Here is a 576,716-nt window from a genome sequence, read left to right on the forward strand (position 1 = left end):
CCTGTTAAATACAATGGTTGATGGTCCCCAAAGCCACTGAGAGATCAAGGAGACCTAACAGAGTCACCCACCCATATCTCCAAGACCTCCTTTCTCAGCTCTGGCAGGGAGGTTATTGCATGGTGGGGAGGGTGGGACTTCAAGAGGATCTCAATGACCCAACATTATGTGCAGATCCTTAACATTGGCACCCAAGCCTACTGGCTTCCTGATGAAAGATGAAATGGTGGAAACAGCAGAGGTTCTGTCAGTGTCTTGGTTCATTCACCAAAGGAGAGATCTCTGATAGGCCCTAGTCTGCTTTTCTCACTACAGAAGAGAAACAGACTAAACAGCCACCCACATGCACAGGTGGAAGAAGCTGTGGTGCCTATTAAGGGGAGAGATTTAGGAATCCGAATGTACTAGGTCAAACAGGAAGCTTCTATGAGCCAGACTGAGGCTCGTTCAGACCCTGGAAGACCAAACAGGAGGCCTGTATGGTACAGGAAGTACTTAAGTACAGGAAACTCCACACTTCAAATGTTTGCCTTCCAAATGATGGAAGGTGACGGGAACAGGGACAACAGAGCTAGCATGCTCATCCCCACTGTCTCTTGCATGTTAAATCAACACAGAAGTATAAAGTCTGCTCCTTCTACCCTCTTCACCATCCTCTTCATATTTATGAGAGAATGGTGTTCATCAGTGCAAAATAGTTGTTCAGTAGAAATCAATAAATATCAACATGGATGGAAAAGAACAGAAGGCGGAAATGATGGTGAATCACATGGGTAAATACACAGTTGCTGTAATCTGTACTCTCTGCCCCCATGGTAAACCTAGTATTACCATGAGACTGGCTTCTCTTAGGTTGCCAAAGTATTTGTGGAAGGGGTGTAACAAAGGTCCCAATGTGTTGCAGGAAGCTCCAGGTGGCAGTCCGCTTGTCCATGCAATTACAGCCACCACATGGGACATTTTTAAACAAATGACTGTGTTGCAACCAATATCCTGTGTTGCCAGCAATAACTCGTCTCCACCTTGATTTTATAGCACCAGAGTATTATCAGTGTAAATATCTCCACTTTTGTTGCTTGGAAAAAAAAGATGGGCATACCCTCTAGTTATAAGCATCCACTTTTCCTTTTGAGATATGAGCATGGTCATTTGCTTCCTGCGTCAATGGAATGATTTGCTTCCTGAGTCAACAGAGATATGTTCTGGGCTTTTATTACCACAGTAGGGAAGGATTATGTACCCAGAGCAGCTGTTGGGCAGCAACATGATCACTACGGATTGTTTGTGACTGCTTACTAAACAAAGACACAGTAGCAGAGGCCACTCATCATCTCTCTCTCACCCACAAGTTTCTAGGGATAATTATGCTCTTAGAAGAGTGTAAAATGTAGAATACAAGTGCATAAAACAGTTGGATCATGTGTGCTTGAAATTTGTTCTGATCTGAATTAAAACTTAATCAACTACATTTGTCTTTTAAAAAAGAACTTCAAGAATGTGTGTGAGAGACAGGCAGACAGAGGCTACAGAGTTAAATTCTCCATATTAAAAAGTTACAATTTCTGGCCATGTTCCTGACAGTACATAAATCTGTTCGTTGGAAATAACCATTCCCCCAGTGTCTCAACAACTATAAATCTGACTGGTGTGTTTTAAAGGATGTGTCACTTTATTAGTTAGATGGTTTGCTAATTTCTCCAAACTGCTCCAAAGACTTTATGCCATCAGCACCAGGTCTCTTCCAGTTCCTGGAGCAATTTTGAGGAATGGGGTGAAGAAGCCATCAAAGGCCTTCTGCATAAAACCAGATGCAAAAGAAAAACTCTGCACATCCTAGAGCACATTCCTCTCTTTTATTATAATTCACAGACATTAAGCACAGGCTGAAATCACCCCCTAGCAAAGTCGCCCTAAATTTGTAAATGTTTTGCTCTGGACACCTCACCCTTACAAGAAACTTAACTTTATCCACCCAGCCCAGAAGGTGTTGTGTTTGGGAAACTGCCTCTCCTGGGCTGGGAAACGGTTCAGAGGTCATCCAAGCTGGAAGCGCCCCTGCAAACTTTCTCGCTGTTTTGCTGGTTCCAAAGTTGCTGCCGGTAGTTCTCTCCACACTGACCCCTTCCTGAGCTTCTTTGATCTTCTGCTAGTTCTCGCTCAAAGCAGCAGCGCACCGAAAGGGGGAGCAAAGGAAAGAGAAACGAGTGAAGTCCCGTTAGGAACTGTTCCAGATTTATTATTTTCGGGGGTGGGGCAGACAGCAGAGTCTTGTGACAAGTTAAAGGCGGCTGCAGCTTCATCACGGCATAAACACAGGATCTTGGATTATATAATTAGGATGGATATTAAGAGTTCCTACTGGCGTTCGTTTATTATCGCTCGCCCCGCGGCTCTCACCATCGCCACGCAAATGAGCGCGGCATCAAAGCGGGTCTCCCCACCACTCCGCCCTTCGAGGCACGCCTCGGAGCGGGCGGGTGAGGAGTCTGTGCCTCCCTGCGGGTGTTGCTGGGACTCCACCTCCCATCAACCGCAGCCAGCAATGATGGAAGTTGGAGTCCCAGCAACAGCTGAAGGACCGCAGCGATTGATCGCAGAGCCAGCAGCTGCCCCGGATTAATTCGCGGGAAGAGGTTCTTCCTTCCAAAAAAAAATCCCCGCTGAGCTTTTTTTGCGCGTCGCTGCTAGTGGGGAAGACGCGCGTGGATATTGGCAGCGCCCCACGACGCGGCTGCCTGGGCTCATTTGGGACAAAGAGGGGGATATAAATTTAAGAAATAATTAGCACGTGCGCGCGTGTGTTTGAGAGAGAGAAGATCCTATTTATATGTCCCAAATATAGAGGCTGGTTGGAGTGGGCGCTCTTCTCCTTTCAGCCCCAAGCGCGGGAACGGGTGGAATTGAAAGGCACAGCGGGAGACGTTTCACGCCTTTCTTCAGCGTCACCCCTGGAAACAAGGCAACGATGGTTTGTGCCCTCGGCAACTCGCCTTACGACTCCGGCTCGGGAGAGTTCATATCTAGGAGGAGGGGTGTGTATGAAGAGGGAACCAGGTCACGCGACCTCTTGAATCAACGGAGAGCTGAAAACTTTTCGAGCTTGCCTGTCTCCTCCTCTCTTTCCTAAGAGAGAGAGAGAGACACGCCTCCCATTGGCCGCCGCCGAGGAGGGGCCCTCTGTCCCCGCCCCCCAGAACAGAAACTCCCACCAAGGGCACCTCTGCTTTTCCCACGGATGAGCCGGGGGCTGAAACATCTGGCTGGCTACGCAGCGCTGGAGGTGAGAGGGAACGGCTAGCGCCAGTCCGCGCGCCACGGCGGGACTTTGGCTGAAGCCAGAAATAAATGCCCCCTCTCCTCTGCCCACCCCCCTCCCCGACCCCTTCTGCGCGGTTTCTTCCCCCGCCTCCCACACCCGCGCCCCCTTCATGGCTTTGTCTGCCTGAGCCCCTGTGAGGAGGAGGAGGAGGCGGTGGCGGCGCGCGGGGAGCATGGAGAGACGCGCTCGCGGTCTGGCTTGCGCGGCGGAGCCTCCCCTGGTGTGAAGGTACCCGAGAGGCGGAGGAGCCCGTCGGGAAGAGCACGGCAGCCGCCGGACCCTCGGAGACCCCGCGCACTTGCTGCAGGTAATTCGCGGCAGCGGCGGAGGGGGAGGGACCCGAAACCCTTTCGGCGTATTTCTTTCCTTAAAGGAGATGCACGACCGTCTTCGTAGGAGGGCGAACGGGATTCGCAGCGATCCTTAGGATTCCCAGTTGACAGAAGGAGCAACTCTTTGTTCTTCGCGGTGTTCCTCGCCCGCCTCGCATATGTATATTTTAACATGCACTGTCGGGGCTGGGGGGGGGGGGTGTCTGTTGCAATAAATTTCAGTTGGATAGGGGGACAGAGTGATAAAATGGGGGGGGAGGCAGCATTCCCTAAATTGGGGGCACCCTTGCCCAAAAAAGGGCCACGGCACGTTAAGAGTCTTCCCGCTGCTCTGTGCAGCTGCTACACCCTCTTTTGTTTGGCTCTGAAATTCTTTAGCAACAATTCCTTACCAGCTTCAAGGCGCAAGAAATGGACGGGGAAAACGCTGGCATTCGTCCAAGGGTAGTTTCTTGTCTACTTCAAAAGGAACTTGGTATTATATATTTAAATTTTTGTTCTGGTTTACACACACAGCACACAATCACACTTGCTTTGCCGAATATTTACAGGGATGAGAGGGACAGATGGAAACTGTCAAGGGGAGTGTACTTTCCCCATGACAGAAATGAGAAGAAACACATGCCGTTCTTCCCTTAAATCAGGTTAGGGTTTCAGCCTGGATTGTTAATTGACCAGACAGATGGTTGTAAGAAGTGTGTCATGCTCAGATGACCTGTTAATGAAGAATTTAAATAGCCCATGTTTAAAATTAACAAGGTCTTGGTCACATTACATAGAATTGAGACCATCTGCTCCTTTACAGTAGTACATAAAAAGTGTAGAGATTTCCCTAGTTTAAAATTTTCAGGAATGGAAGAACTGTTAGTTTGTGTCCATTTAAACTGCAGTAGGTAAACTACACTTGAAAAGTGGGATCACAGGTAAAACCGAAAATGAAAGCTCAGACAACAAATTCTGGCTAAATTGAAGTTCTCAGAAGTTGTGTATGAGAGAGTTGTGCATTTGGTGCATATTCTTCAATGGACCTTTTTCTGTAGTATCAGCTTTGCTTTCAACTCCCACTACCAAATATAGCATTCAACAAGTGTGCTTTAATCATATAAGTTGCAATCCTGCACACAGTGTGTCTGCTTAAAGCTCATTGACGTCACAGTTAATGGCTGCAGGTTGTGTTCAGGATTGCAACCAGGTATTTAGATATGCAATTATCCTGCTCAGTAAAACTACATTTCAAAGGAAATTCCATATTTTGGGACTTGGTTCTGTAACTTGGTGTTGTCTGATATCATACAAGTGAAGCACACACCGAATTTCTATTTGCGTATAATGGACCACATGAGAGAAACATTTCTGCCTTTTGAGTTTTGAAAAGGGTCTACTAAGAAGCTATATTCTTATTAGATTGTAGTATGAATGGTTGAATGATTTGGCAATAGTGTTTCATCTTGTTTCTAAACGGGAACACTTTAGTGTCTACATCATGTTGCCAGTAACATTTCTTTTCTAGCAAAATACTTGTTAGAGTATAATTAAGAGGCAATTTGAGTAATTTAGTGCATGGATAACAATTAGTCTTTTGTCCTGAGCAGAAAGCAGTGTTCATGCAGAGAAAAGCTCAAGTGTAGATATATAGCAATTTGGAGAAGAAATCATATGTAATTTGTATTGTGTTGGCATAGGAACATATTTTACTTGTTGCTCTTTTGTTGACATCAGTGTGATTCAGACGGAAGTGCACTGCAAGGAGAGCGAAAAAACAAAACCGACCTGAAGTCACTGTCCACATTCACCATTAACAATAAATAGAGGTGCTGGCTTATCATGGTTTATTGCAGGGGTCAGCAAACTTTTTCTGCAGGGGGCCGGTTCACTGTCCCTCAGACCTTGTGGGGGGCTGGACTATTTTTTTGGGGGGGGTGGGTGGGTGGGAAATCCCCTCCCCACTGACACTCCCCTCCCTTCTCCACAGCACCGGACGAGCCCCAGTGGCTGCTTACCTGGACCTTGCGAGCGGCAGGGGCTGGTGGCGGCAGCGGGACGATGAGCAGCGCGAAAGGGCTGGCTCCGGAGAGGAGCTGCTTAAAATGGCATTCAGCCAACCACGGCTCAACAAAGCCCAGCCCCCTTCTTCCTCTAGGGAGGGCGGGGAGAAGCCAGGAGGAGGGAGGGAGAAGGCGCCGCCACGGTGTGTGTGTGTGGGGGGGGGGAGTGGCACAGCCCCAACAATCAGAATCCCCACGCTGATCCACACGCCGATTCCCGGACCACCCGTGGGCCAGATTCAGAAGGCAATTGGGTCAGATCTGGCCCCTGGGCCTTAGTTTGCCGACCCATGGTTTATTGGGTATGTGCAGCCTGATGACGCACACTGCCCAATCGCTTCTGCCTCTCCCTGGCATCAGTGAGAGAAACAAAGTAAACTTGACATCCAAACCCTGGTCCCTAGTTTGTTTCCCCCTAACAAGCCAGGATCACTAGCCAGCCTTAAAACGTGGTTTGTAGTTGGCTTACAAACAGTGGGTTGTTAGGGAGCAGCAAACCAAGACATTTAATTGCCCTTGCTTGGTTTGTTTGTTCCCACTTGTGCCAGGAAAGAAGTGAAGTAGGGGCCATCAGGTACTCAGCATCAGTATGCTGCTCATTCACAACAGACCATGGCAAGCCAGCAACCCTGGCATATGGTGGACATGCAAATGTGGCCACTCCTTCCTTCACAAGTGGAAAGTTTGGGTCAAATTAAGACTCTGCCTGTCCCCGTATGCAGATCTTGGACTTATTGAGTGGCCCTGAAATGAGCATGCAGCTTCAGGTCTTGAGGGAACATGAATATGCATAATGCTTCACACAAATAAATCTTTTCATACCAGCAGTTCTTCTGTGAGGCTTTCCTCTTTCATATACACGAGCGATGGGAAGCCTGTGACTCTTCAGATGCTGTTGGACTCCAGATCTTGTCAGCCCAGCTAATGGTCAGGGATGGTGGGAAGTCCACAGTTTCCCCATCCCTGATGTACACACTGACACCTTCCTCCTCAATACTTGCACATTTCCTCACACACTGCTGCTTAAATGCACTTTGCTTTGCCTCTTGCCTCTTTCTCTCTTATCCAAGCTCTCCTCATCACTGCTAATGGAGAAGAAAGCCTTCATCAAGGACATACAAGGCTTCACAAATGTTTTCAGATGCAAATGTAAATCTGGAAAACCTTGCACCCTGTATTGTGTGAATAGTGTCTCACATTGGGATGCATGGCAATACATTCAGAAGATTGTGTGCATTAATGGGGAGTAAGTGTGCCATTATGAATAAACTCCCCTCCCTTTTGGGGGGGGGGCAGGATGGAGATTGAATTTCATGTCAGTGAAACATAGGAAGGAAGATTCCTTATACTGAATCATACCACTGATTAATCTAGCATAGTATTGCCTGCACTGACTGGCAGGAGGTCTAGGATTCCATACACAAGTCTTTTGCAGTTCCACCTGCAGTTGCTGGGAACTGAACATGAAAAACCTCTCTTTGCAGAACATACATTCTACCAGCTAGCTATGCTCCTCATGATGACCGTGTGGGGAAGCAGTACTATATCCTGGCTGGTTTTTCCTAGTGGCTGAAAAATATGCCTAATTTGGCGGTGGCGCCTCATTCTACTTACTTACCGAATATTCTTAGCACAGACATACACAAGCCTGGTGCAGGAACCTTTGTTGTGATAACCAGAAAAGTCTGGCTGCATTCAGGTAGCAACCTCCTCACAGCACTGATTATGACTGCATTCACACAGCCCTTTATTCTGTTTTTCTGACATTTCCCTAACTGTTAATTTCTGCATTATATTTGAGCCTTCATATGACATAAAAGCCACTTCCACAAATATAGGAGATTATAGTGCAAGCTATTTACATGTTACTTGCTTCTAGAAAAAAAAATCTGCAAATAACACAGAAATGAGCACCAAACTTGTGCAATATAGTATTAAAGTTGTGGAAGTGGCCTTTATATAATGCAGAAATTGTTAGGAAAATGTTGGGAAACTGGAATAAACTGCCATGTGAATGCTGACTACCGGTATGTGGACTTAGTGAATGGCATCCTATTTGGGTGGAAAAATTCAGGGAACTGATCAGTACACCCTTTGTTTAGACCAGTTGGAACAAACTGGCCTCCAGGTGTTGGACTGCATCTCCCATCATGATCCCTTGAAGGAGGGGAGAATTTAGCACTCTGATAAAGAAAGATGTTTTGACTAAGTTTATAGAACTAATATTAAGTAGGCATTCCTCAGATGTTGGCACCATTGTCATGGTTTGTAGCATTGGCACAACATTATGATTTATAATGTGTCTGGTGACGGGATGGATGTCCTTTGTCCTTAATGCAAGAGAGAAAGTCATATAATCCAGATGTGATGATGCCATCAGTTGTGGAAGAGTCATTAACAACTCCTCACTATGCGCATGAACTTGAAACATACGTTAGATGTATGCAAAGGAATAGGGCAGGTGAAACATTAATAGTGCTCTTTAATTATGCTCGGTTTTATAACAGAATTAATTTAGCAAAGATAACATTACATGATAAGAAGTGTGATAATTTTTCAATATGGTCCAGAACATTCCCAATTAAAGTTTGTGGCGTCTTTAAAGAAATTAATTAAAAATGATATGAGTAGGAAAATAGCAACCACCCCATAGATAAATTAAATCTGGCATAAATTGATGGATTTGCAGAGAGGACTGCTGACCCTTGATGCTTGGTGAAGAATCTCAATGTAAACAAGTTGTACTTGAATATAGCGGTATTCAACTTAAAGCCACTGTCTTGGCTGATGACAGCGGGGTTGAATGTGAGATGAAACCCTTTGCACAGTGGCATGGGATTAATTTCTCACTGTTACCAATGCCAAACGTATGTGTCACTGGACACCATCACAAGCAACTGCCCTTTCCTAACACATTCATACTGGCACTAAACCCCTTCATTGTTAGCATAATCTGTACTTACCAACTTTTTTACTGGCTGTGCTCCTGTGTCTTTGTCAACTTGTTGACCGGCGAAAATGAAAAGCTAAGCCTGCTTCATTTCTGCTTCTCAAATGGCTACTAAAAGCACAAAGCAGGTTAAGCAGAAAAGGTAGCAATTCTACTCTTAATTTATGTCCTTGAGGATATCAGGTTGGTTGGATGGCTATGCAAAAATATGTGTTTTGTGGCATTAACTCCAATCCTAAGCATTTATATGATAGGACAAGAAGTCTAGGAGCAAGTCAATATGAATAATTTGAATTGGGATTAAGGGTGACACATTTGATGTTGCCAGGCCCAGCCCTATAGGCAGAGTGAGTGGGCATCTTAAATGGCAGGTGAATGCAGGGCGGCAATGAGCAGGTGGAAAACAGTTGTTTGTCTACACTACCTAAGATAGCCTGCTGCTTTCAGGTGTCGTAGATGATGCTGTCCTGTTACCTGTACATAGAATAATAGAATCATAGAATTGTAATGTTGGAAGGGATCCCAAGGGCCATCTAGTCCAACCTCCTGCAATGCATTGAAGTAAGAATCAACAGTCAATCCGGTTGATCTCTGTACATGGAAAGGGTGAATTTTGTCCTTTGGCTCAGCCAGCAAAATGTATTGGGTCAGCTCTGAATGTAGCTGCCACACAGCATCCACTTCCAGCCTGATTCAAACCAATTATACCCATTCGTGTGTCCACATCAGCGTGCTTTATGTAATTTAAATTGCTTCCTGTTGTGGCTGTCTCTACAAGGGCTGTCCTGTGTGTGTACTGATTTGCCAAAGATCAGATGGTTTCTTTGTGCAGGATCTTCAAGTGGGGTAAAGCAAATATTCATTATTTTCTCATTTACTGGCATGCAGCAGTCATTTTATGTTTCAGCCATGCTTATGGTGAGCTAAGCTAAAGAAGGATTTCCCTTTCTCACTCACTCAGCACTTCACTTTATAAAAGCAGCAATTATTGGCAACTACAGTATGTGAATGCAATGAATGTCACTCTTTAGGGAGCGGTTGAACTTTTCTTGTGTTTGATTGGAAAGAAATGTAGGAAGCGCACAGAACTTTATACATTTTAATGAGTAAGAAGCTGGGGAATGGAGTTTATGTTCGTTTTTTGAAGCCAGGGATCCTGCAAGAAAAACACACTTATGGATTTCTTCGGAGAAGTAAATCTTTCAGGCCCCAGAGCAAATGGTATAGCCAGAATGTTCCTTGGCCACATGAGCAACTGAAAAGCAATGTCAGCCACTCATGCACAAATGAAACAAAACTATATAACATAGTATCCCTTTTCTTTTTCTTTTTCCTTAACATCTCCAAAATCCTACACACTGATCTTCTTCAGGGCTTCACTATAAGAACTGTTCAAGATTTCAGTGAGACTCATGATCGTACAAAGGCTTTGGGAACCAGATGACTCATCCAATACTCACTAAATCAGTTATGTTTTGTTGGTGGATATTTAAAACGGGATTTCCCAGCTCTCAGTCAAGCTATCCTCAGTACCTACCATGCTGGTCCTTGCATTAACACTGTCTGCCCCTATACTGTTTATTCAATTTCTATCAGAAGTAAAAACAACAACAAATATATGTATCTGTCAATCCCAGGAGGGCACCTTGTTTTAGCTATATGGGTTTCCATTGCTACCACTTTCTTGGCCCTATTGCTATCTTGATGGCAGGGCATCAAGCTGACATGAGCTCCTCAATCAATTGGTTTAGTTTTCCAGTTACACTCATGTTTTTGAGGTACAGTGCTTTAGCTGCTTCCTCCTTGGTTCAGGCAGATTCCCCTTCCTTCCTCCCTCCCTCCCTCCCTTCCTTCCTTCCTTCCCTAATTTGAACAGGGGTGTATGTCAAGCATGTGGCAGACCACAATACATGGTTAGTAGGATGTGCTTGACTTCATGGGTCACCAGTTCCAGCCTACACTCCAGTACTTGGAAAATATCAATAAATAACAAAAAACCAACAAGTATACAAGTAGAAAGTCAGCATGGTTGTGGGGGCTATCCAGTGTATTTTTGAGTATATCACATATATGGCTATCTGCCTGCAGAACAGAAGTCTTGGGTGTGTGCTTGGTGCAATTAATTCCTGAACCTCAGGAAGCAAGTTTGTTCCAACCAACGTATCCAACCTGGACAAGCTGGTGGTCAGAGAGGTGGGTGGGTGGGTGACACCTTCAGGAACATGTTAGAGGCAACAAACATCAGGGTGCTTCTGCTGTCACAGAGAATGAGTCCTGGGAGAGGAGGGCACCACTCTAAGGAAGAGAGAAATTACATTTTAGAAAGGGACTCACCCCTCAAAGGATAAACAGATACCCTCTTGTGCCAAAGATTCTCTTCTAGGGGACAGAGGTCCTAATAGTGATCAATTATCATTAGGGGAAAATATATCTGCATTTGTAGGTGTGCAGTATGCAGTGTTTTATTTGCATGGTGTGAAAGTTGTAGATATTACCTGTTATCATGTGACAGATAGTGCTGAGGAGAAGTCAGTGGTCATGATGTATTGGCAGCAGTGATGTGGGCAAATGCAATTGTGTGACCTGGAAGCAAATTTAGGTTTCTAGGCAGGAGATTGAAAGCCAGGAGCTTCATGGTAGCTTTCTCTGAGATGCTACCCATTCGACCACCAGAGTTAGCTTTGCAGGTAGGTCTGAAGGATCTCAATGCATGGGTAAGAAGGTGGTGCCAGGATTTGGATTTGTTAGGCACCTTCTGTGACAAGCTAGACCTGTACAAAAGAGATAGGTTCCACTTGAACCATAATAGAACCAGACTGTTTGCACTTAAAATGAACAAGGTAGCAGAACAGCTTTTTAAGTGAGCTCTGGGGGATAGCCAACAGATGATGAAGAACATCTGGTTTAGGGTGAATCAACCCTAAGGGATGAGAATGTGTTGAACTAGGCAATGAAAGTGCAGGGGTACATCATTTATTTTGCTTTTGCTTTATTATGTATTTTGAGTTTTAAGGGAGAGCACAGATGCAATGGGCATATCTGAAACATGATGGAGAGAACCAGTGGGTCATAGTTATTTCTGAACATAAACTCTTTGGAGAGGACAGGGAAGGGCATTCCAAGAGTGTTGTTCTGTACATCAAATAGGACACAGAATCCAACAAGCTAGAAAGCCCAGGCAATTCAGACTCCTCAACAATATCAACATTTGTGGTAGTGCTGTACCCTAAGAACAATTTAGTACTGGGGATATACTGTTAACTCCCTGACTAGGCCTGGGCGATGTATAGATACATTACCCAGGACTGGTTTGAGTGCCAGAGCATGATGGCGCCTTCACCTAGCAGTATATCGTGGGTGAAACTGCCGCCGCTCCTGCTGAGTGTGGTAGAACACAAGATGTACAGACCTGAGATAATAGTCTAATATCTGTAGCACTGTCAAGCAAAAACTCTTTGTGAGTATTTTTAATATACAGTACTTTCCTAAACAATGTTCCATTATATTGGCCTTGATTAGAACTATTAAGTATTATTGAAATGGCTGACTTTGCATTTTAGTCTGGAAAACCACCCCGACCCATTAGGTTATAACTTGGAATTAATTGTGTGGTGCAAACTTTTATTGACATCATTTCAAGCACAAGTTGCTCTGACCTTAATTCCATATCGATAGGAAATCAGATGACGTTACTGTTGTTTTGATCCATCAGACTTATCATAACATACGACATGGAGGCTCAGAACAAGTTGTTGCTTGAGACTGTTACATTCTTTCTCCGGACAGTTTGTACTATTCTCCTAATTGGTGCATGCTGTTGTCTCTGTAATGGGCTACATAGAGAGAGCATATTACAGTGTTGATGTATTCTAAATTTAAATAAATTTTAAGCCCAATGTGAGGCTTAAGATCCCAAGGGGTACTCTTAAGATTCATTATGGGTTTAAAGCAGGGATGCGAAACCTATAGCCCTTCAGATGTTGTTGGACTCCAGTTCCCAGCAGCCCCAGCAGGCAGTGTCAAGAGTCAGAAATGATGGAAGTTGTGCACCAGTAACTTTCTTTTGGTGTCAGGTGAGGAGTAATGGTTAGCTTGGTGTATGGTAGTCCATAAAATAATTTACATTTGAACATTTGCCATCACAGAGTGGTCTTTAGCAGATTATTCAAACCCCACTGAATGTGTAACCCTAGGAACTTATCCAGACAATAACTGTATTGTTTTAGGTAAGCTACATTTATTATATTGCATGCACACCAGTCTTGAAGTGACAAGAGACTCCAGGGATTCCAATGCTTACCCAGGGTTCAGTTTCCTTGGAAAGAAGTTCACTGGAGACTGTCATGTCTTTAGGATATGTTTTTATTCACACATATAAACAACCTGAGCATTGGGTGCAAGGGCTCACAGCATTAACACTCCCAACATACCTTGCTTCCCCCCTAGGTTTCCAGGATCCATAACTTTGGATCCAGCACAGAACAAGACAAAACTCTGTCTTCAGCTTCCTGCCCAGACAAAAAACTCACCCCCAGACTAGCCCCTAGATCAGGGGTCAGCAAACTTTTCCAGCAGGGAGCCGGTCCACTGTCCCTCAGACCTTGTGAGGGGCCGGACTATATTTTGAAAAAATAATAATGAACAAATTCCTATGCCCCACAAATAACCCAGAGATGCATTTAAAATAAAAGGACACATTCTATTCACGCTGATTCATGGACCATCTATGGGCCAGATTTAAAAGGCAATTGGGCCGGATCCAGCCTCCGGGCCTTAGTTTGCCTATCCATGCCCTATATCTCCTGTCACCCAGGCAGCTGAGGTGGGAAGAGGCCCATTCCTCCTCCTCCTGTAGAAAACCAACACTTAGTTGTCCTTATGGCAACATAGCCCCACTCTTTAAAATGCTGATGAGGGTACTTAAATGGCCGGCAACTTGACAAAGATACTGGTTTGACCAGTTCGGCACTTCCTTCTATTACCAGCCCCCTCCCCACGATCCCATAACAATGTATTGCATTATTTTGTTGGTGGTGAAATGCAGAGTGGGTAGATCATGTGCCTTACATTAGCTGACATCCGGTTCAGTTGTTTCCCCCTCTTCTGTAGCTGCAGAATAGGTGTTTGTCTATTCTACTTGCACAATGAATGCAGCTTTCCTTTCTCCTCTCAGATGATTGTGCAGATTGTATATATATAAATTTTCTGCAAAGTTGATTACCCCCTTTCACATTACATTGACAATGCGCTTCAAAACCATTAACGTGTGTAGGATGATTTTCAAACAAACACCAGGGGGAAATAACAGTGAGTAATTCCTACAGAAGAAGCCACTAACTGATCAGATCACCAAAGTGGGTATTTAATTAAATTTTAATCAGAGCTCTGAAAAAGGAGCGTCAGTGCTGATGAAGCTGTTTTAAATAACATTGTGTATTTCCCAGTGAAGCATTCCAGTTTCCCAACCAATAAATATTCTGCATGTATCAAGATAAACTGTTGTCTTCGTTGAATAATCCTGTACTAATATTTATGTAGATTTATTTATTTATTTATTGCAGACTGATTTTGCACATTCCAACTAAGCAACTTTGTACAGTGTGATTAATTCCAAGTAACAGTGTATAGGATTTGACCCAACCTTTTCTGAACTGTACTACTTATTCTCTAAGACAATGTGCATGGTGTGTGCCTGTCATATCATAGAATCCTATGATTGTAGAGTTGGAAGGGATCACAAGAATCAGCTAGTCCAACTCCTTACAATGCAGGACTCTTTTGCCCAATGTGGGGCTCGAGCCCCGTTGCCACCATGAAGTCTCACAGTTGCCGCCACTGCTGTCACTTCCTGCCGCCACCGCAAGGCTTTGCACGCCACTGCTACTGCTGCCACATCCTATCACTGCTGTGAGTCCTCGCAGGCCACTGCTGCTACTGTCGTCACTAGAACCACCGCAAGGCCTTTCAGGTTGTCACTGCTACGGCCGACATGTACCGCGGTCATGGCAAGCTGTTTCTGCCACTGCTGCTTCTGCCTCCTAGCAGGCCTGCTGGTAGTCTGGCAGTCCCAGGTTATTTGTATTCACTATGACTCATCACTGTTCTTTGGATGTCCTGAATAACACCATTTGGTAACCAAGCCCAAAACCAAAAGTCCTGTTGGGATGCGTTTTGGCTTGCCTGCTGCTGAAAGTGACCATGAGGTGGTTGATAACACCATCATTTATCAGTTTTAGACCCTTAAGTAGTAGCGGTTGCTAGGACATTGTCCTACTTGCCTCTGTGTAGTTCCTTCCTTATTTCAGGCATCACGATATATTCATATATCGTGATGTTTAACTGGTGATATATCGTGATATTGAGTTATTGCCCAGCTCTACTTGCCAGATGTGAGAGACAGAAAGTAAAACGTAAGCAAGACCATGAATTAAGAATGGGAAATATCTCAGTAAAAAATATTTTTAAAGTCTCAGTAGGAAGCATTTAAACTTGGGAAGAGAATGACATATTATGATAACCATTGCCTTCATTATACCATACATGAAAGTGCAGGGTGAATGCTGCCTGACTTTCTTTTAGGAACTGCTGGGGATTTCATTTCTTTTCACTTTGTCATGTTCAAACTGTGCAGAAGGTCCCTAAGTGGAGCACATCTCTCTTTCTGGCAGAATGTTAACAATAGTAATATTATCTTTAAATGCTTAAGGTAGAATAGCTGCAGTTTTTATGAGGCAGGATACTAGGTAGTTTTGTTCTTACCTTTTCCAGAAGTTTCAACAAGTTTTTTTAAAAATACATATTTTAGAGCTCTGTTTTAAAGTTGCTTTTTTAATGGTGCTATTTGGCTTTTCTACACTTTAGAGTTGTGTACAGAGATAATAATAATAATAATAATAATAATAATAATAATAATAAATAAAATTTTATTTATACCCCACCCTTCCCGATTTAAAAACCGGGCTCAGGGTGGCTAACAACAAATATAAAACATTAATTAAAAATGACTTAAAAAACAACTTAAAAACAGCATAAAATACAACATAAATGTAGCATCCATGTCAATAAAATTCAGAAAATCCAGGGTCATTTTTTGGGGGGCGGGGCGGGGGGAAAGACCCAGTTCAGTAAACATCAAGTGATCTCCAGGGCTAACTGGCCAAGTTGGTCCTGCTAGGGCCAGCAAGGAGACCAGGGAAGAGTTTAAATGTGGGGTCCCAGAAGGGTTCCTTCATAGAAAAAGGGAAGGGAAAGGGGAATGGAAGATCAGGCTAATTCAAATTGAAGGCCAGGCGGAATAGCTCTGTCTTACAGGCCTTGCGGAAAGAGGTCAATTCCTGCCTGGGAATCCAGCATTTCAGCCTGGAAACTTATAGCCTAAGGCTGGAGGCCCAAATGTTCCCCACTGAGATACCCAGGGAATCGAAGGGAATGGGCAATTCTAGACACGGATCATCCTAGATAAGTCTATGGGTAGCCAACACAATGCTGTCCGGAGGTGTTGAACTACAACTCCCATCATCCCTGGCTATTGGCCCCATGCTGCCTGGGGATGAGGGGAGGCGTTATCTACATCATCTGATATGCACCATGCTGGCCACCCCCCAGAGAGTCATAGAATCAACCAAAGACAGGTAGTGACCTTGGACTTAAGCCTAACATGGAGGTGTTTAACTGCTTGGGAACAGTGACCACAGTGCCACGAGATTTAATAGTAGGGATGTTGTGCAGAAAGTCCAATGTGGCCAAATGGACTTACTTACTTTAATAATAATAATAATTAATAATAATTTATTATTTATACCCCGCCCATCTGGCCGGGTCTCCCCAGCCACTCTGGGCGGCCTCCAACAAATATCAAAATACAATACAGAGTCACAAATTAAAAACTTCCCTAAACAGGGCTGCCTTTAGGTGTTTTCTGAATGTCAGGTAGTTGTTTATTCCCTTGACTTCTGACGGGAGGGTGTTCCACAGGGCGGGCGCCACTACCGAGAAGGCCCTCTGCCTGGTTCCCTGTAGTTTTGCTTCTCGCAGTGAGGGAACCGCCAGAAGGCCCTCGGCGCTGGATCTCAGTGTCCGGGCTGAATGATGGGGGTGGAGATGCTCCTTCAGGTATACAGGACCGAGGCCGTTTAGGGCTTTAAAGGTCAACACCAACACTTTGAATTGTGCTCGGAAACGTACTGGGAGCCAATGCAGATCTCTCAGGACCGGTGTTATGTGGTCCCGGCGGCCACTCCCAGTCACCAGTCTAGCTGCCGCATTCTGGATTAATTGCAGTTTCCGGGTCACCTTCAAAGGTAGCCCCACGTAGAGCGCATTGCAGTAGTCCAAGCGGGAGATAACCAGAGCATGCACCACTCTGACAAGACAGTCTGCGGGCAGGTAGGGTCTCATCCTGCGTACCAGATGGAGCTGGTAGACAGCCGCCCTGGACACAGAATTAACCTGCGCTTCCATGGACAGCTGTGAGTCCAAAATGACTCCCAGGCTGCGCACCTGGTCCTTCAGGGGCACAGTTACCCCATTCAGGACCAGGGAGTCCCCCACACCCGCCCGCCTCCTGTCCCCCCAAAACAGTACTTCTGTCTTGTCAGGATTCAACCTCAATCTGTTAGCCGCCATCCATCCTCCAACAGCCTCCAGGCACTCACACAGGACCTTCACCGCCTTCACTGGTTCTGATTTAAAAGAGAGGTAGAGCTGGGTGTCATCTGCATATTGATGAACACCCAACCCAAACCCCCTGATGATCTCTCCCAGCGGCTTCATATAGATATTAAAAAGCATGGGGGAGAGGACAGAACCCTGAGGCACCCCACAAGTGAGAGCCCAGGGGTCTGAACACTCATCCCCCACCACCACTTTCTGAACACGGCCCAGGAGGAAAGAGCGGAACCACTGTATAACAGTGCCCCCAGCTCCCAACCCCTCTAGCCGGTCCAGAAGGATGTTATGGTCGATGGTGTCAAAGGCCGCTGAGAGATCCAGCAGAACCAGGAAACAGCTCTCACCTTTGTCCCTAGCCCGCCGGAGATCATCAACCAGCGCGACCAAGGCAGTTTCAGTCCCATGATGAGGCCTGAATCCCGATTGGAAGGGATCCAAATGGTCCGCATCTTTCTTTCTTTCTTTTCTTTTCTTTTCTTTTCTTTTCTTTTCTTTTCTTTTCTTTTTTTTAAAAAGTCTAAATGATGAGAAGTGATATTGGTTAAAATACCTAGGCTTTTCAGGACAAGCTGAATATGCTCACTAGTTCCTTTGTAAAATAAAGACACACCTTTTAGAGGAGAGCAAACACCAACGAAACATTCCACCCGTTTCGTCTAGGGAATCTTTTCTAGCCAAGTTTACAGGGTGATTGTCCTAGGAGCCCTGGTTGTCTACTCTTTAAGTTTTGTTAAATTGATGGCTGTGTACAAGCTGAAGCTATAATAATTAAAATTAATGCGCCCTCCATGTATAGATGTGGTGTGGGTGTGTATGGAATGTTCTGTGGGTACATATATTGTAGGCTCTATATCTATTTAGGTAAAGGTGATACATAGCATGTGACTATTGTTGTTTCTCAAATACATTTCTCTCCTGCTCACAGCCACTTATTTTGCCTTCCCGTTGGAGCTATGCTGTTAGTGAGAGCAAGTACTGCTTGCACCTGTACATGTGTATATCCATGTGCTCCCATATCTCATTCCAGTAAGAGTTCATGATCTATTCTTGCAATATAAAAGGTCAATATAGCAGAAGCAAAGGAAATGAATGTGTTTTTTTATTTTAAAAAAGCATGTATTTAAGAATAAAGCTACCTGAGCCTTCCCACCATACCATCTTGCAGCAAACAAACTGATAGTTTTCACAGTGGAGGAAAGTAAGCAGCAGTAGAGGTTGAAACACTTACACCGGACTTCCCACACCTGGTGCCCTCCAGATGTTCTGGACTACAACTCCCATCAGCCCTAGCCAGCACCAGTCTGAGGAAGGCTGATCTAGTGTATGGCAAAAGGCTAACATGCCTGAGGCTTATTGTGTTGGAGACTTGTGGAATTCACTGTCACAAAATAGGGTAATAATTCCTGGTGGAGATAACATTGAAAGAGGATTTGACAACCCCTTTGAGCCATGATTGCTAAGTGGAATCTCCAGGTTCATCAGAAGCAACCATACTTCATGCTCTACTTGGGGGTGTTTATGAAGCATCACACTGGCTATTTTTGGCCTGGGAGCTAAATGTGGCCTCCCCTCAGGAGTCTTCCCCAGGCTACAAACCCTCCGACAGAAAAGTCCTCTTTTCATAGGCCAAACTGCTCACTAGCCCTGCTTTGCTTTGCAGCTTCCTTGGGTGTGTTTTGCCTGGATCAACTACAGCATCGAATTCTGGTTATGCTTCATAATCCACATTTTCTTCTCTTTCCACTTTTGCCTTTGGCCCCATCCACCACTGGTTTCCAGTTTGTTGAATTAAATGGATAATCCATCTGATTCAGTAGGACTTTTATTACGCTCTAAACACTGTACTTTGGAAGCGGAATGTAGCTTCCGAACTGGCCATTCATACACTAAACATCATGTGTAGTTTAGCCAGTTTTGCGGAGGGGAGGTGTGGTCACATGCAGGTTGAATTAGAGAGAAATTTTGCATGTTACACCTTCGGCGTATGCAAGATTGCTACAGGCTGATTATCTGTTCTTTGGAAGCACTTGCCCATTAAATCCAGGCTATTTGTTTGTTCAGTTCTGGCAGAGGCTCTGGAAAAACACTGCAGTTAATTTTGGCTATTTTTCCAGGGTGACTAAAAGTTCTCTTTGTGTTTCTATTCAATACAAACCAGAGTGTGCCACAAGCAGAGAGCAGGTTCGTTTCTGAAAGTGTCTGCAAAGCATCGAAGCAGAGATGTCAATTTCTCAGGCTTGCTGGTGTGTTTTCTACTTTTGCAAAGAATAAATCCATTACATTGTAGCATTTTAACAAGCACGTTTGGGGTAAATAAATTTTGAATTCCAGAATATATCAAATACACACAGCCGAAGTAAAACAATGAGAAACAACCATAAGTAGAGAAATGGTTTGGAAGCTTTTTAAAAAAACGAATCAAGACATTCTCAGTGGTGGCATCCTGTCTGTTGAACTCTTCAAAGGGGACATATTTAAATGAAGGCTAAATACCTTGGGGAGGGGGGTTGGTTCTGCAGATGTCAAAGACTTCTCTTCTATTGCATTTTTATTGCAACACTGTGTTTGTAATGTTGCTTTATTTGTTTGTATGAGTTTGACCAAACTGCGGGGGGCAGTGGAAGACAGGAGTGCCTGGCGTGCTCTGGTCCATGGGGTCACGAAGAGTCGGACACGACTAAACGACTGAACAACAACAAACATGGTGGTTTTAGAGTTTTATTACATTAAGTGAACCTTAAGTAAGGTTAATGAGAGAAAAGAGTTGTGGCATCTGGTGCCTCCCCAAAATGGAAGTAGTACAGTTCCCAGGCACCTTGTCAAACCATTCCCATCGTCTCCGCCAGGTAAAGGTGTTCCTAGTTGCTCCACCCCAGCCCTACCTATGGAAGCCACACCTGCCAGTCATGACGACTCATTAGAAATAGAACTTTAGGTTGCATAGCAGATGCTGGGGAATCCTGGCCTGTGTTAGGCCATGTTTTCAATAGCATGCTTTTCTTCTCCCCACCCCTAACTGGTTTTTGGTATTATTTATTTATTAAATTTATATACTGCCCTTCATCTGAAGATCACAGGGCAATTTAATTAGTCATGAATGATATACCATGCAGATATATATATATATATATATATGTATACCATGTAGAACAATATTTCAAATTGCTTCACAAAAGTCTATAGGCTATAGATTTGTTTATTTAGTATGCTACCTTTGGTAGAAGGTGGATGTTTAATCTTTCAGACTGTCAAGGGTGCTTCCCAGCCCAGCGTCTAGGCAGCTATTCCCAGGTCTGTGCTCTATGGGGCAGTTGCAGAAACTGGGGACCACCCCCTCCTTCACCAGTTTCTGTACCTTCCCCTGATGCGCTGCACACATGTAGCCTGAGACTGCGCCTGCATGGAAGCTGCCTCTGCTCTTCCCACTTCAGTTCTCTCCTCTCTGGGAGACAGTGGTGCAGGAGAAGGTGGGGAAGCACCTTGCCCTTCACTTGCCTGACCTGCCTCCAGCTCTGAAGCTTCCCCACCTCTGATTCTTGCCTCCTTTCTGGTACAGGTCCCCACCAACCACTGCCCCTTTCTTCCAAGTCAGGTTCCAGCCACCCCTTCCCCTGGTGCACCTTGTCATTGTCCTGCCAGTCCCTTACATAGACCTTAGAAACACGTTAAGAAGTACAGCTGTTTTTGTGTTACAGAATTTAAAAGAAGAAAAGCAGAATGAAACACATTCAGAATAATAAAATACTTTGATGGAGTTTCAAGGGAGTACAAAAAAATATAAGAAAGGAAAATATGGCCACAGTTGCATAAAAGCCTTTAATTGCTGGTTCAGTTTCACAGACTCAGCTGACTAATGACACAACAAAAAATCTGGTTGCCGAAACTGGCCCGTTATTTATAACAAAACTACTGGGCTTCAGCAGCTGTATCTCCTTTCTCATCCCCTCCCCCTTTAATTTGACCCAGAGTTTGTTAGAACTCGGTCTGAGGCCACAAACATGTTGAGTCATAATGGTCAGTGAGTATTAGTTAAGTGCCTTTTTAGTCAAGAAATAACCACATGTTGCCTTTCATAGCCCTCAGTTAAACTCAATACACAAGCAGTTTCCAGGCTATTTTCTCTTAAGGCAGGTGCAGTAAAGCAAACAGCTAATTAGTGTTCACTTCACTCTAATTACTTTCTCTGGATAGCCTCAAGGCAAGGATAAGGTAACCTGAAAGATAAAGCCAGCCCTCTCAAATAAATGCCACTTAAAAAACACAGACCATCCCTTTGCCGTGTCCCTCTGTCGATAGGATGAGGTTTTCGAAGGTTGTCAGGGGTCTAGTTGCTGCTGATTTTACTGCCATCCCACTCACCTCTTTCCTCCTTTTCTTCCTAATGTCTCAACAAACGAAATTGATTTGTAAAAATGTTACATGGAAAAAATACGAGAGAGACATTACACTACCTTTGTAAATCAAGAAAATCTTTAATAATAATAAAAAAAACACAGACAAGCTGCTTACTTTATCCATTACCTTAATTTCTTGGGTCTTGATCCACGAAGAAGAAAATGACAACTAGGAGAGCTCTTTGCAGAACAGACAATTGACAAGAGTTCAAAAGGCACTGAACTTATCATCATCATCATGTTTTAAAAGGATGGAGAACCTGGTAGCTTGAGGGCAAGTTCTACTCACCAGTGGTAGTCAGGTAATCTAGTTAGCTAGAGCATGATGCTGATAATGTCAAGGTTGCAGGTTCAATCCCCATATGGGACAGCTACATATTCCTGCACTGCAGAGGGTTAGACTAGATGATCCTCAGGGTCCCTTCCAACTTTGCAATTCTATGATTCTAAAGATAACTCTGTGCTAAGGACAAACAAGAACAAGAACACACCTTCAAGCCCTACCTGTGGCATTCCAAAAACATCTGCCTGTTAAGATGCAAAATGTTGGACTGACCAAATGAAGTTTTGGTTTGAATTGAAGGAATCTTCTTGTGTTCCTTGCACAAGACAGTCATCTGTTGGGATGTCCTAGCTCTGGATTTCCTGTTACCATGCAGGAATTGGACTAAATAAAATTACAGTGTGCAGGCTGGTGTTGGATGTTTCACAGTTCTGCTGCCTCCCAGCAGAATGGGATGTCTATTGTCCAGTCAGCAGCTATCCATCAATATGAGCTAGCCTACCTCCATTAATCCATTCCCCTCTCTACAATCTATGCCACACTTGTTGGTGGTGCAGTGCTGAGGCATCACAGGTAGATCCAGGCAGAGAATGAACTTGTTATTGTACCCCAGTAACCTCAATACCTTTGAGGCTAGGCACCTAAAAATCTGATTTAATTCAATGTTGATTTTTAAATTTGTATTTGTTGCTGTTCAACAAACTGCTGTCTGAGAGAAGGTGCCAGTGCCCGTCAGGAAGAAAGTCTGGTTTGCTGCATTCTAAAAGACCAGTGTTAATGGTTGTTCACCAGTTTATTTATGAGGAAGCAATTAATGGGCATGGACAACAGCAGTGCTCTGATGGACAGTATATGTTCTGGGTGGGATGGAAAGCCCACTGAACAAATTAATGACTAGATTTGGTGGCTTGTTGTCCTGCACATCTTCCCAAGCAAAAATTGCCTGTCCATGTCCATATGACTGCCTACAGCAAAATAGATGCTGTCCAATTTAATAAAGGGTTGTGCAAGACTGACATTCCAGAGAAGCAAAAGACAGAGGCCCTGATCCCGAAAAACAGTGGGTGACATAGAAAGTATATTTTCTTTTCCTGTTTGCTTTCGCATTGATGTAAAGCACACCATTTCCTTAAAAGGTTAAGGAGCTGATTTGATGTTTCTTGCTCATTCCTGATATTTCTATAGGGCACTGGAGTTAATGGAATAATTCACATTCAAAGGAGCTTTTGAAATGCCAAAATATATTTGGAGAGACGGCTGTCATGTGCCACAGGATAGTATTTGTTTTATAGAGTATAGCATGCAGTGCAGGGCAATAGTAACAGAACTTTAATCACTGCATAACTATGGTGCCCTTTATATGGGACTACCCACAATGACACCTGGGTCATTTCTGTTGATACAGAGTAGGCCTACTGTGCCGTGCCTTCTGATGGAGTGGATTGCCAGAGTGTATTTCAACAGCAATAATCTATACTGGTGCCCTCTTGGTTTCAAAGCATGCTAGCGAGGACCTATAAAGTCCCATAGCAGGGTGGCCCAACTTTTCATGCCAAGTGGGTAGCAAGAGTACTTTGACGTGGAACCCTCATTCTGCCTCCCCAAAGCCAGGTAAGTGAGGCACTGGATTTTAGGAAGGGGGTGTAAGGCTCTGGCAGGGTCCTAGAATCCTTACACCTTCTTCACAATGCTAGGCCTTGGAAAGGAGGTTTGAGGACTTTAGGACCTTGTCAGAGCCCTCACACCTTCTTCCCAAAGCCCAGCGCCTTGCTTACCCAGCTTTGGTAAGGCAGCACAAGGGCTGGTGGGATGGGGGGGAGGGGCTGCCAAATGTTGCTGAGGGCCACCAAAGAAAGGCCTCATGTTGGACCACTGTGTCCTGTACAGTATTTTCCAGAATACTTACACTCTTTTCTGTACAAATTCCAAGGTCATTCTGAAACACTTTTGTAAGTACAGTGGTACCTCGGTTGTCAAACTTAATCCGTTCCGGGAGTCCGTTCGACTCCCAGAACGGTTCAAAAACCAAGGCGTGGCTTCCGATTGGCTGCAGGAGCTTCCCGCACTCAATCAGAAGCTGCGTCGGACGTTCGGGTTCTAAAAAGCGTTCGCAAACCGGAACACTCACTTCTGGCTTTGCATCAGGAGCCAAAATGTCCAATTACCAAGGCGTTCGACAACCAAGGTATGATTGTACACAAATTACAGGTGGCGACTATATTAGGTGTGTCCAATTGACCCGTGATCACCTTGTGGTGGTGGAGCAAGGGCAGGGCATACTTACACGTGCTCTACTGACGTGTGTGGGGTCTGGGAATGGAACCCCTGCACAAAATGGTCGCTGACTGTATGCACCAAGTTAGGACCACAAAGGCACCAAAGACACATTCTTATTATGCTTTCTCCCTCAGCTTATCTTTTGGATACCAATGAAAATCCATGGCTTTGCATCTTCCAGAAGTGGTTTACTATGGTGCCTTTACTCAAACCAGTCTCAGTGGGCAGGGCTAGGGAATAGTACAATGAACTTAGCATATTTTGCTCACCCTTTGGATGGCAGGAGGCCACAGCCCCAACCACATGAAAGAATGAACAAGAATAGTTTTGGGCTGATCACTGCTTTGAGGAGCTAGGCCATAAACAGCTTAGGGCCTCTGATTCTAAACAGCCATTGAAATGTGTCTCCCCTGCCTTCATGAAGGGAAAGGGCAGATTTAATTTTTGGTACAAGCGGATGTTAAAACATTTCCTGCAAGCACGATGGCAATTGTTCTTTGACAATTGTTGCAAAAAAAAAAAACCCCTTTGCAGCTGCACATATTAATGTCTTATCTCCTATTAAAAATCTTGATTATGCCAAATGCTTTACAAGAGAGTGTTTGGTTCCTTATTTGGTTTCTATTCTTTCCTCCATTAGAACAGATGTTCAAACAGAATGGTTATGGCCTGTAACGAAGCAGCATATATCTTGTCAAATGGTTTGCAGATGTATTCAATTTTAATTCATTTTTGAATGCTACCACTTTGATGATGATAAATAACATTCAGAGGTTTAGGAAGTGGGGGTTAAGCTTCTACGTTAATGCTGTCCCCACCTCCCCCCAGCAGTCGATGTTTTGTTGAAAACCTGGCTTGACTTTTTAGAACTTATTGAAACTAATAAATGAGTTATGATGTCGTAATCACCAACACAAATAGAGCTGATCTATACATGGCAAGCATTAACCTTTGCCCAATGGAAAAACTGTATCAATCAGTTGACAGTTAGAAAGCATAAAATGTTCCATAACGGCTGAATAAGGGCTGTAATTGCAATGACTATTAAAAGATTTATGTCATGTTAGTCTAGTTGTTTATCTGTTAAGAGTGTAGGACAAAGCTAGACTCTGTCTTGCTAATATATACCAGTATAATTTGAGCTTTTAAGGAGTTGCTTTAAAGTTTTTTCTTGCACTCTAGATCTGTTCACTCTTTTCAGAGCTCTGTGCTGTTCTGCTGTTGAAATGAATGTTTACATGTACCATATTCCCTGTGCCATATTAACTTCACTATGGACCACAAACACAATATGTCATTAGTAAAAAGCAATGCACTGCAGCAGGTGCCCAAAGAAGCATTAGGGCTGGGTGACCCAAGCAAAGAAACAAGCCCAACCCCAAAGGCTTCAGAGAAATGATCACCAACTAAAATTGGCCAGAGTCAGGTAACCCTTCAGTGATAATACACAACACCACTGGGTGCTTCAAGATTCATTAACAATACTCTTAATACATTTTCAAAAATACCGGTAACCATCAAAGTGCAAAACACAGAAAATATCCTGATATGCTTTGTTTTCATCCAGACTGCCTTGTATTGACTAAGAATGTTTTAGGTAAGACTTTCAGTTCTAAATTACTGTGAGCCTCAAGTGACTGGAGTTCTGGGGTTCATGAATTTAACTGTAGATGAGTTTCGTGGTGCCCGTTTCAGACATTACCACAGAAACGGAGAAAGAAGATGCACAAGTTGTTCATGCTACTACTTTTCCAGCTTTTGAATTGTGAACTGGCTTGACTCAGATCAATCCAATGGCTTTAAGAGTAGAGAAGTAAAGCAGAGATCGGTGCTGTATCTTTAAATTCCTTGATGCCAGTACAAGACGAAACAGCCACAGCTGCTGATTCTCCTCAGGTTTCCCCCTCCTTTTGGTCCTTCCATCTACTCGCCATCATCCCACCTGCCATAATGGATAGATGACAGAGAAATGATGCAGAAGAGAGAAATCACCTACAGAGACTGCAGCTGAATCTTATTCTCAACAATGACCACTTACCTCTCTTCTGCCCCGATCCACCTTTCCCAGTGTGCTGGTTGGCATGCTTATGCTGAAGCTGCGAGGAGAGTAAAATCCCAAAGACCACTGGGAGAAAAATAATGAATGAATGCAGGCTCTGCATACAACCAAGCCCTCACAGTATCCCTCCCAATGTGCCTATGTTTGGGTTTGGGGATCACAAGAGATGAGTTTGGGTTGGTTCAGACATAAGCTGACTCTTCCCAAATTTTGATGAAGTTTATTTCTGAGTCAGCTTTACATGAGAGCAGAGATTGCCTGCTACTAAAGGTGGTTTATAGGCATGTGTAACAGCCCTATTTAAATAGAAAAGCTACATCTGGGCAGCAGGGGCACTAGGGGTCAAAAAGGCAAGAGTGTTTGCATGTGTGCTTGACTCTTTCCCCACTTTCCATTTCCAAACATAGCATTTCAAAACAGAAGGTTCTTTGGGGAAGGCACAATTTGGAAAAGGAAGACAGTGGCAGGGGAAAGGGTTAAGCAAAGCACCCCATGCTGCTACTTGCCCAGTCTCCAATCCTCCCTCCAGAAGCAGACATTGCTGTTTGAAAAGGGCCGTCAGGGTACTACTAGCATGCATCTGCTGTGCATAATGTCTAATTTGGCCCATAGCATTTATTCTGAGCAGATCTTGGCAATATCTCTTCACAACTGTGAAATCAGCCAAACTAACAATTGTAAACATGACATTTATGTTAATGAAAATATTGCCTCGGAAAAGTGCCTTGAAAAGGGGGAAGTAACAGATTTGTGTTTTATAGTGTCTACTCGGAATTAAGCCCTGCTGAGTTCAGTGTGGCTTACTCTCAAGTAAGGAAGCCTAGGGCTGTATGCTTAGCCAGACACAAGACTCCTCTGGGCAGAAATCCTTTTCTTGTTGCATATTTTACTTTTTTTAAGCTTAGCCTCTGATCTGATGGTTTGCAGGGCAAGAGATGTTTACTGTTAAAAAATGTTGTCTTAATCTCCCTTCCCAGAACAGGAACAAATTTAACTTGATTCATTATCTGTTTCATGACAGGATGCTAGAGCCAGCGGAAACTGTTACATGATGTGAGCAACTTAAAACAAAATGTGTTTTTCAGCCCTGCACTCTATGTGTTTTCTCCCACTGAGCTGAATGGGCCTTACTCCCAAGTCAGTGTGCAGAGCACTGCATCCCTAGTCCTTAATACAGTACAGTCGTACCTCGGAAGTCGAACAGAATCCGTTCCAGAAGTCCATTCGACTTCCAACAGGAAGCTCCTGCAGCCAATCAGAAGATGCGGAAGCCCCGTTGGATGTTCAGCTTCCAAAAGAACGTTCGAAAACCAGAACACTCACTTCCGGTTTTTGATCATTTGGGAGCCAGAACGTTCGACTCCCAAGTACGGGACCTGAGCTATGACTGTACTGTGTCTCCATTTTCAAGGCTGATGTACAATTCAGTGTTCCAACTCTTGCTGCCTGTGCTGAATTGTATCAAAAAGAGAAACCGCAGGCCAACGGTGGAGGAAGGAGCAGGAAGCAAAGGGGGGGAAGTCCAAGTCATCAGGGAGTTTGAAATACAGAAGTTCAATCTTTTGCTAGATTATCTCTCTCTTTCCTTCTACAGCAGAGGAAAGAGGAGATAGAGAAGTTCAATCTTTTGTTATACTATTTCAGACTCCCTGATGAAGGGTATTAGAGGTCTCCAACATATTGAATACCATCCCCCCTCCTTTTGCTTCCTATTCTCCCCCCCTGCTCGTGTTGAGAAGCCATTGGCTAAATCCCATTTTAGTCATGGCCTTGCTGAGTGCCCTTGAGTAGGTTGCTATCTGTCAGCCTTGGGCCTCCAGCTGCAAAATATGAATAACGGAGACCTTTCTCAAAAGGATTCTTCAAAGGAACATCCAGACTATACGAAGAGAAGATATATAACTCAACTTGAACCCTGGGAACAAGCAGGTCTATATAGCTTTTAAAAATGAATGATTTGCAGTAATATTAGATAGGATATTATCACCAAACATAATACAACAGATTTAATCATTTTATTTATGATAGAATCCTGTCCTCGGGTTACTGTGGCCAGACAGCATGTCCTCCCATCATTCATGACTATTGGCCATGTTAGATGAGGTTGATGGTAGCTGGAGCCCAACAGCTTAATGTAACTTATGGATCTGTGGAACCACTGATAAAGTTATGGGAACTAGATATTGGTGCACAGATTCTTCCCAAGGACTGGAATATAATTTGGGAATCCCTCACAATCTGTTTCCCGTTTTCTTAGGGAAAACTGCTTAACATTATTACACAGATGGTATTGCGCTCCTTCGCAAAGGTAAAAAATGTTTTCTTCTTTATCACCTAATTGTTGGAGGGGTTGCAATAAAGTCGATACATATTATCATTTATGGTGGGAATGTCAGTTTGGGCAAGATTTTTGTAATTTAATTTTGACATAAATGATCAATATTACTGAATAAATATAGTTTGTTGTCCTAAATTAAACTTACTGAATATTTTTCATGATACCAATGTAAATACATTGCCAAAAAATTTGGTCTTATATCTTATGATCTTGGCAGCACAAATAGTAATTGCAACTCAATGGAAAACAGCCCCAAATCTTGCAATGGTACCGCTCACTCTAGAATATAGCTATAATGGAGAAAATCATGCGTAATTTGAGGTTTCGACAAGGACTGGAACCTCCAGACAACTTTTATATGATTTGGCATTCCTTTGTGGCATTTACATCTGAACTGTCATTTTCAAGATGAGCCTGTCAAATCTGGAACTATTCTTGATGATCTGTCTGATAAAGTTGATAGCCTTTACTTGGACTTTGTTATTTTAACTCAGGTGCACCTACTCATTCTGCATGACTATTTTATAGTTTGTGTTTTTCACCTTTTAATTTTTTTGTCTGTTGTTACAATTGTTCTCTTTATTTTATATGCATTATAAAATGAAATAACAAAAAGGACTTTACAAAAATAAAATAATTGGAGGGCATCATGTGGGTTATACTCTTGGCCTCCATGGCACACTTATACGTGTTGTAAGTAATAAGTAAAAGTTAAAGGTAAAGGTAAAGGGACCCCTGACCATTAGGTCTAGTCGCAGATGACTCTGGGGTTGCGCCTCTCATCTCGCTTTATTGGCCGAGGGAGCCGGCATGCAGCTTCCAGGTCATGTGGCCAGCATGACTAAACTGCTTCTGGCAAATCAGAGCAGTGCACGGAAATGCTGTTTACCTTCCTGCTGGAACGGTACCTATTTATCTACTTGCACTTTGACATGCTTTCGAACTGCTAGGTGGGCAGGAGCAGGGACGGAGCAATGGGAGCTCACCCCGCTACGGGGATTTGAACCACCGACCTTCTGATTGGCAAGCCCTAGGCTCTGTGGTTTAACCCATAGCACCACCCATGTCCCAAGTAATAAGTAATCATGCAGAAATGGAACTCATACTGTATAAGGAGCCTAACTGCTGGGACCGAGGCCAGCTCTAACCCTAAGCCAGCCACTCTAGCACCAGCAGGTTTCAAGGCATTGAACCTGAGACTAGCAGTCAGTGGATTCTGAGTGGAACTGAGCCTTCTCACAAGGCCGATTTACCTGAGAAGTCAAGTACCTCTGATTCCAACAGCATAGGGGGCACATCAGGCAAGAGACCAGAGAAAGGAGGAAAATCCAGTTTGCATAATTTGGCCTTAAATGGTAAAACAGATGTCAGATGGCATGTAATCTAGTTAATGTACAACTGTGTTCCATTTTCCCAGAGCTTTTCTTCTGCTCAGCTGTAGAGACAGGATATCAGTGTAGCTGGTCAGATAGCTCATTGCAATTTTCATGTATGCAACTCAAGTAAAGAATTAAAGAAGCTCAGACTCAAGACTCGAGATTACTTAACCAGATTTCAGGTCTCTTTTCTGGTTGCAATATAGATGTGTGTGTGTGTGTGTGTGTGTGTGTGTAAGTAACGGAAGCAATTTGTTGTAAGAGAATATTCATTATTTATATTCATTGCTGTATATTGGGAACCTACGTCATTATTATGGTATATTACTCCTCCTAGGGCCCTCCAAAAGTAGCTGAACTACATCTATCATCATCCCTTATCACTGGGCTTATCAGCTGGGCCTGATGGGAATTGTTTGTCTTCTAGTGGTGGCAACTCCTTTGCTTTCTTTGTATTTTCTCTGAACTGGACCAGACTTAGTTGAACTTGGGTCCTGTTGAAGCCAGTAGGGCAAATTAATTACGCTGCCACATTGAAAACAATGGGACATAAATGTAGCTGATTAACTTACAACAAAATCCTATCAATGTATTCTCATAAAAGGCTCATTAAATTCAGCGAGGCTTACTCCCAAGTAAGTGTGTATAAGGTTGCAGCCTTGCTGTGGATCTAACCCTCCGTTTTACTTTATCTGGAGTTTGCGTGCAGCTGTCTCTATTAAGGTAGAACATTTAGCAAGTATCATAGTATCATAGAATTGTAGAGTTGGAAGGGACCACAAGGGTCATCTAGTCCAACCACCTGCAATGAAGGAATCTTTTGCCCAATGTGGACCTTGAACCCATGACCCTGAGATTAGGAGTCTCATGCTCTACCATTTTTCCTTTAGGCTTTTCCCCCTTGTCAGACATCTTGGACTTGCAGAGCTTTAAAAATCAATTCAGAAACGGGTGAGAAAATATTTAAGGAAAACAAACACAATACAGGAAATGGAAAAGGGGGGCGTTGGAGGAGTGTGAGCATTGTAACTCTTCATTGTTCTATGTGCAGTGAAACTGTGGTGCATTATGCAGAAAAGAGTCATTTGTTTTTTTCAAACATATCTGCAAGGGAAATTATCCAAGATGTAACTAAGCTGCAACTTAGGTTTTTGTTTTTTTAAAAAAGACTTGTTTAGGTTTCTTTTTTTTAAAAAAAAACAAAAACTTCCTGACATTTAAACTCTTGTGCATTAAAATCCTGCTTAAAAAAAGAGAATGGATTAGAATGTGATTTCTCAAGAGGGCACCTGTCATTCAGTGAATCTTTTACAGAATGTTGTTTTTCGTAAAAATTTACCTGCTGATCTTACAGCTCTCAGATAATGCTCTCAGCATTTAAAAACACTTGAGGAATGCAATGCTATATCGTAGGCAGGCAAGTTGAAAGAAGGTAGTAAGAGAGATTCGTTGCTGTCTGTGAAAGACCCTCCAGGGCTTGAGGTTTTACAGTATTGTGATTTGAGTGCATATAATGCATTATTGATTATAATGCATTATTTATTGATATGATATATAGCAGAAACATCTGAGGCTCAACATAGAAGTGTGTTAAAAGGTAAAGGGGCCCCTGACCGTTAAGTCCAATCGTGGACGATTCTGGGTTTGCGGCGCTCATCTTGCTTTACAGGCCGAGGGAAACGGCGTTTGTCCGCAGACAGTTTTTCCAGGTCATGTGGCCAGCATGACTATGCCACTTTTGGCGAACCAGAGCAGGGCATGGAAACGGCATTTACTTTCCCGCTGGAGTGGTACCTATTTATCTACTTGCACTTAGATGTGCTTTCGAACTGCTAGGTGAGCAGGAGCTGGGAGCTCACCCCCTCGCAGGTTTTCGAACCACCGACCTTATGATCGGCAAGCCCTAGGCTCTGTGGTTTAGACCACAGTGCCACCCGCTGTGTTAGGGGTATATAATCAAAGGTTAGAGGGATTTTGCTTGATTCTTCCTCTAATACTGCACAGTTCTCAATTTGGGGACTGAATCCTGGAATATTGCTAATATTTGCCATTGGTTATATTTTTATCCCACCCTTCCTCCAAGGAAATCAGGGCAGTATATCATTAGACCCCCTTCTCCATGCACAGAATGTGCCTTCTTTTTGCCCCACCAAATACTCAATAGCAAGCACCCACATATTTTAAATTAAGAGGCAAGTTTCCAGAGCAGATGGCACAGCTTCCTACCAGAACTTCTGGCACTTCTCTTTTTAGAAATTAATCCCTGGGCAGAAAAATTCTCTATGTGGAAGAGTGCTGGGAGGATGGGGGAAATCTCAGGTATCCTGGACACCATCTTGGAAAAGGATGACACATTTCTTCAAAAGCTATTGGAATATGTAACCCTTCTTGGGAGGTGTGGTCTCAGGCACAGGTATATATCCTATCTATGGAATGCTTTCAGGTGACAAGGAGAAAAGGAATTGGTAATAATGGCTTGTGTCAAGGACACTGAAAGAATCTTCTGTTTCATCTTTCCTTGTAAACTAATAATAGCTTTTCTGCCAGGGAAGTGTGAACTGACAGGTTTTCATGCAACTTGCTTACATGTCCAAAATGAAGGTTACCCTGGGCAACAGATAAGAGAATTCAAGTTAGGCAGATGCAGAAAGCTGCTGGAGGGAGTGCATTCTTCAGTTCTATTTCCCTTATCTTTGGCAGCAGGCTTCTGCAGAGAAATCTAGCTGGCAATCTGAATTTCAGTAGGTCCAGATGTGCATCAAGTCATCAAATGCTCTCAAATCCTCCCTTTAGGAAGCTGTGCATTTCATTTGTAGCCACAACACCACCTGCCAGTTTTGAATTTTGAGGCTGTGCAAGAGGTCCCCTCACATATGTGGCATTCTGATAACAACAACAAAAATGTGTGGCATTAAAAGGTGACATTATTGGGGCAATGAAGATCATTTGAGAAATAAAGTTTTTAAAAGCAACAAAACTGCAAGTTGTTTTGGACATACATAATGCCCTTTATGTAAGCATGACCAGTAAATGGATCTGTCAAAAGTATTATGGGTTTTTGGAAGGCCAACAATAATTTTCAGATCAGAATTTCAGGTTACATTTTCAGAGCTGAATTGCAAAATGGTGCATAGCAATCTTTGCATAAGGTGCACTGATGTGTAGTTTTACTTTCTCTCAGTACTTGCAGTTGATTCCCTTGCTGTATCTTAAAAGTCTGCTTATTCATAATTGTGTGAAGTGGTGATTCCTTTCTAGATTCATGACTACTTTGCCTTTGCAGTTCAGGCATGTGGAATATATGTGCCATTTTTTAAAAGCCAGTCTGGTGTAGTGTTTAAGGTTGCCACCCTAAGCACACTTACCTGTAATTCACATTGCGTTCAACAAGACTTATAGTTGAGTAAACATAGTTAGGATTGCATTGTAAGAGCATCAGTCTAGGACTGTGAAACCCACTAGGTAACCTTGAGCCAATCACCATCTCTCAATCTTTCCTATTTCATCTTCGTCATGGTGAGGATGAAATTGGAGGTGAGGAACTATGTACGATGAATTGAGTTTATAGACAAGGTGGGATATAAATCCAATAGATAATGTCAACTCTCTTCTCTCTACCTTCATGTTTCCCCTATGTATTTGCCTTTTGGTGTCCTTGCAAACTTGAATATCACGCAAAGAGCTAAGATTGGCTATGGTTTCCCCTGTCAGATATAAACTCAATGGCAATTAATTTCCTATTGTATAATTAAATGGTGGATGCATTTGCTACAACAGTGGTGGAAAAGTTAATAGAAAGAGGTTCTGAAAATAAAAGAGGAATGAAGGAATGGTTAGTGAACATGACAATGTACAGCTTTTAAATCCAGATCTTTGATTCAGGTATACATTTTTTTTTATGAGGAAACCACCACCACAGTAATGAGTTAGTGAGCATCGTGGAATATGATGCAGGCTGCTGCACCTTTTTGCACAACCCTCAGTAGCAGACCATGTGAAAGTACTCTAACAGATAATATACACCTGGGGTTTGCTTTTTGCTCCACCCTTAGTTTTGTTCCTCTTCTTCCTGTGGAAGGGCTGTGATTCAGTGGCAGAGCATCTGCTTTGCATGCAGAAGTTTCCTGGCTTAGTCCCTGACATATCTAGGCAGGACTGGGAGAAACCCCTTCCTGAAACTCTGGAGGCCATGTCCTAACTGCAGCCATTAGTTTAAAAAGGTAAAGGACCCGTGGACAGTTAAGTCCAGTCAAAGGCGACTATGGGGTTGCGGTGACTATGGGGACAGCTTTCTGGGTCATGTGGCCAGCATGACTAAACCACTTCTGCTGCAATGGAACACCGTGACAGAAGCCAGAGCGCATGGAAACCCAATTTACCTTCCCGCCGCAGCGGTACCTATTTATCTACTTGCACTGGCATGCTTTCGAACTGCTAGGTTGGCAGGAGCTGGGACAGAGCAACGGGAGCTCACTCTGTTGTGGGGATTTGAACTGCTAACCTTCCAATCGGCAAGCCCAAGAGGCTCAGTGGTTTAGACCACAGTGCTACCCTCATCCCCCCTAGCACTGAGTCTTATTCAATCCCTAGCCCCAAAGTCCCACATTTATAACAACCAGCTATCTTAGCATCCTAGATCAGAAACCATCTCCTCTTTCTAGCTTAATCCACCCCCTTGTCATCATAACAGAACTCCAGACAACATTGGTATTCAGTTGAATGTGACCAGCATGACTAAACAGCTTCTGGCGCAACAGGACACTGTGACGGAAACCAGAGCGCACAGAAACGCCATTTACCTTCCCGCCACAGTGGTACCTATTCATCCACTTGCACTAGTGTGCTTTCAAACTGCTAGGTTGGCAACCATTAAAACCTCCTTCTCTAGCCACCAAAACACTGCATATGTCTCTTAGGCCTTGTTGAATGTGGATTAGAATTCAGGCAACCACACAAACATCTCCAACTGTTTGTGTATTTCTGTAACTCTGTAATTCCTGGTGGAATTGCTGCTTTCCTTACCTTTGCAAATGTGCTGTTGAAACGAAATGGCAAGAGGCAAATCCAGGGGGTGGCATCAAATAGCAGACACAAGTAGAGAGGCTGGACAGTTCCCAAAGAATGTTCTTTGGTCGACCACCCAGTTCTGTTTGTTCTGTCACAGTAATATTGCTATCTGCATTACTACTGTGTTAGTAAGAAAGATAATGATGCACAAAAAATTGTCTTCTGGAACTGCCACTCCTGCTTAGAAAGAGCTATTATTATTGCCCTTTATGTCATTGTATTGTGCTGTCATTTTCTTTGCCTCTCTGCTCCTCCTCTGCTCATTTGCTGTGAATATAGTTTTGAGATTTGAAGCGCATTCTCATTTTTAGAGAAAGATTAAAGGATTTCTCTAATAGTAATTGCACTCTTAGCAAAAAAAGGCGAATGCATCTTCAGTTAACAGTTTTTCCTAACCTTTCTTTTTCAAACACTCCTTACATAAGTAGGAGAAATACCTCCCCCCCCCCAATTAATCTAATTATCCTATAAATATATTGTGGATAAAAGAAGATTTTTAGATTAATTTCTAAACAATTTTTGTTGGGGGCTTTGGAAGGCAAAAACATACCCAAAGCAGATTGGGATGTGAAAATCAGGGTTGGAAACCCAAAGATTATTTCCCAAAATAGAAAGAAGTGTCGCAGTTTAAAGAGCTTAGGACAGTCCACAACAGAGCTTCTGGCCTCTTACGAAATGGATTTCCTATTTGTTTTTGTCTCTGTTCCATTTACAGATAACGGCTAGATAGTAAAAAGTGGCATTCTACAGACTACAAGACATAATTGCAGCTACAGATGGGGCAGAAGACAAATGTTACTTGAAAGGACAGCCTTTTAATAGTTGCTTTGTGGGGGCAGGTGCATCAGTAGCGGGGGAAGAAAGTGTTACAAGGTAGAAGGGGAATGACAACATTTTTTAAAAGGCTTTTAAAGAGTGAACATGCTACGTAACTTATTTTGCTCGAGTCCTAGGGACCTGAAGAATTGTCCCTTGCATGCAAATCTTCCTGTGTTTTAACCCCTCTCTGTGTTGCCATCAAGTGGAAGGTAATCAGGGAAATTGTCTTTTCAGTGGTGGCACCCTGGTTATAGAATGCCCTCTTGATGATTGCTCAGTTAGTCTGATTAGGTTTTATACAAGGCCAATATTTATTTGCTTGACTTTCAGTTGCAAAGAGACCAAGAACGATTCCCTCCCCAGCAAGTACAGTGGACCCTCTAATTACACACCGCTCTGGATACTTAACTTTTGGGTTACGAACACGGCAAACCCGGAAGTGTATACTTCTGGGTTTCACCGCGCACGCAGAAGCACTCAATTGCACCATGTGCATGCACAGAAGCGGCGCCTCTGCCTACAGAGTTTCCGGGTTGCGGATGGACTCCCGGAACAAATGTAATTCATATCTAGAGGGTCCACTGTACTTGCAAAAGTCCTTCAGTTTTCAAAAGCACTCGGTGAGGGTTGGGGGGGATAGGAAGGTGTCATTTCTGAGATGAAGATGGGAATGTTCATGCATCACTATGTTCCTCGATCCTCTTGCAGAAATCATAGTCCCAAGAGCGCAGTCAGAATACTTACATCATATTACAAAAGCTTTGGCTATCTAGACACCTTTCAAAAAGTTTTATGGGCAACTCCAGATGCACTTAACAGGTGTCAGCTTCTCCAAATTTGTCTAAATGTAACTATATCATAATGTACAACAGGAGTGGAGAACTTCTTGCAAAATTGGCCCAGCATGGGTACCAGTTTGGCTCAGGAGGCCATTCCCCATGAACTACTTCCTCAAAAGATGACACTTTGACATCAGGTGAGGGGCAGGTGGAGACATGGCTTCCATTGCACAGGCCTTAAAGTGCTATCCTGGTTGTGCTTCATGGAGGCTTGATGTCACTGCCAGTCCCATGATTCAACATTAAAAACCACCCACTCACAACAAAGGGGGTCGGGAATTGTTTCCATGAATGCTTAACATCACTTTCTCTCCCTACCCCACCAACTATCCCTTTCCCATCTCCTTTGCAATTGGGAAGGTTGAAAAGATCAGGAAGGGAAAAGGAACAATAACTGTAAAAAAAAGTTTAAAATATCACTATTGATTTTTAAAGTGGTCATTCCTCCCCACCCACCATGAATGCTGTGTTGTGCAACACTTTGCAGTCCTCTGGTGGAAAAGCACCCTAAAAATATTAATACAAATAAATACAAAGACAGGGAGGAATACTTAATTCGTAAGTATATGAAGTCAGAAACATTAGACAGCCCAGCTTGTGATCAAAGAGGTTGCTTAGCATCCATTTCTCTTTGTGACAGAAGAAAGAAGTAAAATAATATTGAAAGGGAAACCGGTACTAAAGAAGCCTTTCCAGGTCATGGTTCTTTTTACCCTACATGAAAATAAAAAATACAGGTTTGGATCCTGAGCTCTCTGAACAAACAGAAATGCTTAGGAGGGGCAGAAGGGAGGAGGAGACAGGAAAGTCCCTTTCTGTCACTTCCTTTCATTCCTAGAATTCAGGATCCAGGCCATTGTTTTCTTTCCACCTGCACTTGTCCTTGTCTGCTCTTCTCCTGGTTGATTGTGAAGAGCCACTTGAGGGAAAGTGGTGTATTAAGGACCTTTAAAGTGTTTACAATTGCTATCTAAAGGGCCTGATCCAGTTCCTTAGCATTTCTGTGATAAATTATCTAGCAATGTAGGCTGGTTCACTTCACAGAAGTGCCTTGGGGTGGCTGAGTGCCCTACTTTACAAAGGACATTTGAAGGGCTGCCCGGTTCAAGACTAGTTTTAAGACAAAGAACCATCAGAAAGAGGGAAAGTGGCCCAAAGTGGCCTATCAGCAATACCTGAACAGCAGTAGTGAGATAATTATGCTTTGTTTAAATTATAGTAATTCTTTCTAAATGTTTACCTACACGTATGCAGATCTTATGCAAACCCCTTTCTTTCTCTTTCTGTTTGGTGATACATGTAACTGGCCACTCTATCTCCACTCATTCTAGGACACGGTTTGTGAAAGCCAGCAACTCCGTGTGGGAACTTCACACTTAATGAGATTTTATACAATTGCAGAGGGCTGAAAAGAGGCTGATGGAATCTTGAAAATCGTTGGGGCTGCAAGTACATCCTCCTCATGGAGGTTACCCACTGGTGGTCCCAGTATGTTCCCCAAATGCTTGCATGGCCATTGCTCCTTCCACAAGTGTCAGCAGGGCCCATGGCTTCCTACAAGAGCTGGTGGTCCAGAGTCTTAAAAGTAGTATGGTCACTTTAGGAGCTGTAATTCTGGGAAAAGCTTACCTCCATAGTTTTATGCTATATATCATATCGTAGGCCTTAGCAAAACTGAATATGTTATGTATAGTTTTCTCTGCTGCATCTAAAGCAGCTTGATCAAATAACATGGCAGATTGGATGCATGATGTGTTTAATTTGCAGGATGCTTCAAGGACCAGTCTATGCATGAAGATCCCCACAAACCAAGTAGACTAAGAACTGACTTGCCATTTATGTGACACCGAGTATTTGCCACAGTACATGCGTAAACTACGAAGGGGAGATTTCCAAACACACTGCGTGTTATTTGCACAGCACCAGCAGTACACATGACATTTTAGAGTAATAAAAACAAAGGCTGGTTCCTACCTCAAGGAACTTACAAACAAATATTAGATGGGAAAGGGGTTGCAGAAGAAGACAACAGTGGGAGTGGAGGAGAGAATAAGGGATGAATTTCAGCAAATGCAGTTGCATGTATTGGGGCTTTGTTTCAGATTAGGCACGAGGACTAATGCTGGACTTAGACTGTACAAGAGATGGGGAACTCCAACAGAACAGTATCTCCTTATCTTCTTCTCTTTGATAGCATAGTTAAGTGCCACCCCCAAAAGTGTGGCATGACAGCATTGTGTTCTTAGTGCTCTTGCCCCTGCTCTACTTCATTGGCGGCTGCTTATGTGAGGCATGGAATACTCAGTTTGGTGATAGTTCATTATAAGCTTTGTGTTACTAGACCTTACTGTGGGAGAGAAGAGGCAACAGGCTTCTGTTTTCAGTGGGCAGCTCAGCTGTATATCGCCTGCAGCATCTCATTCTGACCTAAGGATTTAAGTCAAAGTACCAGGAAGTTGTCCACTACATACTCCTGAAAGTTGATAGACACTTGGCATTGTACTTTGTTATTGTAGCCAACACTAGTTAAAGCACTGGTGTGCCATGGTGTCACAGTAAGTGTGAATGGGTCCTAACAAATGTAGTGCTAGGTGCATTTTTGCTCTATTTTAAGCCCCTCAGTAAATATGCAACAGATATACCAAGTTTTAATTCTGTGCCCCTGCTGTGAGGCTGGCCAGCAGCAGTGTGCTTGTTCTTGTGCTACTGCTGTCATGGCAACATGCTCTACCACCACTCCTGTAGGCTCAGCATTGGCGCTTTCTTGTTGCTAAGCATCTGCAATGCTTGCTCCAGGCAGGATTCATTGTTCCTTCAGAGTAAGTACAGAGTAGCAACGTGTTATTTACCTAACGGAAACCAGTCCATGTTACAAACACAAATACACTGCTGCTCTGTACATACATACATACATACATACGTGTGTGAGAGAGATAGAGCACAATATGTTCAGTACTGTTGTTTGGCTGTAGGTACCTATAAGTTAGACAAAAGTTGTTTCCACAAAGAATATTCCTTTGCTTGAGAATCTGAAACAAGCAGAGTAGAGACCCTTTTCTTCCCCTCTTCCTACTTTACAAACTGGGTTGCTTCCATTTAAATTTTTCAGTGATTTCAGTATAAATAATGGGAGCATAATTTCCTTCAATCTATTACGTCAACCTCACATCACCTGTCGTAAGGTTTTATATCTAAATCTCTGCTGTTCTGGGTGCTGAATTTGGTTACAGGCCGGACAAAATGCTAAACACGCTAAACAGGTATTCCAACATAGAGATAGGAACCCCGAGTGACCAAGTTCCCAGCTCTGGGTTGGAGCACCTATGCATGAGTAAGGCAGCACTCTTCAGACTAACTAATATAAATTATCTGTTTATGTCACCCTTCCTAGAGACCAGACTGTGGGAGAATCCCTCTCTGCATTTACTTGCATGAAGGAGATATAAATGCAGAAAGTGGCAGCAAGGCTGATCCTATCTCCAGTGTTGCATGACTTCCCCCAGCCTTTCCCACCATGTTAGACATGGGGATATGAATTGGGGGAGCCTATCCATATCGAGGTCTAATGCATGAACATCGTCAACTCTTCCTACACATGGGACCTCCTTCATGTGAACTGTTCCCCACCTCTACCACCACCAATGCTGGCTGCATATGTGAAGGAAGCATAAGATCATTGTAAAAGGAGAAATCTGTTATGAATTTAATTTGATGTAACTTAACCCAGGCCTAGGATATTTGTCTGATACAGCTTCAGTACTCTGATCCGGCAGGATTGCACATGCATAACAGGCGTTCAGAATAGGATGTCATGGGCAAAGCTGGATTCTTGGTGCATAACCAATGTAGATCCAAGCAGGTATCTTGAACTGTATTGTCCTCTGAATCATGGTGTTTTGTTGTTGTTGTTCAGTCGTTCAGTCGTGTCCGACTCTTCGTGACCCCATGGACCAGAGCACGCCAGGCACGCCTATCCTTCACTGCCTCCCGCAGTTTGGCCAAACTCATGCTAGTCGCTTCGAGAACACTGTCCAACCATCTCATCCTCTGTCGTCCCCTTCTCCTTGTGCCCTCCATCTTTCCCAACATCAGGGTCTTTTCTAGGGAGTCTTCTCTTCTCATGAGGTGGCCAAATCATGGTGTTTATCTGTGCCCAATGGAGCTGAAGTGTTTTTTTTTTTTTTTAAACTTGATCTCAATTTCTTTAACGTGATTTAGATTTTAGACCATGGTAGCTGGAATTATTGTTGTGGTTGTTATGATTATTATTAAATACAGCCCTTCACCTGAAGATCCCAGGGCACAGTTCGCGACAGAATAATACAAAGTGAGAAAACAAAATCCAATAAAAAAATCAAAAACAAACCAATAACACCCCTTCCCGCAAACACATTTAAAAAGCCACAGAATGTTAATCAGCTGAATGGCTGTTTGAAGAGAATTTTTTTTTTTTGCCTGGCACCTGAAGATATGTAATGAAGGCTCTCCCTGGGGAGAGCATTCAACTAATGGGGAGCCACTGCAGAAAAGGCCTGTTCTCATGTTGCCACCCTCCAGACCTCTTGTGGAGGAGGCATGCCTTCACTACCACTAGGTAGTCTCAATGATGAGCCTCACCAGTGTTCGACTGCATTCAACCAGAGGCGCCCCCCCCCGCCACTCGCATTCAAGCCGTCTACTATCTTGTTTCCTTGCCCTAAGCTCTGTAGTACAGCAGGGAGCCATGTGGGCTACATGAAGTGTAGTGTAATACAGTATACGTTTTTAAACATAATAACTAATAAGCTGCTCTGGTTTTTCCAGAAGCGGCTTAGCCATGCTGGCCACATGACCCAGAAAAACTGTCTGCGGACAAATGTCAGCTCCCTCGGCCTGTAAAGCGAGATGAGCGCCGCAACCCCAGAGTCGTTCGCAACTGGACTTAATTGTCACGGGTCCCTTTACCTTTACCCATCACCCTGCACAGACATCTTTTCCAGCTAATGTAAGTTTATTGTGATCCAGCAAAGTCAATCTTCACGCTAAATATACATCATGGGATGGAACCACGTTGGGAGAAGCAGTGACCCTCATCAAACATTTGGTGTGAGTTCTTGGTGAAGGGACGGTGCTGTTGGCTCTGACTGCACCAGTAATATGTTTGGGGATGCGACTACTGAATCTAGGTGTCCTTCCAACCCAACCCACCCCCCTGTATGGTAAGCTGACAGTTCCGACCATCTGTTACGCACAAGAGATCCTTATAGAGAGCAATGGATGAGGAATGTGTTTCTGACTATGAGGATCTCTAGTTCAGGGTTTGTGGTTTCTGCAGCCTGCTAAACAATTGGTAGTGTGTTACCTTCAGAGTTCTGTAGAAATTGGTGTCAAGTTATAAATTCGTTTCAGTTACTGATTTCTCTTAACCAGATAGCTTACTTCTCACCAAGTCTTTCTATAGTCTGTATAACTCCTGTTGCCTGTTTTACTATATTGAAACACCATTTCTTGTTTTACAACTGGAATTTCCAGTTCGGAGGAAATTTCATGATGGCATTATGTGATTAAGAAATGACAATGTTATGAAGAACATTGAATGGTAATTTTAGGACTTTAATTCTTGTGAAGGGGTTTGTAGATCTTGGTGGGCTAAGAGACAGGTTGCAAATATACAGATTTTTTTAAATGCTTCCTGCTTTATTAATTTACCTTATTAAAACTTACTTTTTTGTATTCACATCTAGATCAAAATAAAAAATTATGATAGCAACAGGAGGAGTCATAACAGGACTGGCTGCCTTAAAGCGGCAAGACTCTGCCAGATCCCAGCACCATCTAAATCTTGCGACATCAGCAGCTACTGAAGAACAAAAGCCAGTAAAACGCCGACCCAGAGCAGACGTAGTCGTGGTCCGAGGCAAGATTCGACTTTACTCTCCATCAGGATTCTTCCTTGTTCTGGGAGTGCTTATCTCATTTCTGGGGATTGCTATGGCAATCCTTGGGTATTGGCCTCAAAAGGAGCCTTTTCCAGAGTCTGAATACAGCTTGCCACTAAATGATACCCAAGTCATAGAAAAAGAAGATGGAATTATAATTCGTTTCTTTGAACAGCACTTGCATTCTGATAAGATGAAAATGTTGGGGCCTTTCACTATGGGGATTGGAATCTTTATATTTATTTGTGCAAATGCTATGCTCCATGAAAACCGTGACAAGGAGACAAAAATCATACACATGAGAGACATCTATTCCACTGTCATTGACATACATACTCTGAGGATCAGCGAACAGAAGCAGCTAACTGCGGCCTACACAGGCTTAGCGGGGGAGAATGAAGTCAAGCACAATGGAAGTTCTTACGCATCACGGCTGGCTGCAAATACAATTGCACCCTTCTCAGGCTACGCAAGCAACTTTCGAATAGACAGCAGTGCTGAGGAGGATGAAATTGCTGCTAGTGATGGGAAAAACACTACTCATCTTCTGCCACCTTTGCTTACCGAGCGCTCTGGTTCAGTCTTCGGCCTTTACCCTCACTCCGGAAAGCCAAAGGATGATAGGAGTAGCAGCTCTTTAAAGTGTGAAACGAAGTCAATTGTGTCATCCTCCATCAACGCTTTCACGTTACCTGTAATTAAACTAAATAACTGCGTTATTGATGAGCCCAGTATAGACAACATCACTGAGGATTCTGTTAGCACTAGAGGCAGGCCTAGAAATTTATCTATGGACTCTCTACCCATACCATCAACTCATACCAATGACATGTACACACATTCCAGCACATTGATACCTAGAAACAGTTTATATGGAGACTCCTCATCCAAATCTTCTATGAATCTTGGGCCCAGTACAGGAAAGCTTCTGTCACCTGGTGCAGCCAGAAAGCAGTTTGGGTCCAACACCTCTTTGCATCTTTTGTCTGTGCACTCAAAATCCCTAGACTTAGATAGGGGCCCTTCTACTCTGACTGTCCAAGTTGAACAAAGAAAACACCCAAGTTGGCCAAGACTGGACCGGAGCAACAGTAAAGGTTATATGAAACTAGAAAACAAAGAAGATCCAATGGACAGGCTGCTTGTGCCACCAGCAACAGTCAAGAAGGACTTTACTAACAAAGAAAAACTTCAAATGATTTCCAGATCACATAATAATTTGAGTTTTGAACATGATGAGTTTTTGAGTAACAACCTAAAACGTGGAACTTCTGAGACAACGTTTTGACGAGGGATTAAAATTAATGTGTCAGTATTTTTTTTAGCAAAACGAAACATTTTGACGTGATTCTTTTTTGGTTTGGTTTTCCAGTGAAACTGCCACAAGCCTGTTTTTACCAAATGTTTCTATCTGATTAAAATGGCCTTGTGTTAGCAAAGGTGTTATTTTTCACCTCTGCAGTGCCAAGTGTTTAATGTCAAGCAGCTTGTTCATCAAAACACTGCACTGGCATAGTGACGGTTGGATGGTGTTCGTGCTTGGATGGTAATTGGATGGTGGTTTGAGAATTGATATCTTCTTAATTTACAATTGCAATACTGTATATTATCACTGCTCAACATATCTCAGATCCTTTTCCTCCCAGTCATTACTCTTTTTGTTTCTATGTAAGCATGCTATCTTTCATTACTGTGAGTCAACAATACGAGCTGACTGAATAAGCTTCGATGTTCAGAGCCATCAAGTGATGGCAACATGTTAACAATGGTGCTTTTAACTGGAGATGGAGATGGATGGAAGGTTTGCTGTGGTGGAGCCAAATTTAGACCATCAGTATATCCAGTGGGAAAATTGACTGTTTTCCTTTTAAAAGAAAGAATTCTACATCAGCAGGATTCTGTTAAAGGAATAATAGGATTCTAGTTTATATAGATTCTATTCTGTATTGAAACCTGCTTTCAAAGCTTTTGAATGAGGTGTGCCATGTGGGTATTAGTGTTTTGAGTAGCATGAATGAGTCCAAGTTTCCCTTGGGCACATGAAACTAGTTCATGGTTTTTCTTGGAATCCAAAGCGTAAAGTAGATAATGAGTATCATCCGCAAGGATATTTCTGCCGTGCAATAAACACATAGCATATTATCTGTTTAGTAACAGCTCATCCCCACTCCAAGCAGGGAATGCACAAAGAAATCTCCTTACATATGATAGTAATAATGCATTGTCTAATATTAGTAAAAACTGCTACCATGTTGATTAGGATTTGGGAGAATATGCAGATTGAAAACCATTTTTGTGACTTTGCTATAATCAACTGAATACCAGTGTTGTCTGGTTCTGTTTTGATGACAAGGGGATGGATTACGCTAGAAAGATGAGATGGTTTCTGATCTAGGATGCTAAGATAGCTGGTTGTTCTAAATGTGGGACTTTGGGGCTGGGGGTTGAATAAGGTTCAGTGCTAGGGGGATGCAGGTAGCACTGTGGTCTAAACCACTGAGCCTCTTGGGCTTGCTGAGCGGAAGGTTAGCAGTTCAAATCCCCACAATAGAGTGAGCTCCCGTTGCTCTGTCCCAGCTCCTGCCAACCTAGCAGTTCGAAAGCATGCCAGTGCAAGTAGATAAATAGGTACTGCTGTGGTGGGAAGGTAAACGGTGTTTCCATGTGCTCTGGCCTCTGTCACGGTGTTCCGTTGCACATGATCTGGAAAGCTGGACAAACGCCGGCTCCCTTGGCCTGAAGCGATATGAGCACCGCAACCCCATAGTCGTGTTTGACTGGACTTAACCACCCAGGGGTCCTTTATCTTTACCTAAGGCTCAGTGCTGGCCAAGAAAAACCCACCTAGTTTGGCGTTATCACTGTTACAGCATTTTTAGGTGTTTCTTTAGAAGTATGAGGTATGGTATAGCTATACCTGGCACTTCAGAGATACACATTTCAATATGTATGTACCCTACCTGTCAAAGAGTGGGATGGCAGTGAATTCAAGTAGTTATGGCATTTAAATAAATGATGTGCGGAGAATGGTTGTTCTGTTGTACAAGAAAGCTTTTTTCTGGTTATAGTGTGAACTCAAATAACAAATACTGCAATTCATTAATGATGCTGACATTAAATATGAACCTGCTGTTGACCACAGTTTTCAAGAACTAAAACATTACTTGTTGCAGGGATACACTGCATTGTGAACTGCCACAAAGATGACGATACTGATAGCAGACATTTTTTCTCCTCCAATTGGGTCACCGTTGAAGTTGAAAGTTATTGCTAAAGAAATTAGCAGTGTGAATAGGTCTACCAGAAAACTTCCTTACATTGCCTTAAGGCAGTTAGACCCTAATCTTGCTAACTAGTCTATTGTAATCCATTCCACCCCTTGTGGTTTGGCCAATAGGATCACAGTGTTAATTGGTCATTTTAGCAGCTGTTTCATATTTTCACTTAACCTAAATAACTCAGGAATTATTTGAATAGCTTCTCCCTAAACAAGCAGAAATGTAAAAATGATGTACTCCAGTTGACTGTGAAAGACAAATGACAGGGTTTTCCCCCTATTAATGTCCAGCTCCATATTCCAGCAATGTGGTGTTTCTTTGTCAAAAGCATTACTTGCCCAGTGAATTGAGGCATAGTGTTAACCTGTTAGAATCTCAAGCCTATATATTGTAACAGAGTTGGCTACATATTTTGCTATGAAGCTTTTAATAACTTTCTGGTCAGTGTTCTTAATATATTTGCTATTTTTTTAAAATAAAAACCAAATGTTTAACTACTTGAGTATCATAAATATGTCTTTGGCATTCATTAGTTCTGCTGTTAAAATGAAAAGGGAAGGACAAACTAATCGTTCCTTGATGTGGAGTCCTATCCCCCTACATAACAATTAACAGTGTCGGTGCTTCTTACTGTTTTACAAAGGAGCGAAATCTTTTCCTAAAGATATTTCTCATTAACAAGAACAACAGAACCATACATTCAAAACAACACAGGGCCCAAAATTAATTACTGAGTGCAAGCCAATTTCAGTCAAACAGAATTAATTGCTTGTGTGGGCCTTGAGCACTTAAGCAAGATTTTTGACAATACTGCATTTAGATTGCATCCCTGGATAGCAACAACCTACATTGACTATGGCACTAGACAGGGTTTCTGCATCATTCATGCGTGTCTTGGGGAGCTGTTCATTCAGTTGTTTAATGTGCACCCAACACTAGCAAAATCTGTCTAGCTCTGGAAGTCTCCTTTGTGTTTCAGACAGAGTTTATGTGTAAAGTATTTCTATACTGCCATATAATAAAGAAGTGAAACAAAAACAAGGCAACACGTGACCAAATTGCAAACATACAATATGTAATCACAACTTATATAATATCAAAAACAGGACATGAAACTAAGCATATATAATGTAATTCTCATCGACATAAAACAGAAATCTATCAGGTCTCTGAAAGTCACGGCTGATTATACAGAGTAAATAGAAACAAATAGCAGAAAGTCATCCAATAAGAAAAAAACTGAAAAGCTTTGTTATGAAGTTCCAATGTAGCTGAAGTAGTCAACGGACTGTCGAGGATGTACAATGTTTCTGGATATAATCCACTGTTTCGTAAGAACTTATTCAGCACAGCAGTGGAAAGTAGAAGTATTTCATAAACACATCCGTCAAACGAATAAATGTATACTTGCGGAACAGCACTCATAAACTTATGTAGTCACTGTTAGCATCTAGAAGAGGAACCCTGAGACATCGGATTTTGAGTTGCTAGTGACACGCCATGAAAACTTAGTACTACATAACACTGATGAATATGACCAAAGTGGGTTTATTTTTACCCAGATTACTTGGAGCTCCAGCCCTGCTGAGTTTTTGAAATACCACTAATAAGACTATCACAGACAAACAAAAAAGTGGTAATCCACAGGGAAAATGTCAGCATACTAAAATCAGAATAAGAAGCAGCATTTCCTTAAAAGAAACCCTTTAAAAAGATCCACAGCATTCCCCAACATTCCCATTAAAAAGCCTTCCCCATTTCCAGATGCACAACTAAATGAATGCAAGCCAAGGTTTACATTTAGTATCAGTCAAGGAAGCATAAAGAAGTATTTACATCTAGAAAAGGACTTCCTTTAATGATCCATATCTTTGCCAAGAACACTCCAGGAACTGGAGCTGAATACCATGAAAGATAATGTAGCTCCAGCTCTGCTAATGCAAGAATTTTTCTGTTGTGCATTATTTACCTTCTACTGATAGTACTGGATATGGAATGAAGCCAGCCAAACTTTGCGTTTCCTGCATTTTGCTAACAAAATTTTGCTACCCTACGGGCAGTTGGGGCTGGTTCCCGTGGCATCAACACTGGTAGGGCAGAATACTAGGAGCCCAAGCCAATGATAGGCGGATCTAATTCTAGTTTTCCTCCCATCTTCCTCTCTGCCAAGTTCTACAAGGTCAACACTGAGGCTAAGCAAGAGGAAGCTAACTGGTAGTGCCACCATACTCTGGACTGGTTGTAGAGAAAGAGGTAGGTGGGTGGGGACTGGGGGAGGGCAGACTGAGGTTGGTAGAGCAGTGCCCTGTTTGTCCTAAAGGACCAGACTCCACTGCCTAAGGGGGAGCAAAGCCATATGCCTCCGGCAGAGGGATCAATCACAATCAAATTACTATGGCTGCTGTCTTTCCTTTCTGGTTTTTTGTTTAAAGAACATGAAACCTTTTCAGAATAACACTGTGTGGTGTGTAGCATCACTTTTAACAACAGCAGGACAGGGAGCAGGAAAGGTAAACTACTCCAACATCCCACAAGGCTCCCCCCCCCACATACACCAGTGTATTAGTTCATAGAATTAATTTGACAATCTTATGAAAAGAATCCAGTTGTATCTGTAAGGGTAATGAAGAAGATTTTAAAGACCATGAGATTTTCTGGGGAATTACTTACCTATGTTATTGATGGCAAGAACAGAACTGGAGCATGCAAGTCAAAGTTGTTGTTGTTGTTGTTTTGCATGCTGCCCTTTATCTGAACATCTCAGGGTGGTTCACAACACAGTTATCTCTGCTAACTATACTATGAACTCACCTACACAAGCCCATTCTTAAAGGTGTAGTTTGATTCCATTAATCAGGAAAATAATAATGACACTGCTATCCTTCTGTTACTTTGATCAGTATTTTGCCCATTCTTTCATTTGTCTTTGCCTGAAGAAGGGTACAAATTCACACTTCCAGCATTTTGAAAATTAGCTGGTGTCTTACTCACTAAGCATATTTTATGTCCTGTGGAACCTATATACTTACAAAGATTTTGGCCTTGGGCAAGCTTATTTCCACTATTTATAACAGAATGCAGTTTCAGGTATTAAATTGACATATTTCTAACCATTCAACATGACAATGGTACATATCTATGTCTTGGAATTTCAGTTGCCCTTCTGCAAAAGGAAGAGCTCCTTGCATTTGTAGAAAGGTATCTGATCCAGCAGTGGTTCCCACTGGCAGAAATTGTGGGAGGGGGGAGATTTTTTGCCAAATTCCCCGTCTCCCAAGTCTCCAGAACAAGGACTTCATTGTGGAGAAGGAATCAGCCAATTTGTCTTACAGATGCAACTGGATTCTGAATAAGAATTTTAATTTAATGAGCTGAACAAATAATATGAACCAGTACTTTGGGGTCTTGCTTCTGCCAACGGGTGCATCCTGTGAGTGGAGTTTCATTCCAGGTATCTCAGGATCCATTTTGCAGACATTTATTTTTGGAGCCATCGTCCTTTTCTGAAACTAAAGCTGATCCATTTAGCTCTGCACTTTGCTACTGATCCAAACCATAATTATGTCCACCAACCACAAAGGCTGCTGCCTATTTTTCTTTTAGTTCAATCAATTTAGGATAATAATTCTTGCATCCCGAACAGTCTAACACTTTATAATAATACTGTGCTTTAATCAATTGTGCCTTTGCCTAAAATTCTACAGGTAACCTGTTAAATGTGTGCCCTTTAATCAGTTTTAAATGAGTTGCTTTTTAAATTTCATTGCACAGTCTATTAATTCTTCTAATACAAGAAATGATGATAGAGGCAACTGATTTACATAACATTAATTATGCTGCGTCTTTGACAGAACCTTCCTAATCAATTCCCTCCTTAAAAGTTATAATCTTTAGACTCTCTCTCCAATGGATAGCCTTTCTAAATTTCTATTCATTTTCTTACATGCAGCAAAGTAAAGCATGGAAATATAGGCTGTAAAATCTTAAAATGTGCCTCTTGGAATGAATTCACTGATGTCCACCTCAAAGTCACTGAATACATGGAGGAAAAGTGGGATGCTCCCACTGGGTCTGCTGGATGGTTCCACCCACTAACCTGTATGAATTCAGTAGAAGGTCAAAATGGGGAACCTACATGTCAACTGATTGGTTCAAAATTGGGAAAGGTGTACGACAAGGCTGTATATTGTCTCCCTGCTTATTTAACTTATATGCAGAATTCATCATGCAAAAGGCTGGACTGGATGAATCCCAAACTGGAATTAAGATTGCTGGAAGAAATATCAACAACCTCAGATATGCAGATGACACAACTTTGATGGCAGAAAGTGAGGAGGAATTAAAGAACCTCTTAAGGAGGGTGAAAGAGGAGAGCACAAAGTATGGTCTGAAGCTCAACATAAAAAAAAAACTACGATCAAGACCACTGGTTCCATCACCTCCTGGCAAATAGAAGGGGAAGAAATGGAGGCAGTGAGTGATTTTACTTTCTTGGCCTCCATGATCACTGCAGGTGGTGACAGCAGTCACGAAATTAAAAGACACCTGCTTCTTGGGAGAAAAGTGATGACAAACCTAGACAGCATCTTAAAAAGCAGAGACATCACCTTGCCAACAAAGGGACGTAAGCTATGGTTTTCCTAGTAGTGATGTATAGAAGTGAGAGCTGGACCATTAAAAAGGCTGATCGCTGAAGAATTGATGCTTTTGAATTATGGTGCTGGAGGAGACTCTTGAGAGTCCCATGGACTGCAAGAAGATCTAACCTATCTATTCTTAAGGAAATCAGCCCTGAGTGCTCACTGGAAGGGCAGATCCTGAAGCTGAGGCTCGAATACTTTGGCCACCTCATGAGAAGAGAAGACTCCCTGGAAAAGACCCTGATGTTGGGAAAGATTGAAGGCACCAAGAGAAGGGGACAACAGAGGACGAGATGATTGGACAGTGTTCTTGAAGCTACTAACATGAGTTTGGCCAAACTGTGGGAGTCAGTGGAAGATGGGAGTGCTTGGTGTGCTCTGGTCCATGGGGTCATGAGGAGTCAGACATGACTAAATGACTAACAACAACAATAACAACAACAAGACATGTGCACCTGTAAATGCCTAGGCTCCTCCTCCTCCACATGACTGACAACATGGAGGAACATGCGTGCATTCAGTTATAGATGTGTAGGCTCAGACTTTGTACTGGGCATGTGGTGAGTACAACGTTGTGGTCGGTAAGGGCAATGGGCACAACCCTACTTTCCCTACCCATGCATCCAGTGAATGTCTGGAGGCTGGAGGGCTCTGCCAATACAATAACATTTTGCATTGTTTTAGCCATCTTCTGCATGGTGAGCAGATGGTACGTTTGCACAGCATCTGAAAACATAGGTATCACTTTTCAGAATTATAGTTAGGTCAATAATCTGTTACTCAAAGGCAAGGAATTTCAAGCACGCTTCAGAAATAATAGATGTTCATAATGTATTTGGGGGCTTCTTCTGGTAGATTATATTGCCCATGTCACAAACTTTTTAAAGGATTTCAATCACCAGTGTGGAGTGCTTTTGGGATATAGGTTGACCCTGCAAGTGGGATATAATGAAACAATACCTGTTCCTGCTGAGTCTTCATTATCATTTTAATAGAGAGATCACACTGATATGCTGTGAGAGAATTATATCCTTACCAGTCATGTAGCTTCTCCATCAGAATACGAAAGGGCCTTAGATACAGAGCTCCAGTGATGAATGTGTAGATGCTGCTATGAAATGGGGCAGGGGGGGTACAGAAGCATATTGTTCCAAGGGAGATTATCATGGATCAAAGGTTACAAATGAAACTGCTCACATTCAGCCTCTGTTAAAAAGAAGGGACTTTGTCTGGAAGCAGAGCCTGGTGAATTGCTGAAGAAGGGCACATTTCCTAGTTTCAGAAAATAAAGACCTGCAAATTGAGTCCTAATTTGCAGGAGTCAATGGACAGTAAAGTAGATTCAAATTAGTATAACTAAAGGATAGACTATAGATTGGGATGCAGAATGTGTCCCCCTCCTTGTGATGTTGGACTATAACTTTCACCACCCCTTTCATCATCAAACAACACATTCCCCATTCCAGCTATATGCAGACGTTACTACATTGTAAATGCACATTGGTTGGAGAAAAGAAAATGCATTTAAGTTATAGGAAAATGAAACCCAGTATAATGAAATAGACTGATCACAACCCAAAGCAGAGTTAGAGCATCTAAGCCCATTGATTTATTTACTTTTGATTGAAACCATCCTACTTTATAAATGAGCCCCCTCATTTGACCTCTCTAGCCCTTTGTAGGAATTTGCTAGCATGTTTACTTGACACACAAAGGGGTGAGCACGCTAGCTCTGAAAAATTAGGGTCCTAAAATGCACAGGGAGGGAGTTCTTCCTGAGTATAGAAGGCTCCTCACTTTAAGAGGTTGTCTTCCACAGGTTAGAAGGTAACCCAGCCAACAACAGGGTGTGGTCTGGTCCCTGCAGCCCCACCCTGGCTTGTTAAGTAAATGTATTTTCATATTCCTGTGTAAGTCTTCTACACCTTTAGCCTCTCAGATGTTGCTGAACTACAAGTCCCATCACCTTTGACCATTGGTCATGCTTGCTTGGACTGATAGGGATTGGCAACATCTGGAGGCCTACACATTGTCCATGCCTGTTCTACACCATATTTCCACCTTCTTGTATTAATTATTGTCCATGTTGCTAAATGCCAGCATAACAGCTACTCTCTTTTGTCTTGGAAATTGCACATGAGTTCCCCAAGGGAACTGCAAAAATTGCTAAAAATAACAGGCTGCTGAGCCACAACGAATCTGTTTCTTGTTACACATTTTCAATGAACAGTTTGTGTTTATATGTAAAAAGAGGTGGGCAATCTATAGCAGGAGTGGGGAACTTGTGGTTCTCAAGATGTTGTTCAGCTCCAAATCATTCCATCCCTGACTGTTGACCATGCTGCTGGGAGTTGAGGTCCAACAACATCGGAGGGAAGGGCACAGGTTCTCCACCCTTGGTCTACAAGATCCAGTAAAAGCTGAGGAAACATTGTAAGCAGAGGAAGAAAAGATGCCCACTCACTGGGACTCCTTCATACCACTCACTTCTATTTTCTCCATTGTCTTGGACCACAACTGAGCTCTTGTACAATGTACAGCGTCCAAGGCTGTTTTATCCTTCCCTCCATCCTGTGCTAAGATCATGTTAATGAGATACAGAATTATTCACCCTCAGCATTTCCAATCCTAACAACTCAGGACACACACCAGAAAATCAGCTGGGTAGTTCAAATAAATGAATAATTATTCCCTCACTGAATGCATAAAAAGCAGAAAACCTTTACTCCAGATCCAGGTTTATTGGTATCCTTTTGCTTTATTTTTCCCTGTGTGCAAAACCCATCTGTTGCTGAATAACCTTTTCTCCCTTCACCAAGATAAAGATCAAGTTCCCTCCTTGAGAACAAAATTTTCACAAGGCTTATTCATTTTCTTGCAAGTCCCTTATTAATCAGCAAACCAGAAGATACTTTGTGTGATCTTCATCACACTGTTGATACTTGAAATTGTGTCGATATGCTAAGTACTAAGCTAAATTCTAAGGCAATACATGGGATCGTCATCCTGTTTGTCCAATATGGGGGTTTGGGTCTCTAGAACTGAATTTGTGATATTTCAAAGCAGAAAATATAAAGCAAAACATTGATCAGATAGTGAGTGGAAGACCGCTTGACTTGCCCCCACCCCACCCACAAACATACTGCACACCACAGAAATAGGTCTGTACACTTCTGAACTGGTCTAGAAGTCACATTGTGCAAGAGAAATCAAATTTTGTGGAGGCTTGCCCATGTCCTTGTTGTATCGTCACTGCATGAGTTTTTAGTACAGTACTTCCATCTATCAGAGAAGCCTTGTCTGCTGCAATAAATCAGGTACTGCTCCAGGATATTCAGCTGCCTCCACCGCCAGCCTGTGAGGAAGAACACAACACTTTGACCTCAAGACACAGTTAAGTTGCCCTAGATTTTATGAAAGGCAAAGGGAATTGAGAGGTTGGTTTATTCAGCTGTGCCATCATGTTTAATGCAATATGTAGTTCCAGCCAATAAAACTACCGTACTCTTACCCTTAAATAAGCCATAACAATCTCCCAGTGGATGCCAGTTTATAAAATATAATGAAGCACTTTGAACAGATCAGTTTAGTTTAGTTTAGTTTAGTTCACTTTAAAACCATGCATTCTGTTGGTGACTGGGAACAATGAAGCTGGTATAGGTTGCTGAAGTTTTTCATTAATTCACTTTTGGCTTTTCATGCATTGCAGTGTTTACAAACGCTACTGTTGTTTTAAATTCTCCATTTAATATTTTGCATTCTTTTAACTTTGAACAATGGGGGGGGGGGAAATAAGAAACTTCTGCTGCATTCTACCACCACTGCTTTTGTGACACCACTGGGACTATAGGCTGTGCGACCTCAAGTACAGTGGTACCTCGACTTACGAATTTAATCCGTTCTGAATGCACATTCGTAGGTCGAAAAATTCGTAAGTCAAAAAAAGTGATTTCTCCATAGGAATGCATTGGAAACGAAAAATTTGAAAAAATTCCTAAGTCGAGTAAACAGCATCTAAAATTCATAAGTCGAGTAAACCCCATCTAAAACTGCCAATGGATGTCCTTTGGATGTCAAAAAATTTGTAGGCGTGCGGGCACTTTTTTCATTCGTAAGTCGAAAAATTCGTATGTCGAGTAATTCGTAAGTCGAGGTACCACTGTACACTCAAAAGGCGATCATTTTGCATTTTTTGCCTGTACATGTCTGAAATCATTTCACGTAAAATGGCCAAACCTAGTGCTGTGCTTATGCCAGGAGCAAAATGAACAGCAGATTTTGTGCCAGAGAATTATGCAGAATAAGCTGTGCACAAGAGTTTGCAATATGGATGTACAAAACTGGAGCTGTGAAAATGCCTTGGTAAAATAATGCTGAAGGACCTCTCTGAATTGTAGCCAGAACTGATCATACTTGCACATATTATTCAGAGGAAGTGATCTTTTTGATCATTTACTGTACACACAACCTATTCCCAATGAAGCTCCAGGGGTGCACAGCTGTATTCCCTTTGGGGGTGGGACGTGCACTGCAAATGAAGGTCACAGAGCTGCTGAGAAGGGAATATTGCAATTGCCATGGGAATATATGAATTGATGTTTCCTTTCTTTCTTTTAGAAAAGGAAAATAGGAAGAAACCAGATATTTGGGAAGAGATTCTGCTTTCGTTGTCTTATGTATAATGCATAGTGGAAAGTAGAGGAGAGACTTTTCTTCCCTCAAGGCTATGTCCAGGTTCATAAATTGTTTGTCTGGATTCAGCATTCACACATTAGTGTCCAGGGTGAGCAAAACTCATAGAGAAGAGTTTGGCCACAATCAGGGTTGCCACCACTTTCATGAATGAAGTCTGCATGCCTTTAACAATGGCCAGCTCCAGGTTCAAGGTGGGCCTTCATAGTGCCATCTTACCTGGGTAGTGGCAACAATGATCTGGCCATTTCGTTTTCATTTTTCATTTATTTCTATGCCGTTTTTTATTTACCCAAATCAGAAAGCGGCTCGCAAAACAATAAATAACAATAATGGAACAGAACGTCGCAAACAATAACAACAACACACCAGGACATCACAAATACAACATAAATCATATAGAACACAAATCATGAGCAAAACAACCACATTCTATAAAACACTATTAAATAAAGAAATAATCTAAACAGCACAGCCACAACAAAATTCACAAAGCACTACGGCACTCATAACCCACAAAACAATATTAACAACATTAACTAACTAGCAACCAAAAACAAAATAAGTCCTGTTGAATTCACACCCCCTCCCCCTACCCCCATGACTCATAATCTTCCATTCAGTTCATCAAAGGACATATACCCATAATGGTGGCAGCAACATTCTGAAGGTTTTGAGGGCTTCTAGGGCTGATTTCCAGAGGGGGTGCTTGGAGAGCAAGAGTTGGCCTACAGTGCCCCAAAGGCTGCATCCAGTCCGGCCCACCCAGCTCACAGGTTGCCCATCACTAGTGTGAATGATTGAGGGAATAAAAAACTAAAATCTTGAAGATCAGTATGGGCGACTCAAACAGAGAATATAATGGACATACGATACAGTATATACCAGATCGTCCTATCCACATGGTTGACGGTGAGGTGAGATGCTGCTCTAATGACCTTTACATAAATGAGTGGATGTTTCACTGAATTGCTGACTGGTAGAAAGAATAGCTTCCATTAAGCAGCAGGGATTATTTCTTGCTGCTTTAGGCTGAAAAGTGTTCTTGTAATTAGAACTGTAATTAAATATGCCAACCCTAATTACCTGCAACCCTTCTTCTGTTTTGAGGGCACCGGGAGAGGGTGATCACTTGTGACACTTTTATCCACCCCTTTAATTACAATTAAAAAGGCTCAGACAGAATATCAGGCCTAGATTTTTAAAAAACAGCCCCAAACTACAAACCATTGTCTAAGTATTTTGGTGCTGGGAGGATACATCTATATCAGCTGACTTGGTAAAGTGTTATCTTTGTCCTATAGCTGGAATCACCAATGTGGCACAAGCACATACCACACTGCCTTCAGATTCCCTGCTTGATGCCTATCACGGCACCCTGTCCCTACCATGGACTGTGATGAGGTTACTAGTTCTTTTTATCCTCGCATGAAAGGCAGTACAGAAAACAAACAAAGGCTCAATATATTTAATTTACTCTGTGGGCCAGGAGTCAGAGTACCGTAAGATTAGCTGGCGCCAAAAAACCTAGCAATTTGAACTATTATTCCAACCCCTTTTTCCCATCTGAAATTTGGTGTCGTCATAATGATTTCCACAATTCAATACTTTTAGGAAAGTAAGCTTACAATCAAACTTCTTTGTATTCATTAAAAATAGATACCCGAAAAGAAAAAGAAAAATCTTAGCAATTTTCTTATGTTCTCTTTTTCTCTCCTCCTCCTTTGAAAGAGTGTGGTGAAAAGAAATAAATGTAATTTCATGGTATTCCTCAGGCTAGATAACCTCCTAATACATTCTAGCTTAAAATATTATTGATTCTTCTATAACTGTGCTGTATGAATTGAACTAGCGACTTCCTTAGCTCTCTACTATGACACAGTAACTGCCTATCCAGGGTACACCATTAAAGTTTAAGTCTTCATTAGAACATCCTAGTGCAGACATTTCACAAAGCTGTTAACACCAATGCACACTAAAGATGAGCGCACTAAAGTCTGACTTCTTCCATCCACAGACATAGAGGAAACACCCACAGCCATTGCCTTCAGTTGCCCAGAGGCCTCTGATCTTCCTGTTGCGATTTTGTGTACCAAATGCTGTTTAAATCACATGAGTGTCTGAGAAAGTGTGGGAATGGAAGACTGCCTTATCTCTTCCATCTGGGAGTGTTATTGTACTGTACTTTCACTTTTGCATGCACACTTGTTTTGTTCTGCCAGAGCTTGGAGAACACAGACGTGAAACGTGGTGTCTCTGTATATATTGTAAATAAAACGTAGTTTAGATCTACGGATGTTTCTTTATTCTTGCTGCGTGATGCTAGAAGACTTGTGTGCTCTTCTCATACGAGGAGGGTCACAGAGAGGCACTCTGGAGTGAAGGGACATGCCATTCCAGAGATGTGCCTACCAGGAGACGCTCAGAGGTACTGGGGGTTATGCCGTCCCTCCCAGGAGCGTTCTGCTGACACTTTCCTGCTGTTTAAATAACTCCTTCCATTCTCTCTTGCTTGGACGTCCCACCTCAAAACATCTACATGGGATCACCTTCCTCTTCAAGTATCCAAACTTCGCACAACGAAGGGGAAGATCACCCTCTTGGCTGCATGTTGTTGTCTGTGCTTTCAGTACCTACCACATGCAGGGACGAGAACCTCTGAAGTGAGCAGCTTTTCTTACTTGTGTGTGCTCCCAACATGATTCAGAAGCTTAGAAGATTGGGTTTCTAAATTGCACACAGAGCCTACATGAGCTTTTGTTTTTAAATGTAAGTCACTTGCAGACCTTCTTAGCAAGAGACTAATCAAATAAATAAACAACGACAAGAAGAAGATACTGTAAGAGTACAACAAGGGTCCCCGTTACATTAGGTGCATTCCCAACATATGGAAGACAATGAAATTTGTGTGATGGAGGAGACAGGGACAATGAGTTCATCAGTTCAACAGTAGAACGATTCCTTTGGTGAATTCTTCTTCATTGAGGGCTTTTAAGCAGAGTTTCGATGGTTATCTGCCATGATGCTTTAGCTGAGATTCCTGCATTGCAGGGGATAACTTGCCTGAGAGTAAGTTCCATTCAATTCAACAAATCTTTCTAACTCTTTCTGAGTATACATAATTAGGAGTTCACTACAAGTACCTTTCATTCAACTGCAGAAGTCTGTGTGCCTTTGCAGGATGGGCTGGGAGGGAGGGGGCGAGGTGTGGCCAATAAGGAGAGGAGAAAACAGATACAAAACCCTTAAACCATGCCAATTGGTGTGATTCTTTTGAAACATGATTTCTAAGGAATACTGCAATGGAAAATCACAAAGCTGTGAATACAGCATTGAAACCTGCTAACAGTAAAACCTGGAAACCTCACGTGAAAAAGCTCTTGTCTGATTATAACCCTTGTCTCATTCTTCAAACTCCCCCAGAGGCAGACCACACTCAGGTTCTGAAAAGGTTCAAAATGGGAACTATGGAAATTTCCTCCTAAATTGTACAGATTTGTGTGCATCTCCAGGGAACAGAAGGTGATTCAACTTCCATCATTATGTGCAGCTCCTCTTCATTATTGATGAGAAAGGGCATACCTCTTAAATGAGTCCTGAAAAATCTCTGCCAATCTTCTTGAATACTGGCTATATATAATTCGTGGTTATGTGATTAGGGAGTAACCCAAATTTCTCCTCCTTAGCGTGTGACATTTTTGTACAACACTCTAATAATGAGTCCCCCCCCTTTTGAATTTTTTGCTTTGATTTATGGCATGCTCAGTGTGGCAAAGAATGGTAATTAAGGCTGACGTGATCACATCTATGCAAGTTGCACACAGAGCACTTACATTTAACACTGCTCCAATCCCATTGTGAGAGTGATGTTGGAGCTACATTGATGCAAACACTTGCCATTTCTTTGATTCGTGCAATCACAGCTTAGCTGAACCAAGACCGAAAAGTTCATTTGATATTTCTGAACATGCCATATGGAACTAAATTAAACATTTTGAAAAGCTTAATTCAAAATACACGTCTTGACTCACGTATTGCACTCAGGAAATTAAAACTGTTTTTAAAAGGAACACAAAAAACCAAGGCTTTGTCCTGCTGTGCCTGCATTGTAATGTTGTTTGAAAATCTTGTTAATTTGCATGATTGCAAATTGCATATTAAGGTAACAAAAGCCCAGACCTCCACTTTGAGTAGCAACGGCACAGAGAACCTTTATATTAAGTTCCAAACTACTGCGCTGTTATTTGATTTTTAAAGCATTCTTAAACTGGTACTTTTATTTCAAATAAAAGTAAGCTGTGTGACCAGTCTGCTGATCCAAAATGTGTCCCTGATTGTGACATTGGTTTCCTGCCGAAAAACTCCCCTCTGTCTATTTGCCCCCAGGGTGGTGTTTACTGAGAACAGCAAATTCAAAAGAAAATAACAGATATGGGCCAGCACTACACAATCATGTGAGGGGAGTCCATTTATGTACAACAGCAAATCAGCAAGAGCAAAATATAAGATACAGTATTTGGGGTTTTTTTGGGGGGGGGAGGACAGACAGCGGCTGTCATCACGAGTGATCTGTCAATGGGAAGATCTGTGTTTGCATTAAGCGAAGGTGAGTATATATAGGGGAGTTACTAGAGAAGCATTCCTGCCTAGAACTCTGTTGCCGTTTACTGACATGCAGAGAGGATGACAAGCAATTAGCTTAACTATGAGCACTGGCCCCAGGCAAACTTAGATGAGCAAATGGACAGGACTGGGTTGGCTATAGTGAACATCACATCACAGAATGAAATGAAGCTAGAAGCTTTTGGCCAAGCTGTGTGGTTCAAGTAAACCCTGTCTCTTCTCCCCACCTCCATTCCTGGATGCTACTTTCTGGCCCTGAGGGCTGCCATATCACTATGCACTAGATGCAGCACAGATCTGCCTCAGACTTTAGATGCTGGAAAGTTTCTCCAGAGGCTCCTCTCTCATAGCCTTACCTCAGTTCTTTGCCTTGTCTGTTTTTTCCCCTTCTCTTTTCCTTCCTTCTCTTTCACTTATCCTTCCATCAGGTTCTTTCTCAATCCCTTACACCCCTTCCTATCACCTTGTCTCTGAGGTTTGTTTTTCATTACCTCTTAGGATCTCTACTCAGTCCTCAGCCTGTTTTGCAAAGCTATTCCTGCCTGGGGTTTTAAGCACAGCCAAACTGATAATTTTGCTTTCCTTTGCAAAAGAACTTTTAGACCACCCAATCAGTGCCAGAGGCTTCACTGCCTGAAGTGGAACAATATATGGAAGAAACACTGAGAACCTAGGCTGATGGATACCTAGCACCTGTATTTGATGGTTTGTAGCAAAGAATAGGACATATTGTTTGCTATTCTTCTCAATGATACACTCAGCCTGACAGCTGCAAAGATAGGCTCATGCTAGAGAATTAACATTTTTAATCAGCTGGATTACTTTCTGAAAGGTTCCAAACTTTGAAGACCAGATAAAATACAGAATACAAACATACTATTACCATGGTAACATAGATCACTTTGGAGATGATTAATACCAGTATGACTTACGTTGTATGTGTGGTTGTGAAGGGGTGTGTGTGTGTGTGAATAATTTTGATTTTATCATGAGTCAGTGCAATATAACTTAACATATTGATGCAACTAATATTAGAATAGATTCCAGAAGAAGGATACGCTCTCTGGTTTTATATTAGTTTTCATGAGTGGAAAAATGCAGTTGGCTACAAATGTGCCATAATCCAAATCATGTAAACAAATGCAGAGGAGAGTCTTTTTAACAAAACACAAGAGAGTATAAAATTTGGGTACATACCGGTAATCATTTCTGAAGTGTACCAAAAAGTTCATTCTTAAAAGTTGCATCAGCTTCCTAATCCAGATATTCATGGCAAAACAAACACTAGCTTCACATTTCATAAATTACAATGCACAAACTTTTTAAAAATCACAGAGGTCACGTCCATAGGCACAATAGGTAGGAATACTCACTTAAATGAATGGAAGATTCGCTCTCATTTATCTCAGAAATGTTTTTCAAGAGAATACTCCAGTTAGTTCTGCTCCATATCATCAAAACATCGTGTGCAAACCAACCCACAGAGGTTGTCATCAATTTATTTCTCTTAGGAAAAGCAAGAATATATGCAGACAATTTTATATTGGAAGACCAGTTAAAACAAACACACTCTTGTGACACAGATTGCTGTATACCTGTTTGATTCTTTTCTGTGTGCTATTCATTTTTTTTAAGGGGGAAAATAGCAAGAGCAAGAATCAAATTGAGTACATCAAAGTTTTTCATGCTTTAAAAAATATTATTATCTTCCTCAAACAAGTATGGTTTTTAATATCCAAACAAAAACATTTTTATCATGCCAAATATCAGTTCTGGCATTTGTCCAAAATCTACCCACTGTGTATTTTCCTCTCACTGTACACTGAAATTACATGAGGGACAGCTTGTGCTTTCTTCAACAGACAATATTGCCTCTAAATGGAGCTGCCGACACTTTGACTAATGTTGAGTGGCAAGCATCAAGTGTGAGCACGGAATTCCTTCTGAGCATTCTAGTACACAGACACCACCACCCCAATCTGCCCTGTGGCTCCTAGATCAGGATGATTCCCCCTGTGCTGCCCCAGGAGCCACCTATACAGCCCTGGACCCATCCATAAAACAATACAGGGGGCAGAGCTAAGTGGAAGAATGCAATCCTACTCAGTGCTGACTGCTGCCTCTTGCAAGGATGGGCTCCTCTTGCAGCACTTGTACCCCACAGGACAGGATCGATGCTACCACCAAAAGCTGTTGAGCAGAGGCATTGATCATGCAGGATGGTGCATCAGGAAGGACGGAGGGTTGTGGCGTTGGGTTTTCCCACCCTGCTATCTCTCCTTGTTTTCTGATGTCATGCCTCCTGACAGTCATGGATCACTCTGCGGCAATCCACCCTGATTAACAGTGATCCATGACTGTGTGTACCTGATCTGGCTCAGGGCTTGGTCGAATCCAGGGCACAGCCCTAGTGAGCATATATATTCCCTTTCCCTAAATAATAGAAGCAGGTCACATTACAGCGTAGAAAAAAGTCCATGCCCACACAGGAGCACATCTCACTTGTTCTCATAATGGCACTCTTAGACTTGGGCTTAATAGGGTTTCTCCATGGTGTGTGTGTGTGTGTGTGTGTGTGTGTGTGTTGTGTGCTGAAACTAGAATAAAAAAAAAAACTTGATTGTAGGAAGAATCCTATCCAAGGTAATGATTGACTGAATTAAGATGTATGCATCATTCCCCACAATGTCATAGAATCATAAAATCAAAGACTTATAGGGTTCGAAAGGAACCACAGGAGTCATCTAGTGGAATTCTCGGCAATGCAGGAATCTCAACTAAAGCACCCATGACAGATGGCCATCCAAGCTGAAGACTAAAACAATACATAAATATTGATGGAGAGTGGGGGAATGCAACTACCGGTAATCTTAGTTGAAAACAACCTAGTATGACTCAGATAACTAGTGTGGCGGTATGGCAAGAGTTCCAGACTCAGATCAGGGAGAAACCTGGATTCAAATAACAACTCAGCCATAAAGGGCACTGGATAGGGTCGCCATATTTTGAAGAGCAAAAAAAAAAAGGACATATTTGCAGACTTCTGCATTTAACTAGGGATCGCTATGACGACTACCCATGAAAAAGAGGGCGCATCCTGGAAAAAGAGGACATATGGCAACCCTAGGATGTCTGGATGAAGGGTCTGGTTAATATCACTAACCCAACCTGCCTCACAGGTTTGTTGTGAGAATATGGATTCCTGTCAGTATATTGCTACCTCATTAGCCTGCAAGAACTAATGTTCAGAAGGTTCAGAAACCTACAATTGAATTTCTGTTCTTTTCTATTTCAGATACCTTAACATAATTAATCTCTAAGAAGATGACAGAACATCCTGCTGAAGGAAATATGTCAGCCTTTATCTCAATGGTAGAAACTCCAATACTTCAATTTTCCATGACAGGTATATGAAAAATAAAAGTTTGAACAGAATATATACTGTTAGTATATGTGGGTTTGATTAGGAACAATGTTTTTAAAACCCACAGTCATTTGTTCATTTCTGTACTTCCCTCCAAAGAGCTCAAGATGCTGCAAATGCTTCTCTCTTGTTTTATTATCGTATAAATGGGAAACACACATTTTAGGGAAAAACTCAGAGTTTCTTACCTCAACAAACGATTATGTTGAGTTTTAAGCTTAATCTGCTTTAGAACTCAGACCTTTGGCAAATTGCATGTAGGAACAATTATCTTGAGTTTTATTAAACTGCTTTAGAACTGAAATCATTGGTAAATTTTGATCAAAAAACTTGTGATACTGAAAAAAACTAAGGAAGAAGGCAAGGCCATGGAAGGTTGAACATATAGGCCAGTCAGAAAATTAAACAAAACAACTTTTTGTGTATTTTACTCAAGAACAGAAGAGCAACAAGAAACTCCTGACTCTATGAGTATGTCCATTGCTACCTATTGACTTAAGCATGGTTGAAGGACCTTCTTCAGTATTAGGGCAAGTAAATTATTATTATTATTATTATTATTGGTATTGGTATTCTTAGCACAAAACAGATTATAACTGGTCCAGCAGAATGCACTTTAGATTGACATATAGTGTGGGACAGAGATGACATGGGAATGGTGTCATGTGTACAGCACCCCTGAAAGGCACACTGAATATGCATTAACATGCAGTGTGTACACACTCTAAGTCTTAAAAATATTATTGCACAAGACCTCAGTATTAAACTGAAAAACAAAACAAAACAAATGGAAATATATATTCTGCACCCACCCACCAAAAAAGCACAAGACTCCATTTTGCCCATTTTGAGACAGAGGAAGGAGGTGCGGTGGGGGCAGGCACCCCTAGTGTCACCACTGAGGGGGGTGACAAAATGCCGGGCGGCACGCACTCCTGGGAGTGACACGGTGGCTTAGGTGCCTGCAGCCTCTGAGCTGCCCCAAAAGGCCCGACAGCCACCTCCCCCTCAGCTGTAGGGCGGCTGAGTGGGAGGAGGCAGGCAGACTCCTTGGAGGCCCTGCAGAGCGTCCTGCCCCAGCTGGCCCCGCCTCCATGGGCAGCTGGCCCCACCACTGGTCGCAGGGCACGCAAGCCACCCCAGGCGCCCAATTGGCTTACTCCGCCGCTGAACTCAGGCAGGTAGTGCTCATACACTAATGTAATATCTGGGAAGCCTCTGTGCATGTGTACAGGTACAAAAACACCTGCACGCATCTTCAGAACAAGAGAAGGCAGTGGAGGGAGAGGGAGTGTTCAAAGTGGTTCGCAACACAGCAGTTGTAAAATTCTATGTGCAGTTTATTTTATCTTTAAAAGTCAATAAAAAAACTAATCTGGGAAATACAGCCTGCATTTTCAAAGCATAGATATGTTGCTGACTGCTATTGACTAGCCTCTCCACAACTCACAATTCCTATGTGGAGCTGCTTGGCACTGCTGTTCATATGTAAGTCTGAACCGAAATGTGTTTATTGTATTTCTTTTGCTTCACAGTACAAACTAAATTATTTTTCAGTTGTTTCTGCTATTTCTTTGAAGTCCTTAAATTACACCAAGCCTAATTTATAAGTATGAAATGTTTTAGGTTTCCTGCTCATTAATATTGATAGATGCAGCTGTCTTTGATATTTTGACAGAGAGAATAAAAACACAGCACAACACCATGGCAGTGAGAGTCTAATGAGATCTCTGAAATGTAATATAGTCGGTGGTGTTGCACATTCAACAAAACAAATGATACCCACTGAGTGTTTTATACAGAAATGTAGGAAATCTTATACAGCATGTACCGTACATTATTTCTATGAGGAAAGCTGATCACCAGCCTTTTGCTGTTTTATGAAAATGTAAGCTAATAATCATTATGTTGGCATCTCCTTCTGCACCCAGTTGAGTTATGTTGTTACCTTTTCCGATCTAGGATTTATTCCCTAAGCAAGTAACATTTAATTTAGCGAAAGAAAAGAAGGACGACTGTTGTAACAACAATGAAACAAAGAGTGTTGTTAGGCTGCTTAGCGTGCAATACTTCATTATCAAATCAATGGACATGGCATATTAGTTTTTTCTATGCAGTCCACACACTCACTAGATCTATTGCACACTTTTTGCCCCTGGAAAGAGCTTCTTGAGAAACTGATTTCATTCCAAAAATAAAAGCTCATTAAAGATTGATTCTCCATTACCCTGCAGTATGTCCGTTTGAAAACGAATGTAGGTGGTCTTGGCAATGGGGGGTGTTTTTACACCTGCCCAATGATGTTGTGGCTGGGCATATACCAAGATTGGAACCACCACTTCCTTCTTCATTGACCTGGGACATGTGCAGGGAAGAAAAAGTGTGGATAACCTGATGAAGGGGAGGGTTTTCAAATGTGCATCAAATAACCACACCCACCCTTGTAGATGGCAGGATCTAGAATTAATCTGGATTGAAAGTAGCATGTTGAGGATGAATAATACTGGATTAAGAAACAGTATATTTTTATGCCGCTATCTTCAGTGAATAACCTTGTTGGGGAAGGGGCTTTGGTCAGTTCCAGATGACCTGCTTATTTGTGGGAGGTTAGAAGCTGTTTGCTATTTGTTGAGCATTCTTTTCTCTTTGTTTGCAAAGAAGTTAGATGATGCATTTAGCAAGTGTTAACCCACACTTTCCCAACTCTTTCCGTATTACAGAAAGTCTGATCTTTTGAAGAAGTAAAGGTAAAGGGACCCCTGACCATTAAGTCCAGTCACGGACGATTCTGGGGTTGCGGCGCTCATCTCGCTTTACTGGCTGAGGGAGCCGCAGACAGCTTCCGGGTCATGTGGTCAGCATGACTAAGAGCAGCGCACGGAAACGCCATTTACCTTCCCGCTGGAGCGGTACCTATTTACTGGTACTTGCACTTTGACGTGCTTTCGAACTGCTAGGTTGGCAGGAGCAGGGACCGTGCAATGGGAGCTCACCCTGTCACGGGGATTCAAATCGCCGACCTTCTGATTGGCAAGCCCTAGGCTCTGTGGTTTAAACCACAGTGCCACATACCTCCAAATCAACTTTAATTTGACAAGGTGGATTTGCTGCTTTGTGATGGAATCATGCCCCAAAATAGGGATAGCTCAGTTGTGCCTTTAGCCAGCACATTACATCAGCTCATGAAAAAGCTATGGCCCTGCCCTCTGCTTGTATATTATAGTTTCAGCTACTATCAGCAATAGCAAACTTTGTGATCTACCGAACACATTTTTTAAATAAAACAATAGTGATCAGAAGTTATTAAAATTCAGTTGATCTGACTGGTTCCTGGACTGGCTGCTTCAGCGAATGAGTGGCAGGAGTTTATTCCCAGCTGAGCCAAGGTGTGGAAGTTACACCAGCGTAGCCCCTGCTGAGCCCAAGACCTGCCTATTCCAAACTCACTCATACCAACAGATCTTGGCTTTAGATCACAAGGTGCTTAGCAAGGGTCATCTTTAGGTCAACTTTGCATTCCTTGCCTTTGTTTCCTACACATAATGTCTCCTACAATTCTTGGTTACTCTTAACAAGCACATGCAGCAGCTGTGGAAGACGCTCCAGTCTCTGTTTTTTATTAACATCATACCCAAGAGAAGCAGTCATCTTCTTCACAAAGGACCCAAGAACCATCATGGGTTTGATGATGGCTAACAAAGCCTGACAGTTGTTAGTAGATCTGAAATGTGGGGTTGGTCCCTGTGGGAAACAAGCTGTAGCTTGACAAGATAGACTTTTGGTCTAATCTAGTGAGGTGTTACCCCTCTCCATATGTTTTCACTAGTACTAATTCACAAAGCACCAGGAGTGTGTTAGTTTCTGATTCACACTCCTAACTCTCCCATGCAGCATGGAGTCTCAGGAGAAAGTACTGAGAAATGGTGTTGTTTCTGTGATGCCTCTTGTTTCCACATGTACAGCAAAGGTAAGCAAGTGTGAGTCTGTGTGTAGGTGCGTGCACACACAAATGCAAATTCTGACGGTCAGTTCCAAAAATCCCATGTGCTTCTCTTCTTCTAACCAATTGTAACAGTTTGTTTCAGCTCCCATACAGAGAGGTCATATGTGACACAGATTCCAGTTGATTGTTGCCTTTACTGAATTTTCATACCCTATACTTGGTTACTGATTTTTGCTCCACGGCTTGTTGTGCAAGAGAATGTTCCTGCACTCACTGAAGGCTCTGGTTTGGCTATCAAATTTGAAAGCTGTTATAGATGGAAAGTATAATATCATGCATAGTACTGCTGGGCTGTGGAATAGAAGGGAAATTAATTCCCCAGGGTGATGTGAGCATTACAGAATGACAAACTATAAATAAGACCACAACAAATAGCAACGAGTGGCCGATTCATTCTGATACCCTAATGCAAAATCACCAGGGCCAGTGTAAAGACTGCAATGAATTATAAATATGGTTTTAAATGCCAAAAAGGAGCCTGAATGAATCCCTGCCTGGTAAGAGTTCTGCATAATTCCAAAACCTCCACTCTTCTTCTTCTTCTTCTTCTTCTTCTTTGTTTTTGCTAGCAGAAACTTGAAATTGGAACATAGGAAGCTGCCTTATACTGACTCAGACCTTTTGTCCATCTAGCTCAGCATTGTCTACACTGACTGGTAGCTGCTCTCCAGGATTTCACACAGGAGTCTCCCTCAGTCCTACCTGCAGATGCCAGGGACTGAACCTGGGACTTCAGTGTTCTCCCCCTGAGCTATGGTCCTTCCCTATAGAGATGAAAGAGAAAGAACCAGTGGAATCTGCGACAAGCATGGAGCACTCCTGTTCAGGTTGCCAGCTCTCTTGCCTTTCAGCTTCCATTATAGGGATATTGTGTTCTAAATTGCAATTGGAAGCTATCTGCGGTTTCTTTACTAAAGAAAGGCAGGACACATACGCTCGCGCGCGCACACATACACACACAGAGTAATTATCACTGGAAAAGCTTTTTGTGCAGACCAAAGAAAAGGCAGGGGGGAGACATTGGGCTGTATCCAATGCTGCTGCTTTGCTGGACCAACTGACTTCCATGAGTGCAATGCAGCTTCCTCTTTTTCTCCTGTCCTCTCCACACACACCCAAAATCAGCTCTGGAGGCCAGAGCATTTTTGGGGGGCATACAGGAGGATGAGAGGAAATGGAAGTCTGTTGCACCACCAGAACCCTTGTTGACACAGCCCTGGATATCAGCCTTTTGGTACAGACACACTTCAACATAAACTTAAAGGACAAACAAGGATATTGTACACTGGTGATTTTACCAGTGGTTTTACTATTGCATAGTCTTTCAATTTAATATACTTAAGGAGCTATATTGAGTCATTAATATTCTACCAAATGTAAGTTTTGTTTGCTATATATAAATATTTAGAGCCCAAATATAAAAGTGATATTAAAGGCAAACCTACCAAAGTCACACTTTCCAAAACAATAAGCAAATCCAAACACAGCCATCCTTCAGAATTCTTCCTCCTCCGAACTTTGCAATCCAATTCTGCCACCACCACGTAATGTGTACAAAATTGCATAAAGTGCATAAAATGCCTATATTAGTGAAAATACCATACAAAATGCATTATATTAGGGGATGTTGTTTTGCAAAAATGTATATATTGGGCAAAATTGCATGCAAATATGTTTATTAGGCGAAATTTGCACTAACATGCTGGTGAATTTTCAGGAGGATTTCTTTTTCAAAATTGCAACTTGCTGTAAAAATGTGGAGAACTGAATTTGAGATTGGAAAACAAAACAAAGCGACAACCAAAACTGACAGATCCATCTCTATCTAGGACAGAAGTGTATCACAGCTAAAAATATTCAAAGTGTATAACAAAAATAATGAGTAGGCTACGTTGTCCTATTTGTTGAATCATACTAGAGAATTTTGGAACTGAAACATATAATTATTACAGAATCATGAAAAATAAAACAGTACACAACAAATGGCATCGCAGAGACAAAAACAAATAAACAAATGATAACTAGCAAAGCAGCAGCTAAAATAAAATTCCAGAAACAACAAGCCTTTCAGGAATGCCATGTTCTTGCCTGACACCTGAAAGTATATGGCACCGAGGCTAGGCAGACCTCCCTTGTGAAGGCATTCCACAGCATTCGTGGCACCATTCAAAGTGGGCCTGCTCCTGATAAACTCCTTGGTGCATTTAGACCAAGGGTAGAGAATTAGATCTGGGTGGTGGGCCAGATGGAGACATCCCCCAAACCCTTTGACAGATGGGTATGGGTGATGTGGGTGTTGGGTAACAGCACCCTGACATCAGGTGAGGCATTCTCCTTTGTGCTTGCAGTTTGATTTCAAACCATGCAGGCTAAGGAAGTGTTTCCCTTGAGATTTTCTTTGCCCATGAAGTTTTATATCATACCATGTATGCAAATGAAGCAGGGATTGCAACTGCCCCGCTTTCAGTAGGAATCAACTCCATTAAGGAGCATCCAGGTAGAACCAATCCCAGCAGGGTTTGCATTTGGCCCCAAATTTCCAAGGTGCCACATAGAAGCCCTGGATGCCAAAGAACAACCAGGAGTCTATCTTAAGGCTTCTTGTTGTTTCTTTGCATCCACACCTTTACCTGCTCCACACCTGATGTCATATGTGACACCATACATGGCATAAGGTCTGGTGCAGGTGAGCATGGCTTGGGGAAAATGTATGGAGAGCAAATTAAGACCCCTGCTGGAGGTTCCCCAACACTGCCACATGGCTTAGCATTATATGTGAACGCAGCCACTTTCTCTGCCCTGCAGAGTGCAACCCACTTATCTCATTTACTCAGCAGAAGTGATAGTGCTGTCATTAAAGGTTGCATGTTATGCTTTGCTGCATTAATATGATTTTAAATTCATCTGGCACAGCAGTGGTGGAAAGCCTAGGTGGGATAAGCCTAGAAGCTGTTCTACCACCCCGCCAAAAGTATAAAATTCACTTCATGACAGAAATACAATTTCTTAGTCAAAGGAAGAAAACTGCTCTTCTGGAGGCTGGTCCACAAAACACAAAGCCCTTATCACAACTGGAACTAATTGGCAGCCTGGCTGGAAGATGCAGTGGGAGGCCAAGAATGAAGTTGACAATTGAAGCACCCACTTGTCCCCAGAGGGGGGCCTTCTGCAGGGCAGAACCGACACAATTTGTTACAGCAAGCGGGGGGTGTTTGCAGTGCAGCACAGTGGCTAATTCAAAAATGTCAAGTCTCCAGAATGATTATTCTGAAAACATCTATAGATTCTTAAGTCAATTCTGAGAAGAAAAGAAAATGGGAAGAACTATATAATGGTTTTTGAAGTTTAATTAGGGCAGACTAGCATGATCCCAAGGGATTGAAGCTAATTTTTCTAGGCAAGCATCAGTTCTTTTACAATTATTTTTGTGTGTGTTTTTGTACCCCGAAAAAAGGCCATTAGACATTCCAAAATGAATTCAGGGCCTTGGACATTTTTTAATGAATCAGTGCCGAGAATATGATGATGATGATGATGATAATAATAATAATAATAATAATAATAATAATAAGGCTGACTCCAAGCTGACTCAGCTAAGATGAGGCAGCTGACTCATGCAGCAGATGCTGGACAGCTGGGTGGGCAGGGAGCTATGTCATTGTGTTAAGAGGACAGAATTGTATATGTCACATGGCCTACCTCAGGTCCCCTAATCTAGTTGGGTGTTCTCAGTTGTGGTGGAAGGCACTGTCAACGTTTCTGTGTCCAGCCTAACTGACTTTTGTATGTGGGAAGGTGCCATCTTCTCCTTTACCTCAGGCAGCAAAAAGACTTCTACTGGCCCTGGTTTTTTCTTGAAATGTTCCGTTCTGTTCTGTTAACAAATTCACACACACACACACACGCACACACACACACAAACATAAGGACACAATTTGTCTGCTCTGCTGGATCAGACAAATGGCTAATCTAGTACAGCATCCTGTTCTCATAATGGCCACCCTGATGTTTGTGAGAATCCTGTTCTCATAATGGCCACCCTGATGTTTGTGAGAATCCTGAATATTGCATAATTTAATTGAAAAGGCAAGCAGACCAATGGACAAAATAGACCAGTGAACAAGAAGTATCCTGAAAGTACCACCTAAATAACGGCTAAGGGAAAAAGCAACACAAATCTTCACCTTCTACTTTTGCAACACCCCATGCTCAAACAACTGTGATATTCTATGATTATATAGTTCTTAGAGTAGATCCTACTGTTCTACATGTGTTAATCACCACACAGTGGGATCTGTTAACGAGCTGTTTATTGATTTAGGATTGTAACAAAGAGCTTTAGTGGTGAGGTGTTTGGGTTTGCTCACCCCAATGGCTGGACCAACTGACGTGAGGCCTAGCACATCCTCTAGCTAAGATGAAATAGATCTCACCTTATATGCTCCAAGACATATATAAGAAAAGGTTTGGTTGGCCTTAACAGATGTTTATCAAAGACTGAGCCTTTAGTCCTGTCCTGTGGAACTCCCTGCCAATAGAAGTTTTCCCTGCCTCCACCCCCCATTCAAGTACTAACCTGACCTTACTTAGCTTATGAAATCAGATGAGAATGGGCATGTTCAGAGTAGTATGGCTGTAGACCTTCCCTGCTTTTGTTGTTTTTGCTTTTTTATTACATCTTTTAAATACTACACTAGAATTTTTAAAAACAACAACAAGCACAACCAGTCTTTGCTGATGTTTTGATTTATATTATTGCAATTTAATATTTCTATATCGTACACCACCTTGCTATATTTTTATGGGAGTGTGATAAATAGTTATAAATAGTTAAATTAAATTAATAATAAAGGGAGTGGAAAAATATCTGTTTGGCTGTTTCAGGCATCCTTTTCCATCTGTAAATGCTAATAACTTATTTATAAACTCAACTATTTCTCCAGAAGATGCAGTCAACTGCCTCCTCAAATGGACACCAGTGCCAAGTGCTAAGTTTTAGAGCAACTACTACACAGATTCCAGAATGTGGACTGTGAATCAGACGTGTTAAGAGATCAGAGAAATGGGCAAATCTGGCAACAAATTTCCTCCCTCTCCAGCCTCAATTCCTTTCATGCCTTTGCTTATTTCCTTTGATCAACACAGGAACTGTCTGGGCAGCAAACAGCAAGCTGTGACTAATGACCATGTGTAGAAAGAGAAAACAAGTAATTTGACTGACCACTAAAAGTGTGTTGAAAAATATACCTCATGATGATGGTTTAGAAAAGGACAAGCAAAATGAGCAAGGGGGTGGAGCAACTCCTATATGAGGAAAGGTCACAGCATTTGGGACTTCTTAGTCTAGAGAATACAGGTGAATAAGAGGCAGGGCCATTGAGGCTACTGGAGCAAGGCGCCAGGGCGCCAGGGCCTGGAGGGTGCCTCCAGCCCCACCCTCGCGGGGAGAGAAAGGGGGCTTAGAAAACCCATCCTCTCTTCCCTCGGACTACCAGTACTTCAGGCGCGCTCCAGTATGAGAAAGAGGGAGCCCTTCTCTCTCCTTCCAAGTCCAAAAGAGCCCCTCTTTCTTTCAGAGGTGTGCGCAAGGGCAGAGGCTGGCTCCCTTCCCCGCCTCCACCTCAGCTCCTCCGAGCTCCGCCCCGCTGCTGCCTTTGCCCTGTCTGAACACGCCCCTGCCGGGCCTCCATCTCCAGCTTCGCACTTTGCGCCCACTGCTGCTGCCTCCACCGCTCTGACACTCCTTCCCCGCCCAGTCACCCCAGAGCAGCAATTCCTGTTTCTCAGCCCTGGACCCACCATTCTCCAGGCAGCTTGACCAATCCGGACCCAGCCGATAGCGGTGGCGGCGCTGCTCCAGGGTGCTGCACTGTGCGCGGGCTTCACTCACGCACTCTTGTGCGCGTGCCCTGGCTGCCGCGCCAATGGGAGGCTCGCCGATGGCCTCCCTGCGTCCGCAGCCTAGCCCTGCCTGGCGTCCCTGCCCGCTGCGCCGTGCCCTCCAGCTGCCTGCCGTGCCTAGCCCTGCCCAGCAGAGTGCGAGGGGCACCGGAGGGATCTTCGCGCCAGGGCGCCAGCTGGGCTTAAGACTGCCCTGATAAGAGTGACATGTGGCAAGTGTGTAAAACTATGCATGGCTTAGAGGAAGCCAACCGAGTAAAGTTTTTCATCCAACAAAGTTGAATGCTGGAATGACAGAGAAAAGAAAGGACTTCTTCATATAGTGCATAATTAAACTATGGAACATGCTCCCACAGGAGGCTGCAATCACCACCAAGTTGGATGGCTTTAAAAGAGGGTTAGATAAATTCATGGAGGACAAGGCTATCAATGGCTGCTAGCCATGATGGCTATGTTCTGCCTCCACTATTAGAGGCGGTTTTTCTCTGAATACCAGTTGCTGAGACTTGGGAACGGGCAGAGTGCTGTCGTGCTCATGCCCAGTTTTCAGACTTCCCAGAGGCATCTGGTTGGCGTGAGAACAGGATGCTAGACTAGATGGGCCATTGGCCTGATCCAGGATGCTCATCTTATGTTCTTATGTGATTTCAAAGGGATTCTGGGAAACGCGGCAGAGACCCAAGCATAGCTTCATGGGAAGATTTAGAAATGGAAGGGGAAATGACAGGAACATTATGTATTAATGCAGCTTTAGCAACAATGTTCATGGCAGACCTGAGCCTCCTACTAGACTGCCACCCATCTGCCCCTGTATGATGCACAATTTGCTTTTTGGAGATACGTACAGTGGAAACAACTATATACGTACACCTAAAAATGCAAATAGTAAGGTGGCATTGGGTCAATCACCCATTAATACGAGTAACTAGATCTATACAATTCAATAACAGGGCATTTTGTTGCCCTGTTCTGTTTTGTTTTATTCAAAATACTTACATTGTGTTCTTTCTTTTTCCAGAAAGTGAATTCAAGGCAGCTTACATAAAAGCATAACAAAAAGAATGTAAGAAATAAGAAATACAATATTGTCGTAACAATAGAAAACAGCATTAAATAAAGCATCTATCATGGAGCTAAATATCACTAAAATAACAAAGCCTAGTGAACATACACTTAAAAGCCTCCTTGAACGTCTTTGCAAGGCACCAAAAATAATAACGTGTTATGACTTGGCAAGGTTCCCTTACGTTCCACAAGATAAGTTGCCATGATCGAAAAGGTCTTGCTCCTAGTAGCTGCCTGCCCTATCTCATTCCACAGTGGTAGCTGAATAAGATTTCAAGCACAGCATGTGAGGGGGAATGTGTGGAAGAAGTTGCTCCTGAAGGTATACAGGTGCTTTAAAATACTTCCATCTAGCCTGGATTATGTTTCAGCTTGTTCTGCCCCATCAAGTCCATTTAGAGCTTTAAAGGTCAGAACCAACCTTGTGAATTAAGCTGAGAAAAGGACCAGCAAGCAGTGCAAGTCAAACAAAACAGGTGTAATACATTCTGAACTCCCCAAAGTCTGGTGGCAACATTTTGCACCAATTGAAGTTATCAAGGGAAGAAGAAAAAGAAGAGGAGGAGGAGGAGTTTGGATTTGATATCCCGCTTTTCACTACCCGAAGGAGTCTCAAAGCGGCTAACATTCTCCTTTCCCTTCCTCCCCCACAACAAACACTCTGTGAGATGAGTGGGGCTGAGAGACTTCAAAGAAGTGTGACTAGCCCAAGGTCACCCAGCAGCTGCATGTGGAGGAGTGGAGACGCGAACTTGGTTCCCCAGATTACGAGTGTACCGCTCTTAACCACACCACCACTAAGGACTGTACAGGGATTATTGTTCACAACCTCACAATCTAATAGACATGATAGAGAAGAAAACAGGAAGGGAAAAGGGAAGAGCATGTTACAGTAGCCTCTCCATAAGATAACTAAGGTATGGGTGGCTGTGGTAAGGTTTGCTTTTGTCAGAAAGGGTTGGAGTGGGCATACCAGTTTAACCTGGAGAAATGTGACCAACACCATCTGTACATTAAAAAAAACAGACTAAGTGAAGCATCCCCTAAGCTATGGAGCTGGTATTTTAGGGGAAGTGCAACCCCCTATTGAGGAGTTCTTCCATCTTTTCTGGATTAAGTTTCCACTTGTCCTGGCCAATACAGTGCTTTCCAGCTGATAAACAGCAGTTTAGGGTTCCCCCGTCTTTCTTAGATCAGTTGTTAGTGAGAAATAGAGCTGGGTATCATCTGCGTACAGATGACTCTGCAGTCCAAATCGCTGGATGGCTTTTCATTTTTATAATGACTCTTATCAAATTGGTCTGCTGCTCTCTTTGCCTCAATCAACATATACATGAGATAATATGTCTAATAAGATTTGTTTGAGTTTCTCTGATTCCTCCCACTAGCTTTCCCCCCTGAAAGCTTTCTGCAATTCAAGACAGATGGAAGTAACCCATTTCTTAATGGTTGCATCCTGAATCATGCACTTGAGTCACACATTTATGTGCCTAGTAGAAAGGCTTTTGCCACTGTTGCATTTTTAATGACTCTTTTTGAAAGTCCGCTAATTGTATTCCCATGCTTGCTTATCTCTTGGGGCTGAGAAATTCACTTACTGAAGAGCACTTTTGTACAAATAATGAACAACAATCCCCGGGGGCCTTCTTAGATTTCAGTAAGATCCCATTTGCTTTAGCCTCTGTGTACATTCATTTCTGAAGCACTGGACTTCAAATGGCTCTGTTTTAACTGGGATCACTAGTTAAGTGATATCTGCATTCTCTTTTGATGTACGGTAGTTAAAAAACTTGAATGGATTGACAAACTAACTATTCGGCCTATCACATTGGGCAATGAAATTGGTTGCAATGCCAATTGGTGAGATCAAGCCAGTGTCAGTACTGAGATAATCCAGGAGCCAGAAGCTGTATCAGGGGAATCATCGTTAAGGCACAAAGCCATTGCAAGGGCTGAAGAGCAATGAGACATCGCTGAAGAACAAGCAAAGAACACAGGAACACCAAAAGTCTCAGGAAGAAATTTTTTCATAGCCATGGGTTAATTGGGCCAGAAAGTCCTGTTTATACTATCCAGGAAGGCGTGCATAATACCATCGCCAACTACTTTCAGATGCTCACCAAAAACGTTTCTTTTTAACCATGTTTTTGGCCTTTAATTGGGAGAGTATAGATCTTGTTGTTAGGATTTCATGCTCCCCGGTGGTGATTTTATGATTGGTATATTTCACACGCCTGTCTGAATGGAGCCTGAGAAAGGAATACTGTCTTATCTCGTAGCTGGAGAGAACAGATGCCATAATGCTGTTGTCTGTAAATATTCTGTAACTAAATAGTAGTTTAGAACTACGATGCCTCTTTCTTTTGCTGTGTCAAGAGAGAAGGCTAGTGTGCATAAATCAAGTTGGTTTATGTCGCTGGAGCGACCTGGAGAAGAAGGGGGTGCCTTTTCCAGAACTATGCTCATTGGAGGACACTTGGAGATGGGGTGGGGGGCTGCTGATAGCCTGGAGCGCTCTCCCAACAACTGTGGCCTCCTTTAGTGGATGGGATGTGTTACGCCACCTTTTGTGTATATGAATGTTTTAGCTTTTGTTTTTCTTCAGTTTTGGTTTTAATTTTTGTATTATATTATAAGTAACTTTCAGTTTCCTTTCTGTGAAATAGAAGAGAAAAAGAAAAAAAAAAGACTAAGATGTAATAATAATAATAATAATAATAATAATAATAATAATAATAATAATAATGTTTTCTTTTGTTTCCTCTTAGCAGAATTGCCAGATCACTAACACTGCAAGATTCCAGTATGAAGAGATTAGGCCCATCAAAGAGGCCTGAATTCCTAGGAAGATGATCACTTACACAGTGAACACTTGTTAGTGCAAGGCTCTTGTGTACGCGTGGATACATTTTGTACACACTAGTCACATTCTGTAGCTCCGAGGATGCTCTGATGCACATATAGAACTCTCTCCAAAGCAGCCTTTCCCATTCACTTCACCAAGACAATTCTGCACTAGCCTATGGAACTACTTTCTCTCACTTCAGTTTTCAAATTACAGTCCTCAGACCCAAAAGAAATTATAGGACATGAATGCCCATGTTCAGCCTATATCAAGATAACCTGTAAATTATCTTAACAAGCTTTCCATGCGGAACACCTGCTGCTAGTTTTGAATCCATATTTTGGTACCTGCATAAAAGATCAGTTAAATAATTTGCATATGAAAGATGCGGCAGCCACGTCTGAACATTTTGCTTTTGCATCCAACTGTGGGCATTGAATGACCTTTTAAGGACACCGTGTAACGTGTTCTTTATACCATTGACGTTCTGACAGGATTAGAAGAATGAGAAGGAAAAAAGAAACCATCACATGAATCAAACATTTACAATTCTAAAGAAAGTGTAAGAAAAACATTCTTTGTGAGGCAGATATTTTAAACTGGATTCCATGCGGTGCCTGTTCCTTTATAGAAGGTTTTTAACCTTTTTGTTTATGAGTGAAGTCAAATGTTAGCAAGCTCCTGTTGAATTTCATATTATTTTGCTTTGAAAGGGGCCATTTATGCTCCTGTGATGGTGAACAATCATTTCATTCCTCTAACCCCTAAGGGTACTAAATAAAACAAAGGCTTACAGCGTATATTAGCAGGAAAAATAAGCTTCTTAAAAATCATTTCGAGAACAATTCCTTTGTACCCTACATTAACCAATAACCCACAGAGTACAGCTCCATAAAATCACAGGGAAACATTGTGCATTTAAATAAATATCATCAGATGAAATCTACAATTCTAGAGAGAATCAGAATTAATGGCTGAAAGGCACTTTATGTCCTGACACATTCTTCGAATGCCTGATCAAAAATCAAAGTTAAAAAATTGTGCATAATAAGGCAGTCTGCTTTCTCCCCGGCATCTTTTCCGCAGTCTTAATGTTTTTCAGCCTTAATGTATATCACATATTCATTTTTTTAAAAATTTTTTTTTACTTAATTGTAGATACCCAAGGAAGGTTCTTAGTGGTTTGCTAGTAACAATGATACATATAAAACTATCACCACTGAGCAATCAGACATCTAGTTCCCTAGGAGTCACCAATGTGGTACCAGCCAAATGTTGTTGGACTACAATTCACACCATCCCTGACTATTAGCCATGCTGGCTGGGGTTGACAGGAGTTGTAGACCAACACCATCTGGAAGGAAGGTGGTAGATGACTTTTTGTCACGTCACGATATGGGGCAGGAATACTTTTTGTCACGTCACGATATGGGGCAGAAGTCCATGTTTCCCCACCAACTGCTTACCACCAACAGCCAATTATATCAAATGAGACTGGGAAACACAGAAAGTTGTGGCTTCATGACACAAGGCACATTTTACCTAGTTTAGTTCTGAGTTCTGTTAGTTTTGTGGCACCGTTTAAATAATTTGTTGGCAAATGTTAGATTCCTGCTCCAAGTGAAATTCAATGCTATCTGTCCAATAATAGAACAGACACACAGCTAACAGAGCCAATTCCACCTCCCCTGTAGCTTCCTGCATGCCCCCCAGATTAACTGAGGGTGGGTTTTTTGGGGCTGTGGAAGGCAGCAGAGCAGGGTAGAATGCTGTTGCATGAGCATAAATATGCTTGCATGACTTTCATACCACTCTAGATGTCCATGTTTTAAAGTTCTTGAGGGTTTGGGTTGTTATCACACACAGAGACCCCAAACTGATTTTTTCTGAGATTTTAAACAGAATTCCACTGATCACTTATGCATGTCTAGTCAGAATCAATCCCTGTTGAGTTCAGTGAAATTCCTCCCAGATACGTAAGTATCGGATCACAGCCTTGTTAACACAGGGTATTAAATGATCCATAGGCATATATGTAATTGTAGCTGTTGAAACCCTGGCTCTTAGCATCTTACAATCGTTAAGTTGCAATTTATGCCATTCCAAAACATGATGCTGTAAATTATTCAGGATCCGCCCCCCCCCAAATGGTATGGAAGATCAGATCACACTCAAATATGCATAACTTAATATAGACATACCAATTATGATTTTCAACCACTAAGCTCCTGTATTGGAAGCATCATGAATCTCCCAGCCACAACCACAGGACAGTAATATAGTGACTCTTTGTGGGATCATTAACCTACAACAACTTCTTAATCTCTCATAACCAGTAATTTTCAAGCACAGCTGACAGGCAGGTTTTGTTTCTTTTGTAGGGGGAGATTCATAATTGCCTGTGTCCAAAAGTGGGCAGCTGCTCTCAGTTTTTGAGGCAATGTTAACAGCTCGCGATCTATTTTAATAAGGGCCGAATCCATGTCTTGCAAGCAACAAACAAGATGTGCTGTTTCCATAGAAACAGAAGGTGGTACTATTAAAAAGGAATACGCCATTCAGTAGTTGCTTCTCTTTAGGGAGCCTCATTTGCAGCCAGTTTCAGACAAACTGTACATGTGGATTCTACCACCTACTGATAAAGATCATTAGATATGCCTGTTTAAGACTTTGCTAACTGAGGCTCATAAAGTTCCACTGAGAGAGTGGAATGGTGTGGTGTAGGGAGCAGTGTGGGAATAAGCAACTCCCCTCTTAAGACACATTTGGGCACCTAAGTAAACTGAAAATTAAAAGCAAATCCTGTTCCCAACTCATTTGCTTTCTAGAACAACACCCTCCCACCCAGAGGACTCTTTCTTAGGGCCAATTCACACATGCCTCTTCATCACAGCTGAGTATGTGAACTGACTCATTTGAAACAGATAGGGCTGGAGGCAAAGTGAGGCAACATGACAGTTGTGTTTGGATTGTTTGATTTGCAGTGTGCCATTCACACTGGCAAGGTGCCACCTGATACATCAATGGGTGACCACTTATAGGAGAGAACTATGAGAAGCCGAGAGATGTTCAGCAGCCATCTAATCCTATAGCCAGCTTTTCTATTGAAAACCTTCCCTGATGGAGATTCCACGATTTCTCATTAAATGTATTTCATTGCTTATCATATTCCCAGACATGAAGTGTTTTCTTACACCCACACAATGTTTAATCAGTTCTCCTGAATCTTCCTGCTAGCTATTCATTTCCTTGAATCAGCCCCATCCCCTGCCATTACCAGAATTTAATTTGCATCATTCTTACTATCAGGCTGGGTTATTGAGTTTTCTGTCCAGAGTTTAAATTTAAGGGAGGACATCCCAAAAGTTAGGCTGCATTTGAGGGCCCAGTCACAGTGCCGCCCTACCCCAAGTCAGTGTCCACATGCAAAATGTGATTAATAATGCAGGTGAACAACAATCTGGATTAAAAATGGCCACAACTATGTTTGATTACAGGTGTAGGTGGAATTTTGGCTCAGGCATTCCTGCTAGAGGGCTGGAACCGCTGCAGGGTTGTCCCAGAATAATGGATTCCCCAAGACACCAATCTACTGAGTTGGCTGTCCTCAGGCTACCATAGGAAGCCCTATGGCCCACCTGCCCCACACTTGGCTTCTGGACAGGGACATCCACTGAGACCCCTTTAATGGGCGCTGAGGTATGAAGGTGCTGCCAGTTTTCATGCCCCACTGGTTGCCAGGGCATGCATGCAACCATTGCCTTTTCAGCCAGTGAGACACACCCCACAAAGGAGGCCACTCAATGGCCCATTTGAACTACAGCTGCCCAGACAGCCAAGGGGAATTCCCTCAATGGCCACCTGACCACATGCATTCTGTTTTCATTTTACTGTATTGGAGTGGTGACCGAGCTCGGGGATCTGCAACAGCTGCCCACCTGGTGGAAGGGATTAAGCACCCATTCTATAAACACTTACCTGGAGTTAAGTACCATTGAACTCAGTGGGGCTTACTTCTGAGAAGACATGCATAAGATTGTACTGTAACAGAATTTATGGATGACAATAATTTGTTATTAGAGTACAATCCTAAGCCTATTTACTCAGAGGTAAGCTCCATGGAGCTCAATAGGTCCTACTGTTAAACTTTCACCCTAAATACATCTATTAGCAAGTAAGCCCCATTGGATATAGTGGAACTTACCCCTGAGTAAGCAGGGGTTCATTGTGTGTTATTTATGGCTTATCTATCAGTTTGTCCAAACGTTAGGACTAGTAGTTTATATTTTAAAATGTGTGTCAGTTCTTCATATTTGTTACCCAACAAAATATATGCCTAAGAAAAACTGGGTCATAGCTATGAATTTTCTACAAGCTTGAGCTGAATTGTGCATCATTCCTAGTGTTATTTTTATATTTCTATGAAGCCATATGGCAAACCCACTTTAATTTCTATTTTGGTTTCTCTGGAGACTCATATTGCTGGCAGAGACTCCATTACACAGCCACTATTAATAGTGGTTAACACCTTCAAATTGAGCCCTAATCAAATTACTTAGTGATCAATAATGCTCCTGCCAACTCCAGCTCCTGTATAACACACACACACACACACACACACACACACACACACACACACACACCAGTTCCTACAGTTGCAAACCCGGAACTGAGTGTTCCATTTGCGAACATTTTTTGGAAGCCGGACATCCATTGCGGCTTCCAACTGAGTGCAGGAAGCTCCTGCAGCCAATCGGAAGCTGCACCTTGGTTTTCGAACACTTTCAGGAGCCGAACAGACTCCTGGAATGGATTAAATTTGAGAACCAAGGTACCACTGTACTAAATAACTTATTCGGTCTGTTGTTTAGAGAGTTGCCAGGATAACTAGGCACATGTATCCCTCTCAATAAACTGACAACACAGAAAGGAAATGACTGGCTAAGGTCAAATCCACACCACACATTTAAAGCACTCCTGTAACATGTGTTACAGAAGGACTGATCCTGAAGTTGAGGCTCCAGTACTTTGGCCACCTCATGAGAAGAGAAGACTCCCTAGAAAAGACCCTGATGTTGGGAAAGATGGAGGGCACAAGGAGAAGGGGACGACAGAGGATGAGATGGTTGGACAGTGTTCTCGAAGCTACTAACATGAGTTTGGCCAAACTGCGAGAGGCAGTGAAGGATAGGCGTGCCTGGCATGCTCTGGTCCATGGGGTCACGAAGAGTCGGACACGACTGAACGACTGAACAACAACAACAACAACAAACATGTTAACTGTCATAATGTCATCCAAAGAACCCCGGAAACTGTATTTTGCATGCAAGCTGAGGAGAGTGTTAGGAGAGCTTGCAGCTTGAGGGAATTAGACTGAAACAACCATTTACAGTTTCTGCAGTTTCAAAGACTTTATTTATGCAGGAAGAGGTTTATTTTGGCAGGAACTATTTACAGGATTGGTAGAGATGATAAGAGCGAAATAGCAGACTCTTGTCTCACCAAGTTGGGAGGGAAAAACAAAATGGCTCAGCTTTTAGGGGCAGAATTAACTTAGACAGAGGCTACAAACAAGGGATGGCTAGATTGCTAAACAAATTTATAATGCTCTTGTGTGGTCTAATTTAACACATGAAATGACCACAAGCTCAAGAGAAAGAAATGTATTTGATTTTCTTCAACAGAGAGGGGAAGGTCATTCTGTCTGGCAAGCTGAAGTGCCTGCCCTGTTGGAATTATCACCTTAGCATGGTGTCAGATTCCTCCCAAACCACAAACATTACAGTGCCAATAATACAATATCAAATATAATTTACAAAGAACACCAACATGCCAAGAAGACAGAAAGCTGTAACTGGAGTTAGTCAAACTTAATAGGTGACCCTTTGGGAGGAAGGTTGGGTTACAAATCTAAGCCAAGGGTTCCCAAAATGTGAGCTTAATTCAGATGGTCAGTGGCATGTCTTTGGATTTGTGGTTGAAGATGGTAGATGGCACATTTATTGCATTAAATAGTCACATGCATGTTAATTGTACTTTTATTACTTCTTTTATTTCTTATATTGTATATTAGGAAGCAATAAAAAGTACAATAAAAAGCCTTACTGGGTGGTATTCACTGTAACTCCAATTCAGAGTAGACCCATTGAAAGTGATAAATATTCATTTCAGTGGGTCTGCTTTGAATCAAACTTAGTCAAAATTATATAATCAGCAATCCAAATAATATTCTAAAAACCAACAGCTACCTTAATAAAATCCTATTAATGAAAAGCCAACCAGAATAGGTGGGTCTTCAGAGCCATAAAAGAAACAAAAAAGATGTATTATTATCTCAGCCATTTTGAAAGCTGTCTGTGCTCATTAATGAGCAAGTTTTGTGTCTACCATTTTAGGGCCAGGACATGACATAATCAGAGTTCTTTTGACTGTGTTCTTGCAGGCTGCACATATTGGCAGAGTCCTACTGGCACACTGGTTTTGTTGGACTGGTTTCTATTTTCCTATGAAGCTTCAGAAATGTTTTCCGGGTGTGATGAAATATTTTGAATGCAAAGCATCTGCTGTCTATGAACTTTTTTAAAAAGAAGGACTTCTAAGTCAATAGACTTTTTAAATACAACTTTTAAATTTCTGTTGTAAACCTTCTGTGACTTTAATAATTTCCTACTAACCTTGGATAAAACACAAACTGCCAGCAGCTTTCTTGTGGCATAGGGCTCTTCCTGGTAGATTTATGAATGTTGCAGTAGTCAGGTTTGTATAGAACTTGTGGGGCAACTAGGTTTAAGCCACTGGTTGGATTTATACTTGGAGTTTGCAAAATTAAATTTGGTCCATGCTCTGTAATAGCCACACTTACACGCAGTGCTGCAACTGAGCTAATGATGTGACCAATCATGGTAGTTTTTCATTCCTCTTTAAAAGTCCTTTATGAAACCCAGGCTTTTCTTCTATAGCAGCCAAAAAACATTCTTCTCCAAACTGTGTTGTGCCATTTAACACCTTGCCAGAATGGATGAGTCACAAGCATCAGATTGCAGCCAAATCCTAACCCTCACATTTTCCTGTTCACATCAAACATGAATATATACCGTACTTTAAATATGTACCTTGTTAGATGGTTACTAATACTGTTATAGGATCTTTATAGTGTTGACTACAAATATGTATGAATGCCCGCCTTGGACAGAGCACTCTGGATATTATTTGAGCCTGCACCAGTGACTGAATATGGATCAACCAAATTTAATGCTGTGTAGTGATGTTCTCTAAGAAGCAAGAAAATAACCAAATCTGCTGCTCCATAGTTCACCAGCCTAGGAGATGAGTGATCAGGCAGTCAGCAAGTGACTCAGCTTCATTTATCCACACCTGAAGAGCTGGCTCACCTTTCTCCTGCACAACAAAACAGCTGCTGACTAAAGAGTTGGCAAGGGTGCGCAAGCACCTGTTGATATAATACGTGGCACAGGTTACATTCAACCTATTTCTTGCTGTTGTTTTAGCTATTCTTTGGCATATAATTGCAGGCACATCTGTCACAGTATGCTTTGCTTGCACGTGATTTTTAATATGCAAGTCCTATTTAACTCTTATGTCTGAATAGGGAATGTAAACACAAATAAATGGCCTTGGCCCAGTATACCTAAAGGAGTGTCTTCACCCCCATCATTGAGCCCGGACACTGAGGTCCAGCTCCGAGGGCCTTCTGGCGGTTCCCTCACTGTGAGAAGTGGGGTTGCAGGGAACCAGGCAGAGGGCCTTCTCGGTAGTGGCACCCACCCTGTGGAACACCCTCCCATCAGATGTCAAGGAAATAAACAACTATCTGACTTTTAGAAGACATCTGAAGGCAACCCTGTATCGGGAAATGTTTAATGTCTAATGTTTTACAATTTTTTTATGTGTTGTAAGCTGCCCAGAGTAGCTGGGGAAACCCAGCCAGATGGGTGGCGTATAAATAAAATAATAATAATAATAATAATAATAATAATAATAATAATAATAATACGACGACACTGGAGGAGGGGTGAATTTCAGATCTATCCCATCATCCCCCCCCCCACATCTGCTTGCAAAATCTGGAACAGAGCCTTGTTGCTCAGAGAATTCTAAGTGTGCTCAGTCAAACAGAGGTAGCTTCTGGTAAGAGATGACCATGGGCCATACTTTCTTATACCACCTATCCAATGCAAATTTTGATTTTTTAAATAACCAAATAACCATGAAAATTATATTCGAATATGTGGAATCCATGCTGTTATAATTATTTTAAGCTAGACTCCACTGGCAGCAATCAATCTTTGTGGGGGGCCCACCCCAGAACTTGTGCCTGTGTTGGGACACCACCTGTACCTACCTAATTACCACTTATAATATAATTGTTGCAAGTGTCTCTTACCCAACAGATTACCCTGAGGGGATGTAGCCCTTAAGAGAGAGAGAGAAATCCCCAACCTTGGCTTGCTGGGAAGTTCTCGGTGTACACCAATTATAATCTGAGCCAAATCTCCCCTCTAAAGGGTCAGTCCTTCACAGCAAATTGTGCCTTTCCATCAGAAAATCACCAGTCTTTTTCTGTTTCAGTCTCTGAAGTCTCTGAAGACAAATAGTGTAGGTAGAATGTGTAATTCCATTCAAATGTCATAGCTGCTATTCTCATCCTCAATATTAAGCTATGCACCTCAGTTTCCCAGTAATGCCAATGGATTTCAGCACAGTGATACATTGTATGTAATTGTAATTTACAGTGGTACCTGTACACACAGCCACCTGTGTACACACACGGGTGGCACTGTGGTCTAAACCACAGAGCCTAGGGCTTGCCGATCATAAGGTTGGCGGTTTGAATCCCCGCAACAGGGTGAGCTTCCGTTGCTCTTTCCCAGCTCCTGCCTACCTAGCAGTTCGAAAGCACATCAAAGTGCAAGTAGATAAATAGGTACCACTCCAGCGGGAAGGTAAAACGCTGCTCTGGTTCGCCAGAAGCAGCTTAGTCATTCTGGCCACATGACCCGGAAGCTGTCTGCGGACGAACGCCAGCTCCCTCGGCCTATATGAGTGCCGCAACCCCAGAGTTATCCGCGACTGGACCTATTGGCCAGGGGTACCTTTACCTTTACCTTTACCTCGGTTTAAGAACAGCCCTGTTTATGAACTCTTCGGTATATGAACTCTGCAAAACCAGAACAAGTGTTCTGGTTAGTGAACTTTACCTTGGTTTAAGAATAGAATCCGAACGGTGGAAAGGCACCGGCGGCTGGACACCTCATTAGGGAAAGTGTGCCTTGGTTTAAGAACAGCTTTGGTTTAAGAATGGACTTCTGGAATGGATTAAGTTCATAAACCGAGGCACCACTGTATTGGTGGGTGCAAGTGATACTGTATAAGAAAGCACAATTTTCTTATATGTCAATTTCTTCTCAAGGCAATCAATTTTATCAGTTTTCTTCTTACTTGTTTTGTTGTTTGTTTTTAAAAGCATTTTCAGCGCCCGTTTCTTGAATTTCTGCACTGCATCACTGGATTAATCTCTCACACAAAGTCACCCCATATTAACAGTGACATGACGTGCTAGAAAGAGAATCGTGTTGACCTTTTCAAAGCATTAATCAGCTCTGCTTTGGAACAATGGATGTTGAAAGATGCTGTTTCAAAAATGTGACTTCTGGAAGAGCTTTTGAACAGAAAGGAAATTGTACAAGATAATTTAACTGGTCAATAAACCTAGCGACGCGCTTGCTTTGCTCTTGAGGGATATCCATCTAAATGCTTCTGGAGTGAAAATGGTGTCAGGGGACACTTTTGTAGCTGTCTATGTGAAAATGTGCCCTGCAATGCTTCATGCTTTATTCATCAGCCGAGACTAAACACCTCAGGATTCTATAAATTAAATATTAATTGTTTTTATAGTATCCCTAAAAACATGGTGTATTCATTAAGTCAGCTTGCACGTATCCAGTCTCTAAGGGGAAAACAATCTATCCCAATTCAGGATACTTTTGGGCCAGTTTAATCAGGCCATTCGCTTTAGAATGGTAAGGCTAAAACCAATTAATGACAGAGATGGAATCATGGGAAAAACACAGATACTCTAGTTAGTATAACAGGAGAAAACTTTTACAATTGGGGCTTAAGGTGGCTGTATGTACTTTGTTTCGGAGGGCAGTGCTATAGTTAAAGGGCCCATGTCCTGTTTAAAGACATTGGGTGGCATCCAGTCTTAGTCATACTTAATTTCAATGGGCCTACTCTAACATTTCATTGGGTTTACTCTTGGCTTGACTAAGACTGGATCAAACCCAAGAACCATAAGGGAGAGCATGGGCCTTAAACTTGCCCTATTTTGGTGGTGTGTACCATCCTGTTGGTACTGCATGTGTTGAAAATAAAAATCCAGGAACACTTAAGTACAGCTTTGGATTTTATGGAGAACTAATCCATAGTTCTGACTGGACAAGCTACATTAACTTCTGTTCTGTTTTCAAGCCCAGTTGAAAATATTAATAGCATCAATCCATCAGTAAAAGCCCAAAGAGATGTGGAAAAATAACTTCTATCTAGATGAACTTCCAGGCATAAATCTGATGCTAAAGAGAGACAGAGAAGTGTCTTGTGAGGTGTTTATGCGTCTGTCTCTTTGTTTCTGTGTGTGGTCAGAGAATTGTGAAGAGATATTCATCTCTATCCCTTACAAACCAAAACAAAATAAAATAAAAAATTCCTTCCAGTAGCACTTAGAGACCAGCTAAGTTTACAACCAGTTTGTAAGAGTGAGAATCTCCCACCTATGTGCTCTAAAAAGCTATTTCTCTCTCTCTTGACTAGTGTCAGGGAACACAAACCATTCTCTTCTAAGTTTATCCCAAGGCTGGCTGAGAAACCTCTGTGGTAGTTTTACTGTGGGTCCACTATGAAAGTGCACACTGAGCTCTAGTTCCAGAAAACTCTTCCAAGATGGAAAGGTCACTATGCATTTCTTTGAAATCTTGGGGACAGGGAGTGAGACCATACACCAATACAAAACTGCTCAGGGCCAATCTGGAAATATTGCATTGGCTCTGAAAGAATCTCTGTGAATGAGGGCAGAATCATGCTCATTGTAACATGCAACTGCTTTTCATTCTTCTGTCTGGAGTTTGGATTATAGCTCATCCAATTTCATTTTGAAAGGGCACTATGTTCTTTCCCTCGCACAAAAAAATTAATACTAGATAAGCCTGCTCATATTGAAAAACTGGTAATGCTTAAAAATAATAAAACAGAAGAAAATGTTAAGTTCATGTCTCAGGACAGGAGTAGGTATTTGAAACTTGTGGCTGTGGTTGACAAATGTACTCAGCATTTGCCAGCGGGGATGCTGAAAAAGAAGGGCTTCTAGCTCAGTGGTAGAGATTCTTCTTCTTCTTCTTCTTCTTCTTCTTCTTCTTCTTCTTCCCCCACCCATCTTCTGGGTGTCTTCCAACAGATATAAAAATATAAAGCGTGTCGTCCATAAAAGAGGGCACGTGTTGCGGTGCAACCTGGCCACCTGACCTGGTGTTGTGGGGGGTAATCTGGAATCAGCCACAATCCCTGATAGTTCGGTGTTCTTGGGGTGCAATCTGATCAACGGGGTGTTGCAAAAGCAGCAACGCAGGACCTATTTAAGCCCATGCGAGGCTACTGAGCTTCCACTTTGGGGTTTTCGCATCGGAACACCCGCCCACCTCTCCCTATATTTAGAGCTTGTGCTTGACCTTGCTGTGCCGTCGTGTGTCATCTGCCGTTAGGGCAGGGGCATGGCAGGAATTTCCCCCACTTGGCTGATTGGCTGGTGCCATTTGGGTTTCGCCTGCCACGAAGCAAATAGTCACAACTTGTAAGTTGTGGATAGGCTGTGGTTCAGGTGATAGGCATGGCACGTGACATGGCCACGCCTATGCAAGTGAAGAATATTCCAGTAGAGGAATCCAAGGACTCACTGGTTTGGCATTCCCCGAAAGGGGTCCAAGTCCAGGGGACATCAGGGCGGCTGATTGGCACTCCTTCCAGCAGCTGTCCCTGGCGTTCATCCTTGGCTGTCCTATGAACGTGGCTCTGGGACAGCACTGCCTGCAAGGGTGCAGGGAGTTAGTCAAACCAGAACCTATGCAACTACTCACTTGGTTGTAATCAATAAAGTTGTGGCCTAAATTTCTGCCAAAAACCAAACCAAATATCTGACTCTGGTGTGAATTTATTTGGGTAAAGGTAAAAGGTCTAAACACGCAATAAAACATCAATCATTAAATACTTCCCTATACAGGGCTGCCTTCTGATGTCTTCTAAAAGTTGTCATTATTTATCTTGTTGACACTTGATGGCAGGGTGTTCCACAGGGCAGGCGCCACTACCGAGAAGGCCCTCTGCCTGGTTCCCTGTAATCTCACTTCTTGCAGTTAGGGAACAGCCAGAAGGTCATCAGAGGTGGACCTCAACTGAATAATGGGGGTGGAGACACTCCTTCAAGTATACAGGGCCGAGGCATGCAGAAGATTCCCAGTTCAGGTATGGCTGGGAAAGACTGCACTGAATCCACTGAGAAAGATGGATAAATAAGATTTTGTAATATCGTTTTGTAAGTTCAAGCTCTTTGTGTTCCTTGTCTCTGTGGCAAGACAGCAAGTGACTGGACAAAGTAATGTGTGTGAAAGAAGAGAGAATCAAGACAAGAGTGGAAATGGTGGTTCAAAATGTCATGATCAATCACACTGACCAAAACATTACTCAAGAAATAGAGCTGGCCATTGTCAGTCCCAGGACACCTTTCAAATACTCTGAAGAAAGAGTGTGTTCCAAATAAATGAGAGTGCCAATCAATAGGAAAGCAAACAGAGACACTTCTTGAAAGGCAGGGGTTGAATGTGCAAAGAGAGAACATACATTTCAAACAGGGTAGAATCAGATGGAGGGCAAGATCTGACCTTTGGGAAAGGTTTTTTCTGCTGCATGTTGGGAAGTAAATTAAACTTCCTTTGCTCTCCTGTACAACAGAACAAGATGGTCCAGCAGCAAAGATGCACAAATATTTATTGCCATTGGTGGACCTTTCCAGCTGCAATTTGCTTTGTTTACCAAAAATTAGAAGAGCACGAGAAAACAGCTTATCAGACTAGCCTTCGTACTTACAAAGGTTACTGGTTCTGGTGGGAGATGAAAATAAAACCAGAATTCATGTAGAAAGAAAGACAATTGTTTATATCAAAAATGTTTGTGGAGAAAATATATTTATGCTTGTTGAACCTGGAATGCATTCGTAAAATGAAAGGTGTGGATTGATATTTGAGGGAAAGTTGATAGAAGGCCAGAGTATTCTGTGCCATGTCACTGTTGCAATAATAGTGTGTTACTGGTGGATACATACTGGATCATGCCCACATCATTCCACCTTATTAGTTGTTCCGTGATGCTTCCTCAGTGTTTCCACATTATTGCCATCTGGAGAGCTACTCTTGCACTATAGCACAACAAAAGCAGGACGAAAATAATCTGGAACAAATAAAAGTTACTGGGGTGTTGGAATTTAACTGGAGATCCCAGTGCCAGCCATAGACTGAAAGAGTGGGAGGATGTGTTCCTGTTCTGGAAGAGCTTCCCAGCAACTGAAAGGACCATGAGACCTCTGCTTTTTATGCTGTCCTTGTATTCTAGTCTAGCAAAGAAACCCTGTTGAAATATCAACTTGGAATTTCTTTTATTGCCTACATGAATAATAAATAAATAAACCCTTGTCAAGAAAGATGCTGCTGTGGTTTACCATTCCATACTATACCGAATGTATTTGGGAGGGTGTTTTTAAGTTGTAGGAATACAGTTGTGTATCCCATGTTTCACTTTTCTTGCAGCCACCACCTTCCTTTGAGCAAGCTTAGAAGAACACGGTCCTGTATTGCATCTTCCCTACTGTCTTTACATAATACTGGTTATGGGGAATGTTTGGCCCTCGGGTTGTTGTTGAACTATAACTCCCATCATCCCTAGCCATTGGCCATGCTTGCTGGGGCTTATGGGAGTTGTAGCTCAGCAAAATTGGGCAGGCCCACTGTTTCCCCACACCTGCATTAAAATATGCTACCTGTCTGTTTCTTGTTCTTGTTATGCACAAATACATTAGGGACAGTGTTTGTTTATAACCACAGGCAACTTGTTTACTAGCCCAGATGCAGCCTTAACTGACATAAAAAGAAATTAAGAAGATCTGGAGAAAGATACAGCAGAGGAGGAGCGGTGGGGAATCAACAGACTGAATCAGATCCTTCATTACAGGCTTCTCTAAAATAGTTTTGGAACATAATGCTGCACTAATCTTCTCCCGACCATCATATTTAAATTGCTTTTGATGTGACCAGAAAACATAATCAAAAGATTCCCTTTTCCTGTTCTTTTGACAAGCGCAGTAAAAAAAAAAAAATACAGCCTAGAAGCACATGATGTACCATTAGCAAATAAGAAGTAATAAAAGCAACCAGCAATGTAGTCCTACAAAAGTCTACTCAGAAGTAATTCCCACTGAGCTCAATTGTTCTTACATGCCATTGCAGGCTAAATGAATCCTATTTATAAATGAAAAGCCTGATTCTGCATTGTCCAATAGACAGTATCCTATGTTAGTCATATTACAGGAGAGACACCAAAATCAATGGACCTAAGTAACAAGCTACAACAGGGGTAGGCAACCTAAGGCCCATGGGCTGGATGCAGCCCAGTCGCCTTCTCAATCCGGCCTGCAGACAGTCCAGAAATCAGCGTGTTTTTACATGATTAGAATGTTTCCTTTTACAGTTCCAGTTACAGGTGGGTAGCTGTGTTGGTTTGCCATAGTCGAAACAAAATAGAAAATTCTTTCCAGTAGCACCTTAGAGACCAACTGAGTTTGTTCTTGGTACAGTGGTACAGTGGTACCTCAGGTTACATATGCTTCAGGTTACATACGCTTCAGGTTACATACTCCGCTAACCCAGAAATAATGCTTCAGGTTAAGAAATTTGTTGCAGGATAAGAACAGAAATCGTGCTCTGGCGGTGCAGCGGCAGCGGGAGGTCCCATTAGCTAAAGTGGGCTTCAGGTTAAGAACAGTTTCATGTTAAGAACGGACCTCCGGAACGAATTAAGTTCTTAACCCTAGGTACCACTGTATTTAAAATGCATCTCTGGGTTATTTGTGGGGCCTGCCTGGTGTTTTCACATGAGTAGAATGTGTGCTTTTATTTAAAATACACCTCTGGGTTATTTGTAGGGCATAGGAATTAGTTCATTCCCCCCCCCCAAAAAAAAAATATAGTCCGGCCCACCACATGGTCTGAGGGATGGTGGACTGGCCCATGGCTGAAAAAGGTTGCTGACCCCTGAGCTACAAAATAGTGAGCAAGCTTTTCAGTCCACCAGAACGCTTCATCAGGAAGGATGTTAACCAAAACAAGGGTTTTAAGACAGAAAAAAACAAAGAATTCTAGGCCCTATCGCTTACCTTTCACAGATTTACAATTCCCAGTAATCCTTAACGAACTGCAGTGTACATAATTAATTTTTTTTGGGGGGGGGAATGCACTTTAAAGGTATTGTGTGTTCAGTCAGCTCACACAATGTTAGATACAGCCTATGTCTTTTACATATTGTATTTCCTGCATTTAAAGCACACACACCCAAAGACAATCCTTGGAATTGTGGTTTTCTCCTCACAGATCTACAGTTCCCAGCAGCCTTAACAAACTAGAGTTCCCAGGATTCTTTGGTGTGGGTGTGGGTGTGCGCTTTAAATATATGGTGTGTACAGAGCCACTGTGAAAGTGTTGCATGGAATAGATATGTCACACTTACCATTCAGTTTTCTTGAACTGGGCAAGCCCCGTGTCCCAGGACCACTGTTTGCTATTTGGAATCACCTTCCGGTTTGTGTCGGTGTGCATTCACAGCAGTCTGAAACAAGTCCAGCTGGTCTGGATTTCAGCCTAATATTGCGACTGCGATGGAGCTGCTCAGACGGCACTACCCAGTCTGCCACTTTATTAATTTCTATCAGTTGAACTGGTTCATTTGGATTGTTTCCAGGTCAGCTGGAGAACTGAAAACAGCCAACAAGATTATCTGTGGCTTGCAGGGATGAAAAGATGGATGAGCTGCCGTTTAAAGGATCCCTACACAGTAGAGTCATCATCTGCTGCAGGGAGCATATGGAAGTGTTTCTAAAAAGACTGTTGTGCATTCCACATGTATTAAAAGCAACTTCAGGGGGCCATTTCCATGGGACTCCAGCAGTATAAAGCCCCTATCCTGTGTTTCTGAGTCCTGATCCTGATCTTATTGGTGGTGGTGCTATTTATGAAGCAGAATCCTTGACTCATTAAATTGGTTTGTGCATTTCAAGTCACCTCTAGTTTGATCCCCACAACTACTTCTTGTGACTGCAACATTATAATTTGTAACTATTTAAAGGCAGAGAGATACTGTTCTGCCAAACTTCACTCTATGAGCTACGTGGCTGAGAAGGAATTGGGTCTCACGGCCCAGCACCATCACTTGTCTCTGTTGCTCAAAGCTGGATCCCAATTGGAAATAATATCTTAGATTATCCAATAACTCAGTAAATAGACAGGGGTTGGCACCTGATAAGAGAGTTCACTCCATCACACCAACTAAAAGGAAGACAGAGAAAGTGGAAGGCCAAGGTAGGGCACATGAGGCGGTCTGTGTACACAATACTATTTACTCTGACTCCAGTACACTCCCACTGCTGCTGTTTGCAGCTGACTAAACATGGCATTGGTCACAATCCATATGTATTCTTGTAGTTTATTGAGAAATACTGTGATTTGATGCCTTTCCCCTCATACCAGGTTCCAATCAATTTGAAAAGCAACCCATGAGTAAGCTGAAGAGCGTACATTTCAAATACATATTGTGTTTGTGCAACGCCCTGATAGGTTGTGAACCGTCTTGAGATCTACAGATGAAGGATGGTATACTACTACTACTACTACTCTACTAGACAGCTTTACTGAATAGGAGTTTGGAGGGTTGTAGGTGCAGGGAAACAACTCAGGTAATTGGGTAGTGGCATGTACAGCAATGCAAAACACTACAGTACTTGAAATGCAGCAGTGCCGGGAGGAGCAACCTTGCTGATATCAGTTTTCAGTGAGGATCTGGTTTATTTGGCAGCGTAAAACACTGTGTGTGTGAAAGAGAGAGAGAGAGAGAGAGAGAGAGAGAGAGAGAGAGAGAGAGTATATCTGTGGTACTAAAGGAACAAAAACATTAATAATGCCCTTTTGGTTGAGCTTTAAAAACCAGTTATTTCAAACCTCTGAGGTTTTCTAGATCTCAGCGGGCTAATCATGCTTAGTTTCTAGCAGGATGCAGGCTCCCCTAGGATCAGGAAATGTGTTTCAGTTTGTTGGAGTTTGTAAAATAGAAATTGTGTAAATTTCTGTTTTGAGTCCCCCGTGGGTTTCAGGGAATAGCAGGCTCTGATATCCCTAGTCTGCACTTACACATCAAATACCTGCGAGTTAGAAGTCAGGTGCAGGGATGGTGCAGCTAATTTTAAGCCCTGGATTCAGTGGTCAGGGGCATGGCTTTAGACAGCCATCCCTATTAATTCTGTTGCAAAGAGCAAGAAAACGGTTTGCCAGTTCTATTGCATCTCAGTACCTTTGCACTTACTGGCCAGGACACTGAAAGGTAGGAACACAGGAAGCTGCTTTATACTGAGTCAGATCACTGTTCCATGTAGGTTAGTATTGTGGGGAATCTTTGGTCCTGTGGATGTTGTCATACTACAACTTCCATGAGCTCCAGCAAACAAGGCCAATTACCAGGGGTGATGTAGTCCAGTAACATCCAGAGGGCCAAATATTTCCCACATCTAGCCTACAGTGACTGGCAGCAGATCTTCAGAGTTTCAGAAAGGGGACATTCCCAGTCCTAGCTGGAGATGCCAAGGACTACATTTGGGCACCTTTGCATGGCAAAAATATGCTCTGTGGCTTACCTCTGCCACTGTCACCCTGAGCTGGTCAGGCCACCCTAGCCTCCCTTGTAGCTACAGCCCTGGGTGGAACTTTTGATCACAGCTGCTGTCCTGCATACACAAAAACAAGGGAGTTTTAAAGCATACAACATGCCAACCGTTTCTACAGTATTATATGCTTAGCAGCTGCAGGTCATTCAAGAATAAAAACAAGTAAGTTGCTATGTATATTAGAGGAGAATATTATTATTTTTTTATGGTTCTGATTTCCCATCTCATCTGACAGCGGAAATGTGTTCACCGATGCAAGATATTTCTCCTAAGTCTTTCAAAAACACCCTCTCCCTTCTATAAGGACTTAGGTGTCACCCAACCTAATTATTCCCTCCAAACTCAGTTTCCATTGTAAGGCAAAGGGATAAAATGCATTTACTGATCACATCCCCAGTTATAGCGATTTAACACTTTCAACTTATCAAGGTAGGATTATAATGAAAGATACAAATTAACTGCAAACAGTTCTATTGCAATATGTGTTTGTACTTTCAATATTTCTCCCCCTCCTCCTCGAAGATCTCAGAAAAGCATTTTGTTTTCCATGAATCTAGAGGTGGGGAGGCTTAAAAAGCACTGCCACCATTCCAAATCACTGTGGTTCACCATAAAAGCTCAGCTCCCTGCAGCCCAATCTACTTTTCCACATGGGCAAAGATGACAAAGGAAACCCAAATCCTGTGCAAAAAGAAGTTGGCCTGGGAAGTTAGGCACAGTTGCATATCCTTTTGTATTTTGCTATTTTTATGCCTTTGGACCAACCTTGGGCACATAGCCTGTGAGGCCAAGCCTGGCTGGCTCTACCTTTAGTTCAAGGATGGCTAACCTTTTTTTGGGCCAAAGGGCTTACATGTCACTGGTGGATGTGGCCAAAAGTGGGTATGGATGTGTACACACAGATACACAGCTCTCTCCTTAGTTGATCAATGCAGAGCAGCTGAGGAAGGAGATTATTGTCCCCTCTCCACTCATCAATGCTTAATGTGATTATCAGGGGTCCCTCCCCCATTTCACTTGCATCCCACCTTCTACCTCCTTCCCTCCCTCCCTCCTGCTATATACATATAGCCATTCCACCCAAATCAGCGGAGTCTTGGGAGGCAGATCAGGCCCCATAACTGATGGTTAGCCCCACCCTTTTAGTCAATTGGTAAAATAAATCTATCACCCAATGCTTTTAAAATATTTCTGGCTATTTATTCTTTGAATCGAAGAGCTGATCTTGGACCTTGTTTAATGTCTCTCTCCCCCACCCCACCCCTTCCCAAAATAATTTATGCCCCTGTTTGTTTGGAGAGAGGAAGAAAAATCCATATATGGCAGATTAACCAGCACTGCTGTGTTTACTCTGGAAAGACATTTAGGAGTTGCAGATCTCATTAGCATTTTCATTTGTTGTGGATCTGATCTGATCTTATTATCTCTGTCTCGTATAATACTTGCAGCTTTTCCTTTAGAGAAAACTGTGGGGGTGTTAATCAAGTTCTGCCTTTTTAATACTTCCAAGGCATAATTGCCACAAGCTTTTCAGAGATCTGTGTGTCTGACTATTTAAAAAACAACAACACTGATATTCTGTTCATATTGGCCCTCATCTGTGAGAATCACATTGATCAGAAAGGAAAGTCTTTTGGTCTAAGCCTTCGTACACAGCTTGCTACAGCTTCCTTAGCAACAGAGTTCTGGTGCAGAATGGGGGCCAGGATAAAATTTATAATGCTCAAATCCTCCCTGACATTTTGAAATGTTGTCCGCCTCATTGTGCACCAAACGACCTATGTGCTGGCACCAAGGGATGCTGTTTTGTGCTTTCACAGAACTCAATGTGAATTTTGCCATTGAAGTTTAATGGCACCACTAAAGCTTTGATTGGAAACAAGGTGAAAATATATGTTCCCACTGGTTTTCTATAGGGATAGGAAGGCTTGTTCTCCTTTTAAAGGTTCCCCCATTGTATCCTTTGTGAACTAACCATCCCTTTTATACCAGCTGGACCTTTTCCCGTGAAGTTTAGCACAATGCACTCACTGGCCTGACAATTAATGTTACACATTTAGAAGCACTCAAGTGGTTTTTCTCCTGCCATTTTGATAATGAACTATGGATGTTTCTGTATGTCGCCTTCCTTGGTTAGCTGTAAATAGCTAGCATGCTGAGCCACATCTCCTGGAGTCTCAGGTGGAAGTGGCTATAGTGACCTTCTAGTGTGTCGGTTGTTCCCAGTTGTCAAAGCAAATGGAGCAGGGGCTTGCCAATCAGAAGGTCGGTGGTTCGAATCCCCATGATGGGGTGAGCTCCCATTGCTCTGTCCCAGCTCCTGACAACCTAGCAGTTTAAAAGCATGCCAGTGCAAGTAGATAAATGGGTACTGCTGTGGCGGGAAGGTAAACAGCATTTCCATGCACTCTGGTTTTCATCACGGTGCACCATGCTGGCCACATGACCCAGAAAGCTATCTGTGGACAAACGCCAGCTCCCTTGGGCTGAAAATATGAGCGCCGCAACCCCATAGTTGCCTTTGACTGGACTTAACCGTCCAGGGATCCTTTACCTTTTTATTTTTTTACCCCGCCTTTGTTGTTGTTTAGTTGTATCCAACTCTTTGTGTATTATACCCTGCCTTAGGTACACTCAAATACAGTGAAGTTCTCCACTGCACGTATACTAAATAATTCTGGGTATGGATGAGTACCAATTTGCCTTCTTGGGTCTTTTCGCACTTGCCATTTATAGTGGAATAGTTGCTATTTTTTTCTGGATGTTTTTGCATGCTGCCATTCCAAAAACTGCTTTTTATTCTACTACTACAAAAAAACAAAGCAACCACTCACCAGCATTTTCATTTGTGTGGCATGTGTACAAGCATTGTCTTGGTTTCTGTGTGGAGGAGATAGGAGTTGGTGGGCACACCTTGGGAGATATGCTTTTTTTGCACCACTTCCCTCTGACCAGCGTGAGCTGCCAGTGTGCAAGTTTAGTTCAGAGGGAAGGCTATGGCAGATAGAGATCATGACATTGAGTCAAGGTACTGCCTATGACAGCAATCATTTGCTGCAGACAATATTTCATCACAATAACCAGACATGCAGTTCCTCTTGTAATCTCATATACTCCCATGAGTTCAGATATCTGGAATTATTGGCATTAAATTGGGGGGGGGGGGCAGACACGAAAGGGCTATTCCCATGCACATGCTCATAACTCTGACATTTACTTGTTTAAGGAACACAAGGGTGGTGAACTTTTCTCAGTTAAGACACAACTTGCCACCAGTGTGGAAAGGAAAACCCCACATTCACTCTCAGATAACAATGCCACGTGGCCAAACAACAACAAATTCATGCTTAAGAATGTCAGCTCAAATGGAAACTATACCGATATAAATTGTAAGTGCAAAATAATTTGTAGCATTTATTCATAGTTTAGGGAAGCTGAGAAAACCTGAGGGTCACAAATATCTCTCGGGGAGAAGGGACACTAAATTATTTTTGGTTAAAATAGTTTTTGCACATTTAGTATTCTTGGAGTTGCAGATTTAAAAGGAAAGAAAATTGACAATGAATGTGATGTTCCCAGACAGGGACTGAAGTATCGAGTGTTGCTGATTCACCGACTGGACAGTATGCTAATGCAATTAAAAATAATTTGAATAGCTTCTAAATCACAACCTCAATAAGTCCTTAGCTAATCTTAATTCAAGGGTACTTCTAGGCAAGTCTTCCGTTATCTGGCTATATTAAGTTGGAAAGAAATCCTGGTCTAAAGAATGTTCCACAATGTGATATATAGATTCCTAATTAAAGGATCTTATTGAAGATCATCTGTATCTATGATTTAAGGTCTTGTACATGTTGGCAGTCCAGAGATAGTGAGCCATAGAAGGTTTTCGCTCTCTGTTACTTCACCAGCTAGCTTTATTCTCCTGCATTTTTCAGAGAGAAGGAGACGGAAAACCTGTTACAAAATATTGCAATACATCCCCAGTCCCTTCCAGGATTCATCTCTGTGTACAGTATTCCAGGGAATGGGGTTTCCCTGATCCCACTGATACTTATTACAAGCTGTTAGAGGGTTAAATAAGTATGTCAGCTGTCATACTTCAACATTCCAAGCAACCTCAGAGTTGACAGACTGGTTTTTTTAAAATGTATGTATGTGTTTACAAAAGCCCTTTCCGTTTAATTTACATACTTCTATCTTTCTTTATATCTAAGGTTTATTCTCAGTATGCAGGGGAAAAACACTACCTTATCTACTACTGTATAATATATTTGCCTAAGGCTGTCGACATGCAGCAGTTTGTTCGGCTGTCAACAGTTGGTGCTGTGAACAGAACACTGCAGCAGCATCAGACAGCGTTGGTGGGTGGTTCACGTGAGTCATGGAGGAACAAACCAGAGCAGCTCCTCAGCAACCAAGAAGGGAAGCAGCAGGCAGCAGGAGAGCAGGAAATAGCTCCCTCAGCTTATCATGCTTATTCCTCCACAGCTCGCCTTGGCTGACTGCCACCAAGTGCCCTAATGTCTTCCTTCTTGTGGGAGAAGTTACAAAAGGAAAGTGAAAATCCAGGCAAGGTGACTCACTCAGATGATTATCTGTTTTTCTTAAACATACAGACACAGGCAAGCAGGCAGGCAGGCACGCACACGCACACGCACACACACTCATAGCAGCTCTTTAGGTCAGTCCATTTTTCTGTGGCATCATCTATTCTGCCTGGTCAGGTGTATTTCCTTATAATTACATTTGGCACAGTCGCCTCAAATTGTGGAAGGCCTGAATATTAGGCAGGTCACGATTTCTCCTGGTTCCAAACATTAAATGGCTGAATACAGGTAATTTAGATGAATGGTTCTCAATTGATTTCAGTTTTGAATTCAATTCCTGCAAAAACTAAAGCGAACAAGCAGAGAAAGCTTCCATTCCAAGGAATATAACATCCTCTCTTAAATGTCCATTGCTTCTGTACCACTGATTTGAAAGATCAAACTTGGCAGTGTGGCACCTTTAAACAAACAGAAAATGAAGCATTGAGATAAATTTAATATTTTTTGTTATTTACAGCTTCAACAACAGCATAGCATCAGTAGCTCGCAGACTATGCTATGGGCTATTTATATCTATTTATTCCTATCTATTTTCGATCCTATTGAGAACCATTCAAAAATCAAGCATGTGCAGAATTCAATAGTCTACATTACAAATATGTGTACACACACACACACACACACACACACACACACACATTGTCGGCAGTGCTGCTAGATGCTGGCAGCATTGGCAACAATTCATACCTGTATATCATTGAATAAATAAAGGCTTAAAATAGATCTAGAAGCTTACATGTCAAGAAAATAAGATTTCTCTTAAATTGGAACCTGTGTAATCAGCAGTCCACTTACCTGGAACATGTCTTTTGAAGCTGAATGTACCCTAATGGAGTGAATGGCAATGACTGCTGCTTAATTAAGGCAGTTATTAGCATTAGCACTACTTAAAGGGAATATATTCAAATGGCCAGGCTATTAAGTGATGCTTCGCCAGGTGTGCAGTTCTGAACTCTGATCTTTTCCATTAGTCAATTGCTAAAGTTTAAAGCTTAAAGAACGTCAGAGCCGTGGGTAGTGAGTACCATGTAACTATCTGTGTTTGGTTCATTGTGCAGGAGTTACTGATTCTGAGAAACCTGCTCAGTCTGTACTGTTGAGTACAGTGTTCACAGCCAGCCTGTATCAAGTCTTCAAAATGCCCATTCTGAATCACGGAATCTCAGGCACAAATTCTCACAGATGCTAATTTATTTCTTGTGCTGTAAGATGTGTATTCTAAAATAATAATAAAAACCCACATATTTTCTGAAGTGAAAGGTTAAAAAATCTTGTCTAAATTAAACATATTAATTATTTCAGCGGCATGAAATTTTAACATAACTCCATTTCTACAACCTTTCTTTGAGAAGTAGTATGGCATGGCCCTGCTAATATTAACTTAGAAGTAAGTGTTGCTGCACTCAATGGGATTTGAGCCTTAGAAAGTGTGCTTCGGATTGCTGTCTTTGCTTTGAATCTATCCACCCTGCTCCTCATTCATTCTCCCCCCCTTCTCTGGGGGGGGGGCTCATAAAAAACATATTTACACACTGGAACATTTATTATGGAGACATGCCTTTCCCCCCTCTAGCTATTACACAAACTGACTCCAGTGTATCTTTATAGCCGCACCGTGTTTTGACATTTTCAGAGCTTTCTGTGCCATTCTGCATATTATCTGATTCTCCAGGTTACTGCCTGTCAAGTGTGATGGACGGCATAATTAAAAATCCAAAGGCAGATATAAACTGACAAGACTTTCCTGCCGATATCTATTCTATCATTTATATTAAATCTGTATCTTGCAGCGTCATATGCAACAAGGAACCTTTTGCTTCAAACGTAGTACAAGGCAAAACTCTACAAAAAGGCTGATGCAAAGGAATTGCTTAGTGACAGAAGCCTGTCACTTGCTCCTGCTTTTACACCATCTTAATCAGCTTGTCTGTCGTGACAGGCTACCGACGTTGCAATAAAGCAAGGGTTGTGACTTTCTGCTGTTCAGACGTTGCCTGGAAAAGTTATACCGTGGCTCTGATCTAGAAATGTTTGCAGCATTAAACCATGTGCACATATTTCACACACTGACCTGGCAGTCAAATAGTTATTGTGGTCAGTGTTTTGTTTTTTTAATGAAACCAGTTCACCAGGGGTGGAAGGAAATATAGATTGTGTCTCCTTACTCCCCAAAGCCATTGATCAGTGCATTAGGTATTTTGGAGGGAGGCACAAGGGGTATTTGCCCACCCTAGAGAGGGCTGTTGCTATCATTAGGCCAACAAGGCAGCTGCCTAGGGCACAGGCAAATAAAAATGTGTATATATGTATGTATGAATCCCAACTCACATAGCAGTATACACAGTGTTACCTTAGCATTGCTGCTAAATGAAAACCGATGCTGCACTGTGGCTGGAAAAAGGAAGGAGCATGTGGTTAGCTAGAAATGTGTATCTTATTAAAAATTGGCTCATGCCTTTTGCCTGCCACGTTGCAATACTTGTGGAATTGATAAAACGAGCATCCATCTCATCAGAATGCATGCTATTCCAGACACGCAGGCAGTGCTCCTTTGGTCCAGTAAGTCTGAGCTAGAATAAAATAATAACAATATAATAATAATAATAATAATAATAATAATAATAATAATAATAATAATTTATTATTTATACCCCGCCCATCTGGCTGGGTTTCCCCAGCCACTCTGGGCTGCTTCCAACAAAATATTAAAAATACAATAAAACATCAGACATTCCCTGTTTAGGGAAGCTTTTAATGTTTGGTGGACTATGTATTTAAATATTTTGTTGGAAGCCACCCAGAGTGGCTGGGGAAACCCAGCCAGATGGGCAGGATATAGATAATAAATTGCTATTATTGCTATTATTATTATTATTATTATTATTATTATTATTATTATTATTAACTTCCCTAAGCAGGGATGTCTTCAGATGTCTTCTAAAAGTCAGATAGTTGTTTATTTCCTTGACATCTGATGGGAGGACGTTCCACAGGATAGTAGCAGCATTGCTACAACCCACCTGGTGTGATCTTGTGACTCACCTGTGGGTCCATATCCACTGGGTGAAGACCTATGAACTAGCCCACTGAAATCAATAAGCTCAAATATGCCTAGCTCAGGGCTGCATTGTTCAGTTATTGCACAGTATAGAATATCTCTTATTAAAGGGAAAGGTCAAGACCCATTCGTTAATTCATGGAAATATTAATGAAATTATTTTTCAGTTAAAACTAATCAATATCTCAAACATCCAGTGTGACGGGAGAGAGCTGTTTTCTCCCCCTTATGAAATTGTAACTCGTGTATCTAATGAATGCATTTCAAACTAGGAAAGGAAAGAGGTACTTCATAATTACATGAATGCTAAATTACATATTTAGGAAAAAAATAATTAACTATTCAGAGCTGGAACCATAAGCAAGGCATTATCATGGATGGCATAATTATTGTACCAGTCCTATGATCCTTCAACATTATTAAATTCATAAAGTGAAAGAAAGCCTAGACATTAGCAAATGCCACAAATATGCATGATTAACTAGATACAAAGAATGAGATGTCTCTGTTTTAATTAACAAGAGGTGATTAAGTGCAAGATGCGTCATAAAAGACATTTGTTATTTACAGGACGGGAGAAACTGGTGTGAAGAAGGTATATCTACAGGTTTATCTAACTCTCAGTTGATGGGATGGCTCAGCAACGTGTTTTTAGGATCAAGTTACATCTTGGCAGAAATGCACTGGTAACTATTTGGGGTTTATTATTAAATAACCAGACCACGTTTTTTCCATCAGACCACATAGATCAGGAGTAGGGAATTTTACCTAGTTAGAGGGTTATCTTACTCTCCCTGACCCTGGCAGGCCAAATTTGACAAGTGGGCATGTCAATCACCTGATGCCATAGTGATATCAGATGATGCTGTGTTTTAAAGCCTCCAGATTTGGAGGTTTAAAGAGCCTCATGGGGATGCTTGGGAAAGGACAAGCCTGTGCTCCTTTTTGAAACTCTAGTTTATGGAAGTTCAAAGAGCTGCACTAAGAAGGCAAAGTGGTTTCCTTCAATTTTAACTCTGCTCTCCCCACCTTGACCAAAGAATGCTCCCACTGCCCACCAGCTGACAGGTGGGTCAGTGTGCACCTTGCTCCAGGAAAGGAACAATCTGGACCTCTTGATGGTTCCTCAAATGGCCTTGAGGTCCAAATGGGGACATCTGGCCCGTCACGTTTGGTCATCAGGCCAGAGGCTCTGCATCCCTGATCTAGTCCAGCACTTTGGTCCACCTGATCCTATACTCCGAGTTGACTCCAACTAAGAGTAGATTCATTGAAACTAATGGACCTATGTTAGTCATGTCCATTAATTTCAATGGATCTACTCAGAGTACAAGTAACTGGATACAGGCCTGAGTTTCCAACTCCATTTCCCAACAGGGTGATCACTTACACATTGATTATGTATATCCTTTTTTGGCAAACAGAAGACACTGGTTTGCATAAAGTTTGCATAGGCTGATTTCTATTTATAGATGCACATATGGAAAAATTACTATAACTTAATCAGAGATACAGTACAATAGAGGGGAACAGTGTGATCAGTTGACTTGTGTACTTGCTGAGCCTAGTGTCAAGGTACCATCACTGGGCAACTTCAGGGCTCCTGATTTCTCTTCCTAGGGGTGTGCATCTTCCAGACTCTGCCTTTCAAACAGAAGACACCTTCAAGTAAAGGAGTCTCCTCTATAATGCAGGACACATGGCAATGCTAGCTCCCAGAAGTCACAAAGTATGAAGATGACAGCCAACTCCAGTTTTCCTACTACACAGATTCTGTTACTTGAAAGTATAAGGTTTTCCCGCATGCATTTTTCCACGTGTTCACCCCATGGTGCTAGCATAACTTCTAATACTTGCATCCATGTGATTGCATCTGATCTTATGGTTCTTTCTTGGTCGAATTAGCACCCTACCAGGAAGGACAGTGCAGATTTTGTGTGAAAGGTCCCAGGCAGCTGTGCTTGTCTGTATGGTTTGGGGCCTCTAAAAGTTATATTGCCACCTTGCCTTGAGCCCTTGGAAAATGGTCTCTTCCTATAGGGCTACGGTAATAGTTGAAGGATCTCCTATCATATTTAACACAACTAATGCAATATGCCCATTTTCTTTTATTCCAGAAGATAAAACACGGGAAATGGATGAGGAAATTCATTTACAGTGTTTATAATGTTGTTATTCTGTCAATGGGGGTGAGGAAACAAATAACTAGGATAAGCATGGAAAGAAAGGCATTAGGTAATATCAGACCTACAGAACTTGGGACTTGCCAAGCTGAACACAGACCACCATGTACAACTGAACTTTTCTGCAGTCCCATGCAGGCATAACAAAGCTAGAGGTTCAGTGCTTGGTGGGTGTCAAATCTGTCCCCCTTACAAAAATAATAATAATGCATGTTCCAGTTTAAATCAGTGCCCCTTGGCAGTACTTTGTAGTTTAAAGAAAGACAGTTGGGAGATCCCTTTTGGCTCTCCTGCCAGAATTAATAGGTCAGCTCCAAGCATTAGAGTAACAAGGGAGAGGAAACTTAAAACCTTTTAGCGCTATTCCTTACATTGTGAATAAATCACACTTACCATCCCACTGCCCGACAAAGTGACCCACATTTTCGCAAGTAATGATATACCACACCTCCATCAAACTAGGCTGTTCTGATTTATTCCAGCTGACTCTCAGTTTCTACATTAAAACTGTGGGTTGTTGTTGTTGTTGTTGTTGTTTTGGATTTAGCTCCAGTCTCAAAGGATTTGCCACAAAGGATTTCTAGTCTTACACCAGTTTTGATTTGCACAGTCTGTGAATTATTTCGCATTTCTCCTCTCTGATACATCACTAGATAATTATGAAAGTAAAAAGGAAATTATGCCAAGCATGACAGGAGTTTTTAAATGCAAAATGAAACATTTATTATAAAGCTTTTTCAGGCTATGCTATTCGATTACCTATGTTTCTGATTTTAGAGAGGTTTAAGTGTGATGAACTTCTGGTGTTTACATGGGTAACACCAGTGGGGACCAACTACCAAATAAAACGTGAAGCCAGCAAATCTATGTACCTTTCAGGGATTTATTAGAATGTATGTGGCTTAAGAACAGTAACATTATTTCAGGTTTTCCTTCTATGCTCACTGCAAAAAAAGGGAGGGGGGCTGAAATCCATGTAGTAGTGAGTTCTGATCCTATGCAGACATGGAAAAAAGTCTGTGTCTCAACATAGTTCAGTCTCAGATTATTGACCTTCATTCTCTCCTCCACTGCGTTCAGGCACTTGTTCAGGGCAGTAATGACCTTTCCTGATTCAGATGTAACAACAGAGAAATATAGCTTGATGTCATCAACATACTGCTGACAGTGCATGACAGATCTTCAAATGGCATCTCCCAAAATCTTCATGTAGATTTTGAATAGCAGTGGAGAATTTTTTTTAGGTGGCACAGGTGAGAGCCGAGAGCAGGCTGGGGACCAAAGGTGGACAAATTACCCCAGAAGGAGCATGGTGGCCCCCACCAGAGGTACTGCTTCTCCTCTAACACCAGATGGGCTCATCAACCTGAGAAGGTAGCCTATCTAGGAGACGTGCTAATGCACTCCATTTCTCAGGACAGATGTCTCACCACTCATAATAGCTCTATTGAACAGCTACTTGAAGATGCAAGAGAGGCCACAAAATAAACCTTCTTCATCACCATGCAGTAGATGTGACTATGCACTCTAAGCACATGTCTGGTTGGCTTAGCATTAAGTCTTATGGCAGTTGTATTTTAGCCACCATCTAACCTGCTTCATAGCTCCATTCCTGGACAACCAGGAAGCACTATGTGCTTCACAGTGTCAGAGAGGATACTTAGGAGCTATCATGCCAATGCGATTGCAGTTCCATAGTGAGATTGTATTTATTTGGCATATTCCTTTCTCATACCATCTCCAAAATGAAATCTAGGTAAGTTGGTCTGTGACTTGAATTTTGGATCAAGTAATTTATACAACAAATCTCAGACCAGAAACAAATCATTCTAAGGCAACTGAGGCTGCAGTCCTATACATATTTTCCTGGGAGTAAGCCCCACTGAACCCAATGCGCCTCACTTTCCATGTGTATGATTCACTCTTAATCACTAATATTTCTCCAGCTCAGAAAAGTATTGTTGCATTTTTCCAGTACCAAATGTCAAGGTGCTTAATCTAGGTAAAAATAAAAGAGTTTTTCAAAAGGCAGCAGATTTATATTAATGTTGATTTAGTGACATTTCTAGTTCAGAATTTCATTACTCCTCTTTCATCTCAAGTTTTAAAATTGCCTTTCCAACTTTTTGGTGAGACACAATGTACATTCCAATCTCTGAAAAAATAACATCTTTCAGATAAAACACTCTAAATGTACATTTTACTTCCGAGCATTATCCATTCTAGACATTCCATTTGAAAGAGATCAGTATGATTGCTTTCTGCGTAATATAAACTCAGCCTATCCTTCTTAAAACAGGAAAATACTAAATCTAGGAACCAATGATAAATCAACCAACACTCTATGCCAGGGATGGGGAAGAAACATGATTCATTTCAGTATTTAAAGCCGAATCTGATCAAATTCGCATTTACTGAAACACAGCCATCCTTTGAAATTCACACTTATTTGAATTTGTGATTCCCAACCCAACAATACTTACAAGACTGCATAAAAATGCATAAAAATGAATGTATTACGGATCATACAGAAATGCATTCTATTAGGAGGAGAAATTGCCTGCAAAAATGTGAACATTGCATTCAAAAATGTATTTGTTAGGAGAAATTTGCACTAAAAGGCTAAATAATTTTCATGAAGACTTAAAAAAAAGTATAAATCCACAGATTGCTGCAGGAATGTGGAGAACTGAATTTAAGACTGGAAAAATGAGAAAGTGACAGAATCGAGATTGGCAGTTCCTTCCATCCTTCTACGGTACAGACCTTAGTTGCAAACTAAGACACACTGCAGGGGCACTGCCTCTGGCTCTACTAATGGCAAAGGCAGCAGAAATATAAAGTATTCTAGAACAAAAATAAGGAGATTGGCTAAGACAGAACCAGGCCATTCCTCTAGACCTGCCTCTATCACACCGTGCTTCTGCCTGCTTCCATAGGGTGAAAACGCCCCATCAGAGTAGGAATAAGCACACACTATGCTTAGCTCCTGAAATGCTTACAAAACATGGCTGGCCACATAGGAGTGCCCCTCTGGTGACGGTGAATAGCACAGAAAGGTCCCCAGCATTCTACAGCTAATCATTCTGTAGCTTATAAAAATAGCACCTGTTGAGCTAATAATTTGAAATTTGGCATATGAGAGCTACCTTCTGAGGTCTACAAATGTGCACATGTGAAAATGTTTTTCACATGTTTCACGTTTTTTTTATCATTTTTATCATTTTTTATTATATTTTCATCATGAGTTGAATAGGTGCCTTTTGGGGGGGAACTGAAGACCATAACACTTGCCACGACAATAAAATTTGCATTAAGTGAATGCGTTCAAGAGGACTTTGAGAAGAGGAGGGCACACCTAAGACTTTTGTCAACAGACCTTCAAATAAGACTTGACCAACACAGTTAAAATAAAATTCCCCAGTTTTTGAAATAGCTGTATGAAATACAAACAGATGATATTTATAGTATTTTCAGAGGAAAGAGGCTTGGATTCTTGAAAGATTAACAAATTAGGGTTTTTTCAAGGAAAATCTTCCCTCTGGCCCTGGGGGTGGGGGTGGGGAAAGTACCAATGGACAGCTGTCTGGAGCATTAGGGGACAGTTTGTTTCATCATTACCTTTACTAGGCAAGTCTGGTGGCTGATGCTGTTTCTCCTTAGTTCCCTCCATTTTCTGTGAACAGAAACCAATTCATTTTCTGTGGCTCAAGTGTTTGCAACATGTGCCTTGTTAAAATTACCAAATTAAAATGCTCAGCAATTGGGAGATGCCTATCTCTTTCTATCAAAGTAACGTCTTTTCAGTGGAAGAGCAATTTGTGCAGAGCATAAGGTCTCAAACTTCATATTAGTGAACCTCTCAGACCGTTTTGACCTTAGGCATTTCCAGAACAGAAAAGAAAATTCCAAGAAATGCTCCTGTTATTGACTGGACCTTATTGTCTCCTCTCTTTTTGTTTAATGAATCACAGAAATGGAGGTGAACATCTGGGAAATCAAATCTTTTCTAGAACCTTCACGTCATGGTAGAAGTAGCCAAAGCTCAATTGGCCCCAAAGTTACCCATTTCTAATGTCTGAAAGCAAGGGAATCTAAGGATATCTAGCAACAGAAGGGAATCAGTTCTTTTTCCCCCAAAAAAGATTTGATGAAATCATGTCTGGAGTGTTGATAAAGATATATAAAGAGAATCAAAATTATATAAAGAGAATTCAAAGTTAATTTTGGTACAGGAACACTCTTCTTTATTTTTATTCCAGTGTTTATTTTGAAATTTTATTTTTTTATTTAAGAATTTATATCTTGCCCACCACTATTATACGGTGCCAGGACAGTACACAATGTATGCATTACATTGAAATACATTTAACACTCTGATTTAAAAGCTAATGCACATGCTCCTGTACCTGTCACAATCCTAATAAATTAAAGCTTATCTTCAAAAGCCTTGCAGAAAATAACTGTTGTCAATGGGAAGTAAAATTTACCAGCATTTATGCCAGTGTAATCTCGGTTGGTCGGCAGTTTGAATCCCCGCAACGGGGTGAGCTCCCTTTGTTCGATCCCAGCTCCTGCCTACCTAGCAGTTCGAAAGCACGTCAAAGTGCAAGTAGATAAATAGGTACCGCTCCGGTGGGAAGGTAAACGGCGTTTTCGTGCGCTGCTCTGGTTCGCCAGAAGCTGTTTAGTCATGCTGGCCACATGACCCAGAAGCTGTCTGCGGACAAACGCCGGCTCCCTTGGCCTATAGAGCGAGATGAGCACCGCAACCCCAGAGTCATCCGGTACTGGACCTTACGGTTAGGGGTACCTTTACCTTTATTATAACACAAGAGTCTCCCTAGCAAATCACAAATGCAAGGCAAGACAGCACAGGTCTGGGCACTGAGGAGAAATGGTGTTCAGTACAGAAATAAAACAAAGAAAAAATTACAAAACTAACAGAAGTATTTCATGTGCTGTGTCAAGAGCTGCAGTGCTTTTGACCCGAGTCCTCCAATATTACAAAATCTTGTGTCTTTAGCCATTTTCTTTCCAATCCCCAGTCCTGAATAAATTAAAATGAGAAAGTAATAGCAGATAGGTCCTTGGGCAAGGAGAAAAGAAAACTGTTTGAGTACACATGAGAGTAGCTGACATTTTAAAGACTTCGTTGGTTGGGACGTGATTGCAACAGGTTCGGTTCCCAAGATTAAAGTGAAAGGTAAGCTGCGAGGGCTCCAACTATCACTTGGAAGCTCCTTAATTTATTATTTAGCACCCACCAGAATGCAAACGGCATTCCTTCAGGTAGCTGCAGGAAGCCACTTATTCTCTTCCAAGTCTTGGGAAACACATTTTCCTGAACAGTACCTAGTGGAATGGGGAGATGTGATGCAGTTTCATGTCTGAAGGTCAGGAGTTTCAGACAGGGGCTCTGCCAGCAGCCCCCACCCACTGCCTCCTTCACTTGCCTGAAAAATAAAACTATGTTTGACAACACTGAAACTGTAATGGATACAAAGCACCATCTCCCACACCTGTTCCTTAGCAACCCCAACTGCCAGCTTCAAAGATCTGCAAGCCTAGTACTTGATAGCAGTAGTTGTTTTCTATCTAATGGGAGACACTAGTATGATCTAATGCAGTCCCTCAGACGCTGTACAGATTTATCCCTAGCAACTTTGTGGAGGTGCAAATTTGCAATCTCATCCGCCTACCTGGGCACGAGCATATTCAAGTACAGTACAGTGAATTAACTGTTCACTGTCCCTTCAGTATGCTGGCAGACTTCTTCCCCTTGGACTAGAATAAATCATATAGCAGCAAGCCTGTGTTAAGAGAGCCCTACCAGTAAGTTGTATATAACCCCTCTTCAATAAACCTCTGCAGAGCCTGAATGAGTAATCCAAGTTCAACTGACAATACTGTGAAGGCTCCAGCTACATTGCCCTGAAAATTTAGGAAAGCTGACTTTTTAGTTACAAGTCTCTTGAGAAAGCATCCTTTTAGAAATAAGGCTATTCTTGTTCTAAATTTTTTTAGAGTGCATGAGAGACAGGGGGATTCTCTCTGCAAAGCTATCTCCAGTGTTGTGAGGAAGCAGCATTACTTTTCTTGCGGGTAAGCAAGTTGTGAAAGTGCGTTTCTGTGCTTGAAGGGTTTTCAGAAAGGGAAATGATCCTGCTTTTTAATTAACATCTCCCTCCCTAGATAGTTGTGCTTTCTCCGTCAATGTCTTTTTAATGTGCCTTGGAGTTAGCATTTGTAACATGCACGAAGCAAATCGCACATCTCTTTTGCTAAGCTAAAGGCTCAGTATTGCTATAGGGCTTATTTGAGCTGTGAAATAATTGAAATTAATTATAGGGGAAGCTGTATCATTCTTGTTAACTTAAACCAATCAAATCTCAAGACAAATCCGGCAGATTTAATAAATGCATATAATGATGATGACCAGAAAAGACTAGGGAAAGGGGAAGCAGGGAATAGCTAGTAGGTTATTCACCCAATGGTGTCTGCCTGACCCAAGCTGGACTTCACAACCCTTGCAAAGACACACTGCATTAACTGCCAGTCTTGCCTCCTCCCTAAGATTCAAGTGGGCTGGCAACCTTTTTATTTATAGTACACATGCATCTTTATCCATATATGTCCATACTATATTTTTTTCTTTGGTAAATGTGTGGGCCTGGGTGAAAAGAAGCAAACCACAGTGGTCCATTCTGGAGTGCCTGTATTTAGAAATCCTCTACCTTCACACTCAAAAACACAAAAGGCTTCAGAGGAACTTGCACACTTAGGGATGCTGATACACTGTGCATGCATGTCCCTGCTTCCATCTTCCAGCCTGTACATCCAAGTGAATTCCTGAACAGGGCTCTTGCTGAACCAGAATCTATTAGCTTCACAAGACATGGTAAAATGAAGGCGGTTTCTCTGTGCAAATCTCCAGTGATTTTGGTTTAACGATTACTCAATTAAACGTTTCATAGCTATAAACCACCTTGTGTTGAAATCAATTCTCTGGTTTCTACAATCAAGCAGCAAGTCTCATTTCATGTGGCAAATGCTTAAGAAAAAAACAGCATGCTGTGGAAGCCATTCGTATCTCAAAGTGAGATTTTTATTTTTTATTTTTTAGTGAATGTCAAGTGTTACAAAGGTTTCCAGTGGAAACTATTTTGACATGCAGGATGCCATGAAACATCTGTTTAAATAACTATCTGCCTCTGTTTAAAGTGTGCCTGCTGTTTAACTGGTTCTGATTATTGTGCACAGTTTGGGTGAGGAGCATAATATTTGGAGATGTGCCGTCCATTTTTATTTGTACTAAGGAGGGTTGCAGCTGTCTATTAATTGTTCTCACATTTCCTGGTGCATAAATTTCAGACTTATTTTTCTAAACAAAATTAACGGTGGAAGAGGAACTGTGGCCTAGTTTGGGCTATAATTCAGTTCCAGTGACGTACACTAGACACGCCAAGATTTGAAACACGGTTGCCTTTAAACGTCTGGCTCCCCCCCCCCCCCCCCAGTATAATTTTTATTTCAGGTAACATTGTCCGATATAACGGAGTCAAGACAGAGAAGGGATTCAAAGCAGCTACATACATATCCCTGCCATTGTAAAGGCCAAATCCTAGAAGCTGTGAGGGGGAAATAAATCAGCCCAACATCCCTTCTGCATAGTAAGAACCAGGTGAGGGTGGTTGGTTTTGTGCATCTCTTGCTGTCAGGGTTTAGGATATGGGTTAACAGCCACAATGTCCCAGGTCTCAGAGCTGAGATAGGATGTTGCTGGCCAAACTGCAGGTGATGCCTGTGCCATCCTCTTCTATGTTTAGGGCCTTCACCACACCATCTTGGACTACTAAAGAGAACTGTTTGGATCGTTGGGTCCCAAAAAGTTCCCAGAGTGGCTCTTTGTCCAGCAACAGGTTTGTAGCCTTCCCAAATGCTCCTGTGGGATCAGCCAACATCCGGACCTTTCCTTTGGCTTTGTGAGCCTTTCCCCACTCGCTCATGACGAAGACGTCATTGACAGACAAGCAGGCGATGACCTCCACTCCTTTGCCCTTCAGCTGTCCTGCCTTCTCCATGTAGCCTGGGAGTGAATGCACCGGGCACCCCAAACAAGATCCCCTTCTTGCCTGTGAAGAGGCTCGCCACATTCACCTTGTTGCCAGGGTCACCCTCGCAGACCTCCACGCTGGGCAACTTGTCTCCAACCTTGAGGGCCGCCATGGCTGGTGCTCCGGTTGCAAAGGCCCACTGAACGATCCCTTACGTTTGGCTTTTTCAGCCTGATGCTTATTGCTGATTGTAATTTAAAGTGACAGCGGTTCAAAATCTGGTCCTCTTAACATTTTATGAAGCCAGACATACTGAGACAGCATCAGAAGCTCAAGTCCCCCCCCCAAAAAAAAAATCTATGGAGCTCACATATCAAAATAATTCTTTACTTTGCTGAACCTTTATTTTCTAATGACTAATGTTCAATATTCACCAATTAATACTTTCATAACACAATACTTTATCCATGTTAGGTTCAAGGAGAGTCTGCTACCCAGCTGATGCTGCACATAAAGTTAATATAAATTGATTTGTCTTTTCAGGAAACTCGTAAATCATGTGGTTGCATGCAAACTGCGTTATTTGGATGGCCATGTGATTGAGCACCCTGACATCCGGTTCAGCGAGATGGCTCTGTTTCACAATGATGGTGTTTCCTGAAAAGACAAATCAATTTATATTCTTTGGATTAAAGGAAAGCCACAATTGTATGTGGGCATTCAACAGATGGCATGGCAGATGCATAAGAGTTTGTTTTACAGCCTTTGGCTGAATTGGGAACAATTAACAACAAAACATTCTTGGAGTTCCTTCATCCATTGAAGGACAGGATGATCAGAAAAAAATACAATCCATTCGTCCTGGAAATTGTTTCTTTCACTGAAGGGATGAGGGAGAAATATGGCTCACTCTGCATTTTAATGTGAACCTACTTCGTTCACTATTCCCAAAACAATATTTGAAACAAAATACGGCTATCCTTCGAAATTCAAATGTCTCCAAATTTTGCAGTGCGATTCTCCAAGCCCCCCAAAAGCATTCAGAATGTATATTTTAGGGGGAAGTGTTTGTAAGAATGCCAGTATTGCCAATATTAGTGAAAATAACTTGCCAAAATGCATGTCCAGGAAATTGCTTGAACAAATGTCTATATTAGTAGAAATGCAAACAAAAATGCTGATAAAATTTCAGGAAAACTTATTTTTTTATTTTAAAACATGCAGACTGGTGCAAAAATGCGGCAAGAGTGAAAGTATGAGAAATGAGAAAAATGGAAATTGACAGATTCATCCTCTTTGTTGATCACTGTCAGTGTACCCAGTGAGTGAGTGAGTGTGAGTGTGTATCTAATTTTCTTAATAAGATGCAGCATCCTAACAGACACTCCCTGCATTTTTAAATTGTGCAGGCAGTTAGCTGAAGCAGCTGAAAGTGTACAGGCGGAGGCAAGAATACAGCCATAAACAGGAAAATGTGCTATCAATCTCCATTCTCAGCGTTAGGAGGAAAGTAAGCTAGGCTGAACTGACCAACACTGATTGTCTACACTACTTGTCTCAATGTAGTTTGTGTAACTCTTAGTGCCACCAAGTGGCAAACACAAACAACAGTACATTTAAATAATATTTTGAGTGCCAACGTAGAATATATTGAAGTGGGAAAAGTAGGGTCCCTGTTGGAGTGTAATGCTGGAAATCCCTCCATTATATGCTCAGATTGTATAATTGTGTAAATAAACCATATATCATAAAGACACTGCAGTTTCCACTATCCCTCATTCCAAGGAAACCAAACCCTTAGCAAGTGCCTGGAACCCCTGGAATCTCGCAGACTGGGATGGGGTGCAACAATATTATCAGAACACTTTCCCACATTACTTTGCCAATTTATGATTTAAGAAAATTGCCAACTTAAACTCATTTAATAACCATTCCCTTCACCCAAGGATCCTGGGAACTGTAGTTTTAAGGACTATGGATCTGTAACAAAAACAGCCTTGGCCCAATATACCTGAAGGAGCGTCTCCACCCCCATCGTTCAGCCAGGGCACTGAGGTCCAGTGCTGAGGGCTTTCTGGCGGTTCCCTCACTGTGAGAAATGAAGTTACAGGGAACCAGGCAGAGGGCCTTCTCAGTAGTGGCGCTTGCCATGTGGAACAGTCTCCCATCAGATGTCAAGGAAATAAACAACTATCCGACTTTTAGAAGACACCTGAAGGCAGCCTTGTTTGGGGAAGTTTTTAATGTTTGAAGTTTTATTCTGTTTTTAATGTTCTGTTGAAACCCAGCCAGATGGGCGGGGTATAAATAATAATTTATTACTATTATTATTATTATTATTATTATTATTATTATTATTATTATTATTATTTTATCAGAAGCTCTCCTAAACTAGAATTCCCATGATTCCTCCAGGACACTGTGACAATTAGACTACAACCACATAGACACCAACATTTGGGGGAAGAACTGTAGTACAGTGGACTTGCATGCAGATGTTCTCAGGTTCAATCTGGTATCAGCAGGTAGGGCTAGGAATGGCCCCCATCTGAAACCCTGAGAGCTGCTGCCAGTCAGTATAGACAATACTGAGCTAGATGGACCCAATGGTCTGACTCAGGATAAGGCAGCTTCCTGCCGTATGTACCTGTAAATCCCATGGAACATGGTTGGACTTCTTGTTAGACTAAGATTAATATACGCTTGCAGTGTTAAAAACATGCACAAGACAATGTGGCTGTGTAGTGAATATCAGAATCAGAGATGTGAATAAAAATCACCTCCCACTCCCCCCCCCAAAAAAATTCCTGGGACTAGTAAAATGGGTCTAAATCAGCCTTCTCCAACCCAGCACTCTCCAGTTGTTTTGGGCTAAAATGAATTTAATATAGCAAGGAAGGGAAAACAGCTATGGCTGAGAAAAGTTTGACTGTTTCCATGGAAACATATATAAGGTAACTAACACACACACACACACCACATCACAGTCTCTTCCGCAGTGTAACCACAAGACTGAAGAGAACGGTGTTTTATAATTATCAGAACTGGGAGCCTCTACTAGAAACTTGGTTGTTTATAAGGATTGATCATGCCGCTTTTGATTAAGTGTGGTGAAGTGGGAAGTGTTGCTTTGAAACAGAGCCTTTCTTCTTCTTGGATTCAAACAATAAAAGCCAAATCCTTGGGGAAATTGTGTTTTCCCTCTGCCTGGGAGCCTGATTATCTTGCAGTTTCTCCAAGGACTTTCATATGCTGGTTGTTCAGGTTTGTCGCGATGCCCACACATTATTTAGACAGTAAGCATATACTAAATTTGCTGGTTGGAAGAGAGAACCTCAGCAGCAGGAAAACACTTAAAATCAGGATGAGGCTTCTTTTTGCCCTTTTTAGGGTTGCCACACGTCCGGAATTTCCCAGACATATATGGAGCACAGCAGTCGGCAGCTGTGTCCTGGCAGAAATCAGGAAAAAATGTCCGGAAAAATCTGGACACATGTCAGCTCATGTTGCAGTCCCGTTGTTTTTCTTTAAAAAAAATAAAATAAAATAAAAAAGCTCAAAAATGGCAATTATGTTTGTGATTTCGCCAAAAAACTCAACAACTTTTCTGTACGGATTTTCACTGTTTGAAATACGACAACCTAAACTAAATACAGATGTAGGACACACTGGTGCTTAACATAATTTTGGTATATTTTTATAAAACGCACTGAATATACACCTTCTCCCCCTCTGTTCTCCTGCTGTGTGCCCCCTAAATGTGTTCTAGTTCCCCCAACCCTATGGAGCAGATTTGGAGGTCTTCAGACAAGACTCAAATTTTGGTTTGATTTTTGGCAGCATTTAGGCCACAACTTTATTGATTACAGAAAGTGATTGGTTGCATAGGCTCTGGTTCGACTAGGGTTCCAGCATAGGTCAGCCAAGGGTGAAAACCTGGATAAGCGGAAAGCCGGGGACCTGCTCTATCCGCCACTCAAATGTCCCCCCGGACTCCGGCACAGGCACAACCCCCTCTCAGGGGTTGACTAAACCATCGAGTCCCTGGATTCCTTTAACGGAATACCCTTCACATAGGGATGGTGAGAGCGTTCTCCCATCCCTATCACCTGAACCAGAGCCTATCGGCAACCTTACAAGTTGTGACGCAGCAGGCGAAACCCAAATGGCAACAGCCAATCAGCCAAGTGGGGAAATTCCTACCATGCGCCTGTCCCAATGACAGACAACACATGACGGCATAGCAAGGTCAAGAGCACAAGCCCTAAAAGTAGGGAGAGGTGGGCGGGTGTTCCGATACATGCGCCGAAAGGAGGAAGCTCAGGGTCACGTGCATGGGTATTTGTAGGTCCCTCAATCCGTTTAGCTTGCGTCCCATTTGTGAGATTGAACCCTGCACCGAGGGATCTACCGATTGGGTGTTGTGGCTGTCAATCAAACCCACACAGGGTTTGGTTGCCAGGTCTCACCGCAATACGTGCCCTCTTTAAGGAAGGACCTGATTTGCGCAAGTGGAAATCCTTGCACCAATAGGATTTGTTACTGGAATACTGCACTACATCTGCTGAAGTGGGCCAAGGAGAGGTTTGGTTCTTTAGAGAGCCCAGCCACACCTTGGCGACTTATCCATAGTCTAGGAAGTTGTGCTTTACTGTGCTGCTTCTGATATAGGCTCCTGTTTATGATCAGCTTATTAGTTGCACATTTTAAAGAAAAGAAATAAAACATCCACAGTCTTTTAGTAGTTTTGGGAAAAGACTAATGTTTATCTAGATGTTTCTGTTTAAACATTCTTTGCTGGAATGCTTTGGCTCCCAGAAATCTAATTTTGAACCTGTGACTCTCCAGGTCTTGTTGAACTCCACTGCCCATCATCCTTGACTCTTGGCCATCCTGGCTGGTACTGATGGGCACTGGAGTGCTACAGCATCAGGTTGGCCACAGGTTCCTCATGCCTGTTGCAAATGCACGGCCACGGAGGGTGGCAATTTCAGTACAACTATTTAATAAATTGCATATTAAGTTAAAGAACTAATTATAATGGTGCTCTCTGGCAGTATGTGTTTATTTTGTAAGTTGGAGCTTTCCTTTCCTAATTGTATTCATTTGAAAAACTCAACACTAACAATAAGAGGGCAAATGATCCTTGCAAATGCACTCTGGGAAAACAGCACTGAGCAAATATTTAATTTTATTACCCTATATATTATTGCGATGGTACATTGTGCTCCCCTGTGCAAGCCATGTCCATGCCAATCTCAACTTTTCTTTATTACCGAAAGAAAAGGATATGAGCATAGGGCTAATTCTCCAAAAACCCAAAGCTAGCCACAGCATCTGTCTGCAGAAGGCAATGACTTCTGTTGCATTATCTCCCAGTAAATGACTATGTCTGCTGAAGCTCATGGAAAATGTGTTCTTAACAAGAAAATGTGTTCTTAACAAGGAAGAGATAATTTGCAGAATCTGTGAGAATTATAAAAAAGTGCTTTGCATAAATGCTGCTTTGCTTGTGTGTGCAGGGGGCAGGTATCTTTGAGGGAGAGGAATTGAGGTAAAACTTGTTCAGATCATTTCTGGATGACCAGAAGGTATTACTAATCTCTCTTATTCTCGTGTTTTTGTTATTTGGTCTGCTTGTGATGCAAGGGAGAACTGTGTTGTATCATTAGGAAAAATGAAGCCATTATTACAATAATGCAGTAGTCATCTCAACTCAAATTGCCTAGCTCCTATCAGGGTATTAACAAGTAGAGTGTTCGCAGTTCGTGAGTGGTGTGTGACTCATCTGCTCTGATGTCTTAGTGGGGCTTGGAAGTTGGAGGCTCATCCTTCCTCTGACTGCTATTGATTTAGTAGTATGATTCAACAGTGGGTCAATGGACTCCAGTGCTCTAAATGCCTGGAGAGTCCTTGTTCCAGGGATAGCCCTCCAGACGTTGTTGGACTATGCATGAACATAAAAGAGCCTGCTGGATCTGACCAATAGCCCATCCAATGCAGCATCCTGTTCACATCGTGGCCACACAGATGCTCATGGGAAATCCTCAGAGCATAAGGGTACTCTCTCCTCCTGTGATTTCCAGCAACTGGTGTTCAGAAACATCACTGCCTCCAATCATGCAGGCAGGAATAGCCATCATGGCTAGAGGCCATTAATAGCAGGCATGCCATCTGGGGGGCAGGGGACGAGGTCCCCCAAATTTTCAATGAGGGGGCCAGGCCTTCTAAATATTCCACAGCTGGGTGGGCCCTGCCAAGCCCTCCCGTGGCAGTGACTAGGCCCTCATCATAAAAGTTTCTGCAGAAATATGTACAATAGTCAAATCTGCACACTAATGAGTTTTATTAGGAGAAATTGGCCATGCTAGCTGACACTGGTGGGAATTGTCCAACAACATCTGACTGGCACTACTTTGGCTATCCTTGTATTAAATACTTTTAAAGACTGACCCTGGAGTTTTGGATTTTGTCCAAATAGGTCCAAAGTCTGCAAGAAAGGTTTGCTTCTCCTTGGCTATTACTTGAGAGAGACAGGGAGTGTTTTTGTGCACATCAGATCAAGTTGCTATTTTCAGAACATGAGGCAACAACAAAACAAGATTCACCTTTCTTCACCTCCAGAGCACAACACAAGATTCATCTCTTCACTGGAGCACTACTGCTAATGGATTGGGGAGGTCATTCTGACACCTCTTAATCGTTTGACTCTGGAAGAGCAAGGTTCTGGAAAGGGAGAGGAAGCTTTTTGCCTGGACACAGTAGCCATACACAAGGTCCTAGAGATTTTGCCAAATGGGCTTCCTAAAACACCAAGGAAATACGATTCATAGCTGCTGTCTTACATTATCCAGCATGTTGGAAACTAACATCTCAGGTCTAATGAACACAGGGATCAAAACTACCTGTGATGCTCAGCCTCATGAATGTTTCCCAAAGTGTTTTTTTCTTTGCCAGCTGTTTTGTTTGTTTGTTTGTTTACCCTGTGCAAGCTATATGAAGTGCAATCTGGACTAGAGGTTTGAGGCAGGATAGGGAAAGAAGTTTCATTATCTCTTTCCTTAGAACACATTTTTCTGATCAAAACTTTCCTTCTGAGCTGCTTTCTTGCCCCATGAGGGAAGAAGATGTAAATACATTTTCTTTTTTCCCCCAGTTGGTAATCTCTCTGAGACCATGTCAGTTGGCAATCTCTCTGAGACCATGGCCATATTCACAAACCAGAGCTGTCATAGGCTTTTCTCTCTCTCTCTCTCTCTCTCTCTCTCTCTCTCTCTCTCTCTCTCACACACACACACACACACACACACACACACACACACACACCCAAGCACACATTTCAACCTAATATATTGGCTACAATAGAATGCTTATTTGAAATCTAATTTCTGGGCAGGTTTAGATTTTAGTTTCTTTGTGGGGATACAATCATGGGGGAAATATTTTTTTGTGACTGGATTCATATAATGATGGACCCTCCATATAGGAAAACATTGTTAAGTTCCAATCATCAGTTTCTGTGCTGACCCTCACCTAACCGCTCATTTTAAAATAAGACCTCAGATCAAAGAACAGAGGGATTTGCCTTTTGGGTGTTCAGGTAGAACTCCCTGAAGGACCGACATACTAATTTCTGTCCTTTTAGTAGAACAGATCTCTGCAGACTTCAGTTGATCGGCTTAAGCATTAAATAGCCTTCAGGAAATCAAAAGGAATATTTAGCATAAAGCTGCTGCCTTATCAAAACTTATTAACCACCTGAAATCCCTTTGTAAAGCTAACTTTAGCCCTTGTCTACTTAATTGTGTGTGAACAACCTTGCTTGATCCAAAGTATGTGCTAGGAAGTAAGATATGCTATAAGAACAAATCCCAACAGTCTCATTTAAAGAAGTTTTATTAAGTGATTTTAGAAAAGAAACTTGAAGAAACACAATTCTGTGGGTACTAGTCTAAACCTTGTTAAATCAAGAAGTGCACGTAGGGGGTTGTTTATTGATGATCCAGTTAGGTCTGTTAAGCCCACAAAGAAAGCAGCTTTTCCCAATGAAATCAAAAGAGAGAGCCTCATAGCATATTTCTGAATCTTAACCTAAGTTGGGTTTTCAAAAGCAGGGATACAAACTGCATCACATGAATAAAAACGCCTTTGCTACACCACTACAGACTTAAACATCAAGCACAAAGCATTTTCTACCTTCAGATCTACTACCCATCTCTTCACCTGGGTGCAAACAATAAAATATATTTTATTATATTTCCCCCATCTGTGTTCAGACATGCACTGGTTTTGTCTCCTGCCCACAGCTACTTATGGCTCTTCAAATGATGCCTGCCTCTGCCTCCGCAGTATCTGTTTAGTTCATCCATTTTGCCTCTTCCCTCGTGCAAGTGGGCTGCCAGCCTTGAGTTTATTCATTTAAGTCCCGTTTGTACAATTATGTAAAAATATAAATAAACAATAGTTTAAAACAAGCAGCAGGAGAAGGTGCTATGTGAATAAAACATCGACATGATCTTATGAATATGATTTCTATTTAAGAATGAAGTTAAGGAGGGAGGTTCAGAGGGAGACGGAATCAACAAGTGAATGTAAGAGTGTGTGTTTTACGCCAGTTTCACAGAGTGCCTCGGACAATCTAACTTACATTCTTATATGAGTAAGAATTAGTTTGGTGTCACCATAACAAATGGAGTGCCAAACATCTAGGACTATTTATATATACACCAGATTGAAAAGCTGTTTACTCACAAGGCCTATTGCTGTCTTCATCTTTAACTTCCATCAGCATGCATGGTATGAAAGTGAGGAAGAGAAAGTCCATAGAATACTGTATGACATTTGGAGGATGTGTTCTCCCTCCCCCCACATGACAGGATTCTGTAAATGTGGTGCTCTTGGGTGAAACAGAGTGGTTGGAGGATGAGATGCCATCTATCTAAATGCACGAAGCCTTGACCTGAGAGGTATAGGTCTCAACACAATTCTTACCAGAAAGCCAGGCAGAATCCCAGTTTCATTTTACATTACAGCAGCTAGCTGAGCCTTACAGCTCTTGATTAGATGAAAAATGGGGAACTGTGAAGATGCACCTAAGTTTTCTGGAAACAGAAACTGAATGAATATCAGAGGTGCTCACTCACGGCTACATACATATTTCGTTGTCATCTCCTGATGTTCATGGCTTTTTCTCTGAGCTTCCCCATGTCTAATTCAGCAGGGGAGAGCACATTATAACACAAAACAAATTGCCTGCAAAGCCCCCCGACAATCACATCCTGGAGGGTTTTCATTCTCTCCAATATTTCCATTTCTCTAAAGAGTGATAGCCCTGAAGTTTATCTAACGGATAATAAGTTGCAGCAGTCACAAGGCACGGAATCTACCAAGCCAATGCGAAGCTGGTATAAAAAACCCCAAGGCCACAGCTGCTTAGCTTCCAGCACAAAACCCAGAGCTGCAGCTGAATGCTGGCGCATAAAAAGGGCCCTTTGGATCAAGCCAATCTAGTCCAGCAACCCTGTTCTCACAGTGGCCAACCAAATCCTATGAGAAGCCCCAAAGCAAGACCTGAGCACATAAACACTCTACCCACCTGCAATTCCACGCAACTGGTCTTCCGAGGCATTCTGCCTCAGGCTGTGGAGGGAGAACCTAGCTATCACAGCTAGTGGCTGTTGACAGCCTTATCTTCCATGGATTTGTCTAATCCTCTTCAAAAGCCATCAGGTCTGGCTTTTCATGTAAATAGGATATACAAATAAAACACTGCAGGAGTCTGCAGCAAAGGCCACCATCATCACAGGGATAGAGGTTCTCTCATCAGGGAACAACACCTCTCTACTGAGCACACTATTCCTCAGGGATGACACTGGACAAAGAGTGGATAAAAACGGCATCAATTTATTGTGATGGGCAATGTTATGAATTGTATCACTGAAACTCTAAGCTTCTGGCATGTGTGCTTTAAAAAGTTGGGGCTACAAACTGATAGTTTTGGGTGGTACTGGCATCAACCATTTGAGCTAGCTCAACAAGGAGGGAAGCTAATTCTATCAGTTCTGTCTATATCGGTCTATACTGGTAGAGTAGACAATAGACAACTCATACTTTGGAACACCATTTTTAGACACTGGAAGAAGTGGGTAGGATGACTGGCTCCAACATCTTCACCATTAATTCCCATGATGACCACCGTCAGTTTTGTCGCCCAGATAAATATGATGTAGATTAGAATATACTGTGCTAGATGGATCTACAAACTGAGAATTTTCTTCAGTACTATTTCAAGCAACATCCTGGTTCATTGTTATGAACATTCTGTGCAGCTAATGAGCTTCAAAGAAAAAAAATGGAGCATAAAATTATCTTGAAGCATGGTTTTTAAATGGGGAAGAGGGGCAGGGAAGTAAGCCCTGAGTTCATCTGGTCAGTCATAGCAAACTCAATGAAGGTTGCTCAGAAATACACAATTTGAAAATGGCACATTAAGCAGTGAAATCTAATAGGGGAGCTACCAGTGTATACCAGAAAGGTTAAAAGCTATCAAAAAATAATACATGCAGCATGTCTCAATGGGCTTGCTAACAGAAACTTATGTTTCTAATATCTCTGTTTTTTTAATAGCATACTTCTCCATAACATCTGAGAAGCACCACAGGTTTGTTTTCCACAGGGATAATGTAGAAAATGTGTGCCAATGGTATAAACTCAAAGTGGAACAGAACTACAATTATAATGGACAACAGAGGGTTGCAACCCCGAGGCCTGATACATATTTAATGTATGAATTTTAACTTCGTAACTTAGCGCTGTATTCTGATGCTGTCACAGATTACACTTACATAAAATGGTTATATAAAATAAACCATATTGAATAAAACAATAAAATCATAACAAAGCAAACAGAAACTTTACCACTACCTTAAAATGCCTTCTGGAGTAAGAAAGTCTTTGTCTTGTGCCTGAAGTTCAGTTAGGAGGGTGCCTGTCTAATCCCAGTTGGGAAGGAGTTCTGGAGGCCCACAAAACCAGATGTTCATAGCCACCCATTGGTTCCTACCAAATGCAGACTTGACACATACAAGAGCCAATTCAGAGTTGCTTCTGGGAAAACGTTAGAAGGGACAAGAAAGGCACTTTCTGAGCTGCCCTTTCCAGAGAACAGCATACTACAGTTATGCTTACACACACTTACCTAACTATTTCGTTTGATAGAGGCTTCTTAAACACTGTACCTTGGGTTAAGAACTTAATTCGTTCTGGAGGTCTGTTCTTAACCTGAAACTGTTCTTAACCTGAGGTACCACTTTAGCTAATGGGGCCTACCGCCACCGCTGTGCAATTTCTGTTCTCATCCTGAAGCAAAGGTACTATTTCTGGGTTAGCGGAGCCTGTAACCTGAAGCGTCTGTAACCCGAGGTACCACTTTACTTGCAAATGCTGTGGGCTGCTGGAGATGGACCATTCCTGATCTCCTATCTATGGAAGGTTGTGTGCTGCTCTCTCAACCTTCCCCTTCCCCTTTTATGTGTAGAATCCTCTCCAATGCCTTTCTGGAATTAAGCATGACAAAGCATCACATCCGTACCAAGATTAACACTAACCTTAGTCTACTTCAATCCAAAATTTGCATTCAGAATTTGAGGTGCATTGGCAAACCCTGGTATCTCACCCTTCCTCTTTTTGAGCTAACCATGGTACATTATTGCTACAAGTCTGATGGAGCAGGGAATAGGCTGTATGCAGAGAACTTTCCAACCCCTGGATCCGGCAAGTACCGGTATAAAAATATATGGTAAGCTATGCTAGCTTCCTGATGAGGTGGCCACCTGGGTGATGGGCCATTAAGGGGAACAAAAGAAAGGTGCTCTGTGCAAGATGGAGAATGGGAGAGGCCCCTCCCTCAACCTGCAGATAGTTAGAAGGACAACACCAGAGTTGATAGTAGAAAGTTGCAGCGTTGTGGGCCAGAAAAAAGCAGCAAGCTGGAGAGAGTCAGAGCAATGTTTGATTTCTGTCTGAAATCCTAAATATACCACAGTCTCCACTGTTCCTCATTCCTAAAGGAAACACAAATCCTGGGTAAGAGCCTGGAACCGCTAGAATTTTACACTGTGCAACAATACTATCTCTGCAACTTTCATGGTTAACTCTAGAAAGAGAAGGGGTGGGCTTATTTGTTTGCATGAGAGGTGAGGAACCCATGAGTTTACATTACACTCCCAGTCTTTTAATGATGGATAGGAGTTTGTTTTTTTAATGCTTCCAGAAATACATTTTATTTATTCATTTAATTGCTAACATTTATGTGCCACTGGCAGGGCTCTCGCAAGCAGCTTACAGTAATGATAAAGTTTTTTTTTAAAAAAAATGTGCTATGTAGAAACTATAAAACCATGACACATGCTGCGTTTTTGCAGAATGCTATTTTTGTATGAATAAAAAAAATAAGGGGGTGGGGATAAGGCCTGAATTAAATGTTGGAGCACTCTATGCTTTGGTGATTATTTGCATTTCATTAAGGACAGCCATATGCCCTGCCAGAAGCCCCATATGTGAGGCAATAACTTTCTCAGCAGATGGCATTACGGAGACAAAATAAATATTATGAGGAGAAGCGTAATGACTACACAGCCAGTGAAAAATGGAGGGAAAAATAAATAGTGAGTAGCTCGTTTCTGCTTTGTTTTCAGCTGTGACATACTTCCGTAAAGCCCACAAGCACCAGTTCAGTAGGATTAAGAAACTGATGTTGCCCTTTGTGGCCATCCAAGATTCATCAGATGCCTGGGGAAATGTTTGCCTGTTATATTTAAACACCATGTATGTTGCCCAATTGTTATTCATATTCTTTCTCTTTACGGTCATGATTTCTAAGGGTGAGGTCCACCAAGGTGTTTTGGGTTCTAGGATCCCTTTATATTTCATCCATATTTTATACAGTGATTTGCTTATAATATGGTCCATAAAACCCTTGTGGACCCTCACCTTTTCATCTATTAAGTATGCATGCCATCCAAATCGAGTGCCTACTCCCTCCAGATCTAACACATCAGTATCCTTTAACTTAATCCACTCCCTTAACCCCAAGTCAGACCTGCTGCAGCATGATGTAAGTCCAGGTCAGGTAGGTCAAATCTGCCTCTCTTTCTCCGATCAATAAGTAATTTATATTTTATTCTAGGTTTTTTCCATTCCATACAAACCTGGCTAGATCTCTTTTCCACTTCTTAAAGCAATCCATGCCTCCCAGAATCATCATGGTTTGGAACAGAAATATCATTCTAGGCAATATATTCATCTTTACTGTTGAGATATGGCCGCAAAATGATAAATGTAGCCTATTCCAAGTTTCTAAATTTCTCTCTTTAGTTTTCTTGAAATAGGTCTATATTTTTTGTTGTCATTCATATGTTATTATTGGAAGAGGAAAATAACAACTTAAATTGAAAGAATATAAGGAAGTTAAAAACTATTTGAACAATTGGCTGCAATATTTTCAAATTAATCAGAGATTGGCAAAAGATAAACAAAAGATTTGAGAAGGAAATTTCAAGACTGGATGAGTACTTAATCCAATCTAAAAGTAAACATATTTCCAAATTATATGATTTGCTCCTAGAATCGGAGGTAAAGGAGGAGCAAGTGAAGACAGTGATGGTAAAGTGGGTCCAGGATTTAGGGGGAAATATTATGACGAGCCAGTGGGAATGGCTGTGGAAAAGAGATATCAAATTTACGGCATGCTATAATTTAAGAGAGAATGTAATGAAAATGCAATACAGATAGTACCTGACCCCAGTCAGACTAGCAAAAATGTATAAAAACTGTAGTGATATCTGTTGGAGATGCAACAACAGGGCAGGAACCTTTCTACACATGTGGTGGGAGTGCAAAGAGATAGTGGCATTCTGGGAAAATATCTATAATGAATTGAAAAAGATGTTTAGATTTTCATTTGAAAAAAAACCAGAATCCTTTCTTCTTGGTATCATGTCAGAGGAAATAAAAAGAACGGTCAGACCAATATTTATGTATGCAACTATGGCGGCAAGGTTATTGACTGCCATAAATTGGAAAAGCAGCAGCGTCCCAACTAAAACAGACTGGCTATCTAAAATGATGGAATACTTCCATATTGCCGAACTAACAGGGAGGATAAGAGGAGATATGGTACAAAAAGTGAATAAGAAGTGGACTATCTTTAAGGAATACATCAAAATTTACCGTATTTTTCGGTCCATAAGGCGCTCCGGACCACAAGACGCACTTGTTTTTTAAAGGGGGAAAACCAGGAAAAAATATTTTCCTGGTTTTCCTCCTCTAAAAAACCGGGAGGGGGGCGCTGGAGGGGAAGCCCCTTCTCCCTTCACAGCGGCTCATCCCCGCTTCCTTAAAGGGACATGGGGACGAGGGGAGAAGGTTTCTCCCCTCCTCCCCATGTCCCTTTAAAGCAACAGGGGATAAGCCTGCTTTTGGCATCGGGGCGCAGGGTGGTGGAGAAAGCAGCAGCATCCCCGCTGTTTCCTCCACCACCCCTCTGCTGGGGAGGCAGCGGAGAAGTTGGTGGATCGTGCCTGCAGCTCCGTGAACGGAGCTGCTGGCACGATCCACCAACATCCCCTTCGCTTCCCGTCGCCTCCCCCCATCCCCCGTCGTGTTCGGCGGGAGGTGGGGGGAGGCGGCAGAGATGTTGGTGGATCGTGCCTGCAGCTCCGTGAACGGAGCTGCTGGCACGATCCAGCAACATCCCCTTCGCTTCCCGCCGCCTCCCCCCATCCCCCGTCGCGTTCGGCGGGAGGTGGGGGGAGGCGGCAGAGATGTTGGTGGATCGTGCCTGCAGCTCCGTGAACGGAGGTGCTGGCATGATCCAGCAACATCGCCGCTGCCTCCCCCCACCTCCCGCCGAACGCGGCAGGGGATGAGGGGAGGCAGTGGGAGCGAAGCCTTCGCTCCATAAGGCGCACAGGGATTTTCCCTTCCTTTTTAGGAGGGAAAAGGTGCGTCTTATGGAGCGTAAAATACGGTATGTGGAAAAAGTAGAATTTCTGACAGATATTGAGTGAATCCAGAAAACAATTAGAGTGAAAGGAGAGTAAAGTCAAGATAGAAGAAGAGATTAAAGAAATAATGAAATGTGTTTAAGCTAGCAGGAAAAATAAAGTAGCGTAACAAGAACGGCTGGAAGTCAAGCCACTTGGTGGGTGTCTGTGTGGGGTAGCTGTGTAGGTATGTTGATATGTATAGTATAGGTAGGTATTATATAGAGTAATGTAGGTATGCTTTATGTTATGAAAATAAGGTAGTGTGTTGTGTATGTGCATTGTGTAAATGTAAATGTAAGTGTTTTATATGTTAATAAAAAAATAAACACCATGTATTTTTGTGCAATATGACAAATATGCAAATCCTGTAGAGTGTTTTCAGGGGAAGGTGGTCAGATCCTAACAATTATTTTTATCCTTGTTAGCAAGCAACACCTTTGTTTCCTGCATCCAACACAAAGGTGACAAAAACCAGGTATAATTTGCCCCCCCCCCAATAAATTGACTCCAGTCACAGACTCAGCAGAGGTAAACCAGGTCATTTCCTCATATTGCTTGAGGACTCAGGAAGCTCGGGCTCCAGGTTGGTGGATTCTGGGAACTGGGAAACTGGCAGAAATGGAGCCACTGATAAACAGGAAGGAGACTCAGAGGAACTTCCTTGCTATTCAGAGGAGCTGAGGGCGATGACATGATTGTGATTGCAGCTAGAGTGCCAATGGGCCCCATAGCTGTCAGCCCTCCCTGCTGTTTCCCAATGCTATAATAAGGGAATTTCCTGCAAAAAAGGGAAAAGGTTGACAGCTATGCCAATGGCACGAGACTTACAGGTGACAGCTCATTTTCAGTCCGACTCTTTGGGCAGTGATGGCAGCAAAAATAACTTGCTTCTGTGTCAACAGTGCATCTGTGCAATGTCAAAGGCCTTTTTCCAAATGATGAAAGCTGTGGGGGGGCAGTAGGTCAAACTCTTGGGGAACCTGCTGTGAGCAGTTTGCCTTACAATTTGCTGGCTAAATTCACTTGCATCTGTGCCAGCTTGGATGGAATAGTTATTATAGAGTCCAGCAATGTCATTTTTCATACTTTTCAACTTGTGCAGCTTGAGGATGTGGATGAGCTACTTGGAACGTTGAAGAATTCACTGTGGGGTGTGCGGAGGGGTGGAATCTATGCCAAATACGCTGAAGTGGAAATATTTAATCTCCAAAATCCAAAAAAATCATAAACCTTTGGAGCCCATCCTATGACCGAGTAATTTCAGGACTGCATTTCTTTTTTAAAAAAAAAAAACAGAAGTGAGAACACAGAGATGCGATACAGGAGGGCAATTGCCAGGAGATCTATTTTAGTTTCAGAATTAAAGATTTTATCGAAGTGGTCTCATAGATTAAGGTGTGTGTGTGTGTGTGTGTGAGAGAGAGAGAGAGAGAGAGAGAGAGAGAGAGAGAGCGCTGGGAATGGGATGAGATTATGGCAAAACAAAGTCAGTATTTCCAGATGCATCTCTAGACCCCATTTACTTGTGCCATTATTTGATCCTTTCCTGTGGGTCGGTGAGGAATCTCACTGCTCCACTGTACTTTGTTAACACTTGATTTGTGTAACCCTCTCAAGTTTAGTATGGCACCTCAAGTCCTTGGTGTAGCTGTAAAGTGTGGAAATGAGATACCTCTCTGAAGGCACAGCGGACACATGCCAGGGAGTAGGCATCCAATCAGAACTTCCTAGCAAATGTCCACAAGTTCTGGGGGGGCATGCCTCTTCTACACAATTATTCCCTTGGCTTCTGTGAAGTAGCTGCAATACAGCCTGCTGTTCTGGAATTCTTCCCAAATTGCTCCCTCATCCCCTAGTTGGAGGACCTGCGTTAAAGGAACTGAGCCATTTTGTTCAGGAAAAAAAGATCAGTGAAACAGCAAAAGCACAACAGTAAGGAGGAAGAAATTCCTCCTTAAGCTCTCATTAAGCCTCACCATATGCACAGTACAGCAAAGAGCTCTTTGGTGCTACTCGGGAATAAAGAAAGAACAGCAGCAGCAGCGAAAAGGAAGTTTCAAAGCCCTTCCTCTGCACCGACTGCTTTCAGAATACATTAAGGCTAACACAGTTGCACATTCAGTTACAATTACTAATTCTCTGAGTAAATAAGGAGAATAAAAATAGGATTAAACAATAATAGAAACGGTAGTGATGAAAGGAATTGTACGGAAGAATTAGCTGTTTCCTGGCATGACAAGATTCTTGCAAACGGATTTCAATTGTCTGGGTGCCTCTTGGCCTCTCCCCACCCAGCCTCCTACTTCAGCTTCTGCCTCTGATTTTGGATTTCTCTTTGCCACAGACTGTCCCTGCTCACTAAGCCCTGTTTCCCCTTCAGCTTCCGAAACCACCTCATCCTAGTCTTCTCCCTCTTCTCCCTCTGACCACTCATTGTTGTCCCACCATATTCCCAGGCTCTGAGTCTTCTTCCCTTGGTGGTTCTCCAGCTGCTTCCTCCCACCATTCCTCTGCGTCCAACCAATCCATGACACCTGGTTGATCTCAGTGGACTGTATTGTTCAGTTTCCCTGAGTTGTCAGGCTGTTGCTCAAGTCTGCTCAACCTCCATAGGGCCTTCATGAGAGCAGGCTGTGCTGAACCCATCTACCTCCTCTCCTTGCTTCTCTTACCTTGTCCCCTTTGCCTCTTCTCAATATTTCTAGTTTTCTTCAGGCTACTCTGGAAGCTTAAGGGAACAGAAGCCTTGAAGAAATCTCTATCTTTGGGGGGACCACTGAAGTTCTTGATTGTACATTAGAATATTTGTATAATGCGGGTGTACTGGATGAAGCCAAGTCGCTGCACACACAGAAGACCAAACTGTGGCAAGCATCCATAGATTTGTGCTTCATCTTCTCCAATAAATATGATGCACAGCTATAACTCCACACCCTTGGGTCACATTAAGGTTCAAGAAATCCCTTTCCTCGAACAGGTATTTATTAGCATTCCACCCCATCTTCCTGTCCACTCCATCACCTCCATTTTAAACATCTGTATCTTTCTGCCTTCATGTGGCCCAGGCCCAAGTCATTTGCATTCATTTGTGTCTAGACCTTAATTGCAGCCCAGTCGATAGCTGGCATCTGTCTGCACTCCGTATTTGACAGCAGGAAGTTCCCCCCCCCCACCTCTGCCTATGTCTGTGGTAGAACAGTTAAGCTGTTAGTTCAGGCAATGCAGGTCTGGGTAACCTGTGTACAATTTTGCTGTAACCAACCATTTCACTCTTCCCCAAACATTGCATCATAGCAGTTGAAACACCAAAACGCTTTTATTCCGTTTATGCCATTTTGGCACTTGTAATAGACGTATTTCTCTTGAAAACCAAATTGGGACTCTGTGGTTTTTACTAATTAGGGTGTGGTTCAACCTTGCCTTTGGAACATCGTGATTAAGGACACATGTAGACTTGGTAACAGCTCTTTAAAAGGTAAAGGTAAAGGACCCCTGACAGTTAAGTCCAGTCGCAGACAACTCTGGGGTTGCGGCGCTCATCTTGCTTTACAGGCCAAGGGAGCCGGCGTTTGTCCACAGACAGTTTTTCCGCGTCATTTGGCCAGCGTGACTAAGCCACTTCTGGCGCAACGGAACACCGAAACCAGAGCAGCACATGGAAACGCCGTTTACCTTCCCGCTGGAGTAGTACCTATTTATCTACTTGCGCTTTGGGGTGTGTGCTTTTGAACTGTAAGGTTGTCAGGAGCTGGGACAGAGCAACAGGAGCTCACCCCGTCATGGGGATAGGAATCCCCAACCTTCTGATCAGTAAGCCCAAGAGGTTCAGTGGTTTAGACCACAGTGCCACCCATGTCACTCTTTAGCAACAGCCAAAACCACCTAATCCTAACTAAATGTGCTGGACACTCTGCATCACTTGGCCAGCTTGTGGTATTCATGCTAGACCTAGGAATAACATAGTTCCAGGTTACACGTCATTGTAGCCAGGTCAGATTTATCCAAAAAGCATGCCCCAAAAGTTCCAGTATTTACTTATTAAGTACTTTGCTCTCTGGAGTGTTTCATGCATTAGGGAAATGTTGATCCTCTGGCATGCTTGCAGGCCATCCATCCACATTACCATGCAGGGAAATTATAAAGATATGTTGCCTCTGAAAGCCGTTTGAACTTGTTCTTAATGTGAGAAGGTAAGTGGATGGAAAGGGAAGAAAGCTATCTCACCTTTTGACAAAACCGTTGCACAGCATCTTGAACTCCTCGTTAGGGAGAACAGAAAGTGAAAAATGCCTCTCAGGAGTGTTGCAACTGAATCGGCTCAGAAAGGAGTATGCTGAAAGGCTTAATTTAGAAATGTGCTTTGTAAAGTGAACAGAGGCTGCAAAAATCCATGATATGGCCATTATACATTACTTTGCTTTTGAAAGCACAAGCAAGGCCAGCAACATGTTGCCAAATGCAGCTTTCTTGTGAGATTGCAGCCTATTAGCGTCGAACCCCCCAAGCAGAGCTTCCCTCTGATGTTCCGTTGCTAGCATCTCCAATGCCACACGAATGTGTGCGTAGTGTCAGGGAGCAGGGGATCAGCAGGCTGCTCTCATACACAAGGCTCTCAAAAAGGAAATCCAGAAAGAACTCTAACAAACAAAGAAGGTGAAAGACAAAAGACTGGTACATGCCCCCTAACAGTCCAAGCCTATGAATCATCACATCGCTACCAGTGATCAGTTCCTCAGACTATTTTCCCGAGTAAGAAATTCCAAATTTGCTTGAAAATTTCACTTTTCGTACAGTGAGGTGGCCACTCTCATCAAAATCACATTCTGGGTCTAGCTAGAGTAGTCTTCAACCTTTTCAGACATTCATTTGGGGGGACACACACACACACACACACACACACACACACACACACACACACAGTGCTGCCATTATGACAGTAGATGTCACAATGCTGCTACTTTGGAGGCAAGTATGCTTCTGAATACCAGTTGCTGGAAAAAGCAGGAAAACAGGGTGCTCTTGTGCTCAGTCCTACTTGTGGGTTTCCCATGGGCATCTGGTTGGCAACCATGAGAACAGGATATTGAACTGAATGGGCCATTGGCCTGACCCAGCAGGTTCTTCTTAACTTCTTCTTTGATCTACCCTAGGTGAGGTTGCAACCTCTCAATATATCCTTAATAAGTACTAGACTGCTGAAATGTCAAAACCCAGCACAGGCTGCATATGCGCATAACTAGGGATAGACGAATATGTTAATTTTGATTTCTCACAGTTCCTCATTTTTCTCACCTTAGATCATTTTCACATCAATTTGCGAATTCTTTTTTCTAAAGTCCTCGTAAACAATTGTCCTAATACAGTATACACATTTTTGCAATATAATGTCTTTTTGCATGCTATTTTCAATACTGTGTGCATTCTTATGCAAACTTTACCTAGTATGTGGATTTTGTATACATTGCTTGGTTGCAGAACTATGCTGCATAATTCAGAGAAGCGCACTCCCCCCCCCCCCAAAAAATGAATGCATTTTGGTTCATACATGGTTTCAGGAAGTTTGAATTAAACAGGTTCGCTTTTTCATGTGAAGTGAACTGAATTTGTCTCCCATCCTTACCCACAACACAAGAGCAAACCGGGAAAGTAGAAAGACACAACCTATCAGAGGAGAGTGTTGGGCACCTGGGAAAGAGAAAACAGAAGCCAAACTTCTGAAAGAAGCTTTCATATGAGAGACAGAAAGAAGCACTAGCTGCCTCAAGTCCCGAAGAAAATGAGCAACAATAAAATCGGGATTCTCCATCGCCTGCCCACTGAAATGTTACAAGGTGGCTTGTTACCAGATTGATGAGCAAAGCAGGAAAATGGAAGCGATGGCTAATCCTTTGGAAGACACCTGCTCTCACCCATGTGTGTGTCAACAGAAGTCTGTTGATATCAAAAACAAGTCAAAGGGGTGGGTATTAAAAATAAATAAATTAGAAGGGCATGAGTCATCCATAGTCAAACAACTTGGAAGTGCCTGAAGCTCCAGAGACTGTGAGGAAGAAGCAAAATGAGATGCCACAGTCAACCCACAGAGCACCATCAGGCAAGATTCCCTAAGCAGGGAGCTTTTGCCTCTAAGCAGTTTTCATTTTGATCCCTTCTTGCCTGATCTGCGGACATTTGCTGTTCCATTCAGAAGCACCACATTGCACATACCTATTCTGCTCCACCAGCACACCAGCCTTATTATAATGCATCTTGTTTCCAGGCTGCTTGCTAGCGTGTCCAGTTTTAATTAAATTTTGATTACATTTGCCTGACTATTTAAAGGCTTGCACACTGCATGCATCAGTCCATGCTTCATTTACAGTCTCCGCTCTCTCCAAACGCTCTTGGTTAATTTCTTTTTTTCCTTTTGCCCTGCTGACTTATAACATGTTGTTGGTGGGTCAGACCAGGGGGGAGCTGTGGCCCTCCTGATGTTTCTGGAGTCCCAACTTGCATCAGCCCAAGTCAGCATTGCTGGCCAATGATCAGGAATGATGGGAACTATAAATCAACAATATCTAGGGTGCCACTGTTTCCCTATCTGTGGCTTGGAAGGTTGTGTGAATTCGACAAATCTGTTGCTTAACATTTATATCTTACTTTTGTTGAATTTTAACTGAATCTCCCCAAAAACCAACATTTTAGAAGCAACACGCAGGTAAAACTTTCTTTTTTTCTAATATGTTTGGGAATTGCCTAAGGAATATGTCGAAGACGTATTTGGGATGCAGTATTCCTCTGGCAGAATTACAGTTTCCACCCAGTGTAAGCTCAAAATCTGGACTGCAAATCACAAGAAGAAAGGCAGGCTGTAGCTGGGCATTCATTAATGCCAAGGTTACTGCGGAGGAGGAAGGTCCCCTTAACAAGGATGGCATGGAACTCAAAGTGCATCTTTCCTGCCAGGTGAAGAACTGCGCTGAGCAGGCAGATGGCTGAACCTCATTATGATGCAGAATTGTAGCACAAAAGGGTGAAATAGTGGTAAATTAAATTAGCATTCACGAGGAATGAATGGCAGGCTATGATGAATGCCAAATGCCATTTTTATTTCATGCCACATTATACCTGGAAAGGATAAGTGCCAAAAAGCATTTTCCTCACTGAGGCTAACAAGATGAGCCAAGTCTTGGACATATGCAAACAGTCGCCTCTCATTGTTTTGCAGACGCAGAAAGAAGGATTTGAAAGTTACAGTTACATGAGCAAAGAGAAAATGTAGAGAGGCCCCCCCACCCCACTTTGCACAATCCACATTTGGACACCCTATCCAGAAACTGCCCAAGACAGTTTTGGCACCTGAGGCAGAAAATCCAAATGCTAGCCTTTTTTTATGAGGGTAAAACAAAACAAAAAAAGGTAACAGAATAATAGTCCCTCCAATGGGACTCAGAAAGCTGCCACCCGAGATGGACCATGTCATCCTGCCTAACCATAAAGACAGTTTTGAGCACAATCCTGTTTGCGTGATGCACATAACCTCAAAGGCTATTTGAGTTTGCCACAGAGACACATTCTTGATGTATTCCACTTCCTTTCCCTGATGAAACAAAACTGCTTGCTTGCTAGCTGTCCAAGAAGTTCTATAAGGACAAACAACTATAAGGATGAAAGACTGCCCCGAAAGTCGAAGGGTCCAATTAGCAAGCTATAGCAGACTAATAAAATAAAATAAAATAATAATAATAATAATAATACTTTCATTACTTATACTCTGCCCATCTGGCTGGGTTGCCCCAACCACTCCGGGCAGCTTCCAACACATATAAAAACATAACATAATATAACATAAAACATTAAAAACTTCCCAATACAATAATAATAATTTTTGGAGTCCTATGTGGAAACAGCACCCCATTGCACTCAGGCAAGGTTCTTCAGTGCCTCAGATACAAATAAGCTATCTAGCACACACTTTACTTCTGCATAGACCTCCTGGAAATCCACAGGTGAGTTGCAGAGTCTGAAAAGTTAAGGAAACCCACAGAATGACATGAACTGGTAGGACAACAGAGGAAAGGGAAGAGGATTCTGGTGAGGGATATAGCCATGACTGAGACACATTGGGAGAAGCTGGAGACAGAGAAGGGGAGGCTGGGGATTTAGGAGGTACTCACGGGACATCGGAGGATGTTGCAGGAGCAGCTAACTGTTCAGGGCAGCTGGGGAAGGGTGACAAATCACCAGAAGCAGAGGTGTCTTCATGGACATGGCGGGCTCTGAGGTGTCGGAAGCAGCAGAAAATGCACTCCAGGAGAATAAGGCAGACAAGGGAAAACAGCCCGGCTCACTAGTGGACCAGGTGGAGATCATGAGGCTCGTTAGGTCAGAGAGGAAGTTTGTGGTCATTCAGCTGGATGAGGCTCAGGGCAGGGGAAGATTACACACTTCGTCAAGTGGACAGACACAGCTGCTCAGCTGGAGCAAACTCAGGTGCAGCAATCAAGACTGGGAAGGGTAAAAGGGAAGCAAGTCAGAAGCTGTGTGTCTGCTTAGCTTTCTCTGGTGATGGACCACCGTTTGGTTGCCTTGGGATGACCACTGGACTGGGACTTTGAGACTGACTTCCAGGTGTTCCAGCTCTGGATCTTCTGCCAAGGCAGGAACCTGACCTTCAGGATTGACTTCAGACCTTGCTTGTTTTGGACCTGGACTGGTATTTGACAATTTGGATAGTCTGACTGCTCTCTAGTGTTGTCCTTGGGACTGTGGACTATCAGGGCTTACTTCCAGGTACACCAGAAGGATGGTGTACTATACTTCATATTTCCTACAAAGGCTGCTGAAAGTGATAAAAAGCAAACTCAGGTTCAACATTAACTATTTCTTTGGAGCATATATATATTTTTTTACTCTGGTGTTCTGTCAGAAAAAAGACTCCCGGTAATGAGACACTGCTTACTATCTGAAAGGCATGACACCAAAGGAAAAGGAACAGGGAGGGAAGAGGGGTGAAGCAAACCCAAGCACTACTTCTTGGTTTCAGGGATCTTAAAACAATCAGCTGGAATGAAAAGTGTTCAAAGAAGAGAGGAACCAACAGTTGCTGGTCTCTGAGCTGGGCCATTAGAGAGTCTCCTGTAGTCCCCTTTCACCCGCTAGCATGGGGTGGATAACCTTGGGTCCAGAGGCCAAATGTGGCCCTCCTAAGGCTACACCCCATCCCCAGGCACCTCTGGCCCTATTTCACATGCTTGAGCATCTTTGCCTGCTTGGAATGTGTCCTTGGATTATGATGATTACGCTTGCTTGCCTGGAGGATAATGAGGTTATGCGTTTAAGAATTTGCTGTGCAAAGGTGAACTGTATATTCACTGTTCACCCATTTTTGCTCCTGGCCCCACCCACCAGGGGCATATGCCCCAGAAGATTGCTCAGAGGGGAATGCAAACCTCAGGCTGAACCAGTTGTTGTTTTGTATGGCACCCACAGGTCAGAACACATAGCTCAGATCCTTTGGCAGTTCTGTTTCCTTCCATTCCCAGTTCAAAGTGCTGATTTTGGCCTTTAAAGCCTGAAATTACCAAAGGCCAGTTTACTTGATTACCTACTGTACTTCCATACAAGTATGCCTGCTTTATTTACTATGCAATTGTAGAACTTGCCACTGACCCGTCTTACTGTGCTAATGTATTATTTGTTTGTAGTGTTAAATTGCTTGTTGGTACTGAATTATTTTTCTGGTGCTGCTGTGTGCATTTACTACTGTATGCTAAGATAACAAACTGGCAGCGGGGAAGATCCCATATGGACACAACCCTAGATAACGACAACAGACAACACTTGTCTGAAAAGTTAACAAAGCCTTAAGCACAGCATGCTTTCTTAATGATTCTTTGAAAGTGAAAGGCAGTGATTTTTAGTTTTGACCAATACGAAGTTCTTTATCGGATTTGGGGTGGATAAAATACTGCACTATCCAAAAATAAAATCAATGTTATTGCCATAGCAGAACGCCAAAGTAAACAGGAGAAATCTGTTTCATAGCACGGACTATCTGCACTAAGCAATGGAGGAATGTCAGATCATCTGTTATATGGCTGACTCAAACACACCAGCTTTTCACACTAATGGGGTGCCATATTTTGTTGATGACCCACATTCCTTCCCTGCCAACTGGTATCACTCGCTTGTTTACTCTAGCTCAGTCTCAGGAAGCCAATCATGGATCACCCCACACACTTGTGGATTGAAATGTGGGGAGGTTTCATGCCTTAGTCAAACTCCATTGCAAAATCTCAAATTATTCTGAGTCCTGCAAACACCTGCTTTTCTTATATCACACACACCTTAGAGAAGCCACTGAGGGAATGGTTGGATGCCCAGTTTTTCTTCATTTCTTTTTTTAAAAACCCTGCAATTTCTCAGTTGGTGGAACAATGCACTCTGAACATGTGCAGAGGTATTCTCAGTGTATGATTGTTCCACTGGTACAGAGTTGAACCCTGGCTTTTGAGAATGCTGAATTCTGACTGAATGTTACGCAGTGCCAGATCTGGGGTGTGTGTGTGTTGTGTGTGTGTGTTTCCCATATACAGGGCGCCGAGCTAAATGGGGCTCATAATAATAATATATTTATATGAGTACCTGCTGAGAAGATTCATAAAAGTAACTGTACTAAAAGGAATTGTGAAAATAAGAATTTTTGAGGGGAGGGGATTTTGTCCTTGCTCAGGGAGCCATATTACCTAAATCCCTCCGTGCTTTATGTTCATGTAACTGAAATTCAGAGGGTTGCATCCAATGCTCGGTGTGTGTTCAGCTCCCCTGGTGCAATAGCACTTCTGTTTCCTCTTCTTCCCCTGCCCTTCCATTCAAACTGCTCCAAAGTGCCCCTAATCCCCCAGAGCTGATTTTGAGAGCATTCACGGGGCTGGAAGGGGAGAAGTAGTTCTGTTGCAGATGCAGAAGTCCATTGTGACGGCCAAGCTGCAGTGTTGGATACCACCCACAATATCCCAACTTTCTTATTAAAATCTCATAAAAAGGACAGACAAATGCTTCCCTGCAGTTTCTTAATCTGCCCTGTTCACTGTTGGTATTGTTCCTTGTGCCCATGTTGTCATTTGATGACACTCATTCATTTTCTGGCCTTGTCTCCTCTGCTACCACCATTTTCATGATCCAACACCTTTGCTACATACTTCTGAACATTGTACATTCTGTTGAGGATGCAACAACAATAGAAGAAGCCAAATAGACTATTATCCACATAGTACTTTACAGAGTAATTTAAGAAAGCAGGGTGCTGCTCACCCAGAGAGCATAAGTTATACAGTACGTAGATCAGTGTATATATGTGCATTTGTTTGTTCAATCCTAGCCCTCTTTATTAATCTTCCCTCTGCAACTTCCAGTGCCACCTTCTGTGTTGTTCCAGGGCTTCCCCAACCCGCCAGTGATTTTTCTATTTTGGGTGGGTGTGGGTTATTGCCTCTGTCTGCAGGTTTCCACAGCTGGATCAGAGCCATCTGCAGATGGAATGAGCCCTTTTGTTAGCCAGAGGCAAAGTCTAGACAGAGTTGAGTGCAGCAGCAGCAGCAGAGAGGAGAAGAAGAGAATAACAAGGTGAACTATAGTAAGTACAGTGGTGTATCCTCGGGGTTCATTTAGGTTGCAGGTGATGCTTGAGTACCACAGAAAGCAGGTTTTGAGAAGTGATTTGAATAAAGGAGGACTCAGGAAAGTGTTCAGGAAAGGGGATTTTGTGTATAAAGGAGTAGCTTGCCACCAACATTCATACACGTGAGAATTCAGGTCAAATGTATCAAATCTATCACTTCTAGGTCTTCTATACATTCATTTGTGTGACCAGGAAGGGCATTATTCCTGACTTGGCCAGATTGTTTTGTATTCTACAGTCTGAGCATTGGCAAAGAATTGATCTCAGCTTAGTAAGCAGTAGCAGGATGTGATGTGATGATTTTTAATAGTTGCTCAATGGAGCAAATGCACTTGACAAGGTGTTGTTGTTTTTTTACAAAATATAGACACCAGCTTGCATCATTTGTCATTGGCAGAGCCTTTAAGTAGGAGACTAGAGAAATTTAGAGGATGGGACACAAGAGATTTTATCCTGGGGTGAGGAACCTGCTGCCCTCCAGTTGTTGCTGGACTCCAACTCCCTAACCGTTGGCTGGAGACTAGCACCAAACCGAAACTCCTAGCCTTGATAATCTTCTAGGGCTGCAAGATCCCCACCCTTTCTGGAACCATGGGAGAGACAGACATCAGTACTCCCCCCCCCCACTTCCCTGTGGGGAAGCAAATTTAACATAACACAAGTGTGGAAGAATAAAACAGAAATGTCTGAAATGCTTTATATCATCTCTTAGCCTCCTTGTGATGAATGAAAGGTGGCATGCAGGTATTTCAAATGAAGAGTTGACTAGAGAAATTATAAAAGCCCCTCTTATTCTCAGTTTAGCTGCCATTATGTGCCATTTCAATCTGCCCTTCTAAACTTTGCAGCCGAGTTAGCTCTGTTAACATGGTGGCCCTCACATTAGAAATCACAGGCTTGTGCAAACAAAGCAAAGTCCAGAAGGAAAATAAGTTAATACGGGCCGAGCAAAGGCCATGCAGCAGGAGCAACAAGATACAGAGAACAAGGTACAAAGCTACACAAAGACTCATTGCGATGGGTCAGGCTGTGGTGTACACCCTGACAGCTTTTGTCAGGGAGCTGCCTGGATGGCTTCTCTTCATTGGAATTTTCCTGCCAGTGACTCTGCTCCTGCTCCTGCTCCTTTCCTACCTGAGGGTTAAGCTACGAGAGGGTGAGTCAGCCACTACAGGGCTCTGAAAGGTGGGCAGGTAGGCAGAACTAATAATAAAGCAGAACGCTCTGAATTTAACCTATACAGTAATTAGGACTAGCAGAATAATTCCAGCTCCTTCGAAACAACACCTAATCTCCTGCTGTACTGTAAGAAACTGATATTATCCTCAGCGCTCTTCCCCAGGCAAAGGCCAGTAAATATATTTGATTTCCTACTGATAATGTATGGCGTAGATTGCCAGTTTTGAAAGGGTACTGGTGGGTGGGATACAGCACTGCTTCAGAAACAGTCCCCCGCAAAAAAAGCAGAATAGAGCAGAACAGATATGAGCATCAAGCAGTAAGACAATGGCAAATAATAGCGCTCTTGCTGTGTGTGTGTGTGTGTGTGTGTGTGTGTGTTTAATAAGCATGGTACAGGATTTCTATGTCCCGTTAGCTTATTGCAACACGTTATACATAGGGTTGCCTCTGAAGACATTCAGAAACTTCAGTTGGTGTAGAATTTGGCAGCCAGGTTGCTCACCAGCCAAGACAGTTTGAGCATATAACCATGCGCGTAGGCAGGATTTTTGTGTGTGTGTGTGTGGGGGGAGAACCAATGTGATTGGTCAGTTAAGTATTTCTATTGTTTTACTTGATGTAGCGGAGCTAGCTGCCCCCCTGGCTATGTCCATGCATGTAACGCCAATCCTGGCCAAAGTGCACTGGTTGCCAATTACCGGTAGTTTCTGGGCCCAATTCAAGGTGCTGGTGGCTCAGGACCACAGTACCTCAAGAAGTAGCATATGAACTGACCCAGACCCCTGCGATCATTATCTCAGGCCCTTCTTCGTGTGCCTCCTCCAGGAGAACGCCAGAGGGCGGGGTATAAATAAATTTATAATAATACGAAATTTATTTTTCATTTGTGTATTAAAAAAAATGAACATAAGCATGAAGCTCCTACTGCTGAGAGGAAAATTTTATCTTGCTGGTCGCCTTTCAACAGCTGCTGCAAACTAACACAGTGTGTTTATCCTTTTCAGTGGACCAGGAGCTCTACCTAATTCATAATCCCACTGATGCTGCTACCATTGAAACCTATGTCAAATACTACAAACAGGGAAGCGGTAAAAGGAAACCAAGATCATCCTAAGAAATTGGTAACTTCCAGATACATAGTTTAACACTGGCTATTTACTCCATAAGTTTAATAGCTGTTTGATGTTATGCAAAAACTGGGGGTAGATATGTGAGGGAAGTTGCAACAATTTGTTCTTTTAAAAAGGTATAAATGAATGGGCTTGTTATCTAAAAATTGGATTTTAATTATTTTGCTTCCTAATATAAAGTTAACAGCAGAAAATGTTTTCAGAAAATGTTTTCATTCAAAAATAATTGTGCACAAAATGGAAAAGTAGACTTTTCTTCCATTTTTCTACCACTTAAAAAATCTCTCTGCAGTCACAAGTGTTGGAAATACAGTGAAATGTTGTTTTTATACAAGAGAGTATAATACTGCTTGTACCTGATGAGATTCTTTAGACCTAATGCATTTCTTAGGGCTTGTATAGGGTTGTGTGTTTGTTTTGGAAATTACAGATTTGTAACACTTTCAACTAAAGCAAAGAGGTTTGGTAGGAACCTTGTACTCAAAATGAATTGAAATTTGCTGGTGAAAGACAGTTCTTCTTGCTACTGAGATTTCGTCTATGATGTGATTGTGATATTGCTGTATTGAAAACTACTTGCTAATGGCATTACAGTAGCAAGATTGTTCTATGATTCTCAGTTGGGGACGCTGTAGTAGTGGAGTTTCAGGGAGCAGTTGGGGTTGGGCGACTTGACCTCTAGGATAAGGTTACCAGACGTCCCCGGATTTACAAATCAGTCCCCTGACAAAATCCTATCATTCTGACTCATTTCAATGAAGTGTCCCCGGATTCATTGAAAAAAATCTGGTAACCTTTACTCTAGGACGACATTCAGTTAACAGCATGACTCTTCCCCACTGGGTTGGATAGGCAGGGGGGACAAAACTAGGGTGCCTCTTGCTACAGGAATGTTATTAGGTTACATAAAATCAACAAGTTTTGTTTTAACAGACATCCCACCCTCTTGAAATGCTTTCAATCATGTTGAAAAAGAGGCTCAAAACTGATTTTTTTTGAGGTGTCAAAATACAAATGTGCTGAAACATCTAGAGAATAAACAAACTTTATTTTATAACAGTATTACAGAAAGCAAAATATCACTTAATACAACTTCAAGCTGCTATAAATTTAATATGGCATCTTAACTATACACAAGGTGAACAGTGAAGTATGTGGGAAAGAGACAGTTAGCAGGTTTTCATATAGACCTCCTCAGTGACTAGCAGCCTCACTAAGCAGAGTTGGTTCCCATACTACTTACAATGGGTCCTTGGCTGCCCCCCCTAGTCCCTCAATGTCCTGAAAACCTGTACAAGACATCAGGCGAACTACTTAAAGACAACTGCTCAACAGACGTGTCAGTTATAACAGGTAGACAATGAGTTATGTAATGCAAGCATCCTGCACATGTATTCATATAATCAAAGTGTTTGACATTTAACATGTTAAAGAGAAAAGCACTAAGGTTTTAAGCTGCCTGGATTATCTTTGTCAGAAGGGGAGAGAGCAAAGTCCTCCTTATCCTGTCTGGAATGTTGCAGACCAAAGTGTCCACGAAGAAATTGAACAATGGCACTGAAGTGCATAGAGGTTACTAAAACAGTGCTCAGTCAGTAGAAACATCTTTATAACTATCTCTTCTATAGTATACCAGCACCAGTTCCCTTCAGAAAGTGGGAGATCCTCAGAACAGACTATAAGGAGTTTGTACAACATCCATACAAATCTTAATTTATTTTCCCCACCAGGTCATAGGAAAGCTTTGTATTTTCTTTTAATACAAGATAATATATATTTTTATATTATTTGATGTTTTATTTACCTGAATAATCTGAAAAAAGTTGTTATCCCATTAAGAGGCTTTATTTGGAAACATCTTGAAAAGATTTAGTGAAAGATTCTCTCCTTCCTGCACTTGCTAAAGTGAAAAGTGCTTACTAAATATTTCTGTTCACTTTCATGCAATCAAGAAATCAGTTATATAAAATGTCAGGGAAACGTGGAAAAAATAATAAATCTCTAAACCTCATAAAAAGCCAAGAATGTTAAGAAGTGGTTATAAAAATAAAAGACATATATGGTAAAGGACCAGAGAAGATAAGTTTTGGTGTCGGCAATTTGTTCTGGAGATGTCTGGTCATTGTCACCAGGCTTGGTGAAGTCAGTGTAGTAGCGGTGGGGACACCAACTTGAATGATCAAAGTTCTTCGGTCACAAATCAGTCTTCAGAATTCTAAAGAAAGGCAAGCAGTTTAATGTCATTCTTTACATTTGGTCACAGATTTTGAATGCTATTAAAAACACTCTCAACCATATTACAGCTTTCTTTGAGTAATGTTCCTTTTTCAAGTCAGTCACATGCTACATTTTTCTTATTTCAAGTGGCATCAGGCCTCCCTCTTCAGAAGAGAAGCTTTCCTTCATTTTTCAAGGAGCTAGCTAAGGAACTGCTCTCTCTCTCTCTGTCTCTCATTGCAAACAGCTCCTAATGCATCACCATTAGCATTCCAAAGGCCTACGGTCTCAGCTATGCTGTACCTTTCCTTTCTGCTTTCCCTTTGTGCTCTTCTTCCGAACCAAACTCCAAACTGGAAGGTCCAAAACATTATACCCTAGATCTGATTCCATACAGAATCACAAAAGATGCATTTATTTGTGGTCAAAAACATTCAAATAGGGGTTCCAGGTGCTTAGCAGCAGCAGCCAGGCACAGTCTTACAATGGCTGCGCTCTTTCCTTTCAGGTCCGGGACAGAGGGTGGTGCTAGGGGAGGAGTTGTCGTTGCGGCACCCCTTGGCCTGTGGAGTGCCACAGGATGCAATCCTTTCCCCAATGCTTTTTAATACCTTTATGCGCCTGCTTGCCCAACTTGTTCCGAGCTTCAGGCTGGGTTGTCATCAGTACGCTGACGACACCCAACTTTATCTGCTAATTGATGGCCATCCTGACTCAGCCCCAGACACACTGACCAGATGTTTGGATGCAGTGGCTGCATGGGAACTGGCTGAAGTTAAATCCTTCAAAGACAGAGGTCCTCTGATTGGGTTGGGGGTGGGAATTCCCATCCATTGCGGGGGCGCAATTAGTACCAGCACCTTCAGTCAAGAGTCTGGGCATAACCTTAGATGCCTCTCTCTCCATGGAGGTGCAGGTCGCAGCTACAGCAAACGCGGCATTTTTCCATCTCCGCCATGCCAAGCAGTTGGTCCGTTACCTTTCCCACCCTGATCTTGCCACTGTGATCTATGTGATGGTCACCTCCAGGCTCAATTATTGTAATTCGCTTTATGCGGGCTGGCCCGTGAAGCTGGCTCAGAAACTCCAGCGGGTGCAGAATGCTGCGGCAAGGCTCCTTACGGGATCCTTGCCATGGGATCACATTCATCCAGTGCTACACCAGCTGCACTGGCTCCCGGTGGAGTATAGGGTCAGGTTTAAGGTGCTGGTTTTAACCTTTAAAGCCCTATGCAGCCCAGGACCCTCGTACCTACGGGATCGCCTCTCCTAGTATGTCCTGTGGAGGACCTTATGGTCCACAAATAACATCTTGGCGGTCCCAGGCCTCAAGGAGGTTAGGCTGGCCTCGACCAGGGCAAGGACCTTTTCGGCCCTGGCCCCAGCCTGGTGGAACGCTCTGCCGCAAGAGACCAGGGCCCTGTGGGATTTGATATCTTTCCAAGGGCCTGCAAGACGCAGGCCACCAGGCCTTTGGCCCGGGTTCAGACTGACCCCCCCCCTTTACAAGACGTTGCATGTAAGGGGCCCCTCTAACCCTTCTCACCAGCTCATGAGGTCAGCACAAATAGTTGGGCCTGGGAAGCATTTAATGTTCCCAACCACATAGTTATAGTTATAATTCGTGGGTTGCCATCTGATTTTATTCTGATTTTAAGCTGTATTTCAACCGATTGTTTGATCTTACGTTTTAATGTATTATATATTTGATGTTAGCTGCCCTGAGCCCAGTCTTGGTGGACAGGGCGGGATATTAACAACAACAACAACAACAATTTATTAACCTGGGAGAATAATAGCTTTCTATCAGCTCTTGTCTCGAGCTCTTACCTTATTCTCCTCCTTCTGGAAGGTCTGTTTCCTTATGCACCACAACTCTTGTTACAGACATGTCAGGATGCTGTTCTTTGGCTTCTTTAATGGCTTGTGCCAATGCCTACGTAAGTATTAAAAAGGACTAATTAAATAAAAATTATGAGGGGGTTTGGCCAGTAATGACTACACTTCCTGGACTGATTTTGTTCAGAAGTGACAACTGAACAGAGGAAGAATGCTGCTCCACCTTTACTGAGACAGCCAAATAAAATACCCAGTAGCCCCTCTGGGCTTTTTAAGTTATGAGCTGTAAACTATGTTTTGGGTATCTTACATATTTATCTAAAGCATTATTTAGATCCTCCTTTTCTGGCAAACCTCACAAAGCAATTTTTCACCAAAACATTAAGAAAGCATTAATAATAATAAAAACTCCAGAAAAAGGAAGAAACAGAAAAACTTTTTAAAGCACACCACAGACACATCTTTATATTGATCCACATGGTGAGCCATTTGGATCAATATAGTATCTAGACAGGAATGCTTTATTGCTGCAAGGACATGCAAGCATTAGGACACAAGAGGAGTCGGTTCAGATAAGACCATCTAGTTCAGTATCCTGTTCTCTCAGTAGCTAATCAGGTGTCTATGGGAAGCCCACAAGCAGGACATTAGCGCAACAACGTTCTGAAATTTGCTGAGGGAAATCAGTGGGCAAGGAGGAGGGTGCTTAATGTTTCCCTCAGTCATCAATTCTGCTTTCAAATGCCCTAACTGGCTTTTAAACCACCCCCCCTTCCCATAGAAAACTAGCTGGCCTTAGACAAGAAACCCAAACCAAGCAAAAATGACCAAGGATGGAGAAAACAATCAGTGGGCACCAGATTCCCTATCAAGTCTCCTTGACAACTGATTCTCACCACCACTACCACAGTTGCTACAGCAATTGTAGGATTGGGAATATATGTTTCCCAATGTAATGGGTAGTTCTGCCAGGGAGCACCTGTCAGCTTTCTTCCACACCTGATGTGGGATGTGGAAAGTGTAAGCACTGGGCAATTAGCAACTTTTCCCTAAAGATCTTTTCAAAACACAGTTCAGAGGTAAACAAAATGAGTGGTGATTTTGCCTTCACAGATGCACACTGGAAACTCAAGACATAAACCAAAATAAATAGCAATCAGTTTTTAAATATGTAACCTTCAAGGCTTAACAATAAATGGCTAAGTAAATACACTATTTTGCTTTGCCTATACTTTATTTAGTATTTGAGCATGGAAGAGTTATTCTTCAGAATACAGAGAAATAAATTTGAAAACAAGACCAGATAGGCAAGAAAAATGTTTTTAAGAAATAATGCTTTCAAGCTTCCTAGATACGGTTTCAGGTTTGACAAATACTTTATTTCTAAGCTGTATTGAACATCATTTAGATTATATAATGAAGAATGACATATCAGGGTTGTTCAAACTGAAGACTTCAGGGGTTCAAATGTGAAAAATAAAAGTATTTTATTCCTATCAAGTGTATTTCCCATTTTAAAGGGTTACTACAGATCCTAATTTTACTGAAATAATGCTGGAATTTACATCTGAATATGAGCACATGTTTTACATAAATTAAAAACTGAGATGTTTATAAAGCTGAACAAGATCTTGTGTTAGAAACAGATGCATACAATCTATCTCTAAAAAGTTTACTTTAAGACTTTATAATATTTATCCTAAGTGGAGTATACAGTACTGAGATATGAATTTTATTAAAGCAAATCTGTTGTCTGACCTTTCCAGATTCCCCAGCTGTATGTTTTTGTTTTAGCATGTGCTGGGACAGACATCCCTCATGCCTAATGCTAAACAGCCCTGTAATTTAATTTCAGACTTCAAGGAGAGATTGAACTTGTCACAAGCCACTTGCTACAGGCACATCAAAATCTGAAATTAAATTTACTCAGAGCCCTTGGTACATTACAATTAAGAAATGAAAATTAAATCCCTGTTCTGTTAAATTGTGAACCTACAATCCATTAAGAATCAGTGCAGCACCACATAGTAAAAATGGCAGATTATAATTACAGTAATTCAGTGATTGTTGGTGATTTACATCATGAGGTGGTTGAGTTTTAAAAGTATTGTTCATGTTCTTATAATAGAACATATTTGACAGGGGGAAAACCTCAAATGCCTCATGACAGGCAAAATATTGGAAAGTAGAATATGATGTGTTCTGTCTCTCACCTGGTCATGGTCAAGGTCTGCATCGCCAGTGATAACAATCCGCTTTTCAATTCTGGTTTCTGACACACCACCTTTTACTGTCTAAAGATTTCAAGAACAAGAAATGTTTTACTTAATCCTCCAATGTAAGTAGCAGCTTGTAACTAAACACAGGAAAAGCAAAAAAAAACCTTTCTCTAGTTCTTCTAACGTTTATAGTTTAGTAACAATTCTTAAGATAAAAACTCCCCAGCACATTAAGGCCTTAAGCCTTAATTCTATACTTTCATTATTCAGATGTGTAGCAGAAAAACCACACCTGCAGCACAAAACTCTAACATTTTCCTTCATTATCTGGAAATTTCAGTACCACTCAAGCAAATGTGGGTCACAATTTAAACTCAGTAAAATACAAATACGATCAACAATACTAAAAGAATATATAAAAGCCCCACCAGCACAAAATAATCGGCAGCATAAATCCATTATGCACTGCAACCTAGAGTAGCATCGATAGAGAAGGGGGGAGAGGGTTGAACAGATGGTACTAAATGGTAACAGTGTCCATGCCTTCATTTAGGATAGTCATAACTGCTCTAAACATACTTAAAATAAACCATCCTAGGTTAAATATAATGAAAGTTCAAGGTTCCAGAAAATAAGCGAGTCACAAAATCTTGAATTCTGAATGTTTCATTAGTAAATATAAAATATGCCCAGAAACTTGAAATAATATAACATTTCACAGCCCATTTTGATGAAGAGCAGTCTACATCTGTCCTGTTTTGTTAAAACAGGTGAGAACAGCAAACCTCACTGTTTTTCTTTTTTACCTTTGTGATGTGTGTGGTTGTGGTTGTAGAAAGAGATTCTGAAGTGATTGTCTGTGCACTCAACAGCACACCAGCATCACCACTGCCATCAAACTGCATCATCAAGAAGAAAGAGCAATAGTCAATTTTGAAAAACAGGGAAGCCAAACCAGCAGCCTTCCTTTAAACAGAAGTTGCCTGTTTTAGAAATGAAGACATCTAGATTACGTTTCTCATGCCACTCAAGTGCAGTAGACAATTCTGGAACACACGATGTACTAAATGTCATTTAATGTGATTCAATCATTAACCCCTTCTAAGGCAGGTGAAGTCAATATGGCATGGCATCTCAATGATGTTCTCAGATTTAAAAAGTCCATTAGTTCATTGTCCCAGTATAAGCAGTGTATGTATACGGAGATAATTTCCACAAGGAGATATGGCAACCTGTCCTCTCACAACAAGCTTACAATATTGTATCCCAAAAAGGCATTCTAAATTATACAACACCTGTACCTGGGGAGATTCATATGTGATCGTTTTAGTTTCTGTCTGAACAATTGGAACTTCCTTGGTGGATATTTCAGTTCTCTGTGAAGCATCTGAAATGGTCACCATCTCAGTTTTAACCACTGGAGGCTAGTGTTTAGAAAGACACAGAAGAGTATGAATTCAAAATTCATAAAACTGTAAAGTAAATGGTATACAGCAGTCTATTAACTGGCTTCAGGCAACAAGATCCTAGATTCATTTTTTTTAACATTCCTTAGAAGAACTCCTACACCCAAGTCTGAAAATCATGAACACACAAGAAATGTTAAGTGTTCTGTCTACTAAATATAAGAAAGCACTTGAAAATCACCATAGTATATTTCCTATGCTAGATATGAATATAAATTTAAATCAGTAGCATATATAAAAATGGTTAATAAATTAACATACAATCAGATTGGTAAGATTTAAACCTTTTAAAATATCGGGGTACATGAGAGATCTTTACAGTGGTGAGCCCATGGCCCATCACAGCTTTCCATTGTTTGAACCCATAGCTTACATCTGATTTAAAAGCTGGTTGTTTTTTTTTTTAACTTCATGCACATAATATATACTCAGTGTAGGTGAGCCACAAATGGCCACAACATTTATGTGTTTCTGTCTTGTACACATTAACAAGATATGTAACTACTTCAAACTTTATGGTTTGAGCAAGTACATCATAAAATTCTTGTGAAACGGCCCTTTGAACAGTTTGAATCATTATTTATAAAGATTGTCAATATATCTTCAATGAGCTCATTGGTATGACCTACCCTTATGTAGCCAATAGATGTCACCCCCAAATCAATTCTGTCACAAACTTGCTACAACTCCTTATATGGCAATGTTTAATAAAATACATAAATGCAATTTGAGAAAGTTTAAAACTTGACAAATCCTGCCAATGGGCACAAGATTGACCTAGATGGCGCTGACCATCATTACAAATCTTCTGTTTCCATATTTAATAACCTTGGTTGTGGAAATGCCCTCCGCCACTCCAGTATAACTATGGCGCTCCACACACATTTCTCTAGCTGGATGAGGAATTGCACATGCAAGTGGCTCTGGGAATCATCTTCCAGTCCAGCTGCTATGTGCCCCATTATGTTTTTTGAAACACACACACACACACACACACACACACACACACAGCAAGAGCGCAGATCAGCTTTGGGGGGATGGATGAATGGTGGCGGAATGGGTTTAGTCTTTCTCTCCACAAATATCAGCTGATTAACACAGTTGCTGTGCTCCCAAGTTGCTGTTTGGCAGGACCACACACACACACTGAGTTGGATTGGAACCTTTAACCTGTGCTTCATTTACCGTCTCTCAGGCTCTTCATTATGCTGCATGTTCTTAGAGAAAATAAATTTGATTTAGCATCTACTGAGTAAGTTCATGCCTCTCAAGGACTACAAGTGGCTAGCATAAAAATAATAACTGTATTTGCAAAGGACTTTGGTTAAGAGTTGTAGATATGGTATGTGTGGTGATTTATAGAATGTACCTATTGTGCATTCCTACAAATCTTGGCTCTTTGTGTTTTAGTATTTAGACAGGAGGTTTCATAAAATAGGTAGGGTTTTTCAATTAAAAAAATACTTGGGTTTTAAGAATATTACATCAAATGCATAAAATGCGTTTTCATCTCATGCACAAGATAGGTAACATCACAATTCCAATTAAAAGTTATTGAAGGATAATAAAAATCAAACTAGACAGGACAAGACTCAAACAAATTAACACATGCAAAACAAACAGAACATGAGAAAGTAAAAAGATGGCATAATCCCAGGAAGTTCGCTCTTCTGGGTAACCAAACTAGTAAAAAAATTCAGAAGCCTTAACCAAAGGCAGAATTTGACTGCACATCCATTTTCCACTTTCTAGATCTGAATCTTTATGAAAACCTGAAGAGGACAGAGAAGAAGAAAGGCAGAGATATTGAACCCTAGGACGATGTGCCTGATAAAGGATCCCTTACTCTTCTACCATTTACCTCGGAGCAACAAATTATTTGCTGTGAAACATCAATGTCACTATGCGATGCCTCTCCATTTACTTTGAGCTGCTCTTCCACCCTCTCTTCCTTCAGGCCTTGCTTATCCAGTTTTGCCGGGTGTCCCTCTCCGGGTGTCTTGGTGGATACTTCATTCGCCTGGACCAACATTTCTGTCACCGGTATGTGCGTAACTGTTGCTTGAAATGGACTGGCTTCTTGTGAAATTTCTGCACACACTGTTGCCTGTGCATTGTGTTCCCCCTCCTCTATGATAACTTCATTTTCTTCTATTTCTTCTTTTATGGCACCCTGAGTCATCCGTTGGTGTGGCTGATATTCTCCTACTTCATCTTCACTCTCACTACTGCTGCTACTTGATGACAACGATGAAGAATCCTTCTTTGATAGGTGCTCCATCTTCTGAGTTTGCCCACCACCAGAGACAAGTTGTGTTTTGCCTCTGTTGGTATCGGCAGTGACTACTGTCTCTTCTATGCCAACCTCTGCCTGCTTCTTCTCCACTACGTTCAGAGTCTCATGCGAACTCTGCACAAAACAAATGGATGAGGAAAAACAAAAAGTAGAAAACATGAATAAATAAAATAATGAACATAAAACTATGTGATGGGTGGTTCAGGTCACATGAAGAACAAAGATGACTGTAATGGTTAAATGAAAAAAGGAAGGAAGGAAGAATGAAGATTCTGAAATGTCAAAGCTCAATGGACTATGGCAAAATAGTAGAACCTTAATTTTCCTGCTGGCTCCAATGGAAGGCTCTTCTGTTTGGGGAGTAAATTTCTGTGAAACAAGAAGCAACCAGAAGACAAACATAAATACAAGTTTCAACACCTCTTGACACATCATTTCACAAACAGCATAGAGGGACTGGTTGCACGCTCACACATGTACAGCACAATTTGTTAAATTAGCACAGATCAAGTGCACAGAAATAAGCACACTGAAAATATGCAATTTTTTTTAGTCTAGAGTGCTGTAAAGCTTTCTACTTATGAAAGCTCCAAAGTTGTTATGATGGCATTTGGTAAATCTGGATTCTTTAGGGATTTTTATTTCACTTGATTTATCTGACAGGATACACTTCTATTTGAAACTTTCACTCTCTCGGCTTGGGACAGGTTAAACTCTGAAATAAATATTCTACTTTAATAACTACCATCATCATCATTATTATATTTGTAAAACAATGTTATGAAGCGCCAAACAAGGCTAACATTAACTGGCCAACTATGTTCATGTACATGTAGATTTTTCTAACAAATGTAATGTATATCAGCAAATACTGATACCCTTGAAAGGGCTGCTACAAGTTCTGCCAGATGTTCCTATTTCACAGATATTAATTATCTGAACTCACATACATTTCCTTGTTTTAGACCCTTGATTAGCTGGGCACCTCTGAGGATATATGAAATTTGCCTGTACGTATGTAAAATCTCAAATGGAGAAATCTGACTGGCATATAATATAAGCATGTAAGGAACAAGCCCATACTGTCATATGATCCTCAAGGAACTAGTATACTGTGCCACTTGTTATGACCTAGAGTCAGGACAAACTGATGTATGTAGATCTTAAAAGCTAAGAGATGACACACACACAGACACACAAGGGACAGTACAAAAAAGTGAAAGGGAAAACTTAACAGTACCAATACTATAATAATTAATCCTATTACAGCAGCTGTGATTTAATTTTGGTTTCAAATTAAAGTTTAAGGCTAGATTCATCTATGGCTGCTAGATAATTTCAAATATAAATGGAACAGAAAAATATATAGTATAATTGCTTTTGAAGATCTATGTCTACAAAACATTTAGAATGGGCAAGATAGCTTTTAGCTCGTCCTTGCCTTTCATTTTTTCATTAAAAATAATTTTACTTCTAACTTTTTAAAAAGTGCAATGATGCAATATGTATTTACATTCTAACTGTCCACTCCCACTTCCTGCAGAGCTGGCAGTTCTACACTCAAGTCACTGGGTAAAACCAATTCATGCATGTGTTTTGCATACACACCAGCCATTTCAAAGAGTTTTTTTTTTTTTAAGACTCTGCACTTTTCGCTATCCTAATTTCATCTTACAATCTTTTAATCACTGGACACAATTTCATCTGACACGAAACCCCACTGTCTTCATATATAGTTTTATGGTGGAAAAAGTAAATGTGGAAAAGCACCTCAGGCAGCTGAGAGAAGGGCGAGGCAGAAAGCTTTTCAGAAGGTACATTATCTTTCACAACAGTGCCCTCTGCTGTCCACAAGGTAGCTGAAGTGAAGGCAGATTTCATGCTAGTGGAAAAACCCTCTTTACTAAATAAAATTGATGCTATCTCCTCTTCTAGGCTCTAGACAAGTTAGAAAATGGAAAGTAACGAATTAAACAGCAGAAGACAAAACAGCAGTGACCTACAAAAGAAAGGAAAGCATCAGGCAAGAAAAGAAAAAGGACAGGAAAGGGAAAAAAGCACACAAACACAAGAAAGAGTACATTCAACAAATGTGTTTCCCTAAAAGATACAGCTCCATCTATTTTCATGATATTCTTTTTTTAACCCATTATGGATAGGATTTGAAGATGATCAATGGGCTTCCCTGGTTCCCCGCGTGTGTTGTCCCCCACCCCCATACTCCAGATCATGGCATCTTCCTAAATCCATTCCTGTAGGGCAACAGACCCTCTCAAAATGTGTGTGATGAAGCAGGTGGGGTGGCTAGAGCAGGATAAGAAATTCGAGGATTTCAGAAGAGCTGTCTTGGATAATTGGAAGGGCTTTCTGGCTCACGCAAGACATCTCTGGATCTAAGCCATTCATTGAGAAAATTGTGCAACTCTGTTCTCACAATCTTGCTTCTTTCTGAAACGTCCATTATTAAGTTGAAACCTACATGAACCCTCCAGTGCAAACCTATTATGTATCATGGCCATTAAAACTAGCTTATATTTCAAACTTTTATTTTCAGGCTTTTGTGCAATCCATTTTTTTTCTTAATTAATATTCCATTTTCCCTAGGACATTAATTATGAAAGGAAGGGTAGGCAAGATAGCACATTTAAAGCTGAACTATAAAATGTGTGCAATAAGCCCAAATTATAACCCAAATGTGGGTTAAATGATTTTGTGAGCTTACTTGGAGAAATTATTGATTGTCAAAGCACATGGCTGTGAAGGCAAACACTCACTTTATAATATAAATTTATGCTGGAGTACAATTTGGAGCACAGGAATGTTGAAAAGAGGAGAAGTGCCCTCTACTTTTCAGTATCAATTGCTGCCTATAAAGCTACCGGTACTTTTGTAGAAAACTCCCACCCACCCCATGAAGAGTTTCATACAGTCCAAAAGTCAGTAACAGTTGATCCCACGAGGCACCATGATTTTCTTTTCTGGCTGTTAAAATCCAGCACCTTCCAATGAGTAATATACACAATAGTTACTGATAATGGTTTGTATTTAAAGCAGTGCTAGTGAAGTTCTGCTGGTGCCATGGCAACTCTGTTTCCTTCCTTCACATGCTCACAAAATCTTATCTATAGGGTCCCTCAGCCCTCCAGAGCTTATTCAGAGGACACATGGGGGGCTGCAGGGGTGAGAATGGGAAAGTTCCATTCCACTAGTGGAAGTCTCTTGGATAGCAGCCAATATTTCCCCAGCCTAAATATTTCATTTGTCTAAATAGGTACAGCTCCGGCGGGAAGGTAAACGGCGTTTCCGTGCGCTGCTCTGGTTCGCCAGAAGTGGCTTAGTCATGCTGGCCACATGAACCAGAAGCTGTCTGCGGACAAACGCCGGCTTCCTCGGCCAGTAAAGCGAGATGAGCGCCGCAACCCCAGAGTCGTCCGCGACTGGACCTTACGGCCAGGGGTCCCTTTACCTTTACCTTTGCCCCTGAACTTAGGGAAACAATTTATTAGTACTACTATTAGGTCAAAACATAGCACTATTCATTCCCTAAATAGGCTGCTAGCTTTAACATGTTCAGAATGAGTACAAAAAAATGATGGGGAAAAGAAGGAAAAAAGCAAGACAGTGATGCATACTTAAACCTGTAGCATAGTCCTGAATCGGAAGGGAACTAAGACAACCTTTCAAGAAATGATTAATTTCACTGCTAAAATTTAAACTCTCTAGAACACAGGTATTATATAAATTGGCAAGGGCACTGCAACTATGATGACACTATTGTTATTCTCACTAATTTGAAGTGGATTATCAATTTCTTGCTCAGTTTGGCAAGTATTTTGCTTATACAGTACTAACTATTGGAAACTTAAAAATGTGGCATATTTCTTATTCTATTAACTGGTTGTTATTATTGACAAGATGTCCTTGGACAAAGACATGCAACACATTAACAAATATGAAATCTTGGCTCCCTATGCTGTGGTATGAAAACTTAACTGAAGGTAATGCCAAAGGAAGCACATCCCTCTTTGAGGCTGCATTTGGAGAAAAGTCAAGCTCTATTCAAACAGCACAAATCTGCAACTGCATAGGGTATACGATGGATACACCTTGAACCGGCATCTGAGCTTATAATACTCATCAGGCAGCATCATTTAAAGCCTCGTTTCTCAATAGAAAAAAGAATACAGCCTTATCAACTGCTAAATACCCTTCAGAACCAGAGAAGGCTCTATTTAGGAGGATCCCATTCTTTGACATTACTGATCTGCAGAACAGTTTTAATTGATGTCAATATACATTCAGAGAAATATAGTTGAGTCTTCATTTTCAAATAGCTTGAGTGTGGCACATTCACTAGCTAATCCATTTTGTATTTTACTTTATATTTTACTGATGTTGGCTATGCCGAGCACGTTTGATGAAAAGGCAGGATACAAATTTAATAAATAAACTGCAGAAGAGATAACAGCCACAGTGAACAGCGAACATGACAGGCAGAGTGGTAAAAGAAACAAATACATCCACACAGTGATTTTTATGCTAGGACACCTGGCATAAAAACAGGCAGAGAATTCCTGTGTCACTGGCATAATCAACCATTTTTTTCTGCACAGACATCTGGTATACACTATAATGCATGGAGTACCCTCTGAATTATCTCTCTCCAAGTACACAGGATGGGAAATGCTACAGGTTCAGCTCTTCAGTGTACCCATGTCTATGTACTGGGTATTATTTGTGCTAAACAGAGATTAAAAACCACACATATGGTTGGGTCACTAAATACTGAAAAGCCCAAAAGTTGTTCTGTTTTTAAGGCAAAAGCATTTTATGATGGAGTCTAGTCATGTCAATGGGTTACTCTGGAGACAGTGATTTCAGAATCTGCCTTAATACAGATAAAAACTGCAAATAAATGTTCTGAAGTAAATACCTGGCCTACTGACTCATTCTGGATTTCCATAATTAATTTGTGTTGTTTGTATGGAAATAGTTCACAAAGAAACCTAAGAGGTTAACTTCAAAAGCGCTGAACAAAAAGTGCATTTCATTCCTGAAAGCATGCCATACATTGGCACATCTATGGCATTTGTTTTTCATTTTTAAAGAACACACACATTGAAAACTGTAAATAGAAATAGAAGACTGGAGCTTACTGATACTGGAATTTAAATCCTATTAGCATTCTCAATACCATATAAATACATTTGAATGTCATTTTAGCATTATACATTTTATGATAATGGCCAAGTTGAATTTTCTGAATCTGCTTTTTAGTTGTCTGACAGTGGTTCACTCAAAATGCATTAGGCATAACACCACTAAATTGGAGTGCATTCAAGAATAACTTATTCTGTAGCACCTTTTTTGGAGGGAGGGTTGTGAATTGTGTTTCCCTTATCCCCTTTCCTCCTGTTGAAGTACTTCCACCTCCAAATTACTGTAAATGGTGAGGCAATGAAACGACTTAGGGACTTGGAGTGAATATACTTGGAGCTGCACTGTAAACTGACATTCCACACTCTTTATCTAAAACTCTCAAATTATATTATTAATAACTACTTCATTCTTGCTTTCTCAACCTAAAAAGTAATGTAGTTACTTTGAAATTTTTGCAAACAGAAAGCAACAGATGCATACAATGTTAATGTGTTAGCAGCAAACAAATATCACATTAGCAACAAAGAAACACCCATATTTTCCTTGTTAAGGCTGAAACACAATGTATAGTTTAGCTATTTTCTTAATTTTGTGGCTATGCATGCTGACAAGGGTCTTCAGAGACATACCCCTTGTGTCTGTAGAGACAGAGGTGTGATACGCCGCTTTTCCCATTCATTAGGGCGTGGCTCAGGAGTGGATTCCATAAAATTGCGCTTGAGTTCACTAATGCTAGCCTGATGCTTCAGTAATTCATCCTGGGTCTTATCCAGGTCCTAAGCAACGTGTAATGTAAAAAAGGTAGGACAACATGTGACAAACATAAACCATTAAAAAAAAACACCATGAAAAGTGCCTGGGATGTCAAGATTCAGTAATTTACTTATTTAAATTGTTCTCTTTTTTTACTATGATATTATGTGCTTTTTCTTTTCTTAATCTTTACAGTATTATCAAATTGAGCTACAAGGCAGTTTCTGAGATGTAGAACACTTAGTCACAAAGCAAGTGTTTATTTTTGTCACTATAATACCCATAATTATGACGCACTACGGGAGGATGCAGTGGGCAACAGGGTCCCTAAAAGTGAAGATCAGGCCACCTAGTCTCCAGATGAAAAGCAGTGTTTGCCTTCACCCCAATATCCAGGATAAACACACCATCTTTTGCCCGCAAGAGTACATGGCACTATTTACTGGGAGAGGGTGGGGATCAAGCATTCTATTAATGTACGTTTAGCTTTGAGAGCATAGTTTGCCCCCTCGCAACAACCATGGACACCAATGACTCTCACGTGAGAAGATGGTAGGTAACAAATTGTGGCTTCAACTGTTTCTGTGTTGCAAAGTACAGTGGTACCTCGGGGTTACATACACTTCAGGTTACATACTCCACTAACCCAGAAATAATGCTTCAGGTTAAGAACTTTGCTTCAGGATGAGAACAGAAATCTGGCAGTGGCGGTGCAGCGGCCCCATTAGCAAAAGTGGTGCTTCAGGTTAAGAACAGTTTCAGGTTAAGAACGGACCTCCGGAATGAATTAAGTATGTAACCAGAGGTACCACTGTACAGCAACCATGAGCCTACCCACTCTGTAGGGGAAAGCATTACAACACACAGGAAATGCTGCGTGACCAGAAATAATTTAGGCAGCTTGCTTTATAATTTATTTAAACAAACATAGTGAAAGCTTGCACTTCCCAATTCTCCAGCTACAATTTTATGCAGTTCCTTTAGTATGTCATTCTTTAGACATGGGTGTGGGTCTCTCTCTCTCTCTCTCTCTCTCTCTCTCTCTCTCTCTCTCTCTCTCTCGTGTGGTGGGGCTAGAATCCACTCTGCAACTAATTTTCAAACCACATCTGAAGGCACCATAAAATAATATGCCATTATGCCCAATGACATAATTCAATCATGCTGAAAGCTGGGTTTCAGATTTAACCTTGTACAGTGGTGCCCCGCTAGACGAAAATAATTCGTCCTGCGAAAATTTTCGTCTAGCGGGTTTTTCGTCTAGCGAAGCGGCAATGACAGCTGTGCTTTCGCTAAACGAAAAAAAAGACGAAAATTTTTCATCTTGCGAAGCAGCCCCATTGACTTTTTCGTCTTGCGGGGCAGCTTCCGCTAGACTAATGCCGTTCGTCTAGCGCATTTTTCGTCTAGCGGGGCATTCGTCTAGCGGGGCACCACTGTACTAGAGGGGCAGTAAGATAGCATGCATATCAAGAAGAGGGAAGAAAGGAAAAGAATGCTGGGAATATTGGGTTGGGAAGCAGGCTCTGGGATAGAAGAAACATGGGGGGGGGGGATAAGTGACAAGGACAGCATGGAGGAAGGACATTTTTCCATAGTCTATTGGGGAAGGAGGAGAACTGGAGGTTTTTTTTGTTGGCATTTAATTAGCCAAAATATTGCCCCCCAGACTTCCATGTGTATGGCACTATGAGCTTTGAAAGTGTAAAAGCAGTAAAAACTTCAAGGGGTACAACTAGTACCTTTAGTAACAATCTAAGTAACAAAAAAATAACCAATTGGTAGAGATTTATCACAGTCAATAGAGTATTTTCAAAAAGAATGTTGGGTTGAGACCAGGCACATTTCTTGGATTTGTTCAATGCAACGTTATGCAGTACACTTTACAGTGTTTTAGTAAAATTATACAAAGTATGTATTTAGTTATCGGAAGCTGCCAAAAAGCAACATAACATATTAGTAAGGTTACTGTAAATCTGAAGATTTTAATGTAATGTTTTTGCATGTATACAAATAATGGACATTATCTAAATCTAACAGTGCAAATAGCCCAATTTGGATGACAAAGCTTGCTCTTCTGGATCCAAAGTTTTGTTACTTTGAATACACTATTTTGATGCAATAGGTAAACAATATTTACTCGATATGGCTGCCAAAAGAAAATCTACCATTCATAATTTCATTCAAAAGGCAATATAGTGCCTCCTGGTATCACAACAAATAAAGCATGAATTACTTCACAGTGTAAGTATTATTTTACTATAGAATTAGATTCAGCTCTCTAGGATTCCAGGAAGAGAACAAAGAACTTCCTGGTTCTAATTTTACTGCATCATTTTTAATAGCATTCATTGCCTCACATTTCCAGTTATGCATAGGAAATGTAAAATGAAACATGCAATTGAATTCTACATGGTGCATCCTCAATGTTTTTGGCAAGTCTTTAAAAAATTGATTTCCTCCAAATATTAACATCTAAACAGGGCTATAAGTTCTACTTGCCATTCCAATATGCATTAACAGCTGCATACTTAAATTCATTCATTTGCAGAGTGACTAAGATTGGTTTTCAACATGCATGTCCAAGTCGAACACCCCCATGCATTTCATGCACCGTGCCTAGAACAGCCTGCAAGTGACCTCCAATCTCATGCAGCCTGGCAGCCCATGAGAACAGAAAAGTACTCCTTAGATTATACAAACCTCCAACATTAAATTGCTATGTCTGACATAAATATTTTCCCCATCTATTCTCAAGGAAAAGGTCTGTAAAATTAAAGCACACACAAAAGAAGACACGGAAAAACAACAACCCATGATCATCAACACAACAAAAAAGTGTTCAAAAGTTCAATAAACGGGGCTTTTAAAATAAAACAGGGGTAGCCACTATGCAAACATAATCAACAGCAGCCTCAAGCACTGATAATAGCAGGCAACAACCAGGTGTAATTGAAAATATCCACCTCCTTGCGAATTTCCTCCTCTTCTATCTCTGCCTATGTAGAGGAAGCACCCAGAGGTCAGCAAAAGAAAACACTCATTAGTGTAGACACTGAAGTAGCACGGGGTCTTTTGTTTAGAAATACTACAAACAATGTGCTCTATTTACAAACCTTTATTGTTTTTGCCTCGGATGCTGCTCAAGTTATTAAACCACTGCAGTCTTCCACCTACAACACTGTAGAAATGGCTGAAGTAATTTTTGGTATAGGTGAAATGGAAAATGGAAGATTTGTCTGTCTCTCTACAACCACCGTGTTCGCTTATTTTTCTCCACAGTTTGAAATAATTTTTTTTTAAATCTGAAGGTGAAGAGATCAGCTTGAATTCTGAACACTGAAGAAGAGTGATTGCAATACCAGCACAGAATAACATATGTAGTACATGCTTACTGTTAAAAACTATGCAGGAGAAATTACATTTGAATTGTTAAATGCTTAGAGATACCATGAGCTTTATTTGAATGGTTTGTTTTATGTTTTTCGGGATATCACATAAAAATATATATTGCAGACTTCAGGTATAACATTAAACCATTGTTTTGGGCTCTGTAAATGAGCCATATGCTTGTGCTCTCCCTTCTCCTCCCCACACACTCCAGTTTAATAACTTGCTCTTTAGTTCAAACTAAGGTTTGCTGTTACTTACAAACCACTAGGATTATAAATCACAGTTTGAAGCTGAATGCCAGTTCTTGTTTGGAGGGAAAGCACAAACCACGGTTCAGTGCTCTGGGTGCAACAGAAAATTATGGTTTGCACTAAAGAGGAAGTAACAAACCAAAGTGAAACATGAGATGAGAAGAGGAAATGCAGTACATGAGCAGAAGCTTGGTTCATGTAGTATCGAATTATGGCTTGCTGTTATAGGTTAACTAACCAAGAGTGACTTACAAGAGGCATCTGGACTACCATTTTAATCAAAGTAATTAAATAAATAAATGAATGAATCTATGAATTGCCAGATATTAAACCAACCTCTATTAGTTTAAGGTCATTATTTTAATAACTATTTTACTTTTATCACACTCATCTCTTACTAGTAACTATGTGAAAGGGAAAGTATAGTGTGTACCAAACACATTATCAGGATATATTTATCCCAGTCCCACCTTTATCTGAGGTTTTTGGAATTCTTGCTGCAATATAGTATCAAAAGTGTTTAATCAATTAAATGAGAAAATAGTCACCATAATATACAAATTGGCATATTAGATTACACTGAAATTAGGGATACAAGTATTGCATTGAACACAGCTATATATAGTTGTCCTATGTAGAGTTGGACCACTAGTTTAACTGGCCCAGTCCTGCCTGTGTCTGGTTGGCAGCAGGTATCCGGGTTCCCAGTGCAGTTATGCATACTATTTTGGGGTTTCTATAAATGTTTCCCATCTTGCTGTCTGACTTTCTTCAGAAACTGTACAATCATTTCTGTCTGATATATATTTATAATTCTGGTATTATCAACCACAGGCAGCTAGCTCACCTCAAGGATTTCACTGCTTGAGAGACTACAATTTTCTGCTTTAAATCTTCATAGTATGCTTTTTTTAAATACTGCAATTGCATTTGCCATATGGAATGCAGACAGTGTTACCCAGTCAAAGCATATGGACATAGTTAGGAGGTTTAACTTATCAACATTAACATTAAAGTATAGCTTTTTTAAAAATTCATGCATATATAAATTGCATTCAATCTAATCCTGACAATTTTAGCCAAGTAGGACTATGCTAGACTAAGGTAGATTAAGATAATTTTGTACCTGACAATGTTAAAATTGTTCTGGTCAGAATTCCACATCCTCTTTAAAAACTACAACTGAAACAAAAAAACTTCTCTCTCTCTCTACCTACTACCCAAAAAGCTAAATTGAATTTCAAAACTGACACATAGTCAAGTTCAGATGTAATGAGAAACAGTGATTTTATTGAATGTATATAAGCCTTTGGCCTCCTATCCTCTCAATTAACCACAGTTTAGCATTATGCCCAAACCCTAAACTATTATTAACCCTAACTCAGACCTTGGAGCCGAAATTGCATGCCTGATACTACTGCAGATTTTATGCCGAACTGAACATACTAGTAAGCAACGGCCCCAAATTTCAATCACTTAATTTTTTCCCAACTATATCATTTACAGGTTCTTTTGGTACACACATGCACTGAAAAGATACCACAAAGAGTTATTGATTGAGCCATGGAGTACTTTTTTGACCCACCAATCTTAAAATATTGGGGAACTTTCCCCCCATTAAAATCTGATCCAGTGATGCAGATCCCATGCGAGCGTACCTATCCAGGAGTGTACCTAGGGGTTAAGGTTGGCCCATGCCAAGCATGTAGGTTGACAGGGCTCAAAAATCACCCCTCTTGATTATGTCTTAGAATCTGCCTGCCCATTTGCATGCTCCCTGGGCCATTCCTCCACTGCTCTGGGCAGCCAAGCAAACACACAGGCTCCTCTGACAGGGGTACAAGGGACTTCTCCTTGCCATGGGTGGAAAGGAGCCTGAGTATGCCTCTGATCATATCCAGAAATGTGTGGACTCAGTGGGTTCTGACAAACATTTTGTAAGGAACAACACCTCCATATGAGGGCTGTACACAGAGCTGTTGTGAGATCGCTGTATCCCTTTTTCAGAATGGCTGCAGTGAAACTGTACACAGGTCTTCGCAAAGATAGTACAGTGGAACCTTGGTTCCCGAATGGCTTAGTTGCTGAACAAATCAGCTTCCAAACACCACAAACCCAGAAGTAAGTGTTCTGGTTTGGGAACGTTTTTCAGAAGCCGAACGTCCGATGCAGCTTCCACTTGAGTGCAGGAAGCTCCTGCAGCCAATCGGAAGCTGCACTTTGGTCTTCAAACGGTTTCAGGAGTTGAGTGGACTCCTGGAAGAAATTAAGTTCGAGAACCAAGGTACCGCTGTATACAGCACCTATGGTCTCTAAATACCACTGGGATATAAGCAGTAGATGTATGAGAAGGTCCTTAAAAGGACCGTATGAAGTGAAAAAACTGAATGTTTTTTAAAAACACTAGATTTTATGAAGATAGAAGCGTAAACATCTGCAGAAGTATCTGAAGAAGTGTGCATGCACACGAAAGCTCATACCAGGAACAAACTCAGTTGGTCTCTAAGGTGCTACTAGAAAGAATTTTCGATTTTGTTTTGACTATGGCAGACCAACACGGCTACCCACCTGTAACTGCAACTATGGAAGGCACCACATTGAGCCGCATGAAATGGAAGTCCATAAATCTGGTATCTGAAGAAGTGTGCATGCACACGAAAGCTCATACCAGGAACAAACTCAGTTGGTCTCTAAGGTGCTACTAGAAAGAATTTTCGATTTTGTTTCATCTGCAGAAGGAATTCTTAAAAAAGGGGGGGGGGTCTGCAGCCTCATGCTGAAATGATGGAAGGTTAAACTTCTCTCTTAGTACACCCAAAGAAATCTACATGCAAGTGGCAATTTAGGCAACAAAGTTACACACCTCCTCTTCCTCAGCTTTGTCTTTTAGAGCAGTGTCATTAGAGGTGGTCAGAGAAATTGCCTTAGGCTCCAGGTAGCAGAGGGACAGAGCAACAGGAAGGGACAATGTGAGTGAGAAAGGAATAGACTGGATGGTACAGAGAAGCAGCACAAAGATGAGGAAGAAGGAGGGAATGAATGAGGGAGAAGTAATGGGAACATAATGCTGAAGATAAGGTGGGAGGAATGAGATGCAAACTTCTGGAAGGCTAGGAAAGCTAATGTAACCATTCTCATCAAGCAGAGAAGAGAAATTGAAAGGAAAATGTTTGCTCGCACTAACTGGAAAATGAGACACAGAATCTTCGTGATCGGTATTTTTATGAGCAGCTCTCTCTATTGCAAGAGGGAGACAATGGTCAGCCACCAAAAGATCCGTAAGTTCCAAGTGGTAAGTTGGGAACTTCTGTTCATTTATGCCATGAACTGGTGTTTCTTTCACAGGGCTGAAGACTATGGTATCTGAGGGTGTATACATGGGTTTACCAAGATGATCATCCTCTGAAATGTCTGAAAATATGTCCATTTCATGGATAGCAGGTAGGTTTTGGGAACATAATGAATAAGAGTGATTGGGAGGTGAAAGCTGATGCGTGTATGTTGACTGGAGGAGAGGGAGAGTCCAGTCCCAGATGCAGATGAGAGACCATGATATAAATGCACATTTGAGGGGCAGAAGGAATGCACAAAAGAGGAAGGGGGGAAGAAACTTGTTAGTGAGAACGTTTATTCAGAAGTAGGGACAGCACTACCATTACAATATGGATGCCACAAACATTCATTAGCCCCAATTGTATTCAAATCCAACAACATATAATCCAAATACATGGATTATACCAGCTCAAAAAGATTATTTTTTATTTTTGCCACCTTGTAAGGCTGTGAAGAATTCTGTAGTTTGGAACTGTAGTAGTGCAGTCACAATAGATGAAAGCAGACAGACATTCAAAGCTTCTACAGAAGATGGGCAGGGGAGAGACATCAGCATGAGGACAATGTTTCCAACTACAGGTTTTCCTTTGAAAGTGCTAAATTAAATGTGTAACCGTCAAAATACAAATATTCCACAGATAATTCAGTGGATTACAACCTTAAAAAAAAAGAGTGAATCAAATTTCAAAGTATTCTTAGTAAAAGTGATTCCACACTGTGTGTGCCAGAAAAAGCTCAAATTAATATATGTTTATAATGGAAATGTCACTATGGAAATGAAAATAAAGTTTAAATGTACATATCTCACATTGATTCAGCTCACATTATAAAATAAATGTCCTAGTATTGTGTTTCAGGCACACAAATGCTAAAAGCTAGTATAAAACATGTGTGTTACACTTAATTATGTTTTCTTCTGCACAGAGTTATTCATAGAAGATGGCAGCTGTGGTTGCTTAATGTGACTATAGGTAGCACATGTATGAATAAATCATAAAATGAATTATATATGCAAATTGATTTCACTTTCACACAACTGAATGGAGCTAGTTGCAGGGAGTTCTAAAGCAAATATATTAGCTCTGCTCCAGAGCAGCTTATTACCAAATAAGATGCCCGTGGGCAAGATTGCAGGACTTTATCTGCTCTTTCCACAACTAGGAGGTGATGAACACAGTCCCCCTCTTTTTGGTGCCAGGTACACTAATTTATGGAAGATTAACTGCCATCTAGAAAATTTGCTCTTTAGCAGCTTTCACCAGTTTACCCATACAAACTGGTGCCTTAAGACCTGCCCCTATATAGGTGGGTCATCCTGTGCAAAAAAAAACACATCCACAAAATTATTAGCTGAAGTGCAGCTCCACTAATGCAGCAGTTAGTTTAATACATTTCCAAAATCAATTATTTCCACAAAGCTGACAAACATCAGCAATCTTACCTTTCCATCTTCTAATTGTGGCATTTTAGTTATGCCTCCATCCTCATCTCTACCTTCCCCATCCTTTGATTTGAACTGTCCGGAAGCTTCAAAGATCCTATCACCAGCTGGACCCACAGCTGTAGCAGAAAAGTCCTTAAGCAGGCTCGGGTCTGCAATACCCACTGGAGCTACAAAAAAATAGGTTTAGTTAATTCAACTATGTTTGAGAGAAATATTCCACAGCACCTTGCTCTTTATGAGACAAAGTATCGTCTATTTTTTAAGGTTCCGTTGTATTCTGGTTTTAGTCAGAAAATCAACGGAAAAAGAAACTGGGTACATGATATGCCAGTAAATATTTTGCGTGAAAAAACCTTTGGAACATTTTTAAATATAGTGACTAATGGTTGAAGAAAGTGGTTTGTTTGTTTGTTTGTTTGTTTGTTTGTTTGAAATAGAAAGTTGTGAGGTGCTAAAGGTCAGCTATAAAGGTATATTGGCAAATGATAACATCAAACAAATATCACTGGACAATTTTCATACGTTCAGAAATGAGGAGATAAATCAAAAGATCACACATAACATCAATGCTATATTGACAATATTTAGTGTCCACCAGGAGGAGGGGCTCTAAGACAAAGCAACTGTGGTGTTGTAAAAATGAGATACATTCTAATAACTAATAAATTCTAATAAATAATATTTCTCTGAAGAACCTATGTGTGGCACATGTTAGGAGTTTACTAGTTTTGGTTAGACTCTTACCACCATCAAGACTCCTGGAAACACGTTTGCTTGAGGTCCGTTCAAAGTACGGAGCGGGTCTGTCTATGAGAGTGCTAGCCTGCCGTGTCTGTGCTTGAGTACGCCCACTGTAGCGGAACTTGGAACCTAGTGTCAGGAACTTGGCTTTGGCAGGCTGCTCTGGAGATACAAGTCTATAACCCCCAAAAGAAAAAGGAAACAAGTCACCATATTCAAAGGTATTTCAAAACTATAAAAAGATGCATATTCCAAAAGCATGTCAGATACCTGCTCAGGCAGTGTTGCTCTTAGAGCAACGTGGGAGCAGGGCCAAATAAACAGCCTTGCACCTTATATTGCATATGCAAAGTAATCCTTTACTCAGTGTCCACATGCTCAGGCCAAGAATGGCTAGTGGGCCAGAGTCCCTCCACCCCTGTCTAATAAACATGGGGTTAAAACATGGAGGTGGCCTTCAAGAAGTGGTAGCCACAGCCATGCACTCGTCTGAAGTTAACCTTCTTGCAGGCCCACATAGGGCTAGTGGGAACAGCCAATCCCAGTATTTAAAAAAATGTACCAAAGTTGTCCATGATTTTTGACTTTTGTTCCTGTTGAAGAGATTAATTAAGAACACTTTTCTTTTTAAAAAAATGGATTGAAGAGCATGGTTACATGCCACATGCACAGTGGAAAAATGTGAATCATTTTTCATTTACTGACATAGCTCTCCTCTTGCTATAGCAAGAATTTCTGTTTTTAATTCTCTACCCTGCTGAGATAAACTTTTAATCTCTTAATAAGAGAAAAACCTAATTACTTCCTTATTTGGGATATTTTCAAGGATGCTTTAATTTACCAATCTTGGTTATACAAAGAACTTAGAAGTATGGGTACAAACTTCTAAAATAGTCTCCAAATGGCACAGAATATTAAGTATCTCAGACATTTTTAAAAAAATCATCAAGAAGCACTATATAAAAGTAAATTAAAACTTTAATAAAAATCTTCTAGTACAACCCTTACAGACCAGTACTGTTTTAGAATACAAATGAGAGACTGCATGTTTCCCAAGTCACACTACTTCCTGCAAAGGGAGATAACATATAAGAAAGAACATTTGAACCTAGTCTTCTCTTCCTAACAAGCTATCTGAAAAACTGAAATACAAGTTTTGCATAAGATCTACATTATTATTGACACCCTGTTTTCAGATGGCAAGCAAAAGGAAATGGATATGTAATATATAATCATCTCTTTTTACCCTAAAAATACTGTATGCATACAAGCATCCAGCACATTCCCCAAAACAAGAACAAAAAAGTTGGGTGCATACATACTAACCTCATCTAAAGGGTGTGTGTGTGTGTGTGTGTGTGTGTGTGTGTAATAAATACAACCTTTCTAAAAAGACAGCTTTAACTATTAGAACAGGGGTCCCCAAACTAAGGCCTGGGGGCCAGATACGGCCCAATTGCGTTCTAAATCCGGCCTGCAGATGGTCCGGGAATCAGCGTGTTTTACATGAGTAGAATGTGTCCTTTTATTTAAAATGCATCTCTGGGTTATTTGTGGGGCCTGCCTGGTATTTTTACATGAGTAGAATGTGTGCTTTTATTTAAAATGCATCTCTGGGTTATTTGTGGGGCATAGGAATTTGTTCATATTTTTTTTCAAAATATAGTCCGGCCCCCCACAAGGTCTGAGGGACAGTGGACCGGCCTCCTGCTGAAAAAGTTTGCTGACCCCTGTATTAGAATTACACTTGCTGCAACAGTTATATTGCTTGTGTTTATGTGAATAGTCTTTCAAAGTCTTGCTGGCATAGCTTTTTTTCTTGGAACACACAGAAGCCAGATTATTTTTAAATCAGGATGATTTAAATCTGCGGATTTTCTGCATGGTGACCATCAGTAGGAACAGGATTTGATACATGCATTACATTCTCCCTCCTTACCCAAACAGCTATTTCTGATTGGAATAGAATCCAACTAAATTGTATTCTATGAAAATGTCACAGAATAAATCTGTAACTTGAAATGGTCTAAACAGAGGCTGACCGGACAGCAAATAATATTTTTTTCCTGTTTAGAGAGTGTTTTAAAAGTCAGATCATACTGTATTCATTTATTTAGAAGTAAAATGGAAATATATTCCTGAATAAATCTGTTTAGGATTACAGCAAAATCCAGCGAAAGAGTACAAAATCATGCTTCCCACTGCCAGCTATGAAAGGAGAACCACCACCTTGAATGACTGCAGAGCCTCTTCTGCTACAGTCAGTAGTTGGAGGCTTTTGATTCATGACCAAAACATTAATCTAGCCTTTGGAAACCTAAAGAGCATTTCACCAACTTTGGTTGATGCACTAGGTGGACCCCTTCCTGAATAACGAGTAAATCCTATTCTGAGCACATTCACTGAGATTACTAAAATGTGCTGCATCTGGGGCTGCCTTTTAAAATCATCAGATACGTCAGTCCAAAATACTGCAGTGGGATTACTGACTTGTTGCAAAAACAGAATCATATACATGTTTAAAGAACTACACTGGCTTCCAGTCTGTTTCTGGACAGCATTCATGCTGCTGGCATTAACCTAGAAAATCCTAAATGACTTCCAATCAGGGCATCTGAAGAATGGTTTTCACCTGTATTTTCAGCTGTATTTCACCTGGCAGTCTATAGAGAACATAGAATTATAGCCTAATAGTCTTATTATTGGCGGTTGAGTGGATGGCTGCTGCAGAGAGCTTCTTGTTATGACATTCTTAATAGAGAATACTTTTCAAAGATGTGGATTGGCAACTGTGTTGCTTTCCTTCATGGACCATGTAAAAACCTTGTCTATGTGTTTTCTATTCAAGTTGAGTTCTAATACTGCTACTTTTATTGCATCTACTGTATGAGCTTTAAATTATGTTAAAGCTTGCTGTTTTAATTACTCTTTTTAAATCAAGATAAGCAAATCAAACAAATGAAAAGCCAAATTGCCATTATCAGTACAAAATGGCCTTTGTCATAATAGGTATTGCTCCTGGTCCACTTAACTTCCTGAACCTGCATTAAATGCATTATTTATGTTTATTAATGAAGGTGCTTTCATCTTATTATGATATACATGCATAATCTGAGTGATGACACTGTTGCAGCATCATTTTTATTTAAAATTTATATCCTGCCTTTAAATTTTTTCTTTACCAAGTGAACTCAATGAAGTTTACAAAACACTTCCTTATGACTTATTTCCCAACATCCCATCCCACCCCCTTAAGCATCACACTAAGAGGAAATCCATCATTTTTGTTTGCGGGTGAAGAGTTATGCATAACACTGATGGCGTCGTGTACAAACTGTACATATAAAGATGTCATGCAATCAATCTGAATTGCTGTAGTTTCATATTTGCCAGTTTGAACTCTCTGAAAATACTACAGCAGTAACATGCTTCATGATTAAAGAGAACATCATATAATCAGTCAACACCGTTGCAAGAAAACAAATATTCTAAGACAGATGTGAGAAAAAAAATACTCTAAAAGTTGTTGTGTTTTTTAGTAACAGTGGAAAATTTGCAGAGGGGATTCTACTCTGCAAAGATAGTTAGAAATTTGATGGTTCATGTACAGTGGTGCCCCGCTAAACGAATGCCTCGCTAGACGAAAAACTCGCTAGACGAAGGCATTCGTCTAGCGGAAGGCTGCCCCGCTAGACGAAAAAGTCTATGGGGCTGCCTCGCAAGACGAAAAATTTTCGTCTTTTTTTTTCGTTTTGCGGAGCGCGGCTGTCATTGCCGCTCCGCAAGACGAAAAACCCGCTAGACGAAAATTTTCGCAGAACGAATTATTTTCGTCTAGCGGGGCACCACTGTATTAGGATGCAGGATATTACCAGGGCAAAATATAACAGAATGTGGGACTTCCTAAAGTTTGTTTGCTTTTAACAGATTGCAAATTTCATTGAAACAGCGGCAGGAGAAAGGTGTCCTCAACCCACTCTCCACAGGCTGTTTTCAGTCAAAACTGCCCTCTCAAAGCTGCTATTCTCCCCAAGGGATAAAGACATGGTGACCCCATAACTAAGGAACATTTTAAAAATTACCTATAAAATGTATGATGCTCCACACAAACCTTCCATAATTTCTTCGCAGCCCGATGGTTTGGCAGCTTAAACCCAATAGTACTCTCGAACTGTTCCAACTATAAAGATTACACACACCAAAATTAGCACAAATTCTAGAAATCGATGTTGTCTAGTCTTACAATTTAAGAGTACCATTGTTTCAACTACAGCATATCTCCCTTCTCAAGATTAGAAACACTCCGGAGTTTTCATATTTCTAACATAACAGCACTGCTTGAATTGCATACAGTAATAACGACACTTTTTCCCCAAAGAGAGAATGAATACATTCACAAGCAATTCTTTAGGTAGTAGCCATGTTTATTGTAAATGGCATAGTACTTTCCACAACTATTCCAAGAGCCGAAAAAGGCAAGCTCTTTCTAAACTAACACTTGCTTGCTGTGACAGCAGAAATTGTTGCATGTGTGCTCTGGCTATGTCTCCATACATATATAACATACTAGTATCATGATCTATTATAGTAAATTTCCATCAAAAACATGCAATTGTTTTACTTGCAATATTAAATGCTGCTTACATAGGAATTAATACAAAGCATGACACTAGCACAAAGATTTAATTAAAAACCAGAGCAAATGAATGAACAGCAAGACTATTACTAATTAAATATCAGACTAGATAGTTAGTAGGATTGTAATTTCAAGCATTGTCCAGAGTTTCTCAGTTTTGTACATAGTTCAAGCAGGCTCAAAACTACCATGCTATTTTTAAAACTAAATGTTTACACATTTCTCAATGTTAGTTCCAAACGGAACTAACATTTGTTTTTTAAATCAGTAGCAGTTAACTCTCAGAAGCTGAACTGCATGTTGTGGGAAAAACCTACTCAAATGGTAGAGTGTTCTTAAACCACATCATGAGCTTCCCTAAATATAATTCAAACCACTCCAGTGCAACCAAATCACATAAACTAAGAGCGACATAATTGCAGATGTGAGAACATGGCAATCTTCCATTACAATAAGGAAATTTACATGGCAGGAGTGTGTCCAATCATCAGAAAGCACACTGTGTACATACTGAAACCTTAATTATCTATGCTATCAGAGATGAAATTGTATTTGCTAAAAAAAACTATACCAAATGGACATATTCACAATGCAAATCGCTGCAAGATTGGACCTATTTTCAAAGAACTTCTGAGCTGAATGTTATAACAACAGAGTGGCAAATTATGCCAGTCAAATGCTTACCTCAGTTGGTCGTACTTTAATATAGAAATTACTGCGTTTGTAAGAAATCTTCAGTATTTTGGGCCAGGCAAAACGATTGATTCGGAGTCTGTCCTTGTAAATGAGAAGCCCATTGGCACATACCCCTAGCATGATGTCAACACCCTCAGAATCCTATCAAGACAATTGTAAAAGCAATTTCTATTGGAATATGGAAAGAAGACAAAAGAGCAGGAAGGTATGCTAAGCTTATCCAAATAACACTTGGAAAATCAAGGAGCACTGTACCATAGGCAGAAAAAAGGTTTAAGTAAAGGCTTAAGAAATAGAAGTTTAGAAACCAGAAAAAGTATAATATTGAACATAAAGTATAATACATATTGTGGTTATGGGCTGAAAAATATCTTATTCTGGAAAGACAGAGATAAATAACAAGATTTTATGAGAGGCTGGATACAAGAGCGTAATAAAATCAGGTTTATCAAAGACTATTATTATTATTATTATTATTATTATTATTATTATTATATTTAAATACTGCCTTTAATCCAAAAGTCACAGGGCAGTTCACAACGAAAACAAGAAGAAAAATAAGGAGAAGGTTACAGTGGTACTTCGGATTACAAACGCTTCAAGTTACAAACTCCGCTAACCCGGAAGTAGTACTTCAAGTAAGAACTTTGCCTCAGGATGAGAATGGAAATCGTGTGGTGGCGGTGTGGCAGCAGCGGGAGGCCCCATTAGCGAAAGCACACCTCATGTTAAGAACCGTTTCGGGTTAAGAATGGACCTCCGGAACGAATAAAGTTCGTAACCTGAGGTACCACTGTATAAAGAAAAAGAATGACCCTTGACAGAGCCCTTAAGACCAATGGAGTAGCAAGAGACAAAATGTAACCTTTTAAAGCAGGCTTCCTCAACCTCGGCCCTCCAGATGTTTTGAGACTACAGTTCCCATCATCCCCTGACCACTGGTCCTGCTAGCTAGGGATCATGGATTTGTAGGCCAAAAAACATCTGGAGGGCCAAGGTTGAGGAAGCCTGTTAAAGAGTCAGCAGGAAGTGATGAGAGATTGAAGCTAAGAAAAAAACAGCGATAGAAAAATCTAAACTTTCTAAAGAATAAATCAGTGGTTTTCAACCAGTGTGCCATGGCACCATGGGGTGCCTTGAATGATGGACTGGGGTGCTGTGAGCAATACTGGCCTCTGTCCCTCCCTCCTCTGATGCCTTATCCCGCCTCTGCCTCCCAAAGGCTTGCATAGCTGTTTGTTGCAGCAGCCCTGGCTACAAGCTTCTTAGGCGAATGGTGCCTCTGGGGCTTGCCAGGGGGTGCTTCCCAGGCCCCTGTGCAGCAGTGTGAGGTGGCATCTTTCTTTGGGGCGGGGGAGGGGGGCAGCTCAAAGACCAGGGGTAGCAACAGTAGCTGCCTAGAGGCTTCATCTCAAGTGCATTATTATGGGCACTGTATGATTCACAGAAGGGAAGAGAGGAGGTGTAGAGATTAGGTTATGCAGACAACACAGAAATGACCAGGAGAAAGGAGCAGGCAAAAGTAAAACTGCAGTCTGAAAACTACAGCATGTTGCAGAGGTATGTGCATATGTATGGCAGAAAAAGAAGAGAGGATGCACAGAGACCAGGGGAGGGAAGAGAGTGATTGAGATGGGGAGTGAAAAAGGAAAGAGAGATATAAACTGTCAGGAGTTTAAGCCCTATTTTCTAAAATACAAGCTGGGAAAAAGTCTGTATGGAGCATCTGTTTACTTAAGAGGATTTTTAAAAAGAAAAAAAGAAAAGGGAAAGGCTTATTTTTAAAATGCAATGCAATTGGTTCAAGGCAAATGATGATTTTGTACAACAGAAAGAAAATGAATGGTTGAATATGGTACATGCTTGCATGTAGATGTATGAAAGGGTGTGAATAGGTGGAGTATGTGTGGATAGCTGGGTATAAATGGGATGTGTATGCTGCTTTGGCCCTGCACAATTTTGGCTATGGTCCCACCAACTGATGGCATGTGGCCTCAGAAAGTTATTCAACCTGAATGCCGCATTCCCTTGTGGATAAGTTTCCACACCCCTCTGTTCTAAATGAAATAATGTCATCTATAGAAATGCTGGCCGATACCTTAGCATGATGTAAATCCACTCCATACATGGAAAGCCTCTTGGCATTTTCTAAGAATTGGGAATCTGCCTGTGCTGGAGTCAAGCCTCTGGAATGATTGATAGAAGAAAATTAATAGCAAAAATGAGTATCAAGACAACATAAGCCTTCCTGCATCAAATCCATGTCCCTCTAGCACAAAAGCCTGTTTCTAGCAGTAGCCACAGAGATGCCTTTTGAGGGTTTAACTGTGATTGGTGATTCCATTTATCCCAAGCATCTGGCCCTCAACAACATAGTGTTTCAACTACACATTCAATCCTAGCAGTCACTGACCCTCACATCTATAGAAAAGCACTGAAACTAAATGACAGGATACTAATTAAATGGCATGGCAGATATTATTTAAACACCACACCGCACCAAGTCTCTCATAAACATTTTGGTTAAAAACCAATGGCAGAAGCTCAACTATGCAAGCCAAGGTCTTAGCGCAGGGGTCCTCAACTAAGGCCCGGGGGCCGGATGCGGCCCAATCGCCTTCTCAATCCGGCCTGCAGACAGTCCGGGAATCAGTGTGTTTTTACATGAGTAGAATGTGTCCTTTCTTTAAAATGCATCTCTGGGTTATTTGTGGGGCATAGGATTTCCCCAAAAAATATAGTCCGGCCCCCCACAGGGTCTGAGGGACAGTGGACCGGTCCCCTGCTGACCCCGTCTTAGCAAGTCTGCCAAGTCTCCAAGTAAGTTAAGGAGGCAACAGACCCTGAATCTTCAAACTGTACTCTCTCATGTTTGGGTAAGTAATCAGGGAGTTATCCTCACCTGGCATCTATCTCCTACAGAAAAGGCTGCAAAGGTGTAACAATACATGGTATAGAAAAAGAAATTTGCTTTGTTGGAGATTGATTTTAGAACCATTTTTAGGGGGGGAACCAGGGATTTTCTTAACACAGGTGTCCTGTTCTGGGGAGAATGGGGGGCATTTGGGAATCTTTGGGTTTCCCCCTCCCACCAGTATGTGATAGCAGCTCCATACTCTTTGGCCAAAACCATCTGTAGCTGCTGTTGGAACTACCTGCAAGGTACTGGTGGAGTGGTTGGGGCCAACAAAATTTAGATCAGCATTTCTCAACCTTGAATCCCTAGACAACAACTCCCATCATTCTTATCTAGCACAGCTAGTAGTCAGAGATGATGGGAATTGTTGTTCATTAATATCTGGGACCCAAGGTCGGGAAAAGCTGGTCTGGGCCAATGCAGTTCCTTCAACATACACTTCAAGCCTGAGCACTAGTCGCCCCACAACGCTCCTACCCACACTTCAGCAGAGCCCTTCACAGACCCCATCTTCTACTAATGGAAGGTGTAAACCTGAACACTCATCCTCTTTACCAGGAACCCCCTAAAAGCAGGAAGAGATTTTTTTATTTGGCTTAGAATGAACCTTATTGAGAGATTTGTCAAGCCTCCTTTCCAACATGAACTTTACAGAACAAAGGGGCAACTTCTGCACACATGCATATGTCACTGCTTGCAGGAGCGTTACACAATAAAGAAGAAAACAAATAAGAAATTCTTTGAAGAACAGAGTATCAGGAAATTCGATCTAACTTGTTGCTATTGCAGTGATATTGTTGCCTCTGTCAACAAAGAAATCTAGGTCATAAGCATTTGCTTGTGACATTCTTAAATGTTAAGCATACAGTAGGAAACTCTTGCCCCGACTGTCACAAATTTGCTGTTACTCTCCTTTAGAACAAGGTATATTACCCATAAACGCTAAGGCTGGAACACAATATCTGATATTTTTTATATTGCAATTTTAATGTTGTGAAGCACCCCGAGATCTACGGACATAGGACAGTTTAATAATTCTGGCTACAACTGTTACACAGTAGTTCACTGTTACCTAAAACAGTAACATTTTGCCCAATCATGGCTTTCTCTATCTAGCAGTGCAAATGGTCAACTGAACAGATTTAAGTTTCCTTGCTGAGATTATGGATCATATTGAAACGTATCTGTTTATGTTCTAATCACCATGGGTTTGTGGGTGGGGAGAGGAAAAAACAACTTGAATGCAAGTAAATCAGAGTGGGGAAGTCCTTTTAAAACACATACATACAAGGTTCCTATTACTTGCAAAATGTATGAGTCTGACTATTTATATTTTGTAGATTCCGTCTGTGAAACCTTCCACTTCCCTCATGTGATACAAAATGTTCAGTTCCTCACAAAGCTAACTACATGAAGTACCCAATGATTTCAGCAAAACACACACTTTGCTGGGGGCACAGTCAAGTCAAATTACGTGTTTTAGTCCTACTAATTTCAATGACAATCATTGGTCAGAACATAAATTGCTTGATTTTGGCTGGATGGTGCCCAGTGTTCAACAACGCAACTTTAAAAAAATGGATGACAAGAGTAAGCCTGTGCTGTTGCCACTGAGTACAGTGGGGTGGGGGGAGAGGATAAAGAAGTTATCCCCTGTCACAATAGTATTATACCACATACTAGCAGTAATAAAATGGAGAGTTAATGATAGAAGTTGCTTGCTCATGAATGGGGCTGCACACTTAATTGGCGCAGCTCTAGCTAGTACTGTAATCTCACAAAACATTTTTGCTGGATTGGAAAAATAATAAAAGTAATTTATGAGTGAAAAAATCTTATGGTGTTTTTCTCTAGATGATTAAGCCTACACTGAAAACAATCTAGTTCTCCCCCATTACATCATTCTTGTACACAATCTGTGGGACAAATTGAGGATTTATTGGTTCGAAAAATGTTACCATACTATTCAAATATACTTGGATATTACTCCAGAACAAAGGAAAAAGAAAAAGAAAGTAGCTCAGATATGAAGCGCAGAAGTCATAACTGCAAAAGTTCATGGTGAGGACAGATGATCATCAACTGTGGTTTCAACTTACAAATGTAATTTCAATCTGATTTTGTCCATCAGAAGAGTTTGTTACTGTTTTTACTGGCTAAGTCAATGGACACACCTTTGGCTGATTTTCCAAATCTTTAAGAACAAAAAACTCTTAAGCTTGAGCTTGCTTATGATATTCCAAATTAAACTCATAAATAAATACAGGCATTCTAAGTATTAGGATTCTGCATGAAATCCAATACTACCCACTACTAGGAAAGGGAACAGAACTCAAAGGTTCAGAAATGACCCACCTGTGTGTTTTGTGCAACTCTACTTACTTTTTCCTCCATCTCTTTTGTCTGGTTAGGTGCAAACTGAAATTCCCCTATGTAATCACTGTTGTGTTCCTCTGGATCATAGTCACCTAGTTCTGCTTGTAGAGTATATGAACCAAGGAGAGCATGAGTCACAAACGAACATGGTAGGCGGCCAGAAGCAATATCCTGACGAAGCTGCAAACATAGGAAGTACCTGAACAAAGAAAATGGCATCAGACAAATATTTCTTAATTTTATTGACATGTTAAGAAAACTAAAAAGATACATATCTTATTAAAGCAAGTGTTGTTGTTTTTTTAAAATGCCATAAATATACCTTTTAAAAGACATGGAAAATTTCAAGTGCAACCGGTTCTTCATATATATCCACCAATAAATGTATGTATGTAAATTGATATCCATTTCACACACTTGTGAAATCCTAGCACCAATATTGTGATTTCTAGTAAAAATGGATTATAGCTAAAATTCACTGTAAAGATATTTTGGTTCACAATCAAAACATCCTTACTGAAACTTTATTTCATATAGGAATTGGCTTACATCCAATTACTAGGGTGTCTGAATATTTCTTATTGATTCACTGCTAATTTGTTTCCCGTCTCATTGTCCCATATACCCTATAGCCCTCTCTCTACAACAGAAAGCTTCAGGTTATGCCAGTCCCTGCTCCCCAAAATTCATCTAAGAGAATCTATAAGCAATATACATTTTCACTTGTTATTTTAACTTTTGCACTATCAGAGATCCAAGAGAAATATTTTCAGAATCTGGATTCAGATAAGTTGCTAGCAGCAAGCAGATGCAAGATGTCTCCAGACATTACCGAGCTATGAGCCAGAAACTATTTGTTGGGTTTTCTGTCTTGGCCACATTCTCCTAGAGACTTACAGACTTAAAGCTCTACATAGTGTTCCAAGGAAATATTAAAAACACAGGATTCAAAGTCAGGTAGTAATGCTTCATGGCATACCTGGTGATGTCTTCTGTTAACTGTGAGGGATCCGGTGGATAAAACTTCACATTAAACGTAAATAGCCAGGGCAAATCTAAATTGGGAAATTCCAAAAAGCCGGGAAATGTATTGGTGGGAGGATAAGAAGACAAGAGCACATTCACTGACGTCTACTACATATACATTTGGGAATAGTGTACACTAAAACTAGACCATTATATTTTCAAAGCACTTTTACAAGTTGAACATATTTTACATATTCTTCAGTTCTCTTGCAAAGCTACTACTGTAACTCCTTGGGATCTTAACCGTTTCTATTTTGTCCCTTGTGCTATTTAACATCTACATGAAACCACTGAGCAGAGTCAAGTCATCCAAAGATTTGAGGTAAGAAACCAGTTGGCCCTCCAGAAGATGTTGGACTACACTTTTGATATATGCATTCATGTAAACAGATAAGAGTGAATTTCAAAGGGTAACTGCATTTTGGAAGTGAGAATTAGGTAGGCTCACATCAAAATGTGAACCAAATTGAATTACTCTCCCATCCCTAAGCACAACTAAACCACTGCATTCAGCACAAAGGGCAAGGGAGCAGGCAGTTGATATTAGGAACAGAACTCAGTGTCCTGGGAAATGTCAGCTCATTCTCTTCATTGCCCATTGGCTAGTGGCCTGACACTTTCTGCCCCTTTCATGATAAACAAGAATATATACACAACAAGTATATGCAAATTTGTACAACTACAGAATTTGGCTATTATGCTGACATAGAAGCTTGATTTAAAAAGAAAAAAAGAAATGCATATCATGTTTATAAGTACATGCATCTATTTTAAGAAATATGAGATTGAATCAATGTACATAGAAACTTACCATTATAATTAGTAGTATTGAATTAAGTTCACTGTCTATATTTTAAAACTGAAACTGCTAGTCCTACTTTGGTTTTTTAAATTATCAATTGAAACTATAAATAAGGTTGACTGTTTCTTCATTTAATACTAAGTTGCAGTGCAATCCTAGGCATGTTAACTCAAAGTAAATTTCAGATTTCTTGTAAAGAGAGATAATGTGTATGTAACCCTGAACATTTAAATAGTTGAAACATTTGATGAGCTATTGCAAGTGTACTATTGTCAAGTAGGGAGAAAATAATCAACTAGATTTCTTGTACGACTGCAAAAATAAGTTTAGTTTTAGTTATGATCTGGAATCCAGCATTGTAGGCTGCACAGTAACCTTTATAGGCATTCTTCATTCTATTCATGAATCTGTGTATGTATAGGCTGCAAATCTGACCTTTCACGACTGTAGGTTGCATGCCAAATGAATAATTGTTTAGTGTAAAGTGCAAATCTCTGCAATGTTGTAAATCTCTGATTCAAACATTACCTTGTTTTTTGAAGGAAACATTCTGGCTATCATGAACACAAGTCACCAATAAATTAAGGGTGCCTTATTTTCAGATGCTAACTTAATGCTACTGAATAGAAATCATAGAATTATAAAATTGTATGGTACTGATATTTGTGGTACCATACTGAAGCGGGTGGCGCTGTGGTCTAAACCACAGAGCCTAGGGCTTGCTGATCAGAAGGTTGGCGGTTCGAATCCCCGTGATGGGGTGAGCTCCCGTTGTTCGGTCCCAGCTCCTGCCCACCTAGCAGTTCAAAAGCACATCAAGTGCAAGTAGATAAATAGGTACGGCTCTGGCGGGAAGGTAAATGGCATTTCCATACACTGCTCTGGTTTGCCAGAAGCGGCTTAGTCATGCTGGCCACATGACCCGGAAGCTGTCTGCGGACAAACGGCGGCCCCCTCAGCCTATAGAGCGAGATGAGCGCCGCAACCTCAGAGTCATCCGCGACTGGACCTAACAGTCAGGGGTCCCTTTACCTTTACTGAAGCAAAGGACTTCACAAAACTTCACAAATAAAGGCTTGACACATCTCGCGTTGCATGTCATGAGTCTATCTCATATATTAGTTTCAACTTTTAAGTTGAATTACTGAAATAAATGAACTTTTCCACAATATTCTATATTCTGTATATACAAAGTCTTAGACACTAAAGAGATAGTGCTGCCTGCAGGTGACAGGTCTCCATCCCTCTTGGACTTCAGTCTGATGCAGACAAATGCGCTGCAATCAGTTTCTGAAAGACTAACTAAACAAAACTCAAGAACTAACAGAAATGTACTGCTCAGTTGTGAAATAATTTTAAAACCTGCTTAATACTTACTGCGAATTTGCCTCTTTATTTCCTTTGAAGGATCAAGCCAATTCTTTAAAAAAAGGGGGGAAAGGAATAATAAGGAATTGCACAAGATTGATGCAGTTGGAAGAAAACCACGGGATACTTAGGACACATTTTATATACAGCTCTGTGAAGTTATTGCTATTCTTTCAAAATCAGTCTGCAGTTTCTTGGAGAGCAAGTCTACTTCAGATATCAAGCTACAGTGGTTTTCTTCCTTCTTTTTGCATATATTTGCATCTGACAGGAAGACAACAACTTTAGTAAAAATAGATAATAATAACAATAATATAATAAATGCTTTTGAAAAACTATCCTGGGCCATCTATCTCATTCAGCTGCATTTAAAGAAAGCAAAGATCAGTATGGTTTGAAATATCCCTCACTATATATTTGCCTACCACTCAAGAAGAGGCTACTGGATACGCAAAATACCTTTGTCTTATTCCACACACAAGACAGACTGTCTCTTCAATGTACAGCAGTTGTAAATGATACAAAAATGCAATAAAAAGTAATCTAATCAGAAAGCTGAACATATTCTACATCTTATCCTTAGTGTGATTTTGTTCACAAAATCTATGGTCTGATGTTTCAAAATAGAGAGCACTAAACTGTCTACAAGGATATGTAAGGTCCTTCCCCACAAATATTTAGATGCTTTAATGTTGGAATCAGAGAAGCACTACTTGCCATAATTCATAATGAAATCAGAGTAGAATGGTGCAAATAAATCACTTGTGCATTTATGATAACATGTAAACTTTTCAACAAAATATTTTTGTGCTGTCTGTAAATATTATGAAGTTCTCAAAATCGTGTAGACTTATGCTACAGTTAACTACCTAGATCTCCTTTCCAAAGTACCTTGGAGCTTCATTAGGGAGCACATCTAATTCTCTGCTGAGAAGAAAGAGCCTGGCATTCAGTTTCTACATTCTGCAACTGCAATCTAGTGCAACAGCTGGCTCATAAATGGGTGGCTATGATGAGTGTACAAGAATAAGAAAACACACATCATTCAGCATTTAGCATTTACAGAGCTGTAGGTCAGAGATTTTTGTGGCATTTTAATCTGACGAGGCAATGGCCACAGTAGGAAAAAATGAATTAGGTTACGTGGGTGCCAAGATGAGAACTATTCCATCTTAAGCTTTTTAAATTTGAGGGACAGCAGAGGTAGTACTAGCAAAACTCAGTTGATAAAATCTGTGAGATCCAAGGCTTCAGTAATGTGTATTCCTTATTATAAAATTCAAAAAACAAGATGGCAAGGTAAGGAGAAACAATATAAACAAATATGATTTCTATGTCCACTAATGTCACCATTATAAGCTCTCATTTTATATATTTATCATTTTCTTTGGTGCAGATCACTAATTTCTCAATTTTGACAACATTTTCTCATCTGGTCCAGACGAGAAAGGTAAAATAGCTTTTAAAAAATTGTTGTTGAAAGTCTTGAGCGTAATGTCAAAATTAAGTTCAATTCTTGAAATTTTGCCTCAGAGCCTAGCTGCTGATAAACAGCTACGTAAAATATCCCGGAGTTCTCATGCCAACACCCTGGTTAGCAAAATTCTTCTTCATTTGATGTCATATTGTTCTTTCCTATCTTTTGTTTTTGTCTTTCATGTAAATGCAGGCAAGACCTTCCTCAGAAAAAGAGAAAGACTGTCTGTGTCTTGTCAACAGATGATCCTTATCAGTCCCCAATGCAAAAATATTGCTCTGTTTCTCTCCTGAGTAAATAGGAAAACAATAAAGTGGGGGTGATGAATGTTTGAGCTGGAATGCCAAATGCAGAAGTCCTCACAGCTTTAAATCAAGCCTTGCTGCAGTGTTGTAGGCTACCATGGGCAAAACACCAATGGGTGCTGTATTTTGGGTTATCATGATGGCACCATCCCCTTGCTGTTGATGTTTTACGTGGCATTGTATTTTTCCTAGGTTTTGTAACTTTTAGGCATTGTTGAGAAAATAGTTTATAAGCATATTTGTCCACTAGGAACAGAAGAATAAGAAGAAAGAGTGAGCATTGCTTGTGTGCTGAATCTCATGACAGTGTGATTGGCCACAGAGAATCACCTTAACCATGACAGCAAGCCTCAGGCCTGAGTGTTCCCTCATCCCTTTCTCACCTCCTTCACATTCAAGGGGAGATATGATTTGTTGCTAAGTATCTTCTAATCTTCTGCCCTCACATGGAAGGACAAGGAAGAAGAGGAGGACTAAACATGAATCTGAGGTTCCCCACTGCTCATTTCAAAACCTTCAGGAGAATTATCTGAATGAACCTAGGGAATTGAGCCAATGCTACTGGCACTGATATTCTTCCTCAATGTGAAATATGTTACTTGTTAAAAGTTTACCATCACTAGGACCAAACATGCTAGTCATAAGAGCTCCCTGAAGTTTGAGGCTCTGAAGTAGGATGGAAAAGATTGAAAACATTAACAAACGTTATTAATGTGGAATTTAGTACTTGCCTTCTGATCAGAATGGTCTTGAAACAGTAAACCAAAGTAGTCCTTTTCCAATAAGTTAAGCTGTCCACACACCTTATCAATAGCACATGGCCTTTAGCCTTTTTCTAAAGAGAAAGAACACTACTGTCAAGTAACAGGATAGACTATTAAAACATTTATTTCAAACTATAAAATGTTAAAACTTTTTAAGGTGTCCTCACTTCAACATACTAACAAAGAAAAAATGTTCAATATTTGCTCCTTATTATTTTCCTTTATTTATTAGAAGACCACAACAGCTGTATTTGAAACCTGAAATTGGTAAACAGAAACCCCCTGTTAAAAGAGGTGGGGGTTTTTTGTTTGCAGGTATTTAAGTAATTGAAATATACTCTTAAACAGAACAAAAAGCTACATACATTTCCAATAGTAAACTTGAAGTCTTCCAATAATAGCATTGTGTCACACAAAGATATCAAAGAGTAAGCAATGTAATTTAAGATTTGCATCCTTAATTCAAGAACATATAGGTTTTCCAAATAGTATGGGAAACAGCCTTACTAGAAAAATTAACCAATAAACTGAAACTGAACACAGGGACAAATAGAAGAAGACACATTCACCCCTGTATAGCTCCCTTTTATCACATACACAGCCCAACAAGACAATGACAAAAATCCATCAACAGCATACAAATCAATATGGCTGTCCTGATCCAAAACACCCACCCACCCCACTCACACATGAAAACAAATACCACCACAGCCAACCACAAATGAACAGCCATACCCTAGGCCAACCCCAACCTCACTCACCACCAAAGGAACACAAGCAAACAGCAGAGAACAAGCAACGTTGACACAAAACCCCACATATATTAAGTAAAATAGAAACATTGTCGCCCGACCCCACCCCCACTCATCTTTCTCCCCTCCACCTCTTTTCCCCTTTTCTTCCTAATGTCTCAACAAATGAAACCGATCTGTAAAAAAATGTTACATGGGGGGGGGGAATACGAGAGATACTGAACATATTTTTGTAAATCAGGAAAATCTTTAATAAAAATACATTAAAAAATAAATAAACTGAGCACAATGAAAAAGAACATAAAGGTTTTAAAAGAGGAATCTGTTTGAATTTAATAAGATGGTTCCACAACAGAAATGTCAATCTGAAATATAAATTCATTGGGTTGTGTACATTACTAGTTCTACTCAGAAGAGACCAATTGAAATAAAGTAACATGACAAATTTAATTCCATTAATTTCAGTGGGTCTACCCTGAGTAGGACTAGCATTGAATGCAACCGGTCTTTGCTAGACAGCCACGCAATACTTGGAGTCACTGTTAGTCTTTTACCAAAATGCCAGGCCCAGGGGATGGGGACAAGTGACTCCAGCACCAACACATAGTAATGTTAAGGTCCAAAGAGTGTTTTATGCGCTCCACTTCACCAGAACCTAGGGCAGTTCCACTCCAGGTTTACAAAAGAAGTTGCAAGGCACACAGCAACCATTACTGGCTCAAAAGAAATACATGGTCAAGCATCTCAAGAAAGAAAACGAAAGAAATAATGCCTCTTCTCTTCTCTTCCCTCTTTCTCCTCCCCTTCCCTCACCCCTTAGCATAATTATGTTATTTTCTTAATTCCATCAGCTTTTGATGAGGTGAACTGTTACAGGAAATGTGCTCCCCATTTTTTTGTCATCCCTATCTTCCCCATCAATTTAAAAACTAGTATAGCCTAAGTAAAACAAACAAATAACTCCCCCCCCTTTTTTTTACAAACAAGAGACTCACTTTGTGTCCAGTGTAGCTCACTCGCATAAATAGTGGGCAGGGGAGGGGGGTTTGAAATAAACAACAAAGCTGATCAGGGAAATTGGGCCCTGAGCTTTGCTTCTGCATAGGTGTGGCCTTCAAGGAAACAGCTCTGAGCATGCTCAGAACAGGTGTACTGGCTTCTGGGTCATTCAGAACAGCAGACCTGCAAATGTGGCTGGGTTGCCAACATGCCAACAGGAAAGAGGGGGAAACTGCACAACCAGGGCTAAAAGTGCTGGAAGTTCCATTAACATACAAATTTACTACCACAATGCTTTTCGGTACGGAGACAGATGGGTAGGACCTCCTGGCCATAGCAATACTTTTGGACTGAGATTGGCTGTGTGGTGCAGAGAGCTGGCCAGAGAATGGAAGACTGACAGATTGTGGACGGATGTATGGCTTTGAGATTTTAGGGAAATTTTTGTATTTTACTTGGTAGGGATAAGCACTGGTTGGCCTAAAGGACCAGCCTCCGCTGACTTTAATCAGGAAGTAGGAGGAATGAAGAGCAGAAACAGCAACAGCTAATCATCAACATCATCATCAACAACGGCAATCCATTGTTTGTAGTCACGTTTCAAAAGGATCCTCTCAGCTAACAATATATGCTAATAATTTGGAGGGGGGGCTCTGTCACACGGGGCCCTAATTCTGTGCATACTGTGCAGTCCTTTCAATCTGCCACTGCCTACAATTGGTAAAGCTGAGGCCATTCTGCTGTACTCCTCTCCCATCATGCAGATGAATTAGAGTGCTCCATCCTGTTTCTTCTAGCACAGGTGGAGCCTGAAGGTAAATGCCCACACATGGACTCCTCAGGAGTCATTGCCTGGTGGTAGAGACTGGAGCTCACTTAAATTGCAAAGGACCCCAAAGCTCCTGCGGCTCATCACACTGATATTTGGAAATTCTTTGAGAAACTACAATTATCTATAGGCATAATTGGAGAGGATCAGCATGCTGCCTTATACTTCAAGCAAGTCCCACGTCCTTACGCTGCTATTTATGGCATTTGGTAAAGCAGCCATAATATGACATTTTTGAGACCTGGCAGTTGAAAGGCATTTTTGCAATTGCTTATCCTGCAGATTTCACTAGACGCCACTGCAATTCCAAAGGAACTCCATCAACTGCCTATGTGTAGGCTCTTGCGACACTGAAGTTATTGTGCCTAGCAGCCAGAGATAGAAAGCTCACAACTGAACAAGCCTGCTATGCTCTGTGAGCTATGCACTACACAGTAGTTGTGAGCTATACTGTACAAATACAAAGGACAAGGGGGGAAAGGTATGCAGTGCAACTACCAAGCACAATAAATACATTGTTTGTTTGTTTCAAAAGGAATCAAAGCACATTCATACAGGACTGAACTGCTCAATTTAGATCCCAGTATTTACAGTTTTAGCTAGATCCTTCAATGCAGCATCTCATCCGCTGAAACACAAGGAACAATATGTAGTTAACGTATATCAACAAATACATCAGAGAATAAGCAAGATTATGGGAAAATATATATTCAGGTACAACACACACACACACACACACACCCTAACTTGTGGCTGATATTATGGGAAGCCTCCTGCCCAAGGGTAGCTTAAAAACAACTTTAAAAAGCTTTTAACCAAAAAATAAAATAAAATGCAATTATAACAAGCTCCTTTTAAAACAGCCTGATTTAAAATGAAATTGAAATAACACAATTTTCCATTTTAAATACTTAACATCTCTTTAGAATGAGTCATGGCCATCTATCAAACAAACTGAGCTGAAGGAAAGCTTGTGTAAAGAAAAGGATACATGAGGATAGGAATAGCTCGTTTCAGTAGTTAAGTATTATAAAATGACACAAATTGTGTATTGTACTTATTGTTGTGCTTTACTACTGGGCTTAAGGAGTAGTAAATTCTCAAAAGGAGTAAAAACCCAGATGTTATTGAGCATTCTATCAAGTTCATCCATGACGTCCATGAATGAACCTCTATTTTATGCCCGCAAACTAGATCTTCAGTGCTCAGATTATGAATAAGCAAGACTTCACTGATCAGATCTGATTGTTTACTAGTTTGCGCAGTGATCTCTACCCCTTGCTAATAAAACATTCCTGTCCAATCCTATTAATATTTACTCAGAAGTGCTAGTACACTGATGGTACAGTGGAGGGGTTTGGGGAAGTTTTTAGGCTGTGATTTTATTTTATTATAAAACTAATGAAATAAAGATATTTACTCAAAAGTAAATCCCACTCTGTTCAGTCTAACTCACTGTAACTTTATTTCATTTATAAATTGCTTCCTATGGAGCACCTCCAAGCAATTCCATAATACAATAAAAACATATATAAAAGAACTGCATATATAAATATAATTTCAAATCCAATTCAGATAACGACTGCAGCCTTAGTTTCAAGTAAGTAATCTCATTTAGCATGTTGGTCACAAATCTGCCTCTTGTCTCTAAGCATTCATTCTGCAGTATACATGGGCTACATGACCATTACTCCCATTACAGTGGTGCCCCGCTAGACGAATGCCTCGCAAGACGAAAAACTCGCTAGACGAAGGCGGTTTACAATATAAAAAGACAAAAGTACATACATACAAATACAATGCATCCCCCAACACAGTAGTATTCATTGGCATCCACACCTGTTTGGGAAATATAAATCCTTGTTTTTAATAATTTATATTATCTACTATGTATCTTAGAAAGTTGTTTGTCTATTCACTATGCATTTGGACTTAAAGATACTGTAACCAAATTTTGTGTGGCAATTCCTGAGATCAAGAAGCAGGTTTTGTATATGTTTGGATTCAATCTGATGCCATTTTGAATCAAGATGATGAACTAAAACTTTCAAAAATGCATTAACTATTTAAAAAACGAACTTATTTTTGTAAAAAAAGGAAAGTGGGGGAAACTACAAGAAACTGGATGTCACATGTAGCTTGTGTCTTTATTTTATTTTCTGCACTTCTTTGGGAAAGGGTCCAGGGGGCCTCAGTCTAAACTAGACTAGTATAAGTTTTGCTTCTAAATCTAAGTGTCTGATCAGAAATCAATAGAACAAACATTCAGCTTAGGGAACAATTCTAAGCTCCCTGCGAGGATGGCTCATTAGCCATTGATGTTGCAGACTTCCCTTCCTGCCAGCTGAGAGGGAGGCCTGAAATCTTGGCCAGCTGCTGCCAGTTAGTGTAAACTATACTGAGCTAGATGGGCCAATAATGGTCTGGCTCAGTGTAAATCAGCTTCCTATGAGGTCCACCATAAGAGGCCTCCTCAGTGTGGTTGAGGAAAGTGCCATTGTTGGTGCTCTGACAGAGGTGGGAAAATAAATGGGGAGTCTTAGGGTTATTGTCAGGGGTGGACTAGGGACAGCATAACATTTGCAGGATCCAGTGTCTTTTGATTTCCCCAACATGGGGGAAACCTATGCTATTCTGGGAGCTGGTATAGTTCTCTTCCCTCCCTTTAAACAAATGGGAGGGGGCAAAGTGAACAATGAAGAGGGGGAATGCATCCCACCACTTTCCAGCCTAGCAAGCAAAAGTCCAGCAGGATGTAGCAAAGTGGTGGTTTATTTATTTATTTACATTTATATCTCATCTTTCTTCCATTATGAAACCCAAGGCAGCATATACATGGAACACAGACTGCCATCCATCTAGGCACTGACCAGACCTGCTTAGGAAGCCTTCACATGCCTTCTGACCACACCCTGGGACTGCCACAGGCTGTCCCCCACCCCCATAGCATTAATCTTTGTTATTAATATAATTTTGAGTGTTTCTTTGAAACAGATACAGACAAGATGGACAATATGCACAGCTTTTGTTACAACAACTGATTTAAGTAAATGTTGTTCATGGTTCAAAACACACTTTCCTACATTTTAGAAATATCACGAGTTCACTAGTAAATCATAGGTCATGCAGTATTTGAAAGTTTAATTCTTCCTATGGTAGCAAGTGCACACATCTATTTCATCTAAGCAAACTGTACAAGACCATTAAAAACTTATGTCAGCTTCAATATGCTTCAGTTGTTCAGACGTGCATAAAATATGGTCATGCAGTCATCTTTTAAATGCCTTTTGTCATAAAAGTTTAATTAGAACAGCACCCTGCGTAGAAAGCCTCCAATGTAATTCTCATTTGTGTTGTATGAAGAGGAAGTACTAAGCCAGCTTTTTATATCATTTGCATTATTTAGACAAGATAAGTATTCAAACAACAATTAAAGCTGTTAAAATTATTCACAATACAGCTTCTCTCTTTTTCTACACCAGAACTACATCAACTGAAACATATACTTAGACGTTTTAATTAAAGTAGCAGAATGTGTACTTTATATGGGTGTAGTTCAACAAAATATTGTTACTCATTTAGAGAGACTATGCCTAGTATTCCACTGAAATCCAAATGTGAGCAGTGAAACTCTTTTTCATTCTCTTAACCTGGTATTTATTCCCGCTTCCATGAGACTGGTGGGAATACCTGTACAGCTTTTTTGGGGGGGGGCTGTGGATAGAGGGCTCATTAGGCACAGGATAATAAGTTAAGACAAGGCTGAGATTTGTCCCCTTTTGTCTGAGAAAGCACACCTGTGCAATCCCTTAACAGTAATGAGATCCTTGCCCATTTCTAGCTCTCAGGAGACCAGCAGGAGAGTAGAGTACTTGAAGGTTCCCTTGGCATGAGAAAGAAGAGAAAGATAGTACAGTACTCACCTCAAACCCAATAAAACTTGATAGGTGGCAACGCTACACAAGATGGAAAGCATAAAAAATGCTACCAAGATGAATTTTTTTTCTTTCAGTTACAAAATTTGGTTGAGAAAAGACCTGTTTTGTTCAGTGACCATAAATTCCCCCTCTTACACTTTTCAGCATTCACAGAAGATATCCTGAGTATCAAATTCTAAAGGCATTTTAAGACATTATATAACAGCAGTAGGTCAGACTTAAAACTCTACATAACTACTTGATGCACTTCACTATGTGAAGTTCAAATACCTGCATGCAAGCAAGCAAATAAATAAATAAATATCAAACTTTGGCACCACTGAAACTATGTCCAATAGAAACTGGTTTTTAAATGAAGCAATTTTAGCTGTTGCTATTGTCAAACAGCAAAATCTACGAGCCTACTGAAAATCAGGGAGAGATCTACCAGTAGGTCCCAATCTGCCTTTGTTCCACCTGATCTACATAATTTAGAAAAATGTTTCTGTTCATAAATGGATAAACTTTTGACCGTTCTATGCAAACAGAACAATGCTTAAACAGGATTTAGGAAGCCACCTTCAAAACATCAATATTTGAAGTAGAACATTTACGGTCTTAAAACAAATTCTAAAATAAGATTGTGTGCATACTGCAATCAGGCTACATTAACATGGTTACAACTGTTTAATAATTTGTATGATTGCATCAAACTACTTTCTACTACTGCTATTTCTCCTATTAATTTTCATGGGAAACAGTTATTTTTTGCAAGCAAAGTCCTGTCATAATATACAGCACATCAAATTCTGTTCTCATAGGACAGTGGAACGTCGAGTTGTGGACGTAATCCGTCCTGGAGGCATGGAAAAGACATAACCTTAAGCGGACACAACATGAGGTATGACTGTAGCTATTTTATATAAACACAGCCTCTGGCAAATTTGAGGTAAGATTACTTTTGACTCCATTGCTTTGTTTAATGAGTAGAGTGTGTAACATTGTTACTCTCAATGTAACAGCCACTGTAGAAGACAAACAAGATAGGTCACTTAACATATTTGGCAGCACATCCTAGCATATCTAGCACAAGCCTAGTAATATGTATCCATCCAGCAAGTCCAGTCTCCATTAGATAATACAGTCCATATTTCTTAGTCTGTTCAGCTTTTAAACTACCCTTCATGCAGGATCCCATGGCTACTTACAAAATACTAATTAAGACACCAACTATAAAAGCAATATATTAATCAAAAAAATTAATCAGTACGTGGTGTAAATACAGCTGCACTAGGACCCTGAACAATTAATTTCCTCCAATTGTCACAGTGACATCAGAAGCCCAATAAATCAGCACCCATCTCGCTTTTCAGGCTGAGGGGGCCGGCGTTTGTCCAGACAGCTATCTGGGTCATGTGACCAGCATGACTAAACAGCTTCTGGCGCAATGGGACACCGTGATGGAAACCAGAGCGCACAGAAATGCTGTTTACCTTCCCGTCACAGCAGTACCTATTTATCTACCTGCACTGATATGCTTTCAGACTGCTGCTAAATTGGCAGAAGCAGGGGGCAGAGCAATGGGAGCCCACCCCACTGCATGGATTCAAACTGCTCTGATCAGCAAGCCCAAGAAGCTCAGTGGCTTAGACCACAACGCAATGCAGCTAGTAGTTGTGTCTGAATCTAAAGACATCTTACCTCTAGATGGAAAGGTAATTGGGATGTGCTACTAATTCTCTGACACCATAAAATTTCCTTAGCCAACATGAGGTTGGCATTTGTCTGACGCAGAAGACATTGGAGGAGTGTGCCTTTGGGGTTGAGGTCAAACTGCTGGAAGGTTGCAGCGCTTACTGTGGCTGTAGAGACCGATGAAGGAGTGACATGTTTTGTTGCAGTTGGGGCATATGAAGGCATCCAATATGAATTATATTCTTTGTAAGCAGCTAAACTCAACTGCTAATACACAGCTTTACTTCAGACCTTCGGTTTCAAACTTCTCCTCAGTGCTTATTATAAAGCATACATTTTGACACCCAGTGTTATCACAAACAGCACAATCCTATGCATGTATATTCAGAACCCCAAGGAACCACAACTTGAAGAACTATACTATGTTTGAAAACAGTGTATATTATAGTAATCAGAATAATTTATCTATCTACAAAGCTGCACAGAATTTTTTTTGTGTAGTACACAGTATTGTTTTCTTCCATTCATTCATAAACCCACTTCCTCAGGCCTTTCCCCCACACTCACCAACCGTTCATTGATGGGCACTGGCTCAACCTAGAAACATTAAAAGCTTTTCTGACTTTGTTGTTGTTGTTCAGTCGTTCAGTCGTGTCCGACTCTTCGTGACCCCATGGACCAGAGCACGCCAGGCACGCCTATCCTTCACTGCCTCTCGCAGTTTGGCCAAGCTCATGTTAGTAGCTTCGAGAACACTGTCCAACCATCTCATCCTCTGTCGTCCCCTTCTCTTTGTGCCCTCCATCTTTCCCAACATCAGGGTCTTTTCTAGGGAGTCTTCTCTTCTCATGAGGTGGCCAAAGTACTGGAGCCTCAACTCCAAAGGATAATAGATTGACAATAATGTCCCTGAGCTCTGGCAGAGAACAGTGCTAGTCCACCTAGTATTCAACCAGCATGCACTCCAAATTCAGCCACTCTATTTTTGCAAAATTTTAAGCAGTATAGTTACAGTATGCCCTGTTCTAAAAAACATCATAACTAAACCATTTAAAATCTATGTAATAAAAAAGGAGAGGGAGGAATTACAGCTCTTTCAATCCAGAGTAATCTCTTCTAATCTCTTAGCCATAGATAAGGGCTTGGGAGCCATCTTAGAGCTACACAATCCCTTCATCTCCCAATTTCCCCATTCCTTCTATGATCTTCCCACCAGCCTTACGTGTAATGTAAGTGTTGCATCAGCACCATGGTTAACAATGGTTAGCATCAATTAGTCAGTGCAAATCAATATTGGGTGTGAATGAATTTCCCACTATTACAGATAACACTACTTTTTCTTCAAGTACAATGCTATTGGAGGATAATTTTGAAGAGGAACAGCTACAAGGGGACAACGTAGCAGTCTATTTACTTTTTAACATTAAGACTTCTCTGTTATATTTGCAGAAAGCTGGTCCCATCTATCTCTACAATACTGGCAAAAATGGGAGGTGTCAAGGATTAAAGCAGAGAAAATATAGAAAAAATGAAAAGATATGATCCACTCAAGTCAGTGAAAAAACTGGCCTAAAACTGCCATTCCCTAACAGATGAGAGCTACCTTGGCATATGTCCTGAATTAGGAAAAATGTAAAAATCAGGCTGCCCCTGGCTCTGTTATTTGATCACCAGATGGCATCTATGATCAAGAGTACTTCTTGCAACTTTAGTTGGTTCACCAGCTGCCCAGTCTTTCCTAAAGATGATCTGGTGACAGATATACAAGTTGCTTCTAAACTGGACTAGTAAGGTCAATGTGTGGAACTGACCTTGAGAACATTTTGAAACTAGTATTAACATTTTCTGGGCACAGCAGTGGTAGCTAACTGGCACTCTATAAGCAATATCTGCCCCCATAGATCCCTCCAAAATGTGTGGGACCCATTTTGAAAGTCAATGTTTTTAGTGTTTTAAAAAGATTGACTCTCAAAATGGGTCCCACACTGTGATGCCATGATGTCAAAATTTGAGGGGCCCCCATTTACTTTAATATTTTATTTTCCTTACTGCTCTCATAGACACCCTACTATGATTCAGTAATAACAAAGGATTTTTATCAGCCCCCTAAAATTCTCCAGAATTTGTACTTAAACAACAAAAGTTAAAAATTGGCCACACACACACACACATTTACTTTGGCCATGCCCACTTTGACATGGATCCCCAGGAAGTTTAATAATTGCTCAATGTGGCCCGTGATTAGCCACCCTTGCTAAAGTCCTGGGTCACTGAAGAACTGTCTTATCCCATACAAACAGCCCTGATGCCTAATGGCCATCAGGGAACTCTGCTCCAGATAGCCAAATTCTGCATCTGTTTCTCAATTCCAAATAGTGATAACTAACCGGAAAATGGTGTTCTCATGTGCCCAACTTCCTAGAGACATTTCATTACATTCCTCCAGAAGCTCCGGACAGTGCTTTTCATGCATCAGCTTTGTCCTGCTCACAACCCTTTGATGTGTGTTTGTTTGCAAGGGAAGACTAGCCCATAGTCACCCAATAAGCTTCACCACCATCTCCTCCCTCCTATCATTGTGCTGCCCCTCCTGACTCCCATCACTCACTGCCCCCAACTTACCAAGCACAGGCAAGAAGAGATTCCATTTTTATATTTATGCTTACAGGGCAGCTGAGAGCACCACAAAATAGGGCACCAGAGGCACTGTAGCCATCAACCATCTTAAATTTGCCATAATTTTCTCTGGGCAAATTCAGGTGACTGGGGTCTCAACAGCATTGCAAGTGGTAGTATCCCCAGATTCCCTTAAAGCAGAGTTTTTAAAATGTTAAAAGATTCAGGAACCAAAACAAAAGACCCGGGACTTGGACCTTGGATCAGTTCCACACAATGCGGTTCTACTGCTACTGAGAGGGCCTATATCAGACTAAGTGGAGAGGGCACAATGTGAGACTCATGAACCCATGCATAAAATAGGTTCAATAGTGAACTTCATTTATGATCTGTAAACCAAGGGTTAAAACGGAAGATAATACATTTGCACTTGCAGTTTTTATAGCTATAGTAAAGTTCACAGTATACTTTAGGGTTGCATTGTAATAAGCTAAAGGCATGGCTCATTACTATCCATTAACCATAGTGATGTGAATACCATAATGAACACATTAGATTGATAAAAAATGTGTTCATTAGCTCCCATTTCCATAAAAGCATACTGCACTCACTGCTTTCTTTCAACAGAAAATGTCTTAAGGCTCACTGGTTTACCTCAAGGTCACAGCTGTATTCTGTCCCATCCAACATAACCACTTTACATTGGACAGTTCTGGTCCTCTTAGGAGTTTTTGGAAGAACGTTCTCAATTCTTATTTCACTGGTCTGCACCTCTTTGGACTCCCTTTGGCCTTCCTCTGAATCTTGTTTGTCTTCTTTTACTTCAAAAACAATTTCTTTACTGTCTTCTTTAGCAGGCTGCACAAGGAAGTTGAAAATGGATATTAATGAACATCAAGGCAATTTTAATGCAATGCAAAGTAATAAATTGTGATGTATTACAATAAAGGATTATCATCACCTAGCCCATAAATTTAGAAGAGAAAACCAATATATTCTTATGAATCAATACCCATTTAAGGAATCTAGTAGAAAGACACTTAGCCCTTCCATCAGATGTCAAGGAAATAAACAACTATCCGACTTTTAGAAGACATCTGAAGGCATCTGAAGGGAATTTTTTGACTGAGTTTTAATGTATTTTTAATATTTTGTTAGAAGCCACCCAGAGTGGCTGGGGAAACCCAGCCAGATTGGCAGGGTATAAACAAACAAACAAACAAACAAACAAACAAGTATTACTACTACTACTACTACTACTACAGGTCGGTAATTGGTATCTTAAGATCCAGCTTATATTTTTGAGACTCTTTGGGTTGATGACCAGGCCCTCTATGCACACATGCTCATTACATGGATCATTATCAGCAGGCAAGAAGACCTGTACATCAGCTACTGAAATTAATTTAATTAGGTGCTTTATATTAGTCTTAAAGTGACTTACATCAATAAAACTCATACAAATACAACTTTTAAAATCAGTAACACAGCAAAAGTGACAATCCACAAATAATAATTAATAAACCAAGACATCTTTGGACAAACTATATAGCTCCTGTTGTCTCAAAAAAGCAAACAACATTTTACAGGATTCATCTCATCCTGGATATACCGGTAGTCTGTTTGCACGATTGCCTTCGGGCAAGAGATATAGAACAATTAAATCAAGAATGAATAGACTAAAAAACAGTTTTTATCCAAGAGCTATAACTATTTTAAATGCTGTAACCAAATGATATGATCTTGGGGAGTCGTGATGAATGGTATGTATGTGTATGTGTGGCTGTAAATGTATAAATGCATATATGTGGCTGTAAATGTGGGATGACATTCAATTTCGTTGTACTATGTACAATGACAATAAAGTATCTATCTATCTATCTATCTACTGTATCTATTTTTCCCATGTAACACAGGGAATTTTTTTTAAGTATTCATTTGGGTCTTTGAAGATGTCAGTGTTAGTGACAGCTACACTTCTTTGGGGAGAGCAGTCAACTAATTGCATGGAACTTGCACTAAAAAAGCTAATTTGCTCATTGCCACCTTCCCAGCTTCTCCTGTAGTGGCACACAGAGAGGGACCTTTGATGACAAACTTAGGGTCTTTGTAGGCTTACATGGGGAAAGGTAGGCTGTGTGGGTTTACACTGGGGTCCTTAGAAATTAGAATCAGCACTCTGGATTAGGCTTAACAATGGATGAATATAGAATGGAGGGAGGGGTAGCTTCTATGAATTCACAGTAAGTGGGCTTTTTCTATCCAAGAAAATGAATGGATATTTGAATGTCACACAAGCAAACATCTGTCACCTTCTTGTCTGTCCTCTCTTCTCTAAATTGCCCCCAGACAACTAGCAAAACTAACCTACAGCCTCCAATTTATTTATCTAGCAGGAGTACAGTCTTTAAAACAAATGATCTGCACATAACTTACTACAGGGCAAAACCTTTTACAGCATTTCCCAATAGCATCCTGTTTTATTTTACAAATGAGATTTTTCCATTTGTTTCTCTCACACTGTACTGGAAGCAAGAGTAGATCTGCTCTTAGCTGCTTTAATGTTGCTTACTTGCCAGAAGATTGAATCACTCACTGTGAAAGCCCTACATTTATCGCCCTTCTAAATGAAGAAGCTGCTGCTGGGAGGAAACTGGAATTTTGTGTACAGCTAATCCTAGAGTTTGAGCAGCCAGAGGGGGGAATACCTTGCTATGCTTTAGGTGCTAGTCTAGTAGTTTTTTTGTGTGAACTTGTTTACAAATAAAGGTTTTCTATGTAAATTGTAACATTTTGAAGATTATTGGGTTTTTTGTAGTTATAGTGGCCCTCCAGGTTTCACTGGGCTACAGTGATCCCCATCCCTAACCAATGGTTGTGTTGGCCTGGGCTGACAGTAGCAGTAGCCCAACAGCATCTGGAGGTCCACACATTTCCCACACACTGAAGAATTCTGCTGTAACAAAGCGCAAACATATAAAAACAGCATTTTGTGAAAGCAGCAGATGATGTCTGAATGTGGAAAAAATATGAGGCTGGTCTCTGGAGGCATATTTCTTATAAACATGTAACAGCCCATTTAACACTTTGTTCTGTACTGGGTATGGTGTTAAGCAGCTAGGTAATTAACATGCACGGACTTTAAAGAGTTTCATTTTTCTTCCTTTCAAGAGTATACCTGTGTCTCAGCACTACTAACAGAATGTTTTTCCTCTCTGTCATCTGCTTTAGCTTCTTGCCGAATCTCAGCAATGTCTTCCAGTTTTCCCTTAGTCTGGGCTGCCTCCTCTGGAAGATGGCATTCACCCTCCTCTGCTCCCATTTCTTCTTCTGCTGCTGATGGCTGTTTTTTCTTTGTTTCATCTTGGGCTCTTCCAAGCTGTATGATTTTTGTTTCTTAAGCCAGGGGGGGATGAAGCGAGAAATTCCCTTTCCTCCGGAGCGACTGGGGCTACTTTGACTAGCTGGCACCTGTGAAGTGGGGAAACTTTCTTTCATTTCAGATGTCTGCTCTTTTTGACTATCTGATGCATCCCCAGCATCTTCCCTTGCTGTATTTGATCCCAGGTTCTCCGATTCCTTTACTTCCGTGTCTGAACCAACTTCAGTCGTCATGGTCACAGGATGAACTAGAAATAAGATACATATATTTGCTTTTAGAATGTACTTTTTAGACTGCTTGTAGACCTACCTAACTCCTAGCACAACCACTAGCACAACCACTGAAGTTGAAACTATTTGGCTTACTAAACTTATACTGTAGACGAAACAAAATAGGAAATTCTTTCCAGTAGCACCTTAGAAACCAACTGAGTTTGTTCTTGGTATGAGCTTTCGTGTGCATGCACACTTCTTCAGATACACTGAAACAGAAGTATCAGTGTATCTGAAGAAGTGTGCATGCACACGAAAGTTCATACCAAGAACAAACTCAGTTGGTCTCTAAGGTGCTACTGGAAAGAATTTCCTATTTTGTTTCAACTATGGCAGACCAACACGGCTACCCACCTGTAACTTATACTGTAGACATATTATTCAAAGTGACCAACAAAATTTTCAAATCCAAGCAGCCAGCACAGAGCTAGAAAATACATCAAATTATAATTTATTAGGATACGCTTCAATAATGTATCAAGTTCTATAAAACATGAACAAAAATATTTGCTTAATCTTAAAATAATTGGATGGTTTAAAGCAAAGTTTTAATTATTAAATTATGTTAGGTCAGCATTTAAGCTGCTACAAGTCAAGTCAAATTTTAGTAATGATTCCTATTTTTGAAACAGGAAAGAATAATTTTAGGAGACTAAATCTGCCATTGTGGGATTCTTTCAAAACTGGTGTTAGTGGAAAAGGTTTGTTCTCAAATTATAGCAATCCTGGAGTAAAGTCATTGCTTAAGCACATAACTTTCTTTGATGTTTACTGTTCAGTAAAATTCCCTTCCCAAAGAGGCAATCAGTTCAAAAGTATAGGTTTGTCTCTTCAGGAATGGGGGCTGCTGCAAAGACAGCTTTAACAGAAAGTCTAGCTATGCATACAATAACCTTACTTGTAACGGAAATTACTTCTTTGTATAACAGTCCATATGAACTAAAGAATTAGAATTGAGTGCTAGGAATCAACAGTCTAGCACAGGGGTCCCCAAACTAAGGCCCGCGGGCCGGATGCGGCCCAATTGCCTTCTCAGTCTGGCCCGCGGATAATCCGAGAATCAGCGTGTTTTTACATGAGTAGAATGTGTCCTTTTATTTAAAATGCATCTCTGGTTATTTGTGGGGCCTGCCTGCTGTTTTTACATGAGTAGGATGTGTGCTTTTATTTAAAATGCATCTCTGGGTTATTGTCGGGCATAGGAATTCATACATTTTTTTCCAAAATATAGTCCCAGCACCCCACAAGGTCTGAGGGACAGTGGACTGGCCCCCTGCTGAAAAAGTTTGCTGGCCCCTGGTATAGGGTCAATAGGACAAGCATTAATACTTGTTTTGCTTGCCATAAAAGAGGCGTTTTTCTCCTCCCCCTCCCCTTCCATACAGTGTTCTGGAAGTTTGCCAAATTGCAGGTGAGGAGGGCTCAGAGTGCAAATGGGGCGGGAGGGGGGGAAGGTGAGGAGAGAAATGCCTGTTGCACTGGCTCCCACTAGCACAACTATTTAGCTGTGTGAGTGGTAACTGTAGTACCCCTACTCCCAAAAAATCATTGCTTAAATGTATGGTTGTAAAGTTTTTGAGAAGGGGTCTTTCCATACATATTCTCATAAAAAATACTCTTAAATCATGCATTCTGCTATTGCTCTTGGAAACCTATACACCTGAATAGTTATGTCATCTCGAAATTTTCAATTCCTGATAAATTATGTCAAAGGACACTACGCTTGATTCAGCAGTTAAATCTGTAACCATAGCAATGGTACTCTTTTATTTCCAACAACAGAAAATATACAGAACAAGTACGTAGGCTACTTAGTAACTTAGCTATCTGACTTTGATCAGTAAATAACATTTCTGAAACTCTATCATTCTTCAAAAGCAGAAATGCTACATTAATCAATACTCTTTAAGCTGTAGTACTTTTACAGCTCAGTCTTATGCAGAATTAGATGTACGCAATCCTACTGAAATCAAAGGCTGAACTGCAGCCTTAGTTCTGGGAAGTAATAAATAACACATACTATCCAGATGGGAACAGTATTTTACAGAGCACTGGTATTCAACTAGTGAGTAATGCTCTAAGGAGAGTCACAACAGCAGCAACACAAACACCAACACCATACAAATGTATAGTAAAAAAAAGTAGGTATCAAACTACTGTTACAAAACGTACAAAACTAATATACTATTAGATAAAATGGCTGTATGAACAATCTAGATGTTTTCAGATACAATGTTCTGTCAAATGCACTGACCATTAGCACCTGTAATTGGAGATTTTCCATTTTTATGAACACAAACCAAATATTTTCCACTACTAATATCAGTAGTATAAATTTTGTAACCCTACAGAAGAGGTACAAAAGAACATGCGCTGCTTTACAACCACTGAAAGTTTAAATACAGTTACAAAATGAAAGCACCACAAAAATAGTCTAACAGGTACAAAATAATACCCACTTGTTTAAAGGGAAATAAGATACTGTTATTGGGATAAAAAATGTAGCCACAAAAGTGTTGCAGTGAAAAGATCCAGACAATCCCCTAAAAGCATTTCAACCAACACAACAAAACAGCAATGCCATCTACTTGAGTGTTCAAAGCTACATACACCCACAAAATTGTCTAGTGTTATTCTTGCAGCATTAAAGTACAGAGCATAGCATTTCAGAGTTAAAAGTCCTTTTTGTTAAGTCACACTTTCTGAACTATTTGCTTCAATATTCACTCACAGACCAACTAACGTGACTGTCATTTAGTATTTGGTGCCACTCATATACTGACACCAGACTGCGATCAAACTATCCACATATTTTTCTACACACACATGTACCGTACTTGTTTTTATTTTCTAATAAGCCGAAATCAACTCACCCTTTTCACTTGCTTGTCTAAGGCAACTTGAATCTCATTTGCTTTTGCATATCATACTTTGCATATTGATGAGCAATTAAGGTCTACAACAGCAATTAGAGAGAAGTTACATGCATATAATTTTTGTTATGCATTTCAAACCAAAGCTATGCAGCCAGCTTATAAAAATCTAACAGGCTCTTTGTGCAGCTTAATGAATAAGTCTCGCCCCACCCGAGTCCCAACTCTGCTGGAGAAAGGCATGCCCAGTGGAAAAGTAGAACTTGGTTTCAACTCACTTCATTTTTGCAGCCAGAAAATGCACATGAGTCAAAGAGACAACTCTGTTTTCCTGTTATCGCTCCTACAAAGTAAGAGATGCATTTTAAAAGCTCTGCTAGGTTAGCAGGAGACAGCTGCCACTGTTAGGATAGGGCTTTTATTTGAACTTATTGATAAAGGTACTATAATTTGTTCCGAGCAACTCAGAATATTAATACCACTTACATAGCTGGTTAGTTTTGGCTGTGGGTTCAGGGAGACCGTATTTCACCATTAAAAGATAATGTTCATCTTATGGGAGATTGCTAACAGAACAGTTTCACCAAAACAAACAAACAGATCAGTACAGCTACAAAAAAATACAAAGGAGGAGGTGGTAAAAAACATATAAAAAAGGAATCTTAACATGGTTTGAGTAAAAAGTTTTTAAGGGAAATTGCCTTTATATACAACAAGGCAAAACATCTGGTACCTACATAATAATAATAATAGCATGCCTGGAGAGTATTTTCAACAGGTGGGCATCACAGCAGAGGTATCTGGAGCAAAGCCATAGTTTACTCCCTCCACAAATGGCCAGATTCATGTAGGAAGAGGTGTTCCTTCACATACCCTGGCCATTTAAAGCTTTGGGGTTAACACAGGGCCACCAAAAAGAGGTACAGGGGATACAAATGTGCCAGGCCTCATGCCAACAAGGGTCCCACATTATTAGTTTTCATTTAAAAAAAAAAGTGTTTTGGACATTTCTTAAGAAAGTCGTAAGAGAAAACTTGAAGACTAAGGCTTCAGCACTCAACGTGCAATGCTATTGCTAAGAAAGCTTAATCACTGTTGCTAATAGTGTGCTGTCTTTACAGAATAATACACCATTAACTGGCTTTGGTATGGTGCACCCAGAAGTAACTCCCTTGAAATCAAAGTAGTTTCCTTCGTACTGAGAAAAAATGTTGATAGACCCATGTACCATTTAATGAACACAATGCATCCCCTGGAAATCATTCGTTAGGCAAGCATTCACATAATGAGTCCATGATTTCCATTATTTCCTAGTGAAATATTTCTAATGCGTGATTTCTCCAATAACTTTCCCCTCTTTCTCCATGGTTTCTTCCTGAAATGGCTGCAGCCAACCAGCAAAAGAGAGATGGGGGGGGGGGGTTGCCTGGTCTCTCCTGTTTCCTGATTTGTCTGATCTCTCATGCTCTTTGGTTTGTCTGATTCCACTCCCTTTCTGTGGTTTCTGCTCATAAATAGCTGCTGCTGACCAGCACAGCCAAACAAGGAAGTAATGAAGTTGGCTGTTTTGATATCTGAATCTGTGGAGTGCATAGTTTGGTTTGGGCATAATTCTTCACACACAATAAAGTGAAGTTTCAGACAGTGAGCATGTACATAGCAGGACCTGTGGTTTTTTTCAGCACCCTCCCCCAATTTTCCATGTCCCCTACTCAGCCACTGTGAGTCTGCTTGTCATCACTGGGCTGTTATTTATTAGTAAACAGTAACCATAAAACAAACAATATAAAATAAAATCGATCAGCAAGTGCAACAATAAAATAATTAAACAGCTTATAGTTGCAGCAAGTTAAAAGTGTTGTCTACCGGAATCCCCTTCTCCTTTAACTCCTACTGGAGCTAGGTGATGTGGGAGTTGTCTGTGCATCTTGAGATGTGGCCAGTAAAAATCCCCCTTCTGGGCAGACAGAACTACTCCTAGTATCTGATAGCACTTTTCTTGCTTTTCCATCCAGGAGCTTAAGGTTATTTACCTCCACCTCCCTACTTTTGTATTTTCAACAGCCCTGAGATAGGCTAATCCAGCGGTAGACAACCTAAGGCCCGCGGACGGTCCGGGAATCAGCGTGTTTTTACATGAATAGAATGTGTCCTTTTATTTAAAATGCATCTCTGGGTTATTTGTGGGGCCTGCCTGGTGTTTTTACATGAGTAGGATGTGCGCTTTTATTTAAAATGCATCTCTGGGTTATTTGTGGGACATAGGGATTTGTTCATATATTTTTTCAAAATATAGTCCGGCCTACCAAATGGTCTGAGGGACAGTGGACTGGCCCATGGCCGAAAAAGGTTGCTGACCCCTGGGCTAGGCTAAGTGAATATATGTACATAAACAGCAACTTTTGTCAAGTGATGCAGGTGTGGTTAATGGGATGAAAACAGCCCAATCTACATACCATGTACCAGGCCCAGGAAATTCTGTTGGCATCCCTGGGTTAACACTAGCAATTTGAATTGACCCAGAAACTGGAAGAATGTGAAGTTTTCCAAGAACTGGTGAAATATGCTCACTATAAGCAAGTACAGTCTCCTAAGATTGCCTTTGGTTTTTTTTTAAACTAGGAAGATTCACACAACTAACAGTCACATCCAATTTATTGTCAGAGTAAGAACAGCCCATGATGTAGGAGTCACCTCTGTAGTAGGGAGCACATGAAAAAGAGGGTATGAACCATACACCTTTAATAGTTGTGTAAAAAAAAGAGAATTTCAACAGGTATAGCCTATCTGTCATGGCCACAAAGAAAGATACAATTAATAAAATTACCGGTATTAACAGTCACTGCAATAATCAATGGTTGCGTTTTCCCCATTGCTGCTGTCCCTCTTTCATATACCAGTACTAGCAGGGTGGGGGGACAGTATTAAAGAGTAGTTATTCTAATAGCTAGCCATTGTTTTATTCCCCCACTGCTGTCTTTCTTGCACATCTGAGCAAAGAAGGGCATTGAATTAGATAAATTTGCAGAGAGGATCACTCAGTACCAGTAAGTCTTATGGCCTCCTACAGGCAGCTTCAATTTTCCATGAATTCTCTGTGTCCAGTATCCTAGGAAGTTCACCTAACTGCTCTGATCTTTACAAAAAGTCCTGCCTCTTTCCAATTGCTATCCTAAAAGGATGTCTGGGGAAAGCCTTGGAGCCCCTAGCAAATTGCATGGTGTGCACCTGGCATTTGCCTTCCAGCATAAGAGTGGTGTGGTTTTTTTTTTTAAGAAAAAGCTAAAATAAGTTGAGGTTTGTTGCAGAGGACCATTTCAGCAAAAGGAATGACCACAGAGAAGTTAGTCCATCAGAAAGGAATCCAGGCAGCATTACTTTGCAAGTCCCAGATGATACTTTCAACTAGTATTTTGGTAGAAATTACCACCCATTTGGTAATTTATTGCCTGGAAAATCCCAGATTATACAAATTCAACTAGTGATTTTGCTACAAATGATTCCTGAAATGGGTGGAATTATTCACTGGCTGAAGAAGGCAGGTCATGTCAAAAGCATACACAACTGCAAGAAAGCGGAACAAGTATGCTGAAGCAGCATATTTCCTATGAATGCCAATAGAAGGGCACATGTGTAGTGCATCCCTACTCTAAAATTCATCTGCATCCACTGCTTAGCCCTGGAAATGCAGCAGTAAATCTAAACCAAACTACATCAAGTAGTGACTGACAGAAAAACTGAACACACAGAGCAAATGAAGTGAGTTCAAGGTCAGAAAGTGGGAAATGACTAATAGACTCCATTTGGATTTGGTATTTCCCTCCTACTCAGTTCCACAAGGTTTTTTTCATGAGGCAAAGCTAACCTTCCAAGTATGTTATTTCCAATTCAGTTTTGTCATGAAAGACAAATGAGACTTAATTTTTAGATGTTCCTCAGTAAATGTTGTTACGCTGTCCAGAGTTTACTACATTTGTTAACTGCCCTTCCAGGTAATTTGCATCTCATGCTTATTTAACATACACACTCGCAACTTTAAATGCCTCTCCAAAAAATAATTTAAAATGACGCAAAAATGGTGAACACAGGGGAAACAGGGAGCAGGAAACCAGGAAAAAAAACAGCCAGTAATCCCAGCAGTCTTCATGAGAGTGGGTGGAGAAGAGGCAGTTGGAGAGGGTGATCAGAGGCCAGAGAGACTTGCAGAGGGGTTTGAAGAGACAGCGGAGGAGGTTGGAGTCTGTCTGTCTGTCTGTCTGTCTGTCTCTCTCTCTCTCTCTCTCTCTCTCTCTCTCACACACACACACACACACACACACACTTTCTCATACAAGTCAGGTTAAAAAGCACACACATCTTAAAATTAAAAATCTTTTTCTATAAGCCCTAATGCAATTCATTTTTTAAAAAAAATTAAACACTCTGAAAGGTGGGTTTAATATCCAGGATCACAGAAAGATTCTATACTCTCAACAAAAGGGGGAAACAGAACTGTTGCATTCTGTTGCAAAAATGCTGGAAACAGATACCCATCTCTGCTGCTCCTCCCCACTATGGCCTGTCTTTTTCTGTGTACCTTCAGCAAGAAGCTATGGGGATGAAATTGGAAATATGTATCCCTTTGCTCAACTTCAATAACACAATGAAACTGGGAGCAGTGAGTGTACCTTTTTCCAATTGCAGATTGGCCTATGTGTGTAAAAGGCAGAAAGAATAAGTTTTCTGCATTTCGGAAAGGAACGCACAGTGCTCTTTACAATAATGAATTAGTAGTTCCTTAGGATTTTTTTAAGGGTTATGAGTACACAATGCACAGTTTTATCCCTTTAAGCAAGGTGAAATTTTCCTAGTTGCCTGGAAGCATTTCTTTCTTGCCACAGTTGGCAAGACAAGTAGTAGATTCTAATCCTTGTGGAGTGCTTTATGTAAAGTGGGGAACAGGGTATGGAAAAAACAATAAATAATCCACTATGATTATTTCATCTGCAAGAATGAAGTAAGCGAGATTTAATGGTGTTTTTCTCTTCTTTTAAGGATTTGCATGTTTAAAATGCAAATGACTTCCATAATATTGCTAAATTCTGAATGTTACATTTTCAGCTAAATTTACTATAGCAACAAGTATGCTATGTGTATTTAGCTGCTGCATCATGAATTGAAAATCGAGTCATTTATGATACAAAACAAGAGGGTATACAGTGGTACCTCGGGTTACAAACACCTTGGGTTACAAACACTTCAGGTTACAGACTCCGCTAACCCGGAAGTAGTACCTCGGGCTAAGAACTGTACCTCAGGATGAGAACAGAAATCGTGCACCGGCGGCACAATGAGGCCCCATGAGCTAAAGTGGTACCTCAGGTTAAGAACAGTTTCAGGCTAAGAACAGACCTCTGGAAAGAATTAAGTTCGTAACCAGAGATACCACTGTACTGACTAAAATGGTGTTGTTGAAAGACAGCTTCTGTGTATATTGTAACGGGTTCGAGATGTTTTTATGCAACTTGTTCAGTACTGGACTCTTCATTTAGTATGCTCTCCACTTATCTTAAAGCATAAAAATGTTAATAGCCATATATGAACAGCAATGGGGGTAGACCTAGTATGTCCATCGTTTCTGCCTCCTTTACATGTTTACTGAATTCCTGAAAAGGACAACATTCAATCATATATCTAGGTTTCTTAAATGATGTAACATATACCCAGGTATAAGGCGGTATATAAATTCAATAAATAATAATAACCCACATCACAAATTTGTTCTGTTCAGATGCACCACTATATCATATGGCTTCATGCTTCATGAACAAATCTCAGATTCATGAATTTCCTCCTTGTCTTATGAAATACAATCTTCTTTCTCCATCCCTGCTTTGTTATGTGAACTGGCAAATGATGAATTACATTTGCCCTGTAGATCAGTGCAGCAAATAATCCAAAATTTGCAGGGCAAGCCCAAATGATAGTTTGCCAGTTAGGGTATAATGACAAAATTAGAAAGAAGGGACCAAGTGTAGAAACTTAAAGCTCATTCCAGGTTCATTCACGTAGCATGAAACAAGTTTGATATTATAGCCGTCACTGTCACAATAGTAGTGTCTCAATCATAGTCAGAACTATCAGAACTGTTTCAATCAAACATATGTAAACTATAAATTCTTGCCTCCAGAGAGCATATGATAGTAAAACAAGTTCTGTTATAACACAAGTGGGGGGCAACAGGTTTTATTTGGTCTTGGTAGCAAAAAAAAAAAAAAAATTGTGGTCACCTGGATTCTACTATTCCCTTAAGGTAGAGTCCTGTCCCAGAATATAGTCAAGGATAATCCCTGCTCCTTTCCCCAGACTGGGACTGGGAGGGGAGATATTGCCCACATACAGATTGCAAAGAATTTATTTGTAGTTCTTCTGCCAAACAAGTCTTAGAAAGTCTGCCCTTAAACAAAAGATCAAGTCTGACCCACTAATTAAATTTATATGGACTTTAATCACAACGGGCAAGATTCTATATCAGTTCCCCATAAAGCCACAGGACTGCCTTTTGCAGCTCCCGACATCAAAATAAACTCAGTTTTTTAATCCTTCCAGATCCAATGTGCCACAAAGCCCCATATTTCCTTCTCAGGGAATATATGTGGATATAAAGCAGACTTCTACATTTTCATTGATCACAGCAAGTGTGATCAGCACCTAGACTTCCTCACACCTTTGACTCGGCAGAGGTGTTGAAAATCATACCAACAGCTGCCCTGTGATCTCCAACTCTAAGGATGAGACATGAGAGGAAGTCTAAGGGTTGCTTATGTGCATGGGATCTGCCTCAGCCCAGTATGCCTGAAGGAGCGTCTCCACCGCCATCGTTCTGCTGAGGTCCAGCTCTGAGGGTCTTCTGGTGGTTCCCTCACTGTGAGAAGTAAGGTTACAGGGAACCAGGCAGAGGGCCTTCTCGGTAGCGGTGCCCACCCTGGGGAGCACCCTCCCATCAGATGTCAAGGAAATAAAAAGCTATCTGACTTTTAGAAGACATCTGAAGGCAGCCCTGTTTAGGGAAGTTTTTAATGTTTGGAGCTGCATTCTGTTTTTAATGTTCTGTTGAAAGCTGCCCAGAGTGGCTGGGGAAACCCAGCCAGATGGGTGGGGGTATAAATATAACAATACATATATATATATATATATATATATATATATATATATATATATATATATATATATATATATATATATATATATATATATATATATATATATATATATATTTATTTATTTATTTATTTATTTATTTATTTATTTATTTATTTATTTATTTATTTATTTATTTATTTATTTATTTATTTATTTATTTATTTATTTATTTATTTATTTATTATTTCCTCCAAGCTGTCAAACTATTAAGCAATCTGGCTTCCTTCCTTTGAGTGGTGACCATGCAACTTCCTTGGTTGCTTGGAAGTGAGACACATTTAGGAAGACTACATCTTCTTGCTTTTGAGGTTGAAAGGTGTCAAGCTAATCTTGGGGATGACACTACTACCCAGATCCTCAGTTTTCTTGCATTATACACAATATAAAGGCAGCATGAATTAAGTCATATTATTAAACAGAAGATTAATTCTAGGACAGCTGTTACCTATGGTCACATTCTAAAATCCTAGGGTTACAGACCTCAAAAGAATAATCAGCATTGTAGCTTGATGGAATCTGAATAGATAATCCATTATGAAAACACAGTGACAGAAAGAACAGACCTAATAAAAACCCATGCTACAAAAATACTGGAGCAGCGGTTTATTCTTCTCTCACTGATCAGGAGCAAAGCAATAACAATTTAATTACAACATTCAGGAAAAAAAGAGATAAATAGATTTATAGATCTAGGTAAAAATAAACAAGTTACTACTACCCAGCAAAAATTTGCTACTGTTTTGTTAATAATTACACAGGATGAAACAGTTTGGCTATTACTACTTAAATATATTTGCAGAAAATGAGGATGAGGAATGCAGTGACATCTGATGGTACAACTAGAGGTGCATACAAGTCTGTTTCAGGTATCTTTCAAAAGGTTGCATTCAGACACAACATTAAACCAGTTTAGTGCTATGTAAACAAGCCTCAAGCTCTCACAAAACTCCTTTTCCATTTGTCCCTCATCAATAGTTTTATTTAATTAATAATTTGTTACATTAGAGTAATACACTGAAGTTCACATTTACGTATAAACATTTACAATAAATACAAAGCATCATATGATTGTACATGGACTGTTATTCCAAAATATTAGGAAAATAGTCAAATAGTTTTACAGAAAAGTTTTCTGATTTTTTAGTAAATATTTAGGACAATATTTGTACCCCGAAAAACAGCAAACAGACATATTTCCTCCCCTCTCCATACCCCCATCAGTACACAAGGATGAGGAGGTGAAACTTCCCTTCCTAATGCACTTTCTTTTCCCCTCTTGCTGGCACTAGGAACAGCTAAGAACGTGACCATTTGATTGTAAAAAGGTCAGGGAGTTGCTTTTCTACAGCACATATAAGCATGACAACTTAGAATCCAATGACAAAGCAGCTCTCTTCCTACAGAGAATTTCAGAGTAAGACCTTGTGACTAATGAGGAATCCAAGCAATTTACAGTTTTGCTCTTTAATTTTAAATTTATTAACTGCTGATATCTTGGTACATTATGTCAAGTCAAAACCATCACGTGAGGAATGGTTAGAAACTACACTTAAGATTCTGAATATTAATTATCTTTATTGTAAAGCTTTCCTTTCAAGATATTGAGGAAGGAGAGCAAGTAATAATAATAATAATAATAATAATAATATTTTATTTGTACCGCCACCCATCTGGCAGGGTCTCCCCAGCCACTCTGGGCGGCTTCCATCAAATATTAAAATACATTTAAAATATCACGGATTAAAAACTTCTCTAAACAGGGCTGCCTTCAGGTATTTTCTGAATGTCAGGTAGTTGTTTATTCCCTTGACCCCTGATGGGAGGGCGTTCCACAGGGCAGGCGCCACTACCGAGAAGGCCCTCTGTCTGCTTCCCTGTAGCTTTGCTTCTCGCTGTGAGGGAACCGACAGAAGGCCCTCGGCGCTGGATCTCAGTGTCCGGGGTGAATGATGGGGGTGGAGACGCTCCTTCAGGTATACAGGACCTAGGCCGTTTAGGGCTTTAAAGGTCAGCACCAACACTTTGAATTGTGCTCGGAAACTTACTGGGAGCCAATATAGATCTCTCAGGACTGGTGTTATGTGGTCCCGGCGGCCACTCCCAGTCACCAGTCTAGCTGCCGCGTTCTGGATTAATTGCAGTTTCTGGGTCACCTTCAAAGGTAGCCCCACATAGAGTGCATTGCAGTAGTCCAAGCGGGAGATAACTAGAGCATGCACCACTCTGGTGAGACAGTCCACGGGCAGGTAGGGTCTCAGCCTGCGTACCAGATGGAGATGGTAGACAGCCGCCCTGGACACAGAATTAACCTGTGCCTCCATGGACAGCTGTGAGTCCAAAATGACTCCCAGGCTGCACACCTGGTCCTTCAGGGGCACAATTACCCCATTCAGGACCAGGGAGTCCCCCACACCCACCCGCCCCCTGTCCCCCAAAAACAGTACTTCTGTCTTGTCAGGATTCAACCTCAATCTGTTAGCCGCCATCCATCCTCCAACCGCCTCCAGGCACTCACACAGGACCTTCACCGCCTTCACTGGTTCTGATTTGAAAGAGAGGTAGAGCTGGGTATCATCTGCATACTGATGAACACCCAGCCCAAACCCCCTGATGATCTCTCCCAGCGGTTTCATATAGATATTAAAAAGCATGGGGGAGAGGACGGAACCCTGAGGCACCCCACATGTGAGAGCCATGGGGTCTGAACACTCATCCCCCCACCACCACTTTCTGAACACGGCCCAGGAGGAAGGAGTGGAACCACTGTATAACAGTGCCCCCAGCTCCCAAGCACTCTAGTCGGTCCAGAAGGATGTTATGGTCAATGGTGTCAAAGGCCGCTGAGAGATCCAGCAGAACCAGCAAACAGCTCTCACCTTTGTCCCTAGCCCACCGGAGATCATCGACCAGCGTAACCAAGGCAGTTTCAGTCCCATGATGAGGCCTGAATCCCGATTGGAAAGGATCCAAATGGTCCACATCCTCCAGGCGTGCCTGGAGTTGTTCAGCAACCACCCGCTCAATTACCTTGCCCAAGAATGGTAGATTTGAGACTGGGCGATAGTTCGCCATATTTAGAAAATATCCCTCTCCTTCCACAATACCATGAAATCTAGAATCTAGATAGTCATTGATCAACAGTAATGCCTTGCTTGCGTGTGACAGGACAGGAATTCAAGCAAAAGCAGTAACTTTTTAAAAAAATCAGACAACCCAGAGTTGCAATGGGAACAGTTAATTTTAGCTATGAAGTACTGAAAATTGAGCTAATATTTTTTTAAAAAAAATTAAATGTATATCCCACCATTTCTCCCAAAAAAACACAGCATGGGACTCCTCAAAACTACCTGCTTATCCATACTTGCTTGCACAAAGCTTAGATAAAGGTAAAGGGACTCCTGACCGTTAGGTCCAGTTGCAGACGACTCTGGGGTTGCGGCGCTCATCTCGCTTTACTGGCCGAAGGAGCTGGTGTACATCTTCTGGGTCATGTGGCCAGCATGACTAAGCCGCTTCTGGTGAACCAGAGCAGCACATGGAAACACCGTTTACATTCCCGCCAGAGCGGTAGCTATTATCTACTTGCACTTTGTGCTTTCGAATTGCTAGGTGGGCAGGAGTTTACATGGAGATTAAACTATGGACAGCCTTTACTGAAAATTCATTGTGTTTTGTTTGGGGGCAGTTATATGACAATGAGCATTCATCCTAATTTGTATACAAGGTGCTTGTATATCACAGAATCATAGAGTTGGAAAGGACCCAAGGGTCATCTAGTCCAACCCCCTATAATGCAGGAATCTCAGCTAAAGCAACCATGACAGATAGATGGATCTTTCCACTAATCATTTGTTCACCCTACACTTTTCAGTGCATTACCCTAATTGCAGAAAGTCAAAATTTACTGACTTGCAGTTTGGCTGCATCTTCCCAACGTTACTACAGTACTATCAACAGAAATGCCTCAAATGAAGGCTAAGAGTTAGACTTTAGAGCCAAACAAATGTACTTCTCAAAAACAGTGCTAAAGTAATGTGAAATCCAAACAAAAGGCTAGGAGACAAAATCCAACATAGGGAAACAGGCAGAAGTTGTCCTGTAAATGAGAATTCTTCAAGTAGACAAAGCATATTACCTGCTTGGCTAGTTTGGTGCAATAGATTTCATTTAAAGTTCTTAAGCTTCTTTAGGAGTTCTATGAAGACAGCATGAGTTTTTCAAAGTATAAAACAAGGCTAGCTTTCTATCGCTTACAAATTTTAAATCAAGAACATAAGAACATACCAAAAACATAAGAGTTTAAGACGAGCCTGCTGAATCAGTTCAATGGTCTGTCTAGCATCCTGTTCTCACAGTGGCCAACAAGATGCTTGTGGAAAGACCACAAGCTGCCCCACCTGCGATTCCCAGCAACTGATATTTGAGACATGATGCCTCAAACATTGGATGCAGAATATAGCACTAATCAATGACTACTAGCCACAATGGCTAGGTCCAGGGGTCAGCAAACTTTTTCATCAGGGGTCCAGTCCACTGTCCCTCAGACCTTGTGGGGGACCAGACTATATTTTGAAAAATATAAATACCCTGCAAGCCGGTCCCGCAGCTGCCTCCGGACCTGAAGGAGGAACACACTCTGCATGCACTTAGGAGAGCGTCTCGGCACCGCCCACTCACTGGCATTGTTGATGAGAAGCAGCTGCTCCATTGGCCCGTCCTTGCAGAGCTCCCAGGCGGCGTGCACCACACGCTGCGGCCCATCATCCAAGGTCAGGTCGGCAGGCAGCCTGTGCACGTGGAGCACCGGGTAGACGGTGCACAGCTCGCTCTCCAACTGCTCCAGTGTGGCCGCTGAGCATGACACCAGCAGCAGCACCAAGCCGGGCACCAGGCCAGCAGGCACACCAAACTCCAGCTGAAGCCCGCAATGCGCCCATCACAATGCCAATGGTGCGGCCCACACCCGCCACCCTGCCTCTCCATCCATGGCCACACCGGGTTTACCTCAGCGCGCGGGCAGTGAGGCTTCGGGTTGGCTGCAAGAACTTCCCACAGCCAATCCGAAGTTGTGCCAATGCCGTGGAAGTCAGTCTCACGCAGTGAGGCGTCCATGGATTCTTCTCAAGGAAACACCATGCCGGTTTAGCTCAGTGTGGGGACTGACCAAGCAGGCAGCAGGGTCTGCGGGCCAGATTTACAAGCCTGGTGGGCCACATCCGGCCCCCAGACCATAGTTTGCCGACCCTGGCTAGGTCAAAAGTTTAAATTATATAGCTTAAAATGCACTTAAGTATGCTCCAGTATTTTCAGAAGTAGTATTAAGGGGTGATACGAGGTCGTTTGACCACATGTCCATGTTTTCATTCCTGTTCCCCGAGTAAAGTTCCAGCCCTTGGATTTTTGCTGTCTTGAGTTGCTGTTTTTAAATAGCTCTTTGCCTGATATCTATCCAAAGCAGCGGTGAACGGCCTTTGGCCTTTCAGATCATATTGTTGGATTCCAACTCTCATTAGCCCCTATTAGCATGGCCATTGATCAATGACATAGCACAGCTACATGTGGAGAGCCACAGATTTCCTACCCTTGATCCAAGGGAAGCAAAAGTGACCATAATGTTAGCAATTCCATCAGCAAAATACGAACATGTCCCCATCAGTTCTGAAATGAGTGAAGGTGTTTTAAGTAAAAATTGTTAACTCCAGCATTTTGCCTTTATGGCAGAAGACGCTCAGCACAGCATACAGATTAACATCCATAGTATTTTCAACACTGGGCTCCCGCAAAATGAAACCATACATTGATAGTTACTCTAAAGCTCTCATACATAATACAATATCTAGCCATTTTCAAGACTTTTCAATTTTATAATATGTTACACCTTTGAAATGAGATGAACCAAAACTGCTTCCATCTAAGAATCAAGCATTTTTCTCCTCAAATATTTAGAACACAATCTCTTGCAAACCTATGAAAAAATGTATCACTCCTGCAATTCAAAATCTTGCAATGTATCCTGTTTTTGCATATCAAATGCAAACTGATCAGTAAGTTGTTTATTTAGATGCACTCAGACTTGCACATATACTGTCCAACCTGCATTGTTACTTCCAACACTTACTGAACAGTAAAAATAATAAATAAATAAATAACGATGCATTAACAAATTCTCAAGTGTCTGAGAAAAAACTACTTACGCAAGTAAAAGGAAACAAAAAAACTATTGACAGGAAACAAGAGAACAGCATACTGATCATACAGCACTATGCTGACAACTGTCTGATGCTGCAGTTTAGATAACACATGAAGAGTCAAAAGGTTGGATTGCAAACCCAGTGCTTTGTTTCCTGAAGCAACATGCTTTATCCCTGCATTCAGAGTCTATCTGCTTCACAGCCATTGGGGGGGCAATAAAATTACACTCTCAGTTTATCACACTATACAGAATGGAAAGGATCATGCAAAAACTTGTAGTATAGAATATATATATACCTACTAGATTTGGAGTTGAGAGACTAAAGTTCAAGTTCCCTACACAAACATGAAACAACTGGGTGACATTAGTCTACTCACTCTCAACCCCAGGTTGTGGTTGTTTTTTTAAGCTACCTAAAACCAGTGTTCAGTGGAACTTGCTCCGGAATAAGTCTGAACAGGACTGCAGGCCTAAGTTACAAGTTCACCCTTAGCAGATTCCCCCTCCCCCCTTTCTACAGAGAACACATGTTGAATAAAATTACTAAGGTGATTTAATGTTATCATATCTACTGAAACTATGTAGGAAAATCCTATTTTATTACATTTACATCACATCACATTTACCGGTACTGTATTCTGCTACAAACAACTTCAACAAAGCACGAACCTGAATACCAATATTCGTTACTACTTGCTTTCCATTTTAGAAATCTTTTTTTAAAAAACTTCTAAACTGCCACTTGAATTAACTGGCAAAGACAAGGAGTGCTGAGAAAGTAAGGGTTGGGTGAGAATTCATTTAATAATGATTTTTTCTTTCAAGCTGCTTCTCATACATATCAGGAGGTACACACAGATCTCTTATAGCATTCATTCACCACTAATTATAAAGTAAATATTAAGGCAATTCCAAACAGCTATATATAAACTGCTACATACATAATTTTACATAGTATGTGAGCTGCAGGACAATTTTATATATACCCCAATTTCCAGCAAAACCACCTAATACCTGCACTACTAGGACGTCTGATCCAGCTAAGCAACTTGAAGTCTTAAAGTGAGGACCATTTAGGACCAATTAACTAACATTGATTGCAATCGGTGGGCATCTACCCCCAAAGTAGATCCTGAAAAACTGAAATCAGTCTGCTAGTGTGAGGCACTCTCAAAGTATTGACTTACTAATGCTGCATTAACCAAAACACAAAGAAAAAAGGCTACCCCTGCATAAACAGCAAAGTGATTTTAATACTGCTCCCTAAGAATAAAGCTTTCACTAGGAAGACAGCAGCATTGAAGTCTACAAAACATAGACCACTTTAAACATTACCTGAAGTACATGAAAAACATAAAGCTGATGAGATTATCCAGAGAGATGATATAACACCAAGTCATACAAAAATATGAAGTGGCTTTATTAAAAGGATTTATTTAAGGGTAAAACAACATATTGTGACCTAAATTTCCAAGTTAAACTAACAGAAAACAATGGGTTGTGCCACATTTTTTAACTACAAGAGAACCATTTTTTAATATTCCATATGCACACTTTCTTTGGAGAAAGCTCTAGTGCAGTCAGTGAGACTTCCTAACAAACATACATGGACTCAGATGTATATTCATCTGCCATTGTAACCAATTTAAATTACTAAAAAAAAAAATTCTCAAAGCAGCAAAACAGAAAAAAATGCCCAAAGTATCCCTTCATTCTACTCAATATCTAATGCAAAAGATCTGCAGAGAAAAAAACACTCATTTCTATTAATGTATTTTCAACACTGAAACATGAGTTTTTCCCAATTACCAATAAATAGCAAAGCATTTTCATTTGGGAAACAGTAATCCAAAAGGTTGATGCTTTTGAATTATGGTGCTAGAGAAGACTCCTTGAGAGTCCCATGGACTGCAAAAAGATCAAATTTATCCATCCTTAAAGAAATCAGCCCTGAGTGCTCACTGGAAGGACAGATCCTGAAGTTGAGGCTCCAGTACTTTGGCCACCTCATGAGAAGAGAAGACTCCCTAGAAAAGGCCCTGATGTTGGGAAAGATGGAGGGCACAAGGAGAAGGGGACGACAGAGGTGAGATGGTTGGATAGGCGTGCCCTGGCGTGCTCTGGTTCATGGGTCACGAAGAGTCAGACATGACTGAACGACTGAACAACAACAATCCAAAAGGTAGAGATTCATAGAATCAGAGTTGGAATGAACCCCAATGGTCATCTATTCCAACCCCCTGCAATGCAGGAATAACAGCTAAAGAATCCCCAGAGATGACCATCCAGCTGTTTAAAAACTTCCCGCTTCCAAGGCAGTCAGTCCACTGTCAAACAGCTCTTACTGTCAGAAATTTCCTAATGTTTAGTAAGAACCCTTTTCTTGTAATTTGAATCCATTGGTTGGGTGCTACCCTCTGGGAGCTGCAGAAAACACGCCTGTTCCATTTCCATGTGACAGCACTTCAAATATTTGAAGACTGATAACATATCACCTTTATCTTCTCTCCCCAAGCTAAGCCCACTCAGCTCCCTCAACCGTTCCTCATAAAGCTTGTTTCCAGACCCTTAATCATCTTGGTGCCCTCTTCTGCACACATTCTAGCTGTCGGTATCCTTTTTAAGCTGTAGTGCTCAGAGCTGAACACAGTACTCCAGGTAGGGTCCGACCAAGGCAGATGGATTGGTACTACTATTTTCTGGACCTAGGCACCATGCTTTTGCTGCTGCATCCTAGAATTGAATTAGCCTTTTTTTTTCTTTTTTGATGCTGCATAACACTGTAGCCTCATGTTAGGTTGTGGTCTACTAAGAGCCTTAGATCCTTTTCACATGTACTGTGTTAAGCCTGTTGTCTCCTATGTATTTGTGCATTCTCATTATTCCTGCCTAAGTGCAGAACCTTACGTTTGTCCCAGGAGATATGATTAAGTATTCACCTTAAACAAACTGCAGTACAACCAAAGCTACTTAACTGGAAAAAAAAATTATACACTGTGGGCCTCAAGTAGGAAGATATTTCAAGTCAGAACTCTCTTTGTTTTTTAAGGGGGTGGGGGGAACTACATCACACTGTAGTCTAAATCTTTTGTCGTCCTGTGTTCACATACCATCTGAGAATTTAATGCACAAGAGGTTAATGTTTTAGGCTACAAAGAAACCACACGCCTAAATTACAGCTAGAAATTTTAGTGCCTCAGAAACTGAGCCACTAGGTCCACATTCAATTGGTCCACATTCCAGAAGCCCTACACTGCCACGTATGCAGCTGTCTTATGTTTAATAACTCTTATTGTAAACAGAGTCAGCAGCTGGATAATTTTTATAGTAAATTAGATGCTTCATGGCACTTGTTGCCTAGGGACGTGCTTAAATATAAGACCTGTAAATAGATTTATTTTATTATGCATGGAAACCATGGGTATGTCAGAATTAGTCATACTAATAAATGGCTTTAAAAAACCATTGAAACTTTTTCACTTTTATGAAATGTAGTGGGGGGGGTTGTTTGAATTTGCAAAAGGGCACAGGACACACTGCAAAAAAGAGAAACAAAATTGTGCTATGAAGTTATAAGTAAAAACAAAACAAAAACCTGACAACACTTCCTACTTTTAAGCTAGATGGTTTGTCCTGGGATGTGCTGGCTTTAAAGTATGTTTTTGCTCATAGTTTTGCTAAACAAGAGAAGAATCTAAGAATTCAAGTGACTGACAGTGACGTAACTGAAGGGTGGTATTGCTGACACTAGGAAGCTAGGGAACAGGCTATCTCCTAGCAAACCTTCTCTATATTGATTGTATAACAGAACTTTATTTTTCAAGATCAGAAAATGTAGCTTAATTTCTGGCAGGGAAGCCAATGTGGTATCCTCAGGTCTGTGCCTTACAACACCCTTCATCCATGAGCATGGGAATGCTGGCGGGAATGGTGGAAGTTTGTAGTACAAAATTATTTGGAGAACCTGATTTATGGTACCCATCTTTAAACACATAATGCCTATACAGTATACAGAGATATTCGCCCAAAAACCATTCTACTAGGCACCCCAATAGAAACTTCAGGCTCTTATAAGCAAGAGTGGCTAGTCCACAGAGCATGAACCAGCAGATAAATGTGGGATAGAAAATTGTGATGGAAAGGGGTGGGACACTAGTTCTGTCCATGGTTTCTCAGAAGCCCACTAGTTTAGAACGTTTCTTTCTCAGAAGCCCACCTTCTGAAATGAAATACCATTTGCTCCTCCTGGGCAAAAGCCTCACCTCTTAACTGCAGTGCACTTTGCCCACAGGAATTCTTTTAAGATCATCTTTCTACAGTCCCCTCTCACAGCCCACCCAACTCCTTCCATGGAGTTGACTGGAATAGCAGACTTCATAGCCTGTCAAATATCTAAAGCACCAGCACTCTGATGTCTGGCAGTCATCTCTGTCCCACTTCTCACCCTTCTAGCAGAAATGAGTGTTAATCACCTCCAGCATCCTTGTCTAAATCCCCTCCTTGCTTAGTCTAGCTGTTAATCATTATCACCACAATCAAACTGCATAAAAAGTGATATTATGCCCACATCCTTTCTTCCTCACCTTCCCACCAACTTCAGAGGCTACCAAGGGCAAAGATGACCATAAGAATACGTTTAGCTATGTTATGTTTGTCCTAATATAGGTATGATACAGAAAATATATGTAGTGTTTTCCTTTTGATTTCACCTACTTACGGTTTCTCCTCCAGCTTTAATAAACACACTGCTCAATTTGATTTCTGTACTGCTTCCCAACACAACACAAAGGCTGTTAGTTACACACACACAAACCACACACTCCATTGCTTAACCACTTGAGCTACCTACTGGGCTAAACTGCATGAGAAACTAGGAGAGGGATCAAATAGAAATGTCAAGCAGGAGACTTTAACTAGCTGTCTCTTACTCCCAGTAGACTTTCATAAGTCAGTGGGAATCACTCATCTTCTGATCTAGTAATAAGCAGATGATGGCAAGAAAGAGTAGTAACAGTGCACTCCTTGCCAGTAGGTTACATTCATGTTTCCCACCATCCTCTCTAGAAGGTGGCACTAGCCTCTTTAGAACTGCCTCACTTTCATTTTCATTGTCAAGCTCCAAACAAAGCTATCCAGATCACCAGCAAAGCTAAAAGTTTAACAAATCCACATGCAGCCCTTATCTCAAACTCTCTAGTATTTTCTAAACAGCCTTTTAGCATTTCCAATTGGTGGGAGATGAAGTGCAGTTCTTCCTCAAATTGTACAACAGAGAAGACTTTACCACTCCACCCTCTACAATAAGATGGAAACTTAATATTGCTGCATGGAATGGTATTGTATACATGCACAAGTATTGTCAAGCCCTATTGTAAAAGCACCTATTACAGCATTTGGATTTGTCATAATGGGCCAACACAGCTATCTACAGTGTGTGTGTGTTGAGGAATATCAAATTTAGCCATCCAGCAATCTTAAAACTTAAGGAAGGTATGAAGAGTGTTCTACCACATAAGATAATACTTGAGGGGGGCATACACCCTAATACCACCCCCTTTTGCTTCAGGTGATCAACAAGCTATACTCAGCACACCTTAAATTAGGGGGTAAAAAATCCTTCCAGTAGCACCTTAGAGACCAACTAAGTTTGTTCTTGGCACACGAAAGCTCTACCAAGAACAAACTTAGTTGGTCTCTAAGGTGCTACTGGAAGGATTTTTTTTTTTTTTTACTATGCAGAACATACAGCTACCTACCTGTAAATTAAAATAGAGCATGCAGAGTGTATAACTTTGGCAATATAAGGGGTGCAATGTCTGTTGTGTTGTTTTTAGAACAGCTCTGAGTAACCACTACACTTGTGTTTTCAAAAGGGAATGGGGGTAAACAGGCCCTGCATGTGTTGGTCACAGACACAGATGCTTTAAATGTAGGCATGTCCAAAGTCTTTTTCAAGGGCTTATTCCGGCCCGCCAGTCGGTTTAATTCGGCCCCTGTGGCAGTTTATTTGCTGGGGTAAAACCCTAAAAAATCTCAACAACTTCAACCCTAAAAAAGCTCAACAACTTTGGTTGGCCCTCACTTCATCTTCATCAAATCTGGCCCTCTTTGAAAAAAGTTTGGACACCACTGCTTTAATGCAACCCATTTGCAGCCTACCACATTCTAATTAAATCTGCATAATACCTCCTGCAGTCCTGCGTCCATTTTAAGCTTTCTCATCATGCCCACTTTCCCCACCCCACCTCGCTACTTCGCTTCACATCCAGTTTGCTCTGAATAACATTTCTCGGTATACCAAAATCAGTACGCTGTGACTTTTTAGTTGGTGCCGATAATGCTATCACCCATCGGCAAGAGCTTTATTTCTTCCCACTAAATGGGCCAGGGCTCCCCGCCCACCAATCACTGCAAAACACGGGAGACGACGCTATACAAAACACATCGCGTAACGACGCAGGTCACAACAGTCCTGGCGGCCTGCAGGGGGCTTCCAGGAGAAGCGAATACCGGTACGTCGGGACACTCGGCGAGGAATCGGCATCCCAGAGCCTAGCGCTCATTCCCGCCCCCACGCGGATCACATTCCCGCGTCGTGGCGCGCGCGTGGGAGGGGATGTAAACGAGGGAAATTTGAACAAAAGGTGGGGACTGACGGCTTCCCGGTGGGGGACTCTGCAGAACCCTCGGCAGGAAGGAGAAAGCCGCTGCTGGGATTAAAAACCTGTGGAGGGAAAGAGGGCTTTCCTCTCCCGCCGCGCGCACACCCAAGCCCCGCTAGGCAGGATGCCATACGCCGCACAACCACCCACCATGCTTTGGAGAGGGGCAGAAACACGCGGTGCAGCGCCGTCTCCCTGCTTTGCCTTTGCATCCTCCCTCCTCAGCGCCACAGTCCCTTCCCCTCGCGCTGAGGGAGGGCAGCGGATTTCCCGAGGAGGAAGGCGGCGGCAGCCCCAGCGGACGTGCATCTTCGCCTCAGAGCTGCTCTTCCCCCCCCCCTCATACCCGCGCTATCGTCGTCGTTTTCGCCGCCGCAGCCTCTCCTCCCTACCGGGGCTGCAGGCACAGGAGGCTTGAACCCTTCCCCCCCCCCCAAAAAAAATCCACCTCCCACCTACTCAAACCGCGAGGCGACTCCAGCTGGAGCCCCACATCACGAGGTGCTGAGAGGAGGCGGAGGCGGAGCGGGAAGAGCAGGAACCCGCGCCGTCGTCGCCACCGCCCCCCCCCCCGGGGAGCAACTCCGCCGGAACTGAGAAGCCAAACGGCGGCCGGGAGAAGGGTGGCTCGGGAGGGGGGTGGTACAGACAGACAGAGCAAAAGCCAGGCACCGCCCGTATCTATGAGGAGAAAACGGGGGAAGGGGGAAGAAACCCGGCACCGTCGAGAGAGGGGCTGCTGCGCTTCGTCTACTTCCCCCTCAGGCTCACTCCGCGTCCCTTCGCCCGCTCGCTCGCCCACCCTCCCGGTCCCGGACGCAGCCGAGGAGTAGGGAGGGAAGCGGCGGCGGCGGCGGCTCCCCAGCGCCGCCTCACTCGCTATCGGAGACGACAGCGAAGCCCGCCAAAAAAAATACCCCAGCGCTGCTACGTCCCGCATCAACTTTGCCGGCGGCGCCTGTAGAGCTTTCCTACCTCCTCGGCGGACTTCCTCCTCCTCCTGCGTCTCGCTTCCCCGTCTGGCCGGCTGCCACCGCCTCCCTCAGCCCTCATTCGAAATTGAAATTCCCTGGCCAAGGCCGTCAGCGCGGCTCTAGCCCCCCCCCTTCCCCCGTCCCGGCCTCCGCCTGCCGCCCCGCCCACGGTTTGAGCCTCGGCCAATCGCAGGCTCCAGAACGACTGTCAGCCCACCTATTCCCTCTTGGGGTGTTTTTTTTTCTTCCCTCTCGCGCTCTGCCCATCAATCGGCGGCCTCTGTTTCTCTTGCTCAGCCACCTCCCTTCGTCCCGCTCTTCTAGCCACGCCCACATGGTCTTCAGGCTGCTTGTAGTTCCGAGCTGCCCCGCCTTCGCGCTCCTTCGCTCGCCGTCCCCCCCCCCCCTTTTTTGCAGTTGCATAGACGAGGCTGGCCCAGGAAAAGAAAGAAAAAAGAAAAAACAACTGTGCGCGCTGATATGGCAGGGATTGGTTTGGTGCATGTGAAATCAGTGCATTTTTAGCGGCGCTAGAAATACTTTTCGCATTAAAGAAAAGCCGCAGATGGAGATTTGGGTGGAAGTAAAGGGCTTCTTGTGTCTGTTTATGTGATCCATCATGTTTACAGGTTAAGGATTGCTTGCCTGGCATTTTGAAGGAGCTGCCTTTTGTTGACCTGCAGTTTTTATTCTTTCATGACGCTACTGTTCAATTTTTTGGTTTCGTGATGGTTTGTGTTGTGCTTTTATTGTGGTTATTGTACATCTCTCTGAATCTGTTTGCTGGGACTGAGTGAACAGCAGTGCCTAGGATTTCAGGCTGGCTGGAACCAGTCCTAGATGAGGACAAACAATCAGCAGTGCTGTGGTTGAGCAGGGGGTGTTTAAGATTCTATTTTAACAGCGTGTTGCAGCCCAAACATTCAGTGGTGCCACAGGTTAAAACAAATTCATCATGCAGCCATCATGTATATTCATGTCAATCCAAAGATGGAGGGATAGCTTCTTTGGTGACCTCCAGAATCCCAACCAGGAGGTCAGGGGAATAAGAAATGCAGTTTAATATTAACTGTTTTTAAGCACTACATTCTATACAAAGGTGATAATATTTCAGACCGCCCCTGCCTTCCAATTCACAGTTTAAATCAGATGAGTGGTATGGGAAAGGGAAGGGAGATTAAAACAGGATGTGATAGGCTGAGTCCAAAAGAGCAGCTATCAGCTAGGAAAGCTTGAGAAAAGTTCTATCTGTGGAAGCAGGAGTGCAACTTTTAAACAATTCTTGGTCCTCTCTGGACTCGCTATCACAGGTTGCTTTCCCTTCACTTTTGCAGTCACAGAGGACTTTATACTTGTATAATTCTCACTGCAGACAGTGGAAGCTCCAAGAACAGTTTATCCTCTGGCTGATAATCAGGAATGGGTTGTCTTTCCCCATGTTTCTGTGTAGTTTCAGATAATTGACCCTCATAGAACCTTGCTCATATTCACTTTGTCTTTACCTACTCCATGAAATATAACCATACCTTACCTTAAGGTAGGGACCCCTGACCGTTAAGTCCAGTCACGAACGACTCTGGGGTTGTGGTGCTCATCTCGGTTTACTGGCCAAGGGAGCCGGCGTTTGTCCGCAGACAGCTTCTGGGTCATTTGGCCAGCATGACTGCCGCTTCTGGCGAATCAGAGCAGCACACGGAAACACCGTTACCTTACCGCCGGAGCGGTACCTATTTATCTATTTGCACTTTGATGTCTTTCAAAACTTCCTTACCTTTGTTGTTGTTCAGGTCGTTCAGTCATGTCCAACTCTTCATGACCCCATGGACTAGAGCACGCCAGGCACAGCAAACACCTTTGCTGCATCAAGTTAATGTTTTAGCTGTAACTATGATTAGAGCACACTGCTTATGCCAATTTGCTTCTCTGAGATTATAATCTCAGTAAAACATGAAAACTGAATTTATCTTTTTTCACCTGGAGCAAAATTTTGTTCTGTCATCATTTCACCTAATGGGCAGGCTGATCCTAGAAAAAAAGAAGGCCGGGCTAATAGGATGCTCCTGCTGTTGGTTCCTGAAGGGGGCCATCCAGTAGCCTAAAGGAAACTGTTTCGGGCAACACCACCCTTTTAAGGAAATGCAGAAGATTCAGAAGATAAAGTATTTATTCACGTAGCGCATAGTTAAACTATGAAACCTGCTCCCAGAGGAGGCAGTGATGGGCCACCAACTTGGATGGCTTTAAAAAAGAGGATTGGAAAATGAATGGAGGATAAGGCTATCAATGGTTGCTAGCCATGATGGATATGCTATGCCTCATGGTTGGAGGAGGTGCATTCCAAGGAACAGCCCATAGTATGCCCAATGAGTGCAAGGTATCCAGTGGCCAAGGAGATCAACAAATGATCCCTATAGGTATAAGCTCTGGAGCATCACCCAGACAGGGGCTCCAGGTCTTCTGGTAGATAAAGCAGAAGAAACCTATAAGCAGCCCCTGTTTGCCAGGGAAATGTCAGATCCGGAATGGGAAGAAAGGACTGCAGTCCTGCTCGCAAGAAGTGCCAAAAGAAGATAAGAAGAGCCCTTCTGGATCTGACTACATGCATATGTGGTGACCAAGGCCCATGGGAAGCCCGCAAGCAGAGGCCTGAGTGCAACAACCTTCCGTTTCACTTTACCCGTGGCTGATGGGATATCATGGTGTGCCTCCATAGCTACATGTCATTTCTCACAGTTGGCCTTGAAACTGAATTAAGTCCTGTGCTCTGCACATTAATCCTACTTTGAGCACTACTGTGTTTTGAAGAGTAAAGTGACTACTTCTGAATGGGCCGCCTACAGTAATACTTGGCACAGTTTGCACTTGTGGTTGTGTCAACACAGCCTATGTGTTTTGTCTCCACATTTCTGTTTCCCCCAGAGCTTGAAGAAGTTCAGGAAAAATGGCAGGAATGTTCTACAGCTCTGGCCCTGATTGTCTCCAGAAGCAGCTATTTCTCCTTCAGCGATCATGAACTTTGAAGGTAGGAAAAGAGAAAAGTCCCACCCTGATCTTTTCCTCTTATAGCTGCTTCGCTGTGCTGCGCTGCTGCAGCTGCTGATGTTTTTAACAGCATCAGCCTGAGCCAGTTTAATTGGCGTAGGGTTATAAACAACTGGAGCTGGGGGACCCTTCTTTCAATTAAATCTCCCAAGCATACTGACAAAAGCAAGATGTTTTTCCTGGATTAGGCAAGGCCAGAAAGAAAAGGAAGCATCTTTACAATTCTCTTCCCTCTCCCTCCTCAACCAACTGTCCTCCTTAACAGTGTGCAAAGAGTCTTGGGCTTCAACTGTGCCTTCTACATCCAACAACAGATTTTTACTCCCTTTCCTTGTGTTTTTTAGGCTGTTTGGCTAGGCTGTGACTGTGACCCCTGGCTTATGTAAAGGGGGGGAAAGAACCACAGCAGAAAAGTAAACAGTCTAGCTGTCAGTGTTGTTGGTTTAAATGACAGTGCTGTCTCCATTCTCTTCCACGGGTCTCATTTATGCTTCAAAAATGAGGAATTTATGAGCTGAGTTTCTGGTGAATGCTCTTTCCTCACAACGCACACCACAAGAAAACATTTAAACTGTAGCTCTTTGAAATCGTTATCTGGACACATTTTGTTTGAATCCAGTGTGACTTTGTTTTTGAGTTTTCAGGGTGGACAAAATGGAAATAATAATTCCAAATGTCCTTGAGCTATGAAATTCTTTTTTTTTTTTTTAACGATTGGGTTTTTAATGGATTAAAAAAAATATCTAACGGTGGTATTCAACTAAATGGAGAGTAGACCCACTGAAATTAATGAATGTCACTAACTTAGATTCATTAATTTCAATAGGTATACTATGAGTAGAACTTTGTTGAATACAGCCCTATATTTATACCTCTGGGTTTTGTTTTAAATGTTCTTAAGCAGCTGGATTGTATGCTGTGCTTTATCCTTCGCCAACCTAGTACCCTTCCAGCGTTTTGGACTTCCAATTCCCGTCAGCTTTCATCCAGCAACAACCTTTAATGGTTCCGAACATGCAGGGGAAGCTGTCCGCTTACACAGTGAAAGGCGTGCTTCCCTTTCACAAGATCAGATTCCTTATTTTGTTTCTTATACTAGGTCAAGCAACCTCTGCCTGGGCTTAGATAGGCATTGGCATCAGAGAACTGATGCACCCACATTAACCAACAATATAGGATGGAGATACGAAGGGTGAGCTGCAGACAAGTACTATTTTATCAGACGAATACAAGATCCTCAGTGTGTCTTTTCCCAGCTCCGCCAGTTGTTCTGTGGCTTTCCCCTGTGGGGTTCACCAGGAATTGGGGTGAAGTTCCCTCCAGTTCCAGTGGGAGTTTTATTTCCTTTTCAGCCCAATAGCTGGGTCATAGCTGTCAACCTTCCTTTTTCTTGCATTGGGAAACGGCCATAGGTGTCAACTGTGGCGGAATAATGCCTGCTGATGGTTCAGGTTCATTATGGGTTAACCTATCACTCCCATGTTAGGTAGGTGTTCCCTGGGAGGCGGAGCTAGTTGGCATTCTAAAAGGAGGGGGAACAACCTTGAAAGGCAGTTGGGGGTTTGGCAGTTGGGTGTGGAGGATTAGAGAGAGAGAAAGGGAGGTTAGGCTTTGGGGAATGGAATGAAAGGTCATTACCATTGCTAAAGGGATGCAGGAAATATTATAACTAAGCTGAATTATATGAGAAGAAGATTTGTACCAGTAATAACCCGAGACATCCATGTTTTCAAGTTACCTAATAAAGTTAAAAGTGCTTAAACGTTCGCTGACTGTGGCAGTGTATCAGTACCTTAAGAGGTGTGACTAAGAGGAGAGAACAAAGCTTTCCTGTGGAAGAGGAAACTGTTTGCTTATTCTCCTGTCATACAGAGGGCTGGACAGTGAAGCCAAGTGTGCCACTTATTTGCCTAAAGGGAAGGCAAACTGCAGTAGTTGGGAACCCTGGTAGGGAGATCCCATAGGTGGCAAGAGGTTTTCAACCATAGAGCCCTGAGGTACCCCAGAGACAACTCCCATATGAACACTGAAGGATTCATCCTAGTTGTCAGTGAAACTTAGGGAGAGTCGCTGTTGGGGAAGTATTGAAGGGGAGGGAATAGGGTCCCTCACATCAACCTTCCCTTTTTTGCAGTGGGAAATGGCGCTGGAATAAGGCAATTTTCCGCAAAAAAAAGGGGCAAGTTGACAGCTATGAGCTGGGTGAGGGGGTGGGATTTTCATCTGGATCGTGATCCCTCTCTGTGTGCTGGCAATCCACACCCACTCTTGAATAAATAAAATGCAGCTGCATTTGCATGCTACACGTTTAGCATTACACACATTTTGACTCTCCTCTCCTTTGGAGTATCTGCCTTCTCTTGCTATGCCATGGTGACATGTACTCTTGCTCCCTGGGCTTCACCAGCCAGGGACTGACAGCCCATCAACTATAGCTGAGCAAGGTGAATTTGTGGAAGTTGCAACAGAATTACTTGTTGATACGGAGTCTAGCCCAGCCGTTCCCATGTCTCCCAGCTACAATTTTGCCTCAATTGTCATATATAATTCTATCTCGCTCATGCAACTTACTCTTTCATTTTTCTCTCAGGCCTCAGAAAACTTTTGGGCAACCCTGGGTCAAATGTAACTGTCTTTATGGGACTCCTTCCTGTCTCCACACAGCTAATTATTATTAATAGCTGTATTCATATTATGACAGCAACAACGAGGATTTGCATCTATTAAGCATTGCTGTGGCAGTGTTGGATGCTAGTAAATTGTGCACGAGAACTTCAAGGTGCTGTTTTGACTTGTAAAGCCTGTGTAAGTGGTTTTTAAAACGGGTCATATGATACAGTGCTGTCTCCCAGCAAAGCTTAAAAGACGCCGATTTGTGGAGAGAGGGTTTTTTTCTTAAAAGAGAAACAGATGGCAGGGTGTCTTGATGTTGGAAATTCCACCCTATTACCCATGTATTGAAGTCCAAGTTGTTAACTGTCATAATATTCCACAGGATTGGAGGGAGCGTATGGAAATCAAAGGCATTTAAAAGGAAAAAATGTTTCCATTTTTGTCCTGTTTTAAGATTTTTCTTTTTTTTTCTTTTACAAACTCCCAGAATAGTCACCAAATCAAATTGCCATAAAATGGTGGGTCATCACTTAAAGCAGCTCTGTCAACAAGGCTCATAAAACAATACCACAAAATAAAAATTAACAATTAAATACTTCACACCATTTGCAGCACACATTGCCAACCCTGTAGCTCCCTGCAACCAACATTTTGAAGAGCTTACACCTACCATATTAGCTTACCTACTCTTTAAAATCTCATTAGATTCCGATTTCTCTGCCCCTCTCCACTGCTGCAAGGTTTGATGAACAAAGATGGTCTCCCCAACCTGCACATTTTGGAATCGTTTCCAAAGTCAATTGTTTGATGCCTGCTTGTAACGTTTAGGCATCACATAAACCAGTCCTATTTCCTGAGTTATTGTTATTGCTATTTAATGTTGTATGGATATTACTGCTATTACTCCTTTATTCTTGTTGGTTCTTTATTGCTGCTTTGCGGCAGCAAGGTTTTGTTATCTAATCTGATAGCTGTTAATGTTAAAAGCTTTTATTGAAAGGGTCTATTCTGAAAGTTGGGGTTTAAGTCCAAAGTTTCAATATTTTCGTACCCGGACTCAAATTGATCCCAAACATGCATCTGGGGACCCATTCTTAATTTCTTACCATAATTTATATATGGTTGTCCCACTTGAAGACCCAATGCTTTCGGGTTGCTGTTTTACCAAAACAAATACCTTTTACCATGCTTCCTACCTTGTTTACAACACAATGATTTGAAATTGTTGTGTGAAATACACCACAGTCCTGCAAGTATTTTTTTTCTAACATAACAGCTGCATCTACTTATTATATGTACTTATAACACTCAACAAGATAGCTCAGTCAGTAGAGCATGAGACTCTTAAACTTAAGTTCATGAGTTCGAGCCCCACGTTGGGCAAAAGGATTCCTGCTTTGCAAGGGGTTGGACTCGATGACCTTCTAACTCTATTATTTCTATGACTATGATCCCTCTAACTCTTATTATCTAAGACTATATCATTGTATACAGCGGTACCCGGTTTTCGAACATCTCTGTTGGCAAAACATTTCGGAACTTCAGTGCTGAAAATCCTGAAGTAAATGCTTCCAGTTTTGCACCTCAGAACAGCTTCTACTGAGTGTTTTTCAATTTTCTCAATTAAATTTGCAGACCACCCTTGTGCCCGATTTTCAAACATTTCGGAACTCAAACAGTCTTCAGGGACGGATTATGTTCAAAACCGAGGTACCACTGTATAATCATACTAATACAGAATCAAAGGTAGTGACGCTTCAAGTGCTATGAGTAAAAATCGTTTTAAGTATGGTGAATGGTTGTGCGTGACTTCTTTTTAAAGTCACTGGTCCACTTATCAAATAAACCAGTGTACTTGGATTAACAGGGACATCATATGTACTTCATAATAAGTCATAAGGAGATCAGTATGATTTACTCTCAGGTAAGTGTGTAAAGGACTGCAGTCAGTGCAGTTAAGGCTGCCATTGCTGACAGCCATTTTCCAACTAATAGTTCAGAATCCAGATCAGCCATTTTTCCACCGTCCTACACACACAACAAACACTGGTTGTTTTGAAAAGGGTTTGGAAAACCTTTCATTTTTCTTTTCTTTTTTAAAAAATCTTCCCCTTCCATTTAGAGCCCATATCCACTGCCCATTATTACTGTATGGAAAGCAAAGTATAGGCTATTGTTGAAAATAGTCTCTGTCCCTAACTGTGGAGGGAAAATGAAGGACTCTTGGGTTTACACATAAACATGGGGGAAAAATCCAACGTTGAGGCATCATCACATCACATCATAATGCAGATTTTTATTTTAGGGAAATGCTTTGCATCATTTCCCCCCTGCATGTACACAGATCAGGAAGGCTAAGAGTAGTAACATTAAGCTTCATGATTCTATATATGTCTACTCAGATGTGAACCATTTGAGTTCAAGGGACTTTACTCTCAGGTAAGCAAAGAAGGATTGTGCCGTGTGTGTGTGTATGTACACCACCTAACACTTAAGAGTTTCCTGATTCAGTAACTGCACATATTATTCTGAGCAGCTGTTATGACGGAAAGCACAGCACAGGCTTAGAAGCTGCTTGTCCTTCGGTGCCTGCATTAACACCATATCTGCTTCCCAATCGATGTTGCAACACATTAGCTTGGCTTAGGGGTCTGTTTACACTGCTACATATTTAAATAACTTCACTAAATCAGCCTGGAATGACTGGGTCAGTTGCTGCGGAGAACGATGATTGATATTTTATATGTAAGGCAGTTCGCCCTCGCTTTAAGAAGAGAATTGCAAACCAGGAGCATATGTCAAACCAGGGGGCTCACAGCCTGCTTTTTCTTCAGAATTAAAGAGGCCAATTTAAGCATGCATTTTTGAAAGCAGGAATTACGTAACATGTAGCTTGGCCCTAAGAACGGGTGAGTGAGCCAAGCGATGATGGGCTTCATCTTAACATAACATCAGCAAGAGAGGGAGGTTTAGCTTGCAGTTCACAAAACGCTGCCTTGCGGTTCCAGCTGTGGCAAGCCAGAGAGACACAGAGGATGCATGCCACCCCAAAGGCCATGTAACCACTACGGAACCGACATGCTGGCTACTTAGGCCAAGGCATTCACAATCATCCTATCCGGTGCTTTGGATTGGCAGATGTTCTAGGAGCTGTTTCTTGTGCAGCTGCTCTGGGCAGTCACAGCAGCATTACTGGACTCTAGATATGTTCTCAGGTTTCAGGGAAAGGGCAGAGAAGAATATTGTATCAAGCCTAACATCCTCTTAGAAAGGGGCAAACATCATTTGGACAAATCCATTATTCTTGCTCTATTTTGGATTGTAGTGTTGTTTTGCACAACACTTTTGCACACTCTTACGTCTAGTTTGGTGGCCTGAGGAAAATACTGGTACTAGCATTAACCATAATATGGTTACCTGAATACCGTTCCATTGACTCCAGTGTGATTTTTATTCCAGTTTTCAGGTTTGGCGCTTTGCTATGCAAGTTAGTAAGATGTCATAATAAATAGTGTTATGGAGTCTCAGAGCAATACCGGTAGATGTGACTAGGGTGTAAAAGGCAGTCAAAAAGCCTCATTGGTTGGTTGTATTTTTAATTGCTGTTTGTCTGACATCCTTACACATTGCAAGCGATGTTGCAGCCCTGATGAAGCAGTGTCATGCCTGACCTCACCTGCACTAGCCGGGATCTTGCATCCTAATCCCTGAATCGTCACTTAATCTGCACAAGGGATTCCCTGCATTACTATGGATTAGCCTGCAAAGTTTTACTATACATGTGTTACGAATTTGGCAGGCTTGATGATTGGGGACTGTTGACAAAAGGATGTTTAATGTTTCTGGCTGTAAACTTTATGGCAATAGCTGCCCTTAGCACAATAAACGGAAAACATTCGGGGGGGGGGGGGGTTGTGGACCCCAGTAAACATTTCCTTGGGCGTAAATTTGGTTTGAGCCATGCTCAGGATCCAACTGATCTTTGTATGATGTCATTAATTTGGTTTGGTTATAAGTTGTTTTGGATTGCCTTGAGCAAGATAAGTGACTACGAATTTAATAAATAATAAAAATTAATTTTCCTGATCAAACCTGCAAACATGAAAACTAGTTATCTGCATAAAATAATAGGAGAGACCAATATTAAGTAAAATGAGCACATCAGTTTGGCTCTCTGTTTTTCCGCCCTTTCTTTCTAATGAAGTAGTGGAATCGTGTCCTAATTGCCTGCATTCATTGATTCTTTTATTGCTCTGTTCAAGAAAGCACAGCTGTCTTTGTCCAGTATCTTGTATTATGTATGCTCATGCCACTGGCAAAGCTTGGCCCGTTTACCTTTGATGTCTCTAATGCAACCCCTTAAAATATTTAATATGCAACTATCACCAGTCTTGTTAATTTAACTTTGCCACTGACCTAATACTTTGAAGTGAGCAGCACGGAAGAGCACAAAGGATGTTCCATTGATCTGTACCAGATCACTTGATCCTATGTCGGCTCATATTTAACCTGTGTGTCCCATTCTTTCACTCTCTTGATTTCCATATTCAGAAGAAGCAGTTGCTCTTCATCATCAGTATGAAAAGAAAATAGTATGGGAATTGTATGAGTAGTAAGTGGTTTAATGGAGCTGAGGGTTTTGTTCTTAGGCACAGAGACTAGGGCTTGCCTGATCAGAAGGTCGGCAGTTCAAATCCCCGCAATGGGGTGAGCTCCCGTTGCTCAGTCTCAGCTGCTGCCCACCTAGCAGTTCAAAAGCACGTCAGATGCAAGTAGATAAATAGGTACCAGGTACCACTCCAGCGGGAAGGTAAACAGTGTTTCCGTGCGCTGCTCTGGTTCGCCAGAAGCGGCTTAGTCATGCTGGCCACATGACCGGAAGCTGTACACTGGCTCCCTCGGCCAGTAATGCGAGATGAACGCCGCAACCCCAGAGTCGGACACGACTTGACCTAATATAATTTCCTATATAATTTCACCTGCTTGCTTTTTGTTGTTAAAATAGATGAAGTCCTATATATCTCAAAGCTTGACCACAATGCTACATATATTGTTTGGGTCTATTTACAGTATTGTTTTACTATTTCTGTGATTTTTATTAAATGCTGTTTATTTTCTGTGGTATAAGGATTAAAGAAATATCTTGCGCAATGGATTCCACTTCTCATTACTTTAATTACTTCAAATTGTGCTCCTGATTTTGTGCAGTCCCTGGAAATGTAAAGAAGGAAACCAGCCAGATGGGCGAGGTATAAATAAATAAATTATTATTATTATATTCTTATTCTTATTCTTATTCTTATTTTCTGGCTCATGAGCAGTACATACTGCCTGAAAGCCCTTCTCCATCTTTCTGAGAACCTGCCCCAAAGCTGTGCCACAACTTGAAGTTAAATACTTCATGATATCATGAGGATTCTTCTTGGACTTTAGTGTCAGTCTAGAGAGCAGACACAGTTGAGCAGCGTTCAGTTACCAAGTGTAAAAGTCCCTAATTGGCTGGGCTAGAATCTCACAATTAGTGACACTGGTTACTATAGTGACAGAATTGCAGAAAATAAACTGCGTCCCCATTTGCAATTTGTATAATTGGATAAAAGAATTTGAAACAGGTCAGTTTTGATGTATGGATGCTGAGCCTTTTATATTTTTACATAATATATAAATAATTTAACCGAGCCCTCTGCCACTAAGAAGCATGTGCAAAGGCATTGTTTGCCCATCTGTTTCTAATGTAAAGCAGTCTACAATAATTTAATTACAGATTATTGCTGAATCAAAGGCCACACTCACAGGACTCATTAGCATGTTTAGCCTGCTTAACATATCTAAGCACCTATTAGTGCTGTATTTGTCACTTCAATTACATGGCAGGGCTGGTGTGCAATAAAAGAACTATTTACAGACCTCCAGCATTTTGGGGTGTGGGTGGATCTATAGTTAAATATATTCTCCATGAATATTGTTGTAAACAAGTATTGAATATTGTTTTGGTTGGACATAAAAATATCCCTGGCTGCATGAGGTAAAGTACCAGTAGTTAAAATGAGAGAGTGGGGATCAAATCTGCCTAGAAGCTGCCCCCTGGAAATATTGCTCCTACTCCCACATGTACACCAGGTATCTCTGATCAGTAAACAATGAAGGAATGACACTCCACACATACATGCATTTTTAGAATTGGTTACCACGGCTTAGGCCCAGTATACCTGAAGGAGCGTCCACAGCCCCATCGTTCAGCCCGGACACTGAGGTCCAGCTCCGAGGGCTTTCTGGCAGTTTCCTCAGTGTGAGAAGTGACGTTACAGGGCCTTCTCGGTAGTGGCGCCTGCGCTGTGGAATGCCCTCCCATCAGATGTCAAGGAAATAAACAACTATATGACATTTAGAAGACATCTGAAGTCAGCCCTGTACAGGGAAGCTTTTAATGTCTGATGTTTTGGTGTGTTCCTTTTTATACTTTGTTGGAAGCCGCCCAGAGTGGCTGGGGCAACCCAGTCAGATGGGCAGGGTACAATGAAATTATTATTATTATTATTATTATTATTATTATTATTATTAACCCTTACACGGGGGGAGGGGTGGCCCCAATAGTTCAGAGGTCATTTTGGAGAGAGAGCCAGTTATTCATTCTTGCATTTGCAGGGTCTCTTTATGCTCCCTGCTAAATATGTATGGTGAGGTATGCAGGAAACAGTAGCATTTAGAAACTCAGGTATCATGGTTTCGTTTTAAGTGTGTTCCCTTGTTGTTTCTATTCCATTGAGTTACTACATTTACCTTTGTATCTCAGAAAAGTGAAAAAATAATCTTTTTAAAAGAAAAGAAAGATTAAATATTGAACCCTGGCATGGTTTACAGGTTCATGAACTAAGCCCTAGTCAGCCCTGGCTGTTTTGTTGTGACATTAGCCTTCTTATGAAATCCGTTGAGGAGAGTGTACGACCGCTGTGGAGAAATTCAAAATGCCAAACTTAAATGCCAACCCAATGATGTCTTCTGCACATGGGGTCAGGACTTAAGCGTACAGCAGGCTCTTGATTTCAGATCCTTGGGACATCTGGCAGTATAAAACTATCGAGCTCCAACCAGGAAACTATAAGAAAAGAGCTCAACCAATAAGTAAAGTTTATTCATAGCAATGTGCCAGAGAAGGTCTTGGTAATGTCTGGCCCCTATAAAACATTCCAGGCTAGGTTGATTTAGCAAGAAGAGGATCGAGTTCCCTGTGGGAGACTGCCTTTACCTTCCTTTCACCATTCAACACGACAAGAGGTGGGTGTGAACAAATAAAGGTGGTGCTTTCTTGTCCTGATCTGCTTTCCAGTTAACTTCACTGGGGAGAGGCAAATCACCCATACATATGTGGACCAGCTTTTCTAGTGAAATGCATGAAGATGACAACACACACACACACACACACACACACACACACACACAGAAGACAAGAGAACAGATGGCATTCAGGAGTGGGGTGGATGCATGCAGTCCACTGGGCTGTATTTACAGCGCAGTAGCCTTCATGTCAACAAGCATGTATATATGCTTTCCTAAGTCACAAACACCCATTAGCATATCTGACTAATCTGATTAAGTGGGGAAAGGGCTGAAAAGACACCGAGAATTAAAAACCAACCACTCAACAAAACATCAAGACGGCAATTTTGCTCCAGAGGTCCTCTTCTTTGTACTGCTGTTTAATTATGCACATCTCTCTCCCTAGGCACTTTCTTTGTAAATCTGTCAACTTTGCTGTCACACCTAAAAATCATCACAATTCTCTCTGTACTAATAGCGATCTCAGTTCTCTCCGAGTGCCAGTCCTGCTGTAGCCAAAATAAAGTTAGAGAAGGGAAACCTTCTCAAGGGCCTGGTGGAAACCCCCAAGTGATCTAATGAAGGCTGAGTGCGTCCAATGGAAATGGCACGCTGGCTTGCGAGAGGGTGGGGGACCCCTTGCATTTGGAAATGGAGAAACTCCTGGCCCTCACCACAAAATGACACTATCGGCCTGCCTTCTTCTTCGTGGTTTAAATCAACCAGTCCTGTAAGCCACGTTGACAAGGTAACAGAAAGGGGGGGGGATCCAAAGTGTCATTAAAAACAAATCAGTAAGAGCAAGGGGGCTCAGGAATGGAGTATCCTGAACAGGAGCATACCACATGATAGCATGTTGGTGCCAGTTTCACTCATTCCTATTATCTCTGCTGTTCAGGTAGGGAGTGCTGTTGCTTTTGTAGCCAAGCATGAGCCACATGGCGCTGTGGGTTAAACCACAGAGTCTAGGGCTAGCTGATCAGAAGGTCGGCGGTTCGAATCCCTGCCACGGGGTGAGCTCCCGTTGCTCGGTCCCAGCTCCTGCCCACCTAGCAGTTCGAAAGCACGTCAAAGTGCAAGTAGATAAATAGGGACCGCTCCGGTGGGAAGGTAAACGGCGTTTCCGTGCGCTGCTCTGGTTCACCAGAAGCGGCTTTGTCATGCTGGCCACATGACCCGGAAGCTGTCTGCGGACAAACGCCGGCTCCTTCGGCCTATAGAGCGAGATGAGCGCCGCAACCCCAGAGTCGGACACGACTGGACCTGATGGTCAGGGGTCCCTTTACCTTTACCTTTATGAGCCACACACAAGAGGGTTAGGGGAATGCTGGGGTTTGCTGGGTTGTTGTTGTATCAGAAGCATAACCTTTATAGGGGAAGGCAACCCCCTGAACAACACATTCAGCATGTGCAGTGGTTACAGAATCAGACTGATGGAGGACCCGGAGGGTGGATGGGAGGAAGCTGGAACAGAGTAGCTGCTGAATCCTGAATTGGGAGCAGTGTGCCACGCTTCGGGTTCAACTTGTTTGATTGAATCCAGGGCAACAATTGCATCATATAATGAACTCCTGCACATTTAGACTTTCTTCCTGGTCAGAACAGAAGGGGAAATACCCTCTTCATTTCAAAAGGTGTCTAGTTTGGGAAGGAAGGGGAGAGAATTTTAGCTAATGTGTACATATGGAAATATATTCCAGTGGCATTTGCAGTGTGTGGCTGTGTGTGTGTGTGCTGTGTGTGTCTTCATATCTCAAAGCACAACTGCAGAGAGTTTCTAAGTGATTAGTGCAGAGCATTACTGCTGCCCACCATCTGGCTTACTGATATAGAAACAACATTAAAGAAATCAAATGAGCTATAGACATCTCTGTGTGGTAGACAGAGCACCCTGTCGTGCAGTCACAAAATGAAAGCGAAGCCCAGGTCACCTCACAATGTGAAATATTTTCGAAATGTAGCTTGCAAGCAAATGTTCTTTCTCCCCATTTCCAGTTTAATGACTTGAACGCTTATTATTGCCATATACATCACTCTCGATACATCTCAGTATTCAAAGGCAGCCTGCATATTCAGCATGCTAGGAGGCTAAAGTGTTAACTCTGCTTTTAACAAGGGCTGCTCCGTGTCTGACCTCACTGCAGCTAGTTCATGTCTCTAGTGGATTTCTGAACACGGAGCTATCCTTGTTTTGAAGCCTTTTTTTTTCAATTTTCAGATGAAAGCGAAATGAATGAAGCGTCACAAATGCAAAATATGACAGCTTTGCATTCTGCTCCATCCATTCTCTTGCAAATGGTATGCTGTATATATCCTTGTGAGTAAAATATCCCTTTATAAGCAAGAACAAAAGATACGCTTCTCCACTCTAGTAATGTGACCCAGAATAAAGAGCCTCAGAAAGCCTCCAGACCACAGAATACAAGCTTGTGTTGGCAGAGAAGAGTCAAAGTCTATCCACTTTCCTCCATATGTCTCGTGCAGATGCCGTGCCAGGGAAGGCAATCAGGAGTTACACTCAAATATCTGCACAAGGGAAAGCAAAAGTGTGCTGAAGGCAGCAGTCTCCTTTAGCCCAGAGTGAGCTTGACCAACTTGAAAGAAAGGAGAAGAGCTCTGTGATGTGATGTGTTTCTCCTGCCAAGATTCCTCATCACTGCGAGTAGGAAGCTGTAACAACGAAGCCTTGGGTATCATTATCATTATTATCATCATGATGTTTTATTTTCAAAATGCAATCTTGCGTCTAGACCATTGGTTTTCCCCTCAGAAGCCTCTGAGATGACTCACAGCAATGCAAAATGGTGAATTGTGCCACTGCAGCTTAAAGTCACATCGTATCACTGGGAAGGGCACAGAACTGTGGAGTTCTGCTCTGTCACAATTTCCGTCCTGACTAAATGACTTAGTAAGGACTCTCAAAACAATGCCTAAAACTCCTTACTATGAAAATCCACAGGGCGGAGGTGTCATATTGGATTAATCATGTTCTGTATCATGCTGTTAAATGTTAATGCTCTGTTCAGTTTGTGCCTGTATGGGCCTCAGTTTGTAAGGGGCCCGATGGCATGTCGCTACTTTTTGCTGTTAATTGCCATCCAAAGATAACAGGCATTTGTCCAATGCTCCCAGTTATGCCAACTGCCACCACTGAATTTCCCCCTCCCACTTAAGTCCCTTGTTCCTCAGCACAAGATTTTCCAGTTTCCCAACCCCTTTACTAAGAGTTTATTAGGGGTGGAGTAGGAAGGAGGGGGGTTGACGCTAGGATGGGGAACCTGTGTCTCTCCAGATGCTCTTTGGCTTCCACTCCTGTCAGTCTCAGCCAGTGTGGCCAATGGGCAGGGGTGACAGAAACTGTAGTCCAACAACATCTTGAGGGTCACTTGTTCTTCACCTCTGCTTTCCAGCAATATCTACTTCATAGTCTGAGAACTCTGGTCCTAATCAAAACTCAGGTCTGTGGGGAATTCTGGGGGCCGTTTGGCAGGTTAATACTGAAAATATACATAGCCTCCGAGTGATTCAAATGCACTTGTGGCTAGGACTGATTCAAATATCATTTGCTTAATACGCATTGGTTTCACCCAACACGTAGGATTCTTCCCTGGCTAATTTAGCCTCAAATATCACACGGCTCAGCAATGCAAAGGATGAAAGATGTATACTGTAAGATGTCAGAGGACATCACAATGGCTCCCACATACAATTTGATTGCTGTTTATGTGCTCCAAGGCATTTGCTTTAGCTTTCTGTGCCTACTTTTTGTCGTTGCCATCCATTTGTCTTGAGAGATAATGGAGTGCGCCTTCAGGTGTGAAACCAAACCAATTAGCAGTACCAAAGTGACCTCCTCGAGGCACAAGCCTTGGCAGCGTGCATGGAGTTCCTGGGCTGCCCAGATGACAAGACCCTCTTCTTCACCCTCACTGATATGGTCCAAAGGAAAGCAGAGCAATACATTTGGCACCTCCTTGGCTGTAGGAGTTGCCGGAAGGAGGTGTACAAGGTGCCGTCCACTCCAAATTTGGGTAGGGTTTACTCCCTAGCCTTTTATTCTCCTGAAGATGTCCCACAAGGCAGCAGAGGTTTAGTATCAGAGTGTTTCTTCTCCTGCTAGATGGGCTACCTTCCCAGGTTGATGAGCCCCATCTTTCCCTCACTTTGGCACGTGCAGAAATTGCAATCTTGCCTGTTGGACCCACAACTGGTCTCATCCACTCAATCTGCCACAGCCTGTCTTTGCATGCAGGGGAAGTCCCTAACTCTGAGGGTTTGAGAACCATAGGCTACCCTCACCTGGTTTAACCATCCAGTTGAAATCATTCCCAGGGAATCTTTGCAATAGCTTCGTAATAATAAGATTGCGAGAGCTTACATAGCCCCTTGTCAATATGTTTTACAAGCTATGGAGCTTGTTTTCGAACTTGAGTTGAGGTTTTTAACCTTTGGGATGAAGCAAAATTGGAATTTTGAGTTGGGATAATTACCACTCACTATTTGGGGGTGTTCTTTTTGTTTGAAGTTTCTTATCCTCCCTCTAGATTTAATAGCAACTAAACTATCTTGAGTTATACAAACACAATTCCATTTTTCTCCTTCTGAGGAAACTGATAGATCATAACAGTGAAACAAATTTTTTAGCCGGCAACTCGTTAAGGTTATTTGGAAGTTATTTTTGGCATTTGGAGTTATTTGAAAAGTTTGTTGAGTAATTAATTTTCTTGGAAAGTTTGTTGAGTTATCAATTTTCCTTTGGATTAGTTTACAACGTTTTGGAGTATTTTTTCTTGAGGATTTTTGCTCTTAAATTATTAAATACATTGTTTGTTTGAGTATTATTATATAAATATACGCTCATCTCGTTACAGGGATCTTTCACGTTGTGGGTTCTTTCTTGTTATTTGAGTGCAGAGTGGGGAGCAAAGTTGGACAAACTACCCCAGAAGGAGCATGGCATCTCCCCCACCAGAGGCATTACCCCTCCATTAGCACCCCATATAGCCCTGTGATTACTATTTATACAATTACATCATGTCTTTATAGCCCACTTCCCATTGCCTATCCAGTATTCCTGTACTATACGGGGCCTTTTTCCTGAACACTGAAGCAACAGTGCTGATGGCCAGTCTACACTGCTCAGATCATTATCATCAACCAGACAGGACTTTACTGGTCCAAGTAATAAAAAGGATGTCAGAGTCCGATTCTGTCCTGCTTTGCCCAATTTATTCATGGCTCTGGCTCTTGAGATACTTGCCAAAGTCAAGGAACATTCATATACCTTTCAGTCCCCTGATGTAGCAGGTGGTTAAGGCAGCCACAACATCTGGCCATTATGACAATCTGCACATACACAACTCAGCCCATGAATGGGTAATTCTTCTGTCATATGGCAGCGTCTGGATGCTAGCCTTCATTGTACCAGGTGTGCAAAGATTATTTGGAGCAAGACTGCAAAAAGATTTTGCAGACCTTGTTTACCTTCTGTCAAGAAAGAGGCCTTTCTTTGGCCGTTCCTCTGGGAAAGTAGCTTTATAGAAATAATAAAATGTTGAAAAACAAGTGGGCACTAAAACATTGGGAATTCATGCACAGTTAGACACAGTCAGCGCCAGTTTCAGAATTATTGGGCAGCAGAGAACAACAGCATGTTCCTTGTTCTTTCTGACTAGGTTTCCCTTGGCCATTAAGCCCAAAGGTTACAACAGGTACAGATATCTAAATCGGAACCTGTTCTAAGCTTCTAGGGCAGGAGTCAGCTGGGTTCAAGGATTTCCTAGAGTAGTCCTAAATCTCTTGAATCATGACATTCCCAGGCAGCAAGGCACTAGTACTTTCAAGCACTCAGCTGGCCCTGTCCATACTAGTAGTGAACTAGTTTTCAGAGCACAATCTGAAATTCTGTGCCACTGCAAACCTTCTCAATGTGCAGGCCACACAAAGACTCAACCATGCATCCACCACTGAAGGATCAAGATGCTAAGGCCAGGTACATAATAAACAAACAGGGCCTCAGGAGGAAGGTTAGCCGATGGTTTAATCATAATAGATGATCCATGATTTCACGTATCATTGCCCATCATGAGCCCTTGGGAAGGGCCAGGTAATAAATAAATACATTTTGTTTTGGCTTCAGGGGAGACTATAACTTCCGCCAATGTGGTTAGGGCGGATTAGATGTTCACCTACCATGCCATCAATATATGCGCTAGGTTACTGTAACTTCTGTAGTGTGAAACTCACATTATCCAGGGGCAACTAAAGGATAGCATCTGCTCCATGTGCCTTTCCACTGTTGCTCAGTCCTCTTCCATTTTTGCTCTGTCAAAAGCCGTTTTCTGTCTAGAACATCTCTTGAATTGCCACCAGGTGTATAGCGCCTGCCATGTGCACAGTGGTTTATATGCTTTACCTTATTTGTCGTCACAATGCATTCATGTTGTCTCATTTTATAGGTGCAGTTGGCAGGGAGATAATGGCCTTCCTAAAGCCAACTAATGGGGTCTTGACTAAGCAAGATATTTCATGTCTCACAGTTTCCAGCATGCTAACCTCTGCAAGACCAAATCCAGAATATCAAACACAATTTGTGTCTCTCTTGATTTAATGCGTGCAACCTGGATATCGAGCTGTAGCAGCAATAGTACTGGACAAGCTACTTAAAATAGTAGTAGAAGAAGAAGAGTTTGGATTTGATATCCTGCTTTATCACTACCTGAAGGGGGTCTCAAAGCAGCTAACATTCTCCTTTTCCTTCCTCCCCCACCACAAACACTCTGTGAGGTGAGTGGGGCTGAGAGACTTCAAAGAAGTGTAACTGGCCCAAGGTCACCCAGCAGCTGCATGTGGAGGAGCGGAGACATGAACCCGGTTCACCAGATTACGAGTCTACCACTCTTAACCACTACACCACACTGGCTCTCCAGTACTTACACAAAGAGTTGCTCTCAATCATTGAGGCAGTTGTGTGATCTATGCACAAGGCAGATGTCCGCATTACATATAGGGGACTGAGAGGCAAAAATTGTTTTTACACTGTTTAGTGTGTACAGACTGTACAGAGCAAAAAAAAAAAAAAGTTTCCATAAACTAACAAATGTCATATATGAAGAGGCTCTCATTCAAGCATTTATTATGCACCTGGAAGAACAAATTCATACAGCATGTACTGCACAACCTTAAAAAAAAAATCACTGATGAATGATATGAGAACTAGGGGAAACAGCTGGGACCTGAAACAAAATGTACAGTTGTAAAATGCTATTGTTCCTGGTTCCAGCAAGTCATCCATGCCATCTTGCAGGACACTCCATTCCATTACCTGCTCCCTGATTTTCCTTAAAACAAACAAAACAAAACCTCAACAACCAATTGGCACTCTTCCCTTGGGGTTGTTTTATTTTTAAGAACATGAAACAAGTCCAGTTGGATCGTCTCATCCATCACTGTTCTTCTTGCAGTGACAAACCAGATGCCTGTTAGAAACTAATAAGCAGTGCATGAATGCAACATCACTCTCCAACACTTGCTTTCCTCAGCAACTGGTATTCAGCTATACTCTATTATCTCTGACACTCGAGATAGTACATAGCCATTCTGTTTTTGTTTTTTTAAAAACAGAATTTATTAGCATTTTCGTAATATAACACAAACCCAACCCCACACCTACAAATACAAAAACAAATACAAATACACATAATGTCAGGATTCTTCTTCTTATTTGTATATCTTACAAAAAAAAAATTTCTACTTCTGAATCTTGACGTTTGACTTTCCCCGCCTTTTCACCTTCGGTTTTAAATCATTATACTATTTCCTTAACAACTTTTCTCTATAAAAAATTTAACTTTACTTAAAAATAACACAATTATCCTGATCTTTTTATTATAACCTAAATCTTAACCATATACTCTTATAACTAAACTTATTTCTTCTATCCTTTATCATGCTGCTTTTGACTTAAGATTCAATATCTCCTTACTTATTTAAAATAAACTTATAATTAACAGACTTCACACTCTGATCTCGGATACCATGACAGACCATTTGGATTATACATTTAATACTTCAACCCACTCCCCCTCTGTCCATTGTCTTTTTCTGTCTTTCACCAGAACCGGATCTCCAATTATCTTCTTCTGAGTGTCCACAGATCCCGGCATTCACAACAAACCTAGCATCGAGCTTCAGGGTGTTCATCACTTACTTTTTGGGCTCCTCCGTACCTTTGTACCATACTTCTTCTTGTAGAAATCTTAATTCTATGTCCCTTGCCCCCGAGCTGCCACCTCGGAGTCTGGATATTATAAATTTTCCCGTTCCAGGGCTGCCACCCCCAGAAATCGGTTCCTTTTCCCGGAGTTGCCCAGCCATTTCGAACCATCTTTCAAGCACCCCTCCCAGCTCTTTGCCAAGGTTTGATTCCATTGTATAAAACTTTTGGAAAGCCTCCTCTGTGGAAAGTGAGTCCTTTTTATTTATAATTCCACTCAAAACTTGCAGTTTCCGATTAAGCAGTTCCAGCTTCAAGACAGTGAGCATTTCCTCATCCTTTAAACCAGAGTTCAATACCAGTGAAAACACAAAGTCCAGCATTTTAGAAGGGAGGGTGAGTGTCAGATTTCAGTTCCTGTCTCTTCCTTCCTTTGTTTCAATTTTTTCCCACGACAGTCCAAGTCGTCGCCATTTCTCCGAAGCCGGAGTATAAAGACCAAAACTTCAAATGGAGATATTTTTTCCCCAGTTAACCCCCGAAGGGAAATCTCAGCAGTCTCAGTTTTCAAATTCCAGATACTTTCTATCGATTGTTGTAGCAGCAGTCACTTAAACGGTTAATTTCTTTCAACTCCCGAAGGGAGGGTGGCGGGCTGCCTTTCTTCTTTCCCCCAGATCGTTCCAAGAATACAAAGAGTCAATCAAATACTCACAGCCACTGGGTTCTTATCAGCTCGTTAAAGACAGGTAGAACTTAGACGCTCATCACAGGCTTTGTCGCCGCATTTACATCCCGGTTGGGGCATGTCCCCTATAGCCCGGCTCCGTCGTCCCTTCACCCCCACTCCCCCTTTACAGGGGGAGCGGGGGAAGGGTTCGGAGCCACAACGGGCACAGCCGGGGAGCCCAGGGTGCGGGACGCTCTTCCCGCACCCCAACCGGAGCCCCGCTTTGCGGTAGCAGGGCTCCTAACCCCCGGGATGGACTGGGTGCTTCGCAGCCGAAGCAGCCCACGACCACCCGCAATGGCGTCGCCGCCGGAGTACATAGCCATTCTGAGTAATAGCCGTATCCTCCATGAATATGCACACCTGCAAACCTTGGGGATCCCTCAACCAGCTCATATCTCCCTCTTGTGTAAAAATGGTGCCCTCTTAGCTATATAGAAATCCATCCTTGGATAATAAGTTTGTAGTGAGTGTGCTGGCTGTGCATGATGCAAGTACAATATCTGCTCCACAGTTAAGTCTTTTGGACAGGAGGATGGAAAGAGAAGAGGGGATAAGAAGGAAGAAAGCAAAGTCAGACAAAGGGTGATTGAAATGAAAAGGCAAAAGGAACAGAGGAAAGGCCAAAAGCAGAGTTTTGTGCGAAGAAGAAGAAGAAGAAGAAGAAGAAGAAGAAGAAGAAGAAGAAGAAGAAGAAGAAGAAGAAGTAGTTATGGCAGCTGGTTTTGAAATTAGGGTTTGAATCTAGCACTTCAGTCTTGAAACAATGGTTTTACTAGTCTGTAAATATGCATTTCTTCCATCTGGAACAGCATAAAATTTGGATCCAATTCTGCATTCCTCACTTGCATAAAAATCCTAGTGAAGTCAATTAAACTTGGGTTGCTGGCTTTGCTTCATGAAGGGGGTGGATGTATGCAAGCCTGCACAAAAATTCAAAAACTGGTCTTTTCTTTGGAAAGGAAATGGACACAGCATTGTTTGTTTATTGCTAATGTTGCTTTTAACTACTTGCTTGACATGTTCCCCCAGCACATCATTGCAGCCTGAAGATCAGTTTCAACATACTCAAGACTTTGGATCACTTCCCTCAAAATGACTTTTCACCACTCTGGCTTTAAAAACCCACTGATTTTTATATGCTGCTGGAAGAGGAAGGCTTCCCCCCCGCCCCTTCCATGCCACTGCCTCTCAAAATGCATGAGATTTTTGAGCCCCAGCAAGGGGTTCCATGACATCCTGCTTTGGTGAACAGCTTCCGATAAAGTCCCTCTCAAACTTGCATCCTTTTACTTAGAGATCCGTTTTCTTTGGCAAGGCGAAGAGACAAAAATGCAACATCAGACATCCCATTTCAGCGGTTTCCTGCTCTGTGCTGGCTTCATATAGCAAGGCAATGTGGCACCCTGGAAGAGTGTCAGAACGTTGAATTTAGAAAGTATAATAAGTTATGTGCATTGAGCCTGGAGGTGTAATAAAATTTAACATGCTCTGCTGACATTCTTCTTGAAAGTTAGGAAGGCCTAGCCTGGCAGTGCACTTTGTGTCTTGGATCTTGTGAGCACGGAGACCTGTGTAAATGATCAATTGCACTGAACAAACAGAAATTTTCCAGTTCCGGCGTGATTACATATCTGAAAAGTCACATGTTGCGGCGGTAGAGTTAAATGCATCGCCACTCCTCATATCCAAACAAAGATAAGATTCCTCACCCTGAAAAATAAGACAATAGAACCATTGTCTCCATGTCTTATAGGATGTGAAATTTGCCCGCAACAGTAGGGTGTTTTGGGTAAACATGCAGATAGACTGTAGAAAGGGAAAGAAAGTGTGCATGTGTGGTGTATAGATTTTTATAAAAGACCCAGATGAGTACATTCTTACAAGCTTCACCTTTATTAAAACTTACGCAACATTTCTATTATGTTTTACTTTCCTGGGAAGCCAAATTTCAATTTGTCCCAGAACAAATCTCTGTATGGTGCCACAAGAAGGGCACCATCTGCTTTCCTGGATCAATTTTTACTTGAAAACCCCCATGGGACATTTCTTCTACTACAACACTTTGGCTAGGGCCTAAAAGCACCTCTGTGGCAAAAATCAATAGTTTGCTTTTGGATATTTTATGCCCCAGATGCTTGTTCGTTTCACCCGCTTACCATTTAAATAGTAATTGATTGAAATTTGGTAGCACCTTGATTACTCTGCAGATGATAATTTACCACAAGAATTAGCTTGAAGGTCTGTTTGTGTGTAAATTCTGCAGAGAAATCCTACTTGGGGTAGGATTTTGTCCTGTTATGAAGAATAATGTAGTATCTTACATTTTGCTCTGAAAAAATTGTGGGGTTTACTCCTGTCAGGAATTTCCAAAAGGGCAAATTATTTTGTAAGAGCAGCAGCAGGTCATGAAAACTGAAGTCCCTGGCATTTTGAGTCATAGATTAAACGAATAATAGAATTGTAGTGTTGGAAGGGACCCCAAGGGCCATCTAGTCCATCTACTCCCTGCCAATGCAGGAATCTCAACTAAATTATACAAGACAGATGACCATTCAAACCCTGCTTAAAAACCTCCAAGGGAGTCCCCCAAGGAGAGTCCCTCCTCCAAGGAAGGAGACTCTTGTGGGAGTCTGTTCCACTGTCGAACAGCTTCTCTGCAAGAATACCATGAGGACTTTGTCAAAAGCCTTACACAGATCAAGATACACTTATGTCCATAGCATTCCCCTGATCCATCGAGCTTATAACTCTTATGAAAAATGGAAATATGATTAATCTGACACTTGTTTTTGAAAAACCTATACTGGGTCTTAGTAACCACAGCATCCTTTTCTAAGTGCTCACAGACCAACTGTTTAATTATATGTTCTAGGACCTTTCCTGGTATCAACGTCAAGCTGACCGATTGGTAGTTACCTGGGTTTTCAACTCAACTCAGTTTATTACAGCAAAAGCCAGCAATATAATAAAGTATAATTCCAAACCAGTGATCAGTAATATCGCTACAAGGCATCAAAATCCTAAGGATTAGAATAAAACAAAAAGCAATATCGCAAAAGAAATTTATAGTATATTTTCCAATAGAAGCGATTTACGTTTTGTGATGGCTAAGGTACAAAACTTGGCCACAACATAGGATACTGAGCTCAAGGAGTCTTCCAAAAGGAATTTGCGTAGGATTTCGGGGCTAAATTCCAGATAATATTGCAAGGGTTTAAATTTTGATAAAAGGGGTAATATAAGTCGAGACCGTTCTTGATTGTAAAGTTCACAGAATAGAAGAATGTGAGTAACAGATTCCACCTTATTGGTCATACATGGACATAGGCGTTCGTGGATTGGTATCCACAGGAATTTGCCATGTAGTACAGCTGTAGGCAGTGCCTCAAATCGGGCTCTGGAAAAAGCCCATCTATAAGATTCGTAAGTAATATTAGATAAATAAGGGGCAGCCGAAGAATTGGGCCAAGATTTTAGACACCTATAGTTCTCAGGGAGCAAGGCATCTTCTTTTTGCAGTTCGATATCGAGAAGCCTCTGAGTAATAGTTGATTTTGCCTTATACAGGGGTCCACTAAAGAGGACTTCGGGATTTAGGCCAATTTGTTTGATCTTGTTAACAATTTGTGTAAGCCAAGGTGGATAAGGGACTGCAGCCAGAAAGTGAGATAACATTCCCTTTGGGTTATAATGAATTTTCAACCATAGGAATATTGCCTGTTCCCAGACATTTAATTCAACTCTGGGAAATCCTGCCTCTTGTCTTAATATTACGTTGGGAGTACTCTTAGGGGTACCAAATAGGGATCTGAGAAATTTTGATTGGACTGTTTCGAGAATCTTAAGGTTGGCAGAGAGACGAATTTGTGAGCCATACAAAAGTTGGACCAAAGATTTTTCTTGAAAAACTTTCACGGCCATAGGAAGGTACCTGGGTTTTCTGTTTCCCCCTTTCTGAAGATGGGGACAACATTTGCCCACCTCCAGTTCACAGACACCTCACCTGTTCTCCAAGAATGCTCAAAGATTATAGACAGAGACTCTGGGATTACATCCACAAGCTCCTTTAGTACTCTTGGGTTCAGCTCATCAGGCCCAGGAGATTTGAATTCATTTAAAGTAGCTAGGTGTTTCCTTACCACCTCTTTTCCTATTTTGGGCTGCAGCTCTGCCAGACTCTATGCCAGGGGTCCGCAAACTAAGACCCATGGGCCGGATGTGGCCCAATCGCCTTCTAAATCTGGCCCGCGTAAGTCCGGGAATCAGCGTGTTTTTACATGAGTAGAATGTGTCTTTTTATTTAAAATGCATCTCTGGATTATTTGTGGGACCTGCCTAGTGTTTTTACATGAGTAGAATGTGTACTCTTATTTAAAATGCATCTCTGGGTTATTTGTGGGGCATAGGAATTCGTTCTCCCCCCCCCCCAAAATATAGTCCAGCCCCCCACAAGGTCTAAGGGACAGTGGACCAGCCCCCTGCTGAAAAAGTTTGCTGACCCCTGCTCTATGCAACTAAATCCAAGCAGTGCAACTCCCCTCACAACTACGTTTCCCAACATCATTAGTGCCAAAGTGCACCATGACTACTGACTCCTCTTTAGTAAAACCTAGAAGTGATTTCTGTTACCTCTGCACCAAGCAGGCAGGTCACTATGCTGTCCATCACAAACCCATTCCTGTATTTTGAATGACAGAAGTTTTATCCATACTAAAACCCCATTCATTGCATATCCTCGCCTTATGGGTACAAATAGCACCAATGTAGTTATAATTTCAGCACAAAGTTAAGACTTATTTGTTCAGGCATTTCCCCCAGTAAGGATGTAGGGAAGTGAGAGCTGGACCATATAGAAGGCTGATCGCTGAAGAATTGATGCTTTTGAATTATGGTGCTGGAGGAGGCTCATGAGAGTCCCATGGACTGCAAGAAGATCAAACCTATCCATTCTTAAGGAAATCAGCCCTGAGTGCTCACTGGAAGGACAGATCCTGAAGCTGAGGCTCCAATACTTTGGCCACCTCATGAGAAGAGAAGACTCCCTGGGAAAGACCCTGATGTTGGGAAAGATGGAGGGCGCAAGGAGAAGGGGACGACAGAGGACGAGATGGTTGGACAGTGTTCTCAAAGCTACCAACATGAGTCTAACCAAACTGCGGGAGGAAGTGGAAGACAGGAATGCCTGGTGTGCTCTGGTCCATGGGGTCATGAAGAGTCGGACACAACAAAACAAAACAAAACAAAAGCAAGCTGATTATTGTTTGAACTGCTCTATTGTTTTTAGCTGCTTTGTTTCCTGGATGGTTTGTTTTTAGTATTGTTATTTATTATTTATTATTGGAATGGTTTTTATTATTTTATTTTGTGTTTTGTACCCTGCCTTGGTATCTATAGTGATGAAAAGCAGTATTATAAATATTTTAAATAAATAAGGCAGATCCCTCCCTTCTTCCCACAAGTCAACTTTAGCAGGGGGATGAGAGTGCTTACCTATCACCTGACATTGGGTGATTGACAGGAGGGCTCTCACCCACCTGTCAAAGTTGTCCTGTGTTGTGTGTGGGAGAGGAAGCCAAAAAGATTCCCAACCCCATATCTAACCAGTTCATTTCCCCCTTAGTTCAAAAACTGAAAACAGTGGTAGAAACAGGTATTTAACATAGCTCTGTCCAAAACTTATCTTTCTTTAAGAACCTGCTAACCCTGTCTAACTGGCAATTTCTTCCTCTTGGCATGTAAAAAAAATTAAAAAGGTTTAAAAGCTATTCCAGTTCATGACTAGTTGCTTGAGATCTGAGTTGCTGCATTTTCAGAAAGATATCTCTTCCATTAGCTAACTTTCTTCCTCTAGAGGGAACATCTTTTATAGAAACTGTAATTGGTTCCATATGAGGTTTTATTTGGCTTCTTTCCAATGTCTTATTAACTCCTTCTCTTCTGATTTAGCTACAAGCTACAGTTTTAGTTTTGTTTGTAGTATAATGGCAAAATTATTTTCCCCACAACTGCTGTTTCAAGTTGGATATCCTAAGATTATGTAATAAATGTTCTTTAACAAGAAATCACGTATCAAAAGTAATAAGTGTTCCTTTACTATTTTGTCAGGAGACCAATGCTATTATAATTCTTTGTAACTGTGATGTCCTATGAATCAAGTGGGGTAGATGTGGCCAGTCTATTTTCCTACACATTCAGGAGTGCTCAGGTCTGCTCTAATCACCAAGACTTACTCACCCTAAAAATATGGCAACTAGCCCTACAAGGGGCTTCCCTTGGGCTGCAGCTGGTGCAGAATGCTAGATTGTTGGCTTGAGTGCCCCATTGACACCATAAAACACCTTTCCTGAAGTAGCTGCAGTGGCTTCCAATGTGCTGCTGGGTGCAGTTCCAACACCCTGCATTTAGCACTTACAGCCCTAAGGAACTTGGGACCACCATGCCCATTAGACACCTGCTCAGCAACCGCAGTCCTCAGATGTGTTGTTGTTCAGTCGTTCAGTCGTGTCCGATTCTTCGTGACCCCATGGACCAGAGCACGCCAGGCACGCCTATCCTTCACTGCCTCTCGCAGTTTGGCCAAACTCATGTTAGTAGCTTCGAGAACACTGTCCAACCATCTCATCCTCTGTCGTCCCCTTCTCCTTGTGCCCTCCATCTTTCCCAACATCAGGGTCTTTTCCAGGGAGTCTTCTCTTCTCATGAGGTGGCCAAAGTACTGGAGCCTCAACTTCAGGATCTGTCCTTCTAGTGAGCACTCAGGGCTGATATCTTTGAGAATGGATAGGTTTGATCTTCTTGCAGTCCATGGGACTCTCAAGAGTCTCCTCCAGCACCATAATTCAAAAGCATCAATTCTTCGGCGATCAGTCTTCTTTATGGTCCAGCTCTCACTTCCATACATTACTACTGGGAAAACCATAGCTTTAACTATACGGACCTTTGTCGGCAAGGTAATGAATCTGCTTTTTAAGATGCTGTCTAGGTTTGTCATTGCTTTTCTCCCAAGAAGCAGGTGTCTTCTAATTTCGTGTCTGCTGTCACCATCTGCAGTGATCATGGAACCCAAGAAAGTGAAATCTCTCACTGCCTCCATTTCTTCCCCTTCTATTTGCCAGGAGGTGATGGGACCAGTGGCCATGATCTTAGTTTTTTTGATGTTGAGCTTCAGACCATATTTTGCGCTCTCTTCTTTCACCCTCATTAAAAGGTTCTTTAATTCCTCCTCACTTTCTGCCATCAAGGTAGTATCATCAGCATATCTGAGGTTGTTGATATTTTTCCGGCAATCTTAATTCCGGTTTGGGATTCATCCAGTCCAGCCTTTCGCATGATGAATTCTGCATATAAGTTAAATAAGCAGGGAGACAATATACAGCCTTGTCGTACTCCTTTTCCAATTTTGAACCAATCAGTTGTTGCATATCCAGTTCTAACTGTAGCTTCTTGTCCCACATAGAGATTTCTCAGGAGACAAATGAGGTGATCCGGCACTCCCATTTCTTTAAGAACTTGCCATAGTTTGCTGTGGTCGACACAGTCAAATGCTTTTGCGTAGTCAATGAAGCAGAAGTAGATGTTTTTCTGGAACTCTCTAGCTTTCTCCATAATCCAGCGCATGTTTGCAATTTGGTCTCTGGTTCCTCTGCCCCTTCGAAATCCAGCTTGCACTTCTGGGAGTTCTCGGTCCACATACTGCTTAAGCCTGCCTTGTAGAATTTTAAGCATAACCTTGCTAGCGTGTGAAATGAGTGCAATTGTGTGGTAGTTGGAGCATTCTTTGGCACTGCCCTTCTTTGGGATTGGGATGTAGACTGATCTTCTCCAATTCTCTGGCCACTGTTGAGTTTTCCAAACTTGCTGGCATATTGAGTGTAGCACCTTAACAGCATCATCTTTTTAAAATTTTAAATAGTTCAGCTGGAATATCATCACTTCCACTGGCCTTGTTGTTAGCGAGGCTTTCTAAGGCCCATTTGACTTCACTCTCCAGGATGTCTGGCTCAAGGTCAGCAACCACATTACCTGGGGTGTATGAGACCTCCATATCTTTCTGGTATAATTCCTCTGTGTATTCTTGCCTCCTCTTCTTGATGTCTTCTGCTTCTGCTTAGAATAGCATAGGCCCAGCGGGAGCACTATTAGAAAATCGACTTTTAGTGTTGCAGCTCCAGTTCTCTGGAGTCAGTTACTAGCCTAAACCAGACATTTGTCTAGCATGATGAAGCAGACCCTCCAAGTGTCCCTATTTTCCAGGGACATCCTTGATTTAGAGAAGCCGTCCTGGTTTCTGATTTGATCCCAGAATGTCCCCCTTTTCCTTAGGATGTCCCTATTTTCATTGGAGGGTATGGAGTTATCCGACTCCTTAGCCATCTGAAGGCAATCTAGTATAGGGAACGTTTTAAAATGTTTAATCTTTTATTTTTTATTTTTAATACATGTTGGAAGCCTCCCAGAGTGGCTGGGGCAACCCAGTAAGATGTGTGGGTATAAATACTGTAGTAAAACTATCATTAAGGAATGGGACGTACCTATATTTATCAGAGAAATGCTGGAGGGTGTGGATGAAATTTACAAACCTACTGAAGGCACTTTTTCTTAGGGAAGCTTTTCCTGACCCAGTCATTTATGAGTTTCATTATATATTTGATGAAACATTTTGTGGCTTTTTTTTTTTAGTTTGTAGGGATGTTTTATTTTAGTTTGTTGAATTATTATACTTAGAGGGTTGTGTCCCCCCCCAATGTTTCATTCTGTTATTACCATGCACACTGCTTCAATAGCTCTATGCCATGAAGCGGTCTATAATTCTGAATGATGGTGATAGAAATTACAAAGCTGAGTGTGCCTTTGCGGTGCCAAATTCTTCCACTGGGAAATCCCTTCTAGTGACGTCCTGCTCTGATGGCATGGCTTACAACCCCCTTTCAGTGAGGGCAAAACTCAGTGCATTTCTCTAATAAATGCCAGAGTATAGCTTTGTCCTGCCACCCCCAAAACTTGTAACATTACTCATATGTATGTATTGCCTGAAATGTTTTGTTCCCAGACATCAGAAAACTCTGGCAAAGATTGGGATGGTGAAGAAAAGGGGGGTGGCGACAACAGAGGCAACTCTGACTGAACGCAACGAAAGCATTCGGATACAACTCCGCGCCCGGCCTAATCATACTCTCTGCGGCCGCATTGCATGCTGGGAGTCGTAGTTTCCGGCTAAGGCAGAGGGGCTTCTCTCCCTCCCTCCTGCGTTTCGAGCGTTCCGCGGAACTTTGCTCTTGACCCCTCCGCCTTCCCGTAGTTTCCCGCTCCCCGCTAATGCAGAGGCGCCAGCAGGGCTATGGTACCGCGGACCCTCTGGCTCCGGACTCTCCGTTCCGCCCGCCTTGTCGCAGGCGCAGTCGCGCCCCTTAGTCCTCGGAGCCCCCTTGGCCCGCGGGCGCCTCCTGCGGAGATTCGGAGGTCGCGTGGTGCCTGGGTCGCCATGGCAGTTCGAGAGCGTTCGCCTCCTTGCAGGGCGGGATCCCATGGGCTGGAGGCGGAGGACGGGCAGCCTCTCCCGACAAGCAGCCAGCTCTTGCAGCAGACCGGTGAGCAGCAGAAGCAGGAGAAAGAGCCACGGGCACCTGCCTTATACCGAGCCAGACCATTGTTCAGTATTGCCTACCCTGGCTGGCAGCAGCACTCCAGGGTTTCAGGCAAGAGACTCTCCCAACCCCACCTGGGGATGCCAGGAGTTGAATTTGGGACTGCCACTGAGTCATTATTATCATTATTATTGTTATTATTAATTGAATTTATATACCAACCTGTACTCGGAGGTCTCAGGGCCGTTCACAGAACAAAATCAAAACCTAAAACCGCAATATATATATAATCAAAATAAAAACAACAACCCAATAATATCTCCCCTCCCCCTCAAAAAAGAACCACATTTAAAAAGGGCATAGGATGTCAATCAAATCAACCAAAAGCCTGGCTAAAATGGAACCTTTTTGCCTGTCGCCTAAAGGTGTACAGGTATAATGAAGGCTCCCTTCCGTTTTGTTGGTGTTGCTATTCCCCCATCCGACACAAAGCTGCTTTGAAACATTTCCTGCGCTCGGGGAAGCTTTCGACACGCATTCTAGCCCTCAGCACAGACACGTGTACAAAGGCATGCCTGAAGTTTTTCCCTTAAGCACAAACCATTTGGCGCACACATCTTGTTTTCTCAAGTCACAATAGTCTCAGATCTTTAGAGTCACCGTCAGAACTGTAGATTAGAATTATTGCTGGGGATAAACAAGGCATTCTCATTCAGGAGGAGAAGGGCCCATTGTGCAACCTTGCTATAGCTAGCCAGCTAGCCAGTTTTACTGAATATGTTTAAACCTTGCAGTGATTAAGCAGTGTTTATTCTGGTAATGAAAATGAGTGCTACTAGTAGCAAATGCTTGTTTGGTATCCTTGATCTGCTAGGTGCAGTACAGAATTTGGATGTGACACAGCCACATTAGATGGGCTAATAGGGATTTACCGTATTACTTATTATTCTGCCCCATCTCACCCTCCAGAACTCAAGGTGGCTTGTATAGGACTCCCAGACCTAGACTTGTTTAGCTTCAAGCAATGTGGCTGACTATGCTCTGAAAACTATAAGTTACTACCAGGAGTGGGAATTGAGATAGGAGCATCAAATGGCAGTGAAGGGACAGATAGGGTAAGTGGAAATGCCACAAGGAGCATTAACACCCTGCCCTTGTAGTATACTGTGTATGGTTCAGTGTTCTTTGACATAACAGCAGGGAGAAAGAGGAGTATAAAAACCAATTTGTTATGCACAATTAGCATAGAAGAAAGAACAAATGACACTGCAGGCTACTGGGTTTTGTTTACCGTTCCAAGCGCTCTTTTAAATGTTCACCTAATTAACGATGATTTATGTTTACACATACTTTTGCTACACTTGTGTATCTCATTCTCCTTTTGGTTGGCATGAAATTATTTTTGCTCTCTCCTCGTATCCTTACAACAACCCTGTGAGAAATTTGGCTGCAAATGACTTGCCCAGCGCTAACCAGGGAGTGTCGTAGTTTTAACTGCAACACTTTATCTGCTATACCACAAACTTAAGAAATCACTGCCTTTTCTTCCTAGTTTTTTTCTGCTTGTGGAATCTACTTTCTCAGAGAAACTCTAGGCCACGAATTATTTGGATGATGGAGGGATTTTTCTGTCCTTTGTGTTGCAGTAGTTAGAGCCATGAAGGCAATGTGATTAGCATTTGGCCTGCTTTTATAGCTGCCAGCAATTCACAACTTGCAGGATGCCTTGGTACCTTTTAATATGCTGTATTTTCTGGCGTATAAGACGACTGGGCGTATAAGACGACCCCCAACTTTTCCAGTTAAAATATAGAGTTTTAGATATACTCGACCGCAGATTCTCCACCCGGCGTATAAGACGACCCCCGACTTTTGAGAAGACTTTCCTGGATTAAAAAGTAGTCTTATATGCCAGACTATACAGTAATATGATTGAGAAAAGCAGGCTCCCAAAATGGAGTGCATTTGCACCTATCATCTCAAACGGCAGTTGTTTATTTAAGCAGGAAAGCACTTCATGTTGGTAGGTGTAGAGGAAGTGCTTTACTGGAGTAGCTTTAAATGAGCAGGAGTAGTTTACACCTCACTGCACTGGCAGTGAAAACAGCACCAAAAAGAAATATTGCTGAAGAAACGGCTGGAGCAAACTACTATTGCTTGAAAGGGAACCCCCAGATACAGCCTTTCTAGTTTTGCAGAGCACATTTGATAGCCTAAATTACGCAACATAGCCAAGCCTCCTGGGAAAGAGAAACACATTACTCTGTTCTGTATTGGCAATAAATATAATTAAGGATGAATCTTGCTTCAGTGTGGAATCTGTAAGGAGAATATTTTATGACTGGGATCCTATAAAACCACACACCTACTGTCCATCTCACATGTCATAATTCAGCACTTTAATTCTATCCTGCTTGTTATAATTCAGTGGTACCGGTTATATCAATACAGCCTATGGTCTCAACATAGCCCCAATTCAAAACATATATTTAATTTAAGAAAGATGAACAAAATGTATATGTTTGGGAAGCAGCCCAATTCAAGGCATATTTACCCAGAAAGAGGTCCACTGTGTTCAGTGTAACTTCTAATTAGACATGCTTTGTATTGCAGCGTTGATCTTAATGTCCCAGAGCCATCATGGATCTTTTAGTATCTGTTCTACAAGTTCAGTTCAAATTACACATCAGTAAATGATAATAACAGACAACCATAAAATTATGTACTGAAGTTACTGTTTCTGAACTGTAGAGAATTACACATCCAATTTGTCAACCTGCAGCAAGCCCAACACTGTGACTCACTTGTTTATCTCATCCTCTGGATAATTTCCCTTGAGGTAATCCTTGCTTCACTTGTTAGTACTACAAACAGTGGTGTTCGACACTTGCCTGGTTCTTTGGATGCTGACAGTTTAAAGTGTTCATGTTAAATTCATTTCATTATTTATTTATTTTTGCAAAAATGGCACTTTAGCTTTTCCTTCCCATCAGGTTAAAGAGTGTATTTTATTCTTGAATACAGTTGACAATGAAATCAGCCATACAACAGTCAATTGCCAGAATCGCCAAACTTGGGTTTGTCATAGAAAGTGCACACAACAGGAAGCTATGGCCAGGCACAACAACTTCTCCATTAATATGCCCTTATGATGCATTTGCAAACCTGTTCGTCACTCTTACAATTTAAAATTTTGGCATACACTTAAAACCTCCAAGGCATGTACCTAAAAGATGTAATGTGTGAAGCTTATATGCAAACAGTGACAACACATTTATTTTTCCTGAATGTCTGAGGGTGATAAGCTGTGCCTGAGACTTTTCTATAGTTGGAAATTCAGATACAGATACCCTTCATGCCTAACACTGGAGGTAGATAGCAATTCTGAGATGACAGAATGACCATTCACACTAAACTACTGTGTGTGCAGAGATTTGCATGATATTCCCCTTTCCCTATATGAGTAGGATCCTGTGCAGATTTTGCATGCAGGAGACAGAACAGCAGATCAGTTCTCCCCCCCTCCCTTAAATCCCATGAGGCTTTTATATAGAGAATGATTGGGAGGGTTTACGTCCCCTAAGGCACAGAGGAGAGGATCTCTGAATCAGGAAGGAAGGTTTTAATCTTTCACATTTACATGATGGCAAACCTGTGTTTGCCACTGTGTGTCACACAACAGGAAGCTGTAGATGCAATTCACCTAAATGCCACATTTCTTTTTTAATCAGCCAGCAGCTACTTCCTGTACAAGCTTCAGGATCAGCTAACAACTGCCTTGTTAGCCTTCCTAGCTGCTTTAAGCTGAAGCCAATTAGTATCTAATCAGGTGACTTATCTCCCCTAGCAGTACGGATGAGGTACCTAAGAGACGCTATACAGGGCACTAATAATCTGGATCATGTGCTTGTGTTTTTTTACACTTCACTTAATCTATCAAGTGATTTCTTTGCCACAGAATAGGTGTGTCTGTTGCCAAATTCCCCCATTGAGTTAGATTTGGACTACCTGGCAGTGAAGATCTGAAAAAGGAGGGCTCTGTAGTAATGAGCTATTTCCTGATATGTTGAATTTCTGACGTAACACTTCTTCCAGTACACAGCTATAACGGTGTTATGTCATACTACAAGTATACCTGCTTGCTGATCAGAAGGTCGGTGGTTCGAATCCCTGTGATGGGGTGAGCTCCCGTTGCTCAGTCCCTGCTCCTGCCAACCTAGCAGTTTGAAAGCACGTCAAAGTTCAAGTAATTAGGTACCACTCCAGTGGGAAGGTAAACGGCGTTTCCGTGCGCTGCTCTGGTTTGCCAGAAGCGGCTTAGTCATGCTGGCCACATGACCCAGAAGCTGTACGCCAGCTCCCCCGGCCAATAAAGCAAGATGAGCGCCGCAACCCCAGAGTCGGACACGACTGGACCTAATGGTCAGGGGTCCCTTTACCTTTAATGGAAGAAGCATCACGCCACTAATTCAGTGCAACAGTTATGATGGTCTCCCCTACTATCAGTTCAGAGTCACAGTTACTTGTTTTTGTTTTAAAAAGACACAGTAAGTTGTACCTTTTCATTAACAAAAGGTGTATAATTCTTTTTATGTGATGACAGTTGTCACCTAAGTTGGCAGGGCTCATTTGACATAAACACAAAATAGAACCAGCCCTGTAGAATATGTAAAAATGTGCCTTCTGCTAAAATCTTTTCTGTTCTGCCAGGCTTGTGCAGGCAATTAAGAATACATATTTTCATGCTAGTTAGTTGGTGGTCTCTTGATTTTGTTCTTTTATGTGTTTTGATAATATATAGGTACTGGTATATTATTTTAAACAGCTTTGATATTTTTAATGAGGTATATGAATTTTTTTATAAATAAAAATAAGTAAGGAATTTGATGACGTATATAGCTGAAGAATCCAAACCCTGTTTATAAGAACTCACAAGCTGTTTAGAAGAGAGGCATACACAGATGCAGTAGTAGGGAAAACTTACTCTGGTGTGGCGGATTGGAAGTTTAATCATTCTCAATTGCATAGATCCTTGTAAAGCAACTTGTAAAGCATTACTTGTGGCTTTCAAAAAGGGACTCGAGACACACAGATGTATTTTGGGATTGTTCATAAAACATCGAAAGCTAAGAATGAAACCTAAACTTGCACTTTGGAGGAACAAGCAATTGCTTTGTGAGAGCCTCTGGTATTCTACTTGAAAAGCTGCCTTGCAGTGAGCTGTGAGCCTGGAACTGAGTTTTATTGGCGATGATTTCATCAGCCTTGAAATCTAAAACCCAACTCATTGTTTCAAATGTATTCCAGATGGAAGGCAAATTGTGGAGCGGAAGAAAAAGCAAAGAAAAAAACGAAAAGAGGAATCCCGCTGTCTGGATGATTCTGTACGTTGCTTGATGATGGAAATGCCATTTGCCAGAGCAGATATTGAAGATGAATTTAGCAGTAAGTATAAATACTAATCCAGAGCTGTGAGGTTGCTTTAGCTCAAATTTCTATCTTGGAAGTAAACAAGCATATTCCACTTGGGCCAAATTTCTTCGTATTTTGTACTCTGACCTTAGCAATTACAAATGCAACTATTGTAGTCCTTGAATGTTGGCGCCACCTCTCACCAAAGTCCCAAATGTTTGCATCCTCTAACCACAAAAATGCACTCAGATCCCAAGGGAATCACAAAATTTTCTATGAACTACAAATTCTCTGCTTCCTAGTGCTTGTCCTTTAAGAAAATGCAGGAAAATGTGCAGTTGTGATAATGAAAAATACAATTAAAAAGGTAATGAGCAAATGCTGAGATTGCTTGAATTGCAGATTTGAAACAGCTAATTAAAGGGCTGATTGTGGCAGGAGGTACCAGAACAGTGCTAATTAAATCTTCCAGTAGCAGGAAGATAACCTCAGTTGTGTTTTGCAAATTGGCCTGGACAGGGTGGCGCCGTTATTTCATCGTCAGTTAAGAAACAATAACCATCACCACAAATATATGCGTGGGGAGTAATGTTTTTGTTTATTCCTGTGTTGTGTATTTTTATATTGTAAATCACCCTGTGATCCTTGGATGAAAGGCAGTTTAGAAATTTCATAAAAATAAATCAGAGTTGTAAAAAGGCAACGAGTGCAGCATAGAAAACACTGGAATGTACTGGTTCAGAAGCAACATTAAATTATGTCGGTTTTGGAGAAAACAGCTAATAGCATAGAAACCTTTGAGAGCGTATCTGTTTATTTGCAACATTTATTGTTGTGTTATGGGGGTGACTCCCATAACCTGTAGTGCAGCGCGTCCGTTGATTATGGGAGTTGTAGTCCCAAAACAGCTGGAAGGCCAAGTTTGACCATCACTGCCATAGTGGAAATGGAAGCAGCACAGTTTTTGTTACAGGTTAGGTAATCCAGGACACATTTGTCTATGATGCCATGTATGCCAGCATGTGGCTTCTGACAGATTACCCACAAGGGTAGATGTGTAGCCATTGACAGAAAAGCAGATGCCCAGCCTTTTCCTTTACTTTACAAAGTAAAGGGGGTAAGCGATAAATTAACTAATTTTAGGGGGGGAAATGTATATGACCTAAAATCCCCTTAAAATGTCAGGCCCTTATTTCTGCCATCCTATGTTGGAATTCCAGTTTAGTTCTTGAGGTCTTAGACTGGGGTTCCAATCCTCAACTCAGCCGTGAAGCTGTGACCTTGGGCCAACGGTTGTCTATCAGCCTAACCTACCTCATAGGGGTATTGGAAGATAAAAGGGGGAGCGGAAGAACCCTCAAGCTTCTTGAAGGAAAAGTGGGGTATAAGTGCAGTATTTTTTTTAAAGCCACCCAAAGGGCAACAACTATGCATAAGAGGGAGGTGTCATTAGAATGAGAGCAAACCTGAGGTTTGCTGAAGTTCAAGAAATATTTAGAAAGAAAGAAATGTTTTTAGAAATATTTCTAAAAAGAAAGAACCCCGCAGCCCAGTGAGGACCGAGCAGGTGCAGTAGGCTTAGACTGACTGTTGAAGAATAAATGGAAAACTGGTGTGGGGTGTGTGGAACGGAACGGTACAGCTGGAATCCTAGGCAGGGAACCCTTTATACAACAACATTTTGTGGGCGGTCTCTGTCGTACATGTTATATTTCAAAAGGTATGATACCTGAATTTTATTTATTACTATTTATTTTATTTATATACTGCCCTTTATAAGATCTCAGGGTGGTTCACATGATAAAATACAAGCTAAAAGCCACCAACAAACAGTTAAAACAAAAACAACCAAACAATAACAGCCCCCCAACATATTCAGAACGTTAGAATATTAATCAGTCAAAGGCCTGGTAGTAGAGGAACGTTTTCACCTGGCGCCTAAAGATATATAATGAAGGCACCAGGCGAACCTCCCTGGGGAAAGACTCCACAAACAGGGAGCCACTGCAGAAAAAGCCCGTTCTCGTGTTTCCACCCTCCGGACCTCATGTGGGGGAGGTACACAAAGAATGCCTCAGATCATGAACACAGAGTCTGGGTCGGTTTGTACGGGGAGAGGTGGTTCTTGAGGTATTGACTCTTTGCGTACTAATTTCGAGAATTTATGTATTGCTCTACTCACGTGTGCACGGTATCATAACAGCGCTCCACCCTCCTTTCCTACCCAGATAAAAGCGCAGCTAAACCATATGTTAAAAAGACGAGAAAGAGAACTACTGGGAGGGAGAGTGAGGAAGACAATCTAATAAAGAAGAAAAAGAAAAATCAAGACAAACCAAATTACTTCATCTCAGTTCCAATCACAAATCCAAAGGTAGCCTGACTTTTTATTATTATTCTGATCTCATAGGGGACAAAATCACTTGTGAATAATGAAACCAGAGCTTAGACTTAAACCCAGGCATTGCTTCTGTGCCTTGAAGTAGAAGGGTTCTGTGCTTTGAACTGGTGGTTCCAGAAATTTCCCCTTGCTTTCCCAACAAGAAAGGTGGGGAACGAAGGAAACTGTCTCTCTTGGGAGTTGCTCCTCAAGGTGCTTGATTCCCAAAGGAGCTGCCTCCTTTTCACTACTGAACAGTTGTTTAGTGGGAGAAATTGTGGGGAATGGAAGTTTGAACCTGCAGATGTAGCACCAGGAGCGTTGGATTGGTTCTGCCACTGTGCTTGTACTGCGCTAAGCTCCTGGCCCCCTTCCCTCTCAGTTACCATCAGTGACTTCCACATTGGGAAGCCAAGTAAGCAATGTTGCCCTACTCTGCCCAGCAGCTGCCACTGCCCAGTTGAATGTGAAGTTGCTGAACAGCAGGAAAAGCCACCTCTTCCTTGCTGTTTAGCTAATCAGCTCAGAAGCAGGGGTGGATAACATGGGGAGGAAGGTTATATGTATGTTGCATGGGTGCTAATAAATGCATGCATGTATATTCCATGTATGGTTGCCTTCTCTGCAGTCTCTGGTGTGTGGTGTGTGCTCTGCCCCACTGCCAGCTCTGCCCCTATACATAATTTGGTTTTGGCCCAACCCGCCATTGGCATGCGGTCCCTATAGAGATGGTCCAGTATGTACCCTCCTAAGAAGCATGTACACATAGAGCTCTGGGTATGGATTTGCTGCTGGTATGGACATTCCTTTGCATGCTAGAAGCTCATGTACAGTATACACGAGAATATGAATTTGGAGACAGAATGACGTTCCCTTCCATTTTCAAAAGAAGAGCTCTCCCATGCCATGTTGGAAGCTGTTTCTGCCAGCTGACAGTGTCAGGAATGTGCTTCCTCAAGTTCAGTTCAGACATGATAAACTGCAGCAATGGCTACCTAGCCGTTTGACTGTGCTCTGCTCCCACGGTTGGAGGCAGTATGCCTTTGAATAACAGTTGCTGGGAACCACAAGTGAGTAGTGTACTGCTACACTGAGGTCCTTTTTCCTGGCTCCCATATACACACATCTGTCTGCTGGAGAACAAGATGTTGGACTACATGGGTCTTTGGCCTGATCCAGCAGGGTTTTTCTTATGTAAGTTCTGGGCTCATATGCTCCTCCCTTCACCTTCCACAATGAAGAGGAGGATGCTTTTGGTTCCATTTTGATTAGTTTATTCTAATAATAGCTATCTGTTGTTTTTAATAACTGCCATGCACTGGTTTCAGATATAAATTTATTTTCAGGTCCATTTGATTACTTCTCTTAATTGGACTGTAATGTCTGCTGGATGAAAACAAATCTTTGATTTGCTTACTTTAGTTCAGGAAATTTCTCATTTAAACAACATTTAATATTTACTTGATTTAATTTCCAGTAATACAGTACTGCGGTTGAATGTATGCTGTAGCAAATTTTTTTTTGCTTTGCTTCTGTGCATAGCAAAAATGATGGTGTAATTTGAAGGCAAGCATTTTCTCATATGGCTGTTACTGGATGGAAAAATAAAGCTAAATAACTTTACAAGGCAAGCCTCATTATCCAACTTCATCTTACAAAGCAACTAGATTCATTTTCTTCAGCAAGATTGTGTCAGCCAAGTACATTGCTGCAAACAAGAATATGTAACTAACTAAACAAAACAAAACAAAAATTCCTTCCAGTAGCACCTTAGAGACCAACTAAGTTTGTTCTTGGCATGAGCTTTCGTGTGCATGCATACTTCTTCAGGTACAGTACACACGAAAGCTCATACCAAGAACAAACTTAGTTGGTCTCTAAGGTGCTACTGGAAGGAATTTTTTTAAAATTTTGTTTTGACTATGGCAGACCAACACGGCTACCTACCTGTAAATAAAACAAAACGTTAAAATGTGCAAGGTTATAGTCCTTGTCAGTTGCCAATATTAGGAATTGTAATCTGTAATGTCAAAATATCTTTCCCATTTCCTGAGGTGTTGTAGAATATAGTTTTGCATAGGCAGGGTCCTTTCCAACTGTACAATTCTATGATTCTTGATTGGTGTACAAAATTTTAATTTGAGTGATTTTTAATTGTTTTTATCTTCTATGAATCCCCCTGAATTATGTTTTTATAGTAAAGTGATGGATTATATATGAATTAATATATATATTAGGTGGACATGTTGGTGCTGACCTTTAAAGCCCTAAATGGCCTTGGTCCTGTGTACCTGAAGGAGCATCTCCACCCCCATAGTCCAGCTTGTACACTGAGATCCAGCTCTGAAGGCCTTCTGGCGGTTCCCTCACTGCAAGAAGTGAAGTTACAGGGAACCAAGCAGAAAGCCTTCTTGGTAGTTCTGCCCAGATGTCAAAGACCTAAACAATCATATGACTTTTCACAGGCATCTGAAGGCAGCCCTGTTTCAGGAAGCTTTTGGTGTTTGATGTTTTGGTGTGTTCCTTTATACTTTGCTGGATGCCACCCAGAGTGTCTGGGGCAACCCAGTCAGATGGGCAGGGTACAAGAAATTAACAACAACAACAGCCTAATAAATCACATCAGACTGGTTCCCTAATTGAAATCCATCTGTTGTCTTAAGCAAACACGAACAGAACAATTGGTAGTTCTTTGGGACTTATTTTAACCCCACTTACATGCTATTAAACTCAGTGAGTAGACATGTATTGGGCTGCTCTGTTAATCTGCAACATGTATTTACAGAGTTCCCAAATGGCTTGTAAAATATGTGATTCTGTGTCATTCTGAAAAGCCATTTATGGTCTCTCCTGTACATGTGGTCATGTCCCCTGAGCCTTCCAAGTTGCTCCACTCTTTTTGGAGTGCTCCACGGATGACAGCTAAAATTCCAGGAACAGCCTGGCACGAAGGGGGATGCTTGAGGATTAATTGAGCATAGAAGCTTTTGCCCCCTGTTTCTAATGATGGGTCTCAGCCAGGGGCATCGGTCACTTCTGAGGTTGGATCTCTAGCCTAGTAACAGGAAGGAAGGCAAGAGAAGCAGCCTGGGACTTGCCGGAGAGGTTCGCCAGGTTCCCCCTTGCTCAGTGCACTGTTGTGGCATTATTCTGTGCTTTTCACATGTACTTTAATTCTCACTCCGCATAGTAAGAAAACCTGGGGGAATCAGTCATAAAGCTATTATTGAGAGAAGTAAGATCTGTATTTAGTTCTGTAGCCAGAGAACCAATCTGACACTGGGGCGGGGGGGGGGGGGAGGCGAGGGCGGGACATAACAATGTGTAGACAAATCCTTTGAGGGCAATCATAACCCTACGGTAATGAACACAGTAAAAATCCCCTGTATGCATAGCATATCAACCAGAAGTCAGCCATCAACATTTCAAGGCAGCTTTCCCAGGGAACTCTGTCCGTTTGACATTTTAAGCGATCAACTGATTAAAGAAGTGAAATGCTGAAGATGCTGGTAATTTGGTTTGACAGAACTGATGCCCTGAAGTGTGAAAACTAACAACTCTCTGTAGAACAGTGTTTTTCAACCTTTTTTGGGCAAAGGCACACTTGTTTCATGAAAAAAATCACGAGGCACACCACCATTAGAAAATGTTAAAAAAATTAACTCTGTGCCTATATTGACTATATATAAAGTAATTCTCTTGAATAGGAATCAAATAAACACAAATCTACCTCACATAGGAGGCAGCATGTTGGGAGCACATGCCCTGCTTTCAAGCTTATTCCCATTGGGCTACTGTGAGAAAAGGATGCAGGAGGGGGGCAGACACACAGCACTGATGCTGAGAGATCTTTATCAGCCCTAAGTGCTGTGTGTCATACCTTGCATAGCTTCAAGAAGGTCTCCAGTTATAGCAGCAATTCATCAAAATCAGAGCTAGGAGGACAGCCATAAATAGATAAGTAGAAAAGAAAGCTGAGTTTGGCAGGCTCTTCAAATACATATTGCTCTGCCCCAAGCCATCATTTTAATAGACAACAAATAGGAAGGCAACAACGGGTTAATAGTGCTTGGAGGGGCATGTTTTGCCCTTTATCTGCCGCCTTTCTTCTACTCTGGGACCCCGGCAGCCCCCACGAAGCTCTCCTTGGGGTCCCTCAGCAACCCCCCCCCCCCGCATTTGACGGTCTACTTCGGGCAGGAGCAGCGCAGCGAGCGAGATGTTGGGGGCCGGGGGGTCCGCAGCCCTGGGAGAGACAGGCCTTCTCCCTGCGCTCAGGTTGCAACAGGCCGCTGGCTCTTGGGGGATCTTGTTCCCTTATTGCACGGGCTGCGAGGCGCTTCGTCATGGCCGGCGGGAAGCCCCTCCGCCCAGCTGCTCCTGGCACTGGAAGCTCTTCTATGCAGCCCTGTCGGGCCGGGCAGCGCTGCACAGAATCCTCGGGGCGAGAAGCCCGTTCAGGAGGGCGCGCATCAAGGAGCGCTGCCTGTTCCCACCGGGCCCCCGTCCTCCCCACAGCCGCGCCGGTGTAGAGGCAGCGAGGGGATCCCCCGGGAGAACCCGCCGGCAGCCTCCTCACCCCGCGCCGGCTCCTCCTCTCAGGCGGGCGCTTGGCGAGGCTGACCTCAGGTGCCTGCGCGGGGGAGGGGACTGAGGGCTGGCTCCCCCCGCCGCCCGGGTCCAGCCAAAGGCCAATGAAGAGGCACCGAAAGTAGGACCGGGGAGCCCCTCGCGCCCCCGCCTCCTCCCCCTCGCCTGTCCTGCCGGACCCTGGCCGCAGCTGCAGCCCCCTCCTCCCTTTTGTGTGTCTTTTCACACTGTGTCCCTGCGCAGTCCGAAGCGGGGAGGGGGGTGAAGAAGAAAGAGTCCCCCGGCGGGCGGGCGCGCTGGCCGGCAAGGCAGAGAGAAGCCATTCGGCCCTCTGGACGGACGGACGTGCTGCTGGCCGGAGGAGGGCGATGCCCCAGAGAGGCTAAATGGCGCCCCGACGGAACCCGCTCGCCGCGGAAATTTGACATTAAAAAAAAAAATCTTTCGAATTTTTCCCATGGAACACCAGGCAACATCTCGCGGCACACTAGTGTGCCGCGGAACAGTGGTTGAAAAACACTGCTGTAGAAAATAATGTGAAACTTTGCTGGCTTGCAGCATTGTGCACGATCAAGCCCCAACCAACATCTGTATTAGATCAGTTGAGTCATTCTGTATGAAAAGTGCTAATGTGTTAAGAGGCACCCCTGAAGGCTGCATTGTAACATGTATCCCGTCTGCTTTGAGAGAAGCGGAGCTCATCTCTTCACTCTGAAAGGGAGTATGGGCTATAACTTGCTCTTTCGTCCTGCATCCAGATCAGGCCAAGGTTTCTGTAACCTTGATGTTTTTCCTATGTATTTGTGCTTTCCTCAGAATACAGAGAACGGAGGGTGGATTTGGATTTGTCTTAATAAATGCATATTGTTTTGTGTTTCCTGTCTGATTTCTTTCCTATCAGGGTGGGTTGCCTTAAGGCAAGAAGCACCACAAACTGGGAAAGTCTCTTGCAGGTGTCCAGTTCAAGTAAAACAGACATTGTGCTCGAGCTTTGTTTGTGATCTCGCACTATCCCTTATGCAGAGCAAAGCGTTTTCTTTGTGTTTGCTGCTGATTGCACTAAAAAAATTAATAATAATATTGTTTTTGTATGTGTTTCTGTTCTCCCTCAGATCACAGACACTATTCAGCTGCTCCAGGATAAAATAATACAAAAGGATAACAGGCTTTCTAAAGCAATGGTTCATTGTGGTTCTTTGCATATCACCCTCTCTGTGCTACATTTGGCCAGTGAAGAAGCAGTTGACAAGTAAGCATTTTACTCTGAAATAACATGCTGTCTTAAAATCTACTTAAAAGAGTGGTAACCCAAAAACGGGTAACAGAAACATTCTGGTTTCATTTTAACAGTAATCATGACATTAATGACATATGGTTGGTGTTAATAATTTCTATTAGTAGTGTTATGTCTTCTGTGGTATAGAGGAAACTTTATACATATAAAAGTGCTCACATCACATAACTAATAAGGGGACAAAAATATAAGCAAACCATGGATAATTAGCTTAGCAAACTGGAGACTACTAATCTCCCCCCCAAAGATTCCTGCTAGCTCATACCTTTGTTAGTATTTGGAGCCCTGTGTGCAGTTCTTGTAGCCTCATCTCAAAAAAGTTATTATATAGCTGGAAAACGTAAAATGATTGGGAGATTGGAGCACCTTCTTTAAAAGGAAAGACTAAAGCATTTAGAGAATTTTATGTTTGATTAAAGATAATTGAACACCAAACTATAGATTACTTTAATCACATAACCTAAAGGTCATAGCCCTGATGAAGTGAAGAAGGATGGTATTTTTGTCCAGTTTACATATTCTTCTCAACATGCTGCAGTCTCTGTGATGCTTGGACCCCTCTGACCACGCCTCTTAATAAATAGTTAAAAACATGGATGTAGCTTAGCTGCTACACACTACACCAGCTCTCCAATAAATATATCATAGCAAAAGGTTTTGTAGACCAGAGCCCACATATCAGATGCATACAGGATTATCCTCTGCTGTCAGGAACACACGTATATGAAGGAAGAGAAAATATAAAGCTATTGGGTCAAAACACCATGAAATGATAAATTCCAACACCTGTCAGTGGCTAATCTCTCTTTCACTCTCTCTCTCTCTCTCTCTCTCTCTCACACACACACACACAGTTATTATATTAGTACATTAATATCCTCACTTTCTTCTACCATGGGCCTCAGTTTAGTATCCAGGAGGTCTCCTATCCAAGTACTCATCAGACTCAAACCTGCTTAATGTTAGGAGGTGGTTGCATTATGTGCTGTGAGGCCGTATTCTAGTCTATAATGGTCTCTTTAATAGTGATCCTTGTAATAATGAGGTTTATAGCAACTAGTGTAGTTGAGTCAGCTAATATGGTCTCCAGTAATGGAGTAAGATTGCAATCTTATGCACACTTACTTGGGAGTAATCCCCATTGCACTCAGTGGAACATGCATATGTCATGAGTGAACTAAAAAATTTGCTTTGTGAACCTTCTGTACACCTCTGCCCTTGGCTCTTTGTTTTTGACAAATTTGCTTTCAGCAAAGTATGGCATGGGCTTAAGTTGCTCAGACTTCTCAGTGCTGTGGCTAATAGCTGGGCAATTTAATGAAAGTGAATCACAAAAGAGAAATGGACAAAGAGATATAATGAGTCCACAACCAATCCTTTCAACAGCACTATGCTAAAAGCTAAAACTCTTTCAATTTTTTTGCTTCCAATAAATTTGGGTGTGATCAAGTGGCTATAGAGCTCTGTCAGTGTGTGCCCAAGTAAGGGCTATGAGGAATGCAGCAGAATTAGCTCTCTGCACAGCTTTAAATTAAAAATTGAAGAAGGGAATGAGTTTCCTCCTTTCTGACAAGCGCAGTCTCTAGTCATTAAATGTCATGTTTTGTTTCATAACGTCTCTCGAAATGTGCACTGCTTCTGAAGAACTGCTTTGCTACATTCTCAGGCTTCTCTCTCTCTCTCTCTCTCTCTCTCTCTCTCTCTCTCTCTGTAGTGCAACATCTTTGTCCGGTTCCAAAACCTATACAGTAATGCAGTTTACATTTCTGCACTCATTATTTCTGATTGGCAGAAGTTGTGTCAACTTGAAGGCCTGTATATTTGACAACACAAGTGATATATGCAAATACCACTTGAGAAACCTTCAGATGACAGGAAAAAAGTTTCAGCTTTCATTAATTAAAAATAGTAAACCCTTAGGCTTGTGGAGAAACCCTTTAAAACACAGCAGGCTTGAGCAGCATAGAAGGTAGAAAACAGCTTATTTGTTTCTTGATTTGTCCAGTTACTGTATTTAGGCTTTTATTCTGCTTTTCTGTTAATCCGCTGGGCCAATTACACACATATGTCAGTTCCCCCTCAGTTTACAAGGATGAGTCCTGATTCTTGTTACTTCTGCTTCACATTAGCCACCAGGAAAGCAATCAAAGGCCACACAGTCAAGACTTTGCATTGCAGTGTTAAAGTGTGCAAGCACCAATCACATTGCTCACTCATTGCCTGGATACTTACTATGACCCCACCAGTGGCCTTATTAGACTGGGAGGTACCCACACAAAGCGGGCAATCTGTGTGATTGATACTTGCATATGTCGCTGCTGCTGTGTGCAGCTTGTGGAAATGTGCCCCATCTCCAGTCCATGTGTTAGCTTAGCATTTGCAACTGCTTCCAGTGTAAATAAAACCCAAGGTTGTGTGGCTGTCACTGGAATGCCTCCTTTGGGTGTCTTTGTCGCCACTGTCAGCACACAAATTCCTTTGCATCTACTCTTACTATTCCTGAAGCATGTTCTGGTCTGAACTGTGTGTTTCTCTTCACTGTTCAGTTTATTTTTATTTGAATTTAAGGGCTTTCTCTGCGGTTGTGCTTTGGTTTACGTAGGCTACATTCTTCTGGTATTGCTTTTTACGCTCAAGCAAAAAGAGCCCTCCGTTCTTCATCTGTCAAAGCCTCTTCTCTGCAGTTCCCATAGTCACATATCCAGAATTTCAGAGAAGGCTGGCAGGAAGGTCCTGGACTCCTTAGCAGCTTACCTTAACGTTCACAATCTCTCCCCTATGTTTCTATACATAGCTGTTACTCTCATGACTCTCATATCTTCCCAGCACTCTCTGATAGGTTATTTAAATATCTTGAGCAATCTACTATCTTTGCACCCAGCAGACAAATTACCACGCATTCCTCCAGTCCCCCACCTCACTAGTTATATTCTTCATAATTGATTCACCCAGAACAAACACTTTACATACCCAGCCTATTGATGTTCCATCTTCTGCAGGGATATCCTTATCTGAGAGGATACTCATTGTAGCAAACAGGGTGTCCTTGTGGCCTGGGGTTGTTGAGTAATCCTCAGCAGTGACTGCTGTAATAATTGTATTTATGCATTGCTGCCTTAATCATAATAGGAATTTTAGGTCACAGCCTTTTTTATTTGCGAAGCTTAGCATTGAACTCACTGGTAATACTTGCTTGAGTACATTGACCTGGTTTTGACTCTGCCTTTAACAAAGCCATTCGTAGGGAAGAAAGGCCAGAATGAAAGGAGACTGAAAATGTTGAGAGCGCATATTACATTTAAAATTATTAAGCTCCCAGCTAGCTTCATGCAGAATAGAAAGCTTGACAAATAAGCAGGTTTTTTAAGTGGCACAATGCCAGAATGAAAGTGAATGCAACAGCAACACATCATTACCCATCCTCATCTTCCAGCAGTTTTGTGCCTTTCTTCTTCCTGGTGGCTTTTGAAGTGAATTGGCCCTCATACCTTCCCTTTAAGTGATTTCTGTTATTTTGCACAGAACATTGCTTCGCGGAAACACCCTAGGCCATGACCCCAAATGGAGAAGTGATAGCTATTACAAAATAAATTCGAATCCAGCACAGTCTGTGTCACCAGTTTGAGAGGATTCTGCTGTAATGTGAGATCCAGCTGATCCCTGAGGCACAGAGCTCTCATCAAGGGCGAGGTTGTATGTTTTAGCAGAAGTGAGAGTCTCTCATGCTTCTGCTTGCTTTGCTGCACTGTAATTTATGAACTGGCTATTGACCAGATACGGAACCCATCACACAGAGAGTCTACTGAGGATAGTAGCTTAGTAAACCTTCATTTTCAGAACAGCTATCAAAGGCTTTTTCTGATGCAAAAGGCAAGCTGAGCGACAGTAGCAGGAGTGAAAAGGAGAGGGGGAGGGAAGGGGGTGTCCACCTTGGAAGGTGAAAAGAAAGGGATGTCTTAATTGACAGCATATTCTAGTCAGTCACCTGCAAGTAACTTGATCATAGTGTGCTTTTGACACATCAAAACCAGTGTAAGTCATTGTCACAAATGCATTATGTGGCTTTCATTTTCATTTTTTTGGGGAGGGGGGAGTTGTAAATCTGGTGTGCAATTCAGGAATGAGTTCTGGAATTTCCTATGCTCTGACCTGCACAGAGCTGTGCTCAAGTTTCCTCTTGCTCTTTTTCTCTCCGTGTATCCTATTGAGTTTACCTGTGCAAAGTGGCCAGCTGTTCCTCACAACTGTTTGTTACATGATTGTGTGAGAGACACCAGTGCAGTTTCCGCCATGCAGAGATATAGCCAGCTCCTGTTTGTGTGGTGACAGGAAAAATATGCTGCCATAACAGCAGAAACTGTTGCCAAACACTGCTAGTTGTCAGAAGCATGCAGACCAGTTGCCTTTGATGTTTCTCCATATGATGCCGCAGCCAAGAAAGGATTATGTGGACCCATAATGAACCGAAGCCATCCTTTAAAGCAGTAAATAAACCCATATGCCAACTTTGCTGCCACATACACCCGTACAACACCATTACTGGCCCCAACAACATCAAACATACCATCTCAGGACTATTTAATTGCTCAACTTCTAACATTGTGTATGCCATCAGATGCCAACAGTGCCCTTCAGCTCTCTGTATTGGACAAACAGGCCAAACCCTACTCCAAAGGATAAATGGACATAAACCTGACATCAGGAATCACAAGACATAGAAACCAGTAGGAGAACACTTCAATCTCCCAGGACATTCTATACAAGATCTCAAAGTAGCTGTCTTATTACAAATGAATTTCAGAAATAGACTGGAAAGAGAAGTTGCTGAATTGCAACTTATTACCAAACTTAAAACCATGGAGAGACCTACTGAATAGAGACATTGGATTCTTATCTCATTATACATGATAAAGCTATTTTTAGCCATCTCACCCCTTGCTTTTTCCTGTAAGACCAATTGCAGCCGTTAACACAGATCCAGCACCGAGGGCCTTCTGGCGGTTCCCTCACTGCGAGAAGCAAAGCTACAGGGAACCAGGCAGAGGCCCTTCTCGGTAGTGGCACCTGCCCTGTGGAACGCCTCCCATCAGGGGTCAGAGAGATAAACAACTACCTGTCATTTAGAAAATACCTGAAGGCAGCCCTGTTTAGGGAAGTTTTTAATCTGTGACTTTGTATTGTATTTTGATATTTGTTGGAAGCCGCCCGGAGTGGCCGGGGAGACCCAGCCAGATGAGCGGGGTATAAATAAATAATAATAATTATTATTATTATTAACAGCCGTAAACAGGTTTACCACACCTATCAATCAATCTCCCATTCCTGCCACCCTTCTGAATAATACCCCTCCCCACTTTCTCACTATATATAAGGGTCTGGTGACTTCTGTTTCAGTGTATCTGAAGTAGTGTGCATGCACACGAAAGCTCATACCAAGAACAAACTTAGTTGGTTTCTAAGGTGCTACTGGAAGGAATTTTTTTCTTTTTATTTTCTTTTGACTACGGCAGACCAGCAGCTGTAATTTAAAGCAGTGGTTATCAAGGAACCCTGGAGTTCCTCAGAAGCATATCTGGGGTTCCTCAGAAGGAATAGCAGTGACAAATGAGCTTCCTTGAAATCTCCATTGCAACAGGAATCTTCCCTTATAGCTTGCTCCCACAGGAAATTACTAAATATGTTTATGAGGTGCAGCTGCATGCTTATTTCATATGGGATGATGTTGAGGCACAGAAGGGCCTGCTCAGTGCCCCATGCGGTCCAAGTGTGTGCTGAGAATGTGTCCCAGAAGTCTCTTTGATGCACTGTGGTTTCATGGCTAAGAGCTCTTTGGCATACAAGATAATGTGAAAAACTACCCATTGAAAGCTGGAACATTTCAAGGAGGTAGCTGTTAGGATGCCTGCCTGCTTTAATTTTGCTGGAGCTGTGATTGCAGCCTTGGTTCTAGCCATAAAAGAAAGAATTGCTCAGCCTGCCATATCTTTCACTTCAGGCAAAAGGGTCAGAACAGGTAAGTATTTCCTTTCAGGACTGTAGAATAGAGCAGGTAAGTTGTGGGCTGATGGAAGTCAAAATGAAGGTGGTATAATACACCTTCCAACTCACAATATTTATTGAGTAGGCTTTCTCTGAACTTTGAGGATGTCTGCTCACCAGGTAGTTACTGCCACCTAGTGACTATTAAGTCATTGTCCCAATAATAACAACAGAGAAATAATTGTCCAGTCAAATTAATAAGGAGAGCCCTGCTGACCATAGCCTTTTAAATATTTTATTGATTTTGTTAAGAAATGCAAACATAGCAAAAAGAAGAAAACAAAGAATAAAAAATCTAAACCACGAAGCATCATGCCCTGGAAGGACAAAAGTACAGTGCAGCTCTAAAGGAATAAATTTTTTTTTTTTGACTCATACAAAGATTCCCTTTACAGATAACGAAAGATACATTGAAATGAAAGTATTCTCCACCTGTGAGTTCTATCTTTATTGGGACTAAAGGTTCAATGAAGTCTTAGATGAGCCATACATTTGCATATGCTCGTGACACTAAGCAACCATGTGTCTCAATATTCGTGTAAGAAATAAAGACATATGTAAATTCAAGCTCTTCCCTTTAGATGCTTTTTGATACCATTTAGACACATTTTCTAAGTCCACATCAGATTGAGAGCTGGTATTTTATATAGCTGTATATGCAAAATATGTTAATTCACTTTTGTCATGCTTTAAAAATGGAGGGTGTAAAATGCAACCATTAAGAATACTAAGCAGAAGAGTTGGTATTACTGAAGGAGATGAATAACATCAGTTCTGATAAATATTTTTCCTCTTGATAGTGCAGTTGGTGCTTTCATGGCGAGTAAAGATTTAATTCAAGAACTACTGCAAGGAAAGCCATTGGATCTGTCTTTTCAAGGAACCGATCACTTTAGACATCAGGTTGCATTTGTGAAGTTGACTGACAGTGATCATGCAACCACTCTTTTCAAGATAGCAGGTAACTCTTTTTAGCAGTGTTACATAGTGCTCAAAAAGCATCTCTTGACACTCTTCTAATGTAGGTTGGTCTTCATACTCACTTCTGTTTAGGGGGCAGCTAACTTTGAAAACTTTGCATAGCTGCGACAGCCTGATCCTAACATGTTTATTGCAAAGTAAATTTCACAGCATTCCATGAAATGCTTAAGACTGCATTTGGGCAGGCCAATCCTCTCATCACACCACACCAACATCTACTGCACCGGTGCTTGCGCAAACTGATTCTGTTTGTGATTCTATACACTGCTTTTCAGCTCAAAAGAAAGCAAAACAATAGTACCAGAAATAAGAGTGATAACATAGGTGTGCCGCCAGCCCCACAGCACTCCTAACAACTTTGTCTCCATCCACCTATCACAAGACTGATGACACTCTCAGACCCAGTTCAGATGCAATAGGAAATCGTGGGTTCCTCCTATGAGTTGCAGTGAGCCTGCACTTTGCACAAGCCTGCAAGCTTGTTCTTACAAATCATAGTTTAAGCAACCCTAACTTAAGTTTGAAAACCTTGGGAGCAGTAAATAGTTTAAATTTGAAATTGGACACTTTCAGTCTCTTCCTTAAAGGTGTGAAGGAGGAGAGGGAATGTGTGAGCCTGAAAGTTCTTGTAGCAGGAAACCATAATTTTGCTTAAAGCATGAATTGAAGGTACCAGTGCATGAGTAATGATCGAAGCAAAATAGAAAATTCTTTCCAGTAGCACCTTAGAGACCAACTGAGTTTGTTCTTGGTATGAGCTTTCGTGTGCATGCAAGAAGAACAAACACCAAGCACCAAGAACAAGCACCAAGAACAAACTCAGTTGGTCTCTAAGGTGCTACTGGAAAGAATTTTCTATTTTGCTTCGACTATGGCAGACCAACACGGCTACCCACCTGTATGAGTAATGATGGCAGGGGTGCTATGATGTCACAAACCCATCTCCCATTCCCTCCCACACAATGCATAAGAATACTTCCAGGAAGAACCGACAATGTATCCTTTGTCAGAGACGATCTCCCAGAAACTGACCAATCACACAACTCCTTCCTTCTCTCTCTGCCCTCCATGAAGGTCCTAGCTGTAGTACTCAAGTGATCTTATGGTGAGCTGTAGCTCAGTGGAGTAATACAGGTTTACCATAGAAGGGAGGCTCAGGTTTGATTTCTTGTTACATGCTCCCAGGAGAAAAGATTGGAAGGAGCCAGACATGCACCTGAGAATGGTGTGACTGGCGCATGAAACAATGACCACACTTGGGTCATTGTCTGACTCCCACAAGGAAAAATGGGGCCAGGGTGTAGATTGGTATATTTGGTGTTCACCAATAAACGTGTTTGTATTTCCCATAAGCACAGGGTAAATATTTACTTACGCTGTGTTTTGTTTGAAGGAGACCATGCTCCTACTTGTATCTGATGGAATTGAATTTAGTCCATAAAAAGCTTATGCCATAATGAAATCTGTGTGGGCGGAGTTCCGCATAGCACTAAGGAGATTGTTTCATCAGTGCAAGCATTGTTGCTCATCCAGCAGAACCACCTCCCCTTTGTTCTCCCACCTCTCCACACTGTTCTAGGGATTCTCCAAACCTTCCAGAGCAGATTTGGAGGAGGAGTCCTTGCAGTGGTTTCCACTAATGCAGTGATGGCCAAACTTGGCCCTCCAGCTGTTTTGGGACTACAACTCCCATCATCCCTAGCTAACAGGACCAGTGGTCAGGGATGATGGGAATTGTAGTCCTAAAACAGCTGGAGGGCCAAGTTTGGCCATCACTGCACTAATGGAACCAGGTAGTTGACTCCTGCTAGGCCTTTGCCTTGAGGGTGCCTCAAGGACCTCCTTTGATTTTGCTACTACTTGATAGTTGAGAGTTGTTTACCTGCTGCATTTTTCACACTCAGGGCAATGGCAGGCATTCTGTGGTCACTGGAGTGCTTAGGCAGGAAAGGATTAAGAACGTAGGAAGCTATCATTGGTCTATATATTTCAGTATTGTCTATACTGGCTGCCAGCAATTCTCCAGGGTTTCACAACAGGAATGTTTCCCGATCCTAAATGGAGCCAGGAATTTTATGAATCCCTAGGGATTGAGGGTGTTTGGGAGTCACACTTTGAGTTGTAGTTTTCCCCACCAGTTATATCCTCCCATTGCCAACATGAGGTGTCTTTTCCCTACAGCCCCCGTTTCAGCAGTGGAGTTGAGATGATGGGCAGGAGTTTATATGTGGAAATCTGATTAAGTTCAAAACTTCAGATAATTCATACTTGGAAACATTTTGACAGATTTTACTTAGCAGTCTTCTATTACAGAACACATAAATGCCAGATTTCCATTAAACATTAACATCTAGTAGCATGAGATTAATTGGACATTTATTCATTATAATGATATATAATTGCTTGCTGTTCTACTAGCTACTAAGTGCAAATTCTAGCGAGCTTTAACATCAAACTTTACATTGTAATTCCACTTAGAATGAAAGTGCTAGACTAATTAATAGATGTGCTAGTAATTGGTATGGATTGCCTTAGAATCCAGAAAAAACAAATGTTCCTTATAACCTGCTGATAGATAACACCCAAGTGGCTTTAAAGGGGCATATCATACATATATAATATGCTGATAATAAAAAAGGTTCTTAAGATCTATTTCCCCCTCTTGAACATTTATATTGAGCGTGACCATTGGACAGACTAATTCTTTCTACATAGCAGCACAGGATTGATAAGATACAGTATACTGCCATAATTTAATTAATATTAGAAACTCTGATGCAAATAAAGCTATCGACATTTGAACCTTTTCTTTCGCTCATATATAATATTGGTTGAAAATTCATTTTCTGTAATCAAAGCAACTTTGACCAGAACATATTGTATTTTTTGAACAAAGCAGAAAGGTCAGATGATTGACTTAAATTTATCCTGAATTAAGAGAACCCTTCCCAGCTTCATTATGAGGAGTGATCTTGGTACATGACATTCAAGTAAGAATTATTTTAAACATGTGCAGTTACTCCAGAGATCAGTCAGTGAAAGTATGAATGCATTTTCAAAGTAAGTGTAAATCCATGTGAAATATTGGTTTAAGGCAAGTTTTATGTGAAGGAAATATACTATGTTCATCTAAACTTTGACTTCATTTGGTTATTTGTATTTAATGATTGGTCAGGAGTTACATTATCCAGGTTTGACTTCCATTTTAGATGAACCACAGTTTAACATCTACCTCCAAAAACTGAATTATGATTAATTTTAACTATGAAATGTAAACAAATCAGCTTTATAAGCTCTAGTTTGTGGTTTGTTTGTTTCCACTAACCAAGAATTAGCACTACTATAGGTTTGTCATAATATTTAAGATACCACCCGACTGCTGTGGGTTTGGACATCACAACAAGCTGTGATTAGTTTAAAATGGAAGGAAATGTTTTTGAACTTCTTGTCAGACTGAAGGAGATGGGTAATGTTGAGCCTGAAGCTTTCCGCAACTCATTGTTTAGTCTTACGTGAGAATGCAGCTTTTGGGGGGTTCTCCCATGCTTGTCCTGAGCTTTGTACTTAACTGCAGGAACCAGAGTGCTGAGTCTGATCCTATTTTCTTCCACTGGAGTGGAAGAAATGGAGTCACTTTATTTATTCATAAATGTAGCTAAGATTTCAGATTCCAAAGCTACTCTAAAGGGAAGGAAAAGGGAACAAAAGTGAATGTTGCATAAGAAAACAGAGACCAGACAATCTGTTAATGCATTTTTATTGAAAGAAATTTAACAAAAAGATCTCAGTGCTGAAGAAATGCCTGGAGTTTGTCATTGTCCTTTTAGACTGTATCCCAAATTCCAACCATTTCTTGGAAAAGGTTTCTTTTAAGACATTATTAGAGGCAATGAATGATCTTTTGTGTTCTGAGGAATGTGAAGTCATACCATGCCTGAACATTGCGTGACTCATATTAAGGCATTCATCAAAGTTGCAAAGGCCACTGCCATCTTGGTTATCTTCTACATAGCCTTATATAGCATGCACAAGCTTTCTCTTTAACTCTGCCCTTTACGAATAATTAGTCTAAAACCTGTATCTTTTCGCAGCACAGTTGGAACTTACAGCAAATATTTCTAAGTTGTCTCAGCTCCATTCTTTTTGTTTGGGGAGCCTATGCCTTTGATAAGATAGATAAGATTTCTTTATTGTCAGTGTACATGTACAAGTACAATGTTGTACGAGTGCAACAAAATTGAATGCCATCCCATAAAAACAAGACAAAAAACAAAAAACACATTTTCAGCCACACATGCACATACCTTACATACACACCCATCACAACTCTCCAAGGTCATAATTCTATTTAAATTACAGTAATTATTTGTAAATTTGCAAATATGCATATGCCAATTTTTTGGTGATGCATGTCAACTATTTTGGCCATGAGTAAGTGACCACTCTATCAAGGCTTATGCATTTTGCCTTTGCCACTGTATCCCCAATCAGCATTCATATCCACTCACGATGGGATATTCTAGAAAACACAAGACTGCTGCACATGTATTGCAACACATGATTTGTGAATCAAGATCTAGCTTCAATTTGTGTTTCTTGCATGTGGAGCCAATTTCTGTCCTAGTTCTCTTGGTTAATATTAATAGTAGTTAATGGTTACATGTGTACTGACAGTTACCATGGTTAACATTAACTATGATTGCTTCTTGAAGCAGATTTTTCCCCATTATTTGAAGCAGATTTGAAATCCATGGTGACAAGGGAACCAAGGGGGAATTTGCTTCAGGAAAAAGAAAGTAGGTAGGTGGAGTAAGGACTTCCTGTTTTCCAGGCTGTAGCTATTCTCATTTGCAGTCAATGGATTAAAAAGTAGAAACATCACCTTGCCAACAAAGGCCCATATAGTTAAAGCTATGGTTTACCCAGTAGTGATGTGTGGAAATGAGGGCTGGACCATAAAGAAGATTGATCGCCAGAGAATTGATGCTTTTGAATTAAGGTGCTGGAGGAGACTCTTGAGAGTCCCATGGACTGCAAGATGATCAAACCTATCAATTCTTAAGGAAATCAGCCCTGAGTGCTCACTGGAAGGACAGACCCTGAAGCTGAGGCTCCAATATTTGGCCACCTCATGAGAAGAGAAGACTCCCTGGAAAAGACCCTGATGTTGGGAAAGGAGAAGGGAACGACAGAGATAGTTGGACAGTGTTCTCGAAGCTACTAACATCAGTTTGTCTAAACTGCGGGAGATAGTGGAAGACAGAAGTGCCTGGCATGCTCTGGTCCATGGGGTCACGAAGAGTCGGACACAACTAAACGACGAAACAACAATAAGCATTACTTTGGCATGCTACCACTTCTGAATCCGACCGAACACAGGTTAGAGCTCAACGTCGAGCCTACCAAGTGGCGATAGCGACGGCGAAGAAGACTTTCTTCACCGCCTCTATTGCATCTGCGGAAAATAGCAGCAGGAGACTCTTTCAGGTGGTTCGGAATCTATCGGAGCCACCTTCGTCATCGGGGCCTGGTAGGGACCCCAAGATCTCCTGCAATGCGTTTGCAAAGTTTTTTGCAGATAAAATCGCTCAGATTCGGAAAGAGATAGACTCCACCGTGGGAGCAGGGCCAGGGCGGGAGAGTGCCAGAGTCCTGTCTAGTCCAGTTGCGTGGGATCAATTTCAGTCTGTTACCTCCGAGGATGTGGACAGGCTGCTTGGACGAGTGAAACCAACCACCTGTCTCCTTGATCCTTGCCCATCCTGGCTTATAAAAGCTAGCCGGGAGGGGCTGGGCGATGGGCTGCGCGGGGTGGTGAATGCTTCCCTCTGTGAGGGAGCCTTCCCAGCCCCGCTGAAAGAGGCGGTCATTAAACCGCTTCTTAAAAAAACATCTTTAGACCCGGCCAATATGGCCAACTATCGCCCAGTCTCAAATCTACCATTCTTGGGCAAGGTGATTGAGAGGGTGGTTGCTGAACAACTCCAGGCACGCCTGGAAGAAGCGGACCATTTGGATCCCTTCCAATCGGGATTCAGGCCTCACCATGGGACTGAAACCGCCTTGGTCGCGCTGGTCGATGATCTCCGGCGGGCTAGGGACAAAGGTGAGAGCTGTTTCCTAGTTCTGCTGGATCTCTCAGCGGCCTTTGACACCATCGACCATAACATCCTTCTAGACCGGCTAGAGGGGTTGGGAGCTGGAGGCACTGTTATACAGTGGTTCCGCTCCTTCCTCCTGGGCCGTGTTCAGAAAGTGGTGGTGGGGGATGAGTGTTCAGACCCCTGGGCTCTCACTTGTGGGGTGCCTCAGGGTTCTGTCCTCTCCCCCATGCTTTTTAATATCTATATGAAGCCGCTGGTAGAGATCATCAGGGGGTTTGGGCTGGGTGTTCATCAGTATGCGGATGATACCCAGCTCTACCTCTCTTTCAAATCAGAACCAGTGAAGGCCGTGAAGGTCCTGTGTGAGTGCCTGGAGGCGGTTGGAGGATGGATGGCGGCTAACAGATTGAGGTTGAATCCTGACAAGACAGAAGTACTGTTCTTGGGGGACAGGAGGAGGGCAGGTGTGGAGGATTCCCTGGTCCTGAATGGGGTAACTGTGCCCCTGAAGGACCAGGTGCGCAGCCTGGGAGTCATTTTGGACTCACAGCTGTCCATGGAAGCGCAGGTTAATTCTGTATCCAGGGCAGCTGTCTACCAGCTCCACCTGGTACGCAGGCTGAGACCCTACCTGCCCGCGGACTGTCTCACCAAAGTGGTGCATGCTCTGGTTATCTCCCGCTTGGACTACTGCAATGCGCTCTATGTGGGGCTGCCTTTGAAGGTGACCCGGAAACTGCAATTAATCCAAAATGCGGCAGCTAGACTGGTGACTGGGAGTGGCCGCCGAGACCACATAACACCGGTCCTGAGAGATCTGCATTGGCTCCCAGTACGTTTCCGAGCACAATTCAAAGTGTTGGTGCTGACCTTTAAAGCCCTAAACGGCCTCGGTCCTGTATACCTGAAGGAGCGTCTCCACCCCCATCATTCAGCCCGGACACTGAGATCCAGCGCCGAGGGCCTTCTGTCTGTTCCCTCACTGCGAGAAGCAAAACTACAGGGAACCAGGCAGAGGGCCTTCTCGGTAGTGGCGCCCGCCCTGTGGAACGCCCTCCCATCACAGGTCAGGGAAATAAACAACTACCTGACATTCAGAAAAAACCTGAAGGCAGCCCTTTTTAGGGAAGTTTTTAATGTTTGATATTGTTGTATTTGATTTCTGTTGGAAGCCGCCCAGAGTGGCGGGGGAAATCCAGCCAGATGGGCGGGGTACAAATAATAAATATTATTATTATTATTATTATTGGGGGGTGGGGTGGGGTACTTTTCTGAAATGGAAACAATGTGATTGCAGTGCTGATTTTTTCTCCTGCAGGCAGTTCATTTTACAAGGCCCATTTAATCATTTAAAAAAGTAAATAACCAGAAAAAGAGTTGACCAATGCAGCAGAATAAAAACAAAGGTAAAAACAAAATACCTCTGTAGGTTTAGGATAGGTTCAGATTTCACATTGTATGCTGAACAGAAATATTATTTACTTAAGGAAGAGCATTTATGTTCAAAACTTCTGCTGCATCCATTGATCTTCCTTTGCAATTTAATAATGTGCACCATGGGTCTTCGTTTTTGACAGATATTTATTTATTGTAAAAATTCATTGAACCTCTGTCTTCTTCCCACCTCCTTTTGTATACACTGTACTAAATCAGTATAAAGGTGCATAAGTAGACACTTGTCGGATTAGACTTATGGTCAGCGTAGTTCAACATCCTCCCTCTACAGTGGCCAGTCTTCTCCCATTCTTGCTTCCCAGCAACAAATACTCAGAGATATAGTGAACCTAGATGTTGCATAGCTAGTAGATATTGTTGGATTTATGTCCCTGAATTTGTCTAATTCCCTTTTAAAGCTTTGGTATACCATCTTGTGACCACATCCACATCTTGTAGTAATGGTAAATGCATAACATACCCAAACTCTCACATGGGACAAGTTGGTTCATTATGCAGACAGAGGCGTGCAGGCCGCATTGGAATTTGTGACTAAGTAAAGCAAATGTTTGACCTTAAAACTAGACAATATGACTTAGCTTTACAACAAAGACTAAATTATTTTAGGACGGTCAATATAATCCCTCACATTTCTTTCTATATTTGTTTTGATTATTTATTAAGCACTGTTAAAGATAGACATTTTTTGGGATGCACTTATTTTTCATTTTTTTTTAGATGAAAACTAGCATTACATAAAACTAGCATTACACATGTCCTAAAAACTACTGTTTGGCAGCTTTTTTGTGTGTTTTAGCCATTGTATAATGTGTAAGGTCACCTCTTGTTTACCACATAACTCTTCTTTTCAAATAAAGGTTTGTGGGTGAGCATGATACTATGAAAAGGACCTGCATTCTCCAAGGTTCTTAGGAGATCACAACTTCAGCAGTGCACTGAATATGGATAGATGCTTCCATTAAACCACCATTCCTCAACCTAGCACCCTCCAGATGTTTGGAATTGCACTGTGACTTGGGCTGACCAGAGATATAGTTGAAAACATAAGAAGGGTGCTAACTTGGAGTAGGCTATTTCAGTCAGTGCAGGTATTAGATTGTTTTGCTAATTTGCAGGATTATATAATTTTTTATTTATTAAGTGGCACAATGAAATCAATGTATTCACTTCCTTGGGCAGTTAAGCCAATTTTCTCCTCCTTTTATTTTCTCTTCTGTCTCTAAATCTCACCCCACTGGCTACATCCATCTTCTTTGTTCTTGGTTCATCTCTCTCCATCACTATCTTTTTCTGCTTCATTTGTTGAGGAATGGTTTTGCTGTTGATGGTGTGATCTACCTCAAGACAGGTTGAAAACCACCAGATGAAGATGAATTACATGTTGCTTGCAGTAGGTTTTGGAATGCCAGAATCGTTATTCATGATTCACTGTTGAGCCATGGCTGGAAGTATATCTTATAGAGAACGTGTGTCTGCCAACAAAAGTATCATCTCAGCATTCCCCCTTGCTGTAAATCTAGTAAATGAAAATTTGTGGCATGGTTTCCACTTGAGTTCATTGGCTGCTGCGAGGGATGTCCGAGAATTCTACTCTAAGTGGACGCAGATATGAAAATTCCCTCTGTCTGTGTGTTCGTGTAGTGTTCAGGACTGGAATTCCTTGGAAGTGAATGTGGTCTGCATTTGTTCACAGCAGGGTTTTTAAAAAAAGTTCATAGATTATATATACAGGTAATTAATGTCATATTTTTTGACATGCTGCTTTGTTTGGCATTTCCTAACACTTATAATGTATCTCAGTAGATGTTTGGAACCCTGTGATGAGACAGCCAATTGATGGGCCATTACCTGCTTCATTTACTTTGAAAGAGAACATATGTGGAATAAATAACAGAGTATTTGCTTTGGCTGAGAAAGGTGCTGCCAAGGTGTGAAAAAGTCATTTATGTATTCAGGTTGTTGCCAAAGGAGACTAAGACTGCAGGCCTAGCCATGTTGTCTCAGAAGTAAATACAATTGAATTTCATGAGACTTACGGTACTCCCAGGTAAGTAGGGTTAGGATTTTAGCTTTCATTTGCTTCCTATTGTAAATTATAAAAAACAGTGGGGTGCATCAATCACTCTCCTTCTAACCTGAAAAAGTGATCTCATTGCCTGTGGATTTTCCTTGCACTCCTCCATTAAGGTGCTAACCTGTTTGTCAAGCTGGAAGAACCATCTTGATTTGACTTCCGAGTTTGACCACTGAAAATCTATGTTTTAAAGTAAAATTAAAATTAATTTCCTCTCCCCTTCCCCCAGGGTTTTCTAAACTGACCCTCACCAATGCTGCAGTGAGCGAAATGAGATAGAATGACAAGTTTATTCTGAACTATGAAGTAAACCCCAATGAATTCAGTTGACTTCTGAGTAGACATGATTAGGCTTGCAACTATTGATAGCCATTTAATTAACTTAGTCTTCAAGGTAGCACTAGGCTCTTTGTTGTTTTTGCTGCAAAAGACTGCCGGGGGCTACCCCTCTGGAAATGCATTAATTTTGAAAACAAACAAACAATCACAGAAGGAAGGTAACAGATTTGTAAATATCTGATGACCAAGATATACAAGTTGAATCAGAATGTAGTATTGGAGTGGATTGAGAGGTATGCTTGTACATCCCTAGCTGTTACTTGTAAGGGGTGTGGAAGTTCTCAACACAATGACACCATATTACATGTTTTCTGTTACTAGATATTATCGGGGAATGGGAGGAATAGATGTACAGCTGCTTCTTTTAGAGGCAGCCGCACAGGATCCATGTTGTCTAGTTCCATTGTAGGGATATAGGAATGAAACTGTTTTAAGTTTAAGATTATTTTTCTACCATGTAAGATGAGAATTGGGTTTGCATTTTTTTTACTAGTGCCACACCGTTCTCTGGTAGAATAACAATATAGCTTATGACAGAAGCAAGAACAGGAAACTAGAGATTTTAAGACCAGCCAGCAACCAGACCTTCTGAATCTAATTAGATATGAATCTGATACAGGGATTGTACATGGCATCAACAACATCTGGGTTTTCCAGGGAGCCTGTACATAATTCTTGGCAGCAAGTCTCTAAACCATTTCACAGAGAGTTAAAAGCTCAGTCGCAGACCAGGCAGGGCCTCGGTGTTTATGCAAACTGATTAATTATTGCACAGTGCAGATCAGTTGAGCAGTTTTAGTAACTTGTTATCTGCTAGAAGCAACAAGTTGCAATGGTATCAAAATTGTAATTTGGAAGTGGTCAGATGAAGTAAGCCTCTTTTTTTTGCTGTTGTTAGTCATCTGTCCTGATGGTTTTCCGCAGATCAGTTGTATGCTGGCAAGACCGAGAGTGTCAGATTAGATCATCTGGCATTCTTTTTATTTTGTTTGTATTGTTTCCTAAATGAGCTCATCTGAAAGATATAACATTCTTTGTACCATTATGACCACTTTATTTCTCAGCGCTAGGAGAAGTGCTGATTTCCTGAAAGCAGATAGCTCCATAGGTCATTAACTAGAACAGAATAGTGAATTGTACTATATATATATATAGTCAGCTTCAATGCTGAGAAACAACAGCAGAACACAGAATGGTTATCATTTAAAATTCAGACTTTGCTTGAGAATCCAACTGTTCAAATACAGAGAACTGGTGTTCTGGCCACAGGAGGGAGCCTCTATTTCATGAACAGAGCAGCAGACTTTAAAAAGCAGCTCCAGAGGGCAAAGAAAGATAATAGAAAATAGATCAGTTTTACTGTTTTCTCTCCTTTGTCATAGGAAAAATAATTTCCTTTTCATGAAAACAATATGCAACTAGCTGCTGAACATGGGAATTACCTTTATGAATGCTTCATATGGAGAGTAGATTAATTTATATTGCTTTACCTTGTCACATAAGTTTGATCTTGGAACAATCCACTATGGAAAGAGCTGCCTACACTGGACCAGATCAAGGACCCATCTAGTTGAGCACTTTGGCCCACCTGAGATGTAACAACAAACCATGGCTTGTTCCAAGCATGAGTATACATTCCCTCTTCCTTCTGCTTCATGTGTGAGGGATGACTGAAAGCTTCCACTTCCTCTTAAGAAGAAACTATAGCTAGCACACCAGGATCAGGATATCACACTGTGGTTTGATCCTGGTTTGTTTCAATTTACAAAGGGAGAAGTGGGGAGACTTATGTCAGGTCAGGAACCCACACAATTTTCCTGATCTGAATTATTTCCCCTCCTCTGCATGGGTCAAAAGTGCCATTGAAGCAAGAATTTGGCATCTTCTTTCCAGCACTATGAATATTGGTTTCACTATTTTGATGTGCATGTTTCACTAATGGCACTGTATTTACTGTAGACATATAAGAAATGGGTATAATATTAGTGCTCAGAAATATGTCTGTTTTCTTAATCAGTTGCAATTCCTCAAATTGAAGCTGCCGGTATTTTTTTTTTAAGCAAGTGGAACTTAATTTCTTCAGGTTGGTATCTCATATTAATAAAACAGGACAGAAACAGAGCAGCCAGAGAGTCTTCTACATTAAATATGCATTATTGTATGCCATTTTGGTCATTTATACTTCAGTGAGTCTTGACACAACAGATGGAATATTTAAATATATTCATGACTGTAGTGGAACATATAAAAAAGTAAAATGCTTATGCAGGTTTGGTAGAACAGAAACCAAAAGAAGTGTACAGTATATCTAGTACTTTAATAATTAAACCTAAATTAAAAGAAGCTTAGTTGTAAAATTATACTGCTAATATATTTTTGGCAAGAAAATAAGGTTATATATATCTTCCCAATCAGAAGATATATATAATTTGATTCTGTTACATGACTTCATCGTTTTGGTTTATATTATAACTTTGGATGCTGGATAGTAAAATTTTAATAATTTGATTTTTTTAAAGTATAATTTCATAAAACTGTGTAAATGCATCCTATTGAATTCATTGTGTCTTCTCTACTGTAAATTGTTATTGAACAATTTATTTACAGTGTAATCCACCAACAGCTGCAGGGCCCCTACACTTCCCCCTTTCCAAAGCTTGCTCAGGCTGATTCCTGGCAGGTCCCAGACATTCCTGCAATAGCACAGTGGGGTGACTGTGCAACATCTGCTGTTGCTGTTTGCAGCTGTTCAGAGCGGTTACAACCATTTCCACTCAGGTATTGGAAGCTCATAATTCCTGATTCTCCATTAGATGCAGTGGCTTTGTGGATAGTATATGGAGACTTCTGTTGTATGCTGTCTCAGAGCCCAGAGATGTCTGGGACTTGCCGGGTTTTGAGTGCCTGGTAAACAAATATAGTATCCGATACCCATATAGTAAACCACTCTGGACCCTATTTCATACCAGGAAAATGAATACACAGAATAAAATGTTAGTAAATATATCTGTGTTGAGGGCTGGGTTTTAGAAGAATGGTGGCAAGAGAAAAGAGCAGAGTTTTAGGAGAGTAGAGAAGCTCAGTTTTGCCACTGAATCAACCATAGAGGGTGATTTATTGTTCTTGGAAGAACAAGTGTGGGAAAGAGCCATGCTGAAATGGAGTAGCTGAGAGTTGATTTGCTTTGCTGTTCAGCTCATGGACATTGGTTTTCAATCTAGTTGCTGGAGACTGAGCTGGTTGTATGGTATGCACATGACCAGCCTGTGTGGCAGTGCATCTGGGAATCAGCATGGGCCAACTCAAAACTAGAGCCACCCTGGGGTGAAATGGTTGTGAAATAGGCCCAAGATAGCTTATCAAGGCAGAGCACATTGATTTTGAAAGTTTATAAGCAGAGAGGCACTGGAAGGAAAAAAACAGAGGGTTGCCTAGAAAAGCTATTTAACTGGCAAATCCACAGGTCAAGGCACATCTGGAGTGGTGAGGGTGAGAAAGTATCTCATGAATTATCTGTAAGTGCAGGACTAGGGATGCTATTGTCGGACTACATTGTGGTAAGACAATTCTTTCTTAGACCTTATTCCTTATCTTAGACTCCATTACAGACTTGAATTTGTTTCATTCTGTTTCACCCATTAGAAATGCAATAGGGCACGTACAGTGGCGGAGCTTCAAGCTCTGGTGGGGGGGGCGGAGAGCACGCGGGGGCGTGGCTGGCACGCGTCCCGGGGGCATGACGTGCGTCCCGGGGGTGTTGCAAGCCGCCCGCAGGGGCGTACCAAGCATCCTGGGGGCGTGGCGCCCTACGCGGGGGCGGCAACCACAATGGCACCCCACCAGGATCGTGCCGCCAGGGGCGGTGCACTCCCCCTGCACCCATGTTCCTCCGCCAGTGGGCACATATTCAGTTTCTCATATGTAATAATAATAATAATTTATTTTTTGTACCCCGCCCATCTGGCTGGGTCTCCCCAGCCACTCTGGGCGGCTTCCACCAAACATTAAAATACATGTACACTTGTTAATGCTCTGACCTTCAACGATGCATCACAGTTCTAATTTCTGAAATTCTGACTGTGTTCTGTTTTAAGAAACATGCCTAATTTCTTTGTTTTGAAATTATTGGAGAGTAATTACTGACACATTTCCTGAGTAAACTTTCCACAAGGAAATGGACATCCCCAGTAATTTCTAACATTGATTATATGTTTTTCAAGCCAATTGAAATGGCTGTTTGCCTCTCAGCATGTGGCCTCAGTACAAAATCAATACCAAATGAAGCTCTGACTCATTCTTTATTGATCTATCTATTCCATTATTCAACTCTTGGAACTGCATTTTTGCTTGAAATGCAAACAAAAGTATTTTCTAATGTACATACAAATCTCTGGTTCTTAAGAGCTACTGGGGAGGTTATACGTTGGGTACCACCTACCAATGAAATAAATAAAAAAGGATCTGTCAAAGCAAGGAATAGGGCCTTCTCAGCAGTAGTGTCCCAGTTCAATATTTCCTTTCAGAGGAAGGCCCACAAAGATTTCAGTTAAATTTCTGTTTAGAGACCACTTAAAACATTTACTAAGATGTTTATAATTTAAACTTCTGAGTTGTTGTTTCTGTTGATGGGTTATTGAAGCAGACAGGTGTTTGCTAGATCTTTTGCATATTTTGTACAAATTATTTGTTGATTTCTTTAAGTGTTTTTTTTAAATCACTTTGAGTTTTTAGTTGGAAAGGGAAGTGAACAAGAAATTTAGTAAGTAAGAGATTCAAGTGACTGTAATTTAAAACAAGGATGGCAGTAGGTGGATTGGATGTGGGTTCCTGAAATATCTTTATCTCTCACCGCCACTGTCCCTGTTTATTTAGTTTCACATGTATGAAAAATAAGCAATGACTCTTCATGGATGTTCCATATAAACAACATTTTATTTCTAAGTGCTTATTCTGGAGTTGCAGTTTCCAGCTTGCCTACTGAGTATATCTTTCCTAAAGCACATATTGTACATTCCCCAGCCTGCTTCCCTCCACTGTCGACCCCCTCCTGCTTGAGCACCTATATTCCATACCTGAGATGCCCTTAGTGCTGCTAGGTATCTCCAGCTTCAGAACAGACCATCTGAGGGGACTAGATTATTTCAACCTCTTGGGTGAGAGTTTAGAAAACATAGAGGCTTCCTAACATACAGAATTTGGCCATCCCTGATTTTGCTAGGATTGCAGTATTCCAAAGACCAAAACCTGGACACCACCACCACCATTGGGCCCCCCCCCAACTGCTCATCTCCGCAGCTTGCCCCCTCCTTTAGGGTTGCTGGCACCTGGGGAGGGGTTACGGGAGCTGATGTCCTGAGAAGGAGAGAGGAGATGGAAGGAAGAGAGCAACATTTGAGGGCACTAAGGAGGGACACGGCTGGTGTGAGCTGACCCCCGCTGCTGGCAGGAAAGGAAAGCGACCCCCCAGACATTTTGCATATTCTGAAAAAACAAAACCCTGTCAGAGATTTGTTACCCCTGAAAACCAGACATGTCCAGGAAAATCCAGACAAAAGGCAACCCTAAAGTTATACAAGGAGTGTCTATACAGCTTTCTAAAACTTTAAATCTGTTTCTTTCCCTGAAAACAGTTCCCGCTGTCAGTAATTCATTGCAACTGGAAAAGTTACTTGTTAATTTTAGAGGCTCTTTGAAAAAAAATATTAAAGCATCATTCTGATAAGGGAGAAATGGAACATAGGAAGCTGCCTCTAAGGTTGGAGGTCCCTATGTTATGAGTGGGAGGACTGGGATTGAAAGTGGTTTGCCTAAGGTCACCTAGTGAGCTCATAGTAGTGGCAGGATCTGAACCAGATTTATGGCTCTGTCTTACTGCCCCTAGGCTACATGGGTTGTCTAGAGAGCTACCATCCTGGTCAACATCTTATTTAGTGTTCACTGCTCTCATACCCATACCAGTCACATATACCCTCTATCTCTTTGAGTTGAATCCAACAAAGTCATACTCAAAGTATGGACTTATGGCAGGGGAGGAAAGGGATAAAAAAACCTCCACATGCAGTAGCCCTTGCAAAACTCTATAGAAAAGATTTGAATATTGAAGTTACGGACATGTAATTTCAACATTTGCTGTGGCAGTTGGAAACAAATACATATTTTAATCTTTTTTCTTCTTCTTGAGTGTACCGTGGGGTGGCGGCAGCTAACCTGTGGTCCTGCAGTTATTGTTGGCCTCCAGTTTCCATCACCCCCTGCCAGCATGCCCAGTAGTCAGGAATTATTGGAGTTTTAGTCCATCTGCAGAGTCACAGGTTAGCTAACCTGATTTTGCTCAGGATGCAATACTCACAGTGTACACTTGGAAAGTAAGTCCTGTTAAATTCAATGGCACTTACTAACAGGTAAGTGGGGACTAGGAAGGCAGCACTGGTTGTATAGATTTCTTAATGCCAGTTGGGTTTGCCCACCTCTGCACTCTTTCTCTAGAGCAGTTTAGTCACTTGGTGAACCTGCCTTCTGTATATTTCTCGTCTTCAGCACAGAAACTCACATCTCCCATGGTCTTTTTCTTCTTTTAATGCTATAAGCAATCTACACCCAGAAGCAAGGCCAAACATAGTAATAGAGATGTAATATTGTACCATTGGTACAAAACAATATTCTTTTTAATCATCCTGGAGAGTCCCAAATGACTTACAGTATTTTTGCTGTAAATACAGCTGGTAATAAACACAACTAAACGGCACGTTCCATTGACATTTTTTAAGTAGCAACATAAATATAAATACTGATTTCTTTTTAACATAAGTTTGATATGCTGCAATCTTGAGATACTACAAACATTATTCTGAAATGAGTTTTTAATATCACAAACTAAATTTATCCGAGTATTGCCTCTGCAGAGGTTAATGAAGCATGCATGTAGCCCATTATCTTTAATATGAAAGCACTTTAATAGAAAACAATTATGTGAGCTTTGTCGTTATTATTATTCCCCTAGGATGAAAAGACTTAAAATGAAGGGAATCAAATGCATCTTTATGTATATCTTTGAAATAATCATTGCCTGAGTTATTTTCAGGTTCTTATGCATGGGTTTAATCTTTTGAAGAACCTTTGTGTATCTGCCACTGAATCCTGTATGCTGTAGATTGCCGGTATTTAGGAGTGGAGGTGGGGAGGGCGTGTAAGGAAATATTGTCACTTTGCACAAGATGCCAGTCAGGCCTCTTGGGCCTAGAAAAGACTCAACTCTCCACCCCTTCCTCAGGATAAACTCAAATGGTTGGAAATATATTTCTGGAAACCTTTAAGTTTTCTGTTCTTTTTGCAAACAACATGTGAACACAATTTGAAAACGGTTACCCTAAGAAAACAACTCCACTCTTCCCATATTGCCTTTTTTAAAAATTATGGGATTGGCAGAATTCAGTCTGTGCAATGATTTTTTTCAATTTTTCCACAGTTCTTCACTAAAGTAGAATAAGCATTTACCCTGCTGATTTGGGAAAACAGAGCTTTAGTTCTTTTAACTCTTACATGAATTTCTGCTAATTCAAAGTAGGTTTATTTCCAGTGACAACCAAACTGCTTTTATAGGTTTTTTTAGGGTTGCTAATTAGTCATTTTAAAGACTTTTACAGACTGGTGCAGCAATCCACCTTCTGATAAGCCATTTTTAGCTTTCTCCTCCTCTTTGAGCAAGCTTTTGTTTAGTACCCCAGCTCCACCCTTTCCTATGTTTGTGGGACAATAATCAGCAGCTGTTCCTCTAAGGACTTTTGGTTTGCCAACACACACATCTTAATTCTTTTAGGGATCTACATGGTACCTACCAGAAGGCCATAACAGTCAGATTTATTTTTCTGATTTCTTTGCTTTAAAAAAAAATTAAAATCAGGAAGGGCAAGACAAAGCACAGTAGCACAAATATTTTAGAATCATAAGATATCTCACAACCCTTTTTCATTTGGTAATAATTAGCTTCACATGGTAGAAAGTGGCGTATTAACATCAGACTAGATGTTAATAAGGTGGAAAGCTCCCATATATGGCGATAGACTCCAGAAGCTTTACCCAGATGTTGGCCCCAGTCTTCAGTAGGTGCACTTATCAACAATTCCTGTGCAGATTCCGAACTATATACATGGTACAGAATCAGTATTTTACTGTTAAGTGAAACGTGGTGATTGGTATTAACATTTGTATAGGAGCTCTCGTGCAAAGAGATCAATAAGAAAGAAATCAGTATGAGTTAGCACATGTTCTACATGTGTTGATTTTATATGTGTATACAAATTGTAGAGTTGGAAGGGACCTGTAGGGTCATATTTCAACACCCTGCAATGCAGTAAAAAGTATCCATAAGAATACACATACATGAATTTGTTGAAATAAAAAATAAAAAATTGTCCAGTAGCACCCTTAGAGACCAACTAAGTTTGTTCTAGGTATAAGCTTTCATGTGCATGCACACTTCTTCAGATACCTTGAAGTGGGATTGTTGCACTAACAAGCAATTCTGAGGTTTGCTTGTAAGTTTAAATTACTGGTAGATGTTAAGAAAGCTGGATTCAGTTCTAAGCACTGCCAGTAACATGCATTTTGGCTTTCAACAAATTCATTAAAAATTGTCCAGTAGCACCTTGCAATTACGTTGCAAAAATTAAGGTGCACATTAGATTCATTGCCACAATTACATTCACCAGCTACGGTAATACTTCTTTGGTTTCAAGGTTCTGAAAATTGAGGTATGCATTAGATTTGATGGCACATTAGACTTGAGTAAATATGGTAAAAAAATACTCAACACAATAAAACAAACACCCCATGGCAACTGATCCTGCTAGTCTAAATTCCACAGTGTATGCTGTTTTACTGGCTATCAGTTATATAGTTCTATTATGTTCCACTGGTCCATCAGTGTGAGTCAACATTGCTGTGCCTAGAACAGTGTTGACCTGGCAAACTTTAGTCTTAGGTGGTACAAATTTGGGCAGAAATGAATTGTGACATGTAAAACAACACATGTAAGCATCACATTGAGGGCTTTTCACCTGCTACAAAGCTACATGTTAGGAAGGTGGGATTGTTGCACTAACTAGCATAGCAGATTGGCTCTTTCATTTTTTTAAAAAAATATGCAATTTTTAAAATGTGTATCTAGTTTCAAGTGCGTAATTCTGAGGTTTGCTTATAAGTTTAAATTACTGGTAGATTCTATCTGAACATTTGTTCTCTTTTCCATCTTGTTTTATCATTCATAATTTTATCAAACTTTATAGTCTGCACAATGTTTGGAATTTTAAAAGTTTCTCCATTTGTGCCTATCTAGATATTGTGAGGAAGATGTTTAAAGAAAAGGGCATCGTCACAGGAGAAGATAAAGCTTTTAAGCCTCACTTGACTTTCATGAAGCTGTCAAAATCGCCAAAACTACGAAAACAGGTGCAGTCACTTTGTACATCACAATATCTATACAAATGGTGGGGGAATGCTATGACCTTTAAGAAATTGTACTATAAAGGAGGTTTAAATTTCCAAACACAATAACCCAGAAGTCAAGTAGTGATGCTTAAAAATGCAGTGGTACTTCGGTTTAAGAACAGTCCGGTTTAAGAACAATTTGGTTTACAAACTCCGCAAAACCAGAAGTAGTGTCCCAGTTTGAGAACTTTACTTAGATCTAAGAACGGAATCTGAATGGTGGAAGGGCACCAGCGGCAGGAAGCCTCATTAGGGAATCACGCCTCGGTTTAAGAATGGTTTTGGTTTAAGAACGGACTTCTGGAACGGATTAAGTTTGTAAACTGAGGTACCACTGTATATATTATTTTGGGCAGTATCCAAGGCATTTGTTCCATTAGCGCAATAATTCTCCCCCTATGCCCTCCCCAAATCTGTTCCAGAGGGTTGGCTGTGTGGCAAACTCCCTGAATATTGATGGGGGTGGGATAATGTGACAGTGTTTTGGGTGATTTAAAAGTTAGATACTCCCTGTCAGTAACGCTGGAGAGATTCTCTGCATGTGGTAGCATTTACTAATATCCAGCAACAATAACTCCTAATGTGAAATGAAAATCTGGGACCACTTATTCATCAACCAGAGGGTCAAAGTAAGGATGAGGCATGTTGGAAACCAAACTGGAATTTTTAAACACACTCAATGAGGTTTACAGCTTAATGGTTACTCTGATAAGGCACAGCCCTTAGTTTTGGTCAAAGCCACTTTAGAGAAGTTTTATTTTAAATCTGTTTCTAATTAAACTGATTCCTCCTGAAATGGTTATTTCTTCTACTATGCTAGTAAAACTCTAATGCAAATGTCCACACTGAATTGCAACAGTTAAATTATATCTCTTCAGTTTAGTGTATAAACATTTAAAGTATTATCATGATTTATATTAACCAATTTCTCCCAAATGTGTTCTGAGACTATAGATATTAACCTGCCAAATTCTTTTCCTTTATAATAATTCAACATTGTTTGGTTGTGTAGCTTGTTTTAGTTTTTTTAAGAGTATAATAAACATACTTAAGGCATACTTAAGTTCATATTTATTCTTTTTCATATTATTCAACAATAATTTGTTTTAAACAGTAAAGAGAAAGTTTATGTAAAACTGAACAATAATGAATAGAACTTAGAACACAAATATAATATTTTAATAGTCTTATTTAATTTTACTTAATAAACAATTCAATTATTTAAAGTAATTTATTTTTTCTTATATTTATTAGTATTATGCACCTGAAGATGTATTCTTCTCTTTCAAATAATCTTTCCAAATATCAGTTATTGTTAATTTCTTCATTACCTATATTTCTCTGGTAAGCAGTGAAGGCTAGAGAGTTGTCTAAAGATCCCTAGCAGTTTTCTCTCCTACCTAAGGCATTTCTGCCACTACATTGTGGTAGTGTGTGTCAAGCACCTGGTATGAATCGCTGCATTCATTTTGGTGGATCACAAGTTGTGCAGGCTTCTTTGACATCTATAGATGAATTACCGGTAACTTGAGCAAGGACTTCTGTTTCATTTGTTTGTCATAACCAACTAAGCACAAGCAATTCAGTACATGTTATGCCTTTTTAATAGGGTATGATATGGTTGCTGAAGAGGGCAGCACCTCTTCACTCATAAACTCCTTTAAATCCAGTTGAGGATTATTGAGGTCCAGGGAGAGGAATTTATCTACCAGAGATTTGCAACTTTGCAACTGTTTCTCCTTTGAAGAATGGTCAGTGTGTTGGATGGGTTTCCCATTGCGGAGCAACTCTGACACTTCTACTCCTCGGGCAATCAATTTAGGTGGCATGCCAGCCAAATCTGCAATATTAGCTGCATGGCTGACAGTGGACATGCCTTCTTTGATCTGGTAGAAAAACACAAGTTCATTTCCATCTTGGTGGGTGTCCATAGTCAGATATTGCAGAAGAGGACTGTCAGGCAGGAGATTCAGCTGCATCAGGCTGTGGAAATTAGTGGCAACAAAAATGTGTGGGCATTGGGTTGATTGTCTAATCCAGTACCTTAGCACAGCAGCCAGAAGAGAGAGGCCATCTACTGTGTTTGTGCCTTTGCCAAATTCATCAATGAGCACCAAAGACCTTTCAGTGGCATTGTTTACTGCCTTGGCTACTTGGTTAAGATCAATCATGAAAGTGGACAGTCCTAGAGATACTGACTCTCTGCTATGGATCCTGGTGTAGATTCCATCCACTGCCCCTATCTCAGCTTCAGCAGCAGGAACATAGCTGCCAATTAGGGCCATAAATGTAATAATGCCTATCTGCTTTAAATATACACTCTTTCCAGAAGAATTGGGTCCGGTGATGATCTTAATCCGGCCATGCTTTTCAGTGCTCTCCACTGAGTTGGGGTAAAAGGTCTTGGCACATAACTCCATCAGTGGATGCCTTCCATCCTTAATACGGATCATGTGGGATTGAGAGAAGCATGGACGGATATATCCATTCTCACGAGCCATCACTGCTAAAGAGAGCAGCACATCTAAGTGTGCTGTGTATTCAATCACATCACTAAGTACTGCAGACTTTTCCAAAATCTTAGTCTGTAGCTGGTCCATGATCAGTATTTCTTGATCCCTTATTTCACAATGAAGATCACCAAGCAAACTATCCAGTTCCTTTGTCCTGGCACTGCGGTAGTGAAGCTTTTCTTCTGACAAGAACATGAAATCTAGTCCCTCAATCTCAAAGTCACTCATTTCCACCATTGTGGGCAGCCGTGGAATGGAGAGTAAGAATCCTATTAAGGGAATATAAATAACGCTACAGGATGGAATTCTATTATCCAGGTCCTCCAGTTCTTTTCGGGCCACCTCTGTAAGGAAGTCTGAAAGCCCCATCAGCTTTCGTTTCTTTTCATCAATGGTGGGATCTACATTTGGTCTGACAGTGAAGTGGTTTTCTGAGATACTGCCTTCAAAATCTACCACTTTGCTGATTAGGCTGGCAATATAGTGTAGATCTTCAGTGAAGACTTGTGAAATAGTGTGGAAGAGCTCAATGGTATTGGGCAGGGAGCGACATGTATCTCTGAGGCACACAGCACTGTAAACGGTTTTGTACAGTGCTTGCCAGTCACTTACCTTAGTGTTAGAAACAGCCATGCGCCTAAGAATCAGGGGTACATTTTTAATATTTTTGAGGCACTCCTGTAGGGTCAGAACTATTTCATGATTCCGAGCTAGCAGGAAAAATTGGATAACATCAAGACGTTTGTTCAGTTCTGTCAAATTGCGTGTGGGTCTCATGAGCCACAGTCTCATCAGCTTCTCTCCCCACTTGCATCTACAGTGGTTCAGAATCCCATATAAGCTGAGTCCTTCTTTTTTCCCACTGGCTTGCTTATACACAGAAGGATGCACTTCACTTTTAAATATCTGCAGCACAGAGTAAGCATCTTGATCTACATGTACAATATCTGTCAGTACAAACTTTTTAAAAGCAAGGATAGGAACATTGACACTACTATCTTCCAGTTCAACTCCAACCCTCCTCCTGTCAAGAAACTTCAGCAATCCTCCTAGCACTCTTACCACGAGTGGGCTCTCAAAAGGAATAATAGACGACAAATAGAGGATTTTTTCAGTTGCTGTCATGTGAGAGGGGACAAAAGGGAATTGCCTAGATAGGATCCTTTGCTTGCTTACTTCTAAACCAAAATCCATATTTGGATACAGGACAACCTCTGGCGTTCCTCCTTCCTGATGTTCTCCCATAGTATTACCTATATTGGACAGGAATTTGGCTATGCTATAATCTTGCTTAGCACTACTTAATATGTATTTGGGAAGTACTTCTTCAACCACTTTCTGGAGCAGCTTAAGGTCTTCATTGTCCGGTGTGTCAGCCATAAAGTAGATAGAGCAGTCTCCAGTGTCATAGTAAGCAATACCCAGCTCTCCTCCATACCACAACACACACATGCAGATCTCATGCTGTTCTTGTTCATCTTCTTGATCAATGGTAGGCAATGGTTGGGGCTGGCAGTTGGTGGCAGAAGAAGCAGTAGCACTCATTTTTAACAGAATTCTAGAAGATATGTGGCTGGGTAAACAAAACAAAACATTCTTTTTAGTGTTTCATTCTTTAACTTCCATGCTTTTCCTCACAAAGCTACCCCTCCCATTTGGCTATTTCTCCAAACCTATGATATCACTGTTCTTATTTCTTACATGACCTTCTTATATTTGATCTTACTCTGTGCATTCCCCTCTCACTTTGAAAGAAAGACTTTCAAAAATTCCACAAGATTATTAGACACAAAAGGTACCAGAAGGATTCTATGATTGATTGATTGATTGATTGATTGATTAAGTATTTTGTGAAGACAATACAGGTAACTCACAACTTGCACTCATTTAACTTATGTCCATTCAGCTTTACATGCCTGGGAAAATAAAAATAAAAAGGGGGTGGTGGGGGGGGGACTTTTGCAATCCCAGTCACCACAGTACCCAGTGTGTTTTGTCCATACACAATTTTGGCTTTAGGCACTATCCTCAGAACGTAAGCCTTTTGTAAGTTGAGAGTCAGCTATACTGAAATAGTCTTACCTGAATTCTTCTTAAGTTGCTAATTGTAAACGGTCACTATTTGAAGAGTCTAGAGAAAACAGATAGCTTATACACAATAAATAGGTAGAATCAGATGCTTTTGGACTTCTATAGAAATATGAAAGGCAGCTAATAAACTGTTCAAGAAGTGGTTTTGAATGTACAGAAGAGTGAGCTGGACTTTGATATGAGACTAACCATTGAAAGTATAATTAAGAGGAGGTTCATCATTCCTTAGCATGAAAGTAATATTTTGCAACATGGATTTTGCAAGCAAAATAACATGAAAAATGTGAAGAAGGTAGTTTGCCTTTTACACAGAACAAGTAGAGAGTTTGAAGAACATTTAAATACAAAAACATAGTTAAGCACATGCATATGAGGCCTATTGAGTCCAGTGTTTCAGCGTATAATGATATAGTTGTTAGATGAGAGATCAGTATCCAACCCTTGAGTGAACCAACATGATGCATTGGGGGTCTTATTCTCAAATTGGGTGTACTAGTTTCTATAAAACTTGTTATGAATTTGTGCGTGTGTTTGGAAATAGTTGTCTGACTGCTTTACCACATTACCACAAGACCAGATTACGGTTGTACGTAATGTTTGAAAAGCCACAAAACCCATCAAAAGTTTGGCAGGCCTTATAACAATCATGGGAACCAGGCAGAGGGCCTTCTTGGTAGTGGCGCCCGCCCTGTGGAACGCCCTCCCATCAGATGTCAAGGAAATAAACAACTATCTGACTTTTAGAAAACATCTGGAGGCAGCCCTGTTTAGGGAAGTTTTAAACGTTTGATGCTTTATTGTGTTTTTAATATTCTGGTGGGAGCTGCCCAGAGTGGCTGGGGAAATCCAGTCAGATGGGCGGGGTGGTAATAATAATAATAATAATAATAATAATAATAATAATAATAATAATAATAATAATAATAATAATAATTTGGTTGAAAACATCAACCCTGGTTTGAAAACTAATTAAAAATGCTTTGTGAATTATGTTTCTGTTGCTCTCTTAATTTAACATGGGCTAGAGATTATAATAAGACAAGGCTACAGGGGATACTATGAAGCTGGTTCATATCCCTTTACTGCAGACAAACCTTATGCCCCCTCAAGCAGACAAAGATGCCTGAATAAGAGCTTAAAAAAAGAAGTGGAGGGAAACCAGAGCTCCCTCATAATATAACCACTGCTGGACTATACCATTCCAGCCTGCTGTGGGGGGGGGGAGATGGTTAGATATTTTAACGCTTCCCCTCATAAAATAGTACTGCATATAAAACGAAATGTCCCTTGCCAGTTATAGAGTTATTCTGGTATGTTTTTCCTCAGTATCCCATAGACGGTGTAACAGGATAATTGTCCTGTCAGGATATTGTATTAAGGGAGTGTCCCTTCAGATTCCACCAAAAGCCTCAAAATTAACTGCTTAAAGGTGATTGTAGTTAAGTGCCATATACATTGTTTAAATAGATAAAAATTCTATAGTTTCTAAAAATGATACCTGTTGAGCTTATAGTTTGGAACATGACATATGTGAGGCTTAGGAATGTGTCACCTTGCAAACCCAATAAAAATTGTCTCAAAAATGCTGATGATTAACACCTCAAAGTGACAGTTTTCACTCCAGTATTTATGCAGGCATACAAAATATTTCTTTACAATTGTGTGGAAAACTACTCATGCATTCAAGCTTGTTAAGGAAGACATGTCTTCATGGCTTTGGTGAAGTTATGAATGTCAAAAGTTCAAATGTCAAAAGATTTTTCTGCCCCATTAAAACCCATGGTAGCAACTACTGGTAAAATAATATGTGGCGTGTTTGTAATTTAAATACTGATGCTCGAAATCCCCACTCAGCCATGAAGCTCGCTGGGTGACCTTGGGCCATTCACTCAAACTCAGCCTCGCCTACCTCACAGGGTTGTTGTGAAGATAAATAGGGAGCAGCAGAACTGTGCAGGCCACCTTGAGCTCCTTGGAGAGAAAGTGGAATATAAATGTAATAAATGAAATAAAACAAACGTTGAGATTATCACAGCTTTTGCGGAGGGAGTCTGCTAGTAATTTAATTTAATTTATTTTAATTTTATTTTATTACAGTTTATGACAATGTGGTGCAGAAGTTGCTAGGTTTTGGGGGGCCTGTGGGCACATTTGGAAAACTAAGGAACTGTTGTAGCCATCACCTCACAACTGCACACCCTTCAACTGCATGCACACATCTCATAATCACACATGAACACACATAGTGAGGAAGCATACCATAATTTGTGACATTACACAACATCAGTACTGATCATAGGTCATGTCTGATAAGGCATTAGCATTATTTTTCAGTTTTCTGGCTTTGAAGAGCTTGAACCAGCATGACATAGCTTTAAATCAGCAAGGTTTTCTAAATCATTGTATTGTGTTCATCATGCAGATACTTAACTAACCTCTGCAAATTATACTTGAGTTACAAGAGTCAGTGTTGCATTGAGGGTTACCAAGAGATGACTCATGTGAAGTTAACATTTACCACTAGATGTCAGTGACATTTCAAGAATTAGGAAAAGTAAAGTACCGTAATTTTTTGGACAGTGAGCAAATATTCTGTCCAAATATATTCTGACATACTTGCTTTGTTTTTACCTCAGAAAGCTTCTTCAAAAACACTTGAATAAAAAGAAATGCAGCATTATTATTATTATTATTATTATTATTATTATTATTATTATTATTACTACTACTACTATTACAACTACCCACTACTACTACTATTTCTGTATTTCTTTTCTTTCCAGTCTGGAGCCCAGGACAGTGTACAGCATTAATAAAACCAGTTAATTAAAAAAAATTACATTAAAGGCCATTAAAAAAATTAATTGCATCCAACAGAACCCTAATTAAAACTGCAGCAACTGCTATAAATATCATTTTTTAAAAAAAAACTGCAGCAACTGCTGCAACATTTATCTCCCCAAAACACAGATGAACAAGTATGTATTTAACTGATACCTAAAGACTACCAATGAGGAGGACAACTGTACTTTTCCAAGAAGGCAATTCTATAGTGCACTAAATTTGAAACAGCTGACCATAGCATCTTTCTATTACTTGCCTTTAAAATTGTTTATTTTAAATGACCAAGCCAAATTTATATACATATGGTATGCCAGTGGAATAATGCTCATTAAATAATCAGGAGCCAGCTGTTTACCTCGACAGGTACCCAATAATGCTAATCTCTGATTTAATTAATGGTGTGCTGATACCATTTACAGGTTATACCAGACAAAATGTATTGTACCAATCAATTGAGTATAGGATTTCTCCGTACTTGATGTGCATCCCGACCCAACAGAAGTGATCTATAGACGGTAACAGGTTTTCATTCACAGATCTCTGCTACTGACAGACAAAATGGCACTAGGAAAGTGGGCAACTGCTTTAGGTATGGCATTTAAATATAGTACTTAAGTTTCTACAGCTGCAATGGACTCACCAGCTGGATTATTAGTCAGCAAGACTATCAAGGTGTGTTTTTTTTTTCAAAATTTCAGCATGTTGAAACTTTGGTCAGTAGAACCAATAGGAAAATATTATGAAAATCTAGTTTGTCTATAAAGTGCTGTGCACATTGATGGTGCTGTATTAATCTTCTGCCTCCTCGTTAAATAGTGTATTTTTTCTTTACTGTTTTAAGGGAGTGAAAAGAATTGATCCAACCTTATTTGAGAATTTCAAGAGCCATCATTTTGGAGATGAATCCATGAAGCGTCTAGATCTTTGTGCAATGTTGAAAAAGAAGCAACCTAATGGCTACTATCACTGTGAGTCCTCTATCACAGTAGGTAAGTGCAATATATTTCTTATGCTTTTCTGAGTTAGCTGTAAGTGAAATGGCTTTTTGTTATGTTCATTCATCTTCCTACTTTTTTCATGACCTAAAGGAATGTAGTATATGTGAGGACCTTTACTTAGTTGTTCAAGATTTCTTAACACAAACACAGTGCCAAGAATGCAGCTTAAATAATGTTTCTGGTCAAGACTTTGAAACTTGTTAACATAATATTGCCTCTTCCTCAATTTAACTTCTTGGAAAAGTCAGATTAAACGGGAAACAATAGGCACTGTTTGAATTTATAATTGCCAGGGCTGTAAACTTCAAGCCACTTGATTGAGGGATTAAAAAATTAAAGCTTTACATTAACATTAAAATTGCTTTCCCCCTCCTGGATTAATAGGAAATGCTGTGACTGAGGGAAAGTTGCATGCCGGAGATTCCTATATCACTCCCCATTGTGTGTACATGGAAAAACAGCACACTTAAAAATGACATATGAATGGGAAGCCAGCTTATATTTTTCTTATCCATGTGAAACTACTCTAGCTTTCTAACAATGAGAACCAGGGCCAGCTGAAGCAAACAATGTTCAGTGTCAATAATTAATTTAAATCTGGATCTTCCACAATACTTATAAGTTTCATTTTTAAAAGCCCTTTGGATTTTAGCAGAGATGGTCTTTCTTTAGGGTGGCCTAGTGTCTTCTTCCATACCAGACAGACAGCTGCTTGGGATTGTGTCCCTTTCCCCTGTTTATCCAGTAAAATTCATGAAACTGGCACTTAGGGAAGGGGTTTTGGAGGTGGACGGGGGGTCGTGGTCTGACCTTCCTTTCTTTTTACATGCCAGATTTGGTTCCAGGTGCCTCCTACCGCTTACAAAGCAGCACTGTTTTTATTTTTATTTTTAAGGTAATGAAAATTATTTATTTATTTCATTTATTTTTAACGTATTGACAGCAGGTCAAGCTTGTGGCTGTGTGTGAAAGACGTGAGGATATTTCCTTAAGGACAACTGTCAAAGGAAATGCAAAAAGAATGAGCTGCCAGTGGATAATACTGCATCTAACTGTGCCACCTTAAGAGGGAACAGGAGAAGCTCTGCACCCAGTGCATTAGTCTCAAGAGCAAAAACAACAGCTTTGACAGAAGTAGTAGTAGTAGGAATACGAAACAGCTGCTAGGGAGCAACAGTGGAGGACAGAGAAGACCACCAGAGAGGTAGACAGAGGAGCAACTGATTTGGAGTGATATTGGAGTCGGATACAAATTAAATAAAATTCTTTTCAACAGTAGAATGCCATTTGTTTATTATTAATTTCTTGCACTCAGGTGAAACTATGCTCTTCCTGCAAGATCCTAAAAAGGCTTTAATCAATATATTTCTTTATTTGTAGAAAGGCATGTGATTAAAGCATCATTAATCAACTTACAACCCTAATAATTACCGCAGCATACAGAGGACTAAAGCAGAGTAAAGTTTTCATTTGCTATAGAAATTATAAAAGTATTTTATACATTTTATTATTAAGTAAATACATACCACATTTCTATATTACTCAGTAACCAAAGACTTGTATTGTGATGGCAAAAATACCTAACCTACAGGATCTTTCTCCACCAGCTTATTTCAATGGGGTGCTTTTCCACAACAGTTAAAAGACCTATACTCTCTGTTTACCCTGGGTGCCCCTGACTCACCCCAGATGATTTGGTCCTTTCATGACATTTTTACTGATGATGTTAGTTTTATTAACTTGGTAACTTTGCATTGTGAAGTGCTTTACTGTTACATAACATCCTTCTGGACCGGCTAGAGGGGTTGGGAGCTGGGGGCACTGTTATACAGTGGTTCCGCTCCTTCCTCCTGGGCCGTGTTCAGAAAGTGGTGGTGGGGGATGAGTGTTCAGTCCCCTGGGCTCTCACTTGTGGGGTGCCTCAGGGTTCCGTCCTCTCCCCCATGCTTTTTAATATCTATATGAAGCCGCTGGGAGAGATCATCAGGGGGTTTGGGCTGGGCGTTAATCAGTATGCGGATGATACCCAGCTCTACCTCTCTTTCAAATCAGAACCAGTGAAGGCGGTGAAGGTCCTGTGTAAGTGCCTGGAGGCGGTTGGAGGATGGATGGCGGTTAACGGATTGAGGTTGAATCCTGACAAGACAGAAGTACTGTTCTTGGGGGATAGGGGGCGGGTGGGTGTGGGGGACTCCCTGGTCCTGAATGGGGTAACTGTGCCCCTAAAGGACCAGGTGCGCAGCCTGGGAGTCATTTTGGACTCACAGCTGTCCATGGAGGCACAGGTTAATTCTGTGTCCAGGGCAGCTGTCTACCAGCTCCATCTGGTACACAGGCTGAGACCCTACCTGCCCGCAGACTGTCTCGCCAGAGTGGTACATGCTCTGGTTATCTCCCGCTTGGACTACTGCAATGCGCTCTATGTGGGGCTACCTTTGAAGGTGACCCGGAAACTGCAATTAATCCAGAATGCGGCAGCTAGACTGATGACTGGGAGTGGCCCCCGGGACCACATAACACCGGTTCTGAGAGATCTACATTGGCTCCCAGTACGTTTCCGAGCACAATTCAAAGTGTTGGTGCTGACCTTTAAAGCCCTAAACGGCCTCGGTCCTGTATACCTGAAGGAGCGTCTCCACCCCCATCATTCAGCCCGGACACTGAGATCCAGCGCCGAGGGCCTTCTGTCGGTTCCCTCACTGCGAGAAGCAAAACTACAGGGAGCCAGGCAGAGGGCCTTCTCGGTAGTGGCGCCCGCCCTGTGGAACGCCCTCCCATCAGAAGTCAAGGGAATAAACAACTACCTGACATTCAGAAAATACCTGAATACCTGTTTAGGGAAGTTTTTAAACTGTGATATTTTAAATGTATTTTAATGTTTGGTGGACGCCGCCCAGAGTGACTGGGGGGACCCGGCCAGATGGGCGGGGTACAAATAATAAATTATTATTATTATTATTACTCCAAACGAAAAGTAGTGTAGATATTTTTTAATTAAAATAAATACATATAGGTGTGCTAGAAGTAGCATGTTGAATCCAGTTAGAAGCCACCACTAATGGAAGGCAAGGAGAAATGATTCCTGCTGATTTCTTCTTCTACCTGCAGCCCTCTGTAACTCCATAAACCTAGATCATCCACAGCAGTTGGACGGTGGCGTAAGGAACTACAGGGGAAAGGATGAAGAGCAAAGCTCTCTTATCCCCATCTTCTGTTAGCAGGGCCTCAGTGAGATCTTCTGATTTGTTCTGCTTGCAGAAGGGCATAATTGGATGCAATCCAATACATTACATTTTTAGCCTGAGTAAAATCAATATCCTTTATTGAATTTTATGTTGATAGTCTATAACATTTTCTTAAGGTATTATGGCATAAAGAGGCGTTTTATTAGCAAGGGAAAGGTGCTCTTGGAAGTGAGTTTATATATAATGTACTAGAAAGATAATTTTTTTTTGCTAATGACACAGTTCAAAGCAAGTTCAGTATGTTGTTCAGGTTCACTTCTCACCACTGTGACATTTGATTTTGACTTTTATTCTGCTTTGGAGCATGCAGCAGAGATTATTACTAATGTTTATTCTTGCAATTTATATTTTGGGATTTGAGTAAAAATAACTGTCAAATATAACATTATGGCTAAACCATTGCAATCAGTTTTTTCCACATGGCCTTCTATTTATTTATTTTATCGTACTTAATGCCAATTTTGAAATGCATTTGCAGCCTCAGTTTTCATGTTTGTTTGAACAAGCAAAAGGTAATGGGGCTTCTATGGGCCTTTAATTAGTTTATTCCTGTTCATTCCCAGCCTCAGCAGTACTGAATCAATCATTATTTAATAAGTTCCTGTTTCCTGCAGCACGTATGTGTGTCTATTCCTGTGTCGTCTATGCTGTATTTGCTCATTGTGCAATTGCTCATGTTTTATTATATTCTTATTCTATTCAAGTTCCCACACTGTAGGAATGAAAGCTGCCTTATTATTTCTAAGAATACAGTTCTGGGGCAACAGGGCTTGTGAAATCAAGAGGGAAGAGCCTTGGCCATGTTGCTCCATAGACAGTGATGGCCTATTTTACCTTGCAGTAGAATGAGACAGGAATTAAGTTGTCAAGACCTGATGTAGAAAAATTCACTGTGCTACTTCAGATTGCAGGAGGCGATTCGAATTTTAAGTGCTCTCCCTGTTAAAAAGAAAGCGAGGAAAACTCAATGCAAGTAGAAACTAGCAGAGCAGGAAAAGAGCTGACCCAGAATCTTTCACCCTAGCATTAGCAGGGTGTCCCCAATAAGTTTTTTTGTGGAGGAGTATTAAAAATGTGATGTGACTCTCTGCAGTCTCAGGTAGCTACTGTCCACTCTTAGCACCTCAAATTCTACCACCTCATTCTGCATGTTTAAACTAAGCAATGCCACTGTCTTTCAGTGGTTTATGTGAAATACAGTAGAAATACAGTAGAAGGAGATGGTGCTTTAAACCTTTCATGATTTCATTTATACCTTTTGTTCTTCACTGCCAGCGATATCAGTCCTGATGAGACTGATGCAGAAAAGGCTATCCTGGAAATGAAGTCAGCCAAGTGGCATGGGATCAGTGTGGGCAGATAGGGGAAGTGTTATGACTTCCACATGTTTCAAGGAAAACATTTTAAGGTCAGATCATGTTATTCACATTCACCAGCTGATAAATAAATGTGTGAGAAACTGAAGGATCCAGAGCGGCAAAGAAAAGGCCTAAGGTTTCAACGTGAGCCAGGTCATTGTAACTTCTCACTAAATTCTCATTAAGCTGTCCTGTATTTTTCACAGGACTGCACACAATGGCTTTTCAAATTGGTCCTCCGTTTCTTTGTTAAAAAAACCATAGGTATTGCTCATGAGTGCTTTTATTTTTAAACCAAAAAGTGCTGCTCCAGTATATTTATAGTGAATTGAATATGAAAGAAAAAGATCTGAAAAGACGTGACAGCAATATTTGTTTCGCACTCTCTAATTAGAAGCTTCATTATCTTGATGCCTCAGGAAGATATGGTGCAAAAACAAAACATCTGTAAAGGGCTCAGTTACTATTTTCAGCTCTAAACAGGTTTGTTTTAACTCCCCTTCTTAATGATGGCTATTAGTACATACATAGAAAGATAGATAGTGAGAGTGTTTTGGAACAGGTGCTTGACGCAACTATCAGCTTTCTCCTGTCTTCCTCAGTATGCGATAAGTTACTTATGTTTTACATATGTATGCTGCTATAGGGAAGCAGGAACTCTCTCCCCTTTTCATCCTCTTACTCCTGTTTCACGGCTATCTGTCTGTCAGTGTTTGCAGAGGGGCGGCTATTACCACTGAGGTCAAGCTTCCAGCCCCGTGCTGATCTTCTATCTTTCCCATTGTAAACTGTACTGTGGGTAACTTCATACAACCAGTGCTGTTTTTCTAGAAAAAGAGGTGTTGTACTTCACCACGAACACCTCCTTCATTCTTGTAGAATGGCAATGGTGCCTAGCTGAGAGGCACCGGAACTGAGTTCTGGTGAGTTACGGCTGGGAAAAAAGACTTGCATACAACTAAATTCATTTATTCACTTTTTGCAATAACAAGTGGAAGCAAATAACACGTCAAATGTCATGAATTAAATATTTCATTTATTTTATTTTTAATAGTTCTAACCACTTTTCCAGCAAATACTTTCCCGAGTTATGTTGTCCAAAATATCAGAGCTTCTAAGGCACCTTGTATCACTTCAAACACAATGCTTTCTGAACAGGCAACTTACATGCTAAGATGCAAGTCAGCATGCATGTTGATGTGAGGCATCAAGTAAATCAGCTGTTAAAGAATGTGAGGAGGCAAACATGATCAGCACCTTCATTTTCTCTTCTCTCAAACTATCAGGCTCTATGTATACACTTGTATTTACATCTAGTGTGCTGGTTTGGGTAATGATGAGCACACAGCATTAACCACAATCCTTATCTATCCCATCATTTCTTATAAAGTACTGTGTTTTGAGGAGTTTTCTCCCAAACCAGCTTCAATCCAGATTGAGAAAAAGAACTACTTTAAAGCTGGTAATTTATAAACAGCATCTATGTAATGCCACATAGTTCTCAGTGGATGATGCAGGGATCCTTACTGTTAAGACAGATATTTGGCCATCAAAAGCAAAACATTCAACTCTCGTCTTTCACAATTTGCACACATCATTTAATCCTTTTTGAATTATCATAGGTGCTAGTGTAGGGGGGGCGAACTTCACTGGGGAACCGCAGGCCCTGAGGTTCGATGCAGCCCTCTAGGGTTCACTGGCCCTTAGAATTCGCCGTAGGCCACATACCTCTCGATTGCCTTGTTGCACCTGTTCTGTGAGTGCTTTTGCCTTGCTCAGATTGGTCCTTGAACGGTACTAATGCCCGCTGCTTGCCTAGCTGGAGAGATGTTTGGGTAAAAACCTCTGACTTTTATGTGGTTGGAAGGAAAACTGTACAAAAATAATGGTCATATCACTTGGCCTGCACACTTGTGCCTCTGACTCTGCCCATTACTGCCATATTCCCCACCACCACCACCACCACAGGTTGTCTACAAGGGAATGTTCTCCTTGGGCTGAAGAAGGTCCCCCTGTCCTAGGAACCTAGTGGTGTGGGCACATGATTTCTTATTGCAGCTACCATGGAAATGTTTTATGAGACGTAGACTGCATGCACCTTTTCAGCAATGCCATGCTATGAACTGGACTCAATGAAGAAATTGTTAGCATAATGAAAATAGGCAGGCTTAAGGATACCAAAGGCCAAATTCAAGTCACCCAGTGTGTTTCTGGAAGCCAGCACACAGCACACAGACTCCTGCTATCACAGTGGTGCTCTTCCCACTTCCCCCTGTGCTTCCCCCACATCTGCTCTGGAGGGTCAGAACCCATCAGAACAGAACATGGGGAGACTGTTCGTATGACCTGAACCACCTATTCTGGAGTTTAGCTTTCACTTACTTTTATTTCATTTATTTCATAGAATGTATATACGGCTTGATTGGGGGAAAAAATCATCATGTGTTTTATAGTCCACCATATACAAACATTTCCAGTGTCTTCCATATTTATTAATTAAATTATTTCAGCCTTGCCTTTTGTAGCCAAATGGCTTCCAAGGCAGCTGGCAGAGATTTTAGAAAATCAAAGTGCAAAATTAAATGTGCAGTAGTTACAATTGCATAGTAGAGCAAGAATTATTTCAGACATCAGTGATACCAAACCCACACCAGAACAATACAGTTTTTACCTGACACCTGAATGCCAACTGTGAGGAGGCTGAATAAGTATTCAAAGGCTGAGTTCAGCTGCTGGGCATCATGACAAAGAAGACCTTATCCCGGACACTTTGCAGCTATGCTTCTGCTGGTGTTGGGACTCAAATCAGGGCCTACATTAATTTTTCCATCTATAAGATGTCCCCATGTATAAGATGACCCCTGTTTTGGCGGACTCCGATTTAAGAAAATGGGGGGAGATGGCGCCCATGTATGACACCCCCAAATTTTGGACATTATTTGTTAGGGGGAAACCTAGTGTTATACATGGGAATATACCAGAAAGGATCATATGAGAAGGCCCAGGTAATAACCAGCACATGCTTCTTCAAGGGGACTGCAACACCATCCAAGCAAATTACACAGTTTTCTCTCAAATCAGCTTTCTTAATAACCCCCAGACCGCCACTGTCTTGCCTGGATAATGGCAATATACTCTAAGATAAATAGGAATAAGTATAGGAAAAAGCCATTTTCTTTTCTGTTGAAATGCCAGAATGGCCCTTTTCTTTCTTCAACATCTGATGGCTATCCAAAGTCTCCAGAGATTACAGAGAATGCTGCATGATTGCGCAGAGATTCTGCTCTGATGGCCATTGCAGCCCTCTGAGGTATTCTAAAATAAGATACACTGTTGAACAGGTCAGTACTTCAGAAATAATGTGAACATTGCTATTAAAACATTTTGGGTTTAATGCCAAGGCATATAATATCTATGCAACAATATAGAACAGCAGGAAAAGTTCCTTTTGCTGCTTCTATATCCAAGCTGCCTTTGTCTTTAAAGCTCAGTATATATAAAGTATTGAGGGTGAGATTTTTTTTTTAGGGGGGGGGGTGAGGTTGTAAAAAATATTATAATCAAGCATCTCCAACTGAGCACAAGATTTGAAATTCCACTACACACTATCCCAATTATTATTATTACTATTTTTATTTATTGAATTCATATACTGTACCGCCCTATAACCACAGGTTAGAGATTTTTCCATTGGCCCTGTAAACTTGTCTTTGTTTCAGTTGAGAAGCAACATGCAAGGTTACAGAAAATATTTCTAAAATTAAAATAATTTATCATCCTCATTATTCAATATGAGGAATGTCTAGCTTCTCTTGTTAAGATACTGTGTGTGGTGGAAAATGGGAACAAAATTCCAGTTTGCTTCCTTGGTTTTACCATCTTTTTAATAATATATTTCTTAAAAATAGGTTGGATCCAGACTTGTATTGGGTAAAGGTAAAGGTAAAGGTACCCCTAACCATTAGGTCCAGTCATGGACGACTGGGGTTGCGGTGCTCATCTCGCTTTACTGGCCAAGGGAGCCGGCGTACAGCTTCCGGGTCATGTGGCCAGAATGACTAAGCCACTTCTGGCGAACCAGAGCAGTGCATGGAAACGCCGTTTACCTTCCCGCCGGAGCGGTATCTATTTATCTACTTGCACTTTGCTGTGCTTTCGAACTGCTAGGTTGGCAGGAGCAGGGACCAAGCAATGGGAGCTCACCTTGTCACGGGGATTCGAACTGCCAACCTTCTGATCAGCAAGCCCTAGGCTCTGTGGTTTAACCCACAGCGCCACCCTTGTATCGGGTAGACCCCTGCTAATAGGATGCTGTAGTTCCTCTGCAGCCCCATATGTCTCCTGAAAACTTGCTTGGGACGTTGTGATGACCTCTGGGACACTGCAGGGGGAATTGCCATAAACTAGCAGCCCCTCACATTTCTGCCCACAGTAACTTACAGGTAGTAGGACAGGAGCCTCAACTGGATTAGAGTCCAGCCCATGAACACAGGAGACCTTTCCATTCATGAAGGAGATATCTGGATCCAACATACTGTACTGTTTTAACAAAAATTACTAAATGCAAAATGCAGGTGCCTACTATGGAGCCCTATGTGTCAAATATTTAATAACTTGCACATCAGCTATTAAATGCCATCAGTTACCAAATGTCAATGTCAAATACTGGATTTTTTTTACAAATATAACGAAAACTTCAAATATTAGAATTTTGACATTAAGGCAATTGAGACTTTAAAAAAAAGAAAATTATTGTCTGCTGTAGTGCTATGAACCACTGTTTTAATGTGATAAACAATCATAAAGATTGAAGGTTAAGCAACAACCTCTATTTCTCCTACTCATACTGAGCTTTTATATTAGTAATTATGATAGAGTAGCATTAGCGTTATTGTTTCTGGATTTTGCAGGTAATTAATATTCCCATGTAGAAGGGAACACTCACACACCATTTCTATGAAAACTTACATCTCACACTTTTGATGTCTACACACAATTCAGGGCAGCTTAAAACAACTAAAACTAGCCATAAAATACAATAACATTCGGAAACAAAAACAATATAACAGAATCAGAGCAAGTTCAGCCATGGATAAAAACTTACCTATCTGATATGTGTGTTATATGTAATATAAACCCATTGCAAATTACCAAATTCATCATAAAATAATGTAATGCTTGGGATCCATGCTGCATGGTTAATGGTTGCCAAATTCAGACCCATTGACTATGCATATAGCTGTATGTAAGAGCTCTGGGCAGTTTGAAGGTATGAAGAATAAATGTATTTTCTGTTAAGTGCAGCAAGAGATGTGCTTGCCACAGCAGGCAGAAGTACGGGGTGGGGGGAAATGGGTGGTCAGATACTGAAACAGCAGCTGCAGCATATTATCATGCTTCTCTAGGCCTGGGCCAAACTTGGCAAGCCTAGCATATTTTGGACTTTGAATTTTCCCCACCTTACATCCCTACATTCATTGTAAAGGTATAAGCATTCAAGAGCAGAATAAAGAGTAAGATTTTATGCAGTGAATATTATTTTAATATATTCAAAATAAAATTTAAAAATAATGGCAACATTTAAGTGAACGCATGAAGCTGCTTATAATGAGGAGATCACTTCTCCACCCAGACTAGTCTGAAAGTGGCTCTCATCTTTTTTTTAACCTTGTTCTCTGATACCCTTTGGCTAGAGATGCTGAGATTTGAGCCTGTGGGTCTCAGATTCTGACTAGAGCTTTGTGAAAAATAACCCTACTTGTTATGCTCCTATCAAACCCACACTTCTCACCAGGCTTCATAATTCCAGTCGTATCTCCATATTATATGCATATATGTGCAACTGTCACCTGTTCCGTGAAAAGCCATTTCAAGTGGAAGTGATTAGGAAGCAGCAGGTGTGTGCGACTGTGTCTCCTCCTCCTCCTCCTCCTTTGGCGATCACTTGTAGCCAAGTAAGATTGTGTTCCATAAACACGGTTTTAACAATGAGTCCGTAAGTGACTGTGGAGGCCAATTCTGGATCCACATGTCTTTCCACAGTGGGGAACATTGGTTTCCGAGCGGGAGTTGATCACGATGTGGATTTGCCAAGTGTGCCTTCCTCTTAGCATGACTGTGTATGCCAGGGGTCAGCAAACTTTTTCAGCCATGGACCGGTCTACTGTCCCTGGACCTTGTGGGGGGGGGGGTCTGGACTATATTTTGGGAAAAAAATATGCCCCACAAATAACCCAGAGATGCATTTTAAATAAAAGCACACATTCTACTCATGTAAAAAACACCAGGCAGGCCACACAAATAACCCAGAGATGCATTTTAAATAAAAGGACACATTCTACTCATGTAAAAACACGCTGATTCCTGGACCGTCCATGGGCCACATTTAGAAGGCAATTGGGCCGCAATCCAGCCCCCGGGCCTTAGTTTGGGGACCCCTGGTGTATGCGCATACATGCAGGGCCAGCCCAAGACATTTTGCTGCCTGAGGCAGACAAGGTGTCACTTCCCGCATACAAAAGCTGACTGGACTGTAGTTAAAACTTCCTTCAACACTGGTGACAGGATAGGATCTATATCACAACTGAAGCTTCAGGCCAGATTAGGAGGTCAGGAGAGAACATGTGGCAACAGAGAAGAATGGGTGGAATAGTTGAAGGTGGCTGCTGTTCCCCCTCAGCATTCACCATGCGAGGTGCTTGCCTCACTCTGTGAAATGCTGGAGCTGTACCTTCATGCATGCTTGAGTTTTTGCATACCTACGACTTCCTCATTCATGTGTTTTTACATATTTGAAACTGAGGGAGAATGTAAAGAAGCATTAAGGCAAAGGGTTAATCACCCTTCCTGTTACTTCTCTAGTACTACCCAGTAAGTGGCTTTAAAGGGGGGTGGGGTGGCAGCACTGTGTTATTAAACCGCATGCACTTGCACCTAACATGAAATTTATCCCTAAAGTATGTGAATATTTTCTTCAGTCGCACTATGTAAGATTAATAAGTAAAAGTAAAAAAAACAAACTACTCAACCTATTTAACAGGACTGGAAGAACAAAATGCTGCTGAAATGGCAGGAGTGTTGCCATGTTAGCAAAACTGTGCTTTCCTATTTTTCAAAATGGGTGATTGTGTGGCTAAGCCATGGCTGCTGTTAAGGTTCAAGCGAGCAGGATTTGGCCTTCCTTCTGAGAAACTGAATGTTTCCTCTCTGTAAATAATTGTGCAGCTTTACCAGCTGCTGTTGAGCTTGAGGGCAAAGGTTCTTTATATTCTATTTATTATGTGAACAGTATGGATTTGAAAAGACACAATACTAAGCGCTTCATAAAAGCATCTCTTTCAGGAAAGGCTGTAGCTCAGCGGTTAGAGGATCTCCAAGTAGTCTTTCAAACCTCAGTATGAAACCCTGGACAGCCATTGCCATCAGCGTAGACGGGACTGAGCTAGATGAACCAATGGTCTGTCTCAGTGTAACGGCATTCTGAAAAAATGCAAGACATACAAAATATACAATTAACTTAGTGATAGTGGAATAAATTGTATATTTTGTATGTCTTGCATTTTTTCAGAATGCTGTTACACAACTCTGTGGTGTGACTTCATTTGGAATACTGTATATATGATTTTTGGTCATTGTTGTACTGCAACTTAGCTTGATATCATTAATTTCATGAAGAACAGGCTCTAAATTGAAATAAATTGAAACAAATGTAATTGACTATTTGCTATGACCTTCTAACAACTTTTTCTTTAGAAATGCCTACAATCTATAACCTTTCAGATCAATTGTTACTTTGTGTTGACTTAAGCATTATGTGTGCCTGGCTAATTTACTATTACAATGTTTCAGATGGGATACTTAATAATAATTAAACCATTTTGAAATTTTGTATTAATTTGTTATTGACATACTGACTAATACATAATGGAGACAAGTACAAGCTATACAGTGTAATAAATCACTATGAAGACACGGGAATAATTTCCAGTGCAATTTCCTCCTGAGATGTTCCCTTTCCCCTGTGGTTTTATTTTAAATTGAGAATGAGAAGCACTGAATGATGTAGGTATTAAAAGCTTACTTCTCAGAACAAAGAAATTGTAACTGTGCCAAGCTGTTAAAATATGCTGAGATATATAGGTTAAAACCTGAAATAGATTCAAAATAGTGTGTGACTGTGGAACTGTCTGGTTTCCAAGCACTAAGATAAAGCTGTCTTTGAAGGTGGTTTGATTTAACTAATATACTTATAAAAGATTTTCTTTTAACAGCTTCGGGCACACTATTCTGCCTATGAGAAATTGCTCTCAGAATTTCAGTGTTGGTTTCTGCAAGCATTCAGGCCCAATTTTGAATATGTTTTTCAGGTTTTGTGTTTTTATATGTGATAAGCAGGCATGCATCTGATAAAGATAGGCATATTAGTCAGGGAATTTCAGCCTGCACTTTTTTGGTTTGAAAATAAAAACTGAGAGCTATGAAGTGCCATAAAGCTGTTAAGTCTGATGCTTTGGCGTCTGTATTTGCACATCAAAATGTGGCTGAACTCCGAAACCTATTATTATCTTACATATAGCTGAAACAGTTTGAGAATTGTAGTGTGTTCTTCTGAGAAATACTGTAAAATAGGGTTTTGTTCTTTATAGGAATACTGGTACATTCTTGGGAGAGACATGGTTGTGCAATTCTAATGCTTTTTGGTTCTTTAAAAATCAGCTCTATTAATCCAGCCAATATAACTGCTTCCTATAAAATATTATATAGTTATAGTCCTGCTTTGTTGATTTGGATCTTGGTTGTTCATACTAGAATTTGGGCTGCCATACATTCCCCTGCAAGCACTGCCTCCCACCAGGGGACTTCTCCATGCCAGAGAGAAAGACACCAAGTGACTTCCTCAGAATTGGAGTTACTGCCCCTACAAATTAGATTTACTCACAAGGAAGGCATGTAGCCTTATATACTGGCATAAGAGTGAAGGGCTTCTCCTCCAACTAATTTATTCACAAGAATGAATGTGCCACGTGAGAAAGATGCCTGCTGCATAATACAGTGGTACCTCGGGTTACAAACGCTTTGGATTACAAACACTTTGGGTTACAAACTCCGCTAACCCGGAAGTAGTATTTCGGGTTGCGAACTTTGCCCCAGGATGAGAATGGAAATCGCACGCTGCTGGTGCGGTGGCAGCGGGAGGCTCCATTAGTGAAAGCACACCTCAGGTTAAGAACAGTTTCAGGTTAAGAACAGACCTCCAGAATGAATTACAGTGGTACCTCAGGTTACATACGCTTCAGGTTACATACTCCGCTAACACAGAAATAACGCTTCAGGTTAAAAACTTTGCTTCAGGATAAGAACAGAAATCGTGCTTTGGCGGCGCAGCAGCAGCAGGAGGCCCCATTAGCTAAAGTGGTGCTTCAGGTTAAGAACAGTTTCAGGTTAGTAACGGACCTCCAGAACGAATTATGTTCTTAACCCGAGGTACCACTGTACCAGTAAGTTCATAACCTGAGGTACCACTGTATGTGTGTAAGGATTGAATTTTGCAAGTATCCTCTTGCATCGCTATATTATGAAATGTATCATGGTGAACAGCCAAAACCAATGACTGTTTTGGGAAATGCACTATTTTTTTCTATTTAGTAACTGAAATGAGATATGAGATGGTAGATTCAATACCTAACTCTAAATATAAGGCATGTAAAGATTTAAGGAGTTATGGAATAAAGCCCCTTGATTATAGGAATGCAGCCTAGAAAGGCTTTTAGAAATAAATTCCGACTAGCATGAAAAATTCCATTCCAGTGCCTAAAAATCTAAATGGCCAATATACCACCTGATCTTCTTTTAATAACAAAAGAAAAATATGCTTAACCCTTTGAATTTTAATTGAATGGATTCAGTGGGTAGTTTTACCACATGTCAATTTGTTACTTAATTTTAAAAAGATGGCATCAGTTTGTAGGTTCTGGAAAATATTTTAATGAGCCGACTCACAATATCAAGAGTTGAAGTCTATATTACAGTTACTCATTTCTCCCTAGGGTAGGTCATTTATTCACATCCTAAAATAACTACTTCTTAGACCAGAAGATCAAAATCACACCACTAACAACTGGCATTAATTGCACTAATAATGATCTCAGAAGTAACGTGGCTAGCATGAACCATTTGGAACAGCACTTTAATTTGCTTGTACTGTTTCATATATATGTTCTTAGTAATCCTTTCAACAACCCTGTAAGGTAGGTCAGCATAATTATCTCTGTGTTGCATATTGGGAGTGGGAGGGACACTGAGTCTAAGAAATAGTAGCTTGCCAGACAGCCATTTAGTAAGTTCATGACAGAGATGTGATTCACACTGGGCACATTCAAGCTCAGCTCATATGTTTGCCTGCTCCATTTCATCAACTCTCATGGGTACAATCCAGTTGAAGTTATGCATCTTGAAGTTTAATTAAATTCTGCGTGAAAACTTTAAGCACATTCTTAACTCCCCCTTTGAAATCAGCTGGATTGCTTTTGAAACAGATTCACAGAGATCAGAAGTGTTCATTGACATTGGCACTGGCTTGCAACAGTAAAGATAAATGGAATTTCTAGCAATTCCCCCCCCCGCCCCCGTTTCCGGCTTGCTTTGTATATTAATTGGTGCACATGCAGTTCTTGGATGCCCCAAAAAGGATGACTGAAACTAGTTACTGTCAGAAATATTCTCCCTTGCTTTAATGGCTGGTTTTTACTTATGCCCTGTAGATGTGTGTTAAGCAGTCATGTTTAATTCATTTGTACTTTAGAATATGGGTCATGTGTTTTCCCCAAACTCGTGATTAGACAGGCTGACAATTTCTGCTTAGATAAGACATGTTTTATTACAAAATGTAGATGAATCTGTTACCATGCCTGATGCAGTTTTACAATCCATTCTGTCATATCAGAATGGTTTAGGAGTTTGCTGTCTTCCTAGTATTCTATTTTAAAAAAGAAAATGCCAGTATTTCCACAGAGGCACCATCTGACTTCTCCTGTCCCTGCTTTGGCAGCAAAATGATAGATAATGGGACAGCCCTCAACATTGTTAGGACACTGTGTTCTTTTCAGATTGTTATAACACATGGGTGCAATTAAATATTTTAAAGAAATAAACCCCCTCTGCTTTTGTATGTTGGTGATACTGAAGCAACTTGCTAATTGTTAATGATATTGTAAAAACAACAACAAAGATTGCTGTCATCCTAAGATCAATGAGGTTTTATCCAAAATTGAAGATCAAAGAGAGCCGTGTGTTTAGGCCACCCTGATTCATAAATCGATGTCACCATGTGATCTTTGCCAAGTCATGTGATCTCTGCCAGGTCTTACATGTTTTTATGGGCTATCACATAGGGGCACTGAAGTGTTAGGTAAATATATAAGAGTGGTGAAACAAAGGAACAAGATGGTGAGGTTGTGGAATCTCCTAGTTTGCAGTTTTCTTTGTCTCCAGACAAAGTGTGAACACCTTTGCATGGACATGCCTGCCTGTCTATGACCCTTGGTGTGTACACAAACCTTGTTAAGATGAATGGTGGGGTGGGATGGTAGAAGCACTGTGAAATACACTGGAGAAAAAACAACTTCACAGTTCTCGAAGGCAGTAAAGTGATAACACCCTACCTCATGGACATCCTCTCAACTCTTTGTTCTATCAGTCCAGTTCCTGTCACTGTTTCTGCTAGGGGAGTTGGTGGCGGTGTGGTCTAAACCATTGAGCTTATTGGGCTTGCCGATTGGAAGGTCGGTGGTTCGAATCCACACGACGGGGTGAGCTCCCGCTGCTCTGTCCCAGCTTCTGCCAATCTAGCCGTTTGAAAGCACACCAGTGCAAGTGGATAAATGGGTACCACTGCGGTGGGAAGGTAAATGGCACTTACATGCACTCTGGCACTCATCACAGTGTCCCGTTGTGCCAGAAGCGGTTTAGTCATAATCCGGAAAGCTGTCTGTGGACAAATCCCTATTCCCTCAGCCCGAAAATGAGATGAGCTCCACAACCCCATAGTCTCCTTTGACTGGAGTTAGCCGTCCAGGGGTCCTTTACCTTTCTGCTTATGGAGCATTTGTCTAATAAGCATTTTCTTACTTTAAATTAATTTTTCTGTCATTAATTACAGAATTACAATGAGGAATCATTTAAATTTAGTGTTAGTTGGAGTCTAATGGGACTTTACATTCTCTGAGACCTTAAACATGGTAGGGCAAGGGGAAGTGAAAGAGAGTTATAATTCCCAAGTAGAATAGGTAACTAGAATAGATTGAAAAGCCAAGTAGAGTTACCACCTTTTTCTGGCAGAGTTCCTATTTCTTCAAATGTCATTGAACAGACGAGAATTTAACAGATGTGACTTTTTGCTGATTTAGTGATAGAAGAAGCTGCACTTGTTACATTTCTGCCAGTCATGCAGCTTTTAAAAGCAGAGGACACCCAGAAAAATAAAAAAGATGTTAAGGCAACACTAGCTCTAGCACTTTATGAACTGTAAGATTAATAAAAACTGATTAAAAAGCAACAACAACTAGCTATTGTAATATATATTTTCTTGATAGTGGCAAAGCACAGTGTCTTGTTTCTTTAAAATCCCTGTGCAAGGAAGCCCTATAAAATGTATGAGGTGTGTCTCTGTTAATCACTCCAGATTAAAAAGTGAGTTTTCCCCTCTCTTCAACTATCAGTGCTAAAGCATTTTACACAAGGACAAGGAGGTGGAGCCTTGTTCGTTCATCATAGCACACAGCTCGCTTGCTTTCCCTTTTCCTCGCCTCTGTGTGTGCTTTTCTCTCTTCCTTGGAGTAGAATGAACAGTTTTCCTTCAGACTCCAGATTGCTCTCCACTTTGTAGTTTGGGGTGTACACACTGCACAGGCAAGGACGAAAATAAAGCTGTAGATGCCATGGGTCAACTCTGCTGCTATCCTTTTGGGAGAGATGAGGAGAAAATCAGTAAGTCTGACTGCTTTGTCTACTGCCAGACTCTTCCTAAATACTGGCTGCAGTATTTCAGAGTGCTGTTTAAAGCTGGGAAAAGACAGCTTTATTTATTTGGAGTGAGGTTCCCCCTTTAAATTAAATACTTTACTTCAAGAGTTTGAGTGCAGGTAGATAAAAGATAAATGTCTGAATATATAGCTATATATGCTCAGTTTATTAGATTTGTTTGTAACCAAGAGGAATTGTATTCTGATTACTCTTTGAAGGTTGTTTTGTTAGTAAATAGTAAATGTGATATATTAACAATGCATAAGGGTATATATTTGTTTAACTTGCCAAGTGTATACTATGGTATAAGGCAGTATTTGCCCACTAAAGACTAATATCTTTTAAGGGCATTGATTATTAGCCAATGTAACAGACATGGAGGTTTGAAAAGCCAGAATATTTTGTTGCTGTTATACTTTGAGGATGAGAAAATGATCCAATAGCCCTTTTGTTTATTATAAATGCATGGCATCTACAAATACAATATTCTTTTTGGAATAGTTACCAGATCTGCTTCTATTTTAGTTCACATTGCAGTGAGTTAGGTGCACCAGAGAATTTTATAAAATTATGCTAACAAAATGTAAGTGATTTTACTTCAGTTCTCAGATTTATTTATTTATGATGTGCTTCAGTGCAATATTTGTACCAACCTTGGCTACATAGTGACAAATTTACAGTTGACTTTTTACTAACCAAAATATTTCCAGTTTTCCTCTCAGAAAATCAAGGCACACCATGTCTGTCACGTTGTTTCCAAATTGTTTTAATCAGCTTCATATATTCGGTCCTAGCAATATTTGGTCCTAGCAAACTTGGAAGTTGTCCGTTAATAAATGAAATTAATGACTATGGCTGCAAACCTAGGTATGTCTACTCAGAAGTAAGTCCTAGTGAGTTCAGTGGGACATTATTAGGTAAGTGGGGTTAGGATTGCAGCCTAAGGCTCCAGTGCTGTAACACTTACATGGAAATAAACCCCTGTTAGCTGACCCATAATAGTCATGTGGTAGTCCCATAAGGTAGCCACTTAAATATTTTCTGCTAATTATAGATTAACATATTTTAATGTAATAAAGACAATGTTAATGTGGAATAAAATATTGTACAATATATTTCAAATGATTTCACAAGCTTCTGTATAACAGCACACTGAAAAGAAACAGATTGTGAGCATTTTGGCCGGAGTTGGGGGCGAGGGATGGAGTTGGAGAATGCAAACAGGTTGTCCAGAAGTTCAATCTTTGGGTGTAGGATAACAGCTGGATTGAAGTTAGGTTGGATAGAGAAAGTTGAGAATGGGTTGAGCGTACAAAACATTGGGTTAGATGTAGACATAGTCATGTTTAGAGTTACACCCACTGAAATAAATGCGACTCAAGTTAGTCATAACTGACATAAGTTCTGTTGATTCAGTGGGTCTTCCTAAGCATGACTAAGTCTGAACCAAACCTTGACATCACAAAAGAGCAATATGAAGAGAAGATTGGGTGACATACCATGTTCTAAGCAAATAGCATATTGTGCAAGAAAATTATCCAGCAGTGGGAATAATTTGGCCAATGAAGAAAATATTCTCCTCAGTGATACCAAGCTGACCTCACAGGCTGTTAGGGTATCATGATGCAGTGGGCAGAGGCTTTGTTGTTGATGCTTATTACCTTATTAGCTCCCTAGGAAAAGGGTAACTGTTCCGAAGGCTGTGTGGTACATGATTACTTAAATACAATACTTTCACTTCAGAAAGATGTGGATTAAAAGGGATATTTGGTGACATCATTTCTATATTTTGCATAATAGGCAGGGCCAGGGAGTAACATTATACTCTTTGTTTTGTGATGAGAAATATAACTTCCAGCTTTTATATCCAGTATATTTCAAAAGGAGCCAGAGACACATTCAAACTCCCCTTGTAGCTGTTCTACCCCACCCCACCAGTCATTAAAACTATGTAGTATATGAATTATTGTTGAATGCCGTATTTGCAAAATTAAATTTATCACACAGCTTAGATTGTTAGCTGTATTTATTAGATTTAAAGGAGAGTGTGTGTTGGACTCCCATCAGCTCCACCCATCAATGTCCAGGTCCGGGATGAAGGGAGTTGTAGTCCAGCAACATATGGAGGGATAAAGGTTCCCCACCCTGGATGATCAGTTCTGGCCATAATATGTATACAGGAAGAAAGCAAAGTAAACTCAGACACAGAACAAAGAAGAGAGTTGTCTAACTCTCACTAAGGTCGCAAACTTTGTAAAAGTACCACTCAGACTGCAGCTGGAGGTTCAACATGATTGGATGCATTCTGCCATATAAAATTTAAATTGCCCCAGGAAGTGTTGATCCAATTCTACAGAGGCATCATTGAAACTGTTCTCTGTAATTCTATAACAGCTTGGTACGGTACAAGAAAAGGCTCCAACGAGCTGTAAGAAATGCAGAAAGGGTAATTGGTGTTAGCTTGCCTTCAGTAGAGACAATTTATGCTACTCGAGTTAGGAAGAGAGCAGAGAGAATTGTAGCAGATCCTTTACATCCCGGCCATCATCTGCTTGATTTACTTCCATCTGGACGTCGCTACAGGACTTCATATACAAAAAGGGCCAGGCACAAGAATAGTTTTTTTTCCCTTGTGCCATTAAATTGTTAAATTCGTAGTTGTATAGCTGAAGGGGAGGTAAATTATGGGTGGGGTTTCTTTGCTTCTTTGTATTGTGAGATGAACAGTGTCTGTATGTTTACATTGCAATGGAGCCAAAACAAATTCCAAGTATGTTGGAGAATGTACTTGGCCAATAATAAATTATTCCTATTCCTAAAACATTGCCTATAAAAATCTAGCATGTCAGGTAGAAAGCAACTCTAGGTTTCCTCATTGCCATGTTGTTTTCTATATACAGGGACTTTTTCAGTGGAAGAACAGTAAACCATTAAAGCCATCATCTGCAGCCTAAGTAGTACAAGCCAGACACAGGTCTAGCACCTCAACAAGGGTGGTCAATATACAATCACCAGAGTAGACATAAATTAATCAGAAATGAAAGCCAGGAAAGGTTCTGGTATAGGCTTATGGAACTGGCAGGTAGAACAACCAGTGTGGTCGTAAGGGTGGCTTGGGTAAGAACCACAGGCTATTTCTGCTTGCTTTTTGCAGCAGCCTCTTGAAAGCAGAGACCAAAAGGTCACAGAACCAAATGAACTATAAAAAGCTGTGCCTTATTCCAGGCCAAAATGGCAAAATTGACAACTGAGCTTTGGAATTAACAGTTAGACAGGTTGATGAAAGGCTGAGGAGAAAACGTCACTGAAGGCAAATTTTGTGAAAGAAGACAGGGAGGTCTTCTTGGAGAGGGTGGAATTTTGGCATGTGGCAGCAAATATTAATTAGCCCAGTTATAAAGCATTTGGGAAATGGTGCATTAATATAATATAATAAATATGTCTGGACAATTGGATACAATTCTATGGACAATTTTATATGATAAAGCAGTTGCCCATCATGAGGCAGTTTACAATAAGGTATGACCCCACCCCCAAGCCAACTCCGCACACTCACATCAGATAATGGTCTGCTACAAGCCTAGCGAACACAGTGCCTTCCAGACGTTATGGAACTAACATACCATCAGCCCCAGCAAGCACAACCAATAGCCAGAAATGATGGGAGTTGTAGTTCAACAACTTTAGGCGGGCACCATGTTGGCTAGCAAGACCACTCATGCAGATCCAGTTACATGCTTGCCATGTGCAACAAGTGTGAGTTTCACTTGACCTATGTTGGGAATAATGAAAATACTCTTGAATGGTAAGGCAATTACAGTGGGAGTGTGTGTACTTTTTGCAGGTCCACTTACCTTCAATTTATTGGCCATCACCAATATTTCCAGGCACTGGTTCAGCTTGTGCACAGCCTCTCCTGAGTCATGTTTAACGGAGAAATAGAGGTGCATGTCACCAGCATACTGTTGACACTGTGCCTCAGATCTCCTGATGATGCTCCCAACAACTTCATACGGATGTTAATTAGCATTGGGAATAAAACAGTGTCTTGCAGCACCTTGCAACTGCCAGGGTGCAGGCACATATTTCTCCTAGTGCTATTTTCTGAGACCAATAGGAGCGGAACCACTTACAGAACTGTGCCTCCAACCTCCAGCTCACATTATAGTCCACGAAGACACCATGATCAACGGTAACAAAAGGCATTGATAGATCCAGCAGGAGCAACATGGTCACACTCTCCCTGGATCTGCCCAGTCTGCCCCACCCTCCACTCTCAATTTACACAAGAAGCAAAGATGAGCAAGTGTCAAGTTGCGGGATGGAGAGCCACAAACACCTTGCCCACATCCTCAGACCTTCATAACTAGAACTGATCCTGCATAATTCAATAAGAACACCTCCCCAGACACTGGCATCAAGATCAGCATGAAGACAAGCAATTTTGTTCTCATGGTGCCTAGCAAACCTATCACAATAGAACTTTGACAGGTCCAGTGCCCCATTAACTGGGGCTGGTGCTATAAATACATGAGAGTGAAAGTTAAAAGTGCATATGTGTGTCTGTAAGGAGGAAGGGACAGAGACTTCTGCAAATTTACAGCCCTGACGGATCTGAATATGTACTCCATCACAGTGTTCCAGCCATGCAATTTGCCACTGTTCTGGAGTAATCAAGGGGCAAAGTGTACTAGAAGAAATAGCATAGCACAGCTTGGCACACTTCAACCAATCAGCTGGTCCACATGGGAAGGGGGGAATTTAAATGGCCAAATTATGATGCTGATTTGCATATATGATAAGGAGACTAGTACCATTGTGATATGTCATCCCAAGCTTTGTTACATTTACTAAAAAAGTCTAGAATTAATAGAGTGTTGGGATGGAAAGGGGGTGAGGGAAAGAAATAGAGGAGGAGCACAAGGGAAATGACAGGTAGATTCTGCAATGTTAAATATTTAAAGACCGAGCATGGCTTAATAAACTTAAGCTAGCAGGAGCCAGAACAATGAGTCCTGTTAGTACAATGGGGCTCTCCTCCACATTGGCTCTGGGGGGTGGGGGAAATTTCCAAAATGGGGGAAGAGAGGGGAGAATGTTCCCTCAAGTAAGCAGGAATACTTGCGCTCATGGGGCCATTTCCTTAGTGCACGTGCACCCATTATTCTGAACCTGACGTCAGATTTTGTTCTGGTTCAGCCTCAGCATATATACTGCTGTTTGTGAAGACTGTTGAATAATGATTCAGCTTCTATTGCATTGCATTGTGGGGAAATATAAAGGTCTATCCACTGTTGTATTCTCGTTTGACTATGTGTGATGTCACCTGCTAATCAGAGCTCCTTCTCCAGACACTGGTCACAGGAAGTGTGCAGAAAGAGCAGACATTATAACCCAGGAGTATCACAATGAAGCACCATAGCCATTGCATGCATGCCTAGTTTTCAACTTGCCTTCCTTTACCTGCAGAAGTGAAGTGTTATGGTTGTTGCCTGCCCCAGTTCTCCATTTGCATGGACAGGCGGAGTCCCCCAAACCCTAGACGACCCCCGAGCGGAATATTGACACAAGACAACGTGCTATGGGATTAAAATTGGCAACAACTTTATTAAGATTCAGATGCAGGGAGACCTTGGCTCAGGCATTGGGCGTTTATCCTTCCTAGCCCCCAGCCGGGGATCTGGGAAATGTCAGGGTTATCCAGAATGTGTAGGGATTGGGCTGGCTCTGGAGAACATATGTTCAAGCAGAGAGCCCGCCCCCCGTTTTGCCGCCACTGGTGGGGGAGAGCAATGACAACCTCTCGGCGTATGGACAATGCCTCCCCCAATACCCCTTTAACGGGGAACCCTGTTATTGCCGCCACACTGGGGGCGTGGAGTCACTGCCCCCCACACTCCCATTTAGAAAGTGCTGCTTCTCAGGTAAGCCATACCCTCTATTGTGTGGGCTGGATAGTCCCTCCCTTACCTGGCCAATCCCTTGGCAACGCTTCCTCCTCCAGGTGGGATTGGACGGTTAACTGGGTAGGCGGAGACCCCAGGTATCCCTTCTGGGGGAGGGCGCAGCCAGCCAAACTACCAGGTGTCTCCCAGGAATTCAGGGGGCTGCGCACGACCACGCAAACGTCGCCCCCCATTTGATGTGGGGAGCGGTCATTCTCTCTTAATAGCAGGAAAAAGAGAAGAGTCTGGTGGTACCATAACTCAGTGCTACCTTTTCCTGATTCAGAGGGTATATGCTGGGGAGTTGAGAAAGGCATGGGAGAAAACCAATGGAGGAAAAGGTAGGCAGCAATTTGCTGAAAATGTATTTGCAAGACTTCAGTGTTGTGTTGTATTCCTAACCAACAAAGTGTCATCAGGGAAATGGATTTTCTTTAGTTTGCTTAGTTTCTGTATTCCATTTAAGTGCCCTTGTGAAAAGTGGTGGATGGGAATGTATATCAAAGGCTTTATTGCTAGTAATTTACCATAACAAGTAAATTGTCTTGTCTCAATGTGGAAATAATTTTTCTTGGTTAGCTATATATAAGTGTAGACTTGTAGTAAGAGTGCTTGTCAGCAGTATGCACACACAAAAACAAATCTTTTTATCTTCTATTCATAAACAAAAACTTTTCATTGCTATTAAATTATCTACAGGTGAAAGAAGGCAATGGAATACAGTGTGATCTTGAAAAGAATCTTTAGTAAAACTGGTGCTTTTGAACTTATTCATAACCAACCTGGAGTCACAGGTGAACACTCAGGTAGTAAAGTTAGAATATGTCATCCAGTTATACAGCAAGGTAAGAACCCAAGTAGACATACAGAATATGAAAAGAATTTCTTTGAACTGGTTGACAAGGGTATAGAAATGTAGACTATATTCAATATATTCTATCAATATATTCAATACTCAGAAAGTGATGCATGTTGGGGTAAAAATATATATCTTACCTTCACAATATATACAGATGAGATTTCTACTAAAAACATCTGCTTATTATACAACAACAAGGAGGCAGGGGAGGAAGCAAGAAACAGACAATGGCAAATATAATACCCTTACATATAACTAAAGAGATGGACCTTTTCAATGGTGGCCCCATGCTTGTAGAATTGCATCCCCACTAAGGTCCACATGCACTCTTAATTATATTATTTTAGGAAACAGGTTAAGATACATCTCTTCCAACAGGTTTTTGTAGAAAGGTTAGGCCCGGGTGAAGGATTGATAGTTGATATCCCAAAGTTGGATTTGTATGGAAGTGAGAAATGCTGTGTCTTAGAGTTGTGCAGTTATTATTATTATTATTATTATTATTATTATTATTATTATTATTATTATTATTATATATGAGTTGTATTTCATTGTATTGATTTTATATGATTTTTACTGATATGCACCAACCTTGATCCTCATCAGTGAGGGGTGGTATGAAAATGTAAGATAAACATACAAGTAGACAAGAAGTTGTTGGGGCTTCGTAACAGTGGGAGCATTATAACTGAACACAACTATGAATTGTGTAGGAAGAATAATCAAGCAGCACTATTCCCACTCCTTAGAAAGCATTAGAATTGATTATTAGTATGTGATGGCCATTACAATAGATGCCTTTTAAAAAGGATTAGCAAATTCAGGGACAATAGGCCTGTCATGGTTGTGAGACATGATAGTCAACAATGGGTCTTCTGTATAGGTCTTCACCAACCTGGTGCCTCCATATAGCTAGCTGGAGCTAATGGTAATTGTAGTCCAAAACTTCTGGAAGGCACTATGCTGGTAAAGGGCTGCTCTACGTTCAGTCACAGTTTGGGGTATATGGCCATGGGGGAGAGAAACAACAGTAAATGGCTATCTCCATCATGCTACGAGTGTCCAGTTAGATGGACCTTTGGTCCGATCCAGTCATGTAGCTTTTCTTATACTGACTCGTGGCATGTGTTTTGCAGTAGTGTTTCCTTTAATGCTAGAAACTGGAGTTCTTTATGGCCAATGGTGACCAACTGTTGAAGGCGGGCAGTAGATGGAGTGTGGCAGTGCCATTTTGTATGCTAATATAGCTTGAGAAAATAGAAGAGAAAGAAAAGTGCAGAGAGAAAAAGGGATTATTCCAACTGTTATGGTACATAGAATTCTTTTAATCCTACTATGTTGCTTTTCTACTGTCTGTTTAAAACATTTAGCCTACTATGATTTATAAGCATTTCAAGGCCATTATATGAGAGTGATGTGTTGCTGGTTTTTTAAACTGCTATGAAAGGTCCCCCCCCCCCCCCGTTATTGTAACTCTCAAGGTTTTCCTTCATTATTTCCCCTTATCACTGTATACAAAGGCCATTCCAATGCAATTCAGATAGAAAAGGAAAACAGGCTCTTTGCATACGTACAGTATTTTCTGGGCATGAATCCTCTTTGTGGGAACATCTATTTCCAAGGCTGTTTAAGACATAAGTTTGCAAATTTTGTCTGCTTAATATCCCACCCTAGGACTGTTTTTTCACTAGGTGATCAATACTAGTGTAAGAACGAGGACATAGCTAGAGTAATCTTATTATTACTATTCACTTATAATGCACTTAAAACTTTCTAGATGCTGTGCAGAGATGGCAAGATAAAGATTGCACCTGTCTCCAGACTTACCACCAAATAGATATGATACAAAAGGGAAAAGGAATGGGGAGAGAAGATAAAAGCAAGCAAATTCAAACACCAGTTCTCACAGTTATATAACCTCAACAGTATCACCTGGTCTGGACATGTGGGCCTTTCTTCCTTTAAAAATGCACACAACACATTAGCCCTTGATCCGCTGGCTGATGGATGGAGCCAGACTGCGCTTCCTTTCAGTTCTGCAGTCTCAGGGCAACTAGGCCTAGAGAGAGAAGCTGAGGTGGCAACAGTCTGAAGCACACTTTCTTTGTGATAATCCATGTTGTTCTCAGTGGGATTTATAGGACTGCACTGCATATGACTGAACACAAATGAATATGGAGTTCCTGTACTGTTAATGGATGTTTAGAAGCTGTAGTGTCAGCAGGTGCAGGTTTCCTCATCCCTCTAGGGCAGGAGTGGTTGACTTGTAGCCCTTAAGATGTTGCAAGACTCCAATTCCCATCAGCCCCAGCCAGCATGGCCAGTGGCCAGGGATGATGGCAGTTGTAGTGCAGCAAGCTCTGCCCTAGGAAAGAAGAAGAAGAATAAGAAGAGTTTGGATTTGATATCCCGCTTTTCACTACCCGAAGGAGTCTCAAAGCGGCTAACATTCTCCTTTCCCTCCCCCCCCCCACAACAAACACTTTGTGAGGTGAGTGGGGCTGAGAGACTTCAAAGAAGTGTGACTAGCCCAAGGTCACCCAGCAGCTGCATGTGGAGGAGTGGAGACACGAACCCGGTTCCCCAGATTACTAGTCTACCACTCTTAACCACTACACCACACTGGCTCTCAGTGCCATTCTCTCACAGCAAAAGCTGTGTCCATTGAAATTCCCTTTACCACATTGCTATACAGGAAGGAGCCCTCTCTCTTTTGTTCCTGGTTATCAAGACTTGATGTTGAAATCAAGTAAAATGCTGGCCAGGAAGTAAAAAAATGATTTTTAATGGATGTTGCTTCCCTTCTAATGCAGTGCAGTAATGCAGCAAGAAGTTTCACTTTTGTTTCATCAACTGCACTGTTATTCATATGACTCTTTCCTCCATGCCTGGAGCTGGCAAATGGTTGATGTTTATTGGGAGAAAGTTTTTTTTAGTTCCTTCACAAATTAAAAAGAATATACACGTGCACACAGTTGTGCCACATGAGGTGGGGCACTGCTGCTGTGCTGTCCTCCTACCCAGTGCATCTGAGCTCATCACTACCTCAACCCAGGGCTTCCCCTACCTGCACTGTCACACTGCCCCACTCCATCCCAATTCCAGCAAACAGCAGCACCAACACAGCCAAGAGCATGGCACATTGTCATCTCACCTCCTGCACATAGTCTCTCCAATATGCTGTTTGTATTATTAGTTAGCAACTGGGGAGGAAAAATCTCATTCTGACCAATCACTAACCAAAGATGCTTGCCATACTCATTTTAGGTTCAGGCTGCTATTTTCATCTGATAATGCAGAGAATTCTGGATCGGTGGGGCACTAAACCTATGTTCTTGGTACTACATGACCAATTATTCTTGTTGCATTTGCAAATTTAAATAGGAAGACTCTTCTGTCAGTGTGGCTATTTGCTCTGCTCAAATATCAGCAGAGTTGCAAGTCAAAGAAAGAACGCTCACCAAGCTCATTTCTCCAGTTCATTGTTGTAAATTCATTCCTCGCTTGGAGTTTTATTATTTTGCTTCCTCATATTGTGCTGAACTCCTCTGCAAAGGATGTAGATTGAAGCCAACTTGGTGAAAAGGCATTAGAGGGCTCAAACAAACAGGAAATTTGGAGTTTTATGAATCAAATCATGATTGAGTTTTTGTGGTCTGCTTTCTCCTAAGTCCAGCTGCTGTAATCTTTTCATGGGGAGATAGTCTTCATCAGATCATAGTACTCTCCCCCCCCCCTCAGATGGTCATATGTACTGTGTATGTTTGTTTAGATTGTAGGAAACCCATTTTGAACCTTTGGCTAACACATAGCAAACAGAACAATATGCTGATATACAGTAAAATATCAAGAAAACTCATGTTGTTTTTCTTACCTTGGGGTCAATTTACACACAAATTACATAAAGTTGGTTTACACAAATTTACACACTCTACTGCAATAAAGTTGGTTCAGGTAGGTAGCCGTGTTGGTCTGACACAGTCAAAATAAATAAAAAACATTTTAAAATTGTCCAGTAGCACCTTAGAGACCAACTAAGTTTGTTCTGGGTATAAGCTTTCGTGAAGAAGTGCGCATGCACATGAAAGCTTATACCCAGAACAAACTTAGTTGGTCTCTAAGGTGCTACTGGACAATTTTTTAATTTTTAAAATTTATTTTGAACATAAAGTTGGGTACAGGAGGCTGCATGCTTCACTTACTGCACATGGAAGGCTTTGTATGATGTTCCTGTCAACATGGCCAGCCTCCTCTAAAAAAGGGATAGATTGCATTGGCAGAATGTGTATCTAGTGGACTGTGGGCTCACTAATGCTATGTCATCTGTGACAATTGTTAAATTTCCCATTGTTTTCTTACCTGTTTCATTGCGTAGAGCAATTCATATGCTTACTGCACACCCATCGTGGGCATAGACTACTTCTGTTCCTGTCTGATCAGATTTAAAATGAACCAACAAACAAAAAACTATCATATAATTTCAGAATTGCTTGTGATTGTACCTTTTTTAATTTCTAACTTCACTACAACAAAACCTGGCAATGACAGGATGCACGACTAGAGAGTACAGTGGTACCCCGCAAGACGAATGCCTCGCTAGACGAAAAACTCGCAAAACGAAAGGGTTTTGCGAGTTTTTAGTTGACTCGCAAGACGAATTCGTCTATGCCTGTTTTTCGCAAGACGAATTCGCCTGGCGAGGTACCACTGTAAGCTGGCTTACCTTTTCGCTCTGGTCGGGAGGGGTGATGTCCGCGTCCGCCATTTTGGATCGACTGTGCATGCGCAGTCGATCCAAAATGGCAGACGCGGACAACATCCCTCCCGACCGCAGCGAAAAGGTAAGCTCCGCTGCCGGTCGGGAGGGGGCCGTGGGATCGTGCCCGATGTCGGGCATGATCCCACGGCCCTCTCCCTCCTTCCCGGAGCCCCGCCGCTGCGTTTTAAGACTGCAACGATCGTTGCAGTCTTAAAACTCGGCGGCGCGGAGCTCCGGTGCCGGTCGGGAGGGGGCCGTGGGATCGTGCCCAATGTCGGGCATCATCCCACGGCCCTCTCCCTCCTTCCCGGAGCCGCGGAGCTGCGTTTTAAGACTGCAGCGATCGCTGCAGTCTTAAAACACAGCATCGCGGAGCTCCGGTGCCGGTCGGGAGGGGGCCGTGGGATCATGCCCGATGTCGGGCATCATCCCACGGCCCCCTCCCTCCCTCCCGGAGCCGCGGCGCCGTGTTTTAAGACTGAAGCGAGCGAACAGCAGCGCTGCTGTTCGCTCACTGCAGTCTTAAAACGCGGCTTGGCTTGGCTCCGGTGCCGGTCGGGAGGGGCCCCCGGACTTTTTTTCCCATAGGAACGCATTAATTAAATTTTAATGCGTTCCTATGGGAAAAGGTGCCTCGCAAGACGAAATTTCCGCAAGACGAAGAGTCTTGCGGAACGAATTAATTTCATCTTGCAGGGTACCACTGTATGTGCCACTTTAATATATATTCTAGTAAAATAAGATGAAAATTTGCTGGTGCAGACAGGCTCCTAATGAAGAAAAAAATGGGAGGGGAGAATGATAGTAAATTAAGCTGACTTTTTGATGTTTCACAAAACAGCATAGTTGAGCTTACTGCTCTAGGATGAGTCATAGCAATGCTTTAACAGCAAGACTCTTCTTCAGAATGTTGACAGACTACAGGCTACATATGTCTTGTCCTTTTTTGTTTTGAACTTTACAGTTCTGTGGTATCATGTGCCCTGGAGTGTATATTGTTGTATCATAATGATACCACAGAACTGTAAAGTTCAAAACTGTAAAGTTCATAAAGCAACGTTTTAGATTCTACTGTTTCTATGGGGTAGGATGGATTGTCAGTTCTTAATAGGCACCAGGGGAAAATGTTCCTCTATATCCAGGCCTTTGGCTGATTAAGCAATCTATGGCCATTTAAACTGAGGGTGGTATTGTTTTTGTGATTATATTATGTAGTTAGGGCAGTATAGACAATTAATTATAATGAATTATAATGAATAAATGATCCTGCTCCTGCAGCCATTATAAAGCTTGCTGAAAAAAATTGAGCGAAGACACTTGAAGAATTTTCTGGCTTTGTGCAAGAGCTTCACTTTTAAGAAACCATTTTTGTAATAAAGAGGGTGTATACATTAGATATTTGATATGAGTGCTTTGAATAAATATGTGAAGCAGCTGCATGGCTTCTTATGTATTATTATTTGCTGCTAATTGTTTGTGTGCACCTGTATGCATACTTAACACATTAAAAGTCTGCTAAATGAATACATAAACAAAACAAGCCAGAAAACAATTCATGTTTTTTAAATAATCCCAAGAAATTATGCTAAAAGCAAAGTAATAAATAATAATAATAATATGCATCTCTTTCAATCTGTCCAGCTAAAAGGCATCCATCTTGTTTCCTTTCAAACAATATTATTTTTCTGTTTTGCCTAATAATAAGCATCTTGATTTTTGTGGTAAAACATGCATATTTTGTTTACCAAACAGAAGCATAATGTTGGAATTGAATGAATGCATATTAAGTTGGGACCTGCTTGCAACTAACTTGTTTTATATTGCCATAGTTTTAAGGAAGTGTGGCAAACACTCCAAAGCTAATGATATACCAGAAAGCCAGTACCCTTAAAGCCTTGTTCATGCATTAAAACTTATGTTTGCAGTTGATAACCTTTCCATGTATTAACCATGGAATCTGGCATTCAACAATTTGTGTGGGGCAAGTGCCAGCTCTGGCAAAATTAACTGTTCTTCACAGACTCATGCTGTACTGTCGTCATCTTGCTCTATTGGTACCCATTTCTCTTGCTGCAGCATCACTTTACTATTGATAGTTGCTCTGTCTAATCAGAGGAATATAGCACACTCTCCTGTATTTTAACAATGTCCTTCTATTCACAGAAGGGTCTTTGAAGGAAAGTGGAGAGCTATTTCATTGATTCCCCTTTCTCCAACAGTTCTTGGAACTCATATATCCCAGCTCTGCTCCAGAGGGTAGAGGGACCCTGTAGAACAGCATAGCAGGCAGCATGTGAGGCTGCACAAAGGAGAAAGGGGGAATATGTGAAAATTGGCTCTATTCCTGTTCTGATCATGGAAGCCTCTTCAGGATCCAAGAGCCTTTCATGAATGGAAGGACAGCATTGGATATAACCCCTTGTAAGGATAGTAGAAACCAAAGTGTGGGTGACACAAGGAAGCTGTTTTAGGGAACACTAGAGAATTGAAACCTAGGGAAGCAGCCATTTTGAGTTCAGATTGTTGTAATAAGAAATGCACAATGGAAGCAAAGTTTGTTCTGTTCTTTAGTCTTTTGTAGCATCCTTTTATATACCTTGCAGTTGCCATATCACACTCTGTTTCCTCTGTCTCTCACTCCAGGGTTTAGAGAGGCAGTCAGTGGTCCTCCACAATAGATACATTTAACTGAGATTTTGAACACATTAGCAATACAGCAACCAAAAAGCAAAACTAATGTCCCCTTTTAAAATGAAAAACATAAATACACAGACGGTATTGTTAGTTTCATAGCCAAGTATGAATTCACTGTGCTCAACAGACTTCTCAATTTTTTTAATGTGTAAGATACAGTTTGGTGACAAAATAAACATTGGAAAGTAGCTAATAGGGGTTTTTATGTGTTATGTCATATTTTATGCATTTAATATGAAAGAAATAGAAATATCTGATAAGAGCTCTGGGGTTTTTAGTTGCCAGTTCAGTTTATATATTATTTGTAGAAATGTATTCACACTAGAACATAACAGATTTTGCTGGTTGTGGGTTTTAAAAAGTATTTATTATAGTTTCTTTATGGGGTAATGATCAGGGCCACACCCTCTTACCTTCAGCAATACTGCAGCATCAACTTCCCAGATTATTCACCACACCAAGATTTATAGTTTTATGTGCTGCTGTTTCAAGTGATTGTCAAGGAGTAAACTGGGATTTGGATAGCATTTGGACCTGGGAGGAATTTAAGAGCAGAACAGGCCAACAAAACAACTAGGATTCATAAAAGGTCAGGGCACAGAAAAACAAAGGAGAGAAAGCAGCCTCTTCATGCTTCCATTTAGAGGGACTTCATGGAGTCGAAAGTAAACAGAGACATTCAGATGGCTTTGGGTGATCTTGTACATCACGACTAGGTGAGGCTGAGCAGCTAGTTCCAATAGGTGTGTACTGCATGCCATTTCCCCACCTGCACAGGTTTACTGATTTTTGTCTGTTGTGGTGTGTAGGTGAAAAGAAAGGGGCAGAGCCAGATGATGCGGAATTGCTGAGCCTCAGCAAAAGGCTGGTGGAGAATGCAGTCCTCAAGGCGGTGCAGCAGTACCTAGAAGAAACCCAAAACAAAAACAGACTGACAGATTTTGAAAGCCCAGTGAAAACTGAGGAGGCAGCCATTGGCAATAGCAAGGAAAGTGAGAATGACAATAGAAAATGAGTGCTTTGAAGGAGGCCAAGATCAGCTCTGCTGAGCTATCTTGGCTGACATGAGTTGTGATTTGTGATTGTCTGTTATCAGGCACCTCATTTGAACAGAGGGTTGCTAATTTACAGAGCTTCATGATAACAAATATGAAGGCTGCTAAGAATAAAAAAAAAAACTACTGAATGCTGGGAAAGAAGGCAAGACAGAGGGGGCCAGAAGGATGGAGAGATCTGACTACTAAAGTGCCAGCTTCGTTGTGTTCTCAGCTACAGGAAAAAAATGAATCTCTACTCTTTCTTTGTGTGCCCCGTGGATACAAAACAAGGCCAAGGGAAGATGGCTAGCAAACTGGAAACAATGCCATTAATTTTTGTTTTGCAGAACTGGGACCACTGTTTACTTGAAGTGCAAAAGAAGACATTTTGTTGAATGGAATTGTCACTACTAATATTAATCATAGCTACTGTTTCCCCAATAGAATGGGATTGTTCATGAATATTGTATCACTATGCTTCATTTTTAGTAACATTTGCACCTTAAATTATATTTTTGACTAAACTAACCTTTTATATATATTTACAAGATACCTAAGGCAACTTGTGTTTTTTTCAATCGATGGCATCTCTTTTTATATTCGTCCATAACATTTAGGCAACAATACTCATATTCAAAAATGTATTATTTCCCTCCTCTCTAGGGATGAGCCATGAAGCAGATGTAATAAAGGAAGCCTTGCACAGAGAACTGTTGGCCTTGTTTCCAAACTGAATCAGATAAGGCACTTTTGTCAGTCCCGAGATTCGTATGAAAATGCACAAGGAACTGCTTGGAAAAGGACTTGTCAGTGGCAGCATCTGGAACATTTTCACAAACCTGCACCTTCAGTCTCTTAACTATAAATTACTGTATTGTGAAACCCTACAACTTCATTTTTAAATGAATAGTATTTTTACCAATTGTGTTGTTTTGTTTGAGAGGTGGGGCAGCAGTCTGTATGAAAATATATCAAAAAGACTATATGCTGCAGCAACACTTGTTTCTAGAATGCATATATTTCAGTGAGAGAGAAATTCTAAGTCAGGTTTCCTCAACCTCGGTCTCCTCCATTTTTTTGGCCTACAACTCCCATGATCCCTAGCTAGCAGGACCAGTGGTCAGGGATGATGGATTGGTAGTCTCAAAACATCTGGAGGGCCGAAGTTGAGGAAGCCTGTTCTAAGTGATGCTATGTTTTATGTTCCCAAGAGGAGGGGAAATCTTTTCTAGTATTGTTTTTCGTCAGTAACAGTGTACATAATTGACATCCTAATTTTTACAATTTGTCTGGCATATTTACAAGTGAATGGAAATCCAGCACAAGTCCAGCATTGCTTGGGCAATGTCATGGTCTGTGACATTTTAGGCCCATCCTATGCACCTACTGCTGGGACAGAAAGCCAGTGGTGAGTACATATGCGTATGTGGCAGCTTCTTGCACTATCCATGCTTCAGCATTTTAGTACAAGTTTGGAAGTGCGGGAAGTAGTGCCTGGATTATTATTTCTGCAGGAATGAAACGAGAGAGGAACGAAAAAAGAAAGTCCCCGTGGATTGATTATTATATCCCTTATTTTCCTCTGATTGAACTTAAGGTAGCTTACAACTAAAATAGAAACAATTAAAACTACTACTATTATTATTATTATTATTATTATTATTATTATTATTATTATTATTAATTGTCTTAGGCTGGTCTTGTGTGTTGGTTCTGCATAGACAATACTATGCAATTTGCATCCATCAGATACCCAGAATCAGCATGTCAGAGGTCTGAAAGAAAGAAAGAAAAGGATTCAACCCAGCCAAAATTAAGTACTTTAATGTTCCAGAGATTGCCATAATCAGTTAAATATGTTCTTCTGTGGAAATGAGTAAGATTCAAAAGTACTTAGCATCTTATTATGCCATCTCTCCATATATCTCTTTGGGTTTAAGCCCATTATTCCTTCATCTTTAATAGACCATTTCAATAGCCATAAAGTCACAGTTTAAACCAAACCAACAGATTTTTAAAAATGATTTTAAATTGTATAAGGAAATCATTTTATATTATACTGCCTTTTATGTATGTGTTCTGGCAATTTGTTTTGGCAATGTCTACTTTTTTAACAAGCCAGAATTTGAAATCTTATGTGTAGATATTGAAATGTTATTTCTGCTGTTGTTTACATGCAAAACAAGATTGTTTAAACAGTCTCAATATTTATTGTGAAGCCACAAAACAGAATGATCTTTTATCTAATCACTTCATGAAGTATGCGTAATTTGGTTCTCTGAAGTTTGAGAAGGTGTTAAAAAGTCCTGTGTTAAGCTTCACAGTTTTATTAATTAGATACATCTGAATTTATCTAACTCTGAACACTGGCAGGTTTCTGCTCTTAACAAGATGAAGCAACCTATACCAATCTTTAATTCTAATTACCATAGTCGACAAAGAAAATCTGTTCTGATTATTATACTTCTGGAAAAGATCCATATATACATGCTAAATAGTACTATCTGCCCACAACCAGTGACCCTCTAACTCACTTCCTCTCACTTCCATAACCAAGCACTCAAAGAAGGAAGCAGGGCTCTTTCGATAACTTAATGTTTCTTTTGTTCTTATCACTCATATTTTGAATGTGCATTCTGGTTGCTGGTTGCTCATCCTTGCATCTTCTAAATATTGTTATTCAAGACACAGTCTTTATTTCACAATGAAATTAGGGATGTTTGGGGCAACAGATTTAGGATCCAGACTGACCAGGTGACTGGGATTTACACTGGGTGTGTGGCAGTCTGTTGGCTTTGATTTGCATTCTGATGGCTTCTGAGCAAGCTGCAGCCCTCTCAGAAGCTTCATGCCATTTTGATGCAGAGAGATGCCTAGTTACACAACATTTCCCGTGATTTCTGTCCAGCTGCATACATACAAAAAAACCCCAGACAAATGATAAAAGTTTCATTAGTCATAGACTTTCCTAATAAATTTGTCCAAACGATAGAAGAATACTGCCTAAGTTTATCCAGAATGAAAATCCACAAGCCTGTGAAACCAGGGTGTATCATATCTTTAAGACTTGAACACCCAGTATATTCCATCTGAGTTGCTGTACTAAAATGGAAATGCTAAGTTTATCCCTGGTTACCTGCAGCAAGCCTGTCTCCAACAGCAACTAAAGACAGTGAACTAGAGGTTAGTGAGAGAATATGACAGGATGTTACTACAACAAAACTAGTTTAGTGGGAACAGATGGTGAGCGTGTTTCAGATAAATATTGGAAAAATGTATTTGTGTAGAGTTCTCTGGGGAACGAGAAAAAAGCCCCTACATGTATTTCTTAACATGCAACATCATCCTGATTTCAATAGCCAAGATTTTAAAGAGAAAAAAACTGTTTGAGTGTGAGTGGGTGGGTCAATCAATCAATCAATCAATCAATCTGGCAACTTTTAACTATTCCGGTTTGGGCACAGTACCAAGGTCAGGTGTCAAGACAAAGAGATTAGTTGCCAAAGTAAAGCATACTTCTATTGTACTAATGCTGTGAGTTGGTGACAAGCATAACCAAGTGTAAACTCACACACAAATAAGGAACCCTTTATTTCATGCTATGCAGCCTTGAAAACCTCAGTGCACACCAGAATAAACAGCAGCTTTCCCATGCTAACCACAGTTTGCCTAACCACCTTCCCCACACTCTGACTCTGTGAATTGCTCGATCTTTCCACACTAGATAACAACACAGCAAAGACTGTGACTCTTAGTGTTATATAGATGGCACCCTGTAGATAATGCAAATGCTTAGTTGGGTCAATTCCACATAACAGAGGAAAAATACTAACATCTTTCCATAGGTGGGGAATACCGTAGCCAAGGGTATGTACTGACTATGGTCGAACCCATGTATATACCGGTAAATAGGATTTCCATTGGGATCTTTATTTGGCAGTTAAGCAAGTATGCCTTCATCTTAATATCTCAGCGTGTGTTTAAAATAAATTAACATGTAACCTAAGAAACAGAACAGATGAAATGTTTATACATAAAAACTGAAAATCAAGCATAAAAAACATTTTGAGCCAATCCAGCTGCTTACAAAAAAGAAAGTGTTATCAGTTCAAAAAACGCCTCAACAAGCAGGTCTTAAAAAGGTAAAGGTAAAGGACTCCTGACAGTTAAGTCCAGTCGTGAACGACTCTGGGGTTGCGGCGCTCATCTCACTTTACTGGCCGAGGCAGCCGACGTTTGTCCGCAGACAGTTTTTCCAGGTCATGTGGCCAGCATGACTAAGCCGCTTCTGGCAAAACCAGAGCAGCGCACGGAAACACTGTTTACCTTCCCGCCGGAGCGGTGCCTATTTATCTACTTGCACTTTGGCGTGCTTTCGAACTGCTAGGTTGGCAGGAGCTGGGAACGAGCAACGGGAGCTCACTCTGTCGCGGGGATTCGAACCACCGACCTTCCGATCGGCAAGCCCTAGGCTCAGTGGTTTAGACCACAGTGCCACCTGCGTCCCTAAGCAGTCTTAATCTAGCGCAAAAATGTCAGCAGAGTTGGCACCAGGTGCCTCTCCCATTGCAAGCATTTGCATGGTAGTAGTTGCGAGTTGGATGCTTGTAACATGGGTTGGTAGCTTCAGTTGCACAGTAGCTTCAATTGCAAAGACTTCCATGCGTCTACTGTAGTGAACAGACAAATTGGGGGTTTGGCTCCACCACTGTGCCACTAAAAAGCACCAATGACAAGGCAGATGGAAAGCTAATATGGCAACCACTTTGGAAATTATGGCAGATAGATTACAACCACTGCCAAGGCTTCTTTTCCAGGCCATAATAGGGAAGTTGGAAAGGCCGTAGCTCAGTAGTGGAGCATCTCCTTCACATGCAGAAGGTCCTTGGTTCAATCCCCCACAGCTCTAGGTACAACTCGGAAGAGACTCCATCTGAAATCCCAGGGAGCTACTGATAGCCTGTCTAGGCAATACTGAGCTAGATGCCCAATGGTCTGATCCAGTGTAAGGCAGCATCCCAGGCCCAGTTGCAAATCAGAGCAGTTGTAGCATAGCCATTATTTTATACTGTTGCAGCCCAGACCCAAATATTTTTAAACACTAAAAATAAAAACAATTTGTTGCATGCCCTGCTTTTCTTGCATAATGATAACAGGAATTGACAAGGCTGAGCTGTCAGGTACATTGTTTTAAAAAGTGTTGCCTGTCCATACAACCTGATTGACACCTCTGATGCTGTAACATCCTGCTCCATAATTCTCCGTAGAACAGACACCACAGTTTAGGAGTGTTCTGTATTAACTAAAATTTCAACCTGACCACCTTGTAGTAGACAAAACTGATCAGAAAACCTTAACCACAACATCCTGTTTTAGTCAGTTTCAGGTCCTGACATGCTGGAGTAGAACTACCGGTATGTACACCCACAGCTATTGGAAGAAGAAAGAAGCTTCATGGGACGTGCGCAAAGGTGAACACTTAGTTGCTTTTTTTTTTTTTTTTTTTAAGAACAAGCATACTCCCATTATTTGAATGAGATTACATTAAGCCTTTCACTTCACAACAAAGTTGTCCTTTGGTTTCTAAAAGGCAGGGTGCATCATACAGACACTAACATTTCATGAAATACCACAGTGATCACTGTTTCTTATGGGGGTTGTTATAAAAAGACATTAGGTCATCTAATTATTGCAGAAAGACTAAAGAACTAAAGCTCTGAGCTCTGGAAATGCTAACGATTAAGTGTTTTAGTGTGTATTGCTTCACAGTTCCTTTGATCAGTATAAAAACCCTTCTTTAGTGAGCACAAATCTCTTCATTTATATTCTTCTCATGTTAAATGTCTTCTTAATGAGAACATTTGTACTGAATGGAAACTACTTTTGGAGAAGCTAAAGCGTACATTCACATCCAAACAACAATTAGAACCCTGCTGAGTGGGGTGGGGGGAGCCCTAAAAGGTATCTACAGATGAGAAAATACTACAAGAATAAAAAACTGGAATTATCCTCTTGTAACAGTCCCTCTCCTCTTCCCAGAGGATTATTCTGGATAATACATATTATTTTTGGTAACAAGCATTACATGTCTTCAGCAATTCCAAAGTTCTGATAGACATTTAACTTCAATTTTTTTAAAAAAAAAATCATTACAAATTTCTTGCGCCTGTAGAAGATGAGCATGAAAATTAAAAAATGAAGCTGTGTGAGGAAATGAGCCCAGCTTCAAGCTTCTAATTTCAGGGCATTCTATAATTCTGGTTGAACAAGCGAGACCTGCAATAACAAAATGTTGCAGGGTTGACTGCCTGTATCCGGTGTTCCAGCTAGTCTCCATTCCACCTGCCCACCCCCTGTTTACCATCCCACCCTCAACAATCAGCATTCTGTGTCCTCTAAACATGGTTCAGTTCTCATTTGGCTGTTTCTGAGCTTTCTCCTCTCTTACAGTTTATTTTCTTAAAGTTGCTGCAATTCTGCAAAACCTGGGATATCCCTAAGCTTGTAAATAACCTCTTTGCCAATGGCTGGTGCCATTTTGGATACACATGGGTCCAACCTCATAGAAGGAGTTTGCAATTGGTGTAGAGGATTCAGTCTGTGTCAAGTCAGATTCAAATGTGCAGAAATAATCCATAGGTCAGTCTTTCCCAGACAGGGTCTCTTCAAACTGCAGATCAAAATTGCATACAGTACTTGAATGCTGGTGCATGCACAGACACAAACACACGTGGGGAGCGTTCAGACCTGTAACCACTTACCTGCAGTCTCAAGTGGACAATCAAGGATTGTACTACAGGCTCTTTCAGCAATCTGAAATAACTCATAATTATAGATGCCACAGGACCTCTGTTGCTATTAGCAGCTTCCTGACTTGAAAACTGCATATTAAAATTCAGTGGAATTTTAAAGCACCTTTGTCCAAGTTCCAAACCCTGCAGGGAAAAGCAGCTTTGGGGGTGATGGTAGTGGAGGAAAAGAGGCTGGTGGAAAAAGGGATGACCACACCTCCACATCTGTTGCTTCTCTGCTCAGCAAGGTCTCTCCCAAAGATGCTTTGGAAAAACTCGTCATCAGGGTTGTGCTATGTCACTTTGTGTCCATTTGGTAGCTTGTCCAAACAACACGGGTGGCACTGTGGGTTAAACTACAGAGCCTAGGACTTGTTGATCAGAAGGTCGGCAGTTTGAATCCCCGCGATGGGGTGAGTTCCCGTTGCTTGGTCCCAGCTCCTGCCCACCTAGCAGTTCTAAAGCACATCAAAAGTGCAAGTAGATAATAGGTACCGCTCCGGCGGGAAGGTAAACGGCGTTTCCGTGCACTGCTCTGGTTCACCAGAAGCGGCTTTGTCATGCTAGCCACATGACCTGGAAGCTGTACGCCGGCTCCCTCGGCCAGTAACACGAGATGAGCGCCGGAACCCCAGAGTCGGACACGATTGGACCTATTGGTCAGGGGTCCCTTTACCTTTTTACCCTGAGTAAAAAAGGTGGCGTTGTGGGTTAAACCACAGAGCCTAGGGCTTGCTGATCAGAAGGTCAGTGGTTCAAATCCCCGTGACAGGGTGAGCTCCCGTTGCTCAGTCCCAGCTCCTGCCCACCTAGCAATTCGAAAGCACATCAAAGTGCAAGTAGATAAATAGGCACTGCTCCAGCAGGAAGGTAAACGGCATTTCTGTGCGCTGCTCTGGTTCACCAGAAGCGGCTTTGTCATGTATGCCAGCTCCCTCGGCCAGTAACGCAAGATGAGCGCCGCAACTCCAGAGTCAGACACGACTGGACCTAATGGTCAGGGGTCTTTTTATTGGCTTTATGCATTCTGTCTTGCTACCTCTTTCCCCTGCATTTCCAGCCTCAGAACACTGTCTTTTTTGGATACGTAATTAGCAATTGCACCTGAAAGCACACAGAGGAAGCTGCCTTATACTGCATGAGACTCTTTGTCCATTAGGTCCAACATTACCTACTCCAGCGGTATCCAACATGGTGCCTTTCAGTTTTTGTGGGCCATTATTTCTTTATCAAGTTCCTATCCCACCCTTCCTCCCAAAGGAACCCAGGCCAGCAAGCAACAAATAAAAAATAAAAACTTTAAAAACAGAGCATCTAAAAGACATTAAAAAATGACAACTCCTGTCAGCCCCAGTCAGCATGGCCAATGGTCAGCATTGAGCACTTCCCATCACCGGCTACCTGTTTTTGTGTATTTTTAAACTAGAGATGCTAGTGATTGGACTTGCACTTTCTGCATGTGAAGCATGTGCTTTCTACCACTGAGCTTTCCCATCTCTTCCTGGGCTAGATGCCAGCCTCAGGCAATGGGATTTCTGGTTCAGCCTGGAAAGTTGTGTCCTCATTTATCCAATTCACAGTGCACTGCTTCAAAACCAGTCCAAGGACAGACCAGCGTTGTGTGAACCGAGGATCACAATGAAAAGCTATGAGGAGTCCTCTCACTGGTGGCTTCCTGCTGGTTCTCTGCTACCCAAGGTAATTTTTCATCAAAGCATTTCATATTTCTAGTAAACACTTGTGTGGGATGGTGCCTGTATCGGATGACTGGATGGTTGCCATGGAGAATTAAGTGTGTGTTTTGTGAACAGTGCAGAAGTAAAACCCCTCATTACACAAAGCTCTCATCTGCCAAGTTGGAAGAGGGCAAAGTGATTATGTGCAAAACAGGTTGAATTGTAAACATGGCCGGGCAGAATCATGGCCCAAACATCCACCAAATGACAAAGTTCAAATGAACAGTACAGTACATGCATTGTTCAACCCTATGACATATATCTTAAAATATAGGTACATTTGGCAGTCATCGGGTACTATGTGTCTGAGATGTATCACTACATAGTGTAGGTGTGGAGGAATGTCACATGACTAAATGCTCCTTCATGTAAATAAATAAACATCCCAGTACATAGAAAATGTAACATGCCAAGGAGAAAGCTAATCTAGAACTCTTATCTCTGTTAACTAGTTTTATTTGTGAAAGTTTGTTTAAAAAGTTTGGTATTTATTTATATGCAGCATTCTGCTACTTTTCCTTGAAGTCTGAAGCAGTACAGCCAAGACACAGATTTACCTCACTAGTAGGAAGTAGGCCTCAGTATCAAAGAATATACCAAAATAAATAATTGCAGTGGGACCTACTTTTTCACATGGCAGCTCCTTTTTTATTCTTGGGAGAAAATATGTGTATTCTTTCATATTTATGAAGGTGAACTGGCCTGCTCCATAATGATTTTGATCTTGTTTCCACTCTTGAAGGGCTACCTCTTCATTCCTTGGTCAACACATACTGTAGCCATTCTCAAGAGGGAACATGAGTACTGAATAAATTATCTTACATTTGTTTTGGGATGCTGTAGAATTATAACCAGTTCTCTTCTGCCACTATGTTTGAACAAGTTTTCAGTGAATATGCAGAAAGGAGACTTTCCTAAGACTTATCTCCTGACTCATAATATTGGTGCGTGTGTACTGATGGTGTCTCGAATACATGCCTTATAATTTTGACTCCTGGGAATCACATTTCTCTGCAACAGCTATGGCAAACAGCTGCTTAGAAACCAGCCCCACTCTACTCAGAGGAAACAGGAACTAGAAAGGGTTTTAGATCTGGATGGTTGACAACAACTGCATAAAAATGTTTGCAAGCAGTTGCAAGATGCAATTAGAGAATGATATGCCACTTTAGGATCAGAATTAAGGCTATCTCATATTGACTCAAGCTCCACACACCTGGGATATTGTACCTTGTGATCAGGGATGATAATGTGCAATGCCACAAATGGTGTTTGCTTACAACTTCCCCACCACATATGGCACCCTCTCTAATACAATTATGAGCCTCCTTCCTCACCCTAAAAACCCAGATTGAGTTATAGTGCCATCGGTATAGGATTTTAAATAAATTTTCCTTCCCCACGGGCACAGAGTGCAGGTGTTTCCCAGCAACTCTCTCATGGTATTGTAGCATGGAGCAATTTGAGAATTACTGTACTAAGGCATGACTCTTACCAATGTATGTAGCAATGCATAATAACACAAATGGGAAAGAACTCCAGTTGTCATGGGTACCACTATTTCAAAATTCCAATGATTACTGTTCAGAAATGTTTTCATCCTTTGATAAATTATACAGATAATAAATGTGCGTTATATAGTCAGTTCTCCAATTCCAGAGGCACTAAGCTGTTAGGACGTTGTGAAACCCCTGATTGGGAAATATGAAGCTTTGTTAAATGAATCAGTCTTGTGGTCTATCTAGCCTGGGATTGTTGCTCTATAACTGGCTGTGGCCTTCCAGGTCTTCCACATCCCTTCCTACCTCAGCTTGGTTTTTTTGTTTTTTGTTTTTTTTTTAAACCGGAGATGTCATGGATTGAATTGGGGATCCTTAAAGTGCAAAGCATTGAGTTACGCTCTCTGCCTCGTTATTCTTATCAAACGTTCTCCATTAAATTACACTAAGAATGACTTTGAGGGGGGGGAGCTTTGGTTTTTGAATGCAGAAATACAAATAAAACTTCCTTTGAAGATAATTATTAAATTACTCATTTTCCCCGTGATGTTTGAAGCAAGATTTTAACCTTCACAAGAGTCATGTGAGAGAAGTGAGACTGAGAGAGAGGGATGTGCCATTTGGTGGGCTTCATGGCCAAGTGGGAATTGCATCTGAGTTTCTGTCAGGAGTGGGGGTTAAGAGTAGATCAGCAAACAAAACACACACACACACACACACACACACCACAGTGTCAGTGCAGTTAGCTCTTTATTCAAGAAGACTAAAGTTGGCTCAGGAGGCCAGGCCTTGTGAGCACAGCAAGTAGTCCCAGTAGATCTTGCCCCAATGAGTCAGTTGTGAGGACTGAAGGTTCGTGCCTTCCCACATTCATCTCTTCCTCCCCTGCATCCTTCCCAAGCAACCTGAGACTCTGTTACCTTGTCTGTCTCTGCTCCTTCATACCTCTTCTGGTTCTGGGAGACCAAAGGGGAGGGGAGCTGGTCACAGCAGGAGGGGAAGACACCCTGGTTTCTTTACCAGCCTGACCTATCTCTGCCTCTTGGCCCCCCTCCTTTCCAGCCTCTGCTTCTGGACTGCTCCCTGCCACAGACTCTTCCTGCTCACTAAAGCCTGTTACCTCTTCAGCTTCTGACACCTCCTCCTCCTCCTCTCAGTCTGCTCTCTCTTCTCCCTCTGACCACTCACTGTCATCCCATCACCAATCTCCTGGCTCTGAGCCTTCTTCCCCTGGGTTTTTCTGTGGTGCCTCTCACCACTTCTCTGCATCCAGCCAGTCCATTACAGTTTCCCACATATAAGCCCAGTACTCTAGTCCAGGGACAAGGAACCTGTTGCCCTCTGATGTTGTTGGATGACAACTATCATCCCTGACCATTTGCCTATACTGGCTGTGACTGATGGAAGCTGGAATCCAAACGCATTTGGAGGGCCACAGGCTCCCCAGACCGGCTATAGTCATTGTACTACACCAGCTTTCAGAACTAAATGGTGCACATTGCTACAGTTCAATGGTGATTACATTCAACAATCAACTTCTTCTCTGCCTTGGTCTTTTGTTGTTGTCATAAATTAAATAAACTTCACATAACCATTAAAACACACTTTGTTCAAGTGTCAGGTATGCCTTTTTGTGGTATGTTCCACTTTTGTGTAGGGTGCCAATTTGTAGTTTTGCCAGTAAGCAAGCGAGCAAGATTGTAAGTGAGCAAAATTAATGGATTAATTAATTATAGTTCTACCCTGCTTTTCACATGAATATTGAAAATCTCCCGAGTGGTTCACATTTATTATTATTTTTAATGGTGAACAGAACCTGTCCTCGGGTTTATAAACTAAAAAACAAGATATCCAAGGAAAAGAAGTGAAGTCAAGAGAAAGGAGATCAGTGAGAACCAAGCAGTGAGTTGTAAACTGGCTATTTTATCCAGCTGGGGCCAGGATGATCTTCCCTTGCTGGTGATCTTGCATGGATAGAGGTGCTGTAAATGATCCAACAGCTCTTGTTCATTTTTCAAGTATGAGGGCATCTGTTAATTGGAGCCAAAATTCCACAATATGGGTGCCCACCATCAAACACACATCCTGGTCTTGCTGCTAGCTGGACTTGCCTCATGTCTTAATATGCTATTCAGTGATCTTAACTCATGCAGGGCAAGTAGGTAAAAAGGTAAAGGACCCCTGTACGGTTAAATCCAGTCAAAGGTGACTATGGGGTGCTATGCTCATCTTGCTTCAGGCCAAGGGAGCCGGTGTTTATCCACAGATGGCTTTCTGCTACCAGCATGACTAAACTGCTTCTGGCCCATCAGAACACTGACGGAAGCCAGAGCACACACAAACACAGGGCTGAGCACATATGGGAAAAGGTATGTCCTAGACCAGGCCTGATTTAGATCTATAAATGATTAATTTAGCATGGAAACTAACTAGCATTCAGTGTGTCCTCATAAGGTCAGTGTTATATGCTATGTGCAATTGGCCCCAGTCAAAAAACATGCTGCTACATTCTGGACAACCAGTTCAATCCAGGTACGGCTGGGAAATATTCCTGCCTGAAACCATGGAAAGCCACTGCCAGCTAGTCTTGACAATACTGAGCTAGAAATGCTAATAATCTGACTTGGTATAAGGCAATTTCCTATGTTCCTTTGTGCTTGGAATTGACCAGGCCCCATCTGCAAGGAAGATCTTGCTCATGCTAGGCAGGGAAAGAACACTTTTATACAAAATGTGAGAATTATGTGGTTCATGCTAGATCCAAATATTATACCTGTGTAGAAAGGGTAAGGGGAAGTGTCTACAAGTATGTGGGTAAAGTAACATCCAAGTGACAGAACTGGGCAATTAAGGCAGTGAAACGAAGCACGCACATTTCTCTTCAAACATGAGTGCAGACTAGAGTTAAATATTGGATACCTCTTCCCAGTTGCTTTTGTGTGTGATGGTACTCACCAGTATAGAGTTTTTTTTGTGTGTGTGATGGTACTCACCAGTATAGAGTACCATCACCTCCTTTTTGTTTCCCACGGCAGTTATTTTGAGCCGGCACTCACAGCACTTTGATCAAGATACATGTACAGTACCAGCACTTCATTTTTTACTTTAAAAAAAAGCACTGCCTCTGCCATTTAGTCTCTGCTATTATCTTCTGATTTATATCCTGCTTAAAAGTACAGATGTCTATCCCAAACTACAGATGCAAATCAAGTTAATGTGCATAGTTCGAATGGCACTTAATAAAATGACACCAAGGCATGCTCTGAAAGCATCATATGTTGAGCTAAATAGATGTAGGTCTGCTCAGTGACTGACTGGATGAGGAACTGCCTGAGAACCATCTGTGCACTGCCTCGAGTTCAATGATAGAAGAAAGGCGGACTATAAGTGAAATGAATTTAAAAATCCAGTGTAGACAACTATGGCATCCATGTCCACATGGTTCTTGGATCATTTATTCCGTATTGAGCCAATAGCTTGTTGACCTTGCATACTCCTGATTCAACATCCCATGTCCAGAGAGTGAATCTCCTCTCTGTGATTTCCATCACACAGTGTACTGTGTCAAAACAATGAGAGGGCCCAGTCATGGCTTACGGACGAAACATATGTCTAGGTTTGCATGCATAAATTCCTCCCGATGTCATTTCAGGCCATGGGCTTTTCAGCCTGGACGCACACTTTGTTTCTCCTGATGCTGGTGTATTTTAATGCTTCTGCATGGTGTGCTGGCTTGCAGCAGAACCCCTTCTGTCACGATTTGCTGCATCTAAGTAGTATTAAATCAATCAAGCATCACTAGTAGATGGCTTTAGGGCTGGAATCGTTTCCAGGTGAAACGCTCATTTCATTGTGTGCTGAACAAGACTTGGCCAATATCTTACATTGCACACACTGAAATAAGCACATTTGTGGTCATTTTGTATGTGACATGGAGGACTTGGAAACACCTGATACTTTATCAGCTGAGGTTGCCAACTAAGCTGAGGGCCAGGGCTGGGGGAACTAGCCTAGCTTTGCTTTTGTCTCTCTGACATAGATTTGATCTTCAGAAATCAGCAGGTGAGGCTTTCTTGGCAGTGAACTAAACACGATCACCTGCTAGTTGCTGCCAGTCAAATGGCTGCCAAAGGGACAAGGGAAGGTTCAAAAGTTGGCAACTTTAGGCAGTACTGATCAAAGTACACAGCCGTGGGAGTGCTCAGGGCTCTATTGAGAGCACTACATAGTATTTAGTTATGCATTCATAAGATTTATTACCTGCCTTTCACCATAAATTCTTAGGGCAGATTGCAATAATATAGTCTAGAGTAAGAAAAACAGAAAAAATAGAAAAACTATAAAAAGTAGTATCCATCAAAAGTTTCAGTGGCTAGTGGATATGTGCAAGTGACTCTGTCTTGCACACATTCATAATTTTATGGAACTCCCAGCTGAGATCAGACAGGCCCTCTCCTTGTTAAACTTCTGGCATCTAATGAATACCTTTAGTAATTTATTTATTTATTTATTTCCAGCATGCTTTTTCACTGAATTATGATTTTATAATTTTAATTGATTTTCATTCTCATTTTATTGAGTCACTTGTACACCATTTAGAAATGATCGTAACTAAGTGGTATATAAATTGTTGCATTAAACAAAAATAAATAAATCTTCTTTGTAATATGGGAGAGCCATGCTTGGCAGAGGCCTCCTCCTCCGTCTTCTGTTTAGTAAACTTTATAAGTTGCTACCATCAACACAACTGGATTGATTTTGGGTCCCAAATAAGGATCTTACTTATAACACACCTATTCACTTCTATTTTGGTAGCCCTAGGGCCTTAAGATTAGATGAGCCAAACACGAGCACTATCTTCATCTTGAGAAATACCACCTGTATGACTTAAACTTCCTTCCATGGGTCAGGAATCAGGATAGAGTCAAGACATAGGTGAAGAAAAAAACAAAAGGCCATACATTGCTCTGGCTCCTGCCCAAGACCAACAGCAGGTGCACTTCCTTGTAAGTAAAGGAGCCAAGCTTTATTTGAGCAGATTGACAGTACTATCTCACCAACAGTAGAAGGCCAGGAATCAGTCCGGATGCTTTTAGGCACCAGTGATGCAGCAAGCATCAAACCAACTTAGGAGAGGAGTTTCAAGGTTCCCTAACACAATTCAAGGAGGCAGCCAGGGGTCAGGATTCCAGCATCAGCAGCTGCCATCTCAGACTGCACAGGACTATGAAGGCTTCCCCACAATCAGTCCTGCCTACCCATTACAAATTTAAACAGAGGTGGGGAAAGTCCAGCTACTCATGAGAATACCTATCCTGTGGAGAGCTCCTAGCCTGAAGCTGGGTATTCCTTCCTGGGAACTGGGTCTTCTTCTGCCTCATGATGTGTTGCATTGCCTTGGAGACAACACACAGCAGCTCACGGTTTCTCTTAGACCATTGAGTTGAGCAACACTTCTAGAGTAATGGCATACCTAAGTTGTGCAATCAAGCCCACATCTTCATTATAAAGATTAGAGGGAGTAGGCTGGAATACCTTTATACCATGGGTCTATACTGCTCACTTGAAAGGAAGTCTCATTTGTTTCACCCATTTGCAGTTAAATGGGTTGAAGTTGCAGCCTAAATGTCACTGTGTGGTCGGACAGCTCCACACAAACTACTTTGTGAATTTTGTTCTGGTTACACATCTTTATCATTTTCCTTCTGAATCAACAGTCCTGAGTCTCTGATCACAAACTTTTCTCATCTTCAAGAGGAAGCTGGATATTTTCAGGTTATTCTTCTATCTCCTGGCAACAAGCTCTTGACTAAACATGGAGCAATTCTCTACACATTTCCTTCTCATTCTAGCTGATTATAGTGAGAAATGTGGTGTTTTTGTAAGGATAAGAACCCTGTTGGATCAGAGCAAAGGCCTACCTACTTCAGCATCCCCTGGCCTTTTTCACAGGGGCCAGGGGTGTCTAGGAGAAACCCACAAGCAGCTGCTGTTCACTGGGGAACGACAGTCTCTACATCCACTTTCACCTCATACCCAAACATCTTTATGTCTTTGGCCTTTACCTTCATCCTCTTGGTTTTATTCAGTTTAGCTCTGCTCTGTGAAGCAACCCACTCCAGAGGAACCTTGGATGTTGGTGAGTTCATTTTCCTGGAGTAGCAGGAGATGGGGTGCAGCATTCATCAGAAGCAAAGTGCAGTGAGCTGAACACCAAGGACATCAGCAGGTGAACTGCAGAGATCAGTGTTGGCAGGTGGTGAGTGGACAGGACAGTAGTGATGAGGAGGAGCCTGAATCACTGCCATCTCCCTCTGGCTTCCATCCCCACTGCAGCTACTGGCTGCTTCTGCTTCCTCTTCAAACTTGTGATTGTTAACTTTTCACTTACTACCCACCAGCAACAGTCCTGGCTTAGTAATTAGTTTCTGGAGAGTCCCACCAGATGCTGTGTCAATTTGTTGTATAGCTAATGTACTTCCCAATTAACCAGGTCCACACATGTGGCCATCAAATAACTAAGAGTCCCTTTGTTCCACAATGTTGCCCCAGCAAGAAGAAGCTGCTGGAGGCTGTATTACAGATGCAATTCTAGCTACAAAGGCAGTCCCAATGTGGGACTGTAGAAACTGTGTTAGCAGCAAAGTGAAACCAGCATAATGTGCAGCTTACAGTTTGATCAAATCAATAGATCTGCCAAGACAAATCATCGGAGACTCCTTCTACTGGTCCTTGCATTCTTTATTATGTGTTCCACTCTGACAGCTTCCATGAAATGTGGCATGTTAATAAGCTTGCTTTGAATGATGTTAGGGATGTGCCTTTTGGGAAACGAGGGCTGACGGAAAAATCAAGTGGTTTAATGGTGAAGTTCATGAGCCATAGCCTGAAAAGATAGCAGGCAGATCACAGAACAGTATCCTAGCAAATGTTCTCTAAGGATATTTTATTGGTGAGTTGTCCCTCCATGTACACTGAGTATAAAGCCTGCAATAATGGTTGTTTTTAAGAGCTGTAACAAGAAATGCAGTTCCATGTTGTTTTGCCATGTATTGCTTAGATTGAATTGAATCTTCAGTGTTGGCATCAAACTCATTTCTGCAAGACCCTTTAAGCAATCTTCATTTTATACTGAGAGTTAATCCCTAATAAAGACCAAATGGCTTTTTAGCATGGATGCACCATTCCCTTCTTAAGCTCTTTAAAAAGGGATGCTAATCACTACCTGTGCTTTTGATGAACTGGGTTACAGTGAAATGCATACCAATGACGAACCATGGCAGCATCTCAGAATCAAAGATCAGCAACTGACAACCCCAACTCTTTACTGAGTGGGTTGATCAAAGACGTACAAATGGCTAATGCTCTGGGCAATTCATTGTTTTCTTCCAGCATTAATACTTTTCATGAGTTGCTTCATTTCCCACACTTGCTGGCCCCACCTCAACCATCATAGCCTTGCCAACCCCACTCCCACTTAAGAACATATGAAACACCCTGCTGGATCAGACCAAAAGCCTCAAAGATTTAGAACATGACTTAGTTTTTAATAATGATGTGAAGGGTGAACACCCGAATAGGTTTCTTGCATTTATTTGTATGTAAAACAAAGCAAGATCCGCTTTATTTATTTCATTTATATACCTTCCAAGGATCTCAAGGTGGTGTATATGGTTCTCCTCCCCATTTCATCGTCACAACAACCCTGCAAAGTAGGTTAGGCTGAGAGATGGTGACTGGCCCAAGGTCACCCAGTGAGCTTCATGGCTGAGTGGGGATTTTGCCTAACTATTGTCTAACCATTTTGCCACACTGGCTTTTCTCATATTGTATGACTCTTTGGGTTGGAAAAGTAAGATGCAAGGTACCCCTGAGATTTCATGACAAGCTAGATGCAGAATACATATGGATTGTGGCTAACATTGTGTTTTCATTGCTTCCCAAACCAGCTGTGAGAGCACAGTGGGTACAGAGTAAACATGAAGTGTGTACACAGCCTAAAGTTTCTGTAAAGGAAAAGTGGCAATCTTATTAAGGATAGGGTGAGAGACCAAATATTAACTACAACAGCAGTTCATCAGTGGGAGGGGGGGAAAATGAATGAATTAATTAAAAATGATCGGACAAACTCCTGTTTTTATGGACAGACATTCTGTACCTTGAATTAGTATACATAAATTAACAGATTAAACTTTTCCTACCAGCATGGAGATGTGGTGCTGGTGAAAACTTCACCAGTTGATTTCTGTTTTCATTATGCATCTACTGAAGCCCTAAAGCTGCACAGGTCTAAAATGTGGTGGTTCAGGGCTGGAGATTGAAACAGGTGATTTGCTGGGCCTCCTCCAACAGACACGAATCCAAGGAAACAGTTTCCTAAGTTACAAAGATAGTTAAAGGAACCAGAACAATGCAGTTCTCAGAGGATTTCACTGTAACAGGAGTGACCCCACCACCAATCCTTTGGCAAGAGCTTGACGCCCTTAGCTTAATCATGCATCTGTGCCTGCCTGCCAGCCCTGCCAGTGTTCTGCCAACACTAGTCTGATTGAAGCCTTCAACAGGTAGGAAAAATGCCATCCTCACTGAAATAAATGGTGCTCTGGCTCCCTGTGACTCTAAAATATCAACATGAAATGTTAATGAATGTTCAGGCATGCCAAATTCGTGTTTAGTTGCTGGGAGCTCTAGATTTGAGCAACAGAGATGGGAGAGAGACATTCAGAATGCAAGGACATGTTCACCTCTGCCTTCAGTGAGGCTTGGCAGACCTTTATTAAAGCTGATGGATTCCTTTGATTGCCGTGGTCTTGGTTGTCATGAATGTACAAATTTGTGCCAACTCACCGAGTGAGAAGGCAAGGGTTTGTGTTAATAGGGTTGGTTTCCCTTAGTTTCTAACAAGGAGAGCAGACAAGCAAATGGTAGCTGGCTATGCCAGAAGCCAGTTCAAGAAGCAAAGATTTGGGTGGAGATTTGCCAAAAGGACAAAATCTCAGGATTGTGGCCCTCATGCTGAAAAACCTCTGCCTCAAGCTGATCCATAAATACAATGAAGGTAACTTGTCACAAAATAAATACAAAAGATTAATTCTTTTAAGAATATATTTTGCCAGTTTCAGTCAGGTTGCCAGAGAAGACAAACCTAGCACTGTTATCCAGCTTTGTTTCCTTTACTGAAGTGCACTGGGATGACATTGGCAGAGCTTAGCAATGCCCTGGAGTGCTGTTACTGTATAACTAAAAAGTCACATGAACTCATTTCCTTCATTCTCTTTTGCTCGGAGCAGGCTTGCCAAGTCAGGGGATTTTCCTGAGCCACAGGCTGAACACTACGATACCTGTTCTGGAGCTTTCTCTTGTGTGCGGTGGGGAGTACACAACATTGCAGTCTAAATTACTTCACACATATTGGTCTTCCTACATTCTTAACCAAACTTAGGTATAATTCAAGCAGGTTATAAAACAGGCATGCTTGTTGCCACTGTTGGGAACTCACCTGAAGTGGGTGACACCAAAGGTGGATCACTCCTTGTTTGGGGTGTGATGAGGACGAGTGCAGGATATCGGTTTATCAAATTTAAATACAAGATATATAACTGTCTTTCCAGAATCCATTATCAGAAAGTTTAGTTGGCAGTTTTCTTGGCTATTGTCTTAACATGCTTTAGTCCAGCTGTGTACGCCTTATACTACACCTTATACCTTTAAAGCACATTCAAAACACATTTACTCCCCCAAATAATTCTGAAGACTGAAGTTGGTTAAGGGTTGCTGGAATTGCAAATCTGTGAAGGGTAAACTACAGTGCCCAGAATCCTTTGAGGGGAAGAATGTACTTGTAATGTGCTTTTCTAGACCCTTGGCTGCCCGGGGCGGGAAGCCAAGAGGCACCCCTGGGGGCAGGGCATTGCGGCGTGTGCGTGTGTCATGACACACGCACCATGGCGCCCCGCACCCGAGGGTGCCAGGCGGTGGCTTCGGGGGACTCCTGAAGCCGCCACCCGGTGGGGGCACCCCTTCGTGCCTGCGCGAGCAGCCACCACACGAGGGGGTGCCGGGTGGCAGATTCGGGAGTCTCTGTGGGCTGCAAAGACTCCCGAACCCGCCACCCGGCGGTGACACCCCTTCCTGCCGTGGCTGCTCGTGCCTGCGCAAGCAGCCGCCACACAAAGGGGTGCTGGGCGGCAGATTCAGGAGTCTCTGCAGCCCACAGAGACACCCTAAGCCGCCGCCTGGGCTCCCTTTGTGGAGCGCAAGTTGGGGCAGGGAGAGGGACGGGCCAGCGAGGAGGGGTGTCTTCCTTGCTGGCCCGCCCCTCTCCATGCCCTGGCTCCGCAAGCCAGCCGGCGGAGCTCGGCATAGAGGCACCCCTCCTCGCTGGCCCGCCCCTTGCCTCCATGCCACGGTGAAAAAAGCCGCTGGAAGGGGGGGCTATTTTCAGCACTGCTGGGGTGGAGCCGCAGAGGCAGACAGCGAGGGGGGTGACACCCCCTGGCTGGCCGCCCCTGCGGCTCCACCGAAAATAGCCTTTTAAAAAATTATTTATTTATTTTTTTAAAAAAAGCCCAGGGGTGGGGCCACCGCCCGAAGTATCACCCCAAGCAGGGTGCTGCCGGGCCCCCCCACCCCCACCCCCTTGCTATGCCCCTGGGTATAGCATGTCATTCAGCCTTAGGCAGAACAGCTCTGTGACAGAGATTGCAGCGACTGACGCAGTCTGAGGTGTAATGTAGTTTACTTAGCTGTTGAATTCAGGCAATCAATCTCTGAACCAGCATGAACTCTTTTAAGTGTTTTCCTTTCAAGAGAAAAAAGACACCTTGTGTACTTGTAAAATGTTTGGTTTGTCTCTGGAGGATTTGTCTGTAGCAGTTCCCATTTTCCCACCACCTGACACTGAAATTGGCTTTAAGGAACTGGTTTGTTCTGCATCCAACTTATTGCCCTGTCCCTGATTAGCCCTCAGCTTCCTGATTTCCTCATATATGAAAGATAGCAGGTCATGAAACAGGCACTAATCCTCACCTCTCACAATGTCACTTGTTTATGCTTGCAGTCCCCAAATGCAAAGGCGTTGAACCTGCATTAGGTAAAGGTAAAGGGACCCCTGAGCATTAGGTTCAGTCATGGACGACTCTGGGGTTGCGGTGCTCATCTCGCGTTACTGGCCGAGGGAGCCGGCGTACAGCTTCTGGGTCATGTGGCCAGCATGACTAAACTGCTTCTGGCGAACCAGAGCAGCACATGGAAACGCCGTTTACCTTCCCGCCAGAGCAGTACCTATTTATCTACTTGCACTTTTGATGTGCTTTCGAACTGCTAGGTGGGCAGGAGCTGGGACCATGCAATGCCTGCAACGGGAAATCACCCCATCGTGGGGATTCGAACCACCGACCTTCTGATCAGCAAGCCCTAGGCTCTGTGGTTTAACCCGTGACCCTTTAAACCTGCATTATTATTTGTTTATTACATTTATATCCCATATTTCTTCCAAAGAGTTCAAGGTGGCTTACATACCTCCATTTCCCCCTGTGATGTAGGTTAGGCTGAGAAATCGTGACTCACCCAAGGCCACCCTGTGGGGTTCATGCCTGAGCAGGCATTGAACCTTGGGCTCCCAGATCTTAATCTGACACCCTAACCACTACACCAGGGCTGGGCAGACTTCAGATTTTCTGGTTGTACATTGTTGTTGCTTTCTAGAACCCCAAGATCAACCAATAAGAGCCTGGTATAAAAGCCATGCACATGAAATTAAACAATTCTCATCCTAGGAATTTGTTTTGAGTACCAGAACTGATTAGAACTCATAGCTTTCCATTTAAAAACAAAAACAAAACCCAGCCCTGGTTACCGCAAGCTCTCTTCATTTCATTAATATAATTTGGGCTGGGATGGGTGAAAAGAGTCATTTTTCCTGTTGTTAATGTGAAGCAATTAGGAGTCAGAAATCCTTTCTGATTTACTGTAAATCACCCAGAGATCACCCGCCCTTATTTTCAAAGTCTAATTTATGAATATCTACACATATACCATAGTCATATTACTTTTTATTTTTATTTGTTTGTCCTCCTTGTTGCTTTGGAAGGGGAGGAATTTTTATTATTTCTGACCTTACACAACCCTCGTTTATTTTGCAACCCTACTTTACAGTACCACTGTGTGCGTGCGTATGTGCAGGGCCGGTGCGTCCATTAAGGCGAACTAGGCAATTGCCTAGGGCGCCAAAATGGAGGGGGCACTGGCCAGGCTTGGCCGGGGGGGCGGCTAGCAGCAGTTTCTCCACTGTAGCGGAGAAACTGCTGCTTGCCTCTCCACCACCCCCCACCTCCCGCTAAAGCAGGCTTTGGCAGGGGGCAGGCGGCAGGGGGCGCCAGAAGGTGGTCTGCCTAGGGCGCAAGAAACCCTAGCACCGGTCCTGCGTGTGTGCATGCATTACATCCAGATTTTGTAGTGCATGGGTACATGAGAGCACCTGCCTATCTTCAGGAGAGCCAGTTTGGTGTAGTGGTTAAGAGCGGCAGACTCGTAATCTGGGGAACCGGGTTCGTGTCTGCACTCCTCCACATGCAGCTGCTGGGTGACCTTGGGCTAGTCACACTTCTTTGAAGTCTCTCAGCCCCACTCACCTCATAGAGTGTTTGTTGTGGGGGAGGAAGGGAAAGGAGAATGTTAGCCGCTTTGAGACTCCTTCGGGTAGTGAAAAGCGGGATATCAAATCCAAACTCTTCTTCTTCTTCTTCTTCTTCAGGACTCTTTTTTGTTCTAAAAAGCAGGCAATTATTCCAAAAGGAGGAAATGAATTGCTCTAATCAGCTTTCAGCATTTGGCCTGGGTGCTGGCACAGTTTGGGACACCTCATAGGAAGTGAGTTCCCAACAAATGGTTACTTGAAAAGAGAGAGAAAGGGGAGATATTGGATCTTGAGATGATTGTGACTACTGCAGTAACTTTGCCCTTTTGAAACATAATGGTTGCCTCTCTCCTCGCTAAGCAGTTTTTCCATGCAGAAGTTGTGCAAACATGAGCCAGCTGACAGGTGAAGAGCACTTGAACTATGATCCCAGCTGTGTGGAGCATGTAAGCAGGAAAAAGCTTCTCAGTCTGTGGCCAGTGTTGACACAATTAAGTCAGCTCTTACCATGCACTCACGTGAAACTTTTATTTCTTCTTGTACCCTTAGACTGGGGAAGCCTTACCCAAGGTCTTGCCAAAAGGTTTCCTTGCTGAATGATGCTCCTTGGTATGCGTTATTGATAGTGAAGTGGAAAGCTTCTGTGCTGGTTGCTGCTGCCCAGGAGGACTCCCCTGCCTGAGTGCCTGAGGGCCCCGTTCCTGCCACTCACCACCTGGCCCAGGGCGGGGCCTGGTAAGGCCATAAAAGGACTGCTGCTGCCTCTGCTTTGCTGCTGGTTGCTGCTGCCCAGGAGGACTCCCCTGCCTGAGTGCCTGAGGGCCCCGTTCCTGCCACTCACCACCTGGCCCAGGGCGGGGCCTGGTAAGGCCATAAAAGGACTGCTGCTGCCTCTGCTTTGCTGCTGGTTGCTGCTGCCCAGGAGGACTCCCCTGCCTGAGTGCCTGAGGGCCCCGTTCCTGCCACTCACCACCTGGCCCAGGGCGGGGCCTGGTAAGGCCATAAAAGGACTGCTGCTGCCTCTGCTTTGCTGCTGGTTGCTGCTGCCCAGGAGGACTCCCCTGCCTGAGTGCCTGAGTGCTGCTGCTGTCCAGCTCTTTTTTTTTTCTTTTTTTTTAATGTTTTAAAATGTTTCTATTATTATTATTTCTTTTCATCTTTTTAAGTTTTCTTGTTGTGGGGGTGGGATAGATGTTTAGTGGGGTTTTGAGTTTTGTTTAATTTTGGTTACTTGTGATTTTTATAGTTTTTTGTTTGTATTATTGTGTTTTGTTTTCTGTTTTTATATAGGTTTAATTTTGTTCTTAAGGGGTGGGGTCAGGGCTGCCTGGGAGGGGGTCCCGGCCAACAAAATGGCTGGGGCAGGTTCCACAGGGTGGGACGCACTGGGACAACCGATCTCAGTGATCATGGGCAGGAGGAGGAGTTACGCTAAGACCAGACCATGTCATTGCCGAGGAGGCAGGTTTAGTCGTTGTTTGAGGACTATTCCTGCCTCCGGGTCTGGTCCTGACCGGACGGATACTGGATTCAGCAAGGGATACCCACATGACCTGAAGATGCTGCTGTGTAATGCCAGGTCAATGTTGAATAAAACCACTGCCATCCATGACTTGATTGTGGATGGTGGACTTGACCTGGCATGTGTAACAGAGACTTGGTTGGACGAGGCAGATGGGCCTGTCCTTGCCGCTGCTTGTCCACCAGGTTTCTCTTACGCACAGCAACCCAGGCCTTGTGGGCGGGGAGGGGGGGTTGCAGTGATTTTTAGGAAGTCATTAGTTTGCACCAGGCGTCCTATTGGGAAGACCCAGTTCTCTGAGTGCATGTTCTGGAAGTTGGGCAATAGGGGCAGTACAGGATTCCTTTTGGTGTACCGACCTCCCCGCTGCACCAAGGATTCCCTGCCCGAGCTGCTTCAGGTCGTGGCGGATGTTCTCCTGGAGTCACCTAGTTTGGTCGTCCTAGGGGATTTTAACATCCATGCCGACACGACCCCTTACAAGGGGCCGCTCGGGACTTCGTGGAAAGCATGGCCTCCATGGGGCTGACCCTGAATAAGTCTGGTCCAACTCATAGCCGAGGACATGCCTTAGACCTGGTATTCACCTCTATGGATGTTGGTGATCTGACATTAAAAAAAGTGAAACTAAAGAAGTGCCATGGTCAGATCACTTCCTGGTGCAACTGGACTTCTCCGCAACCCTTCCCCTCTGCAGGGAGGTGGGACCAATTCGGATGGTCCGCCCCCGCCACTTAATGGATCCAAATGGTTTCCAGAGAGTGGTAGGGGATACTTTATCCCATGTTGATGGCCTTTCAGCCGATTCCCTGGTGGCCCGCTGGAATGTGGAGCTAACCAGGGCTATTGACTGTTTGGCTCCGAAGCGCCCTCTCCGGTTGCATGGAGCCCGGACAGCCCCGTGGTTTTCCCCGGAGCTGAGGGCGATGAAACAATCGTTGAGACGGCTAGAGCGCCGGTGGCAGAAAACCCATTCTGAATCCGACCGAACACAGGTTAGAGCTCAACGTCGAGCCTACCAAGTGGCGATAGCGACGGCAAAGAAGACTTTCTTCACCGCCTCTATTGCATCTGCGGAAAATAGCAGCAGGAGACTCTTTCAGGTGGTTCGGAGTCTATCGGAGCCACCGTCGTCATCGGGGCCTGGTAGGGACCCCAAGATCTCCTGCAATGCGTTTGCAAAGTTCTTTGCGGATAAAATCGCTCAGATTCGGAAAGAGATAGACTCCACCGTGGGAGCAGGGCCAGGGCGGGAGAGTGCCAGAGTCCTGTCTAGTCCAGTTGCGTGGGATCAATTTCAGTCTGTTACCTCCGAGGATGTGGACAGGCTGCTTGGACGAGTGAAACCAACCACCTGTCTCCTTGATCCTTGCCCATCCTGGCTTATAAAAGCTAGCCGGGAGGGGCTGGGCGATGGGCTGCGCGGGGTGGTGAATGCTTCCCTCTGTGAGGGAGCCTTCCCAGCCCCGCTGAAAGAGGCGGTCATTAAACCGCTTCTTAAAAAAACATCTTTAGACCCGGCCAATATGGCCAACTATCGCCCAGTCTCAAATCTACCATTCTTGGGCAAGGTGATTGAGCGAGTGGTTGCTGAACAACTCCAGGCACGCCTGGAAGAAGCGGACCATTTGGATCCCTTCCAATCGGGATTCAGGCCTCACCATGGGACTGAAACCGCCTTGGTCGCGCTGGTCGATGATCTCCGGCGGGCTAGGGACAAAGGTGAGAGCTGTTTCCTAGTTCTGCTGGATCTCTCAGCGGCCTTTGACACCATCGACCATAACATCCTTCTAGACCCTAGAGGGGTTGGGAGCTGGAGGCACTGTTATACAGTGGTTCCGCTCCTTCCTCCTGGGCCGTGTTCAGAAAGTGGTGGTGGGGGATGAGTGTTCAGACCCCTGGGCTCTCACTTGTGGGGTGCCTCAGGGTTCTGTCCTCTCCCCCATGCTTTTTAATATCTATATGAAGCCGCTGGGAGAGATCATCAGGGGGTTTGGGCTGGGTGTTCATCAGTATGCAGATGATACCCAGCTCTACCTCTCTTTCAAATCAGAACCAGTGAAGGCCGTGAAGGTCCTGTGTGAGTGCCTGGAGGCGGTTGGAGGATGGATGGCGGCTAACAGATTGAGGTTGAATCCTGACAAGACAGAAGTACTGTTTTTGGGGGACAGGAGGAGGGCAGGTGTGGAGGATTCCCTGGTCCTGAATGGGGTAACTGTGCCCCTGAAGGACCAGGTGCGCAGCCTGGGAGTCATTTTGGACTCACAGCTGTCCATGGAAGCGCAGGTTAATTCTGTATCCAGGGCAGCTGTCTACCAGCTCCACCTGGTACGCAGGCTGAGACCCTACCTGCCCGCGGACTGTCTCACCAGGGTGGTGCATGCTCTGGTTATCTCCCGCTTGGACTACTGCAATGCGCTCTATGTGGGGCTACCTTTGAAGGTGACCCGGAAACTGCAATTAATCCAAAATGCGGCAGCTAGACTGGTGACTGGGAGTGGCCGCCGGGACCACATAACACCGGTCCTGAGAGATCTGCATTGGCTCCCAGTACGTTTCCGAGCACAATTCAAAGTGTTGGTGCTGACCTTTAAAGCCCTAAACGGCCTCGGTCCTGTATACCTGAAGGAGCGTCTCCACCCCCATCATTCAGCCCGGACACTGAGATCCAGTGCCGAGGGCCTTCTGTCGGTTCCCTCACTGCGAGAAGCAAAACTACAGGGAACCAGGCAGAGGGCCTTCTCGGTAGTGGCGCCCGCCCTGTGGAACGCCCTCCCATCACAGGTCAGGGAAATAAACAACTACCTGACATTCAGAAAAAACCTGAAGGCAGCCCTTTTTAGGGAAGTTTTTAATGTTTGATATTTTTGTATTTGATTTCTGTTGGAAGCCGCCCAGAGTGGCTGGGGAAATCCGGCCAGATGGGCGGGGTACAAATAATAAATATTATTATTATTATTATTATTACATAGTGGATATCAGCCAGATGTTCATGTTTCTCAGCTGTGGGAGGGCTTCCCTAAGGTAGCCTACACAGGGCTGCTTTCAGAAAAAGCATGGAAGGGCAACCCCGCCCACCCCCCAAAACCAACAACCAGTATGGCCAAAAATGAAAAGAATTGGCTGAATTAACAGTAGAAAAGAATAATCCCTATGGGAATGTTCCTTACAAGCCAGGGGTGATTAACTTATTTATCTCAGGCCAGGCTGACCTATGCTGAATCCTTGGTGGCTTGCGTGTCAATGTGGGCATGGCCACTGTAGAAGTGGGTGTGGCCATTTCTAAGGGTGTGCATGGGACAAAAACCTTCAGTCATAACAGAATCAGAGTAGGACACCTGCAAGAGTAGTCAGATATATATATATGCATTAGTTGCAAATATTACTATTTGCATAAGTATCTTCCCCAAATCAGGGGGGTTGAGAGACCTCCCCAAACATATTTATAGGGTGTCAGGGGAGAGGGGGACCTCTTTTTTGCACAATAAAATAAACTCCCAATTATTCCTTTGTGAGCAGGGCTAGTATTCAGCACCTTTTAAATTTAGTGACAAATGCCAGCTTTGCTTGGATTGGTTCCATTTGGGAGCTCCCAAGCAGAGCTGATCCCTGCCAAAAGCAAGTGTGGACAACTCTCACTATCAGCTGAATGGGTAGAGAAGCCCTTGAAAAGAATTGCATCTGTGCTGATTTATTCAAGCTGATTATATCAATGCTGCAATCTGTTAATGTCTGCATGAACTGATTCTAACCGCCAGAGGATCAAAGTGGTTCTTGTGGCACCTGTCTAAAGTGAGGGTCTGTTCCTTATGCTGGAACATCAGGCAACTTCTGCTGCCTACTGGCCATCACAGCAATTAACCCCAAAGTGGAGGGAAGGAGAAGTGAGGCTATTAAATCAGGGGAAACCTCTGAGGCATGGTAGTGCTTGTCAGATTTGGCAGACCAGGGACAAATTTGATGGTAATACTGATGTGCCATGAATTTCTAGGAAACAGTGTATGGCATCACTCCAACTTGCAGACTTTTCCTTTGCTACAGTATTTAAGTTGAGAATAGCACACATGCCATAATAGTTGCCGACAGTGCAAGATTTAGAGAGCACCTTTGATGTGTTTATATGACATGAGGTCTCTGAAGACATGAGATCATAGTGTTTTTCCTCTGAGTTGACTCATATGGCATATGTGACTAAGGCAGTGAAGTGAAATGCTGTAGGGCTTCTGTAGCTCCCCTTGGGTATTCTGGATATTTCAAGGTTATCGGGGGTTACACAAACAACTTCCTAGAAATTGCATCGTGCAGCCCTGAAGTTGACAAATGGTGGGTGGGTGACTGCAGGCTCCTGAAAGCTTATCAGGCACTAATGGGGGAGCTCTGTTGTCTGAGTTGCACCTTGAGTTCAGTTGTTGTGAGAGAGGGAGAGGGAGATAAACTCTCTCTACCTCTGCTCCTTCTCTCTTTTCAGTTTGTGATTATTTACTGTGAAATTATGGAACTGCTATTGCATTTTATTCACCTTCGGTAAGGTCAATGAAGGTAGATTTAGAAAGCACAGGGAGTGAGTTTTAATCCCAGATAATCCCTTTCCCATCAATTACTGAACTGTGTTTGACAGAGGACAAACAGGAACCGTGTTAGGCATACAGTATTCCCCCTCCCCACCTTTTTTTTTAATAAAAAAGAAGATGTTTTCAAACACAAGTGGAAAAAAATAATCTGATACGAAATTGCTAATGACTCACTTTGGTGTAGCTTGAAATGGTGGAGCACTTAGGCAATCATGCTGAATGTGATTTAGCCTACTGCATCCTAATAGCTTTGGGGTTTTTCTCTCTCATAGGAGCTTATAGACTTGCCCTGCACAAAAGTTCTTTTCAGCAGGCAACCCTGCCTGTGGACACTTTCATGTACACACATCCAAACATCAGATGCGTTGTGGATTAGTAGACATTTAGTTATTTACCAAATGCAAGTCAGCAGCACCAGACGACCCTGCTCAGCTAGGTGCTGGGGTGGATTTCACCCTGCGCCTTGCAGAGCCGGGCCCATGCTGCCGACAGGACCTGCACTCCTTGGCAACATCCAAAGACCCTGATCTACTAGATGCTGGGGTGGATTGCAACCTGCGCCTTGCAGAGTCAAGCCCAGGCTGCCACCCAGGGCCCAGAACTGGTGGCAGCAACAAGCAGCTCTGGATCACCCAGCCCTACCCATTGCCACCCTACCACCGCACTTTCCTGACCTGGGGGTTCTGGATCGCGGGCTCTCCTGGTCGAAATAGGAGCCTCCATGATTGCCCTCTCCCACTAGAAACACACCCAGACTGCTCCAAGAAAACACACGTGGCAAAATGGAGCAATAGGCCCTGGCGGTCTGTCCCCTTACCCGCTTGTGGTTGGCCAAGTGGTAGCCATCCAATCAGGACTTCAAAAAAATAAAATAAAAATGATTTCCTCACCTTTACTTCTCACTTTCCTCTGTGGCCCCCTAGCCTCATGCTATGCCCCCCCCTTTACACATTTTTCACCTGTGGCCTCCTTGGAATATCATGGGGGGCAGGGGGGACCATATGGTCCAGGGAAACACTGCTCTAGAGGCCATTGAAGGAGAGAGAAATCCTTCCAGGATGATGCAGGCAAGTGCATGATGCATTAGTTCTTTCAAGCAGTAATATGGTAGAGTCACCTTGATGCAGTCACATAAGGAAACTGCGCAATGTTCATCCAGAGATGCTATCTTGGGATCTGGAGTCTGGAACTTGTGAAGTTGGGAGTGCTAGGGCAGACCATTTTCGGCAAGCTTGTGCATTCTTGTACAGCCATTCCTTTGCATTTACTCTAAGTGAAAGATTGATATAATGGATTCTGAATGTTTCAAGCTACTAAAAAGGCTCCAATTAATTTCAGTGTGGTGTGTACAAAAAGAACTCCTAGTGGCATGTACATAGATACTATAGATATATCAAATTCAAATCACTGACTATGTGTCTCAACCGGTTATGTAGACCAGAATCATGTCAATGCAAAATAAATCCTAATCATACACAATGAAGGGGCACTTTATTCAAACAGTCACTTTCAAATAAAAGTTAAGGGTCCTTGTGGCTAAGCTTATACTTTCAGCTCCCTGCCTGGTTCCCATTATCTTTTAGTGCATGCCAATTATTTTCTCTCTTTTTTGGAAGAAAAAAAGAACACTTTAATTTTCACCTGGTAGCTGAAGAGTGCCTTAACTACAAATTCTGTGTCTGAATGTAAAGAAAGATGCATAGATAAGATTATACAACAGTGAAATACTGGAGGTACAGTGAAGTACTGGTATCTGGGAAGAAGAATGACTCAGTGTCATATCCTCAACCTTGCTGGTGTTGCTCTGGTAACCCAGTGCACCTGTTCTCTTATCTCTGAACATCCAGAGAGCATGTGGGGGATGTGCTTCTAAAGACATGAGTCCAAGCAAGCATGCTGTAATTTAATCCATTGCTCGCATTACATCAACAAACAACAACCGCCCCAACTTCCCCCAAACCGAAGTTTCTTTTCAATGAAGAACTTCCTGTACAGAGTGATCTGGAGCCACCAACGTTTCAACATCTAGAGGGCTGTAAGTTTCTCAGTACATAAAGCATTTGCCTCCTCTCCCTTTTAAAAATTTGAACTAGCTGGCAGCACCTATCAAATTTTGATGTGCCTTCCCCATTCTCCCTTCTCTGTGAAGAGGCAATGAGGCAATCTCAAACTGAGCACAAGTGATACAGGCGGCCTGACATGACTTGGCTTTCCTATTTGCCAGTATCCACCCTGTACAAAGTTGGGCTAGAGGAAGCAGGTGGTTCCACACTACTGCGTGTTTCCCATTTTATGCAATGAGCAAAATGAAAATCAGAATCCTTTCAGTTTGTTATTTCTTATTCCCATCCAACTCTGGGCTGAGGTCAGGAGCAAACATTTTCTCATGGAATCTTGGGGCACCTTGAAGACCAGTACAAACGTTTTCATGGTGCTATTTCTTGACAAAGGGAATCTTGGTGCAGAAGTGCGCAACGCGCTCGATATGGTGCCACTACCAAAAACAGCCTGTCTGTGTCAATGTCTGCCCTAGAATATCACTTGCCCCATGTTGTAATGGGGAACAGGAAAGCACACAAAGTGATTGTGTGATGAGGTTACATGACTGATGCAGTGCTGTTTTTCTAGAAAAAGAGGTGCCAGAGCTCGCCATGAATGCCTCCCTTGTTCTCTTATAATGGAAATGGTGCCTACCTGAGAGGTGCCGGAACTGAGTTCCGGCTGAAGAAATGCCCTGACTTATAAGAGAGGAGAGGGAGAGGTTGATACCACTTCAGTGGCAATGTGTAGCTCTGCCTTTTACTGCAGTGAGATGTGAGGACTCATAAAATAAAGATCTGCCAGTCTTCATCTCATGATATTAGGCACATTGCACCTTCTCTATTTTGGTATCCAATGCATGTTGGCACTTCTTATCCCCCTCTCTTCATGGGGGTTGAAAAATTGATCTTCTTAACTTTGGCTTATATATGTCTGCAAGGGAGCATTCTCCACACACATTCCTGTGCATGCTAATAATTGCACGGCTAGAAACAGAATTTTCAGAAGCTGTCAGATTTTCCTTCTCTTTAAACCTTTAGTCAGCTCTCCCACCCTGTTAAAATGTCTTTTCAGCAGCCTTTTCTTGATCATAATAGAAGCTGCTGAAGCGTCTCATGGTTCTGTCTAGAAAAATTGAATTAGTTCCTTTAAGCTGAAGTTGATAATTCTGCTCTGAGTACAAAAATAGATATCTATTTAACAAGAAGTATAAAAAAAAATTCAGCAAGCATGTGGCTGTTTCTAAAGAGGCATATGTTCAGGCAATTAATTTTAGACAAATTGAAAACTAAGGCTGAGCCAACTTGATGGGGGGCGTTGAGTGTGGTGAATTTTGGTTTTATCCTCAGCAGAAATGGCCCTTTTCAGATTTGGGAATTATTTTTTTTTTAAAGATGATAATGATGAACTTGAAAATTGAGGAAAGTGGGGGGAATCCCGGCACCAACCAGGGGCAGCTCATCCCATTTCACCATCTGAGGTGCTGTCTCCCTGCCAAAGCCTCACTTACCAGGGTCACATGGCAGCAGCTTCCAGCAAGATCTCACCAGAAGCCACTGCTCCACAATCTCAACAGCAGCAGAAAGGGGGGCATTGCTTCATTGGATTCCACCACCCGAAGAGGCCGCTTCAGTTTGCCTCATGGGTGGGCTGGCCCTGGCACCATCACATTACTGGAGTTGGCAATATAATATGAGCCGTACTGCATTGGCCAAAGGTAATCTAGTCCAGCATCCTGTTTCTTGCAGTACCCAAACAGTTTACAGTTAGGAAGTCTCCAAGTAGCACATGAGGACAAATAGCCCAATCCTGCTGCTATCCTCTAGCAACTAGTATTCAGAAACATGCTGGCTTTGAATCTAGGAGGGAGCATATATCTGTCATGAGGGATTAGTAGCCGTATCTTCCATGACTCTGTCTATTACCCTTTTAAGGTGTCCAAGTTGGGGCCTCACTCACTCTTTTGGTATGCATCCCATAGTTTAAGAACACACTGCATGCTTTTGTGTGTATGTGAAACCCTCTCCACCACACCACCATTTAGCTTCATTGATGAATGTGTTCTAGTATTATGGAGAAGAAAAGACCTGTTGTTTCACTAGCCTCCCATAATATAATATATTCAGTCAAGTCATTGAGCCAGTGTGGTGTAGTGGTTAAGAGCGGTGGACTTGTAATCTGATGACCGGGTCTGCGTCTCCACTCCTCCACATGCAGCTGCTGGGTGACCTTGGCTAGTCACACTTCTTTGAAGTCTCTCAGTCCCACCACCTCACAGAGTGTTGTTGTGGGGAGAGAGAAAGGAGATGATAGCTGCTTTGAGACTCCTTCGGGTAGTGATAAAGCGGGATATCAAATCCAAACTCTTCTTCTCTTCTTATTGTGTTTATCCCCACCTTGCTTTTAAAAACCTGAAAAACCTAAAATGTTGTAACCTTTTCTTGTAGGGAATTTGGGCCTGAGTGCACACATGGCCTAACTGAACACAGGAAGTTGAGAGCACTGGCCTGTCTAGGATTGCCTACTGTGGCTGTCAATGGCTCTCTAGGCTTTTGGGTAGGGCTGTTTACCCCAGTCCTACATATCGGTGCTTCGGATTTAACTTGGGGCCTGTTGCATGCAATAGCATCTGCTTCACCACCAAGCAAATAATCTCCTCCCCCTTACTTTTAAGGGCTGGCCAGCCATTCCTTACTACGACAAACCAAAAACAGTGGTAACATATCCAATTCTTAGGACGCTTTAAATGATAATGGGTAGGGAGATTCCAGTTTCACACATTTTTAAATCTCCTATGCATAATGTTCCTGTCAACACAGACTGCCTTCCAATCCTCTAGAAAGTCCGCTTTCATGTTGTCTCTTTCTCAAAAAGTAAGGTAGTCACAAGAGAGCAATCTCCAGAAAGGCTGTGGAGTCAGCCATGGAAAACTCACCCTGCATGTTCCTTCTATGCAACTGAGCAAAGGTATGTAAATATGTGGACAAGCACAGAGTTTGGGAGCAGAAATAAGAGAAGAGTCTCTATCGTGGGGAACTCCCCAGATCATATCCCAAAGCCTGTCTTGGGAAGGAAAGAGAGGAAAGATGACATTTCAAAGCCTAAAGCAGGAAACACAGTAAATTATATAAACACTTTCAAGACACCGCACGGCCCTCCATTTGTCCCAGGTGGTCGAAGTCATCTAGGATAATGTCACAGCTCATCCATTACACCCTCTCTAGCAGCAAGAGTTGCTGGAATCCATCTGGGCTAAGAGGGATTAAGGGCGCTTCCAGATGGGAGTTCATTGTGGCAATCAGTGCTGCTCAAGCATGCATCATGCAGTTTTTAATCATCATCAAATGCCAGCGTGTACTTCTTCTTTTAGATTTAATCCATTTTGCTTTACTTGGAAAATTGGGTGCATACGATAGCCCATTCTACACCTGCAATATTGCCAATATAAAAACTCATTAGCTATTGTGCTATGCGGGTTGGCGGTGGCGGCGTTCTGCCACATGTGCAGAGACATTTCTGTGGGTTGCCTCTGACACCGCACAGCAACTTCCATTTTCTCCTCTCTTATGTACAATCTGGCCATTTTGTTTCTGGAGGCCCAAATGATACGACGTGTACCTATTTCCACCCATTTGCAGGATGGGGCCGGCTTCTCCAGATTTTAGCAACCTGGTTAGGAGAGTACTCTCTCTCAAGATTTCCACAACAGTACATCTAAGGGGTACCCTAGAGACTGTAATCATCAGGCTTTAAAAATAATATTATGCATTAATTTTTGGGTTGCTTTTTACATGATTTACAAACATACAACTAAAACAACTACAAATAACAGTACATAAAAACAAGTGAAGATAGGATCAATACACAGTACTGCTTCATTGCACTTCTGCGAGCCTTTGCCAGATAAATATCACTCTTGTACAAGACCCTAGTATTAAAATAAAAATAAAAATGGGCATTGCCCCCTCCATTTTGCCCATTATGAAGCATTATAAGTACCGGTAGTAGAGCAATGCAATGCCCTTTGTCTGAGTTTGGCAAGAGCTGGGGCACAGCCAACAATGGAGGCAGAAGTGGAGTGTGGTGCTGTGGGCCTGGACGGTGGCAATTCCCATTTTGCTTTGGGTGGTGATATAGAGTGGGCTGCCCTTGCACCAGACAACACTTCAGCCCCACAAGAACCATTGTTTTAGGAATCTCTGTTGTTCTGAAATGTGTCACCAACCACTTGAGGGTTTTTAAACAAGTGCCATGGGTACCGCCTTCTTCTAGTCCTTTCTCTCCTCCACTCAAATCAGCCCAGCTTTTCCCAAGAGACAGAAAGTGTGTGTCACTCTTCCAGCTTCTTCCTTCAGCTCCATATACTTCTCAAGGGTGAAAAAGATAAGCACCCATGCCACTTCATGGCCATTGGGGGCAGCTGGTGGTGACTCAGAAGTTTTGTGGGCACCAGGAGAAGATCTCAAGGGCACAATTGCCTCCAAAACCACTGTGTCTTTCTTATAGATGTATGTTAATGCATAATATATAAATGTAACTCCTCATCCCAATGGCTTCAGTCTATTCAGTTCCATGAATATGTGCCATTTCATGCGGCAATAGTGTTATGCAGAAAGAATTTCACTTTTTTAGCAACATGTTTTTTGTCGCTTTATCAGTCCAACCCAATCTGAGAATAGTTGAAGGCACCACTCTTTCCATCTTTGGATATTTCTATTATTTCTATTTCTATTATTTTTTCATGTTGCTTTTTCATTTCTTCTGCTTTCTGCGTCTGTTCCAGTGATTTAAAATCAATGTTCATGATAGGTTTTTTTTGATGCTATCCTCACGGAAGCCAAGAGAACTAAACTAAAAATTTAAAGTCTAAACAACAAAATCTTGAAGCATCTTAAAGGACTATTATGGTGTAATCTTTATGTGCAAGAAGAAATATTACGCCATGATAAATGTGTTAGCCTGTAAGAAGTGACACAACTGTTTCTTTGCGGCAACAGACTAACATGGCTGCCACTCTGTAAATTAAAGTCTAGCACTTCAGCTTAACCGGGTTTAAGATTTCCCTGTGTTTATGCAATTAAGTTACAAAGGCAACAACACAACTCTCATTCCTCACACCCTTTATTTATTTATTTTGAAAAAAGCTAGATTTTCATAAGGAAAATATTCAGAGTTAAATAATTCATGTGTATCCTAAATGTTTTATGATAGGATTTTTGAGTTCTAATTGAAAAACCCTTTGCTGCCTTTCTCACACAGAACTGTGCCAGAGAGTGACACACCTCAGGGGGATTCTAATGGACCTCATAGCCTTTCAGTTCTAGGTCACTGGTTTCAGATATGGACTAGTAAAAGATTACTAAAGGGCACATTTCTGTTTCCTTGTGCACTGATATCACACTTACAATGTGTACGAATCATCTGTCTGTAACTCAAAAGACTGAAGACCGAGGGAAGAAAAGATGTATTATTTGTTTGTATTAACATGGAACTATAAGAACTGCTATGCTAGGTAACCACAATATTCTAGACAGAAGCCCCAGGACATGATGCTGTCATGCATTCTTTGTTGTTTGCGTTCTGTGAACATGGGGGCATTGATCAATGAATGGCAAGAGATGCTTGAAGGCCTGGCTGAGCTCATTACTTTTTATTTTGTCATCCTTAGCACAGGAGCTGAATCCTAGGGGCTCAGCTCTTTTGGCCCCCATTTTTTGGGGGGTGGGGTCCCCCGATGTTTTTAAAAAATCAGGGAGCAGAGGAGGCAAAGCGTTGAGTCGAGCATGACAAGGCTTCGGTGGCCAGCTACTTCTCCTCCTGCTGTTGCTGCAGAGGGGAAGGATGGGGGAAGCAGCCCCTAGCTGATGGAGGAAGAGGAGGGTACTTAAGGAAGACTGGAAAATGTTTGTAGAACATTTGAAGAACCATTGCAAACAGGTTAGAACGTTAGCAGGACCAGAGTAAATTAAGCAGTAAACATTAAGTTGAGATAAAATGAGGAAGGTGAAACATGGAGTAAAGAGATGCAGCAGTAAGGGGTAATCAGAAGGAACGGTGGAATGGTGGAAGCCAATGTTTAATTTAATGTTTTGCTCTGTTTATGAGAATTATAAATAAAATGTATAATAATAAAAAGGAGGTCGATCGTGGAGCCAAGTGTAGTCAGTGGCCAGCAGCATCTCCTCCTCCTACTGCTGTGTAAGGAAAAGATAGGGGAGCAGGCCCCAGATGTTGGCAGCAGCAGCAGCAGGAGGAGGAGGCCGAGCACCAGAGAGGAGGAGCCACCGGCCCTTGAGCAACACATTCAACTCTGCCAATGGTTCCTCCTGGTGTCCTGACATTGTATGTGTAATGTGCGACATCACACATGTGTCATCCCCCCCCCATCTCCCTCTGTTGGTGCCTCAGCTACTATTTTCAGAAAGTTGCAAGGGCAGATAGGGTTGGGGAGGATGTTAGATCTCATTAATATATTTGCCGAGCCAAGCCCCTCCCCAACACCGAATAATTTGAGCACAAGACACAGTTGCCATGAACTTGTTTCATCCTTTTAAAAGGCCACATCATAAAATGGTTATGCTAATTTATTGTGACACTGGCTTTATAAGTTAATTATGCACAGTGAGAAGTACTTCCTTGTGATTTCCTGATCCTACTGTCAGGCTATTTAATTGCTTCTTAAATACTAATGTTTGCCAGTGAGTGAGAAAGAGTAATTTCTTCATTTTGTTTGATTTCTCTCCCCCACCCCACCCCTCAGTCAGATAAAGCAAAAGAAAGGATTTTAACAGCTTCATAAATTTATAACAAGAAAAAGAAACCCTCTCCTGTCATTTAATGCTCAACTTGTATCCGGCCCTAATGAAGTCAATAAAAAGGTGTTTGTAACGTGAACAAAACCGTTTTGGTGCACATTTGGTTGGAATGCCTCCTGCTTAATTATTTTCAGGAAAATGTTATATGCAGTATTTGCACATGTTTCTCAATGTTATGTGCAGTTTCTATATTGCACATGTTTCTATTTCATCTGAACTTCTGACCAACAGATAGCTCAGATAGAGAGATATGTAAAACCCTGTTGAACCAAGGCAGTTCAGTGACCAAACCCAGATCTTTGTAACTACAGCTTGAACTTTCAATCACCTGATGAACTTTCCATTGTATTATGATAGATGATTAGCAGGTGGGTGGCCCCATTTGTGAAAGGGGTCTGTGGAGACTTGGCCACTTCTGGATCTGGCCTCTTATTAGATCCACTTGCCCATACCTGAATTAGTTGAATCACTGATGATAGTTTATCAACAGTTGGTAGCAGAAGCAGATTTAGGGCAGCAAGACAGGTTCCCCCTGCACAGGGCACAGAGGTCAAAGGAATGCCTTCCCACCTCATTTCTGAGCTCTAGTAAGTGCTGGGCTTTGGGAAGGAGGTGTGTAGTTCTGACAGGGTCCCAAAGCCCTTCTTCCTCCTTCCCAAAGCCTAGTTAGTGCTTGCCCAGCTTTGGGAAGGAGGCATGAGGACTAAGACCCTGCTAGAGCCTTGTGCCTCCTTCCCAAATCCCAGTGTCTCCCTTACTCGGATTCAGGAAGGCATCACAAGGGCTGAGGGGGTGGGGCCTCACATTTTGGCCTGGTTGATAGCAATGATAGCTGAATCAAACTTCTTTACTCAGAGGTAGGGGTGAAGGAGAAGTTTTATTTTACTGAGAAACTTACTAATTCTATTGTTCACTTTGCAAAAAACAAACAACCTAATTCACATCTCTTGAACCCATATGCGAACCAAATCACATTCTTTGAAATTTATCTGAATTTTGCAGTGTAATTCTCAAATCAAATAATATGTACAAAATGCATATAATGGGGGAACATTGCATAAAACACATATATTTGTTACAAAACTGCATCATATTAGGGGAAATTGTTTGCAAAAATGTGTATATTGGTCAAAATGTCATATAAAAATGTGTATATCAGGAGAAATTCACATTGACAATTTTTCGTAAGGTTTTTGTTTGTTTTAATGAAAATTGCTGCTGAAATGTGGAGATTTCAGCATTTAAGTCTGGAAAAATGGGAAATATTGAGAACTGAAGTGGGCAGATTCTTCCGGCTCACCAGAAAGAAGTGACTGAATAACAGTTACTGGAACAAAAACAAAAATGGAAGAAGCATTATTGACTTCATGTCCTGTGCTTGTATGATTCCTGGAAACATATAGTTGGCTGCTGTGTGAATGCTGGATTAAATACACCTTTAGCCTGATCTAGTAGAGTTCTTCTGAATGTATTCAGACGCCACTTCTGACACCCTAAATGTGTGTGAAAGATCTGTGAACAGAAACAGGCTCTTGCACATAGATGAAAATACAGAGAGTGGCTGTGAGATGTGAGGTTACATCATGAGCAAAGGCGCATACCTGATGCTTTGCATCATTCACTTGCTGCTTCATCTCTCTGAGCAGCATTGTCAGCCTACGGCAAAGGCCAGTCACCAGACACAGGGCAGGTGCTTTTCTCCCCTGCTCTTTCTGCTTGCCTGGTTAGAGATGTCAAGGCTGACAACATGAATCACATCTCTGAAGGCGGAGGAGAAGGGTCTCCATTTGTGTTGCAACTGCACACACTATATTCTGCTGCACCCTCTGATCTCTAGATCGAGACTTTGGCATTTGGAGTCCTACATAGCTGAAATATACAGGAGGCGGGGCAGAAGCTTTAAAAACAAAGGATTGAGGTTCCATTTCTCTCTTCTGCATTTTAGATGTTGGTGGTTGATTGAAGACGCACACCAGTTGTGAAACGCAGTGAGCATCAGAAATAAGCGGTGCAAACAGCACAGCATTCAGAAACAGCAGGCTTGTGATCCAGCAGGTAAAACTCCTAAGCCATAGTCGAAACAAAATAGAAAATTCTTTCCAGTAGCACCTTAGAGACCAACTGAGTTTGTTCTGAGCTTTCATGTGCATGCACACTTCTTCAGATACACTGAAACAGAAGTCACCAGATCCTTAAATATAGTGAGGGAGTGGGGAGGGGTATTACTCAGAAGGGTGGTGGGGATGGGTGATCAGCTGATAGGTGTGGAAAACCTGTTGACGGCTGCAATTAGTCTTGCAGGGAAAGGCAAGGGGTGAGATGGCTAAAGATAGCTTTGTTATGTATAATGAGATAAGAATCCAATGTCTTTGTTCAAACCAGGTTTCTCCATGGTTTTAAGTTTGGTGATTAGTTGCAATTCAGCCACTTCTCTTTCCATAGTTTCCTGAGCCATAGTTCACCTTCACCCCATAGCATCCAATGTTGTCCTTGAGCAAGTCACCGTACTTCATGGGCGTTCCCTACAAGTACGATGGGAATAAGGGCAGCCTACTTTTGAAGGGTTGGTAATTATGATGCACATGGGAAAAACTGTTTTAAGATTTCTGAGAAAAGCAGTGGGAAAAGCTTAGTAAATAATGGCACCTGGCAGCAACCGTTCCATCAGGCTAAAGTAGAGGGAAGCAGAGCTACTCCACTGGCTCTGCTGAGAGACCAGGAACTTTTGCCTCTTCCCGTTTCCATTCCAGTTGCTCATTATCAGAACTTTGCAACTGAGAGGGCAATCCAAATTCTGGCTGGTGACTGGTGAGGTGAGGACCGGCAGGAGGACGATCACTGCCACCCTAAAACTGTTGCAACAACTAGGCCTGGATGAGACTTGCTGTTGTCGCACAGTGGCAGTTAAACCAGCTCAGAATCCAATGAATCTCAGACCAGCTTAGTCCCTCCTGCTCCTGGAATACCCGGTTCTGCAACTTTAACCCACCTGCATGTTTGGCTATGGTAGGGGAAGTGCTGCACTGAAGTGATACTTGTTTGTGTATTTTGGCCTGTGGGTGGGAGTCTGGATTGCTGTGTAAGAATTAGTGTGCTTCTTACCTCCTCCCTCCCACTTACCTTTCCTTTTGTGTTGTGCATTTAGGTTGTAAACCTGAGGGCAGAAGCTATCATTATTGATCTTTGCAAGGCACTATGGGACCCTTTTTGGGTATAGCAAAAGTGCTTCAGATAAATAAACCACAGAGAACTGAGAAATGAAAGCTTATGATGAAGAGAACCATCTAAAAGTTCCATGGAAATACTTTAACAAATAAATTCCAGAGAGTTGACAGTGCAGGTTCTTTCACATTTTTAAAATGGCATTTGTTGTCAAGTTCTCTCTCATAAGCATTTCACAAAGGAGTTTGCAGGATGATAGATTGATGTCCTTGGTAAAAGTGTGGGTTTAGAACAGTTTGCTGCTGTTGTGACGGCTTGAAAGATATTTTGTATTGGTGATGTTTGAATTGTGTCACTTGTCACTTCTATTCATTTAACAAAGTCTTATTTTATCCTTATTGTATTTTAAAGAGGAAAACAAATTTTTGGAGCTTTACATTGTGCAGGAGAGAGTGTGGGCTTTGACAGAGATGGGAGGAAGATACGGGCAGAAGGCTATGCGTGCCTATTCTCCTTGAATTCTCTCAGGCACAGTAAGGTATTAATCCTTCAGTGCTATCCCATTTCTCCTCATGAGTGTCCTTTAATACCAGGGGTTACTGAAATGCTGAAGGAGCTGAGGAAACGAGACCCGTAGACAGAAGAAATGGGAAAGTGAATACCTTTTGCTACTTATGCTTATTTTAATGTTCAGGGATAAATCATCTTCCTGTGTCTCGATCCCTCAAAATGATGAAAAATTTATAGCTTGTGTATCTGCAATAGTTTTGATGTCAGGCATAATGTTACAAAATACTGAGAAAAGCATACATCAAAGCGGAACTTCACCATGAGGTCTTTATCTGTTGCTTCTTCATGCCATTTGATAGCACGCCATTTTCATAGCAGCGCCAGATTTAGGGCGGTATGGATGGTCCCCCCCCCCACAGGGTGCTGAGCTGAGGGGGCACAAAATAAATAAATAAATAAATAAATAAATAAATAAATAAATAAATAAAACCTATATTTATATGGGTACCTACTGAGAAGATCCATTAAAGAAGCAACTGTACCAAAATGAATTATTTGAGGGGTGTCAATTTTTGTCCTCACTTAAGGTGCCATATTACTATATTACTGGAAGTGTAAACATTTCCAGTTCTAAATATGGGCCTTAGGGCTGGGCAGCCCAAGAAGTGCTACCTGCAGCAAGATGTGTCACAAGATCTCATGGGATGTTGATCTCAGCGAGATCTCGCAAGAATCCGCAACTGCTGGAATCTGCAACTGTTGCTGCTGCTTTGCTGGCACTGCTGTGCAACATAGGTAGGTTTCTTTTTTGGCACAAGGACTCAGTTAAGTACAGGTAATGGAGTTGACTGAAACTGAATTCCCAGCACCCTCCTCCCCACAACAGTCTGACCACCCCCTGCAAATGCTCCAGCCAGGGTTAGGTGAATGGGGTGGTCTGTGGCCAGGTGATCCTTCTCTGTGCTTGCTGAGTCTGCTGACTGGCCAGGTGCCAACTATTCCTGGGCAACTTCAAGACCCTTCCTACTCTTTCCTTATGGCTCTTTATTGTCAGTCCAGATTTTGACTAGGCAGTGTTGTCCTCTGATTGCCCTCAAATAGAGGGGTGCCCCCTGTGAAGTAGGACACATGGCAATCTAGCTTTAAGACCCCATCTTTGATCGACTTGGAAGTTACTCTGAAGTTTTGGAATGCAAGGCTCTAGTTGGCCCCACCGTCCCACCCTCAATTATGACCCTTCTCTGCCTTCAAACTACAGTTGGGGTGGGCTTTGACATGGGTTTGAGCTGTCACCAACCTATTCTTGAATGCTATTCTTGAGTGCTCAGTTAAGCTCATTCTCATTGGAACAGTAACTTGGCTCCCATGGCCTGCAGTTCAGAATTTGAGCCTTACCCTCTCAAATATCTCCATGCCACTCACCCAGAACTTCCATAGCTGAGCTACTACAGGACACTTCAAAGAGTGTTTTCTCTTAACAATCTTGGGCAGACACAAATTTGTCAGGATGGATTCTCTTTGCCAGTATTCTCTGTATTTAAATAATCTTTTTTTTTTTTTGAGGGGGAGGGAGGAGCAACCTCCAGCAGCCAGTGGTGTTTATGAGGTGTTCTTATCCTCCATGCAGACATCCCTTGTGTCCTTTTTGTAGGTGAGGCACTAATACCCTTACTACCCGCTCCAGCAAGAATGAGGGCTCTGAACAACACTGTGCTCATTTCTGCAAAATTTTGGATCTTTTGCTGAGAGACCACATACAGTATTAATATTACCATTTCTTTCTTTCTAAAATAGTAGAATATTTTCAGATGTCTGTTATTGTTGCTGCTGGGTTGTTGTTCTTTGTTGTTTTTTAAAGGGAGGTTGCCTACTGGGACGCTGTTAGACATGGCAAATTGTAACTTTTATGAGCCAAAAAAGCCACTGTAGGTGTATATTTATAAATTCTAAATGCACAGGTTTTTTGGTTTTGTTTTGTTTTGTTTTTTTAAAAAAACATCTTTAGCAGAGAAATACGTTAAATAGTATGACATGGGTGTTTCTGGCCTGCGGATTACGACATATTTTCTTTGCACTTTTGAGAAAGAAATACATTTTAAGATTTTGATTTCTTTGACACAGACATTTCTTCAGCACCACTGGAGATAATTACTGTTCAAAGATAGATTGCCCCTTCCTGACATGGAGATGAGCCTTTTCTTTTAGAAAATCCAGATGGCAAAATGCAGCAAAGCTCTATGTCAAATGTAAAACAAAGAGAAATACTCAATGCAAACGCTTTCGCCTACCCTGTCACAGAATTCTACATTTTACTGCTCGTGCAACACACACACACACACACACAATATAAAACATCAAGCTGAAGGAAGATATTCAGTATCAAAGTATGAAATAAATGATAGATCACAATATATCCAAGGAACCAGTTTTTTCTGCTGCCACCAATGTTCTCTCTTTTCCCTCCCTCCAGTGGAATAGGAAGGGTGGGGCGTAGGGGGTGCTGCGCCCCGGGTTCCAGGGGAGGGGGGTGACACTCCCCAGCCTCTTCCGCCACTCCCCGCTGCCCGGCACCCCATCTGTGCTGCTCCACGGACGGCTGGGGCAGCCCCACAGTCGCCACGGGAGCAGCAGCGCCGGGCGGGATGCACTGCGCATGCCCGGAAGTTCTGGACATGCGCAGTGCATCTAAGTTGGTGCCACTGCTCCTGCGGCGACTGAGTGAACCACTGAGCGAGCGGCGGCTCATGGGGCTGCCCCGTCCGTAAAGCAGCACGAACGGGGAAGCCCACAAGCTGCTGCATGCCTGGCGGCCCTCCCAGTAGCTGCGGGAGCAGCAGCACCAGGCTGGATGGACTGCGCATGTGCGGCATTTCCACGCATGCGCAGCCCATCCTGGGGGGGGGTGCCTCTGCGCCGCTACCCCGGGCAGCATGGAGGCTTCCTCCGCCACTGCCCCCCTCCGTTAGCATCTCTAGGTATAATTTTAGAATATTTAGCATAAAATGTCAGCCCTTACTTTCCTACCTTTTGCCATAGTTTCAAAACACTCTGCTTTGCAAAAAAAAAAATCTGTCTTGAAGAAGGAGGACTATTCGGTAGACGAATGCTCCAACAGAGGTGTCTTCAGACTTTCAGCAGGAAGAAACAGCCCATCACCCTCCGTTTTTCCAATCCTTAATAATAAAAAAACACTATTGAGAAGGGGAATCCCCAAAACAACCCAGTGAGGACTGGGAGTGTTTTGTTTCCATGGAATGGAAGATTATATGGGAAAGGGGATAGAACAGGGCATGGCTGGCTGATGGAAACACCAAACAGGAATATTTCACACTGCAGTGTATTGTTGTAGGCCTCACCTCTAGTTACAATTGGCAACAACACATTTTTGTTATCAACTTCTGGGTGGCATCTCAATGGAAAGCAAGACTGTAACTTCTGTCTCACAGATTTGCAAGCAACTTCCACGCCTGAATTAGCGCAGGCTTTTTGGAGGCCAAGCCGTTAGATCCGAGGCTTCCCAGTTTGATGAGTGTAACCTTAGCAGAGCCAGAAGTCTGAGTGGGGGGGGGATTGTTTCTGGGTCAAATCGAAATGTATTATTCATTCCCTCTGTGCATTATTCTTGCTGTCAGGGAATAGAAGGCCCTGGAGGTGGAATGAGATGACAAGAAAATCATAGAGAGTCTCAGATGCACTCCAGAGAGCGCTGCCAGATGTTTTATGTAGAAGATAGTTAAATCACAGCTGCATATAACTAGAGCGCATGGGGACTACTCGTCTTTTGCAGCATAGAAGCAGCTACGGCATTCTTGAGACCAAAGGGACGATATTTTCTGCTTCTGGGCGGTGACTTACTGAGTCTTTCTAACTTTCACGAGACAGTATGAACAGTAGTCTTGCATGCATGAGCACACACCCACAGCAACCATACCATCTTATGCAAAAATAACAGTATTTATGCCAACATTTTAATGGAGCCATAATGGAGGACCTCTGGGTTTCAATGTGGATCTCTGATTTTCAATTAATATGCAGTTATGCCTTGTTAAACATTTCTTTCCCCCATCACTTTCTACTAATTAGGTATGGTGAAATTTCAGTCCTGGGGGACATGACATGAGGATGGTGTATCAGGAAATCCAGCTGGCAGGCTTTCATGTTTTAAAGCAGCTTCTCTGATTTCACGCTGTGTCTGAAAATGCTGTGTACTAGTGGAAGGAATCCAGATAGTGATAAAATTATTATCAATGTGAAACTAGGTAATCTTATTTTTTTAAAAAAAAGTTTGCAGAATGGCTAATTCAATGGGGCAGAAGATTCAGTCAACAATGGTATGAATACTTACTTTCAGTAACAATGTTTTTTTTAAAAAAAAGTTAACAAAAGGAGTGGCAAATGACAGTGATATAAAAAATAGCTGTCAGCAGCATAATATTAAAAATTTGAGAGAGCTGTTATTGTAGAACTCAAGAACACACAACAAAGGGTCCAAAAAATAGGTAGTTACAAAAAAAAGAATAATGCAAAATTCTCAGAGAGCCAATTTCTTTTATTTACTGAAATACACTTCAACTCTTGAGTAGGACCCATTGAGTGTATATAGGATTGCAGCCTTCAAGTTTCAATTAATAAACACTGTGAAGTACCTCCATTACAACTCACAGTCCTCCTCCATGCTACTTGCTTGTTTGCCTAACTGCCATTCTTCACGCTGTAGTTGGTGTTGCCTCCTGTTGACGACCATGTGAACTGCAGCATAACATGTGAACTGCAGCATAACAACAGCCTTACACTTTTCTGTATATAGGAAAACAATTTGAATTATATGGAATTACAATTGCCACAACAGGCAGAACAATTCTGCCATGACCCTCAGCATTTTTCAATTGGTCCGGGGGGGGGGGGGGAGTTAGGGAAACACTGGAATCAAGATTAGCCTCTGAGAATATGGAGGTTGGCACTTCCTAGATGTGGGTCCTTACATGGGGAAAGTGCTGAAAACCAGAGCAAAGTTTTGAGGTTGTGTTAATGCATGGAATCATTTCCATTTGGATTTTGTAGTTACCAATCCTGATGTTCAGGCAGAGTCATTTAAAAAAGATGGATATTATTTACACAATCTGGGCAGGAACCAATGGGCAGGGTTGTTGCTTCGCCGCTGTGCTTGGTCTCTTTACTGAGAAAGCGAGTAATTTTCCTACCGCATGAAGGAAATTGCCACCTTCAGAATTACGCACTTTACAATAGGGAAAATGCCTACACTGTTTCACCCTTTCCATAAGTGGCAGTTACTAGCGTCAACAGATGTATTTGAGAAAGGCACACAGAAGGCCTCTAATTGATAGGTACCGCACTCACAGCTGCAACATAACTCTTCCCTGTTTGCACCGTGGTCTGCTTTACTTTTAGGCTTTGGCTTAGCTGCAGCTGGCCTTTTTGATGCATTGCTTCTCAATGCCGTACTTTTCTTCCTGATGAGCTGAACTGCTGTGGTTGGAAAATCTTCCTGTGTGGGGCTGCTGATAACCTTGAATTGCATGCAAGGGGCCAGAACATGCATGCTTACTTCTGGCCTAGACAGATTGAAGCCCGCTCAAAAACAGTGACCGCCTGGAAATGCCCTCAAAGACTACATCAGCTTCTGATTTCCTACTCATTCCTGCTAAGTCTCCAAATGCTCTTTCCTCAAAAGGAAACCGACCCTGCAACACAGCACCCATTCCGCTCTGAGGATGCATAGCATGAAACAACAGAAGAGGTGTGATGCTACCGGGCCGACTAGTTATTCACAGCTTTTGATACTCTAAGCCTAAGGGTTGTTGTTGACATCTGTCTGTCTCAAGAGACAATGGAGCCTCCAGGAGTCAAACCGCTGTGTTAGCAGCACCAGCATGACTTCCCCAGAATGCAAGCCGGGACAGCGTGTATGGAAGAAGTCCTGGGTTGCCCAATTGACAATATCCCCCTCTTGGCCTCGCCGGTCTTGGTCCAAAGGAAAGCAGAGCAATATGTTTGGCACCAGCTTGGCTGCAGGAGATGCCAGAAGGAGACATACAAGTCTTAGGCACTCCACTCTGTATTTGGTTTACTCCTCAGCCTTTTATTCTCTCGAAGATATCCCGCAAGGTAGTGGAGGTATAGACCAGAGTTTTCCTTCTCCTAGATGGGCTACCTTCCCAGGTTGAGAAGCTCCATTTGCCCCTCGCTTCCTTCTACAGCACATGCAGAAACCACCTTCTTGACTGTTGGACACACTATTGGTCTCATCCGCTCAATTAGTGGCTAATGCCTCTGGCTTGATGGCACAGAAGAATCTAGCCTACTGGAAACATAACTCTCCCATAATGGCCACAGCAACTCTGCAACAGTTTGACTCCACCCCTCCATTGCCTCCAGAGACAGACGGATGCCAACTAAGTCAGAAAGGAAAAACATGCCTGCGTTACTCTGCCCACTTTTGCCTCTTTCCCCACCCACCAAGTGGCCCTTGGAAGGCTACACAGAAGGGAACGTGGCTCTTTGGACGGAAAAGCTTCCCCACCCCTGGACTAGAGAGAGATGGCAAAAGCAGGTGGGCTGCAAGAGAGGTGAGAGCTGCCTTCAAGGAGCTTGTCTCTCAGAGTCCTAATACACCATCTTTCCCACTGTGGCAGATGGAGCTGGAGAAGATTCTGGGAGGCGGGGGAGGAAAGTTGATAATCTTTGCAACACAAGTGTGTATTTTTGGATTTACTGTCAGCACGAGATCCTTTCACTTCTACTCAAGAGATGACTATGAGCCAATATAATCTGACTAAGATGTACAGTACCAAAGTACGAGGCTAACAAGTGCAATAATGCACAGTATTCTCGGTATGCTTAGCCAAATAGCATCGCCTAATGACCTGCTGCTCAGTTCTTTGATCAGATGCCTGTTTAAAGAGCCTAAGACAGACAAATCAGCCATATTTCTGAAGGTAACAGCTGTTAATATCCCAATACATATGGCCATCTTTCAGAATGGCAGCTTCTCTGGGTTTTTGCAGCCTCTCCTTCAACCCTTGGTGGCACCTGTCCCCCTTCTCAAGTATTTTTGTATCTATCTTGGACTAGTTTCCAGTTTGCAGCTGAATGCAGGGTGGCTGACATCAAGGTCTTTCTTGGAGGGGGGGCGACGACTATGACACATGCTTAAATGAGCTTGTCTGATGAGATTACTTCCAATCTAGATGTGAAGACTGCTTCTGAAACTGCATAGTTCCTTCACATGCTGTAAGAATACAGGACTCATTTGTATCACTAAAAACTGCATAGTAACAGAGAGTATGTGTTTGTGCTCTGCATGCAGATTAAAAGAAAATATTTGAGGGTGCTTATTTGTCTCCCTGCCCTCCCAACAGATTATTTTGCAGGTCTACCTTGCAAAATTTAGGCCGCATCCACACCATACATGTAAAGGCATTTCATCCCACCCAAAACAATCCCAGGAACTACATTTTGTTATTGGTGCTGGGAATTGTAGCTTTGGGAGAGGTAATTAGCAGGATTATTTGGGGAGCCTGTGCTCACTCTCCAGAATAGGCTATTGGGGATCAAAATGGGTGTTGGCACAACCTCGTATTTAAGAGAGACCCACATTCAGATCCTTAATTGAGCAATGGGAAGTTGGGTAATCTATTTTCTAGGAGATGTTCAAGGAGCAGAAGTGAGCTGGTATCTTCTGTGGATGTTTGAAATATCTGTGTACACAGTATACCTTTAAAGCCCATTCAAATCCCATTCCTTCCCACAAAGAATTCTGGGCACTGTAGTTTACCCTTCAAAGGATTACAATTGCCAGCAACCCTTAACAAACTACAGTGCCCAGAATTCTATAAGAGCTTCTCATGTGCTCTAAAAGTATACTGTGTACACAGCCATAGGATATCCTGCCTTGGGGCAATTGGATGACCTGCTATATTCTTCCTTTCAGATCTATTGTGCTTTTTCTTCTTTTTTTACTGCACATACGTATTCCATCACAATGACAACAGAGGTAGATATTTTGATTCCAAAGACAAACTTATCCTAGTGTATAGCAAAGCTCTTGGGCACCATATTGTTTTATTCCTTATCTTTTCTTAGCAGCAGGGACAGCCCAGGTTTCAGACATGTCTCCTGCTTCCAGGGCTTATGCTTATCAGTGGGCTGCAATGTTGCCAGATAAGACAATACAATTCCCCCTGAAATATTTTTTTTATTATTCTTAGTTCTTCTTTTTTTTGTAAAAGCCCAAGTAACTTATTTTAAAATAAAGCTGCAAGGGCTCAAGAGCTGATTTACACAACACTTGGCTTCTGTGGGGAGAATAATATAATGGTTGGAAATCGGTTTGCATACTTGGGTGTGCTATAGTTGGGAATGAGAAAGATGCAAAGAGGAACCCCATCAAAGGGTGGGATTTGCATTATTACAAGGCAAAGCCAAATGAGGAGCAGATATGAATTTGCACGGGGAGGCTCAAGATTCAAAGTAGATTAGCCTAAAGCAATGTGCACACAGCCATGCAGCATTCCGCTTTTTTAAAAATTTATTTGTTTATTCATTTATTTATTATTTGCACATGCTTGAATTTTGTAGTAAGAGTGTTAGCTCCATGTAAACTTTGCATTTTTCTTCCAGTTCCTTGTATTTCAGAGTCCTCAAGTCCATTCTAAACACTGCCAACTTTGGGTAAATAAACTTTGGTTTCTTATCTTTCCAAATGTTAATTGGCCAGTTTAAACTTTGGAAGACATTTTGATATCACCTAACAGAAATGTTTATGTGATCATTTGTAAAGTATAGCAAGTATTTTGGGTAATGATATATATAACTTTGATGTTGGGAAAGATGGAGGGTACAAGGAGAAGGGGATGCCAGAGGATGAGATGGTTGGACAGTGTCTTCGAAGCGACTGGCATGGGTTTGGCCAAACTGCGGGAGGCAGTGGAGGATAGGGGTGCCAGGCGTGCTCTGGTCCATGGGGTCACGAAGAGTCGGACACAACTGAATGACTGAACAACAACAACAACAACAACAACAACAACAACAACATACATACATAACTTCTTGAAACCAGCCTGACTGACTGATTGATTGATTGCATTAGCCGTAGATAGCAATTGCAGTTAGATCTATTAAAATTACATCACCTCTGAGCTGTTTTCTGGATACACAGCAAATTACAGCTGGTACTTTCTTGTATTATCTAAAATTCACTATTCCAGAATTTGCTTATTTTTTATTACACTTCCAGAAAAATTGCAAGTACTGGTAATCTCGAAACCGGCTGTGTTGATTGGCTGGCCTGCTGTGTTACTTCTGCAACACCCCTCACCAAATATAGAGAGGGCAAATGTGGACATAATTCATTTTAAATAATTAAGAAGGTTATGAATGAACAGATATACAGAAACAAGTATAGAATCTGTTCAGCAGCCTCAGCTTCTGCACCTGGAGTCAATCAGGGCCCCACCCATGCAGGCCAGGTGGGGAAAAGGCTGGCAAGGCAGGGAGCTCACAGCCAGGGCTCACAGCCAAGAATCAGGTGGTCTCTGGCCTCTTTAGCAGCCTCAGCTTATGCAGCTGGAGTCAATCAGAGCCCTGCACACCCAGGCCAGGTATAAAATGGCCTGCAGGGCAGGGAGCAGGACTCACAGCCAAGATATCCCTGAAGCTGCAGGGGGGGGGGACACTTGCTGTGGAATATCCTGTAGTCTGAGGTCCAGCCCTGTGCAGAAATGAAGCTTCAAGTGCTGTCTCCCCATCTGTCTTAGGTAAGGCTTGTGGACCGTGGCATTGGCTGGAAGGGGGTAAGCAGCAAATTCTCTTTAGCCCTGCTTGCAAGGAGCCAGTCCTTTCCTTTTGATTCTTCATGGTGGCAACAACAACAACAACACAATTAACTGCAAACAGCTAACTGCCCAAGGTCACTGATTCAACCATACTGAAAAAGACGAAAAATAATGTCAGTATATTGAAGAAGCCCCTTCTGTCACCTGAATCTGCTTGAATGGGGTGTGTGCACATATGAATGTCTGAAGAGAGTGTGCAGGTGTGGATGTATACTTTGGCCCTGCTAGTTTGTGGCCCCTGCTCACTTTTTCTCCCATGGGAAGGGAGAAGACTCCCTACCTCTGGCCTAAACCACACGGTCATAGCGAGAGGCTTCTCTGAGTCCCCCTGCCTTCCAAAGTCAGGTAAGCAGTGACCAGTGAGAGAGTATATTTTCAGTCCTGGTCCCTTGCATTTGAAATGCTCTCCTCAGAGATGCTTGCCTGGTGCCAACTTTATGTCTTTGCGCTGCCCAGTGAAGGATTCTTAAAAATTTGCCCAGGCATCCCAGCATGTTGTGTGTGTGTGTGTGTGTGTGTGTGTGTGCTTTTTATGGCTTCTGTTGGAATTTTGCACATCTGGTTAAAGGCTGCTTTTTCAGTGACTTTTATTGCTCCCATTGATTTTGCCTTTTTATGGCTTTTGCTTGGTTTTTTTCATCTGATAAAGGCAATGGCTGCTTCATTGGTTTTGTGACTGCATTTTGTTGTATTTAATTTGTTCTTGTCATTGTATGTTGTTCTGGGAGCCTTATGCTGGGAGGGGAGCTGAAACATCTAAGAAATAAATAAAACATTCAGGAGGAGCAAAACTTTATTAGCATATTAGCCAGAGCAGGCATGGGCAAATGGAGAAGAAATGGACCTGGTTGTAATTCAGGAAATCAGTGTTTATGTTGCTTTTCAAACTGAAAATGAATAACAATTCGAGCAACAATTAATGTCTGGTTTTTCTGTTCTGGTGCCTCCTTGTGGTCTGCTGGATTCATTCAGTCATTTATAGTTTAAGATGACTTTGCCAGAATGGGGCTGGGTGGACCTAAGTGGAGTTGTAGTCTAAAACATCTGGAGGATACCAGGTTGGCAAAAGCTGCTGAACACTCACCCTACCACTTCCCTTGTAAACAGGGTTTCAAACGCCTGCAAAGCCTTAGAAATTAAATACAGAAGCAAAACAAAAACAGTCCCATTTGACCAGAAGCAAAAGTGGGGCAAGATAAATGTTTTTATAGCATGGGAAATAACTCCTTTCTCGTATCACTTTTTAAAACCTGTTCTGGACTTAGTAAACATCTTTTTATAAATGTTTCTCACTGCTTGAAAATGAAACATTGGCCTCTGTCTGCATAATTGTCACCAAGATTTCAGCAACATTGGTTTGTGAAAGCACCATTCTGACAAAACATCAAAAACATGATGCAAAGCCCTTTTTGACCTCAACTGTCACTCGGGCACAATGAAGTCCTCTTTCAACTATCCTCTGGCTATTTAGGATTAAATATGATATTACTTGTCATTTATCATAATACCATTTAGGACAACTTATGTACCTCTTATCTAAAAAAAACCACAAAAATGATAATCAAAAAACCAGAATGTGAAACAAGTCTTCTGATACACATTAACACCACCGAACTAAATTACATTACAGTTTTATTGCTAGACCTGGTACTCAATCTGTGATTATATCTGAGCATGGAGTTTCATTAAATATTCTTACCTTCAGTTTTAATGTGCTTCTCTAGATGGTTGTTTCAGTATTTGAGGCCTGTTTTCATATCACACTCTGCCCTAATAGAAATAGCTTTAATGTGGAAAATTGAACCAAGTGTTCTGGAGCAGTTTTTTTCTGCCACTCATGGGACATAGGACTAGCACAGGACAAAAATAGCTCTGTGTGTTTTTCCTTCCCTTTCACTGTTTCCACTGTTCCCTTTTCATTGTTTTGCAAGGCAGGATATTCAGCGCTGTTGCATAGGTTGTTAGGCACCTCTTGATGATGGTGAAATTCCTGGCTTCCTCAACCTTGGCCCTCTATATGTTTTTGGCCTACAACTCCCATGATCCCTAGCTAGCAGGACCAGTGGTCAGAGATGATGGGAATTGTAGTCTCAAAACATCTGGAGGGCCAAGGTTGAAGAAGCCTGGTCTGGTGGGTGAGAAGAAGCAGCCATACCTTGATCCTAGTTAGAATTCCAGAACACCTGTATTGCCAGTGAATACATTTTGAGTCCTTTACTCTGGATTAGTAACCAAGAAGACACTCTTGAGAAGAAAAGGCAGAGTGGTATCTTATCTCAATTCCTGTATGGGTCTGGAGACAAGAAAATGGTCTGGGGTTTGTGGACTTCCTACCTCAATGTCTATTGTTTTTCAGAGTGTCCTGGTGTGCTGGGACACCACAGGTCACCTGCAGGGACAAATATATAATGTGAAAATATAAAGATTGTACAACTGCCTTTCTTCTTTTTCTCTGAGTCTGTTCCTTGGTTGGGAGTTCATTGTGCAAATACTATTCTTTGGGCTTGGTGTGTTCTGGTCCTTTGCAATGGCCCTTTGTGTTATGTAGTGAGAGAGTGGTGGCACTCTTAAAGTCTTTCAGCCTGCATTCTAGATGTGTGCTTTGTCCTTTGGTAGCTGCTAGTGTGCTTGGACTGTGCCATTGAGTTGGAAGGGACACTGGAAGCTCATCCAGCTCAACCCCCTTTTCCATAACATTGTAAAACAGAAAAATAATAAAATGGAAACGGGCTGCAGCAGATAAAGCCAGAAACTGGGTTCACCATAAAAAACACCACCTGTCAAAAGCTTGGCAGAACAGATCTCACCAAAGTGGTGTTGCAAGGTGGTTACTGCATTTTTTTTCATGCCTCTTTGTACCCATTTTCCTCTATCTGCTGCTGCTTGGGTGAGTGCCATTTTTTCACTTGAAAAGGCACATTAACTGCAGGATTACAGCCAACTAGGAATCATATAGTGAACAAAATGACATCACGGTGTTACATAACCAATCAGAGGTGGTTATATCACCACGTCATTGAGGGATACACGCTATGATAGCCTGCCTATTGCTACACTGATTGCTACAGCAACAGGAATGCATTCCTTCCGACCTTCTATTCCTTGCAAACTGTTTTCTGCCTTTTTGCAAAGGGGCAACAACAACAACAAATCACCCAAAGGGCAACATGCATTCCATACAGGCAAAACATTTTGTGAAATATCCCATCCCACACCCCACACATTATTGCTCTGTGCTGTTGTGTTTATCGTATGGAAAAACATGGCAAGACGGTGGTGGTTGGGGCCAATGGAAGCCAATATTTAAGCATTAAAGACAATGTTATTTCCTAATGATTTAACATAGAATTAAAGTGGAGCCTTTCATATATTTGAACTGAAGTATGCTTAGGATTGCAACCTACAGGTATTTTGAGGAAACTACAATCTGGATCTCAATTTGTATTGTATTTTATGTACTGTGGCTTGCCGTTGTTTTATTGATTATAGTTTAGAAATTATTGTACCGGTAACTGTTGAGCAGATTTCTGTTTAACTCTTATGTTACTATTATTATTTAATACTATTCTAATGATTGTTGAATGTTACTTTTTTGATGTAGGTTGCCTATTTTAAAGTTAAGTTTTATTATCACATTTTTGTATTGCATTAGATTGTTATAAGATGCACATTTTTTTGTTTCTTCAGCTTGTAAACCACCTTGAGTATTGTAAGATAGAAAGACGGTATACAAATTAAAAATGATGATGATGAATCATATGAGTAGAATGATTGTGCGAAGCTGTCCCAACTAGGTGTGCCTAAGGTTTTAGGTTCCATTTCAGATATAAAGGGCCCTGGCTTTGCAGCCCAGGCACCAAATGATGAAGCTCTGTCCTGGAATAACATTTGGAAATCAAACCCACTCCAACTTCTTGTTTTCCTTGACTTCCCCTCATGCACAGCCTTGCAGCCTGTCACATGAGGAAGTGAGACTCTAACCATTGATTTATCCATTGTTTGTAGAACACACAGGTGTCACCTGTTAGCAGAGTAGCTGCTTTGTTGCGACAAAGTTTGATCTCGGTTTGTCATTCGCAGTCTAATTTGGAGGGTAAGTGGTTCTGTCAGGTTGACTACAAGCTCATTTCCTTGAGTAGAAAAAGGAAGAGGGAAGGGTGGCGTAAGAAAAATGAAGTGCGGCACTGTTTTATTTGGGTTGTTAATATTGTATATTGAGCCAATGCAGTGTTAGTGGTTAGAGTATTGAACTTGGACATGGGAAATACCCTCTTGTTCATGAAGCTCATTGGGAAGACCTTAAGCAACTCACTGTCTCTCAGCCTAACCTACTTCACTGGGTTGTTGTAAGGAAAAAATGAGGAGCAAGAGAACCATATATTCCCTTGAGCTCCTTGGAGTAAAGGTGGGATACAAATGTAATAAATAAATAAGCAGTAAATGGTTTGTCATAAAGAAGAGGTTGCACTGATCACAGTTGTATGGTGTATTATGTGGATATCATACCCCAAACCAGAATGGGACCTCTTCTTGTTATGTGGGCTGGTTCAAACATCCATGTTCTTAACTTGATGACTGCAGTATATTGTGGTTTCCTGCATGAGCCGTCAAACACCAAAAATGATTTCTTCTTTTTTTAGTTACAGGTAGGTAGCCATGTTGGTCTGCCATAGTCAAAACAAAATAAAAACTAAATAAATCCTTCCAGTGGAACCATAGAGACCAACTAAGTTTGTTCTTGGTATGAGCTTTCATATGCATTTTGTGTGCATGTGTGGTATCTGAAGAAGTGTGCATGTACACGAAAGCTCATACCAAGAACAAACTTAGTTGGTTTCTAAGGTGCCACTGGAAGGATTTTTTTTTTTAACCTCAACAGTTCACACACATTATTTTGTGACTCACTGAGCACTGGATAATTACCTGTAGCTGGTGAAAAAACAAGTCGTATAGTTAATAGCTGACTATCTGTGATAGTAGGGACGCGGGTGGCGCTGTGGTCTAAACCACAGAGCCTAGGGCTTGCTGATCGGAAGGTCGGCGGTTCGAATCCCCGCGACGGGGTGAGCTCCCGTTGCTCGGTCCCTGCTCTTGCCAACCTAGCAGTTTGAAAGCACGTCAAAGTGCAAGTAGATAAATAGTTACCGCTCCAGTGGGAAGGTAAACGGCGTTTCCGTGCGCTGCTCTGGTTCGCCAGAAGCGGCTTAGTCATGCTGGCCACATCACCCGGAAGCTGTACGCCGGCTCCCTCGGTCAGTAACGCGAGATGAGTGCCACAACCCGAGTCATCCGTGACTGGACCTAACGGTCAGAGGTCCCTTTACCCTTTACCTATCTGCGATAGTAGCAGAACCTGCCTCGTACAATAAGGATTAAATTTTGAGTGCTCTTAGCATGAAACCTATAGCCCAGTGGTAAATTATTAGCTATACAACTGAACTGAAAGAAAACACTGACCATTTTCAAGGATAATTACATTTGTAGCCATGCCCTTTATCGTCAGAAAACAAAGGCCATGAATCCAAAATACTACATAATCACAAGGTGACCCACTGTGCTGCTGCTATATAAAAATATGGCATGTCATGATGGCCCTTGTCATTTGACTGAGGTCTACAAAGGTTTATGTTCCCATCACCTGACAGAGATCAATAAACAAGCAGAGTCAGCACACTAATGAGACTGAGGAAGTAAGTTTGATTGAACTCACTGGGAATTACTTCTGATACAAATAATACAAACATTAAAACCATGGCTTTGTAACAAATTGAAATGCTACAGTTAAACTTATTATTCATTTCATTTCTATACAGCTTTATATTTTTAAGAAAAATCTCAAAGTGGTTTACAGCACATTAAAACAATCCAGAATAAAAAATTACTGAAGAAAGTCAGATATAAAGTACACAGTCAAAGCAACATAATTAACAAGAAACTAAAATATTATCTTAAAGATTTCAAAATTAAACATTACAAAGAAGGTCAACTACGGAATACATATTTACCAAAGTTAACAAAAAAAAAATCTTAACCATTTTGAAAGAAAACATTGTATTATTCTACAACTTCACTTTAAAAGTAAATAAATAATTTTAAGTTGTACTGGGGGACACAATGTACCAATTAGAAATCATTCAGTTTTGAAAACGTTCAGGAAAACCGGCACCATATGAACACAATTTGCACATCAGTGAAAACAATTTGCATGTCAGTTGCAAATGACTCCATGTTTGCAAAGTGGGTTTGTTTTTCAACCTCAGTTAGCATTTCCAGGCAACCTGAGCACGTTCCAGACAAGGCAGCCTTCAAAGATGTCTACACATTATGCTTCCTGGCCTTTTGGGGTGTTCACATGCAGCTAGTATCACGAGAGGCAGGCGAGTGGCGCTGCACTTCCTCAGTCTCTTGCCGCCACCACATGGTTGTGTCCTGCTCCTGCCCTTCCTGCCCTACCTACTATCTGCACATTTGGTGGATTTTTTGCAGTGAGGCAGCTTGCCAAAACATTTAGGCTGCACTATGACTTGAACCTAGACTATTCTGCCGCAGACAGCCTGTCCGTTGCAGGCAACATTGGTGTGTGGGTGTGTGCATTGCACAGGCTAGCGTGGGCACAGGGTGAACCCCTTGGTCTCCTGCTGCATGTTCAAAATGACCAAGTAGGGCTTATATCTATTGTATTGTATATCATTTCTGGCAATCTTGGATACTTGTGGAGCATAGTGGAAGGAGCAGATATGTTTGGTTCAGGCCTTTTATTGCTTTATCAGGGGTCATCCAACTTTTTAGGCCTGGGTGTATTTGGAGTTTTGAGTGAATGTTGTGTGTGCCACCCATTCTGGACACTTCTCTGTGCCGCCACCCCACCCCCCCAAAAAAACCCCCAGATTAATGCAAAGTGCATGAGCACACATATTCCTCTTTCTCAAGGGATCTGGATAAACGACTCAGTAGAATTAATCTGAGCCCTGAGAAGTTCCAGAGGGCAAGACTCGAACCAATGGATTCAAATTACAAGAAATGAGATTCCGACAAAACGTTAGTGTGGTGGAGTCTCCTTCTTTGGAGGTCTTTAAGCAGAGGCTTGACAGCCATCTGTCAGGAATGCTTTGATGGTGTTTCCTGCTTGGCAGGGGGTTGGACTGGATGGCCCTTGTGGTCTCTTCCAACTCTATGATTCTATGATTAGGAAGCACTTTCTGATTGTAAGAGCTGTTTGGCAGAGGAATTGATTCCCTTGGCAGGTGGCAAATGCTCCTTCCTTGGAGGTTTTCAAGCGGAAGTTGGATGGCCCTCTGCCATGGATGCTTTAACTGAGATTCCTGCATTGCAGGGGGTTGGAGCAGATGACCCTTGAGGTCCCTTCCAACTCTACTATTCTCTGATTCTGAGCCCAAAGAGCTAAAAGAGGAAGCGGGAAAGAGTGCCACACCTCCAACTTCCTCCTTCAGCTCTATAGGTTGTATTCTAGTAACTTTTCTTCAGAGGAGACTCCCTGAAAATAATAGAGCTAAGTTAAACATGGCCATCACTTTCAATTGTTCTACTCTGAGTGAAGGTTAGTTGAATAAAACCCAATGGATTTTTCAAGGAAGTAGAAAAATATTCATCCTCAACGCCTCACAATGAAGGGGCAATGAATGTGGTGCGGGGCTTGGAGATTTTGTGGACACTGGGCATCAGGCAAAGACCTTAAAGGTGGCATGTTGGCAACCCCAGAATTATGCTCAAAAGCTAATGTATACTTTGGAACATTGTGGTAACATTATGACACCATCCCACCATACATACACCTTGGTATATAGATTTAGCAGGCATCCCTAGACTCGGCCCTCTGGATGTTTTGGGACTCCAACTCCCATCATCCCTAGCTAACAGGACCAGTGGTCAGGAATGATGGGAATTGTAGTCCCAAAACATTTGGAGGGCCGAGTTTGGGGATGCCTGGTTTAAGGGGATTCTTATCACCTTTTTTAAAAATGATTCAGTGTATGTCAGGCACCGAGACCAATCTATGCTCTCTCCTTTTCCACAAGAATGGGAAAATCCAAGTATATGCAACCCAAGTGGATCTGAAAATGTAGCAGGCAGGGTAGCCAGCTGGTAGGTTCTGCCTACGACATGGTCTCTTCAGCATGGATTTTGCTGATTTTACTTCAACAGGATTTTGCTGCTTAGAACAAGGACAGGCCATCTTAAAAAAACCAAACAACTTTTCACTTAGGGAACATTATAAAGAAAATATGATTCAGAAAGGAATTGCGTAAATGAGAAGCGTTTGGCCAGTATTTGATCCCGGACAAAAGCTGTGTCATTCCAAGTACATTAAATGAACACCAGAACAAATTGTGTGGCGCATTCATTTTTGAGATAATTTGAAGCCTTTTTCATGTAGGACGGAGTCCAGAGCAAATTAGCGAAGCTTATATAAATTGTAACCAGTGGGAGTTCTGAACACTTAAGAATGCAAGTCACACCAATTTCAGTGATGTAGGCATGGGAAGCAATTATGTTGTCATATAATTACTAGAAATGCACAAAACTGAAAGTAAACGTGTGTTAATTGTAAGATACTGGAAAAAGAGAAACTTCCATAATATATTTTATTTTTCTTTTATTTATCAGGAGGTGAATATCCTAATGATATCCAGAAAGGAGAGCCTTTCTGGAGATCCAGCTACTGTGGGAGCAGTCTCAAGAATAAGTCCTTCATTATGATAACGGGAGCTTCGTTTTCAAAAGGAGAGGTAATCATTGTTCTGTTAGATTTATAAACGCTGCTATTTATATATGAATCTTCAAATTGTCTTTAGACTCCGTTATATAAAGGGGATGCTCTTTGTGACTTTATTTCTGTTATTTTAAACAAATTTATAAATAGTTCCAGTTACAGGTGGGTAGCCGTGTTGGTCTGCCATAGTCAAAACAAAATAAAAATTTCTTTCCAGTAGCACCTTAGAGACCAACTAAGTTTGTTCTTGGTATGAGCTTTCGTGTGCATGCACACTTCTTCAGATACACTGAAACAGATCTAAAAACTTAAAATGATAATAGAAATAAACTTACAATGAGGTAGATTTGTGAATGAGTCTATTCTTATTTTCTGCACTTTGAGCTAAGGAGATCCTTTTCTAGTCTGTGACTAGAACTGTGTCACTCTTATTTTGTACCCCAGGAATGGGGACCCGATGGCTTTCCAGATGTTTTTACAAATATCATTTACATTCATATATGGTCAATTTTATACATATACAGGATTCCCTGAATCGATGGACTTCCCTCCCCCCTCCCCGTGGTTTCCATAGTACTTCCTTTTATACTGGATCTTATATTATCCAAATTGTGTTCAAATTTCCATTTGTAACCATAGAATTATTATATTACAAGTGTTATATTAATCCTGCTAACGTTTTCAACTGTGTAGTGTTCTTTAACACAATCTATAAATGTTTGCCATTCTTTATTAAATTTCTTATCTTCTTTGTTTCTGATCCTTCCTGTCAGTTTTGCCATTTTAGCATAGTCCATCACCTTGATTATCCATTCTTCTCTGGTTGGAACTATATTCCATCTCTGGGTGAAAAGCATGTTTGCAGCTGTCGGAGCATACATAAACAATCTCTTCTGCTCCTCTGGTATTACATCACCTATAATTCCTAATAGAAAAGCTGCTGTTTTCCTCACAAAGGTTATTTTAAACAATTTTTTTCAACTCATTATATATCATTTCCCAGAATGCTTTTATTATTTTGCACGTCCACCACGTGTGGTAGAATGGATTCCCAACTCCTGTCAGCCCTGGCCAGCGTGTCTGGTGGCCAGGGGTTATGGAAGCCATAGTCTAACAACATCTGGAGGGTCACACAGACTCCCATCCCTGTTGTTGTCCAAGCCAAAATGCTATTCAGAGAGAAAAGAAAGTTAAAATCTCTTCACTGTTTTGACTTATTAAAACACAAGAGAGCTGTTTCATTCCTCTGAGAGCGCCCCCTCATTAACTTTGTGTGCTGGTTTTGAATTCAGGCATTTGTAATGACTGCTGCCTCTGAGGTGGTTCTATACATAGCTGAATTGTGAGTCAATCAGAATAATTTCTAAAGAATTCTTTACAAAGAAATTATGCCTTCTGTTTTTAGAAGTCTACTGAACTACTTTCATGTCTGAACTACTTTCAATTTTACATTGCTGTTCTTAAATTTTTAAGAAGATGGGCCATTTTTTAATATATATAATGCAGACTTATGCTTTGGGGCACTTTCCATCCACAGTCCCATTAATGTCCTAATGCAAGGAGGGATGGGGGACCTCTTGACGCCTGGGCCCGCTAGGCTGTTTCACTCAAGCCATGCCCACCTGTCCTGCACCTGACATCATATATGACATCAGGTGTGGGGCTGGTAAAGGCAGGGCTTAGATGAAAGAGGTTTGCAGGCACCACCAGTCAGCTGATCGGTGGTGCCTGCAAAACCACTTACACAGCCCTTTCCAAGCATCGACTATAAACTCATTGTCTGCACCTGAGAAGCGTGCCATAGGGATCTGGCTTGTGGGCCAAGTTTGCCCACCTGTCAAAATCTATTGCAGTCCGATATCTGATGCTTCAAAGTGGGAGGAGACTCACAAAGCCTTTCCTCAGTCTTCCTGTGTGTCCCTTTTAATTCTGGGAGACTTGCCAAAGGCTTTAAGACACAGCCCCCATGGTCCTGTTTGCGCCTCCAGAGCCTCAAACATGGGCATAAGGGCTCTCTTAAAGCTTTTGCAGAAGCCTCTTGTGCACAAGCTGCTTCAAAGGTTGCTTTTGCACAGGGCTTCAAGCTCAGCTGATGAATGGGGATGAAATTCTGCTGCTTTGACTTAATGTGGAATTATCCCGTTCTCCTGCCCATCAGCTGATGTGGGCCTAGTTTGGGGATAATGGCCTCATTCGCCAAGTTTGGGCTGCAAGCCAGAGGTTCCCCACCCTTAGCATAGGGATATGTGTATGTCTGAATGGCATATACAGGGAAAAGATGTCTCCCACCCACACTAGTCACTCTAGAGCAATTTTCTTTTAAAAAGAATCTTGACTATAAATTGCTGAGTATCCCATTAATGTTAACAGACTCACAGCATGCACCACTAATATTCTTCCGAGAAATATTATCCATTTGCATTTTAATATGACACCCTGGTGTAATTACATCAGGGAGCTTCGATTTATAAGCTACTGCAGGGCACATTCAGCTTTTTCAGAGCCAGTTTATGTGATAAATTTTATCAAGTGAAAGCTTGAGGAACCATGATGGCCTTAGGCTATGGCGGACTTTTAAAAAAAGGATTTCTACTGCAGAAGTATTATTTCCTAGCCCTGTGGCATAGAGTTGTAGTGCTTCACCACAATTTATTTTGGACTTGGTGCTGCTCATGCCTGCAAGTTTATCGCAGTGCCCATATAATATTAACCTCAGAAAAACGAAACAAAATAAAAAAATTCCTTCCAGTAGCACCTTAGAGACTAAGTTTGTTATACCAATAACAAACTTAGTTGGTCTCCAAGGTGCTACTGGAAGGATTTTTATTTTTATTTTGCTTCAACTATGGCAGACCAATACAGCTACCTACCTGTACTCGGAAAAATACCAATTCAAAATCCCACACACATTTAATCTGGATTTACTGTTTTCCATGGAGTGGGGTGGTTTTTGGGTGTGTGCGTGTGTATTTGCTTATCAGATTTTCTGTGGAAATGTTAAATCTGGAGCAAAAGGGGAAATGTTGGACGGCCTTTTTGACAAAGACAACATTGCATGGATGCTGCAATGAACATACGTGCATGCATAAGCACCACCAAGTCTGCAGTAAACTTCCCTGCAGAAGTGCCTCTGCATGCATGCCAATGCACACACTAGAGAAGTGGTTTGCCACCCCCACGACTACTTAACAATTGCCGAGGGTCTCGGTGGACTGCCTCTTGTAGCAATTGCATTGTGTTGTGCTAGATGCTGTATGGTTTGTATTGGTATTTTACTGCTGCTTTTATTACATAGTGGAGTTTATTGTAGAATTCAAATTGCAACATAGTAAAATACAATTTAAGAAATAAAAGAAGCAATAAAAATATAATTAAAAAACCTATATTAATATGTAATATGGTGTACCATCTCCTGGCTGCTTTCTTCAACTAGACTGGTAGTCCAGTAGGCACCAGTCTGGATCTAACCCATTATTGCCTGTAAACAATAATGGGCCATGACTGGAGCCCAAACTTCAGCAAGTCTCAAAGAAACAGAGCTCAGATCAGATTAGCTGAATCAGCAAATGATGCCAGTGGTCCCCCAAACACTTAAGAACAGAGATGGGGAGCCTGTAGCCTTCCCAGTTATTGTCGGGCTACAACTCCCAATAGCCCTGGCCAGTGGTTGGGAATGATGTGAGTTTATATTCCAGGACCCTCTGCAGGACCTCTAGTTTCCTCAGCGCCACTTTAGGATGAGACTGGAAAAGATACCTTTGCAGTTTTGAAAATGACTTCGAATTGCATATTGGCAACAGTTGTTGTAGTTTTAGATTATATACAATGCCAGCCTTTGTCTTCAGTATGAATCCTTCTGAATGACCCGTTTATCGTGCATTCATCCTAATTGGCTTGCAAAAAACTTAGCTGTTTTTTGCAAGCCAATTAGGCTTGCAACGATTATATCCATTCTTTATTGAGCATTCATTCTTATTTCCTTGCAAGATGGTGACAATGAGCATTCGTCCAACATACATCCTGATTTGCTTGCAATGTGTTTACACATCTGCATGTTAATGTGTTGTTTCATCTCACATTTCATATATTTACCAATCACTTTCCTAACTGCAAAAAGTCTGATCCCCCTCCCCGAAGCTCAAAACAATTTCTTGCATTAGGTTGACAGACCCCTTTAACTGTGCAAACCTAAAGTTCCAGTATGAGCTTGCATTCCGTTCCCACAAAAAATGGCAGTCTGGAGGTGTCATACAACTGCTAGAAAGGACAGGAGGATCCAGCTGTTGCAGGAAAAGGGCTTATTGGGAGTAATTCCTCAATAATCTGCCTCTTAGATATCCCTCGCCTCTTGTGCTTCAGTCTCAGAAGGGCTGAAAAAATGATGCAGTAATTTTTGGCTTTTTAATTAGATGTTAAGCCAGTAAAGCAGTGTGAAAGCATGGCTTCTGCCTAGAAAAGAACTACGGTAGTTTTGCTTTTGAAGTTTTGCCACCTAAATGTCAGCCTACAATAGACTTCAAAGGGAAGTGTACCGTGTGACCCCTTCCTGCAGCAGCCCAATTGCCAAATTTCTGCAGCAGCTGGAAGTCTAAGAAGTTTAACAGCAAAAGAAAATCCAATTTATTTATCAGCCTGGTGCTTATTGGTAATAGCCTTAACTACATATGTATTGGAACTGTTTGGAACAAATTGAGGAGTCAGAGCTGGCTTTGCTGTAACGTTGTCACTACGGGGGACCACAGCATAGGATCAAACTAGGACTGAGAGCCCCCCAAAGGGATTTTTTTTTTGGGGGGGGTGCAGTTTTGTTCGTCCAACACCCTGGCCCAACTGGGGCCAGAGTTTCAATGATGAAAGAGCCAAAAAGGGAATGTTCTGGGAAGCAGATGTGATCTGGTGGATCCTAAACCCTCCCAGCTGCTCACCTGAACCCCAAACTGGGTGTAAATGTGGAGATATTTGTAAGCAGGTTTAAACTCACCCCTCACTTTCCCCTTTTGTTCCAATGTCCAATTAAAGAAGTAACTTTACTGTTCTGAAACAAGGAACACATGTTATGTTCCACAGGGAGCTTAAAGTTTAGAAACAGGGACAACCTTCTAATTCCCAGTCTTACAGCACTGGTGAAGCTACAGTGTAAAATGAGTACAACAGTTAAGCAAAATAGGTCAGTAGTTATAAAAACTATTTTTATTAAACACTTTTTTCACTGTTATGAAATAAGAGCAGTATTTTACAAATCTTAACAGAGCAGTTGAAACATTATCTGGTTAAAAATCTTTCTACCCCACCAACCTCCCTACGCAAAAATAAAACTTAAACAAAAGTAGTATAGTACAAGTCCAAAATAAAACGTAGTTATTACACAAATTCAAAACACAGGTGGCTGATTAAAACCACCACCACCTCACATAAATATACTGATTGCAAACCTGGAGGCCTGCTCATCCGTGATTTGGATAGACAGTGCTTTCATCACCATAGTGTATCCCTGACTGCAGCAGGATTGCTGGCAAAGTAAGACAGCACCGGCAAATTCTGGCATCATGGTCAGAAGTTGTTTGTGTCTGCCTTTTGCACCAATACTTCAACTAGTTTTCATAGAAAATCCAGCTAGTAGGTTTAATAGACTTGGCTTTAAGCCAACAGGATCTCAGTGGCTTAAGCTTAGCTAATTCTTCCTTAAATGATATGGGGTCACAGCCTTTATGTTCACCCAAGCATCATCATTTTCCAAAGCTGAAAAAAGCACAAAATGTTAACTGTTGCCAATGTAAACATATCTATGCTACCAAAAACAGAAGTTAACCACTGGCAAGAAAAATGAGATGCGAGTAAAGAAAACAAGGCCAACAATGGGCAGTGTTGTTGTTTAAAGCAGCTGGGTATTTGTAGAGCCACATTGTTTGCTGAACTTAAGGAGTTCCTTTGATTTGGAAAAGAGCAGCAGCAGCACATATATAGAATATGTAGGTCCTCAGATGCATTAAAAGGAAGAATGTAATGGGAACTTTCCTGCACCCAGCTCTTCTCAAATGAAATTCATGCTGGGTGCTGCTTCATCTGGGTCCATGTTGGATGTCCTTGGCAGAGACAGTAGTTTAGTGCCTCCCTCTACTGTGTCACTGGCAAAGCCACGTTCACGGGGACCTGGCTAGGCTGAGGTGCTGGAGACACATTGCTTATGGGTTGCTGAGGAACAGTTGCCGACTCCATCTTGCTGATATGTATGAAGCGCAGACGAAGCTTCAAAGCAGGCCTCAGGTTGCAAATAATCTTTTCAACCTTTAACGAAAGCCAAAAGAAAATAAAGAATGGCTATAAAGCAATAAAGGGGCGGTCCATTTATGTATAGATATATATGCCTTGCTATCACCAGCAGTCAGCTAACGTGCAGTAAAGCAAGCCAGTGGAGATTGGCTAGGCCATGGTGAATGCATAGTGCAGCCAATCCCAAGAGTAAGCAGAGATTAAAATCAGCTTCTACCAGCTCTGTGGGTTTGACCTTGCTAAGGAGTTGCCCATGGGAAGCTTCACAATCAGCATATCCTTGAAGGTGCTTGCAAAGAGCGCTTTTGGCATTTGGAAGTGGCAAAGAACAGCTGATCAGCAGGGCTTCAAAGCAGTGCACAAGGCTCTTTGCAAGCCCTGGGTTGTGCGTTGAAATCCTGATGTCCATGCAGACTTCAAAGCACGCCATCACCTGATGTCTGTGTAACTTCAGGTGACTGACAGGTGGTCAGCACTGCCTACCTGTCAAATGTGGCCTGCTGGTTTAAAGTCTAAAATAAAAATTTAAAGGTCTTCATTTAGCTTCACAATGCTTACAGAAGAATGTTTGCTAATTGAAACAGGATAACAGATTTCTTTTATATACAGGTTTTAATTGGCTCACTAGTGGCAGGATGTCTATTGCAAAAAAAAAAAAATCTGTTTTTTGTGAATGGCCACTGTTAATAACATAATTAACACCATCTCTACTGTTCTGCATTTCATTTCTCATTTCACTGTTTATAATTCTAACTACCCCCATGTTACTGCATCTGGCAAAGAGGACTCAAGATTCTTCATTGGTTTTAAACAGTTTTTATGCTATTTTCATTGACTCACTTCAAAATTTAAAATAGAAAACAAAATATAATTGTAGTATGTAAGATTTCTTAACCGACATTTTCCTATAAGACAGTGATATCACAACTTTGAAAGATAAAAAAGAAAAACAGAAGAATAAAAGAGAGGGACAATAGAAATAAAGACAGGAAAGAGAAAGAGAAAATAAAGCAAAAGAAGAGACACTTGGCAAAAAATACAAAAGAGGAACTTCCGGTTTTCCATCACTTACTTGGTCTTTTACACTGTCTCCAGTAAACATGTACTTCACATGATACAGGAAATCACATATCGGATCCATGTAGTTGAGATGTGTGTTGCATTGGTCCACCTCCAGAAGCATTTCATAAAAAGCTACTCCAATCTATTACCACACAAACAAAAACTGTACTGAATATGCATGGTATTGTCCTGGTAGGTGGGGTTGGTGAGCAATGCAGGCAGGGGCAGAAGCCTACGGTTCAGTGCTTCTCAAACTTTTTTCTCTGGATCACACTTTCAGAATAAAAATTTACACACAACAAGCCAATAATGTTCTCATGGATAAAAAAAATCATTGGAAAACAAAAAGGAACAACTAGCAGTGCTAGATTTATAGTCCCCGCGATGGGGTGAGCTCCCGTTGCTCAGTCCCTGCTCCTGCCAACCTAGCAGTTTGAAAGCATGCCAAAAGTGCAAGTAGATAAATAGGTACCGCTCCGGCGGGAAGGTAAACGGCGTTTCCATGCACTGCTCTGGTTCGCCATAAGTGGCTTAGTCATGCTAGCCACGACCTAGAAGCTGTACGCCGGCTCCCTTGGCCAATAAAGTGAGATGAGTGCCGCAACCCCAGAGTCGTCCGCGACTGGACCTAATGGTCAGGGGTCCCTTTACCTTATAATAGGTATAGGTAAGGTAATGGACCCCTGGACGGTTAAGTCCAGTCAAAGGTGACTATGCAGTTGTGGCGCTCATCTCACTTTCAGGCTGAGGGAGCCGGCGTTTGTCCACAGACAGCTTTCTGGGTCATGTGGCCAGCATGACTAAGCCACTTCTGGCGCAACAGGACACCGTGACAGAAACCAGTGTGCACGGAAACACCGTTTACCTTCCCGTCGCAGCGGTACCTATTTATCTACTTGCACTGGCGTGCTTTCAAACTGCTAAGTTGGCAGGAGCTGGGACAGAGCAATGGGAGAGCTCACCCCATCGTGGCAAGCCCAAGAGGCTCAGTGGTTTAGACCACAGCGCCACCCACATCCCCACTTTATAATATGATCATGGGGCATCCAAAAAGTATCAACAATGTAGCTATGGAAGAACATGAATCATTCCCAAAATATAATATTGATTGTCCTTGAATCTTCCCACCACAGTGGCGCGACACTCTTTGAGAACCACTGTAGATCTTGTAAAAGGTTATTAAAAACAACAGATCACATTCTTTCAATTTAAAATAGTGACCTGAATCTTGCATACAGATATACTACTGAAGCATTCTGCAAAAGGACTGAGCTTTGATGATGAGAGATAATGGGATAGACAACTGTATTAGTGGATATGTTTGCCAGATACACTGGTGTTCTGTGCTCTACCAAAGAACCACGAGGACATTTCTGGTGAACATTTTTTAAAATTAGTCATTATCTAAATTTGGGGCTTCTTTTGTTTAAGATGAACTCATCAATCCATAGCCATATGAGGGTTTCAGAGCTGGCAAATTAAAACTGGTGGCGCCACGGCAGTAACCCTCACTTGTAGGAGGAGAACTCAGGACTTTTTATTCTTCAAAGATGACAGGAAAAATAGAGAATAAGCTAATTATGCACTTTTCGTATCTCTTGCTCTGCCTGGCTTACTACAGAAAGCAGAGTTTAAAAGGCACAGATGTTCCTTCCTGTCTTCAAAGACAGAGCTTGAAGTCAGCTTTGTTTAGCTACTTATGGCATAAGCATAATTAATTTTAGGACACTGAAAATGTCCTGGAGAGTTTATTTTAAAACTCGTTTGTTGTGCTTGAAGAGACAAGTTGATGAATACTGTAATTTGCTTTCTGCTGTGACTGAATGCAAAGTCCATATAATTTGAGGCTGTGCCTGTGGTGATTTCGGGAGAACTGGGATGTGTTTCTCCCAACAAACTGACAAAAGCAAATGGGCAGCAAAGAAAAGGAAAATACCCCAAAGATTTTGTAAGATATCCTGAAATTACATAATTATGTGATATATGTTCTCTTGCACCTATGACTATGGCAGGGATATATTAAACCTCCAAAGAGGATGGAGGAATAAGCACAATGAAAGATATACAAACTATTCCTTCGTTGAACTGATTTTGTTGGAGGGATAGGAGAGCAAGGTTAATGTTTGCATGGAAAGCCTCACCAGAAAGGCAGTATTTAGCAAAGTCCAAAAGCTTGCTGTCCTACTCTTCTGAGGTCCAGTGCCAAGGGCCTTCTGGCGGTTCCCTCGCCACGAGAAGCCAAGTTACAGGGAACCAGGCAGAGGGCCTTCTCGGTAGTGGCACCTGCCCTGTGGAACGCCCTCCCACCAGTTGTCAAAGAGAAAAACAACTACCAGACTTTTAGGAGACATCTGAAGGCAGCCCCGTTTAGGGAAGCTTTTAATGTTTAATATATTATTGCATTTTAATATTCTGTTGGAAGCCACCCAGAGTGGCTGGGGAATAAATAATAAATTATTAATTGTTTATTATTATTATTATTATTATTATTATTATTATTATTATTATGAACACTGCAGCAATTTCTCTTGATCTCACATACCTCTAGCATGCATCTTGTCCTCTCCTGCTGGAACCGCTGTAGGAATGGACCAACCAGGTGATACACGTAGAGTAACTGAAATTCAGTCTTTACTACTGGTATCAATACTTCAGTGAGAAACCTGTAATATTTCAGAAATTATATTAAGTTAGAAAAACATAAAACAAAACTAATAAAAGAAGCACTATTTTATACACTAAAATTTACCAAATTCTGTTAAGAGGCAAGTGCCGCTAATAATATTAAGATTCATACAATCAAATATTCTGACACACACTTAACAGAAGATATTTGCCTATGTCCTATGGCTATATGTGGGCTTTATATACAAGCAGCACATTTTTATTTGGCTGAAAATAATATTCAGAGATTTTATAGAATATGCCTGTCATGGTGGGAGTCAGGACAGCAAAAAAGGAAGCATATCTTTGTTGTCAGTGAAGTTAATTGTTTATACAAGAAACTGAACATACAGTGGTACCTCAGGTTACAAATGGTTTGAGTTACAAACTCTGCTAACTCGGAAGTAGTACCTCGGGGTGAGAACTTTGCCCCAGGATGAGAATGGAAATTGTGTGCTGGTGGCAGTGGGAGGCCCCATTAACGAAAGCGTGCCTCAGGTTAAGAACAGTTTCGGCTTAAGAATGGACCTCCGGAACGAATTAAGTTCGTAACCCGAGGTACCACTGTACTTATTCTCAGCAACACTCCCCAGTAGGTCTTGCTCCTATGAACCAGTTGCCAGGACTGAAGGTCCCTGCCTTCCACCATCTCTAAGGCTCCTCCTCTCTCAGGTGTTTCCCAAGCACTCTCAAACTGTGTCTGGGCACCTCTGACCTGCTCTAATAATAATAATAATAATAATAATAATAATAATAATAATAATTTATTTATACCCCACCCATCTGGCTGGGTTTCCCCAGAGACTCTGGGTAGCTTCCAACGAAATATTAAAATATAACAGTCTATTAAACATTAAAAGCTTCCCTAAACAGGGCTGCCTTCAGATGTCTTCTAAAAGTCTGGTAGTTGTTTCTCTCTTTGACATCTGGTGGGAGGGCGTTCCACAGGGTGGGTGCCACTACCGAGAAGGCCCTCAGCCTGGTTCCCTGTAACTTGGCTTCTCGCAGCGAGGGAACCACCAGAAGGCCCTCGGTGCTGGACCTCAGTGTCCAGGCAGAACGATGGGGGTGGAGACGCTCCTTCAGGTACACTGGACCGAGGCCGATTCTCATTACTTTGCAAGCTCTTGGAGACCAGGTGAGAGGGGAGCTTGATGCAGCAGAAGAGGGAGACTCTGTGTTTGTCAACAGTCCCTTGACACCCGCTCCTGCTCCAGCCTCAGTCTGAGCTGCTTCCTGTCCCGGGCTCTTCCTACTCACTAAACCCTGTTGTCCCTTCAGCATCTGAAACCTACCCCCCCTCCAATCCACTCCCTTTGACTGCTCCTCTGTGTCCCACCACCAATCCTCTAGCTCCGAGCCTTCCTCCTCTGGGGTTTCCCCAGCTGGTGCCTCCCACCACTCCTCTTCATCCAGCCAATCCATGACACCTACTTTGGAATGAGGGAAAGTTGGCCAATGCTTGAATGGTGCCAGACTGCATGTGCCAATGCCAGAGTGTAGCTACAGCACATCTCTGAGTAAGACTGATGGCAAGCTGTGAAGTCAAACAGTTGGAATGGGTAACCAACCCATTCGGTCTCTGAAGTCAAGCTAGGACTGTTGATAACACTCACAATCCGTTCGTGAAGGACAATCCAGTAGGGCTCCTGGGAAAAGAGAGCCAAAGCAAAGTCAAATCATCAGGACATTCTGGCCCAATTCTAATGTTTTAGGAGCAATGTGATTGCCACTCTCTTTTGGCTCCACCCTACACCACATTGTTCTAGCATGGGAATGTAGAAACCATAGGCCCATGTGTGGAGAACCATGTTTGCATCAAATGGCAACTTAGTTACTGCTGCAGGAAACTGAGTTTTAATAACAAATATTTAAGAGTTCTTAAAATAGAAAATTTATGGGACGCGGGTGGCACTGTGGGTTAAACCACAGAGCCTAGGGCTTGCTGATCAGAAGGTCGGCGGTTTGAATCCCCGTGACGGGGTGAGCTCCCGTTGCTTGGTCCCAGCTCCTGCCCACCTAGCAGTTCGAAAGCATGTCAAAGTGCAAGTAGATAAATAGGCACTGCTCCAGCGGGAAGGTAAACGGCATTTCTGTGCGCTGCTCTGGTTCGCCAGAAGCGGCTTAGTCATGCTGGCCACATGACCCAGAAGCTGTACGCCGGCTCCCTCGGCCAGTAAAACGAGATGAGTGCCGCAACCCCAGAGTCGTCCGCGACTGGACCTAATGGTCAGGGGTCCCTTTACCTTTACCTTTAAAATAGCAACCCTAAGCAATTTCTACACTGCTCAAGGTGTCAAATTTTCTGAATTGCTTCAGATGCACCATACTCTGTCTTTGATTCTTCACATCTAAATTCCATTGAACAAACTTACAGTCAAAACTAAAAATAATGAACGCTACCCTAACTTCTGTATTATACTTCTTGTACAGGGGTTGATGTTTTAGCGCGCTCTCTCTTCACTTAAATCAGAATTCAAAATGCAAGATGACTTACAGGTAACGCAGTGATAATGAGTCCAATTGCATTCATCCAAGCTGTGATATTGTCTCTGGGCACTAAAGGCTGACTATAAGAAATGAAGGGGGAGAGAGACATGTGATTCTTTTATTTAATATTTTGGCAAAGGTGCTTTAAAGAAATTGATACATTAAAATCAGCTAAATATGGTTAGCTGAGTTGGTTAGGGTGTGATGCTGATAACGCCAAGGTTGCAGGCCCAATCCTTGCATGGGACAGCTGCATATTCCTGCATTGCTGGGGGGCGGGGCGGCGGTTTGGACTAGACAATCCTCAGGGTTCCTTCCAGCTCTACAATTTTGTGATTTGGTTCCTGGGAATCTTTCCATTTTGACAGATATTAGACAACATTTTGCAATGTTAACAGGCCCCCAACTTCATAAGTGTCCCCCCACCCCCACCTTTCAGAAAGTTTTACATACCTTTTCAGCACAACATTGAGGAGGGCATTGCCCACATCCTTTCCTGGCACAGTCAATGCCATGAGTTCGACACAGGTAACATGCAGAGCGTGGGCAGCTGGGTTGGGAAATTCATTGAACCTCCAGTCACAGTTTGGGAATGGGCTAGATGATTTGCCAGCCATCGGTGACAGCGATTAAGGTAAATAGTTATAGAAACTAGGAAGCAGCCATTAGAACAAGAAGTTAGCATCCTATCAGGAGCATCACAGTTACTGAGTATAATGCGTTGTACACTTTGTGTTCCCCCCCACCAAATAATGCAATGCAGTGTATTAGAAATTTTGAGCCGGTTTCCCCAGTTCAAGGAACTAAAGGTGGTTTGTTAAGAAAGTGACTGGTCCTGTGATCTTTTGGATTTATAAATTTTACTTTGGCTTATTTATTTAACAAAATTTATGTACTGCTTGGTCTGGCTCAACTCAGTGGGGTTTACTTCTGGTGAACCTGCCAATGCTTGGGATGATAGCCACACATATTTAACACATGAAAAGAGTTAAAAACATGCATGCTCTACTTATTTTGCAGTAGTAATTTGATAAAAAATCTGTGGGCGGCTGAAGCACTAGAAAATAGCCATTTACCAATTCATTATGATGAGAATAGTTATTTGGATGCAGCCTGATATGTCACATTTTTTCTTTTTTTCTTTAACAAAAAGGATATTATCAACCAGTCTCGCAATCAGTTTGCAATAATAAATATCTTCAGGAATCCACAGGTTATCTTCTCGTGCATTCATACCACATTTGAGGTAAGTATCACTTAAGCACCACCCTTGTGGCCGATTGTCTTTAAGGGAGCCGATGATGGCATGGACGAGCTTTCGTTTGAGGTTCATCCTCTCCCGGAGGTGCCCCTCATAGTAGTGAAGAGTGTTGTACAGGTAGGTCACTGGACGATCTGCCAAGAGGAGAACAGATGTGTTCACAAACTTAGAGCAAAGTCTGTGTTTAATCCATGTTATAAAACTAAACCTTCATTCAGGCAATCCAAGTTCAGTTCCAATAAGTCTGGGATTTGTACCAAATATAAATAATGCAATCTGATCATCTCTCAGTTTGGGGAAAATTTAGCCTGCAATTTTTGCTATCTTGTATACTTTACTTTGCTCACTGCAGGAGCTCAAAGATTTCAACTTGTTTTGCCCACACACTTTCAAGAATATTTATACAACCGCAAGGACTAGCTTGCAGTTTTCATAATAATAGAAGCTGAGATTTGTTTGAAGCTAAATTGTGCAGCCAGCATCACAGTATACATTTTCTTTTTTGCACTCTTGCTGAATCGCTGTAAGTACAAGTAGCCATGCTTGTAGCTTTAGAATCAGAGGCAGAAGTTCAAATGAGTAGTAGTACCTGTTGCCTCTTTGATTAAAGTTCTCATAATAATTCAGCACATTAACCCTGCATTTTGTGAAAAATCAGAGAAAATCTCAAGCTAGGCTCATGTCAGAAATAATTTTTGTGTGCTCATTCTCTTTATGGGATAATAAATCACATCTTTTAATGACAATCTCTGTGGTAACCCTACTACACCTCTAAGTAGCAGCTCTGGCTGCTTTTCTTCCCTGGTTTTTTTTTATTAAAAGAATGCAACATTTGCACTGGTAACTCAAATATTTCTCCAAACCCAGGGAATAATATTTGTGTGTTTGAAATTGGAAAGAACATGTAATAGTGACCAAAACGTGGAATAAGATCATCCTAGAGGACAATTCTGCAAATACTTTATAGTGACAACAATGGACTAAAGGCCTTAGATTAGACAAACATTGATATACATTCATCACATTGGAAAGAATTGCTAATCTCTGGTTTTTCCATATTACTATAATAGGATATGCGCGTCATCAGTGACAATAAAGAACAGCCTCAAAAGATGCTTCATAGTGATTTGAGCAAGATTCTAAGCAAGAGTATTTAAATGCTTATATGGTAATGTATGAGGTTTCCTAAAGCAATCTATATAGCAACAAGCACACCAAAAAGGGCAAAATCTGGTAGTGTTAAAATCTGAAAAATTCTGTTCATTTTCCATGCCCCCTTAGTTCATAAAATGCTAAAAAAAAAATCAATGTGACAAAAAACCCCAAACAGTTTTATTTGCAGAGTAAATACAAATGCCAACATAATCCATTTTGCATTTATCTCAAATTTAAGCTGTTTGATCACATAATTTGGATTTATTTTTAAACCACGAGGGATTAATACCTTTTTCTTAATCCTTGTTCTCAAAAAGGGAGGGAAGTTATGTGTGGCTGTTATTAGTGGTCTACCCAGCATAGTAACTATTACAATTCATGCTGTTCCTCATTACTGAACTACTAATCTTTGTGGCTTCTCCTCAGCTTTTGAAGTAATTGGAAACATCAGCAATCCAGTCTCATACTTCTCTCTTTACAGCTATTTCAAAAGACGACCACCCCAATTACCTCCTTCCTGCAACCTCATGAGCTTTGATGCATGCATGGCGTTTGACTACATACAAAGGCTTCCACTTTGCTTCAATATGCCTGGGTGGGGACGGGGGACGACTCAGCATGCATACATCTGCTTTGTGACATGCAGAATTTCTCCAACAGGGACAGAGCTTGACATCTGTGCCTGCAGTTTTGGCTCAGCCAAACATGGATGCTATCACACCAGCTTGGTTGCGATTGTTGAAATGTATATTGACACAGACTTTTGAAGAGGCCTGCAATTTCCATAGTCTTCCTAGGAGTAGGGTCCGTCCCCCCAGCAAGTCTGACAAAGCCATATGCAATTACTCCTTTACTATGCTAGTGAGACAAGCAAAATTAGCACAGCTGGAACAAGACCCAGACACACACAACGCTTTATTGGTGGGGTGGGGGGGAAAGAATCTTACCATGGAATTTGTATAAGCCTCCTAGATGATCGAGTAAAGTCTCCAGTGATTTGGACACCGGAAGGAGTTCCAGAAATCTGTGAATCACAATGTCAAATACTGGCAGGAAGCGGAGACACACATTTCCAAAGTATATCGGCAAGTACTGGGGCTGGATTTGTACTGGAGGGTTGACTTGCTCTGCTAACCCTTCAAAATATAACTTTTCAGGATACCTCTGTGGAGGGAAAAGTTTTTAAAATATTAATTTATCTGCCTTGCTTTGGTAACATTTGAAACCTAATATTTTATTCTCTAAATGTTCTGAATGCAGATCCCCCCCCTCCACAATCCTGTTGTGCACTTGAAAAGCAATGGTGCTTTACATTCACATCTCACTGCAAAATCTCTAGCACAAACTGAGCTCTGTAATTAGAAACACATACAGGCAGCAAATCGTATAAGGACTTTTAAAGATTTCTAACCTTAGGTGCGGGGTGGGGTGCTGCTGCTAAGAGAATGAATATAGGCATGTTTCTGCCACTGGGGAACGAAGTGGTTTTTGAAGCAGTGAAATGAATGCAGGTAAGCCTTAGGGTGATTTCAGCCTCAAAGCCCACATCTCTGGCAGTTCACTGTGACTGGGCATACCTACACATGCAGGAAACAAAAGCTACCACACCTTCCAAGTCCTGATCTGTTCTAGGTGGTAAGGATTGGCCTAGCATCTTCAACTCCCCTAATAATCCCCTGCAGGGAAATGGTTTTGCGTGTGTCTTTGCCAGTAAGACCTGCCTGTTTTCAAACTATACTCCCAGTTCAAATGTGAAATACTCCCAGCCTTTCTCAGACATAGGGAAACTAATCTTGGTATTCAGCAAATTGCAGTTGTTAGCATTCGTCTGCTTTGAGAGACAACAGTGTGCGCCTCCAGCAGTGAAGTCAAACTGCTGCATTAGCAGCACTGATGTGGCCTCCCTGGAGCACCAGCCTGGGCAGTGTGCATGGAGGTCTTAGGTTAATGTGGACCAAAGGAAAGCAGAGCAATCCGTTTGGTACCAGCTTGGCTGCAGGAGTTGCCGTAAGGAGGGACTCCCCTCTGGATTTGTGTATGGTTTACTCTTTAACCCTTTTTTCTCCCAAAGGTATCTTGCAAGGCAGAAGTTTAGGATCAGAGTTTTCCTTCTCTTAGATGGGCTACCTTCCCAGGTTGACGAGCCCCACCTGCCCCTCACTCTCCTCTACAGCACGTACAGAAACCACCTTCTTGACCATTAGGCTACTATTAGTCTCGGCCGCTCAATCCGCTGGAGCCTGTCTTTGTCCCTAAAGCACCCAGGGTTTGAGACCCATCAGCTACCCTCACCCAGTTTAACCAGCCAGTCAAAGCCATTCCCTGGGGGTGGCTGCTATCGCATGTTGACAGCATTTAGGAGCCCCAGGTGAAAGCTGAGTGCAGGGTGGGGACCAAAGGTGGACAAACTACCCCAGAAATAGCATGACATGTCCCCCACCAAAGGCACTACCCCCTCCCCTAGGACCCCATACACCCCTAGCAATTGGCAGTAATAAACAAATAAATGCCTTGGGAAACAAAGGGTAAAGTTAGAAACAATATTCTAACTTTACATTATTTCACCACAAAGTAAAGTAACCAAAAGTACCTTGTGATAGGACATGTGTTTTGTATGCCAGTCATTCTGCAGCCAATGCTCTGGGGAGTTGTCTTTCACAAATTCACTTACTCTGTTTCGGAAATCATTAGGTTTAAGTAAGAGCAACTGAATGATGAAGTAGCACACTTGGGCTTCGTTGCCCTCATGACTGCGCATTGCCTGAAATGAAGAGGATATAAAGCATCTAAGAGGACAGCAAAATACTACAAACGAAACATTTATGGCTCATGGATGGAAATAAATCTGTGAGTCAAATCTGTAGCACATGAGCCAGAGATGTTTGGAGAGAGCCACACTGTGCATAGGCGTTTATATGCTGATGCTAGACACCTCCAAGCCAAGAAGAGCAAGTTGGAATGGTTGGTTTTAAAGGAGTGCATGGATATTTATTTATCTCACACAATTTGTGCATTGTTTGATTGTTAAAAACCTCTAAGCAGTTTACAAAATTATAAAATGATACATTGAAACTATCGATAACAGTTAAAAGCAGGTTTTAAAAAATATTCAGAAGATGATTAAAATTAGCAATAGCTAAAAAGAAAACACATGTAAGATATACAGTGGGCATGACAGAGACAACCAAAAAGACAGTTATATCTTCTTTGCATCTGTCGTCACTGTGGAAAATGTGGGATTGATCCTTGTGCCTGAATGTACTGTCTGAGGGGTTGAGGGAAACAGCTGTAAAAATGTGAACAAATCACTGGGTCCAGGTAGCATTCACTAGAGAAAACTTAAAATAACTCAAATGTGAAATTACTAATCTTCTAACAAAAAATGCAACTTGTCCCTACAATCAGCTTTTTAACTTGTTCATAAATCACCTAGTTAGAAGTGAGCAGTGAGGTGCTGATGTATCATAATCGTTCAGCGTGGCAAAAACAAAAAGGAATTGTGAGGAACTCCCCAGAATCTCACCAATTTAGGACTATTAGTTTTATGGTCATCATACAAGAAGTACCCTCTGTTGTGGCGTTACTTACCAAACATAAAATCAACCGGTCCAGTGTCACAATGTTGTATTTCCACACCATGTCATTGAGAATCTCAATACACTTATTGAGCTGCTGGCCCCCAGCTGATGTTGAAAATTCATAGACCAAGAAATCTGCAAATGTCCTTACATGAGCCACCAGAGCTCTGGCTCCGATTCTTTCCAACACCCTAACAAACAGGATAGAAAAATGCAATGGTGGCAGATGCAGAATTAATTTAACAACGTGGGCTGTCAGATATAGATACTCTACCTAAGGCTGCCATTATCAAGCAACCAACCTCTAGAGAGCTACTATTTTTAGAATTCACTCTCAAAATGCACAAAGTAGGGCAGAACTGATAAAAACCTGCACTAAAAAGAGTGGTGATTCTACCCCCTTCTGTCCTAAAATAGATTTCCCCTGGAGTTAGTAGATAGGTCTGCAGCAGCCCACTTTGTATTGATTTGCACCGATAATGAATTTGGTCTTTCAGCATACACCTAGCAGACTATTAACTTTATACATAATGAATGTCCAGGGGACGAACCATTAAACCCGGGGCAGCTGCAGAAAACCCCAGTCTTTGGCATATATGTTATGTTTCCTTTTACTAGTGTGCTAACTGAAATGTACCTCTTGCTTAGAATGTTCTGCACAAATCTACTATGCCAGAAACAATCCATCTTGAAATAACTAACCTGTAACCAATTTGGTTAATGTGATCAGTCTCCAGAAGCATCTTCCAGAGGAGACAAAGGAAGAGGGGTGGGGAGCCCTGCATGGAGAAGTGGGTGATGATGTCATTCTCATTGATCATGGACTTCCATTTTCGGTACTCCTCTTCCACGTTTTTCTTCAGGTTAAAGCGGCTCTCTTGAGGTACATTGTTTTGTTTGAAGAATGCCTAGAATAAAGTGAATTGTTATCAGTTGTCTAATCTGAAAATTCCTATTTCATCTGAAATTAAGTAAGCTACTGCGAGTCACTCTGCTTCTATAATAGAGCCATTCAGAAGTGGGATTTTAAAAACCTGGAGGAAGAAATCTTCCATCTGAAGATGGGACTTAATTTTGGGGCTCCAGCCTCTTCCTAATACCGCCCTTGTTGTCCCCTCTTGATTTTCCCCTAAATATCCAGCATTGCCAATATAAATACTGCCACTTTTCTGGCTTTCTATCTCACAAGGGAGCCATGTGTTCCAATTTGTGCCAGAGACAGGCCTGAGTAACTGATTAAATATTTTTAGAATATCGGGGGGAAACAATTATCTCAGAAACCTTGCATCCTGTAATCATTTTGGATCTAGCAAACACTAATCCAGTTATGTCTAATGCCTCCTACATCTCATCTCAAGTCTCTGACAATGTGTGGACTGCAGGGGTCCTAAACCATGCCCACCTTTTCTCTCCCCTGACTCCTTTCGCTATCTATTCAGTATGAAGACGATTTCTGGAGAGTTTGAAGCTTGCTCACAACCGGACATGGCTAGGTTGAATCCTTTCCCCCCCCCCACACCCGTGGGCCAACTTTAATAGGTGGATGAGGCCATCCACCCGTCACTCACCTGATGTCATTATGACCTCAGATGACAACTGGAAAGGGGCTCACTTTCAAAGGGAACAGCTCTTGAATACAAATGGCATGCAAACTTACTTCAAAAGGGATGGCTCTCAGTGCCTACACTAGGGAGTCCCAGATGGGGAACTACTTTGTTCAGCCAATCCTAGTGGGGTTTCCTACTAGTGAGAGGCAGCCCTGAAGAAGGCAGTTTAAGGTCCTGACTATTTCTTTGCATCCATGTCTTTACCTGACTATACCTGACACCACATAGGATGTCCAATGTGGGGCAGGTGGGTGTGGTCTGGGGAAACAGCCTTGCAGGCCAAATCAGGACCTCTACCAGGTCTGATGAGGCCCACAAGGTGGAGGTTCCTCAACACAACTTTAGCTGGTCCCAAGAAAGGTATTAGGTTCCTGTGGCATCTAGTTTTTTTCCTGATTTCTTAAAGCCGTCTTAGAAACACAGAGCTTTCTCTATACAGATGAAGGCAGCTGATGCAAGGATAGGCCTAGCACAATGTGTCCTTTTAGTACAGCAATTCAAAGTTCATACTCCTTTCACCAGACTAGGCTAAAAGCAGAAATAACCTGCCACATGTTTTGTTACGTTACTTCTGCAGAAATCCCTAATAACGGGTACATTTTGTTGGTAGTGCTTTCTTGTTAAAACCTTTAAACCTGTACCCATTTAAAACCTTTAAATCTCATCCTCCAAAATATACAAAAAACACTGTTGGGAAGCTTCCTTCACGTAGTTTTAATGTGAGGTGACTTTTAAAAAGTAAGAGAAACAGTATCTTCTTCCATCCTAACTCGCTCAAAGGTGAAGACATACTTGAAAAATTGGTTTTGCTTTTTTAATTACCTGAAGTGGAGCCGGAAAACAGCTCAAGGTGTGTGAAGCCCAGTTATGGGGAGTAAAGCTCATGATGGTCTGCAGTATATCCTTGCACCAGGTGCCCTGAATGGAATCCGACCCTGTGAAAAAATCTAAGACAGACATCTAAATGTAATTACTTATTTAAATAGCTTAATCAAATACAGTGGATTGATCAATAGTCATATTTATTCCCCACAAATGCTCTATGCATTATTACTGGTATTGTAATTTTAACCATTCAAAACCTCCATGGGTTTCCTTTTCCAGGTTTAATATTCATTCTGACTAGACTCTGTTTTAGATCAACCAGAGTTTAGCATTATATTTCAACCCTAAACTTAGCTGTGGTCAGAGAAAACAAGTCAGCTTCATAAACTATAGTATGAAGGTGGCTTATTTTACCTAACTATAGTTTGTCTATGTTAAGAGATCATGGCAAGCTGTGATTAGTTTAAAGTGGATGTGAAAGCTTCTAAACCTATTGTGATTACAATGGAAGAAGGAGTAAGATGTGAGCCTGATAATAGCTGTGGCCTCATAACAGTTCACACTTCAATAATTGTAACAATGCAGTGAAAGCATAAAGAATTCAAGACTCATAATTTTTTTTAGCACAGTACTGTATTAATGCTCACATCTTGTGCTTTCCTTTGATATATTCAAAACCATTTGTAAAATTGAGAGATAATGACTGTTACCTGTGACATGCGTTGCTCTTGCTAGAGTCAAAATAAGTGCTCTGTTAAGTTCTTCCGATTCTGCTGAAAGGACTGTTTTGGGCTCATTAAGGAAGCGGGTGAATTGTGGCTGGACCTCAGAGCTACCCAAAGCAGTAATCAGCCGTAGAGCAGTGCTTTCAACACTATAAAGAGAATATGTTAGCTATGTTTTCAGGGAGAAACAGGGTTTTTAATGATAATTGCAGGAAATCAAAGCAGGAAACACCTTGCTTCAAGCATTATTACAGAAAGCATGGCAAGATTCATTTGACTTGATGATCACGTGATTTGAGTTTTCAGTTTTGCGCTTTACATGAGTTCACCCTCAATTGACTACCCATATTTCCATGAATGCATATTGGCCTGGTTTGCATGACTCAGTAAGTGTACCATGATTGCGCACACTTGTGGGCTCCCAAAGAGGAGTTAGCAGCAGTCTCCAGTCTTGTTTAATCTTGCTCCGCAATGAGCAAAGCCAACCTTTTAGCTTAGCATGTTGCCTGAACTTGGGCACATGGTTCATATCTCTCTTCACTAATCATAAGCTGTGGCCAAAGTTGGTTATGTAGTGTTTGAATCCGCCCTTCCAAAAATTGCACTAACTTTTGGCCTAGAAACATTTTTGACCCAATCCCTCTTCCATGGTTTTCTGCTCTGTGTGATGCTTGCAAAGCAGAAATAGATTGATTTACAGTAGCAACACTTACCACAGATGAAGCTGGTTCTGATTAGTCTGTGCCACAGCAGCTAAGGAATGAAGGTTACTGAGCAGCTGGACTCTGTAATGAGGTTGGATATGGTGCATGCGATAGCTGAACATCTCCAGGAGAGTATGCAAGATTCCCCAAGCGTGAGACTTAAAAACAGTGGGTAGCAGTTGGCCTGAAAAGAAAAATATGAAATCAACCATTTTTTCAGCGAAACATTCAGAGGAATATATTTTTCTTACAGGCACAAACAGAATCAGGCAAGTTCAGGCATGTTTCTTTTTTTCGCCCTACAGCATTGACAATATATAGCACCTAGTTAGATCTTAGCAGCGTTCAGGTAGAATAGGTATCCACTATTATGCAATTATGCAGAACACTACATTATTCATTTATATAATGGCTCTCTAAACAGGAGGTTAAAGCAGGAGTCCCTATTATTCAATGCTTGTCATCTCTTCTTGAAAGAAGATATTACATGCATTGAGTAATACAAATGATGTAGACGGCTTTGTTGAAATATGGCAACCTTTTATAAAACACTTCACTGATAACCCTGAAATCACAGATTGGACTTGGGCAAACCCAGCAGGGTTAACTGTGAGGTTAAAACCTGCATGCCATTTGGGTTCCCTGGAAGAAGTGTTGGATAAATATGTTAATAAAAGCAACAATAAAAATGACAAGATAAATTTCCTTCAGTGTGCATAGCGCTGAAGCTGGTTTGTTCCCAGTTCAAATCCTAGCTTATCAACAAACTAACTGGGTGGTGCCAAGCAGGCCATTCCCTTATTATCCTGAGTCCCCTATCAATAATTAGGGATAATACTATTGTTTCTGTCTTACACATATAAGAATCGGTGAGATGAAAGTGCTTTGGCTATTCAGGAAAAGAACTATATGTATTATTATAATATGCATGCTATTTATTTCTTCTTGATCTCAGATTTTGCTTTGTGATGGTATCATGTACTAGAAAATAAAGTTGTCATGCCAGATAGAGAATGTCTGCAAAATAACTTAACATATATCTAAACGAAAGTTATAATAACTTGACCTTGTTCCTGAACTAGATTGCATAGAAGTATGTCTTTAGCATCAATTTACATTATGCAGGGCCCCAAATTGTAAGCACTTTGGAGCATGCACAGACAGCCTAAGCCAGGGATGTTTATGTATATTAATTTGGCAGCAGAGGCCCAAATTTCAACCATATCTGTTGACATTTTTAAAAATCAATCAAACAAGATTTCTTACTTATGAAACCTTTGATGCCCAAGGATTCTATTTCCATATAAACCAGCAAGCGACTATAAGTTTCCACAAGGGCTGGAGCCAAGGCTAAGCTAGATTTCGCATGGGCCAGTTTGATCACTCTGGTAGCTATGCTGTGAATGAGGCTGGGGAGAAAAAGAAACCATGTTATTTTCAAAGCCGTATAGTTTTCTGAGAACACAGCTCTTCTGTACCACAGTATGCACACTTGACACTTCTGTAACTTTCAGATACTAAGCATACTCTACCTCATCTTGGCATGAACCGTCAGTGAATCCAAGAGGTTCATTGGCAACGGTGTGATGGATCCTGAAGCCATACAATTGGTTCCTGGGAGAGGTATTCTCATGTTGCCATTTCCGTAAATAGTTTCCACTAGAACACCCATAGGCAACGTGAAGCATTCTGAATTGGTGGAATAAGCATTGCACAACAGGGCAATCTTGTAGTCATTCATCTGCAAACTTTTATTTCTTAGACTCTGTTGCAAAAATCTGCGAGGAAGTTAAATGAAAGGGAAAAGAGTAACTGTCCCAGAAATGCCCGAGCAACGAAAGTCTGCATCTGATGGTAGAGTTGCATCCTAACTCTAAAAAACAACAACCCAACAATCTCATTCTAGGTATTACAGAGGAAATCTATATCTCTGCTGCATAAAGCCTTTTCCACCAGGTCTTTGATTATGGGAATGCCAATTGTTCCTGCATTTTAACATGCTGTGAAATGCCTAGACAACCCAGTTGGATAAGCAGCATAAACTAATTAATAACTCAAAGCCCCTTCCTATTTTCCTGTTGAGTTTTACCACTTCTCTGGCGATGCTTGTGTCCGCTTGTTACTTTTTGCTGCAGTGGTTTCTTTTATCATAATTAAACTGCCTTCCATGGTGTGTTTTTATGGCTTTTAATGAAAACTGCCTGAGGTGTGTTTTTATGGGAAAGAAGTACAGAAATTCTGCACATGACTATAATAAAACATTCATATTTTATCGCCCTTGCCTCTCTCCATTCTCTGTTGTGTTTGTTACCCTTCCCTATTCCTTACGCTGTCAACTTTTACATTTTAAGCTCCTTCACAAAACGGCAATTGTGTGGATGCCACTGCATAAGTAAATAAGGATAATAAGGAAGGCAAGTGAGCAAGGTAACATAAAGCAGAGCTGGAGAAAGATTTGGGAGGATGCAAGTTATCAGGAAAAGAGAGACTCTGGGTCTAAGACAGGGGTAGGCAACCTAAGGCCTGGGGGCCAGATGCGGCCCAATAGCCTTCTCAATCCGGCCTGCGGACGGTCCAGGAATCAGCATGTTTTTACATGAGTAGAATGTGTGCTTTTATTTAAAATGCATCTCTGGGTTATTTGTGATGCATAGGAATTCGTTCATCCCCCCCCAATATACTCTGGCCCACCACATGGTCTGAGGGACAGTGGACCAGCCCACAGCTGAAAAAGATTGCTGACCCCTGGTCTAAGACATTCCAGTATGTTTCTGAGCACAACTGAAAGTGATGGTGCTGACCTCTAAAGCCCTAAATGGCCTTGGCCCTGTATGCCTGAAGGAGTGTCTCCACCACCATTGTTCAGCCTGGACACTGAGGTCCTCCTTTGAGGGTCTCCTGCTGGTTCCTTCACTGTGAAAAATGAGGTTACAGGGAACCAGGCAGAGGACCTTCTTCAGATGTCAAGGAAATAAACAACTATCTGACTTTTAGAAGACACCTGAAGGCAGCCCTGTACAGGGAAGTTTTTAAAGTTTTTAAAGATGTTTTATTGTGTTTTTATTATTCTGCTGGGAGCCACCCAGAGTGGCTAGGGAAACCCAGTCAGATGGGCAGCATACTAATACTAAAATACTACTACTACTACTACTACTACTGCTGCTGCTGCTGATGATGAGGACACTGCAGTAGCTACAGCAAAGGTGTGGCACGCACACTTGACCAGGGATCACACAACATGAGATACTATCTGTTAACTGTCAGCATTAATATATTTATTGTGGGCTATTACAATTTCTCATCCTATTTTCACAGACAGCTTGCAAAATATTCTGTGTACACGTGGCCAAAGAGTCTGTTGTATTTTTCTATTATCTATACCAGGACTATCACAATTGAAAAGAGGTATTATATAGAAAGCAATTACTCATGGTGAAGCTTGAGAGAATGAGGAATTGGAATTTGTAGCTTAGAATTGTCACTGTGAGCCTTCCTGTTCAGATGTATCCAGATACAGGTCATTGCAAAAGCGTGTGTTGATTGGGGCTTGTTGATATCAGGTACAGGAATACACTGAGGAAAGAAGAAACGTGAAGTTTAATTCTACTGGCTGTCATACAACTTAAGGCATTTAGACTTGGTGAATCCCAGTTTGACCCTTAGGAGCCTTCACACCAATAAAGGAATTCTCTTGAAAATCAGTAGATAAATACCCCAAAACTAAAAAAAAAACTTTCTCTAATGCACTACAGTTAAAGACCTTAATGCTGCATGTAGATTGGCATAAAACAAAGTAACAGGAATGGCATATCTTACATTAAAAGCAACAATGAGAATTCACATGCAAAGACAGAAATAAAAGCATGCATCCTGGCTTGCAGTAGGGGTGGGGATTAACATTCTCAAGTAATTTCTCTTCTGTGTAAGCTATTCACATCCTAGCTAGGCTGCATGTTTTTTATAGGCTGGCCATTATCCAAAACACTTTTATCTCACCTTTGCTGAAAAACTTAAATGAGCCTTAACGATAAAACTATAAAACAATGATATGTAAAAACCAACACACACACACATGAAAAAAGGAAAAGCAGCAGAGCAAATCGTATAGTTCAAAACACCCAATTAAAACAGTTTCCAGCAGAGTTAATACATTAAAATTCACAGGGCTTCCTAAAAAGGAAGGTCTTTACCATATCGCAAAAACAGCTAATGGGGGCAAATAACAGCTATGGAGAAGGCCATTTCCCAACCAGGCTTGTTTTATTTGCTGGGGGGCTCTTTTCAGGGGAAATATGAGTAGTAAATCATAATAAACGTATTTCACATAGAAGACTCACTTCCTTCTCTGGGTAGAGGAGGTCAAAAAGCTTCATAACAGGTAGGAAGTCGGCTAATGCATTTTTCTGAATGCTTCCAGAGATGAACTGTAATAATACCCACATCAGATGGTCTCTGCCTTTGATTAGGCCTCGTCCTGCTAACTGTAAAAAAGATACACTGAGCAGCAAGTCCATACTCCAAGACAAGAACAGCAACACTGAACATCTGTTCTAATTTTTTTATAAAATATATACTTTCGCTTGGGAAATAATACACTATCACACCTTTCCGCAAGATGCTGTGAACTAATGACCTGTTGGTTTATTAGAATTATATAACATGGGGGCATGAAGACTTGTGACTAATATTTTTAAGTCAACAAGTAACAGAAATTTGGAAGGTGTCTGCTGCCTTTTTTTTTTAAAAGACAAGTTTATAATACCTTCAAAAGGTGAGCTGCCTCTCTCATATATAAGCAATACAAAAATGAAGCTGGCTGCTCAAATTGCTCAGTTTCACCTGGACAGACTCTATAAGTGAGGGTAACACATCAAAATTTCCTCGTACCTTGGTTGTTGAATGGAATCTGTTCCGGAAGTCCATCCGACTTCCGAAAACGGCCAACAACCAAGGCACGGCTTCTGATTGGCTGCAGGAGCTTCCTGCACCTACTGTATTTTTCACCCCATAAGACGCACCTAAACATAAGACACACCTAGTTTTTAGAGGAGGAAAGGTTTTTTTGAGGATCAGCTGAAAGTGGTGCAGCTTCTTTTGCAAAGGGAAAAGCCCTGTTTTTTTGAGGATCAGCTGAAAGTGGTGCAGCTTCTTTTGCAAAGGGAAAAGCCCTGTTTTTTTGAGGATCAGCTCAAAGTGGTGCAGCTTTTTTGCAAAGGGAAAAGCCCTGGTTTTTTTGAGGATCAGCTCAAAGTGGTACAGCTTTTTTTGCAAAGGGAAAAGCCCTGCTTTTTTGAGGATCAGCTGAAAGTGGTGCAGCTTCTTTTTCAAAGAGGAAAAGCCCCATTTTTATGGGGGTTCAACTCACAGTTCTGCAGCTTCTAGTCCTACAGCCATTTCTACAGTTTCCAGACAGATAATGTAATCAGCCAGTCACATGTTGCTGGGGAAACAAACAGCCTCCCTCTGCATTAAACAATGGAGGCCTGGGCAAGGGGGTGGGGCTGGAAAGGAAGCCTTATCTCTCTCCCTGATCACTTGCTGAACAGCTTTTCAGCGGCTTCCTTTCAACACCCCCTTCTCTCTTTGTAAAAAAAAAAGAGCAGATCTGCTTTTGGCCCCAAGGCAATTGGGCTCCAGAGACCATGCATTCGCTCCATAAGACACAGACATTTCCCCTTACTTTTTAGGAGGAAAAAAGTGTGTCTTATGGAGCGAAAAATATGGTAATTGGAAGCCACGTTGGACGTTTGGCTTCCAAAGAACACTCACAAACCAGAACACTCACTTCCGGGTTTGTGGTGTTCGGGAGCCAAAAAGTTTGAGTCGCAAGGTGTTCGGGATCCAAGGTACGATTATATTTTGCACCTCATTTCTCTTGTAGCAACAAATATTCAGTGCCTGGCTTCTTCCTTAATCATATTTTACCATGTGCAGCAGCAGAATGGCAAATCTCTCCACACTCACTCACCAATTTATTATTTATTTTATTTATTAAATTTGTATACCGCCCTATACCCATAGGTCTCAGGGCTGGTGCTGGTTTGGGGGCATAGAAGTAGATGAAACTCTGATTGGGCAGGGCAGGAGCTGATTCCGTGAAGGTTAAGGGATAACCACCTACTCTTTATTATTATTGCTAGTGGTAGGTAATCTACCTTTTGATGGAGAGACAGGACCATGTGAGGGAAGCTTGCAAACTGGAAAAGTACGAAGAAGATAAGCTGGCTGGAAAGGTGCTGCCACAACAACTGGCTGGTTCCCCCGTCATCAAATTTCTCCTCTGTCTCTGACCGCTCCATGGCATAGACCACAAGATCCACCAGCTGGTCCTCCAGCACAGGGCATCGCTGTTTGTGCTGCAAAGCAGAAACTAGATAAAGTATTCCACAGTCTAGCATACATCATTTTAACTCTGCCATTTCAGTACAGTTACTTTAATGTAAGTCTGGGAAGCATGAAATGGGATCTGAACATAAAGCTTTACAAGATAAGCCAAAACATTAAAACTGTCTGATGTTACAGGTCATAATTTTTTTTAATAAAAAATAATAGGCTACTTGTTATACCCGCTCTTACCTAGGCACAATTGTTTATGGAGCCAACAAATATCTAAAAACACTATATAAGGCTATGCTTTTCATATAAGAGTATGTTTTCAGCCCTGGAGGCTGCAGTGTGAAGACTAAAATAAATAAAAAAATGGACTTGGACCCTTCCACAGTTAATGGACTTCAGTGTGGCAGTTCCTGACACCTTAACAATTCAGGTACACTCAAGATATGGTATCAGTTCATATATACCATCAAACCATAGTTTGGATTAAAAGACAGAGCTCTGTTCTTGTGTGTTCTACCTCCTCACAAGGAGGTTAAACTATGGTTTACCACAATTCAGAAAATAACTAAGTGGAGTTTGTGAAAGAGAGCACATGAGCCTGAGGCTCAGCCGTATGTTGCCAAGCCATGGTTCGGCGTTACGCATGAAGAAACTGATTACAAAACCTCAGAACAACATAATAAGTCTTTTGCTTGTGCACAGAACCCATTCATTCCTCTTTTCACAGCGTGAGCAATCAAACCAGGGAGCCTCTAATAAACAATAGTTTCTCATTTCATCCAAACCAGGAAGGTACAGTTACCAGCTCTGGAAATTAATATCCTGATACGAACTTCAAACTATAGTTTCATTGAGATGAAATGGGAAACTATGGTTGCTTGAAGAATACCTGGGTTGTTTGCTCATGCCACAAAATGGAGAAGTGCATACTGGCAAAAAGCTTGTTCTTATCTCAGCTTATTAACACAGCTTGAACAGTCATTATGTGGGAATACCAATTCCTATGCCAGTGGTACACCTGTTTAGCTGTACACTTTCTTCTGTTTGTGTGCTTGGATGTTTTGCAAACTGCTAGACCCCTTTCATTTTGATCTTCCTTTATTTAGACTACATAATGCACATAATTGGAATATTCCACAGTGGTACAGCATGAAGCCAATTCTTTACAAGCAGCTGGAAGAAACTGTGAACATTCTAGGCACTACTATTGAAGTTACTGAGTCATTTCTGTATATATTATAGAATTTCAGAGTCTCACATAGTGAACCTGTAACATAACACAGCCTTAATAAAAAGAAAAAAGTATTATTTTTAAAAGATAATACAGAAAAGGTACGGAGCTGCTCAGAATCTAATCATGAAGATGCCTTGTCCCTTTCTAGAGGCAAAAAAGAGAGAGAATTCATTATTTGTTTTTCGTTTCATGAGAAATGTGCTATGGTACCCAAATACGATTTACTCAACACATTTCAGTGCTCCTCTTAACAAATGGTTTCTTGGATTGACAGGCAGTCTAAAAGAAAACCTTCCGATTGTTCTTTTAAAAACAAACAGAGAAAAAAATCCCAAGGTTGCTGAAAACAGGTACTTATTCTAAGCTTAACAATATGGATAGCTTTTTGCCATGAAAAAGGGATTATGATTTCAATTTAACAATACAATGCAAGAATGACAAAACTTTGGACAAACTCTGAGATCAGCACTCTCTCCTTCACATGCTCTTTGCCAGCTCAATATTGCCAAAAGCTACAAATCTAGCTGTGCTTTCTTGAAGCATGCTTAAAAACAGAATACTTCCAATCAAATGGACATTAGTTGCTTTTGACCCTCTCTTTCAAAAAAAACACAATGCCATTATCACAGATCAACCACGTTACAGATTTACAAAGAGCAATATTAACACCACCAGTTGAGAATACTCCCCCCCCAAATGCAACTAATTATGAAGCAGAGCAGAATGCAACAGACAGTACTATAAACTATTTCATGATACAGCATGCAAAACTACTGTGTACAGGGCTTGAAATTCACTAGAATTTGGTAGAGGGGGGCAAATTTCCAAGAGCGCAAACCTATGTCCGTTTTGAATTAAGTTATTTAAGAGGAAACAACTGTCAGTTAATTCAGGTTTCTAACGACAATAAATTCATGAATGTAATTATATTTTTGAAGTGATTCAGAAGGAACTATAAAGGTCAGTTTTTGCTTTCTATAACACTCTTAACTTGACCAGGAAATGGAACTTTGGGATGGAATATGCAGAAAGCAGCAGGCTCAGTTATAAAATGGGCTCAAGCAGAAAGGCTGTAAGGGAAGAACAAAAACTGATCTCCCCTTCAAAGTTGTGGGCACTGAGATCAAGTTTAGTCATGGTGCTTGAGTCATCCCTATCCCTACCTGATGCAGTCTGGATAACCAGCAGCTTCCCCAGTGGCTACCATCTGCATGTTTATAATGTGCATGTGTTCAATCCAAATATATATTTCACATGATGTCCAGTTTGGCCCTAAGCAAATTCTTCCATTTTTCTCCAATGGGGAAAGTTCTTTGACTCTCTCTGCTCAACCCCAAACTGGGCACTTCCACATCAGTTGAAGGAAACTCATGTGGGCTGTGATGCTTGGAAGTGTGTAGACCAAGATGGGAAACCTGTGGCCCTCCACACATGGCCTCTTCTATCGTCCATACTGACTGGGCCTGATGGAAGTTCAATTCCAGCAACAGTGGAAGACCCAATTCCTGGTGAAGACAATGCCTAATGAAATCTTAGCAGCCACAGGGGTCTGGAGCAGAGCTTCAGTTTATCTGTAACACAGCATAATTGCATAATAAAGAAATTATGCAAATTTGCTTTTAGAATCCAGCATTTCTTGGCACAGAATTTGGATTGCCTAGGAACAGATTTTTTCGCTTCCTCCAACTTGGAATACACACAACCCTTGCTCATTCTGTTTCTACTACCAGTGAAGACTGAGAAATGTTGTTATTATGTACAATACCAGCACTTCTGGAACCAATTGGGCTTTCTCAGAGAAATGCTGCTGCAATGCTATAAATGCCCAAATGCACCCACAGACTCAGAGAATCAGTGTGCACACATAACAGTGCGCAGCAAGCAATTGTACACAGCAAATACTACTGTACTAGCATGACTTTCTTGCACAGTAGCCACCATTCCACAGATCAGTATGTTTACTGACTCTTGAGCACCTCACAGGGACACTTTTGCTTATACAATACTTAAGCGTATAGTTATAAAAATCTGAATTATTTATATGTTTGACATCTGACAGGTTGTTCCACAGGGTGGGCACCACTACCGAGAAGGCTCTCTACCCAGTTCCCTGTAATTTCACTTCTTGCAGTGAGGGAACCCCCAGAAGACCCTTGGAGTTGGATCAGTGTCTGGGTTAAATGATGGGGGGGGGGGGGGAGATGCTGAGGCCATTTAGGGATTTAAAGGTCAGCACTAACACTTTAAATTGTGCTCTGAAATGTACTGGGAGCCAATGTAGATCTTTTGGGACCAGTATTCTATGGTTCCCGTGGTCAATCCCAGTCACCAGCCTAGCTCCCACATTCTTGATTAGTAGCAGTTTCGAGTCACCTTCAACGATAGCCCCACACACAGTACATTGCAGAAGTCCAGGTGGGAGATTATCACCCAGGTGAGATAGTGCACAGGCAGGTTGGGTCTCAGCTGGCATAACCTACACTTCCATGGACAGCCATGAGTCCAAAATGACCCCAAGTCTGTGTACCTGGTCCTTCAGGGGCAGTTAACCCATTCAGAACCAGGGAGTCCCCCACACCTGCCCACCAGAAACAGTAGTTCTGTCTTGTTGGGATTCAGCCTTAATCAGTTAACCAGCATCCATCTTCCAACCACCGCCAGACACTCATACAGGACATTTACCGCCCTCACTGGTTCAGATTTAAATGAGAGGTAGAGCTGGGTATCATACTGGGGAACATCCAGTCCAGATCCCCTAATGATCTCTCCCCGCGGCTTCATATAGAAGTTGAAAAGCATGAGAGAGGATGGAGCCCTGAGGCACTCCATTGGAATTTATTAGACTAGATGTAGTGCTCAGCACTAATTTTATGCTGATTTTTTAAAATTCTCAATTACAAAAATGCTGTTTGAAAGGGAGTCCCCTTACTTCAAAACGTTTGTTCTTAAGGAGTCTGCATCCCTATTTGGATATTGGAGGGTTGTAAAGGGACCATCATTCAGTTTCAAATGAGCTGGGTAGGTGTGAAGGCCACAACTATGGGCTGATATCATAGGAGACATATCCTGAGAACAATTTCCTAAAGAGGAACCACAGAGGGATTTTTTTCTGAAGATATAAAAGGAAATTAAAGAGAGCAGCAGCAGCAGAATTGCAGGAGGAGCGGGGCGCAGGAGGACAGCAAAAAGAGCAGGGGAAGCACTCCTGCTGACAGCACACTTCATTCCAGAAACAATTGTGTTATTGTAGCGCTACACTATCCATGCCATCTGTTCATAACTGATCTCATGGTAAAGGCCCCAATGCAAAATGGGGTCAAGTCCAACACACAAATGTTAGGTGGAGATGTATGTGTGAAGCTTGTTTATTTAATCATTTTTGAGTCACAAGAAAATTTTTGATGGAGCTGTAGGCAGTTTATATTGTAATGCAAAGCCAAGGTCTTAATTGCTGAAGTTTTCAGGGAATACAGACTTCTTAGCAGATTAATCTACAATAAAACCAACTTGCATAGTTTCAGTACTGATCATTTGATATCATTTGCAGCATTAGCCTTGAATTCCAACCAAGCAATGTCACACACAACCCTTTCATGCTTTTTTTACTGACAAATGAACAAAAAAAAAAAAAGTTCACAGACTGTTGTTATTATGGCAGCACACCTACAATTCATAGTTTGTCAGCATTTCCATTAAAAAAACCATGAATTTCAAAGTTTTGTTACTTGGCCATAAACGTTTGCTCTGAGTTGAACTGTATGCTGGAGGTAGAAATTATTTCTCCCAATCTTGATCTTTCAATGTACTTTAAAAGGTACATATGTAAAATAGATCGAAATGGTAATTTCTAAATCTACAATTGTGAAGTTGCTGATGATGTTAAAAAATTAAGCCACTAAATATTTAGTCTTATTTTACTGGGAGGGTTAGAGTAGAGGTGAAAGAGGCAGAAGGTGGAACCGCACAATATTTTAATTTCACAACTGCAGCAAGAAGCTAAGTATACTTGCAGAGCTCAGTTTTCTCCTGTGTAACCTTCCTTGGCCAAGCAGAGGGGGAAGAAAAGTGAACAGAGGTATAGGACATGCACAGAGAACTCTTGATTCTTCATAAGAGCCTGTTGTGGTACTGTAGTGTGTGCTTTGGCAAGGAAAACGGGGCTCCAATATGCCACATTAGGAACCCAACACATTTGGGTACAAGACAGGGGCTTTAATGCGCTTTGCAACATTTATATTTGCAATTTAGCAATTTAGTAAAGCAGGGAGTTATTTAACAGATAAGGAAGTGAAGCTGAAAGACAGTGGCTTAACCAAAGTAACCCAGTTAAATTCATCAAGGGATTTGGCCTCAGATTTTCCAGATTTAAGGTCCAATTCACACTTTACGCAACAAACTTGTTTGCATACACCCAGTTGTGCAATGCTAAACATTATAAAAGGGTGAAGGAGAGTTGTACATTTGTGAATATTCATGGCCGTACAGCAGAAATATGCCAAGAAGCCACAGATTAGACAGTTCCGCGCGCTTGGGCAGTTCCAGTGGTACAGATTATTTTACAATTTATCATTAAAGAAGCAACTTATAAAAATATACACTTCTATCTCAACAAAAGCTTAGCTGTGAAAATAATCATTTTAAGCATTAACTCCACAACTGACATTGTACCATTCACCAAAGCTTTTTTTAAGTTTAACAAACAACACTATATTAAGTAGCTGTATTATTTTAAAGTGGAGTACTACTTTATAATTTCTTTGCAAAGTGAACATACAGCAAATCTAAGTCTAAAAGATTGTCGTTGTTTTTAAGTAATAACCAAAATTTTAGCATTAAGCAAATGTTATGGTCAAGTACAATCCCTGAAATGAGTGTTTTTATAAAATGAAAACACTGACACAACCTTCACTATAGTATTGCAAACACCAACGCCATTGTACTTTGCTTAAATATCACTTTGGATAAACTTGTTAAATTAAAAAAGACTAAAAAGGTCAAAGTTGAAATATATAAGCAGGCTAGTGTGGGTATTAAATAAGTTGTAAATTTATGTCCCTCTTCCCAAGGAATTTTTTTGTGTGCTTTTTTTAGCTCAGCCCATTTGGAGATATAAGTTAAAAGAGTTATTGGTTTTTTTAAATGGAGGCTGAGTATGACCTTTCCTAGTCAAGTTGAATTTTTACATAAATGCTTAAGTGTGCTAATATTTAGCAAACCGAGTTTTCTTTCACATTGTTATACAAACATTTTTTCTTTCTTTTTCAGGCAAGGAAATTTTATAGTGGGAACAAAATTGACTATGGCAGTTTGGGTAAGTCATGGGTAACTCAAGCCCATTATTGAACTGGCTCCATAAGATCATTTTAAAACTACACAGCATTCTTAAAACCTCAGATTTTATTTTATTTTTTAGGAAGTTAATCGTTTCTTAGCATGTGATGGTCCCACCAATTTCAAGCCCTGGCCAGACGTGTATTCTCGAACTGGAATCAGTGGCTACAAAGCAGCCAGCGTATCGTTAGTCACAATACAACAGTAAGGTTGTGAACATACCTGAGCAATGTTCAAGGTCTAGAGCATTGGAGGATGGGCAGGACAAGACAGGACAGAACAAAAATAAAGGAAGAAAAAAAGAAAAGACAAAACAGTGACTATGAGGCCAGCCTCAAGTTACCCCAAGTCAGACCAGGCCCTCCCACATGGTAAGGCAAAAAGAAAGGGAAAAAGGGGGTGGGGAGTAAAGTAAAAGAAATAAATAAAAAAGTTTAACATTAAACCATTCATTACCATTGACGGTAATGAAAACACGCCAAGGCATTTCACAGACAAATTCAATAGACTAGTGATCTAAGCAGTACATCTACCACCACCACTGCCACCACCCCTCCAAAAAAGAGGGGAACGTTTGTCTGCCATAGGTTCAGGGTATATTTGAGGCTGGCCTTATAGGGGAAAAAAGCAATGCCAATATATATATGTATATATATATTTAAAGTCTCTACTTTTCAATTTTGAAACCTTTAAAGCAATATATAAATGATAGGAATAATAGTGCCCAATTAACCTAAAGCAGTAATACTGAAGGTGGGGGGGGGAGGGAAATCATGATCTGATCCTCAACTGTTTTGCTTAGTTAGCTATAGCAAAGAAAAAGAGAAAAGAAAAGTGCAGGTTCTATGCAAAACAAAAGGCATTACAGCGCAATACAGTACCTGCTTGTTTAGACCTAGCATATTGCAGACCATATCTCTGGAATAGGGCTGCTCCAGCACATACCGCAACAAAGCAGTCTGGGGCTCAAAGAGATCCTTGAAAACAAAAACAAAAAAGCATAGAAATACCAACCTACTGACACAAAAATATTTAACAGCTGAAATTAAGATCCCCCGTCCGATTAAAGCACTACCAGCGACAGACATTAAGCAGGCTCCCTTCTTCCCGCTAACATTTGTATTGCGTGACTCTTATTTCAGGTATTGCTGCCTCAGATGGCAAGAGTTGGGGTAAGTGATTTAATGTTCTAAGACTTAACAAGAGTCTTATTTCAGGTTATCGCCATAACTATTCTCCACCAACCCCACCACCCCACACAAATTATTACCTATCAATACAAAAGTAGGGAATAAATGGCAGCATTTTTAGATAGGTGGGAATGGAAGTTTTCCACAGAAGCAGAATCTCATCTGCTGTGACGCAGAATTCATCACCACCAGCTTCATTTTCCAATTTGTATGAACATTCACGCTGTCTCTCTATCCCTGCAGGTTATTTTATTCTTGCAGTCTTATTAGCATGCACTAAGAATATTTGGCTACACCTTCGATCACTTCCAACTTCACCACGTACAGAGTACGAAAAGGACCCACTTGATTTTCTGGCCGACAGACATGAACAAAGGGGCACAGTGAATATAAGGGGGGGAGGGGCTAAGGTGGTCCAACACAACTTACCTTTACGTACTGCTTGCTGTATTTATGCGACAATAAAAGTGCAACACTTTTTAGCTATCATGGTTGCTACTTTCCAAAACCCCTAAACACCCCAAAGCGTTTCTTGTACGGATCTGTGAGAAGTCTGGGCAAAACAGAGAACCAGAGCAGCTGCTATTTCTACCACACTATAAGGAAATGTCACCTCCAGGAGCCATTTTTCCTGCACAGCATTAGTCACTCCTTCCAGGAGGCTTCTGATCTTTGGCAGAGTACTCCTGTGACATCAGGAACAGTTGAGGTAGCAACACATGCATGCTCACTAGGTAGAAATGCAACTTCTATTATGGGTGAATCCTCACTGGATGTGCTCTGTGCAAGGAGCTTCTGAAAGCAGCTGGCAGCAACAGAGTAAAGCAGGGGACCGCATTTATCAAGCAAGAATACTGGATTTGCCTGTATATAGTTAACATGTTCAATTCAACAGCCGTGTGCATGGAGTCCAAATAGGTTTTGATAGGGAGCCAACATTCCAGCTCTGTACCAGCCCTACTACTCTGGTGAAAGGAAGGTGTAGTAGGGCTTTGCTTTTGATTTAAAGCGGCACTTCACAGATGCTCCAAGTGCACGCAAGGCCCAGCGCAACTGCAGGGACAAGCCCCTCCCACCTTCACAACTCAAATTCCTGCACACCTTGCCTCGTTTCAAGCCTCCCCAAGGGCCAGCGCAAGGATCACCTTCTCACAAGTTTCCGAGCCTTTGCAGAGCCAGGGTTATGTTCTGGCAGTTTCCAACCCACCCCCTCCCCGCTTTTATAAGCTCAGTAGGGTGGAGATTTTGCAACAAGAAGAACAATAACGATAATGTACTCTCTCTTTTTAGGACCCTGAGAAAAAGCTGTATGTTTCTTTAGGAATCAGAACATGCAATCAATGGGCATTCTCAAAATCGCATAAGCACCAGCACTTTAACCGGTATATGTGAAAAAGTTCCATAAATTGTTTCCCCTCACATTTCTAAGTTAGAAATATGGCTTTCACATCTGTCACATGCACATATACCTTATCATATGGCAAAAGGCCTTTCAGTGGGAAACGAAGAGTTGTAGGATCCAGCTTCCATGAATTGCAAATAGCACCAGAGTTATTTACTACAGGAAGGAGGCTACATCGCCCTACATGTATTGGAAACCAAAGAGAGAAACCATGAGTCACAAAGTATACCTCTCCCTAAATCTGCAAGGCATAAAAACCCTAGGATATTCTTAGCCAATTCTTTTTGTATACAATAGAAATACTAGTAATTCTGCAGGCATGACTAAGGGCTTTGATTGTTCCATACCTATAGGCATCTGTGTGAAGTTACCACAGATGCTCCATTTTCCAAGCCCCAGGATCAGTTTATTTATTTATTTTATAAAAAATATTTGTATACCACTGTATTGTAAAGAACTACCAGCCGTTTACAACAATATAAAAACAGAAGAGCAAATGATAAAATCAAAACAAGTTAAAAGGCAAAAAATATAATTAAAAACAAACAGTAGCAGACCATCATGGGGGATGTACTCTTAATTGTCTGCATAGCTCTGGCAGAATAGAAATGCTTTCAGCAGGCATTTGAAAGTTGGCACAGGAGGAGCCTGCTGAATTACTAGTGGCAGGGTGTTCCACAGGACTGAGCCAATGACACTAAAGGCTCAATTTCTCATTGTTCTCAACCAGAAGCTCCCACCAACAATCAGGCCGTTGCATTCAGCACCAGTTGGCCTCCCGAACGAGACTCAAGGACAGCCCCACAGAGAGCACATTACAGTAATCTAGCCTCAAGGTTACCAATGCATGGATGACAACGATAAAGCTATCCCTGTCCAGGAACCTGGGTGTAGCTGGTGAACCAGAGGATGTTGGTAAAAGGCCCTCCTAGACACCATTGCACAAGTGGTGTCAACACTGGTTCCCACCACAATGATCAAGTTTTGGAGCATTGCTCTGCTGGGCAGACTATAATGCTTGATCCCAGAGACCACCAAGTGGCAGATTATGGGCACGCAGGAATCAGTGGCATATCTAACTAATCATCAGACATGCTATCTGTATTTAAACATTATGGGCTAGAAACTGCACATTAGATCCTTCAGCCGCTGCCAACAAAGCTAACATTACATTGCTATATTTAGAAACTCTTACCACAGATGGAATTTATTCTCGCTGTAGGTCTGAAGGAATCCACGAAGTCTGATACTAGGTTGCCTAACAACTTAAAAAATAAATAAATAAAATTGGAAGTCAAATACCCAGTTGAATTTGCACCCAACAAGCAAATTACTTTAACTATGTACTATGAGATTAATCCAAATGCTATAAATCTTCATCAGTAAGTTATCATAATTTGAATTCAAAACTAGGTCAGCAAAACTGGCTACAGCCACTAACTATTATGTTATCCAAAAAAGGGCAAAGCAGTCTTTAGCCTGCCTCCTTTCAAATGCCAACAACAACATTAACTATGTCTCTTCACATTATGAACCTCCACTGTCCTTGCCTGTGTGCAAAGGAGGAGCAATCAGCAAGCATGCATAAGGGGAGAACTCTCGAGTGCAACATTAGACAATAGGATTATAAAAAGGAAATGACACAAACACACACATTTTATGATATATAAAAGACCTATTCTTCACAAAATGAATATGCAGTGAAATAGGAAAGGCAAAGCAGTACAATAGTTCTAGGATGCTCTACAGAAAGTCTCAAGGAGCCATTGGTCTGAGACTAAGCTTGCCTGGATAAAACATCTGAGGCGCGTATTTGATCAAGGGCTATGCTGCATGCCAAGTAAGAACATGGCACACTGAACCTAGATGTGGTTTCCCTTCCCTTTGGAATAAACTGGTCCCATACTACTCCAGGCTTTAAGGAAATGAAGGCATTTTGTCCTTTTAAATATATATCTTAAGTCTTACCCAATGTGGAAGTTTTCCTTCGGGATACAACTTTCGGATCTCTGTGACTGCAAAGTAGGCAGGTAATAAACATGCATTCCTTTCTAAAATGTAGGCAACTACCTAGGTAACAACAAAGAGAGGAAAACAGCAGAAAAAAATCGTTTACAAACTTAAAAGGAAAGCAAGTGAAACCTGCAGTGAAATTGCCTTATGGAGCAATCCTGTTCAGGGTTCCAGCCAGCTAGTCATACCCAGAGCACTGCCCCAAATTTCTGTATTCCCCTTATAACCTCCAGTTGGCTTGTTAAACCTGGATTCCTGCATAGCACAATGGTGCGTGTCTAAAAAGTCTGTCAAAAATGTGAAAAGTTTGGAAAACTCTGTCTTACCTGCTGGATAACGTATATCCACATATATACACTAGGGTTATAACTTTTTGATTTTTTTCCAAAAAAAGTCTGGTTTCCTGTATCATAAAGGAATGAACTTCTGCTTAGAAACACTGAAAAGGGGGCTAATTCTCCTCAGTTGTGGAAAAAGGTCACCCCAAAATGTAAAGGCAGACCCACTCTATACCAGGGGTCAGCAACCTTTTTCAGCAGGGGGCCGGTCCACTGTCCCTCAGACCTTGGGGGGGGGGCAGACTATCTTTTGGGGAAAAAATGAATTCCTATGCCCCACAAATAACCCAGATGCATTTTAAATAAAAGGACACATTCTACTCATTTAAAAACACGCTGATTCCCAGACCGTCCGCGGGCCGCATTTAGAAGGCGACTGGGCCACATCCAGCCCCCGGGCCTTAGTTTGGGGACCCCTGCCCTAGCCACCGAACAAGCTCAGTCTTCATTTGGTTGTGCTCCCTTACATTTTGGACTTTTATAAACTTTGCAGTTCCCCCAAGCATTTTGTACTTGTTTTTTGAATGTAATTTTATTGCTGATTTTACGCTGTTCCCTGCCATTATATTTTTTTCTTAATTCTGGCAGTATAGAAATTTTTGCAAATAAAAATAAAATAAAGCATGGCACTATTTGCCTTCTTGTTTCTCAGTGACCTCATTCTGGCTCTATGGCCACTAGCACTCAACACCAGTGTTTGTTATTAGGGGAGATGGAATGGAATAGAATGGAATGGAATGGAGGGAAGGATAAAACAAGGTCAGAATTAGGAGATTTGATTGCAACGTTTCTGACAAACAAGTTTCAGTTTTAATTTTATGCTCAAACTATGATGGTGTGCTCTCACATCTCAGAAGGCTAAAAATGGAATCACTGAAAGGATGCTAACCATCTAGATTTTTAAAGAAGTTAGCACTCATAGTTGAACACACTGAAAATACTATATCCAGTATTAAAAAATTTCTTTCAGGAAGGCTGGACAACAGGAAAGAACATTTTTCTTCCAGAACATAACATGCTAAAGAACCATGGTGATTGGAACCAAACTTCATATTTTAATTCACTTTCTTCTTTTTTTAGTAGTTGTAATGCTTGCTTTGCGTAAAGATTTGGATGTGTTGACTGAATATCTCAAGGGACCTTTAAGAAAATCTCCTGTCAAGGAGGTGCTACAGATACTCTGCTATTGCACTCTGCATCTTACACACAGAGAATAACTTTCTCTAGTAGATGCAAGTCAGATAAACTTTCTCAGAGATCTCTTTTAAGGCAACCAAAGATTAATTGGCTTTTAAACCAAACTGAACATGTAAATTTCAAAAGCTCCCCCAAAGCCTTGTTTGACAGACGTCCGCAGTCTAAAATAACTTATTGTATTATTGCATCCTTCACCACTTCACAACTTTACCTCTCTTGCTGCTAAAAGTTGCTGCACAACAGCAGAGCTCACTGTGTTGGGAATAGTTAGGATTTTTTCTAGGATACCCTTCAAAAGATCTCGCACACCCTATAAAAACACAGGAAAAAAATTATATAGATAAAATCTGGGAAAAATAGTGTACATGTTTGAATTTAATAGAAATGGAAGATACACACACAGATATAGGATTTTTCAGTCCTTAGAATTATACTGATTGTCATGCACTTTCTTAAAGCAATGAATCCCACATACACAGATTCATCCAATGGGTTCAGCCTCTCTTGCCACCCAAACAAGGTTTCTTGTTAGAACTACACATTGTTTCCCAGGAACTGGTAAGGAAAACTGTGTGAAGAAGTAAGCTACTGTGCATTGATTCCCCTGCTGGATGTTGGGTGTGAGTTTTTCATTGTTGAATGCCTCAATCCAGCTATAAGGACCATACACACAGCTTCTAATGCTGCACTGGAAACCAAAGTACAATGTTTGAAATCTGGTCCTACAGATCAGATATGCATGCAATGATTATGATGCACATCATCACAGCAGTTACTATGCTGATATACTTTGCACCTGTTTCGAGGTGATGATGAAAAGGTGTGTCCCCTATCCACTGTTTGGAATTACTATGCATAATTATTCACATGTGAATCCCACCAGTTTGGGAAACCCTACAATTCAAAGTAAGTTTTGAGTGGTCAACTACCAACGGTGTTGGCAATCAGAAAATCTGGATTAAAAACATCAGCTCAAGTCCTGGAATCATTAAGTGTCCTCAAGAAGCAATTTTTCTATCTCTGTTTCAATTCTACTCACAACAGATATAATAAATGATAGCCTACATCATATAATTACTGAATATGCCCAAGGTATAGCAAGGGTGATCCCAAGCCTCAGGATAAGGTAGGCATTAAATTTAAATAAATAACCTAGAAAACTGTAGCCTATAATAGCAATATAAAAAGCGCAATGAAGTACTGCAACACAGAGATTTTTAAAGACCATTACCTTGTAGTCTACACCACCGATTATTTTTTGGACAAGCTTAAATGTTAAAGACCAAAGCTGTGTCCTTTCCCACTCTAGGTTGTCAGAATTGAGGAGAGATTCACAAACCATCCTGGAGAAATTGAAAACAAAAGTGAGTGATGTATTTTCTAAGAGAAAGTTGTCGGACTCAAAGTATTAGTGCATATGAGGACAATCCTTAAGCACCCAATTTTCCATCATGCTTCTCCACAGGCCCAGTTTGTCTGGAAGAAACATACCTTGGTGGAAGCAGCCCAGTCTCCACAGCCATTGCTAAACAGTCATACAGAAAAGAAATTCTTTTAGGACTATGCTGGCTATGTATGAACCTTACAATCCACTGAACACATTGTTCATGAGATTCCTGTAAAAGGAAAGATAAACATGTCAGTAATTCAGATTTCATAAACTTGAAAAGACATTGGGAACAAGTAAATATTTACAGTAATAAAACCTCCAAGCAAGTATCTTTAATAATTCCTGTTTGTGAAGGGGATGGAAAAATATTCTCAAAACAATTCCCTGGAAGAGCATTCAGTAAAGTCCATTACAATTAATCTAGTCAAGCAACACAGATTACGGTAAAGAATGACAGTTGAGAGACTGCTGAGATTTGAATTTGTGGTTGTTTCATAGAACAGCAAGCGCCTAGGATAGTGCAGAATGGTGCGGTGGGTTCTATCCTTCTTGCTATGCCAGCCACATGCTGGTGTAGCTCAGGGGTCCAATGGCAAGGCCCCTTGGGGGATCTGCAAGGCTTAGAATCAAATGAATTTGAATCCTCCAATGGGCCTCCCTTACACTCCATTCTGGGGCCTTTCCCCTGTCTACTGCTGGTAGGACTGCCAGCAGGAGCTTCCTGGCCACTTGTGCAGAAATAGTTTAGGCTTTGTACTATCTATTGGAGGCATTATGCCTTTGCACACCAGTTGCTGGGAATCACAAGTGGGGAGAGTACTGTTGCATTTATGTCCTGCTTATGTGCCACAGGCATCTCTTGGGCCACTTGAAAACAGGATGCTGTACTAGACAGACCTTTGGTCTGATCCAGAAGATCAGTGATCTTATATTCTTGCTAAGCCCAACATATGAGCAGAAACCAGGAACAGCAGCTTACAAAGCAGAACTGGCTGGGTAGTGCACAGAGACCCTAAGACAGGCATAGGCAAACTCGGCCCTCCAGGTGTTTTGGGAATACAACTCCCATGATCCCTAGCTAAGAGGACCAGTGGTCAGGGACGATGGGAACTGTAGTCCCAAAACAGCTGGAGGTCCGAATTTGCCTATGCCTGCCCTAAGACAACATTCTGGTATCTTAAAAAGAAAACAGCACACCCTATTAATCAGCTGAACTTCAGGACCTGCCTGTGACTTTTCACTACTGGAAGCTATCTTGAGGTCTCTAAACAGCAGAAATTCCACTCACAGAGTTACTGGCATCAATTGGTTTGTATATAATTATGAAAATCTGATCTGTAAGTTGATGAATTCCCTTGGGAAGCTTTGGGTGTTGTTTCTAAAACATGTTAGCAACAGATGGATTACTCACCTGAGAAAGATTGCTCCAGAACTGTCTAAAGGCTCCCAAACAACTGATCAATTTGGTTCTCTCATCTTCAGGAGTGTCCATAAACATGCTGTGGAAAATAACACCACAATTATTATTATTATTATTATTTGGGGGGGGGGGGTGGACGACAACACATTCCATCATCAGAAAATACAACAAGATGTTTGCTATCATGCAAGCAAATAGGTTCAGTGCACTTACCCAGGAAAGGCTTCCTCTATGACCTCTGTTTTCTACAAAGGGGAAAAAACAAAAACAAAACAAACTTTATCAAGTTCTTGATGACAAACAAAACTTGGCTTCTTCCCTGCATTTGTTAAATCAAAGGCTCCACAGTAACTGGGGGAAGCAAAGTCATCAACTAATAAAAAATGTCACTGCTGAAATGAAAATAAGCCACAAGAAAAATGAATGCTGAAAAATCCAGGCAGAAAGAAAGGCCTTAACAATTTTTATACCTACACCCCACTTTTCAGATATTACTAGTTCCCAAAGAGGCTTAAAATAAAAATTTACATAAATGAATATAATATATTCTTGTCAGTATCAAATGCTGAAAATAACAGAAGGAGGTGTAAGTTCCCATATCTTGATGCTTTACTCATCAAACACACAACAGCAGCCTTAGACACTACTAGTAGCACTAGTCTGTCTCCGACTCTTAGTGGCCAACATCTGATGTCTGTAGATTTGCCTCCTGTATACCTTTACCAAAATATTTAGCTTGCTTCATCAAGCCTAGACTGTAGGTGTGGACTGTAGGGTCCAAGCAGTGTTAGAAACTGAGATATTAGAGCTAGGAGCTAAATGGCACCTTAAAACTAGGTTATGGGCGCAACAACATAATGTCTAGGTGTGCTTTTTTATAACAAGAAGACAAAGCTGAAAATGAATGAATGAACTGCAGCTAAAATATTATGTTCATTTTTCATATGGTCTAGTTCTTCCCCTGCCCACCCACCCCCCCAATATTCTTAAGATGGTCTCTTCTCCAGAGAGTAGCTAGAAGTGGGGAGGCAGAAAAGGGCCCTCCTTTTCTTCCACTCAGCAGTTTTAATCTGAAATCTTAGGCGCAGTATTGTGCCCACAGCTCAGAAACTGCTCGCGCTAATGAAATTCCCTATCACAAAATGCGCCTAGAACAATGGGAGTGTTGAACACTGGGTCCAAGAGATCCTACAGTCAAATAAAAATGTCACCTGCCAGTTCAGGGGTCCTCTTTTACACACACATGGCCCAAGACCCACTGCTGCTGATCATTATCTAAAATACAGTAGTATTTGGATAGAGATGAAACCAATTTATTCTATTCTGTGTACTGCAATTCCTTGGAGTTCTTTCTAGGTCTTCCCACTGCTTAAATATTTCCAATGTTTTTATATATGCTGTAAGCCACCCAGAGTGGCTGGGGAAACCCAGCCTGATAGGCAGGGTATAATAATAACACTAATGGATGTTGCAATTATTATTATTATTACAGTGGTATCTCTGTCAGCAAACGTCCCGCTGGGGCAAGTTGTGACACTGACCCCCCCAGATAGGGACGAAGCCTGGGTGCACTCCTGGCTACTCGAGTCCAGGGGCACATTGATATGCGATTGTTCCCCAGAGTGAAGAACAATACACACAAGCCATTAAGGCTAAACTACTTTATTGTAGATAAGATGCAGAGTATGTCTCTGCTTGTCAGCTCAGTAAGTCAGAGCTGTGCATCTGCGTGTCCAGCATCTCTTGAACCAGAAGTGAAAGTAAAGTACAATAACATCACATGTGTGAGAAAGCGGATAGTACTGGTGGCTTTCTCACAGGATAAAAAAAAAACAGACACAAGTCACACTGGCCTCGCTGTTGCTTTTGCAGCTCGGCGTGTACAAATATCCTGACAATCTTTAGTTGCGGACATGATCCGTTCCAGGGTGCAAAGTCCGCAACTAGAGCGGCGCTTCTGCACATGCGTGGAGCGCGATAAGAGCGCTTCTGCACATGTGCAAAGCGCACAGAATGCTTCTGCCTATGCGGCGAAACCTGGAAGGATACACTTCCGGGTTTGCCGTGTTCGCAAGCCGAAAAGACGCAACATGAATCTAATGCAACACGAGGTATAACTGTACTATAATTAAGTGCAGGGGTGTCAAACTGGATCCTGCCAGTGGGTCTGTCCCTTATGTCCCTCACCCCATCCAAAGTTTGCTGTTAATCACATAACATCACAATAATGTCAGGTGATCTGTGTTGGCAGTGCAAGAAGTCTCAACAGTCAGCAGACCATCCGGGCTTGCAAAGTACAATGCACAGTGCTATGCAAACTCCATCAGCTGATTGTCAGCACTCACAAAGAACTGCATAGGGCTTTGCAGGTGCCACTAAGCAACTGATTGGCAGTGCCTGCAAACCACCTTTGGCCTAGCAAGGTCTTTACCTGTCTCACATCTGATTTCATATGCGACATCAGGTTGAGAGCTGGTGGCTGTGGTTTGGCCAAAATGGCCTCACTGGCCAAATGGGAAGGCCTGGTGGGCCTCCACCATTGTTACAGGATGAAGAACAAGTTAACTAGAGCAAAACTCCAGCAATTAGGGGTACTCCTTTCTTAAATTTTTCAAATGCTCCTAGGAAATCATTTGGGAAACCATCAGAGTCTATTGCAAGAATCTCGAACTAAAACATCCACAACATCCAACCTCTGCTTAAAAACCTGCATGGAAGGAAAGCCCACCAACTTCCAAGGGAGTCCATTCCACCGTCATAAAATTCTTCTTGATATCTCCCTTTGGGTCTCCTATCCAAAATCAGCACTGCTTTATGAACCCTCCCCTTCAATAGATACCATCCAAAAAGCATCATACTCTAGCCCCAGCCTTCTAACCCAGAGACATTCTTGGCCTTACAACCACTCCACTTTGTCCACATAGTATCATTATGTAGCCTTGTATTTAACAACCTGCTGGGCAAGCAGGAATTCCATGCAAGTGAGGGGGATGATGGAGGAGTGATGGTTTCCCTATTAGCATGGAGGAAGAAAGGGGAATAATTTCATCCACAACCAGCATTGAAACACAGTGGGCTAAGTATTACTACTACTACTACTACTACTACTATTACCTTAAGAAGCTAGTAGCCTGTGCTTCCATGGTGGTTATAGAGTGGGCATCTCTCCACAACAGCCTGCATGGAAGTGCTAATAGACTTATTGTTTTCTTTTTTAAAAGGGCAGTAGTCCTTATGCAAACGCCCTTTTCAGGCATTCATCCAGGACACATGGAGGGCAAAAGTATGTAGACCACGGCATGCTTACATGCAAGTTCCCGATGCTTGTAAGTACGATCAGCCAGATATGTTTGCAAGTCCTCTTCAGACTTCCATGTTGAAAACACACATGTCAGGGTAGGTGGGGCAGACCAGCTCAGTAACACAGGAGGCAGGGCTAACATGTGCCGCCCGTCCCTTTAAACCTTTGCACGCGTCCAGAGTGAATATTTTTGGGGTTGCCTCCAAGCGAAGCTCTCCGAGTTGTTCTTGTTGGGAGAGAACGTCACTGGAGCTGCGGCCCACCTTCCTCTCTCCTGGCAACCTGTGGCCCTCCGTGGATGTGACTGGGCTCCGGCTCCCCATCAGCCAACATGGTGGTCAGGGGCTCTGGAGCCCGGCAAAATCCGCGAAAGGGCCCTTCCCTGCCCCAGGCACCGCTGCTGCGCTACCCTTTCTCTCTGCTCCCTTCCCTTTCACGACACGGGTCTTCCCCGCCTCAGCCCGCTAGCGCCTTCATTCCGACGACACGCAGCCACCCACTGTCCACGCAAGCAGCTTGGAGCCGCGGGAACTCACCACCACCTCCTCAAAGATGCTCTGTAGCTGCGTCTCCATCGGGACCGCCATGACGGCGGCGGCGGAGAAGGAGGCCGCCCTTAGTCAGCCTCTTTCGCTAAGAGCCGGCCGGAAAGAGGGAAATGGCAAAGCGGCGCACCGGAAGCCGCTTCCTTTCCTATCCGTGTCGCCGGCGCAGCTGCGGCGTTTCCGTTCCGAAAGCGCGAGCTCCAGCCTGGCGAGGGAGGCGGGAGGCGGCGGGACTCTTTCGGCTGGGCCAGGGATGCGGAGCCGGTCCCGTGTGGGTGGGCTGGGAAGGGGGGTCCGCCGAGTTCCATGGAGCTCGCTCTCAGGTAGACGGGCCGCCGCCTCGTTCTGCAGCCTGTTCCTAGGCAGGCTCCCTTGGCTCCCCGGGAATTTCCCGCAGAATTATTGTTGATTACTTATTATTATTAGTAAAATGGTTATTCGGGAGTAAATGCTGGCCAGCAGCGACCGTGTGACGCAAATCGAGGCTGTCTCACGCCGCTGAGAAAAAGCTCTGCAGATGCGCTGAGCGTGGGACATTTCTACGGAGAGAGGAATCTGGAGAATGTAAGAAGATGCCCGGCCTGCAGAGTTGTGATGCTGGCTTGACCTTTGTATACAAGAAACACGCGGAGAACAAGTGGGCAGCTTCCAGTATACCTGAAGTTTCCCCAGCCTCTCTGGGCTGCATCCAACAAAATAATAGTCCATCAAACATTAAAAGCTTCCTTAAACAGCACTGCCTTCAGGTGTCTTCTAAAAGTTTGGTAGTTGTTTTTATCTTTGTCATCTGGTGGGAGGGCATTCCACAGGGTGGGTGCCATTACCGAGAAGGCCCCCTGCCTGGTTTCCTGTAACTTGGCTTCTCGCAGCGAGGGAACCGCCAGAAGGCCCTCGGCGCTGGAACTCAGTGTCTGGGCAGATCAATGGAGGTGGAGACGCTCCTTCAGATATACTGGACCGAGGCAGAGGGCCTTCTCAGTAGTGGCGCCCGCCCTGTGAAATGCCCTCCCATCAGATGTCAAGGAAATAAACAATTATCTGACTTTTAGAAGACATCTGAAGGCAGCCCTGTATCGGGAAGTGCTTAATGTCTAATGTTTTACAATTTTTTATGTGTTGTAAGCCGCCCAGAGTGGCTGTGGAAACTCAGTCAGATGGGTGGAGTGTAAATATATTATTATTGAAGTGATCGATTGGCATATGGGAGAAAGAACAAAACGCATAATACAGAGGAATGCACTTGATCAACGATTTGCTTTCCTGCAGATCCAGATTGGATACTGAAAAAGATGGGTTTTTTGGTCAATGAGCAAATTCAGTACATGTGTGCTAAGTGCACAAAGTTGAATGCTGATCTCCGAAATACATCTCCTTGGCACCATGTTGTCTTGTTATAATAAGGAAATTAATCCCGATGAGCAGATTGCTTTAGAATTGCTCCAGTGGGTGCACAAGTGGAAGCTGCAAGAGAGTTTGGCTAATTTTGTCTTGATGTTAATCTTTAACTGTTGCTGTTTCAACTGCCAGTTGTGAAAGAAGTTTATCAAAACATCAAATGAATCAAAATGTATCAGAAATCTACAATGAGCCAAGAAAGACTGAGTAACCTAGCAATACTGTCAATTGAGAGAAATTTCATTGTAGATTTAAGTAGTTATTGAAAAATTGACAAAAATAAAAACCAGGCAATTTTAAAATAAAATATGTGTGCTTGCTGGAAAGGGGTTCAGTACTGGACTAGTGGAAGGGACTTGGAATACCAACAGTCCACAGGTTAGGAGGGTCAATACTTGCTTGTCATATTTACAACTTCACTGTATATTTCCTGTATATATTTATATATTTCCTGCTTATTAAAGTAGAATTTCATGGGAAGTTTTTCCATTTCAAATGTTTTTGTTTAAAATTGTAATAAACATTAAAACAGGAGTGGGTATCTCTATGGCTTGAAATATACTCCCAACCATAGGAAATCCAGGATGCCCAACTAATAATACAATACTGTACTTTAGGTCTGTACTGTGATGCACCAGTTCCAATGGAGCTTAGCAGCGGTATGCTATATCCAAGGCTGCTGTCCCACCTGCACAATATATTTCAGTTTGCTCAACGAAACTTCCTCTAGCAGCCCTCATGCACCCTCAAAATCTGCTATAGAGGGTTGGTGGACTATCCAGCACTGATAACTCTGCTTATGCAGTGTGGGATACAGTCCATTGTATTTTAACCTGTTTTGTATTTGATGAGTACCCTGTTTGTTGTTTTTGCAGTTCCAGGCACACTGCAAAAACAGGTATCCCTTGTGGTTGCTATGCTTGGTTGGTTGGTTGATAGACTGCAGGTGGCCCTGTGAGCAACTAGTTGGCTCAAAGTAGACGTAGGCATCCTATTACAGCCACCTTCTCTTCTGGGCAACCTTCTGCTGACTCCAGGGCCAGAGGCAAAAGTTTGCACATCTACAAATGTGAACGTGAGCTTTGAATGGTGGCTAATTCCTACACTTGCACTTTTCTTTCCATCCCTCATCCATAAGTAAGAAGCATGATCAGAACTGAAGGACACAATTTATCCATGCAAAAAGCCCCAAGGAGGACTTGTTGATCTTTAAGTTGCTCTCTTAGCTTTTCTGGCTGAAGGGTATAGTATAAATGAATTAATGAATAAACAGGTAAGTTTTGGAGGAAGGGAAACCATCATGAAGGGTGCAAAGCAGGTCTGGTAGTGGGTAAGGCTGCTGAGAGGGTGCAGCCTGGTGAGAGTCTAGAGGGCTACATTTTCCCACTGGGACTGAGGGTCCTCATCCCTGGCCTAGAGCAGGCTTCATCTGATGAGTGATGTGGTTGACATGAGTTAAGCCCTTGCTTGGTGGAAACCAAAAGCCTGTGCAGCCTAGTACAAATAACCAGTTTACACTGTAACATTGGAATAAGTCATAGCAGAAGTGTTTGTGAAATTAAATGTCCTTCCCTGCTAATATTTCCATTGACATGTTTATTCAGTGATACTACTAATGGCTTTGAGTATACCACTAATGTTAACAGTTATTTGCACAAGTGAGTTGACAAAAGAGTGCATCTGAAAAAGTTCCAACACTTACTGCATAAAACAGGCATGTGCCTAAAATGGGGGATATAAATCCATTCAACAGCACGAACTGGCTTTGTGCTGATGTTTTACCAGTGCCAAATAGATAGATTGACAGCTCTAATCTATGTGTGTTTATTCAGAAGTCCAACTATGCTAGCTGAGGCTTAGTTCTAGGTAAGAATTTACAGCCTTAAACTAAAATCCTTTGGGGTTTCAAACTCTCATGTAAATTTATATCATAGAAAAAGCAGAGTTAACACTTCTCATTAGTATTTTCTGTCTTTCAGGAATGATAGAACAAATAGATGGGCCCCACCTGTCCCTGTTTATACTTATGCCTGAAAATAAATGGTTAATTTTGTTGTTTATATAATTAACACTTCAACATAAAATGTTAAGTTACATTGCCTTTTGGCCTTTAAAATCTTGGCATATGTAGTTGTAATGTTTTATGGCTTATCTTGATCTAATTGTTTCCTGCATTAGAGTGTTAATTGCTCATCTGGTGTTTGTAGATAAACGCGGTTTTACTTTTGTTCCTTCATTTTAAAAACTGTTTTTGCCTATTTCTTAATGAGGAAGAGCGCCTGCTGGATCAGACCAAATCTAATCTGGCATCCTGTTTCCCACAGTGGCCAAGCAGAAGCCTATGGAAAGCCTGTAAACAGGACTTGATGGCAATAATTCTTTCCTATTGTTTCCCAGCAGGTTGTTCAACCGAAAGTGTCACGTTCAACAGTGATTAGTTATGTAGTGGGAATTTCTATTCTTTGTTACTGACTGAAAACTTAGGGAAAACAGACATTCACACTGCATAAGCAAGACCTACTTGTGCTTCATTAATCTGGACTGGACTGGATGATATTAAGATATATGGAGTATATATTTATATCGGTACAAGTTAATCTTTACCCTTTCATGCCGTGGTCTTTTGGTCCCATTGTTTCCAGCTGTTGTTTTTTCTCTCTGCATACTTACATGCATGTATATGTGCTACAACATTTCATGCATCAGATGAAGTGGACTGTGGTCTGTGAAGATTCAATATCTTGTGTTTTATTACCCCAATACATAACAATAATCTCAATTTCTCAATCAAGCAATTGCTGAGAGGTCTTTCTTCCCTGACTTTATGTTTCTCAATTTTACCATTTGCACCTTTTCCACACCCTTAAAATCCAGTCCTCCAATGTGGGGGGATTAATTTCCTCCCAGTTGTGGTTAATTTCCATTTGGGCAGCTGCGATTAGATATATCACCATCTTTCTATCTTCTGAGACACAAGTCTTAAACATAGTCAAAGATGATCGCAAAAAGGTCTTCTGACATATGAACTCCTATTATGGCCATCCAAAAAGATCTTATTCTTGGACAAGACCAGAATATGTGCAACATAGCCACATTGCTCATGTTTCACCTACAGCATACCTTGCTTGAACCAGGATAGATATGGTTGATCTTGTTGAAGTTGGATTCAAGTGGAAAACAAATGTGTACCCATTTTCCTTCAAAACTAGTGCTTATGGTTTGCCTTGGAACATATAACCATAGCCACCACCAAGTGTCCATTGGCATTTCAAGTCCTAAATCCCCTTCTGTTTAACAACGTAAGTATTGAGCGATGTATCCATCACCTTCAAAGATTAGATGGCTGGTGTGGTGTGGTGCTTAAAGTGTGAGACTAAGCTCAAATCTCAGAGTTGGGAAGGGCTGTAGCTCAGCGTCAGAACATCTCCTTTTCAGACGGAAGGTCCTAGGTTGAACCCTACCCTAGCATTTCCTGATAGGGCTTGTAATGCCCCCTGTCTGAAACCCTGGAGAGCTGCTGGCAGTCAGTGTAGACAATACACCAGTGGTTTGACAGTATAAAGCAGCTTCCTCGGTTCCTCAGCCTTGATACCCTTGATATTGTCATCAGCTCTCGGTCTTATCTATCATTGATGGGAGGGAAGAAGTATGTACACTGTCCTAGACTTCTGGGAAGATCAGGGGATATTTATTAAATTGATATACCATCCATCATCTCAAGATCACAGGGCAAGTACAAATGCAGTAATAGTAAATAATGCACCCAGATGGTGGACTTTTCTGGGAACACTGATTTAAAATCCTGCTTTTTTAAAGATGCTGTTGTTAGTATATTATACGTTCCTGTTATTCTGTTTGTTTTAAATGAATGCTTAGATGTCTTTTGGTAGAAAGGCAGTGTATTGTTTCTTCGTTGGTTACAGCAACATAGGTATATCTTACTTAAATAATGAAAACCCTAAAGCATCCACTCATTGCCTCTTTCACCTTGCCCAAAGAAAAGTAGTTTCACTTTCCAGGATTACTGTGAAAACAACAATCAATTCTGATTCAAGTATTACCAAATCCCCATTGCATTATTCAGTTAAGTTCCGCTTGCTTTTTTGGCTCTAAGAACATCACTGTTGTTTTTTTTCCTTTGAATGTCACATATCAAAACACCAGAATATTCCTGGAAGTATGTGCTCAAAAATGAGCTGGCTCCAGAGTTCTGATTGCTTCCTCATGCCGCAGCCATCAAGGACTCTGAACTCATTAACACGCTTGGGGTGCAGCAGAGCTATAAGGGCAGAGGCCAAAAGGGAGAAAACAAAGTTGCACAGATAACTGTCTGGAAAGCTGAAAAATGAGCTCTGCTCATGAAACAAGAATAAGGGGGGACAGCAAGATGGAGCTGATGAGCTTAGAAACACAGGACGTTGTTAAGAGGAGCACTCTTAAGAAATACCAGATACTTTGTGCGGTAAGTATTGCCCTTTGCTTCCTTTTCAAACTTTTAATGTTAAGGTTTGTTGCATTATTGGCTCAAGTTTCATTATGTTTTAACAGTATAAACTTTCCACGGACCATTGGAAATTTCCTGGCAGGGCATGGCAGCATGGATAAAACTGCTGCTTTAACAGACCAACAACTCTTGATGTTCTTAGCTCACAGTCTGCTAAAGGGCAGATACGAATGCCTGACTTTTTCAAAGTTGATGAAAGAAAGCCCGGTCCCTTAGCTGCAATATTGTGTAAAAATAGTATGCATTTGTGGCTACTTTCTATTATTTATTTTGTTCACAGCCTACTCTATCCTAGTGGCTCGTGGTGGCTATATCCCAGTCTGAGTTAACCAGAGCATGTCAGAACTAAATAATAGGAAAAAAATGTGTTCTGAAATACAGGGAGGATTGAACAGATGACAACCACCCTGCCCTTAAATGTCACTCATGTTCCCCCAGCCCCAATCCTAAGGGTGATATTGCCAGCTTTGACAATGCTTGTGATTACCCAATGGGGATAGAAAGGCAGGAAAATGTGATTCCTCACTATGCATTGCACAAGCGGTTAGCACTTTAGAAGCTAATGTGCTATAAGTGCAATAACTACAAATGAGCCGAAACCATTACAGTATTGTTTATTCATCTAGGTCCTCACTGACCCTTAAAATCATTCCTGTTCACCAAGGCATTTGAGAGCTGAAAGATATTGTCCCTGGCAATACTGAAATTAGAGCTGTGAGGGTATGTGAAAACCAGTTTTTAGATGTTCTTAATATTTTTTATTTAAACCAGTTTTTAGATGTTCTTTAATATTTTTTGGTCAGGAAGACAGGAGTGCCTGGCGTGCTCTGGTCCATGGGGTCACGAAGAGTCAGACACGACTAAGCGACTAAACAACAACAACAACATTTTTTAAAATGTTAAAATGGGTTTTTAATCTTTAGTTGCATTGCTTGTTATTTGCCCCCTTGGCTCCTTGAGAGAAAGGACGGAATTGAAATGTAATAGGAGTAATAATACTCTGGGTGGTAATGGCAGTCCAAGGTTCCAGACAAAGGACTGCAGATCACCTGCTAGCTAATCTGTTTATATGGAGATACCATGGATTGTACCTGAGACCTTCTGAGTGCAAGAAACATGCACTTCCACGTTCCTGTATTGCAGGGGGTTGGACTAGATGACCAACATCTCCCAGGTTCTAAATCAGGGAGCAAATAGAAGTTGGGAAAATGTTAAGCAACAAATGTTATTTAGGCTTCTGTCACAGTGTTCTGCTGTGCCAGAAGCGGTTTAGTCATGACCTAGAAAACTGGACAAACACCAGCTCCCTCAACCTGAAGATGTATGAGCGCCAAACCTCATAGTCAAGCTTGACTGGACTTAACTGTCCAGGGATCCTTTACCTTTATCTAGGCCAGGCTTCCTCAACCTTGGCCCTCCAGATGTTTTGAGACTACAATCCCCATCATCCCTGATCACTGGTCCTGCTAGCTAGGGATCATGGGAGTTGTAGGCCAAAAACATCTGGAGGGCCAAGGTTGAGGAAGCCTGATCTAGGCAATTTTATTGTGGCAGCTTGTCATGGACTCGTCGGTACCAGAGGCATGGTAGTAGGAACCAGCTGGGGAACAACCAAGGAAAGAAGGCTTGGAGTGGTAGTGGGGCAATGATGAGTGGTCAGAGAGAGAAGATGCAGAAGAGGATGTGTTGTAAGTTGAAGCGGTAACAGGGGTTAGTGAGCTGGGAGAGTGGCAGAGAAAAGTCCAGAATCAGAGGCAGAAGCTGAAACAGGAGAGTGGAATGAGGGTGGACGATAGGAAGAGAGTCAGGTGGGTGTCACAGGTGTCTCCCCCTACTGGTGCAACAATCTCCACACCCCACTTATCTCCTAGAACCAGAAGAGGCATGAAAAGGGAGGAGGAGAGTTTGGCTGCCTACAGGTGCAGTCTCCAGTTGCTTGGAAAAAGGCCTGGAGAGGAGGGGACTTAAATGGCTGTGGGGAGGTGGGGACTTTCAGTCTTGGCTTTTGATTTTCATGCAGGAAGACCACCAAGAATGAGCCTCTCTGCTCATTAGGCTCGACACACAACCAAGTCTGTGGAGATTGTGTTTTTGCTAATAAAGAGTTCACTCCATCTTTAAACTGTGATTACTGACCCGCACGCTTCTGTGGTGCATCATAAGCTTGAGACTTTTCCCCCCCTTGCTGAATAAATGAGGAAAAGACAAACATGCCCACTTACATAGTCTCTTATTCTCTTTAAGCGTTCACTGGTAGATTGTAATCGCAGCCAAACTCCATCAAGGTACCGGGAAGAATAGTGGAGTGCAAAGTTACAGAAATGAGGAACTGTTCAACAAGGACTTAAAGGATCCGAATGAGAGCTTAGCATTTGATGAGTTAAGCAGACATGAGTTTGGCAGCAGGGCAAGGAGCACTGTGCCCTGCCTTTCCTTGACTTAAAGAAAACCCAAATTTTCAATAAAGTGACTTAAACTACAAAAACAAGCAAGCAGGTTGAAGTGGTTTTGGACAGAAGTTGTGGGTGTGTTTGCATGTCAGTGCAAAAATATATATCTTAACTTCATATAAACATGTGTGTGATCTGAACCAGCAGTGACTGAATAGAAATGAGACCTTAGGGTCATAGTAGGTAATAATAATAAATAAACTTTATTTGCATAAGCCAATGGCCATAGCAACAATAAAACATTACAATGTAAACAGAAAAGAAAATTTTATATAAAAGCACATTTTAAAATTCTGAATTATCAATCAGTTAATGGCCCTTATTTGAATTGCTCCAGCTATGAAGCTAGCAACCTTAGCTGTTATGTGGTCATTTTGGTGTGATAGAAGAAAGGGCATTATGGCCGTGCTTGAGCGCCCTGGGATGGTTAGTAGGAATGGGGTGATGATCTCATTCCTCAGGTCTTTGTAAAGGGTACAAGACAGGAGGACGTGTGCCACTGATTCTGTACTACCATCTCCACAGGGGCAAAGTCATTTCTCAGGTAAGATCTTTTGGAATCAACCTTCAAGTACAGCAGATGGCAAAACATCCAGTCTTGCAAGTGTAAAAGCACATCTGTATTTTTGGGATAATAAGTTTGTTCAAATATGGGGCCAGAGAATCGAAATGGGGCAGTGAAAATTTACCAGGGGCAAAATTTCTTTATGGTGGCCAGGTTGTTCTGATGCTCTATGTCCTTTAAACATTGGCCAATTAGACTGTTTCCTTTGGTAGGACTCATCATGAGTAGGTGTTGTGGGGATAGGCCACAGGAGAGGAGTTTTTGATAAACAGTTTTAGTCCAAGCGGTTTTATGGGAGTCTTGAAGTACTAGAGGTAATTAAGGGGTGGGGGTTGAGTTTAGGTGGAGCCAGAAGTTAAAAGTTTTTGCCAGGTCCGTATTTCTACTGAAGGAGGTCACAGTAGATAGCTTGATATTGACTCAGTGTGCGGCAGCTGTGAAAAGGGCCAATTCCATGCCTGGGATCGTCAGGAAAGGAAATTGAAAATAAAGTTATGATGCCATAATACAAATCTATGGTGTGACTGCATGTTGTAGAGTTGGAAAAGAATCAGAAAAGAGGAACCAAAATGGTTTAAAGGGACTGAGCAGCTCTCCTATGAGTAAAGGTTGCAGCATGTGGGGCTTTCCAGCTTAGATAAAAGGTGAGGAAAAGGGGACATGATAGATGTTTATACAATGTTTATACAATGCATGGCATGGAGAAAGTGAACAGAGGAAAGTTTTTTCCATCATAACACTTGAACTCGTGGACATCTAGTGAAACTGGATCTTGGAAAATTCAGGACAGGTAAAAGAAAGTACTTTTAGGAATGTCACTTTAGGAAATACTTGTGTAGATGCAAAGGCTTATATTTACAAGCCAGTCATTATATAACTTTAATCCTTTAATCCACTCGAATCTCTGGTTTTCATAAAGACTGTGGCAGAAGAGGTAGGAGGACTGAAAAAGTTCAATAACAGTTAGTTTGTTTGTTTTTTTAAAAAGTAAAATGCACAAAACTTAGTTGTTCCAGTTATATTCAAAGCAAGCCCTCTTGTAAACAACTGCTATAAACAACGGTTGAGGAGAATGTCAGAAAAGATAAAAGGGGCTCATTTACCCCCCCCCCACAATTCTAGTATATTGAGGGTAGATATACAATTATCATCATAGATGATTTAGCCACGCTTCCTGGGGTTGATGGCAACCGTAGTCCTGCAACTTCTGGAGGGCCAAAGATTCCCCACATCTGCATTGGAGAGAGAGTTAGTGCCTCCTCATCTCATTCTGGGGCCGTGAAAACCTATTTGCTCAGCCGTTTGCAGGATATTAATTTTAATTATTTATTGCTGGAGGTGGAAATCTGCTCGGTGCTTTAAGCAGTGTTTTTGTGAGAGTGTACTCACCGATACAGATCTGTATTTTAAAGATTTAGGTTTCAATTGTATTTGTTTTATTTCGTTTTGGATTTCTTATGGTGTTTGCTCAGTCTGTATCACCTTCAACTGTATTGTTCTCTGCCCTGAGATCGGTCATGATAAAAATAAAAATAAAAATACGTCGAAGCAACTGGAACAAGTCATTTAGTCCAGCATCTGTTCTCAGGGTGGCCAACCAGATGCCAAAAGCAGGAACCAATTATACAAAAAGGGGTTCAATGCAGTATTCACTATAGAACACAGTTCAAAACTGCATTTGAATGCAGTTCTGAATGGTGTTCTAAGAGCAGGAGCCAAGCACAAGAGCACTCTAATTCTCTTTTAAAGCCACCTAGGTTGGTGGAAATCACTGCCTCTTGTGGTAGTGAAGGCCATAGTTTAACTATGCACCAGGTGAAAAAGTGGTTTCTTTCAGCTGCCCTGAAACTGTTACGTTCTGCTTCATTGAACGAAGGGCCAGTTAGAAATATTAAAAGTTAAATAAATAAAGCACAGCTGAGCATGGAAGCTGGGGCGGTGGGATGAAAGCTGGGAGGTAGGCGTTAGATCCTTTGAGCCTGTCTCTATTCCTTCTCCCACATGCTCCGTAAGTTTGCGTAAGTCTGCCTTCATATTTTGGCTCCACTTGGGGAAGTATAGCACATACCCCTAGCACAGGAGGAAAGAAGGAAGAGCTCTGCGCACAATATCCAGAGTAGTGCTGTTGGAGATATGCAGCGTAAGGTAAGGCCGACATGGGAGGATAGGGAATGGGATCCATAGCTCTGGCTCCCCTACAAAGACACAATTCTGCTGGTCTTCTACAAATAAGTTGGAAATCACTGCTAAATAGAAACTTTTGCTTTTGTTTTGCTTATTGGGTATGGCAATCAATCTGATCTATGGGATGAGAAAGCTATGATATGTGTCTTTCATCCTTGGTGATTTTTGCTGGTGTTGTATAAAGGCTTTATTCATGTTGCCCCATTCCACCACCATATTCTAATTATTCTACAGTATTACATCTCAAGTGGGGCTTGTTCTGCACAGCAGCACAGCATTACAGTCCAAGCCATCCTGCATGCCATTCCTGTCCCTTTCCCCCAGCCTCCCAATACGGTTCTGCCCTCCAGCAGCTCATGGAGGACTCTTCTTTGTTCTCTCTTCTTGTTACCAGGGCACACTTTACTAAAAAACCTCAAACCTCCTTCCTGTCACCTCACACACACCCCTTCACTTTAGTAACCTCTGCTTTGTGCAGACCTGGGGGATTCTTCATGAGGTGATAGCAACTGTCTATTGTTTCATAATGTTCTGTTCTGTTCTGCCCACCCTTTTCTCTGAAGCTGAGAGCTCAGTGAAGCATGCTGGACAGAGATGTCCTGGGCTGCTGGGCCATGCTGTCCCTGCTTATGCTGTTCCAAACAGTAGGTTTCGCAGCAGTGTCTTGGAGAATATGGATTAACATGAGCTAATAAGGTTCAGGCTGAATGTCCTTTTTGTCTGGCATCTTGTTTCCTAGAATGACCAAATGGATGCCCAATAGCAGGACTTGAGGACAATAGTTCCCCTCCAGTCCTGATCAGTTTGCAAATTATTGAGCATTCATTTGGACTTGTTTCTGACAATGTTGTCAAATTATTGAGCATTCATTTGGACTTGTTTCTGAGGAGGGTAGATGATGTTGTGTCAAGCAAGTGTTGTCCCACACTTGCCAGTGCACCCCCCTGTCCCTTTCCATATTGCAAAAGGTCCCATCTTTGGGAGATACAGGTTTGCTACGCAATCACATGGCTTCCCCATCAATTATAACTGAGTAACCTGAATTTGCTTGTCCTCCAATCAGTCTGCTCAGCATCATGAGCAAGCTTTACACCAGACAATCTATGCTGGCAGTTTTGGGATTGGCTTGAGAGAAGAAGCATATCGGCAGAGGAGCAAGCAGGCTTCAGAGCCAGTCACTCCATCATTGATCAGTGTCTGGTTTTACACTGCTGTTGAGCTATAATCAGTGAGGTCAGAAGGAATCATACTGTTGGAAGGGACCCTAAGGGTCATCACGTTTGACCCCCTGCAATGCAGAAATCTCAACATGTGGTCCCCCTTTAGAGATTAGACTGCATGACTTCCAGTAGGGTTAAATGAAAAACTACTCTCACATCTCAACAACACAGAACTACTTCTGTAAGTTTTAAACACTTAATTTGAGTGTTTAAACTATTATACACACACATGCACAAGCACACAAGCACACACACTTTGCCAGAAACAGAACCATTCCAAACACCCAAATGTATGTGTCACAATTTTTGTAAACAAAATCCTTCTATGATTGGATTGAAGACTTATATAAACTTGCAACATATGAACAGCTTGCATACAAACGCAGATTTGCCATGGACAAATTAAATGATATTTGGAATCCATTCTTACAAATACTGTAATAGGTCAAGATCTGGTGAAGTACAATAACAACCCTGTAAAGTATACAGGTTTTTTTGGGGGGGGGGCTTTATTTCCCCTTCTACATGGTTTCAGTTTCTTTTTCTCTTTCAATCTCTTTTATTTACATCTCACTATGTTTAGTGCTCATATAATTATGTACTTTTTGAACTTTCAATAAAGATGTTTTAAAAATAATAATAACAACAAAAGGCAGAAATTCATTTTCTGTGCCCCTGTGGCATGCATTTTATGATATGCCATGCCCCCATTCTGTGACTGGCACCCAGGCACTTTCTCAAAATTTCAAATGTGCCCACTGGCTCGAAGAAGCTGTCAATCTCTGAACTGTAGACAGTGCTGTGCTAGATCACACCAATGACCTGAGTGACTCTAAGACAGCTCCCACTGCTCCTAACCAAACAAGCATTGTTGCATGTATTCCAATTCTCCCAGCAGTGAGATCTCCAGAAATTCAGTGTGTTACTCTGGTTCTGTTTCCTGTGGAATGAAGCCATTGAAGCCTTCTTGACATTTTGCGATATGTGGTTCATTTACGCACATTGCACAGGCTGAGCAAAGGTAGAGATTTACAGCAGCTGCCACCCCAATGGACAGCCTGATAGGTTCCAGACCTCCATTGAGCTCTGTGTCCTGCAGCTTGCAGGCTCAGCTCTGACTTTAGCTGCAATTCCCAAACCTCTTGCTACTGTAGAAGCCCACAGTTTAGAGAGAGAGATTGTTTCCATTCACGTGGAAGGACAGTTTGTTAACCACATATATGCAATGGGTTTATTTTTATACTCTGTGACACATGCGTTATTTTGTAACAGGTTCTTCTAGTTTCTTTGGTGGCTGTATCCCTTGGACTAGGCCTGGTACTTGGACTAAGGAAAACACAAGAAGGTAATCTCATAATCTCCTCAGTAAGCAACCTGGTTGCCGAATTCTGCACGAGGTGAAGTTTCCAAAATGTGTTCCGGGGCAGCGCTACATATAACACATTGCAGCAATCTACCCTAGAGGTTATCAGAGTATAGACAGCAGTAATTAGGCTATCGCTATCCAGACAGCACAATTGCACTCATTTCACACGCTAGCAAGGTTATGCTTAAAATTCTACAAGGCAGGCTTAAGCAGTATGTGGACCGAGAACTCCCAGAAGTGCAAGCTGGATTTCGAAGGGGCAGAGGAACCAGAGACCAAATTGCAAACATGCGCTGGATTATGGAGAAAGCTAGAGAGTTCCAGAAAAACATCTACTTCTGCTTCATTGACTACGCAAAAGCATTTGACTGTGTCGACCACAGCAAACTATGGCAAGTTCTTAAAGAAATGGGAGTGCCGGATCACCAAATCAGCCCTGAGTGCTCACTAGAAGGACAGATCCTGAAGTTGAGGCTCCAGTACTTTGGCCACCTCATGAGAAGAGAAGACTCCCTAGAAAAGACCCTGATGTTGGGAAAGATGGAGGGCACAAGGAGAAGGGGACGACAGAGGATGAGATGGTTGGACAATGTTCTCGAAGCTAGTAACATGAGTTTGGCCAAACTGCGGGAGGCAGTGAAGGATAGGCGTGCCTGGCGTGCTCTGGTCCATGGGGTCACGAAGAGTCGGACACGACTGAACGACTGAACAACAACAACATCCAGACAGCTGGGCCACCAACCAAAGATGGATGGAAAACACTGTGCCACTGAGGCCACCTGTGCCTCAAGCAGCAGCAAAGGATCCAGAAGTACCAACAAGCTACACACCCACTCCTTCAGATGGTGTACAACCACATAAAGGATAGATTCTACATGTCTGGATGGGGCTGGCTAAACAATTTTTTTAAAAAAGCATTTATGACGTTCAAGCAGGCTTTCACAAAGATCTGAAGTTAAGAACTGGCTCACTTCTCTCTCTTTCATTCAAATGCATCTTTTTGTATGTTTTTTCCTCCCCCAGGAGAAACATCTTGGCTGAAAGAAAGTTGTACCTCTTCTGACACAGCTCAGTGTCCAGATGGGTAAGATTATAGTATTCACAACTGTTCACTTAGGATGTCTGTATTTTTTTGTGTGGTTTTGTTATGTAAATAAGCACACAAAGATTTTTTTTATTTATTGAGAACCATCATTCCAAGTTGATGTTAGTCACAGCTTAGAAGACCTTATAAAATGTATGGGCTAGAACATTCTGCAAGTTCATGACTTCTAAGAAAGAGTTTAGTGCTGTACCCTAATGGTATTTTCAGATTTCCTTTTCCTTTTTACCTTACCACAGAATTGCCTCTGCTCTGCCATCCTGACAGCCTATTTTATCTGTGCACCACTGCAGTTACTCTCTGTGTAACTGCTGCAGTTAGGCCTTCTTTCTCATTTCCTGCATTGCCTTTGGAGAACACTTTCTCTGTTGCTGTGCTTTGAGCTGCCCAAACCTGCAACAAGAACATGCACTTCCTTCCTCCTCCATCATGTGATCTTCTTGGGTATGTTCTGTGTACATGCGCTACAGAAGCTCAGTCAAGCAGTTGGGCTTGCCACATGAAACAGTTGTTTAGCAGAGCTCACTTGTACTTGGCACACACAGACATACACTACGATACACACACACACCATACACAGTTTTTACAAGTAGGCATCTCCCTCTGTTCCCAGAGAGGGTTCTTTGCTTCAGAATTCTTGCTGCTCCAAAGTCCACAGCAAGTCCTGACTTCAGCTGCTTCCAAAGTCCTTGCAGCTCTTCACAAAGTGTTCTGTTCTCTTCCATGATTCCAATCAGTCGCCACTGTTCAGATCTCCCACACTTTCCCAGCACCGAACGCTGCAACTTTTGTTCCATATCTACGTACAAATTCTGCCCAGCAACAGATATAAGACAGTTGCACTGCAAGGAATGAGTCAGCATTACCAACTCATATGAAATTAACCCATTAAACACATTCCGTAACAGATCCTCTGCTGGATTTTAGTCCCTTCCCTTTGCAGAAGGAATCTCTGAAACCCACTCTAAGGGGTGGTCACCCATGCTCCTTTATGAAGTGCCTATAACCTGCAATTTCAATTTGTAGGGACAGGTGGGAATCCCATGGACCCTGGAACCCCAGGTGTTTGGAACCCCATGGAGGGAAAAGTGACCTTGGAAGGGGAAGTTGCATCAGAAAATTTGCACCTCCTCCCTCCAGTCCTTTCTCCATTCCAAATTGCCCCTCCATGAATTGCCCCTTCTTTGGGAGGAGCCACCAGGTTTTTTTTGCTACAGACATTAGCATGTTATGTGTAACTTGACCCTTAGTCTTAAGTACAGTAAGCTGACAGCTTTTCCTGCAAACTCTAGCTATCTTGTATCAGTACCTGATAGTGAATTTTATCTACCCGGGCAACCCAAGCATGCTTTTCCTCAGCAGAGTCCTTGCACTGAGCCTCAAAGCACACACACTTGGGAATAAGCTTCATTTTAAACTTGCTTCGGAATAAGTACGTGAAGAACTGCAGTATTTGCTATATTGAGGAATGTGTGATTGGGCTCAGAAACAGAACACTTGTTATGAAAGATGAAAAGAAAAGTAAGTCAGGAGCAAAATAGCAATCCTGAAAAGTATTTGCAGAAAGATTAGGAGGTTCTGAATTTTAAACATGTATGTTTTATGCCAGGGTTTTTCAGGGGTTTTATAAATGCATTATCGACCCCTAAATCAATAGTTGCACTTTACATTGATTCTCAACTTACTTTAATAATTTTCAAATCAGTTAACGAGTTATGAAATCCTAAAGCAGTAGTAGATTATCATGTGTTATAGGGTCCAACTGGTCAGGAGATTGTTTATAGTTCTGGCTTATCACCATTTATGATGTAAGTGTCTATGCGCATTGAGTCTTTGATTAATAGTTTTCCATAAAATCATAAATGTGTTTCTTACTTGTCCTATTTTGGCTGCCTTTGAAAAAGAACAGCAGAAGTGTTATGAAATATCTACAGCAGGTTTTATAACACTCTAGAGGTGAGCTAGGGACTTCCTCCGCATGTGAAGAGAGGCTGTGGTGGATTGAGAGGACAAGATCAATAGTGTGTCCAACAGTCAAGAAGGTGGTTTCTGCATGTGTTGTAGAGGGAAATGGGGGGCAGATAGGGCTTGTCCACCTGGGAAGGTAGCCCATCTAGGAGAAGGAAAACTCTGATCCTAAATCTCCTCTGGGTTGTGGCTATATTTATTCATGAGCAAGGCTTTGGGAGTAAATCCCAAGGAAAAATCTGTACCCGCTGCTTTGTGGGGTATCTTAGGTAGAAGAAAAGGCTAAAGAGTAAAGCTTACACAAATCTGGAGTGGAGTCCTTGCAGCCACAGCAGGTGCTGTGATTCTCCAGCAGCTTGACTTCATCTCCAGAGGCGTTCTCCATTGTCTCTTGAGACAGACAGATGCCAACAGAGTTTCTTAACTTGTGGTCCATGGACCCCAGGAGGTTCATGGATGAGCTTCAGGAGGTCTGCAGCTCCCTACATTGGGAATGATGTAATTTCAGGGTCTTCTCCCACACTTTTCCTGGTCTTTGATGGAGGAGCTAGCCCATGGCAGGGCCCCCTTTTCATAATATGCTGAAGTGGTTTTGGCAGCCAGAGGAACATGACTTTCCCTCAATAGCCAGCCTTCCTTTTAGATCCCCTGTGACCTAAAATCAATTCAGGGGACAATTCAACACCACACTCATCTAAGTTTGCACACATTTAAGTTTGCTAGATGGAACAACTCTCCTTGTCTTTTCCCATTGCACAATGTACTGAATTCCTAACCCAATTTTGGGGTGGTGGCAGGGAGAGGAGGGGGGGAAGTCCCATTATACAAGTGAAAATCCTTGCACAGGGCTTCTGCTGATGTGACTCATTACAGTACTTGAATCCTGCCCACAGTGTTTCTAACATTCCTATTTGGACTGTCTAATCTTTGATTTTTCAGGAAGATGGCAACTAATATTTCTCAGCAAGTACCCAAATATCCTCCTGACTTCTGACTCTGTGTTCTTTACCTTCAGGTTCAATGTGCCACCGCTTATTCTTTTCTCAATGGATGGCTTCAGGGCAGAATACTTGGAAACTTGGGGCAATTTACTGCCAAATATTGGAAAGCTCAGTAAGTCATCTTGTTCTGAGGATGAATAATTTTTTTTAAAAAAAAATTCATTTTGCATAAAGAAATGTTTGAATTACTTGCATATAGGTGTTGCTGCAAGTGTTAAAATTTAGCAGAGGGGGAGGAAAAAAAGGGTCTCAGAGGAGGTGGATCAGGGAGTTGCTGCTTGAACTTTAAAGTAGGGTGACCTACTTTGCACTGCCAAAAAAAGGAAGAAAAGCATATTCCAAAAAAAGAAGAAAAGGGGGGCACAGATTTGCATGAAGTTTGTGTGTGTACTGTGAATGTGCAGATGCAGATATAAATAAATAAATAAATAAATAAAATAAAATAAAATAAAATAAAATAAAATAAAATAAAATAAAAAAATGCTACGGTTTAACTAGATCTGCAAGGTGAGTGAGCCTGTGTGCTTGCTCTGCCTGTCTGGTGCCCAGATGCAACTGTTGCAGCTTCAAGGCCCCTGCTGTCCTTTCCTTGTTCCCTATCTTGACCAGACAGTCCCTCAAAGAGAGGGGATGTTCTGTAACAGTCTTTCAACTAGATCAGGCATGTCCAACAGGTAGATCGTGATCTACTGGTAGATCACTGGATGTCTGTGGTAGATCACCGGTAGATCAGTGGCTCCCCCAAAGAAGCTAAAAAACTTTGTCTCCCCTAAAAAAAACCTCAACATCTTTGCCCTGCACCCCTAAAATGGCCTAAACCACAAAAAACAGGGCTTTCCTTCCTAAAAAAAAGCTCAATGTCACTTTCCTCCTCCCTAAAGAAGCTCAACAACTTTTACGTGAACCCCCCAAAAGGGGGTAGATCACTGCCAGTTTTTTAACTCTGTGAGTAGATTGCAGTCTCTTGGAAGTTGGGTACCCCTGAACTAGATGAATGCCCTGTATTAAGCAAGGCATATGGCCAGAGCCTCCTCTTGATACTCCGATATTGAGCAGACGTCTTCAGTAAGAGTTCTGGGGCCAGCCTTTTCGCTTCAGCAAATGAAGTACTCAAATGAGACCTCCGGGTATAGGATGGTGTATAAATTCAAATAATAATAATAATAATAATAACAACAACAACAACAACAACAACAACAATAATAATAATAATATAGGTGATTTTCAGTTACCTATATTTGTTTCAAAAGATTCACTGCTGACAGTTTTGTGTACATTTGCTTTTTACATTATTTGTGGATTTCAGCTATGTTTCGCCTACAATTTTATGTGTAACCTGCTTGGAGGGTTCTTTGATTAAGTGGTTTGTAAGTTTTCTAAATAGATAAATGGGTAGTAATCCACTATGTTTTACTCAGAGCTGAGCCAGCTAAGTTAGTCATGTTCTTGAACTTGGATGGGCCTCCTCTGAGTGAAGCCTAGATGAATACCACCCATTATTGTTATTTTAACGACAACCACCCCTTTCTTTAAGCTGAGGAGCAGCCATCTTGAGCTGAGAGGCTGTGGGGCTGGGTTCTCATTTTCTAACCCCAGCCTCTCCCTGCTCCTTTATTTATTATTGAGATTTATTATCCATCCTTCCGTCAGAAGACCCAGGGCTGGTTGCATAATATGACAAGTAGAAGGAAAACCGCAAGAAAAAAACAACAATGGAGCATGTCACAACGGCAAATGGAGCATGTCATATGGCAAATCAGTATGACGCAGGGAGTGGGAGAGGCATCTTCTCACCTCCACCCTTCACAAGGCTGAGCAAAGAGGTGTGACTGACCTGCAAAAGCTTGCAGTTGAAAAGGGAGGGGGGACTAGACCCAGAGAAAACAAAACGCTCACATTCTGGCTAACGGGAAATGAGCTATGAAAAGTATTTTTTACAAGCAAGGGGCCTTGGGGAAGGGCTGTAGCTCAGTGGTAGAGCATCTCCTTTGCACACAGAAGATCCAAGGTTTAATCCCTACCATCTCCAGGAAGGGGTGAGAAAGACCCTTTCCCTGAAACTCTGGGGAGATGTAAATACTGTAGTCAATACTGAGCTAGATGGACCAATGATCCGACTCAGTGTAAGGCAGCTTCCAATGTCCCTAATAGTTTTAAAAGAGGTGTGCATGCTCTGTGTTTTGCATATATGTCATATTATGTCACGGTTATCATTTACATGCACACGAAAGCTCATACCAAGAACAAACTTAGTTGGTCTCTAAGGTGCTACTGGAAGGAATTTTTTATTTTATTTTACATTTACAAAGTACCATTTGTTGCAGAAACATGTGGGACCCATTCAAAGTACATGAGAGCTGCTTATCCAACCAAAACCTTCGTAAACCACTATACGATTGCCACTGTAAGTACTTTTTTTTGCCTTTTATTGTCACCATTACTTCTGCTATGTTGCTATTGTTTTAAAAGCTAGGTGCTTTATTTCATTTCTAAAAATGTTTATATCCCACCTTTCTGCTCTTAACAAACACACAGTGAACAACATTAGATTCCCACCAAACCGTAATAATGATCTAACAAGAATCTAAAATGACAGCAAAGCAGAAGAAAGTAAACACCAGCTTCTTCATTCTCAAAAGGTCCACCTAAAGAAAACAGATCTGCTTTGGTACTAGAATGGTAGCCCATTTGATGAGAGGTGCAAGCAGGACATAGGAATATGTGTTTGGCACAGGTGATTGACGCCCCTCCTTATCTCCTTTCACTCCTGTGTCTCTAGAGCCTTAGGCTGCATGCACAGCATACATTTAAAGCACACACACACCAGGAATCCTGGGAACTATAGTTTCTTAAGGGTGCTGGGAATTCTAGCTCTGTGAGCTTCCAAGGATTTTTGTGTGTGCGGGTGCATATACAGCCTAGGGCTTTAATTCTAGGCAGGCTTACTTTTTGTTTAGTCGTTTAGTCATGTCCGACTCTTCGTGACCCCATGGACCAGAGCATGCCAGGCACTCCTGTCTTCCGCTGCCTCCCGCAGTTTGGCCAAACTCATGTTAGTAGCTTCGAGAACACTGTCCAACCATCTCATCCTCTGTTGTCCTTCTCCTTGTGCCCTAATCTTTCCCAACACCAGGGTTTTTTTCCAGGGAGTCTTCTCTTCTCATGAGGAGGCTTACTAGTCATTTAGAAAACTGTAGTACAGACTCCTGAAGAAACATTCACAGGACTTCACAGTTAAAGCTCTCTTTTGCAAAATGATAGTTAGGAGGAAATAAGGAGTGATTAAGCCATGCATGTATCAGGTAACAACCTCACTTCTGTTTGTTGAAAGCAGTAGGTTGAAACCAAAAGTTGCTGCTAGGTAGATTATTTCAGTTCAGCCAGCCAGCCAACCATGCCCTTTTCTGTGATGTATCATTCCACCTCCTGTCTCACCCAATTCCCCAGTCCTGTTGCCCCACCTGTTCTGTTCACGCAAGGCTGTTTTCGTGGGTTTCTCTCACCTCGGCTTGCTGTTGTTGCTTTAGTTCTAAAAAGCTTCTGCAAGCCTGCTGACAGGTCCCTCTAGTGTTTCAAGAGTGCAGTTTTGGCTACATAGAGATGGGACAGCTAAATTCCTTGTTAGTGGACAATAAATGTTAAAAAGAAATTAGACATCGGGGTTGACATTAGCAGCACTAACATCTAGTGGTGCAATCCAATGTACATAGCAAGGCACAGAGTACACTCACTTTGTGTTTTCTTTCCCCAGGGCTTGTATCCAGAATCCCATGGCATCATTGACAACAATATGTACGATGTAAAATTAAACGAGAACTTTTCACTTTCTTCAGATACCAGGAATAATCCTGCATGGTGGGGTGGTCAGCCTGTAAGTGCCGTTTGCTGTTTCTTGATTTGCTCCTCACTTTCCATGTGAATGAGGTGGACAGGTGGATAGATAGATAAAAGTGCTTTCTCTCATACAGTGGCTCCAGTCCTTCTTGGATGGACAAGCCCAGCAAGGGATGCTGGGGAACTCCTGTTCAATGCCCTGGCCAGTGTGAAGCCATAATTTGGCACCCCCACCTCTCGTCTTCCATTCTACAACATAGTTGTGCTGCCCACTGTAGCACCCTGAAGCTCTGTAACCAGTCACACTCTCCTAAATCTGCCTCTGCCCTGGCCATTAGCCTCTGGTATCCCTCGGGGTCCTATCCTGTCCCCATGCTATTTAACATTGACATGAAGCTGCTGGAAAAGGTTGCCTAGGGATTGGGGGTTCGGTGCCACCAATATGCAGATGACACCAAACTCTATCTCTCCTTTCCATCTCAATCTGAGGAAGCTGTTTCAGTGTTAAACCAGTGTCTGGTGTCAGTAATGGACTGGATGAGGATGAACAAATGGAGGCTTAATCTAGGCAAGATACAGGTTATCCTGATCAGTCAAAGGCTGATTGAGAATTAGGGATCCAATTTGTGCTGGATTGCATTACACTCAAGTTCACAGTTTAGGTGCACTCCTGGATTCAAGCCTGAGCCTAGATGCTCAGGTTTTGGTTGTGGCCAGCAGTACATTGGCAGATTTTAAAACTAGTGTGCCATCTGCACCCATTCCTAAAGATGTCTGATCTGACTTACATGCCTTAGTTCCATCCCATTTGGATTACAGTAACATGCTGTGCATGGGGATGCCTTTGGAAAGTGTTTGGAAGCTTCAGTCCAAAAGGCTGATGAGATTTGTGACTGGAGCTGGTTACAGGCAGAGCAGACACTTCCTGTGACTACTTGTCCATTTCCTGGCACAATTCCAAGTGCTGGTTATATTTAGCTTGGGTCCAGGCTATCTGAAGAACTGTATCTCCATATATGAGCTTGCCCAAACTTTGAGATAAATCACTAAATGTGCCTTCTATGCCATCGTCTCCTCCTCCTCCTCTTCACTGCCTGCCTTTGGGGACATTTGTGGGAGGTACAAAAATGTATCAAATTGGGCAAGAAAAATAAAATATTATTCCAAGGCTCTATGGTGCTTCTGTAGCCTTGCAAACAGTTTGCTTCACCTCAGACCATTCAGATCCTGGATTGGGTAGTTCAAGGGAATGTTTGCCTTTGACTCATCTGCCATTGGAGGGGAATGTGTAGACCTAGTAGCTTGCACACTCGAAGTCCACATAGGATAAAATAGTTTTGTTTAAATGATTGAGATTGAACCAACATTGCAACCCCTTAATGACAAGCAGTTCCCTAGCAAAGGTGCTTCTTCAAAAAAGACTTTGTGTCTCACATTTATTAGCATGATTTTAGCATGTTGATTGGGGTTCCCTCAAGACATTGGGGAATGGAGAGTTTTAAATGAGTTTGTGCTATTAAAATGAAGATCTGTCTATGTTTCAGATACTGAATCTGTGTATCTTCTTGCAGATTTGGCATACAGCAATGTTTCAAGGGTTGAAAGCTGGCACCTACTATTGGCCTGGATCCGACGCAAAAATCAATGGAACATACCCTAATATCTATAAGGTGTACAACAAGTAAGTTGGAGTTTAAAAAAAAGAAAAAGAAATTTTTGTTGTTGCTATATCCTACCTTTTCCCCTGACAGGGACTCAAGACATCTTGCAGCTAAAATTTCATTTCATTCTATTTATCTATTGAAGGTGTTGTACATGATCCTTTCCCTCACATATATTTTCTTTACAACATTCCTTTGAGGTAAGGAGGCTGAGAGACTGTAATTGGCTCAAGGTGACAGCTGTATATTTCGTGTGCATGCACACTTCTTCAGATACACTGAAACAGAAGTCACCAGATCCTTAAATATAGTGAGGGAGTGGGGAGGGGTATTGCTCAGAAGGGTGGTGGGAATGGGTGATCAGCTGATAGGTGTGGAAAACCTGTTAGCTGATCACCCATTCCCACCACCCTTCTGAGCAATACCCCTCCCCACTCCCTCACTATATTTAAGGATCTGGTGACTTCTGTTTCAGTGTATCTGAAGAAGTGTGCATGCACACGAAAGCTCATACCAGGAACAAACTCAGTTGGTCTCTAAGGTGCTACTAGAAAGAATTTTCGATTTTGTTTTGACTATGGCAGACCAACACGGCTACCCACCTGTAGCTGTATATTTGTATACGACATATATGTGAACGGGAGAAGCTTCCTCATGTAGAATAGAATGTCCCTATTTTCATGTGAGAAACATTGGGGGGGGGGGCATGACATCTAGACACCACAAGTTCCCCATACCTGGTCTGCATCATTGTTCTGTTGCAGAATAAATTACCCTGATGGCTGAATAATAACAATAATTATTATTCTTTGCAGGTCAGTTCCATTTGAACAAAGAGTTACAGAGCTGCTGAAGTGGTTTGAACTCCCGCAATCTGAAAGGTAACAGTTTAGGAAGCTTTTGGCAGTGCTTTTGTTCTTGTGAAATGTTTATCAAGCCTATTTATTATATACAGTACTAAGGGACACGGGTGGTGCTGTGGGCTAATCCACTGAGCCCTGGGCTTGCTGATCAGAAGGTCGGCGGTTCAAATCCCTACAATGGGGTGACCTCCTGTTGCTCAGTTCCTGCTCCCGCCAGCCTAGCAGTTCTAAAGCACATCAAAGTGCAAGTAGATAAATACTGTAGGTACCACTCTGGCAGGAACGTAAATGGTGTTTCCGTGCGCTGCTCTGGTTCGCCAGAAGTGGTTTAGTCATGCTAGCCACATGACCGGGAAGCTGTCTGCAGACAAACGCCGGCTTCCTCGGCCAGTAAAGCAAGATGAGCGCCACAGCTCCAGAGTCATCTGCGACTGGACTTAACTGTCAGGGTTCCCTTTACCTTTACCTTTAAGGATCTTTTGCCAGGATGTGTGTGTGTTTTCTGCAACCTTTCTTTTTACCTAGGTTTTATCTGGAGGGTTTTCGGTATTTGTCACCTCATTTTTGGACAGGGTGTGATTTGTTAGATCTGTCTGGATGTATTCTGTTTTGGTTAATATATTTCATTTTAATGTTTTGTACTACTTTTGCAAGGCAGCCATCCATCTGGTGGCTTTCTGTTCTAAAAAAAGTTTAACCTCATGCACATTTTTGCACCTTCCTTTGAGTGGAGGCTGGCCAAGATTCCTTTCCATGCAGTCACAATGCATTTTTCTTTTGAACTCTAGGCCTGATTTCTATACATTGTACATTGAGGAACCTGACTCAGCAGGACATGCATATGGACCAGTTCATGGTGAAGTAAGTTTTTCTTTTTCCGGTCCTATAAGCCATAAATAAACATGTAAAATACACAAACCACAAACCACAGTCATGTGACACAGCTTGCAATGTGGTTAAGTAGAGCACCAGCTAGGAACCGATGAGATTCCTGCATCACAGAGGGTTGGACTAGATGACCCTCCAGGTCCCTCCCAATTCTACAGTTCTATGATTCTATGAACTAATGTATTTTACACACTCCATCATCCAATCTCAGAGCACAGACGATAAGGGTGTAAGCAGACAAAGTGGATGTAAGCATCATAATCTAGTTATACTGGAGTGGGTTGGGGGTTTTCCAACAGAAAACAGGTATGGGGATGAAATTAGGCTACTCTCCCTCTACTCCATTGTCCCAATCAGGATTGGGGCTCTGCATGACTGTAGCATGAGAGCAGTACCTGGAGATTGTTACAGTATATTATAGTTCACTGTGCATCCTAAAAGGATTATGTAATATTGATGAAAATATACATTTTGTTCTGATAAACCCAATACATGAGAATCCTTGAATATGAATGAATTGATGTACTAAATGGGACTCCAGTTCAAAAATACCTTTAAAAACACCAGGAGGCTATAGAAAAAAATCATTTAAAAGCATGTTTGTTCTGTTTTATCCCATATACTATTGTGGTATACTTGATCTTGAACACACTTTAAAGGGGAAACACCATTGAAATCTTTTCTCCTTTTGTTTTAGACAGTTAAAGCCTTACAAAAGGCAGACGAGACCATGGGAATGTTAATGGAAGGCCTAAGACAAAGAAACTTGGACAATTGTGTGAATATCATACTTGTGGCTGATCATGGTATGACTGTTTTGTTCTTCCATGCCAGGGTCAGTGCTATCATTAGGCAGGGTGAGGAAACCACCTCAGGCAACAGGTGCCTGAGGAGGGAAGGATAGCAAGATGCGATCAGAGGACAGAGCTGTACATTCCTTGTGGTCTGCCTGAACCCCCTAACCTTAGTCTACAGCTCACAGGGGTGCTGGGGGATGCTGTCCTATCACTAGTGTTGAAGTAAGATTCTCGTCTGGTTGCTTTTGCTCAGGGAATGGGCAGGGTGAGCAGGATGCTATCCTGCCCTTTGCCTCAGTCAACAAAATATCTTGGGCCAGCCCCGTTTTTGTCTCAGTATAGACCATGGGCCGGATGCGGCCCAATTGCCTTCTCAATCCGGCCCGCAGATGGTCTGGGAATCAGCGTGGTTTTACATGAGTAGAATGTGTCCTTTTATTTAAAATGCATCTCTGGGTTATTTATGGGACATAGGAATTCGTTCATCCCCCCCCCCCAAAATATAGTCCGGCCCACCACATGGTCTGAGGGACGGTGGAGTGGCCCACGGCTGAAAAAGTTTGCTGACCCCTGGTATAGGGATTTATTGATATTGCAAATTAATAATAATAATAATAATAATAATAATAATAATAATAACTGCTCCCCACATCTAATGGGGGGGTGACTTTTGTGTGGTCGTGCACAGCCCCCGGATCCCAGTGCAGCTCCTGGTAGTTCGGGTTGGCTTCACCCACCCCAGCCTAGATACCTGGAGGTCTCCACCTACCTCAGCCAACTGCTCAATCCCGCCCGGGGAGGCGTTGCCGGGGGGGGGGGGGTCGGCCAAGTAAGGGGAGGGACCGCCCTGCCCATACAACAGAAGGTGAATCTTACCTGTGAAGCGTCAGTTGGCTCCCACCCTGCCCTCCCTCAGTTAAGTCTTCTTTTGCTGCTTAACCTCTTCTCCACAGGCAAGTGGGCACTGCTATGTCATGGTCGCTGTTGAAGGGCTGGAAAGAAATTTTCCTGCATTGGCAGGTTTTGCCTTTCCTGTAGCAAAACATCACAACTTTGGTGGTTTCAGGCCTTGGGCGGAATCCTTTAGTCTATCTTCCTAGATGGGGGGGGGGGGAATGAAGCGGTGACCCACGCCCCCCCTTGTGGTGGTGATTGCAGGGTTCCCCGTTAAAGGGGTATTGAGGGGAGGCATTGGCCATACACTGAGAGGTTGTCATTGCTCTCTTCTGTGACGGCGGCGAAACGGGGGGGGGGGGGGGCTCTCTGCTTGAACATATATTCTCCTGAGCCAGCCCAATCCCCACACATTCTGGATAACCCTGATGTCTCCCAGATCCCTGGCTGGGGACTGGGAAGGATAAACACCCAATGCCTGAGCCAAGGTCTCCCTACATCTGAAACTTAATAAAGTTGTCGCCAATTTTAATCCCACAGCATGTTGTCTTGAATCATTATTCTGCTTGGGGGTGGCCTGGGGTTGGGGGGACTCCGCCTGTCCACGCAATAATAAATTTATTATTTATTACCCACCCATCTGGCTGGGTTTCCATGTGGCGGCTCCCAAAAGAATATTAAAACAGAACAAAACATCAAATTTTAAAATCTTCTCTAACAGGGCTGCCTTCAGATGTCTTCTAAAAGTTAGATAGTTGTTTATTTCCTTGACATCAGATGGGAGGGCGTTCCACAGGGCAGACGCCACCACTGAGAAGGCCCTCTGCCTGGTTCCCTGTAACCTCACTTCTCGCAGTGAGAGAACCACCAGAAGCCCCTTGGCACTGGATCTCAGTGTCTGGGCTGAATGATGGGGGTGGAGACTCTCATTCAGGTATACTGGACCGAGGCCGTTTAGGGCTTTAAAGGTCAGCACCAACACTTTGAATTGTGCTCGGAAACGTACTGGAAGCCAATGTAGGTCTTTAAGGACCGGTGTTATATGGTCTTGGCGGCCACTCCCAATATTTGTTGAATAGTTTAACTGTCTCTTCTCTTTCCTTAGGCATGGATCAGACATTCTGTGAGCAGATGGAATCTATGACAGATTATTTTGAGGACGTTAATTTTTATATGTATGAGGGGCCGGCACCTCGTATTCGATCAAGGAATATTCCAGATGACTTCTTCTCATGTAAGCTTTGAACATAGGATGATAGATCCGTAGACCATCTAGCACAAACGCCTGCAGACCATCTAGCACAAACCCCTGCTCAGAACAGGAAATCTAGAGCATCTTCAGCAGATGGCTGCCATCCATTGCTGAAAATACCAAAAGGAGTCAGGGAGAACTCAACATCCCTCTGGGTCATCCTTTGCCAACCCAGTACCCAGATGTTTTGTGCTACAATTCCCATCAGCCCTATAGCATAACTGCCAGCTGGCTGAAATCTACTCTGCCAATGCTGCTCTCTGGATGCAGCCCAATAGATAAGTCTGGAACCAACTGTAGCACAGTGCCAGTGGCGGAGGAACCCTCTCCGGCAGCTGGGGCAGCGCAGCCCATATGGATTGTGCATGTGCGGCATCCCGCGTGTGCACACTCTATATGGAATGCCACACATGCGCAGTCTGTATGGAATGCCACACATGCACAGCAGCTGTACAGGCTGCCGAGTAAGCAGCACCCCATACTGAGTGTGCATGTGCGTCAGCCCATACGGACGCCGTGCAAGCGGCATCCTGTACAGACTGTGCTCTCCCTCAGCTGCTCTACAGCTGGGGCGAGGCAGGGGCCATCTTCTCACTCCTCCCAGAGTGTCATCTGGGCTGCACCGCCTCCTCCGCCCCCCTTCCTATGCCCCTGCACAGTGCCCCCAGTTCCCATTTCATAGCATCAGTCCAGGAGGATACCATGGTCAATGGTACCAGAAGCTGCAGAGAAATCAAGGAGCAGAAGCAAAGTCATGCTTTCTCATCCCCACTCCCTGTAAAAGTCACCCATCAGGGCAAAAAAAGCATGACCCAGTCCCAAAGCCAGGCTTGAACCCAGATTGGGTTCTTTAATTCTTACAAAATGTCAAAATGGATTAAAGGGGTTGTATAATTATACAGTGGTATCTTGGGTTACAAGGAGAAGGGGACGACAGAGGATGAGATGGTTGGACAGTGTTCTCGAAGCTACTAACATGAGTTTGGCCAAACTGCGAGAGGCAGTGAAGGATAGGCGTGCCTGGCGTGCTCTGGTCCATGGGGTCACGAAGAGTCGGACACGACTGAACAACAACAACAAATCTTGGGTTACAGACGCTTCAGGTTACAGACTCCGCTAACCCAGAAATAGTGCCTCAGGTTAAGAATTTTGCTTCAGGATGAGAACAAAAATCGTGCGGCGGCAGTGGGAGGCTCCATTAGCTAAAGTGGTACCTCAGGTTAAGAACAGTTTCAGGTTAAGAACGGACCTCCGGAACGAATTAAGTTCGTATCGAGAGGTACCACTGTATGTAATTTTGAATCCAGAGTCTAATGTTTTGATTTTCTTCCAAACAGTTGATTCAGCAGGCATTGTTAAAAATCTTACGGTGAGTAAGCATTTTATCTCTCATTTTCCTTGTAGCTTTAGTAAGAAAACAGCAAGTATATTATTATTATTATTATTATTATTATTATTATTATTATTATTATTATTAAGTACATTTGTATATTGTACATTGTGAATTGCCCTGAGATCTATGGATGAAGGGTGCTTCATCCATAGATTTCAGGGCAGTTCACAATGTTGCTGAAGCATTTTCCCCAAAGTGTAATTTCTGCAGTAGACTCATGTTGTTTTCTTTGGCAGATGTGGTACAGGTAATGTGCTATATCAATATATAGATCACAATTTTTTAATAGGGGTTAGGATAAATAATTTTAAATGTGCAAATACTGGTATATATCAATTAAGGTAGCATCCTAACTTTGTTCTGTGGAACACAGCCATTAATTTCTGTTAGGAAAATCAGCACACTGTCATCTGTAAGAACTTTTGTGACTCCTGTCTGGTGTTTTTATGAAGGAATTACAGCATACGCTTTCTTCTCTGTGGTTAGAAGTATCTATTTGTGTCTTTGTGTTCTGCAATGTGAAGATCTCACAAGTTCACTTTTCCAATTTCAGTGCCGAAATCCCAACCAGCACTTCAAAGCCTACTTGACTCCAAATTTGCCAAAGCGATTGCACTATGTTAACAATATCCGTATTGACAAAGTTCACCTTATGATGCAGCGGCAGTGGTTGGGTGTGAGGTATGGCACTGATGGTGACATTATTATTATTATATTATTATTATCATTATCATTTCTATACTGCTTTATATTTTAAGAAAAATCTCAAAGCGGTTTGCAGCATATGAATACATCAATAAAACAATCCAGAATCAAACATTTCTGAAGAATGTCAAATATAAAGTATACAGTCAAAGCAACATAATTAACAGAAAACTAAAATGTTATCTTAAAGATTTCAAAATAAAACATTACAAAGGAGGTCAACTACAGAATCCATATTTAACACTAACAAAGTTAACCAAAAAAAAATCTTAAAACATTTAAAAAACCAACACATTGCTAAATGAAGTCAAATATAAAATGCACATTTAAAACAGCATAATTAAAAAGAGAATAAAATATTACCATAAGCATGACACGGCTGTTAGGCAGGCACAAAAAGATGGGGCAAAAGAATCCAGTAATTAGGGTTTGTTGTCAGGCATAGCGAAGTCCCTACGGTCTCATCGGGAGCCTCTTTGGTAGGGCTGGGTGAGTCTGGGCCCCGCCCCCTAGGCCAGGTGGAATAGATAGTGGTGTGGGCCAGATTTTGAGGTATCATTAAAGGGCAAGTGCTTTATCAATTCATTCAGATTATATCCTTTTTTATATAAAATGTTCTGAGTGGTTTATAAAAAAAATATTTTAAAGGGGTAGAAACTCACCAAAGAAACAGAGTTTCCTTCTGGCACCTACTTGTAGGAGGAGTGTGCAAATTCCCCAGCAGTCCTTCTTTTCACTGTGACCGGGGCCAGTGTCCTTTCTCTCCCTTTTGCAGCCACAGGGAAACAGATCATTTTTTGTCGAACTTCATATCTTGTCACCCCGTGTGCCTCAGTTCTTTAGGCTCCCTTCCTGTAAAAGTGAGCTCAGGGACTGAGATCTTTTCCTTTTCATTCAACCAGGTTTTGTTCTGCTGCCAGGTGAATACCATTTCATTCAGCCAGCCAGTTGAATTGCTTCTAATTTGACTGTTTTTTCTGTTTTTTTTCTGCTCTGCGATTCTATTCTTTCAGTTTAATTTTTTCAGTTTGATTGTTGGGAATATCTCTGTAAGTCACCTTGTGAATGTTAACTTTCTAAATAAATGTAAAATCACATAAACAAATCAAAACAGAAACACACAAAATTCCATATCAATGAACCTCTTGAGAATTCCACCGACTTCCACTGAACTAACATCATGCAGTACTGTGTCAGGCAGAGTTGTCGCATCGTGTCATTGAAGTTTCACAATTCCTGAGAACGTAGATTTCCTTCATTAATATTTCCAAAGAAATAAAATGATAAATGCAATCATAGGGCCATGTGACCTTACATCTGGACATTTCAGCTTAGCTTTGTCAGAATGCAGTTAGGATAAACCAAACTATGTCAGATCCCAGAGGGCCTGTCCCATCTGGATTTTGCAAGTACAGTGGTACCTTGGTTCTCAAACTTAATCCGTTCCGGAAGTCCGTTCCAAAACCAAAGCGTTCTAAAACAAGGCGCGCTTTCCCACAGAAAGTAGTGCAAAATGGATTAATCCATTCCATGCTTTCAAAAACAACCCCTAAAACAGCAATTTAACATGAATTTTACTCTCTAATGAGACCATCGATCCACAAAATGAAAGCAATAAACAATGTACTGCAGTCACACAATCAATCCATCCATCCATCCATCCATCCATCCATCCATCCATCCATCCATCCATCAGTAGCTCAATTGGGTTCTACACAGTCACAAAAAAAAAAAACAAAAAGTGTCACAAAAACAAAAACACAAAATAAACAGCAAAAATGGACAGACCTCAGCGCAACACTCAAAACAGTTCGGCTTCTGAAAAAAGTTCACAAACCAGAACACTTGCTTCCGGGTTTGCAGTGTTTGGGTTCCAAGTTGTTTGAGTACCAAGGCGTTTGAGAACCAAGGTACCACTGTACATCTGTGAATGTTAGACTCATGGAAGCTTTTCGTCAAACTGCTGATGACACTTCTGATCAAGGCAGAATGCAGACATTTCTGTGTAAAGACAGCAGACTCATCAATACCAGATGCTGGGGATCAGTAACAGAAGAAGGCTATTGAGTTGATTGTGCTGCTTGTTGCATATTCAGAAGTATCTGGCTGGCTACTACCTTTGGAATACGAATAATCCTGAAAGGCAGAGAAGGGGAACTTGTGGCCCTAGCAGCAGCCAGCATGGTCAATGGCTCAGGAATGAGAGTAGCTGTAGTCTAGAAGGGCACAGGTCTGGAAGGGCACAGGTTCCCCTTTCCTTCTGCATGGCAACACCCATGTCTTCATTTCATAATCCTTGATGAATACTGTGATTCTTCCATCTCCCTGCATTAGATCCTAACACGGGCCTTTTAGATTTTAAAATCAGGTGCAGACGTCTGTCCCTGCCACCGCTTTCTACACAATTGTACTGATCTCTTGACACCTCATGCAATTTGAATTTACAATAGCCACACAATTCAAGGAGCGGGGAATAATTTGTTTTAGCATGTGTTCATTGTTCAACCTTGCATATGAAGAATTTCCAAAGTATCAAAAGTGCTTTCAAATATTGGGGGTGTGTGTGTTGGAGTTATGTGCTGAAGTTACTCCAAATCGTTACACAAGATAATTGAGTCAACATAAAATATTTCCAGTAAATGACTCCTGTAGTTTGGCAGTCTTGTTTATTCCATCTTGCCTTCCAAAAGTCGCAGCAGTGAGTAAGCAAAAAATTTCCAGGCAAATGCAGTTATTGTTACCGTAGTCAAAATATTGTAGAATTTCTTTTATGCCTCAAAGGAAAGGAGGAAAATGTGTAAAAAAAGGAAAGGAAAGAAATAGTTCTGAAATATGTAAATGAAGTACACCTTTATAAACCTAAATATTTTTAATACAACAATTTCCAAGACGATTATGAGCAACTCTATGTTTGATGTTGTAGTCATTTTGCTGTAGTTACCCCATTGTTGCAGCAGTGTTTCCCGCTACAAAAACATAAGTGAATAGATACATCCCCTTTCACACCCATCCACATGTGCTTGGGAGCTGGAGTTGGTCCATGGCTCCTTAACATGTGTCCTTGAGATATAAAGATGAGCATCTTTGGTTCTCACTTTTCCTGTTTGCTACTCAAAACCCAGTTGCATCTCTGGTATGCAGACATCATAGCTGCACAAAGTGTAGAGCTACTCCAAAATACAACACTTCTCTGACACACTTACTACAGTAATGGCCTAAGATGTGAAGAGTGCTACTGGTTTATTTGAAATTGTCTCCACATTTCAATGCTTACAGTTTCTAAGGCAGACGACAAGTTTAAAACACAAATAAAAACAGCAAAAAAGCAAGAAAATAATACGATGACATAGCACCAGATGAACATCTCTGGTGAGAGTTCCATATGTTTCCCCATCAGCTGCTGCTTTAGTATCATTTTATCTTGGTTAGGTCTTTCTTCTTCCTAGAATAATACCATCCAATCAGAAACCATGCCATTAGTGAATGTGATGATGCCACAGTGCTATTTGGCTATTTGGGGACAGCATCTTCCTGTGTAGGTGGAGTATTTTCATACAATCACCCTTTCGAAACAGAATTATTCACAAAAATTGCTGAAGGGAGTGCCTTTTGACATTGATTGCAAAAATAGCCCCTCTCTAGAGTCAGCTCTTATTTGAAATACTTAATATTTCTTTTTTATGCTTACATGTTAGTTCAACATCTGTCTTTTTTTAGGTCTAAAAACTATAAACGTTGTAGTGGTGGTAACCATGGCTTTGACAATGAGTTCAAAAGTATGCAGGTAAGGTTTTTTTAAAAATAAATAAATAAATAAATGTAGAAAAACCTATTTATCTGTTATTTTCTGTAAGCATTTGCCACAGAATCAACTCCAACATTTCTCATGTCCTGCATAGGTGTTGTGTTACACTAATACATGACTTACAATCCATGGGCCAGAGGGTGTGTTGAGTAGATACACAACCAAAATGTGAAGCGTGTTGTGAGTCCTCTTTGAGGGTAAAGGAACCACTTGAAGGATTATGTCAAATAATAAAACCCTGGGTTGCTTATACACCCAAAATAGTCTAAGCTTGACTGTTAAAGATTGCTTATTTTCTTCTGGAATAAACCTCATGTCTCAAATCAGTAGTTTCTCCCATGCGTGGCTTGAGTCAAACCTTTGCTAAACTAGCTTTATTTTATTGTTTTAAACAAACCTTCTGAAAGCTGTTTAGTAACACCATTTTTATTATGACTACCCAGGCCATCTTTGTGGCACATGGACCAGGATTTAAAGAAAAAACTGAGGTGAAGCCTTTTGAAAACATTGAGGTTTACAATTTAATGTGTGGTGAGTATTAACTAGGTTCTGTCTGTTTTGCCACATATAGTTTTAAGATCGGAGCAAAGTAAACTGAACTCAGTATGCACAGAACATTTAATTGTTACACAAAACGTATCGTACTACTTCAGGACATAATGCAAACATATATGGTGGAGTTCAGACAGGTACCCTGAGGTTATAATCCTTCTTCCTACGTGTGTACTGAGGAACAGAATAGCTGTTCTGTATTTTGTATTATGAAAAGCAGGCATATCCACTGCTCTGACTTCCAGGTTGGGACATCTACAAAGAATGCGACTGCACAGTGGATTCCATGGCCCTTCATCCCATGCGTACATGGTGTGACTCTCTGTATTTAGAAGTATATCACCCTGCCGGTGATGGCGGCCACATTTTTCTTCTTCAGCTTTATGCACAGAGAAAATAGTTCTGCTTAACTCATAAGATGGGAGGGCAGGTTTTGGAAGTCAGCAGTAGGGAGGGAAGCATTTCCACAGCTGAAACTGTGAAGGCATAATCAAAGGAATGTACTGAAATGATACAGCCAACGCTGGAGTGTAGTACTTATGCAGCCCAGCTTTTGGCACAGGCCCAATTCACCCATTAACAGTGCATGTAGTTGTCCCGTAACCATGGCTAGCCCTCATGTTTGGCTAAGGGAACCAACATGGGACAGCAAGATCATGCAGGAAATGACCACATCCAGTAGAAGGAAAAGTACTGGTAGTATTGGCACGACAGCTTTCTTCATGAATGATTCATAGGAATACTACACAGCTGCCTTATAAGGAGCCAGACCATTGGTCCATCTAGCTCAGTATTGTTTACATTGACGGTGGCTTTCCAGAGTTTCAGGCAGGGGACATTCACAACCCTACCTGGATATACCAGATTTTGAACCTAGAACCTTCCTTATGCAAAGCAGATGCTCTAATACTGTACACAGTTACAGCCCTTTCCCAAAAGCACCATGACAATTTTTCATTGAATTTTACGGTGGTAAGGTATAGAGTCTAACCAGAGAAGACACTATAATTTTTCTTCTTCTTCCAATAGCACCTTAAAGGTAAAGACCAACTAAGTTTGTTATTGTTTGAGCTTTTGTGTGCATACACACTTCTTCAGATACACTGAAACAGAGAAGACACTACTATGCCACACAGCACCGTATCAAATTGACCCTAAAAACATTCTAGTCAATAACCCGGTGCATTCTTCTCAAGAACCAAAGTAGCTGGCAAAGATGGCAAAGTTGGGTACTTTAGCAGGAAATCCTCGTGCATTTTTATTAATAGCCAAGTTTACATCACGTAGAGGAAATTAGCTCTTGTTCGAGTTAAGCCTTGGACAGAACCTGCCCCAAAGAAATCTTTCGTGTACAGTGAAAAATAGTCATTTTCCCTTTCTGTGATAGATCTGCTTAAGATTACGCCAGCAGCAAACAATGGTACACATGGTACTTTGAATCACCTACTGAAGGTTCCTTTTTACACTCCATCACCTGCGAAAGAAGAGTCAGCTCCTTCTTTATGCCCCATGAATTCCCCTGCATCACCAGGTGTCTCTGGATGTGTCTGCAGCTTGGTACGTCTGAACAGGATCAGTAACTCCTAACATGGTTAGACGTTCATTTCCTACCCCTCACCCGAAAGCAAGAAGTAGTGATGGCCACCAATTTGGATGGCTTTAAAAGAGGATCAGAAAAAATCACGTAGGATAAAGCTACTAACCACATTGGCTATGGGCTACCTCTGCTGTTCAAAACAGAGGCGAGTGCTGTTGCACTCAGGCCCTTCATATGGGCAGCCCATTGACATCTGATTGGCCACTGTGGATGCTGGGTTAATGACTTTATCCAGCAAGCTCTTTTCATATTCTTGTGGGGTTTTTTTTATTTGAACTTTTCAAATGTGAACTATTTATTTGTGAATCGCCTTTTACATGTGCATCAATGGGATTTCTATACGAAGAATAAGAATCTAAGGATGCCGACACAGGAGTGAAAGCTCCTTCTGTCACTGAAGTTGGGAAGGAAATAATGAAGGAAGGGGGAAATGCAGGTTTCTCTCTCTCTCTCAGGCTTCCTTCTGCAGCAGTGGGTGTTTGGGACTCCTGCAAGGGAAGGGGGAAAGCAGGTTCACAAGGTATAAAGGCAGGAGGTTTTGAAGGGCATGGTGGGTTTGGTATGGGGTGGCTACTTGGTGGGGTTGGCAAGTGAAGCAAGCAATGGCAGCAGTTCCTAGAACAAACATATTTATGGCTGACAATTTCCTTGCACTTTTGTCTGCCTGCTTGTTTTTAGATAACAGATGTAAATGCGATAAATGAAAGATTGAGGCTCACTGATGAAGCACGTGAGTATTGCTGCTGCTCCTTTTCCGTCCATCTGTTACGGCAGCAGAGGGCAGGTGTTGGGGCCCCGGATTAACCGTCTCCTGAACTCCCCTCAAGCAGCTGAATGGTGACAGTGGATAGGGAAATATTTGGGGAGCCTAACCCTTCTCAAAGGTGTTGTTGGACTCCCATCAGCCCCGGCCACCATGGCCATGGCCATGGGTCAGGAATGATGGCCCAACAGTATCTGGAGGGCCACGAGTCTGCCACTCTCCGGGCTATAGGGTAGGGGAGTATGCAAGGAAAGCAGCAGGCATGGAAAAGGCAGAAGCAGAGGGCAAGTTGTTTAGCTGAATGTGAAAGATTAAGTGGTGGATACAATGGTGCAATGGTTACCCCCATGTGTGCCTGTGAAAATAAATCAACTGAATCTCTACAGCATGTAATGTTCAATTGCCCTATGTACAGTTTGATCCGTGCCAGTATATTAAATCCGATAATTCAGTCTATTGCTGATAAGCCAGTTGACCTACGTCTTGCTTGGGTTCTACAAGATGTGGACCCTTACATAACCCTACAGGTTGCTAGATTCCTAACAGCCGTTATTTTGTATAAGAGACGAAATGGGATGTTAGCTGATTAATGAAATTATAAATATGTTTTCCAAAATGAAATTAGTCACTGATTTTAGTTTGATGCTTAAATTTTAACTTTAAAATTTCTCTGAGATATGCTTTTATGGAAATATTAATATTGGTCCTTGTGAGTTGTGTTCTTATTTGCAGCTTTTATGGTGCCGTTGTTTTATTTGATTTGTTTGTTCTGTTTTGTATTGTAAGATGGGCGCAAATGCCGAATAAACATCTATCTCATAGGTTCTGGTGCAGTGGTTAGAGTGCTGGACTAGAACCTGGGAGGCCAGGGTTCAAATTCACACTTGGCCATGAAGTTTGTTGGGTGACATTGGGCCAGTCACTGTCTCTGATTAAATAAGGACAGGGGAAACCATATGCACCATCTTGAATTCATTAGAGAAAAAAGGTGGGATATAAATTGAATAAATAATAAAAATTTGAACCAGAAGCAAGATAAGGTTTGGAGCCAATATACGAGGCAGCATCTTGCCCAAAAATTCAAATCATATTTATAACCATGCTCCCCTTTTCAAATTTATTGAAAAGCAAAGATTCTGAATAAACACACGTATTTCATCATAACTCCGCAAAAATACTGTATTCAGTTGCTGCGCACCCACCAAAGCCACCCCCCCTCCCAGGTCATCACATGAATGTGGAACTCAGTAATTATGGTTTATATTCTAGAGAAGACATCCGAAGCTTCTAATTTGCCTTATGGTAGACCCAAGGTCCTACAGAAAGAGAATACCTATTGCCTCCTTCACCAGAATAAATATGTGAGTGGATACAGCCAAAACATCTGGATGCCACTATGGAGTTCATATACTGTCAACAAACCAGTAAGTTTTCAGATTTATATACCGTGTTTCTCCTAAAATAAGACACCGTCTTATATATATTTTCGCTCAACAAAACACAGTATGGCTTATTTTCAGGGGATGTCTTATTTTAACCGCGTCGCATTGGTACGCTGCATAGCCACGCCTCTCCAGGCTGTTTTAATGGGAGGTACCATGTCACTATGGCTTATTTTCGGGGTATGGCTTATTTTGGGGGAATGGCTTATATTTCGCAAATGCATAGAAATCCTGCTATGGCTTATTTTATGGCTATGTCTTATTTTAGGAGAAACAGGGTACCTTTTGAAGTGCAATGAAAGGCCATACATGGGAAAGGGCTATAGTAAAACTGCTCATTGCAGAAACATCAGGCAGTTGTCACTGTGTTTGTGTGTTTGTAAAATGGGCCAGGCAGCAGCTGTTCAGACCGAGTGGTTGCTGGTCTGCTTTGGGGGAGATGGTACTTAGTGTACAATCAGGGTTTACCAAATTGCCATTAGAAAAGCTGCAGCTTAATGGGAGAGCAACATTCTTTGCATACAAAAGAATGCAATCCATAGACAGGGCAGGGAAACCCCCCAATATGAAACCCCAGAGAACTATTGCTGGCCACCTTGAGAGTCAGGTTAGGTTCTGGGAGACCTGAGTTCAAATCCTGACTTAGCCATGAAAGCTCACTGGGTCACTTTGGGCCAGTCCTTGTGTCTCTGCCTAACCAACCTCTTAGAGTTGTTGTGAGAATGAAATGGGAGGGCGAGAGCCATGCATGCCACGAGCCCCAGTTCACTCAAATACTATAGCAACTGGGCGAGCCAAAACGCCAAGCCCACATGAACTGGCGCTGACAACCTGAGCAGCAGAACTATTGATGCTGCAGTATGTGTACTTTGCTTTTGAGCTAGCAGGGGGAGCACTTCACCACTGGGAAGAAATTCAAAGGGGAGAACAGAGAGGAAATGAGTCACTGCTTGCATCAGGACTCCTCTCCAACCTCCACCCTGGCATCAAGAGTACCGGGTTATTCTGGTAGCTGAGAGAGAAGAGCGGCAAACCCCAGGGAACAGAAGCCGCTTTCCGCAGATGGCAAGCAGCTTCTAATCCTCAATGAAATTGCTGGACTGGAGATTCAGGAGACACAAAAAGCTAGACTTTTTCATACAGTGCATAATTAACTTACTGTGATGGCCTCTAGCTTAGATGGTTATGAAAGAGAATTAGACAAATTCAGGGGAGATGATGTCTATTAGTGTTTTTTAGCTATCAAGGCAACATAGAGCCTCCCTTTTCAGAGGAAGTGTACCACTGAATGCTAGTTGCTGGTGGGACAACAGTGGAAGAAAGTTATTGCCTTCATGTCCTGCATGCATACTTCCAAGAGGAAATGTCTGGCTTGGCCACAGTGGGGAAAAAACATTCACTAGAGCTGATCTTTTCTTATATTCCAGAAGTGGGCAACCTTTGGCCTCTGTCTTGAACAGAATCTTACACCTCTGGTATTCATGAATTAATCTGGTGTGGGTTTACATAGAACAGGGCAGAGGAATCTGTGGCCCTCCAGATGTTGTTGAACTCCAGCTGCCAGCATGGCTAATGGTCCGGGACTATGGGAGCTGGAGTCCAACAACATCTGGAGCGGGACACAGGTTTCTCACCCCTGATACAGAATGAATGTCTACATTAGGAGAGATGCTTAAATAAATACTTAACCTCTCATTTTGAAAATTTATGGCTCAAACTCACGCAAAAGGAACGTGTCTGTTTCTTCTGCTTCTCATCTCTGATAATAATCTCTTAAGGCTTGTTTTTTGGCGCAGGGAAAATGACCTCATTGCAGAGGGAGCTTTTTTTGGCATCCATTTATACTTAGACAGCACAGCAGTTCCACAATGTGAAGCATCTGTTGCCATACTTTAAGGAGACTGTAACTGGGATGGAGTTGCTCCTGGGAGGCCTAAGCCAGCCCAGAAAAGCCAGGTGGCATCATTGTGGTAAACATCAGAACATAAGACCAGAGGCTTGCCTAGTCCAGCCTCTCACACTGCCTAACCACCAGCCTATATATATTATAATATAATATAATATAATATAATATAATATAATATAATATAATATAATATAATATAATATAATATAATATAATATAATATAATATAATATAATATAATATAATATAATATAATATAATATAATATAATATAATATAATTTATTATTTATACCCCACCCATCTGGCTGGGTTTCCCCAGCCACTCTGAGTGGCTTCCAACAAAATGTTAAAATACAATAATCTATTAAACCTTAAAAGCTTCCCTAAACAGGGCTGCTTTCAGGTGTTCCCTAAAAGTCTGGTAGTTGGTTTTCTCTTTGACATCTGGCCTAGTTAAACTGTGGAATTTGCTGCCACAAGGTACAGTGTTGGCCACCAACCTGGATGGCTTTAAAATGAGATTATATGAAGTAATGGTGGATAACGCTATCAGTGACTGCTAGTAGTCATAATGGCTGTGGCCTACCACCAGTACCAGATGAACACCCAAGTAGGGAGAGTGCCAGTGTAGTGGTTAAGTGCAATTTATTCAGAAGAAAGTGCCACAGAGTTCAATAGGATTGCAGCCAATTGTATCATGAGCACAAAGAAAACCCATCTGCCAACTGAAGTTTACGGGAAAATCACACTTCCATACCACCAGCTAACATTCCTCATGCAGTTGTGGCAGTTCCTTATATCCCAGAGGAAGAGCAAAACCAAAGATCAAATGTGACAATGCGTAGAGAGCCAGTGTGGTGTAGTGGTTAAGAGCGGTAGACTCATAATCTGGTGAACCAGGTTTGCGTCTCCGCTCCTCCACATGCAGCTGCTGGGTGACCTTGGGCTAGTCACACATCTTTGAAGTCTCTCAGCCCCACTCACCTCACAGAGTGTTTGTTGTGGGGGAGGAAGGGAAAGGAGAATGTTAGCTGCTTTGAGACTCCTTCAGGTAGTGATAAAGTGGGATATCAAATCCAAACTACTCTTCTTCTTCTTCTTCTTCTTCTTCTTCTTCTTCTTCTTCTTCTTCTTCTTCTTCTTCTGATTCTGTTTGTGGACTTCCCATGGGCACTGGGTTCACCACATAGCTGGACTATAAGAGCCCTTTGGCCTGGACCAGCAGGGCTCTCCTTATGTTCCATGCTCTGAACCTCACAAACAGGGCAGGAAAGCAATTCTTCTGCTATTGTCCACCCCCCCCCCAAATTGGTTTTCAGAAGCACATCTCTGATCTGTGGCAAACAAAACACACAGTGTTCCTACCCAGCCTTTCTGCCTTGGCTCTCCCCTTCCTTCTGATCATTACCAGCACTTGTGAATCAGTGAAGGGACATTGGATCAAATGGGAGGGCTCAGACCTCTGGTCTGCTTTTCTGACATTCTCTGGGAGCACCCTAGAAGTGGTCCAGCAAAAGCAAGTTTGCAGAGGTGGCACCAGAGGCTGCTGAGACCCCCTGCTTTAAACCTATCCAAACCAGATGCTGCTTTGGCAAGCTTCCTGGTTGCACTTTCGCATACATGCAGCTCTGTTTTGGTCCTTATATTCACTACCACAGAAACCATTGCCACAGAGCAGGCAAATGAGATGAGAGTTTGGGCGGGGGTGGGGTGGGGAGTGAAGGCTTTATGGGGCTAAATCCAGCTTGCTTACCAGGGGTTTACTACTCCAGTTTTTAAAAAGCAGCATTTCAATAGTGGTAGTTTTATTTTCAATCCGTTTCCTAGTGATTCCCAACATAGAATTTACTTTCTTTCCACAGCACACATAATGTTTTACCACATCCTGAAGAGGTATTTTTGATGCAAATAGAGTTCAATGTAACTCGATGCCATTTATTTATTTATTTATTTATCTATCTATCTATCTATCAATTCACCAAGCCTGGAAAGAACCATTTGTAGCTCTTCATAGTTCCTTTTTGTCTTTACTATGCTGAATTATTTACATAACTATTATCTGCTAATGTGGCTGTTTCACGGTTTACCCCTAACCTTAGAGACAAGTTAAAAAGCACCAGTCTTAATAGACACTGCCAGGGAAGTCAGATAATTTTTTTGTGTTGTTGTTGTTGTTCAGTCGTTCAGTCGTGTCCGACTCTTCGTGACCCCATGGACCAGAGCACGCCAGGCACGCCTATCCTTCACTGCCTCTCGCAGTTTGGCCAAACTCATGTTCGTAGCTTCGAGAACACTGTCCAACCATCTCATCCTCTGTCGTCCCCTTCTCCTTGTGCCCTCCATCTTTCCCAGCATCAGGGTCTTTTCCAGGGAGTCTTCTCTTCTCATGAGGTGGCCAAAGTACTGGAGCCTCAACTTCAGGATCTGTCCTTCTAGTGAGTACTCAGGGCTGATTTCTTTGAGAATGGATAGGTTTGATCTTCTTGCAGTCCATGGGACTCTCAAGAGTCTCCTCCAGCACCATAATTCAAAAGCATCAATTCTACGGCGATCAGCCTTCTTTATGGTCCAGCTCTCACTTCCGTACATTACTACTAATTTTTTTATGGTTGCCCTTAATGTTTTTAGTGACAATGTAATGTTTTAGCTAGAGAATTTGAAGGGTGTTTTTTTTCCCAACGCAGTGGAGAAAATATTCTAGATAGAGGTTTACATTGCTTTTCATTAGGTATGAAAAAGAAGCCAGCGCTTCTCCAAGTGTGTGAGTGTGTACAAAGAGTTTTAATGCTGCGACATCAATAAAAATGTCATTAGTAAGGCTTTGAATAGATGCTAAAACTTGATGGAGGCCAGTAACTGCTATCTGCCCTTGTTATCTTTCAACAAGATAGAATGGTAGCCTCCAGATATACTAGGTAAAGGGTAAAGGGACCCCTGACTGTTAGGTCCAGTCACGGACGACTCTGGGGTTGTGGCGTTCATCTCGCTTTATTGGCCAAGGGAGCTGGCGTACAGCTTCCAGGTCATGTGGCCAGCATGACTAAGCCGCTTCTGGCGAACCAGAGCAGCACACGGAAATGCGGTTTACCTTCCCACCGGAGCAGTACCTATTTATCTACTTGCACTTTGATGTGCTTTCGAACTGCTAGGTTGGCAGGAGCAGGGACCGAGCAACGGAACCGCCGACCTTCTGATCAGCAAGCCCTAGGCTCTGTGTTTTAAGAAGGCTCACTAGTTATTTTCCAGCTCCTGCTGTGTGGTATTTGTTCTCCTTTTGCAGGCAATGAAATCAAAAGAGGCTTAAAAGGAGATTGACACCATAGGACTCCTCTGGACTACTTGTTTATTCAGCATTCATACTGATTTACTTGTGCAGTGTCAATCATTCATTCATTCATCTCACTAATTCCATTGTATTTCCCTGTCACTTTCCTAACTGCAAAAAGTCTGCTTCTTTTAAAAAGTGGATTAATTGGGCTAGGGTGAGAAAGCCCTTTAAGTCGCTTTAATCATACAAGCCTAAATTTCCAGTATGTGTTTTAATCCCTTCTACGAAATATTGCCAGACTAGAGGTAGCCACAATCAGCTTAGACCTACAAATGGAATCAAAATTATAGCAGAATCTCATGATAGACCAATTTTTTGGTTACATGGAGATGTTTATGCAATCCATTTTGATGAAGAAATACTACCATGAGGTGACATTTTCTGTTATTTTTTGCACAGTTACATATTCTCTATCTATCTGCCTACATCTATTTTGGCCCTTAAGCAACAGGGGCATTGAAGTACCAGTGTTGGCTCAGAAATCCATCCCATTATTATTATTATTATTATTATTATTATTATTGATAGCCAGCATATCCTGAGCTAGTCTCTTCAGGTTATAAAAAGCACTTTGTCATGAGTCAGTGAAATACCAGAGTCAGTAGCCAGATTTCCTGAGGCTGTGATTTAGGGAAAAACTATGATTTTCCCCTCTGACTGTTGGCAAAGTTTCCTGAGGCTGTGATTTAGGGAAAAACTATGATTTTTCCCTCTGACTGTTTGCAAAGTTTATGAAGAAAAACCCACCTCCTGGATAGGAAAGATTTGGTTGTACCGAGTCACCAACCCCTCCTACACACATACACACACTCATTCATTCACTCATAGATTCATTCACTCTTTTGAAAAGAAAGTAAACATCTTTGTGTTGCAGAGTATTGAAATTGTCCTGCAGTGTATGATCTGTAACTGAGCCCCATGTTTTATTTTTTTGTAATGAATGTGGCCTGCCAGACCTCTTAGAATGACCCTCAGGATTCTCCTCAGGCCACCCCAGCACACACTCTGTGCTGGCTCTGCTCTGTGTCATCTTCAAATGTTTTTTCCTGGCTGAGATGTACCCTTGACCCATGATAATGTCTCTTGCTTCCCTGGATCACTCTGTGTGTGTGTGTGTGTGTGAAAACAAAAACAAGAGCCCCATCCATTGCTTTGCCCACTTTCCTTTCTGGTCCCACCCACTTTTTGTTGGCCTATGTCCACCACTGACATGTGGCCCTCAAAAGGCTTGCCTACAAGGAAATTTGATTCATGGGATGCATACCACTTGGTTCCTCAACACTTGGTTGCACTTTAGTTCCACGACTTTTCAGCTGAATGTCAAAAATCACCCCACTGAAAACTGTGGGCATTTGTTGTGGCATTGGACCATATGGAAGTTCTGTCTGTGAAAGTTGCTTCATGTTGGGTCATCACACATGCCACTGATTTCTGGATTGGTACATTCATGTACCAATACATGTACCAATACATCTAGTTGGACGAGATTTTGAAACTGGGCCCATAACTGGTTGGTTTTTTTTAACTGCTGTATAAAGATAAAAAGGGCATTGATGTTTTAATAGAACATCTGAACTGAGTAGGGTTTGCATCTCTGGATCAATGAGTTTGTGGGATCTTTCTTTCTTTTTAATGCCATATATATATATATATATATATATATATATATATATATATTCTTCCTTATACCGCTTAAGAAACACCAACACCACCCCTGGAAGTGGCTGAGTGATGGCCTGGCAGTCAAGAGCAACTGCTTCCAAATGCTGTAGTTAAAAGTCCCACAAAATGCAAATAAATTATGCCTCTTGACACATTGATTACTGTTTCCTGTTTAAAGCATGCTCTTCTTACCAAAGGCAGTGACTGTACTTTTCCTCTCAGTCTGACCTATTGTGCAGCTTAAACTAAGCATTATAAGAGACACCAGGCTGCCACCACTTTGCTTGCTGGTCTCTGCTTCTCATCAGTTGACTGGGTGTGTGGTGGGGCTGGGGGCGGCAGAGTAAGGCACAGCCCAATGACATAATGTTAAAGAAAATACCTAAGGAAAGGCACAGAACAGCAGAATTTCAGTGTCTCTGGCCCCATCTTGTTAAACTCTAAGATAAAGGTTGGGTTTTGTTTTGTTTTTAAAATCATCTGAAAGTATTTCTGCTACAAGATAAGGAAAGACAATTAACACATTGCTTTACTTGATAAATTTGTTTTTGTTTCTTAATTGTTTCTATACTGACTGACAGAGGTCCTGGGGTTCCCTATGGGAGGTCCTGCACCCCCAGTCCTACCTGGAGATCTTGAACCAAAGGAGGCCAGGAAGGCATACATGATGCAATCTCCATGAAGCTCTAGTTTGAGTCACACATCTTAACTTGTTGATTAGAGTCAAGAGGGCAAATGCCTTGCATCTTTGATCCAAAAGCTGCTTTGATCTTTGCTGTTACTGCTTTACATTGGGCTGACGTCCCCTCCTTCCTCCCCATCCATTATCAAAATGCTGAAGGACCAAGAAATAAACAGACTGGAAAGAAGGGCTAAAGTCCATTTCTATTTTTAACACCGACATGATTCATTATAAAAATAGGAAAAGAAAGAATCAACGAAAGCTAGGCTAGGAAGTCACAAAACTGTAGGTTAGCCACGACTGTGGGTGTAATACTCTCTCTTTTTCCCCCTTTCCAGGAGGGAAATGCATCTTCTCTTCCTCCCCCTGCTCCAGACTGTCTGCGGCCTGATGTTAGAATCCCTGAAGCTCAGAGCCAAAACTGCTCCAACTACCAGCCAGACCTGAACATCACCCACGGTTTCCTCTACCCTCCCAGTTAGTAGTGCTCTTTATATAGAAAAGATCATAATGTTGTAATCGGCTGGATGTGGCTGGGTGTTTAAAAACATATACACAGCGCTGAAACAACCCACTGGGGACAAGCATGGCATTAAAAAGGGAGAGAGGGGGTATTACAGTGGTGTTTCTTTTGTGAAAGAATAGTGTTGCTATATTATAGCCACTGCCTCCTGTAGTACCAGATCACAAGGCTCCTCAAGTCATAGCCAAATATTTTTCTTCAACAAGCTTAGATTTACGTTGAGTAAGGAGATATGGAAACATTGCATGGAAAGGAATCTGTTAGAAACCAGGCTCACAGTGATTCATTTGCATGTAACATGGAGCATGGCTTGTTTTAACCATGCTTTGTTCATTGTACAATGAGGCAAGCAAACAAGCCACAGATTGTTTCGCCAAAGCTTGGTTTGTTTTCCAGTTGCTCCTGCCTTGTGCCTCTGCAGCTTGGTGAGTGTCTGGGGTGAGGTGGCCAAGCAAACCATTTTTAAGCAAGATTGTTGGCTTCTGGCACAACACCAGATAATAGTTAAAACAAGCCATGGTTCATAAGCCAACAACAAACCATGGTATCTCATTGTGCTTTGTTGCCAGAAAACCAGTCATGGGAAAGGGCATGGTTGGCTGGCTGAAACCCTGAAGAAAAGAATTTCACACTTTTGCTGCAGGGTCCACATGTATCTTTCTGTTACCACTATGTTTGATCCTATGTTTTCATGCAAGAGGGAAGAAAGGGTATTAAATAATAAAATTTAAGAGGTATTTTAATGAATAGATCCATCAGAATTGTAAACAAAATTGTGCTCAGCTTAAAATAATTTTGGTTTAATTTACATTATTTACAAACTATTAATCCCATTCCCCCCCACAGACTTCAATTCAACTGCAGATGAACAATATGATGCTTTACTTACCAGCAACATTGTTCCCATGTACAAAGAATTCAAAAGTAAGTGCTGATAATGGCCTACACTTTGATACTGCATTATTTACTTGAAACTTTATGCTTACATTCTGGCCCCTTCTGGTCTGTGTGGTCATGGGCTAGAGAAGCCACACTGATTCAGCGTAACAGTTCCCCTTGTAGCTGACTCTATCTCACTGTACTTTCAATTGCAGGATTATGGGATTACTTGCATAATACTCTGCTTCCAAAATATGCTACAGAGAGAAATGGGCTAAATGTGATCAGTGGGCCTATTTTTGATTATAATAGTGATGGACACTTTGATTCCCTTGATATCATTACACAGTAAGTAAAGAAAAAAGGTAACCAGTTTAAATGTTAGCATGTGGCACGAGTTTCATTTTAATTTATTCATTTAAATCACTTATATCCCACTCTTCTGTCAAGCACCACAGAGTGGCTTACAAACAATCGCCAGTCTGCCATCTGCTCAGGGTTTCCGGCTGTTTATGGGCTACAATTCCCATCATCCCTGACCACTGGTCCTACTAGCTAGGGATGATGGGAGTTGTAGTCCAAAAACAGCTGTGCTAGATTTTAAGTGAGTTACAGCAGGTGCTCAGGCACAAGTCAGCCAAGAAATCAAGTTACACCATGTAGAATGACTGGCTGTATGTGGGCCAGCTGATACCAACATCTGGCTTGAAAAGAATAGACAAGCGTTTTGGCAAGGCAGCTACAGCAATGCTGTATAGGAGAATGTGGTGCTAATGTCCAATACAAAGATAAGGGTCTACCAGGCTTGTATGTTGAGGACACTGTTTTATGGAAGTGAGTTGTGGGCACTGCCAGGAGCGACACCTCAATGCCTTCCACATGTGCTGCATCAGGAGGATTTGGGGCATGACATTCCCACCGTGTTCACATTCTTGTCTCTACGACATCTACACTGACTTAGTCATGTCCACAGAATGGAAGATGGCAGGATCCCCAAGGATGTGCTGTATGGGGAGCTGGCTTCAGGCACCAGGCCCATTGGCAGACCAGTTCTGCATTACAAAGATATCTGCAAACATGACCATGAAGGCTGGCAACATTCACCTCACCATGTGAGAATCCTTTGCAGACGACTGCAGTGCCTGGAGACAGACAATCAGGTCGTACATCCATAGCAGTGACCAGAGGAGGGATGTCCGCTGGAAGGAGCGCAGAGAGAAGAAACGCCATGTTGCATCTGCAGCAGCACAACTGGATGCCTTCATCTGGCCCAGCTGCAACAAAACATGTCTCTCCTGTATTGGTCTCTACAGCCACAGCAGGCACTGTAACTCTCCAGCAGTTTGACTTCACCCCCAAAGACACACTCCTCCATTGTCTCTTGAGACAAATGGATGCCAACGATCCAATGTGGGCCGGCTGATACCAGCATCTGGCTTGAATAGAATAGAATAATTCCAACCTCAGAGGGACTCCCTGGATCTTTCCTCTGGGAACAACAGCTGCATTGCTTACCACAATTTACCTACAAATCAGGGGTGCCAACTTGAATGAAATATTATGGGGGCCCAGGTAAGCCCCACCCCACATATTTGATCACATGATGCAGTGCACACACTATTTGAATGGGAATGCCCATCAACTTTGTGGGGGCCTGCCTGCCTCAAATATTTTATTGTGGGGGCTGAAGCCCCCATGGCCCTAGGAGTTTGCTCCTATGCTGCAAATCCCAAATAAAGCAGTATGGAGTTCTGCTGATCAGTTTGATATGCTCTCTAATGGACCCAGGATAATTTCTTGCCAGTTGCCAGTTTTGTAAAGAATATTTGCAAGTTCTGGACTGTTTGGCTATGCAAATAGATTTATGGTCCTGGATTTACTGGATTTACTGTTTTCTAGGCTAGACTTGATGCCACGTTTTTCAAATATGGTTTGGACAGAGGGAAAGAATTTCTGCCACAATGTAGGTGGATGGATGAGATGACAGACTAGAGCTTCCTTCCAGTCAAAGGGCTTCAATATCCTGTCAGCCACACTGTGCTGTTTAAAAGCTTTTATAAACAGATCAAAATCTGTACAAAGTTAGTCATGGCAAGATAACCCTACCCACTTTTTGAAGAGAGAGCTCATACAGGAATTACCCTGTGCATTAAGGACTGTATTTGCATGAGTATCTGTGACACTGCTTCAGTTTCAGCTAATGATAAGAAAACTAATTCCAGGGGCATCAGAATTTCACTCTCACCGTTCATTTTCAAATATTGTTTCTTGTTAAATGTTAATACAGTTTCAATTAAAAAAATAGAAAATCAGTGAAATGCAATGAAAAGTTTATTCTTTCAGCCTTTTCACCCCAGATACAACCATGTACATCAAAGGAATTATCTAATCTAAAAAACTGCTAAAATTGTATGCCTTTGTTGGTTAAAATTCTGGACAGAATATCAATCCATATTGATTCACAATTGCAATCCCATACCTACTTGCCTCAAGTAAACCCAACTGAATTAAATGGGAGTTACTTCTGAGTAAATATGTACAGGATTGTACATATTGCTGGTTAGGTATATGCACAGAATTGTACATATTGCTGATTAGGCATATGCAGTATCACTTATGCAACAGACAGTGTAATCCTACCTAACATGTGCTTCCAGTTATGGAGCTATTCTCCATATCTGAAATATTTCCACAGGGTAGGTAGTTGTAATTTCATTGAATGATATGGTATGAATATAATTTTACAAAAAGTATAGATTTTGGCAACCAGCCTTTAATTGATCTTCTTTCACAGGCATGTAGGCGATTCACAGATTCCCATCCCAACCCATTACTTTGTTGTACTGACTAGCTGTGAGGACCAAGCCAACACCCCACTGAGTTGCTCAGGCTCGCTGAGTGTCCTGCCCTTCATCCTTCCTCATCGGCCCGACAACTCTGAGAGCTGTGGTGTAAGTATAACATCATTCACTTCAGATGCCTCTGCTCTTGTTATTGGAGATGTGGTTTCTACAAATGCAGCCATCTGAGAAGTCTTTAGTGTCCAGTAAAAATCCAACACGAGGCCTAGTCTAAGAGAACATTCCAATTGACTGGCAACGTACTGACAGTGATTGTGTTCAGTATTAAATATTTTGGAAGAATTGCACATAAAGCACAAATTATGTGACATATGCCCTCTGTTATTCAGACCACTTGTGACATAGTGGATAAGAGACTAAGGACTTACCTACACCTCCATTTCCCCATCACTTTCCCCCGGGGAAACCTGATCTTTAGTGCTGAATTGGTACAAACAGCAATTGGGTTTTCAACGGATTGCCATTTGTTCTAATTTATCACTAAAGAGCAGGTTTCCCAGGGGGAGATGGTGAGGCAACAGTAAAACTGTTCAGACCCATGCCTAGAATGCATGGGACAAGTGGAAAATCACTTGGACAAGTGGAAGTGTGGATGAGCCCTAACAGAACAATTCTAACCCCTGATCTTCATTGCCTGAATGACTTAGGAATGCACCACATCTGGAGGGCTACAATTCCCCAATTCCTGTGTTAGTACCAGTATATATGCATGAAAGTCAGAAATGCAGTTTTGAATAAGCAGGAATTAGAATTTTTAAATGGTTGCTGAAGAAGAGTTCTGCCAGTTCTGAACAGATGTAATTTATCTGAAGTGCACTGTTGTCTGTTACTTGGTTTATCTGTCCAATCCTGCTCTCCAGTGAAATTGACACAGCTGGCAAAAAAGTGTTATCAGTTATGCCTCCCCACTGCAATGCCCTATTGCTGGTTTATAAAGTAATACTTCCCTTTTGAAAAAGCACCAAGGAGGCATTGATGGAACTGGACAAGGCTTTTCCTCTTTTTTTGCATCATTTAGTCTCAGGACAATGTAAGCCACATATAACTGGGCGCGCTTGGTAAGCGACTTCTCCTCCTCCTCTGGCTGGAGTGGCTGTGGTGGCATTTAAAATGAGAAAAGCGTAACAGCTGGATGATGATAGTGCACAGTATCCAGAGTGCAGATATGCCACTCAGTGGCTGTTCAAAGCATCTGAAAATGTGTATATGATTTCTGCTCCAAGGGTCAGCACCTGGCATACTGTTAAGCACTAACTAGGTAGTGCCAATAGCTGAAGTTAAAAAAGAAAGAAAGTAGTTTTTGCTTGTAGCATTTGCCTTCAGCCTTCCCCTCCCTTTTCCCAAATATGGCATAAAGGACTTGCTGTGTTTGTTCATTCTGATAAGTCATAGCTCATTGTACTGTTGTAAGGAAACTAACAGTTAAAAGATAGTGAACAAGTTCCAAGGGCAAAGAAAACATTCAGCAGATTGCCATGGCCTAGTTACCCCAGTCCACAGTGACAGAAATTTAATTAGGAAAAATAATAAAGTTGTAAGGCATTTGTATGCAGAAATTACTTGCACTACTGCAACATTGTTTGTTCGTTTGTTTGTTTTTTGCCTGCTGATGTACAATTGAAGTTCTTGTGTTTGTTTGCTATGTCAGGATGGGCAGTCGGAATCACAGTGGGTTGAAGAAAGAATTCACACTCATACAGCTCGTGTCCGTGATGTGGAGCTTCTGACGGGTCTGGATTTCTACCCAGAGAGAAATCAACCTCTGCCCGAAATCCTACAACTGAAGACATTTTTGCCAATATTTACAACTCTTTTTTAATGAGTGTGTGTAATTTATTAGGTCTTGTTAAAGAGGTTCCTTCCTTGCCAGTTGGAAGAACCCAGAACACAAAGCAATGCATGTTTGCTTGGAAGCAGGGATGCGAGGATATGACAATTTCATTTCTCATTTTTTTCCATTCTTAAATTGGGTTCTCCACATTTTGCAACAATTTGCTATTTTTCTTTTTAAAAAAAACCTCATGAAAATTCATCACATTTTAGTTCAAACATTTTTATAAACAGTTTCGGCTCATGTACACATTTTGCAACCAATTTCCCCTAATATAATGCATTTTTGTAAACATTGGTTGGTTGGAGAACGACAATCGTAAATTCAGATAAGGGTGAATTGGAACAGATAAGCTGTATTTGGATATTGTTTGACAGATTGGTCTTTACATAAATAAACATGCAATGTATACTGGATCAAATTTATCCTCAATCCCTTCTCAGAAGTCAGTCACTTGTGTATTCTGTGGGAATTAGTGTGTTTAAGATTTCAGCCTCAATTACAGATCTTCAGGCTATTAGGGTAATAAATGAAGAGAGGAAAAATCTCTCCCAGCATTCCTGCAGCTCCATGTTCCACATGTTTTCCTGGAATTTCTTCCTCCCTCCCTCTTTATTTGATGGCACAAGCACTTCAGACTACATGAAACTACTGAACTTGAACTTTTAACGTATGAATAAAATAAAACATAAAGATTTTAAAGCATTTTGTATGTAAGAATAGAATGTGCCACTGAAATTATGAACAGGAACAAACTTGCAAAAGAAAGAAAGAAAGTGTTTCAGCTGCTGTCAAGAATATTGCTACATGTTATTGTGTTATCATGAGGGGTTGCACACCTGCTCACTTCACTTCCCAGGGCCACCAGATTTGGATATTTCCTAGTCAGGACTCAGTCCCAACCTTTTAGTTGCAATATAGGGGCTAAAATGCCACTTTGCTTAGTAGTTGTCCAGCTATGCAACTGAATTCTTCAGTGTGCAGATTTATATGCAGAGCTGTCGATTTCTGAGTCGGAATTCAACCCTTCTAAAGTAGCTTCTTTGAGCACTGTGTTAACCTTGAAAGCTTAATTATTGTCAGGAGATGAAAACAAACCCATAAACATGAGTGCATACAGTGAACAGGCAGAGATTTTCCAATACAGTACTGTGTATTGTTGAGGACTATTTACTAATGGGAAAAGTTTTCTGTTGACGTCTGTGTCAGGGAGACCCAGCCCCTCAATCTCACTTGCATAAACAGAAGATTAGGTTTCTGTGCTTTGTTAATTTTCTACCACCAATATTTACTCAGAAAACCCTTGTAGCTTGTGTAGAAGGTTTAGGCATGGGGTGGACACCTGCACAAGAGACAGGATGAACTTTAAACAAAGATTGTTGGTTTATTAAGGTGGGTGCTAGGCTTATAAGGGGATACAGAGACCTACGTTGGGGTATTAAAAGTGGCTTGATGATACTAGTTTTTCGCTGGTTTTTAATTCTGGCCAAATTCCTTAAACATCTAGCCCAGCCAAACACTTCCACAATCCAGTGCAACTACTGGGGATACTCTGCCTTTGTAAAAATTTCTCCCGGCTGCTTGGAGAGTTCTGCTAACTTTAGAACACTGCTTGCATCACCTTTTTCTGGTAAGACGTTTAAAAAGGACAGCCTTTTAGAGCAACTCAGTTGCTTCCTCCCTGATCCAGACCCTGCCTAATAAATACTGTACTCAAATTGGCTGTGCCTCTCTCCTCCCAGAACACTAACCAGCTTTGTGCAACTTCGTAACAATACAAGGCTTTCGACAGTCTCCATTGTAAGGGGCAGGCTAAAAGAGCCCGCTTACACCATTTGTTGCACAACTGCCTGGCAAGGCAGGCCAGTCACATCTCTCAAATGATCCAGAAATCACTGCCACTATGCCCCCCTTAACCTCTGCAGAGTAAAGTCTGGGAGGTCAAAGTTGCAGACACAGCAGACCCTATGCTGCTTAGTCAATCCCTCTCAGTTTACTCAGGCAGCTCCCTGTCTTTACCCAAGATCAGAACGACCTGCTTTTCTCTATCAACCTGCATTTCCTGTATCTCCATATCAAGAACTTCGGGGCTTAGGCTTGTGAGTGGTTTCCCCCAACCCTGTGAGCTGGCAGCATTGCAGCAAGACACCACTTGTCAAATTATATAACATTTATTGGGAATAAAAAAAAGACAAGGAAACAGAGCACAATCCTGAAAAATAAAAGGAACTCTTTAACTCAGACATATTTGTGCTCACCATATATTTGAAACACTATGATACTATTTTAAACAGCCATGGCTTCCCCCAGAGAATTCTGGGGAGCGTAGTTTGCTAAAGGTGCTGAGAGTTGTTTGGAGACCGCTATTCCCCTCCAGCAGCTGTAATCCACAATGTTCCCTGTGAAGAGGGATTGATAGTTAAACCTCTCTTGTATTAACCACCCCCCCCCCCAAAAAAAAAATCTGGAAGAAAATGTCGACACCATCAGGTATCAGGAAAGGAAAATAGCTTAGTGGTAGAACATGATAATGCCAAGGTTGCAGGTTCAATACCTGCAAGGGACAACTGCATATTCCTGCATTGCAGGAGGTTGGACTAGATGATCCTCAGGGTCCCTTCCAATTCTATGATTCTATGTGCTTTGCATGCAGAAGATCCTCAGTGTCCAGCTTACTTCCAAGTGACCCTAACAAAGTGCCAAGAAAAACTGGGTTTTTAAACAGGCCCCCACTATGTTTTCATGTAATTAACTTCCTCATCTTCAGAGACCCACTGTGGCTTGCATAAACAGGAACCCCTCTGTTTACAATGTATTACAGTGACTGCTGTGGCTGTTGGCAGGCATTGGATAGATACATAATATCTTTTTTAAATGAAGTGAAGCTGGAGAAGTCTCAGAACATGTTATATCCAATACCCCAGTTATTTTCTGTACAACCATGTAGAGAAAAATAGCAACAGGCACTACGCCTTTTGATAGAAGTGGTGTGTGCAGTAGCACTTGCGTTGCAATGGATGTCATAAAGGTGATGATTGTCAGCATTTACAAGTGACTACTGGCAATCCCAGGTTGTGAAATGTCTAAAAATCAAGAAATGCGGGTGTGAGTGTTGGCAGCATCTAAATAATCATTTTCAGCATTCTGATATTCAGTGGATTTGAGACACTAATAATTGTGCCCTAGGTGAGGTTCCCTAACATGTAAACTGGACTTTTACTTTATTATTTGATTGACTCCTTATTTAAAAATAATGGCAGTGAATGTTCCCCATCATTCTCTAGTCTACATTCCCCTATAAGGATAACAATTGGCAGGGAACTTAGTGCTTCAAAGGGTATCATCCAACCTGCTGGTCTCAAACACCCCACCCTTAGAATATTGGGGAGCCGATCGGCATTTCACTGCTCTGCTCTAGGCTGCAGTCCAACAGGTAAGGTCATTGTGGCAAAAGCTAGGACAGGGCACTTTCAGAGAAGTGACAGGTCCGATATGGAGAGCTGAGATGCATCTGTCAGTCTTGAGTCAGACCTCCTTCTGCTCTCTCCCCAGCATGCCCTGGGGCTGCCACACCTTCACTGTCAGCACCTCCACATCGCATGGCTGAGAGAGCTGCAAGGTTGCCTCCTAGTCATTCCTCAAAAGGAAGCTTACATTGATTTGTCATCTCTGTTATCTGGAACTAATCACAGGCAATCCAGAGGGGCTGTTTATGAAATCCATCTCTGCTCTAAATGAGCAGATCACGAGTATTCTACATGAGCACTGGCTGAAAATAGGCCTCTGAAATGTCAACGTATGATCTGTCTAGTCTTTGATCTGTCTATGATCTACCACTGATCTGTCTAGTAAAATTGTAAAGGGAAGCCTGAATTTATGAGACTGTTCCTGTTGCTTGGCTGTGGTCTGCTAATCCCAGGAGCGCATTGTCACATTTGACCTTTGGTTTTGCTCTTCCTCTGGGATATAAGGAACTGCCACAACTGCATGAGGAATGTTAGCTGGTGGTATGGAAGTGTGATTTCCCCCTAAACTTCAGTTGTCAGATGGGTTTTCTTTGTGCTCATGATACAATTGGCTGCTAGTTGTAAGTAAATCCTATTGAACTTTCTTCTGAATAAATTGCAGGGGATTGGAACCACATCTTTTTTTCTGGACTGAGCAAAAGTTTAAATGTAATGCTTGCATGCCCATTGCTTTCCAGCATCTCATGGACACCAGCATCTATCTGTAGGCAATGCATAATTTTTTTCCGGAGTGAGATGAGTCTCCTGGAATCACAAGAAACCATTAATGAAATGCCCCCAAGTCTGTGTTACAACTTTAGAATTCAGAGGTGTTAACGTGCATGCACACGAAAGCTCATACCAAGAACTAACTTAGTTGGTCTCTAAGGTGCTACTGGAAGGAATTTTTTTTTTTTTTTTTACTATGGCAGACCAACACGACTACCTACCTGTAACTGGAACAGATAGTTTGTGCAATGAGACTCAGTTGGAGCAATGAAAGTCACTGTGTCAAAAGTTATTTCGCTAGTTTATGAGTACTTTCGAGATGGAGGATTAATTTGCAAATTTGTAAATAACTGCAAACAAATCATTCTGGTGTCTAAAAACTGGTGACGGTTTTTTTGTTTTTTTTTAATTGAATTTTCAAGAGAAAGGGTAAATTCAGATTAAATGAAGAAAAAATAGGGACTCGCACTTGATTTCAACAACATCATGTGGAAATTGTGAAAAATATGCATATATTAACAGCTTTGATCCCATGATAAACATCTGTCTGGAAGCCCTCTGCTAAACAGAGATGATTTATTTATGGTTGTACCAAAGTCAAATTGAGGCAGAGACATCTGGAAAAAAATTGCATGACATTTCAATTGTGGTATGACCTTCCAAATTATTTAGGATTGCTAGTTTGACTTACTCATCAAAAGGCTTTCCTAGGCTCATACAGTGTGCTTGAAACTGATTCTGTTCACAGAAAATATTCAGTTAATGTTAGCTTCACCCCTAAATCTACTGCTGCCACTTCCAGAATATCACTATTTGTGGGTGGAATTCACTTGCAATGAACCCACTTCCAAAAAGAATCAGATTTTTCCAGTAAGGAAAATGATGGGGAAATGGCCTGGAAAGTGGGGGGGGGGGATAACAATTGCTTGATACACTGCCATATAATCTACGTACCTACTGAAAAATCAAAATGACTGCTTGGCATCATATAAGCTTCCTGAATACTTTGTGCAAACAAATCCTGATGTTCAATAAACAGGTCATCTGGTAGCTAGCTGTGTCGGAAAGGAAGCGGATCTTCTACAACTGGCATTGGTTATACAGAATTCAGAAGCAGTAGAACACACACTCACCAGCATGGTGACTCTTAATGAATACTGAACATGCCACTCATATCCTCCCCAACCCAACCAGAACAAGATGATCAGAACCAGATGTCCTAGCAACACCACAAAAACATCAATATGTCCCCTCGTACCATTTCACAACTCTTCAAGAAAAAGGAAAACCCTGTAACCCACAAAATCCCAGTGACTCCAGATGTTATTTTCTCACTTCTGAAGAGTAAACTGGGCATTGAATTTGTGGAACTTCTGGCTTTAGCTTTCTTCTAAAAGATCTTTACTTTTCTTCATCTCAGTAGCAAAGATTACCCTATGGCCTCAGAAGTCTTGAAACTGCAATTCACAAACCATTTAATCATACCTTCCAACATCTTCCAGATAAAAATAGATACCATTGTTTATATCAAGTGAGGTTTGAGAGGGTTGCCACCAAAATATCACCTTGCTGACATTTGGACTAAATTGGTTCCTCTCCCGTCTGGTGACAAATGTGAGGAAAACCTGAAGAGCAAAGACTAACAAAAAGGAAGGTCTCGCGACCCTTGGAAATGAGGTCATTATAGAAGGACAGTAGCAGACATCTTACATAAGAGTCTTCCTCTAGAGTCTGGAGGAGAGTGCAACCCACTGAAATTTATTTATTTCCAACTGGTATTGAACTTAATGGGGCTTATTTATGAGTACATAAGACTGCACTGCAAAGGTCTGCTACCTTTGCTGGGAAGCTGTTGTCTCCTTCCTCCTACTGATATCTCATATTATGCCTCTGAGAAGATTAATGGGTCCATTTACTACTATGAAAAGGTTTGTGTAGGAATCTGAGCAAGTTAACAGAAATATTTTTTTAATATTTATCAACATATTGCATTAGTTGTCCATGACACCAAGGCTTAATTGGGAAGTCTAATGTAGTGCAAAACTCTAAATGGCTTGAATAAAAGTTGCTGAACTCATTTTCATAACAGGACTCATTTTCAGGAAGTTATGCTAGAATTAAAAATAGTTATGGCAATGTTTACCTTAGGAAAACACAGAGAAAGAAACACAATGAGAGCTGATGTAATCCAATACCAAGATGGAGCCTCAGCAGAGAACTCAACACTGTCATAGATAGGCTACTATTATTGCCTTTTGTGAATTATATATATTTCTTATTCCCACCCCCCACCCCCTAAAGAGGTTTGACTGGTGCTGATGGTACAATCTTTCTGTCACCAGACAAAAACTTTCTTATTTACCCGGACACTTTAAATTGCTGGTGTTTTAATGTGGTTCAAGCATTTCAGCTGTTTTATTACTGTATTATGATCAATTTGTTGTACACCACTGTGACATCCAAATAGGCTGAAGGATGGTATACAGTAAGTAAGTAAACACATAGGGTGATCTCCACTGAAGTCACACTCAGTGTAGGCTCATTGAAATCAATGGATTTAAGCCACTTAAATCCAATGATTTCAGCGACGCTGCTCTGGGTATGACTAACATTGGCTATCACCCATAAGTAAAGTAAATAATACAGACAAAACTAAGATGGTTAGTTTATTGATAACAAAAAAACCCCAACAATTGGGGATTTGGATTTAAGCACACACACACAAACAAACAAACAAACACACACACACACATAGAGCCCTTTGTGGTATAATTTCACAAAAAGCATCATCAGGTATACCACATTTGCAGCATGGAAGCCACTACAGCACCACTCTAACCACGTCACTCTGGTGACCCGAGAAGCCTCAGGCAACATGGGGTTGGTCTACAAATTACTGACCAGTTATCTCACTGAAAGCCAATTGGTGTTAATAATTTTTGATGTGCTGTTTAGCAAGCATGATCCAAAAACTATTTAGGCTGACACACAAGAATGTCAACCATATTTACAGTGCAATCTTAGGCATGTATTTTCAGAAGAAAATCCAATGGTGTTTAATGGGGATTACTCCCAGGTAAGTATACATAGTATTGCAGTCCAGTCCCACTGACATAAGAAGATCAGAGTTAATGTTCTGGAGAGTCAGCTGAACAGTAGCAGCCATTAGATAGTTTAAAACATTTTTGTTAATTATATCTTTTTAGACAGTCAAACATAAAAATATACATTTTTAGAATGTTAAACATATCATTTTATAATGTTAAACCAAACAGATAATTCCTGGTAATGTTTGCTCTCATACAAAGTGCTCTTTAACTTCCTAGAAAAGGTTCATAGAAATTTCATAAATGGAATTTGCATATGTATTGCTTGGCCTTTGTACCAGCTACTGTGGTTTTCATCCTTGCCCAGCAGTGTTCATTTCTGAACATAGCTAATATAATTTTAGCACAGTCAGTCAAATAGAACAACATCATAAAAAGAAAGAAGATACAGTTCAAAAGTTTAAAAGGGTTTGTGAAATGTCCAGCAGCTAGAAAATGTTGAAAATTACATATGGGTGTGGGGGTTTTTGTTTCCTTTTTTTGAGAGATACAGTATGTAAATACGGCTTATGTTGCCTCTTTCCCTTTAAGCTTTAAGGAAGATGGATGTTAGTTCCATTATCCAGATGGGGGAAAATTATGAATGGAGGACTACAAATGCATTTCAGAAGGCAACAAGCACCAGTGCAAAGCTGACAGAACAAACCAGGAAGGTTGGAATACAGTTGCAAATCCACATCCGTACATGGCTGTCAATAAGTTTACAAACCTGATAAAAAGTATTTCGAAACTGCAGTTTTAAACTTTCATACATGCACAACAGTGGTAGAGAGACTCAAAATTGTTTTAAGTGGTATATGTGAAATCTTTGCCCAAATGTTGTTGCTCATCTGCACAGGACTTTGCTATTGCTATGTGGTGACTTTGTCTAATTTGTTCAGCCCTGAGAAGTATGTAAAGACTTTTCCATGGGCTTCTGTAGGATTTTTTTTTGGGGGGTGGGAACAAATGCTGCAAGCAAGCAAGCAAGCAAGCAAGCAAGCAAGCAAGCATAAATAACTGGCATCAGATAAAAGGCCTAGTGACTAAGGGATGGCAGAGTGTTAGTAGAACTCAGCTGAAACCCTCTGTTCTTCCCCTAGCTTCTTCACCTTCTTCAGCCTTTAACTAATCACACCATGGCTATAAGCAGCTTCACAGACATCTCCCCACTGCATTTCCCTACACATTGTTTGCAAATGTTCAAGGCAATGTAAACAAACAAATAAACAAGGGCCAGAGAAACCTGCTCTGTTAAAAAAAAGTAGAGCCCTGCTGGATTTGACTGAATGTCCATCAAGTCTGGTATCCTGTTCTCATAGCAGCCTATAGGAAGCCCCAGAACAGGACCACAGTGCAACAGTGATCTATTCACTTGTGATTCCAAGCAACTACTATGCAGAGGCATTATGCCTCTGGATAGTGGGGCCAGAACATACTCACCATGGCTAGTAGTCATTGATAACCTTATCCTCCCTGAATTTGTCTAATCTTTTAAAGCAAGCTCCCACCTTGTGGGAGCAAATTCCATAGTCTGTATATGAAGAAGTGCTTTCTTTTTGCTGCTCCTGAATCTTCAAACATCCAGCTCCACTAGGGGGCCTCTATCATGCCCCCTCCCCTACTTGCCTTTTAAATCAATTAGGTAAAGGTAAAGGGACCCCTGACAATTAAGTCCAGTTGTGCACGACTCTGGGTTGCAGTGCTCATCTCACTTTACTGGCTGAGGGAGCTGGTGTTTGTCCGCAGTCATGTGGCCAGCATGACTAAGCCACTTTTGGCAAAACCAGAGCAGCGCACGGAAACACTGTTTACCTTTCCGCCGGAGCAGTACCTATTTATCTACTTGCACTGTGTGCTTTCAAACTGCTAGGTTAGCAGGAGCTGGGACCGAACAATGGGAGCTCACCCGTTGCTGGGATTCGAACTGCCGACCTTTCGATCAGCAAGCCCAAGTGGCACAGTGGTTTAAACCACAGCGCCACCCACGTCCCTTTTAACTCAATTTGTTGTTGTTCAGTCGTTCAGTCGTGTCCAACTCTTCGTGACCCCATGGACCAGAGCATGCCAGGTACGCCTATCCTTCACTGCCTTTGCATACACTCAATAAAACAGCCAATATAATGACATCATTATACAAGTCTATGGTGAGAACACACTTAGGAACACTGCGCATAGTTCTGTTTGCCTCACCCCAGAAAGGAGGTGGTTGGAAAGGTTCAGAAAAGGGCAACCAAAATGCTCAAGGGGGTAGCGCAGCTCCCCATGAGGAAAGGTTTGCAACATTTGACACTTTGTAATTGGAGTGCTCACTAGGACAGATCCTGAAGTTGAGGCTCCAGTACTTTGGCCACCTCATGAGAAGAGAAGACTCCCTAGAAAAGACCCTGATGTTGGGAAAGATGGAGGGCACAAGGAGAAGGGGATGACAGAGGATGAGATGGTTGGACAGTGTTCTCGAAACATGAGTTTGGCCAAACTGTAATACAATAACACACAACAGCGGGGAGAAAAATAATAATCATATAACACCTAGCACAGCACATGACACTTGCTACAACAAGCAGAAAAAACCATTAAGTGTTCACCAGCCAATTCCCAAGTGGTCCACGGGGGACAAAAAAGTCAGTTCCACCTTTTATCCGTTTTCTGTTCCATTTTCTCCTGGAGAGGTGAATGTGATTTCTGGAAGAACCTGTGTAAATAGGAAGGCTGGAAGTCTCCCCCTCGCCCAGCCACCCACCTTCCCTTCCTCTCCGCAAAGGAAAACGCTGCCCCTTCTTCACACTCTCCCGTGTAAACAACCCCGGTCACCTTCCTGCGCCGTCTGCTTCTGGAGCCACACATTGCCACCTTCTCAGCTTCCTGATAGATACATAATAAAGCCTTTGTGGTGATGATGACCATCCTCTATAAAGCTCCTTCAGGGGGACCAGCAGCATCTCCCGGGAAGGGTGCGCCTTCAGAGGAAGGTTCCTGCGAACACGAATGGGGGAAGAAAACGCCACCCGGCTCCCCAGAGAGAGAGAGCGCGGCCAGAGGGTGGGGGCGGGGGGAGGCGAGGGAGGAACCCGAGGAACCCGGAGAGCCGAGTTCTTCCCTTGCCCACCTCGCGCGGCCTGAGGGAAGCCCGCCAAAGCCAGTCAGGGGGCGGAGCCACGGCCCTTTTATTAGCCGAGGGCGCAGGAGGCGCAGGGCGAGAGAATGGAGAGCGCCAGCCTGAGGAACAGCCAAGCCAAGGTGGCTCCTCCGCCGCTGGAGAAGGGCTTCGGCAGCGACGGGCCGGAGAAGAAGAACTCCGCCGCGGTGCCCATGCTGACGGCTATGGATGTAGCGGACGAGCCGGAGAAAGCGGCGGCGACCAGGGCGAAAGTCAAGGAGCCCAACCCCTACAAAGTCCTCTCCCTGGTAAGGAGACTCGCCGCCCCCTTCCCCGCTCCGGAGCCTGGCGCCTCGAGAGACGGCCGGGGTGGACTCGGGGGACGCAGCGGGCGCAAAGCCCGACCCCCGGCCGGCAAAGTAGTAGCCTACCTCGCAGGGCTGTCGTGAGGCGGCTCCAAGGGGACGCTTCTCTTCTACGCAGGCACGAGCTCGCTGGGCGAAGGCAAGCTTTCCAAAGTGATGGTGACCTTCGTCTTTTTGCAGAGGGAGAGGCAAATATTTGCTTGGACCACTCTGTGAATCTGGCTAAGGGGACCCAAACGATGTGGCTCGGATCCTAAAGTGACGCAAGCTTTGCTAAAGCACTTAGGCAGCAGCACAGCTTCACCGAGTGGGATGCCTTTAATTTAGGAACAGCAAACATGCTGCCTGACCTTTGGCAATTAGTCATCTCCTCTCAATACTGTACAGGGGAAAATACTGTGTGTGTGTGGGTGAGAGAGGGAGAAGGTTTGAAATTGGCCACCTACAATTTTCACTGCAATGATTCAATGCCGTAACATGTGAAACAAGTGAATAAGAACCAGGTGCCCCTGAGCATGTGCAGAATTAAATTTCCTCAACATTGGTTACTCACATTCCACACCTGCATGTGTTGCATCAGACAGTAGAGGATGTTAGGAGCATGCCAGATATTCTTTAACCACAGCTTCTTGCTTTTTGAAAGTATCCACTAATAGGGAGCCAGCTGATTTAAACACACTCATATTGGGGCATTGAAAAACTTTGGTGTGTGGTGAAAGGGTGGTTCGCCATACACTGGACTTCATAGCTGACATTGCAAGTGATTCATGTCTGTGAATTAATATTCAAGAGTCTGGTATGGTATTCACACTCTTTAAACTTTCCTTGGCACTTGACTTCAGAGTAGTAGTTGCAAGTTGGATTGCCCCACCTTTCTAATGCAAGCTCATCTGGGATAATGAGGATGGCAATCTGCATTACTGACTATCACAGTGAGAGTAATAATAATAATAAAACTTTATTGCAGCTATAAGCTCATACAGACAGTGAGAGTCGTTCCAGATTAATTACTGCACATTACACAGGAGTAGCCATCTGCATGTGTAAACTGCAGCATAATTTATTTCATGAAGTGGGGAAATAATATATATATATATAAAACAAGACAGTGAGTGTCATATTAAGATGCAGCTGTGCTGCTCCCCTCCCCTGCACAATTATGCCTTATGCCCACTCCCATTGCTGACCCATCTTTCTTAATCTGTCAATTACGTAGTGTGATGCTGGTGGTGAAATGAGCATTTTTCTTCATCATATTTTGATGGAAAATCTGATAAAACAGAATACCTTTTTGAGAACTTCCCTTTACATTGAATTCTGGAGGAAAATGTGCTAATATATCCCTCTACACACTTACTCCTTTTCTGAGATACTTAGCTGGGGTCAGGGCTGTCCCAGAGGAGAACATCTGATGCAGCAGTGTTCTGCTCTTAAGACTGAGTCACACTTATGGACCCAGCTCAATGGGAAGTTAAAGCTTGGAGATACTATCATAGCCTTCACCATCCCAGGGATTTGAGTGTGGGATCTTAAATCTCTTTAGTGGATCACAGTCCCTTTGACTTGTTACAGAGATATCTTTTGATGTTTGTTTGAAAAGTCCTAGCCTTGGTTGTGTGTCATTGTTTAGTAGGCTTAAGTGGTGGAGTGCAGGCAGAACTGCATGGGTTTGTGTGCGTGCTGTGTGTGTGATTAGATATGTCTCTAATCATTTGGAATTTATCTATCTGGGTCTTAAGAAGGTTGTTTGGAATGGAATCCTGCTAGGTATCTAGCTGAGAATTGTCTGGAGAAATGTTTGTTGCAACTCAAATAGCTTGCATCAGGCCTTTTTCTCAGCTGGAACTCACCGGAACTCAGTTCTGACACCTCTCAATTGGGCGCTATTCCCATTGTGAGAAGCAAAGTTACAGGGAACCAGGCAGAGGGCCTTCTTGGTAGTGGAATCCTCCCTGTGGTAGTGGCGTCCTCCCTCTCTTCAGATGCCAAGGAAATAACCAACTACAGTGTATCTGACTTTTAGAATACATCTGAAGGCAGACCTGTGTAGGGAAGTTTTCAATGTTTAATGTTTTATTGTGTTTTTACTATTCTGCTGGGAGCCACCCAGAGTGGCTGAGGAAACCCAGCCAGATGGGCGGGGTATAAATAATCAAGTTGTTGTTGTTATTAGTATTAATATAAGAAAACAAGGGAGGCTTTCATGGTGAGTTCCGGTATCTCTATTTCTAGAAAAATAGCACTGGCTTGAGTCATGTTTCAACAAAACAGGTGCCTATTTCGAAACACCCATAGTTACCCACAAGGGCCAATATAATTTCTGAACCTGGCAAATAAGCTTTTAGAATTGGGTTGCTGCTCTCCACTTGTTTCATTGTATCATGTGTGTAGCAGATGTGAGGAGAATTGTTCCTCAAGCCTTTACATTTTTTTAAAACAGAAGTATCAATTTAAAAAGTATCACCCTTGATCTTTTCTTCTAGATCAAATGTTCCCAATCTATTTGTATTCTGTGACATAATGAGCAATTAATATGACTAAAATACGGAGGCTCACCTGCTGTCAGGTTCTAAACTGATTAATTGGGTTGTGCACAGTAGGCCATAAAACCTTTATGAGGTATGGACTATGACCTCTGTAAAGTTAGTCATATAGTATCTTGAAGATGTTGCTGTTCTACAGTATAGTAGAGAAGAAGGAACCATAGAAACAGGTAACATGAATAAAAAAATAGGTACAGGAGAAGGATCTGAGTAATGACTAGATTTTATATTTTCAAAGTACTGTAGTGGAAGATCTGCCATGACTGGTTCTTTCTCATAAAGCTCACAATATTATTATTCTTTTATCAGTCCCTTTTCTCCAAAGAATTAAACTCAAAGCAACTTATAGTCTGCTCCAGTTTACTCTCCTTTCAATCTCCTCTATCTTTTAGACTATTAAAACTACAGACTTTTTTTTGTTTTAACATCATGCAATTTTTCTCTTTCTCTTCAACCCTTTGTTTAATGTCCAGCCTGGTGAAGAGTTATGAAGAAGTGAAAAGCTTCCTTACTATTTTGTGACATTTGGTTGGTCCTAAGAAATGTATTGCTCTACTCTGGATTTTTCTATGAACCAACATGACTATATGTGCCTTTTCTAGGAGGATGCTGCATCTTTGAAGCAGTAACAGTGCATTCCTAAGCATGTCTACTCAGAAGCAAGTCCTATTGAATTCAGCAGGGCTTACTCCAGGGCAGTGGGGGGGGGGTTAAGATTGCATCTTAAATAATCTTGTTAAAAATATCAAGTAGAAGTTCCAAACTCCCCTCCTGTTGTTAAGCAGTGCTGCATAATGGCCTTTCAAAAAAGAATATGGCAAGAAAATACACAGTGTAGACACAGGAAACTGAAGAACACGCACAGAGTGAATGGAGTATGATGGATGCGTCTGTAGGGCAGGGGAATGTGGTGTGTTTGGTGCATTAATATGAAATGTTCTGTGTTTTGGAAGCTACTGCTGGGTATTTGGGATACCAAAGGTTGTTTCAGGACTGCTTCTGATGTAACATTTTATGCTTATAAATAGTTATCTTGAAACGAAGATTTGAATATTCCCACATGGAGACATTACATAGTGATTAGTCATCAATGAACTGCATCTGTGAACAGAGTATGACTAGAATGGAGGATTGGGAGCCGTTATATTTTGATTATTTATTTAATTATACATTATGTGATTGACTTGTTTCATTGATTTCACTGTTTATAATTTTTGAATATTAAGTGGTATATAAATACCTGAAATATAGCAACAACAACAACAACAACAACAACTTATTTCATCAGTTTCTAACAACAACTTATTTCATCAGTTTCTTCATCAATTAAGATCCCAGTTAAGATCCCAGAGTGGTTTGCAGGAGTTAAATGTTAATTATAAAATACAGTATCCCAGAACCAATTAAAATCTCAAACAACAATAAATAACAGCAGACAGCAGATGTCATCAGTTGTAGCTGACATTGCTACATCAAGTTCCCCCAAAGGACTGGGTTACTAAAAGCCAGGGTGCTTCCAGACTTGTTATTTTTGGATGGGATTCAATCACATACTAGCAAACTCAGGTCGCACAATTAGTTGATTAGGAGGTCTTGTGCAAGAAACCAGCTTCCCCAAAAGGTCATACTTTTTGTGATAAGCAAAGTGATGAGAAAATACACTTGCTATGATGCCATGCCTTCTAACACAAATGCTTATTAAATAGTAAACATTATCTAATCTCCCTGCAAACATATCAGGATGAATGCTCAAAAGCAAGTAATCTGGTAGTGCCTCCAAACAGTAGCAGTGCCACATGCCTGTCCAATGAGAGGGAATTCCACAAATGAGATGCAATTACAGGAAAAGGCCATATTTTGTTTAAGTGCACAACAGGCTACAACCTATGGTGGAACAATGAGAAGAAACAAGCTCTCAGGTGCAAGGCAGGCTGATATTTCAACAATATTTCAACATATGATGCTCATGGGAGCATAGAACATTGGACTGGAAGAAGCCCACAGTATTCTTTGATTTCTTCCCCCCACTGTAATTTTTATTATTTTCTTTAAACAACAAATGTTACCACACACACAAAGTTGTTCCAGTTACAAGCTTTTACAAGGCAAAGTGTAGTATGGAAGCAAAGAAAGTATGCACAAAGGTATTAATGAACACAGTTTGTTCTTGTGCTTGTAAAGAGTCACCTTGTCAAAGGGACATTGTGCCTTGTGCTTTACCCCACATCCAGTATGGGCCCCCACATGACCTCTCCACATAGAAGATTGAGATGCTGGGGAATACACAGAGCTCTGACCCTTATTTCTGCAGAAGAGGTGCAGATACCAAAGCTATCCCTTTTTGGCATGCCCCTTATAGCCCTCCTGCAAGAGAGTCCTGATGTTATTTATCCAGGTTTCCATTAGCGGCTCCTAAGCCTTGAGAAGGCCATCAGAGTTTTCTATAGAACTATCAATGTGCTGTAAAGCATTGAGGCCAATCGTCTGTCTTTCAGATTTGATCTTGTGCACAGGGATTCGAAAAGTGTAAGGGAGTGAGTGGACTCTCATCTCCTTTACAAGTCAGGCAAGCCACGAATAAGCATGCCTGAATCAGCAGAAACCATGTACTGTAATTGGTATCTCCTCCAGCCATGCAGTGAGGGCCTCCTTCCTGATGGCTTGACCCCTGCCTATCAAGTCTCAAATTCTATAGATTCTCCCAGGACTCGAATTGCTGATATTCATCCAAGTTTCCTGATTTTTGTATTAAGAACCCCTCCCCCCCCACTGACCCCTGTCTGGTTGTGTGCTTGGAACTTTTGGTGGCAATCACTTCTACTCATAAGAAGGAATGGTGCTGTTTGCATCTATAGAGAAGAAGAAGAAGAAGAAGAAGAAGAAGAAGAAGAGTTTGGATTTGATATCCCACTTTTCACTACCCGAAGGAGTCTCAAAGCGGCTAACATTCTCCTTTCCCTTCCTCCCCCACAACAAACACTCTGTGAGGTGAGTGGGGCTGAGAGACTTCAGAGAAGTGTGACTAGCCCAAGGTCACCCAGAAGCTGCATGTGGAGGAGTGGAGACGCGAACCCGGTTCCCCAGATAACGAGTCTACCGCTCTTAACCACTACACCACACTGGTGTAGTGATTTTAATCATGTGAGCCATGATTAAAATCACTTTGCTGTACTAATTTCATACCAAAGTTAGTCTAAAAGAAAAAGGGCAGGGTAACTAAGAGCCAACATATCTAGTTCAATTGGGGCGGGGAGAGCACTGTCTGTCTGTGTCTGTGTTTTCAAAAGAACTTCTAAGTGAATGCTGTTTGATATGAACATGAGCAATTAATCACAATTTACATGTCCAGTATTATATAGCATGGGCCATTTAGTAGTGTGATTCCTTCAAAAAGCACACCATTCCTAGCAGGATGCATAATCGTTGTCTTTTTAACAGAAAGAGGCAACCCTGAGTCATAGGCCCTTAAATCATATGTGCTTTGGCATACACATCAAAGAGCAGGTGGTTCTTTGCCAGTGAATAAATATGTACAGTTTTTGGCAATGTACAGCTGTAACTTTATACCTCAACTTCCTAATGAACTTGTTGGCTCTTCTGGACTGTGCACCTACATTTGCAGGCTGTTGTCACTACTTGCCTGTGTCTCCATGGCTGCAGTGCTATTCACATTTACTTAGGAATAAGCCTCACTGAACATGGTGGAACTTACTTTTGAGTGAGCATGCAGAGAATTGCCCTGTTGCCATGAGAGAAGAAGCCCAAGATGAACCCCACTTTACCATTCCAACAGCTTGGTCCTCCGTTTCTTGATTTCAACTCACTAATAATCCGATAAGCCTCCTGAACAGAGATGGGGAACTTGTGGTCCTCTAGCTTTTGCTGGACTTGACATCGGCTTTGCATGTACAGGAGGTCCTAGGTTCCATCACTGCTATCTCCAGGCAGGGTTAGCAGAGATGCCTGCCTGAAATCCTGAACAGCTGCTCCCAGCCAGTGTAGGTAGTACTAAGCAACATGGACCAATTGCTGGATTTGCTATAAGGCATCTTCCCATGAACTATTCTCTTTGTGTATTTCTGTTTTAGAATTTGACAGCAAAACAACAACAACAACTCACCAGTTATGGATGTAGGAAGTGCTGCCTGTCATATTGTTTTGTTGTAAATTCAGAGTGGTGAAAGGGAAGCACTGAAGCAGTAGGAACAACAACCTAACCATGTTTGCTTTTATTTAGTCAGGTACACTAATCTTTTTCAGAGGAAAGTTATGATAGATTCAATATTGTGCTAGAACAATTCAAGGGAAATAATCTAGAAGATTTATCTTAAATAATAGTGAATCTGTCTTGCCTTTCGTGTTTCTCTCCTGTTGAACTTGGCCATATAAACAATCCTTTTGCACTTTCTGTACTTAGATATGTCAGCTTTTAGTTGTTGGTAAGTGCCTGCTCCTGCATGAAAATGAGCCATAATTTCCTAATATACACTTCAATGCTTATTCACAACGACTGGCAATGATTCATTCAAAATTATCTTGTTCTTTTCAGTAGAAATCACACTGCACATACCAATAGTTTTGGAGAACATCCACTTTAGCTGCTAATAAGGCTAGCCCTTCGGCATAGTGCTTTGTGAAGTTTGGGAATAATAATAAATTTACCTCTGTTAAAAGTAAACCCTGAGCTGCTAAAGGTCAAAGCAAGCTGAAAGGCATTTGCAAACACAACAGTTTCATACAGGAGAAACTGACTAAGCACTGCCACTGGCTGACTTCAAGCAATGTATGTTCTGCAACCACACAATAAATAAATAGGCAACCAGAAGGATAGGTGTGGTGGTGGAATGACTGTTTCCAAGTTCTGAGGGGTGATTGACCATGACATCCATATGTGGCTGCCAAATAAGTACATCATTTTTCAAAACATGGCACAAGACTAGCCCTTTGGAAAATGCAAGCTAATCTGGGTTTGGTCTCAGCCATGTGAAGTGTTCTTCATCATGCAGTTACTACCACTGAATTTTATGTATATATATATCTAACACATGCATTCCACATGCCACGCTTCTGCAGTCATATGTTCGTCTTGGGGCAGGACAGGGCCAGCTGTGGTTTAGTATATAAGATCCCTATAACTTACATTGCACTTTTGCACATTGATTTGCTGGCAATTGGCATGGCTGACTGGTGGCGAAGTATAAAGCTGTGCCCTTGGATAGTTCACTCCACACAGGAAGGAAACACACCAAGGTAGAGGGCACCTTCTGCATATGTGTCTAAGGAAGTTTTGGTTATTCCTGCATTTTCAATTTTACCCTAACACAGCACACCATGCAAGTATGCCCTTAGGACCAAAGGCTTAAGTTATTCAATACACTCCATGCACTCCGGAGCATTTGATTAATGAAATAATTATTTCTGGATCATTGCAAAGTATACAGACCTTCTATTGTAACTATGTATTTCTCCAAGGTGACAGATTATATGAAACAATTTGTTAGTGTTATGGTGATAATGGCTGCTTTGCATGAAATATTCCGAAGGGTTGCATAATTTGTGTGAAATTGTCAACAATTTTAGAGGCACTAAACAAAATACTTTTAAGAAATAATGATATTAAACTGGGTTGGCTTCTTTTAAATCTTATGGCATCACATATATTTAAAAAAGATTTTTTACCACAGTGCAACTCAATGGATAATTTTAAACTTGCACATAAGCAATTCATTGGAAATGTATGATGTCATTTGTTACTCTATCAAATATGCTTATTCAAGTAAGAGCTGAACTTGCAGAAAAAGCAAGGGCAAAAGTTTGCTGTTTTAAGGCATGAGTAATCTTAATGCAGGTAAAATGGAAGGAAGGTTTAGAATGGTATTTATGATTCAGCAGACAAGAGCTGGAAATATAAAAGGAGATTAGAACAGTATTGTTTCACTCATCCAAATGGCCTGGTTGACACCCCAGACACTTGTGTAATCACAGAGATATGAGAGTGGTCTTTTATGCAGAATATCTTAAAAAATCTTTAAAAATGTAGTATAAGCATTGACAATTGGGAAACACTGGCCTGCGAGCGCTCCAGTTGGAGAACAGCCTTTACCAAAGGTGTCATGGGCTTTGAAGACACTCAAACTCAGGACGCAAGGGAGAAATGTGCTAGGAGGAAGGCACGCTTGGCAAATCCACACCGTGATCAATTCCCACCCGGAAACCAATGTCCCCACTGTGGAAGAACGTGTGGATCCAGAATTGGCCTCCACAGTCACTTACAGACTCATTGTTAAAACCAAGTTTATGGAAGACAATCTTACTCAGCTATGAGTGATTGCCAAAGAAGAAGAAGAAGATGTAGAATAACACAAACCTAGAAATATAATCTCATGGGGAAGATATCCATTAAATGTAGGCAAAATAATGTTTTGGTTAACCCAAGCTTGCATAGCGGTTGTTCTAACTAACACTGTTTTTGAAGTAGATTTTTATACCTGGATGAGGGAGAGAAGAGAAATGAAAACAAAAAGAGTGAATGGCTAAACTATTGCTCGGGTGGATAGTAGGTTATGAAGGATAATAGACTGCAGAAGCCTAGAGAACATGGGAGTTGATTCAGGACAGCAAATGATGGTTGTGGAATAAGCAATGGGGAAAGATGACTCTCAGGTTGATAGTATAGGTATCAGGCTGTACAGAATTGTCAAGGAATATTTCTCAGCCATTTGTTCCATCTCAAATCATCATTAATTTTTGCTGTATTTTGGGGTTGGGGAATCAGTGGGGAGAGAATTTTCCCCAAGATACCCTGTTCTGAGGTGTGTGTGTGTGTGTTTTAAAAGATGTTAGGACCACCTTACTAACATTACAAAAGATGTAATGACCACCACCACAAATGTTTTGCTTCCCTTGACACACACTTGGACCCTCAAGCCACTTGGACTGCATAATTTCTTCGAACAATGTTTCTTTGCAGAACAGCAAACATGGGCAAATCAGGACCAAAATAATGTTGCTTTCATAGTCTAATTGGTTTTTATCTGAAAGATCTTACAAACTATTATGCCCTGGTGTTCATTGTCTAGCATGAGAAAATGTTTCCTCACTTATCTGACCACCTGCTGCCGTTGCCTGTAATGTTTGCAAGGTGATGCTTTCTGTTTTTCTCCCACACAGAGGAAGTAGTAAGGAGACAAAAGCTCATGGCTTGAATACAATTGTTTGTTCCAATATCAACAAGCACAAAAATACCTCTCAGAATAAACCAGAACATTTTCTTCTTTTCTCCCCAATCCCAAAGCCAACTCCAAATTTTTCTTCCAGAGTTCCATATGTCATTGTGACTCTTCTGCTCAAGAATGAAATTGGAAGCTGCAATTAATGGAAAGGTCAAATTACACTTTTTGAAAACCAATTAATTGCTTCCTCCCCCCAAAAATCATTGCTTTGCATTTTCCAGCAGCTGCAGTCAAACGTTTTTACACATGCTCAGAGTAAGGTTTGGTATCTTTCTTCAACTTTTCTTTCTAACTCCAAAGCAATTTGGATTAGTGCATTTGAATGGAGCTCAGCTGTTTGAAGAATAGCTGAGAGAGGCTGCTTAACTTTTCCCCAGGTTTAGGGAGAGGGTAGTAAAACTGTGACAAATGAGGGATAGGGTATTTGTTAAATTGGACAAAATATGATTAGAAGGGAAGGAAATTCATCAAAGACTAAGAAGTGTGCATAGTTTGTGGACATTCCTTCTCTATAGCATCTTCAAATGGTCCTTGGACTAGGACCATGTTGTTCTTTGGAGATGCATGGAAACGAAGAGAAACCTAATTGAGCTTCATCTGATTCTTTGAAAGTTGGAAGCCACAACCTAGTTTTGCTTGTGGCGAGTGCTGGGCCAATGTAAAAGTGCCACCCTACTGAAAGTGGTTGTTGGTATATTGTTATGGGAAACATTATTGATAATTCACCATTGTAACCCCTAATAGGACTACTGTATTGCATCAAATACTCATACTGTTTGTTTACTAAGAATTAATTGTACAGTGGTACCTCAGGTTACAGACGCTTCAGGTTACAGGCTCTGCTAACCCAGAAATAGTACCTCGGGTTAAGAACTTTGCTTCAGGATGAGAACAGAAATCGCATGCTGGTGGTGCGGCGGCAGTGGGAGGCCCCATTAGCTAAAGTGGTACCTCAGGTTAAGAACAGTTTCAGGTTAAGAACGGACCTCCAGAACGAATCAAGTTCTTAACCAGAGGAACCACTGTACTGTGTATCCAATAAAATGAGTGGTTATGAACATTTTCATAAATGTTCATCTTCCAGTTTGATTTGTTCTGTTGAAATCACTGGGATGTTCTTGCTAATCATATGGCTCAACTTTTCCAGGTTCTAGGTACTATGCACTTGTTGTAAACACATGAATATTTTTGTAATGTTCTGAGGTTTGTGGTGCTGTGAACTTGCCTGTGTGTGGCTTGCATGAGAACCCAAAATGACATGAATCAGTGGAGCTCAGAAGTAACATTATCATTTCTGTAAGACTTCCTCGCCACAGGAAGCGATTCATCCTCTCTCTCTACCAACCATGATGATATTATGAGTTATATCCATTTGTAATGTGAAACTATTCAGCTGTGGCATTTAGAGAGGTAGCATGGTGGTATTTAGGCATTGTCTGGTTTTTAGTAAACTGTCTGAGGTTTGAGGTTTTTACTCTTGCTACCAGCAGCTGAATTCTAAATGTACCAATTTTGCCTTCTTGTTTTTCAGAAAGACAATCTGAAAACCATTCTGTGCTCTTATCCCTTTAGAAAGAAGCCTCTATTTATAATAAAAACAAACAAATTATTATTTCTCTTAGAACATTTACCACATTTAGCACCATCCATCAATGTTCTGCTCTTGTGACATTTCCCTGCATTTAAGTGGAACTTTCACTGGAGCAGCTCTTTTGGACCATGCTCAGAAATGTGCAGTTTTCCTGTTGTTGTTCAGTCGTTCAGTCGTGTCCGACTCTTTGTGACCCCATGGACCAGAGCACGCCAGGCACCCCTATCCTCCACTGCCTCCCGCAGTTTGGCCAAACTCATGCTAGGCAGTTTTCCTATTCTGATGTAATTAGAACTTTTCTGTGATGCTGGGGAAAAACCCAAGACATGACTTAACTTTCATTCTGTGCCTGCACCACAACAGATACCAGATGGCACCCAGGAGAGAAAAAGAACATAATAACCCTCTTCTATTTGTGTGAAGTGACAACATTAAAACTTTAGCACAGCTGGAGAAGCTTTGTGCATGCAAGGCTCCTCTTGGTGTCCACAACCTTTGTGTTTGTGAAGAGAAGGCAGCTGTAATTGTTCTATGGCTGCTATACTGTGGCTTAGGTATGCCAGATAATTCTGATGAAAACAGAAGCAGAAATTTTCAGTGTTCACCTATTTTGCCTTATGTCAGGGACAGAAACCAATCCAGTACTGCTCCCCACCCCCCACCCCTAGCCTGCAAATGAAACTTAATTGATGACTTTTTCTGCATTTAAATTGCATTTACTTTCATGAAAATGAATGGACAGTGAGATGAATAACAGATTGTTTGGTAGAAATTGAAGTGCAGCAGAACAAAAACAACACTGATTGTGATGAAGACAAATCAGAACGAGGGGTGCGCCCGGGCGCCCTGCTCAGTGGGCCAGCAGCGCGGCCCCCGCCTGGCCCCATGCCATGGGCACAGGGGAAAGGATCGAATGGGAATCACTGCCTTCTTACATCCCTGGGCCTGTGGTACTTACGATGATGGCACCTGCTTTGCTTCCACACCCATTCCCAATTCCAGCCATTTATGCAGTAGATGTGGGGAAGAGCATATAACAACATAACAAAGCTGTCCTAGATGTTACGGTGGGACAAATTAAATGCTTGGCTGCCGTGTTCCATGAGACATGTAACATGCAGTTCTAGTTGAACATATAGAATAGGTTGGTTTCTTGTAAGGTTTCTTGTATCACTGCCCTAATGCTGCCTTATCTTCACAGTGTAGTATAATTTTGGCGGATGTTGATTGATTGCTGTTTACCCTCTTGGTTGATTAAGAACTTCCAAAGAACATACTTAATGTGTGCTCTGTGTGTTTTTCTGCATAGTGTACAGTAAACATGTGTTGTACACATGATGACAACATGTCAGAGCTGTGATTGCATAGACTGGGCAGAGTTGTGCAACTTCTGTTGGCTGCAATTTGAGTTCACTCTGAAAATCTTCATCAATCATTCATTTGTAGTTAATTAAGTCAGCTCTTGGAATGATTGTGTTGGAGTCACCAGGGCCAGCTTCATTTCAAGTAAAAGTAATTAAAAGCATCACTTCTGTTTGCATGAGTGAAGATAAGCAACGTGAATTGGTGTAATATATATATATATATGTATATATATTGACTACTATTATCTCTTCTGTTCTAGGTATTATGTGTCATTGTGCTAACAACAATCCTAGGATGTATATTTGGGCTGAAACCTAGCTGTACAAGAGATGGTAAGTAATGAAGAATGCTAATATAAGTAGCTGAGTTTCTTTAGATATAAAAGGTTCACCTTGCATTCATTAGGTACACAGCATCCACTATTGGTTCTGCCCATTTTTCCATTTATGAATCTTTCTATTTGTCATAAAATTTCTGTAACAATCTTGTCATAATACAAAATATGAATTCAAATGATAAAGTTTTTATTAGGCCTGTCACCCAGTTAAGGAAATCTTAGTTAATTAAATGAGGGATTCAATCAGATAGGTGCACTTGCAGGAACGAGTACAATGAGTCCTGCTGGAGCAATTAGGCTTCCCCCCCTTGCTCTGTGCCCCCAAATTGGCTTGGGGGGTTGTGAGAAACCCCAGAACCACACAGAGGTAGGGGAGGAGAGCTTGTTCCATCGGGCAAGCAGAAATGCTTGCATTTATGGAGCAATCATAATTGCATGACATTAAAATCCACTCAAAGGCAAGTGAAAGTCAGACTGCCATCCTATACAGTCCCTTTCCATAAAGCCCATGTACAGTGACTAATACATTGTGTTTATATCTGTGGTTCTCATGTTGGTTATGTTTCACGCAAAGGCTTCCACATTGTTTTGCCAATGGTACACTTAACATACTGCAGAAAAGGCAAACACACCAAACTTGCATTATATGCTAAATGATCCATTTGAGGAATTGCATGGGTAGAAATATTTATGTGTGTCACATGAAGGAGACTTTATAGTCAGCAGATTTAACAATTTTCCTACTTCTAGGCCAGTGCAGAGCCCAGTGACATCATTTGAGCTCTGCTTTCAGTTGTGGGTAGGGCTGAGGTTACCATGAAATGGATTACTTTTATCACTATCACTGCTGGAAATGGCATATTTTCTTGCTTCTGCACAGATCCATTGGGCTAAGTTTTCTGGCGAGGAAGAAAAACTATAAAGGGGCTAATCGAAATAACAGTATTGCTGCACAATCTCTATTGATTGCAGTGGAAGGTTGTTGGCTCCTGTCTGCCCCTCTTATATTTCTTCACAGATTGCTCAGCATCCATGTTCAATTCCCACAGTACTTTTTGTTAGACTAAGAATTAGTGAAGGGGATCTATTTTTTTCTTGCAAATTTACTCCTGGGCCCATGATGAAATGTTAATTAATGTAGTATCAATGTCCAATTGCTAACATCAAGTAAATATGAAACATTTCAGTCAAAACCTGCAAAGGCCGTTGCTATGAGAGAACATTTGGAAGTTGCCGCTGCGACAAAGAATGTGTTAAACTTGGAAACTGCTGTTTAGATTTCCAAGAAGCCTGTATAGAACCGGGTAAGCATCACTTTTTTTTGTATAAAATTTGTTCCCATTCTTGAAGCAGCTTAGCATGTGGGTGAGCTGGGAGACACGAACCAGCTGCTGCCCTGTTAAGGCTGTCCCATTGCCATTTCAAACCACCATAGTCTGATTAAAACCCTCTGGATTTTTCCTAAACAAAATGCTGCTTCTAAGACTACAGGGGTTATTGATGGTGTTCCATGAAAGTGCTTAGACATTTTAGAAAATGACAGAGTCTTCTGCAGGCAAAACAACTCAATTACTGTATACACGGACCAGGTCAGATGTCCCTGTATTGCAGGTCCCTGCAGAATATCTAAAGATTAGTGGGAGAGGGAATGGACTGGAAGGTAGGAGCAGTAGATGGGGAAGAAAGTTGTGCTGAGTTCTCTCTCCTGCCTATTGCTTTCCCCCTTAAGTCCTCTCCTCTGAGCTATTTCTCACCACCTGTGGTTCCCATATATGTTTTTCAAATGGCTGGGCAGGAAAGTGCACCTGAACAGCTTCTGCTTTCTCCCTTCAAATCATGGCTCCCCACTGCCAGGTCATCTGATGTTTCCAGAAGTTTGCCATCCAATGCCTAGCTTGGCCCTAATATTTGACTCACAGAAAACACTATACAGCCCTGTTTAAGAACTATTCAGTTTATGAACTCTGCAAAACTGGTAGTAGTGTCCCGGTTTGCAAACTTTACCTCAAGTCTAAGAACGGAATCCAAATGTTGGAAGGGCATTGGCGGCGGGAGGCCTCATTAGGGAAAGTGCGCCTCGGTTTGAGAATGGTTTCGGTTTAAGAACGCACTTCCGGAATGGATTAAGTTTGTAAACCGAGGTACCACTGTATCCTATTAATGTCATGCCTTCTTCCCACCATGATAACCTATGGGTTTCACCTATCAGTTCTGTGAAAGTCAGTGGGGATGCATGAAAACTAATACAAATTTAATGTGTTTTGTTTTGTTTTTTACTGATAATTCAGACTGATGCCAGATCAGCAAGGTGTAGTGCTTTTGTTCTCAGCATGAATAGGAAGTTGTATCCTGACTTGAAAGGGAGCTAAACCATAAAGACAGTTTAACATGTTTTTCTGTCATGTTTCAGGAATTTAGAATTGTATGGATATCAGGCCTGGCATAGGAAAGACCAAAGCCACAATGATTTTGCTGTTCCAGAGCTCCTCTTTATTTGTTTCTTTTTCTTTTGAAGCAGCACTGTGCTAATCCAGGAATTACAGTGATGCAATGCCAGGGTCGTTGTGGAGAACTAAAATGGCAGCACCTGGCACTCCTCTGCAGGAGTCACCTGCACCATTCTGGGACTCTTGGTGCCTTTAGGTTTTTCTCCTTCTTGGTGCTCCATTGAGTGCTGGGAACAAGTAAAAGAAGTAAGGCTCCGGGGAGCCTAGAGTAGTGCAAAGAGTAGTGCTACTCTGTTGAATGCTTCCACTGTAGCTGCTTGCGCACTCAAAGTAACATGGGTCGTTGTACTGCACAGTTGCTTCCTGCAGATAGTTCTGCCACCCCCATCTTCCCCAGAGGAATGCAGGCAGTGGCTCTTCTAAGCTGCAAGGTGGATAGGAAAAGAGGAAGCATCTTCTGGGCAAGGAGTGGAGAAGATGGTGACTGGGGAGGAGCTGCCGTCTGTGCTACTGTGAGCTGCCTGGGCTGGCAATGGAAGAAAAGCATGGTTGCCTATACTACTCTGGGTTCCGCAGCCCCTTATTGTTTTCTTTCTTTCCTGATAGTCAGTGAAGGGCTGGAAGTCAAATGAAAGCAAATTAAACAGGCTGCAGGATTGAGAATAGCACAGAAGGTGGCAATCTTCTTTTGGTGTTGGTTGCCCACCCATGGTAGCAGAAGTGGTGGCTCCTGTTACTTTGTACCCAGGCCCCCACCTGCTAGTTAAGGTTGCTATAGGGATTGGGGGGGGATCATGGACATGGAGGATTCCATAGGGGGCATCTTGCCAACAACCCCCAAACCTGGAGTTAGACATATGGAGAAGTTATTAAAATGGCTAGCTTTTATAAAGGCAGTGCCAATAAAGTGCCAGTAAAGAAACGGCGGCTCCTTTGATTTGTAGCCATATAATTGCATTCAGATATCCTTGTACACAATATCCAGTTCAGCCATATTTAACTAAAAGCGGGGCTGGTTCCATGCATTTGCAGCTCATATATGGAACTGTACCAAATTTCGGTGTGGGGAGAAGAACCGGCCAGAGTACCTCTGCTCCTGTTCAGAAGACTGTGTGAAAAACAACAACTGCTGTGCCAATTATTACTCAGTGTGCGAAGGTAAAATGTTATGTTTGTTTTATCACTGACTGGTTAAAAGCTGTGAAAGGTCTGGGCTATTTGCTCTACTTGGTCAAGGTGCTGATAGCTGCTTTGATTTGAAAAATCTAAGGAAACCTATCCTTGACTGAGATCCAAAGAGCTACTGTAGCCATACCTGGAGTTGTCAAGCACATAGACGCTTTATGAGGGGAAACAACAACAACTATTATGTCAAGTAGTCTGTAATTGAAAAACAATAAGTAAGTGTGGCAGATTATGTCCAGTATTCAGGAGATTCAGGCAGGCTCCATTGGGAGTCTATTTTGGTTCTTCCTGGTCTAGGGCTGCCACAGACTCCACATCAGCATTCTGGCAAACTTACAAATTGCCCAAAGGATTTGGACCTATTCTGTTGGGTTTTGTCTTCTCTCCTTCAAAAATGGGTTTGCTGTTTGGCATTGGAGGATGCCGCCCAAGAATCACAATCCCACCAGTTAAATGCAGCTGAAGAATCCTTTTAATCTTGACTCCCCCCCCCCCCCCCGCAAGGACCAGGCTAGATGTAATGGGGCCAACCAAATAATTTTTCACTCACAGGTCTTCACCATTCACATATAGAACAGGGAGTTCTGATGAAGTATTTGATTTTCACCTCAAATGCGGAGCATGGGTGGTGGCGGGTGAACTTTCCACCATCCCTATCCTTCTGTCATGTGTTTCATTGTTTCAGCCACTTTTCATGGTCTGACTCACCAGCAGTAGCCGCATTGGGCTAAGAGAAAAATAGCTTGAGCAGCAGAGTTTGAAGGTGGAGCATGGGAATGGGCATAAGTCCCAAGACTGCTCCTATAGCTGCCAATAATAATAATAATAATAATAAGGGAAGCAGCAGCCATCAGGCCAGCTCTGCTGAAATAAACACTTTGAATATTACAGCTTTTTATCTTGGGGGGGGGGAAGAAATGCTGTCAATATTCAAAATGACCTTTTCTTAATTGCTGCTATTATAAGTATTTATGGTTGAGATACAAGATGTACCTTAGGTGTACACTCCCACTTGATTATTATTTTTGTTTTAAAACTTTTTTTAAAAAAAGAACTGCGGATCCCATTATATATCTTAAATTGCTTTAAATTCCTTTGGGGGGCACTTTTTATGGGGTATGGGGACAGCTTAAGTAGCAGATGGGACACCACCACTTCTTCTGACCTCCAGTTGAGCACATCTCTGCCACTTACTGGGAGACAGAGAGGGAGACAGTGGTGAGGTCAGTGCAGTACAAACACACCCGCAGAACCAATATGACATTCCTGCTGGCCTTAACCTCAAGATAAGCAGCAGCAATGTGATGGACCAGAGGGTAGGTGAGTGGGGGGAGGGCAACATACCATATGCGACTGGCAGCTTCTTCAAGAAACAGAAACCCCAATCCCACAGTTCTTTGGCTCCCAACCTATATCTTAGAATGAGTTCCTAGAAGTTGTACTCCTACTTTTTTATTTATTTAAAAGAATGCATTAAATGACCATGTTGATGGATTTCAATTTCAGGAAATGCATTGCTTTTAACTTCCCATACTTTCATATCAAGTCAGTTTTTCCCTTTCAAATAATAGAATGCTACTAGTGCTACTAACAATTGAGTAATATACTGATATTCTTCTTTTTGAAAATAAGGAAGGATAAGCTGGCTTGAAGAAAAATGTGAGGACTTAAATGAACCCCAGTGCCCAGAAGGGTAAGAATCTGTATATCTTTTGCATCTTTCTGAAAAAGAGAGGATGCTGTGGCACTGTAAATCTTTCTGTAGTGGTTGTGCAGCAACATCTGAAGGTGTCACATGCTCCCATCCCAGCCATCCTTCCTGACATAAGTTTCTCTCTTCATACATATTACCCTTGGCATTGGCTCCCTGCCCATTTCCTGGCCCAGATTCATGCTCGTTGAGGCTGATGGGAGTTGAACAGCCATTAATGAACAGCCACCTATGCTTTAAACCATTCTTCCAGACTGATCCATTTCCAATTTTCCATAAATTTTTAATGAGAATATAAGGATTGAGCTGTTCATCATAAGGCTTGGCCCAGATTGGTTGTATTCAGACTTTTTGTGCTCCAACTAGAATTAGTCATTGCTCCCACAAGCATCAACACAAATGTTAGTGGGAGAGACCCAGCTGAAGTTAAACACATTAATCCCATGGATTCCGGCTGGATTTATAGTACGGCAAGTCTCACTTTGTTCAAGGGGACTTATTCCCAAGTACTGTAAGTGCATATAGGATTGTTGCCTGAATATATATAACTTGGACTGGATCTCACCCACTGAAAATCAAAAGAGCAGCTCAAGAAGGAAACAGTATCACATTTGGAGGTGTTTTGCCCTGCTCGGCATATGATATGGGCTACAGTATAACCAGTTTAAATAAATAAAATAAATATTCAACAAATTCCCATCCCGCTCTTCATCCCAAATGAGCCCAGGGTGGCAAACATAAAAAAGTCAAAACAATACAATTTAAAGCAAAACAAAATATATTTAAAACAATTTAAACACCAACTGAAACATTTCAAAACAATTTTTAAAATATATAAAAAACATTTAAAAACATTTATAATATCTGAGAACATTTAAAAGCAATCGCATACCCTCACAGTTGCTAATTTTCAAAGTTGCTATGGCCAGTGTTTTTCAGCCATCAAATGTATTTCCTGGAGTGTATCTCCTATTTACAAGTCTGGTGGCAGGTGCATGCATGTTCTCAGTGACAGCAGCTAACCCAAGTCCACTCAGTGTGAGAAAACTCATTATCATCTTGTAGAGCAAGGTAGTGCAATTTGATAAGACCTGACTGGAGTTTTGCTTTGCCTCTTTTTGTGGAATGGAGAATCCTGGTGTTTTGTCTGGATGCATTCTCAGTGTTTGTGAACATTGTAAACAAGGCAAAGCTATCAATCTTTTTGGACGTAACAGTCACTTATATGAGGCAAACTGATTGACATACGACCAAAGGGAAACAGTTTGGATGAGTAGCGTACTATATTTAACTTGAGGTTTTTCTTGCCAATGCCAAACCAGAAGACAATTTGCAAAAAGAAACAAGTTACTTCCCAACCTGTTATTTTAAATTGGCTAGACATTTCATTCAGTTAAAAAATTGGCACTAAGCATTGATTTGAAGCTGTTACGCTGCCTGAGGAATATAACTTAAAAAGATTTCATAGAAAGATATATATATATATTTAGTAAACTAACACTTCAAGCTTAGCCATTTTTCTCAGAAGTCCTACTAATTTCAGTGGAACATTAAAAGAACCCTGCTGATCAGACCAAAGGACCATCTCGTCCAGCCTCCTTTTCTCCCAATGGCCAACCAGGTATCTCTGGGTTGTCCATAAGCAGGACATAAGCCCAGTACCCCCTTCCCATTTGTGATTCCCAGCAGCTAGTATTCAAGACACTCCACTTCTGGCACCATAGCCATCATGGCTAGTAGCCATTGATGAATGTTACTTCCCACCAAATGTGCTTCAGAGAGCAGCCTTACCATGATAAAAATCTGCTGCTTTTTAAATGTTTCGTCGACTATAAAATTAACTCTAGTATGGAACAAAGAGCATGTGCATGGAGGTGCTATCCAACCTGCAAAAGAGAAAAGGAATGATGGCTAAAAACTAAACAGAAGACAATCAGCTGCCTGCTGAAAAGTAAATGCACAACATTCTTATAGAAATATGAGAATTCTGGGTACTTAACCCCAATCCCAAGGATATTCTCTCAGCCTTTGTATTTTAGGCCTCCCCCCCTTTTTGAGATGGCAGGTTTAGATCAGATTTGGTGAAGCTCAGATGATACAACCGCTCATAAGAAAAGTACTGAACTCCTTTCACACTTTCTTCAGAAAACATTGGTACATTTCCTCACTACATTTGACTTAGAGATGTTGATCATCAAGCCAAATCTACTGCTAGCAGATAACCTGCCTGAAGCATTTCCATCTTATTCAATACTCGTCTCCATTAGAGGGTACTTTGGGATATAGTTAATACCTAGGTAAACTTAAAAGATCACCCAGCTATTTTCGTTAAATCTATCAAGTCCATCAAAACTAATGCAATCTCTCATTTTTGGATCCTGTTCTTACAGATCCCCAGTGATCGAGATTATTTTAATTAATTAGCTGAACCGGTGCCCAACCAGTTCCACAGGTTTTCCAGACATTCTTCCTAAATCTTTAAGGCTCCAGTCTGAGCTCATTACAGCATGTCTTATATAAACATCAAGTGATTGCCATTCTCTTTAATGACAACCCTTTAGGAATGCCATTTCGCATCACCAATCCTCACTGTCACCCCCAACAATGTGATTGCATTGTAATATTAAGGTTTTACAGGGACTGATTTCTGTATGAATGTATTTTTTTACTAGTTAGTACTTGCACTATTTATTACTTCTAATGATAACCCTAGTTTAAATTACATGCTTTTACATATCATTTCCAGTGCATTATATGATACTTGGATATATTTATTAAATTATAATTAACAATATGTTATTGTTCTATATTTATTTGACTTCTGTACCTTGTGGGTACCATTCTTTCTAAAATATGGAAACTAACTTTATGAAACAAATAAATTGAAAGGACTCATTGTAGTTACCAAGGACATACGGTAAATGAACTTTCCAGCATATTTATTGCACTAGAGTTGCCTTTGGCTAGGCCCACCAAATCAGTATACAATCAGCAGCACAGAAACGGCACACACAAATCTACTACACCATTCAGTGGTGCGCCGTTTCTGTGCTGCTGATTGTATACTGATTTACCAGGAGTATTGGCAGCATAGGCTTATTTTTTCAGCTTTTGGCTAGGCCCACGGCAACAGTTTTTGCAGCCCCTTATGCAGCATATGTCATTATGCTCCTTGCTACATGTTCAGTGCTCTTTTGTCTAGATCAGGGGTCAGCAAACTTTTTCAGCAGGGGGCCGGTCCACTTTCCCTCAGACCTTGTGGGGGGCTGGACTATATTTTGAAAAACAGAACAAAAAAGAATTCCTATGCCCCACAAATAACCCAGAGATGCATGTTAAATAAAAGGACACATTCTACTCATGTAAAAACACTCTTAATTCCTGGACCGTCCGCGGGCTGGATTTATTAGGTGATTGGGTCGGATCCGGCCCCTGGGCCTTAGTTTGCCTACCCATGGTCTAGATGTCCAGTCTTTTCACATAATGAAAAAGGGTTTGGGTGTAGATCTTGAATTTATCTAAATGAGTGGCTTTTAAAAAATTAGAATTGGTGAGATTGGTGCCTGTTAACTCTATTCAGGTATCAAACAAATTGTGGAGCAGGTGACTGGGGGCTGCTGGCTCCTGCCCTCACCTTTGCGCCTCTGCTGGCCTTTCAAAGGATCCTGGGTCACAGGGAAGCATAAGCATACAGAGTGGCTCCCCTCTTCAGACTTTCCCTTCAATCTGTGGACAGCAGGGACATGATGGCATGTATAGGGTCATTGGGTGTGGTCCCGCTCTCTTCTTTATGAGCACATGGGGGGAGAGCACCCGAAGGGGCATAAAGAGTACTTGGAGAAAGAGTGAACAACTAATAAATTCTTGCTTTTAACTGTCTCGTTTCTAATTGCTCAGGTTTTCAAAACCTCCACTGTTGTTGTTTTCCTTGGATGGATTCAGAGCTGAGTATTTGCACACATGGGGTAGACTTCTTCCTGTTATTAACAAATTACGTGAGTAGCTTCTCTGTCTGAGCCACAGCATGTTGATCTATTAAGAATGTAATAATAAATCCAAACAGTACTTTCCCCTTGAACGTGTTGTCTGCTCTCATGAGCTTCTCACACTTCCCGTAAACTCATTTTGACCCAAATGAGGGTGGCAGTTTTATAGCTGCTGATGAGTCAAAAGACAAGAGAGACTTTGATGAAGCCAAGCCTGGATTCTATGAAGGGCAGGCATGATTAGACAACTGTTAACTGTGGCTGGACAGTGATCATTTTGAAAGTGACCACAGTCCAAAACATGGAAAAATTTGGTGAGACAAGACTCTTGGACTCTTGAGGAGTTAGTATTGGGGATGAGGGCAGAAGAATGTTAAAAATAGAATATAGTCAGCAAGAATTTCAGTTGACTTGATTTAAAAGAAAAGAAAAGAAAAGAAAGCAGCAACTCACACAACAAAGGCCCAACACATGGTTTATTTATTTGAATATCAAGCTGGGGGAGTTGGGGCGGGGGAGAGAGACAAGACAATCCCTGCTTTTCCCTCTAGCCCCCTGTACCTCCTGTAAATCTGCTCTAGAAGGATGGCTGGGAATCTCCAGAATATAAAGGAGGTAGCAAGAGGGGAAGAGGAATTGGTGGAAACCACTGCCATCCCTGACCTCCAGCAGGGGCTTCTGCCAGATTGAAGTGAGCCAAACAAGTCTATTTTAAAGCTGTTATAGTTAAAGCCTATGATTTTAGTCCAGAAAGTCCTGTATGTAAACAGAAAGCAGTTCTGCTCACCTAAATTGTTCCTCTTGACTTCTCTTCCTGTCCCCCTCTATCTGTACACCCTGCTTTAGTGCCTGTGTCCTGTCTCATCAGGAACAGTGGGTGTTTTTGTTTTGCGGGGTGTGTGTGTGTGTTATAGAGAGTTGCAGTGGGGAGATGGAAAGCCCCATTGTGCGTGAAAGCTCCATTGCACCAGTATACTTGCGCTTGCATATCTCTAGATCAAATCCATTATGCATACTGGTGTGTAGCACTGCAAGAGCAAAGTCTATGCTGTGGTATGCAGCATACTAAGAAAACAATGGAGCATTGATTGACTATATAAAAATTCAGGGGGCAGAATTAGCCTGTAACTTAGCAACATAGTAATTCCGTGGCAGTGCTTTGTTTAAATGTTTAGATATCTAAAAAGCTGTAAAGAGAGTGAGAGACAAGTGCTTAGTGGACATGTTTTGGCAACAGCACAGTATTTCTAATTTTAAAATAATGTAAGCATTTATTTTGAGTTAGCTTGCTAATCAGAACAGGGAACAGGTACTAACACATGCACACAAACCAGTTTCTAGAACAACTTTCTTTTGCTGTGTTTATTAGCTACAGCTGTCACATAAACACAGGCTAAATTCGTTTGGAAGGTGACATGGCATAGCATTGGTCTAAAGCAAAAGTAGTCAGTGTGGTGCCCTCCAGACTCCTGTCATCCCTAACCATGGACTATGCTGCCTAAGGCTGATGGGAGTTGGGAGTCCCATAACACCATGTTGGCCACAATGTTCTGAACCTTTGAGCCTGTAGCCTCCTATCATTCTGAGACACAGGGGATGTTGGATACTTTAATTTTGAGATGATTACCAAATATTTTCCGTGAGTTGACTTAAAGAAGCAAAATGTTTGCATCTCTAGTTTCTGAAAATCTTGTTTATTTGAATATAAGGAATGACCTTGTGGATTTGCCTAGGAGGGTCAGCTGGACTTCTTTCAGATCTTACCTAATGCTTCCTCATCCTGCTTAATAGTAGTGGGTGGTAGGGTAGCAGTGCTTACCTGAAGGGAGAATGGGAGGTGCAAGGCTGCAGCGAGGCCAACACAGTGCAAACACACCAGCAGGAGCTGGTGGCATTGATTCCTCTGCTGGAAGGTCAGGCAAGTGCCTTCACCCTGCTCTGCCATCCACTACTGCTCCTTAACCTGAAAAGCCCATAGTGTGAAAAGAGGATGAGGGGTGAAGGAATAAGGTCATGGGGCCTAATAAAAGCCCAGAAGGACTCCTATCAACGTACCTTTCACTTGACCATCATTATCCATTTCAGAGTGGTAATGAATGGCATGTTACTTTAAGAAATGAGAAGAGAATGTGTTTATGGTAGTATAAGCTCTGGAGATTATTTGTTTTCTTTTTAAGTTAGCACTAGAAACCAAAGACCAGAGAAATCCATGGATGTCTTTTCAGCTGTCTCTGGAGATTTCTAAAGATTTAGTTTATTGCTCCAGGAATGTATGGTGGTCATAAACTGAAAACCACAAGGAGCAGGACTCCAAAGTGGAAAACTGTTAGCGTCACAAGTTCCTATGTTATGTTTACTCTGTTCATGTTTATGAGGGTCAGTTGACGCATGCATATTGCTATGTGGTAGTGATTTGCTATATGGCAAGAAATTGCTATACGGTAGTGGTTGTCTGGGTTGTCCCCCAGACAGTTTACGTGAATACAGTTGCCACTCGCTGTCACTGCAGGGCAGTTGTGCTCCAACCAGCTACCAATCCGTCAATGCAGCTGGGGAAATGGCCTTCGGTGCAATTGACAAATGTCAATTTTGTCATATTCTTATAGCACTTTGTAAGTATGAAAAAATATATTATCTGTCAATGTGGCATTGTTAGACAATTCTAATTTTATTTTGCTTCCTACAAAAGGAAAATGTGGAACATACGCTCATGGCATGAGACCAGTGTATCCATCAAAAACATTTCCCAATCATTACAGCATTGTCACGGTAAGAGCATCTTGGGATTCCTACACACACACACACACACACACACACACACACACACACATCCTATGGAGGAAGAAAGTGGATTTAATTCTATTTCATTTTCAGTTCATATCATTAATAAGAGAGCTGTAGTTATGCAAAATTGTACAATACTGCAGTCAGCACGTTTTAAGAAAATTTTGGCTCTCAAGTTCCATTGCTTGTTAATAGTGTAAGGATTCTTGTGGGAAACAGAAGGACAATTGCAGAAAATGCATAATGCAAATGTGTACCTGTGAAATGCCTAGATGCTAATACCAAGGAGGCAGCACCAGTTCAGAGAAGTGGGCAGGGGCGGAGGAGGAAGGAATTAGTTGCTTGCCTAAGGCAGAGCTTTCATGTTGCTTTGTGCATGGTAGCTGAGAGAGACTAAAAGCGTTAGTTAATGAATCTTGTTATCCTTTTGCTAATAACTAGCCATTCTCACAGTCTCAGGAAGTGCTTGGTGACTGCTTCCCTCAAATTCAGATTCCTCAGTTGATGCCATTTCTTAAGTAAAACATTAGATCAGTGTCCTGAAAAAAGCAAATTAAGCCTTGTTATCATCTTTTTATCACCTGGGTACTAGCAGTTATCCCTAAGTAAGACTATAAATCCCAAGCCTGAACACCTGCATGTTGAGAGCAGGGGCAGCAGGGAATTGGAGTCTTAACAACATCTTAGAATCACCATTTTGACTACCTTTTAGAGACTCATAACCACTTAGGGTGCCTTGTGACTTGTCAGTACTTTGTGGAAGTGATTCAGTCACATACCAGAGCTTTATATTTGCACAATTAAAGTGGATTATAGTGCTCTGTAATTCTACTGCAATGAATCCACTTAAAAACAACCACAGATTTTGTGGTTTGGAAAGTGATGGGGTGAATAAATGATTAACAGGAAGGTGTGTAAGCCCCCTCCCAAGCAAATTAGGAGGAATGCAGGATGAATGTTCATTTCCATATAACTGCCCATAAACAAAACAGCTCAAATGCTCAATAGCGACTGGACATAGCTAACCACCATCTAAGTTTCATGCAAGCAAATCAGGATGAACATTCATTCTAAGGGCTGGAGGAGCCCTTAGACGAAATCTTGTGAAGCAAAACACTATGTTTTGAAAAGAGTAACCCTTTAACATTATTAAAAAATTCCGTCCAGTAGCACCTTAGAGACCAACTAAGTTTGTTATTGGTATGAGCTTTCATGTGCATGCACACTTCTTCAGATACCTTTAACATTATACATTTGTGTAATGTGATATCTTCTGACTAGTTTTTTTCAAGTATATTTTAACCTTTCGTTTGCCAAAAACTCAGTGACTTAAAAATATGAAAGCAGTCCATCCCTTTTCGTATCCTCTCCCCACCCCTTGAGTCCATGATGCTAATTGAGATACCATTCCCATCCCAGCATTTCTTTACCCCTCTTCTTGTTCTGTCTCTCTTGACTTTCAAATTAATACTGCCTCTTCGTTTATATTCCCACACTCGTTAAGAGGTGTGTCCTACTAATCTGTTGTCCCGTGTGAATGGAGAGTGTGCCCTACAAGCACCCCAAACTCTGGTGGGGCTGTAGATTATAGGGAGAGATTGGTAAAGATAATGCAATATGTCCCCTCAGCTCAAGGGAGTCAAGTTGGTTGGACTTGCAAGTGTTATTGCTCAAATACAGTACCTTGTCCCCAGATGGTTGGAAGCAGAAGCAATGTTGATACATATGCAATCTTAATTTTCAGGGCTTATACCCAGAATCCCATGGTCTAGTGGATAACAAAATGTATGACCCAAAGAGAAATGCTATCTTCACTCTCAGAAATGCAGAGAAGTTTGATCCACGGTGGTACCAAGGACAGCCAGTAAGTGCTAATTATATTATATTTTACTTATTTTATATCCTTCCTGCCAAAAGTTATATGCTAATATATTATATAATATATGCTAACAACCCATGAAAGAAATGAAAATGTAAGTATCTTTTGCTTTTCTTTTTATCTTTTATTTTTTTTAAAAAGGAACCTATTCTAACTGAATATGTATTTATACTATTGCTATATTTATATAGCGTCATCAGTGTGCATGGCACTTTTCAGAGCACAGGAGGACAGGTCCCTGCCGCCAAGGAGCTTACAGTCTGAAATTCAGGGCAAGAGAAACAGACAAAAGAGATGGGGGAGGGAACTGAAGTCAGGATTGAACTATCCAGTTATTTTAATTACACATATTTTGTATTGATTACAATCAATCTTTGGGACTGTGGTTGCAGGTGGGTTTGAAGGAAATTAAGGAAGGTGTTTGCATAGAGGTGCCTTGCGAAGCAGTTCCAGACAGACAGCAAAGCAGTGAGGGCAGAATCGATCCAGGGAACAGGTGATGGAACTGGATAACTGACTGTCAACAGGGAAGGATATGTCAGGATAGAACAGTAAAGGTATAGGAGACCAATGCCATGGAGGGTTTGAAGTTAAAGACTAGAAGCTTATTGATTCCTCATTGGTGCAGCTGTTTCAGTTTCACATGCTTAAGCTTAGTTAGAGGCTGTGTACACAGTCCTGTTTATTCTGTGGTCAGTGCATTCCCACTGCTGCTTTGGCAAGTGGTGTAGAAAGGACGTTAGCTGCAATCCATTAGGTCCATTAATTTCAGTGGGTCTACTCTGAGTCAAACTTAGTTGAATACCACTCCATCTCTATCCTGTTGTTTATCATAACAGACAGCCTTTTTTGATATGGTTCCCACACACCCACACATCAATTGATCCGATTTGAGAGAAAGAACAATTTAGCCGTAGGCTCCATTAGAGAAGAGCATAGGAACTAGAGAGTTGAGCCAACAGTTTCACAGAAAAGGTTGGTCTTGGGGAAAGATTTTGAGGAAGTAAGAGAGGTGGCATCAAACAGGAATTCCAGGAGGCAGTTTTAAGCATACAGGACAGCAAGGAAGAAACAGTGACAAGGGCTTTGAGGGAGCAGGAGACCTTTGAACATCTGAACTCACCACGAGTAAAAGTAAACAAGACTGAGCCACATGGGTCACTGATCTGACCTGGTGTAGCATATCTCTCCATGCTACTATAAATAGCTTTAAAACGAAGTTCATTAAATTCATCATTAGAAAGACTTAATGAATAGCAATTGTCTATCTTTTCATACAGATCTGGCTGACAGCTATGTATCAAGGTCTAAAATCTGCCACGTTCTTCTGGCCTGGTTCAGATGTCTCCGTTAATGGAAGTTTTCCAGACATCTACAAAGTATACAATGGGTGAGATTCTTTAAGTTGATGAACAGCAAATACAGAAAAACAGAATTTTAATTTTTTTTTGAAAGAGCACATCTTATTTCTTCTACCAGTATCACAACAGGAAGAACACATTCCTCAATCCATCAAATGGCCATTTGTTTTTCTTTCGCTCTAACAAGGCAGGCTCATCCAATCCATCCTTGATTTATGTCCCATCCCATGTCTCTCTTCTGCAGAGATGGCCTTTCACTTGGCCTCTCCTCATCTTTTTCTTTAGAACTGCAACTCGGCCATCTTCACCTCCTCTCTTCATCATCCCCACCAATGAATCCCAGACCAAATGAATTAATACAAAGCAAATACTAAGAAATAAAGCAAGCACTGCAGTGCAGAGACACAAACGTTAAAAAATGGTCTGAGGACAACAGAATCCACCTGTACAAATTTAACAGGTAATACCTGGTCACCGTGTTTTGGAGCTGAAGTCTTTTTTTTTGCTTTGTTATGTTTTATTATTTAGGTCAGTGCCACATGGAGAAAGAGTAATGACTTTTCTTAAATGGCTACAGTTACCAGAAGAGAAAAGGTAAGCATGACATTTCAAACGCTATACTTGTGCTTAGGACTGTTAGAAAACCAGGACAATGTTTAACTTGAATGCTATTTGCCTTGGATCCAGACTGGGCTCTTCCACAAACAGAACGATATTTGACCTTACAGAGACTCCTGCTGGCAGAAGTGGGAAGGAAGAAATTTTTGCTGCTTCCCTTTTTTCCTCCACCATCCTTCTTGCCACCTCCCTCACTGTTTTGGAGGGTTCCCCTGGTCCTCTGGAGTGGATTTCCAAGGCCAAGGGGAAGCACAGCAGAAGGAGAAATGAGGAAATCCACGCCTTCATCTACCAGCAGAAGCATCCTTTGAGCAGAATTCTGCTTGTGGGATCTTGGGGAGACCCGTCACTGCATAATGCTGTGGATTTTAGCAAGACCACCAAGTTATGCCTGCTTCCATCTCCCTGTAAGATATATATTCAGCTGCTAACTCCAGATGTGTAGCTGTGGTAGCAATATACTGTGTGGCGGTAGATTAAAGTGTAACATATTAGTTGTGGCATGAGCTTCCATAGTAAGACAGTACTGATGCAGCATCTGAACATGTGAAAAAATAGGGTCTTGCAGCAAAGTACATTTGTCATAGCATGATCAGCACTTAATCCCCTTTAATTTTCAGTGGCAGATACTTGAGTACACATTTCACTTCCCCACTGAAATCAGCAGGATTCAGGTGTGCTTGACTTTGCATGGATTGTGGTCTTAGGCTGCCGCCATATGCGCATCTGCTTGGGAGTTCAACCCACTCAGTGCTTATGGGGTTGGGCTGCACTGAACCACAGGTTTTGTTGTTTTTGCTTCAGTGAACAACAGACAGTTTCCAGAGCCATAGTTATTTTAAGCTGTTGCAGAAAAAGCAATGAAAGGTCTTGTGCCACCATAAAGCTTTCATGTACACACACACACACACACACACACACACACACACACACTACATTGTTATTATTTATCATCATTTGTGTAGCACTTTCAAGGGTTCCAAAGTATTTCTCATACATTTTGAAGGGTTTCCAAGTACTTTTCATGCATTTTCTAGTTACAGTCTTAAGTGGCAGAGTAATCTAACCCCAATTTGCACTGGGCTGGGGTTGGATTACATGGAGCTGTCCCTCTGCGCAGCCCTGCTGTGTGCCACCTTTGTGCAGGGTTCCCCTTTCTGCCTGCCAAATACAAGAACAGCAGGAAGTGCTTCTAGTGAGTTTCCTGGCAGTGGCAGCCAGCAGAGAACTCTAGGGAGGGGCTGAGTCAGCTGAGGATTTGTTTTAATTCCAAGCCTGTTGCCATCGTGTGATGGCATTGCCCCCGATCCAGGTCTGATCAATGTACCATCTCCCAACTGCTGGAGCAATTTCTCTTCCCTCTTTCCCCTTCCATGCTTAACAGGGATGTCAATGTGGTGGGGCCCTCACTGCTCCATTAAACTTGCCTGACAGTAGCAGGATTAGTAGTGTACTCTCAGTCCTTGTTATTCTTCATATCTATCATCTGAGGAGGCATGACTAAGGATGAGGGAGAATGGCTTGCCTAAGGCTACCTAATGAGTTTATGGCAGAGGTGAGATTCAAACTGGAGATTTCTTGATTCATAGCTCAGTCTGTTCTCTTAGCTGGTGTGGCATGCCTGTTCTCTAATATATGTAAACTAGGATATTCAGCTATTCTGTAAGGTGTCACAAGACCCTTTCTTGTTCTTGGTGCACTCTTATTTCTCATAAATAATATTGATTCTAAATATATCCACGCTTCTCTTTGAATTTATATATAAAATATTAAAATGTTGGTGCTGTTTGATATAGACCACACCTTTACACTCTGTATTTAGAAGAACCAGATTCCTCAGGCCACAGATATGGACCAGTTAGCAGTGAAGTAAGTAACTTCATATTCTTTTACTTTTGGTTTTAACGTTAAGTTCTGTAATTGCTCAGGGATGTGATTTATTTTTTTAAAAAGAATTTGTTGGAAGCTTACATGTACATAAGCAGCATTTTAAAAACAGCACTTCCCAGTTCACACCTAATGCTTAGCTAAACCATGGCATAGTGTGAATTTCCCTGGTGGTGCTGCTGCTGCTGTGCTACCCCAGACTAAGCCTGCAATCTGCACCCCTCTTACCTGGGAGTAAGCCCCATTGAATTCAACAAAACTTACTTCTGAGAAGACATGGTTAGATGGTTAGGATTGTGCTGTAAACCATGGTTTGGCTTAGCATTATGCATTAACTGGGCCATGGTGTATTACATGCAACTGACAACCTCTTAATTTAAGTCGTGAAATATAAAAAATAAGACACATCTTTCTTCTAACTATATTGTGTTGCTTTCCAAAATACCAGTCTAGATTTCCATTTGTCTCTGTTTGTGTGTGTGTTTATACACACACACACACACACACACACACACACACACAGTGGTACCTTGAGTTATAACGCCTCAGGTTACAAACGCTAACCTGGAAGAGTTACCTTGAGTTGATAACTTTGCCCCAGGATGAGAACGGAAATCGTGTGCCAGCGGCGCAGCGGCAGCAACAGGCCCCATTAGTGAAAGCATGCCTCTAGTTAAGAACAGTTTCAGGTTAAGAACGGACCTCCAGAACGAATTAAGTTCATAACTAGAGGTAACACTGTATGTCATATATATTATTTCAAAGTTCAGTTACAGTGCTGTCTTGACAGCCATCCAGCACTAATTAGCTATGCACAAAGTTGAGAGCCATAAATAGTGTGAGCACCTTCCTTGATTACAAAAGACAGCACAGTTCTTGGTGCTGACCTGGGAGCAGGCTGCAGGCCTAGAGAGAATTTTTTCCCCTATGTGAGTTGAAATATTGAAATATTGAAAATATTAATAGCCGTTAACATTTATTTACATGTTAAGTTATCCTTGGTTTTGCCTCTCTTTTTTTGTTTTTTCCCTGCAGGTCATTCTTGCATTACAGAGAGTAGACAGCATTGTTGGGCTACTGATGGATGGACTTAAGCAAATGAACCTCCACAATTGCATTAACATTATTCTGCTTTCTGATCATGGTAAGCTTCTTTAAATTATGCAGGTCTTGTTCGAACACTTCTTTTAAAAACAAACAAACAAACAAACAAACAAACAATAAGGATATTTTTCAATATTCTGGTGTTTTACTGGTTATATTTTGCCTTACTCTAATTTTGTGTTGAGCTACCCAGAGAACTATGGTTACAGTGCAGCCTATAAATTTTATGTGTGAATAAATAAATATTTTCTCTAACTTTATTTGGTTCATACTCTTCATTATTTGTAATATCTCCTATCAGTATCTCAGAAGGGTCCAAAATAAATGGAAGTAAATCCAGTTTAAGTCACAATGATTTAATTCCATGTTTTGGATTGAGGTGGAGGGGGGGGGGGAACCATACCGGTAGGCAAAAATTTACAACATTTATGGTACAATCGAAACAATCTGCTGGGGTGAGGAGATTGGATCCTTAACTTAATGAGGCTTGCTTCTGAGTAGGCATGTGCAGGATCATGCCATTCATTTGTTGTTTGTGTCTTTCTAGTAATTTTGCTTGGTGAGCTTTGTTGTCTCAGTGAGCTATTCTTAAAAAGAGGCTTTCTTTCTTTCTTTCTTTCTTTCTTTCTTTCTTTCTCTCTCTCTTTCTTTCTTTCTTTCTTTGAAGGAATGGAGGCAGCAAGCTGCAGCAAATCAGCATACCTAAATGCATACTTGGATAATGTTCAAGACTTGTTTGTAGTACCTGGACCTGCAGCTCGCTTGAGACCCCAAAAAGTTCCAGATGAGTATTACTCTTGTATGTAACTACTAGACTAATTTATACTGCTTATTTGTCTGTTTTTCAACTTTAAAAGTATAGCGGATTAAATATTGGAACGAGCCTGTACTATAAGAAGTCCATAACAAAATAACCATGTCAAGCTTCTCTCCTGCTTCAGTTCTTGGAATGGTTGACCTTTGTTTGACCAAATAGCATTTTAAAATGGAAGCTGAACAAATAAATGAATTATTGTGTTCATTACCTGCATCTGAAACAACTTATAAACATCTAGAGTGCAATCCTAAACATATATACACAGAAGTAAATCCTATTGAATTCAGTGGGGCTTATTCCCAGGTCAATGAGGTAAAGATTGCAGCAAAAATTATAGAACAATGCATCATTGCATTGGAGCTCTTCTCTATGACAGCTCTTCAGTGATTTAATCACTTGAAAGGCATAACTTAAGTGTTTTGGAACACTTAAGCTGGTTGGATGTGGGGAGATAAAAAAGGTTTTGCAGGCATCTTCTTCATGCAGCTGATAGCCAGGGTTATATACAAATGCAGCTACTGACTCTCTTCAGGCACAATCCCAGTATCCTACTAGTATGTAATACCAGTATGCCACATGTAATTATACTTGGGTAGAGCACGTGACTCTTAATCTCAGGGTCATGGGTTCGAGCCCCACATTGAGCAAAATATTCCTGCATTGCAGGGTGTTGGAGTAGATGGCACTTGTGGCCCTTTCGAAATCTACAACTCCATGATGCATTTTTAGTCGACAGTCTCTTAACTTCCTTTCGCAGCAGTGAATAAATGCAATTGATTTCTTCTGAAGGAAAAAATACAGAGCTGGCACATTTTAAAGCAATGAAATTGTTTCCTACCAAGGGCATGCTATTTCAAAGAACACAAAACTTGAGTAGGTTCCAGAAAGATGACAGTTGCTGCTTGTTTTTATTTATTTAGACACTTCTCTATGTTTAACTAATGTACTGAGCACTCAGAGAAATCTCACATTACTCAAGTATGCTGTGTGTTAAATGAAAGATTGGAGAGCTTTTCAGCCAAGTCAGCCTAATGCCAGCACGAGCTGTCCACATTGGTTTTTGACACCCTTGTGCTATTCTGTATGGTAAAGAGTTGCTTTTGGTGTGGATAAGGCTATGGCAAAAAAGAGAGAGTCATGAATGCTTGCTAAGGAATATGAAGTATTGTGCAATTTTTAAATCACCATGACTTATTTGGACGTCCTTTATTTTCATTTTTCTTTTGACCTTTAGGTAACTAATTATTTCATCTAACTCTTCCAGTTGATTACGAAGGCATTGTAAGAAACCTTACAGTAAGTATAGTCATTAATATCTGCCCAGTTGTAAAATTATAGCTATGTTCTTTATCAGGCTTACCCTTGTGGGTATGACGCCAGATCATATGGAAGTGGCTCCCATGATGGGGTGAGAGAGAGAGAGAGAGAGAGAGAGAGAGAGAGAGATAAGGGGATCTGAAAGTGTTATATAAAAGCATTTGAATAGGTTTACTGTTTGAGTTATTCAAATGTTTCCATTTGGGAACACTTAAAATTTGCAAGCATAATGGGATTAAATATGTGTTTTTCATTTCAACATTTTCAGTGCTTGGTCCCAAATCAACCTTTCAAGGCATACATGAAGCAACTGCTCCCCAAGCGATTTCATTATGCCAAGAATGACCGGATTGAGCCAGTGCATTTTTATATGGACCAGCAATGGCAGCTTGCTCGGTAAGTGGCCACTTTTTTGTTCCTGGCTATGAAAATTTAATTTAATTTTTTTATAGGGCCCGTGAACTCTACTTGTGCATGGAAACATTGTTTCATTCCAGCACCATAACACAAATCGTATGTTTCTGAGTTTTGTTGCTTATTTATATTAATTGGGATCAAATTACATATTTGAAACCTTTCTTGGGTTTCCCCTTCTGCTAGTTTGTTGGATTTTGAGGCTGAGCTTTGCTGGTTAGAAGAATTTTAAGGAGCAGGACAAGGAGTTAGTCCTGGATATGGAAAGCGATAAGAAGCTAATGAAGAGATTTGAGAAGCATCCATGGGTGTAGCTGGGATTTAGGGGGGCGGGGCGGTGGCAAAACCTCAGTTAAATATTTTTCTTTATTTACTTGATGGGGGGGCAGCCTCCCTCCCTTCCACCCTTGGCTATGACAATGGAAACGGCATCACCTAGTCTCAGCAAATGGTGCTCTGAATAGTAGGAAGAGGAACAAACTGTGAAAAAGGAAGGTTTGAGGGATAGTGGTTGTGCTAGTCAAGCTTTTTCTGTAATGCCAGTCGGCAGGTATTGCCAGTTATCTATTCATGTCTGTGTTTTGTAGGATGCCCTCTGAGCTCAAGTATTGCACTGGTGGATTCCATGGGTCAGACAATGCATTTGCAAATATGCAGGTAAATAGGGTCTCTCCCCTCTGTGCGCTTCCAAGGCTTTTGATGATCCTGGGTTAGTCTTTGATGCTGGGATCTGTATCATGCTCCCTCTATGTTCCTCACTCATGCCTAACCGCTGACCCTCCTTGCCATCTAGACTTGTGTCCTGCCTACTTAGGCTTATTCCAGTTACCTGTATTATGGGGCTGGATAATTGCTGGGAGACACCTCTGAGCTAATCTATATATCTTTAAAAGATCCCCCACTGTATTGCTTTCATGGGACTGTTCCAAATTCAGGTTGTGGGTAAAGAATTTTATATGTTGACAGCCAGCATTTTAAATTATCTCACTTTTGATATTTGGATCAAGAACCCGTACAGGTTTACAAAATGCCAGAGATAAGGCATTTATCTTACTTTAAATTGCAGATTCTGTCCTGTTCTGAGTGTGATGGGGTGGGATGAGACTGGGTAACCCAACATTTATTCTTCTGTACATCCTCTGCAGAGTGTGTAGTCGAAATACATGGCACAGGTATCATCCTTGTATCAGCTCTTGTCTGCTAGATTTTTCTGGTGACTGGAGCAGTCTTACAGCTAGGTCTTGGTTTTTATTAAATGTGCAACTTGCATGAGAATTCAAAAGAATGGTCTTTGCGGGGGACAAGTAGTAGCTTAAGATCTTTACTGTAGGGACATCTGTTGTTACTGGGAAGCATGGCACGCTAAGGTTCTTTATAGCAAACAGCAGTGGCTGCACAAATAACAGTTGTTAAAAAAAAAAAATACCACAAGAGATAAGAAACTCATTTGCCTTGAATGTAGCAGTCTGTTATTTGCTTTTGTTTGTCTTGATGGATTCAGCTGTAGTCTGAATAAAGGTAGATTATAACATTTATATCATGACTTCAGTAACATTTGCAAGGAAATACATATTGTATTTGTTCAAAGAAAGTAAAAAAAGAACCTCAACTTGAACATTTGCAACAACGTAAGCCTCCTGACAGATAATGTTAGATCAAACTTGGTTTTTTGTTTTGTTTTTAAAGCTGAGTTTCCTGTATGCCGTTAAAAAGGGCTGTCTCAGTCTTACATGTTTAGATAAATTTAAGGGCTACGTAGACACTGGGGCATAATTAGTCACTGTTTACTTCTGCTGGAGACAGTTCTGAAAAATATATGTGAACCAACTATATATTCCTCACACACACACAGTCTAAAGTAGAGGAGCCTATTGAAAGGTCGTTCTGATTTCCCCTGAAATAACTTTAACAGAGAATCATTTCAAATGAGTTTAGACTGCATTTGTATTTGGAGCAATTTAACAATTGTTAGTTAAAAACTAACAGTGCAACCTTATAGAAGTAATAGAAATAGAATTAAATCATGCCTATTCTCAGATAAATGAGAATAGGACTCCTAAATGGATGTTCCAAATGAGTGTGTGCCACACACACACAGAGAGAGAAAGAGAGAGAGAGAGAGAGAGAGAGAGAGAGAGAGAGAGAGAGAGAGAGAGAAAGGGAGATGTTCATTTCATACATGTAAAACATAATTTCTGTTTTAATCTAGGCTCTGTTTATTGGGTTTGGACCTGGATTCAAGATTCAAACTGAAGTTGATCCCTTCGAAAACATTGAGATCTACAATTTAATGTGTGGTATGGTAAAGTGGCTGCTTCCCCCCCCCCCACCTCACAAAGCTTTGGAAAAAATAGTTTTTGATTGGACTGGAGTTTTACGTGTACATTATGGATACATTTCTTATAGTGGGAAACTGCTGGACTCTGCTGCCTCCTGCCCACATCAATTTCCAATCTAACAACAACAACCCTACTTTTCTTAACCCTCTTCTTGTCCTCTTCCTATTTACTCTCTTTCTATACATGTATCATCCTCTCAGGGTTCCCATATCTTACTATTTCCCCTTTATTGGAGCTCTCTATACCCATTGCAAACTGCCCCACACTTAAGGTTCTGTTTCCCAAAGCCCACTGAAATAAGTGTTTAACTAGATACGAGGTGTGTGTGTGTGTGTGTGTGTGTGTGTGTGTGTGTGTGTGTGGATATTTGAGGGAAGTGCCAAGTTTCATGAGTTTTTGGACATAGACAAGAAGCCAAATAAGCCTTCAGCTTCACCATAAAGACATGTTTTGTTGTCTTACATTTTCAAAACTTCACAAGTGATGAAATGCAGTCTCAACATACAGATTCATGGGAGCTGTATATTAAAGCTCTCTTGCATGGCCCTTGATGACCTGATTATCCAGATTAATAGCTTGTTTCCCCTTAGCATCAGTAGTGCCCTCATTTTCTCAGTGTGCATTTATTGAAATGGTTGTCCCTGTGCACAGACTTCCTAGCATTCTACACATTATTGCATAATTTTCTCTTTGGGGGGAAACTGTTTGTAAATACTATTCACACTCGTGAAATCCCTGTCAGTTTGAGGCTGCATTGGACTGTATTTGTATTAGGGAATGAATTTTAGCCTATCGTATATTAGCAGCAGCATCACAGCCTGCAAAGGGCCCAAGCTTTTGCTTCACCTCTAGAACCTTTGTCAACAGTGAAGCTATCATCCTTTGAAGGAAATGAGAGATAAATTCTCTCTGTAGGCTGAATCAGGGTTGGGGTTGGCCAGTGTGCAAATGTGCCTTATAGAAGGCAGATGATCCCAAGCTGTCTTCTATACATATGACAGACAGTGTTTCTTGGGTGGTGAGCAGACTATAATATATTTAAGTATAGTATAGTATAGTATAGTATAGTATAGTATAGTATAGTATAGTATAGTATAGTATAATATAATATAATATAATATAATATAATATAATAATATATTTAAAGATTTGCTTGTTCCCATATGAGTCTGCCTACTCACTGATATCTTTAGAGGAAGCACAACTTCACATCTCACTAACCTCTGAGGTCCTTCTCAGCGGTAGTACCCAGGCTCTGGAATTCTATCTCCCAGGAGACCCACCTGTGGCATGTGATTACTTTATTTTACTGTCTTATATTTTTATGCTTATGATCTGCTTCCAGTGGGCTTTTCAGTTGACCACCAGCATAGATAGAATTTTAAAATGTCAGAAATTCTACAGACATGGCATTTTCATGATCATAGTTGCAAATGGACTACAGTGCAAAAGTGCACCTTTGAACATCTTTGCCATTGTTTTCTGAACAACTGTAGATCTACTTGGCTTGACACCAGCTCCCAACAATGGAACCCATGGAAGCCTCAACCACCTTTTAAAGAAGGCCAGTTATACGCCGAGACATCCCAAGGAAGAAAGCCTTCCTTCAACATGCCCTTCCACACAACAGAGAACCTCTGCAGATAACCGTGGCTGCCCATGTGATTCTTCAGTAAGTATTCATGACAACAAAAATATATATGCAGCAATTGAAAGCACTCCTGTCTAAAACCATGGAGTTCTGCATAAGCTGTGTCAACATCACTTGGCATTCAGTGATGTCAATGAGGGATTTCTATGGTTTGTAATAAGTACCGTATTTTTCGCTCCATAAGAAACACTTTTTTCCTCCTAAAAAGTAAGGGGAAATGCCTGTGCGTCTTATGGAGCAAAGGCACTGGACGGCAGCGGGATCCCTCGGCTACCACTGCAGTCGTGAGCGGGGGGGGGGGGGTGTGCCTCTGCCGCCAGAGCCATGGCTCCTGTCTGTCGCTTGCTGTAAAGCAAGCAAACCGAGAGCCACTTACACGGCTTCTGTCCTGCTTTGCGCGGCTCTCGCTTTTCTTGCTTTACAGTGAGCCAGGAGGATGGGCAGACGGGAGCCATGGCTGTAAATATTTTTTTCCTTGTTTTCCTCCTCTAAAAACTAGGTGTGTCTTATGGCCAGGGCTTTATAACAATGTGATACCAGGGAGGGTTATCAACCAATACAATCATAACTCAAAAATAAAAGGAGCAGATAAAACCACAGCAAGGGCAGCAATAACAAGAATAATCAATATCTGGCCAGGTGGTCACCCCTGTAAAGGCTGGATGGAATAGGTGGTTTTCAGTTGACATTGGAAGCTTATCACTCTTGGTGCCAGTCATAGTTCAAGGGAAAGGACATACCATGATGGCAGTGAGAGTGAGAGGTCTGTCCCTCAGTGCTGCATAACAGATGTCACTGGGATGAGGAGCAGCTAGGAGAACCTCAGCTGTTGATCTTAGCATGTTGTTTTAGAACTTTGTAAGTCATTACTAGTGCCTTGAATTTTGCTTGATAGCAAGCAAATTGGGAACCATTGCAACTCTCACAAGATCAGTGCAATAGGATTCCAAGGACCTGAACCAGTCAGCTGACTGGCTGCTGCATTTTGCACTAGCTGTAGCTTTTGAACCATCTTCAAACAAGCTTATTACCGTAATCCAATCCCAAGGTTGTCAATGCATGAGTCATAGCGGCTAGACTGTCCCTTTTCAGGAATGGCCATAGCTGGCAAACCAGACAAAGCTGGAAAAACAGCTCTTTCTACTGAGATCACACCTAACAACAATGCTGGAACAAGGAGAATTCTCAGACTATGAGCCTCCTCCTTCAAGGAGAAATCTCTCCATCCAGCCCAGCCCCCAGATGATGATGTGAATTCAATTGTTCCTGTCTTGGTCATCAGATTGGTCATTTGATGAGTGGGTTAGACTATACCTAACCCTGCTCCACAGCTGATCTGTGCAGATTAGCTGAGTGGGAAGGAGGGAGGGGTATGTGTCTCTCTCTCTCTGTGTGTATGTCTGTGATAACGTTGGGTGGTCACACCCATTGCTGGCATTTGACCCTTGCAGGGTAGGCCAATGGTAAATTTAGCCCTCAGCCATTGACTGTTTTAGCTGGGCCTGATAGGAGCTGGAGTTCAACAGCAGCTGGAGGGCCCATAGGTTCTCCGTCTCTGAAGTGGCAGAAAGCTTTGTCACTATAACCCCTCATGGGACTCCTGTGATTGAGAGGAACAAAGATGGAACATAAACAAACAGGACATTTTTTGTGAAATGTTTTGCTTGGTACACATAATGATGACCTCACCTTTTGCTTTCTCTTGCCACAGATCCGACAACAGATAAATTTCACTACTTCAGAAAGTAAGCACTGTAACTACTTAGAGAAAAGTATAAATTAAGCAGAAAATATTTCCAGGAGAAGCAAGCTGAATTGTGTTTTTCTTCTTACTACTCTAGTAAAGAAGATTGAAAAATACAGTTTGCCATTTGGGAGGCCCAGAGTGCTCCAAAAGAAGCAGGTCTATTGTCTTCTTCACAGCTACCATTATGTAAATGGATTTAGCCACAAGATCAAGATGCCTTTGTGGAGTGCCTATATGGTTAACAAGCATGTAAGTATGATAGTAATTAAGGACACAGTTTATATTTAAAAGGGGGGAAATAAGTTATCAGGAGGGGCAAGAGTAGTGAGCCTAAACCAGGCATGTCCAAAGTTCAGCCCAGGGGCCAAATCAATGTGTTGCAGTCCCCGAGTGCCTGCCTGCTGCTCTGCTTGAAGGAAGGTTAGAGGCAGGCGGGCTGGGCTGCAATTGGTGCATCTCTGGTGGCGGTGCTGCGTGATTGGTTGTGGGTTTCGCTCACCAGAACCTCTGGCTGCTGCTGCTGGCTGGGGGGGGGGAGTGGCTTGGCCAAAAGACGCAGGAGATGCCGGAGGAGAGGCGGGCCGAGAGAGAGAAAGAGTTCCGCGGGGAGCCGTAGGAAGAGGGCTGGAGCAGCCTCCGCCCAGAAGCACCTCTCTCGCTCTCTCCCTCTAAGATATTGAATTGATTAGAATTCCAAGTTGAAGAATTTGAAGTCCATACATCCAAGATCTACCACAGCAGCCTCAAGTCCTCCACTGTCACAGTCTTCTTTTGGACAAAGGCCAGGTGGACCACAACACATCCATGTGCTTCTCACATTTGCATGTCACATGTTGCCTCACCCTAGCTACGACCAGCTTGGTCTGAAAAATGTCTGATGCTCCAAAATGAAATTTCTACCAAATAGGTCCACATAGACCTATTCCTGGTGGCGTGACAAAATTGGAAGAGGTTTGGAATTATAAAATTCTACTATTGGAGAGGTCTTCACAAGTCATATGTTCACCCAACCAAACTGAGTCTGGAATAATTATTGGGCCCAAAAAAGCTTCACAGGCTAAACCGTTTCATAGACGACAGTCAGAGTAAGGGAGACAATTGTGAATCTGTATCTGGCAATTTATGTAATGTGCGGTATGCATACTCAGCAACTAATGCTCCGTTTTGTTAAATAGGACAATTGGACTGCATCTTCAGAAGCCACCCCAAGCTGTTTCAATGTCGACAATCGCATTCCTTCGAACCGCAGCCAGATGTGTTCATTCTACAAAAGTCACCCCCAGCTAAACTATGGATTTCTTTTCCCACCAAGTAATTCCGTTTTCTTTCTCATTTCTGAGAAGAGAAATTTATTAGCATGCAAAGCAAGAGTTGCAGTTTCTGCTTTTATGTATAAGATTTAAGGCACCGACTGATTTATGTGCATTGAACTGACACGCAACCGTGCATGCGCACATCACTGCGACCCAGAAGTGGGCAGAAAAGGGAGGGGAATGGGGCATAACCCCTTTTTGAGACATTTCATTCAAATTTTGTAATAGTTGTTTATACATTTTTATTTTTCAGATCTGATAAAGGATGAAAGATACAGTAAAAACGAAGCACTTTTATCAAGCAATATTGTACCAATGTACCATGCTTTCCATGGTAAGGGTTAATTGTGTCTTCTTTCTCTTTGTTTTTAAAACCACCACCTGCCACCCAAACCCCCAAAACTCACTAATAAGTAAAGATGTTTGGAGGCAATTGTTGAAGAATGGTATGATGAGGCAGCAGGGCTGGCTAGCAGAGGCAGGCGAGGGGCCTGCAGGGCAGCTGCTTGCCCCTCCCTGTGCCACTGCCCAAGGCAATTGCCCCAGTTTGCCTAAAATATACAAATCAAGGGAAATTCCCCAGGCCACAGAGGTTATGTGTTAGGAGGCCTCCAACATCCCAAAGATAAAACATAATCGAAAATTCTTTCTAGTAGCACCTTAGAGACCAACACGAAAGCTCATACCAGGAACAAACTCAGTTGGTCTCTAAGGTGCTACTAGAAAGAATTTTCGATTTTGTTTTGACTATGGCAGACCAACACGGCTACCCACCTGTAATCCCAAAGATGTCATATTTGCCAGTCACCAGGGGATTCATGCCGCACAAAACTAGTTTGGCAAATAAGAAAAATGAAGGCAGCCTATGATCTTAGAAAGGGAAATGCCAAAAGATGCCCTCTTATCCTGCATGTGTGATTGACAGGAAAGGTGCTTGTATTTCCTTGTTCAACTGCTCCCATTACGTTTTCAGCAATATGGAACTACTTTAATGCAGTCCTACTGCCAGCCTATGCTGCAGCCAGAAATGGTGTCCATGTCGTTGCTGGCCCTGTGTTCGATTACGACTACAATGGCTTGTATGATACACCCGAGGAAGTGAAAAGGTAAACATGTGTCAGTTGTAGCTATTTTTAAAACCGTATTACAATTTTAGGGCACTAGCTACCATAGAAAAGTTCTTACTATAGTTAATTTCTGGGATGAAACATCAGATAAAATGTGTTTTGTTATCTATCTATCTATCTGTCTGTCTGTCTGTCTGTCTGTCTGTCTATCTATCTATCTATCTATCTATCTATCTATCTATCTCTATCTCCCATTTTTGTATTCTCAGCAATACTGATGGGCCAATAAGTCTGTCTCACTTTCACATGAGTTCACCTATGAGTTCACTTAGAAGTCCAGTGTGCTCCATTTCTGCAGTCACCTGTGATTTAATTTCTTTGGAAAGTTAGCCAACAATCTTTATATAAAACACATTTCTTTCAATATATATATTTCTATTCCCTCCCAAATATGTATTTAAACATAGTCTGATATGGTTTCTGAGTCAAGAATTGCATGAAGTATGAATGTTCATGGATAAAGTAAGTTCTGATCCTCACATTAGTTTGGGAGTTGTGGATTGGTTCAGTTCATATGTCAGTGTATGTTAATAAGGAATTCCTTTCACTCTTCCCCTCCCCCTTTTTATAACTGATGAACTACTTGAAAGCCTATTCTGATGTTAAGCAGAATGTGCATTTATAAATAATAATTTATATTACATTATATTAATAATAATGCAAAAGCACATGCCCACTTTAATGTAGTGGGCAAAGTTAGCCTAAAGGTAAAGGTAAAGGTACCCCTGACCGTTAGGTCCAGTCGCGGACGACTCTGGGGTTGCGTGCTCATCTCGCTCTATAGGCCGAGGGAGCCGGTGTTTGTCCGCAGACAGCTTCCGGGTCATGTGGCCAGCATGACTAAGCCACTTCTGGCGAACCAGAGCAGCGCACAGAAACACCATTTACCTTCCTGCCGGAGCGGTACCTATTTATCTACTTGCACTTTGATGTGCTTTCGAACTGCTAGGCAGGCAGGAGCTAGGACCGAACAATGGGAGCTCACCCCGTCGCGGGGATTCGAACCGCCAACCTTCTTATCGGCAAGCCCTAGACTCTGTGGTTTAGACCACAGTGCCACCCGTGTTAGCTCCCTCCTAAGCTTGAACACTCCCCCTCCTCTGTCTCCACAGTTGTTGTTTTTTTTGAAGATTTCATTTCCACTTTCCCTTAACTGTGTTTTGTTTTATTTTGTATGAATCAGGGAACATGATTTAATGCTGACTGAAGTTTGTTTCAAAGTAAGACTAACCATAGGATCCCTGGTTCTGACTAAATAGCAACCAGAGTTAAGGGGAAATGGAAGCAGCTACTTCTGGACTGCAGCTCAGCTTTGTGGGAGAGGAACAGAGAAGGAGAGGAGCCCAATCATTCATGTAGTGCTGAACCAAGATATAGCACTCAGTCCAAATACAGCCTATGCGTCTGCTACACAGATACCTAGTATCATTTCAACAAATTCGATTCCTTCCTTCATCTGAGTTGCTATTGTAATTTTTCTTTCTTTCAAAGCTTTCCTTAGGAAAACCATTCTAGCTTTCCAGTTAGCTAGACTCATGGTTCCAAAGAGTTCTTTTGAATTATCACGAACTCTGCTCGAAATAACTCATTAACAGCAACTTTAACTGGAAAGCTTCAGTAGGTTTTCTTTAAAATGAGGAAGTAAAGCTTTTAAAAAATGGAAACCTAGTTCCAGAGAAACACATTTCATGCCTCTGACATCAAGGGACGTGATCCGTCAGCAAATTCTCCTATATGATTCATTTCAAAAATGTCTTCTCACAGCAGAACTTTCTGGTGGGTTGCATTCAGCAGGATCAAGCCATTTTAATGCTATTTTAATGTTTTGCTGATTCCCCCTGTCCATTCTATTGTGGTGTGACAAAACTTTAAAAGCTTACAAGGACAAAGTCTAAAATACCGATTTTTAAATTATTATTCCAGGCTCACAAGTAATCCAGAAGTCCTCATTCCAACTCACTACTTCATTATCTTGACAAGTTGTAAAAATGTTTCCCAGACTCCTTGGCAATGCGAAGGGTCTCTTGACGTTGCATCTTATGTTATACCTCACAAAGAAGACAACAGTGAAAGCTGCACAGTGAGTAATCCCAATTCCCCCTCCCCCTAAATAAGACAGGCACACTCTGTAGCAATATTTTACACGATCTTTTCTCTCTGCTCCAACAGACTGGCAAGCCTGAGTCCTCGTGGGTAGAAGAGAGAATTAAGTTCCATGCAACCCGAGTCAGAGATGTGGAACTTCTTACGGGACTAAGCTTCTACCACGACAGTAAACAGCCTGTACCCGACATATTACAGTTAAAAACTTATTTGCCAAGCTTGGACAAGGCCTAATGTGAGTTTCTATACAGAAAGAGAGAGAGAGAGAGAGAGAGAGAGAGAGAGAGAAACTATATTGCACAAAGTAAATGCTTTAATCATGCTGGAAGATGGGTGGTTTTTATTGAAGATGCTTGAGCAAAATGGGAGCTGGAAGGACTCTCTGCCACATTTGTATCTCAGGGACATTTTATGGACCAACTATAGCAAAAAGAGAACAGCTTCTCCCAGCCTGTTATCCACATGAATGAAGCGTATATTATTAAGGTCATTCTGCCAGCCATACGTAAATGGACGCAACGTCAACATCTCTTTTCAACTCCATTTAAGTGTACTGGAATTACTTTATTTTTGTTTATAGTGGATTATTTGTGTTAATAGTGGATTAACTAAAAGTGAAGCAACTGGCATGTATATTTTTTAAAAAAGAAGAAATAATATAAATACTAAATAAAAATACAGCCATGTTCCGGAGTTGTTTTGCAGAATGTACTGTATGTCAAATACTTATAGAAAGAAGGAGGCTTCTGATAGCTTTGTAATAGGCCTGTAATATTTGCTGAAAAGAAAAGAAAAAAATCACTAACATATCTGTACTGCCCACTCCCTTTTCTGGAAATTGAATAAATACTGATTTTAAGATACTACTCCTTTTGAGCAACACATATTTGCTGGTTAGACTCCGGTACTGCTTTTTAAAAAAATAGGGAGAGATTATCATTTGTCATAAAGATTCCCTTTTCCCTTTGAAATACAGCAGAATCATTTTAACTCAAAACAGAAGAAAAGTAAACCCATATATACCATTCAGTGTTAAATGCTGTTTTACACCTAGATGATTATTTCAATTCCATTTGCCAAAAACCCTGATGCTGACTGATCCCAACAACTCCAACATAGAATCCACTCTGGGTATGGGATAGGCACCAGGCAAGGATCTTCATAATGATGCTGAAGTATGTACAAAATCTAATAGGCCCACCTTCTTTGGAATGAAAACCACTCGAGAGGACCATGTACTTAATTGCACCTAACTCTAACATCTCCTTTATTTACTTCCATATCTCCTCCAGCACTTTTCCATTCACTTGATAAATATTTCAGCATATTCGCTCAGGACTGTGCTGGCCCCAGGGGTATGTCCGTAAAACGAGGTCCAAGTCCAGTCCTGGGTCAAGGGGTCCAAAGGAAGTCAGTCCGGCAGGGAGCAAGGCAGGGAGCAGGTCAAAGTCCAAGGCACGAGGTTGCAGGTTGAGCACACGCTTGCAACAAAGTTGCTCACGCAACTTGGGCTGGGTCTGGCTGGCTTTTATCTGGCCCTATGCTTAGGGCGGTCCCGATCCTCCGGAGACTCGCCTCTCCTCCGGGCCTGGAGGCGAGCACTCCTCCTGCAGACACTTAACTCCCTTCGCCTCTCTGCCCTGAGCCTCTGTAGCTCAGGAGAGGATGGTGGGTTACTGGACCCAGGGGATGCCTCAGCTTCCTCTGAAGAGGCTGGGAGTGGAGCACCTGCAGGCAATGGGTCCTCCCTCCCATCAGGAGCCAGAGCAGACTCTGCTGATGCCTGCACCTGGGGATCCAGCACAGGTGGGGATCCTTCAGGCTCAAGCCCTGGCCCTGGCCCCGGCTCAGCTGGTTCTGGAGGCGGGGAATCCCGTGCAGGCTGGGATCCCTCAGGTTCAGCATCAGAGTCTGACTCCCAGGCCATCACACCATCCCCCCTCCCAGGCCTCCCCCTCAACCGAGGGGCCGGACCAGGCTTGCTGGGGTAAGCTGCATGGAAATCACGGAGGCAGGCAGGCGCGTGGACGTTTTCCGCTGGTTCCCATGAACGATCCTCAGGCCCATACCCTTTCCAGTCGATGAGGTATTGGAGCTTCCCCCTGCGGTGTCGTGAGTCGAGAATGCGCTCCACCTCGTACTCAGGCTCCCCCTCAACCAAAACTGGCTGCGGTCGTGGGTTGTCTGGGTGGAACTCGTCGGGCGGGGCGACTGGACTAAGTAGGGACCGGTGGAATACCGGGTGAACCTTGAGCGATGGAGGTAACTGGAGGCGAAACGCCACCGGCGACACCTGCGCAGTGATGGTGAATGGGCCGGCAAACCGTGCATCCAGCTTTCGTGAGGGCCGAGAAGGATGCAGGTGACGGGTAGAGAGCCACACCCGATCACCAACATGGAGTTCTGGCCCCTCCTGACGATGTCGGTCAGCCTGGGCCTTGTATGCGTCCTTGGCCTGGTGCAGTTGCTCCATCAATAATTGTTGCTGGGACTGAAGCTCCTGAAGCCAGTCTGTCACTGCGGGGACCGCGGAAGCTGGCAGCACGTCTGGGAACAAACGAGGATGGTAGCCGTAGGAGGCCTGGAACGGGGTTTGCTGGGTGGAGGCGTTCACTGCATTGTTGTAGGCGAACTCCGCCAATGGCAAGTGATCGACCCAGTCATCCTGCTGAAAGCTGCAGTAACACCGGAGATACTGCTCCAGCACTGCATTTGCCCGTTCCGTCTGGCCATCGGTCTGCGGGTGGTGGGCCGAAGATAGACAGACCTCCGTCCCAAGGGTCTGGTGCAGGGCTCGCCAGAAGTGGGATGTGAACTGGACGCCGCGGTCAGAAACCACACGCTCGGGCAGGCCATGCAGGCGGAAGATGTGCTGCAAGTACAGTTGAGCCGTTTCCTTAGCTGTGGGTATGGACGGGCAGGGGGCACAGTGCACCATCTTAGTGAAATGGTCCGTGAAAACCAGGAGGCAGGTACAGTGACGAGATGGGGGCAAGTCCACCACAAAGTCCAGCGAGACCGTGTGCCAGGGACGCGGTGGGACTGGTAATGGCTGGAGCAGACCGGGGGGTCGCCCGGTAGGACCCTTGGCCCGCCGGCAGACATCGCAACCAGCAACATAGCGTGCCACATCAGCCTTCAGGCGGGGCCACCAGAACTCCCGGCTTACCAGATGGGTGGTCCGGTACCGCCCAAAGTGCCCTGCTGCTGGGGCATCGTGGGACATCTGGAGAACCTCAGCCCGCAATGGTCCTGGTGGGATGTATAGACGACCCTGGTGCAGCAGTAGGCCCTGGTGCAGGGCCAGCCCCGGATATCGAGGGCATGACCCGTCAGACAGTTCCCGGAGCCGTTCCTGTGCCCAAGCGTCGACCCGTTGCTGTTCTCGCACCCGAGCCTGCAGCGGCTTGGCCTCCTGAGTGGCCAGGAATGCGGCTGGTGGTAAGATAGTCGCCGGCACTGCCTGCTGTACAGTGTCTGCGACGTCCTCAGGTTTCCGGGACAGGGCATCCGCTTTCCGGTTTTGGGAGCTAGGGATGTAGCGGATCCGGAACTGGAACCGGGAGAAAAACAGCGCCCACCGGATCTGCCTTTGGTTCAACTTGCGGGTGGTCTGGAGGTACTCCAGATTCCGGTGGTCCGTTCTCACTTCCACCGGGTGTCGTGCCCCCTCAAGATGATGGCGCCAGACCTCAAAGGCCACCTTGATGGCCAGTAGTTCCCGCTCCCACACGGTATAGTTACGCTCCGCCGGAAGGAGCTGCCGGGAGTAGTAAGCGCAGGGTAACAGTGGCGCATCGGGTCCGTGTTGCTGAGACAGGATGGCACCGAGAGCCGTACTGGAGGCATCAGTCTCCACCACGAAGGGACGAGAGGGATCAGGATGCTGTAAAATCGGCGCCCTCTGGAAACAGGCTTTCAACCCCTGAAATGCCACTTCAGCCTCCTCATCCCAGGAGAAGGGCGTCTTGGGGCGCAGCAGTCGGGTTAATGGGGTGGTGCGATGAGCATAATCTGCAATGAAGGTCCGGTAATAGTTGGCGAACCCTAGGAACCGCTGTAAGTCCTTGCGGTTCCGGGGCGCTGCCCACTCTCGAACCGCAGCCACCTTCCCGGGGTCCATCTGCACCCCGTCAGGGGAGAGTCGGTGTCCAAGGAAGTCTACTGACCGCTGGTGGAACTCGCACTTGCTGAGCTTGGCGTACAGGCGGTGCTCCCGCAAGCGCTGCAACACGGACCGAACATGACTCTCGTGACGGGCTGGGTCACGGGAATAAATCAGAATATCATCTAGGTACACCACCACGTATTTGTCTAGCAAGTCCTGGAACACGTGGTTGATGTACCGTTGAAACACGGCGGGCGCGTTGCATAATCCGAACGGCATAACCAGGTATTCAAACTGCCCATACCGGGTCCCGAATGCAGTCTTCCACTCGTCCCCGGCACGGATCCGAATCAAGTTGTAGGCCCCTCGGAGGTCCAGTTTGGTGAACATCTGCGCCCCCTGCACCCGCTCCAGCAATTCTGCAATAAGGGGCAAGGGGTACCGGTCTGGGATGGTGATCTTATTCAGGGCCCGGTAGTCATGGCAGAGGCGAAGCTCCCCACACTTCTTCTTAACGAAGAGTACAGGAGCGGCAGTGGGTGAGGTAGAGGGTCTAATGAACCCGCGTTCCAGGTTCTTGCGAAGGAAGTCCTGCAAGGCTTCACGCTCTGGCTCCGAAAGAGAATATAAGCGGCTCACAGGCAGGGGCGCCCCAGGCTGTAGGTCTATGCCGCAGTCGAAGGACCGATGAGGCGGCAGTTTGTCTGCCCCCTGTTCCTCGAACACGTCTAAATAGTCCTGGTACACGGCAGGGAGCGTTGACACAGCCTGACCCATGGGGGCAGCTGCTACTAACTCGGACTGAGCATGGGAACCCGGGTCTGGGAAACGTACAGTCCGATTGACCCAGTCGATCTGAACATTGTGCGACTCCAGCCAGTCCATCCCAAGCACCAGGGGAAACCGGGGCATGGTGGCAATGTCCAGGGTTCGCACCTCCCGGTGCTGCTGGTAGCACAGGACCAAGGGCTGGGTCTCCCGAGTAACAGCGCCCGAGCGTAGGAGCCGTCCGTCAATTGCCTCCACCTGTACTGGTTCCGGCTTGTTCTGAAGCGGCACCTGATGCTGAGTGGCGAAGGCAGAGTCCATATAGGAGCGGGTTGCCCCCGAATCCACCAGAGCGTGGGTGAGAATCCAGGGCCCACCGGGGGGGTATAGACGCACCGGTATCATGAGGTGTTGCAATTCCACTGGTGAGGGCCCATCATGCGATGCTTGGGACCCCAGGTAGCCTGGGCCATCGGCTACTGGGGTTGGCCGTTTTCCCTGCGGCTGGTGTTTCTCAGGGCAGGTTCGGGCGTAGTGTCCACTCCCACCGCAGTAGAGACACAGGTTCCCCTCCCGACGCCGAGTCTTTTCCGAGGGGGAGAGGCGAGGCCGCGCTGCCCCGAGCTGCATCGGCTCCTCCAATGACTCAGCTTTGGCCACGGAACTGCAGGGAAGCACCGGCGCCGGGAGCCCGGAGTGCCGGCGGCCCCGGGCCTGGCGACGGTCCTCCAACCGATCGTCTATCTGCAGACTCCGTTGGATGAGGGCATCCAGTGTGGCAGGGCGATCCAACGTGGCCAGCTGATCCAGTATCTCGTCTGAAAGTCCCTCGAGATACTGGTCCCGCAGGGCAGAGTCGTTCCAGGTCAAGTCCTGCGCCAGCAGCCGAAATTCCGTGGCGTAGGTGGCCACTGTGGACTTGCCCTGTTTCAACCGCCGAATTGCCCGATTGGCTTGACTCCCCTTCTGAGGGTTGGCGAACGTGGTTTCCAGATGATTGCAAAACCCCGTATAGTCTGTCAGCAAGGGGGAGTCTTGCCGGAGCAGCGGCAACGCCCACTTGGCCGCCTGGTCCTTCAGCAAGCTGATCAGGAAGTGCACCTTGGTGCGGTCGTCAGGGAAATCCCGAGCTCGCCCCTGAATATACAGCTTGGCCTGGGCGAGAAACATGGGAAAGCTGGCTGGGGACCCATCAAATTTCTCTGGCAGGGCCACTGGGTACTTGCCAGGAGCTGGGGCGGCAGCCCCAGGAGCCGGTAAGGCATCCAAACGCTGCTGAAGCGCCGTAACCACATTGCTTAGCTGCTGCACGGTGTGGGTCAAGGCCTGGTTCTCCTGCGCCAATGCCACCAGCGCAGCCGCCTGGTCAGCCATGGCTACTAGTTCCTCCCGAACGCACCCCAGCAAAGGGGGAGTGCGGGTGTGGCGTGAGCAAACTGTGCTGGCCCCAGGGGTATGTCCGTAAAACGAGGTCCAAGTCCAGTCCTGGGTCAAGGGGTCCAAAGGAAGTCAGTCCGGCAGGGAGCAAGGCAGGGAGCAGGTCAAAGTCCAAGGCACGAGGTTGCAGGTTGAGCACACGCTTGCAACAAAGTTGCTCACGCAACTTGGGCTGGGTCTATCTGGCCCTATGCTTAGGGCGGTCCCGATCCTCCGGAGACTCGCCTCTCCTCCGGGCCTGGAGGCGAGCACTCCTCCTGCAGACACTTAACTCCCTTCGCCTCTCTGCCCTGAGCCTCTGTAGCTCAGGAGAGGATGGTGGGTTACTGGACCCAGGGGATGCCTCAGCTTCCTCTGAAGAGGCTGGGAGTGGAGCACCTGCAGGCAATGGGTCCTCCCTCCCATCAGGAGCCAGAGCAGACTCTGCTGATGCCTGCACCTGGGGATCCAGCACAGGTGGGGATCCTTCAGGCTCAAGCCCTGGCCCTGGCCCCGGCTCAGCTGGTTCTGGAGGCGGGGAATCCCGTGCAGGCTGGGATCCCTCAGGTTCAGCATCAGAGTCTGACTCCCAGGCCATCACAAGGACTTTCAAAATTCCCTTTTAACTTGTTCAGGAATTCACTGTTACAAGAGAATGCCGGACTGGATGGGCCTGACCCAGCTTCCTATGTACTTAAGTTGCCTTCTGTAAAGGTGATCCCAGTCACACTCAGCAGTGCTAAGTGTTATCCACCACACAGTAATATGCACGCCTGGTGAAACAGTGCCACCAGGTGTTCTGGACATGACATTTCATGGGAGTTTGAACACAACAAAACACAAACAAGTTCTGAAGCATTATTTTTTCCAAGACTTTATAGAATAAAATGTGGACTTCGTTTTTTGATGGCGACTGTTTGCCACTTTAAAATATTTATTTTGCTAATCAAAGTGACATACCATCCCAAAATGAAGCCCACATTTTATTCTATAAAGTGTCTTTAAAAAGAAAAATATCTCTGTTTGTCTGCTTTAGTTGGCAGATAAGATATACAGCATTTGCCAACCTAGTGCCTTCCAGGTGTTTTGGACTACAATTTCCCTCTCCCCCAGCCAGCATGGCTATATTTATTTTACAAAATTTGTATGTCACCTAACCGTAAATAAATGGTTTGCCATTAATTTAACCAGTAATGCTAATCATCTTCTTATTCTCCTCCTCCTTCTTCTATCACTCATAGCCGAGTAAGATTTGTCTTCCATAAACACAGTTTTAAAAGTGAGTCTGTAAATGACTGGACGCCAATTCTGGATCCACACATTCTTTCACAGTGAGGACATAGGTTTCTGGGCCGGAGTTGATCACGGGGTGTGGATTTGCCAAGTGTGCCTTCCTCTTAGCACGTTTTTCCCTTGCGTCCTGAGTTCGAGCGTCTTCAAAGCCCATGACACCTTTGGTAAAGGCTGTTCTCCAATTGGAGTGCTCACAGGCAAGTGTTTCCCAGTTGTCGGTGTTTATGCTACATTCTTTTAGATTTGCTTTGAGAGAGTCTTTGAACCTCTTTTGTTGACCACCAGCAATACGCTTTCCATTTTTAAGTTCGGAAGAGAGTAGTTGCTTTGGAAGCTAATAGAATTATGCTGCCACCAACCTACATAGTTGTTGTAAATGGTAGCTGTACTTCTTTTGCATACCCTTAAGCTCTAATTCAGGCATGGGGAAACTCCTGGTAGGAGTCCTCAGTTGGCCCTTGAAGACATTGTTCCCAAGCCATGCCCACCTGCCCCACACTTGGCACCATATGACGTCAGTTGTGGGATGGACAAAGCCAAGGCAGCAAAGGAGTAACCTGGAGGCCTCAAGTGTTCACTCAACTGTGAGCTGCACTCGGATTGGCTCCACTCAGGAGCTCCAGAATCCTGCCGTATGTGCCAAATGCGAGTCCACATAGTTCACCTCCAATCGGGAGCTTTTCAGCTCTAGTCACAAGCAATGCAGCTGGGATTGTCTCCTGTCACCAGCATTTTGCCTCCTTTGTAGGCTAGCTTCTATTGAAGTCATTCTGCAAATGCTTGCTTTGAGTTAAAATTGCGCAAACAAAGGAACGTTTTTTCCTTTGCTTGAGCATCTTGAATTTAATTAGTGTCTAATTGAACTGCCACCAACTATGCTTTTTGCACTTCATTGCCATGTAACAGACAGTGCCTTTTAATTTTTCATTTCTATATACTCATTTGTATATATATATCAACCAAATGAAGATCATGCTGTGCATCTGGTGAAGTGGACTCTAGATTCACAAAAGCTTGTGCCATAATTAAATGTGTTCGTCTTTTAAGATTCGGCAAGATTCTTTGTTGCTCTAGTCACTAGGGATGGAGAAGAAATTCAGTTCAGTAAATTTATCAAATTTGCACTTTTCAAAAGAGAACAGAAACACAACCATCCTTCATACTTATCTTAATTTCACAATGCAGTTCCTCAACTACTGTTTACAAAAATGCATATGTTAGGGGAAAGTATGCCTAAAAATGAAGATGCTGGTGAAAATAACATACAGAAACTCATGATATCAGGGAAAATTGCATGCAAAAATGTGTGTTAATCAAAGCTGCATATAAAAATGTGTTTGTTAGGAGAAAAATCTCTTGAAAATGCTGCACAATTTTCATGAGAACTGAACTTAAGGGGAAAATGAGAAAGAGGATGGAAACTGACAGATCCTTTCATCTTTAGCTGCTACATAAGTATCTGTCACATATTTATTCCACCCAAATTGTGGAAAATACACAAAAGATGTACATTGATTTACATCTTTAATTAGCTACGTTTCTCTGCTCTGCTGAAAAGTGTGAGTCTTCGTAAATGGAGCACTTTTTTAAAAAAAGTCCAACAGTAGCAACCTGTACTTGACAAGAAAAAGCACTTTTACCTATTTCCCCATTGGTGGGCCAAATTATATGGGGCACTAAATATAGAGGTCTCATACACCCCAGGTAGTGTGGTTGCTGACCTTGAGCCAGACATCCTGGAGAGTGAAGTCAAATGGGCCGTAGAAAGCCTTGCTAACAACAAGGCCAGTGGAAGTGATGATATTCCAGCTGAACTATTTAAAATCCTAAAAGATGATGCTGTTAAGGTGCTACACTCAATATGCCAACAAGTTTGGAAAACTCAGCAGTGGCCAGAGGATTGGAGAAGATCAGTTTACATCCCAATCCCAAAGAAGGGCAGTGCCAAAGAATGCTCTAACTACCGCACAATTGCACTCATTTCACACGCTAGCAAGGTTATGCTTAAAATTCTACAAGGCAGGCTTAAGCAGTACGTGGACCGAGAACTCCCAGAAGTGCAAGCTGGATTTCAAAGGGGCAGAGGAACCAGAGACCAAATTGCAAACATGTGCTGGATTATGGAGAAAGCTAGAGAGTTCCAGAAAAACATCTACTTCTGCTTCATTGACTACGCAAAAGCATTTGACTGTGTCGACCACAGCAAACTATGGAAAGTTCTTAAAGAAATGGGAGTGCCGGATCACCTCATCTGTCTCCTGAGAAATCTCTATTTGGGACAAGAAGCTACAGTTAGAACTGGATATGGAATAACTGATTGGTTCAAAATTGGGAAAGGAGTACGACAAGGCTGTATATTGTCTCCCTGCTTATTTAACTTATATGCAGAATTCATCATGCGAAAGGCTGGGCTGGATGAATCCCAAACCGGAATTAAGATTGCCGGAAAAAATATCAACAACCTCAGATATGCTGATGATACAACCTTGATGGCAGAAAGTGAGGAGGAATTGAAGAACCTTTTAATGAGGGTGAAAGAGGAAAGCGCAAAATATGGTCTGAAGCTCAATATCAAAAAAACTAAGATCATGGCCACTGGTCCCATCACCTCCTGGCAAATAGAAGGGGAAGAAATGGAGGCAGTGAGAGATTTCACTTTCTTGGGTTCCATGATCACTGCAGATGGTGACAGCAGTCACGAAATTAGAAGACGCCTGCTTCTTGGGAGAAAAGCAATGACAAACCTAGACAGCATCTTAAAAAGCAAATACATCACCTTGCCAACAAAGGTCCGTATAGTTAAAGCTATGGTTTTCCCAGTAGTAATGTACGGAAGTGAGAGCTGGACCATCAAGAAGGCTGATCGCCGAAGAATTGATGCTTTTGAATTATGGTGCTGGCGGAAACTCTTGAGAGTCCCATGGACTGCAAGAAGATCAAACCTATCCATTCTCAAGGAAATCGGCCCTGAGTGCTCACTAGAAGGACAGATCCTGAAGTTGAGGCTCCAGTACTTTGGCCACCTCATGAGAAGAGAAGACTCCCTGGAAAAGACCCTGATGTTGGGAAAGATGGAGGGCACAAGGAGAAGGGGACGACAAAGGATGAGATGGTTGGACAGTATTCTCGAAGCTACTAACATGAGTTTGGCCAAACTGCGGGAGGCAGTGAAGGATAGGCGTGCCTGGCGTGCTCTGGTCCATGGGGTCACGAAGAGTCGGACACGACTGAACGACTGAACAACAAAAAATACTTTGAATGCTTCCAGATTTAGGGCCTTTTGTGCTTCCTAATCAATCCCTTTATGTCCATGTGTTGCATCTGCAAGCACATTGGGAAATCTGCACTATTGGGCTCCTTCCACATGTCCCCCAACACGTTCTGGCTACACAAAGAGCATGATTCTCTTCCCATTTTCTCACAGGCCCTTGTTGTTGTTGTTTAATCGTTTAGTCGTGTCCGACTCTTCGTGACCCCATGGACCAGAGCACGCCAGGCACTCCTGTCTTCCACTGCCTCCCGCAGTTTGGTCTTTAATGGTTGCTTGCATCTATCTGGAATTGTTCTCTTCCCTCAATACAAGACAGAAGTTTATGCAGAGTGAACAGCTTCCTTTTCTCCACTTCAAATGTTCTCCCGGCCTGAGGCTGTTCTGTGGTTCTACCACAGGGGGGCAATATGACCAACTATTCAACATTTTCTATGGCAAGCAGCACCAACAAGAATAAATGTGCATATGCAGGCAGTTTTGGCATCAGGAATGGTACAGTTGAGGGCATTATGTAAAGTGGAACATGGACCCCCTTACTCTTTCCTGGGACTTCTCAGGCAATCATTCCAAAATATTCTTTCTCAATGGGACTTTGAATGCTGCTGTGTGGAGTGCTCCTTTTCAGAGTGCCAGCATGCCTTTTATCATTCCATCCTCCGCCCCCCATTTTCTACCATCCCCTCCAAAAGCCAGTCAACATTCTGTCACCAGTGAACATGCTCAGTTCTTACAGACTCAGAGCTCCTGGCTTTATCTATTCCAAAATGTTTCATTAATATGCTATACTGCCTCCAAAGGAACTTAGAGCAGTAATTCAGCAATGCTGGAAAATCAGCCTGAGTGCTTGATGAGTCTGGGTTTCCTACTTTCGAGTTCTATACTCCAGCCAAGGAGTGGGGAACCTGTGTCCTTCCAAATATTGGTCCCCAACTCTCGTTAACCACGAAGCAGCATGGCCAATGGTCCACAATAACGGAAGTTGAGGTGCAGCAATATCTGCAGGGCCACAGGTTAGTCCGGTCCCTGGTGTAGGCACTGGGGTTCAGTGGCTCTGAATAGAGGTTGTTGTTGTTGTTTGTTTGTTTGTTGTTGTTGTTTTCAACCCATTATTTTGTGTTTGGAGTTACAGGGAAAGGAAAATAGGTGGTACTTACCTCCCTCCCTTTTACTACTGGGAGTCTTTGCTGGATAAAAACCCCTTCCATTAACAGAAGAAACCCTGGACCCAAGCAATTTTCTCCCCCTGTTTAATCTTCTCTCTATTGTCTCCCAGCTTGTAAGCTCTTCAGGGACAGAAGCATGCATTCGCCTTATTACTCCGTAAAGTTCCGTGCATGTGAAACACGTAATATCCTTTGGCCACAAAAAAATGAATTCTACTACACTATGTCTGGTGTATTCAAAATGGCTCACAAAATAAAAGAGATGAAATACACTGCAATATAACCTGAAATTAGAAGCAACAATATTAAAACACGTTAAAAGTAGAGCACATGTTTGTTTGTTTTTCTTATTAATCCAATTCAGAGATCTTTGCACATTTCTCTGTCGGCACATGCGTACTATTGTGCGTGAGGATCTCCTGTCAGATAAATGGCTGGTGCGGTCAGCTTTGCCAACAGCTATCACCGGTTGAAGCATTAGAAAGAATGGATTCGCATGAGGCCTCCACCCCAATAATCTCAGTTTGGGAACAACATGTCAACCCTTTTTGCTTGATGTTGGACATATGGGCAAAACAATCCAATGCATATGCCCCTCACTGTGCTGGATTAAATAGCAATGTCCCCCCCCCAGCCTCCCCTAGCTGCCAAACAAAGCCAGCAGAGGGTCCCAAAATGGCAGGGTGGGGCTGGGTGCTGAGCTAGTTTCACTGCCATCATATTCTAGTGTTGGGCCCAATCTGGGCCAAGCCATCCTGCACCTTTTGTTTCCACCATGTACACCTGGGCTGTGGATGCAATGCTAGCCCCACCAGTGGGAAGTTCTCTTAGAATGGTGCCCACCTGATAGGCTACAGAACTGAGTTCTGGCAAGTTCCAGCTGGGGAAAAGCCTTGGGGACACCTATGTTCAACCATTTGTGAAGAGGCATGTAGGGCAGAAGGAAGATTCACGGTGGAAGCCTCCTTCTCTGTGTTGATGGGCCTTCCTTCACCAGAAGCTTATGTGTCACTATTTATGCTTCAGTTCAGAATGGTTCCCTTCCCCAGAGTATAAATAGATTTACCATAGTTGGTATGAGCAGTTGCTGCAATATTGGTCCAAGAAAATAAAATAAAAGGAAACTGATACAACTTGGAGAAACAGATCTAATAATAGACATAAATTTATGGGGTAAGAACCTTTGGCTGCAGATGTCAACATGCCTGCATTGGCACTTCTTATGCTAAAATTATAGATGTCAGCTTTATGATCAATGAAGCAGAGGGCATCTACACAATCTATCTTTATTCACTTCTGGCCTACTTGAATGGCGTGAAGTTTCACGGTGAATGCAAATTTCTCGTGGAAATTTCTCTTTCTTCCCCACCCTCTGATGTATACTAATGTGTGGCAGTGGTATTCTGAAATCTTGACCTGGATAACTTGGAACTGTCACAGACCTCACCCCCCCCCCCCCGCATGTTCACTGTGCACATGGGAGGGGGAGATATTAGCATATCCTGGATTGTTCTACCCATTAGCAAGTCATTTGCCTCAGGCAGTGGATTTTATGGGCTGGCAGATCAGTGCCTCCCCAGCTCATCTGCTCCTGCCTCAGGACTACAATCCTTGCCCATATCTGAACCAGCTGTTTTTGCTGGCTTAACAATTATAGCTGCTAAGGTGGCAGTCAAAGGCCTTGTCAGCCACCACTCCCAGCCTAGTGGACTGTAGGAGTGCTGCTACCGCTTATCCATTGCTTATGCTCGTAAAGGTCTGCCTAGGCCACTCACCTGTGCCTCAGTCTGAGGGAGTGCATCGTGGATGAAATTGAGGCATTGTGGGCGAGGTGGCCCTGGAGAGCTTCACAGTATATTACAGTGAAATTTCAAAAAATATTTGTCAATGCCAAAATGGTGGTGACCTGAGCACTTTCCAAGGTCACCTTACCCACAGTGCCTCAGTCTGAGCAAAGACTATGATACCCAAAGCAGTACAGGGGCAAGATAGCCCCAGATGAGGCGGGTTGTGGAGGAATCAGGAGCAGGCAAGAGGAAGATGCTGGTGCACAGGTTGGTAGCTCGGTGGCCTCAGGTGGCAAAACATTTTGTTTCTGCCCAAGCATATCCCTCACATGTGGGGAGAAGCCTGCTGCTGGAAGAGGTCAGGAAATCAGGTATGCAGCATCTGTTTGTACATGTAACTCCCCATCAGGCTAGAGATAAAGGTAAAGGTAAAGGTAAAGGGAGCACTGACTCTGGGGTTGCGGCACTCATCTCGTGTTACTGGCCGAGGGAGCCGGTGTACAGCTTCCGGGTCATGTGGCCAGCATGACTGAGCCACTTTTGGCAAACCAGAGCAGCGCACGGAAACGATATCCACCAACAAATGCTCCAATAGAATCCCTGTTTTTGACACACTTAAATGTATTGATTAATATTTATATTTATGCTCTACTTTTGCATGAGTATTGCCTTAACTTGCAAAACCTTTGAACATATCTAAATACAGTGCAGTCCTAATCATGTTATTCAAAAGTAAGACTCACTATATTCAGCACTGACTCCCTTGTAAGTGTGCTTTGGAACAAACCATTACAGTGCAAGTTGAACCACATCTATGCAGAAGTCAGTCCTATTGAATTCAGTGGGACTTACTTCCAGGCAACTGAGATTAGGGTTGCAACCTTATTGTGGTTACAGAACAGGTTATCTTAACAAATCTTTGGCATTTCCTGTTTCAAGTCAGTCTGAAAATGTGGCATTTTGGTAACTTCCATTTATGGACATGAGGGGAAATCCAGAAGGGTTTTTATTTTTTGTTTTTAAAGGGGGGTGGGTGGGAGATGGAAAAATGAAGTTAAGATAATATTAACTGAGCTCTTTCTGTTCTCAGGTTCCTCTTGTTTTTTGGGTACAGTCTTATATTGCTTTTTCTTCCCAGTTGGCTGGATGGGCTTCTTGGTAACTGTTTCCACATGTTAAGAACATAAAACATAGGGTAATCTATTGAGTTAATGCAACACCCAGCCCATTTTCTAATGAAGGCAATGATCATGCCCTAAATGCATAAGATTCGAAAGGCAGCATTTTGGTGAGCATTCAGGGGTAGGGTGATGTTGTTCACCTTCTTGGTTTTATGCCTTTCATTATATTGATAGAGTGCTTTTTTATAGCACTGTGTGTTTGGGAAAGGACTTACAGTATTAAGAAAGAATGCAGATTACCTAACTGAGGTTTGCTCTTTCTAGAAAAAGCACTAAAAAAGAAGAAGTAAATTTTCTGAATTGGCTGCAGCTTCTTCATGAGTCAGACAAATGGATTCTATGCAAGAGACTCATTTATTTCTAAGTGGCTATGGATGGTTCATTCCTTAATTCATGCCTTTGGACTATTATAACATCACTGGCAATGACAGCAGCAAATATGGAATCATAAGAGCGGGACAACACTAATTATTTGATACATTTATGCACTACCTCCAAGTTGACGTACCTCACTATTGTACCCCCATTTTATCCTTATTTCAACCTTGTGAGGTAGCTTAGGCTTAGAGATAGTGACTGGTCCCATTTCACACAGGAAGTTTATGATTGACTGGGGATTTTTGAACCTACGTCTCCCCACTTTGTCTCCAACACACTAACCACAACACCACACAGCAACTGGCATTGTGGGTTTGAGCTATGAAATCACCCTCCCGACAAAGCATCACTGCAGCTTACCTGGATGGGGCAGGCTGGTGTTGAGGTCAGGGTTGTTGGAGAAAAACAAATACATTTAATTCTCTTGAGCATCTAGTTAATGTTTCTTTAAAGCACACAAAGGCACTGTTTGTCTAGCAATGTAGTCAGTCCTTGTTTGTAGTCTCTCTGTTTAAGTTAACTCTGCCCCTAAAAGCTGGACCATTTTGTTTTCTCTCTCCTGATATGCTGATACAAGGGCTGAATCTATACTGATCTGTAAAAATGCTATTAAAGGCTACCTGTATTTTTAAAAACATTATATAGCTCTCAATGCAACTTCCCATTGTGGACAGATCATGGCTCTGCAGCGCCCTCTGGTGTCACATTTTTATAATGCATTGTTAACTTTATAACCGACCAGTGTAGATATGCTATTTCTCTCTTTCATCTCTACTCATCCCATAAATAGTTTCTGCCAAGATAATTTGCTCCTTCATGCATAAAGCCTTTGAACTCCAGAAGCTGTAAGTGATCATATCTATATAATTCATCCAGGCTGCAAGCTCTTCTAACAAGGGTTGCATGGATACATGGTCAAAACCAATCCAGTGCTTCTTGCACAGCCACAACTTTGCTATTGCCCTGCCCCAGCCGAGCCTGATTTGTGTAAGCTGCAGTGCTGCTGCTGATGGGAGGGGGGGCTCCACACCATCATTCCAGCTGCTACTGGTACTACCCAGGCTCTCAAGTACTTGAGTCCTTACAAAAATGCTTCTCTCTATTGATCACACCTGTATCACAATGGATATTGAAGTAAAAACTTGGGGAAATCAACATGATTGCTCCTGGCACAGTCAAGCATGACACATTTATAGACAAAGATTATTCTAGCTGGGTTTCGAGGAATAGCCAACACCTCCCCTTGTGTAACTCACACATCCAGCCAGGAAAGTAACATCACTTCACAGCAAATTAACTGCCAAACAATCACAGTAGATTAATGTCTGAGTTTGGATGAGAAATTGTAAAAGCCAGCAGGTGGTGTGGAGTTAAATAGAAAGGCTTCATTCCTTCTCTCTCTCCTGCAACTTCTGCCCCTGCAAAGAAAGCAGTAAGGCCCATCACTGTCCAGTCAGAGACAGTAGTGAAAACATACATACATACATATATGAACCCCAATAATGTCTCTGTCTTGGCCAACCCTTTGCTCCTCAATTGAATTATTCTACAGTCACCATCTGTAGGTAGAGACAGAGAGAGAAAGTGATGCATTGGATATAGTACTATGGACTTGAAAAGGAGATGAATTGAATTCAAATTCCCCACCTCAGATATGGTATCACTAGGTGACTTTCCCACCAGTCATGTTCTCTCAAAGAAGTCTTCCTCCTCCTCCTCCTCCTCCTCTTCTTCTTCATCATCATCTTGCTAAGAAATATCACTATATTTTCTTTATGGGATTGTCCTCGAACAGGTGGGTCCACAGCACCTGCTGTGAATTTGGGGCAAGCTGACACCACATTTCTCATAAAGCCCAAATAAATTTCCAGGTGGAAGGCTCTAGCATATCCTATTTACAGCACTGTGAAGTTAAGAATGGGATAACCTCCTGGATGTAGCCCTGAATGCTTGGATTAAAATTTGGAGGTGGAAGGGGGATACAGAAGTGAGAAATAAATAAAACTCATGGGTTGGGGGTTTTGTTTTGTTTTAGTTTCTGGTAGGACAAATATTTCCTCCATAATAGAACTGTGATGGCTCTACCAAATGAGCTAGGGTATGTTAATTGCTATGAATCCGAGTGGTTAAAAGTTTATTTCAGTAAATTATTAATAAAACTATGTTTCATAATCTCTAGATTGTCTCAATATAGGGCCAAGCCCTACTGTTTTATGAGCACATGGCAGACATGAGTCAAAGTGGCAATAGAGGAGACAGATGTGAGAGGGAGTTTGTTCTGGAGATGTACACAAACAAATATGCATCACATCTAATTATTTGCCATCTGAAAAGAAAGTGGGAACATGTCACAGGGAGCAAAAAATTGTGTTGGGAGGATGCTTGGTGAATCTGGAACATCTGGAAGTTCTTTTCTGCGAGTAAGCATTGGGCTGATTCCAACTTGATTTTTGCCTGTTCAGGAATAAAACGGTCAAGGATCCATGCCTTTGAATTGTCAGGGCAGCAACACACAAGACTGGAGAAGTGGAGAATTATTTTGTCCTCTCTTTCCTACAGACACAGTAAAGACATCAGTAGGGTCAAGTCATGTCACCCCGTAAACAAAGGAAATGAAGATAGACAAGGTGGTAACAACAAGCTTCACAATGAACTGTTGTATGGGGGTTTTCATGGGATCTAAATTAATCCTTAGATTGTATCTAATCTCTGCAAGCCACAGGGATCTCAAAACACCTGCGCTGCAGACTGGAATAATTATAGGGCAATGTGTGTCCTGCAGGTGATGACAGTGTTGCTATTATTTTTAGATTGGGACTGTTAAGATACATTCTTCCTTTAAAAGTAGGGGCATTTCCTATGCAGATATTTACTCCAACCACAGCAGTGTAAAAACCAGCCTTCCACAATCAGTTTAAGGAATGAATATTTAGCAATTTACAGACTGTGTTCATTGACTTATGGGATCATACTCTTCCTAATCCCCATCCACTCTGCAGTGGAAAGGTGCTATCTCTGGACTACTAAAGCACTTCTTCAGTAATTTTAGTGGGATACTGTTCTTCCCTATATTTGCTCCTTGGTGCACCTCCGCTATAGCAATGAGTTCCCACCATTTCAATGATCATGCAGAGCTGGCCAAAAATATTCCACTCCCTAAGGGAGTTGTACATAATACAGCTGGATTGGCAGTGAGGCAGAGCACAACCCCTTCATTTATTTTCATGCAAGAAAGAAAGGTATTCCAATTGATCAAAATGAATGGGAGGTAGGAGGGCTGGTTGGAAGAAACTGATGACTCCAGAGAACTGACTTTGATGAGATTTATGCGACTCTGCTGGCTCAAACCTTAGGAAACCTGCTGCAGGGAAACCTAGAGTGTAATCTGGATCAGATAGTGTCGATGAGAAGCAGATTGCGAACTTGAGGCTGCAATCCTGTCCATATATGCTTGGGGATAAGTCCCATTGAACCACTGCAGGATTCTGCCTCTAAGTAAACTTGTGTAGGAGTAAGTATATCGTCTTAAATCTAAGTTCTGCCACTGAATGAAATTCAAGTGCTGCATTTATTTTTTTATGCTCCTTCATAGACTGAATTATTAAGACAAAAATAACATAGAAAGCAATTTGGTATCATGTGACTAGTGACTTAGCAGCACAAGGAAGTTTCAGGATAGTGTGTGTGTTTTTCTTTCTAAAAGCAGGGCTGACAAAATGTCCGTATGTTAGTTTTTGAGGACTGAAAACCTGTTTACATGTTACATGTTCAGCAGTGTTGGCCAGCTGACATCTGGATGCTTTAGCTGAGATTCCTGCATTGCTGGGAGTTCCTTCCAACTCTACAATTCTATGATTTATGTCCAATAACAAGGCTATACACAATATTGTTCTTGCCAGCTTGTATATGGGCAATTAGTCTCCCAGCTCATTCTCCTGCTTAAGTCTTCCGTTCATTCCAGTGTGCAGAACTAATTGCACCCCACCAACAGGTTAGATACATCAATGAATACCTCCCACTGCAGTGTAGGCCATGGTGCTGTCAGGGCTAGGGCAGAAGTCCAGGACCCCACTCAGCAGAAAAAGAAGGGCCCTAAAATGAAGCACAGCTGGCTTGCCACACTGGAAAGTCATTCACATAAGCATAAAAAAAAAAGGAGAGGGACATGTGTAAGCCCAGTCCAGAGCAGTTAGTGTGGAGGAGGTGGGAAGTGGTGAGTAGGTCGTTGCAGCGCAAACACACTGGCAGGAACAGCGGATTTTTGCATGGCTGCCAATGCTGTGGCAGAGGCAATCTCCCCGCCACCTACCCCATCCTATGGTAAGATGAAACAATGTAGGTGAGAAGAGGTGAGGAAAGGGCTGCTGCCCCCACTTTTCATGGAGCACTACTGGTCTGGAGTGTAAATATTACTGAGCTGCTGCCGTTTCCAGTAACTGCCTGACCCAACAAAATCAAGAGAGGCACAAGTCAATTTATATAAAAAATAAAATACTTTATTTTTTTTCCAACTAGAAAGGTGCAGACATGTAACTTTTGGTCACACTTCACAACAGGTAACAAAACTGTTCCCAGGTGGAAAGATTGGTCAGCTAACAAATCAGCCACTCATTTCTCTACAGTCCATGTACGTTCATTAAGGCAGAGAGAATCCAATTTCCCCCTCCTTGTCCTTGATTTGATGATGAGCTTCGGAAGGACTGGTGCATCTTGTTAAGCGAAGCATCACTTCGTTTCACTGCAACACCCAACCCCACTAACTGAACTTCCCAAAGAGAATCTATTTCATGTGTTAAATGAATGCATTGGATTGTATTTGAATGATAAAGCCTTGAATTGTAAAAAAAAAGATGAGGCTAACACTGATGTATCAAAGCATTAACACAAAAGGGAATAAAACTTTAAATTAACTTAGATAACTGTACAATATATATATATATATATATGTACACACTCACACACACACCAGTATTTACAAGATCGCAATATTACAATATTAATTAACAAAAATCTAGCTTGTGGCAGGCAAATTCATTGCCACAAGCTGTCCAGTCTAATTCCGATTCATTCTGAACAAGCCATTTGAATCAGAACTTCAAAGCAAAATTATTGCTGTTCTAACAGAACACAATTGCTTAGCACCTTGCTGGGTGAGAATTTCCAGTCCAGGACCTACCGTCACGGAAACCCGTGACAGTAGCCTTGCTAAGCGTCCTTTCTGATTGCACTATTTGGTGGAAGACATGCTAACACACCATGAAAAGGCTGCTCGAGATGGCACATGTCCCCTTAAGTAATCCCTATACACCACCCCCATATACTCTGTTCTGAGGCGCAACTTCATTGTCGTTCCTCACTGTCCATCTTATTATTACTATTTTTCCTTCAAACCAATGTTTGGGGTCAATAGACAGTTTTGTCTGAAATCACATAGAACATTCTGCTTTTTGTCCCGCCCCCCCGAAAAGCAGACATTTAAATACCTTGTGCTATCGAATCACGTTTTACAAAATGAGATGCAAATTATTAAGTTCAAGTTGACCGTCAAGTTTTTCAAAGTCTCTCTTTGGGCTTTATGCCATGTCCCCGTACATCTTCCTGGAGTAGACCGACTCAAAGATGTCGTTGTCTCCAGGGCAGTTGTAGTGACATGCACAGGTCTTGATAAACATCATCCTCTTCTTCATGACCTCCCCATCGGGACACTTGAATTCCACAGGGAGGGTGGCTGTTCTGTGAGGGGTGCAGCATCGGCCATCGGTGCAGACGCCGCAGAACTTGGCCCGGTAGGTCTTCACGCTGGTGCAACCAGACAGCTCAAACTTGATAGGCTTGGAGAACTTGGGAGTACGAATGCACTTCTTTCCCTTCTGTTGAGAGAGGAAGAGAGAATTCATATGTTTACATATCAGCTACACAAGACTCCCATACACATTATCACATATTTTAGTTTATCTCTATGTGTTATTTATTTTATAACTGTCCAATCTTAAACGTATTACGGTGGAACCAGACTCAGTTGAGATGAAGACCTGTTGAAATTCATGGAACTTGAGTTGTGGCTAACTTGCCCCACGGATTTCAGCGAGGCCTAAATTCAGCAAATTTAGCCTGCATACTTGGTACCATCCAACCAGTGTAAGCATTTTGTTTGTCCCACTGGCAGAGCTAAGCAAACACACAATGAAGTCAGTGATACCCTAAGGATCTTAAATCTGGCTGGATTATGCCTAGTAGGTATAAATGGAGTCTTGCTTACTTCAGTTGCATTTCCATCCACATATTTCAGATTGTTCATGCCTAGTTCTCTGGCAAGTTTCACTCACATTCATTAAGGTCAACTCAAGGAACAACAAAATAAAAAATAAAAAAATTCCTTCCAGTAGCACCTTAGAGACCAACTAAGTTTGTTCTTGGTATGAGCTTTCGTGTGCATTCACACTTCTTCAGCCATGTACAATGCATACCCCCCCCCCAGTGTTGTATCCAATGATGGCTTTGCCTTAGAGAGAAGTATTCCCTCTCCCTCAATGCAGGGCACCTGATGTTCACTTAATCCCCCTGCCTCCTCTTCCTTAGAAGCTGGTTGTGGGACCCATTGAAACAGAATGGGACACAATGCAGAGAACTGCTGTAACTGGCTGGGGGGAAGAGAATTTGCCCGAGTGAAAGCATGTTCCATTAAGGCCAAACCACTGGTGGATACAAACCCTTGTTCATAGCCACCAAGTGGATCTTAACAGTCACTATGTAGAAATGCTCTAGCAAAGTCGACCCCTATTTACCTTGATGCTCTCCTCGAGGTCTGCTTCACATGGCCTCACCATGCAAAGCCTGCTTTGCTTCTCCAGTCTGCAGTGGGCATTGTCATTGGTGACTCTGGTGGAGATGCCCATTCCGCAAGTCTTGGAGCAGGCACTCCATTCAGTGGTCTGGACCAGGCAGTTGGCACGCATCATGGAAAGGTCAGGTCCATAAGTGTCTTCCAGTCTATAAGCTGGAAAAATAATAGCAGAAAGGGTTAGATTCTAGCACTAAGAGCTCATTCAGAAGGTACAGAATCCACTGATGGAGACCACAGCATGGTTAAGGCAACCAAACTGCAGAAGGTGCCCTGTGTAGTTTAACTTAGGCTGTCAACATGGAGAGGGGCATTGAGAGAGCAAGCCTACTAAGAAAAGTCAAGCTCACCAGCAAGAGCAGGTCCAACTGCAGTCTGTTCTTTGTCTTTGGGCTCATCGCACACCCATTCCTCGCAGCATTTGCCTGGAAGCTTCACTCTTCGTGGGTAAGGGCAGTCGGGGCTGGGCAGGCGAACACTCATGCTGCAGAGAGGCACACAGCCCACAGCCCCGTCCAGGCAAGTGCATCGGTATTTGCAGCTGCTCTGGAAAGAGTCTCCGCTCCTGTAAACCATGCCTCCAAAGACACAGGGAGCGCCGTCCCTTGCTGCAAACAGAAAAGAGGAGCCATTCGTTAGAAACAACAACCTTAGGGTGATCAAGGAGCCTAGATTTCAGCAGCTCTGCCTACACACATAAAGAAAGGGACTCAACTCACCACGTTTTGGGCATGCAAGGATCGACACCTGTCCTTGGATCTGCCACCTTTGTGCACACTGGGGCTCTGATGCCTTTAACAGCTGCACAACAGGCAGAAATTCAAGAGGGGAAGTTTTCTCTTGCTTGCTAGAGGAGACTGAAAGTTCCCCACCCCACCCCACCAATCGCTTGCACCAATCGCTTCCATACAAAAAGAGTGCTTTTTGTTTTAAGGCTGACTGAAGGAAGGGAAAGTATGTTAGGAAACAAAAATCTGGAATAGCGTCACTTTTCCAGGCACTAGAAGGGATTCCTCTGCTTCGACCCTGCTCGCCGCTTCCCCCTAGAGGCAAAACTCCGGGTACTCACCGGTGCAGACGCCGATCTTCCGGTTGGCCGGGGAGCCGAAGTCGCAGAAAAGCCCCTTGTGAGGGTCGCAGGGGTCTCTCTCGGTGCACAGCTCGCCCAACTGCTTGGCGCACACCCGGCAGCACCCGCAGCCGTCTTGCACCAGGCTGACGCCGGGCGGGCACTCGGGGGGCGCCGATTCGCACTGGCACTGCCCGCTGCAGTCTTGGCCGGCCACGTCCTGGGGGGACACGGGGGGGAGGGGAAGAGACAGAGGGGTCAGGATCGGACGGAGCAGGCGGAGAGATGGCAAGCCAAGAAGAGGTCTCGGCTCCGCAGCCAGCCAGCCAGCAACCCAGCTCCCCTGATCCCGCCAAGCCAAGCTTGACCGCCGTCGAGGCCGAGTGAAGAGAGACTTACCCGGCTCCAGAGGGCGACGACGAGCGCCAAGGCGAAGCTTCGAAGGAGTCCCATCCTTGCCAGCATGTTCAGGGCGACAGAGACGGCGGCAAAAGCTGCGCGGAAGCGGAGGGGCTCCTGGTCCGGGCGAGGGCTCGCAAAATCTCACTGCCTTGTGGCGAGAGAGGGTCGCTGCTGTCCGATCTGGCTTCGCTTTGCGCAGCCTTCGTGGGAAAGCGCCTTCCTTTGGTGCGGAGTCCGCTTGTCTGTCTTGTTCTCCGTCTTGGGAGCAGAGGAAGGTGGTTCGGTCTGAGTCTCAAGCAGGCGGCCCGGCGCTTTTTATACACTCCCGGCGCCCGGGACTCGCCAATCGGCTGAATGGAGTCCTACACAAACAGCGACATTCCTGACATTCTTCTCCACCTTCCTGCCTCATCAACTCACACCGGATTGATCCTGACCCCTTGACACTCCGCATTCCTCCTGTCTGAAAAAGCTGGCGCACTTCAGCGCACAAAAAAGGCGCTGTATTTTTCACCATCGAAAAAAAGAAGAGGGGAGGGGGGGAAAAAGAAGAAGAAAAAAAAGGGGGGGGACTTTCCCCCCGCTCCCAGCCTAGATTCTTCCCACCACCGACCTGATTTATAGGACTTTAAAATACTGTACGTCTCTTTTGGAATTCTCTCTCTCTCTCTCTCTCTCTCACACACACACACACACTCACACACCTTTTTCAAAGGAATGGACCAGGATTTCACACACACAAAAATCGCCCTCCAAAATGCATAAATCATATGTAAAGACACCTCCAGACCAAAGAAGAAAAGGATGAAATTATTTATTTCTTGGAAAGTATTATGAATAATAATAATAATCAGGGATCACATCTGAGACATTTCCAGTTTTAAGTTCACAGGATCCAAAAGAAAGTGCTTGCAAAAACTACTGTGAAGGTGGAGTTCCACTTAATGGAAAATGTGAACCAAATGAATGGATTCTGTTAAAAAACACTGCCTCCGATCCCATCCAAACACTTGCTCCCCCCCCCCAATTTTATTTTATTTTAGTTTTTCCACATGTGCTTTATGAACAAACACATGAATGGACTAAAAGCTGAAATCATACAGTGCATTTGGAAACAAGATTCATCTCCCCTACACTTGTTGAGAATATTCCAATAAGCCAATAAAATCCATGTGTGGAAACAATAAAAAAGACTGTGTTCTGTACTAGGTAAGGGCAATAAACCTTAAGAGGCTGCAGTCTGAGACACACCTGGGAGCATGCCTCATTGAACTCAGCAGGGCTTACAGCTTAGTAGACACATATAGGATTGTGCTTTAAGAACCCTGTTTACAAAACTTTTGCATTGCTCTTTGTGTGAGAGAGGGAGAAGGACAGAGAAAGTGCGTCCCCATTCCTTGTGATGGGAAGGAGTTCCATCTGCTGCTTCTCTTGATATTACCGTAATAGTGCCTATAGGGGGCATTGGTAGCTGGATGTTAACAGTGAAGTACACTTAACTGAGTGCATAAACACATAGTGGACCGTGCTACTTATATTTCTCTGGATCTATTAAGATCTATCAAGCACATCTGTGTGATGCACAACTGGAATGAATGGGCATAGCACATCAGCAGCACTTGATGTGCATCACACAGATGTGCTTGATAGATCTTAATATAAGTATCACAGACCACTATGTACTTATGCACTCAGTTAAGTGCACATTGCCGGGCATAAACGCCAAAACAGCCCCATTTCTTCTAATGGGGCTACTCTGGAGTAAATTGGTTGGGGTTTAGTGTCATTGACTGAATTCCCTAGCAATGTGAATGGCAAAAGTTCTGTTGAGCTTAATAGGTGTCAACTCGGTCCCTTCTACATCTCCAAGATACAGTCTCTCTTTCTAGCTGGAGTCCTTCCAGAGAAACAGGTAAGAATGTGTGACACGATTCATCTCCTGCCATTAGTGAGGAGCAGAGAGTTTAAGTGGGGGATGGGGATATGTCCGGGTGGCGGCTGGTTGGGAGAGGTTGCCAGGATGGTTGCTAGGAACAAGCCCGGGAATTTTTCTTTCTTTTTCCTTTTTATCTGGCCAAGAAGGCAGAATACAGAATCCTGACAGTTTTCTGCAGATTTCTTCAGACACTCATGATCGACTTTCTGGCTGTTACCACCACCCCACCTCCTTACCAACTTTGTATGCTTTCTGCAACAACAACAACAACAACAACAACAACAACAACAACAACAACAACAACAACAACAAAATAAAAAATATATTTGGGGATGTTTCTTATTATATCACCTAAAGCAATATATTAAGCAGTGTCTGCTTTGCAATTGACTGTGGACCACTGAATCATCCTGGGATATTTTCCCTAATAAGTACTTTCTATGAATAGAGAGAGGGAAAGGGAGACTATTTGCCCTGAAATTTTTGGCAGAATCAAGTGAGGCAGAATGGAAGATGTGGCTCCACTTTTCCCACTGCGTATGTACTAGTCATTCGTAAGCAAGACATTCCACCCGAGCACTTTTGGGCTCCTTAAACTTTCCCCCCAGTGCCTAAGCAAACAAAATATAAAAAAGAGAAGAGAACCCATGCTATTTGTTGAATAATGGCACAGATAGAGAGGTGCTTTATTATGTTTCCCAGC

General features: G+C 42.0%; 11 protein-coding genes and 2 long non-coding RNA genes across 19 annotated transcripts; 6 read left to right on the forward strand and 7 right to left on the reverse strand.

Annotated features, from left to right (window-relative positions):
- Positions 1–3,482: 3,482 nt before the first annotated feature.
- TMEM200A (transmembrane protein 200A) lies at positions 3,483–44,959 on the forward strand. The gene is made up of 2 exons (XM_033143775.1): positions 3,483–3,626; positions 42,492–44,959. The coding sequence occupies exon 2, from the start codon at positions 42,508–42,510 to the stop codon at positions 43,972–43,974; it is 1,467 nt and encodes a 488-aa protein (XP_032999666.1). The 5' UTR covers positions 3,483–3,626; positions 42,492–42,507; the 3' UTR covers positions 43,975–44,959.
- Positions 44,960–112,567: 67,608 nt separating this feature from the next.
- On the reverse strand, positions 112,568–113,314 carry LOC117044705 (peroxiredoxin-5, mitochondrial-like). The gene is given in 2 exon segments (XM_033145511.1): positions 112,568–113,145; positions 113,147–113,314. Coding segments are annotated over 2 exon segments (468 nt in total). The 5' UTR covers positions 113,281–113,314; the 3' UTR covers positions 112,568–112,811.
- A 13,840-nt stretch (positions 113,315–127,154) lies between these two features.
- SMLR1 (small leucine rich protein 1) lies at positions 127,155–152,351 on the forward strand. Its single transcript, XM_033145416.1, has 5 exons — positions 127,155–127,283; positions 133,168–133,218; positions 140,844–140,973; positions 142,004–142,120; positions 151,623–152,351. Exons 1-4 carry the CDS (start codon positions 127,155–127,157, stop codon positions 142,111–142,113), a joined length of 420 nt encoding a protein of 139 aa, XP_033001307.1. The 3' UTR covers positions 142,114–142,120; positions 151,623–152,351.
- Positions 143,159–222,033, reverse strand: EPB41L2 (erythrocyte membrane protein band 4.1 like 2). The gene is given in 25 exon segments (XM_033143776.1): positions 143,159–144,344; positions 146,177–146,282; positions 148,399–148,479; positions 149,211–149,303; positions 149,706–149,828; positions 151,732–152,280; positions 152,482–152,535; positions 153,937–154,104; positions 157,956–158,102; positions 160,783–160,845; positions 166,498–166,667; positions 167,245–167,417; positions 171,324–171,421; positions 172,562–172,714; positions 174,672–174,759; positions 177,846–177,868; positions 177,870–178,065; positions 178,846–178,921; positions 181,072–181,114; positions 183,576–183,655; positions 183,658–183,679; positions 195,071–195,274; positions 197,595–197,782; positions 197,785–198,045; positions 221,956–222,033. Coding segments are annotated over 23 exon segments (3,144 nt in total). The 5' UTR covers positions 198,032–198,045; positions 221,956–222,033; the 3' UTR covers positions 143,159–144,344; position 146,177.
- LOC117043763 (band 4.1-like protein 3) lies at positions 164,487–165,795 on the reverse strand. The gene has a single exon (XM_033143779.1). It carries the CDS (start codon positions 165,148–165,150, stop codon positions 164,566–164,568), a length of 585 nt encoding a protein of 194 aa, XP_032999670.1. The 5' UTR covers positions 165,151–165,795; the 3' UTR covers positions 164,487–164,565.
- Positions 220,762–226,149, forward strand: LOC117043764. Its single transcript, XR_004426230.1, has 3 exons — positions 220,762–220,962; positions 224,874–224,976; positions 226,096–226,149. It is a non-coding gene; the product is annotated as an uncharacterized LOC117043764 (long non-coding RNA).
- An 18,895-nt stretch (positions 226,150–245,044) lies between these two features.
- LOC117043767 lies at positions 245,045–270,193 on the reverse strand. The gene is made up of 2 exons (XR_004426231.1): positions 270,105–270,193; positions 245,045–245,277 (listed from the first exon to the last, which is right to left on the reverse strand). It is a non-coding gene; the product is annotated as an uncharacterized LOC117043767 (long non-coding RNA).
- AKAP7 (A-kinase anchoring protein 7) lies at positions 253,381–336,016 on the forward strand. 4 transcript variants are annotated; one of them, XM_033143783.1, is made up of 8 exons: positions 253,381–253,461; positions 258,766–258,903; positions 261,099–261,244; positions 266,953–267,089; positions 273,974–274,134; positions 293,461–293,573; positions 301,902–302,049; positions 334,748–335,275. In XM_033143783.1, exons 2-8 carry the CDS (start codon positions 258,855–258,857, stop codon positions 334,951–334,953), a joined length of 960 nt encoding a protein of 319 aa, XP_032999674.1. In that variant the 5' UTR covers positions 253,381–253,461; positions 258,766–258,854; the 3' UTR covers positions 334,954–335,275. The 4 variants fall into 4 exon arrangements, with proteins under 4 accessions (XP_032999674.1, XP_032999672.1, XP_032999673.1 ...); XM_033143781.1 differs by lacking the exon at positions 334,748–335,275 and adding an exon at positions 335,639–336,016 and having other exon boundaries at positions 253,404–253,461; XM_033143782.1 differs by lacking the exon at positions 334,748–335,275 and adding an exon at positions 303,002–303,080 and having other exon boundaries at positions 253,404–253,461.
- On the reverse strand, positions 295,142–299,428 carry MSH5 (mutS homolog 5). Its single transcript, XM_033143780.1, has 3 exons — positions 299,311–299,428; positions 298,208–298,256; positions 295,142–297,698 (listed from the first exon to the last, which is right to left on the reverse strand). The coding sequence occupies exon 3, from the start codon at positions 297,668–297,670 to the stop codon at positions 295,205–295,207; it is 2,466 nt and encodes an 821-aa protein (XP_032999671.1). The 5' UTR covers positions 297,671–297,698; positions 298,208–298,256; positions 299,311–299,428; the 3' UTR covers positions 295,142–295,204.
- A 64,305-nt stretch (positions 336,017–400,321) lies between the features above and the next one.
- MED23 (mediator complex subunit 23) lies at positions 400,322–442,946 on the reverse strand. Of its 4 annotated transcripts, none has more exons than XM_033143785.1 (30): positions 442,873–442,946; positions 439,249–439,280; positions 439,027–439,114; positions 437,717–437,841; positions 437,457–437,568; positions 436,437–436,535; positions 434,646–434,747; positions 433,873–433,942; positions 432,745–432,857; positions 430,967–431,062; positions 430,308–430,325; positions 423,340–423,540; positions 421,522–421,665; positions 420,612–420,757; positions 418,717–418,962; positions 418,451–418,593; positions 417,194–417,368; positions 416,466–416,629; positions 415,753–415,877; positions 414,026–414,231; positions 413,334–413,514; positions 412,336–412,506; positions 410,693–410,909; positions 408,488–408,724; positions 407,783–407,948; positions 407,337–407,409; positions 406,274–406,488; positions 404,718–404,838; positions 402,186–402,317; positions 400,322–401,128 (listed from the first exon to the last, which is right to left on the reverse strand). In XM_033143785.1, the coding sequence occupies exons 1-30, from the start codon at positions 442,921–442,923 to the stop codon at positions 400,958–400,960; spliced, it is 4,140 nt and encodes a 1,379-aa protein (XP_032999676.1). In that variant the 5' UTR covers positions 442,924–442,946; the 3' UTR covers positions 400,322–400,957. The 4 variants fall into 4 exon arrangements, with proteins under 4 accessions (XP_032999676.1, XP_032999679.1, XP_032999680.1 ...); XM_033143788.1 differs by lacking the exon at positions 442,873–442,946 and adding an exon at positions 442,343–442,397; XM_033143789.1 differs by lacking the exon at positions 442,873–442,946 and adding an exon at positions 442,150–442,169.
- A 5,565-nt stretch (positions 442,947–448,511) lies between these two features.
- ENPP3 (ectonucleotide pyrophosphatase/phosphodiesterase 3) lies at positions 448,512–495,172 on the forward strand. Its single transcript, XM_033143790.1, has 23 exons — positions 448,512–448,738; positions 456,472–456,544; positions 457,589–457,649; positions 460,651–460,748; positions 462,961–463,040; positions 464,388–464,507; positions 466,042–466,151; positions 466,947–467,012; positions 467,783–467,855; positions 468,580–468,688; positions 470,679–470,807; positions 472,163–472,194; positions 472,772–472,899; positions 476,641–476,707; positions 477,172–477,259; positions 478,668–478,837; positions 479,556–479,607; positions 480,910–481,064; positions 489,001–489,139; positions 490,032–490,109; positions 490,280–490,412; positions 492,859–493,015; positions 494,574–495,172. The coding sequence occupies exons 1-23, from the start codon at positions 448,622–448,624 to the stop codon at positions 494,742–494,744; spliced, it is 2,406 nt and encodes an 801-aa protein (XP_032999681.1). The 5' UTR covers positions 448,512–448,621; the 3' UTR covers positions 494,745–495,172.
- Positions 495,173–505,165: 9,993 nt separating this feature from the next.
- On the forward strand, positions 505,166–551,260 carry ENPP1 (ectonucleotide pyrophosphatase/phosphodiesterase 1). Its single transcript, XM_033143791.1, has 25 exons — positions 505,166–505,485; positions 518,533–518,605; positions 519,798–519,914; positions 522,090–522,215; positions 523,875–523,935; positions 527,851–527,948; positions 530,629–530,708; positions 532,468–532,587; positions 533,883–533,992; positions 534,492–534,557; positions 536,378–536,450; positions 537,504–537,612; positions 538,240–538,371; positions 539,654–539,685; positions 539,975–540,102; positions 540,708–540,777; positions 542,330–542,417; positions 543,956–544,131; positions 545,822–545,855; positions 545,952–546,106; positions 547,033–547,168; positions 547,424–547,504; positions 548,144–548,276; positions 550,221–550,377; positions 550,467–551,260. The coding sequence occupies exons 1-25, from the start codon at positions 505,282–505,284 to the stop codon at positions 550,632–550,634; spliced, it is 2,727 nt and encodes a 908-aa protein (XP_032999682.1). The 5' UTR covers positions 505,166–505,281; the 3' UTR covers positions 550,635–551,260.
- A 19,961-nt stretch (positions 551,261–571,221) lies between these two features.
- Positions 571,222–574,390, reverse strand: CCN2 (cellular communication network factor 2). The gene is made up of 5 exons (XM_033143792.1): positions 574,075–574,390; positions 573,676–573,895; positions 572,957–573,214; positions 572,551–572,762; positions 571,222–571,635 (listed from the first exon to the last, which is right to left on the reverse strand). Exons 1-5 carry the CDS (start codon positions 574,138–574,140, stop codon positions 571,339–571,341), a joined length of 1,053 nt encoding a protein of 350 aa, XP_032999683.1. The 5' UTR covers positions 574,141–574,390; the 3' UTR covers positions 571,222–571,338.
- Between the last annotated feature and the right edge of the window lie 2,326 nt (positions 574,391–576,716).

The sequence above is a fragment of the Lacerta agilis genome, chromosome 3 (genome assembly GCF_009819535.1).
Source record: "Lacerta agilis isolate rLacAgi1 chromosome 3, rLacAgi1.pri, whole genome shotgun sequence".
NCBI classification, from domain to species: Eukaryota; Metazoa; Chordata; class Lepidosauria; order Squamata; family Lacertidae; genus Lacerta; species Lacerta agilis.

Bases quoted from the DNA above. Each gene is read 5' to 3' on its own strand.
- TMEM200A (XM_033143775.1), top strand. From the start codon at position 42,508: ATGATAGCAACAGGAGGAGTCATAACAGGACTGGCTGCCTTAAAGCGG.
- SMLR1 (XM_033145416.1), top strand. From the start codon at position 127,155: ATGGCGGCAAGGTTATTGACTGCCATAAATTGGAAAAGCAGCAGCGTC. The intron at 127,284-133,167 runs GTACAAAAAGTG...GCAGGAAAACAG, and splicing joins GGAGGATAAGAGGAGATATG to GGTGCTCTTGTGCTCAGTCC. The intron at 140,974-142,003 runs GTGAGTCAGCCA...TATCCTTTTCAG, and splicing joins GAGGGTTAAGCTACGAGAGG to TGGACCAGGAGCTCTACCTA.
- LOC117043763 (XM_033143779.1), bottom strand. From the start codon at position 165,150: ATGGACATATTTTCAGACATTTCAGAGGATGATCATCTTGGTAAACCC.
- AKAP7 (XM_033143783.1), top strand. From the start codon at position 258,855: ATGATGGAAATGCCATTTGCCAGAGCAGATATTGAAGATGAATTTAGC. The intron at 258,904-261,098 runs GTAAGTATAAAT...TTTCCTACCCAG, and splicing joins TATTGAAGATGAATTTAGCA to ATAAAAGCGCAGCTAAACCA. The intron at 302,050-334,747 runs GTAAGTGCAATA...TGTGGTGTGTAG, and splicing joins TGAGTCCTCTATCACAGTAG to GTGAAAAGAAAGGGGCAGAG.
- MSH5 (XM_033143780.1), bottom strand. From the start codon at position 297,670: ATGAGTGCTACTGCTTCTTCTGCCACCAACTGCCAGCCCCAACCATTG.
- MED23 (XM_033143785.1), bottom strand. From the start codon at position 442,923: ATGGCGGTCCCGATGGAGACGCAGCTACAGAGCATCTTTGAGGAGGTG. The intron at 439,281-442,872 runs GTGAGTTCCCGC...TCCCCTTTGTAG, and splicing joins GCATCTTTGAGGAGGTGGTG to AAAACAGAGGTCATAGAGGA. The intron at 402,318-404,717 runs GTATGTGAGATC...GTGTGGTAATAG, and splicing joins GGACAAGATGCATGCTAGAG to ATTGGAGTAGCTTTTTATGA.
- ENPP3 (XM_033143790.1), top strand. From the start codon at position 448,622: ATGAGCTCTGCTCATGAAACAAGAATAAGGGGGGACAGCAAGATGGAG. The intron at 472,900-476,640 runs GTATGGCACTGA...GTCTTTTTTTAG, and splicing joins CGGCAGTGGTTGGGTGTGAG to GTCTAAAAACTATAAACGTT. The intron at 477,260-478,667 runs GTGAGTATTAAC...TTTCTGTGATAG, and splicing joins GGTTTACAATTTAATGTGTG to ATCTGCTTAAGATTACGCCA.
- ENPP1 (XM_033143791.1), top strand. From the start codon at position 505,282: ATGGAGAGCGCCAGCCTGAGGAACAGCCAAGCCAAGGTGGCTCCTCCG. The intron at 536,451-537,503 runs GTAAGTAACTTC...TTTTCCCTGCAG, and splicing joins ATGGACCAGTTAGCAGTGAA to GTCATTCTTGCATTACAGAG. The intron at 548,277-550,220 runs GTAAACATGTGT...TTATTATTCCAG, and splicing joins ACACCCGAGGAAGTGAAAAG to GCTCACAAGTAATCCAGAAG.
- CCN2 (XM_033143792.1), bottom strand. From the start codon at position 574,140: ATGCTGGCAAGGATGGGACTCCTTCGAAGCTTCGCCTTGGCGCTCGTC. The intron at 573,215-573,675 runs GTGAGTACCCGG...TTCTGTTTGCAG, and splicing joins GAAGATCGGCGTCTGCACCG to CAAGGGACGGCGCTCCCTGT. The intron at 572,763-572,956 runs GTGAGCTTGACT...TTATTTTTCCAG, and splicing joins AGTTGGACCTGCTCTTGCTG to CTTATAGACTGGAAGACACT.